This window comes from Tauraco erythrolophus, chromosome 1 (assembly GCF_009769465.1).
Source record: "Tauraco erythrolophus isolate bTauEry1 chromosome 1, bTauEry1.pri, whole genome shotgun sequence".
Taxonomy (NCBI): Eukaryota; Metazoa; Chordata; class Aves; order Musophagiformes; family Musophagidae; genus Tauraco; species Tauraco erythrolophus.
In genome coordinates this window covers 132,636,361-133,176,508 of record NC_141465.1, presented here as the reverse complement: position 1 = coordinate 133,176,508, position 540,148 = coordinate 132,636,361, and the positions used below count along the sequence as shown (strand labels likewise).

At 43.5% G+C, this 540,148-nt stretch overlaps 2 protein-coding genes across 2 annotated transcripts; one reads left to right on the top strand and one right to left on the bottom strand.

Moving 5' to 3' along the window:
- Positions 1-3,327: 3,327 nt before the first annotated feature.
- LOC104383252 (HLA class II histocompatibility antigen, DQ beta 1 chain-like) lies at positions 3,328-4,688 on the top strand. Its single transcript, XM_086616378.1, is given in 5 exon segments — positions 3,328-3,352; positions 3,439-3,702; positions 4,303-4,447; positions 4,479-4,519; positions 4,522-4,688. Coding segments are annotated over 5 exon segments (642 nt in total).
- A 76,959-nt stretch (positions 4,689-81,647) lies between these two features.
- On the bottom strand, positions 81,648-462,382 carry TENM4 (teneurin transmembrane protein 4). Its single transcript, XM_086614637.1, is given in 32 exon segments — positions 81,648-82,406; positions 92,893-93,035; positions 97,410-99,024; positions 101,478-101,774; positions 108,779-109,014; positions 112,870-113,042; positions 124,494-125,371; positions 129,075-129,229; positions 140,315-140,547; positions 148,240-148,260; positions 150,876-151,125; positions 152,120-152,263; positions 154,405-154,672; positions 161,100-161,361; positions 168,653-168,772; positions 183,836-184,052; positions 199,746-199,892; positions 207,691-207,717; positions 214,058-214,243; positions 234,382-234,582; positions 239,353-239,547; positions 246,212-246,313; positions 267,317-267,527; positions 273,387-273,601; positions 279,186-279,356; positions 302,426-302,661; positions 304,744-304,842; positions 310,045-310,297; positions 365,711-365,881; positions 365,884-365,919; positions 457,703-457,972; positions 462,160-462,382. Coding segments are annotated over 32 exon segments (8,514 nt in total).
- Between the last annotated feature and the right edge of the window lie 77,766 nt (positions 462,383-540,148).

Sequence of the window (540,148 nt, the reverse complement as noted above, 5' to 3'; positions counted from 1 at the left end):
TGCTCTGCTCTCATGTGACCCCACCCACAGTACTGTGTTCCCCTAAGAGGCCCCCAACATAAGAAGGACATGGACCTGTTGGAGCAGATCCAGAGGAGACCACAAAAAAATCAGAGGGATGAAACACTTCTCCTATGAGGAAAGGCTGAGAGAGTTGGAGTTGTTGAGTCTGGAGAACAGGAGGCTCGGGAGACTCCTTGTAGCAACCTTTAAGTACTTAAAGAGGGCTTATAAGAAAGATGGAGAGAGACTTTTTACTAAGGCCTGTAGTGACAGCGTAAGGACCAATGGTTTTAAGCTGTAAGAAGGTAGATTTAGATTGGACATAAGGAAGAAATTTTTATGATGAGGGTGGGGAGACATTGGAACAGGTTACCCAGAGAAGTTGTGGATGCCCCATCCCTGGAAACATTCAAGGTCAGGTTGGGTGGGGCTTTGAGCAACCTGATCGAGTGCAAAAAGTCCCTGCCCATGGCAGAGGGGTTGGGCTAGATGACCTTTAAAGGTCCCTTCCTACCCAAACCATTCTGTGATTCTATGAAAAAGGGGTACAGTCAGCACCACTTCCCTCACAGCCTGAACTTTGCCGCTCTCCTCTGACCTTCGCCTGGTCCATGCGCATCCCTCTCCCGCAGTCACGCTGCAGGAAGGCAGTGACTGAACATGTCTGCAGTGCTTGTGGTCAGAGGTTGTCCTATTGCTGTGCATCAATTGTTGGAGTACGGTGGGTGAAACAGGAGATGGCAGTGGTGTGGTGCCCAAGGGCAAGGAGGTGCTGGGAGGAAGCATTGGCAGTGACACTGATTGTAGGGAGACAAATCCCTGCCTTGCTGCAAAATCATAGAGTCATAGAATCGTCTGGTTGGAAGAGACCTTCAAGATCATTGAGTCCAACCATTCACCCTCCACTGTCAGGGTCCCTAAACCATGTTCCTCAACACCAAATCCACATGGTTTTTAAACACCTCCAGGGATGGGGACTCCACCACCTCCCTGGGCAGCCTGTTCCAGTACTTCACAACCCTCTCTGTAAAGAATTTTTTCCTGATATCTAACCTAAATTTCCCCTGGCGTAACTTGAGGCCATTCCCTCTCGTCCTGTCATTCATAACATGGGAGAAGAGACCGACCCCCATCTCCCTACAACTTCCTTTCAGGTGACTGTAGAGAGCAATAAGGTCCCCCCTGAGCCTCCTCTTCTTCAGACTGACCAGTCACAGCTCCCTCAGCTGCTCCTCACAGGACAAGTTCTCTAAACCCTTCACTAGTTTCGTTGCTCAGGTAATAAAAGAAATGCTGGCCAGAGACCTCTTTTAAAAGCAACAAGCTGGGCTCATGGGAAGAAGAAGAGGAAAGCTTTGTAGATGCCAAATTTCGACTTTCCCCCGTGGTGCTTTTTATCTGTGCATGAAAAGCTTCTCGTCCTCAAAGTCCCCATGCTGCTTGCCAGGGCCTTCCTTCACCTCTGCCTTTGCTCCCAGTAAGCCAGTGTCCCCACCCACGGCTCTCAGTCCAGACCTGAGCTCTGAGCTGCCTCAAAAGGCCGTCCTGAGGAATTAGAGCTGCAGAGCAGGGGCAGGGGCATAACCGGGTGGATGAGAAAGACATTCAGAGGCAGGACAAGGAGAAAGCAGGGAGGGGTGCAGGGAGGGGAGGGGAGAACTGGGCTAGAAGTGCTTCCTCAGCCAACGAGGACAACTTGTCCAATGTCCATCCTCCATGCCGCTGTAAGGAATCGGGCAGACCGCCTGGACACACGCAGGTTATTGCCTCAGTGCTGGATGGAAACACACAGACACGCGTGTCCTGGTGCTCCTGAGTGAGCAAAATCGGTTTTGTTTTAATGCCAGTCGCTATCCCCTCCTGCAAGGGCCAGCACTGAGCTTTGCTGTGTGTTGGTACAGTGGTGTGATGTGGTTTCTTACAGAATCACGGCACAGGAAGGAGCTGGTACTGCCGCAGTGTCAGGCAGAGATACGGGATGTAAACTGGTAGGAAATTAATGTAAACTGGTAGTGCTCTCTCATTCAGGTATCTCCTGGTTTGACAAACATTGCAACTTGTACCCTCTACTTGAAGCTTGACATAGTGTCTTCTGGGCAAATAAAGGACTATGCATGCAGGGCATGAGCATGTCCTCCCAAAAGGAAGTGGAGTAAGGCCGATAAATCCTTGTTAACCTCTGGATAATATGCAGTTCTTCAGCCTGACAGACTCCCCACAGTTATGAAGTCTTCTCACTGTGTCAGTGGATGTCTTTTGGTGTCCTTAAAGGTATGAAACCTGGATGCACAAGATAGTCAACATCCTGTTTTGCCTTAGATGTAGGAATCAGGATACTGTGATTAGAAAGTGCTGGCCGTTTTTTCAGTGAAATCTTGATAACCTGAAATGAAGCCCATTTGCCTTTATTCCAAAGTAAAGAATTTGTATTTCTTGGTTTCACAGCAGTAACTTTCCAAGGAAATGAGATACAATATGTAACACAATTCTTCTGATAAATAATGCTGACTTTCCCTAAGCAAAGCACTAGTTTAGATATTTCATTCTTTCTGTTTCAACTTCCAGGGTTTTTTTTCTGAACCCTTCACTGAAAATAAAACGAAAGCAGACACAAAAACTGCTTCTTAGCATATCCTTCAATTTTTTTATGCTGTTTCCCAGCAGATGAAGAAAAGGGGAGACCCTGTCCTGTCAGAGAGTGACTTGACTTGGCCTGGCTGACTTTAGGTTTTGGGACAGGATCAGCTTCATGGTGCCACTGTTGGCCCAGGTTGGTTGGTGAGTAAACGCAACGCTCAGAGATGCTCTAAACTTGCTGTACTGGGTCTAGGCTGTATTCACAACCCTCTGAGAGCATCTCTGGCTCCCAGAAAGGAGCCAGCCTAGAGATAACACCCCAAGGATGGAGCCCTGGAAGTTGCATAGCAGTATCTGAGCTGCTTTGTTGACTGTTCTGCTCTGATAGCGCTCGTTTGTAGTGTCTGCTGATGAAACCCTTATTCTGCCTCCCTCCTGAAAAGATTCTAGTGAAAGGCAGAAAATGGCCCTTTCCTGTCTGGTTACTAGTGATGTTGCCCAATTCTGGTAGAGTGGATCTGTAGTGAGGGGCTGTCCAGTCCCCTCAATGTTCAGGAACTCAAGTTTCTCCACTCAGAGCTTTGCTGAGAAGTTCCTACTTTGACCTGAGATGTGGTTGTTAGCTGTCTAGCTCTTCAAACTCTTTTTCTCCCTGCTACCTGAGCAACAATGGCCTCTTTGGGGATTCCTGGGTTCAAAATCTCCTGGTTTGTGGCTCTGGCAATGATGATAGGGATGAGGACCAATATGGCTCTTCATACAGACCCTCCAGGTGAGCAGAGATCCTGGATATTCAGGGACAAAGGACAGCAGCAGCAAGATGTCCATCCTGACCTTGTCCCATGTGTCTCCCCGCAGAACATTTCCTGCTGCAGCAAGAACAGGAGCGTCGCTACACTAGTGGCACCCAGCAGGTGAGGTACCTGGACAACTTCAACTGGGACCGGCAGGAGATCTGTTCCTACAACAGCGAGGTGAGATTCTCTGTGGCCCGCATAGAGCTGGGATGGGCAATTGCTGAGTATTGGAACAGGGACCAGTGGCTTAGCTACCTGTGGGCTTCAAGGGAGAAATACCACAGCTGTAACTGGAGGAGGACTCGGAGTGTGATGGACAGAAGAAGTGAGTCTTTGAAGGGGAGAAGAGAAGGGTGGCATGGGGAAACTTGGCTTCCCTAGCCTTGGACCACTCTTACCCTCCTCTGTCACCTCCCTGTTTGGCAGCCACTGAATATCAGAGGAGCTTGGGGGATGGTGGGAGGTAGGTCTGAGTTCAGTGGGGCAGAAGGAGAATGAGAACTATGGACTGGAGCAGTTAGGATTTCTATTATGAGTCTAAGACTGCAGGAAATGGCTTGCAGGAGCCCTGCAGAAATCATGGGACAGGATCCCATGCCTAACAAATGCACCTCCCCTCCTGCCAATTCCTGGAGCAATGGACACACCTGACAGGTGGAAGAAGACATGAAATGCTCCTATACTAGATGTTTCTGGTTGAAGCAGAGTGCATCTTCCATGATGGTCCTTCACTGAGGGAAGAAAGAAAGAGGATTAAAGGTGAATGTGGCTCGTAGACATGTAATACAAGGTCATGTTGTAGGCAGTGGATCTAGATGCATTGACAAATGAGTTTGGAGGAGAAATCCATATGATGTCCATAGGTCCCGTTGATTCCTGAGGAAGATTAACCAACACTCTCCATCTGTCTTTTTCTCTCTTTCAGTTAAACGCAGAGTGAAAATTTCTCCCACGCAAACGGAGCTGTGGGGCTATCCCAACTAGCTGGTTTGTTCTGTAACAAGGTTTTATTCTTCTGAAATTAAGATAAAGTGGTTTAAAACTGGGCAGGAGGATGTGGACAATGTTGTGTATGAGGACCACTTCCTAAATGGAATCTCTCCCGATGCTGGTCACTTTGGAAGTCACACCGAAGCAAGGGATGTCTATGCTTGTCAGGTGGAGCACGTCAGCCTGCCAGTGCTCATCACCGTGGCCTGGGGTAAGCGACTGGAAATGGGGAGGCCAGGCTTCATCATGGTGGGACTTGTCATCTATCAGAAGAAAAAGAAAGTTGAATTATTCATGAGCAAAGTAGAAGCCCATTTTTAATGGGACTGCAGAGAGATGTTTTAAAGCCTGTGAGGCTTCACCAGAATTTAGATTTACCATGGTAATTTTCTTGGGTTCCCAGCATTCAAGTGGGTTTTATATGATCTAATCCAATATCCGCAGAAGCCAGTGATAGGTTTTAATTTATTTTCACTGATGTTAGACTGGGCTTTCAGTGATGAGAAGCCATTTTAGGACTATCATCAGCTGCTGAAAGGTCAGCCCTGTCCTCTGAGATACAGTCCTAGGCTATAGTTATGGTTTCTTATGAGTATCGAATTAGCTGCTTCATTCCCAAACGTCTCCACATTGCTTTGTTGCAGACATATTTTGTGGACTCTAGAAGCAAATACGTTCATACTTATTTATAGAAGGATTAAATACCTTTCTTTTGAAACTGTGCAGGAGAAAAAAAGAGAGAACATTATCTTCTAGAAAGCTGCATTCGTGTTCTCAAAATGTTGATTTGCTGAGGAACAGCATCTTATCCAGCCTTTACTTTCTCCTTTCTAATAATTTAAGATTATTAGAATCACAAACAAGTACTGGGCAAGTCATTCTTGTGTGATATCTTTCATGGTGCAATGAGGAATATCCTTCAACTTAATCCTGTACGGTTATTTTTCCATAAGCAGGTTCCCGTAAGCAAGCCACATCCCATGTAGCCCTTTGCTCCCATTAATTCTCTGTCTATGGGTGTAGGTCACCAGCATCAGGAGGACCTTAATTCCCTGCCCACCGTCACAGCTAATAGCTGCAGAAGAAAAGGCTTGGTACTGAAAACACTGAAACCCCCTTCCTTAGACCCAAACATCAGTTTCCCAGTGAATTGTGACGAGAATGCCTTACAGATTTGACTCTATAGGAATCAGTTTTCCAGCCTACCCAGAGCCTGAGCTCGTTGTACCTGTGTTGTTCAGGGCTCCATGTTATCCAAGTGATAAATGCTTTGGGGAGGCCTCCAAGGTCATCTCAGAAACTGGATTCTCCTGCCATAAATAAATCCTCTACCAGAACAGCCTCTGGCAGGGCTGCCATGGGCTCTCTGAAGCTCAGCCATCCCCATGGGTCTTAGCAGATCTGTTTGGTGGATTAGCATGGGACCATCGTGCACTTGGAGATGATGGGGAGAAGAAGCAGGCTGATAGCTGCTTCAGGACTTCAGAGCAGAGATGCATCCACAGACTGTTAGGATGAACATGGAAACCACAGGAAAATCATTCAGGAGAGCAAATGGAGACTCTGCTAACAGGAGCCTGGAGGAGCTTTTCCTGTCCCTCAGTCTAGCTGGCATGGTTACTGACAATGCTCCAAAGCCTGCGTGAGAAGTTCCTCCACCCATTTCTGCTCTTTGTTGCCGCAGGGCTGCCATGCCTGTCCACTGCAGCCAGAGAAGGTGGCTCACGGAAAGGGACACACTGCTGGGTGACTAAGTCCACAGCAAACCTCTGCGAATCTGTTTCTGTCTCTCAGAGTTAAGAGGAGCTCTTGCTCCCTCCTCTTTCCCAACACGGTTCCTTTTCCTCCTAGTGTTGTCCACAGCAGGATGCTGACCCTTCTCCTCTTGGAAAAACTGTGGATTTGCAAATTGTCAGACTTGGAAATTCGAGAGTAATCTCAGGGACAGGCGTTGGGCCGTTGAGGCTTGGTTGGACTCTGCTCCTGCACAAAGCTGCAGGAGAAAAGCTAGAGCTCCCCGGCCCTGCACACACCTGGAGAGAGAAGAGAGGAATAAATAATGGCATTTCTAAGGAATGTGTTGTACTTTGTGCGATTTATCTAAGGGTCTGAAAGGATTTAATAACCGAGAGCTAATTAAATGTACTAATTAACCCGGTGTTTAATCACGGCTCTTTGCTAGCTTTCCGTGCTGCTGAAGCAGAGACGTAGTCCCATATATCATGACATCCAGCCACTTTGCTTAATTGTGATCCCTCTGCACATGGTGCAGGCACTCAGCTGCTGAGGTGATGAGAGGGACACGGAAGCCCACGTACAGCAGAAAATGAGAGGGGTGAAGCCAGCCCTGTGTGACTAACAACCTGGGAGCTTATTTCCATGAAGAGGATATTGACAGGCTAATTTGTTTCCTCTCCCCATTATCACTGGTTTGTTCTCATTGACACCACTGTTTTTCTAAGGTGGATGGGGACAGTCTGCTTCTGGGCACCTGGTGGCAAAACGGCCATCTTATTTCGTGGTCCCATCCTTGTTACAGTGGCTCTGAGCAGCTCTGCTGCAACCAGGAGGAGGAGGCTGCTCACTTTCTCCAATCCCCTGTGGGCTTGCCTTTCTGTGGGGATCTATACTGGTGCTACTGGTACTTTTTAGGTATATAACCCACACAACCAACCCTCAGATCTCCATGAGCTGTTTCCTCAGAGCCACAAAAGAAGGGACATCTGAAGTGAACACCAAGAGCCAGTTCAATCCAGCAGTAGATCAGAAGCAATGTGACTTTCCTGCTTCCGAGGCTAAATAGTTCCACCTGGCTCTGGAGCTATGGGCGACCCCGGAGCAGCTTGGTGGGCTGATGGATGGCTGTGGGCCCAGGAGAAGATGTGCTCCACAGGAGAGGCAGAGGCAGAGAACTGAGCAACCTGGTGTAGTGCAGAGTGCCCCTGCCCATGACAGGAGGGCTGGAACTAGATGGTCTTTGAGGTCCCTTCCAACCCAAACCATTCTATAATTCTGTGATTCTATGAACTCACAAGGTCCAAAATCCTGGCCAGAAGCTTGAGTTTGCTCCCAGCTGTAACTCTGTCTACACACTGGTCATTTATTACTGCTAATCTGATGTCATGAGACCCCCCCCGCAGTGCTGCGTTCAGCTCTGGGGCCCCCAACGTAAGAAGGACATGGAGCTGTTGGAGCGGGTCCAGAGGAGAACATGAAGATGATCCAAGGGCTGGAACACCTCTGCTGCAGAGACAGGCTGAGAGAGTTGGGGCTGTTCAGCCTGGAGAAGAGAAGGCTCCAGGGTGATCTTATTGCAGCCTTCCAGTACCTAAAGGGGCCAACAGGAAAGCTGGAGAGGGAGTTTTGCAAGAGCGTGTAGTGACAGGACAAGGGGCGATAGCTTTAAATTGAAAGAGGGGAGATTTAGATTAGATATAAGGAAGAAATTTTTCACTGTGAGGGTGGTGAGGCACTGGAACAGGTTGCCCAGAGAAGTTGTGGCTGCCTCATCCCTGGAAGTGTTCAAGGCCATGTTGGATGAGGCTTTGGGCAACCTGGTGTAGTGGAGGGTGTCCCTGCCCATGGCAGGGGGGTTGGAACTGGATGATCTTTAAAGTCTCTTTCAACCCCAACCGTTCTATGATTCTACAAATATAAACACGGGATGGAGGTGAGTTTCTCTCAGGCTCATGACCTCAACTTGGAGTCATGACTCCTTCTTTAGGAGCTTCTGATTCAAATGTGGCTGGAAATGAGTCTACATGAGCACAAGGTCATTAAATTAGCTGGGGAAACAGGCTGCAGTGGGGGGATGAAGCAGTCACCTTCATTGGAATTCTCCAAGGCAAAGCCAGGCACGGATCTCTCCGGGATGTCTTAGGAGAATGAATCAGACCTGCCAGGATGTGGGAGGAGGGGGGGGACAATCCACCGGGGGCTTTTTTTTCCAAACTGAACAAGCAAATGATTTTACGAAACCAGCAATCCCCCAGTGTCTCCTTGCGCAGCCCTATGCAGCCGGCGGAGGAAATTGGTAACTGTACCCAGCAAGCCTGTTTTTAATTAACAAATAATTATCTACAAATTGCTGTAATTATTGCCTTGGATTCCAGAGGATGGGGACGTTAGCGCGAGATGAGCACTGTTTCCTTGCGAGTGAAATATTTTCCCTGCCTTATCTCCAGCGCCCTGCTGCTGTGAGGTTTGGGGACTCGGCAGCGCTTTCCTTTTGAGAAAGTGATAAAACAGCTCGGGCTGCCTGGAAGTGGAAGCGTGGTGGAAAAGGCACCGAAGGGAGGACAGTTTCTTACGTTTATTGGGTTGTCTGCCCTCATGCTGGAGTGCTTTGGGGGATGCCAGTTAAGACATAAACCCCAGTACCGAATGCCAGGGGGAGGGTGCTTGCACATCAGCGAGCTGTCGGAGCAAAACGAGCATCCTGGTTTGCAATCTTTCAATGAGGAGGGGGTAAAAACAGGTTTGGAAAAAGGAGGTTAGTGTTGATTCGGATCAAATGGGGAGCATGGAGCTACCCTGAGCCTTCAGCACTGAGGGATGCGGGTCTGGAGAGGGTGCAGCACCAGCCATGACCTTCTGGACCACGTTGAGGAGGGAGAGTGGTGCACGCAGAGCCCTTCCACCACTTTTCCTTCAGGCTGTACTGCCAAACCTCATGGTGGATATCCACAACCACCATGTTTTCTGGTTATGAAGCGGGTCCCCCATGGTAGCCTAAGTACTAACGCACAAGGATGCTTGTTGTCCTGAAGGGCTTATACCCTTTCAACAAGTCTAACGGGAAATTCCACCCTAGTTTGCCAGGAGGACACCAAAAGACTGCGACATGTCCTGAGCTCGATGGGCAACCTGCTGAAGAGTTCCCAAACCCAAACATTCAGCCTTACTCTGTGTGTTTAATCTCCGAATCCTGCCACGTCCCATGAAACAATGCCCTTTTTTCTGTCACTCCTAAGCGTTTCCTCTGAACGATGCCGCTCGCTGCCAGGGTTTCCATGACAGCCTCCACTTCAAGCAACCGAGGTGCTTTTTGTTATTCATCTGCGGCGTGTTCACCCGAGGTGAGCTGCCTGTGCCACCGCGTGCTATGTCTTTCCATTTCTCTGTGCGGACATCAGCCATTTTGGGTTGGGGGGCCCTGCAACCCCTTCCAAGGTGATGTGGGGTGCATTGCTGACTCTTGCAGCATCCCTGCAGCTCTCAGAAAACCCCGTCTTGGCGAAGAGGTGGTGTGGCTCCTTCCTGCAGAGGAGCATAAAGGTCAGTTCAAGCTGAGACCTTGGCCCTGCCCTCACCTTCAGCTTGCCTCTACCAGCAGAACAACATAAAAGCCCTTAATCCCATCCAGAAATATCCCACTTGGCCTGACAATATAGAGATGGCAGCTGATTTTCTGATATTTTCTGAGGTAGCAGGAGGAATTTGTTTGGATGCATGGACCTGCATCACTGCTGATGCCCAACGTGGTCTCCAGCGTTGGCTGGTCTTAAGGAGCTTCGTGCTCTTCAGACCCCCTGAGGTTTCAGCTCCCAGCATGAACTCGTCTTTCCAGAGCTCGCACCGGGACCGTGGCAGGTGCACAAAGACATTTCTCAACCGTTTGAGGGCTCATTGTTGAGCTTCGCTTGCTGATCGTGTGAGTGAAAAATTACCCGCTGCAGAAGCCGAGTCTTTGCCCTTAGCATGGTGCCCTAGATACTGGGACCTTGTTGAGCATCCGTAATGCTCCTGCCTTATTCAAGGCATGGCTGTGCCTCAAATACGTGACTTCAGCAGGAAAACAAAGAAAATTAGACCATGCTTTGGCGTTAGGATGAAGAAGTGGCTTTTTTTTTTTTTAAATACCTACCCCTCTCCCACACACTGTGGCCTTTAAATAAATGGTTTCTAATGAATGGAAATAATTCATGGACAAAGAAGCTGTCAGGAGAAATGATTGATTGTGCTTAATATTTTATTTTCAAGAGTTAAAAGGAAATGTCTGAAATATCCTTTGGCGGGTCTGTGAACCTAATGAAGTGATTCATAGAGATACAGAAGGCACCAAGGGCCTGTTACCAGCAGAGCGGGACAGCATTTGTGGTGTTTCCTACCCGTTTTTGCAGCACGGCTGAAGAATACTGTGGGGGAAAGGGAAACAAAGGCAAAATTCAGGTTTAGTTGCTTCAGCCCTGCTGACGAGGAAAACTAAGCCTTTCAAACCACAGTGCTTAAAAAGTGGGGAGAAGAAACAAGCTCTTTGTTGGTGAAACACAAATTTTTTTTGAAATTGGTGTATCTGCTGGCTACTGTGCCCAGCATCCCAAGCTTTAGTGCCTTTGGAGATTTCCCCTGGGAAGCCAGTCTCCTGTTGTGCTACTGGGCTACACTGGTGTAACAACTTCTCCTAAATCACACAAAAGGTCAGGGTCACACATGGGATTTGAACTCCAACCTTCTGATGTCTCATTCTGTGCACGCACCATCAGCTCTTGTTTTCCTCAAGCCTATTTCACTCTGGATAGTTTCCGCTGCCTTTAAGCTCTCCCAGCTGCCGGTGATGCACTTTGATGCCTTCAACATGTCCCCATAGGGACACAGCCTGAAAGGCTGGAGGAGCTCCTTGCTCCATGTCAAGAAAGACACTGCCTCGTGGTCAGCCGCTCTGCGGGATGACCTGTTTGAGTTTTTCCCCTGCAAAATCAGCAGAAGTGAGGACAACAAAGTTTCAGAAGAAATTCTGACTTCTTCTCCAGGCGAGTGTCACCTCTCAGTAGTTATAAGGGACAGCAGCCATCTCACCTAGCTCTAGAGAGCTGCCATGCAGATGTCTACATCTGAGCTGCTGTTCACATTCCCTTTATAGCTGATGGAGACAAAACAGCTCCTCTATGGAGCAAGACCATAGAATCGTAGAATGGTTTGCGTCGGAAGGGACCTTAAAGGTCATCTAATTGCAGCCCCCTCCCATTCTAAAGGAGACATCTAAACCAGCCTAGGTGCATGCTCACAGGAGTGCCCGAGACAGCAATCTGAGATGGTGAAGCCTCTATGATTAGGGGAGATGAAGCCTTTCGAGATATGTTTGCTGTAGGCAATGTTTGAGGAGTTAGAGCAACCCGGCACTGCAGGGGAGGATAACTTAAAAAGCATCTCAACTGGCTCTGTGTGTACTGGTGGGACCTCCGAGTGTTCCAAATACACTGTTTTCTGCTTCCCTGTCACAACCTGTGCTGACTTTTCTTCATCCCAGGCTTTTCCTTTTTCTTTTCCAGCTACTTCTTTCCTTTTGTCACTAGATGACAGCAGAGGTCTCCTAACATCGCACCAAGAGCCCAGGTCTGGGACTGCGTCTGTATTGAGTGGTTCACGGCTGGGACAACCTGTTGAGTGCCCCAAATCATCCTGACGACTTTTACCAACTCTGTATCTACTTATTTCTCTGGCAGATTATGTGCAAATACACTATTTAAGTCCAAACTCCCACCTTTTGTGTGCAGCTACTTGAATGCATTTTCATGCCCCATCACCTCTGTCGTGCTCATCCTATTTTGAAGAATTTCTCTCACACCTACTGGGTACATTTTGTTTTAAACTGGGCTTGTGCTCTCCAAAGAGGAACACTATCCACCTCATTTAATTCAACAGGAGCACTCAGAGATACAGACAACTGGAACACCCTCCAGCCCTGTGCACCCTGCTGCTATACAACACCTGCAGATGCAGAGCTGAGCTCGCGAGGAGTAGGTGGCTCCTGGGGAAAGGATTTCTCTGAAAATTGGGAATTGGCATCTAGATATAAGCATGAATACTTTAGACAGGACGGATGGATGGGTGGATTTTAGTGGCTACAGTAATTACTACTTCTCGGTGGAATATAGACCAGATAATTGAGAGAGTTAGATAAGGGGTGAAAGAGGGTATTTTCAAAAAATAATTATTTAATTACAAATTATTCTGTTATCAGCAATGCCTTTAGCAGGGGCAGATAACAAGGAAGAAAAGGCTAGAGTTTGTGAAACATGAGTCAATCAAACAGGTGATTCCTGTACCTGGGATGCTGTGAAGGGGACTGACTCAGGCAAAGCAAAGAGCATGTGGACCTTGTCTGATGATTAACTGAATCAGGTCTCCAATCTGTACAGAGGTATTCTGTGGGGAGGATGTGATCTATGCTCTTAGGAGAGGCCAGGACACTTTAGGAGACATTCTGTGTGATTTATTCGTAGTTTCATAGGAGATTCTGGGACAATATTTCACAAGGAGGATTTTCATTACAAAATTCTCCAACCTGAATCCCCAACAGCAATCTTCGGTGCCTGCAGCTCTTGGCCATGGTCCAGAGTTTTGTCCTTGTCAAAACCAGAGCAGGGGAGATGTCGAGACCGTTTGAATCTTTCAGATATTGCAAAACTAGAAAATGCATTTCAAGCTTCTTGTCAGTGACTAGAAGAAGCTTCTATGTTGTTTCCTATAGAGATTGTGGTTGTTGCCTTTGTTTTCCCTGCAGTATAATTTTTCCTCTCAAATACAGGTATTGGTAGCCCTTCATGATCAGTCCTTGGCCCTCTGCTCCTATTGACTTGAAGCATGCAGGATCGCAGCCCTAAAGAGCTGTTGCAGTGCACTGTGATGGAAAACTGAAACAGTCGGCATTTTCATTTCTGATTGCTCGGTCTCCAGCCCACAAATGAATGAAGAGAAGATGATATTGTGGTGGAGATCGAGGTTTCTGGGGAACGATGCCTCCCACTTCATTGTGGCCATCTAGATATTAGGCAGTCGAACTAAGCTGGCGGTATAGGATCCCTATATGACTAAATAGCCACGTAGGCAACTCCCCAAAATGGTTCTGCTCTTCCCAAGATGAATATCTAAAATAGGAGTTAGGAGGTGTCAAGAGAAGCTTGTGTCTCTCAGTTGGCCATGAAGGAAAGCTTAGATGAGTCACTTAGGCTAAATCCCGACACTCGTGTGAGACGAATCCCATCCCTAGGAAGGAAGAGCTCAGAGATCATTTGCTGTGTGTCCTGAGCAGCCCAGTGTGTGTCCACCTGAACCCCATGGAGCAGGTCAGGGGAGGGGAGGGGGGAGGAGAGGACAAGATGGGTTTGGAAGGGATGGGATGGCATAGGCAGATTGAGAAAGATATTTAAGCTCCTGCAGCTATAGGTAGGCAGAATATTCACAAATGACCACGCAGATACCTCATTCCCACTGAAGTCACCGATTATGCTTTTTCCCTGATGTCACATGCTTCATCCTCAGATTTGGGATCTGCCCTGTCCCTTAGAGATATGGCTTGAGTGGTGGCTAATGGATCATGGGGAGAACCTGGCTGTATTTGGGAGCTGGCCCATCACTAACAGAGGACCTTGGACATCGCTTGACATGTCCCAGATCATGAAGTAGTTCCTATGTGAACCAGCTAGGATCTGTCCATCAGCTTCATGTCCTGTTTTAGAAACTGTGAATCAAGGTAAAATACAGCCTGGAGGTGACAAGTATCTAGGTCACCCTGGCCATGTCCACAGCTGGCAGAGTGGTGAAGGGAGGGGAGAAGGGTGATGCTTGCTGATGAATCAGAGCTGAAAGCAGACCTTTAGAGACACCGGCACAGCCTGAATGTTACAGATCAGCTACTGCTGACCTAAAACATTCACCTTGAGGTTCAAAGGATGACTTCTAAGCCTTGTTACTGCAGTTTGGGGACTAAAAGGGGTCCTGAGAAGCCCCCACAGGCTGACTCTCAGGCAAAAGAGCCTGCAGTTAGGCAGCTACGTGTCTGTGGTACCAATCGAGCTTTTAAATCTGGAAGCATCTGCCCCAGCAGCGAGTCGATTTTATGCAATGTGTCTCATGCTACCGTATTGCTAAGCATGTCACTAAATCCTTGCACATCAAAGGAACAAAGTAAATCAAGCAAAACTGCATAAGCCACGTTACAATTCAGATTTGGCAAAAGGTGCTTAGACAACCCTGGAGGCTGCAGTCCTCTAGCTAGCAGCAAAACTCCCCTAAGCCCAGAAGCAGTGCGGCTTTTCCCATACCACCAGGCAAAAGGCTTGCAGCTGAGGTTGGATTAGGAACTGGCCTGGAGTCAAGTGGTCCAGAGATATAGTCTTGAGTCTGATCACAATTTTCCAGGTGGATTGCAGCATTATATTTAACCGTTTTGTGCTCGTGTTTTTCGGTCCGTAATTTTTTCCCCCCACCTTCTATGGAAGAGATGAGGATTAATTAGATAAAGCTGTTTAGTGGAGATCAAAAAGCTTTGCAATTGCTAAAGACTCACATTTACCCTTTGCCAGGCCAGCTCACTTGAGTTCCTGGGAGTCAGTATTTCAGGGCAGAATGTGACCACAATATTACTGTTAATATTCACTCTTTGTACTACTGATCACAATGGGACTGATGCCTTTTGCTGTTGGTAGGAAAAGGAAACAGTATTTCAGAAGCCCAGCACCTGTCTCACTCCCTTGGGCCATGTTCCAACAGGAGAACTGTCATTCACTGACACACACTGAGAGAGAAGTCCCTGGGACTGGTTATTCATTTGAGTCTGGTAGGTGGACAGACTGTGTGAAGGCTGGGTAGAGGCCACCATGGGCCATAGTGGAGAGGATGCAGTGCAGAAAGTGGTGTGACTGAATAAAAAAACAATAATAGAATAATAGAATCATAGAATCATAGAATCGTTTGGGTTGGAAGGGACCTCAAAGATCATCTAGTTCCAACCTCCCTGCCATGGGCAGGGCACCCTCCACTACACCAGGTTGCCCAAAGCCTCATCCAACCTGGCCTTGAACACTTTCAGGGATGAGGCAGCCACAACTTCTCTGGGCAACCTGTTCCAGTGCCTCACCACCCTCACAGTGAAGAATTTCTTCCTTATATCCAATCTAAATCTCCCCTCTTTCAGTTTAAAGCCATTGCCCCTTGTCCTATCACTACACGCCCTTGTAAAAAGTTCCTCTCCAGCTTTCCTGTAGGCTTCCTTTAAGTACTGGAAGGCTGCAATAATGGGATGAACATCTCACCGTTCCCTTCAGTCACGAGAGAAGAAGCCCAGAGGGCTGGTTTAGAGTCCGTGCCCACTACTAGACGGTCTGCGTTAAGGCAATGGAGGTCTAAGGCTCGTTGCATTTCCCAGGTGGAAGCACTTCGTGCAATACCAAGGCCATGGGGTACGTGAGACATCTGGAAGAGGACTGATAAGTCTGACACAGAATCTATGGGACGCTTGTGCACTCCTGGATGAGCAACTGGAGTCCAGGTAGGACACCAGAGCATCTCAAGTGCACTGAACATGTGTGTGGGCAGCTGAATAAAGCTGCTAGTCAATACATCCCATGGAACTGGGGAGCAATTCCACCTGTAAGGAAGCAGACACCTACATCTGCCTGGCTCGCTTACTCCCCTGGTTCCACGAGTGCCCTGACTAGCTCTTCATGTACTTCAGCAGAAGCTTATACATGTGGCTAATGTAGACACGTGCCCTTAGACACCTATGTGCAGAGCTGAAACCAGCCTCTGGGTTCTTTCTGATTCAGATCCTCCAACAGCAATGTTGAGATCCTCCACAGAAGAAAAGAGAGAGGCACTCTGGAGGCTGATCATATTTCCCTTAGCAAAAGCAGGTAGGAGCAGAGTTCTCAGGGGATTTATTCTTGCCCCCAGATAGGTTCCCATTTGAGACTTTCCAGGTCAGGAGGGTTAGGGAATGCCCAAGTCCTCCAGCCCAGAGCATTTGTACTTTAATTCCCTAGATTTCTTTTCTTCCTCCTCGAAGTCCTCTCCGTCCTGAATTTAACACAGAAACTCAAGGCCTCTATTCCAGATATCCTAAGACCTCTTGTCCCATACCAACTCTCTACTCTTCTTTTTTCCATAACACACTGATGATGGCTGTCCCACAATAAATGGACTACAGTCTCCAATGTCATTTAACGTGGGTAAAGTCAAATGCAGTTACAATGAATTTTGGTCTCTCCTGGACTAGAACATGTTGATATTTATAGACCACCATCCCCATACAAAACATTACAGAAGAAACAAATGCAACGCGTCTCCCAGGAATCTTTTTCTCTAGAGAATCCAGATGCTTTCCAGGCGCCTGGTAACAGCACAAAATAGTCTGCTATTAAAATTCAAAAGCAAGTAAAATAGCCCTTCCCTGCAGGCTTTCTTTCTGTGAGGCATTTCTGATGAGAATCCAGAGTCTCTGCAGAGGCCTGGCATACAAAATCTGAATTATATAGCTAGCATTCCCCTCTTTAGAAGTGGCTGTGTGAAGCACAAAATCCCTTTGCAATTCCCTCGGGTGATGAGAGGCAGCTCCTTATGTTCAGACCGCTCCTCTCAGCATGCCTTGGGAGGCATGAAAGGCTTGTAGCCCAGAAGCTACCTCCCCTTCCCATGGTCCTCCCAGCTCAGGGGAGAGCCCATCTCCTACATGGTTTGGAGCACGGCGGAGGGTCCATGGGCAGAACCAGCCTCTTGCTTTCCCCATCCCCCTAAGACCACATATGTCTTTCCATCTCCATCTCTGGAGCCTTCCTGCTGACATCTCAAAGGGCACGTCTACAATACACATTTTGGGCTATTTTGTCATGGGGATAGGTTAAAAATGAGTCATGGTCATTTTCATGAATTACTCGCACAGCAGAGTTTTTCCACACAGTGAGCCATTATGAACCCATAGGTGGAGAAGATAATTATGACTGGTGTAAAGCTGTGCCTAATTTCCCGCTCCGTAAAGGGGAGACAATAACTCCCTTTCCTCATGGAGGTGCGTGACGATTTAATCACAGGGGGAGCTCCGTATTTATAGATTTTAGAGACACCACTATGATTATATAGTCCCACCTTCTGCATAACAGAATGCAAAGAACTTCAGCCATTAACGTCTGTGTTGAGTTCATAATTTTTGCTTGAGTTTGTAGCACATCGTTTAGAAAGATATTCATGTGACCAATCTGAATGTATGTGTGTCAAGTCACGAACCCTGTTTTCTATGTTGACTCACACACAGCATTGTAATTTCCATTTATAAACTCAGCTTGGGGATAAAATATCCATTTTATGTTATCTGTTGATTTTATACTTACCACTCATTCACCAAGGTTGGAATAATGGCAGACAGTCAGTGCTCTGATCAAAGAAAGAGTCTGCCATGTCATTGAGAGATGATCCCAGAGAAATTGTGGATATAACCATGTACAGCTCTCGCACCAGCTGAGCGATATGGCAGAAGATGTTCTTCCATGGGCTGTGAAGGACATCAGGAACTCTCACTCCTTGCAACTGGATGGGTCTATGGGTTTCGCCCATCTAATCCATAATTTGCTCATGTACATTTGTTCATGTACAAAGTTAAAAAGGACAAAGGTTTTACTTTGCATTGTTCCCAAGAAAGTCAAGATAATCTGTATGTGATGACTTCATGAATGAGCATAATACTGACTGGGATCTCTTTGTAGGAATGTATATGGATGGGCCAAAATCAAATTTATAGGAAAAGTAAGCCCACACGGCTGTAAGTCCAGTTTAACAGACAAAAAGAATACACTTGGTGAAAGAGTTGTCTCTCGAATTAAAATGGTTTCCAATATGGTGAAGAACCTCGTTATTTTGAGAAATCAGTTTAACCTGTCATGTTTCAAAGGAGGTTCAGCTTGGTTGCTTGTCGATGTGACAGGCAGTACTGTGTTGTCCCCTAGCACAGGATTTTGTTCTTGCAAAAACTCTGCCTAGCAAGAGCTAACGTAGCCTGAAGATATTTTTCCTATTCTGTTGGATGCAAGATCACCGTCATAAATTTGAGGACTTTTTGCTCCCCTGCTATACATGAGAGGAAGGGACGTGTTTCCTGATGGGACACATGGAGAAAATGAACCTGTGACTAGGTGTGAGAGGATGTAGGGCTCTGTAACGAAGTTTAGCCTTTGTCACATGCAAGAAAGCTAATCTGAAGACACAAACGCTGGTTGACCTCTGAAATGCCAACAAGGTCTGGCCAGGAGGAAAGCATCCTCAAAAGCCTTCAGTTATTTTGTGAAGACCGTATATCTCCAGTGCTTTCTAAAAACGACATGATGCGATCAAAAATATTCCCATGCCGAATGTTTTTTATTTTTTCCACTTGCTGATCATTGTATTCTCTAAAGAGTGAAATTAGGAGCAGACAGGCTCAGTGGGGTGGGAGTCAGGGGAACGGTGTGGAAGCTGAATGCAGAACGCTACTCCTGGAGGAAAGACTGAGATGAAGGGGCTGTTCCTGACCACCTGCTCCAGGGAGCCAGAGCCAAGAGGACCAGCTCAAATCCAAACCAAAGGTACTGCAAGGAAATTTATGATCATTTTTGCAGCATTTCATTTTTGCTTGTGCTTTTGGTGACCTTGCTAAAGTCACCAACACACACCCACTCATGATTTAAGGACTCAAGTTACGAAGAAGCTGTCGTTTTCCTAGGTAGGTCATTTCCCGGGAAACCCCCAGGAAAATCACTCCGTATTTCCATCTGAACTTTCTTTCTGGCTTGACTGTGGTGTCTAACCACAAGATGTCATTGCTCCTTTCTCCCAGGCACGAAAACTGACTTGAACATAGTCAAACAGGGGCCCTCTGCTAACTCTAATCACAAAATGCACACCCAGTAGCTGTTTGTGGTCCCCAGCTATTTTCCATTGGTAGCCAATTAGAGGACAATGTTACCTGCAGGACGTCCCAGGACTGATAACAGCAAGGTCTACACCTGGAAGAAAAAGAACATACTCCTTAGAGGACCAGCGTGCGGTAATAGGTAGAATAATAAAACAAATAAAGCCTCTGAAGTAAAGAGCAAAGAGAGGTTTATGAGACAGCTGGATGTTTTTACGGAGAAAAACAGACATGGTGACAAATCAGAGAGGTGGGGCTGAGACCCATAGGGACCAAAGAGGTAGAGGAGAGGAAAAATAGCTTTTTCTCGTTCAGTAGTTCCTTACATCCCTTTTCATGCCCAGGAGAAAATGTTCCTTATGGGATCGTGTTTTACACGACTTCATGGCAGAGCCTGAGATGGCCACAGCTTTGACTGATAGATGTGGGCATGACTGCTGCTAGAAATGCCTTGCTCTTGGCCAAGAGTGTGGCACCATTCCTGTTCCTCCAGGCTGCGGGATGCTCACTTGGCAATCAAAAAGTCATCTTTTTGCTTTTCCCTCTGCTCATCAGCATGTTTAAGCAACCCAGGCTTCCTCCCTTGGCTCCAGCCCCCTCCCGTACCTTAATGTCTTCTTGAAAACACCTGGCACCAATTTGAAAGAAACTTTGAAAATCAAAAGCGATGCTTTTAGCTTTTCATAAGGATCTAGAACGTTTGACCTATTTTTCTCCCACTTGGTTACTTCTCTCCTTTTAATAAATCAAATAAAACTGTAAGAGCACTGCATTTCATCTTGTCTGGACTGTTATATTTAATCTCCTGAGTGGATGGAGGTAGGTGTGTGTAGAGGGGAACGGCTCAGAAGCCTGAAAACATGAGAGATGACTCTCTTAAGCTCTTCTGATTTCATGGAAAGTTGCCAGATAGGACTTTAATTAGGGCCTATCAAAACCAATCAGGAAAATAAAAAGGTTTGTCAAGCTGTTAGCTGCTGCTAAGCTTTTTAGAGTTTGTAGGTGGGGTTTGGGGTTTTTTTTTTTGCGTTGTGCACAATTTATTCATTCTAACGATTTTACAGCTGTGCTCCCTTGCTTACAGCACATCTCTCTGGATGAAAAAACTCTTCTATCATCTTTGCCGCTTGCTCAATTGGTAATTTTCCTGCTGGGATGGGCAGGAGCACTCAGGCATTGCCAGGGTGAAGATTAGATTTTCACTTTGCACTTTTTTTCTGGTGCTAAGAATATTTTACTCGTGTGCTGATAATGCCGTTATTTCTGTTTCATCTGCAAAGTGAGTTCAGAAGTCAACAGTCTTTGGTATTCACTTAGTGATGTAAAACACAACCATGATAAATAATCATATTATATAGCCTGTTAGGGAAAAAAGCAGAAACCAGTACAATTTTAAAAGGAAAATTAGAACTTTTTCTTTACCACATTTGAGTGGAAAAGGTTTTTTTCTCTATTTTTAATTCTACAATGTGGTTGACATTATCTCTAGAATTCTTTGCTCCGTTTGTTGGGTTTTTAGTCAAAAGAGAGTGATTCAAATATTGAAAGTCAGGATCATCTTAAAGTGCTTTGCTGGATCAGAGCTTTCATTATCAAGATACTAGTCACACCAGCCCCGACATCCAGGAATACTTCTTACTCAAAAACCACAATTTAAAACAAAATTGTTAACTTTCGTGTCTAATCTGGCTGCTGAAGGAAAGTATATGACAACTGGAGGCTGTAAAAACAGAGTAGGATCACTGAACACATCTGGAAATACTTTAATTACTGCACATTCCACTTTGAACTACTCAGTTCCTGTGTAAACATAAGACTAGTAATTAAAGTACAAGATTTAGCTCATGTGGATTGCCATTTTTAACTACTGATTTGGAGAAGGGAGGGGAAAGAGAAGGCGTAATTTTATATTTGTAGATTTTAAGGCCAAAAGAAATGTTAGATGTAACTGGATGTAAAATGGACTGGTAAATTCCACCCCATTACTCTTTTGAACCCAAAACATGGTGTTGACTAAAGCATGTTTTCCTGAAAGACACTTAATCTTGGTAGAAGAACATCAGATAATGACGTTACACCTTCGAAAGCCGAGGGAATATTTATTTAAAGAGTTTTAAGAAAACATGAAGACAACGAAAAGCTTTTCGTTTTAATTTGATTTGCAATAAACCAGTTACGAAAAAACATAATTTTATCTATAATTAATTATATATTTGAATTAAGATGTATTAATAAAAAAATAATGGAAGTCTAAAGGATATGGATGGATGGACCACTCGGTGGATAAGGAATTGGCTCAATGGCCGCACTCAAAGAGTAGTGGTCAACGGCTCGATGTCCAAGTGGAGACCGGTCACGAGTGGCGTCCCTCAGGGGTCCGTGTTGGGCCCGGCCCTCTTCAACATCTTTGCCGGTGACGTGGACAGTGGCATGGAGTGCACCCTCAGCAAGTTCGCTGATGACACCAAGCTGTGTGGTGCCGTCGACACGCTGGAAGGGAGGGATGCCATCCAGAGGGACCTTGACAGGCTGGAGAGGTGGGCCCGTGCCAACCTCATGAAGTTCAACCAGGCCAAGTGCAAGGTCCTACATCTGGGTCATGGCAATCCCAGGCACAAATGCAGACTGGGCGGAGAATGGATCGAGAGCAGCCCTGAGGAGAAGGACTTGGGAGTACTGGTGGACGAGAAGCTCAATATGAGCCGGCAATGTGCTCTTGCGGCCCAGAAGGCCAACCGCATCCTGGGCTGCATCAAGAGGAGCGTGGCCAGCACGTCGAGAGAGGTGATTCTCCCCCTCTACTCTGCCCTCGTGAGACCTCACCTGGAGTACTGCGTCCAGTTCTGGAGCCCCCAACACAAGAAGGACATGGACCAGCTGGAGAGGGTCCAGAGGAGGGCCACGAAGATGATAAGAGGGCTGGAGCACCTTTCCTATGAGGACAGGCTGAAAGAGTTGGGGCTGTTCAGCCTGGAGAAGAGGAGGCTCCGGGGTGACCTTATAGCGGTCTTCCAGTACCTCAAGGGGGCCTACAGGAAAGATGGGGAGAGGCTGTTCAGGAGGGCCTGTTGTGATAGGACAAGGGGTAATGGTTTTAAAATAGAGAGAGGTAGATTCAGATTGGATATTAGGAAAAAATTTTTTACCATGAGAGTTGTAGAACACTGGAACAGGTTGCCCAGAGAGGTGGTGGATGCTCCATCCCTGGAGACATTCAAGGCCAGGTTGGACGAGGCCCTGAGCAACCTGATCTAGTTGGAGATATCCCTGTTTGTTGCACGGGGGTTGGACTAGATGACCTTTGAAGGTCCCTTCCAGCCCTAACCATTCTATGATTCTATGATTCTATATACAGTCAAAAATCAGTTGACTTGATAAGTGAAACCAATGCCAAACTGTGGATGATGTTGCTCGAAAGCATTGCCTAGCTCATCTTGAGCTAGCTGCACACTTTGGCTCTTCTGGATTTGTTTCTGCACTCAGAGGATATCTCTATGCTGTGCTGGTGGAAGCTACATGAGATACCTTCAACTGGTTCACCAGAAAAATCATGATACAGCTTGGCAAAAGAGAGCTGTGTGGGTATTTAAGACTGGACCAATCCATCCTTTAAATGATTCTCCTCTACTTACTGTGGAAGATACCCAAGTAGCTGATCATGACCACCTGTCTGATTTTTTGATGATTAAAATTACATGAGTGAAATTGTATTCCTTATGGCTGACATTACTTAAAAAGATCATAGAATCATAGAATCATAGAACGGTTTGGATTGGAAGGGACCTCAAAGATCATCTAGTTCCAACCCCCCTGCCATGGGCAGGGACACATTCCACTAGGCCAGGTTGCTCAAAGCCTCATCCAACCTGGCCTTGAACACTTCCAGGGATGGGGCAGCCACAGCTTCTCTGGACAACCTGTGCCAGTGCCTCACCACCCTCGGAGTGAAAAATTTCTTCCTTATATCCAATCTAAATCTCCCCTCCTTCAGTTTAAAGCCATTGCCCCTTGTCCTGTCACTACATGCCCTTGTCAAAAGTCCCTCTCCAGCTTTCCTGTAGGCCCCCTTTAGGTACTGGAAGGCTGCAATAAGATCACCCCAGAGCCTTCTGTTCTCCACGCTGAACAGCCCCAACTCTCTCAGCCTGTCTTCATAGCAGAGGTGCTCCAGCCCTCGGATCATCTTTGTGGCCTCCTCTGGACCCACTCCAACAGCTCCATGTGCTTCTTGTGTTGAGGACTCCAGAGCTGAATGCAGCAGGTGGGGTCTCACGAGAGCAGAGCAGAGGGGCAGAATCACTTCCCTCGACCTGCTGCCCACGCTGCTTTGGATGCAGCCCAGGACACGGTTGGCTTTCTGGGCTGCCAGTGCACAATGCCGGCTCATGTTGAGCTTCTCTTCCACCAGCACTCCCAAGTCCTTTTCCTCAGGGCTGCTCTCAATCCATTCTCCACCCAGCCTGTACTTGTGCTTGGGATTGCCTCGACCCACGTGCAGGATCTTGCACTTGGCCTTGTTGAACTTCATGAGATTCTCACAGGCCCGTCTCTCCAGCCTGTCCAGATCCCTCTGGATGGCATCCCTTCCCTCCAGTGTGTCCACAACACCACACAACGTGGTGTCATCTGCAAACTTGTTGAAGGTGCACTCGATCCCACTGTCCATGTCTCCAACAAAGACGTTAAATAGCACTGGTCCCAGTACTGACCCCTGAGGAACACCACTCGTCACAGGCCTCCACTTGGACATTGAACCATTGACCACAATGCACTCTTTGAGTGCGACCATCCAGCCAACTCCTTATCCACCGAGTGGTCCATCCATCATCCATCCATCCATCCATCCATCCATCAAAGCCATGTCTTTCCAGTTTAGAGACAAGGATGTCGTGTGGGACAGTATCAAGTGCTTTGGACAAGTCCAGGTAGACGATATCAGTTGCTCTTCCCCTATCCATCAAACCTCATTGATACTGTCCCACACGACATCCTTGTCTCTAAACTGGAAACACATGCCCTATAGGTGCACCACAGTGCAGTTATTCCATCTATGGCTAAAACCAAGGCAAACTCAGGGTGGGCAAAGCCAAATTGGCATTCTAGGCATAAAAGCAGCAAGACTTTTATGAGTCAGATTGTTCTTGAAAAGCCAGGACTGAACAAGCCAAGGAGCCTGGACTGATGTCCCAGCACTGCCTTGTATTACCGGTGGAGATGGAAAAACCTGTAAAAGCCTTTGTTCTGCAGTTTCTCCTCTGCTTGCCTTTTTTTTTTTTCCTCCTGGAATCTGATGTAGAAAACTTGAAAATTTGGGGAAATGCAGAAAAAAAACACGTTTTATGTGAAATATAACTTTCAGAATAAAACCTGGAAGTTTTTAGAGTAACTATTACGATATTACTGCTACTGCACTTCTACGTTGTACTAATAAATATTCCCAATGATGTCAGTGTGTATCAAAATGTATAATATTAATAGTAATGATTTCCACAGGTTTTAGTCTTTATTACTTGTACTTTACAGTGCTTTGTTAGCGACATTATACTGAAGATATACGACAATGCCATTTTTCACAAGCTTTCCACCTGAATGATGAAGATTTTCTTCTCCATTTACATGACAATATAAGAGGATGTAACCCTTCTTTTTTTTGCAAGTCAACAATATTGCTGCTTTTTATTTTCAAGTTTGTAATTTCCCTACCCATTTTATCAGTATTTATAAAGATAAAAACATATACAAGCACTTTAGTATGCAGCACTATTTTATGTGTGGGGTGTATTTGTCATTTTTGGGAAGTAAAGAAAGGAATAGCTCCATTGAAATTTGTATGTGATATATAATGGTAAAGGATACATTGTTTATTATAAGAGAAATTAGTCCCCGATGACTGGAAGAGAGGGAACATAACCCCCATATTTAAAAAGGGGAACAAGGAGGACCCGGGCAATTACAGGCCGGTCAGCCTCACCTCTGTGCCTGGCAAGGTCATGGAGCAGATTCTCCTGGGAACCATGCTAAGGCACATGGAGAGCAAGGAGGTGGTGGGTGACAGCCAACATGGCTTCACCAAAGGCAGATCGTGCCTGACCAACTTGGTGGCCTTTTACGATGGGGTGACAGCATCGGTGGACAAGGGTCGACCAATGGATATCATCTACCTGGACTTGTGCAAAGCTTTTGACACTGTCCCGCACGACATTCTTCTCTCTAAACTAGAGAGGCATGGGTTTGACGAATGGACCACTCGGTGGATAAGGAATTGGCTCAATGGCCGCACTCAGAGAGTAGTGGTCAACGGCTCGATGTCCAAGTGGAGACTGGTCACGAGTGGCGTCCCTCAGGGGTCCGTGTTGGGCCCAGCCCTCTTCAACATCTTTGTCGGTGACGTGGACAGTGGCATGGAGTGCACCCTCAGCAAGTTCGCCGACGACACCAAGCTGTGTGGTGCCGTCGACACGCTGGAAGGGAGGGATGCCATCCAGAGGGACCTTGACAGGCTGGAGAGGTGGGCCCGTGCCAACCTCATGAAGTTCAACCAGGCCAAGTGCAAGGTCCTACATCTGGGTCATGGCAATCCCAGGCACAAATGCAGACTGGGTGGTGAATGGATCGAGAGCAGCCCTGAGGAGAAGGACTTGGGAGTACTGGTGGACGAGAAGCTCAATATGAGCCGGCAATGTGCTCTTGTGGCCCAGAAGGCCAACCGCATCCTGGGCTGCATCAAGAGGAGCGTGGCCAGCAGGTCGACAGAGGTGATTCTTCCCCTCTACTCTGCCCTTGTGAGACCTCACCTGGAGTATTGCGTCCAGTTCTGGAGCCCCCAACATAAGAAGGACATGGACCAGCTGGAGAGGGTCCAGAGGAGGGCCACGAAGATGATAAGAGGGCTGGAGCACCTTTCCTATGAGGACAGGCTGAAAGAGTTGGGGCTGTTCAGCCTGGAGAAGAGGAGGCTCCGGGGTGACCTTATAGTGGTCTTCCAGTACCTCAAGGGGGCCTACAGGAAAGATGGGGAGAGGCTGTTCAGGAGGGCCTGTTGTGATAGGACAAGGGGTAATGGTTTTAAAATAGAGAGAGGTAGATTCAGATTGGATATTAGGAAAAAATTTTTTACCATGAGAGGTGTAGAACACTGGAACAGGTTGCCCAGAGAGGTGGTGGATGCTCCATCCCTGGAGACATTCAAGGCCAGGTTGGACGAGGCCCTGAGCAACCTGATCTAGTTGGAGATATCCCTGTTTGTTGCACGGGGGTTGGACTAGATGACCTTTGAAGGTCCCTTCCAGCCCTAACCATTCTATGATTCTATGATTCTATGAAATTAATAAAGATCGGTTTCAATAAAGCAAGTATCACTGCAGATTTATTTATTTGAAATTTCAAGGAAATGTTCAAAAAATAGATGAAAGGATGTTTGGAATTTAAATTTTTGCTCAAATTTCCTGCTGTAAGCATGAGCTAAAACACTAAACAGCAATTATCACTTTTCAGGTGATGGAAAGCATCAGGAGCTAAGGATAGGTTACAGCAAGGAGAAAAAGGGGCGTTACAAAAAAGGGCATTAGAGAAAGGACTAAAGTACAGTGGTGGGATGCAAAAGAAGCAAAGAGGGAAGATGGGAGGATAGAAAGGGCTTGGTCCCCATTTCTTCTTGTTGCAGGAGACTCAACAGGAGACATTTGGTGGTGTTCACGGGTTGATCTCCCTCTGCAGCTGTTAAGATTTAGCTTTCAGAGCATAATCTCACACTACAAGGTGTCTCAAAATAAAAGCATGGGACTGCTCAGGAGTACCAGCCTCTCCCTTCGAGATCGCAGCAGTGCCAGATCAAGCTGATCATCCGTGTTACCAGGAAAGGGGTTTCATGTTGCAAACTGGAGAAGGTTCTCCAGCAAAGCCTCTCTCCAGGATCCGCCCATTGGCTGGAGAGCAGAGAGGTTTTTGCAAGTTCTTTTGTACTGTGTCTCACGTGTGTCTTGAGGAGATCTCTCTGGCTTGCATGGTGGTTGTGGTTTAGCCCAGCTGGCAACTAAATGCCATGGAGCTGCTCGCTCACCCTCCCCTACCCCTGGGGAATGGGGAAGAGAATTTAAGGGGAAAAGGGAAGGAGACTTGTGAGTTGAAATACAAACAATTTAATAATAAAAATAATATAAAATTAAAAGTAATAATGATAATAATATATGAATATATAAATGTATAATGATAAAAATATATATGAACAAGTGATGTACAGTGTAATTGCTCACCACCCAGTGGTCAATGCCAGTCCTGTTCCAGTAAACGATCCCACAATAGGTAAGTCCTGATACCACAATCCCAGACGAGCAAGAGGCATGAAAAGACAGAGAGAGAGAGAGAGAGTAGCACTCCGAGAGACCAAAAGAGCCCTTGGAAGAGAGTTCCCAGAAGAGCAAAGGCCCTTCTTCCCTGTCAATCCTCATCTATATACTGGGCATGATGTTGCATGATATGGAATACTTTATTGACCAATTTAGCCCTCAATCCTATGTCTAAGTTCAAATCATAAGGGGATTTGTGGACTCTTTGTCCCAGCTACATCCCCATCTCCAGCCTGTTGTGCTCCTGCACACTGGCAGGAACACGGGGAGCTGGAAAGTCCTTGAGGTCTCAGCGCCAGCTACAAACATCAGTGCACTGTCAATGTTCTTCTCATAGTGAGTCCCAGACTAAAACCAAAACACAGAGCTCTTCTAGCTCTTAAAAAGAAAAACTAACTCTGTCCCAGTCAAAGCCAGTCTCACAAAAATGTGAGATTGTAAAGTGATGCACTCAGAAAAAACAGTCCTAATTGTAGATATATGATAGACTCTGAGCTGACTGTCAACTCTCAGGGTGGAAATGGTAATAAAAATTTCTAAAGAAAGCACCACCTCGGTGCACAAGAACTGTTGAAAAAAAAAGAAAAGAAAAAGCAAATCGAATCTTAGGAACTGTCAGGAAAACAATACAGACCAAACCAGAAGATAACATCGTGCTGCTGTGCAAAACACTCTGAAATACCGTGTGCAGTTCTGCTTCCCTCGTCTCAAAACCGATTTACTGGAAGTGGAAAAGGCAGAAAGGAGAGCAGCGAGGATACCAAAACATATGGCATGGTTTCTGTATGAACAACTGCAAAGGAGACAGGAGTCTGCAAAATCACGAGTGACAAGGAGAAGCTAAATAGGGAATAGCTAATTGTGGTTTCCAATGCAAGAAGTGTTACATTGGAATAATAGGAATATTTCACCATTTCAAATGAAACTAGAAGGAGCCAGGTTCCCAACCTACAAGGCTTTATTTCTTCCCCCAGCAAGAAGGTGAAGTGCTGAAGTGCTTACTGTAAAACGCTGACAGTGCAAAAAGTTTGAAGTTAAGAAGGGTGCGGTCCAGCTAGACCATTGGTCTGCCCTGATAAGGCATTTCTTATGCCAACATTGGAATTTGGTGAAAAATTCGTATGTATTTGGACTTACTGGACTGGAATGTCGCTGTGCAAGCATGTCTGCTACTGGGGCTTCAGATGAGAAACTTTATGTATTAATTCACAGGTGACAGGTTGTGGTGGCAACGTGACTCTGGATGTCGTATGCCCACAGCACCAAAGGGACTGACTGATTTCTCTCCCAAAGTACGGAGGTTGCAGCCCCAATGTCAGCTGCAGAATTTGAAGTAGAGAATAAACCAAGAGAACAACTGTTGGGAGTAGATACACTGCTGAGAGTGTTTGATGAGCCTGTACTTGAAACTGGTACAGGGAACAGTATAATACACACACCTTTGATCAAAAAGAATGATCCAGTTTCGAAACTGATGCAGAATAAATTTATAGAAGCTGCAGCAGAGGGTGAGGTGTGGCTGGAAGCCATCAGGGTTGGGCTTGTGCACTGGCCAGGGAGTCACACACCTAACTGGTATTTCCAGTTCCAACTGAAGCTGTGTGGCAATTTGTGGCAAACTGTCTGATGATAACTACGTTGGTTTCAGAGGTGCTGTATTCTTTGAAACGCTTCAGAAAATACAGAAAGGCTAAGTGGATGAACCCAGAAGAGCTTGAAATTAACTATTCAGGCCCAAAAATGCAAAGTGGATGTAGAGAAAGCAATGAAATCTGCTGAAAACTGCAGTGCGGAGAAGAACTTATGCTGATGAATCAGGACTTGAAGCCATGATCCACATGTGCACGATACAACAGTGACTATTTCTTAGTTTTGGCTTATTCACTCTGTCCTAGGATTGCTTTAGTGGAGAGTATAACACCAAAACCATCATCACTCATGTTAGTCTCATATTTGCCAGACACAGGATCCCAGCAATGATTACCAGTAATAGCAACCTGCCAGTTCAGTGGGCAAGACTTCAAATGATTTGTAGTAGCTCATGGGTTTGAATTCCTCTCTGTCCAAACTGTGAAGAAAACCTGGTGAAGGACATCTGCAAAAGTAGATGTCTGCACTGTGGACCCCAAAATCTCGTAAGAAGGACCCAGGGCTTCAAAACCTTGCAGCTGGTGTACACATTGGTACTGCAGAGGCTTAGATGGTTGCAGAGAATTTGGGAGAGACAAACTCCTGAGGAAGATTTGTGGAAGAATCAGAGTGCACTCGCAAGCTATTCTGAGTAAGAGGAATAGGGTTATGAAACACGTAGAAAGAGCCCTAAAAGTAAAGAAAAAAATGAGAACGTTGCAGAGCTGTAAAGGAATGAGCAGAGGGACAGAGATGGATGGGCCTCTTAGAAGAGCAGCCAGCACACACAGTGCTTCTGGGAGCTCCTGAGAGACTTACTGAGTGCTGTTAAAACAGTTAAAGTGGAGCTGAATGTGTTTTTTTTTCCTAAGTGCTGTAATACAAATTGCAATGTGAGCTAATTTGCTGCTGAAAAAATGGGAGTTGTGTTATGAGAATATTGACTGTTTCCAGAGCAAGAAACAAGGTGATACTGGCCAGAGATGCCCAAAAGGCAGCTGGGAGGCTTCTGGAGTCAGGTAAATGTTTTAACTATAACTAGACTTTTCTACTGCAAGTTTGGCATCTGGCTGCCTTCCTGGTGGGACCCTCAGCCAATGCCTCAGTTCTTCCTCCATCAAAACAACTGCCCAGAACTTTCCCTTTGAGCATCCCAGGCTGGTGACAGAGCAGGACATGGCCTCTGACTTCCTGTCTTCTGGCTGCAAGTCATGTAACCCACTTTAGGTTTCTACAGTGGAATTTTTACTGGTTGTTTTAGCTTACCTTTACAATCAGAGAATGGAAATATGCTGCTCTGGTGGTCCCTTGTACATCCTGCTGCCGTGGCTTGACGCTGAGCTGCATGGTGACAAGATTTCCCAAGGATTTTTGCTAGAGCCAGACATAACATGGAGGAAGGAGCACAAGTATGGACAAGATCAGACCCACAAGACACAAATTATGAATTGTTGAAATAGGATAATATCTTATTAACTGGGCAAAGTCCTCTTCAGCCCAGCTGGCTGAACTCAGCCTGTCTGAGATCCACCACCTGTGGATCTTCACTTACCTACAGCCGTAGGTAGTAGGATGCTTAGATGTTATTCACCTCCTTGTTATTCACCTCTGGGCAAAGTGCATGTGCTCTTCAACTGCAAAAACACACATGTCACTCAAGGAAGGAGTCCAGGTATCCTTATCCATGCACCTTCCCACCCTGAATTACTGTCGGGCTGTTTAGCACACTCCACGCACCATTGGATGTGCATAGATTATCTGGCCTTAGCACCACCAATGTGCAAATGCTGCTCTGGGAAATAAATACCCATAAATCATTTTGCTAAAACTCCCAACCAAAATAAGGGTGGATGGTGTTACTAACTGAACCGTACAACTGATCGAAAGTAAGAGCTTCTGAAATAGCTTCAGGATTGAGAATATATGTCTCATTAATCTTTTAAATAGAACAGCACAGCGTGAGCTGAGCACGAGAAGATAATGGAACCCTTAGTAGCACCTTTGGCTTTGCCCTTAGGACAAGGACCAGCAGCGCTTGGGCCTGATTAAATGAATCACCCTGATATCTGTTGGAAGGACAACACAGCAGGGCATAGGCAATCCAGGAGGTTCCTGGAATGCATGGATGATAACTTCCTTCTCCAAATGGTAGAGGAACCAACAAGAAGAGGTGCTTTGCTGGACCTTGTTCTCACCAACAATGAAGGGCTGGTGGGGAACGTGACGCTCAAGGATAGCCTTGGCTGCAGCGATCATGAAATGGCAGAATTCAAGATACTTAGAGAAGCAAGGAGGGTGCATAGCAGGCTCACTACCCTGGATTTCAGGAGAGCAGACTTTGGCCTCTTCAGGGATCTCCTACTAGGGTACAATGGGATGAGGCCCTGGAAGGAAGAGGGGCCCAAGAAAGGTGGTTAATATTCAAGGATCACCTCCTCCAAGCTCAGGAGTGGTGCATCCCAACAAAGAGAAAGTCAGGTAGGAACACCAGGAGGCCTGCATGGATGAACAAGGAGCTCCTGGACCAACTCGGACACAAAAAGAAGGCCTATAGGGGGTGGAAGCGAGGACAGGTGGCCTGGGAAGAATACAGAGCAATTGTCCAAGCAACCAGAGATGAGGTTAGGAAAGCTAAAGCCCTGATAGAGTTAAATCTGGCCAGGGACATCAAGGGCAACAAGAAAAACTTCTATAGACGTGTCAGTGATAAAAAGAGATCTAGGGAAAATGTAGGCCCTCTCCAGAAGGAAACAGGGGACGTGGCTACCTGGGATATGGAGAAGGCTGAGGTTCTCAATGACTTCTTTGCCTCAGTCTTCACTAGCAAGAGCTCCAGTGGCACAGCCCAAGTCACAGAAGGCAAAGGCAGGGACTGGGAGAATGAAGAACCGCCCACTGTAGGAGAAGATCAGGTTGGAGACCATCTAAAGAACCTGAAGGTGGACAAGTCCATGGGACCTGATGAGGTGCATCCGCGGGTCCTGAGGGAACTGGCAGATGAAGTTGCTAAGCCACTATCCATCATATTTCAGAAGTTGTGGCAATCTGCTGAAGTTCCCAATGACTGAAAAAGGTGAAACATAGCCCCCATCTTTAAAAGGGGGAAAAAAAGAAGACCCAAGGAACTACAGGCCAGTCTGTCTCACCTCTGTGCCTGGCAAGATCATGGAGCAGATCCTCCTGGCGACTATGCTAAGGCACATAGAAAATAAGGAGGTGATTGGTGACAGCCAACATGGCTTCACTAAGGGCAAATCCTGCCTGACTAATTTGATGGCCTTCTATGATGAGGTTACGGCATTGATGGATAGGAGAAGAGCAACTGACATCGTCTACCTGGACTTATCCAAAGCATGTGATACTGTCTCACACGACATCCTTATCTCTAAACCGGAAAAACACGGCTTTGATGGATGGACCACTCAGCGGATAAGGAATTGGATGGATGGTCGCACTCAAAGAGTTGTGGTCAACGGTTCAATGTCCATGTGGAGGCCAGTGACCAGTGGTGTTCCTCAGGGGTCAGTACTCGGACCAGTGCTATTTAACATCTTTGTTGGTGACATGGACAGTAGGATCGAGGGCACCCTCAGCAAGTTTGCAGATGACACCAAGTTGTGTGGTGTTGTGGACACGCTGGAGGGAAAGGATGCCATCCAGAGGGACCTTGACAGGCTGGAGAGGTGGGCCTGTGAGAACCTCATGAAGATCAACAAGGCCAAGTGCAAGGTCCTGCACGTGGGTCGGGGCAATCCCATGCACAAGTACAGGCTGGGCAGAGAATGGATTGAGAGCAGCCCTGAGGAAAAGGACTTGGGAGTGCTGGTGGATGAGAAGCTCACCATGAGCCGGCACCGTGCGCTGGCAGCCCAGAAAGCCAACCATGTCCTGGGCTGTATCAAAAGAAGTGTGGCCAGCAGGTCGAGGGATGTGATTCTGCCCCTCTATTCAGCTCTCATGAGACCCCACCTAGAATACTGTGTTCAGCTCTGAAGTCCCCAACACAAGAAGGACATGGAGCTGTTGGAGTGGGTCCAGAGGAGGGCCACGAAGATGATCCGAGGGCTGGAGCACCTCTGCTATGGAGACAGGCTGAGAGAGTTGGGGATGTTCAGCCTGGAGAAGAGAAGGCTCCGGGGTGATCTTATAGCAGTCTTCCAGTACCTAAAGGGGGCCTACAGGAAAGCTGGAGAGGGACTTTTTACAAGGGCGTGTAGTGATAGGACAAGGGGCAATGGCTTTAAACTGAAGGAGGGGAGATTTAGATTGGATATAAGGAAGAAATTTTTTACATTGAGGGTGGTGAGGCACTGGAACAGGTTGCCCAGAGAAGTTGTGGCTGACCCATCCCTGGAGGTGTTCAAGGCCAGGTTGGATGAGGCTTTGGGCAACCTGGTGTAGCGGAGGATGTCCCTGCCCATGGCAGGGGGTTGGAACTAGATGATCTTTGAGGTCCCTTCCAACCCAAACCATTCTGTGATTCTATGAATCACTTTGGTGGAGGTGTCATTTTCTGGAGGTTCTTAAAATACCAGAGACTGTGTTTACTGAAGGGCATAACTGCCCTGCAGGTAACTGGGTGCAAAATGGAAGTCCTCATACTGTCCTGCTTCGTTGCTTCTCTTTCTGCAGATGGCTGTGTTCTTCACAAATTTACTTCTTGCTGATTAACCTCCTCTAATGCCCCAAATCGGTCTCTGGCCTAAAGCTCCTCAGTATTAGGGGTAGTGAGTATGAGCTGAGGTCGAGTGATGATGTGGACCTTGACCAGCTGGCTTGTGCTGTTTTGCTCCACACTGAGCAGAGCTGGAGAAGTGGAAGATCCCTATCTCCACCATGTGGGGATAGGGGCATCCCTCCAGAAGGAGACACATTTGATTCCTCTTTCGGAGGGTTTTGCATTTGGATTCATGGTTGTCATTGCCCAGTGTCCCAGGGTTAGTGGTCTCAGTGCCTCTCACTGATGTTGTCCCATGACATGTTGGGGCATCATGTCATCTGGCCTGGGCAGAACTGTGGATCAATCTATAGCCCTGCACTGAAGGAGCTGCCTGGGAGAGAAGGAGCCCAGAGCCTGAGCTCTGCTTCAACAAACATTTCTCCTTCCTGTATCATTGTCTTTACAGCAGAGACCACAACCAGGTCATCCATCTCAAGGTGATTCTGTATTCTTGCTATCTCCTGGCTTTCTGTGTTTCAGCTGATGTAGTTGTTCTTCACCAGGTGAAATCGAGAGACGTGAGACTAGCTCAATCTACAAAACATCTAGAAAGCAGGTGTCTAGAAAAGCCATCGGGGTACCCAGATTTGGACTGAGGCAGAGCAGAAACTGGCTTACCCACAGGTTGGATGAACACTGTCACTGCTGTGTCGCGGCTATAAGAGAGACATGGCATCCTCCCAGACCGTAAATACAAGCAGGGCTTGGTGACTGTCCTGGGAATGTTTAATTCCTTGGTGCAGATAAAGCCTTAGAGGTGTTTGGTGTTTCCTTGTTCCCTTCTCATCCTACTATAAGGCCAGGAGCATTTTTGAACCACTTGGTCGTCTCGTGAATACGTAGCACTCTCCTTTGGCTATAACCTCCAGTGGAGACACTGCCAATAGCTCACAGGAGTCCTGGCAAACCAGAAGAATTGCCTTTCTTTCCCATTTGCACCAGTGAATCATGTCATCTCTGGCTGGTTGGATCACTTTGATGTTCCTCTATTTCCTCAGATCCTTGAACTCTATAGCCCAAATACAGTATATATATGAAATTATTAACTGCCGTGGTTGCTTCTCCTTAACATGAATTCAGACATAAACACTTTACAAATTAGCACAGAGCAAACAAAGCCAGATTAGAAGAATAGCTGAAGCTTTTCCTCTCTTCTTTTTTTGAAATGTGGTTTGGCAAAATCAATGCTAATCTTTTTTTAAAACATGATGCCAATAGCAAAGTCCTTCTGAACTTTAATGAGTATTTCCCAAATATTACTGGGAAACTCCTGCTATTTCCACTTGAATAGGGAGTTTGGCAGAAGTTTTTTTTTGTGAAAATGGATGAAATATTCTGATCGTAAACAGCAAGGGATAAAATAAGGATCTTCTAAAACAGACTGAAAACTGACTGTGCTCTGCAGTGCAGGCAAGAGGCTAATGTTTGATGAAGGTTGCCTGCAGTGAAAGTCTGTTGGGCTATCATTTCTTAAATCATAGTGGTTTGCTCGATTTTCTTTTGAGGGAAGAGAAGGGAATGCGTAAAATTAATGTCAGCAGACCTCTAGTCTCTACCAGCAGAATGGGCTGTAAAGTGCATCTTTGCTGTTCTCCATCTTCCCTCTGAAAATGGAGGATATTCTTCTCCCTTTATTGGGTTGCTGGAAAGCCAGTTTATTTTGCAATTCATCACCAGGTGTTTTTTTTTTTTTTTCTCTCTTTCCTTTTATTTTTATTGTCTTGTTGCAAAGATGTCACGTTGCAAAACCAGAACATTGTCTCTTCCAGTCATCTAAGCAACCCATGGGTATGTGTACATATAGACATGTTTGCTATTCTACGGGGCTCTGCTTGTTACCACAATAAAGCAATTGGCCCAACACTATTTCTTTCTTAAAATGGCCTCTTACAGTATTTCAGCCCCAAACGTGGATCTGAATTTGCTGATGTCATCAATCACAGTTAACAGATTGGGTCACGCTTCCAGTTCATTGTTCCTTTGTGAGCTCTTAAAGAACCCAGGAACAACTGGATGGTGCGATGTGCCTGGTAGATAAATGTAAGTGTGATGGAGGACCTGCGTTCAGTCATACTGCAGCACAGGGTGGTGAGCTTTAATGGAAAGGAAGCAAGCACAGACCAGACAGAAATATGGGATCAAATCGTGCAGGTGATGAGGAGTTACATCCGTGGAGGATCTGACCCATTGTGCGCCCCATTCAGCCCAGGCAGAGGAGTGTGTGGTTCTGCATCAGAGTCAAGACGTCATCTGGAGTCCTCGGAGGTTTCTCCGTGGATTACAGTGAATTTTAGATCATTGTGGGATGATGATGATCATCATCATTTTAGATCATCATGGGATGATGATCATTGCATCCTTGCCACTTCTGGTGGAGCTCATCTGTACCCTCCTAACGTGCTCCTTGGGGAAGATATCCTCCTTCCCCTTTTGTTCTCATTCATGCCCTTTCCATCCTTCCTCCCTACTCCTCTTCCCCAGGCTGGGATGTCAGCGTGCAGGGGAAGGGAAGCTCGGGGTGCTTCAGCTTGCTATGGAGTTGGCTGAAACTCGCCAGATTCAGAAAGAATCTTCATGGACATTTCTCACTCATCCACAATCAGTGAAACAATAGAAAAAAAGAACCTTGCAGAAGTCTAATGTGTTACCATTTTTTCACCAGTTGTGAAGCCGCTTACACTTTAGGAAATCTCATCAGAAATTCCAAAGAAAGACCCTGGCACTGGAGGAAAGCCACACTCAGGAGAGTCATAAAGGCAAGGAGAGGGACTGCAAATTGATCTTGTTCTGATCTTTTACTGATTTCATTATTTTTTAAATCTTGTGGTTTGCTGAGTGGGCAGGCGTTGCAGGAGAAGGTCTGATGAGGACCTGCAGACTTCATCTGACATTGTCCTCGACCTTCTGCGAGACATCCTGCTGCATGCCCCATCCTCTTCCTCCTTGCCCAAGCTGGTTAGACAATAATACCTAGCACAACAGGATTTGAAGGGCCACTGTAATAACAGCAACAACATAATTGCCTTTGTTTATCATAAATTTCCTTTTAGCTAGCTTTATTAAGGCTCTTGGGCTTAGGTGCTGATAAATTAACATAAATTGCCATCTTATTAATGGCTCCCACTCTAATCTTCCTTGTGATGAGAAAGATTGGGGTGAAAATTCTCAGCAGAATTTGCATTTTCTGGCAGGTTGTTTTATTATTATTGTTATGTGGTCGTTTTTTTTTTTTTTTATCTTTTCTTCTGTCTAATTAACTAACTGTAATTAACTAACAGTTGAGAAAGTCAGCCTCGCTGTGTCACCTGCAATTGCTAGAGTCCAAGTTGCAGCTGTAATTTAGAGGGCTGGAATAATCACATAATTACTCTGCAGTGATTACGGGAGCCTTGCATGGTCAGTGGATAAGAGAGATTAAATGGCAGTGGGAAAAGGATGCAGACATATGTTGCTAGTTAAGTTAACCGCTTTATATTAATCCTGGCCCACACAGGGAAAGTGCCATGCTTCTGCCAGAGGACTGGATGCACAAAATCCTTGTCCAGAGGCTACGGGTAACATAAAGCCCTGGTTTCAATGAGTGGGAAGATTTTAAAAGAGGAAAATAGGAAGATTAAGTCCTGGAGGTAATCTGCTTTTCTTTGCTCCAGCACTGCTAAGGCAACCTTGAACGCATTTTCCTTGAGGTGGTGATCCGAACCCAGGAGGATGCAGCAGGAATTGGATCACACCTGTCTGGAGTAAGGTCTGGTGCTGCGTTTGGCTCAAGAGGGCTTTGAGGTGTCCCTGGGAGACAGGTAGTCCAATGACCAAATCCCGATGCTTTTCTTTGTTGTAACAAGATTTTTAAATTGTTTCTGAATGCTTGACATGGCAGCTTGGAGGGACTTCAGTCAGGTGGGGTTTTCCCAAGGGAAGCAAAGGAAGACGTGATTTTTATGGCTGTTACCAATCCTCTGTTAAAAGAAAGCCTGAACATTGTGGTTGTTTTTGTTAGTGAAAGAGGGAGACCAACAGGAATGTAAAGGGATGCTGCATTCCTCCTTTTCATATGAGAAACTGGGAGGGGCATGTCTGTTCCCACCCCATCTAGGCAATTGAGACCAGTAAAACAAGGAGTGGTGTGGGTCCACTGTTATCCTTTACTTTCCCCAGGGCTCACCCGCAGGTCTGATCCTGCACAGAAACATATGTCTGAGTTATGGGTGTGTGGCAAGTTTAGCTTCAGGGTGGCCTGGGGCTTGCCTTGCCCAAGCCCAACTACAGGCTGGGCGGAGAATGGATTGAGAGCAGCCCTGAGGAAAAGGACTTGGGAGTGCTGGTGGATGAGAAGCTCAACATGAGCCAGCACCGTGCGCTGGCAGCCCAGAAAGCCAACCGTGTCCTGGGCTGCATCAAAAGCAGCATGGGCAGCAGGTCGAGGGAGGGGATTCTGCCCCTCTGCTCTGCTCTCCTGAGACCCTCTTGGAATACTGCATTCAGCTCTGGAGTCCCCAACACAAGAAGGACATGGAGCTGCTGGAGTAAGTCCAGAGGAGGCCACGGAGATGATCCGAGGGCTGGAATACCTCTGCTATGAAGACAGGCTGAGAGAGTTGGGGCTGTTCAGCCTGGAGAAGAGAAGGCTCTGGGGTGATCTTATTGCAGCCTTCCAGTACTTAAAGGGGGCCTACAGGAAAGCTGGGGAGGGATTTTTTACAAGGGCGTGTAGTGATAGGACAAGGGGCAATGGATTTAAACTGAAAGAGGGGAGATTTCAATTAGGTATAAGGAATAAACTGTTTACTCTGAGGGTGGTGAGGCACTGGAATAGGTTGCCCAGAGAAGTTGTGGCTGCCCCATCCCTGGAGGTGTTCAAGGCCAGGTTGGTTGAGGCTTTGGGCAACCTGGTGTAGTGGAGGGTGTCCCTGCCCATGACAGAGGGGTTGAAACTAGATGATCTTTAAGGTCTCTTCCAACCCTAACCATTCAGTGATTCTATATTCCCCAGGCACCCTTGGGTGCTGCAGGGTGACACAGAGCAGAACATTTCAGTTGGAAGGGACCTACAATGCTCATCTAGTCCAACTTCCTGACCACTTCAGGGCTGACCGAAAGTTAAAGCATATTATTAAGGGCATTGTCTGAGTACCTCTTAAACAGTGACCGGCATAGGGCATCGATCACCTCTCTAGGAAGCCTGTAGTCATGAGGCATCCCCTCTCTGCTCATGAGACCTTTTTCAGGAAGGTAAATCCACTCATGGAAATGTCCATCCAGAGCTGCGATCAGAGATGGCCTAGGAAGGCTGATGAGGGTGACCACTGTGCATGAGGACAAGGCTTGGCCGAAAGCAGGATTCATAGATTCATAGATTTCTAGGTTGGAAAAGACCTTAGAGATCATCGAGTCCAACCATCCCTAATCCCCATTAAACCATATCCTCAAGTAGATCATCCACCCTATTCTTAAACACATCCAGGGATGGGGACTCAACCACCTCCCTGGGCAGCCTATTCCAGTGGCTGACAACCCTTTCAGAGAAGAAATACTTCCTAACATCCAACCTGAATCTCCCCTGACTAAGCTTATGCCCATTTCCTCTTGTTCTATCACCCATCACTAATGTAAAGAGCCCTTCCCCCACCTCCCCACCATCTTTTCTCAAGTATTTATAGGCCGTAATCAGGTCTCCCCTCAGCCTCCTCTTCTCCAGGCTAAACAGCCCCAACTCCCTCAGCCTCTCTTCATAAGTTTTATTTTCCAGCCCCTTGACCAGTTTAGTCGCCCTTCTCTGGACTTGCTCCAGCAGCTCAATATCTCTCTTAAAGTGAGGGGCCCAAAACTGGACACAATATTCCAGGTGCGGCCTCACCAGTGCCGAGTACAGGGGCAGGATCACTTCCCTGCTCCTGCTGGTCACACTATTCTTGATACACACCAGTATCCCATTGGCCTTTTTGGCCACCTGGGCACACTGCTGGCTCATATCAAGCCGGTAGTCAACCAACACCCCCAGGTCCTTCTCCGCCAGGCAGCGGAGGTGATGTTCCAGCACAGAGGTGACCGCTGAAGGCATTGGCAAAAACAGTGTTTTCTGGGAGAAGGGATGGCTTGCTTTATTTTCCTGAAACTTTAGGGGAAAAAAAGCCTCCAATGAGATGCAAAACCTGCTTTAAAACATTGTTGGATGGGCTCCCTTGGTGGGGAAGGGGGGTTGTCTGAAATCTGGTTCCCAAACACTGCTGTGTTATCAGTTGCACAGGTACAGTGTACACGAGGTTAATGAAGACAGGATAGGAGGGGATTAGTAGAGCATTGCAAACAAGTTTGTGCTAAGTGGCTTAGGGTTCATCCTGTCCTGCTTCTAAATACTGATTTCTGCTGTTTTCACCTTCCAAAACACATAAACTGTTGATTTTGATTAGTAAATGAATTTATACAGATAAGCTTTAGCCATCTGCTAATAAGCACGACGTGCCCCACCACCTCGTCCTTTGACATTCAGCACTGAACTCGTGTGGGTTTGGTGCAGGGTGTCCACGTTGACACGCATTTGAATGGCCAAACACGGTCCCATCCCTTGGTGCCCCATCTGCAGTATGAGAATGTGTAGCACATATACGCACTCCGAAAATCTGTCCCAAGTGCTGTAACTCATTTTCTTAAGCCTTGACAACCCATGTAGGACTACTATGCAGAAAAAGATGGAGAGAACTGAAGAGCCCCTTCGTTCCCATTGCCTTGGCTCTCTTTCTGGAGATCCTCTGCAACCGTTTAGGTCTGGAGTAACTAATAATAGAAGAATAACTATATATAACTATTCCAGAAGAATAGAAGAACTAACTAATAACAGAAGGCAATTAATGCTGCGCTGGCACAGTTCATATGGAGGAAACTTCAGGCTGAGTCTGGTTCTTGTCTATGGCTTCGAGTGAGTTTCTTACTACTGTTTTCAATGAGAAAAGGCAGTTGCATCACATCTAATATTCAATGGGAAGCTTGAAAATATTCTTAAACTCCATATCACCTTTCTGCATGCCCCGGACCCTGCTTGATTTGATTATCCAAAGCCACCAAAACTCTCAGCCACACAGTGGATTCAGAAGCAATTTAAGAGCTCATTACCTCTAATTTGTTTTTAATTCTTCTCTCTGAAACCCAGACAGCTGCTAGCAGTTTCAGAGTGGTTATAGAGGTCTGCTTCTGGTAAGTAAAACTCCTTGGAAAGAAGCAGAAACTTATTTGCAGGATGTGGGGACACTTCACCCTACTGCTTCCAGGTTGACTCCTTGCAGCAGTCCATTCAGGTTGTACCTGTGCAAGAGTGTCTGGAAGCAGCCAACAGCCTACAGGTGAGAAACTCAGGCATTTCTCCACTTTATTAGGACACTTGGGGCCTATGAGCTTTCTGTCCTTTGCAGCAAGGGATGTGGTTGCTTCTGACCTCCTAAGGTGCTTTCAGCACCTTCATCTACCCCGTCCTCCAGCTGTAGCCCACAGTAGGACTAAATGTTATGCTCTAATTAAAGCTGTTTCACTTAATATAGGCAATGTGTGGGAACGTGATGTGCGTGTGACATACTGGAGGGGGACCTAGTTGACCAAATGGTCCTCTTCTGATCTTGAACTTGGGTATCATTCACTACAAAGGCGAAGGGAAGATCTTCACCCCTTTGATACTTCTCCGTGTGCGGAGCAGAGAGGCTCTGCTCCTGTACTAGACCCATGCCTTTACGCTCCTAAAACTGATTAGCATCCAGGCTGACCTCTGCCAAGGGTAATTCCACCATCCCCGGACCCAAAGCTTGCCTATTGCACAGGACCATGGCAAGAGGCTCCAAACTGATCCCTTCTCTGTGAGCAGTGGCTGCAGCCAACCTCCTCCTCCAGCACAGAGATGTTCTGAGCCACGTAGATGGAGTCAGGGTGCCTAGGGGACACCACGAGCTACGTAGTCGTTTCAGGTAATGGGGTATCACTTCTCATCTCTTCCCTCCTGTAGACCATTGCTCACCCAGCAAAATCTGTCATACTCCAATACCCACCTCTGCGGTGCCATCAGGAGGCTGGTGGAAGGGACAAGGCAGACGTCACTGAAAATGGGCTGGTGGAGCAATAATGGGGGGGAAGCGCCATTGCAATAAAAAAGCAGGAGCTGCAATAAATGGGGAAACATGTAGGTTTCCTGATGAAATGCAGCGCACCCCGGTTCCCCGCGTCGCTTCTTCAAGTGCTAATGGACACGTCCACCCTCTCCGCTCCCCACCTGCACGCTTAAACTCTGAATCCCTTTCTTAGAAAACCTCTCCGCTTCCCGTAAAAGCTGGAGAGGGAGGCATCAGTTCGCCTTCCCTGCCAGGTGATTATTTCTGGGGCTAAAATATCAAATCCAATCCAATCTCCGGTGGGTGCCCACCCCAGGAGGTGGCAGCCTCGCACAGCGCAGGGCTCTTGGGTGCTCGGCTGATCCCACCCAGCTATTCAAAAGAAGCGTAAAATATTTATCTGCAGATATATTTGGATCTGATTTTTTTTCTTTTTTTCCCCCTTCTTTGTATCTGAACGATCTCTTTCTAGCCTTGCCGGCACAGCAGTTTTCCAGAAAAATGAGACCTTGCAATCTTGTCTACTTTCTGACTTAAAGCCTGCAGGGTTGTGGGTTTTTTTGTTGTTTCACAGTGGGGAAAAAAAAAAAAAGAAAATAAATTACTGTTAAATGCTTTAAAGCTAATCTGAGGTTCCTGGTAAATAGAAATCATTAAAATCCAGCATGTTTTACAAGAGAAAAGGTGAAGTGAATTTGCAGAGTGTGTATTTTCCCTTCCCCGTGCTCATATTAAGACTTGCTCATAATATTGAACGAGCCTTTTGGCCAGAGACGTGCCGAGCCTTGTCCCTGTTGATCAACAGGGATTAAAAAAGACACCTGGGACTGCTCATGCCGAGGTAATGAAACAGGAATCCAAGGGCTCCAGAGAGCAATTTGGGAAGTTTCCTTTCTTATTGCTAAGGCCGGGGCAGGCTTTTCCCCAAATTTAGTATTCTGTCCCGCACGACATTCTTCTCTCTAAACTAGAGAGGCATGGGTTTGATGGGTGGACCACTCGGTGGATAAGGAATTGGCTCAATGGCCGCACTCAGAGAGTAGTGGTCAACGGCTCAATGTCCAAGTGGAGACCGGTCACGAGTGGCGTCCCTCAGGGGTCCGTGTTGGGCCCGGCCCTCTTCAACATCTTTGTCGGTGACGTGGACAGTGGCATGGAGTGCACCCTCAGCAAGTTCGCCGATGACACCAAGCTGTGTGGTGCCGTCGACACGCTGGAAGGGAGGGATGCCATCCAGAGGGACCTCGACAGGCTGGAGAGGTGGGCCCGTACCAACCTCATGAAGTTTAACCAGGCCAAATGCAAGGTCCTACATCTGGGTCGTGGCAATCCCAGGCATAAATACAGACTGGGTGGTGAATGGATCGACAGCAGCCCTGAGGAGAAGGACTTGGGAGTACTGGTGGACGAGAAGCTCAATATGAGCCGGCAATGTGCTCTTGCGGCCCAGAAGGCCAACCGCGTCCTGGGCTGCATCAAGAGGAGCGTGGCCAGCAGGTCGAGGGAGGTGATTCTCCCCCTCTACTCTGCCCTCGTGAGACCTCACTTGGAGTACTGCGTCCAGTTCTGGAGTCCCCAACATAAGAAGGACATGGACCAGTTGGAGAGGGTCCAGAGGAGGGCCACGAAGATGATAAGAGGGCTGGAGCACCTTTCCTATGAGGACAGGCTGAAAGAGTTGGGGCTGTTCAGCCTGGAGAAGAGGAGGCTCCGGGGTGACCTTATAGCGGTCTTCCAGTACCTCAAGGGGGCCTACAGGAAAGATGGGGAGAGGCTGTTCAGGAGGGCCAGTTATGATAGGACAAGGGGTAACGGTTTTAAAATAGAGGGAGGTAGGTTCAGGTTGGATATTAGGAAAAAATTTTTTACCATGAGAGTGGTAGAACACTGGAACAGGTTGCCCAGAGAGGTGGTGGATGCTCCATCCCTGGAGACGTTCAAGGCCAGGTTGGACAAGGCCCTGAGCAACCTGATCTAGTTGGAGATATCCCTGTTCCTTGCAGGGGGGTTGGACTAGATGACCTTTGAAGGTCCCTTCCAGCCCTAACCATTCTATGATTCTATGATTCTATGATTCTAATGAGACTCCTGCAGCTTCCCAGGGGAGATTCTTAAATTGCCTTAGAGATATCACTGTCAGCCTGAGGTTTTTTCCCTGTCCAAAGCTGACCCGAAAAAGGGGCAAAGAAGAAAGCAGAGGGAACATTTGCCTCTTTGGATGCTTTCTGGTGGGCAAAAATGACTTTTATATTTTATTTTTTTGGAGGGGAAACATTGTTTGTTGGTTCCTTTTGCATAAGAAACACCAGGATTATGGAGTTCACTATGGAAAACCTTTCTCTTTGGAAAACGAGAGCTTGCACTGAAGGCCTCTGAAATCGATGGGGAAGGGATGCTCTGAGGCTGGAAGAGCTCAGGGTGTTTCTCAGCTGTGCATTGAAAGGAACAAAAGCTGGCATGATAAAAAAAAAAAAGAAAGCAGCTGCCAGAGCGGAGGAGGGGGCTGTTTGATCCTGGGATTTACAACAGGGTGGCTTTAGGGCATGAGGAATGCAAACACCAAGGAGGGACTAGGAGAAGTCCCACCAAGATGTTCCTTGCAAGTCAGGAGGAGGAAAACCAAAGTGGCCCATGCAGAGGGCTGGAAAAAGCTGTGAAGAAGGAAAGCAGATGCTGGCAAGCTGTGGTTGGGATTTTCCAGGAGAAGTTCTTGCTGCTAGCTGAGGAGATGAGAAAACTGAGCAGAAGCAGCAGAAGTATGTAAGGAGAGATCCAGTGCTGTTTTAGTTTGCTTGCCTCTAAAGCTGGCCTGATGCTGAGTGCAGACCTGTTATGTCTCCGATGTCACACCTTGGGCTTGCACCACTGGCTACGGTCCCCCACCCTTATTTCACACATTTATGGCACACCGGGGCCAGTCTGCAGAGCAGAGCTCTGCCTGGCTGCAGCTGGGCTTGCAGACAGGTGGGAAGGGCAGATGTGCCTCTATGATGGCCCTTTAATGAGGTCCCGTGTGAAAATTAACCCTGCAGCACAGCCACCGACCCCCAGCCGTGAAGAAGAACTGTGAGAGGTTTAGCAACCATCTCTGTTGACAAGTTAAATGAAATGGGGAGCTAGGCAAACCATAGAATCGCAGAATGGTTTGGGTTGGAAGGAACCTTTAAAGGTCATCTAGTCCAACCCCCTTGCCATGAGCAGGGACATCTTGCACTAGATCAGGTTGCTCAGAGCCCCATCAAGCCTGACCTTGAATGTTTCCAGGGATGGGGCATCTGCCATCTCGCTTGGCAACCTGTGCCAGTGTTTCACTACCCTTCCTTAAAATTACAGTCAGACTTGTGTGAATTGCTGCTGGTCATTTGCGTGGCGGTGCCTGGAGGTTGCTCATCTTTCACCCTGAATGGACCTGGAGGTTCAGGCATGTGCAAATGTAGGAAATGCCACTCAATCCTGGCTGCTTTTGGAAAGCTGTTCCCTGAGACTTGAGTGGGAGAAAGTATGCTGGGGGCACTGGTCAGCTGGGGGACACCAGAAATAGTGATGGCTCCAAGGAGGTTGGATCACAGCAGACTCAAAGATGAGCCAACATAGGATGGGAAAAGTAAAGAACAGAGTATGGAAACAGTGCTGTGGGCTCAGTGAAGTAAAAGGTGAGGATAAATCCCCAGTGAGAGCTGCTTCCCAGTCTCTGTATCTCTCTGGATACAGGTGAACCTGATCTACTTTCATCCCATCGGGATGCTCTTAGGAGGAAAACCTGCTGAGCAGCTTCAGGATGTGGTGACTTTCTGCTGGGCATCCGTCTTTGTTAGGGCTGGCACAGAGCTGGCACATCTCTCTCATCACCCTGGACAATTTCTGAGCTGCTCTTTTGTTTGCTGGAGCAAAAAGCAGGTCTTATGTGAGGGGCAGAGCAGCTGGGGCCACCATCCGAAAATAAGAGACCCCAGGGATAACGGAGAGCTCGCGCAGCCCCGTTTCACACAAAGAGGAGTAAACATATGGAATAGGTTAACACGTGAGGTGGCTGAAGCCGCACTATAAATAAGACTATAAATAAGTTCAAGAGGCATGTTGACAGGCTGCTGGGGAAAAGAAGAAAAAAAAAAGCTGATTAGGAGGAAGAGATTGAGGATATCAGGATGGAGAGGGAGGGACCCGAAAGCAAGCTTATGTTAAAGGGAAAAGAAGATGGAGAAGCAGTCTGGGTGTTTCTTGTTCCAGCTGTGCTGTGAGTCGGAGGAGAGAGCTGTTTCTGATGGACATGTCTGAACCTGCAGTGATCAGTCCGTTCAGCATCAGGCAGATTTCGCCCCTAAAATTGGAGGGTGTTGAAGATGGTCAGCAGCATGGTGTGAGAAATAGGGTGTTACATGCTTCTGGTTTTGGAGCTGCTCTAAGGGATGGATGTGTGGGTCTGGAGTCTTGTGTGATCAGATACATATCTGCAGGGTGGGGGTGTCTCCTGCACAGCATCCTACTGAGATGGGAAAGGGTGAGGGCATGTGGGGAAGGACCTTGGGTCTATGGAGCACCTTGGTGAGGAGCGGTGGCAAAGAGCAGAGAGGCCTCCCTAAAACCCTCCTCCGCAATGATACATGAAGAAGTCATGCCATCATGGTGCGAGGTCTCGTGCTGGGAGAGGAGCTGCACTGCGGTGGCATCTGGGGGCTGGTGGAGACTTGGAGGTGCAGAACTGGTGGTGTGAGAAAGATCGAAGCCAACTCCTGCCTTGGCCACCCAAAACATGAATTTCCTCTCTGTTTACAGGGGTATGGGGAGAAGGGAGAGGTAGGTTCAAGTAAACCACTTTGATGTAGCTGATGTTTTTTGGGGCTGTTTGGCCAACCAGCTCTTAAGGAACTGAAGTGTGTCTGAGGTCCAGTAAAGCCACTAGTCTCCAAGATTTTGAGTAATCTTTTTTGATGCGTAACAGACCTCTTCAATAACTCTGCACTGGAAAATCCCAGCACTTGAATCAAACAGAAGACGAGTCCTGAGATTTGCAAAGGAGGATGTTTCTAAAATCCTCACATGGACAAGCATCCCCTGGCCAAATGGAGAAAATATCCTAAGCTGTGATACTTGCAGATCCAGCCAAACTGATTTTATCAGCTACAGCAGCCACTATTTTGCCTTCCATGGTGGAAAATGAGCTGGGAATCTCCAGAGTGAGAAGCCAAAATTTGTTAAATCAGGATTTTAAGTCATGTTAGTGGTAGGCTGCGCTTACAGGGAATGCAGCTGACGGGTTTTAGGGGATTTCTGATGCTTGTCCTGACAACAGCCTCTTGATGTTTGCTCTGACTGCCTGGAGCCTGGCATCATTCACAACAGAAAGGAGACATTAGATCCCCTGCATTGCTTGCTTTGAAAATGAAGCTGTCTTGCTATCTGAATGAACGCTATAGACATCTGTCTATCTTGGAAAGGTGACAGTTCACCTTTTCTTCAGCTGGGTTGGGACTTCTCTCCCCACCTGGGCCATAACAGGCCTTTCCAAGAATTTAGGCAAAAGAAAGCCTGGTTTGGGGATGCTACTGCAAATACTAATAGCTACAAGGGGCAACATGTCTCTGGTGAAACTTACTGGTGAAAATGTAAGTATTGAAGGAACATTTACGGCAATGACTCTGGTACCTGTGAGTGTTGAGATGCTTGGGCAGGTGGGTGTGTTTTCCATGAGTCGCTCTATTTTGTGACTTGCAAAATTTCAGCACAACTGAAATGTGGCCGCTGAAGTGCCTGTGCAGATCTGGACCTTGGCACAAATCTCTCCGTTCAAAGTTTTCCCTGTATATATCCAGAAAATCACCTAATGTGATGTCAGCCTGTAGATATCACAGCTCAGTGAAAGCACCATCAGATGGTTCCTCAGAGTTAATTCATCCATTCATTATTAATGTGTGCCTGGAATTTCAATTTACTTTCATTAAAATGTGATTGATGGCAAAGATACAGCAGATCACAGTCACACCGCAGCGGCTCTCTCCTTGCACTCAGCAGAGCAAGCCGAGCGCTGCTTCGTGGGCAAAATGAAGCCTTTTGCTTTGCTTTCTGTGCAAAAGTGAGACTTTACTGGTCTCTCTACAGTAACTGCTTTTCCTTTGCCTCTTTCAAACTTAAAATTGCCTCTGCTTCGTTGCCGTGCTGTAAATTGACAAAAATGGGCAGAAATGCAGAGAAAACCTGTGAAATGTCACTACTGGGCTTGCAGTTTTAACGCAGCCGCAGTAAAGAGATGCTGAAGGGGGTGATGCTGGTGCCCCAGTGCCCAAAGCTGGTGACAAGGACTTCTCCACCATTAAACGGAGCAGTCTCGCCGTGCCGTGTGGTCACTGCCCCCTCCTCCTCCTCCTTCCAAACACAGGAGATGGTTTCCCGCGTAGCCTGGCCGGGCTCCAAGCTACGCTCTGAGCCAAACTCTGGCCTGTAGTTATACAGGAGTTAAGGCTTCATTAGTTTCTTATTCCCATGTCAGCAGGCTGTTAGCAGGCTCGGAATAGGCCAACCAGTTTCTGGAGATGAGCCAGCCGGCAGCGGCGCGGGGCTCGGGCCCCCACGGCAGGCACTGGTGCTGTTGGAGAGATGTTTTTCACATGCATCCCATGATACTGGTCCCAGCTTTTCCTCTCCCAGGGGATCCCTCTTGAGTTAAGTTGCGTAGTGGAGAGTCCCAGGAGCTTCGTGCCAGACTCCGCTGTTGATCCAGGCTTCTGGAGAGATGTTTCTCCACCAGCTACTTTTGTCCCCGTCTGTCCTCTGCTCTCCAAATTCCCAGGAGTCCTGATGCAGAATAAGCTCTTCTTGGCTGCATGGTTCCCCAGAGAGCTGTCTATCCTGCGTGTTGTGCTGGATGGTGCTCTCCTCTGTGAAGCAAATATCTAAAGAGTTGGCTGCCCTTTCATCTCATGAGCCAAATTTTCAACGCTAAGTCGGAGTCAGCAGCATCTAACCTGGTCTTCACATCTTCTTCTGGGCAGCTGCAGCCTCAGCCTGCAAAGAGCCGCTCTTTTCATCTGGCACTAGACACAAAATCCACTGGCAAGAGTTTTTCTTCTCTTGCATGCGGGTGGGAAAAGCACCTTTGCAAATTGCACTTAAAATTCAAGCTGACAGGAAAGCTCTGAAATGCCTTTGAAAGGCTGAGCAAGACATTTGTGTGAGGCTGTGCGGCCCGTCCCTGGAGAAAGGAGGACGGCTGGTGTCCTAACACGATTGGGTTTTTTCACCTGTTCCCTCCTGATCTCATTCATGCCTTTATTATTTATTTTTTTTCCTGTCCTTCGATCTCCTTGGTAATATGGTCCATATGTTTATTATCCTTCCAGTGCAGGCGACACCAGCGTTCACATCGCACACCTCCACCTCGCAATGTTTTCCCAGCACGGAGCGGTTTGCTAGGAGGAATTTCGAGCCTTTTCATAATTTCCAAAGGTGGCAATTAGACCACTGCCTCTGGCAGGGAAAATAAACTCCCATTTCCTTTACTCTCCCTCATACCAATACTCAGGAATTTCTGAATGTTTTGTGTCATTCTCCGAAGCTCTGTCCCTCCGGGGTAATTGTGGAGTATCTGAGACAAGGTCATGGATCACGTATACAGTTCTCTAGGTGAGATGTAGCTGTTCTTTTGCAAAGCAAAACCTCTCATTGCTCCTGATTTACGCACTATTCCTCTTGCAGCTCAATACCACCTTGGATGCTATTTTTTTTCTGCCGCGTTACAAACGGGGAAGGTTTTCTGCCCTGGGAAATGAACTGGTTTAAATGCCACATGAAGAATATGGATGTTTGGGCCCTTTGTCTCCTTCTTTCTCTGTTGTCTTTCTCCCTCCCAGCGGATGAGCAGGAGATACGATTATTGCTAAGCACTATCTGGTCCTCTGCGTGCTTCTTTGGTGAGGTGGTGGTGGGTTGGTTAGAGATGTGCAATTACACATTCAGAAATGGACGGACGTTTTCCAGGCTGACTTTGGTGTCATCAGTGACCATTTACTGAATTGCGCAAAGTCCCTCATTCAGGCAAAATTCCAGCTCAGGACAGCAAGCTTTTACAGACTTAAATTTTGCTATGTCCCACTTATTTTTAGGAGATGGACTCTTCCACGGTGTGAGCTTACAAGGGTGTTTCTGGGTGTCTCAAGGCATTCGGTGCCACTTTCTGAAAAGCTACAAAAGCTTAGCAGAGATTAAATGAAACTTACCTCCAGGAAAAATAAAAAATACAAAGACTGCAGGAGCTAAGAAGTTAAACAGGAGGAGAGAATCCAAAGAGCTTGTTTATGAAGAAGTTTCACAAATTCCTGCTAGAAAATCCCAGTAATATTTCGGAGTAGGTGAAATAGAGGTTTAATAGCAAGAAAATATCCCATGTACTGTGGAGGAACTATTCCTAGCCAGAAGTCTTGAGCAGAGCGGATCAAGTACAGTGTTTCTTTCAGAATCAGAAGAAGTTGCTGCTGAAAGCAAAGATATCAACAGTCTGTATGAGTAGCCCTCGAATTGTTGTTCATTCATGCTAATAACTTTGAACAAAGAGAATGCAACAGAAGTTTCACCAGCAAGTGGCACTTCTTTCAGACCTGCGCTGTCAGGTGGGAAGCTCAACATAAATTTGAGATGTTTGGGATCTGAAACTTGAATAATACAGAAGACCTAATGGTCTTCCTCTTAGACTCTCTAAATTACAGAATTCAAGTCTTCTCACTACTGGCTGTGACTTCAGGTTTGCCAAAATTTCATTAACTGTTTCTTTAGGTTTGTTTTGTGAGTTATCACAGTCTGAGAAGTCCCAATCCCTTAATTTTAAAGGGGTTACAATTCTTTCTTTAACAGAAGAAGACGATGCAAAGTTGGGAACACGATGAGCCCTGTGATTAGGGGACAATTTCGATCCTAGCTCAGGAGGCATTTGGTGGTTGCATTGTGCTCTCAAATTCTTTACGCGTGGGTAGTAAATATACAATTTTCTGCTTCCTTGTTGAGTGTAGGAGCTCTGAGATCAGGATAAACTGCTTCTGACGTCCTGATAAGGTGCTTGCTTTCATGCGTGATAGTGAACTATCGTCTCATGCAAAGGAAGGCCACATGACCAAAAATGTGGGATGGATTTCCCTCTCCTCAGCTGATGACAGGCAATAACCAACCTTGTGTTTGATATAGCACAACACTGAAAAGTAACATGCAATGGCATTGACTAGTGTGCTATTTCAACAGCAGTTCTGGTTTAGGCTCTTAGAAGGTCCCCAGCTTTCCTCTCATGTCCGTACTATCCAACAATAATGTATCTGTACCACTGCCATGTTAAGACAAGGCTAAGGTAGAGCCACACTCTTTGAGCAATGAGATGGTGAGGAATCCCTCTTAGCATTTATTTCACACTGGTAACATGCTTGAGCATTTGTTTAAGCCATCATGCAAAAGGAAACTTGTCTAACTTGACAAAAGTATCTAGAGAGAGACTGTTTTTTGTGTTTCAGGTGGATTCTGCAGTTGATTAAAACAAATCAACTGACCTCAAGAAAATGGAGGTCTAGCACTGCAATGACTCTGGAAGCCACGTAGCAGAGGAAGTGGGGAGATATGGCTAGCGCTGGCATGAAGGAACCACAGCACAACCACCAGTTTCGGACTAAGTCCCTGTATTACTCATTTATTGGTACTGATTTCCCAAAAAGTGGCCTCTTCTCTGAATTACACAAAAGAGTATCTCCCAAAGAAGTCTGGAAAGATCCCATTTTCCAAAGGTACTGATAGATGCTCTGGATGCTCAGTCCTGTACCTAGTTTTATGCTCAAGGAATATTTTATTCTCCTCATGGACGTTTTATATCCACAGAGTGTGAGTTTTCAGTGGTACGGCTCTAGATGAATATTGATTTTCTAGTGCTTTCCAGAAAGTTGCTTTTCTCCTACACTTTGGAGGGGAAAAGTCCCAGGTTAAAGTTGCTACAAGAAACTTCAGCCGCGCCACGTGTGCATATGGATTTGTGTAGATTATGACTGTGCTTTATCTCCTGGATCAAAGCCTTCTTCCTTGGCTTGAGAGATGTCTGCAAGAGAGACACACAGAAGCGTGCGTGAATGCACACTCGCAGTCAACTTGTTTTGTTGCTGTCTCACCATAGTTCATCCTGCCTTCACACACAAGGCTGTGTCTGTGTGTAGAAAAAAATCAGCTGGCAAGGGAAGGAAAGGAAAATCTAACCCGGCATAAACACTTAAATGCTTCCTTGGAGAGTGCCAGCTCCAAGCAAGCTGGCAAGGCTGCCCTCTAATTTTGGACTTTGGCATGCGAAGAGGCATCTCATTCCCGGCAAGTGAAGAAGCTCTCCTTAGGTCTGGATGTTAGTGACACAGGAATGAATACATTGGATTTCTGTTTCCATTCGCCCGGAGACGTGGATGAAAATCTGAAACAACACCTGCTGACTGTCAAGTCTGAATGAACTTGCTGGGGGTGGAAAAAAAAGTAGGGGAGAGGAAAACTACTGCTACATTTGCCCATATTTTACCTTTGGCACTCATCTATTTGGTAAAATCATCAGCTGTCTGAGAGTCTGCCTGTTGCTTAGCAGCAGAACAGCTCTCCTGATGCTCTGGAGGACTCTATCTAGGGACATCTCAGAGGAAAGGATTGGGCCATTATTGCTCTCAAACAGCAGATTTTTTTTTTTCTTTATCCGTGAATTATAGCAGCAAGTAATTTACAGAGAAAACACCTTGTTCCTCAGTAATTCAGTTTAAAGATGTATAGAAAGAGTCTTGATGTCTTATTTAGAGCACTGCGTTATTCACAAAATTTATCTGGGTCTTCTGGCTGCCAACGCTATCATGGGCAAGTGTTCGCACATCGAATAAGACATATGTATCGTTCTGGTTTGTTGATAGCCTCATGGATCAATAGCTGTCAGTGGATTATAGATAATCTGTGCCTTGCATTATTGCTCGTGGAGGGTGTGTGTGTGTTCAGAAATTCGGATAACACAATAAATAAGTAGGCACGTGGGTATTTGTTTTGTTCTGCATTGACATCCAGCTAAGCCAGAGGTACCACTTTATGGTTTTCTGTGCAGCACTGGATGACCAGCTGTGAGGATGGCACAGAAGAAACAACACAGAGGTAACATGCTGCCCCTCAGTGCAGTGCTCCAAAGTCACTTATGCCATTGAATTGTCTCTGAGCACCCCAGAACAGACACATGTTCTTAACTAATCATAAGTCCCTCTCTGTCTCTTCATTGTCCTGGCTAGCCAAGCCCCAGTTTGGAAGGTATGCCAGCTTTCACCCAGCGCAGCTGGATCCAGCGGTGCAGCAGCTGAAGTAGCTGATGCTTGAGCAGATGATATACGAGTGAATAGTTCAGAGAAGACAAGTGTCAGCATGGAACTGGACAGAAACAGAAATTCAGCCTCTACGCAGGTGGTCAAGTCCTTACAAACAGCACTGAAATCATGTCCTGTGTGCTCTACTCTTTTCTACCACCTCCTCTTGGAAAACTTCTTCCAGCTCATCCAGTTGTCCAGTCCAGTGCACCTTCTGCAGACTGCTCTCAAGGCATGCAGATTCCTGTTTGCTGATCTCAAAATAAGAGATGCTTTTTCATAAGGTCCTGTGTCTGGTGGCTGGATGTACAGAGTGGATGCTGAATGGCTCTGAACAAGCCATCTCTGAATTGGCACTGAGCACTGCACTGGCCCATGGCGTCTTCTTGCAGGTCAGCTTCCCCTACTGCAGTTCAGTGCCAGAAGAATTAGAAAATCCAGTGATTTCCCAACTTAACTGAGGAGGTTGTCAACCATATTTACCTTGGGCACCAAAGGTTGCAGAGAGTCCTGGTTCTGGCCCAGCCCCTCCTCTGCATTGCAGCTCCATTGTAAGTTGCCAAAATTTTCCTCTCAGGTTCCCTGCTGTCTCCTGTGCCTGTTTCCTATCTACCGTCTGCATGTGATTTTCCTCACTTGGAGCAGACCTTCAAGGGCTGCCTCCCTACAATCCCACCACTCATCCAGGAGCCAGTGCCAGCTCTGTTCTCCAGCTCACATTGGTCCCAAAGTACCTCCTGTTGCCTTTCCTCAGAAGAAGAGCCCATGACCTTCTGTCTTCCACTTGGCTTTTTGAACACATGCCTCAAACTCATCACTCTTTTTGGCTTTGATGACCAGCTGACACCTTCACGTTGGCCTTGGTGTGGTTGGGCAGACGGTACATGAATTTAGAGCTGGCCCACAGCACATGGAGTGGATGGACGTCGGCTTTCCTACCCAGTTACTCTGGGATGTGATGGCGTCTGTTCAAGAAATTTCTTTCTCAACCTGGAAATTCCTATCTACTGCTGTAAAGGTAATGGGTGATGTTATACAGCACTGAGGATAAATTCAAGGCCCAAACAATTCCCGTGTCGTAAAGAGGTATTTTAAACTTCTGGCGTTAGATTTGACTGATGGCGCCCATTTGAATGGAGCGTGTTGCTACACACCAAAGCTCACCTCTTCCAGCTGGCATGGGGAGATCTGGCTGTGTTGCATCTGCTTTGCACCTCATCAGCAGCGAGGATGATGCTGGAACCAATTTAGGTGGTGATGTGGTAGACAGCTCGTGAGGCAGAGCAGGATGTTGGGAGCAGCTCCGCATCTGTCTCCTATCACGGGGTCTGGCTGAGACTGTTTTTGACCGGCTGCAAGAAGAGCAAGCTCAGCGAGTGAGGAGCACATGCGCCCACAGTGCACAGTCATGCCTGGGATTGCAACTGGGGAGGGAGTGACACTTAATAAGCAAGATTATGGGATGGGATTGGGTGTTGCAAGAGCTGAGAGCTTCTACTGAGTCTGTGTCACTCACTGCTGTGATTTGGATTTGTTGCTTCAGCCCAGCAGAGCCTTGAGCTCTTTCTCCAATCATTAAAATGCACAAAAGAGTCTTGATGGGATGTGGTGCAGGTCAGGGTTGGGAAAGAAGTGTAAGGCAGGTTTCTTGGTGAAAGGAGCCTCAGAAAAGCCAAAGCATTCTTATAACCCTGATTTGTAGAGTAATTGGGGTTGGAATGGAGCTCTGGAGGTCATCCTTCCACCTCCTGACACTCAAAGCTTGCTTCTTGTACCACTGGCTTGCAGCACTTTCTATACTAGTTATGCATGGTTAAGTGAATTTTGAATTTTTAAATATTGCTTCCTTGCAAAATTCTTTCCGTTGCTTGTCTGGTCTGTGTATCTTTTGAGATTCAGAGAGCTGTTTGGGCTGAATTGTGCCAAATTGAAGAGAGGAGACTTTCCTCTGCTCCATGGACAAATGCCTGGAAAACAATCTGATTAGGAGCAGATTTGAAGCCTGTGGATCCTCAGAGGGACACAGTTTATATCTGAGGCCTCTGATGTCTAAGGGGAGATGGCACTGCATGCACAGAGATGGCTGAGCCACATGAGGGCCAGCTCCGAAGCTGGAGCAGATGCCACCCTTTTGGCTTTGCCACCCTTTTGGCTTTGCCGTGAAACCCTGTGCTATCAACAGCCCTTGGTTGGGCAGATGGACCCCAAGGAGCTGTGCTGTCCTGGCAGGCAGGCAGAGGGGAGCAGCTGGAGGAGGTAACACCAACGGTCATAAATCTGCCCACCACAACTAGGTCTCCAATGCAACTGAAGCCTTATCTGGCAATGAGACCTGTTGAGGAGTGGACTTGGTTTGAGAGAGACCTCTTGGACAGCCTAGGCTGAGAGAGTTGGGGTGGGTCTTTGCCCTCTCCTTTAGATCTGCAATTCCTGGGCTTTTGAAACTTTCCTCTAACCCTCACCCCTCTTAGAAGCCCTCAGCCATTCCTTCACCCCCGGCTTAAATAATAATGCAACCTTTTTGCTCGTTATCTGTCTCCTAGCCAGCAGCACCTCATCGACAGGGCATACAGCTTATGTCTGCTTCATGTGGGCAGGCACCTTTATTTTTTTTTTTCCAATCTATGAAAGGCTAGCAGAAGAAAGCTGGTTGCTATCTGTGCTGTTGCTTAATCCTCAGTCTCCAATTCCCACTATCGGCACCATCAGAGAGACTTTTCTCTCTGCCACCATGTCGCAGAACAGCGCATCACATAATCCTAAATCCCAGGTACGATTTTGACCCTTCCGCTGTACCGAGCTTATTTTTGAAAGCAGAGTCTCTTGCATCAGATGAATCACAGCTGGTAATATTCTCCTTCAGCCTCTATTTCCCTAGCATCAAACCAAGCCCCATGTGCTTTCTGCTGTCTTATTTTCCGAAACTATTTGCAGTTTTCATTTGAAAATGTCTTTTAATGTGGCCATGCATATAAGAGTTTCTGGTAAGAGGAATAAAAAAAATTCCATAATGCATCTCTCCCTCCTAAAGAGCTTTGATTTACGACTAAGAAGAATTATTCTTGCTGCCCATAAAGTAATTTTTCCAGCATGTTGGTTACACACAGGGTAAGATTAGTTCCAAATCCAGATAGCTGTGGGTTTATCAAGCCATCTAAAATACACATACACACGCACATATGCTAAAAAAGATTCGCTGGGCCAATTTTTTTTTCTGTTACAAAGAGCAAATTCAATCAAATTCATTAAGTTGCCTTGGCTTGCTGCCAACTGAGTTGAGACTGGGATACGGCCCAGGGGCTGCATCTGCGTAGGTATTACCATGATCACCTGTGCTTGTCTTAGACCGGACTTTTTCTCTGTGCTCCAGTTACTGAACAAGAGTAATATGGTTTAATTTATATGAACAAATACGGTTTATTTTATATTAACATACTCTTGCAACCGAAATGTCTGCTTTACTTACAAACAATAATGTCTTAAAAGGAACATTCTTTCATCCTTAACTGCATCACGGTAAAAGCTCGTGATTCCTGATGGCATTTTTTAGAAAAGCCCGAGTGGTTTGGGCTGTATGGAAAGTTATTCTGAGTCAACCTCCAAACTCCCATCAGTGCTCATGACATCTGTTCAGGGAAAGACTGTGGCTGAACTTCGTGAGTTAATGCATTAAGTAGAAAGGGTACGAGGGGGCCTTTTTCCCAGGAAGGAACAGATGCAGCGCTGGGTTTTCATGGAAGAAGTTGTGACTCTGCCATCCCCAGTCATGTAGGTTGGCTTGGAAATCACAAACATTATTGACTTGCACATGTATGTGGGTGTAAAACCTTTTCCCCACATCCTTAGCGTGTGTTTAATTCTCCCTCAAGGTTAGGAAATTCTTTTTTTTTTTTTTCCCCAATATCTCCAAGTTGTGATGCCCACTCAGCAGTGTGACTCCAGAGGCAAGAGCTGGAAGAAAATCCCCACACATCACAGGCTTGGGATTAAGGATCCTGCAGCCACGCTGTTGTCTCTGAACCTTTCTCACCGGAACAGGTTGCCCAGAAATGTTGTAGATGCCCCATCCCTGGAAGTGTTCAAGGCCAGGTTGGATGAGGCTTTGAGCAACCTGGTGTAGCGGAGGGTGTCCCTGCCCATGGCAGGGGGGTTGGAACTAGATGATCTTTGAGGTCCCTTCCAACCCAAACCATTCTATGATTCTATGATTCTACCCAGTCCCAGGCTATGGAAGGCTATGGAGGCTATGGAGGTGGCAATGGAAGCTCCAGTTGAGGACCTGACTTGTGTGGTATCTGTTGTACCAAAAAAAAAAGAAAAACAAAAGAAAAACCTCCTAAGCAACCCAGTCCTTTTCTAAACTATCTTGGATTGATGTGCAGAAGGGTTTGACCTGTAAATCAGATGGTAATTTAGGGAAAAACTTGGCCCTTTATTCCTTTATGTGGTCACACGCTGCTAATGCGGGGTTGTGTCCCATGCACGCTGCAGTGCCTGGTGGCACCTCCTGCTCCTGCAGCTGCCCAGCATCAGTGACTGCTGGAAACCCTTTCTGAGCCCTGAGCCAGCTCCATAAAATGGGAGAAAATTTGACTGCTTTAGAAAAGCCACCCAAAATGACTTCTGCATCCCTGGTATCTCTCCTTCTTAACAAGAAAAGATTACTTACCTAGTTTGAAGGAATCTTTTGAGCCAAGCGAAATAACGCACCAGGAGAAACCATAGCCAGGATTTTCCAAACTTGTTTGGGGTGTTTCTGGTTTTGGGTACCGGACTTCTGATCTCTTCATGGACTACAAGCCTATGCTGTGGTCTTGTTGGCACGTGTCAGGTCTCTCACATGAAGACCTCTAAAATTTTCCAGCGAAAGGAAGACCCTGCTGCCTGCTTCTCTTTGTAAAAAAAGTTTGTCAGTAAATGCATAATACATGATTATAAACCACCCCACCTTCTGTTTCGGGTCTTTCAGGGTGGAATTAACACAAGGCACACACAACAGTGTCTCTTTGGGACTTCACACTTAAACATTATTATTTTCCTCTGTGGCAGCAGGAGAGGAAGAGGCAGCGACAACTGATGGCAGAGGAATTTGAGCAGCTGGAACCAAGTAAAATCCAAGAAAACAGTGAAGGTCTGGTAGATTTTTCTCCCCATCCTGGAGTCTGAATAGTTTTTCCATCCCACAGAAACACTGATGGAAAGGAGATGCTTTTCTCTTCTCCCTGTTTAACTGTAACAAGGCTCACGCTGTGAATAAAAGGTGCTTCCAAGAGCATCTGGAAATATTTCCCACCCCAAGCAGAGATTGGTGACTCCTGCCGTGAATGCTTTGCAACATCCAAAAAGGGAGAAAAATGTGGAGGAAAAGAAACTAAGCTGGGACATTTTCATGGGTGGGGTAGCAGCAGGTGGAGGAAACAACGACTGGATGTTGGGGAGCGGTGGGTGTATTCTGCTGTGAATGCAATACCACTGACCCGGAGTGGCTGCTTGACCCTGTGATGGGTCACACAGGGTTTGTTTCCAGCTGTCCTGGAGCCTTTTGCAATGGGAACAACCTGATGAAGAGCTAAGCTTGGTCTGTTGAACCTTTAGTGACGGGGGACAGATTCTCACCTGGGTGGCAGGTGTCCTGGCTGGCAGCAGAGGGAATCCCCCAGGTTTTTAGTTGCTGATTGAATCTGTTTGCTGGGGTGCTGCTTCTGCCATGCTCATTTGTTGGTGATACTTGACCGCGGCCAATTCACAAAGTGGACAACGTGCTGCGGAAATGGTGGTGAGGATCACTTTGGTGTGTCTGATAGATGGATTCATCCACTTCTACATCCAAACTGTCTCTGCCACAGGCAAGTGCCCTTCACAAAACTGGACATGCAGTGAGAGCCTGGGACCATGCTGCTTCTCCCAGGGAGTGCAGGAGGGGCTCTATCTCTCACCTGACCCCCGCCTTATTTCGAGGGGTGGAAGGTTTTGCAGTCAGTGTGGGAAACCACAAGAACTTGGTGTTCAGTTGCCATATTCTGACACCGATTTTCTATACGACCTTGGTCCAATCACTTGATCTCTCAGTGTTTCCATTTCCCATGGGAATATCAAGGCTTCCGTTACCTTGAGGACGTGCTCGTTATTGTCTGTGAAGGGCTTGGGGATCACAGGAGAGAGAGATGCTATGTGACTTGACACCCTGTGTGCTATGAACAGCTTTCAGCAAGATGCTTCTCCCTTTCCTTTCTGCAAGCATGTGCCTTGCCAGCAAAGGTTGCTGTTCAGCAAGTCCTGGCTGCGGTATTTTTTTAAGAGCTGGTAAATACAGCCATCTAATGATGTCAATTTTACAGAACAAGATTGCCTTCAGAAGATGCATAACCTGACCGCAGGCTCATCAGTGGGTCACAAATCTTGTCTGCGAGGGCACGGTTAATTTACCCTGGCTGCTAAAGGTGCTCCAATACCATCTTGCGCTCCAGTTCTCTCGCTTGCTGCTCCTCTAACTAGGGCGTGTTGGGTATATTACTTTTTCCCAGACAATGTCAACCGAACATCAGAGATTTTTTTTTTTTTTTTCCCGACTTGCTTCATGAAAGCCTGAGGTTTTCTGAGCCTGAGACAGAATAGCTTCTGTAACCTAACGGAGGCTGTTCGGCACAGGCTGTTCACTTTTGCTGGCTTCCCAGTGGCAAACTCCCAGCAAGAGCCTCGGAGAGTGATATGTGGAGAATAGATAAAAGACATAATATGGCAGAGAAGAAAATCTGAAAGTTTTCTCATGCGTGTGTCTGTCGGTTGAGATGTATTTATTATCAGTTCCACATAATTTTATATTTTCCAACGTATTTCAGATATATGGTATGGTATAAAAATATGGACCCTCACGACACTGTTATAAATGATTGGAAATTACCAACTGGGAAGTTTGTCATCTGCAATATATAACACAATGGAAGCATGTTGTATTAAAAAAAAATCTATATTTCAAAAATAAAATAATAAAAAAGAAACTCTTGTCAGAAGCAATCTGTTTCCCAGGAATATTCTGGATGTAAAGTGGAGATTTATAAACCCTGCAGTGTGTGCACAGAAAATGGATGAAAACATGAGCTGCTGGTTGGTGTTAAACTGCAGTGGCGTTCCTGCAGCTCTCCGCATCCAAGCCACGTGTACAGCATGGACCACTTCCAGCCAGGGATCCAACAGCTCTGCCTTCCTCCTTTCCAAAATTTCGGAACACAGCACTTCCCTGGTGGGGTTTGTACGGGTACGGGACAGATGTTTGCTAGTCAGCAGTTGGCCTTGCTAAGCTTTGGACATGATTCTGGACCTTTTTTTTTTTAATTGCTCTTTCTTTTTTTCCCTGGAGACTAGGAAATGAATGGACTTAATTCAGGTGGGGATGCGAAGAGCTGCTGTTCATCACGAAAGAAGTAGACGTTTGCATTTGTGTGAAGGTAACTAGATTTTTGACTAACATATATTTCAACACAATTGTGCATCCATGGGAATACAATTCACGTTTTTGTGCCAAATAACCAGACATCTGTCAATTGAAATAAAACTGAGTGCCTTTGACTTAATAAATAGCAGGCAGTTGTTGCTGGGACTTGCCACCCGGAGAAGCCGTGGCAAATGCTACGTGTTTGGCTGTTGATAGCTGTTGAGCTACGTGACAGTAGCAATAACAAGGCTGACCAAACCAGCTCACAGAAAGATAAAAACAAATCCCCAGACTTACATCTTACGTTTGGAAACAGGTGGCATCTACTGTTCTCACGTTAGCCAACACACAAAGGGATGTGGAATCAGTGTATAAAGGGCCAGAAGTGATGAAATACATACTTCACATTGCATTTCTGTGAAAAATCACCTACCGGAGCGTGGTGGTGGGAGGAATGGGCCTGCTGGTCTCACCAGTAAAGACTCACATGGGCAGTAGCCAGAGGCTTGACTGGGGCAGGGGTATAAACCTGGCTGTCTTGGCCCGAACAGATCAGTGCTGGTGAATCCCACTCACAAAAAGAGGAATACCTAATATTTTAATTCAATGGGTAGCCTGATGTAGAAGTCCTTTCATTTTATGGCATCCTTGAACTATCTGTTTTTCCCAGTCTCTTAACCATCTGCTAGTCATTAATATCCCTTTGGAGAGCCAGGAATTTCTTTTTCCCCCAGGGACACTTAAGTTTCCATGCTTCTTTGACTCTTCACAGAGCCTCCAAGAAAATCTCTCCCAGCTACTTGCGAAAAACTATTTTTAGGGAATAGACTTACTGCTGAAGAATAATTCGAGCTTTTCCTTCTGTGCAGACATCTTCCGTGAGGCCGTGGCACCAGTCTGTTCACTTGGGTGGGATAAGTGCACGTGGCCAAGGTTCACCTTCAGAAGCTGTCAGTGAGGGTGAGATTCATGGCAGCCAACGGCAACCACCATCTGAGCTCAGCTTCACTTCCCTTTATAGCCAGCGAAGATATATAGTCACTTCTAGAGTGTGAGGCATCTGCCCTAACGTAGCAATCTGTTTTAGGATGGGATGGATCATGGCCTGATTGCTCTTGATTGACTATAACGGGAGAGCAGTACAATTAGTTGAATGGATGGTGATACTTCAGGATCCTAGTGGTGGGCAGGATTTGGTCACTTCTGCTTGAGGAGGAGCCATGCCTACTATATGTGACAGCTCTGAAAAGAACCAGTGAGAGCTTTGAGTTCAAGTGTCCATAAAACTTTATCTGTGCTCCTGCATGGTTGATGCCACAGTGGCCTCAAGTCTGGAACAAAATCCCGATGCAGAATAAATACCTGAAAATGGACAGAGTGGTACTTATGGGGAGGAGAGTGGATTCATTCAGTCCCTTTTGAATATACTAAATATAAGCACAAACTCTAATGGCCTCTTCAACGGCTGGAAAGATATTATTGTTAATGGACTTCTATCCTCATTGTCCACTCTCTGCCTAAAATTTGCGTGGTGTCATTGGCCAAAGTTAGACAATATTGCCTAGGCTAATTCTGTCTGAGTGAGTTAATGGGCAACATGGGCACTTCTCTAGGGATTTCAGGTGGCAGAGCTGTAAAACATTTAGTGAGATAAGGACTGGTATTGTTTCAAAATAGTCCAGAGCAACACATCAAAACCAATCCTTGAAATGTCAGAACTATGTCCCCTGCATATCGGTGTATTTCTGCCCACCTTTTTTTTAACAGAAATAGCCCTGGGGGAAAAAAAAAAGAAAAAAAAAACACCACACTGAAGTAAAAAGCAGGAGAATTTGATGGATCTATATAAACCCTACATTTGTTCTATTTCAGCTCCTCCTTTATTTTTTTAAGGAGGTGGAAAGTTTTGTTCTGGCAGTTTATAATAATAATCTTGCAATATTACCTTTGCACAAAATTGGGGAAGGAGGGGGGTGGGTGGGAAGGAGGGGAACGCATTTCTGATAATATCTAGCTGCTTTTAGTAGATTATAGGCTAATTCCCAATCTTTGTATTACGCAGCCTTATTTACACTACATTATCATTTCATTTATGGGCCCCTCGGAGCTCTCAATCGCTTCGGGGAGCTCTCTGAATTTGCCTTTCATCACGTATTAATGAAGTGTTAATAGCTCACCCAAGCCATTTTTGAGCAAACACCACGTGATGTGTTTGTTTTGTGCAAACAGCCCATGTGCTTTGCTAATATATGACCGGTGGGGACGAGGCATACGCCGCCTCACTGCTAATTTCTTCTTCCACTGCTTGCTTCCACGATATCGCGGTGGTGGATCACCTCTTGCTGCCCAAACCAGTAGGGCTGGAGGTCTGAGGCTGTGCCACGCTCGTCAGAGTGCTCAGGGATTTGGGGATTTTGACTTGCCTGTTACTGCCTGTCCTCTAGCAGTTAATTCTGTCAGTGTGTTTGCTTCTGGTTATTGATTTCTGGTGTGTTCTTCCATCCAGACTGAGAGCAAAATTTCCTGGATTTTTTTTTTTTTTTTTTTTAAATGACCCCGGGGAATGAATTGAGCTGGGTGAAAAAGGAAGATTTGCGTTCGTGGACAACTTCATTTTTTGCTAATTTTTTGGCAAAATGAGCAAGTTCCAAATGCAGGGGGAGAAATCCAACCCTTTTTTTACCTATTCCCACTATCAGGGAGCGTTTCATCACCTTTTTCTCCCCAGTAGTCAGGAAATATACATTTTCCATACTCCCCTGCGCGTTGCCTCTTGTGCAGTCCCCAGTTCAGGTGAGTTTGCCAAAAAGGAGCAAGAGAGTGAGGAAGGAATAAGAAACTATGTAAAATGTGTTGTATTTTTTTACCTTCCCTTTTTTTGTCTTCAACTGCTGCCCTGCCCTGACAGTGCTTTGGATTAGTGCTCTGTCGTGGTTTAACCCCAGCTGGAAACTAACCCCCATGCAGCCACTCACCCACTTCCCCCCAGTGGGATGGGGGAGAGAATCGAAAGAGTAAAAATGAGAAAACTCGTGGGCTGTGACAAAGTTTAATAGGGAAAGCAAAAGCCATGCAGGCAAGCAAAGCAAAACAAGGAATTCATCCAGCACTTCCCATGGGCAGGCAGGTGTTCAGCCATCTCCAGGGAAGCAGGGCTCCATCACGCATAACGGTTACCTGGGAAGACACACTCCATCACTCTGAAAGACCACTCCTTCCTTCTTCTTCCCCCAACTTTATATGCTGGGCATGACGTCATATGGTAGGGAATATAGCTTTGGTCAGTTGGGATCAGCTATCCTAGTTGTGTCCCCTCCCAGCTCTTTGTGCCCCCCACAGTTTACTCACTGGTGGGGTGGGGTGAGGAGCAGAAAAGACCCTGACTCTGTGTGAGCACTGCTCAGCAGTAACGAAAACATCTCTGTGTTATCAACGCTGTTTCCAGCACAAATCCAAAACACAGCCCCGTAGTAGCTACTGTGAAGAAAATTAACTCTGTCCCAGCCAAACCCAGCACATCGTCCTGCAATATAGAGAAGAATAAAACTGGAAACTCCAGGGGATCTGCTCCTGGACATCATGCCAACCACATAAGCTGTTGCAGGATCAGGCTCTTGCACTCATGCGAGTGATGGGAAAAGACGCGGTGACGTATTTTAAAAACACTTTCAGGAAGAGCTTATTGACAGGTTGTTAAGTACATTTCAGATGTCAGTGCCATGTGAGAGAGAGAATGATAGTGATATGGCTTCTGCAGAAGATTTTATTGTCCCTAAAACAACCGTCCATGAGCAATTCCCAGCATCCTCTTGCTGCCAAGGGGACAGGGCAACAGGGAGCTGTGGTGGGGATAATGGAAACTCTTGTTCTGCATAATGGACCCTGATCACTTTGAAGGACTTGGAAAGACAACGCCTGCCTGCTGAGCAGACCTCGTTACTAATTCAGTGTTCCCATTAAGGAGGAATGATGTTCACAGCCCCCTACAAAGGACAGGGTATGTTTCTCACAGCCTTTGAAGCCCCACCTGGACCACGCTGTGTTGCAAGATCCATCACAAAGCTCAGCTGAAGGGATGTTGTAGCATTTAAACATATTCAAGAAGGACAGTGCCTCCTTTTTTTTAACGCACTTTCCATGAATTCTCTAGGATATGTGTGTGACAGGATGCAACCCTCTTGCAACTGACCTTTTAATGACAATAAAATCACTCAGCGGTGCACTTTTTTTTTGATTTATCATTGCACAACATAAAGGGATTATATATCAAAGGAGGCACTAAGATGATAAGACTAATAAGAAGAGACCAAAGGAAGATAGGGAATAGTACTGGAAGAAGTTTCATTGGTATTTTCAGCCAAAAGAGACAGGAGACAATGACTTATCTTGAATGGCCCTGTGAAGGATTTTTTTTTTCTCCTTCCCAACAACTGTAAATGCAGAGATCATGTAAAAATAAACTCATATTCAAAAAAAAATGTACAGGCTTTGTAGAACCTATCTCTAATAATTGGAGTACTGGACATCTTCTACAGGCTTCAGCTACGTTATTGTTTGCATTTAAATTATTTTCAAAAAGGAAGTTTGTCAAAAGCCTTCATATCTTTTGATTTTATTTCTTTTTTATTGTCAAGACACTTTGATCCATTGGCACAGCACATATCAAAAGTTAGACTGACAAATGCTTAAAGGTTTTCTTTTAAGAGAAGAAGTCATGAAAGGGACAATCATTGCTCAAGAGCTACTATTTTATGCCCCTTCCAAAAGTTGGGAAGAAATGTTGGGGAGTTGTTTTCATGTTCCCACAAGTGATTTGTATAGAATTTGCTGCTGGGGAGAGATTTCCAGCAGAGGTGGAGCAATTAATTCCCATTGTCTTCAGTATTGCAGAAGAGCTTGAGGGTCCCAGTCATGGCTGGATGCTGCACAGGGATACACGATCTCTCCAGTAGATCTTGTCACAACCCATCTGTGCTGGTGTGGGTGGCTGTCCATATCTTAGAATCACAGAATCATAGAATTGTTTAGGTTGGAAAAGACCTTGAAGATCGTAGAAGAGTCCAACCGTTAACTTAGCACTGCCAAGTCCACCACTAAACCATGGCCCTAAGCTCCACATCTACATGTCTTTTAAATACCTCCAGGGACAGTCAATCAACCACTTCCCTGGGCAGCCTGTTCCAATGCCTGACAACCCTTTTGGTGAAGAAATTTTTCCTAATATCCAGTCTAAACCTCCCCTGGTGCTACTTGAGGCTCTTTCCCCTTTCCCTATCGCTTGTTATTTGGGAGAAGAGACCGACACCCACCTTGCTACAACCTCCTTTCAGGTAGTTGTAGAGAGTGATAAGGTCTCCCTTCAGCCTCCTTTTCTCCAGGCTGAAAAATCCCAGTTCCCTCAGCTGCTCCTCATAAAACTTGTGCTCTAGACCCTTCACCAGCTTTGTTGCTCTTCTTTGAACACACTTCAGAACCTCAGTGTCTTTCTTGTGCTTCTTAGACTGGCACTTCCACTGTTGAGTCTATGGGCACAGTGTTGAACACCCACAGAGTGGAAAGAAAATGATGTCAGAAGAAAACATAAAGGTAAACCCTTAGGTTTGGACTGAAATGAAGCTTGATGGTGTCAAACATTTGTTGTTTTCTGTCAAAGCATGTGTCCTTGTGTAAAGAGAGTGCAGACGTCGAGCCAGACTTGGCAATTAGAAACACCCCAACAAGTCCCCCAGCTTCAGTGCATGTGGGGTGAACCAAGGCCAGGAGCAGAGCTGCTCCTGAAGGTGGATCCACAAGACTCAGCGTACTCTGCCAACCTCCTTTTGTGGGTAAGAGGCTGAAGCAGACAGACAGCAACCACGGTGTTTGGACAAAGAATATGCTTGTCAAAGTGACATACATGGCAACCAAAATGATTTGCGAATTTGAGTTACGTTTCAATAGATTCATAAAAGATGCTGGTAAAACTTTGGAAATGTCAAAACATGACTTTTTTTTTCCTTTATGGATTGCTGGAAGTGAATGTTTTGCATTCCTAAGTGATATTTAAAGGAATCCTCGTTCCATAACAGCCTTTTGGTTATAAAGATTCACTTCGGTAAAAGAAGAAAATTTTTTGAAACATGCTCCAGTCATTCTTGTGCTGGGTTTATGTGATGAGGATTTGGTAGCAGGAGAGAGGCTGCAGAGATGGTCCCTGTAAGAAGCTGTGAGAAGCTTCCCCAGCTCCAAAACCAGTCAGACTGGTCTCTGGCCAGATCAGACCCTCCTCATCCTTTCTGGCCAGGGCTGAGCCATCAGTGCCTCTGTGAATGCCCTATTTAAGATGGGGACAAAGGAGCCTGAACTGGGCTGGACCTACACTGAAGAGAGGGAGGAGGTGGGGGACTGACAACCCTCAGCCTCCCAGCCAGGCAGCTGTCTGTGCTGGGCTGCCATCACTTAACTGGAGATGGCTGCAGCGGCGCAGCTGAGAGAGCTCCAAAGTGCCCCACTCCTGGGGTGCCCGATGGGCCGAGTTCATCCTGCTGGGACTGCTGAGGGTCATCGGGCCGGTCAGACCTGGCACAGCTGCAGTGGAGAGAGGGCTGAGATCTGAGAGAAACGGCCATGCAGACACCAGGTCAGTGAAGATGGAGCGGGAGAAGGTGCCGGAGCTGAGATTCCCCTGTGTCCCGTGGTGAGATGGCAGCGGCTCCACTGCTGCCCGTGGAGATTAATGGTGGAGCAGAGACCCACCCGCAGCCCATGGAGAACCCCACGCTGGAGCAGAGATGCCTGAACTTGAGGGAGGTTGGAGAGAACAGTCTCCGTGGGAAGAATCCCCCCATGCTGCTGGAGACTAATGACAAAGCAGAGAAGCATCTGAAGCCTGTGGAGAACCCCACGTCAGAGCGGGTGGCTGCTCCCTAAGAAGTCGTGACTCTGTGGGAAAAGCCCGCGCCAGAGCAATCTGATGGGTCAGGATTGCATCCTGCAGGAAGGACTCATGTTGGAGATGTCTGTGGACTGTCCTGTGAGGAGGGGATCCATTGGAGTAAAGAGTGTGAGGAGTCCTCCTCCTTCAAGAAAGGAGCGGCAGAAACAACGTGTGAGGAACTGACCTGCAGCCCTCCATTCCCCATCCCCCTGTGCCACTGGGGAGGAGGTGGAGCCGGGAAGAAGGGAGGGGTGGGGGGAAGATGTTTTTAAGATCTGGCTTTGTTTCGCGTTATCCTCTCTGAATGAACCGTTAACAAATTAAATTGATTTGTCTCCAAGCCGAGACTGTTTTGCCCAGGGCCACGGTTGGTGGGTGACCCCTCCCTGCTCTTATCTGAACCCTCAGCCCTTCTGTTACATTTTTCTCCTCTCCACCTCACCAAGGGGGAGGAGTGAGGAGGGACCGAGTGGTGGCTGAGCTGCCGGCTGGGCTAAACCATGACAATTCTGTATGAAACTAAAGGCTTGGAGTGAGCTTTTTGTCATCATCCAGCCAAGAAGCAGTCCAAATTCTCACTTCCAGTTGTACGTAACCTCATTTCTTCTCCACTTTTTTTCAGCAGAGCAACAACTGCACCAGGAAAAGTGCACTACCAGGAGGCTAAAATTCAGCTCATCGACATAGACACAGGAGGTCACCTAGTCCAGCCTCTTTCTTCTACTATAAGCCTTAGAAATTACCAAACATTAACATTTCATCAGTTAAGGGATTTGGATGACAGCTCGCACAGTAGCCGACTAAAAGCAATCCTGGCCGTGCTGCAAGTCAGCCTTTCCCAGGGTATTTTTGGTGCAGCTGTTGTGGTTAATTGAAGTGCTGGTTGTGGCTGTAAGACCACGTAGCCTGACCAGTCCACCGATGTCACAGCTGGACTCCAGTCCATTGTGTGCCCGGAAAGATGTAAATCCACAGGGGACTCTGAAAAGGAGCAGAACAGATAGGAATGAGGTCTGAAAACACTCAGAAGAAGGAAGAAAGTGTTGTAAGGAAAGAACAGAAATATGTCCAAATAAGAGGGTGGCATGCTATTTCATAGGCTCCTGTCTTTGAGAAGCCCACAGACAGATATGAAATGAATGTTAAAGGGGCACTGGAAGATCACAGACACTGGGATGATGATGAGGAAGAGGTAGGCAGCAGCCAGAGCTGGAGAAAAGACACCGATAAGTGAGATAAAAGTGTCTGAGCAAGTACTAGTGGGGCTCTGATGCCTGTGTGGTACCACTTGAACGGGTACTTCAGCCTGTTCCTGAATGAGTACCTTCATAAAAGATGTTTTCAGGTGTGCAATTTTATCCTGTTAGCTAGTTTGGGAACTGAGATCCTCACTGATTGTTTCTTGCCTTGAGACTGGGGGGCATTTAATTTCTTATTCTGGGAGGGGAGGATGGGAAATGAATGACTGAGTTCAAAAGGTTGCATTGGGTTTTCTCCAACAAGTTCAGTCGACTTTGTTTTACCATAGAGCCAGGTCATACACTTATCTGAGGTGCCTACCTGAGGAGGACAGCCCCATAGACAAAGAGATGGGTAGAAGACACAACCAGCCACCAGCCCACCTAAGACCTCGATCACTTGTTCTCTGTTGATTGTAGAGGAGTGTGTAGCAGTAGAGTCTTCCTCTACACATTTCAGCTGGAAGTCTAAATTTAGGAGGATGAATTTGGCCATCTCTAAGTAGTTTTATGTTGTAAAATGTAAAAACAGGACTGCTTTTCATGTCTTCCCAAGGGTTTTCGTAGAGGAGTCTGCTTTTTTCTACTCGATCATAGAAAATATTAAAAACATCCTTGGACCTGGATCACTCTCGCACAGGTTCACGGCCAGAGCCAGAGCGTGTGCCAGCACAGATGGCGTCGTTAGACGTGTGAGAGGAATAAAGCAAAAAAAAAAAAAAGACAAGAAGAAAAGTGCATTTCAAGAGTTGTCAGCCCTCCAACTCTGAAGTGCCAGGGCATGTTTGCTGCAGCCGTTTCTCAAGGTCCCCACAGAATTGCTGAGAGGAAGAAAGCCGTGTCTGGAAAAGCTGCCAGATGACAAGACCTGGGGATGTAGGGCACCGAGCAATCACACGGTGCCTTGCTCGCTCAAAGGGCACCTGCAGGGAGGAGGGTGGGGATGAGGGGGGGGCGTGTGAGTGGAGGGAGAGCAGGAATGGGTGGAAGACTCTCCTCAGTGCTTATAAATACTTGAAAAAACATCTTGTGGCTGCTTCTTTTAAACATGCACACATTTTTTTTTTATGTGTGTACGTTTATATATGTCACATATATAAAAATGTGAATATAAAGCTCATTTTCAGTAGTGGGCTGTGAGCAGCCCACTGAGCTCATGGCAGCTTGGTGTGCCTGTGGGCCATGTAGGCGTGAAGACCTGAGCTTCCCAAAGCTGTGGGCAGGCAGGTGGCCTTCCTTGGTGCTGTTTCACCAAAAGCTGGAGGTGGCTTTTCCTAGTGTGACTTCCAGAGGTATGTGAGCACTGGGAGGGCACCATGAAGGTGTGGCGGAGAGGCAGAGTGATGCCAGTGCACAGTATCCTCTTACCCCGAATATTTGCCCTGAAGCTGATCTGGCACAAGCAAGGATTTACGCTATGAACAGAAGAGGACCCTAGTGCGGAGCATGTCCAGAATGACAGAAAGGACACTCTCAAGGGGTCTAACCTCTTACAGTTGCTATTTTAGGCTCCTAGACCAAAACCCAGACATTAGTGAGATCTGCTAGCTTACATCGTAATGTAGGGATTGTATTTAAAGGTGAAAAAACCTCCTGTATTTTGATGCCACCCACCTGTTGGCCCCGAAGGCTTCAGTGGCAAGTCGATGAGATCCTCAAGGTAGTGGCACCCTTTGGCCACCCTTGGGACCAGCTCCTGTTCTGTTGTCAAGGTTTGGTGTACTTTCTTCCTGCCCCAGGAATGCTTATCTTGGGCAGTATAAATACAGGAGCTTCTTAGTTATAGAAATAGGTAAGTCCAGACTGACCCTTACGCTTTGGTCTCGTGGTCCAGTGTCTCCTGCCGTGAACTTGTCCGTGGCTCGTTCATGGCCACATGCTGATGTGGACTGCTAGGTCCTGGATTTGAACATCAAATATAATGTGCTAATCAAGCATCTTCTGAAATGATCTGAAAATCAGAAACTCCAGATTATTGCTGCTGAGGAACCTTTTGCTCCCATTTCTAAACAAGCTCCATCCTACAGCAGAGATTACACACAGGAAACCAAAACCAGCCAGATCTTCCCCAAAGACCAGAGGCAATTCTGAAATGCAGTAAACCCTGGTTTTCAGGCCCATCCTTGTTGGAAGAGGAGCCTGCTCACCTCCAGAAGTGAGAGACCTGGCCAGCCCAACTTTGGGTGGCAGTGCCATTCCCAAATGTTCTTTGACCTTCACAGTCTGAAATCAGCCCCTTTTTTAAATATTACTTTATTACAGTGGTGTGGGAACGACTCTAATCAAAAATGCCATGACTCAGCTAGCAAAGTAATGAGATACAACAAGAAGAAAACTCAACCCAGAAGAAGTCACAACAATGAGCGAGGGGCACAGGGCCTTTGAGTCATGGCTTTTTCATTATTTATCCCTCAACCGTGTGGCCTCAGGCCAAACATTTAACCTCAGGACCTTACTTCTCCCACTTGTAAAACGGAGGTAATATTTTCTGTAGCTTGAAGGAGGTTTCTAATGGGAAATACAGCACAGGGATGAAGCCCAGCACTTACAAAGGCCTTATGTCTTTATATGCATCATTTCCACATCAGTTTTAGTCCATTTTTTTCATTAAAATCTGGAACCACAGATTGCATGGAAGAAGATTTGCAGGAGTGGTTTCATGAATGCCTTTCTGGCTGCATCGTGGGGTACATTCGCGCAATCTTCCACCAGCCTGTGACCTGCCATGGCTTATTAACCCGCTGCCTTGATTAGCTCCATGAAGCTGATGAGCAGTCCTGCTTGTTAAGGATGCTTTTCTGCCGGGCTTGTCACACTCCAGTTTCAAGTTTAGACCTCGAGGGCTTTGAAGCTCAGACTGATGGTGGATGATGAGGTCTGGTTATGTAAAACTCCTGGAGGACACGAGTATCTCCCTGGATGGAAAATAACAGCATAACGATGAGCTAACAGAGCCCTCTCAACTCCTGCTCTTGGAGGCAGAAATCAAAGCCGTCACGCGGTCCCGCTGCCTTGTAGCATCTCACTTGCGGGACCGGCTTTGCTGAACAAGCTCACTCTAATGATCTGGCAGCCGACTTCCCCTGCCCGAGAAACCCCGGGGTAAGAAAACATTTTCTGAACTTGAGGTTAAAAAGCTCCTCTGCGACTCAAGAGGTGGACTCAGAGCCGCTCCAGCAGCCTGAGCAACGTGGCGGGCCAAAGTCCAAACTCAGAGCCGTGTTTTGGCTGTGGTTCTGTTTTATTTGATTCAGGGAGCAAGAGATGAGCTGGTTTTAAGCCCGAGCATGCTGGGTTGTTAACCACAAGGACGTAGTGCTTGCCCTGTTCCTATATTCCTCCCTATCCTTTGCTGAGTAAATCCTGACAAGGATGTGCTGGCAGGACTTAGGAAGACTGATGTTTTTACAAACAGTGTGCTGGAGGAGAAGGAGGTGTTAGGGCTTGTGGTTTATGTAGTGGGCTGGTGGTTGGAGCAATTCTCCAGGCAGAACCCAAGAAACAGAGCTTTAAAACATCTAAAATGACAATAATTCACGTTATTTCCTTGCTTGGACTGCTGCTGCTTCAGCAGGCTGCATTCAAGGGCACTCCCCTCTCTCTGGAAATTTCTCTACAAATGGTCGTCATGGAAAAACCACTGGTCCAAACCAGAACTGTCATGTTTTGACAAAGATCGAGCTCAGTTGCTCCAAAGGGACACATTAATGACCAGATAAGTTTTTAAAGCAGGTCACTCTTTCCAAAGGAGTCTCTGTCCCTGCTCTCAGCTGCAGCTCAACTTTTCTATGTCTTGAACCTGCCTTTTTCTGGAGGAGAACTGAAGGCACTGGGAGTGTTAGTTTGCAACCCTGGACTATCCCCAGTCTGCAGGTGCATCATTGCTCCATCCATGCTGTGCGGCGGAGGGATGGGAAGGCGCTGCAGCTGGTATTTACCTACCTGGGTTGTTGCATCGCATCAGTGCATGGGCGCATGCACCAGATCAAAACACACATCAATCAAGCTCAAAAGTCCTGGAGGGACCGATATTTCACCTGGGCTGCATGACGTGCTATGTCAGGCAGTGGACCTGGTTTTGACCCTGGCAAGGGCCATCAGTCTCACCAGCTCCAGGTTGGAGCACTTGTGCCTACAGGGATGACTTACCTGAAAGTACATCACCTATGTTCTCCACATGTCCATTTCTCCCACCCAAATATAATCATCATTCTTTGTTTTTAGTACTTTCCAACTATATGAGAGATGTGATCCGTGGTTGAGACTATAGTTGCTTTCTGTAAGAAATGCAGAAGACGACAAATTTTTCTTTGCTCTTAGCTTAAAAGCAAGGAGAGTCTCCTTGCAGTCTCCTGAAAGATAAGCCAGAGGCCTCTGGCTACAGCCCCTAATAAAAGCATGATGTGATAAGTCTACTGTGGCCTATTGAACTGACATGGCAGGGTGGCTCTCCCAAAAGCACTTGATTTACTACCCATAATATTTTGATTAAAACATTGGTCTTATCTGGCACGACCACATGAGGCAGAGCCCCACCTGGTTCACCAACAACTAACATGTTGCTGTTTCCTTGGCTGCCCTTGGGGACTAGTCCTTGGTCCAATGCATTTCAATGTAGTTATCAACAATTTAAAGCAGAGGCTTTTCTGATGATAAACCACAGGTGGCATGGCAAGTGATGGACAGTGGGTGGCGAGGGCAGGTCACTGTCGCAGGGCCATCTTAATCCCCAAGATTCAGCCCGAGAAAATGCATGTGAATAACAGCCCGATGAAAACTAAAGCATCTGCCTGGGAGCAAAGGGTGCAAATCAGAGCCACAGGAAATCAGAGGCTCAGGGGAGGATGTCAAGATCGCTGTGTGATTGTCTCAATAGGCATTTTCTATGGGAAGAAAGAAGGGACCAACTCCTTCCTTGGAAAAAATAATCCCCCACAAGCATAGAATCATAGAATCATAGAATGTTAGGGTTGGAAGGGACCTCAAAGATCATCTAGTTCCAATCCCCCTGCCATGGGCAGGGACACCCTCCACTACACCAGGTTGCCCAAAGCCTCATCCAACCTGGCCTTGAACACTTCCAGGGATGGGGCAGCCACAACTTCTCTGGGCAACCTGTTCCACTGCCTCACCACCCTCAATGTAAAAAATTTCTTCCTTATATCTAATCAAAATCTCCCCTCTTTTGTTTTAAATCCATTGCCCCTTGTCCTATCACTTCATGCTCTTGTCAAAAGTCCCTCTCCAGCTTTCCTGTAGGCCCTTTAAGTACTGGAAGGCTGCAATAAGATCACCCCAGAACCTTCTCTTCTCCAGGCTGAACAGCCCCAACTCTCTCAGCCTGTCTCCATAGCAGAGGTGCTCCAGCCCTCGGATCATCTTCGTGGCCCTCCTCTGGACTCGTTCCAGCAGCTCCATGTCCTTGGAGCATGGGAGCAAGACCCTGCCTTTTTGCACAAGGTAAGTGAAACCCTCATGCTGAAGGAAAGGTGGCAAAACATGCCAGAGGATGGAAAAACTGAAAATATCCAGTAGCTGGAAGGTAGTCTTTGTGCCATGAGGCTGAAAGAGTTTATCCCGCTTGGGGTAGCAAAGGGACAGCAAAGAGGGGACTTGGTTGGTGTCAGGGGGACATTCGCTTTGTGGGATGGCTGGAGAAGCTGCACCAGGTCTGGTGGCTGGAAACTGAAGGTTGAAAAACTTGGTCCTGAAACGAAACACGAAACACATGTTGCTGGTGGAGAGGATGACATCCCACCAGGAATGGCTGAAAATGGGTAGAAACCTTTCGGAAACCTCGTACACTCTAATATCCAGCAGCAGTCGGACTCCTCTCACCTAACTAAAGATGCGCACAGAGAGGTCCAAACCAGTCCCTCTGACTCTGTTTAGTGCCAAAGGAGAAAGAGAGATGTCATTTATTTGCCCTATCACAGACACCTTCCTGCAGAGGAGGGGAATTACACCCAGCAATGCCTGACTCTACTTGGTGTCTTAAAAGACTCAACTTCACCTGTTTTTTTTGAGAGCAGAACTGTGCTCCGGCAGTATATGCACATGGCCACCAAGGGAGTCCCTGAGCCACCTCCAGTGACTGCCACTTGGTCCCATGCTCCACTTTCTGTTTAGGTTGTCCCCAAGGACCGTGCAATAATAGTTTACTCAATACACACCTAGCCATGTTTTCTGAAGTTATTCTTGAACTTTTCCTGAAGCATCAGAAGAAGCCGCCAGCGGGGCTGGACCAGGTGGTATCAAGGATCACACGAGGGTTTCCCTGGATCAATGTGGCAAGTGCTGCAGCAGCTTTTCTTCTCCCTCTGGATGAATGAGGGTCAGATACACGTCTCGCCTGGACATATCACAAATTCTAATGGTATCTTTATCTTCTTACTTTTTCAAGGGGGTGATAACTTGATTTTTCTTGTGCATAATATAGTTTCCCCAGTTTGCTTACCCTTCCACTAGGATGAGGGCTTCCCCCATGCCTCAGGGATGCTCTGAACCCCTGGCATTACCTCCCGGATCAGCAAAGCCCCAAGGGCACCTGCTATCCTGCACCCCGTGGACAGGTGAAGAATGCTCCTGAAGATGCAAATTTGAGTAGTGGGGAGACATTTTGATCAATTCCTGCACCAGATCCATCTCCCATGTAAGGACCAAACTGTTAAAGTGAAGAAATTCAACGTTTTCACAGAAAAAAAAAGCGCGCTATTTAAACACAAAATATTCTTTTATTTGTCATCGAAGCCTACACACGGTCACTTCTGTCTGTTTGCTTTTTTTTTTTTTTCTAGAAGGTATCTACATCTGCACTTATTTACAGCCTGGTTGTATTTACACAGTCAAGAATACAGTATTAGAAACACAAAGTGTTGAGAAAAAAAAATTTCTCAAAAATTAGTTCCAGACTTCAGGAAAATTATTACACAGAGTAATGACAAGAGTCTCCAGTGCTGGGCTTACAGATGCAGCTTTGATACAAAGTCCTCTTCTCGGCTGGAGCTGCATTAGAAGTCCTCACACGAAATAAACATTTTTTTTTTTTTTTTCTTAATAGAAAAGTGTGATTCTTTGATTCGTTATTTCAACAACATCTGCAAACCATCCAAAAGTTTTAATTTTCTTTTTGGAAAGTTCTATTGTTTGCTTGAACAGTTTCCAGCTCTGAGGAAAAAAAAAAATTACATATATGTATATATGTATTTAGTTAATTTTCACTTGTGGTTTTCTATGCTCCCTTGCCCAGAAAGCATTGACCTCTGCGATGGGAGTTAACAGTTGAGCCGTGTAATACTTTGTCAGGAGCATGAAGTTTTATGGTAATTAAACAAAAGCAGGCAAGAGACACAAAACATTTCCCTCGAGCGAGGTGGGTTGGTTTCGGTTCGGGTAGCAGATGATGGAAAAGCACCATGGGAACGGCCCGCGGGACACACAATGGTCCTTCATCCAGGAGCGAGATGGGGGGTTCTGGACAAGGCGCTATATGTTGGGGTTGGAACTAGGTGATCTTTAAGGTCCCTTCCAACCCAAACTATTTTATGATTCTATGTCTCTGCGGTGTCTGTTTAAAGTTTGCTCTACAGTCGCAAGTAATTTTATTTAAAGATACCCTAGAGTTGAAAGAAATACCCACAGAAAAGCATAACAAGGGGATTAAAATATCTAACTATTTAGTGATCATAATAAAAAGAGTGATTATAATAAAAAGAGACGCTGAAAAACTTGCTGTCCTGCGGAGGACTGTAGCAACAGGAGCAAAAATGCCCCAGGCCATGCTCACCGAAGGGTGGAGGATGCTGCCGGCCAAATAGGAGCCAGATTTTATCCCACCCAACCCCAGCGTTGGCACGGAGGCACAGCATCCGTATTTCCCAGGGTCGGCAGTGCTGCCAGAATGACGAGATAAAGCAAATAAGTTTAACAAGCAAAGGAATCTTTTTAGCTCCATTATCAACGTGATAGGCCCTTATTTCTCCTCCCCGTTTAAAAATCGGCCGTACGACTCACCGAGATCCCTGGCCCTGGTTTCAATTACGCGGAGACTGAATCGAACCAGACTGCTGTGCCGTAAATACGAGGGGGGCCCTCTCTGTAAATCGTAAAATTGAATTCTAAAATTTCATGTTAAGAGCCTCGTCTTTGCCTAATGGATTGCACTGCCATCTATCATGGTGACACTTACAAGTCGCAGCTGAAAAAGTACTTTACGAGATTTATTTATTTATTTTCCTGAACAATTTTGATTCATTCTGGTTACGCTGTCTGTATAACAGACCGAGCGGAATCTCACGCCGATCCCTACGCTCGATAAAGCATCTATGGATACGTTACCAAAATCCCTCACTGTTTCTAAGTCACAGCCAAACGGTGTCTCAGGGACCGCTCCCAGTCATCTGTGTCTTTTAAACCCGAATCAAGCATCGGGGCTCTTAACGACCTTCGTCTCATCAGCTCTCGCCTGGTGTTGTTTCGAGTCGTTGGCCCATTTTCATCGTGGCTCTGATCAATAGCTGTGATGACAAAGATATGATGAGCTGCGTGATTCCCTCCGGTCACCGCTGCTTAATGATTTTTCCAAGCACCGGTCTTCAGTTGAAAGGGAAAAAAATAAAATATAATAAAGAACTCGGAGGAAACAAACATTGCAGCATTTCTCTCCATGCCGAATTAGTCTTGCTCCTCTCTCCTTGGGATGAGCATGCAGGATGTTTCTCAGCTGCAAAGTCCTCATGGCACTGGCTCATGTCTGGATGTCACAGCAAGTCGGTCCCATCACTGTTGTTCCTTCATATGGAGCAACATATGGTGCTGGTTTTGGTACCAGCACCAGCTATCGAGGGCTTGAGCTGTTGGTCTTTACCCACTGCTCAAACTGGAAGCTGCAGTCCCACTCCAGACTGCTGGACATTCTCCTCCAAGCTGTGAGCCTCAGCCACAATCATTCCCACCACCCTTTGGAATGGAGACAAGCCCAGGAGGTCAAAGTAATTTAAGGTACAACTTTGCATTTTGAAGGGAAACCCTTTTTGGTGGAGGAGTGAGTCTTCTTTTTAAGAGTCAAGAAAATAGTGACTTCTCAAAGTCAAGTCATAAAAGCATACGAGGCCACAGTGACATTTTCCCTAGGTGATGGTCTAGCACATAACCGGCCTTGAGCATCTAGAGCAATGGGATATTGAGGTTAGTGCCATGGGATTTGCACCCAGGACCTCCCAGCATTAGAGAAGTGAGAATCTGCTACCTCACTGCACAGCAAGAAGGTTGGGTAGCCAAGGCATGGCCCCATGGAAGGTTAAACGAAGCAACACAAGAGCTGAGAAGGGGCGATGGGGCCATCAGTTGAGCGGAAATGCTTGTGGATAGCGGGGTGAAGTCCCTCAAGGAGGGCACGGCTCTTTGTGTTCATAGTCCATTCCTACAACTTCCATAGGAACGCACGTGAGATCCTGTAGAAAAAGCATTTTTCACTAGCAAAGGGGGAAATTTAGGACTTCAGGACTGAAGAAAATGTTTGTTTCTTGTTTTGCCATCTAGTTCACAGAGGCTGAGGAATGTACCAGCTGTCTTTGGACAGGTTTGTCCCCAACACTAGACAGTCATCCCTATAAGTTGTTTTGGCTTTGATAAAGAGAGGAGCAACATATACATATATATACTTTTACATATATATTTTTTTTTTCCCTTTTTTGACATAATGTCCATAGTTCCTGTGCCAGGTGCAGGTCCAGGAGAAGACCTCCATGGACCCAGCAGGCAGACGGGTGCTGTCGCATGCCACCTCTGCTTGAGGACGCTGAGAAATGCAACCTGAGTTGCCTTTGCCACGGCGCAGAGCGGGACAGCTCCCAGGTCTGGGCATGCCGTACGTGTGTGGCAGGACTGTAAGACTCTTGAAAAACAGGTGAACTCCTCAAAGTCATTAGCTCGTGTAATAACCTGAAGAGTCTGTGTAAGGCTGTTGAGGTGCCATCTCAGGCTGGCAGGGTTCCAGTAGGAATATTTCACACTCGAATCCCTTTCCTTGGCTGCATGGAAAGGTGGCCCATTTACTCTTGCACTACTCCTCTTAGCATTGTAACACATGGATGGGGATGGGTATAGAAGCACCAGTTCTCTTCAGAGCCACTCGGAGGGGAGCAGTGTAACTGGGATGCACACCGAGCTCTTTCTGCACTGCAGGTTTTCGTCGGAGGTTTATGCCTTTCAACCCAGCTTCCCACAGGTCTTTCTTGCTCTGTGCGTGCTGTTTTAGACACTCAAAGTCACAAGGTTGAGGTCCTGGGAGGGATTTGTCCTTGGTGTGACTCGGGGAGAGGGAAGCAGGGAGCTGGGTAGCCCTGGGAAGAGGGTGCTGCCTCCTTTGAGTAGATGGCAACTGCTGGTTTGGCTCACACTGTCCCTAATCCCCACCAGCGCATCCTCAGGGCAACTGAGGCTTGCCAAGAGTTTGATACCAGCAACACAGGCGGTCATGCCACGGCCTTTTAACCATCCCTGGTGGGAAGCTGCCTGAAGCAACTACTCCTTTGCCAAAGCCTAGAGCTGGCCTGGACAAGGCATCTCCTCCCAGCTGGCCCTGCCGGAGCTGGATACCCTTTCTAGCCCAGCTGCCTGTGATTAATTCCTGCCAAAGTAATAGAGGTTGTGTGCTGCAAGGGGTGGGTCAAAGTATGGCACTGCATTACAGCACCAGCAACATCACCCTTGCTGCCTGCAGGAGGGACCACCAGAAAATCAGGACCATACTGGCGAGCGGCCCCAACGCGGGTCAGCCCTGGGGCTCTGCAGCTGCCAAAACTCTGGCCAAAGCCAGAGCTGCTCCTAAGCCAAAGGTGTTAGGGATTGAGAATTGGAGGAGGTACAGTCTGTTGGGGGAACTTCCATCCCATCACCTTCCTCCTGGCAAGCACCCAGGAACAGGCAGGCAAGGCAACTGGAGCTGGCAGCTGACATCTACGGGGAAACCACGATAGCACTGGGGCTGCCAACATTCTGCTGCTGAGGAGCATGTGCCCAAAAGACACCCCTGCTTTATCCTGGGGACTGGAACCTGCCGAGAAGTATCAGGCTGTGTTGGAGGATGTCAGTGGTGGTGGCACGAGTGCAGAAAAGCTGGCTCTGGGGACACGGGTGCATCGTAGGGCTCCGAGTAAGGAAACAGCCTTGGCATGGACTTGCACGTCTCAGGTTCTCTCTCTGCGGGAAGCAAAAACCAAAGTGGATGGAATAAAACAAAAAAAAAATCAGGACAGATGTTCCCAGAGAGACACGGTGAGAGCTCCTAGAGTCAGGATACGTGCAGATGTCAGTGTGACAGAGATGTCTATTTGGGACCAGGGTTGGCCATCTCCAGCCGGAGCTCCAGCGAGCGGTGGGGGAACGGCCCTTGCTACCACAGGACTGTCTCAGGCAGGGAAGAGGATGCTAAGCTCATCTCCTTGTTCCCTTGAATTTCAAGGACTCTTGCAAACAGCAGAGCACAGAGGTCATGTGAATACAAATTACATTAGCATGCCGAGTAACTTTGTCAGCAGTTTCTTATTAAAGCACTTGGTCCCCTCTGTAGTGGGCATTTCAGCCTCCCCCTTCTTCACTGCTAACAGTCAACTGGGCTCTCCGTTTAATTTGAGCTCGTGTAAGAAACAGTGAGAGGGTTGATTCCATTATTCTCCTCCTTGTCCCACCCCGCACAAGCTGTTGCTACTTATTAAACGTTTTAAAATCCCTGCTGCCAAAGTCCCCGGGAGACATTTATCTGCCATAGTCATAAACGACTTGCCAGCATGCTACTCCAAACTGCATTTCCCAGCCAATAAATACAAGCTCCAGAACCAGGAAAAACAGGGTTTGGCTTGCTGTGATTTTCAGTGGTATGTCACTGGGATACTATAACTACTTTTAAATTCAAATCAGCTTCCTAAAAATTAACTGGTTTTATCAGATACAGCACAGTGGACTGTTAAACACGTAGCCTCGTGTACTGAAACACTATACATTTAATGAAGTTATGCCATTAGCAAATGTACAACATGGGTGCATTAAATCCACCTATAGAACAGCTCTACATATGAGAGAGAGGATTTATTTTAGCTTTTCTCAATAGAGCAGGAGTCCCTTTCTTGGCTTTTGCTATTTTTTTTTTTTTTTAAACTAAAACCAGGATTTGCGCACACACCAAAAAACCCAAAAAGTATCTACTCTCATAATGAAAAAAAGACTGATTTTTTTTCTTTTTTTATTCCAGTTCAGGAAGGAAGAGAATCATCTTGCAAGTTAATATAATCAGCTCCTTTGCCTCTAGAATCTACTTCTGCTCAACAGGAGCCCCCCAAAAAAACACTTTATGTCCCAAGTGAAACGTGAAAACTACTTGTAAGGTCTCTTTTGAGGCACGTGATTCGGACGGTCGCTTTCGGAGTATCGGAATCAGCGTCGTCTTCCATTCCTTTCTTCTTGGGAAGCGCTCTCCGGCATGCCGCGGGCTCCCCATGTTTCGGGTGGAAGGCTATCTGTCCCTGCCCCAAATCAGAATGGGTTAGGATGACACAAGTTAGCACAGACACCCATTTTGCACTTCACACCTAAGGACGTACGTTGACGATTCCCCACTTCAAATTCCTCACAAAGGCGGGGGGGAAAAAAAAAGAGGACAAGAGACAGTAAATTTCACTGTGATCACACTACGGTAAAATATACCTTCTGTTCATTGCAAAAAACGCGTGAAGGCCAAATGAAAGAGGGGAAAAAAAAAAGTATGTTGCATGAGTTACAGTGCAACCATATTACTCCTTCTCTTTCTGTTTTCCTCCCCCCCTGCCTTGCTCAGTTTAGAAAAAGGATCGAGTACAACACAGTCAGGTAAGTGGCCACAAAAGAGTAGCTGTCTTTGGCAAGAAGTCACCGCATCGCCCCTCTCTGTCACCTTCTGCCCATTTCGCTCTGTCTCATGAAGTGGATGTTGTTGGCGCTGTCTGAGAGTTCGGGGTACTGCTCCACTGAGATCACAAAATAGCCGTCGTAGCCCTGTACCCGGCCCGTGTTTAGCACTTGTTGCTTCTCCCCTTCTGTCCACGAGCGAATACCCTCCTCCCCATCCCGCAGTCTCTGCTGTTCCCGGGACCAAGCTTGGGCGACAGCGCGCTGTCGGGCCAGCTCCAGGACACGGGCCTTCTCCTCGTCCAAGGTGGTCCCGTAGCGAGTGTTTAGACACAGCGCGCCGTACTGGAGCTGGATGTCCGTGTAACGTCTAGTCCTTCCACTCAGCACTGTGTTGATCTGGGACACCGTCACGTTCACGCCGTTCTCCAGGGTCCTCCGCCCACCGCTGAGGCCCAAGATGGACAGGTCACCCTCTGATGGCCCTTGCTTAATGAAGTAGTGCGTGTCCACCCCGTCGATGGTGAAGTGCAAGTTCTCCAGGTAATGGGCGTTGTTCAGGATGGCTGCGATCCTCCGTCCATCCTCGTTGGCCACACTGATAATGTCGGTGGCCACACGCCCATCCTTCATGGCGAACTTGACGCCTTTGCCAAAGATAGAGCCTCCAGAGGCAAAGTTTTTGTTCTTCTTGACCTGTTGGCACCCGGCGATGCTGGAGCTGTAGATCCGTTCGAAGCGCTCAAGAGTGACAAAGGCCTTCAGCTGCTTCTGCACTTCACATTGGACCCCCAAAATTGACTGAGCAGGGAGAGAAAGAAGAGAAAGACATATTAGAAAGAGAAGCCTGATGCCCAAAGGTATTATTAGCATGCTGGAGACCAGGAGAATATCCTGGAAACATCTAAAGAGGAGCTCCATTTTAATTCTCCCCTTATCACCTTTTTTCAGATTTTTAATTCTTTTTAATGGAAGAGACATGTTGTCAGGTTATTTCTCCTAATGCTCACTTGTTCAATAAACCAAACTGTATTTAATCTCATAGACTGAAAGATGTAGAGGTAGAAAAGGATTTTTTAGCTCAGTGGCATGAGGGTCTAGTTTGGACATGCAATTATTTTGTGCTTCAGTGTTCTTCATCTGCACGTAAGAAATTGTGCATCTTGTGGCCATGACGGAAGAGTGAAAGTATTCGTAAAAGTTCTGTTTTAACTTCACTTTGTAGGTCCTTGTGCTACCTTCAGAAGCCCTGCATCACACATATGACCCTCAAAGTGGCCATAACTCCTCTATATTCCATTTCAACCTGGCTGAAGCACGTTGTTTGAAACTCAAGGAAGGCCCTAAATCCAACTCCTGTTTCCTGCAAACCCTCTATGGTGTGCCAGGCTCCCTGAGCTAAGACCAGCCCCACCTGATGCTCAAGATTTGGTTTATACTGAAGCAAAACTGCTGAGAGACAACAGCGTGGATCATTTGCAGTCAGGTACGATACAAAGTCACTTTTGCTGTTAGCGTATAACGGAGCAGGCACACAGCGAGTCAGCAGCTCATCATTACTGCAAAATGTCTTTGGAAATGCTCCCATCAATTCATGGAAGTGCAGACTTCTTACAGACCCCCGTTCACGAACCATTATTCGCTCAAATTTCACAAAAGCAAGAGAACGCTACAACGAAACTTTCCTGGCACTGCCAACGGCTCAGTTCAATAATGTAATGACAGTCGAGATTAAAAATAGGCTACAAAGAAAAGTTGGCTGCACTGCAATTATTTTGAGGAAATTTAACATCCACGAAGGATATTGCCTTAAACCACCCGCAAGCTAAAGGTTCACATCCTTTTCTGGGTGCGAGAAGGCAATTCAGACGATGTCGGCATTTCAGCATGGACCTCTCAACTAAGACTTGTAACATGGTGAGGGAAGGGAAATATACCCTTATTTCCATGGTGGACATTTCCAGGGAAGGATGTCAAAGCATTAAAGAAATAAAATAAGGGATTTAGCATTGCAGCTCACTCAGAGGCTATGACCAGTTTTGATTATAGTGGAGAAAACTGTAAGGGAACAGAGGTAGACAAGTTTAAGAGCATGTTTTGGGTTGCAAAGGATTAAAATACTCAGGACTGACTTTTATTTAAAGTGCCAAGCAGGCTGGTGTAGCTCCTCCCTTTTCCCTTTTGATTAACAGCACAGTAGTTGGAGCAGGAACCAGTCACCTAGGAAAGAGGAGCTCTTTCTGGTTCTTCCCATACTGCCTGTGGGGGATCTCACACATAGCCTAGAGAGAGAGATAATTAACAGACCGATAGGGAGACAAATCCAGCTTCCTCCCCAACTGCACAAGTGCTCTAATTATGCAAAAAAATGGATGTAATTAATGTAGATGTGTGATAGTTTGATGTGTGGGGGGGGTGTTCTGGTGGCAGGGGAGGGGATTTGCTCCCTGTGCCACCAGATCTGAGTCCCATCCCCCCCGGGGGAGGTTGAGCCAAATCGGCGCCTCTGTGAATTGCCCTATTTAAGTTGGGACAAAGGGGCGGGAAAGGGCTTTTTGCTCAGGAGCGAGGAGAGAGCAGGAGGGCGCTGCCCTCGCTCCCGGCTCCCGGCCGGGCGGCTGCCCGGGCCCGGGCCGGCGCCATGTGCTCAAGATGGCGCCGGGGAGCCGCATGGGGGACTCGGTAAGCGCCCCGCTCCCGGGGTGCCCGCCGGGCCGAGCTCCCCCAGAGAGGATTAATATCTAAGAGAAAACAACCACAACGACCGGGTCAGCCAAGATGGAGCAGGAGGAGGTGTGCTGGAGCTGAGGTTTCCCTTGCAAATCGGTGTGAGATGGCAGGCGGCCCCCCTGCAGCCAGGGTGTACTCGGCGGAGCAGAAACCCACTCGTGGTCCATGGAGAAACCCACGTCGGAAAGGAGATGCCTGAGCCCGGGAGAGGTCGTGGAGCAGGGGATGCGCGACCAGGTACTGTTAACAATGGGGCATGGAATGCACGACGAGGTCGTGGAGGCATCTGGAATCCGTGGGACGGCCGACGCGAGTGGCAGCAGCTCCCTAAGAGGCCGAGACTGGTAAAGCCCAAACTGGTGCGATCCATGGGGAGGATTGCAATCCTGCGGGCAGGACTCATACTGGAAAAAGTTTGGGGACTTTTTCTTCGTGAGTAGGGGATCCACTGAAGCAAGGGAAAAATGGTGTAAAGGCTCCTCCTCCTTTAAGAAAGGCGCGGCAGTTAACAGCATGGATGAACTGACCTGCACTCCCCCATTCCCTGTCCCCCTATGCCGCCGGGGGGGAGGTAGAGCCAGGAAGGAAAGAAAATAGGGGGTGGGGAGGTTGTTGTTTTAAGATCTGGCCTTGTTTTCTCTTTCTCCTCTCAAGTAACCGGTTTTCGTTCCCTTTTGTCTTTTGTTTAGTAACTGTTAATAAATTGTTTTGTTTTATTAAGAAAGCCTGAGTGATGTTTTGCCCGGGACCATGTTTGGTGGGTGCTCCCTTTCGGTTCTTGTCTCAACCCTCAGTCCAAAAACCACGACAAGATGTCACCGATGATGGACATGGAGCAATTAGGTTTCTAGGCTCCATGAAACATTGTTCTAAATAAGTGCATGCTGCACAGCCTTAGTTAGCTATTTCCTCTTCAAAGAGGTTTAAACAGGGAAGTATTCTCATGTGCATCTCATATGGATTGACTCTAGGTGGTCCCACTACTCAATGCCACACTGCTCGTCCAGCTCACCTCAGTAACTTTTCCAAGTGATGGGAAAAGGCATTTCTCATTACTCACACTGAAGCAATGTTTAGTCTGAGCTCCTTCACTCAAGGATGTAAATCAGGTCTTCTGCACTGCATTGCTATGTCCTATGGTCATTCATATATCACCATCTATAGATACATCATCACGTTTACCAGCAGTTAAGTGATAAGGAGAACCTGGAATTAATTGCACCGTCTACTATTATCACCTTGGGGAAGGGAGGTCTGGGAGGTCAGGCAGCACTGGGCATGGGAGAATTATTCCTATCAGAAGTCTCCCCCCTTGCCCTTCTATTTTGTCTTCTTCTCCTTATTCTTGATGAGCTGCAGAACTCTAGTGCCTTTTCAATTCTGAGCAAATTATTAGGTATAGATCCCCTGTGAGTGCCTCCAAATGAGGTTGCCCCAACAAACCAATGGGTCTGGACATCACTCCCTTGTCTTTTCTTCCAATTGCAAATGAAAAGTGAGTTTGCAGCGAGCTCTGAAAACCGGCTGATGCTGCAAGATAGACACTGTGATATGACTATCTACTGCACTCTGGACAAGTGAGACATATGGTTTGTAACCATATGTTTATACTGCTAAATATAAAATAAATATTTTATAAATAATATAATTTTATAAAGTTTTAAAAGTAATTACTGCTAAAGAGAGTGAGAGATTGTATTGCACCTCTTATCATTCTGACTGGATAATTTTTATTTTAACTCCTGGTTTGGTTTTGGACTCCTCCAACTGCTTTCTCCAAGATGTTTCCAAACTCTCCAGGTCACTTCTACCCAGCCTCAGGGCCGGGGATTGGTCTTAGACTTCTTTTACTAGCTGTAGAGACATACTTTAAAATGAGATTAGGGAGTCTTGTGAGGCAGTTGTACAACAAAGTGTAAGGGTGGATGGTGTCCTTGGGTTTGCCATTAATTCAGGATAGATGGTAGCCTGGTTGGCACGGGCTGTGATACAGCATGTCTCACAGTCAACAGCTGTGCCATGATCCACCTTCCTCAAGCTCCACAAGCTGGTACCTGGGACCTTCTGGCCTGAGGTAATTGTCAATTTTCCATTGTATGGCCAAATTCTCCATAGCTTTGAATTTCAGATCCGTAATTGCCCATTATAAAAGGAAACACTGATTTTAAAGGATTTTTTTTTTTAACAATTTATGACCCAATAATAGAATACGGAACCTTTCCTTGATCTAGTTACATACCACCTTCATGATATTATACGAAGTCATACAATTTCCACAGCTCCACTGTTCATCTAGGTGTCATTTAGAAGGAAAATAAGCAGCACTCGCCCTGCTACTGGAGGTTTAAGGGATTACACATGATCTAACAGCGATGGTACTGCCATTTCCTGCCTAAGGACACCCATAGAGGACACCAGGCCAACCGCCTTGTTGGTGTGCTCTTGGTCTCCATCCAGGACATCTCCTCCTCTGTACTGGGAAAGCATTTCTCATTTGCATGTGCAACTGTAGGACTGGCACTGGCACTGTTCTTGGTGGCTAAAACAGAGATACAATGGCTGACCAAAGCCACAGAATTAGGAATCTCTTGACCTTCAATCATGTTCCCACTGAGAGATGCTGTAGGTGGGAGGTTTGTAAAGTTTGGCTCTTGAACCACCTTCATTGGCAAAGAAACTGAGCAGCTACCTGCCAATCTGTGGCTGTTCCAGCCTTCTATGTACCTGCTTCTCACGTACATCGTAGCCAGTGTTGACTGCAGGACTGTTTCAGTTGCCCATACATGGATGTCTAGTGTGATCTGAGATGTCTCAGAATGCCTTCAGCATCCACACAGGGCGGTGAGAAATTGAAGAAGCTCTGGGAGATATTTTCCCTTCTGAAGTAGCACCTGGAGGCCACTTTGCTAACCTGGCTCCTGTATGGGCAACTCAATCAAATCCCTACTTTGCACAGTCAATGGAGCCTACAGTGCATTCAGTTTTGTCTAAAATTAATGCCTAGCAGGTGGACAGCCCTTTAAGTGAGCTCCACTGCCTGTATGAACCAGATGTTGACAGACTACAGTGGGTGCACACATCTAGCACACATGGAGACACCTACATCTTTGTATCTTAGTCTTGAATTCAGTCCTAGCTCTTAGCAGCTGATGCTCTGAACTGTCCTTTGGGCTCTGCTGACAAGTGACCCAAATGGGTGGTGTTGAACATAGTTTTTGACAGTATGGGGAGCCCTGCCAGGCCACCAGTTGTCACTCTAGAAGGTGCAGGTAATCCATGCTGTAGACATGAGGAAGTGCAGGAAATTCTAGGGTATTTCAAACAGCACCAGCAGCCAAGTTCATTGTAGATCTCTGCTGGCTATAATGGAGCTTGGATACCAAGTTCACATGCAGAGACTTAAATTTAGGTGTCTTAATCAAGAGCAAAATCGTATCCAAAGGGTTTTCCACTGGGGACTTGTTACAGGCCTTATGGGCTCTCCCCATCTCTTGTCACATAGGGAAGTAGGATCAAACACATGCAAAGCTGTAATGCTGAACATCATCATCACTTAACTACTACAACAACTAAACACATCTCTGTTATCTTAAAAATGAGCCCAGGATGACTTTGAAATGACTTTTTGAGTGCATTCCTTGGATAAAAGAGTGTATGTGGGAACGGTATTTTTTTAAAGGAAAAGCAAACAAAAAAGAACCCAAACAACAAATTCAGGCAAACCAGAGCACAGCTAGCTTGTATGCTCTGCTGTGAATATAAAGAGGGTGGAGGCAAACAGATTACATGTAGTTCAAAGAGGCAGTGTATCCCTGGCTTTGAAATTACCATTTCTGTTTCATCTTAGAACTCATTTTAATGAACTGGCAAGGAAGAGAAACAGAAAATTTCCATCCAAGGCTGCAGTGGCATGTGGCATTCTCTAAAAAATGCTGCTGCTTTTAGCAACCGTAAACTAAGGTATCTATAAAGCCAGTTTTATGGAAGAAAGAAGGGAATTCATAGTTATTTTATTTCAATATTCGTTGCTAGATGCAAGTGACAAATATGCTGGGTTTGTTTTTCCTCACAGTCTTTTTTAATCAGATGTCCTTAGATGACATTTCCCTTTATCTAGTAAGAACCCACTGGAGAGAAGAGAATGACCTTCCTCATTCGCTGGCTGCTGCACGGAGCTCGAGAGAACGGCACATTACAGAGATCTCTGAATAGCCTCTTGCATTTTGCCGGCACCTCTTGAGGATTCGAAATACCATAGCCAGATACTATCATCTGTTGTTTTTAAATACCGCCTTCCAGTGTGAGACTGAAAGCTTTAATTTCCCATCAAGGATCCAAGATGTAAAATACGTCAACATGGTTCCAAGTTCCTCTATATCCTTGTGCCATTATACACAGATAGGTGCTTCTCTTACCACCATATGGCTTACAACGCACAAAACCACTTCTTCCAAAAGGCTTGGAAGTTATGACTTCTCTGAAATATTACTCATTGTTAACTCTTTCCTATTTATCTTCTAGCTCTCTGTTAACAAAACTATTATCCAGAAACCAACCTCTTCCCTCCGTTCCACCTGGCCATCACCTGAAGACGAAGCCCCTTTCTGATGTTCCCCACCAACTCCCAGCTGGTGGAGGCACAAGAGGAGCCCATCAACCACAACAGCCTATCAATCACCTACCCATCAGCACACCTCTTTAGCAACCTGCCAACCACAAATGCAAGTGGGACAATGGAGGTGAGTGACTGACCAGCAAGCCCAGTGTTGTAGATGGTGATTGGTTAGCAACAAGTGAAACATAAGTGTTAACTCTTGGGCTCCGAGGACAGGTCTCTCTTCCAGCCTGCCAGTGTACACAGCTGCAGGGAGATAACAAAGTTGAGCTCATCAAGCAGATTTCCATCTATGGGGAAATAAGAGGATTTGCCTCCTTCTCTTGCTCATCTATTTTCATAAAGCTTCAAGAGATTAAAGTCTTTGAGACTTCAACTCCTTGCTCCACATCAGAGCCAGTGAAAACTGGCCACTACTTTTGCAAAACATAACTGGGAGCTGATGGATAGACGTGCAGACAGCACAATGGCCCAAGCGCAGGACAAAGCACTCACAGTGTGAACATGCCCTCCCTGAATGATGAACACTGGCAGAGCCAGTACCTCAAACAGATTGTCCTTTGGAGAAGCTCTTCCAGAGAGCACAGCCCTGCAGCTCACTCTCTGGCTGAGCATCCCTTGCTTCCAAAACGCTGCTCCACAAGGGATGCCAAAAGCTGCTCCTCCAGCACAGCAGAAAACAAGACCTTTCCTGGAGGCACAGTGCTCACGGGATGGAGAGAAGGGTAGCTAATAATATGATGCAGTTAACGATGTAAGTGCTGACTCTAGAACACCCCTCCCTGCAAATAGAGTTGTTGTGGCTCCAGCAATTACCTGACAGTTCAACAAGACAAAAGAGAGGGAGGGGAAGAAAAAAAAAAAAAAAAAAGAGAAATTGGATTCAGATGCAGCAGCTTCACAATATGCCAGAGGTCACCCAGAGTCCTCTGGTGGCCAATAACACCGAACTTGTTCAACAAACAATTTAGTGACAGCCTCACGGTCGTAGGGAGGAGCGGGGGAAAGTGCTGCACAACAGAGATTGGATTTTAAATGTCACTCCAGAGCTGCAGGGGGTTAGCGCAAGGTTTACGACAGGCTGGCTCTTTCCGAGCCGGTGGTTGCTCCAAGTCAGAATTATCTCTCCCATCTTCCAGCCCCGCAAGGCAAGTACCAACAGTGTTTTGGAAGGACATGTTAGACCCTCTGGTTACGCGCTCTGAAGAGATACGGAGCAGCTGTTTATATGGAGTTGGTTGCTGTGCTGTTGTGCTCCTGTTATTCACTCCTCTCCTATAAAAGAACTGACTCAACCTGCTTTGATCAGCAAAGCCAGTGGAGTAACTCAAATTTGCTTTGGTCTATCGCAAGGAGGGATGTGACCCAAAGAAACCAGGGAACGGAAGACGTGGACGTGAGAAAGCTGTGGTTCCTCATTTGGTGAATGTCCCTGATTTGGAAGCAGCATGGGCATTGTCCAGTGCCTTGTCCAGGCTACTTTTAAATGCCAAAAGATCTGGAGATTACTCCACACGCTCTGGAAGATCATTTCACAGTTTGATCAGTCTTAGTATCGGAACACGTTTCCTGAGGTTCCATTTAACGTTGTTTAATTCTGTCATTTGCTATGTGAAATTTTCATCAATAAATGCAGAGACACTCAGTAAGAAGGAGGGCTGGGAGTGTGTATGGGTGGCTGGAAGGATTGGGAGCGAGCAGAACTCCATGTGAAACATCGGTACTGGACGCACAAATAGCTTTAGGAGAAAATGGAACATATGTTCAGGTATCATACGTGAAAGAATTTGGTTTATGCAAATATATGCCTGCAGAATACTGGATGTGACAGAAAGGAAGGGAATCCTCTCTATGACATTTGAGAGCCACTTGCTATCACAGCGTGATCCTGCAACTGTAGACTAAAATAAAAACGCTCGTGTTTTGTTGCTGTCATAACACAGGGGAAGAATATGAAACAACCTGCAACGGTGAAATTCCACTTCCAACACCGCGAGTGTGAAGTGACTCATCTGGCAGCACGACAGCTGCCTGAAACCCTCTTCTACCAAGCAGATCCCTGCACAGTCCCCACTGCAGCTTCTTGCGTTAAAAACCTGACGGGGACGCGGAGATTTTCTTTTCCTCTTCTTGCTCGTTCAGGCAGATTCACCTCAAATGAGTGGATGGAAGGGAAGGCTCCTTGGTTTTATTTCCAGCTCAGCTGCCTGCACGAGCAAGTGTCAGTCTTCATCTCAAGCTGTCACTCATGTTACTTGGCTATTCAATAAGCCTAATAATAATAATGAACTAATGATAAAATAATGATATAATAATAACAACACCGCCACCAATAATAATAATTTCTGTTGTGGTTCTGTGAGAGTTATTATCTACTGCACATAACAATTTAGAGACAATCTTTTGTGTGGTTTCTGACTGAGCCTTCCCTGTTTGCCTTCTCCTGTACAGCTTTGCCTGGGGAGACTGTGTCACATCAGAGAGGAGAAAAAATCCTGAGGCTATTTCTCATTACAGAAACCATCTCTATTAGCATTTTATTGTTTAATCCAAGGGAGAGAGAAACAAAAAAGGAGTCTCTTAGCTTCAAAACACAACCAAGTGACTGCGGCACAATGGTTTTCAAGCATCAACTCAGCCATGGTAGCAAAAGGCATAGTTCTTTTGGTCTCTCTCTATTATAAAGTGATATATCTTAATATAGAAACCTCTCGTTGAAGCTGGTACACTTTAGCTTGTCTTCACCATAGCTATAAGCCTGAGTTCTGAGGATGAGCTGACACATGACTATTTTATTAATCCACAGTATCTTGTTCATACCTCGGAGTGATACCTTTTGTGGTTGGGGAGATGCGTCACTGGATTTTACCTCCTGGTTTAATACATGTACACCTCAAGAATCTGCTGCAGGACAGTGAGATTTCAGTGAATGCTTAGATAAAGAGGCTGGGAGGGCAGCTGGGATCAATTCCACTTCTTAGCATTATCATTTTATTAGCAGAAATGTTAAGAGCATATCTTGATCTCCCCAAACAAACTGGTGCCCCACTGCTCTCGTGATGCTGGAATACACAGCAATAGCAAGCAGGAATTTGGGCTGAAGAGGATTTGGACTAAACAGATGAAAAGTAATCCCAGAATAAAATCAGGCTAGGAGAGGAAAGAGTATCCTAACAGGTAAATGACTTTCTCAAGGTCATACAACTGATAAGCAGTAGGGCTGGGAGTAACGCAGGGCGCTCAGATCCTGACCCAGTGTGCCAACCTTTAACAGTGCTGCCTCTGTCTTTCAGCTGAGTGACTCCCAACAGGAAGAGAGGGGGAAATGAATGGGCTGTAAAAGCTTTTTTCTTGCCAATTTCATCATTGAATTCTGTGCCAGCATCTACCAAAATGGCTTGTGATGCAGGCCTGCTTTTAAAAGCAGGACACGCTGACTTGGGATTAAACCCAGCCAGGTAAAAGGGAAGTTAACGATCAGCTAAAGCTTCTTTCTGGTGAGACCCACTGCAATGCAGAAGTTTCCTAGAGAAGTACTGGGAATTGTTGTTCAAGACATTTTAAACCAGACTGAGTAAGTTTCTAGAAAAAAAAAAAAAATGTAGAAAATGATTCTGTATCGAGATTTGTTTGTTTTCACTTCCAATGATCCTTGGTGCAAAGGCCTTGAACCTGGCCTGCAATACCTTGTAACAAGGCTCTTGCAGGAGAAAGACACAGTAACACACCATTTCATTAAGCTACCACCAGAAAACACCACAGGAAAAAGCACCATGGAAGTAAGGAACTTAAGATGTGATTATTCGGTCAGATTTCATGCCTGCAATGGGGAACGACTCACATTTAATCTCCCAGTGTATGTGGGAGAAAAGGAGTTTTTTTTAATAACTAGATAGTACGCTGATAAGGGTGTGAGATACAGTATGGAGTTGCATGGATCACCTTGCTATTGTCCCATTCTTGAGTCTTCATCTGTGTGTGGATAAGCTCATAGGACGGCTCCATTGCATCCATGTCTGGCTTGGGGTAGCCGGGGATGACGTTGTGTAGCTGGAACCCAAAAGTGAGCAGCCAACTGTTGACATCTGGAAAGGAAGAGAAGCATAAATCAGACCATCTGATCGCTCAAGCAGGGTTGCCCTGGAGAACAGCACAGAAAAGGACTCTGTAGTGCCTGGCTCTGTAGCAGTCTGGCCAAAATGATGAGCATCTACTCCACGTGAAGAGCACAAATCTTAATGGGCCTTGAAAGAATCATGTGCCAAAGCTGGGCTTTCCACCTCCAACCACAGTCCAATTCGGCACTTTCCCAGCTCTGAAACAGAAGCTTTGGCAGTGACCAAATAGCTCAAATCAAAGCCAACTCAATATCTGCCCTTTGTCAGCAGCACCAGCACCGCTCTAAGGTGACGCAGGAGAAGCACAGGAACAATACACTACTGGAGACTGAGATGCTCTAGCTGAATGGGAGGTGTTGTCCAGTCCTACCATCACCTCTGAATGTCTCAGCCACAACGCTTCTCTTCCTGAAGCCTCTCAAAGGGTCTGCAGGCTGAAGATTAAATTTAGAGCTATGTGAGCCAGAATACCAGGATATTCAGGGTGAACAGCACGGTCATTTGGCAGGTGCTAATGGAAGAGGTTCTGGACATATCCTCTGCTTGTTCCATGGCTTTTCCACCTCTTGGTATTTTTCATAAGAAGGTGTAGTTTATTAAACCAGTGTAAAGTCACATGTCATCTTTTATAGAGGTATTTAAAATCAGCCTCCACAATACCTGCAAGGAACATTATAGTGCAAATAAGTGTACAGATACAAGACTACTTTGCTTGGGTACCTTTCACAAACCCTTTAGAAGTCCATGGATGGTGAGAAAACTGCTGGCTATCAGTGATAAATTATTGTCCTATGCAAAAGGGGGACCACTGGCACTAAAGAGGACATGATGGAAACCCCAGCCATTTGACACATCGTTCCTGTATTCGCTTGACAGTGCAGACTGCAAAGTATTCCCTGGTTTTGATTGCACAGCTATTAGGAATGTTGATCCACTGGAGGAAACAACGATGAAGCTGACAAACTCCTGGATCTGCTTGGGATCAGCATCGCTTCGCCCCTTAACTTCAGAGCATTTGATGATCTCACCTTGTTTGCTTTCACTGAACTCTAGAGAAGGACACACCTGCCACAATCCTGAAGCAATACGGTGTGTGTTTGGCACACAAATAGCAATTGCAAGAAAAAGAAAGGTATGAAGGTAAAGTTTAACTAATATCAGCTCCCAGGGGTCTTAAGTGTTTTGCATGTAACTGGGATTGTGTTGGTGATGGCTCTGCTTCAAGCTGGACGTGCAAGGGACTTGATTTTCATTTTGCTAAACTCAATAAACGTTGTTGAAACAATCTGAGAAAGGGATCAATTTAAATAACCAAATATGCATCTTTGAATATATTTTTCTCTGTTCCCCGTGAGCCTAAATGAGTATTTTGAAGAGCTGGAAAAGAAATTATGGATGCAAGCAGCAAATAAGGCACTTCCAGATGACTGGAGAACCAGGAGCCAAACAAACACACTATCTGTTGCTTGTTTTCTTACAGGCCAAAATGTTGAGATTGGGCAGAAGTCCAAAAAGCCCTTGTGACAATCCATGTGGAAGGGGGAGGATTTCTGTAATAAAAACACTTCTGTTCACTCAACGTACAGATTGTTTTTGGAGTGTCTTTGAAACAGAGAGGTTGCAGGGAGGGAAAGAAATTAAAAGGCTCGTTTGATTATTTTTTTGCTTAGTGCTAAGCCAGCCTGCTTCCAAATCCTCATCAGAAATGAAGACCTTTGATGTATATGTTGTGGACCAGGTGGTCAGGAGAACAAAGTGAAACAGTGAAGGTCGGCACTGGTGCAGGAACTGTTCTCCAAGCACTTCACAAATGTTAAAAAGGATACAGAACGAGGATGCTGAACAGCTGAAAAATATGTAACATGTCTGGAAAGATTCAAGAGAGGCTTTTTTTGCCACTTCTCAGAAAATTGACTTTCAAAACATTTGCAAACAGGAGTTTGTTCTTTTTGGGAAGAGGTGTTGGAATACCCAGTACAAAAAAAACAAAAAACAAAAAACACACCACCCAAAAACCAAAAACAGGAGGAAGGTGTGGAGCTGAGAAAACAGAGGAGAAAATATTAATTTGCCAAGAGGCAGTGACAACTTTTTTGACAGAAAAGTACATTTCACATCACAGAGGTTTTTTTTCAGCTACAGTAACCCTGCCAACACATTTCACAGTAAATTCATTTGAGGGCAAAGAAAAAGAGTGCTTAATGCAGACACATGTAATGGAAATGTCAGTTCAATCCATCAGGACTGCTGAAGCTGGCAGCAAAGCTCTGCGCCATGAAGTGTACAATTGCTAAAATATTCGTGTTCAACAATGGGCCTCTCAAAACACAAATACCTGCTTCTCCTGCTCTCCCCTCTGCCTGGCTCCAATTTGTACCCACAAGCTCAGAAACCTCAGCGTTGGATACCAAAGCGTGTGTCGTTTGCCCGTGTCCTGGGTGCTGAGCTCCCCTAAGGACAGCGGGTTCCAGAGTGGGGATGGAGGGACAGAATTCCCTGTACCTGAATCTGGGGAAATTTGGTGATGACAAGGACATGCTCGTGGTGGATCCTGCCCACAAGGTGCCAGAAATCTTCAGCAGAAAGAAATGCCAGAGCAGCAGCCTCGTATCATGGCTCATCCCATAAGGGGACTTGTTTCTTCCATGCACTGGGAGAGGAGAAACTTAAAAAACATATTTAAGCTCTGTATTCTTGAAAGACTAAAACCAGAAGTTTTAAGACAGTGGAAAAAGTCATTTGGTGCATATAAAATATTAAAGTATCAGATTTGGCCATCTTGATGCTATCATCAGAGCTGGGTGGGAAGGTGTTTGCCTGTTCCAAGACAGGATTGGAAATTTTGTCCTGTTTTCACTTGAGCAGGAAAATAAAAAATCTGTTAACATGTCACAAAGCAACCGTTCAAAAACTAGATCCGTTCAAGATAATAATTTCAAGTTAAGATCTTCCATTTGGTTTTGACTCCTTAATTTTTCTTTTCCAGTTTTCAATCATTGGTTTGCACTTAACTTGAAAACGTTCCAAACAGGAATTTTTTTTTTAGGCTATTTTGGAATTTGTCATTTAGACAATTTTGAGAGCTGTTTACAACAATTCTGCTGAGAAATCTCTCGAGCTCAACCCTCTCCCATAAACAAATTCAATTTTGACAAATGAGCATTTTCTGATAGGAAAAGTTATCTCAAAGTATTCTTTGCCAGACTTAATTATCACAGCGAGGCCAACACACGGGATCTTAGTTTGCATCTTTTGGCATATTTTACTTCCCTCATGGCATCATCTTCTCAGCTCTAGAGAAAATAGCTTTTCATTAAAAAAAAATACAATCTAATCCTTATGATTATTGCTGAAGAACCTGAAGGCACGAATCCTAATGGTCAAAAAACCAAGTGGAATAGAATAACCCAGGATTTTTATTTGGTAACATTTTTTGCTAATATGCCAATCTCGTAACTTAGGGGAATGCAAATATTGTTGCATATAAGAAAGTAGTGATAGACGCAGCAGGAACATTTAACAAATAATTACGTCTCCTTAAGAAGAACGTATATTTGATTTGTGATTGTGTCACTTGGTTTCCCAAGGTGAAGTACAGGGAAAAGAGTCCCACCAAAACAGACCTCTCAAACATTACTACCAGTGTTGCACCAAGTATGAAGACAGGAAGGACATTTAACCTCCAGAGTGATTTTCTGTATAAAAAACATACATAGAGCTCATGCTATTGCCATATTACAAAGTCCCAGGGGACGCAGGGCAGAGGTTATGTCAAGCTGTGGGGTAGGTATGCCCTAAAATCTGGCCTGTAAGTCTAACACACCTGCTTTTATTGACTTTTAGTGGAAACTGTTAGTTCTGTGGGGCAGATTAACTTTGAACTACACGGTTCGTGTATTGTGCTCTGCAATGGCTGGCTGTAATAAGAGGTTTAAGTTGCTGTTGCCATTCTGCTCAAACAAATCTGCACGTCATTTGTTTAGTTCCAACTAAATCTCTTGGCAAAACCATGTAAACAGAGCTGCCCCTCGACAAAGCGAAAGGTTATCAGGACATTAATTGGCAGCTAAACTTGGGATATCTGAGGGATCAAAACACTGGAAGCAAATTAAAGAGAGCAAACAGCACGGAAGAGAAAAGGAAACAGGTTTGGGAATCACAATCTCCATGTCTGCTAATGAATTAAACATACCTTGGCCATAGGGGTCAACAGGCAAAGAAAAGCTTGTGTCCGCTATGTTAAACACCAGAAAACCTCGTGGTGACCAGGATACTGAGAGAGAAGAAACCTATTCACTGATGTCAAGCTTGTGAATATGTTAATGAGTTTAAATGTCTTACCTGTCATGTAACATTTGATATCCTGAGAGTTGCTAATGGGATTGTTGTTTTTGAACATGTACAGGTTGAACGGCATTATGTTATTGCTACTCAGGTGCTTCCACATATCATGGTCTGGACTTGTCCACCGACCCGCTAGCACGTCATAGTCTCTCCGTCCCATGTGGATAAGCTTTGTGAGGGGGTCATACAGTCCTCCGTGGTAGCCGATGATGATCTGGAAGTTGGGGTTGGTGTCCATATAGATCTCTCCATATGCTGTGTACAGTATCTGCTTAATCATTAAGCCAGTCCCGCTGAAGACAGCCAGAGGAGTGCCAATATTATCACAGGCTATGTAGAATTCATCGCCGCTGCTGAGCTCCATTGCAAAGAGGTGGCCTTGGAGGTCGTAGTAGAGGGAGGTGATCTCAGAGCTCGAGTGGTTGTATAAATGGGTGACCTTGGTTGGGTTGGTCAGGTCTGCATAGAAGAACTGCAAGTGATGGCCATGGCTGGTTTTGCTAGAGACTCTCCTTCCTAGTCCATCATAGCGGTATTTCACACTCCACCCACTAGCTTTATTGTAGGCTTTGATGAGCAGACCAGCTGAATTGTACTCAAAAATATCATTGCCTCTTTGCTTCAGGAAGCCATCTTCATCCATTTTGTACTGCACATCCCCCAGTCTAGTAATCCTATCCCTGAGGTCGTACCTGAGCGGTGTAAGGCGGGCACTATTCCCCGGACTCAATAAATGGAGGTTTCCATTTAGGTCGTAGCTGTAACGCCAGAGTGGTTTGTCATTGATAGACACTGTCTGCAACTGGCCATCAGCATCATACTCGTACGAGTACCTAGTTGTGTTTGCATAAGGGCCAACCTTCAGCTCTTTCTTAACCACTCTCCCCATGTTGTCATACTGCACAGTCATCCAGTACATCAGTGACCGGAATATCTCATACTGGACCTCCTTCATCCTGCCGTAGGCATCAAAATGTTTAGTGTGAGTCATGACAGCAGTGGTGATAATCTGGTTGATATCGTAGTAAATGACTCCGAATTTACCGAATTGCTCAGTTTTGCCTGACACATCATCGTACCTGTAGAGATCAATGGGCAGAGGTGTCTCGTTGATGACTGCTTGCATGCTGGTCACCCGAAAGCTGTTGTCATAATTATAGTCAAAGCGTGCATTCACCATGCCTTCCTCAGTGAAGCGGAAAATCTGTCGATCGATGAGAGGTCCTATCTGTCGGTATCTGATTGTACATGTGAACCCTTCATTCTGCAAGTTTATTGTCTTCAGCATGCCAGCGGTTTCGTCATAGGTGAAACTGATCTTTGTGGTGTCGTAGAGCATCTCGGCTAACTTGGACAACTTTCCATACTTGTAGATGACACGTCTCCCGGTCCCCAAGTACAAAGTGTGGAGGAGCTGCTCATCCTCTGTGAAATCCTGAATCACCGAGGCATTGCCTTCTGGTGGTCGGTAGATGTTCCTGTAGTAACCGATGGAACGAATGGTTTCTAAAGTCTGACGGGCAACGTTGGGCATGGTCACTGATGACAACCGGTCATTCTTATCAAACTCAAAGATGTACTGTCTCTGGCTGTGAAGGAGCAGCACCATGGACTGGATGGGAAGGAGAAAAGTATAGATTATATTCCCAGTTTTCAGGCAAAATTATACTCCACTCTCACAAAATCTGCTAGGTTCTCCAATCCAAAGAGCAGGTGAGATAAATCTCTGCACCCACAGGATTAAAAGGTGAAAGGTATGGAGCTGCACAGCCCATCAAGTGTCCCCAAGTAGCAGTGGGTCAGAGAAAGTAGCAGTTAATGCAAGTGTGGAAGGTCTAAGTTCAGAATGCTCAGTTGTTGGAATCAATATCCTGTAGCTAGCTGCCTCTACCTAAATTCCCCATGCCAATAGCTTTTGCAGACTACATAAACAAAATTGGTAGAGTGACTTGAACAATGCTTGAAAAAGTACCCCCTGACACTTTCCAACGCCCAATTGATTCATTGTGTCTCTGTATCTTCCATTACCCTCTTACTGCAAACTTCCACCTGCACTCTTATCTGTTCTAGGATTTTTTTTTGCATGTGTAGTGGGTTTGCGTGGCAAAGTTTTGGTAGAAGTGAGGCTACAGGGGTGGCTTCTGTGTGAAGCTGCTAGAAGCTTCCCCTATGTCCAATAGAGCCAATGCCAGCCACCTCCAAGAGGGACCTGCTGCTGGCCAAGGCTGAGCCCATCAGTGACAGTGGTGGCACCTCTGTGATATGTTTAAGACAGGGAGGAAAAATACCCCTGTGCAACAAACTGCAGCTGGGAAGAGAAGTGAGAATATGGAAGAGAAACATCTCTGCAGACACCAAGGCCAGTGAACAAGGAGGAGGAGGAGGTGCTCCTGGCGCTGGAGCAGAGATACCCCTGCAGCCCATGGTGAAGACCATGGTGAGGCAGGCTGTCCTCCTGCAGCCCATGGATGTCAATGGTGAAGCAGAGATCCACCTGCAGCCCATGGAGGACCCCATGCCAGAGCAGGTGGATGCCCAAAGGAGGCTGTGACCTCGTAGGAAACCTGTGCTGAAGCAGGCTCCTGGCAGGACCTGTGGACCATGGAGAGAGGAGCCCAGGCTGGAGGAGGACTTATGACCCCATAGGGGTCCCACACTTCTGTTCCTGAAGGACTATGCCCCATGGGAAGGACCCACTCTGGAGCAGTTCGTGAAGAATGGCAGCCCATGGGAAGGACTCACATTGGAGAAGTTCATGGATAACTGTCTCCTGTGGGAGGGACCACGCTGGAGCAGGGGAAGAGTGTGAGGACTCCTTCCCCTGAGGAGGAAGGAGCGGCAGAAACAACATGCGATGAACTGACGCAACCCCCATTCCCCATCCTCCTGCCCCATGGTGAGAGAGGCAGTAGAGAAACTGGGAGCAAAGTTAAGCCCAGGAAGAAGGGACCCATGAGCCTTTCATTACATTTTGTCTCCCCTGTCCAACTGAGGAAGGGAGCAATAGATTGTATAATACAAGGAGCAAGTCTTTTTTTTTTGCTTTTTAGAAGCTACATGACTGTAGTTTCCTTAAATGGTTGCAGGGACAGTCTCTGTGCAAAATTCAGCCATAAAAAATTCCACCACCAGGTATGCAGCATATGGATCCATAGACACTGGGGAGTGTAATGATGAATAGTAATACCCAGAAGAATTTAAGTCCCGTGCCAATCTACAGAGTGCAGACTACAGAAAACACTGCAAAATGTTCTACAACAGTCTGGCTGGATTCACGCCTCGCGCTTTTTAATTATATGTATTTCCTAGGAAGCAAGAATGGGCCACTTGAAGAAGGCTGGACGTCAGACTGTATGGGTTGTTCTCACATGGAAAATCAGAGAATCATAGAATGGTATGGGTTGGAAGAGACCTTAAAGCTCATTAGTTCCAACCCCCCTGCCATGGGCAGGGACATCTTTCACTCAATCAGGTTGCTCAAAGCCTCATTCAACCTGGCCTTGAACACGTCCAGGGATGGGACATCCACAACTTCTCTGGCCAACCTGGTGGTGCCTCACCACCCTTTGAGTGAAGAATTTCTTCCTTAGATCTAACTGAAATCTCCCCTCTTTCAATTTAAAGCCATTGCCCCTTGTCCTGTCACTACATGCTCTTGTCAAAAGTCCCTCTCCAGCTTTCCTGTAGGCCCCTTCAGGTACTGGAAGGCTGTTCACTCCTCTGACTTTACCTGAAGATATTTTATATCGCAGCTACCTCAGCAAAGGAATGTTGTGCTTAAAAAATCAAATGCCAAAGCTTCACAGCATGAAGACATGCTCTCAGTGTGACTGGAAAAGAGGGGAACTGTCCCGAGAGGAACTTCTCAGGCTATTTTCAACTGCTTTTTGGTGGTTTGGCATCAAAGTTACTATGTGCACCTCGGTGGAGGCAAAATACACAGGAGTATTGGACCATCAGGACCATAAATCATCTAATGTGAAGTAATGCAGCTGTACTGAGGCCAAAGGAGTAAAGCTCGTTTGCACTAAACGTGCCATCACAGAGTGATTCGAAGATTCTTACCTTCTCCAAGTAAGTGTAGCTCCATGATTTGCCATCAGCAAAGATCCTGGATGTAATTCTGCCAGACTGATCATACTCCATCCTTTCTGACATCGTGCCCCTCTGAATCCCTGCAATGTGTCCTCCTGGGGAATAGGTGACGTTGACCCCGTTCAGTCTGCTGCTGGGTGACCAGAGACTGGGCCTCCCTGCCTGGTCGTAGAGGATGCGGAGCATGAACTTGCGGTGGTCATCATAGATTTTCTCTGTCCTTGTCACACGATCAAAGTCGAGGGACAGCAGGTTTCTGTTGTGAACCTACAGGAAAGAGACGGGGAATTAGGAAGCTGGAAACAGTTTCTAAGTTACAAAGACTAACCTTGTTTCACCAAACACCTCCTTTGACCATACTAGAGAGTATCCAGCTGTTCATTGCCTCGGGATAAGATTTTCGAAGCAAATACTTTTCTTAATGTTGCTTCTGTTGACTTTAGTGAGGAGAGAGGCAGAAAAACAGAGGGTACTTTTGAAGCATCATGACAGTGAAGGAATATTTCCTATATCCCAAACCTAGCAGATGTGATCGCACACCTACAGAAGATGACAACTTGTTGTAAGGAATATTTACAAGGTACTCTGCTTAGCAAACTCAGGATATACAGTCTTTTGCTTTCATGCATATCAAAAAATAATACTTGTAGAAAAAAAGATGGATATTGTGTCAACATAGCGGAAAGCAGAGCTTTTCTCTGAGTTTACTGAATACGCTGCACACGCTGGAGGTTAAGCCTTTCCCCTGAGATGAAATACGAAGGCCTTGACTACTGGAGATGTTAGGCAGAGCAGGAACATTTCTGTGAGAGCCAGAGTTTTGGCTTCTTTGTCCTGGGGTTACTCAGTGTTCATAATTACACTTCTGTTACCTCCACTGCCTCTGCATTTCCAAAGATCAAAGGTATCTACTTCAAAGGCAGGAGCAGGAACACATTTTGATTTAGGGATCGTAGCGCACAGCAATACAAAAAGGAGCTGATGATACAACTCGTGTTTAGCCACGTGCATAAGGAGACTTTCAAAGCCACATCACCACGGTAGCAAAGCCCTGAGCAGGGACGAAAACTCCACATTGCCAGCATGAGCTTGCCAGTGGAGCCACCTCTTTCTCCATCCCACCACTTTCAAACCTTTCTCAGCTGGTGAACCCCTCTTTTAGAGAAAGGTGCAGATTCTTCTCAGCTGAATTTCAAATTCCAAACACCTGACTTGGTTTTTAGTTCCCTTTGCAGCCCTTCAGCTGCAGTCAATAAACCAGGCTTTGCAGGTTGCTGCAAGATCTTCAGACTGCAGATTAAACATACTGCCTCATCCTGCTCTGGGTAAAGCTCCTGACCTGAGCACTCTTCTTAGCCCTGCTCCAGCTTTGATCTTGGCCATTACTTCAGGGTGTGAGATTGAATTCCCGCTGTATTTTGAGGGATGTGAGAGTATCTGAGAGCTAAAGAGCAAGAGAAAAGATGTGATAGAGCCATCAGAGAAGAGGCTCCTCAGCCCTGGAGGGGTGGGAGAGGGACGGGCAGGACCACTGTAGTGCTCCTGTGCTGCGTGAGCAGATGTCTGGGCTGACACCTGAGAACGGGGACGCTGCAAAACCAGAATTCAAAAGAAAGCATCTCAGGAGCTGGGGTGGGAAGAGGCAAAAGCACAGCTGAGAAAACATGGAAGCGTGCTGAGGGGGTGTGTGGCCAGCCGAAAGAGAAGGAACCGGTGCCGCGATGTAGGGGTGAAGATGATGTCAGAGGACACGAGTGCAAAAATGACTTTTGACTTAAGAATAACAATGCTAAAAGGCAGGTGTGACTCAAGGAAAGAAACGGCGTGGAGAGGTAGATAATGCTCTAATTAAATGTGTGTAAACTAAACAGGCAATGGGAGAAAGAGGGAATCAGCCAACAGCCTGCTGTAACGGGCAAGCTGGGAAATAATTAAAAAGGTATCAAAACTCTAAGTGCAGAGGCACACGTGTAACTAACAGAGCAATCTGATATCTCGGCGGTGCTCGCTGCTATAAATAGAGAAACAGAAGTGGCAATTGCTAGGGGAAAGTAAAAAAAAAAAAAAAGGAAAGCGGGAAGGAACAGCATCTCTGCCTTCAATCTACTGTGCAGCTCCAGCCCAGCAGCTGCAGCTTCTTTTGCTACTGGTCTCTGCCAAGAGAGCTGGAAAGAGCTTTTCCAGGGCTGGGACAGTAATCCAGGCTGAAAGTGGCCTCCCCGATCTGTACGCCAGCAGCAGTGTGATTCCCTGTGCTGGAAGGACCAACTAACAGGTCCCAGGACAGCTTTCAAGCTCAGCCCAAACCTCTGCATCCCATTACTGGTGCCCTAAGTCATTTTACCCTCCCCACGCTCTGGCAAGCAATTTCTACGGGACTACTTGGAACCAGTCTCCCTTTTCATTATTATAATTTTGTTTTTCATGATTTGTTTTCTCCTGCTCTCTTGGTGTAATCTCTCTTCTCCCTGAGAAGTGCTGCAGTGCCAAGAGCCACCCCTGAAGGTGATGGGCAAAGTGAACCTTACCCTGCCAGATAGCCTCTGAACAGGGGCTAAATCTTTTTTTCATCCTCGTTCGAGGGCATGCCTTGAATAGAAAAGAATTTTCTGCAGAAGCACTTGACAGGGCTCCAGGCTTCAGTCCAATAACTGTGTTTTATGGTGAGCAGCTAAATAAGGTGCCATCCTACATCCCGGAGTCCTTATCTTGGAAGAGGGTCTGAAAAGCTCCTGCAAAAAGCTTTTTGCCCCTCAGAACGTTTGATGAGGCTTGTGATCAGCACAAGGCTGAGATAGGGTAAATTTAAATCCACAGTTCACTGTGATTTGACCTCCCCTCTACGTGTGAGAGACTAAATTTAACCCAAAACTCATGCTCTACAATACTTTATTCAATCCCTTACATTGCTCTGGAAAAGCAAGACCATAAACATACCACCAACTCTGATTTCTCCAATGCTTGCTATGTAGCTCCTTAGCTTAAATTATAATTAAAAAAACATTATTGATCTCCCTGGGAGCAAAAGAGCACAAAAAGGGAAGATTTCTCATGAAAACGCTCTGGCAACCTTCAGCAGAGGGAGGCAAACAATACTTCTGCAATGAGAACTCCAGCAGCCAGCAACATCCATGTGATAAACGGCCGCCTACGAAGCAATTTCCCCAGCGAATTGCTAAAAACCTTTGGAGTGGCCATACCCAGACCTCGACACCTCGCAGAAATTGTGGAGGTGACGCTGGACTGTCCTCGTTAGTCAACACACCAGGAACGGTTAGCAGCATATCCCAGGAGACCTCTCCGGTTACACTGGTTCTGGGGAGAGTGTGGGACGCTTGGTCTTGATGCCACCATTAACCTGCTGCCAAGGTCTTGGGAAAAACAAAGTGAATTACAACGGGAGTTTCCATGGTTAAATAAATGAATGAGCTGAGCCAGCAGCTCTGTCTCTTTTGGCTGTCCTATTTCATAGATTTCATAGATTTCTAGGTTGGAAAAGACCTTAGAGATCATCGAGTCCAACCATCCCTAATCCCCATTGAACCATATCCTCAAGTAGCTCATCCACCCTATTCTTAAACACATCCAGGGATGGGGACTCAACCACCTCCCTGGGCAGCTTATTCCAGTGCCTTGCTCCACTGTCAGAGATTATTTTACATCCTTCTTTATTGAAAAACTCATGTTTGTTTTTTTTTAAAAAAAGGATGGAGCTCTGTTTCTTGAAGCTGAGTTTACCTAATGCTCTCACTGTAGATGGAGTTTGTATTGCTGTTGGCCAGTGATGGGTTGAATTCACAGCCAGCCAATCTGCAGATATCTCACTGCTGGGTGGGTAGGTCAGAGCATCACAACTTGCCATGGGGTGTGTGGGACAGGAGAAGGGAAAAGGGCTGCTTTAACATTTTCGTGCTGCTTTGCTGCTGCCTGGCCAAGCGTGGAGCCAGGTCAGCACTGGCTGAGATGAGACTGGGAAAAGACATCAGGGCTGGCCCTTTCCCCGTCATCCATGCAGAAGTCTCTGTCCTGTGCCTTATTCCTGCACTAAAGAAATCTGTGCATTATATCATCTCCTAGGGCCCAAGAGGCAGATGAGAAACTGGCCTCATCATGCTGGGAGCTGGTTGAGCTCATGGCAACAGCTCATCAGTCCCCAAGAACACCCTGTAACCATGGGAAGAAAGGCCACAACTCATAAAATGTGGTTCCATGCAGCAGAAAGGGTGGTGGTTTCAGGGAAACTCTCTTTTACAGTGGCCAGATCCTGTTCTCCTTGTCTCAAAGGCTTCATGGATTGATGCTGCAGCCTCTTTGGACATGCTCTTTCCCCATGCAGAACCACATCTTTGCTGCTGTCTCACGCGAGCAGCAGGGTGAGAGGAGAGGGAAGGCGGTGATTTACTCACATATGGCAGAAAATGATAACATTTCCCAAAATGAATAAAAACATGTTGAATTCCACTTCCCTAAGCTTCTCCCTTGGCAGGGAAAGCAGCAATTACTGGTATGAGAGAAGAGGAGAACATGACACACAGAATATGTTAAGTGCCAGGCAATCCCCAGGGAGGCAATTAGCACCTTGCAGGTTTATGTCTTAGGGGTGCAGCTGCTGCCATGCAGGTACAAACAGGCAGCTTAAAACTTCTTGTACACCCTCAGCTACTTTGAACCCTGAGCAGAGCCACAACTGAGTCCTTCAACCGTGTCAGATGCTCTTCTGCTTCACTAGAAGGGCCCCGATAGGCTCAAAATGTGAATAAATGCTGGCAGATTTACGGGGACACAAGTAATCAGCCTGAAAACTCATTTTGCAAGTGTTTTTCCAACTGCAGTCCGATATAAAACAAAGCCACATTCTGCGTTGGAATCCACTGTGAAAATTTTGGAAGATAAAACCGACACGGGCAGCTGAGCTGCGGCTAAACGAGTGGAAACCACTTTGAACACCAAATAGCTGTGACCCAGCTGCAGATTTCAGAAGGCTCTCTCTTTGAAGAGAAAGACCTGGCTGATAATTCCATCAGTTATTAAAAGCAAAATAAAAAGGAAATAAAAATCCCAAGACAAACCAAACAAGAAGGCTGATGCCAACTGATCTGCAGACATACAGCAGTTCCCACCGAGGGAGCAGCTTCAGCTTTCGCTACTATTTGCAGTTTTTCTCCTGATAACGAAAACACGAGGCCACTGACACAAAGGGAAAAGAGCAGAGGTCGGGTTGGGGAGGGTGAAGAGCGATACTTGACAAGTGTGACCGAGGAGAGATGGGAGAAATCACATCAGGGTGGCAGGGGTCACACTGCAGGGAATGAGGAGAGCTGAAGAGCGAAGAAGTGAAGAGCTCTGGAGTCCTCAACACAAGAAGGACATGGAGCTGCTGGAGCAAGTCCAAAGGAGGGCCACGAAGATGATCCGAGGGCTGGAGCACCTCTGCTATGGAGACAGGCTGAGAGAGTTGGGGCTGTTCAGCCTGGAGAAGGCTCCAGGGTGATCTTATTGCAGCCTTCTAGTAACTAAAGGGGGCCTACAGGAAAGCTGGAGAGGGACTTTTTACAAGGGTATGTAGTGATAGGACAAGGGGCAATGGCTTTAAACTGAAAGAGGGGAGATTTAGACTGGATATAAGGAAGAAATTTTTTACATTGAGGGTGGTGAGGCACTGGCACAGGTTTCCCAGAGAAGTTGTGGCTGCCCCATCCCTGGAAGTGTTCAAGGCCAGGTTGGATGAGGCTTTGAGCAACCTGGTGTAGTGGAGGGTGTCCCTGCCCGTGGCAGGAGGGTTGGAACTAGATGATCTTTGAAGTCCCTTCCAACCCAAACCGTTCTATGGTTCTATGATTCTAAGAGCAAGGACTGGGAAACACTTATTCTGAACCCGGAGCATTAACATTTACTGCAAAGCTGAAGTGTGAATAAACAGCTGCAGTCCTTTCTCTGTGGTGGCATTACACAGCACTAAGCATTTTTATCAAAGGGTCTAAATTTGTCAAGTGCTGAGCAGCTTCCCAGGAGCCGCTCCTGAGCCTGTGACTCTGAGACAAGCAAGGTGCAGGGTGACAGCACAGGACTTGATGATCTTCAAGGTCTTTTCCAACCTAAATGATTCTATGGTTCTATGACTCTTCTATGACTACATTCACAAGCTACCAGCCTCGCCAGCAGTTAGCAGAGGAATTACAGGCTTGTTAGGCAAGATCATTAAACAGCCCTAACAAGGCTGTGGTGCGTTGTGTGGAACAACGTTTTCAAGACACATCAGTCTCAAGCACAGAACAGACCGCGGGCTCCTGGAGGAGAGAGAGTACCATCAGGTTGGAGCTGTTTGTAAACGCTTCACTTTGGGGAACAACAGCAGTTGCAATGCAATGCCCTGTGAGCCCAGCTCTTCAACAGGTCCAACAGATTAGCAAGTTTCAGGAACCTAGAGATTTTTCTGAGGCTGCTCAGTGAACAATAATCACAGAATCATAGAATGGTTTGGGTTGGAAGGGACCTTCAAAATCATCTAGTTCCAACCCCCCTGCCATGGGCAGGGACACCCTCCACTACACCAGGTTGCCCAAAGCCTCATCCAGCCTGGCCTTGAACACTTCCAGGGATGGGGCAGCCACAGCTTCTCTGGGCAACCTGTGCCAGGGCTTCACCACCCTCACAGTGAAGAATCTCTTCCCTAGATCTCATTGAAATCCACTTTTTTTTCAGTTTAAATCCATTGCCCCTTGTCCTATCACTACACTCCCTTGTCAAAAGTCCCTCTCCAGCTTTCTTGTAGCCCCTTTAGGTACTGGAAGGCTGCTAGAAGGTCTCCCCGGAGCCTTCTCTTCTCCAGGCTGAACAATCCCAACTCCCTCAGCCTATCCTCATACGCTTATAAAGCTTTCAGTGCTCAGGTTTATTACTGCCAGCAGCCCAGGTAGAAAATACTTGTACTAATTGGTGTTGTATTTTATAATTATGACCATCCCTTGCTTGTTTAAACAGCCTGACATGATGGTTAAACCTGTGATGTCTGACAGGAGGTGATGCGTTCCCAATGATGCAGAGAACTTGCAGGCAAATCAGGAACAGTACCTGTGATGGCTAAGAGAATGTTAGTACGTAAGAGGGACATAAGGATACATTCAAGTGATAAAATTTGCGTTGTTCTCTGTCCTGCAGCCCCATCCCTGTTGCAGGCGGTACAAATCAGCCCTGTCCCTTTCCATCATGAGACCGGGGACTGATAAGATGAGAAGTGGAGTAGTCCAAAACTGATTACACTTCTCACTTACCCTCAGCCGACGTCCAAAGACAGTGACCTGCCCCCTCGCTTGCTCCTTCCTCTGCCTCCACTCCACGAGATTGAGGCCGTTGTCGATGGGCAGGGTGACGTTCCTCTTCCCCACCGTGGGGTTGACGGTGCCAGCCAGCAGATGCGGCTCGGTTTGCAGGGCCACCTCCATGCCGTTAGCCAGCATCAGTCTGAGCGAGCCGTCAGCGCCAATGTAGTAGCTGTTTCGGACTTGGTCTGAAGATGGAAAAGACATCTTTTCAAATGGCTGCCCAATGACCCAGCTCCAGCTTTTCATGTGCTCCCTCACCCAGGCTCCATCCACATTTCTGATGGTTGTAAGCAAATGCACCGTCACTCACCCATCTCGGTCACAGTGAGCAAAACGTTTATTTCACCAGTGAAAGTAAAGATGGACAATCTCTTTTTCATTCTGATGAGATTCTCCACTTCGAATTCTTGCAGAAATTCTTTTGTATTCTTTTGTAACACAGGTTACAAAAGGCACTAGTGGGAGAGCCATGTAATACCCCAGCAAAGGACACAGGTTCAAACCTCTTCCTCTAGGCTCAAACACTGGGTGGTGAGATATTTGTTTTAAATCACACTCCAGCTGAAAACTTTCCACGTTTTTATATCCTAAAGATCCCAGTTTCTCTACAATATATGAAAAAGTGGGGCCACCTACTTTCCTCAGCTTATTCACCATCTCACAAGTGACAGGAAATTGCACAGCGAGTTAATGCTAACCAGTTCCCCAAACAACAGCCTCTCACTTAGCAAAGCTTTCAGGAGGCAACTGAAGTCCTCATGTTTGGAGAGAAAGCAGAGGCACTAAGCTCCCACACATCTCCATACATCTGGCTTCCACTAGGTCCTCAGAGATCAGCAGTTTTTGAAGCCGGGATTTGGGACTTCGGGAATGGAAGAGAAGAACAATATTCCTTCCACGTCCTTCAGGGACTACGCAGGCTGAAACGTCATCCTTTGAATCTCCTACCCCTTTATTTCATGAAGGGTAAGAAAGCATGAGACTTGCTCAGTGCAGGATGGGTTAAAAGCACATTAAACAAAGACTGCCTTATCTGAAGCTCCTCAAACGCTGGAAAATATTACAATTTCTGTCTCCCCAGCTGCCATAAATACTGAATTGTGAATAAAACCACCCATTAAAAAATCATGTCAATCGTTTTTCCGTTCTGAGGCAAGTTGGATTTTGTTCACTAGTTGCTGTGCCATAGCTCAGCAGGAAATGAGGTCACAGCGAAATGATCATCTCTCGTCTGGATGAAATAGATCAGCAAAGAGCAGAGTTTGGTATAATTGGGAAAGGAAACGTGACACCGGTTGGTCTTTTTTTATTGTGAGTCTGATCCTGCTCCTGTTGTAGCCAGCTGGAGTCTTGCCACACTGACCTCAGCAGGACCACAACTCAACTCACTGTACACAGTAGTGATGGTGTGAAACCACCGTGGCACTGGATTGTGCCACTGTAAACATACAGCAGTGACCCACAGTGTAGATCCAAATATTTTAGCTATACCACTAAGTACTTGATGGACTTTCAACATAGACTCCAGCAGGATCAAGCCCACTCCACACTTGATTCTGCAAATGGAGAGAAGGGGGACAATCAGCTGACTGTCACACTCTTGTTCTTAGATGCTTGGTCTGGTGAGAAAGTGGTAGGAGATGTGCTTTAAATCAAATCAGTGAAATATCTCTGCACAGCTAATATATTCCTCCCTCCTTCGTCCTTCACCAGGAATCAGGAGAAAGCTTGAAGCTCTCTGTGAAATTCACTGAACGTGTGATGTTCCCTTTGTGTCCCACGAGCACCACAGAGGGCTTATGGTGGATTGTCACCAGCAGTGTCGTACAATGAGGAGAATGTAAATCCTCCACTTCCAACATTTTCTCAAGAGAAGATTCTTCCTCAGCTTTGGAAGATATTTCTCCAAGACTACATGAAATCAAGGGGCCATTGGATGCTGCACTTTATGCCGCTTTGGCTCTGGGTACTTGTTCCCTATTTTAGCCTTGAACAAACACTCATTTTGTCATTAATCCAGAGAACGACATCCCACAGACGCGCTGAGGTGCCTGTTAGCTGTAGAGGCTCCTAAATCCACCCTGCAGGAATCCGTAACCTTCTGAAAATGCCTTCTCAGATCTCACCTGTTCGCAAAGTGATCCAGGTTGCCTGAAAGGTTCAGCAAGGATTTGTGAAAGCTGGCCAGAGCTGTGAGTCCAGAAGGAAAATGCATGAGCACCTCTCGTGCAAAGGGAATCTGCAATATGCATTTTCCCTGAAGAACGACGGAGCAAGCAGGACACAGACCTTGAGAATGGCTCCAGCTCCATCCGCTGGAGAGGCACTTGGAAAGCAACTTACATTTCAGCTGTGCTCAATACATCCCTGGGTGACTCCAGTGGCCCTTGTTTTATTTTCTACAGTGCTGCCATGAACAAACAGCTACCTCAGCTTGGGAATTCACTCTCCCTAACGCCTGTGGGAAGCCACCCTCAGCAGGTCACAGGCCACCTCTGCTGCAACATTAGCCAGATCTTCATTTTAAGCTAAGGGCATTTCTTCAGATCCAAACAGTTTTGTAATTTTATACTTCTGAAGATGCTTAAGCTGTTTGTAATACCACAAGTCCTGAAGGCGAGCGTGCCTCGGTGCTGGCGGGCAATACAATGAGATAATTGACCGTGGCACCATTATGTAACTGTGCCTTCAGCTCTGGGCGTATAAATCACATCACAGTCAATTATCTCACTGAAGGGCCCCCAACAGCGGGCTCTATTGCTTAATTAGGCTCTTGAGGTGAAGCCAACCTCGTGGCTGTGCACTTGCCAGACGTCTTAATGCGGGTGGGTGGGACGGGGTGAGGTAGGTTGGATCTGCTTTGCAGGCTGAAGTAAAGAACAAGAAAGTCATCGTGTTTCCCACAGGAATAGTGAGGATGGCTTGAAGGGGCTGGCACCCTCTCAGCCACCCTCTCCAGAGGCAGGAAAAGCCATGTCCAGGCATAGCAGACACTTTCTTTTAGGAAAGCTTCCTGTTATTATAGGGAGGGGGAGGAAAATGTGTGTCCCAGAGATGCAGGAACAAATGTTGGTCTGGAACGCGTCGATCTCAACTTGGAGCACTTTGTTCCTCACAAGGGGAAATGACATTTGACACCTCATTGCCATCAGGCACAGACTAAGAGTGAAAGAGAGCTGGGGAGAGAAGAAAGCAAAGAGTCTGAAAGTCTCTTCCCTCTCTCCAAGCCCCAGGGAACAGGAGGAATGGCTCACCCTGACCCTAAGGAGGCTTCAGCCTTCAGAACTTGGAGATCCAGGTTGACATGGTTTGCGCACTACAACTTCTGCCCCTACCAGTACGTCAGCACAGTGCTCCCCTGCTATTTATTCCTCTTATCTTTCCCACTTCATCACCTTTTCCTCCACCTCATCAATCCTCCACTTCCCCACCTTACCATCACCAGCAGAACTGTGCTCATTTCCAACAACCACAAACTGGTCCCACCTGGCTGCCCACCTCTCCTTCCTCCTTTGTGCCTCTCCATACCAACCCTTTAGCTCAAATGCAGATGTTTTTTTACAGGGATAGTAATTCTTCTGGATGGTGCCTTGTGCATGTTTGAACAACCAGCGAACAAAGAATCAGAGAGATCTCCAGGAACCAGCTGGAAGTCTGTTCCAGAAGGAGAGTAACTGCTAAGTTGGAAGCCATTAAGAGAATGAAGCAAAGGGGTCGGCTGGAAGCGCGGCTAGATTTATGCAACCCTTTTTGTTATAACAATAATGGTAATGATGATGGAGGACTGTACTGCATGAGGGCTGCACGGCAAGGGGACTGGCTGAGAATTGAAGCAGAAAACAGCTGTGCAGAGCAACCACGGCACTAGGGAATGTGGCTAAGTAGGTGTGAGTGTGCCTCTGTACCAGCACGTGGGGAGCTCTGGGGCACTGAGGATGCAGGTGATTTTTGGTGCTGGGATTATCAAGACGACGCCTGTTTCCTGGTGGATAATCCATTGTGTGCAGCTTGGCTGGGAGAAGGACAGTGGCCCAACTCACCTTGGAGCAGGGTGTAGAAGGCTCCCGACGCCGACAAATTGGTTGTTATTGTAACATCATCCTTGCTGGAGGTTTCCACCTGGACGTGCACGGAGCTGTCGGTATCGCTGCGGAAGCTGCTCACTTGGCCAGTAGGGAAGGTCACGTTGGTCAGGCGCCCAAAGCTGTCGTACCTGAAAGGGAGGATGGAGTGAAGTCAACAGCATTGAGAGAGGAGTGGGATACAGGAATCATCCTACAAAGCACAGACCAAGCCTTGAAGTCTTCACCCAGGTTTTCCCTAGAGAAAAAGGCACTGTCAGCCTGTCAGATCATCTTGACTTTTTTTGGCTTCATGAGAAGAAAATCACAGCTTTTAGCTGAAGAAAATCAAGTAAAGAACAGAAAATGACTAAACAGGTATTAGCCTGCATTTTAACAACCTTTTTTCTGATACTTATCACCTGCACTGTGCTTCTTGTTTACAAGAGTAACTATTTCCCATCCTGTGTTGTGACTTATGGAAAAGCACTGGCCTGTGCATCCTGTCTACCAGAACCAGGAGTTTCTGAAGACCACCAACTGTTTTGTCTAGTTGTGTCCTAAGCTCTTCACAAGTTTTTTATTCCTGGTGTGTGTGTTTTTTTTTTTCTTTTCTATTTTATTTTAAAAGCTAATGTTAAGGGAGCAGCAAAGACCTGCCAGATTGGCCACATCAGGTGGAGAACTATCCTCTGTGAACATGGTGTAGAGCCCTGGGCACAGCTGAGACCCTCATGTCTACCTTTTACTGTTCCTAGGGCCATCTGGAAGGACTGATTTAAAAGTGTACAAAAGCAGTTTCGTTTTCACCCCTGCTGAGTCCTTGGCTTTTCCAGTGAGGGAGTCAACATAAGCACCATCTGCGAAGTTTTCTATGATGTGGACATCTGTCTACCTGGACTCAGATGAAATAAGCTATATACACCCAGGTCCCACAGCAGTTAACAAGCTGGGGGGTTATTTCTGAATAAAAAGGAGAAGTAGACACCTGTGCCTAGAGGCCTCCTGAGTCGATGGAGCAAACATCTCGTCCTGTGTCCTATTTTTGGCATCGCAAAAAAGGTGCCCTTGGGTCACAGACTAAGCTGAGAGCAGAGGGTTGGCAAGGGAGCTTTTTAGTGAGGGTACTCTAGATTAAAATGGAGAGCAGCAGGAAGCTCTACTGGCTTATCTCTGGAGAGCTGTTGGACCTTCTGATGAGACGGACCTTCAGGGAAAGGATATTTAAATAGTCAGGGAGAAACAGTAGAAAAATTCAAGAAACAGCGATCAGTGATAAACGTTTGACTTTTTCCAGTCCTGCCCATAAGAAAAGTACAAGGAAACAACATTTGGGGATGCAAAGTGAGTGGTGGGTGGGCAGAGGATTCATTCTTCTGTAATAGCCAGTGCTGAGCCTTTGATGGAGTGTCCAGCGAAGGGCACCGTTCCTCAGAATGACAAAGTAACGTAAATGATACGTTAAGGACAACAAGTTTGATAACAGAACCTAAGAGGGAAATCCAAAAGAAATGAGATGATTTAGAAAAAAGAAAACAAGCAAGTGGGAAGATGCCACCCTGACAATGATTGTTCTGAAAAGGATTATAATGAATTGTTTTTCATGAATACTGAGGATGTGAGAAAAAGTAATCAGTTTGAAGTGAAACAAGGGAGATTCAAGTCAGTCACTGCAGAACGTTTTCCAGGACCATGGTTGCTCCTAGCAGAGGAACAGATTGAGTCCTGGAAGCCCCATTGCCCGATGCTTTTAAGAAAAGGTGGGACAAATGTGTTAAAGAGGGTCTGGATGTAGTTGATCAGACCTTGGAGGGAGCAGATGGTTGAGGAGCTCTGATCCTCCTCTTCAGGATTACTCTGAGCTGGGGATTAAGACAATAGATCCCATTTAATATATAAAAAAAAATCTGACCAAAGGGAAGGGGAAGGGAAGGGAAAGGAAGGGAAGGGAAGGGAAGGGAAGGGAAGGGAAGGGAAGGGAAGGGAAGGGAAGGGAAGGGAAGGGAAGGGAAGGGAAGGGAAGGGAAGGGAAGGGGAGGGGAGGGGAGGGGAGGGGAGGGGAGGGGAGGGGAGGGGAGGGGAGGGGAGGGGAGGGGAGGGCTCTTGAACTGCAACCCATGAGAGACCCAGGAGCAGACATTGGACTGGCTCTGCACTATACAGAAAAAGAAATTTCTCTCTTCTTCCATTCTCCTTTTTCCAGGTTTGTATACAATGCTGGTACTACACTTGTGACAATATGCTGGCAGTGGCTTAGCGTGAGGAACGGCTGGTTGAAAAGGTAATATTTGCCCAAGTTTAATATTTAGTGTATAGTGACTAAGTGGGTGAGCTCATTGCAAGTCCCTCCAGCCCTTGGCTTTGGAAACACCATCACGTGAGGCTTTTCTTGCCCATTGGGCAGAGGGGGAGATAGGAAGGTAGAAGAAAGCATTTGGCTCTCCACAGTGTCAGCCTATCAGTCATGGGATTATCCACGCATGGAGGTCGAAGCAGCCTTGCCCCTTCCCTCCGAGATCTTGGCCATCAGTCAGCCACTTGTGAAATGGAAAAGAAGAAAGCAAAAAAAGAAAAAGAAAGGGATGAATTCAAGACTGCATTGCAGGAGTTTGGCAGAGACCGGTTAAAGCTTTTCCAAGCGGCTAGCAGCGCACAGCTTGGATCTGAACTGAATCTCCCTGCAAGAGCCAGAACTAAAGTGCTCTCAGCACTGAGCACTTCGCTCCGTGCCTGTGGCTGTCCTGTTTGCACTGAGGTACAAGTTCTGATTGTGCTTTCTGCAGTCATCTGCACATCTCCTCCTAAACCGGTATGTCAGTCTTAGACTGAAAACATCACAGGTGATATGTGATGTGTTCAGCTCTGGGGTCCCCAACACAAGAAGGACATGGAGCTGCTGGAGCAGATCCAGAGGAGGCCACGAAGATGATCCAAGGGCTGGAGCACCTCTCCTATGAAGACAGGCTGAGAGAGTTGAGGTCATTCAGCCTGGAGAAGAGAATGCTCTGGGGTGATCTTATCACAGCCTTCCAGCACCTAAAGGGGGCCTACGGGAAAACTGGAGAGGGACTTTTTACAAGGGCATGTAGTGATAAGACAAGGGGCAATGGCTTTAAACTGAAAAAAAAGTAGATTTTGATGAGACCTAAGGAAGAAATTCCTGGTGTAGTGGAAGGTGTCCCTGCCCATGGCAGGGAGGTTGGAATGAGACGATCTTGAAGGTCCCTTCTAACCCAACCCATTCTATGATTCTATGATTCTATGATTTTGTATCGTTACCCCATCTGCTGAGATGGGACACAAGGGACACGATTTAGTCTCTCCCTTGAGAAGAGAAAACATTGTTATTACCAGAGGTGTGTTGTGTAACACCCCAAAGTCTTTCTACCTCGACATCAACAGTCCTACATATAAACTAGTCTGAACTGTAAGAGTAGATTCAGATCTCAAATGCTCCAAAATTTAAGGGAGATGGATCTGAATTTGGCACCTTTGACTTGGTGGTATTAGCAACTTCAAGGATTTATATTGCTCTATTTAAATTTTTTTAAAAAAGAGCTGCTCCTGAAACTGAGCCTGATTCACCTCCTAAAAATAATGGCACAAATCTAGATGTGCTTCACTGAAGGGGTGAGTTTGGTGTAATACCGGTGTGAGCGTGAAAGGAAGCAGGTCTGCAGATTAGGGAAAGGAGAGCAAAAGCCAGGATGGAGGCAGAGAGCTTGTTCATGTGATGGACGGGGCTGCTATTTCATTGAAGTGTTGAGTCAATGTCCTGTGAGCCATATGGTTTATCCTAATTCAATGATGCTCAGCACCATGCTGAGAGTCAGCACAAAACCTATACTCCATGCAAGCCTCACTTACGTGCTCCAAAGAAAGCCTCAAAAACCTGTGGATACTCAGTTTAACAGCCTCAAGCAGCAGCAGACACCCAGCTCTTTCACTCTATCCCTGGGCATCCAACTCCCAGCACCCTCAAAAATGGTCCTCCAGCTCTCTGCTGGGCAAATACACAATATTTGCAAACATGCAAATGGACAAATACACCAATAACCTCTGCCTGTGCAAAACAGGTTAAAATAGCAAGAAAAAAGACCATGAAAGAGTGTGATGGTGCGTAGACCTCAGTGCACACGTTTTTCTTTTTAAGTCACAATGACTAAGTACAATATGCATAATTTACACAGTTACGTTTTTACAGCTATACAAAACTCACGCTACAGGGGACAACTTCACCAGGAGCAGGGACTTCCATCTGAGACTTTGGGTCCTGAGAAGCAAGGCTCATTTTGGGCCACAACAGTCTGGACTGGTGTGCTGGAATTGGTTTAAGATGTCTGCACGTGTACATTAGACTTTTGGCACCTCCTTACACACCCCATTAGCCTCCATCAGAAGTAACCTGGACCATCTGTGTTTCCAGCATTTCCAAGAGCTGCTGCACCTCTGCCCAGCAGTGAGGCAGGGACCTTCCAAGCATTCACTTTGGGGATGACAGCTCACCTATTTGCAGCTGCAAGGAGGTCATGCCTTATAAAGGCAGAAATGCAAGAAGGTAGAACAATTAGACTGTTTCCATTTGTACTGTTATTTTTTAATTGGTAGCAGATAAAGCGTAAAACACTCACATCCAGACAAAAACTCCTTTGAGCACCGCGGTGGCAATGCAAAAGGAGGTGCTAGAAGCCAGTTAGCACAGACACACACAGTGTTTTCCTTTTGGCAAGAAGTTCCTTTTCTCTTTTCTGTTTTGATTGGGACTGGAGCATTTTCCTCTTTTCCCTTGACTTAGATCACACAGCACATACCTGATATCATCTATCACATACTTGCAGTCTCCCAGGACACATTATCTTGAAGCTTCAACATCCCAAACAGATAATGTGCTTGAAAAAATTAAATGGGTTAAATGAGTCAGTTCCTCCTACTTCTGCTTTCAGCCCAAAAAGGCACTTACAGGGCACATCCTCAGCCCGGAGAGGAAGGCCAGGCGATTAGCTCTAATGTATCTGCAGGTGCACCCTGGTATTTGCAGCGAGATAAATCTCTCCTCGTCACCTCGTTTTGCAGCTAAGCCGCCCAGGCCTATTTCCACGGTCTCAGGATTTAGGGGTGGGCCAGTTTTCATCACAGCCTAAGACTCCCGTGTTCTCCAAATGCTCTGAAAGCACCAGAATTAAGGAAATACTGAAGCACGGGAGCGCACGCAGCAGCCACTCGGAGCGATGAATTCCTCACCTGCCAACCCAGCTGCTGCCTCCCATTCCCACCTGCTGCAGAGACCCAGCGCTCGCAATTACAGCGACAATTATTAGGCCGGCAAAGGAAGCCGTTGCCATCCATTCCCAATTGGAAACGTATTTAGCTAAGGTTCAATGCACAGAATTAAAACGGTATTTGGTGCTTATGAGGCCTAATTGTTAGCTTGTAAACATTCAGAGCTTTCATTTATCACATTACCATTGTGTAGAGACCTGGGCCTTGGGAATTAAAGAGAGCATCCTAAGTACCGTCTATTCCGAAATCAATTCCTTGCCCGAGTCCCTGGGTTTGCTCATTTTAGCTTTTCCGTATTTCACCTGCCTTTTAAAACTACAAGTCAAATAGATGGGAAAAAAATCACTTTAATAATATCGTGTTTAGTGCCCAAGTGTCCTAATGCACTTCGCAAACTACATTTTGCGGGCGATTACACGGACACGCACCCGCCGCCTCTGAACAAGCTCTTCACAATTTTTCAAACAACATAAACACGACATGAAAAAGAAATCTGTAACACACAAACCGATACGACTCAAATGTGCATGAAGGCAAGTCCTCTCCCTAATGACACAAGGCCAGGTCTGTAGAACTTTCTGACTGCCCAAACAAGAAGAGGAAGACATCTCTCTCTCTAGCTTTTATGGTACTCGTAATTCCCTCGGTTCTCAACTCAACTCTGACACTAGGCATTCATTTCAGGCCAGGCCAACGGCTCGAAACATGACCTCACAACCCAGTGAGAGTACTGGAGACGGACTATTTTATCACAGCACTTACTGGAGTTTCACTGTAAATTCTTCAGAGGAGCAATGACGAGAATCTAATTATTTTTTCATGGAAAAACTGTGGCACAAAGAAATCTTGCTAAAAGAGGAAGGAGAGCAAAAGCCAAAGGTGTTTCTCATCCTCCAGTCTGCTGCAGGAGCAGAGACCCTGACTTGAACTACTCTAAACCAAGGATGCCACCAAATCCCATAAAACTCAACGTATGACCCGAGATATCATCAGGTGATAAAGGGATGTTGTTAATGCAGTAAGGTAGCTTGTCTCGGAGTCAAGAAGTGGCTGCTCCTCGAAAGGTAATAAGTGTTATTTATCTCTGGTTTTGACTAAGAGAGAAAAAATTGCAAAGCCTTTACACCAATGACAAGGCAGACTGAGTCTGCATCTCACCGTGGGATAGATGCTGACCACGATGCCCAGTTCTGATACCCCAGTTGCCCAGACCAGGGCAGTGACTGGGGCACAAAACTCTGCTGGTGCTGGGGTGGGACCGCTGCTGAGGCCCGGGGGTCGTTGGGAAGCCATCCAAGGTCCTCCTGCATGCTCGGTCCAGCTGGCTCCTACCTCCCACCCGTTACAGTGTGTGAGGTTTGGCAGAGTTTGGTTCTTCATAAAACAGCATCCTACATTACGGGTCAAAGCTCCCCTTAATGCCCAACTGAAGATCTGGCTCCATGAGACCCTTCGCCCTCCAGGCAGCTGTGAGCCACTTCTCGGGCACTCTGTGAAAAGGTTTTGAATTTCTGGGCTCGGCTGCAGTGATGTGTAAGTATTTCACTCCGTGTGGGAGAAGGTGACCTTCGAAATGAATTGGGCACACAAAGGACCTAAGTAAAAGAGCCTCATCGGGGCTAAATAATGCATAGAAGGTTTGACTTTGGCTCAGAGGGAAATTCAATTAACGTACAGTGGCACCATCTCAATGAGGTAATGAAGATAATTGCTGTATTCTTGATTTAAACAAATACATTAACAAGAATTTCTGGATTCTGAAGTAGATAAACAGCAACTGCTAAGAAACTGTAATGTAAAGGCTGGTAGCAATTTTTTTAGGTCAACAAGCAGGAAAATCAAAGAAGCAAGTAGTCACACAGCATCCTTTGTCTTTGACTTGAGGAGTTGAACAACAAGAAGCTGTTCCCCTGGCAGAGTGTCCAGATCAACTTCCTTTGCTGCTGATTATCACTGTCACAGGTTCAATGGGAAGGCAAGTCCTTAATCCAGTTACTGGACAAGCTGAGCTGCACTGCATTAATTGACAGTGAATGTCAAGCCCTCTGCAAAGGCAGAGAAGGTCTGTGTAATGCCAAAACCCTCAAAGAAGTCCTAGATAGGCCATTGGGGATGGGCTAATTACTGCAGGGAGCTAAGTTTCACTCTCAAAAGAAAGGAAAACGACACACCAGTATACACTGAACCTTACTCAGCGCTAAACCCCATAAAGCAGGATTGTTACAGCAGGTTTTGGTGTAGGATGTGTGAAGGGAAGAGCTGTAAGCGCTGTGAGCAAGTCTGCCACCCACAGAAGACAGCACCTGACTCCTTCCCCTACAGAAATGAAGGGATAATGTGCCAACCCAGCCTGAACCCTTGGAGGACCTGGATTCCCTGGTGTGCCCTGGAGATAGACCTCCAGTACTGCATCAACATACCCACCTCCTTCTCTCTACAGAGTCACACCAACGTGCCCATATGTCACAGCTCTTCGTAGCCTTATGATAAAGGCGGAGAAATGCCTTAGTAAGAGCGACAACTGAAGGAGAACCAGAGATGCTGGACATGTACACATGTAGTATTCCCATTCTTGCTACGCAGTAGCTCTTTCATGTTGGGTGTCTGGTTTATGATCCTCTGAAGACAGTCAGGTAAAGGCAAATCTTATAAGGATGTTCTTCACGGGGCCACAGGTGCAGTGTAAACTTGCCAGATGAATTTACTCTTAACTTTTTAAACAGTGGTGCCCAGCTTGTCCTAGCCCATAAACAACTATCAAATGCTGTGAGAAACATGAAGCTTTTCCTCAGAGTCAGATTTGATGTCCTTATTTCCTTGGTCACGAGCAAAATAGAAATATGAGTTTAATCTTCCTCCTCAGCCAGGACTAAAACCAACTCTGAGCACCTTCCAGCTGCTCATGATCACAGAATTTCTCTAAATCACTTAAACTTCCCCAATGAATGTTTCCTGATACAGAAACCAATAACCTGAAGGTATTGAATGTTGATTTGATTTACATCATCTTCTTTCGTCTCCTTGGATATCAAGGACCTTAGATTTCATCCTGCCATGTCTGCACTCATTCCTGCAGGTTGTGTTTGACTCATGCAAATCTTCCATCTGGTGAGAATAAATCTTAAGAAAGGCATCCAGAGTCCTGACCTAAGATACCATGAAATGGAGAAGATACTGCTTCTCATGGTTAGGGCTCTACTGGTTAGGTAATCTCAGCCTTAAAAAATCACACCTTCCTGTCAACTTGAACATCTAGCTTTTCTTTCCAGCCCCTTACCCTTCTCCAGCCTTTCTCTGCTAGATGAAGGGTCCCTCCGCAGGTGATAGTTTTGTACTGACATGCTGTGATCTAGACACTTCCCCGTCTTCATGTGAAGATAAATAGATCAAGTCTTCTTAGTTCTCCAGCATAAAGCATTTTCTCCCCACAAATGTATTTTTGTAGTGTTTTTCTGCACAGCCTTCAATTTTCACTGTCCTTCATAAATTGCAAACATCCGAGCTGACAGTATTAGTCTCCTCAGTGCTGTACAGGCACAAAATCAGCTTCCCACTACCCACTACAAGCAGAGTGGGATGAGTAAATGTGTTCATTTTGTTTGTCCATCCAAGTAAGACGTTAGGCAGATTTGTCATGGAATTATGCTGAGAGATCACACTGGATGACTTGATGCTTTGCTCACTACAACCTGTGAGAGGTCGCTCAGCCCCGTTCTTTAGGTTTGACCTGTTACATGTGTACCCTGGCATTAGGCTGCGTAAGAACATATTTTGTTTAAATGAAACCTGCTTTATCAATCACTCTAAGTATCTATCTCACCTTTATTTACTAATCTTCTCGTTTTATCAGTTCTGGTTTTATAATTTTTCCCTGATTATGCATGCAAAACCTGGGTAGAATCAATCCCTGTCAATTCACCTGATACAACCCCATTGGATCATTCCCTATTGCTGATTAACTTTTGAGAGCTATTACCGAGCAAGTTCTTGAGCCATTTGATATGTACTTTCCACAGCTGAGAAGAGCAGACTGATCTGCTTTCCAAGTCCTTAGTGGACAGGTTAGGATAGGATCAGATAGGACAGGACAGGATGGGATAGGATGAAAAGTGACAGTCTGCGATTCAAGCAAGGAAGATTTAGACCGAGCCTATAAAAAAGCTTTCTAACAATAACAACAAGATAGGTAAAGAAATTGTTATCACTAGCAATATTTATGAATAACTTAGATGACTTTGATAGGATCCATTTGACCAAATTGTAGACATCTGTAATGTAAACATCTGTATCTGAGCTAATCATTCTGGACTGCCTTTACAGAAAGAAACTTTCAGACTACAACTCCTCTCATCCTAAAGCAGATACCTGACATGACTCATAAGAAACTCACCTTGGAATAGCCTGTTTCTCTCCAATGCCTATAAAGGGACGCTGAGGTAACTAATTCAGATCTAGACTTTTACCCTGTAGTTGTATAAAGTTGCATCAGGATCTGTCAGGAACGGTTAAGTAGAGACAACTGACCACAGGTTTGGATGAGATATCTCTGAAGACACATTCCCAATTCTATTTTCAGCGATGCTGTACTATCATACAGTGCAGACTTGCTCTAGTCAAGATTTCCATAGTCTAACCACTGGAGAATACTGTTTTCCATTTAGCTCTAAAAAGCTTTCTTATGACTCTTCTGAAGTGCATAAAAGGACCAGAATGATGACTTTCACAAATGCTCTATTTTGTTGGATAGCAAGAAATAATGGATCACTGTTATAAATACATCCACAGAGTAATTTGGACTTTAGCTTCTGTCTCATTTTATCTCCTCTATATTTTCAGTCACACTTTTAAATAAAAGATTATGTTTGAGGTATAAATCTGACCATTATTAGCTGTAATGTTTAGTTTGCTTCACCGTCTTGTGGCTGCATCTGTTTTCAAGCACAGGAACTATTGGGTTCTTTGCAAAAAGAAAATACCTCCTTGATTTAGCACAATGGTCCTGACAATATAGCAGGCTCCCACTCGTATAGAGAAAAAAAACCCTATCTTTCCTCCCTAAAGCCTCCGTCGAGCAAATTCAATGTAAGAGATGGAAGGGTATTCACTTTGATTCACTGAGGAATATTGCTATAGTAATTGCAAGCAGAACATTGATGGAATGCAAATAACCCTTCAAAAGATTCATCACAGTTTCCATCAGTTCTTTTCAAGGCAGGAGCAGTAACAGTGAGTATTAAGCAAAGAAATTTGAAACTGGGCCTGGAACATTTTAAAGAAAGAACCAAAGCAACTGCATGTCTAACACACGAATATGTGGGTTTAGCCAGCTTTCCTTCCCAGAGTCTCTCTTTTTTAACAGTTTTTTTCTTTGTAATCTTGGGAACTGGCTATTCTAGCCAAATTGGACCCTTACAATGGCTCTGTTATTACAGTAGGGGAATGCTTCCATGTAACCATTCAAACCACATGTGAAATTATGCACTAAAAGGAGCATTTCAAAGAAGCTAGACTTGAAAATAGAAATGAAACTAAGGAAGAGGGAGGGGAAAGGGTTCTCAATAGCAGGATGAATTTGCAGACCATCCTTCTAGATGCCCTTCATTGAGTTATCTATCTTTTTCCTATTTGGGATCAGAAGTGTGTTGTCTTCATGGCATTTATAAGCAGGAAATACAGAAAAGAAGCACAAATCTTCAAGTCACTGCCATCTCTGGGTTTTTCAATGCGTCCTGTCTTCTCTCTGCTCAAAAAACTCTTTGGGGCAGGATTGGTCTTGAACAGTTCTGAGACTATTTTTACAGATTAGTGAGGCCAATGACAACAACAGAAACAGAGCAGTCCATTAATTATAGAATTGTTTTCTAAGCAAGCTGTCATTAGTCATTGCCAGTTGTCATTCTACATCAGCCATTTCAAACCAACTCAAAAAAGACACTGTGAGCATAGGAAGTAGGTGAAAAGCTGCGAAAAAGAGGATCTGATGGAACTTTCACACTTCCAAGGCTTTCAAAACCATGCAGAATTCTCTGACATGCAGTCTAAATCCCGAGTCCCGACTACAGTTAAGGAGAACCAGGTGTCCAAATTACTTAGCTGATTTAGGAAAAGCTCAGCAGAAACTCTGTCTGACTCTTGACTTGGTAGAGGGAGCTCAATCAAACTCTAACGCACTTAATTCTAGTGTTTGTGTGAGATCTAATATTCTCTGTTCTGGCTATTTTATTTGGACAATAATTCTGTCCAGGGAATTAAATTCTATCAACTTTGCACGCTTCAGAGAACACAGAATGAAGTCAGCAGCATAATAGTCATAACATACTTACTCATAAAATGTTGTCCAACCGTTTTCGTTGCTTTTAGTGGCAAGGAGACCGGAGTTGCCGTGGTACGTCATCATGGCCACTTCATGCCCCTGTGTTGTTACGCTCTTGAGTGCGCTGTTGGTACCAATGGTCACCCAGTAGACTTGGCCATCAGGCACTACCAGCCAGAGGGGCATCCCTGTGGAATCTCTTCGGATATTGACTAAGTTGCCATTATTATCAGTGATCAGGGTTATATCTCCATCTCCGGAATATGTAAAATTGTAAAGATAATCTCCAGTGGTAAGGCTCTGAGTATAAAGGTGCTTACCACTGGTGTCAAACAAGTAGAGTTCCTGGTCTATAGGTGAGGATAACTCATACAGATTTTGTGTGTTGAGGAATGGTTTGTTTTTCCGAATAAAGCGGATTCGGATATTTCCAAGATCCGCAACATACAGCTCCCCATCTGCACACACCGCAAGGGAGGATGGCGCGTTGAGTTTGGCATCCTTGGCATAGCCATCGTCCCCTGAGAAGCAGTCACAGTTAGCATCGTTCTTGCAGTCACAGCTGCTTGGCGCACCGGCAACGAGAGAAATCTCTCCGTTGGTGGTGACCTGCCTGATGCGGTTGATCTTCTTCTCATCGGTCTCAGCAATATACAGGACCCCATTATGTGAGACAGCCAGGGCAGTAGCAGACTCCAGGGTGGCGTGGATTGCCACCTTGCTAAGGAGAAAGTGATCCATGCCGGGCACCTGGCAATGCATGGGCCTCCCTGCCACGATGCGCACTTGGTGGTTCTCAGATATCTGTAACACGACGTTGTTGTCAAGCACGTACAGCGAATTATCCATCGGGTTGACGGCCAGATCCGTGGGCCATTCTAGACGAACCTTAATGGTGAAACAACACAAGGAAATTGTTATAGCAAGTCTTTTTCTCACTGCATGATTGCTATAAATCGATCGCAATAAAGATGTTTCAACATGGATTAAAGGGAGAAAGGGTAAAAGAAACACACTAATTACTACTGCTTGGTGTGGTGGCCATAGAGGGCACAACCCTGGTGTGAGTGAGGGAGCTTAGCTCCCTGTTACATGAAGTAGACACATGTGGACATCCACACTCTGCATTGCAGCAGTGGTGGGAGCAAGGTGATGGGCAGAGGTAGACAGACTCTCCTCAGGTCTTGCTCATGGCTTCTCTCTGCCTCTTCATTTTTGCATGAGGTGTCAGAGGCTGTGGGAAGGGGCATCAGTGGCCAGGGAATGCAAGAATAAACAAGAAGACCCAAAGATTTAAGTGGGATTTCTGCTCTCCAAACCATCCTATGCACTTTGAATTGATGAAGCCTGGACCTGATAGTAGAGATCTAATTGAGATTTTTTTTGTGAAGTACTATGAAATCAGTCAAACAAAACAATGATCCTTTTACTAAATGATTTTCCAGACAAGTGGCCCAGCTCCTCTGTGTAAATGACAAGGAGGGATAGACACAAGGCAGATAGGCAGCTGTGTCAGCATGTGTGTATGTCCAAGTTATAACCACCTATTAGGTTATAGGATAGGGAAAGGGGCAACGGCTTTAAACTGAAAGAGGGGAGATTTCAATGAAATATAAGGAAGAAATTTTTTACAATGAAGGTGGTGAAACATGGGAACAGATTGCCCAGAGAAGTTGTGGCTGCCCCATCCCTGGAAGTGTTCAAGGCCAGGTTGGATGGGGCTTTGAGCAACCTGGTCTAGTGGAGGGTGTCCCTGCCCATGGCAGGGGGGTTGGAACTAGATGATCTTGAAGGTCCCTTCCAACCCTAACCATTCTATGATTCTAGCTTGACTTCTGCAATACACTGTCTTTTCAAGTGAGTCTACTCTTCCAGTTGCCAAACCCAAGAAACCTTTAACAACAGAATTCTGAGTAATTTCATTTTTTAAAATAAAGAACTGTAACGTGTGCATTTTTTAAATTATTTTGGTTTACTTCAGGTTTATATAGGCAAAAAAAAAAGTCAATGTTGTGCTGATGGGAACCAAACAATGCTTAAATGCTTTCCTAATGTTGCATATTCCCCATAGTAGATGTGTGAAGGGTGATAGGAAACAAACATCTGTGAAGAATGCTCTTGGTCATCTCCAGTCAGGTTTTTAAATAGATTTTCAACTCATCGAAAAGAATACCTATTCTGGTTGTATATTCCCTTTCAGCCAGCCAAGTCAGAGCAGATGGACTTGATATCTCATGGTTAACTGAGAAGTTGGCCACTTCATGCTATTCTCCCCACACTCGTATGTTTTTTTCTCTGTACCCAACAGTGTCATGTTCTGCAACTGAGAAGAGCTCTGAGATCTGGGCCCACTGAAGGCTGTGCAGTTCCAGGATCTCCCTGTTTCTTTGCTGCAAACCTTCCTCCCCCACTGTCCAGCTCAGTTCTGCTGCTTCTCATTTGTCTGAAGTGACTAAGTCTGGAAGGGATGTTTTTTACACCTATAAGGTGACAACCTTATTGGAGGGAGCAGGAGCAGATGCCAGCAGGCTCAAGTCCAGCAAACTCTCTCTCACTGTGGTTTTATTTAAAACCAAGAACAAAAAGAAACCAGGTAAGATCTAGAGGCACACAGGAGATCCATATTTTTAAAGCTTGTCATTGAACATCTCTGCCACAGCCATGCTTTACTTTTGATGCTTCTATTCATGTTTAAATCCTTTTTTTTTTTTTTTTAAAAAAAAAGAGCATCAGATGCAAGGCGTTTAGTTCATTGTGCCTTGTAATGGCTGGGCTTGTGAAGCTCATTTTCATGGCTAAGCAGTGCACTGAGCTCTGATTCTCCCTTTGCAAAATTGCCTTCCTTTTCTCAGCTTCTGGCCTGTTTTAACCCTTCCTGTAGTAAAACATTATAGCCTGTGGTTTTCTCTTTAATAATGCATGCCTCCATCCCTTCCAGTGGTCTTTAAGCTCCGCAGCCTTGAGTTAGCATCAAGAGCAGAGTTTATTCTGAACTGACAAGGGAATTTTCAATTTCTTAAAAACCATTCCTTGTCAACATTGGCAGCTAAATATTTCAGGTCCTCATGTCCCAGGGAACCTCAGGGACCTGACAGGAAAGACCCTTCTAGCTGCTGTAAATGATGAAAAGCTACTTCCCAAGCTGGGTTTTCTTTGCCTGGTTTGGGATGTTTTTTTTTAAATTAAACTTGTCCTCAGTGCATCTGTCCAGAACAGCATCAGTTAATCTGTCCATCACAGTACAAGTTAATCTAAAAATGGCTCCCATCATTTTATGAAGGGAAAGAGTCTTCAGCTGATACATTTTAGCTCATCTCAGAAGTGTTTAAATATGACATTGGTATACATATAAGCCACATAATCTATGAGAAAATAATTTTTAAAGCCTGAATCCACAATGGTCTTGTGGTAACTGCCCCTGAAATTCAGATAAGAAAAAAACCTATGCCCATAAGATGAGAAAAATACTACAAGATGGAATTTAAACAGAAAATTCGCTTCTGTAGAAGGCATGAGAGTTTTTAAACTCGTAATTTCAGCTAGTTCATAAATTGTGGACAGTGGGAACCAGTTGCAAAGAAGCAAGAATAATCCTTTCTAATTAGAGGGAAAACCAAGAAGAACAGATTCCATGTGGGAGCACGGAAATTATCTAGGTAGTTACAAAAAGGAAACCCTATTGACATCTATTGTGGCTGAATAACAGCACTTAGCCCTCCAGCTATGATCTGTATTTCCATAGGAGAGGGCAACATTCCTGTAGCCAGGCAAACGACAAGTGGCCCAAAGGTTTCAAAGGACACTGCCTCTCAACTGGCACAATTTGACAGGTTGGCCAGTGCCCCACAAAATTGAGTGCTGGGCTGGAACAGATTTCTCTTTTGCACCGTCCAGAAGTAAAGCAATCATCAAACTGAGATTTCATTTTCTCTCTCCTTTTTTTTTTTTTTTTTTTCTCTCCACCTTTAAGCAGCAGGACTTGAAAGCCCAGCATGATGGTAGCTGCAACCCATTTGCAATCTGATGCAATTCAAGACTCTTGTTTTCCTGCTGTTGCTAATTTTGGCACCACAGCCTCCAGTCAGTATTTTCTAGATGATAATTTGATTCAGGTCTAAAATTGTGCTGGGCCAAATTAGGATGGGGGAAGCAAAGAAAAAAAAACCCATGGTTAGCTAACTTGTTATATCAGAGCATGGCACATAGTTCTACTAAACTGAGTAGGGCTGCCTGTTTTTTTCTAGTTTAAAGCAACTAGTTTCATGAGAAATGAGCCTACTGAAACCTGGCTTCCCAAGAATCCATGTCTCCCAGCTGATTGGGAGCTCTGAAAGAAGTTTTTTCTGTGGCTGGGACATCTTTAAAATCTCTCTCCCCAGAGATCTCTGAGTTAGGTCAGTTAGGTCTTTCCTTCAGTCTTTATAGGATCCTTCTTTTTGACCCAGTCATTTTCACACCACAAAATATGTAGAGATGTAATTCTCCTTGAGTCCCTACCTCTTTGTCAAACCTGGGGAGGCACACAGACGTGCAGATAGGGTGAAGGTATAGGCTTCTATTCTGTAAAAAACCAAGCAAAACATCATCTTACCTGAGAAATGTCCATGACAGAGTCACAACTGAGAGGCCGAGCAGATGTCAAGTCATTGGAACCCAACACAGTTGAGATGATCCCGTTCTGATCAATCCGCCTGATCATAGTGCCATCCACGAAGTAAATCAGCCCAAACTTGTCCACAGTGATGCCTGAGGAGGAAAAAAGCAAGACAGTCAGAAAGTAACGGCAACCTGACAATGATGACATGAATAGAAGATGGTGTCTGGTTTGACACTCATGAAAGAGTAAGATCACTGGTTTGGTTGGGAGCAATGTATTTTATGGCATTCAAAAGGGATGAGATGAGAATTGGACTTGTGGGGGTCCTGCTTATCAGGAGCTTTGAACTGGCACCATTCCACAGAAGGCACTTCCAACTGGCACGTGATGCAATATAGAAATCCCTGCTTGCTTCGGGAAAAAGGCATGGCATTTGGTGAACAGCTGAAAGGAAAAGGTTTTCTAATAACTACGTGTCTTGAATGTTCAGAAACATGGTGTTACTTCTCACGGAATGAATATTCAGCCATGCACATGAAAATGCTACACTGGTGAATCTTTCAGAAATGGTGCTGAAAAAGACTGTGAAATGGATTTAAGCCAAAAGAGGGCAGATTTAGGTTAGATATAAGAAAGAAATTCTTTACATTGAGGGTGGTGAGGTACTGGAACAGGTTGCCCAGAGAAGTTGTGGATGCCCCATCCCTGGAGGTGTTCAAGGCCAGGCTGGATGAGGCTTTGGGCAACCTGGTGTAGTGGAGGATTTCCCTGCCCATGGCAGGGGGGTTGGAACTAGATGATCTTTGAGGTCCCTTCCAACCCTAACCATTCTATGATTCTATGATTCTATGAAAGATCCACCAGGTCAGTCAAATTCCAGATGGATAAATGTGGAAGGGTTTTCCCTAGGATAATCCCACTAATCTATAGTATTTCACCTGTTTCTGAACTCTGCTAGGTGACTCATTTCATTGTCCAAACCTCCTTTGCAGACATACTCCTGTCAGTGGATTCGAGCTCTGCTGACAACAGTTACAGGCTGCTGATTCCTGTTTCCTGATTCCTGCAGGTATGGGCCATTTCACTTCCCCCTAAGCATCATTTCTCAAGTATTTGTTACGTTAGCACAACCTCCTTAAATCCTTAAATTCCATCAGAGGATTTCATGGCGCTTTACACTTTAATTAGACCTCATAGCAGTCTGTGAGTGTGATCATCCTCATTTTACATATCGGGAAAATAACAGATAAAGCAATTTTCACAAGGTCACAGGGAAAGTCCATGACTAAGGCAGGAATTAGAAGTTAAGGGCCTCATTCACCTCTCTTTTACGCTAGTATAAATTAAAAATAACTCCACAGATACTAATAGAGTCATCCATCTCATCTACCCTACGGTGGCAGAACGCCACTAAGCATAATATTTGAGTGTCTTCAAGACACTCAAAGAATGGAAAGGAACAGTAAAAGAATGTAGGAGCCTGTAACACCCTTTTCTACACAAGTGAAAATTCTACTTGGAATATATGAATAATAGGATCTTCCTATTTGGTTTCTTCTGCTAGCAGGGTAGCAATCACTTGGCAAAAAGCAGACATCTGCATTGTGCATCCAAGCAAGAATCTGGAGCTTTTCCAATCAGAGGAGAGGAATACCTACTTCTAGGGTGCAATTCATATGACCCTAAAGCAGATATCTCTAAGAGATTATCTGAATCCTTCTAGAAACACCTTTTCCTCCCCATTGACTATGAAAAGAGACTACAGCAAGTATCTCCAAAGGAAACATTTACACTGCAGACAGATAAAGCTGGTGAGATGAATCCTCGCAATAAAGTGGTTTTTGGCTGTCATCACGGTGACAGAAATGACGGAAAATCTGTTTCAGACAGCGAAAACTTTGAGAATGTTTCTGAGAAGCGATCAGATCTTGGGTTTCTCCAAAATGCTATTTTACAGCCAGATCCCCTTGTTTGAAACATTTACCCTGAGTCTTCATCCACTGTGAGCTATGCTGCGAAGTACAGATGCAGCAGTTCACAGATCAAAAATTTTTGACTTTCATGTAGCAGGGACTAATCCCTTGATTGCTTTGGCAATCAAAATCATGGCCTTCAGCCAGCACTGTAACTATTGCATGGGCTGGAAGCCACAGAGGTGGATGATACATGGAAAAACATATCATCTTTGGTCATACAGAAATCCACAGAAGAGAATCTAGTCCGGAAGTAATGGCAGGGAAACCTCAGGAATAAGTCATTGTTTGAGAGAAAGAACAATCTTCTCCGTTGCGCTGAAGTAAAGGAAGGGATTCAGACAGGGTTGTAAAATGTTGATTCAAAGTCAAGTAGGAGTCAGGGAACTGATGTTTCAGATCACTGAGTTGAATGGGAGCTGTGTATTTCTGCTAGGAGGTAACACCAGCATTTTCCTTAGCTCTTTGCAGCATCTCCCTGTCTGAAGGGCATCATTTTGACCTGGGTTAGGTATTTGACCATCAGAGCAGTGAGGTTTCAGAATAGCCTCTAGGGCAGTGAGGAAAAAAATTACTCACTGCTTTTAAGATGAAGTTCATTAATTTTGGAGAGGATTATATGACAGAATTCTGAGATAGTGGATGACAGGACTAAATGACCCAAAAGATTGCTTCTAGTCCTACATTCCAATACTTGTGTTTAATTCATGCCAAGACAGGATTGATCTTTGCAGGGCCATGAAACAAGAACCTCGAAGAGGAGTGGCAGGTTCCCACTGCACACCTGAATGCTATGGGAGAATCATGGAATCATGGAGTGGTTTGGGTTGGAAGGGACCTTCAAGATCAACTAGTTCCAACCCCCCTGCCATGGGCAGTGATACCCTCCACTACAGCAGGTTGCTCAAAGCCTCATCCAACCTGGCCTTGAACACCTCCAGGGATGGGGCATCCACAACTTCTCTGGGCAACCTCTGCCAGTGTTTCACCACCCTCATTCAGAAGCCACAGTCGTGGTGGCCATTTATTCTCGCTACACAATATAAACACATCAGTTCTATCTTAGCACTTTGTCAAAAGCTTGCGGAGGGATCTGGCGGTATAAGCATCAATATCTCACTGGCATTCACGGCTTTCAGAAAGATGTCTTTACCTGCTGTGAGATCTGTCAGCACCGTGCACTAGTTGGTGCCCTGTTCAATGAGTCATCCAGGATATTGGCACATGTCGCCTGTCGCTGGCATCTGCTGTTGAAGGTTACTGCTCCTCTAATTATTTTGCCCACCGAATGGCAAGTTCTCTAATATTTGTTGGTGTTTGCTTGACAACCAAGAATACAATTGAGCTCTTTAAGCGATATAGTAGAGATGCTTTTTCAGAAGAGGCATGAGAGAAGGTTTAGTTGATCTTAATTGGCTTTTGTCAAGCACAAGAGGCTCTTTTACCCATTCCTAGGTTCACAACAAGTATTTTTCAGGGTGCCTGTCCGTTAGGCTGTGTGACAGGCCAAAAGCCAGTGAAGGGTGGCAGGCTGGATAATGTGATTTTAAATGAGGCAGAATTTTCTCTCTTAGCTAGTGCCATATGTATTGGATCAGACTTAGCAGCAGCGTGTGCTGACAGTCGCCCACGGTGTTCAATGCTGAGGTCTGATGGCTGGTCTGATTAACCAGTTACAGCAATAATAACCTGTACGTACCTTGGCTCTCAAGCCAGCTCTGATCAGTTGATAGAGCACAACTTTATTTTGTATCCCAGCTTAGACAAAGAGCTTGCACGCCCGAGTAAGTTAAAGTGGGACAGCAAAGTTACCACTTATCATCCTGCTCCAGGGCAATGGCATGTGCACGTGTTCTTATCACAGAGCACTTCCCTGCTTATCCCGCTCTCACGGAGGCTAAGCAATCTCAGTTGCCTTGCATTTCCTAGGATGTTCCGCAGGGTAACAGAGTTTTCAGTCTGTCAAAGCCCTAAATTCCCATTTGCACATGCCAAAGCCTTAAATTCCCATTTGCACATGCCCCTCACACAGCAACTGCTCTGATCCCTTCCTGAGTTTTACTGATTATCTTGGAATCAAATCTAATTATGGAGAGGAGCTCTGCTCTCCTACGAAGCGTCTTTGGATGGATGACTTCCGTGGAGAGGGAAAGAAGCATCTCACAGTTTCTTTGCAGCAGATTGTAGAGGTTAGATTGGACCTTTCTGCGTTTCCTTTCTGATAATGGCACAGTTCCAGTGCTGGGAGCTGGCTCCTGCAAACGGGCATGGAAATGGGTAATTCACGTGTTACGCAGGTAAAGCCAAAGGCCTCGGCTCGCTTTGGCAGCAGGCTCTTCTCATGTTTCCATAGGAACATAAGGGAATTAAAGATTTTCAGCATACAGCTCGAAATCCAATCTCACAGTTACTGAGAGAAAACATCTGCTGCCACTACCCAGGTAGCGTTGCAGATCCAAACTTTAAGCTCTGAGATACGAAATACGTACTTCATGAAATCACGCCGGCGCCTTGTGGATAGTCGGAGATGCCATAAGAAACAAGGGCTTGTAGCACCACGTGCATCACACCAGTGAGCTGTGCTGATAGGAAGTCGTGACGCGATGACATTTGCTGGAAAAGTCAGGACTTTGTAGAGCGAGGAGGTGACAGCACAATGTTACACTGCAAATAGCTACTGGGACACAGTGGGTTTGTCCTAGAAGATGAACTGCTAAAAGTGATGGCATTGCCCATGTAGCTCTACTTAGGGGAAAAAAAAAAAAGAGGAAAAATACCCTTTTAAATAAAAATCAGTGCTAAAGGAATCCGAATGTGGAGCTTTCTTGTCTGGCTGGTTGCTGAATGACAGTGATAAAATGGCAGATGGAAATCAATGTCAATAAGTACAGAGGAATTCACAGGGGAAGGAGTAAGCCTAACTACCCATACGCAATGACAAGCTGTAAAATAGTTCACAGGAAAAAGATTTCGGAATTCCTGAGAAAAGTTTTCTGCAAAGATCAGCTTTGTGCTCTGCTGTGGTCAAGAAAGAAGCTAGAAGGTGGGACCGGATTAGGAAAGGCACAGAGAGGAGAACAGAAAAAAAATGATCCGGCCTCAAAAAGACCACACTTTTTCATGCCATGGCTAAACAAATTGCGGAAATTATTAGTACAGGGCATCTGGATGGACAAACCTACATTTTCAGGGAGGTTTCTAGACCAATTGATGGTGGCATCTAAGCACAGATCAGGTGCACCCTCTTCATAAATCCCCTAAACGTCAATGACAAGAATGTGGAATGTTAGCAGGGAAAGACCACTCTATCATTGCCCCTTTCTCTACATGTCTTTTCTGGCCACAGTAAGAGACAAGATATTTTGTTCAATCAGCGTCTGGTCTTCCCTGAAATGGCCGTTACATTATTATTTGACAATAAAAACGTTAACAGATTGTGGAGGGTTGAGTTTCTTCTTTTAATTCTGTCGAGCTCATGAACGCTTAGTGAACAACTGAGATTTTGTTTACACATTCAGCAGGACACGGTGAAGGAAGCAATCTGTCCCCAAATTAATTACTTCGTTTTGCATTGTTTTGGCGGTGCTAAGTGAATGAGATGCCCCCTCCCCCCCCATGTCCCTTCTGAAACCTTCTTCCTATTGTGTCAGACTTGTCACTGCAATCTCTCTTAATTGCAGGCTCCTTGGTAATTTCTCTGCCACAACATTTTCCCGAGGAGAACCACTGGTGAGTACTCAGATGAAAACAAATGCTCTGACAAGCTGGAGTTTTAATTTTTCTTTAGATTGCTTGTAGAAGAGGATCATTATTAGCAGTTGATAATTAGAAAGTGGTAACACTTTAATTTGCAAGGATATATTGAAATTCATTAGCATCTGAAAGCTTTGCTGTGCTCTGTGGCAAATGAATGGGAAGTATCAGACTGGTTCCTAATAGCTTTGATACCTACTCTGACCAAACAACTGCCACCACTGTTGCGACTCTCGATCTACCTGTCCTGTATTTGCATGACCTGCCTCTATCAGAGAAGCCGAAGACATGGGGAGGGTCAAATTCCTGGGGTGGGTTTTACCCCTCCTAATGTCTTGTCTAAGCTGCTCATCTAAAGGGAGTTCTCTCTCTTTCAATGGAGAGAGACAAGAACCTCTATCCAGAAGGTACTTCAGAGAAATGTATCGAAAGGACAAGGGATAGCAGTTCAGAACTGAAAGAGGGCAGATCAAGACTGGATATAAGGAAGAATTTTTTTGTGCCAAGAGTGCTGAGGCACTGGAACAGGTTTCTCTGAGAAGTTGTGGATGTCCCATCCCTGGAAGTGTTCAAGGCCAGGTTGGATGAGGCTTTGAGCAACCCGATTGAGTGAAAGATGTCCCTGCCCACGGCAAGGAGGTTGGAGTAGATGATGTTTGAAGGTCCCTTCCAACCTAAACCATCCCATGGTTCTACAAGCCTATGAAAACATTCACTTTGAACTCATGAGAGGTGAGGTAGGAATTGGAAGAAGTGATCAAAATCATGGGGAAAAGGCTGCTGCTCAGAAATTGGAGAACCATTCTGAATGGCATGAGCTGATGCAGGGACCTGATCGTTCAGGCTATTGTCTCCAGAAGGAGATCGGCACTCTCAGAACATGGTTCATCCTACCTTGGACACGTGCACTGGCATTGAATGAACTACCCTCAGGGTATCAGTTTCTTTCCAATGAGAAGAGAGACAGAAAATCTACTTAGACCAGATGCTTGTCTGGTCCCAGAGGCTAGAGGTAGATGTTGACACCTCACAACTGACTTTCCAGTCTTCATGAATTGCTGTTTTTCATCTGTCAGGCGTGTACTCCCTCAGTATTTTTCAGCAAGCTGCAAATATCAGCTAATTAAAACATTATGAAAGTGGAGGAAAGACATTGTTTCCTTACAAATTTTGAACATGTGCAAAGATGTCTTTAAAATAAACAAATCCTACTTTGCATGAAGTAATTATTTTCAGTCAAGAAAACAGCTTCAGCCTCAAAAAGTTGAGTCCCATGAAGAGTGGTGATTCTGAACTTTCCAAGTCCTTCCCTGGCCAGCTGACACCTCTACAGCTACAGAATCATTTTCAGATTTCCTCCAATCATTCACTTATGGATGTTTATTCCCCTGATGAGATAGAGAAGCAGAGGGTAACCTGAGGACTACTGGTTATTTGTACAACAAATCATTTTTATTTTGAACTATTACGAAATACAACTACACCATAGAAGAGCATTTTCTGGATTTTTCTGCTAGGATGAACCATCAAGAAGGTATAAACTATGCTGACATTATGTTGTCAGAGTGAGTTTTCACTGTTAATCATTTATTGAGGTGAATGGGAAGTGAGTCGCACCTGCCAAAGCAGACTTTGCAAACTCAGGCTAGAACCAGATCAGGGAACACGGTTTATCATAGAATCATAGAATCGTTAGGGCTGGAAGGGACCTTCAAAGGTCATCTAGTCCAACCCCCCTGCAAGGAACAGGGATATCTCCAACTAGATCAGGTTGCTCAGGGCCTCATCCAACCGGGCCTTGAACGTCTCCAGGGATGGAGCATCCACCACCTCTCTGGGCAACCTGTTCCAGTGTTCTACAACTCTCATGGTAAAAAATTTTTTCCTAATATCCAACCTGAATTGGATATTTGGGGTGATAATGGGATAATTTGGGGTGACAGCATCGGTGGACAAGGGTCGACCAATGGATGTCATCTACCTGGACTTGTGCAAAGCTTTTGACACTGTCCCGCACGACATTCTTCTCTCTAAATTAGAGAGTCATGGGTTTGATGGATGGACCACTCGGTGGGTAAGGAATTGGCTCAATGGCCGCACTCAGAGAGTAGTGGTCAACGGCTCAATGTCCAAGTGGAGACCGGTCACGAGTGGCGTCCCTCAGGGGTCCGTGTTGGGCCCGGCCCTCTTCAACATCTTTGTCGGTGACGTGGACAGTGGCATGGAGTGCACCCTCAGCAAGTTCGCCGATGACACCAAGCTGTGTGGTGCCGTTGACACGCTGGAAGGGAGGGATGCCATCCAGAGGGACCTTGACAGGCTGGAGAGGTGGGCCCGTACCAACCTCATGAAGTTTAACCAGGCCAAATGCAAGGTCCTACATCTGGGTCGTGGCAATCCCAGGCATAAATACAGACTGGGTGGTGATTGGATCGAGAGCAGCCCTGAGGAGAAGGACTTGGGAGTACTGGTGGACGAGAAGCTCAATATGAGCCGGCAATGTGCTCTTGCGGCCCAGAAGGCCAACCGCGTCCTGGGCTGCATCAAGAGGAGTGTGGCCAGCAGGTCGAGGGAGGTGATTCTCCCCCTCTACTCTGCCCTTGTGAGACCTCACTTGGAATACTGCGTCCAGTTCTGGAGCCCCCAACATAAGAAGGACATGGACCAGTTGGAGAGGGTCCAGAGGAGGGCCACGAAGATGATAAGAGGGCTGGAGCACCTTTCCTATGAGGACAGGCTGAAAGAGTTGGGGCTGTTCAGCCTGGAGAAGAGGAGGCTCCGGGGTGACCTTATAGCGGTCTTCCAGTACCTCAAGGGGGCCTACAGGAAAGATGGGGAGAGGCTGTTCAGGAGGGCCAGTTATGATAGGACAAGGGGTAATGGTTTTAAAATAGAGGGAGGTAGGTTCAGGTTGGATATTAGGAAAAAATTTTTTACTATGAGAGTGGTAGAACACTGGAACAGGTTGCCCAGAGAGGTGGTGGATGCTCCATCCCTGGAGACGTTCAAGGCCAGGTTGGACAAGGCCCTGAGCAACCTGATCTAGTTGGAGATATCCCTGTTCCTTGCAGGGGGGTTGGACTAGATGACCTTCGAAGGTCCCTTCCAGCCCTAACCATTCTATGATTCTATGATTCTATGAATCTACCTCCCTCTATTTTAAAACCATTACCCCTTGTCCTATCACAACTGGCCCTCCTGAACAGCCTCTCCCCATCTTTCTTGTAGGCCCCCTTGAGGTACTGGAAGACCGCTATAAGGTCACCCCGGAGCCTCCTCTTCTCCAGGCTGAACAGCCCCAACTCTTTCAGCCTGTCCTCATAGGAAAGGTGCTCCAGCCCTCTTATCATCTTCGTGGCCCTCCTCTGGACCCTCTCCAACTGGTCCATGTCCTTCTTATGTTGGGGACTCCAGAACTGGACGCATGAACTTTCCATTGGCAGTGTGGGCTTTCTGGATTATTATATTCCTTGTTGCCATTTTGTTTCATGTCATTTCCTCTTTCACCCTCAATTTACTTCTATTTTGTGAAATTTCAGAGCCGTGAGGAAGGAATGCATGCATTTTGCCATTATATGACTGAGGTGGAAGAATGGCCTCCTGAGAGCTTGAATTGCCAACAAGAAGGATTTCGGTGCTGAAAGCTTTGAACTCCAGAGCTCTGTTTCCCATAGAAAAGCAGAAACATAAGTTATCCAAACCTTGCAACATCCACCCATGCAGGGAAATGAATAACATTCCTCTTATCTTGTACAAGGGAGAACAGAGGTCCAACAGAAGTTGTGGGTTGTGGGGTTTTTTTTGCACTGGTTGAACATCAAAGTGATGTAGAAAATTGGATTATAGATTTCTGGATTCCCTGATCTCATGACTCATCTGCTGGACTGCCTGAATCTCTCTGCCCAAGTCACTTAATTTTCTTTTCACTCAGCCCTCTCATTTCAGTGAGACAATTTCTACACTGCAACCTGACCACAGGTAGCTGTTCCCTTTCTGTATCTGTGCCTCTGGCAATACTTTATCCCAATGTAATGGTCACTTCATGGGAATCTGGAGGGCTTGAAAACCATGCTGGGCCCTTTGAATATTATGAGGGTAGCAGTTTGGCTTTCAGTGCTTTTTGGCAAAAAACACATCTCCAAAGGTATGTTTTTCTGCATCCTGCCAGGAAACAACTAGCTGACATGTAACAAAAAAAAAAAATCACAACTAGAGCTGACACAAAAGGTCACTAAATCAGTTTGGGTTTCTTAGATTCAGTAACAATAATGTCATCTCTACGTCAAGAAAAATAACTTCTTGAGAAGTCTAGCCAAGAAGAGAAACAACAGCTCAGCTGTCTTCATCTTGCCTGCTCTTTGTGAAATAACTCGTTAAAGGATCCTCAGGTTTTGCTGAGAGGCTGCGTTACAAAGAAGTTTGGGATAGGCTTGGAAATTGCTGCAGTGAGGAAGGAGGCAGCTACCACTCCCAGATGGAAGGAGAAAGGAAACCTGCAGCACCATGTTGCCAAAGCCAAGAACATACAAATAACTCCCTGCAATCCTAATAACTGGGCAAGATGACACAACAGGCAAAAATGCCACATTTCTAAAAGCACTGCTGCATGGGGGTCCTTCTCGCCCTTCTTCACAAACACCGCAGAAGATGTGTGCACCAACACTATCTTCCACCTCATCTCTATACCCTCCGTGTATTTTTTTTCCGAGGAGCTGTGGACAGCTGGGAGGAGCGACATCCTCCATATGTGGAGCTTGTTACCTTGAGACTGCCAGACTGAAGTCTTGGCTACACACAGGACTGCATATGTTTGGCTAAACCTGTTTTGAACAATTTAGTTCACAGTCATGAAGGCTGTGTGATGCTTTTATTCTGATGTGACTGTGCTTTTATCACATTGAAGCGAGCTAATGAGGAGCCAGCTGAAGTCGCGCTGAATTAGACCATTCCCATATTGAAATTCGTATCCACCTCCCTATATGATTTAAGCTGGACGCCATGATATATAATGTCAATGTATAAACCTCAATTTACATATCTCTGAGGTGTATGCTGGCTTTGTTGCTATTTTAGATATGTAGCAATGCTTACAGAGCTTTTTATTTTTTTAATGCCAAGAAAGCCTCGGCAAACTGAACATAAGTGAATCCAGTCCAGGTTGGCAAGGACCAAACACTGTTATTTGGTAAGGAGGAGTAGTATCTAAGTGGGTATAAAATTGATGGGTGGATTTATACAATTGCCCTTTGGACACGTGCCCATCATGACATCCCTCTGGTCTGGCACTCCTCCCAGCCACCTCCATAAGAAGAACCAGGACTGGCTGAGGGTCAGACATACCCACTTATTTCCAGAGGCAAGCCCTTAGGATGTGTTCGTGGGTTGATTTGGGAAGGTCTACAAAATCTGTTTTCTGAATTGGAGAGGAGAGCAGTCTCCAGCACAACTAAACAAGCCACTTTCAAAAAGACCCCTTAAAAAAAGTCTGTGGAGAAGAAGCAGTCTCACCCCTGGGATTTGTAAGGGTAGCATCAGTGCCTTTGCCTCCATCTCCGCAGCGGGTGTCATCGAACGGGAGGCACTGATCCCCGGTTCCAGCCAAGACCTCTGAATTCTTCACAATGTCTTTCACCGATGTGGTTGACTTGATCTTATAGATACGTCGGCTGTTGGTGTCGGAGAGGTAGATGGAGCCGGTGATTGGATCTGTGGTCAGGTAATATTTATGAGCTGGGCTGTGGCTGAAAAACAAGGGTATGACGTTATTTTTTTTGGATGATGTGTTTCCTTAAGTCAACAGGCAATGCAAGCACTTCAGAGAATAAAAATTCACGGGGCAGACAAACTGGGAAAGTGAAGCAGTGCCGTATTTGACAATGTTAGTGCACGGCGTGTCACAGCACAGGATCCTGAGCTACGTCTGTTACCAATCGCTGTGCCTGGGGTGCTCTCCGGCGTGGAGGGCAGCTACCAAAGGAAAGGGAATCATGCCAGGAACTACTATAGGTTGAGTCTCAGTGTCTGAATTTGCTTAATTTACTTTAAAAAGACATAGTCCTGAAACTGGTGTTAGCGCAGTGTCAGAAAGTGAAGGGAAAGCACAGTACACAGGGGGCAGAAAACAAAGCAAAAAAAAAAAAAAATTTAAAAAAAAATAAACCTGTCCTCCCAAGAAAGACTCTAATACAAAAACCCAAAAGCAGACTCCTGAGTATAAAGCGCTTGAAGATACACTCTTCAAGATCTCTGCATCAAGGCTTATCTGGTCTTGCTGACTCCAGCAAAGACTCTGGAGTCCTGTCCAGCCCTTGTGGAGATTAGGGGCAGTCCTGCCACTGAATTCAGCTGGATCGCAATGAAGAGATAAACAAAATGGTCCTTGGAGTGCCACACAGAATCACAGAATCATAGAATGGTTTGGGTTGGAAGGGACCTTAAAGATCATCTAGTTCCAACTCCCCTGCCACGGGCAGATACGCCTTCCACTACACCAGGTTGCTCAAAGCCTCATCCAACCTGGCCTTGAACACTTCCAGGGATGAGGCAGCCACAGCTTCTCTGGGCAGCCTGTTCCAGTGTTTCACCACCCTCAATGTAAAAAATTTCTTCCTTATATCTAGTCTAAATCTTCCTTCTTTCAGTTTAAAGCCATTGCCCCTTGTCTTATCACTACATGTCCTTGTCAAAAGTCCCTCTCCAGCTTTCCTGTAGGCCCCTTCAGGTACTGGAAGGCTGCTGGAAGGTCTCCCTGGAGCCTTCTTTTCTCCAGGCTGAACAGCCCCAACTCTCTCCCTGTCTTGATAGGAGAGATGCTCCAGCCCTTGGATCATCTTTGTGGCCTCCTCTGGACCCACTCAAACATCTCACATTCTGGTCTAAGTAAAACATGAACTCGAAGGAGGGCTGAGGAACCCAAACATCAGTCCCCTGTTAAACCCCATTCACTCACTGCTTCCTTGGAAACAAGAAAGGGTGGCTGAGAAAACAGGGTGAGCAGACAGAGAGATGATGTTTTCACCTCCATGACTACAACACTAAACGAGCCCAAGACTGAAGAAAGGAATAAACTAGCATCCACTTTATGAAAAACATTCAATGGGACTGGCCAGAAAATACAATATCAAATGAGTTTAGACACAATTTAAAAAATTGTCTTTCAAGGATTCTATCTATAGTTTAATATAGATCCTAAACATTAATTTCCTTTATTAAAATTAAGTGCTTACTCCTAATGTGTATTGAGCTGCATCTCTTCTAAGGCTGAAACCAACAGATTAAACTTGTAACGCCTGCTGCCTGAACACAGGTCTCCTTCCTTCTTAGAAAGGCTAAGTAGTAATTAGAACAAGCATGAAAAAGTCTCTACTTTTCTCCAGAACACCTTCAAGCTGTCCAAACCCATCAGGTCCCAAGAATTCATAATAAATCTACAGGTCATAGTTCATAATTTTGTACTTAGTGGAATTGTTCCAGGAGAAGCTGGCTAGAAACCTGAGTGTCAATCACAGTTGACTCTATCCCTCATAATAAGAAATTTCCTCTCTCCTTCAACCTTTACGTTAGGAAAATTAACCCCTCTTCAGGCACATAAAAATGATTGAATTATTCTCTGCTTTAAAAAGCCATAAGTTGGTTCTTAATTCAAATTACTTAATACTTTGGGGGAAAAAAAAGCAAAAAAAAAAAAAGCCATTCTGATTTATTCTGGAATATCCCTTGTGATTTATCCTATTAAAGTCTGAACAGATTTCATCTCTACAAATGACACTGATTCTTGTTAAATAAAATGCTCTGACCTTCAAGACAGCTCCAGCCTGACAGTTCAGTCTCCATCTGTACTCCTTTCCAACGACAGCAGGCTGGTAGGGTGTTATTTCATTTACCTGCGTGTCACTCACACTAAGCAAGTGGCTTCAACCCTGGTGGAAGACGTTCCCTGTGGGAATCCATCATCCATTTTGATCAGGGCCTTGCATTTCCCACTGGCTGTCCTAACAAAGCCCAGCTGAACGTCAGGCAGCTTTTGAGCTGTTCATCATCTCTAGTTTGCGTGAGGGGTGGCCGAGAGGAGGATGTTTTTCACGACACTTCATAATTCCTTACCATCTCTGCCTGGAAAGCACAGCTAGCTTTCCCTGAGCCTTACAGCAGGTCATTCGCAGATGGGCAAAGGCAAACGACTTTCCCAAAGACGGAGAAAACTGGTGGAAGTTCCTGCTCCCCTCTCCCAGCACTACCATTGTAATTTAGTTTTGGATTTCATAGCCTCACTCTAGTGGATTTTATTATTGGTTACAGCCTTCAGTGGAAGAGAGAGATCTCAAACTATTTTCTAATCCCATCTCCCATGTAGAATGGACACTGAAACATGGGTTGCTTTTAACCATGGATCAGAGAACCAGGTAAAACGAAAACATTCATCCAACAGGAAAGCTGAAAGGTACGTCCTACCTAAATTTACTAAGTAAAAACCTGTCATATTAAGGTAATACTTTGAGTAGCTGCTGGTAACCCAAGTTTAGTTTTATTAATGACGTCCTGAATATAGATGCCACAAAAAAGTAGGTGTGAGTTCAAAGTTCACAGTCATTAAAAAATTAGCTCTGACTGGTTAAACTCTTAATCCTCTGCACAGCTTGATGCCACAGAGGCACACACACCTTTCCTACCCAATGTGCTTTGAAAGAGGCAGAGGTAGAAACTCATGTTTGTTAAACTATCCATGGGATGGTAATAACCTTGGGTAGCTTCAAATCTCAGGTCACTTGGGTCTGGATTTCACCTGGTGAGCTGACAGTGAAACTCTCCTCAGACATACAACTACCTTTTTAAATCTAATGTTATTCATGGTATGGGCAGCCCCAGTACAAATTATCTTTTCTGCTGCATGACTCTGTGTGAGCAATAGGAAGCGCTGGTTCATTATTATGTCTTGTCGTGGTCTCCTACACTCCGCTCCACGCACAGGGCTTTTGTGGATGGAAGGTCCCCTGGGATGGCTTAGGCAATGGAGTATCTAACCTCGGATGCTTTTTGGAGCAAGGAAGGTAAAACACCAACTGGTAAAAATGGTCAAGCTGGAATTCCCCCCCTTGCCTCTGCCAACAGTTTTCACTATGTTACTAGGAAGGTGTCACGCTCTGCCCTCGCAAGAGTTGCACATCGTTATACACTGGAGCTTTTGTTTAACACTTTGAGATCCTTCAGGATGAGAGACACTAAACAAACACACGTTAGTAACGTGAAAGTTCCCAAACTGCTTCCCTTCACCTGTGATAATGCATGAGCACTGGAGCCAGAAACACTGGGGCATTGCTTTTTATTTAAAGCCACCATCAAAGCCCAGTTTTTTGAGGTTGCATATAGTCTTTTCCATATGTCTGCCTTGCCCCCTTCCTGTTTTCATTATCATTAGTATTAGTATTATTACTCTGCTCTTGTGACATCCCACCTGCAGTACTGCATTCATCTCTGGGGTCCCCAACATAGGAAGGACATGGAGCTGTTGGACCGAGTCCAGAGGAGGCCACAAAAATGATCTGAAGGCTGGAGCACCTCTGCTATGGAGACAGGCTGAGAGAGTTCGGGTTTTTCAGTCTGGAGCGTGTTGTGGAGGTTGTTCAGTGATCTCATAGCAGCCTTCCAGTACTTAAAGGGGGCCTACAGGAAAGCTGGAGAGAGGATTTTACAAGGGTATGTAGCAACAGGACAAGGGGCAATGGCTTTAAACTGAAAGAGGGCAGATTTCGATTAGATCTAGGGAAGAAATTTTTTATAATGAGGATGGTGAGGCACTGGAACAGGTTGCCCAGAGAAGTTGTGGCTGCCCTATCCCTGGAAGTGTTCAAGGCCAGGTTGGATGAGGCTTTGGGCAACCTGGTGTAGTGGAAGGTGTCCCTGCCCATGGCAGGGGAGTTGGAACTAGATAGTCTTTAAGGTTCCTTCCAACCCAAACCATTCTATGATTCTATGATTCTATGATTATTTGGACAGGATAGTTCTAGCACCATTTGGGGAGCCCTGCAGATATGTTAAGAGTTTCAAACTCCATTTCAAAGTGCTTATGCTTTATGTGATTCTTTACACATAGGCATGAGGAAGGAAAGTGATAAAAAGTCAGGCGAATAGGCAGACACCTGACATTCATGGATTGCTTCTGTTGTACTACAATAGATGCACAGGCTTTAAGCAACAATTGTTTTTATTCCCTTGTGCCCAGAGCCCACATTTTGGAGGAGTCTGAGGAAGGAACCTCCTGCTCCAGAGTGAGAAGCCAGTCTCTAAGGAATAAACCTGAGAAAAGGGAGATGGTCCCTGAGGTCAGCAGGTTACCTATAATATGTCAGCACAGCAGACTGCACCTTGCTGTTGGCTTTTGTTCAATGCCAGAGGATTCATCTCACCAGCTTTAGATGTCTACAAGGCAGATGCTCACATCTGAACTGGCTGCATTAACTCCCTTTGTAGTCGACAGAGAGAAACAGCAACTTTTTAGGTATGGTTTGTCTGACTTATTTTCAACATAAATCTTACAAGATGAACTGCATTTTAGTATCTCAAATGCAAGGGCATCTACCACTTCCTCTAAAGGACAACTTCTGTTAATGGTAACAGTGTGGTTCTGGCTCCCACCGTGGTCAACAGACAGGAGCAGCCACAGCACCGAAGTCAGTCACCCATAACAGCTGATCCTGGGGCTTCTTTGGATCTGATGTCTCTGTTTAAGGATACGAAACCACCTCTATAAAAGTTTCTGTGCTAGCTGCCCTCTTTCCCTCTGATCCTTGCTGGCCACATGCATTTGCTGGTGACTAAAGAACTCCTGAATTCCTGAAGCCAAGGGTTTTTTGTTCACTGGGGCTGTGTTTCCATGGCTCCATGCTAAGCACCCTGCAGCTCACAAACAGAGGATTTTATTATAGCTCGTGTGAGGTACTGGTCTTTTTTTTTTTTTTTTCCCTGGGTGACATTCAATAGATTAATACATAAGGAGGCCACACAGTGCAGTGAGCTGAATTTACACTTGGCCTTTTAGTGTTTTCAGTTTGTGTGCAATGCCCAAAGCTCTTCCAGTGTCACAGGCTGGATAATAAAACTTCACAGCAATGCCATAAGCCAACTCAGGGACTGCAAAGGACTTTTGATTTGACCCTAGGGCAGTTTTCTGTGATATCTCTCTTTGCCACTAATTGTAGATTTGTCTCTCTGGGGTTTGAAAGGAAACAAGAAAGGAAGTATATATTTAAGTGTGGCCACTTTTTGCATATTTGCGACACAGAAAGGCCTCACTGCCCTCCATGATCCTGAAGAGAAAAGATAATGATAATTAACTGCAAATTATTATTGCCATGCTTGGAAAAAAGTCATTAGCTTCTATAAGCCCATCAAAACAGATCCATACACAGACATCCTGGAGTAAGCTCCTATTAATCTATTCCTGAATGACAGGTGGGTGTAAACTTGGGAGGCATCACAATCTGGTGATGCTTTTTGCCTTAGCTAACATCCCCCATGCTGACACACAGCCATTTTGGCTGTTACAGAGTTGGACCTTGGCTACCTGCACTGTGCTGTAAAGCCAAGCCTCTTAGTGGGTCACTCCAGAACCTCTGGAGATCAAGCTCACCACAGGCTGCGTAGTTGGGAGGAATCCTTTCCCCTAGAGTGAGGAAGCTTGTGCAGATGGATCTCAGCTTTTCCAAACCACTAAGACTCAGTCCTGTGGATCTCACCTTTTGCAACTGTTGCCTGTCAATGGTGTCAAGCTTAGGACCTTCGGGAACTCAAAGCACTGGAGCTTTAGCTAAGGCTACACACACTCGTTTCCCTGTGGCTCAGGAATGAAGAGGCTTCCTAACAAGAAAAATGATGGCAAATGACACAGAACAGCTGCTAACTCACATGGCTGACTCCCTTAATGTAGTCACAGATGAGAATATTTGATCTAGAGCTCCTCACATCCTTCCTCCCTTCCTTCCTCCTTCATTGGTCCTCTTTGGACTGCATCAAAGTAGGCATGTCTCGGCTTTCTTTCATTTCATTTCTTAGATTTTAGGAATTGCCTAAAAGCTGAAGTCCTGCCAACTGCGTAAGGCTCTGGTGGCATCTGCAGCATTTGTGGCCAGTCCATATATCTTCACTCAGTTATTGCCTTCATATATAAAAACTCTTCTTGTAACAGGTATTCAACTGCTGCCCTTCACTGCCAAAGCAGGTGCACTTTGGTGGCTGTGTATTTCTAGGGCATTAAGGATACAACCTGCCTGTTCCAAAGAGAAATGAGTTTTTCTACTGCCTTCAAATGATGTGAAAGAGGAGCTGGGGGCCTGGAACTCAGCCTGAGGACAACAGTCAGTGCAGAGGTCTTGTGTACCAACATCCCAGTCCTGCTAACAGACGCTTTGGGCCAGTCCATTATACCGTGGAAGCTCAGCCCTTCATTAATGTTCTGGCAATAAGACAAAAAACCACTTTCTACTCCATTGCATTTCCAGGCATGCAGATAAAATGAACATTTCTGGTTTTGCACAGCCTCTATGAAGTCAAAGAAACACTAAACAAAAAGCATGTAGCCACAAAAATCCCCAATCCTAAATGCAAAAAGAAAACCAAGCCAAAAAAAAAAAAAAATAATCCCAACTCCATAGTCTAAGCTTCTAATTTAGAAAGCAACTGGGGAGAAGGATGGGAAACTTGTCAGAGCCAGAGAAGTCCTCACGAACACAGACAGTGACAGGAGGTTGACATCTTCCTGAATGCCACTGATTGGATCAAACTCACTGAAGCTCCCATGAACCCAAATGACAAATATGCGTAGTGACAAAGCTCCAATTCAGGAGTCTCTCTTTCATCTTGTTTTCTTGTCATTACTCTTTCTCTTTTTTATTGCATTTCCTGGCTAAGGTTCGGCGTCGCACTGAGCCTGACACACTTTCACATAACGCAAAGGTTCTCTATGAAGAGCCTGACAGAGAGTTACAAAACCTTACTTCCCTAGGTGGCTGATGCTGGGGTACATCTGGCCCTTCCTTACGCCTCTTACGCTCCCCAAAACTCAAAAGGAAGACATTTCACCATATGAGAATTATTTTTCCCATCACAGCTACTCCAGTGACCTGTATCCTGATGGTCCCTCTGCTTTGCTTTCTTGGTTAATTCCCCCCCTGTTTGCCTTCCACCCTCCTCCTCTGGTTACGCTGCTCCTCGCGTCCGTCCTTCCCCTGTCTACAACTGTAACAGCTCATGCAGAAGTCGGTGCGACTCCGCTCTGTGATTAATGGCTCCCAGTTCTGATGACGGATCGCCTACGCCAGTTTTAATCACGCCGGCTTCATTTGCTACTGAATCATCTGGAAATGGCACTTGTGCCTCACTGTGTAACAACATGCAACGAGACAGGGAGCGGCATAAGAATTCTCCACTGGTTGGCTTACCTATGTCTGAAATCTTTATTTCTGACAGAAGACAGGAAAGCAGGGAACAGAAGAAAGAATGAGGTGTTAGAAGCTCAGTTCGATGCATTATTAGCAGATTGAAAACTTGACAGTAACTGTGTCATACAATGCAATAATAAACACTTAGCTGGAAGGACACCGACATATTTCACATCGGATATTACTTGGCAGTGAGCTCACTTCCGTACCGCTGCGTATCACAAAGGAAGTGTGATCTCACCTGCTTGGAGCTACTCACTTCTGCGAGAGATAGGACCAGGCAGAGGTTATCACTCAGAGCAGTACTGAGCTAAATCTAGGCAGATGCAAATTAGATTTTTTTTTTCACTCTCAGTCAAACCAGTACCTTGTGATTTACAAAGGTGACTTAGCAGTTGCACAGTTTTGGGGGGCAGTTCATTGCTGTAACCTCGTGAAGTCCAGCCCGGAGGACTGAAATTATGCCGAGCTGGACTTTTTTCATGGGTCTAGTTACATCCCCAGCTGCGGTTATCTGCAACCCACAATGCATTTGCTTTCCTCTCCGCAACAGAACACTACACTTAGAAGATGCCCCCTCCCAAACAAACCCCAAATAACGAGGGTGTCAATCTCCAAGGAGATGCTGATTTGAGAAGACACAAGCAACCTCCACTTAGTCCAAAAGAAATGGCTTTCTTCCATAGCTTTTGGTCAGCTTGCATCTGAACTCACTTACTTTACAGCACACCAGAGTGAAGAAATGTTTATTAGATCCAGTAACCTAAGTGTTTGCACAGATGAAGCATCAATCGTTCCAGCAGATTTAACTCTGGAGTAAATTTAACTCTGTGGCTCTACACAAAAGCCAGCAAGGCCACTCTGTCGAGGCTTCCAATTTTCTCTTTGCCAATCAGGAAATACTCCGCAAAACCTCCGCTGGGTCTGGTGTTTCCACCGACAATGAAACAGGGATCGGGTTTTCAAAATTGTACTTCTGGGAATGAGATATTAATCCCACTGGGTTGCAGTGGGATTTGGGCCCCAAATCACCTAGGCTCTTCTGGAAATCTCACCTTTGGTCGTAAAAATAACTTTCTGACATTGGAAGAATACTGCGTTCTTTAATGGGAGCCAGGTCTGAAGATTTATCCCAGCTTCCCACCTTACAAACATGAGAGATATTATGTTCTCGTATACCATGTGACAGAAGAGCAAGAATCAGGTTCTTCCTTATTTACTCAAATAAGGAAGCCCTCTGAGATACGACTGTAAACATCTCATTGTGGGCTTCCTGATTCAATGACTCCTCCTCATCTCCTTGTTGCCCCATGAGCTATTGTGTAAGTGCCATGATCTATGATGATGGTTCTGTGTGCCGAATAAGATCTTCAGCAAGGTCTAATGACTGTGGCGTGTCTGTAAATGAGGGACTCGTGGAATCTTGCACCAATTTTGCTGCAGATCAGCTCTTTCACTTTCACCTGTGGCCTCGTGGAGCAAATGGAAGTACAAAGCAATGCTTTATGGGATCCTGCTGCTCTAGGAAGCTGTCTAGTAAGATTCCACATGGCAGTCCTTGCAGAAACGAAGCCTTATTTTTGTCTTCAGCAGTCAGGACATTAAATCTGAGTAGAGCAGGGAGGATCTTAGTTTCTGGAAGATTCTCATTTTCAGACCAGATCTTGAGAGGTAAATGGGAATGTGAACCTTCCTTTCATGCTAACCTCATATGAGCCTCTCAGGACCTTAGCCCAGGTCCTTCAAGCAGAGAAGACTCATTCAGAAACACTCATTTAACTCTACTGACTTTCCTGGAGTGAGTCTTGTCTGGCCACACAGAGTCCAGAATCAGGCCCTGGTGCTTTGAAGTGGGCAATTGTATTTGCTGTGGAAATTTTAGATAGGAAAAACATCCCCAGTGAGATCAATCTGAAATTTTGATTCAGTCACAATCTGTTTTGTTTTATCAGAACTTGTGACAAATCTATACTTTTCCCTCTCCTTCCTTGTTTTTAATGGATGTTCCTTCCCCATCCTCCCTGTTTCTCCTAATGTCTTTTTTTTTTATTATTATTTGTTTGTTATTTGGGGTTAAAAGGAAACACTTCATTTACTTTTAGATGATCCATTTCTATGTTCATTTTGACACTACTGGTCAGCTGAGAACTCAGGGAGGCTGATACATTTGTCCCCAAAACAACAACTAGAAAGACCCAGTTTGTGACTAGCTAGAGTGATCGTCCTGTTTTAATTACGAATGATCATCCCTCCTGATTAACCTCTAAATATCATCATCAGTGCCGTGTCCTTCCAAGTTTAGGTTATCTCAGAGGCTGATTGTTAATTTTAAGAATTCCCACTGGTCTCTAACTTCACGAAAAGGCAGACATCAACACAGTTTGATTTAGCAGCACAGAAACGCGTCAATATTTTTGGTGTGTGATTCAATTCTGGAAGAACTTGTTAGGCTTGTGTTCCTCTGGTGTAAATCAAAGTCAGCAGAGTTGCAGAAGAGGCAAATCTGGACAGTTTTTTTTCTGTTTTGCTGCGGTTGATTTTTTTTTTAAGAGTTTTGCTCATTTTCTTTTTGGGTGCATAAGATTTCTGCAGAACTTAAGGGCATAATTAAAATGGCCACATTCAGCGCAGTGTACCTCAGCTCCAGTATGTTGGTGACATTGCCAGAGGGAAAGATCCTTCGGATGTAGTTGAAATCTCCAACATAAAGACTTCCATCAGACCCACATGTTAGGGCAACAGGAGCCAGGAGTTTATTCCCATCTGCAAGACCATTGCAGCTTGGACAAGAAATGCTACGTCTGCGGCCGTTGCCCATAATGCTGCCGATTACAGGCGGCTGCTGGGAAATAAACTGGTTTTCCCCGTTTCCTTTATGCAAGATGCCTAGAGAGAGAAAACAATAATAACAAAATTAGAGAGAGACAGGGAAACTGAAACCAAAGGGAGCACAAACTGGCACTGCTGGATGCCAGCTGGGGAATTTGTCAAGTAGTAAGGAGGTTTATCCTCTTTCGTAGCGTCGTTTTGTGATGGTTTCAAATGAGGAGTCCCTTATCTGAAGTAAGCATTTTTTATAGACCCATTACATTTCCTGCAGAACAAAAGTACGTGAGGAGAACGCGACTGTCTCTACCTTCGAATGAAACACACTTTTCAGCGTCTCATGAATTCTCACCTGTCCTTTCTGTCCCTCCTTGCCCTATAATTTGCAGCCTACCAGGTAAGAAAAGAAATTACATAGCTCATGGAAAGATAAGGGACAGGAAGACCATGGTGCATTCTCTAGAGAAATGTTTCATCTGCAAAGCTTTAGAGGAGCTCTGCTTGTTCCTGTAAGTGTAGTGTTTTCAGCAGTAATGTGGGCTGAATTAGACGTTTGCTCCCATACCACTAGGACACAGTGCTTCCATCTTTCAAACGTGTTCTGATCAGCTTTCAAGCCTTCCTGCTGCAGTCCTGAGCAGCCTTCAAGGACTTTGGCATTTTCCATTTTCCCATATGACCCATGAAGCCTTTCGTTTCTGCAAGTTGGAGGATGTGTCTGGGTGGATTGCTGCTCAGTGCTAGGTCCAATCTGAATAGGCTCCCCTTTGTTATTTCAGGAATATTTTCCTTGTTAATACCTTTCTTTTAAGGCACCACAAAGTTAGACATGCTGACATTCAACTACCTCATGATGGCCAGCTTCTTTTGCATTTACACGCATCAAATTGCTTTTAAATGAAGGTTATTAGAAATCACTTGTTAGTAAAACATGTAAGAGAGTACATGTGTTGGTCAGGTTCCTTCCCTTTCCTTTTCTGGAATTCTTAGCAATAAGAAGCAACAGGACTTTGCAACACCGCATTATTCCTGTTGTATGTTACAGAAAACCTACCACTTTGTATGTTGAGGGCATGGTGTTTGTCCAGGGACCATCCTCCAAGTTTGGAAGCATCAATTTCATAACCCTGAAGCACAGCTGTCCTCTTCTCCCACAGGATCAAGTCAGGACAGGATTCATACTCATAACCTACTGAAACTATGAACAAGAGAGAGACAAAAGACCCCCCAGATTAGTAACCCAGAAATGCACAGTCAGCACACACAGAGTTTCAACTGAGCAGGGGTAAGAGCATTTCTACAGGCAATTGCCAACTTCATTTAAAATGTCATCATCATAATGCAAAGTCCTAATATTTTTCCCTTTAAAGGCCATCCTGCATTTAAAAAGGTCAACACAGTTGTAGATGTTGGGCAAATGTGCTAAATATTTAAAAGGCACTGGTTTAAAGACAATGGGTACTTGAGAGCTTTAAACCACTGCTGGTCTCCTAAACGGGAGCATTTTACTCCTATCTACTACCTTTGATCAAAGACTGCATGTCAGGAACTTGCTAAAAATCGTGGCCTTTCTTGGAAAGTAAAGACTTATACAAATGAAGCATGGGGCAGCAAATCCCTCGGAGACAGCAGCCTTAGACCAGGCCAACTTGTGGTCATTGCTAAGGTCAAAAGGCTTTGCTTGCCATGATGTCTAATCAGAGCCTTTCAGAAGTAACTCCACTGAACACACTGGAGCTGCGTAAGAGTAAAATGATGTCAGTAGAAGGAAAAAAATGTTTTAGACAGAATAATGACTCCTTTACAATTTTCTCAGAAGACGGACCAGTTTCATTGGCCTGCTTTTCTTCTGCCCTACCTGATCTTTTTCAGCACTAACAGCTGCACTGCGAGTTCTACATAAATGAAAAACAATTACATAGCTCATTTTTTTTTCCCCAGATAAAAATAAAGATCTAATCTTACAAGATTCCTAGCCTCCTTGAAAAGTGCTGAGCACTGAGCAAACTCAGGATCCCCCATCAAATACAGCCTTTTGCAGAATCAGACAGTATCAGAGGAAGATGTAATTTAGGACATGAAGGCTTGGTATTTTCCACTGTTCTAGAGGTGGGAATCACTGAAAGCCTGAATGCTGATGCCCTCAGACCTGCCTGAGTACTCTGGGGCTGCAGAACTGCATCATGGAGCACACCAGGAGCCACTGGTGATCTACATTCTTGAAGAGCATGTAAACATATTCTCTCAGGTTATGCTACCAGGACAAGTTTCTCAGTGTGGACTTCAAACTAGGTAAGACTCAGCAGGTTGTATCATCCAGCCTGTTTGAGGCAGCTGAGCCTGAGTGAGAGGAAGGCACGCATTCTTCCTCCTAGAAAACACGGCACCCTACAGCTCCTCTAAAGAGACTTCAGTTGGGCTACGAGGCATCAGCAAACCACCCTTCTCTCAACAAGTGCTCTATTTGCTGATTTGGGATCTCTCCCATTTTGCTGGTATCAATTCCTTGGCAGCCTGAAAAGTCTAGTCTAGACTCTATTGAAGACCTGTAACTGAGTGTCCTCTGGTTGTGGAACAGATGGGAAGTAATCACTGCAGAGCTCGATCACCTCTGCTCACCGTACACTCAAAGTACCCCCTTCCCTCCAGCACCATCGCACAGGGCTCACGGGGTGAGGTCTGAGATGGCAGGAGGAAGAGGAACAAAGTGTGTCTCTATACATCCCCAGCACAGCTTCCTGCCCCACCATGGACTTCAGCTTCTGCCCATGTAGAGTGGGTGGCATGAACCACAGTGCTTTGTGCTGGGGATGTTGCAGAACCTCTTTACTCTCTGCCTTGCAGCTTCTGATAGTCTTTCACAGAGGTAAATGAACGCACAAGGTGCAAGAGAGAAGACCATTGTGTCCCAGTTTGGGATGGTGTTCTTGAATGGGTAATGAAGGGGAAACTAAGATTAGAGCAATCCTGAAGGTTAGGCACAAGGAAGTGCAGAGATCAGGGCTCAGTTCTAGGGATTTATTTCAAAGCAGCCGTGACAGCTTTTGGCTATTGGTGAGAAGAAGTCAAACGCCTCTGGTCCCAGTTCATTCATGAACGTGATGGAAGCAGCTCAGGATGTATGCGCTGGGCCATGAGTCAGCAAACAGGTAAGTATTCATCTGTTGGGGAAATGTGTGCTGGCTGAACAGTTGGGCCCAATCCTCTCCAAGGAAACCGCAGTGAACCAGTAGGGACCACTTTATGTGTCAGCAGTTGGACCATACTGATCTAGGGCAAGGTCTGTGCATTGCCACTTAGCTGCTTCTAAAATGAGATACAAGCCCTGGGGTTGCTTACCGAAAGCTTCTGAGAGCCCATACACCTTCTGGCTGTAGACATCTGTCTTATCCCAGATGAAATAATAGGACAGGTCTGGAGCAGCTGCAAACCACTTTCTGAAGAGGCGTCCCTCGACGGCCACCATGAGGTGGACTTTCATGAGGTTGAAGGGGATGGTGGGGTGGGTCATACTGATCCTCAGGACTGATTTGTAGCCAGCTGTGCGACTGCTCAGGTAACTTACTTTTATTTTACTACCGGAAACGTTAATCTCCTCCTGTAGAGCCTGTGGAAAAGCAATCCAGGAGGTGTTAAATCAGCAGCGAGCAGACAGGAAAAACCAGTGAAGCTGTAATTTATCAAACACACCTTTATAAAAGCTCTGGTAGACATGTCTAAAAAAGCACACCTAGTAGATGTAAAGTAAGAAATCATGTATGTAATTTATAGGGTGAGTTGTGGAAGCCAAGGAATACCCGCCTCTTTCTCCATCTCTACTACATGGGAGAACAAGAGACCAAAGTGTCACATTTAAGTCAGTGTTCACAATGGCACTCACTGCTAAAAGGAGTCGAGTCCCAGGACTCATGGTGAAAGGAGCTCGGGGTCTGAGATTATTCCAGCTCATCAGTTTAGCTCCTGTTTTCTGTTTTATGTCTTAGTAGGTTTCCATGGTGGCTAATTTTTGTCTCCTGGCTTCTTTTTCCCAGTGAAATATCAGGCCCTACTTGGCCTGTATCCTCGTGGATGTTCCCTGGCCCCAGTTGTAACCTACTTTTCTCTCCATGTCATTAGTGACTCCTGCTTTCACCTTCCTTCCTCTGACTTACCCACTTCTCCTTCTTTGAAACTGTGCCTCTATTAGTGGCACTAATAGTTATCTATTAGTGTTGGGTGATAGAACAAGAGGAAATGGGCATAAGCTTAGTCAGGGGAGATTCAGGTTGGATGTTAGGAAGTATTTCTTCTCTGAAAGGGTTGTCAGCCACTGGAATAGGCTGCCCAGGGAGGTGGTTGAGTCCCCATCCCTGGATGTGTTTAAGAATAGGGTGGATGATCTACTTGAGGATATGGTTTAATGGGGATTAGGGACGGTTGGACTCGATGATCTCTAAGGTCTTTTCCAACCTAGAAATCTATGAATCTATGAATCTATGAATCTCTCCTACCTCACCTCTGGCCCTCTTTGCCTCATCTATCTCCAGTCTTTTCTTTCCTGTGTCCTGGTCCTCATTTTCTGACCTCATATTTGTTCCTACTTACCCTACTCCTTAAAATTCTCTCCCCTCTTACCTGTATGATGAAGCTCTTGGCCTCACCTACCATCATCAACCCCTTTCCCTTCCTTTGCATTCTCCCTTCCCCTCTTTTTCCAAATTCCTCTGGATTCTAGGTGAGTTATTTAATTTTCTCCTCCAGCCATGCAATGTGGGTATTTCTGACTGGGACAGTTCTCTCACAGGTCTCCATTCCAGTACAGAATTTCACAGAAGACTGGAGAAACAGTAGGGAAAGTTTGTCTGCCCTTCTCCTACTTTGAGAACAGAGAAGTCTCCGTAAAGATAGGATTTTCAGCTAATTTACCTGCTAAAGTATAATCAGATCTTAAAATGAATTATTCCTTTTCAGTTGGAGAAATCTACGGATCGGAGAAATTTAGTTGGAGAAAGTTGGAAATTTTCTGGAAGGTAATACAATGTACACCCCTGACACCACACTGATTCTCCCAGGTAAAATACTGATAAAAAAGGGAATTTCTTTCTTAAGTCTTGGTTGTCTTAAGTCTCTTAGTTGTCACTTTCCGGAAAATTTCATTCTTAGGTAAGCACCCAACATGGACATTTTCTGCATAAGTTGGCAACCTTTGGCAAACTTTGAGAGAGGAAAGCAGAAGCTTAGCAGTGAGCTGGAAAACTTGGTCTGATAATGGGATGTGTCAGAAGGTCACAGCTGGCACTGTTCTCTCCTGCACCATTTCTGAAATATTTTGGTGTGCTGGACCCTAAATGAGCTGTGAAAATACTTCCCCAGCAATAATCAGCTCTGGTAATATTAAGGGCATGGAGGTTCGAAGGTAGGTTGGTCAAGAGATCCACCCATCAGGAAGGGATCCATCCTGGTGTCCTCCAAGCTACGTGGCTCCTACACTCAACGCCTCCTATGTGGGAGCAGCAAAATTCCCTGGCGTGCCAAGTCGCTCATCTCTTACAGGTTTTCTGGTTAGAGTTATAAATAATGACAAATCTTGTAATCTGCCCCCTGAAAAGACCTCTTCTGTGTTATTATCCGAGGTCCAATACTTTTTCAAGTGATAACTTCCAGCCTTTGAGCAGCATTTGACAAACGGACACATCCAGAAGTTAAAGCGTTGTTCCACTGCGCTCATAAATATTTGCTTTCTCTAACGCAGCCTTTTCAATTTACATATCTCAACGCTTAGGAGGCTGAAAAATGACAGAACTGGGAAAACTCAGGAATTTTAAAACCTATTTTATGAGCTCAGCAACAAGCTGAGCTGGGACCAGCCTCAATCAGAGACCAGCTGAGCCAGGCTGCAGTAAAGGTAGTCCCTTGTATCAAATCTGTCTTCATATGTAACCCCTCTAGAAAAAAAAGCCAGGCAGGAATAATTGTCACAGAGGTACTATTTGCAACGACTGGTTCAAATCCCTGTCAGAAATAATTATTTCTCTCTGTCATGATCTGTCTCTGCTGTCTTCTATTCCAGAGAAAGGGTCGGCACCGCGATCCCGAGGCACGGAGCAGCACGAGGGGCTCTGTTTGAAGGCGCCTGCTTGAAGAGCGGGTTCAAATGGTAATTCAGGTGATCCAAAACGCAATTCCAGTTTGTAAGTGGTGCTGAACTAACAACAAAGCAGGACATCGGTGGGAGAAGAAGGGAAAAATAAGGTTTAAAATACTCTGAATGCATCGGAAGTAACGACAGCTGAATTGTGCCCTTGTTTCTATTTGACAATCGCTGTTTGGCCCAGATAAATCCATACGCTGTGTCTGGGGTCCTTGTGAAAGACTGGGGCTCTTAGAGTTTATCATGGCCTAACCAATGTCATCTGCTTTTTAAAAGTGGTCCAGCCACCAGGCTCATCAGGAAGAATCGCTGGTTCTTCAGCCTTACGAGGGATTTTCACAATTTAGTGATTTTTGCTGCCGTGTTCTTTCGCTCCTGGGTGTTGATCTACGCTTGTGTCAGCAGCAATTCTTCCACTCTTTGCATGAGACAACGTAGGAAATCTGGATTCTGTGTGCTGGGTTACACATTTCTCTTACAGCTACTCTTCACTCTGCCAGCAGCCAAGGCAAGGAACAATCAATATTTTTTTTTTTTTTTTTAAATATGATGCTCAGAAGGAATTTTGAGAAAGAAAGGTATTTAGGGCCTGATTCAGGGGCCTTAAGATAGGCATCTAGTGCTTTCGAGATATTCTATGGTATCCAAAACCCCTGCAAGGGGATGATAGATCTGACACGGCCCTTCTTAAGATCTCTGCCTTTCTGAAGCTACAGCTGGAGGGACACTTCAGGGCATCTTAAAATGGCATCAAATTTGTCTTTAGGTACCTGAATCAAACCCTTAAAATGCATTATTTGGTCTTTTGAATGCATTCAGCTAGAGGATACTGCATTTAGTTGTTGGAGCTCATGAGGTTCCTATTTGCCCACTTGTCAAAATCTCTCTCCCAGCCTTGCCATCCACTTCTCACCCCCTCCCAGTTATGTGCTCACACCTTTTATACTGAACATTTCTCTGCTGAAAACTGTGTATTATAAAACACAGCTGCAGAAGCTGACAACTAGGTTATTTTTTATGGTATGTATATCCAGTATAGGAATGAAAAGTAGTCCATTTATAAACTGAAGTACAGTCAGGACTCTGCCATAAAATCAGATTCTCTTGTATTCTCCTGCGGCATAAACTCTGTTCAACAACCTCTAGCTGTCAATATTTGAGGTGGAATACTGTTTTAAAGGTTTTAACTTAGTCATTTAGCTCAATACAGCCTGCTCATCACGCATGGAATTCATCTTATCTAAACTTAGGAACCTAAAAGTTAGGAGTCTCCTATGAACTACTCTTCTAGGTCTCTCCATGGCAAACAAGCAGAGAGAGATTCTTTAGAAGGTTGGTGTTGCCACATAAATTTAAGAGTGGGATCCAATTCCAGTTTAATCCAAACGCCAACGAGCGTGCACGTGAGGTAGGTATGTATGTATCAATCATAGTCAGTGGAGATCTAACTGATACCATCAGTGGGAACCAGATACCTTCAAAATAGTCAGCTTAATTGATATGTAGGCTCCGCTGACCATATTGATTAGGTTTCTCTCAGCTTTAATGGGAGCTCAGACATCTAGGACACATCCAGATGACTGCATGTGAACACCTTATTTAGGTGCCATAATCTCAAAATGAATCCCACTTAGGTCTTAATTAGATTCCATACCTACAGGTGCCTAGTGGGATTTGGGATGTCCAAGTTATCTGTGACATTCATAAGGGGCTGGCAGATACCATGCAGAACACTAATAAGGAGTTGGAGGTCAAGTGTGGTATCTGCAGGATATTTCAAATGGCACTAAATATCTACAATGAGGATGGTGAGACACTGGAATAGGTTGCCCAGAGAGGTGATAGATGCCTCATCCCTGGAAACATTCAAGGTCAGGTTGGATGGGGTTCTGAACAACCTGATCTAGTTGAAGATGTCCCTGCTCATTGCAGGGAGGTCGGACTAGATGACCTTTAAAGGTCTCTTCCAACCCAAACCATTCCATGATTCTATGATCTATAGTCCAGAAATTGTATCAAACCGTTGCTTATGATCTACATCCCTGGCTGCTTTCACAGTCGATAGATACGCACTTTTATTGAAGAGGAGTTTTAGAATGTTTTAGTTCAATAGATATAATTAACACAATCTAACGAGTATCTTACCAAATAATGAGTGAGGTTATGATTATAGTTTTACTGTATCAGATATTTGCTTCTTTCCCAGGCAGCGCTGAACATTGCCTTTCACAGTGGTTGTTGGTTTAGGAAAAAGGAGATGTGAAAACTGAACAAAGAATTTGCAATCTGATGGACATTACAAGACATGGGACTTAATTAGTAATTATGCTGGGACAAACCATGGTGACTGTAAGTGGAAATTAGTGTGAAAAAGGATCACAGGATTTAGTCCAGAGGGAAAGGTAAAGAGACCACTAGCTTTATTTGTTGCTGGGTTCAGTACTGGGTGTATTAAAATTAGAAGACGTAAAGTGACGACTTTTCTCATTACCGCTACCGCAACCCCAATGGAGGAAGCACACAATTTGTCCCTACACTTGTTATTATTTCTACCCTGGCAGACTATTATTTCTCACGAAAAACAATACCCAGGACATGCCAAATGCTGGCATCTAAAACCCAGGGAACAACATACTCAAGAAAGGAAAACTCAAATGCTGCTACTTCCTTATATTTCAACACAGTGAGTATTTTTAAGGAAAATGGATAATTCAGTTATTTGGACTATCGAGTTTGAAACCCAACTTTCCATTTGGAAATATACTTTGAATCCACAGCAGGTTGTTAAACTGCTTTATCTGACTCACACTTCCTTAAAAAAAGAAAATGGGGATCAGAAATTAAAAGTAACCCTCTCGCTTTGCTCATCTATCCCAAATGTCACGAAATGCAATAAAACCCAGGTGCTCGGCAGGCTGGCCATTTGCCAGCTGGCTGCTGGCTGACTGTACATCTCAGCAGCTTTGTAGAGTGAAGGGTTTGCCTTCAAACCCTGAGAATGTTCACACTCAACACTCCATCACTGAGGTCTGTAACGCCCAGTGGGTAAAATTTTCTCCTCAACAGAGGAAAGGCATTAGAGTTTAAGTGGTCCACAAGCATCACACTGGGCATATTGAATGCCAAAGCGCTGCCTGAAGATTTGCTGAGGGTCACAGAAGGGTCCCAGCCCACCTCCTATGGATGAGAGGTGAAAGCAAAGCAGAGCTAACATAAGTTTTCACTGTTGGCCACAAGCACTTTGCCTCCATCTCTCAGGGACGAGGGAAAAGAAATATTCTGGCTGTGTGCTTGTGAGGCAGCACTCCTGGCAAACGTCTGAAAAATGGTGCAGCAAACGGTGAATACTTCTTTTTAGGAAAGCAGGGGAATAGAGAAAGACACAGAAACACACTTGCGTTCATGTTGCTCAAAGCAGTTAAAAGAAGCACAGAAAGAAGGTGGATTAGGAGGACCACCTCCTCTGTGAGGACAGGCTGAGAGAGTTGGAGGCTGTTTAGCCTGGAGAAGGGAAGGCTCCAGAGAGATCTTCTAGCAGCCTTCCAGTACCTGAAGGGGCCTACAGGAAAGATGAGGAGGGACTTTTTATCAGGGAGTGTAGTGACACCACCAGTGGTAACAGTTTTAAACAGAAAGAGGGGAGATTTAGATCAGATACAAGGAAGAAATTTTTCACAATGAGGGTGGTGAGGCACTGGAACAGGTTGCCCAGAGAAGTTGTGGCTGCCCCATCCCTGGAAGTGTTCAAGGCCAGGTTGGATGAGGCTTTGGGCAACCTGGTGGAGAGGAGGGTTTCCCTGCCCATGGCAGGGGGATTCAATTAGATTATTTTTAAAAGTCTCTTCCAACTCAAACCATTCTACGATTCTATGAAATTTTTCTCCTCTGCTCAGATGGCTCATACCTGGATTTCAGGAACAATAGGACCTTTCTCTGAGCAGGAACTTGCAAAAGCTGTCAGAGGAGATGGGGAGACCACAGGGTTGGGCCGGGCGAAGTTACTGAGGTCACAGCTTGGGATCTCGTTCTCTTCGTGCCTCATGACTATGGTTTCCATCACGAAGAAGCGATCCCATGGCAGCCACAGCGTGTGCTCCTGGGTGATGAAGGGAGCCCGCTCAAAGTGCAGGATAATGGAGATCCCACCAATGGTAACGAGGTCGAAGCTGTTTAAAGAGATGGAATACAAAGTTAATGCATGCACCACCCCATCTGTTTGTAACAACTCTCTAGCAAGGATACGCAGAAAAATAATTGCAAGAAATATCGTCAGCCACATTTTACAAGCATAAAACCTGCAACCCAAAGAGGTTTTAGTTGAGTAAGAGCAAGTGGCAGAGGCAGGACTACAAACTCAGCTGCTTTGTATGTTGTCCTTATGTATATTAAAAACATACTCATCCCTTTTTTTGAGACAAATGTTTATCTTTGTTAGTGCTTTTTCAGAATTATTTGACCATACACACCCAGTTTCTTTCTTTCTTTTTTTTTTTTTTTTAGAACTATTTGTCATTCAAACACAGTCACAGCTTGGATCAATTCACATGATGACATAAACTATTTGGCAAGTGGTTTCTCTGATACACCACCATAGAAATCGTCTTGGCATCACTGCCAACCTGGCTAATATCTAATGCTACCCAGGGAACATGTGGAGCCCAGTCATGGATCTGCTGTAGTAGGCATGGGGAAGACATGAACTCCATGCAGACAGTCTCTGCACCACAGCACTCAGCACACAGTCTTTTTTGACTCTTGTCGTGATTTAACCCCAGCTGGTAACTAACCCCCACCCAGCGCTTGCTCATTCCCTCCCGGTGGGATGGGGGAGAGAACTGGAAGAGTAAAAATGAGAAAACTCATGGGTTGAGATAAAAACAGTTTAACAGGTAAAAAAAAAGCCACACGTGCAAGCAAAGCAAAACAAGGAATTCATCCACCACTTCCCATGGGCAAGCAGGTGTTCAGCCATCTCCAGGGAAGCAGGGCTCCATCACGTGCAATGGTTACTTGGGAAGACAAAATGCCATCACTCCGAACATCTCCCCCCTTCCTTCTTCTTCCCCCAGCTTTATATGCTGAGCATGACATCATATGGTATGGAATATCTCTTTGGTCAGTTGGGCTCAACTGTCCCAGCTGTGTCCCCCCACAACTCTTTGTGCCCCCTCAGCCACTCACTGGTGGGGTGGAGTGAGGAGCAGCAAAGGCCCTGACTCTGTGTGAGCACTGCTCAGCAAGAACTAAACCATCTGTGCATTATCAACAGTGTTTTCAGCACAAATCCAAAACACAGCCCCATAGCAGCTACTGTGAAGAAAATTAACTCTATCCCAGCCACAACCAGTACAGCTTTTGATAATTTAGAGCAGGGCAGATAACGCTGCCTGTGGTCTGCAACTTCGCCCTATGTTGCCTCCAGCCAAGAGGCTTTTCCGCCCGTGTTAGTGTTGGATAACATTATGCTGGGCTTGCAGAGGCCTCCAGAGCTGTACAAAACGACATCACCTCAATGAGAAAAATATTTCTCCTCTTAACGTAAAGACGTTGGGTAGGGTTTGGAGCTTTGTATTTAAACTTCACATCTCGTCAGAGATGAAGAGTTTATAAAGTACCACGGGATGTACCTACTATGTATAGACTCAAAAAAAGAAGCATTAACTGAGAAAGGAGGGATTTCAGCACCATTTGAAGACCTCTCATTTTTGCTTCTTTGTTTTCTTCTGAGTATCTATTCAGTTGCAATGCCAAGTGTATATTTCAGGCAAAGAAAGTTTTCTCATCCCTGCTTCTCACTTCTGCTGCTTGGTGCTAGTGTAGGACAGTCTCACACGGATTTGAAGCGTGCGAGTAGCCTCGCTGCCATCAGCAGAGCCACTCGTGTGCTGAAGAGCCACGTGCTTAAGCACTTCTCTGTGCACAAGAACCAGGTTCTGAAACCACTCTGACAGCCCAAAGCTCACCTTGATGCACCTTGATGTAATCACAAGGGAAGAAGGACACTGAAAAAAGTAGTTAAAATTATTTTGGAAATTAATTACAAAGCGTTCAAGATTGGCTGCAAAACTCCCAGAAGAGCAACAACAGGTATGAACTACTGCTAAAAAAAATTCTTTAGCACGCAATGATTCGGGAGAATCTTTCTTTTTACGGCCAACAGACTGAAGATGCCATTTAGTAAATACAATTATGAAAAAAAAGTTACTCAGGAAGGAATTTTAAATCGAGTCCATGGGAGGGAGTGGAAAGCATTTTAGAAAGCCAAAGATGTTTTTATTCTACCACTCAAGCTGGGGCATCAGCTTCCCAGCCCTGTGGAGCTTGGCTTGCAACAGCCTGGCCTTGCCAGCAAAGCTGCGCAGCGTTTGTACTTGGATGGGAACATTTTTAACAGTCAATTAGCAGTTGGCAAACCCTTCGGCTAGGAGGGAGAAGCTTGCTCTGCATGAATCCAGGCACCGAAAGGGGCAATGGGAGGAAAGAAACAAACGTTACAAATGACGTTCAAGGAGTTTTTAGGTGAGAGGGAAAGAGTTTTTGTTTGGAAACACCTCTATTTCACTCCTTGGCTTCACTGAGGCTGGGTCAGGGATGGTAACTTGCTAAGGGGAACATCCCTGTCTCTCCTGCATCCCCAAAAGAGGACACAGGAGAGAAAGTGCCACCTCTGTGTCAGGCTCCAGCAGCTGTGAAAACAGAGGCAGGCAGTATTTTTTAGCAGGTCCTGTTGCTCATGAGCCGTTTTTCCCAGAGTGCAGCTTTGAAGTTACCTTCATGAACAGAACAACAGCTAAAAGCAAACCAAACAGAAAAAAAAAAAAAAAAAACAAACTGAAAACACCTTCCTCCCAGCTTCCCTTAGTGATATTAAATTTCTCAAAAGCCAAACCGTCTTGGGATCGAAGGAAAGAGGTAATTTTATTTCTGGTTTTGCTGCTGATCTCGGATGTCTTTTTTATCACTCTAAAAAATCGTACTTGTTGTACAGGCATATTGTTCTGTTTTTCTTAAAAGACTCTGGAGAGACAGGCCAAAGGATGAAATTCTCTATTTATCCACAAAGCAGGTGCAAAAAAAACCCCAAACAAACCACAGAAAAGTATAACTCTCATCTCTTTGCTCTGAACGCCCATGTATTTGGTCTTTCTGAGAGAGCTGTGCCAGAGCTGCTAACTGTGATGGCAGGTATATATGACACTGAAAAAGTCTGGAGACTTTGCTGCTGTTTTATTAACTCTGCACCTACAACCTGTGGATCCTGAGGACTTGCAGCCTTTATAAACTACCAGTTTAATCAAATTTCAAGCTTTATTTAAAAACGTGGTTTATAATCCAGTACTGACACTTTGATCCATCTATCGACTTTGCTTTACAGAGAAGTCACGCATACAACAGAGTGGTTTGAGAGTTGTCATTTTATCTTCATGCCTTGATATCTGAAAAAAAGTCTGTGTCACAATAATTCAGCTACAAACACACGCCAGCCTTGAAGTTGTCAAAGTTTTGCTCAGACTGAGTAACGTGACTTAAATAGGATCAGGATTTCCCTACTAGAGGCTGTATCTGAGTACTGTAATAGGGGTGAAACCTACTTGCAGAGACCTGGAATACAGTGAACCCACTTACAGGGGTGAAAAATTCAGTTCACTGCAATTCTCAAATGGAATTTTTACTTACGATACTTATTTTGAAACTTGGTCATACCAAAAAAAACCCAAACCTGAAGCAATGAAATCAGCTTGGGAACCAATCTAGCTAAACTGATGCAATTCCCTCTTTAAGATCCCTTCCTTTAAAAGCAGTTATTGCCCTCCTGTCAGTAAACTGATTTGCTAAATCAATTTAAGGCAACTCAGTGCACGTTTTCAAGACTAGATATTCCTGTGGTGGATATGCCAAATAATAAAGCCAGTGAGTTTTATGCAGTTATCTCACAATCCCTGGAACAAGGTACGTGCTTGCATGTGTGCTCCCATTTTTCCTTCAAAAAAGGAAGGAAGGAAAAGAAACTGAAGGAAGAAAGAAACTGAAGACAGTCCAGATGGCCCCATACGACCGTGGACTGGGAATGCATTGTCTGCTGCCGTAGCCCAGAAGAAGCTACTTCTTGCTTAAGAGCATTAACTTCGTAAAACGAAGGGACTCAATCACATGAAAAGTGCACTGTGAAAAAGCTGATGAGAAGAGAGTCACGCTCTATTCAGAAAATTACTGAAAACCATCAAAACACAGAATAGAAATTGTAATAGCAATAACTCTTGATGTGATTTCGAAAGTGCTTTACACATAGCGTTTAATAAATGTTACAATAATCAGTGAGGAAGGCAAGTAAATGTTATCTCCCTTTCACAGGCTGGTTGGCTGGCCTGGGAAGGTTAAGAGATGCATCTAAAGCTACCTGCTAAATCAGCAGCGAGACTAGGATTAGAAATAAGGGATGTCTGACATCATTTTATGCCCTGACAATCTTAGTCTGAACACTCTTAAAGACTTCAAGGTAATTTTTAGAAGACCTCACCAGTGAGGAAGTTTCTGGATTCTGATGTTTTTTAAGAGAAGGGCTTTCACTTGTCCATTTATTACCTCCAGAGCACACAGATGCACTCCTGTGCCTGTTCCGTTGAGAAAATATCTGCATATATACCTCAGCCAATTTTGGAAGGTATTTTCATGATTCAAGTGACTCAATACTGCAACTGGACAATTTGTTGGATGTTGGTTGTGCACCAGACCTGCCCAAAGTTCCTGTAGAATCAGCCTGATTTGAGAGGACGGTGGAGAAAGCGAAATGAGCAGACCTCACACCACACAATTGGGTTACACTGACCACCAGCAGCTGTCGACAGAAATCCCAGCTTCAGGATGAAGCCCACTTGGTCCCAGATTCCCTTTTCTGAGACAGCTGATCTCTGTAATTTCTATCATTTGGAGCTCAGTATCTGTCGGGGGCTGAGTCAGCAAAGTTGAGCACTGAGCTCCTTGAAACTAATTTAACTTCTGGAGGTTGGCAGGCGGCCCCGAGGAACTGGCAGTCCAATGAAGATTGGTGGAGCATACTGATGCTCCAGCTGCATTGCTTTCTGCCCTGGGTCCCCTGCTCAGCTGGAGATTGGGAAGGACATGATGTGAAAGGAACATCACTGGCTTGAACTGCCAGCAGAAGTAGTTTTACAGTAGGGGGAATTTGCCTTTCACCACCCAGGAATTGGAAAGAAATTGTTCCTCAAATATTACAAAGGTCTGGAGCTTGGATAATAGCGCTCACCTCCGTGGTCTGTCCCTGTTTAGCTTACTGGTATGACTGCTGCCTAGAGGTGAAGTTGAAGGTAAAGCCCCTCTGTGCTAAGTACAGTGCAATTGTGCAAAGAGGTGGTCCTTCCCTCAAAGTACCTGTAATCTAACTGAAAGATTACACACTGTAGTTGGGTATTGTACATATGACAAGGAAACAGATGAAAAAAAGGTTATAGCTGGCCTTATTGTCCAGGAATTTTGCAGGTGTATTTATCTGTTCTAATAGATTTTATGCTGGTCTCTACAGAACAATCTGATCTTGAGAGCGCAGCTTGGATCTCACTTTCACGCCAAGTAGGTTGAGTGAGATTGACAGAGATATTCATAGCATACATATGTGAGACTTTGTCCTTTTTGCAGTAATGCCTAAGCTACAGGCAATACAAAGGCACCAGCTCCAGAGGCATCCTTTTTGAAGGAGACAACTAGTTTTCCTGGAATGCCTCTTTGTTATCCGGATTTTATTGTCATGTCATCCAAGAGGTGGAGCATCACTCGGAAAGTTTCCTAGTCACCATCAGTGTTACAGCAGGTGCAAACTCCCCTGAGCATGAATGAGGCAGCATTAAGCACATGTTGCTAGCACATGTTCCTCTCGTTCATTATGATTCTACCAGCTTCTCTGGCCAAGTCAAACCTTTAATGAAAGTCATGGATTGGAGAGGTGCTAAAATCTATAAATCCTCTCCCAAGCGCTAGTGGTTAGTAGTCAATACGTAGAGCATGTGCAGCTGGAACCCCTTATGTTTCATTTTTGTTCTTAAAAGAAAGGGAGCCAATTAGCTCTGACAGACAAAAGATAAGATGAAAGACATTCCCACTTTGCAATGCTTTTGTTTTGGTTGAGCGTGATAGCTTGCTTCTAATGTAACCATAATCTTAATGACTTCTTCCTAATCATTTCAATGTGAATTAGCAAGAATTGAGCTGTTGGGAGAAGAAGACATCTTTTCTTTACGTGCACAGGCACTGAATTGTCCGACTGCCGGCTGAAGATCCTAGGTGATATCACAAAGTTAATAATAATAAATAATACAAATAAGACTAGACAAGACTAGCCTAGACTATTTCAGTTGGAAGGGACCTACAATGATCATCTAGTCCAACTGCCAATTCAGGGCTGACCAAGTTAAAGCGTGTTGTTAAGGGCATTGTTCAAATGCTTCTTAAACACTGACAGGCTTGGGGCATCGACCACCTCTCTAGGAAGGCTGTTCCAGTGTTTGACCACCCTCTTGGTGAAGAAATGCTTCCTAATGTCCAACCTAAACCTCCCTGATGCAGCTTTGAACCATTCTCATGCATCCTACCACTGGATACCAGAGATCAGCACCTCCCTCTCCTCTTCCCCTCCTCAAGATGCTGTAGAGAGCAATGAGGTTGCCCCTCAGCCTCATTTACTCCAAACTAGACAAGTCCAAAGCCTTTAGCCACTCCTCACAGGACATGCCTTCCAGCCCTTTCATGAGCTTTGTTGCTCTCCTCTGAACACATTCAAGGATCTTCATATCCTTCTTAAATTGTGGGACCCAGAACAGCACACAGTACTCAAGGTGAGGCTGCATCAATGCTGAATACAGCGTGATAATCACCTCTTTTGACCAGCTGGTTATAGTGTGTTTAACACACCCCAACATGGTTTGCCCTCTTGGCTGCCAGTGCACACTGATGGCTCATATTGAGCCTGCTGTCAACCAGCACCTCCTGATCCCTTGCTGCAGGACTGCTCTCCCAATTTATACTGTGGCTGGTGTTATTCTGGTACAGAATCTGGTACTGGGACTTGTTTTCATCCCATCAATCATAGCCCATTGCTCCAATCTACCTAGAAACTTCTGCAAGGCCTCTTGTCCCTCAAGAGAGTCAACAGCACTTTCCAGTTTGGTATCATGAGCAAACTTGCTAATGGTGTATTCAACCCTTGCATCGAGATCATTGATAAACATATTGAACAGGCCTGGTCCTAGAACTGAACCCCGACGAACACCGCTGATGACCAGTCGCCAGCCAGATGAAGCCACATAATCACTAACAAAAATGTACCAGCATCTTCAAAATGCATCAACAATAAACGTGCTCTTGGAAGAAATTTCTCTTTAGTGTTGATGGCAACAATGCTGGAACTGCTGCTTGAACACTGTAAATCCTCTAAAGACATCCTACCTGCCATCTTGTCTGCTGATTGTGTATCCAAAAAGAGGATTGTTGACAAAGCTGATGTTCACTCCAACTAGAGGGGTCCCATCTGCCGTCATCACCTGGCCTCGAATCACACAAGCATGTCTGCAAGAAGGAGAAAAATGAGAAGAAATAGTGAGTCTTCTGATAAATTCGTGTTTTTCCTCTACTTCTGTGGCTGGGAATTCCTATGGAGTAGAAAGCCCAGGCTCTTATGTTCTGGAAAGTTGGGGGCCATGCCGAGTGTCTTGATGGCGGGACGCTACTCTTGAAGACTTTCTCAGAAGTTGTGTAAAAACATTTGATACCTAAAATGAGGTTTACCTTTTTCCTACTCTTGAAAAGTAATGGCTGCAGCATATATTTCATTAACTATGGACTTCCGTGGGTTTCACAATATCACACTGGAATTTGCTACAGCAACTAAGTTTCAAAACAACTCAGTGTCTTGACAATATTACCCTAATTAAACACAAAGCACATTTTAAAATCAAAAAGAAGAGAAACCTACCAAGCACTGCATGGACATATTCAAAGCACAAAAGCCACAGAAGCACCTTGACCAAGGCTTGACAGCTTGTTTCTCCCACACTTGAGGAAACCACGACAGATAATTTGCTAGGTTCAAATAGCTTCCCTACAAACTGCTTGGGGAAGTGAGCACGCTAACGGGATGGGCTTTTTCTTCCCAAGTCTGGCAGATCGCACTATTTTCTAGGCTACATCTATTCCAACTACTCTAAGCTCCGTAATGTGCTCTTTTATCTATGGTTTTCAAGGATCTTTACAAACATTGATTAATACTGCAAGATAGGTATTTTACAGAGAGAGGAAATAAAGCACAGAGTGATTATCAGTTGTCCAAGGTCAGTCAGAAAATCTGCAGTAAAGCCAAAGACAAATTTTCTAGGTTCTTATTCCAAAGTCTGTTTCCAGACCTCTAAGTCATTACTACATTGCTACCTTAGGAGCTTCCTATAAAGACAAAGCATCACACGTCTGTGAGAGTGTCTGAACCCAATTTTTGGCTGAAGGTAACTATTTTTCTGAGCGGCAACAGCAAATTGTGGTGTCAGTGTGCTAACGTGACCCAATGAGTGATTTTCCTAACTGCTGTCCTGCTGGAGAGCAGAGATTGAAAGCCACTGTTTCTACAGGTGCAGGATCAGATCTCAGCTAGAGTAAATCATCCCAGCTGCACTTGCTATCTGCCCACTTCAACTGAGAAACGTCGCTTCACTGGTCCACTGAGGCAAAGGATGATATCTGCAATGTTTCGTAAAGATGATTTCATAAACACAGATCATCAGGAAAAGATCAAGTTATTTTCTTGCAGTCCATCTGAAAATCTGACATTGTATAATGCAAGGAGATAAAGTAGAATTTCTATTCAATAAGGGCTGCACTAGTTGTCTATTCCACAGTACGGAAAACAGACCATTTGTCAGGGAGTCTTAAACAAAACTCTCACTGATCTAAATGGAGAGCTCCGATATTAACAAAAATTCTTGAAGCGTTACCAGAATGTGTCGGCACATCTAAAATGTGACTGGATTCACATACAATTTTGGAACAGGCCACAGGAAAAGGAGATAAAGGAAATGATTTTTCTGTCACTGAGTTTTCTCTGATAAATCATCACTAACTTGTTAGGAATCATGTAGGAAAAGACTTGGACTCAGCTTGGAGCTCATGATATTCTTAATACTCCTATTGCTTCTCTCATCAAAGGCTCTAACTCAGTTTACCATATACAACATATTTAAATACATATTTAAATACTCTTTAAATACAGGCAAAGTATAACTCAAAGCATCACGATGCCATGGAATATGCCTGGAAAAATGTCAATGCTTGGAATAACCCCACTGAAGTCAACAGGTCACCAAGTGAAGTGCAATTTTTGCACAAAACGAATGTGTCTGATCGCATGTCTGAACTAAGAGCAGAAGCTAGGCCTTCTCTTCTCATATTTTTCCATCATCCCCTCCACCCTTTCCATCCTTTAGAGACACATGTGGAAAGGTTTGAAACTGTCCTCTCTCAGCTTCTCATCAAATGGCTGCACGTTTTGTGAAAGGCAAGAAATTGCTACAGATTGTTGCTTGAAGACCAAGACCTGAGCACGAGGGACTCGACGTTTTGAATCACTGACAGCACATTCAAGCCAACATTGGGACTATGAATGTTTTAAATTACTTGAGAGACAAGATCATACATATTTGTGAACCACCTGCTGTTCTTGCCTTCCAAGAATTAAAAGCAAGCAAAGGAAAAAATACAACATGTTGCAGGTGTCTCTCCTGCTGTCCTACACAAAACACAAGTCCAAGCAGTTGCAAACTTCTACGTAATATCTCAGGCATGTTGGCCTAGATCCTCAGCTCATGTTAATGGGGGGACGTGCTTTGTATCAGCAAGCATCTGGTCTATGACATATCACTGACAACTATTTCTCCAGTAATAAGCACCAGCACAACATGGACAAAGAGCTTCCTCTCGCCTTGGCAGCTGTAACAAATACATTTGAACTCCCACTTTCCAGGAAGAAACTTGGTTCCCATTTTAGATGACGCCTTGCAGCACCGCAGTCCAACTCCGTTAGCACATCTACGTGCTCACTAACTGGGACGGCGCTGTCATCTCTTCTCCAAGAAGCAGCTTGCCAGCAAGTCCAGCTGCATCCACCATCCTCCCGAGGACTACAACAATAGCTTTACTTACGTGCCATAAGGAAAGATGTTCCCACAAAGGGGACATCTTCCCCAAACCTCAGTGATAAAAAGAAGCTGGAGCAACGTGCACAAATCTGAATTCAGCTAAAAGCAGGAGGGATAGAAACTGGAGGAAAACCAAAGCCCAGACTCTGCCTGATTAGAGTCTCAAATCTTCTCTTTCCCTGGGTGACAAAATTTGCCCCACTTGGGAAAAACAGTTAATACAGTGCGTTGGAAGCAGCTGGCTTCTCTAGTGTCAACATGTCCTTTCTGGAGGCAAGATCAACTCCCCACAACGCGCTGAGCCCCCCAGGAACCTGGTTAATGCTAATTTAGTCAGCCATTTCCTTCAGAAGACCTTGGTCTAAATGCAATTACACGACAAAGAAGTTAAGTGGTACTGCTAAGACGCTCAGCTCCGCTAGAAGGTCTCCCAATATATTTACATAAAATTATCTCTCATGTTAATAGAAGAGATTTATTCCATTAGTCTGGGCCTGCCAGTTCAGAGTGTTTTCTGCAGTTGAACAAAATTGAATTTCTCGTAGCTGGAGCCTCATCTTCCCATTGAATTATTAAGAGATTCACCTATTGCTTCTGTTTTCCGGCTTTTTTTTTTTTTGGTTGGTTGGTTGTTTATTTCCTTCACTACTTTTACATCAGGCTGCATGGATTCTTGTTTTACAAGGAACAGTGGTCTGCTTTTTATCTTCTTTAATTAGACTTTTCCCTTCTTTCTTTTTTTTTTTTTTTAAATTTGCCCATAAAAACTTCCCTGAAAAACTAAATCGTTGTCAAAATGCTATCTAGAACGTCAGCGGGTGTATCAGACGATTTTACACCATGGCTTTGTGAAGTCATTCTTTATTCTAGAAAATTAAGTCTTCATAATTGTGAGATCTGGGTCACAATGGCAAAACAGACAGGGGCGCACCGATGCCTTTGCTTTCCTATTGCTCAGATATAAAGAAAGTTTGACAGGCTGTCAACACAATCCAAGCAGATGAAAACAGTTTTAGAACAGAAGCCAGAAAAGTAAATTCCCCCAAAGCCATTTCACATTATGGGAGTACATTAAAGATTTGTCTTTAATACTGACTCTGATCCAATGTCTCATAACTTAGACATTGGCCTTTCCAATACTTCTTATTCATAGATGTTTTCTGCTGACACTGTGCTTGGCACTGGGAAATAGACAAAAATACTGCTTCTGCAAAACATTTTTCATCGGAAAAAGAAAATTCCATGCATCCTAAACCCCCTTTTGCTGCAAAAAAAAAGTATATTCTTTCCTTGACTGAAGATAGGTGCCATGGGAAATCTCGCCCCAATGAATTTCTGCAGCTACTTGCAATATTTCTTCTGTAACTCATTTTGCCTTCGCCTTTAAAGTTTTCAGATGTGTGGAGGTGGTTATCATGGCCGCTTAGCCATCCTCAGCCAAGTTATTCATAATAAATATTTTAATTTGCCACTATAAATCACTTCATCTCTTTGATCTTGTTCACCACTTCTATATTTCATTGGTATAGACATGCTGGGCATTTGTCCTTCTGCTCTGGATGAAACTTCACCAGAGCACTACAGAGTGAAAATCCAGAAAGTTATTGCTTGTTGGGAAGAGGGTTATTAATGAAATTAGGCAATCTCAGTTCTATTTCTTCCCCTGCTACAGACTTTCTGTGTGACACTGGTCATGTCAGTCTGTATGTGTCTTTCTACTCCACCTGCAAAATAATAATCGAGGCACATCCCCTCCTTACAGAGACATTAGGAGGATAATTGTAGCAATCTGCTAATCCCTTGCATAGGGATTTTTAGATTCTCATGGCACTTCATCTGTGACACGCTCAGACACCTTGCTGATAAGTGCCTGTAAACACCGTCATTTGTTACAAACACAGTCTCACGGCTTTAGCTGCTGTGACCTTTTTGCTCGATAATAACCCGGGATGCAGCACAATGTACCTCGTCCATTTTGGGTTGAAGGCACCTGCCTGACATTAAACAACCTCAGGGCAGTCTAGTACGAGGGTAGATAGGAAAATTGGTAGAACACCAGGGAAAAGCTAAGGGCATCATGATCAAACACATGGACACACCACAAACGCCTGAGCTGACAGATGAAGGACAAAAGAAGAAGAGGAAAGAGCAGAACACACAGACCTTCAAGTTCATTGCTCATGGTAGTATTTCCCTCAAGCTGTCTGCAAAAAAAAAAGCCCTGCCCGCTTGCCTCTTAACTGTGCAGAAAAACCTCCAGATAGTCTTTCCTTGAACTGAATCAATCCCTGTCTGGCTGCTTCAGTTCAGTTTAGCTGTAGGAAAAGCTTAAACTTGAAATCTACTTGCTGATCTCAGCTGCCATCTGATTTAAGGAGTTAAGGTTAGGAAAAAGAATGGAAATGGTTAGGAAAAAGAATGGAAATGATCCTGCCGAAGGGTTCCTTGTTAAACAAGAAAGGCGCACTTATATGAAAATATGGAAATTAAAGATCAGTCATCCAGAAAGACTCCCACACCATGATAGACAGCACAAGTGAGTTTCTGAAAGGGTGTGGGACACGTCGGGCAGCTGGGATCCAAATCTAGCTGGATTTAGCAGGGCCTGTTGTGATAGGACAAGGGGTAATGGTTTTAAACTACAAGAGGGGAGATTCAGACAGGATAGAGGAAGAAATTTTTTACAATGAGAGTGATGAAACGCTGGAATATGTTGCCCAGAGAGGTGGTAGATGCCCCATCCCTGGAAACATTCAAGGTCAGGTTCCATGGGGCTCTGAGCAACCTGATCTCATTGAAGATGTCCCCGCTTACTGCAGGGGGTTGGACTCGGTGACCTTTAAAGGTCCCTTCCAACCCAAACTATTCTGTGATTCTATGATTCTAAATTGTTAATCAGGCTCAGGCAATCAAGTTTACCAATAAGAGGAGCACCAGAACACCAGTGTCGATCTGACAAAGGGACTAAACGTGCTGACATTTGACCAAGATCCAAAAGGGGACTCGCTATAGTGGCATGGACAGACATGGTTTGCAACAGATCCTGCCACTCCACTTCCTGTGCATCTGATGGAGTGGGAGACCCGGGAGAAAAAGAGTGGGTGATGAAGAATAAAGTTTATAAGAGCTCTGACCAAGCTCAGCAAAAGAAAGCCAATTCTAAGTTGTTTGCAGTGAGAAACAGTGAATCTGCTCTGTTTGTTCAACCTACTTAGTGAACCTATTCATACAGTCCCATCACTGAAGGGTCAGGAGATGCTGATGATTCTTTATGCAGGTGTGGTCCTTAGCTGCTAAACTTTTGCAAGAAGCCTTCTACAGTCTTTTGAGATATTCTACAAAACACACAGTAAAGTCAACTGAATGAAATGCTTCAGTGAAAACCCATTACTGAAATTATGGTCTGAAGAACAGGGAAAAAAGCACCACAATACGCAGATACTTTTACGAATGTGGCTAATGAAGTTGGTATTTGAAGTACAAGAGAAAAGTGCTTATTAATCAAGGTTTACAATAACACCTCCAGATACAGATTTTGTTCGTGTTGTCTCTTTAGATCTGATTTAACCTAATTATTAGGTTATGGGCCTTCTTCACCTGATATTTTTAGTATCCATGAGAGGGCTTTGTTTTGTGACCAGTTGTTTTCCATTTCCAGTTTCTCAAGCTTCCCACTGCATGCATCTGACTCCATCCTGCTCCGTAAAGCCTTACAAAATGATAGTTTTTAAAAATCTCCTTTGACATAATCTTTTTTAGTAATAGTAGTGACCACTAGCTGTAGCTCCTGCAAAAGGCAAAGATGGTACCTTTTCTGCCAACCATATCACAGGCTGCATCAAAAGAAGCATGGCCAGCGAGCGATTATTCCCCTCTACTCTGCTCTCGTGAGACCCCACCTGCAGTACTATGTTCAGCTCTGGGGCCCTCAACACCAGAAGGACATGGAACTGCTGGAGCGAGTCCAGAGGAGGGCCATGAAGATGATCCGAGGACTGAAGCACCTCTGCTATGGAGACAGGCTGAGAGAGTTGGGGCTGTTCAGCCTGGAGAAGAGAAGGCTCCGCGGTGATCTTATAGCAGCCTTCCAGTACCTAAAGGGGCTCCAAGAAAGCTGAAGAGGGACTTTTTCCAAGGGCATGAAGAGGGACTTTTTCCCTTGTCTTCTTGATAAGACAAGGGGCGATGACTTTAAACTGAAAGAGGGGAGATTTCAATTAGATATAAGGAAGAAGTTCTTCACTCAGAGGGTGGTGAGGCAGTGGAACAGGTTTCCCAGAGAAGTTGTGGCTGCCCCATCCCTGGAAGTGTTCAAGGCCAGGCTGGATGAGGCTTTGAGCAACCTGATGTAGTGGAAGGTGTCCCTGCCCATGGCAGGGAGGTTGGAACTAGATGATCTTTGAGGTCCTTTCCAATCCAAATTATTCCATGGTTTTATGATTTATTGCATGACAGTTTAGTGACAAAATGTAGTATCTTTTGAGGACCACCTACCACTTTTAGAAAATCCGTGATCAAATGATTGTTGCTCTCAGAACAATTCCCTGTTGGCTCCACTCCTGAAAGACTCAGGCCTTTAGCGCTTTGAAAACTTCTCCCAAGATTTGAACCTTAATCACCTACTCGATGTGTGTCCTTTCTCTTTATGAAAGCACAATCTTTCTCTCTGATCTGCCAAGCAATCTGGCCACTGTTGGAAAGAGATGCCACTTCTGTCATTCAAAACATCTTGGCTCTCTATGCCTCATTGATTCACTATTTTTGCATCCCAAGATTTCTCAGTTGAGCTATAATGGGAAGGTGGGAGGATAAGGGATACAGGAAGGCTACTGAGGAAATAGGAAATCAAGAGGAAAAAAGACTCATGCTGGTCTCTGAAATCATAAAACTGGCTGCAACTATAATATTTAAGTGAAAGTATTTTAGAACAGTTTTATAGGAAATGCAATGCATAATAAAGCTGGGCTGTGCTGTCCTGCAGTTTCAGTGAAAAATCCTTTTATTCACAATGTGGTTGACTAAGAAATGCTTTAAAAGTTGATGATTCTTTCCTTTACTCCAGTACAACCGAAGAAACACTCTCTTACTTTGCACAAGATCTCAAAGAAATAGAATCACACTCCTATTTTTTTTAGGTCTGTAAAATCCAAGTCAAGCGTTCAGTCGTTCGTAAGGGGCAAGATAATTTTTCCATCTAATACGGAATTACGCTCATTTCATAATTTTTCAGAAGTGATCCTATAACCATTATTTCTATGAGAGGTAAAGACTTTATGGCGCAATAACTTTCAGAGATGAATAATGTATTCATGTCAAGTCTTCACAAAAAATGTCTGCAGAACTTACCAGTTCTGTACTACTATAGTATTTTACGTCTGGTATTTATTTTGTGAGCTGTGGCTGCATATTCAGCTCTGCAGAAGATCCAAAATAAAAGCAATTCCTTCCATTGAATTTGAGGCACCATAAAAGCAAAACTGAGCAGGACAGGAGAAAAAATACATTATTTCCAGGCTAATTATAAAATGAGCTCTCTTTTTGCTGATCACAGGGGAAGTTCTTTAACTACATATAAGCTGTCTGATAGCTTTGTAATCATCCAAAGGAATTAGGATAAAAAAAAAAGGTTCAATAAGATATATAAGATTTTATGCCTGGGATTTTAAAACTGCTTTTTTTATGTAGGAGATTTTAACCAATTTAGCAAGTAAATGTCATATTCAAAGGACAGACTCCTCCTGATATATTGAAATGGTTGAAAACTGTACTTGGACTCAGCTGTTAGTGTCCCACAGCTAGAGGCGACTGCCCCGAAGTCGTTCTGGCAAAGCAGAACTTCTCTCCATCAGTGCAAAGCCAACAGGATCTGCTCACACCAGTTTCCCCTGCAGTTTAAAGTGGGAAAGGAGGTTTTACACTGAGCTAGCCGAGGGGTGCTGAAGCACCCCAGTCTGGTCTGGGGTCAGCAAACCTCTGCAGACGCGAAGAAGCCAAGAGCTTGGGGCAGAAAGCTCCAGCTTTTTGCAGTGTGAACATGCCAGGTTCTCACATGAGAATCAGTACAGCTGGTATTTAATTTGAAGAAGCCTTATGCAGTAAAGAAATAATCAAATCTCTCTATTGACCAGGACATGCTGGTTTTAGTGCTGTTATTATATTGAATGGAGCTACTGACTCAGCTCATAGCTATCACGCCAGACATGGTCATCAACGAGTAATGTAAAACAATGAGCATGTGGGCTGCTCTTTTTTCCAGAGGAATGTACCTTGAATATTGAATAAATATTAAGCAAATATCCACATGCCAGATTCAAGAGAATACCTGAGCATCTATACCATAGTTTAGACTCCTAAAACCAAACGTGCACATCAGCACCTGTGTAATCTGGGAGGTACTTTACTTATTAGGAGTTTTGTTTCTCTTCTTGGGAGTTTTGAAGATGTGAGTTTTGCTTTCTTTACACTCCAAGAGCTCCTAGGTACACAGGTGTCACCTGAGACCTTTTAATCCCAGGTACAGGATGGTGCAGCGTTTCTATCAGCTACCTTGCCTGATCCTGGAAGCATGTCCAAATCACACTGGGAAGATCCTACTCAAGAGTTTATGCTTGTAATAAATATCTGATGGTTTTTAATATTTGCTAAAAATGGCACTCCAGTTTCTCTAACATCTGTACACAGGGCTTCCTTCTATTGCCACTTGTGAAAGGGGAATTCAATTACATTATGTTTACACTATCTATGTTATGGAAAGAAACATAAAGATGGACAGGCACTTTGCTGTCATAGAGTCCTGTGGGTACAAATTCCACAAAGTGGAATTAAGTAGCTGCACACATCGCATTAGTTTATTGTATGGAAATAATGCCATGCTCAACTCAAAATCACTTTAAGCTGAAGTAATGCCATACTACATAATTTAAAATCAAAAGAAAAAGGCAAACACTGGAAAGCCCTGTACATTGAAAAGGTAAGTTTTAAAAGTGTGCTTTCCTATGCTTAAAAGGAATAATTATTAAAATAAAAAATGCTAAGTCTTTGAAAATCCCTCGGTATTCTCCTATATTTCAAAGCCCCATGATTTCTAGCTAATAAGTGGTTCATTTAAGAAGAAAGCAATGAAAGCAGAACGATGCCTTTGGAAGACAGTAACGCTGGGAAGGAGAGAGGTTGAAGAGGCGCTGTGTTGGCTTGGTTTAAAATATGGAAAAATATGATCCCGTTCTCATTGATTTAGGTACCGCACTGTGCCATGGGCACTCACTCTCAGGAACGCAGGATGGTGTCTAATATCTATGAAGTTTTAAACAGATGGCAGCCTTTATCTTTCAAAGCTGTCCTATGCCATGGAGCTGTTGTGCTCCATGAGCTCCTGCATCGTCCCCAGGGTGCCTGCTGCTCAGTGGGTGCATCCGACCCACGGCATTTTGCCGCTAGCTCAATGGAGCTGCATCCTTCTGGAGCCGGGCCAAAGCCATGGGTTGGACCAGCCAACCTGGGAGAAATCATCAGCAGAAAGCCACACCTGATGAGTTTCATTTTTTTGACTTCTAACTTTGTTTTCGGCTAGAAAAGAAGCGTTTCTTACTTCCCTGTATCAAAATCATACTTTTCTTGAGGGAAAAGTACAGAAAAGACAGAGCACTTTGGTCTCCCTGGGAGGGAACCTCAGGAAGATCTGCTGGGGTGAACCTGCAGCCCTCTAGGTGTGGGAAGAAATAAGTGAAAGGAAAAGAGAAGATGCTTTGAATGTCTTCCTTCAAGTATACTAAGGTATCACCATAATATTCTTGAAAATCACTCAGAACTGAGCCAGATGGACTAGTAAAATGTTTTGAAACCTGTTTTGATCCTCCTCTGTTTTCGTAGCTGTTCTTTGGCCATCATCAATACTCAAAATTTTGGTTTTGAAGGGGCTTGGGATTGATGCAGTTTAACTCTGACAATAAAACTCGTCCATTTATTTATTTTTAGTAAAATGGCACACACATGCATTTATAGCATACCTGTCTATCTTAGCATCTAACAGTGCTTGTGTAACCCTCCCCAGCTGGATCGGTGAGGTAGGTCGCACAGCCTGGCACGCCAGCGGACACAGGGAGGTGGAGTGACATGTTTACAGATACCTTATCACTCAGTAGCAGAAAAAGAAATGTGCAAATTTCATTTGGATCAGAATTTTAAACCATGAAAACTAACTACTTTTTGTGCTTAAACTACTGACCTGGGGGCAACAAGGGACTACTCTTGCAGCTGATACCAGATTCTGCTCTCTGATGTGTCTTTATCACTCAGCTGGTTATTTCTAGCTGCCCATGTCATTGGGATGGGTTAATATTGCTGGCAGCAAGTAGATACTTACAACCTGTCCCAAAAGAGAAGGGGTATAAAACATACCGACTTCAAAATCAGCTGAATTCTTTTCAAATATCCTTTACCAAAAATGCCAATTCTGCACATGGTTTTCTGAAGCACTTTAATCCTATGCCAACACTTAACATAAAAGACTCTGTGGATCAGGACTTCAACCTGTTCTTTCAATTTTCTGACACTGTCCCTCAAGACAGAACAAATATATCAGGTGTCCTACTTGAAAGTCACAAACTTGACACCACTGCATCTTGTGCTGCTTCTTATGGTGACGGACAACTAAGAATGGCTTAAAAACACAAAGCAAACAGCAAGAGTAAGTGGTTTCAAAATCAATACAAGAACGATCAAGTAGCAGAAGAGTACTTGTTATCTGTTCATCAAAATGATGAGAAAAGACATTCTGTGCATTCAGAATTTAATTTAGCTACTTGCTTTATCATCATAAACACTCATTTCAATATGGGCAATGATTATTTTTTCTTCCCAAACATGAATAATATATAATTGCTGGTATTTTGGAAGAGACAAGGTCTTTACCTTTATCCATCAGGGTAATTTATCATTGTCTTTCTTTTTCTTCTGCAGTGGTGAGAGAGCTTGTCAGCTCAGCTTGTTCTTAAAAAGCTAGAGTGTAATTCAATAATAAATTCACTCAAAGGCTAGCTGTCACGAGGCATTCATTTATTTGTACCCATTAGGTGATCTGCACTGCTGTTCTCTCTAAAGGGTAGCTAAGCTGCCTTTCTGAAGCCCAGAAAATACATTGCATAGATATGCAGTCATCTCCTTCAGACTGCTGCTGCTTCTGAGTAGGCCATACAGGAATGTAAACGTGCTGTGGTTCCCTCAGGGGTGATAATCAGCCAGCCATGACCTGGCAAAGCCCTGAAGAGAAGGCTGTGGTTCCTGACCTGAATAAGGAGTGTGCCTGTGACACAGGTGTCTCTGCAGGACATTAAACGTGCAGGACACAGGTCCACATCACCTCTGTGTTGCCTGCTTATGGGGGACTGCTCACAAAAAGTGGCATGGATCCAACTTCAATCCTACCCTTGAGGTGATGGCGCTGCGACAGAAAGATGTAGGCCGTCCCGTGCCTGGCAATCTACAGTCCTGATCTACAACGAAAAGGACTATATGCCGTCTTCACTATGAGGGTGGTGAGGCACTGGAACAGGTTGCCCAGAGAAGCTGTGGCTGCCCCATCCCTGGAAGTGTTCAAGGCCAGGTTGGATGGGACTTTGAGCAACCCAATGTAGTGGAAGGTGTCCCTGCCCATGGCAGGGGGGTTGGAACTAGATGATCTTTGAGGTCCCTTCCAACCCTAACCATTCTATGATTCTATGAGATGACTTCATGAATGGCAGTGGCAGCAACGGAAGGGAGAAGGTTGTCCTAAGGCAGGACACTGGAGCCCCCCACCAGAACAAAAATATTTCTTGACCTCCTTCCTGTTGGACAAGTTATTGAGCCAGCAGCTGGAAGGAAAGATGAAAATGGTTCATCTTGCCCCTAGCTGCTGCTTTGATCTTCGTGGAGACACTGAGCGGTTCCAGGGATAAGAGGGATATTATCACCTGTCTGTTGCAAAAGCAACCGGAGGAGATTCAACAGCAAGAATGCTACTGAGGAAAGGCCATATCCACATATGCAAACCCAGTCAGTCTCCTTTGCCCAGACTAACTGGGTCCCAGACGGTCCCAGTCCATGCTCCTCCATGGAGCAGTCACTGCCTGACCACAGCTGAAGCACTGCCATTTCCAGGTCGACAGCTGTTTAAAGGTTCAGCTTTCTAAGTGGTGAAAACAGACAACTGAAACTACAAGAAGAAGACAAATAAGCAGAAAACACTTGTGAGGGTTGAGTTTATCCAGATCTATAGGATCTTTAAGAATTAACGGAAACATATGATGTCTTTTAAGATCGCAAAAGAGTAATGGTGCTTTTAGCAACCCCACAGACTGATCAGCCGGGACTGTGTGCTGTGGTGCTGTCTCAGGACAAAACACACCTTCTGTGGAAGTCCTTCACTGTTATTTGCAACCGTCCTTGTGATGAGTCAAGATATTTAACTTGAGCGACGCGATACAATCGCAGCTTGAGGTGACATATTTGTCGACCATATTTAGTGATACAAACCCTATGCTGATATTTTAAGAACGGCAACCTGATAAATCATGGCCCTCTCTGTATAATTCTTCATGTTAGCTTAAATGGACAAGTGGAACAAGGAGCCCCATTTCCTAGTTCCACTTCAGTTAATGAAAAGCAATCGTTAAAACCCTTCCTATTGATTTGAATCTTTGCATTCCCTCGCTCCAGTAATCTACATGCCAGATAAACATTTCTGCTAGCAGGTGCTCCTTTTGAATCCCAAATCTTTCTTTAGTAGGATGTCTACGGATGGTTAGTAATTCCTTCCTACATAGAGATCTATCATCAGATCCATGAAAGGTATCTATTTTCCCCCACCTCTCTGTGCTGCTGAACGCAAGCAGCCTTTAAAGAGAAGTTGCAATTTTTTTCTATCACACATGTATGAAGACTCCTATACTTCTTTAGTTGTATGGAAAAGTTCATTAAACATGGACATGAGTCTACCAAAACTCTCTGTCTATCAGAACAGATACACATGGAATTGATATCAGAGTCCTCTGTGGAAAGGCTTCTGACTACGAGCTCAGCTGAGGAATTGCAACCCTAAATATATCTGAAAAATGGAATTCTGAGTATAATCTCTTTTATATTCTGAAGCCTGACTTTATAGCAACAAATCACAACAACTGACAGCAGAGAATTCACTGCACTAACATTTAGTCCAGAGTTTGGACCGTTCAGTATCCAGAACCTGCAATCTTCAGAATGCTGATGAAGTACAACAGTTTGCGATATAATGAGTGTTTGGCCTTCATCTGAATCACTGTTGTCAGCTTTCTTGGACTCTGAAGGGCTTGGCAGCAAGACAAATCAGGGAAATTATCACATTAGGCCAACTCCCTGACACTGGTGTGCTTCTAAGCGGTTCATGTCTGAGGTCAGCCTGTAGACCACCAGAGATGGTGATGCGTGGGAGGTGGTACCCAAGGGATGCTGGCCATATCCCTTCATGGAAGAGAATTAGGTCACACCCAGAACTCAGAAGAGCCCGAGAGGCCTGCTGAGATGTAAGTACTGAAATAAATACTCGCACAAACTCGAGGGTTGTACGTTTTCAGTGCCAACCTATTCACTGCTGTGTGTCAGAAAGCTGAAAGTAAGCAGTTAATGGCTGGGTGGAATTCAACAGAGTCCAAACCGAAGTGTTGAGAACCACCTTCTGGCTCAGGGTCACCACTTCTGAAAGGCAACATTGAGGGCAGACACTGAATGATCTAAGGATCCGACACCCCAGGGTACGTATTATGGTGTCCTGCTACAAGCACATGACTTTAAAGGGATGACCTTCCCTGGCAGCCAGGCATGTGCTTAGACACAGGGCCGAGATGCAGTCACAGAAGTGAACTGCGTAAGATTTCTTTGCCAGTTTCCATTTCTTGATGATGATTGCAGTGATAAAGAATGTCTCGGCATTAAAACCAATCTATATCCAAGTTGATTGTTTATATTGGAAATCACTCCAGTAGCCCTCCCTAGACTTTATGCATTTCTTCGGTTCTTTTGAAGTCTCTAACAGTCACACTACAGGTTGTAAATACCATTCTAGCTTCCCTCTCTTTTGGCTCTGCCAATGGAAGAAGGCCTGCCATTGCTGTTTATGAGATACTTCTGGAAAATATCAGCCACTTGAACTCGAAGAGCCCTGCTGAATGGATGGCTTTCACTCCTTGAAATGAGAGAAGGCAGGAAAGATGGAACTGCCCACATGCATTGGGAGAGAAGCATCTTGTCTTACTGGCTGGCAGGATATTGCAGATGAGGAGACAGTCAGCAGAATTACACCAGCCACAAAATTCTTCAGATATATACTTCTCTCACACAATTTCCATGTTCTGCATGTTGCTGCCATTCCATGCCTTAAAATGGCCAAGTGGCTTATGCTTTACCTCTTAATGAATCAAAACCAAAATTCACTTACCCTCCTTCAAAAGGATTGTCTCCTGGGATGACATGAGTGCTGTCCTTGCCGATCAGGAACTTGATCCGATCGTAGAACGAATGTAAGCTCTGCTGGGAGACGGGGGTTTGTGTCTCCTGGATGATATCCAGGGGGTCCGGGGAGCCCAGGCACAGCGCGTTGACGTGGCACAGTGGCTGCAAGCAGCAGTCTGGGTCCATGCAATCCACCAGCCCATCTGCAGAGGGGTAAGGAAGATTTTAGAGCAGCAGTAATATGGAGTGTTGTAGATTTCAGGGTGCAAGAGCTCTTTCTGATGCACACAGCAGAGAAATGTAAATTTACACTTATATAGTGTAAGGCATGTTCCCTTAAAGCCTCAACAAAGAACTTCAAATATTCGTTAATATGTAACAATCATATACATTAATATGTAATATATGAAAACATACACAAACACGAGATTAAACCCTAAAAAAAAAAAAAAAAAAAAGCATCTTTGAGGTTAATTCTGGGATATGTCATTTCACATCTCACCCACTCAGGTAACTCCAGAGCCCTGAAAGTGTTTTTTTTTCCCCGTTAATATACAAATGACTTTTGTACACTGGTCCTGTTCCCTGTGCAAATCACAGGCACATTGCATCATACCAAAGCTATGAGGGTCACTTTCAGCAGGATAAAGCCATGGAATCTACCATGGCTACGGAGAGATCTATACATGTAACCCACTAAAGATTCTGGCTAGATAGATGAGAAAGTAAGGGAGATTTTGCTGGGAAGATTCGGTCGTTTTTTTGGCCTTTGTCACATTTATTCCATGCAGACAAAGAGTTAACAGTGACCTCAAACTCTCAGGATATAAATCTTGTACTTTCAGGACAACTAAATTTATAATAACAACAATAATAGCAGCGGACATGCATGAGAAAAGCTGGCCAAGCGTACTCCAGTAAAATGAGGGTTTGCATATCTGTCAAACCATCAAAGGCACAGACAGCACTCCCTCCCCTCCCACAGCCACAGCAGCATTCCCCAGTTCATTCTGAGATGCCACCATTCATGGCAAACAGCTTAGTAAAAAGCAGTGACAGGAAAGAAAATATAAAAAAAGCTCAGAAGAGGTTTGATGAAGCGTTGCATTTAGAAATAAAAGTTGTTAGCATGAAGTAGAGATGGATCTTTAAATCAGATAAGGGAACTGGATGTTTTTGTTCTGGGGTAATGGGATATGGAGCCCTTCACTTCCAACTCATCAGTTTAAGCAAGACACTTTGATAGCGAATGAAAATTGCTGGCATGTGATGGCTGTTCAAAGAACTATGTGAAAGGAGCAGCTGAGTCTCAGAGTAGTTGCTGGGAGCTCTATGATCACAGAATCACAGAATCACAGAATGTCAGGGATTGGAAGGGACCTCAAAGGATCATCTAGTCCAATCCCCCTGCCAGAGCAGGACCACCTAGATCAGATCACACAAGAACGCGTCCAGGCGGGTTTGGAACATCTCCAGAGAAGGAGACTCCACAACCTCTCTGGGCAGCCTGTTCCAGGGTTCTAGTACCCTTACTGGGAAGAAGTTCTTCCTCATGTTTAAGCGAAATCTCCTATGTTCCAGCTTAGATCCATTTCCCCTTGTCCTATCATTGCATGCCAGTGAGAAGAGCCTGGCTCCACCCTCATGAAACCACCTTTGCAGCCAGCATCCCACTGATGATTTCAGCACAGAGGCAAGAAATAAATGTGCCTGGAGAGCAAAACTGTCCTGAGGGGCAGGTCTCTCCTGAAGTGGGATGAGATTTGGAGGTGCCAGGATAATGTAGTTTTTATTTCACAGAAACAGTAAATTCAAACATGGCAGTTTGTTATTATTACAGATCATGAGCTTCAGTTTCACCCAGTTACACCAGTATGAATTAGAGGTCCTTTCAATAATGTTATTTGCATTACTTTGAATTTACTGTAATATAAGTAGGAAGGGAATCTGATCTGTTATTACTGCTGTAGTACTTAACGATGGCTTACACATCACGGACTGGGATTCTGTTGAGATATACCTGTGCTATTCTTGGAAGATGTTAGTGCCATAAAACATCACTGGCAACATCATTTCATGGGGTTATCCACACACAGAAAATGGAACAAAAAACCTGTTCAGTATTCCCAGAGCTTCCAGTCTACCTGTGGGTCAAAGTGCAATGAACATCTGCTCCATGTAGACACGCACACACACATGCAATGAGTCATTTTCACAAGTGCTCTGCACCTGCCGTTAATGATAACGGGAGCGGTGTTAGATTAGCAAAAGTGCTTTTGAAAATCCCATCCATTATCCTTCCCTCTGTCTGTTCTGATATCTCTACATCTCTGTAACTCCTTGCAAAATTGCCAGAAAAATTTATCAGCTCGGGCACGAAACCTACTCATCTGCCTTTTCTCTTGATGACTAGTGATAACGAAAAAGAACTAATTACGTTTTATTTGCCCATTAAAAAAATGACTTGCTGCAGATGATTAGGCCAGTAGGATTCCAGAAGGTCAAATCTCAGATGGAGTTTGAGAGACCGTTCACAGAATAAAGACCTGCATAGATGTAATATGCTTATCCGTAGCTACCTAATAGGAAAAAAAAAAAGAGATGGAAAAGAAACAACGAACCAGCCCTGTTACTATATCGACTACGGTTTCAAGCAAGATAAAATGTTGTCATTTTCTCCCACACATTAATAATGTCTTCTAAGGCTACAGACACTGCTGAGAGGACGGCAAACCAGCTGTACCATACCTCTTCATTACCCTGTCTTTATTCCAGGCATCAGAAATGTGTTTTGGGACCTGAAGCTGCAAGAAAGCAAGGAAATGTTGTCTTCGCTGGAAACAGCAGATAAATGTTTGAAGAACAGATACACAGGACAATGTTTTGTACAGGTGGAAATGCCAAGGACTCGTCTGCAGATAAGCCTTTCAACTAATGTGTTTCAGGCCTGTATGGAATAATTTGGGGGGTGATTACACCGGAGAGGTTTGTCACTGACATCTTAAAGCCATTAAGGTCCTCAAGAGCTGAAATGGGGTTTAACTACTCAGCACCCGCCAATATCATCAGCAGTTTCAGGGCAAAGCATTTCTTTAGCTTAGAAAATGTAAATGTCTCCTTTTTGCCTGAGACACGGAGAACAGCAAGAGTTAAGTTAAAAACCAGATCATAAACAGCGATGTCTCCATCTGAATATTGTTTTCTTGTGTTTTTTTAATCGTATGGTCCACAAGTGATGCAAGCGGTGCCCTACAGTGAATTGTAGGGAGATATAATGAAACTGTACACAGCTATGACTTCTCATGCCCTGAGATCTGTCACTGGATCCATCAGAAGAGTAAGGATAAAGTGGACACCTGCGAGAAGTTCCCTGAATAGCAAGGTACTCAGCAACCTGCATGGATTAACAGAAGATAAAACCAGTGTAAAATAAAACTCATGCTTTATCGGTCCAAAGACACAAAACCAAAAGTGGGAAGCCAGCACCAGCAGCAAAGGAAAATAAAGCAAGGTATGATTTTGCAGAAAAAGATGAAGTCATAAGATAAAACACTTTTGAAATTTATAAAGCATAAAAGTGAATTTTCCTTAGAACTCGTTGTGAAATTTTCAGAGACAGGTAACAGAAAGAGGTGGACATGGGATCAGTGGCTTCTGCACCTCAAGTTTTGCAGCAGTAAAGCCACAGAGACCCATGATCTGTGCGTGGATTTCTAACTCCAGTAGCTCCCAGAGCACAGGCAGGCAGCACAGTAACTTCTCAGTCATGGCCACGTTTATACAGCTCTTGGTTTTGAAAAGTGGCAGCTCCCTTATTCTACATATAGCCATAATATGACCACGGCACTTCAGCTCAGAGAACAAATGTGTTGCTGAATTATCTCCACGCAAGGTTGAAAGTCCTGCATAGAGAGATCACAGTAATTCATATGCTTTCAGCCAAACAGGCTGCTATGATCAGCTTGTCTGACCTCTTATATACACAGGCTGTTCATTTTTTTTCACCCCAGAACTAGATTAAAGTCTGTCTTTTAGAAAGGTATCTCATATATCAAAGACAGCTGATGACAGTGAGGCCACCACTTCCTCCGGTAAGCTATTCAAATGCTTAATTAGTGCTAGGAAACTGCATCTTATTTCAAGGTTGAATTTATCTAACTCCAATATCCCGCCACTGGAACTTGTTTTGCCTTTGTCTGCAAGGTTACCAATATTTCCTTCTGCCCCGAATGCTCAGATGTCTTTTCCAAGTGCAAGTCCCTCCACACAGAGCAACAATCCATTTCAAACCTTTTCTCTGAACAGCTGAGGAAGATTAAACATTGGGTACAGAAGAGAGACCACTTCATAACTTTGGGGTTTTTTATACTTCTAGGGTTCACAGTAGCCTTTTAGCAACAGCCTTGCACTGAGAACTCATGTTGAGACAATTATCTCCAGTGACCTCCAAATCCTGTCCTGTGTCACTGCTTCTCAAGAGGCTCCCAACCCGTATGGATAACACGCTTTCTTTGTTCCCAGGGGTATTATCTTGCATTTTGCTGCATTAAGACACATTTTATTTGATTGTGACCTTGTAGTGATGTGAGTCAGCCCACTCTGTATCAAAATGATCTGGGCACGTTATTTACCACCATACCAAGGTTTAGGTGACTTGGAGATTTTTACCAGGAGAGATTTAAACTACATTCTAAGACGATGAAAATGCTGAATGGAGTCGGATACAAAAACCGATTCCAAGGGATCCCTTCAGAAACAGTGTCAATCCTGGATGCCTTTCAATTAACAAATTTATTGAGAGATTGGTCACTGAACTAAATTTTAAGTCATCTCTTGTGTTCCTTATTGTTCCCACATAATAAGCATTTTTTTAGATCTTTGAGGCATTTTATGCATCCTATATAGACACAGGTGTCCTTAACACCCAGGTCGGTAGTCCTGCCAAAAATTAAACTCTTTTGTCTCACCTCCTTTGTATAAAGCCATGAAATAGATACCTTTTGCAATCTCAGTTACCATGAGGGAAATCAAACCACTGCCTTTGTGAAAAGGAGTCATTGGCAAGACATTGCCAAGACATTGACAACTGGTAAATAACGTGATTAATGGGTCGCACCTTTCACTAAGACTCATGTCATCATGGAATAAGTAAGACTGGTTGGGACCTCTGGGGGTCATCTTGTGAGCCCTGTCTCGTCCTCTTCAGAGAGGGAGGGACAGACATGAAGGAGAATGAATAGGATCAGCAGAAAATGTTCCTTTTCTGCTGTTTAGGATAAAGCAACTTCAATTTATTCAACTAACAGTATTTTTTAGGGGACCAAGTCCACTTTGTTCAGATAATCTGCACTCGGAATATCATCAGACAGCCAGTTTTACTTTGGGATTACTGCATCTAGCTCATTTCTTGTAGGTGGAGTTTGAATACTGTTTTTAGAAAGATGCTCCATCTCATTTTAAAGATTGCAAATCCACCAATCCCATTAGTGAGCTCTTCCAAACACTACCTCAGACTGTAAACTCTTTGGGAGCTGAGCCTGTCTTTTTATTTTCTGTTCACAAAACACCTGTTCCAGTCCCAAAGGGCTCTGAAGTGCCAGCACAACCCAATGAAATAACCACAATTCTCATTAACGAGATCTGCATCTGTAATGCATTTTCAGCCTGTTCTCCATGCAAGTATTGCTTCATGGAAGAGATGAGACTCTGAAGCTCTCTGTGCCTTCTTGGAGCAGGACCTTGGCCTAACAAGCACAATATTTGCTTAATATCAGCTGTGAAACAACTGGTGGTAACTGACTTTAAACATTCTCATTGTAGAAACTCAGACAGCTACCTTAGATAATGACAATAGATCATTCAGAAGGAGTTTCACAAGATAGCGAACATCATAATGGCTTCCATAGTCACTTGGATGTCAAACTTCAGATGACCTAAAATTACTTGGCTTTCAAACACTACTTGTGACCCAACACTTTCCGAAAATCACACTCTTCATCATGTTTAAATAGCACGCAAAGCTATGCACAGCCACCCACCGACCAGAAGTTTCAAAAATCTGGAGCTACTGGGGTCAGTGTGGAGGACTCAGGGCTGTGTCTTGCTTACTCTGTCCACCAGAGCTTCAGGTGGGCTGGAGGATCACTATCTCATGCTCTCTGGTATTAACCACACAAGAAGTTACAGGATCCAACCCAAAATTTTCTTCTCAAGAAAGCAGCAAATAAACTGAACTTGTTCCAGGTGTGTTACAATAGAAATAAGGTTGGTATGGTATGGACCACATCTACCAGGTGGTTGGCTAAATGGGACATCCTCCTTCTGTCCTGAGCATGCAGGAAGGGACAGGTATTGAGTAACTAAAAGGGTTTTGTGACTGTCTTCCCCATGTGTAAGCCTTCATGTCCAGACTTCAAGCTTCCCAGAAAGCCTCCTTTGCTAGGAATGGGTTAAGATCCTAAGGCACACAACCAGCCACTAACTGATAGGAAAAACTGTGTGTCTACTGAACACCACTGCTTATTGGGAGAGGCAGATCTTTTGGCTTACTTCTAAACTATGATGAGATGAGTGTGACATATTACCTCTCCAGAACAAAAACTAATTCTCGCCTTCACAGCCACCACTGTCCTGCAAAATAACTACTCTCCAGCAGCAATGGGGCAACTGTCCCGTGTTCCTTGGGCTGCTGTTGCACTTGCTGGTGGCAAAGTGCTCACAAATCCCTCAGCAGTCTCATTCCTTTTTCAAGCCTCATGCAGTCTACCTTCCAAGTCCCTCACCCACCATCACGCAGTGCCAACAAGGTGTCAAGGATTAGAGTTTTGCACAGAAGCAAAGGGCTGGTTTTGAGAGACTGCTTCTGCAGTAAACAAGATCAGCCGAGAGCTAATAAAATTTCAAATTAGCTGTGACTTTTCATGGCCCCACAATTGTGTTGGCTGATTTAACAGGCAGCGTCTTAGCTGGCTGAGATTGAATAATTGAGCATTTCTACAGAGTTATGGATGCTGCAACAAAAATCCGTCATGCTAACATCAACAACAGAATGCAAATAACCTTCAGCCAGCGGTGTTATTATGTGTTTAAGCCGACTCTGACAGGCGCTGCACGTCAAGTGTCGGGCTGGAACAAGCAGGCCACAGGTAGGGACGGACCTGTTGGTAGGCAGAGAACATCCTGTGGACCGTGACATGCGTCAGGAGCCCCGGACACAAAGGCAGTCAGGAGGAGGTGAGCCTAAGGAGCCTTATTAGGGTAAATGTGGGAGAGTGTACACGACAAACTCAAGGATTGCTCCTGCTGAAGATTACAAGACTTTTTGCCACTGACTGTAGCAGGAAGGGCCTCTGTGAGCAACTGTACTAGAAAGAAAAATAATGATAAAAATCCATAGTCTTGCACGAGTATTTCCATTGTGAACGAAAGCACAAAATGCACTGATGACACAAATAATTGCGTCTCTCACCTCTCCCAGTTTTTATCTTTCACTTTCCTTTCTGTGCCACTCACCAGGCAACAATATCACTTTTTTGTGGGGACACCGTCTGTCTTGTATTACTGGGAGAGTTTGGATGAGGAGGGTTTAAAATGCAGATGCTTAAAGGCAAAGCTAACACAGCGTTAGTCTTACCCTTGAACAAATCAGCTTTTACCCTCCCAGCTCTAGTCGAAACTCTGGTGAAACGGAGACTAAAGGAATGGCTCAGCACTTCTGCTGAAAACACAAGTCATTGTTCATGTGAACGCTTGTGCTGATGAAGGTACACAGGAGTAGTGATGTTCTGCACCGAGCTGAAGACCGACACCCAAATTACTTCAATTGGATTTGGGGAATAAATAGATTTTACTCCAGTGCTTTGCAGAGAACAATTTTACGCATTCAACAAAGAGTTGTAGCTTTTGCCTCCACTGTAAGGAATCAAAGGGAAGCAATCCACAAATGTAAGGAACAATAGCAATGTGACTGTCAGCGTCCTGTGATCACGTTAGCTATTAATATTCTCTTTGCTTTTTCTATCCCACCTGCTCTGTTTTGATTTTGCCTGAATGAGGTTCCTGCTGGTTGTACCCTGGCTAAATTAGATTGCTGGCTGCCTGGGAAAGGAATTGCCCTCACGTCTTTCTCTAAGTGCTCAGCACATGTTTGCAAGTTCAACGTTAATATAGTCATATATAATAGTAATCAGGTATTTGAATTACAGCAGTCCTTGGGCTCTAGTGCAGAAGCAGAGCTCTGCAGTGTCAGTCACTACAGAAATACTCTACAAAATGCTCATCCTAATCCAGAGCTACATTCTTGTTTAAAAAACAACAACAACAACAAAAAAAAAAAACTGAAAAGAAAAAGAAGGGAAGTGGAAAGAGGAAAGGACAGAAAACACGTGATAATCACCACTAGCTGGGCATAAACCAGACCTATAACAATGTGTTTAGAGTCTACAAGTCCACAGCATCCCCCACCTCATCGTTGCTCTGGAGGACAGAGTTGATGCAGCTGGCTTCACGGAATTCTTCCTTTCTCCAGGCAGCCTTTTAACAAAGGGACTTACGCATTGCACAAGCAGCAAAGCAGCACAGAAACCAGGTCATCTGGGTTTGGGGTGAAAGTCATAAAGTTGAGCAAGGTACAGGAGGGCCCTTCCCAGCAGAGGCAAGACTGGCTTTCAGCCAGGGCAGTACGGACAGGTCGCTTAACCGGGGGCAATTCCATACCTGAAACTGTCTCCTTCAGGAGCCACAGCATCTCTCCAAAGTGATTGCTCTGAGAAGAAGGGAGTCAGAGCTTAAGAATTTTTGGTGGGAGCAAAGGGTTCACATCCTCAGCAGCTGAGATATCCTTGTCACCAAGTTCTCTTGCTTTCCTGACAAGTGCTGCAAGCGTTAAGCTAGTGCTGAAAAGTTCACCCTGACATATTCTGTTGATTGAATCTGAGAAAATTCAAGAGAACATCTGAGCACAGCTTGGAAAGTGGTCTCAGGTAACTTAGATATAGGTATGTTTCCCAAATCCTGGTCCAGAGGAAAGTGGCCACCCACTCTATGCACCCTGAGCGCACTTGGGGAAAAACCTTAGGTTTTTAAGGGGACTTTCTGCCCCAAAGAGGAGGCAAGAGTTGGCCTCAGGTGCTAAAGTAGGTCTGGCACAGTTTTCCTGAATTTCTCCTTTAAGCATCAGTGCCCAAACTCTGTTTAAGTATCTTTTCAGGTGCAGAAATGCTTTGCGAAACGCGTATCCAAGCCTGTCTGTTCTAAAGATGGTTCATGTCACCTTCTGTTACATCTGATATACCAGCAGTGCCTCCTTCCCATCAGTAACTTCCCTCATTTCAGCAGACAACGGTACGTTTCTTTCGACACAGAGGACAATTTCATGGTTTCTTTCAGAATCTGTTAATCAAAGGCATTTCATTAAGGACTAGACAAAAGTAGCAGGAACTCTCCCAAGCTGCCAAGGCAACCCACAGCCACTGCTAGACCCTCAGTTCACAACACATCATCCTCAGTAATGGCACAACCGCCACCTGCTTCTGGATGCTGTAGCCACCCTCCTGCCAGCCCCGGTGCCAACAACCGGCCGTGGGTGCCACCAGGTGTTACCGTCCAACACAGAACCAGCAAAGAGCTGAAACCTGAAAACGTGAACCCGTCATTTTGTTCTCTTACTTGAGGAAAGGTTGATTAACAGTCATCATCAAGCAGAGGAAGAGAAGCTGGGTGATTTATAACAAATTACACCAGCTAGCCAATCTTTTCAAGTACAGGAGACTTACTCATCTTTTTAGCAGCGCTTCGTGGTTCTTCCAAGATGACCCTGTTGTTTGACTGGATCTATCTGTGACGGTAAATGCTAATTTATGACGGCTGTTTTCCCAGGTGCGTCCAGATCTCCACACTTCCTTTCATAAATGTAGCAAGCACATTAATGCATCATTTTTTATGGTTTCGAGGAAGCAGACAGCTCCCACACCATGCCCAAGAGACAATCTTCTCGTGCTATAAAAGCCTCGCAGGCATGAAGTAAAGGTTCATAACAGTGTGCAAAAAGAAAAAGAAAATATCCGAAAGCACCCCACCGCCTTGTCTGCAGCTCAAGCATTTGCAAAGATAAAGGTTTGTGTTCTGAGGTTCTCCTGGATTCTTTACAATTCCCTTCACAACCCTGACGCTACCTTCAGGTGTGACCCTACGTACTGGCAAAGAGCAATGCAGACTCCTGCCAGCTCTCTAACGCATTATTTGGCATGTGGTGGGCAGATGGTGGACACACGGGTGTTAAGAAGGCCAGTGTGCAGTGCCAAAATTTCTTTTGCCAAAGAATTTGAAATGCTGATCTGTCAAAGCATTATGCAAGTCTTCACCTCCCTACAAACACTACCTGATCCTTGAATGGGGCAAGCAAGGCACACACGAAGCATTACTCCATGGAATTACACTGATGGACTACGGTAGAGTTAAACAAACAGCATTGATTTGCCTCAGAGGACCCTGCTCCTGAATTACATTGTCCCTGAAGTAAGAGTTGGTTTCTAGTGGCAGTGATAACTAATAGGGGATGTAAGAAAAGGCAAAAATCCCATGTGCAGTGGCTTGTTGGCTCTGACCTGCTCACTGCTCCAGGGTTTGAAGACTAAGGCAACTTTTGGTTGTTCTGGCACAGCAGGATAGAGGAAATAAAAGTGTAAAGATTGCTGCACCCGGGAGCTCTTGTGTAGCATCTGGTGCAGCACAGACTGAACCTGCAAAGGCAAACGTGTACATTGCAACCCTGCATTTGTGCTCAGCTAAATGCACGGCATGTGGCTCTCATGAAGGAGACATAAACCGAGGGGCAGAAGCTTCTCTACTACAATTCTGGCAGAAGAGAACAGAATGGTGTCATTTCGTCACTCCCAAAGGAAGATCATTGAGCAGGTGACATGTAAGCAGAATGAAGTTGCTCTACTTCTGTGTGATGGTGTGCAAAACACCTCCGCCAGCATGACTTTAATGGGAAGATTATCTATCTATCTATGTATCTATCTATCTATCTTTCTTTCTTTCTTTCTATCTATCTGTCTATCCATCTGCCTATCTATTTAAATTATCCTGCAGTAATCACTAACACAAGCCTTTGGAAGCATTTAAATTGGGAAGAGGCAGCACAGACTGGCAGACAACTGAACATCAACCTCTAATTAATATGAAGGGTTAGATAATATTAGGAACATTTATGTTTTATTTTTCCTCCGAGAAAGATTCTTGCCTTTCACAAGTAAAGTAGATTCAATTTGTCTGAGCAGAGTTCAGCAGCTGTTTAGCAACTGGAATTGTTCAAAGCAGGAAAAGAAGGATGAGGTCAGTTCTGCTTCCCGGAGAACCAGCATGCTTTACCCTATCTGGAAGACTTGGCTACTCTGGAAATGCCAAAAAAACCAACAAAAGATGTCAAGTGAAGTTACTGTGTTGATCAGACAGAACTTTCAGACCAAAAGAGCAATTTAGTTTAATATCTGTAATTCTCTCATGGTTTCAGGACTGTGGGGTGCATCCAGACAATGAAATGGCGAGTGAGCCAGCTCTCTGGCTCTCACTATGGAGGGAGTCATACAGTTACACAATTTCATAGAATCATAGGACGGTTTGGGTTGGAAGGGACATTTAAAGGTCAGGGCAGGGACGTCTTCAACTAGATCAGGTTGCTCAGAGCCCCGTCCAACCTGACCTTGAATGTTTCCAGGGATGGGGCATCTATCACCTCTCTGGGCAACCAGTGCCAGTGTTTCACCACTCTCATCATAAAAAATTTCTTCCTTATATCCAGTCTAAATTGACCCTCTTGTAGTTGAAAACCATTACCCCTTGTCCTATCACAACAGGCCCTGTTAAAAAGTTTGTCCTCATCTTTCTTATAACTTCCCTTCAGGTACTGGAAGGCTTCTAGAAGGTCTCCCTGGAGCCTTCTCTTCTCCAGGCTCAACAACCCCAACTCTCTCATCCTGTCGTCATAGGAGAGGTGCTCCAGCTCTCTCATCATTTTTATGGCCCTCCTCTGGACTCACTCCAACAGCTCCATATCTTTCCTGCTTCACTTCTCCAGAGCAAAGATGGTTAACATAGCTTTGCTGTCCAATAGCGTATCTGTGAGATCGTGAAGAATATCCTCTGCTCTTCCCCTTCATTTTTCCTGTTCGCTCTGTTCCTAACAGAGGGATCTACAAAAACAATGGAGCCCATATTTAGCCTATGGAATATCAGCCTCTTCTCAAGGCTTTGTCAAATGCCATTAACTCCACTTCTAGGACATAGAAGATAATTTTCTCGGTCTTTTACACCTTCAAACTTCTTATTCTTCAAGCACATGACAGAGCACTCAGTGTGGGGTGAGACAGGACTACTCTCAGGCATTGAGTGTTTGCAGCCATGAATTAGAAAAGTTATTTTCTGCCAAAGAGAGGCAAGAACCACTTTTCTCAGCTTGTTTTAAGGAAACACCTCCCATTTGCCATACTACAGGTGGCATCTTAGGTCAAACGTGCAAAATCCTAGATTGTTAAAGCTCTGTCACTGCACTGTTTTCCTTCAACTGATACTGGATGATCACCTGCTCTCAGTTACTTGCTCCAACTCCTTTCAAGTTGATGGGCTTTGTGTTTAAAAGTGTAAATAAAGTGGACCTGTATGTGAAACCTAAGTGCTAGCTTTGACAAATGACACTGGTGTGTGGAGAGGGGACTGCTCTCCCGGACACCTTTTTTCTAACCTGAACTGAGATTACATTTCACCGAGTCTCTCTCTCTCGGTGACTTCTGCTTAGCTTGTTATTGTTTATCTCAACAGCCTCCAGATTTAAGAGGCAAACACACCCTGAAATTTGGTACCCATCTCCCTCAGGGTATGATTAGGCTGGGATCTGATGAAAAAGGTTCTGACTTGAGCTCCCATTATCCTGAGGAATTTCCGGCTGCAAGTATCTTGATTAGCAGACACACGATACCACAGTGTGGGAACCAGCTTCCAACGAGCTCAGGCAGAGTGAAGCCCTTGCCTCAGTGTGAACGGCCCCACCATGGTGTCTCAGCTTCGAGAGGTGCTGCTCTGAGCAGAAAGTGACTCGATGGGCAGCGGTCCCCAACCAAAAGTAGGCACTTGCAAGGTGATATCTGAAATAATTGCTCAGAGAGATGATGCCCTATATCTATTTCTCCGTGTTTCAGATGCTTGACTTCTAGAGCATCATGAAGGGACTCGCATCTCCATTGACTACATTCATGTCATATGAAGACAAATTCAACAACAGTCATGAAATCCTTTACAGTGAACAGCCAAAGAAACCACCTTTCTCCAGCACTGAACATGCATCATTCCAGAGACTGTGACAGGACCCCAAAAGAGGAAGAAGCAAAGGGTTCATACACACACTACATTCTCTTTCAAGACGTTCTTCAGGCCTAAATCTCTTCAGTGCCCTTCACAGCAGCTTCCCAAGGTATAATGTTTGTGGTGACAAAGTGGCTGCAACGAATATAGGCTCAATTCTGCTTCCTAAACACAGGTGCCTAGTGTCATTTGGCTTGCCTTTGGATATCTGCGAAATCCAAAGGCAGCTGTCACACATGAAACATATATGTATGCTCTATCAGAGATCCAAGTTATTGTGAAGAGGAAGCCAGAAGCCAGCTGGGGTACTCTAGGATGTCTCAGATGGTGCTGGATGAAAGGCAACAGATACAAAGTTGGAACACAGAAAACTATTATTAGATATTAGGAGAAAAATTTTTACTATAAGGATGGTCATATACTAGATCAGGTTTCTCAGAGGTGGAATCCTCATCCTTGGAGGTATTCAAGAGTTGACTACACGTAGTCTTGAGGAACCTGATGTAATTAGACCTGCTTTGAGCAGAGGGTTGAACTAGACAACTGCTAGAGTTCTCTTCCATCCTAAATTACTCTATGGATGTTCTTCAAATGTCTCCAGATGTCTTGCTATAGGAATCAGCACAAAAACTAGGAAAAAGGTCTAGAATCACCCTTTCTTTACCAGCCCATGCCACCATATTCAAACCCCTGTGCTAAACAAAGAATTCAGGCTTCGAAATAGAGGTGCCTCACCACTGCTGACGCCCTGGCATTTCAGAGGTTGAAACTCTAGATTTGAGCCCACAATTACACCACAAATGATCTATAAGCATGCATAAAAATCAACTTGAGAAGGTAAATGTATACTTGTTCCATTTTCCAGCTAAGGAGAGTCCTTAGCATTAAGGTAGCAAAATCAAAGGAATAGCACAGTGTATGACATGGATTATATGTAAACTGTAACGCAGAACACGTACATGTATTTTTTTGAGTGTATCAAGAGCAAAGTCAACACTCATTTGTGGGCTCTGACACATGAATAAGCTGCCACATGGCAATACACCACAGTCTATCAGTTGCTCTGCTCTTGCTGTGTACACCACTGCTCCACACAAGTTCACCAAATGCAAGTTAGCAGCTGATGTGCACTAACTTGTAAACAAGCTGATGTCTTTTGTCTCTCCCGTCAACATCTGCTGTCCTGCAGGCTAGCAAGGGAACAAATGGCTCGTTTTAAGGTGAGGGTAAGCCAGTTACAAGGATAGCACCTTGAACCTGGAGATACGAGGAGATGGTGTTTCACCAACCTGCTCAGAGTTTGGTCATGCTCTTTTTGATGTTACACAGGTGTGGTCTACCTTGTATATTAGGCTGGATTACTCCTCTGCTCTCTCTCTTTCTAAAAACTTCACAGGGTTTTTATTCGTTATTTTTTTCATGGAAACTGGGATTATCCTTGGCTCTATTGAACATATTTCTACATATCTGAAGTGATGAACTTTATTGCTGCCCTGTGTCAGGTGCAATAGGAAAGACAAATACAGTGACAGTCAGTTTCAGGTGAGGCAAAAAGCAACCTTTGTTTTACAATGTGTACTCTTTGTATGGTTCTCCAATTTTTTCCATCTTTTCTAAAGGGATAATTTGGTCCATTTGCCACACCAGATGTGCAGAAGCATTTTAAATATTCAATCAGAATCCCAGTTGCTGTGAAGCAGATAATCACAGTCTTGGCTTGGCTATTGTATTTTTTTTTTAACCGTACGGTTCTTGTGAATATGATAAAACAGAGGCTTGCAAAATGCAGTTTCCACTTTACAGACTGGGTCCCGGCCCAGACTTGTGGTTTACAAAGCCTTTTGCTGAGTGACAACAAAACAAATTATGCAGTCTCCCTTATGCCTTAAATTTAATATCTCATCTCCTGCTCTCTAATTCAAACCTTCACACTGCACTAGGGTTTCCTTTGTAATGAGATAACTCTGAATATTAAGTTTGCATTACGCAGGGCTATTATTCACATGCCTGACATCATTACATATGGAACAGTAATCAATAAAACATGGCTCGAGAGGGATTGGATGGCTTGTGGGCATGGGGATCAGTCACCGAAGCCTCTACGTTTCTGCAAAACATCCACCTCAAGTCAGTAGTGACCTACCAGAGAGCCTCGATGAAAACCTCAGGCAGTGAGACCAAAGTTGGAACAGTCAGGGGCATTTTCTGTCCGAGGTGGGCCCATCGTGTCACTGCTGAGCCACCCGGCTGGGGTGGAGTAATGGGATGAGTGCATAGCCTCTACCTGTTCTCTGCTACATGGACTTGATTTGAGGAAAAATAAACCTCCTTCTTCCGCCCTGGCACCCCGAGTCCAAATCCATTTCATTTGAATTCAAATCCACTCTGGCTGAGTCAGCCGGGCAGACTTGGCTGTCTGTTCTCCACCAGCTGTCAAAAAACAATCTGCCCTGCAGAATCAAGCCCAGCTGACTGTTCCCTGTGCAAGGTTTATAGGCTCTGTGAAGCCTGACATATCGCATGTGCTCATGTCCTACCTCCGTCGTTATCTTTCCCATCGCCGCACGCCGTCTCCATGGAAGTATCGCAGCCCGCTCCTCTCCAGCCCAGCTGGCAGACACAGTGCCAGCCGTTCATGTCCAGAGTGCATCTGCCGTTGCCGTTACACAAGCCAGGGCATCCCTCTGCAAGGCAAACAGCCACACGTTCAAAAGCACTGGAAAGACAAAGCAACGCAGCCTTGAAAGAGGCTAATTAAACAGCTCGTTCCCTTTGCCTTCATTTTATTTCTCCACTTTCACTTGGTGTCTTTCCACCTGGAGCAAACTGTCTCAGTTCGGTACGGAATGGTGGTGACTCCCAGGAGGGGCCTGGGACTCCCAGGTGGTGACTTCCAGGAGGGATCTCACAGCACAGCATCACTAACTGGATCAAGGGAATGGGGAGCTTCAAGGAGGAAATGAGATCTTCCTGCTTCATGGGTTGTAAAGCCCACCTTACCCTCTGAGTCTCTCAAAGCATTTGCTTTGTAAGACTGAGATTTGGGGTTTCCTAAATTGCATGTGGGTTAAAGCTCCCAAAACCCAGTGGGATAAAGCTTTCAGCAATACCAAGACCTCAGACTGGTAAGCAGTCAAAGCTGGCTGGAAAGGGAAGGCAATTCCTATGTTAGAAAATATTTGGAGAACATCTAATCTCTCTACTGTAGTCACTTGGGGTGGGATTCATCTCATCCGGTTCCAATTCATCTGTAACAGAGATACCTTCAACTCTGTAGTCAGCAGAGAAAAAGACTGTCCCATGGCACAAATCCCCTCGGTGTGTGTTAGATGCCCATACTGATGGGCTGAAGCACACTCTGGAAACCCCCATTTCTCCCCACTGACTAGAGAGAGAGGCCAGCACAGAGGCAGGCGTTTCTTTTGTAGGCGATAAAACTTGGGGGAGACTAACACCAAGCTCCCAGTCTGCTCCCTAGGTTTTGATTTTCTCATCCGACGACCTCTTGCTGAGATTTGCGTCCTTTTTTTTTCCTCCCGAGAAAATAGCAGAGTAATTTCCGCAGTGAGCAGTGGTGTGAGGGAGGCTGCTTAGCGTATAGTTCTGGGGCATTTTACCTGCAGAGCTCAAAAATCTTTACGGAGAAGCCATCGGAAATGGAAGCCACATTTTACAGCTTAGTGAAACTGAAGTACAAGGGACTGAAGTGACTGTCAAGGTCACTCAGCAGGACTGATTATGCCAGGAACACAATTCAGTCTTCCTGAGCCCTGTTTTAAGGTCCTCTCTATTTATATATGTGTTGTGCAATCCTGCCACATAGTTTGAGTTTCTTCAGGCCCTCAGCTTTGCAGGACAGGTTTGTGAATCTGTGCAAACAACACAGACTTACCCTGTCCTAAAGGGTTACAACATGATGGGGAAGAGTACCAAAAGGTACGTGTCATTGCAACATCTGGCTGACGGCACGATGCACGAGGGTCTGCTCGAGAAGTGCTGAGACAGCATGAAGAGCACATCCCATCATCGTGTGTTCTGCGCTGGGGAACTGTCGTTTAAAAATGTCTTAAAAGAATTGTTTCATGGTGAACTTCACATCTTTTCTAGGATTGTTTTTCTAACAAGTGACAGATTTACAGGGGCCAAATGGAAAAAGGAACAAAGGTGGTAAGGAAAAGTTCTTTAAAGGGATCTTAAATAAATTTTTCATTTACAAACTTATTTGTTGTATTTCAGTCTTTGAAAAGGCGTATTCTGGGGTGGCTTATAATGTGTACGTATGTGCAAGTGTGTGTTTATTTTGGTATTTATACACTACATTAGTATTTATACGCTATAGAAGAGCTATTTATAGGCAAGTCTACTTGAAATTCTCCATTTTAATATTCTGCCTTCAGTAACTTACAACAGTGCCAACCCTTTAACCATTTGACCTCTTTTTTTTTCCATTCTAGAGCTCATTTATGTGTTTGTTCCCTTTACTTACTTGCAGTACAAGCCGAAAGCATTCAGCTGTTTTGGAGACTGAGAAAGGAAGAAGTGTGTTACTTGTTAAAATAACCTGCTAAAATTACTTGGCTAGGTAGGTAATCCCACTCTGGAGTAGATAAATTCAGTTTGGATGGGACCATCCTGAGGGTGGAGATAGGACTTTTCCCCCTTTTTACAAACCTGCCTAAATTTGCCTAGATGAAAAAACCTCTGAAGAAATTTCACTTTACGCTATTCTGCATGGCTCCATTACAGCTTGGCTGCTGCATCATCATTGAGCACACCTCATGTTTTTACTGCTTCAACTCCTTATAATCCATCCTAAAAAGTTCTTTCTTATCCTACAGTTGCAGAAGCTGAGCAGGAAACTCCTCGCAAAGGTTTTGTGGTGTTGACCTGGACAGGAGAGCAGTGAGAACCAAAAAGAGTTGAGTGTTGAGAAGTAGAAGACATCACTGTAGAAGGGTGAGAGAAGAAGGGTTGGATACCACTAGATTTTTAACCCAACAAGTAGTGTTTAATTCCTGGAGCAGACTCTTATTTTCTCTAATGAGAAGAAGATAGGTTTTAGAAGTTTTTGCTGGGAGCTAAAGTCTCCTGGGTTTGGTTCTAAGCCATGTAGGAACAGATCCGAATCCCGGAAAAGGTTTAAGTTACGCCAACGAGGTTGCACATGATGAAAATTCAAAGAGAAAAGAGGGTTCCATTTTATTGCTTTTGTTTTGATTATATTTTGCATTTCATAATCTTTGGAACAATGATCTCAAAAGCAAAAATCTAACATTATTAGACCAAAAAGATACTGTAGTGATTGATCACTTTCTCTGAGACTGACAAAAGCAAATGATCTTCAAATGACTCATGTGAGGAGTGTCCAGCAAGTATCAGGAAAAAACAATATAACTGTAAAAATTAGGAGCTCATATGGAACTGCATGTGCTCTACTCTGCCAAGCTTAGGAAACATGGAATTTGGAGTGGCAGAAAACTGCTGATATAATTTGGATGAGGCACTTTCTGCATCTGAGGAAATGAGAAGAGTTTGATTTGTCTTCTCTAGCACAGCAAAAAATGAAAAGACTATGGTTGTTTCCCACAAATTCATGAAACAGATAAACAGTGAGAAGGGAAAACAGCTATATAAGCTAAAGAGAATAATGCTGGCAGAAGAACAAATTGACATAAACCAAGCATGAATAAATTCTGGCCAGAAATTAGAAAGCAAAAAAAAATCATTTGCCAGTATCAACGGAATAAAACTTTGGAGTAGCCTCACAGTAGCAGTACTAAGGAGAAGAAGCCTCACATATCCATCCATAGAGCTTGGTAAATTTATATAAAGTCTACACAATACAGTTGCTCTTGACAGCAGAAGACTGGACTCTAACTGAGGAGACCCCTTTCAGTCCTATCTCTTTGAATTTTGTGTGCAATTCATTGTCTATACGAAATGTGTTTGAGAGTATTTGAATGGACTTTCCAGATTTCCTCTGAATCTTCTTGATTTGGACCCAGAAAAACTAAGCCGAGCATCTCAGACAGCAGAGAGACAGAGGCACAGCATCAGTCACGAATCGAGAGACAGAAGAGAGAGAGGATCTCATGAGATTATGCATTCTCCAAGTATCTATTCCTCTTGACTATTAAGGGAATCCAAGGTGACGAGATGAGATATAAGCATCTATGCTGTAGATACCTAAAGTAGGATAACTCCTACCTGTAATTTCATAATCCACTGTCTTGGCGTTTTTCAAGTCTACAAAGTTTACCCCTTCCCACCAAGAAGACAGTCATCTCTGGTTCCTAGTGAGAAAAAGCTCTTCCAAGGAGTCAGAGAGAACTGTTTTCTAATGAGACAAACTCTTCTTCATGGATTCATGAACATAAAAGCTTTCAGATATTAACCATTACATTACAAGGTACAGCAAAGTATCAGTGCTGTGAAGATTAAATTGTACCTCTCCCTGTCATGGGTTTGGTAGGAGAGCAGACAGTTCTCAGACGTAATGAGAGAAGAAATCATTAATAGAAAAAAAACACAATTCAACAGCAGCTGTCAGAGGACTCGTACCTTCAGAAAATTAGAAGATAAGATGGATGTGTAGGCCAATAAATCTAGAGGAATGGACCTATAAGGACTACCATTTCTAAGCTGGTTCGCTGCATAAGGGCTTGACCATCACTCACACTACAGAGATAGGAACGTAGAGTATTCCCCATTCCACAAAGACTGCACTTCAAAGCACTTGACGAAAAGATGATACAAACAAACTTTATCCTCTCCTTTCCCCATGCTGGGGAATAAAGCAGAAAGATAATCTTGTCTCCAAAGTGGTTCTGAATATCAACACAGCAGGATGGCTTAATCCTCACAGATTTACGCCACCATAGTCTTGCAGCTCTGATTTCTCATAGCTCAAGCCACTAATGATCCATTATTCCTGTTTGTGTTTGTTAACTGTACTTAAGAGAATTAAATGCATGAATGGGGCTTTTTGAGGCAGGGGGTGGGGGGAACCCCTTTGTGTGAGTTTCCAACTGAAGCACATGAAAGCGCTGCTGAAAGACGACGATACTGTGGGATGTTCACGAAGATGTCAGGTCTGCCATGCAAGAGACAGTACAGACCAGGGAAGCAATATAAAAAGTGGACTAATTTTGAACTAGACAAGAAACGAGTATCAGAGTCAAAGGAGACTGTCACTAGAGTAAGAAATTATCATGCCATTTTAAGATTGGTGGTAAAATAATCCGCTCTTAATGATCTGTACAGTTAAGGCCCTCTCTTAACTAGTCCAATTATAAACAATATTCGATGGGATTTCCTTTCAAGTCAAGCCTCATTGCCACTTGAAATTGGACTTAAAAGATAAGGCTATTATCTTTCCTCCATTATCAGTAGGAAAGCGCTGATGGATGTTCTAGTAAGTCCCAATAGACAGTGGTTGAGCTCTGAAACAAGTAGGAGGTGGCTGAATGCAACATGTGAGGATGCAAACACCTGGAGCTTGAGAGAACAACAATCAGTGAGCGACCTGTAGAAGTTCTGTAGGACTGAAGGGGAGGAACAAAGCATCAGCTGAGCCCTGGTGATTATGAGAAACCTCGTAAAGTATCCTCAAAAACACTCAACTCTTAACCTATCACCATGACATTTTGTGATTGTGGGAATCCAGAAACCCCTAATCAGATGCATCCTGTTAAATTAAGATGAGGGTGGTGAGGTACTGGAACAGGTTGCCCAGAGAAGTTGTGGATGCCCCATCCCTGGAGGTGTTCAAGGCCAGGCTGGATGAGGCTTTGGGCAACCTGGTGTAGTGGAGGATTTCCCTGCCCATGGCAGGGGGGTTGGAACTAGATGATCTTTGAGGTCCCTTCCAAGCTAACCATTCTATGATTCTAAGATGAAAAAGTTACTTGTCAGAGCTTCTGTTGCTTATAACTGTACAAATGAGGGAATCGGCTGTGGTCAGACCTTGGCTTCTTACTGTTTCCCAGACTTCTGGAGCAGCCCAAAGAAGTCACCTTGCAGCCATCCCTGAACTCAAATGTTGTTCAGCATCTTTACACTTCAGACTAGCTGTTTATACGCCTCACTACAGTGTTAATGTGGTTATTTTTTAAGAGCAAGAACTGATAACCAACAATAGAGATTAATTACGTCGATGCACCATCAGCTCCAACGGTATTCTGGATGGAGCAGCTCTCTAAAATCAGCACATCTTTAGTGGTAAGCACCTCTTTTCATTTTCAGCATTACCAGTGTTAATTAGGCCTTAGTTTAGAAGACTCCACTGCAATTCTACTTAGAGCTTCTTGGTTTTATCATGCTGATGTTTGCTATTGAAACTCGCCCTCCAATTTAGAAGCAATTCCGCATCTTCTCTGACTTACTGGTTTATTGTAAAGCTGTAGGAAAGATTCAGCAGTAAATCAGGCTTACCCTTGACAACAGAGGATAACTGGGAAGGGATTTCAACCAGAAAGATGTTAATAATTAAGAAAGCCAAAAGGGCATGAGTAATTTAGTTTTGAAAAATGCACACCATGCAGTTAGCCAAGTAAAAAACATGTACTTTGAATGTTTCAGCTATTGCTAATCTTTCCAAAAGAGTCCATGCATGGTAAGAGACAATCTTTTATTCTAAGTGTGTTGCTTAACCTGTTACCCACTGAAATACTCACTAAATATAATGTGTCTTTATTCTTGGGCATAAAGATGAGTCAAAGGCTATCCAGAGGACAAATAACAGCTACAGCAAAAAAAATTGAGCCACTGAACATCAGGCAAATCAGTACTGAAGGTCTCAGGACCCAGGCTCTGCAGGCTGATTTCTCATCTTTTCTGTCCCCTTAGCTTCTCTGCTACCTTTTGATCCAGCCTTCTCCAATACACGTTGAGATGAAAAGGAGGAGGAGTCCTGAGGTTTTGAAACGCAAAACACTGAGATGTGGAGGTTCTGATCGCACTCCGTAGTGATGGCCCGTATCTTCCTCTAAGGATGGATACTACTACTTCGTAAGTGCGCAAGTGACCCTCTTTCCTTGATCATAAAAGGAGAATATATTTTTTTCTTCTAATTTAGATAAGGTCAAGCATGTTTTTCTGACACTAAGCAATAAGAGAAAACTAACTACCACTGATCTATAAACAGGGCTCCAAGGACAGCTACCAGTTGCTGCACTATACCAAAGACAAAAATCTCCTTGTTTAAACTGTGGACATTTCCTTATCATTAATATTTGTTTGCCTTTTCAAAGTTTTTCTCAATTTGTGAGAAAATGAACCTGCCTTTAAGTCTCAATGGAAACAAGAGAGAAACATTAGATTGTAAATTCATCCAGAGAAGAGGAGTTAGTAGGGCAATTGTGTTTCTTGTAGCACCATGAGAGCCCTATGTGGCAGACTTCATTTTAACTGTTCACCAGCCAAATATTTTGGCATATCTGTCCTTCTCCATCAGCCTCTCACAGCTGCTAGTTCTGATTGCTCACAACCTGAAAAGAAGGGTAATGCTATGGAAGAAACTGATTTGTTCAACCTGATTTTTTTGGTTTGTTTAACCAGCAAACATATGATGCTGCGTGGGGTCAGCACTGTGTTGCTGTTAGTGTCACATCAGCCATGGGGAAAGATATTTGTGTCCAACTCAATCATGTTTATTGTCAGATTGTTGTATTTAACTAGATGTGTGCTATTTCAATATTTTCAGAAAGCTAAGTGCATTGCGGAACTGTCTATTTCTAGTTAAAAGTCCTAAATTAATGTAGCTCATTGCTCTGATCAATAAACAACTGAGATTCTTTTAAGATAGAAGATTACCTCTGTTCTGTAACAGTTCAATTCCTTTTCTTCTTCCTTGAAGAAAGACCTGGGTCCTAGACTTGCTTTCCATTTACAAATAGGAACACAGGGTTGGGTTTTGCTGTAGTGTACATTAATGCAACGTCACTAATTTCAATAGATTTTGCAGATTTGTACAACCAGAGGCTTTGAGGTCATGACATTTTTGTATTAAGAAAAAAAAAAAGCAATATATCATTACTCAAAGTTCCCACGTCAGACTTTGCAACCATGGATCAAAACCATGAAGGCTCCACACGGAAAGTGCACTCACCTGCTTGTTACAAAATGGATCATAGACATTGAATTAAAACACATCACTGTACAGGGCTCCTGCTGTGCTCACAAACACTTTTGTTTCCTCCTGACTTGCCTTACCTGAGTAGGAGGGGTGAGGATGAGAGATGATTTGGAAGGGAGGGCAGGGACAAAGGGACAGGTAGGAACACTGATACGATGTTAACACAGGGTCACAGCACTTACGGAGGTATTTCCTACCTAAATGACTGGAAAGTTCACCCTTCCAGACATTAGGGAGCACTTTGGTGACAATGAGGAAGAGATGCAACCTCAACACAGCATGTTCACGGTGCATTTTTTAAAAAAGAAACACAAAGACAATAGGAAAAATAGGAAGGAAGAGCATACCTTTCACTACCTTATCCAGATAGTGAGCTTGGGAGATAAAAGACAGGACATTTAAGGTAGGATTGAATAAGTGCATTGCGGCTTACTACGAGACTGTGCAGGTGCTAGAAAGGCAAAGGAGAGTTCGCTGTGATATGAAAAGAAAAACCTTGATTATGAGGAGAGAAAAAAGAAAGAAGGGTGGAGCACAGCCCTTCTCAGTCAAAGAGCTCAAGAAGGCTGTGTTTAGGCATCCAGTCATCTTTGCTCATTAAGATCAGGAAAAGAAATAGGAAAGTTTTTTATATATATATTTATGTGCTGGTATATATATAGGTATATATACACATAAATATATATATGGCAGAATATTGTAATGCTCTGCTCATTTGCAACAGTCTACCTCTGTTTCACTGACTGCTTTTCTTTTCATCAGGAAAAAGAGAGTCATTTGAAAGCGCTCCACCTCACCTGATTGTCTTATATTTTTCCGCACAAAGAGGCACAGTTCTGTGACCTTACCATACTGGGAGAGGCTTTTCCCTGGATCTTCTTAATGTTAATGCATTGCATTTATACAGCATCCTCTAGCCCCAGATCAAATTACTTTACAAATATTAAATTAACCTCACGGCAGCTCTACCAGATAGGTAAGCATTAATACACTTATTCCAAGGAGGGCTAAAGAAAAAAAAAAGTTATAGATATAGTGGGAGCAGTTACATGCCCTGTTCCCATGGAACGTTAATTTGGAAAACCCCCTTCTAATTGATTTTCTGGGGTCAAACAGAAAGTTGGTGGCAAAGACACAAGCAGAAGGCAGTCCTGCCCTGGAGAGCCTTTGCGCACGCCAGCAGGCGGCACTCTCTGTCCTAACAGCAGCTGGACTTTATTCATAAATAAAAGGCTCTGAGTCTTGCACTTCTCTCTTTCATTACCTGCTTAAATGTTATTTCCCTTGTTCTCTTGGCCGCTCCCCGCAATCTCTCTCTCAGTTGTGTCCCGGTCCCCTTTTGAAGAGGTTTTTGTTTCGGGTTCGTTCACGCAGACTGCCCACCTGGGAGGTCACAGCCCTTGCAGGAATTATTTTTCTGTCCTGTGAATCTAATGGATCCACTGAAGCACTATTGCAAGAAGTGGAGAGGGCTGGGATGTTCAGAGCTAATCTAGAGCGGGGCAGTTATGAGGCTTGAGAATGAGATTAACTAATCATCCTGGTGCAGTGGTAGCGATGTGGGAAGCACGGCATCACCATCTGCTTGGATGATGGCTGAAGCCTGGGAATGTGTCTCTTGGCTTTTGACATCCAGAGCAGCCCAACCTGCAAACTTGGGCAGCAGTCATTGTGCGGATGTTGGCAGTGGAGGCAGTGGTCAATGCCAACCATATGTCAGTTATGTGTCAATGTTTTCCTGTAATTTGAAAAACAACGGAGGCCTTCTACGGGAATATTCCATGGTTGGATGAATCTTTCTTCTCTAAATCTGTATAGCCTCATTCCCATGCTATACTTATGGCATTTGAATATCATCTTATTATCTACAGACACTCCTTTGGAAACCCTGTGGGCATGTGGGATGTGCTGAGGGACTATGTGGGACTCATAAGAAAAGCTACTTCTCTAAGGTGGCCTCTGCACCCAAAGGCACCGCACTCAGCTCCATGTCACCACCTCTATCCCAGAAGCCACTGACCCTTCATATCTGCTACGAGGGGAGCTCACATGAGCATTGTTCAGTCTGAAAATCCTCTCTTTTCACCAGCCTGAGCTAACTTGGTTTGTTTTGTCCGAAGCACGTTGGGAGGGATTGCATGAGCACTTCTCTTGGCTCACAGAGAGGGAAGAGAGAAGTGAGGAGATGCTGGCGGCAAGTTCTTGGGCAGGACTTCTCCCCCAGCACACTATCCTTCTTCATTTTCTAAATATTCTTTTTTCCTTTTCTCTTCCCTGTGGGGTGAAGTGGACAGAGCCTCAGTGAAATCACTGGAGTTAAACTGAGATCACACAAATTTAAAGCAGAGGAGAAAGCAGCCGTTCATTGGTGAACCAGTGACGGCACAAGTTTATGCCACAGAGGCAGGGAAAAAGACTGTCTTTGAAGTTCATCTGTGCTTAATATTCATTGTCAAATATGCTGCCAAACTACTTAAGGTCAAATTACCTTCAGCTCGATGCAAAATCATGTTGGAACAAAGCAGCATGCACGTATTTTCCACTGACTGCTACAATCATGGCCTTCACTTGCCCAAAGATACCCATCCCAACCAGGCAGGGTGGGTGCCAGAGGGTCCAACACAGCTCAGCTTCTGCTGTGGATACACCTGGGTGCCGCAGAGAGTTGACTATCATCTGCTCTGTTGAACTGAGGGTAGGAAGAACCTTCACCAGCCACTAGTGGGCTTATTTTATGTTGACTTCGCATGGACCGAGCTGCTTTATGGATTTAAATGGCACAAGTGATGCGTTAGAAAGCCGGGGAAAAGAGACCAGGATCCACCTGTAATGTGCCTTGGCTGGATTCCAGCTGCTCCAGCAGAAACCGAGAGGCACTGATTACAAGCCTGGCTATTCAGAACATATGTGATTATTTATGCAAGAAGGCCAATGAAAGGCAAACTTAAAGGGGTAGGTGTCTCAAGAATCAGAGTTTTGCTAAGTAAACCAAAAACCAGCCTGCTGGCACCATAAGCACAAGCCCATGTGGGACCAGCTGTCTGTCTGTCTGTCCAGGCACTTGCTATTGCATACATCAGCAGTGCGCGTTGGAGCAGGTTTTCAAAAGGAGTTAAGCACGTAGCTTTGGTAGAGGTCAATGGGAATTAGGCACTGAGATGCTTTGAAAATCCTGCTGGTGCTTGGAGAGCTAACTGCTGGTCCCTCAGCGCTCTAGAGGCCCTTTATATTCAGGTGCAGCGAGTGAACTTCAAATGATGGCTCTGGTCTTGTGTCCAGTCTGTTTGAGGATGATGAACGTCCCAACTTCACCACACAGGGAAGCCCTTCTCTGCCATTATTTTTCTAAACAACCCTAAGATGAATCGAGGGATTAAGGCTTGCTGCTGGTAAAATAAGATACAGAGAGATTCACATATCTGATACAAGCTCAGTGCAAGGCCCATATAGGCAACGTGAAGTCTCCCCTTTGCATCTCTGAGGTGGGATGCACAGCACCTGGGGCACCATCCACACCCATACCATCAGCTGTATCCAATTTGAGGCCAGGCTGTTACAGCCATGGGAAATTTCTGGATTTGTTTATTAAACCCAGGACATTTTCTGCAGTGCCACCTGTGAATCGATCCCACAGAGATGCCTACCATAGAGCTGAGCTGTCAAATTGCCTTTCAGAGCCCCCAGCGAGGGGGTTGATTTCACCTTTAAACTCAATGCCTCTAAAACCCACCATGCTCCCTGGATGTGGTTTGGGCCAAAACAGAAGAAAAGTTGAATTCTTGCAATATTTCTAACAGGGAAAATTTGGAACGTGCTGGAGAGCCCATCATGGGAATTTTGCATTGTGGCTCTTGTAATGTGGTGTATTTTGTTTTTTTTTTTTCCTTTAAGAAATTAAGAGTAAATTGATTGAACCATTCTGCTGGGTTTCAGGATTCCTGCAGTTATATAATCAACTTTCTGTTCTACTCTTTTGCCTGGATGCGCGAAGTTTGCTGAATTGGGATGATGAACGCAAGCTTCTGCATCAATTTCCTGGTTGGGAATTAACGGAGTTCCTCTAATGAAATCTCTGAATGTGAGCAATCAAGCTAGTATTTTTGATAACACGACTCTTTGTACGAGCAAACAAAATTAATCCACTGGGATCAGAGGTCTCTTGAACACCGTAAGAAAGAGCCTCCTATGACCTACAAAACAAAAGGATTTCTTACTCTCAGACATGCTCAACAGGAAATGGAAGAAGTGTCCTTTACTTGTATCATCCATTTCTACCATGTTACCTGCACACATGGCAATATTGTTAAAGCATCACTTCAGCAATGGGGTTTTATGCTTGTCAGTGCTAAAGCAAACCGGGCCATGACACAGACATGTAAGGAATTACTGTCAACAGAACAAGTTGCCATGCAGGGAAATTACACAAGGACAAGGGGAATGCTTTCCACATACTTAATGTAATTCCAAGTCAATGTCCTTTCATCTGTGCCAATATAACTAGCTTATTACTCCTTCTAAAGCCATTCAATTTTCTTGGATATTTATGACTTTGCCAAATCTCCTTTACATTCTACACATTTATCAATGAAATATTCTGTCGGAAATACGGTTTACAGCTTCAGAGGCATGAGACTATGGACAAATTTGTTGCTAAATCACCATGCAAGAAGATGAGGAGGGGGAGGGAAGAGAAAAGAAACAGAATTGCTCCAGCACTCAAAGTATTAAAGAATGATTCCTAAATCAAGACAGCACTGCAACAGGAAGGGAGCACCACACAAAATGATAGTGTGCACCAGTAAAATCCCGGCGCTGACTGCATTGCGGTGCTGGCCTTTCCCATGATAACAGGACTCTTTATACTTGGAGTGAGGAATACGACAAATAATGGGGTAAATTTAATTACCATGAAAGAAAAAAGCTTATTGTTCGAAAACAGTGCAGGCACATCAGCTGTGTGGAGAAATATCATATACCAAACCAGTGGTATTTTGGTTTTGCAGCAGAACTAATAAAATGGTACTGAGGGTATGAATCAGGCTTTTTTTTTGTGCATAAATGACTTTTATATAAAATTGTCCCTTGGATTTGGGGCCTTTTGCTGAACATTTTTTTCTTCTTTTAAAACCCTCTCATGAATCTGAGTTGCTTTCCAAATCAAAGTGCTTGAACACAAGGCTCTAAAATAATGTTATAGAAACACAGAATTCCAATTAACACAGAACTGCTCCCTTTTCATTTTAAAGTCATTTTAAAGAGAGGGTTTTTTCTTTAAATCCCTTCCTCATGAAAAGAAATGAAAGCTGCTAGGGACATAGAAAAGAAAGCAGAATGTAATGCCTAATGAGACAGAGGAAGTTTTAAAAGCTAAATATTTTTCATTATGGGATGCATGTGGAGACCATAATGTGGTAGGGTGACATTAGCATAAATAAATGATAAGTAGAATTGAGGCACAGATAGGGTTGGTACCATTACCCTAATGCTGGAATTAAAATACTGTGATCAGGCTTCATTTCCTGTCTGCCTGCGTGTGCCCACTTACCTGGTGTCCAGGCAAAGAAAGTGGTACCTACATATAACTAAATTGATGACCCACATGGGTACTACACCAACATTCGCTCAGGTATTGCTAGTGGTTAGTTTTGACATAGTGTGATTTATATTATCACGACATAATGAAAGCAACATCGAGGTAAATTTTCTTATCTTTAAAAGAAGTTGATTGAAACAAAATGACTGGAGGAGAATTCTCGCTCTGGAGTAACTCTTCTAAAGTCAACTGAATTTTTTCACGTCCACACAGGCACTATCGTGAGCGGAACTGGATTCACTTATTTAGTTTTCCTTTAATGTATTATAAATGGCATCTGGGGAGTTTTGATGCTACTGATTTTATAGCATGACTACAGAACGGGGACTAAAGTGGCTGGACACATGACAGTCAGAAAAAAGGAAGGAGGGAAAATGCATCAAGGAGTTAAGTGAGATGAAGGAGGAAGGTGAAGCCAAGCCAGTTCATTAGTGATGCTGCAAATTGTTTAACTTGAGAACTGCACTTTTTTGCATTATTTCAGCATATTGGTGGCACCTTATTAATAATAATAATACTCATAGACACAGAGAGCTTAAGATAAGGGCAAGGTGCATGAGGGACACAGAATCAAAGACAGAGGAAAATGAAATGGTTACAAAGGTAACAGAGAAGACAAGGGTAACAAGACAGTGTTAAATACCAGCCAGAAGTAATCTGACTGTGGTTTCCTCTTTTACACTGGCAAGCAAAGTGGCAGTGCAAACAACAGAGCAAATAAACCGAACAAAAACTTTCAATGAGATGCATGTTTTTGAAAATGCTGTCGACATAATAGAGAGAAGACTTGGAGGCCACAGAAAGACTTTTTGAGAGAGGTAAAGTAGGATGTTTTCAAAAGCATCTAGCTGCAATTTGGTGGCTTGTCTCTATAAGATCAAACACCACATAGGTGTGCCTCACGTGTGGTAACAAAAACCATATATAGCCATGTCATCAACAAATGAAAGGACATTTTGCCTTGATCCCACATGAAAATGTATGATGTCAGAACTTGAAATCCAAGAACAAAGGTGCTCATGCTACACTAAGTCACACATATTCAATTAAGCATGCGCCTTTTCTCCTCCCTGATCATCAATTATTCTTTCAAAAGGAGTGGGGTTTTTCTGTCTCCCTACCAATAGTGCAGTGCTCTCCGTTCCAGCCCGGGCTGCATTCACACTTGCCGTCCCGACACGTCCCGTGCTCGTTGCAGCGTGGGTGACACGCTCGCTGATCACAGGCTGTGCCCATCCATCCCTCCTCGCAGCGGCAGGTGCCTCCGACACAAATGCCATGTCCTCCGCAGTCCGCTGCGCAAATCTCTGTGGGAGAGGAGAGGAGAGAAGAGAGAGGAGGGGATAGGGGTGGAGAGAAGGGAGAGGGGGAAAATCCAGAGCGTTATTGTTAAGAAACGCAGCCACACTTCACTACCTCGCCTTACGGGGCAATGAAAGGAATTCCTGGAGCTCATAACACTAATCCTTCCTGACAATAAGAATCTAATAAGTATATTACAAAAAAGAGACGGACATGGATTGCAGAGCTCTGCTGTGATTGATCCTCCGATTTGCTTTCTAATTCTCTTGCACTCCTCGGGCTTTTGTGATCACCAAATCCGAAGAGGAAGGCTCTTCCAATAAACAGAACAAAAGTCACATTTAATTAAAATCTGGTTAAGTGTGGAAACAATGTGCTGATAAACTACTGATGCTGAAGTTAAGTGCTGGCAAAGCCTTTTTATGGCTTGTTAACCCATAGTTCTGGGGATGGGATTCATTAAAGCTCTCTTCTCTCTTTAAAATTAATATAGAATATTTCTATTTCTATCGAGTCTGTGCATCTGCTACGTCTCTGTTCTACCACCCCGTTAAAACCCCGCACCACTGTGCTCTTTTTGTGAGCTACATCAGCTAGAGTTGATAGGATGGTGCTTGTTGCCAAGTCTTACTGGATTTAACATAAGCATGGATTCACAGCTGAGTATTTCAGTACTTACCTCCAAAAAAGAGAGGAGCTAAAGGACATTGGCTTTTCAGGGCCTTCCCACCCTCTGTGAGCCCCAGTGGGCATGAGGACACAGATAATCATAATATTTTTGCCCAGCACTAGGCTTTTGGCTAAATCCTGGCATGCCCTTTGCCTGAATTTGGGAGTTTTCGTGTTTTCATCTGTACTGTATTTGTCTGGAAAGACTGAGACTTGGTAGAGAACAGGTACCCAAAAGCCAGGCGTTAGAGTGCCTGTTACTGCCATTATTATGCAGGACTGACTTCAAGGAGAAAAATAAACCCAAATACCGATGTGGTGTTATACTGTAGATGAAATGAAATGAATCCTTTTTTTCTTCTCCAGGCTCATCACCCGACTGCCTGACCATGACCACACTTTCCTCAACTGAAGGAGAGGCAATTCAGACTATCCGGTCTTCCCCCTTCTCTCTGACTTCTGCTTGGTGCAATTAAATTGCATCAAACTTTCCCAAATGTTTTGGACTCAAACCTTCTGCTTGACTGAGCCATTTTATAGATTTTACAGAGTAGAGACACAGTTCCCTTTGGGGAGAGTGGAGAGAAGATGTGAACAGAAGAAATGCTGAGTAGGGCAGGGCTGGAAGCCCAGGAAGGGGTACCAGGGTACTCTGCAGAGCACATATTCTCTCTGTACCCCCAGCTCTGTACCCCAGAATGAGTATTCCAGACACCTCCAGTGCCTCTCAGCATATTACGTGCAGGATTCAGGCCTCGAGGCTTGTGGTGGAGGAGCGACTGGTATTATACAAGACATTTACTCCGGGTCACTGGCGGCACATAAAATATTCAAAACTACTCAGCCTGCATTAACATCACACCTGACTGAAATTCAGCCTTACTTAAGTTGCCTTTAGTCTTTCACTAATTAATATGGCCTGTTTGGGGACTTCTGACACGTTCCTGATACGGGGCTGCAACATCCACTTCAGCTCCAAGAGGAAAGTTTTGCACCATAGGAGAGAGCTGGAAGGTCTTCAGCCCCTTACGCTGAAATGGACTCTTGCCTCCAAGGATCAGGGAGTTTAGACAGTGCTAACTATGATAGTAGGATCATAGAATGGTTTGGGTTGGAAGGGACCTCAAAGATCATCTAGTTCCAACCCCCCTGCCATGGGCAGGGACACCCTCCACTACACCAGGTTGCTCAAAGCCTCATCCAATGTGGCCTTGATCACTTCCAGGGATGGGGCATCCACAGCTTCTCTGGGCAACCTGTCCCAGTGCCTCACCACCCTCAATGTGAAAAATTTCTTCCTCATATCTAGTAATAATAGTAATGCTTTGCATGTCTAGGAAACACCTCCTCTTCCAAATGCGACATGAACACAACATCTAGCTCCTGCTTACTATACAGCTCAGGGTGATGGAACAGTTTCCAGTTGAACTGCTTCTGCTGCAGCATCTCGGATGTCTCCAAACCCTCTCGAACATTTAGTCCTATATATATTTAAATCTCTAATGAAAGAACTTTGGAGTTCTAATGTGCTTAAGACACTCAGGAACTTGTCTGTCCCATTTAGAGTCAAACTTGCAAAAGCATTTGGGCACCTTGGGTGTTTAAACAGAGGATGTGCACATACCACTTGCTGCCTAAACGCAACAGAACCTAGGGTAAGCTTTACTGGAAGTCAGTGGAAGTTACATATCGCTTAAGACACGGCTGAGGAAGGACTCTTGAGCTGCTGTCAGAAGTTTTTACTTTGCATCTGGCATCGAGACACAGATTTTCACAGCTCCTAGATGCGAGGGAGGTAATATCATACTACAGTGGCCGTTACGAACATAAGGGATAGGAAATTATCAACTTGCTCAAGGGTTGGAGCCCAGCCATGTGTGTTTTCTGCCCCCTTCCCCAACTGCCAGACAGCACAGCAACGGAGCGTGGGCTGGTCAGGACAGTATGTGAATGCACAGCACCTGCGACTTAGCTAAGGTAGCGATAGTGCTGCAGTAAACAAAACAATTAAAAAATTAGCTCTCCTTGGCTGACCCGATGAACAAAGTCTGGGGGAGGATAAAGGAAACAGCAGGTAAAAAAAAAAAAAAAAAGCTAGATTTCTGGTACTAAAACTTCAGCAAGCTGCGAAGAAACACATTGAGAAAGTCCAAAGTCTGAGACTGCTGGTATTTAAGCCCAAGCTACACAAGTATTGTTGTAGCCTCCGGTGTTTCCCAGCAGTTTTTCACCAGAGGGCTACTCTAGTGTTGGACTGAAACAACCCCTGTGGTTTCTGCTTTACATTCTTTATTCGTAAGTGTTGAACTTTGCACCTCAGAAAACTACATAAGATGTCATTTTTCTTGCTCCCGGTTCACCAAGCAATCCAGAGAACGTCAGCTCGGTTACTTCACATCTTCATAATGTCCCGTTTCCCAGCTTTGACCTTCAGGGTCCCATCTCTAAATTGGGGATAATACTGGTATCCTCAAGCCCAATGACATGCACTGAGAATAACCTCCACTGCTGACTGTGAAGCTCTGAAATTCCAAAGAGACAAATATCTCCAGCGATAAACAGGAAAATTGTCATCTTGGAGAACTCAGTCTCTTGTGACTCCAAAGTCCGTGTCAACATATTAAGGACTTTACTATTATTTACTTACTATTTTATCTTTGGTTTAAGAATATTAATGAGTCTGGCTGAGTACCAGTGGTTATTTTTTGATGTTAAGATGTTCTTTCTGTTTTGACAGATAAAGTAAACAAGGCATAAAAAAGTAAAGCGCTGGGTCTAAAGGTATATGTGAACTCTGACAGGCACAGGGTCTCCTATATGTCCTGATATCCAATCTTGTGTCCTGTTGATAAGTCAAGGAAATGACAGTATGTCAGCCATCTATAGGTTGGTGGTGCAGGGACAAAAGGAAGCTATTTCGAGTGATAGTCAGAAGCCACCTTGGAGTTATTTAAAGGTGTGAAACTAGGATAATGGAGTGACATTCAAAAATGGTGAAGAGAGGGAAATAAACAACTTTCTGAAAGGCAGAATCTCTGTGGAGTTGTTCCTGTGAAAAGGGATGGAAAACCCACTGGGACATTTACATCTCAACTGAACTATTTCCCAGACAACATGCTGCAAGGAACACTTGTGCACATAGAACCATAGAATGGTTTGGGTTGGAAGAGACCTCAAAGATCATCTAGTTCCAACCCCCCTGCCATGGGCAGGGACACCCTCCACTACACCAGGTTGCCCAAAGCCTCATCCAACCTGGCCTTGAACACTTCCAGGGATGGGGCAGCCACAACTTCTCTGGGCAACCTGTTCCAGTGCCTCACCACCCTCAATGTAAAGAATTTCTTTCTTATATCTAACCTAAATCTGCTCTCTTTCAGTGGGGCCAGGAACACTCAGTGAATGATCTAAACCAAACAGATCCCCGGCTAACCCAGAATGGGAACACTGGGGACATTTTGGGGTTCATCTCCCACCCAGCTGTGACTCCAGCCATACCACCACCCACGCACGCAAAAGAGTGCAGGCTCCAGGTTACGGATGTATAATTCCTATAGAATGGATATACAAGGTGGTTTGGATTCCCAGGCCCCACGAGCTGTAATAAAGACCCTCAGCTGTGAAAAACACCTGTGAAGCAAACTACTTACGACAGTGCCCCTAAAACGCAGTTTAATTATTTCTGACAGCGAACCAGGAGCCGGGAACTCTCGAATCTAAATCTTCCATTTAGCTGCCAGTTTAAAGCCAAATGGGAAGCACACAATTCAAACAGCCTCCCAGCACGCATCCCGCTGCATGCCCTGGCCCTTTATAACACGGCGCTCCTCACCGCTCACAGGTTTCTAATGGGCGATTAAATAGTCAAGAGTAGCTTTTACTTCTCTGGTGGCACTCAAAGAAATGATCAAAATGGATTTCAGATTAAGTTTCCGCTTAAATACAGCCTTTCCGAGCAGCTCGAGACGACGAAGGCTGATTTTCAGAAAAGGGCAGGTGAATCCTTTCTTCATCATTCAGTCCCAGGGATGGAATTTGCCACCTCTGTTCTTATTACAAGCTGCATATTTTTTTTGGTACATTTCCCAATTCTGTTGTTAAAATTAGAGGACATGATTAGCTACCATCTGAGCTGCACGAGCAAATGAGAAGGAAAGCTTTTAATTCTCCTATTACAGTATTCACAGTCTGGCCAGCTGCACTGTATTGCTCCTGCCTATTTAAGCTTCGTTAGAACGCTGTGCTTGCGCATAAAAGACCTGCCTGTTAAATATTTTCACACCAGCTGTTCCCAAAAGGTGACTAAATATTTCCTTTCATCTTTAATCTCTTCCACTGTTTGTATGAACAGCTCAGCCGTTCCTTATCCTTTCCTTGAGGTGCACTGTGTCTTACTTCATCTTGCCGTGCAGCTCTCGAAGCTGCCTGGAGTTCCTTGAAGGAAGGGGATCTTCTGAGTAGATCTGATGCCCAATTCTAAGAGCAAATACGAGGCTTACTGGTCTCAAAAGGTACAACCAGCCCATGCACCTCTGTGGAAAATACGTGGACTTCGAGTAATACCCTATGTTTTGCTCCCTGAGACTTGCACTTACCAGAGGGCACTGATGGACACTAATTGATCCATGGATGCAGGGTTTTATCTAAGGAATTAAGTGCATTTCTATTCTGCCATCTGGGTTTTCTCCACATTACTGTCTAGGATTGGTGTCTTCCATTGCCTGGATTTCATCTCACCTTATGTGATGCTCTTACCTGAAGACCTGAACTGAGCCTAGTTGCCCTCTGTGGCTCACGGAGGAAAGGCAGCTCAAAAGGACAATTTACCTGAAAGCTCTTCCATGGAAAATTTCTGGAGCAGACTCTGCTCAAGGCATTGCTGAGTTTTGGGTGGTTCACCCAGGGGTCTCAGGTACATGATAAACATTATCCTTAGAAAAGGGTAATGCCATTCCAACGGGATTCTGGTTATTTTTCATGCAAATAATCAAAAAAGAAATTATTCACCTTCAGTTTCAGGACCCGCTCTATTCCATCACTGCTCACTCCCACCGAGAACCATGAGGCCAGCATCAATTGCCTGCTGGCTAGTTTTCAGACAAATGACTTTTTTTTTCTCATTATCCCCTCATGATTGGAGGAGAGATGTCCTGCTGGTCTGTAAAGGCTGCCCCAGAATTTCTCAAGGCTCTCTTAAAAACCCTAATCCACCTTGAACTCTACCCAAAATCTTGACAGTGGCTGCTGATGTGCCTTGACTTCTCCATATTGCATTGCCAAAAAACTGTATTGTAATTTTACTCCACTTCTATCAGCATGTCTCTCTCTGCTGTTGTTCACTTAATGCTTAAGAATCTCAGCAATCTGAGGCCAAAATTATCCTTTTTGTTCTGCGTTTGCACTGTGCCAGGTGTAACGAGGTCACAGTCCATTAACAGCATTTCAGAAGTAAGAATACGAAAGCAATTACTCACACAAATAAAAACCTTGTACCTGAATCTTTTTTTTTTTTTTGCATATGGTGCTAAAAACTGACCCAAATCTGTCCCCTTAAGAATAAAAAGTCTGCTATGTTGCCTTTGATATTTCAGAAGAAAAGTGGGAAAAGAAACCTATCAAACAGTGGCCACCAGGGCATGCTTTGTTCATGGCCTTTTTAATTGATATAACAAACACCGTAGCTTCCATCCCAGGAAGCAGCATAATTCAGAATTTCATCTTATTTTCACATTACGTTAAAGAACTGGGTTGGGAAAGGGATAATGATGTCAATTTGTGCTTCATTTATGGCAAATCCTTTCTTACATGTTTACCCCTATCCCCTCAAAATCCTAAAATTGGCTTGACAACAGTTTAAAGCTTTCCAGCTTAGAGAAGAGCAATGCAGATGAAAAATTTTTTTTTAGCATTCATGTGATGCAGAATCAGAGATTTAGCTGCTTCTGACCTGCCTGCTAAATCCTTTAATAAATATGGATTTAGTGCTAAAATATAAGATCAGGTGAAATTGCTCAGAGCTTCCGGAAAACTGGAGCAGTTCCACTGACCTTCCACATATTAGTAGAAAATTTAATAATTAAAAATCTGTCTTAACTAGGATTTTCCCATTTCAAACAGGCTCATCTGAGGCAATTTCTAGTCTCAGACAGATTTTTCCAGAAGAGAAGCACAGGAGAGAAGCAGTGCACAGAGCTGAAAGGCTGAGTTTGGTGACGAGCTGAGCCTTGTTTTCACCACCTGCATTTGCTTTAGAAGGCAAGTTATGAGGAATAGCTGGGAAGAGCATCTAATATAAAGATACGGATGGAAAAAACAGAAGGTTCATGATGGGCATGATTTAGATAGCAGTGAAGTGCTAAATACGTTCTTCGTAATGAAATGCATTTTGCAGCGTTAGGAAACTCTCATTTACGTGATTTGATACCTATGTAGTGACATATGAACTCCTCTGCTGGAACTGAAGAAGACATAAAGCTCATTAGCTTCTAAAACCATCCTTGTTACAAATGTTATAAGGAAAGGTTCAAACTATGGGGCGAGACAAAACCTGAAAGGAGAGGTCTGAATTTTCTGTCCTTGCCAGGAACAAATCTGTAGCATGAAATCCTCTGAAAACCATCTTGTTTAGTAGCGACTGGGGAATGGTTGTGCAACCTGTGTCAATGCCATTAATTGAAGGTCATGTGTTTTTTCCTTCAGAGATCATAGCCTAAAAGCAAGGTCTGCATAATTTATGCCTTTATACAAATAACCTGTTTACCTATTTTGAAAAGACACATCAATTACGTGAAGATTAATAATGTAGAAACAATAATTATTTTTTATGTCAATAAACATAAAACCCGTTTGCTTTTATGAGTGTAATTAAACCTCTGGTACTGAGATGACCGTCCACTCCACTCAAGGATCTCAATGCATTTTACATAGCTCAGCAAACAGAATACATCTGAAAGGTAACAGTTATTTCCTTTCATTCCATGGATGAGGAAATCAAGATTACAGGATGCTCTCCAGAGACTGAAAATAAATCCCTCAGCTTCGCTATCATCCCTCATCAGGGATGATGAACCACTGACCTTCAGCGATGGTTTTGGAATGTCAGGACACCTGAGTTCTCACCTACTGAACCTGAAGCCTGAGAAGCAGCCTGGAGTGCCTGCAGGGGGAATGCACATCCTGCGTTATAGCGTGGCCCTCACCTGGATACCTGGTTGGCCTAAATGCTGCTTCTTGCCAGACTCTACAGAAGGAGGACCGAGCACAGATCTTCTACACGTGCAGAAGGAACAACTTGGCACTCACAGAAAAGACTAGATATGCACAAAGGAGGTATGAAACACGTGCATGTTAAGAATCATAGAATCATAGAATCATAGAATCGTTAGGGCTGGAAGGGACCTTCAAAGGTCATCTAGTCCAACCCCCCTGCAAGGAACAGGGATATCTCCAACTAGATCAGGTTGCTCAGGGCCTCATCCAACCGGGCCTTGAACGTCTCCAGGGATGGAGCATCCACCACCTCTCTGGGCAACCTGTTCCAGTGTTCTACAACTCTCATGGTAAAAAATTTTTTCCTAACATCCAACCTGAATCTACCTCCCTCTATTTTAAAACCATTACCCCTTGTCCTATCACAACTGGCCCTCCTGAACAGCCTCTCCCCATCTTTCTTGTAGGCCCCCTTGAGGTACTGGAAGACCGCTATAAGGTCACCCCGGAGCCTCCTCTTCTCCAGGCTGAACAGCCCCAACTCTTTCAGCCTGTCCTCATAGGAAAGGTGCTCCAGCCCTCTTATCATCTTCGTGGCCCTCCTCTGGACCCTCTCCAACTGGTCCATGTCCTTCTTATGTTGGGGACTCCAGAACTGGACGCAATACTCCAGGTGAGGTCTCACGAGGGCAGAGTAGAGGGGAAGAATCACCTCCCTTGACCTGCTGGCCACGCTCCTCTTGATGCAGCCCAGGATGCGGTTGGCCTTCTGGGCCGCAAGAGCACATTGCCGGCTCATATTGAGCTTCTCGTCCACCAGTACTCCCAAGTCCTTCTCCTCAGAGTTTTTAATCTAAGCAGTTGAGCTAGCTTAGCTGTCTATCTCTAGGAGAAGGGGTGGTGGAAATCCCTAATAAAAGAAAGCATCCATCTCTGGCCCTCAGCTAGACACAAAAGATTAACCCCACTTCAGCCCTTTCCCTCATTTTCTTCCTGATATTTAGTTCTTTTCTTGCATAAGCAGCTTTGCATTTAACTGAAAGCCTTCTGCAAATCCTCTTCTAGGTCTCATCTCTCTCTGGAGACTCAAATCAGGAATCTAGGCGGCTCTGAGCTGCCTAACTTGGAGATGAAGGGTTCACAGAGCAGCTGCTCACCTGGTGCTGAGCAGATCCAGGAGACAGAATCATAAAATCATAGAATGGTTTGGGTTGGAAGGGACCTCAAAGATCATCCAGTTCCAAACCCCCTGCCATGGGCAGGGACATCCTCCACTACACCAGGTTGCCCAAAGCCTCATCCAACCTGGCCTTGAACACTTCCAGGCATGGGGCAGCCACAGCTTCTCTGGGCAACCTGTTCCAGTACCTCACCACCCTCAGAGTGAAGAATTTCTTCCTTAGATCTAATCTAAATCTCCCCTCTTTCAGTTTAAAGCCATTGCCCCTCATCCTATCGCTACATGCCCTTGCAAAAAGTCCCTCTCCAGCTTTCCTGTAGCCTCTTCAGGCACTGGAAGGCTGTTAGAAGGTCTCCCCAGGGCCTTCTCTTCTCCAGGCTGAACAGCCCCAACTCTCTCAGCCTGTCTCCATAGCAGAGGTGCTCCAGCCCTCGCATCACCTTCATGGCCTCCTCTGGACCCGCCCCAGCAGCTCCATGTCCTTCTTGTGTTGGGGGCCCCAGAGCTGAATGCAGCAGAGCAGAGGGGTAGAATCCCCTCCCTCGACCTGCTGGCCACACTGTCCTACAACTACCCTGGAATCCACCTACTATCTCTAAAACAAGTGATGAATGAGTTTGGTATAGTAGCATACTTCAACTGGTGCATGTGTGTCCTCCAAGACAGTCTTACCCAGCAAACACACAGCACCTAGCACCAGGGGCCTCTTGGGATTTCTTGCTAGAAATAGTAACAGCAAGAAGAGGAGCAGTCATTAGCAATCCCTGTGCTAATGGGTCACAGCTCTTACCCCATCTGTGCAGCTGCACAATGTACAGTGGTACAGTTGGGATGTCTATTAAAAAAAACCCTCACTTCTAAGCACAGTTTCAGCTCACTACATATTTGCATAAAGGTTTTCTAGCTTCTGTCTGAAAAGCCATAACTCTGTAAGATGAAATTCCATTAAACTGGTCTGCTGCCTTTTACCAGCCTCTGGTTTCTACAATATTTATACCCCATTTTCCATCCTTGTCTTAAATGCTAGGGACTGACCATCACATTGTGTCTAAAGCGTCTCCTCTAGAGCTGTGATTTACTTTTGTCCTCGTGCCAATCTTCCCTTTATTTATTATTCTGAACTTTATTTTAAACTCTCTTGCTGTTGAATAGCAGGACATGAAATGCCAGGTGTTGATGGACTTCATTCTTGGAGCTGAGATTTGTTGAATAAAAATAAATATCCCAAAGTGCAAGATTATGTTTTTTTCTCTGATTCTTAATTGGATCTCTATGCTTTCTGGGATGCGAGTTAAAGCTTCCCAAAGAAGAAACAATTCCTGATGTATTAAATGAAGTTCCTAACAAGGATTCTTCTCTGGACTTATTTTAATTTCCTCTCTGTGTCCATAAGGAGATAATTTGACAGGACAAAAGCCTTTTGCTCATGCTTACAGTCATGAAAACGAACTACTTTCTTTTCCAATTCTGTACAGTTTGGTTTTATGTAAAATAAATTCAACAAGCATTTACAAGTGCTGAAGTAATCACAAGCTAGATTTCCTTGGGATTCCCTTTTTCAGAGCTTGGTACTACTACACAGACAGTCCCAACACGGCTTTCCTTTTCCTCAGACAACATTTCACCAAGGAACTTAGAAATTTGTTATTAGTCTTTTTCAAAAGGAGACACAGAACATGAATGAAACGAGTTGGCTGACGTATCCAGACGTTGTAGGTCTGTCTGTCCACACCAACAGGAGGCAGCAGCAGCTGCTCCAAAGCTTTGTGTCTGCTGTGCTGTCCATATGCCTCAACACTGGCCTGGAAGGATCACCTTTACGGAAAACAAGAAAAGATCTCTCCAAAGCCCTTTCCAATTTCATCTGTCAAGATCATTAGAAAGGTGCTCATTAGTGCAGATTGTGATGATAATTTTTAGAATATGAACACCTTGCAGCTTGAAAGGGGGCAGAGAGGCTATACTAAAGCCAGCGCATCCACTTCAGACAGATTATTAAATCATGGATTTCTGGCCTTCAATAGACACTGATATGACAATCACTGGTCTTACGTTATTTTTGCTTGCTCATTTTTTATGTTATTCTGTTTTGATGACTCCTAGATTATTTTCCATATTATTTAATCTCAGCCATTCTAAATTGGAATGCAACATGATTTGATGAAGCTGAAAACATCCAATAAACCTTTGCAGAAACTCTGGTCGTGACGAGCTCCAGTTGGGTTGGAGTGTAAGCTCACAGTTGCAGGAGCTGTCCTCCTACAAGCGTGGAATTGACTGAATGCAAGTGGAGAAGCCATGACATAGAACCTACGACCATCCTTGCTGAGCTAAATGAGTGAGGTATGAGAGGACAGTCTTGATCCAGCCTAGTCAAAGTAGGTCAGAGGCAGGGCCTGGCTACCCACAAGTATCCACCCTGCTGCTATTCCAGCAGCTTTCTGGTTAAAAGAGGGAACAGTTAGAAGCAGAGATCTAAACTCACAAAACTAAGAGGATGTCTACATGATCTCTGCGAGTTGGTTACAAAGTGATTGACCAAACTTATCGATCTTGATGTATCTTCAGTTGAAAAGCTGCACAACTGCCATAGAGCAATTCTAAGGCTGCAGAATATACACTGATCCTTTTGGTTTTACGAGCATGACCTATTCCACGCAGTGACTATAGTATTTCAGATTCTCAGCTGGCTTGATCAACTGGTTTTATCTCAAAAAAAACCTTGAAGAACCAGTTCACATCACTCTTGCAGGACAGTAGTTTTGTTCTCAGTGACAGCTGGATTACACTTACTGTGTCAAAGAAGTGACTTAATATTGTTTAAAAAACCAGCAACTTCATGACAGACGCTCTATTGTAGAGAAGGAGCTAAATTATGACCAGGCTCCATGCTGGCATGATGTAAGTCCAGAAACTGTAAGGATTCTACGGCTCCTCCTTTCAAAAGCAAAGTCTGAGAATGAGCCAAAATTTGATCATCTGAGACATTTAAGTTTTCAGTGATACAAGCAAACATGCTAATTGCTCAGCCATCCTCAAAACACGCTATTTTAAGTGTGGCCTGTTTTAGCCATGGAATGTAACATCTTGTTGTGGTGTTGTGAAACATCTATTCTTCAAATCGGACAAATTTGAACGAGTAAATAAATAACTATATAAATAATTTATAAGTAAATAAATAATTTTTTGAAATAAAAAGAACCCTACAGAGTTCAGTACATCACTGCTATTTTCAGTCAGAAAAGTCCACAACACAAAGCGTAATTGATCCAAATAAAAAGAACTTTTGAGTTCATGGTGTGACTACTGAGGTTACATTTGGAGATAGGGAAGAATGCTGAAGTAAAATTGGCATGCTGGGAATGAGCCCTGATTGTTGTAGAAAACAAATAGGGAATGGAATAGTCTCTCCATTGCCCTTTGAGGGAGTCCATAAATTTGTCCTGATGCTGGTACAGCTGGTATGAGAGAAAGAAGCTTTAGTCATCACAGTATGCCTAAGGTCAGCGACGACCAGTGATTACTTGTTACACCACTGGGCATACACTATTCTCAGCCTGAGACATGACCTAATCAGACCAAATGTTTTGTGATCTAATGGTCAGAGCCAGACTGATGACATCACCATTTCCATTGGTTTTGGCCAAGTCTGAGGTCCTTTTCAGGTCCTTCGACTTCTCCCTTGGTCATTGTATCTGACCAAGACCGCATGGACTGCTGCAAACAGAGAAGTGCCTAAAAGGAAGATTCTAAACACATCCCAAAGCTGACAGAAGTTTGATGGGTCTCTGGTTGGCCAGGGGAATGTGCTAAGACAATTTCGCAACTATCAGATTGTAAGTAGGGATCCATATGTGAAACAGAAGTTGTATTTTCTGTCTTACTGGGTGTTTTCTCCCTCCTGTTAATATGTCCCTTTCATCTGCTGACCACAACAATATTTGAACTCTCCACAAAAATAACTACAGCCCATCTCAACTACTACCTTTTTTCCCATCGCACCAGAGTCTCCTTATATTCATTTTCAGTAAACAAAGGGAACGGCAGTAAAAGGATATTCAAATGAAAGCCTCTCTGAATACTTTTATTTCAAATGTTCTGGCTGTTTTTAGTCTTTTATTGCATTTTTAATAAAAAAGCTTAGAAGACTTTAAAGAATAAGTCCATCTTGGCAAAGGGTAGGCTAAAATCTGTACTCACAATCCCAACTACACCAAAAACTCCATGTTTGTACAACGATAGTTCTTGTCAACACTGTTAATTCTCCAGATTCACTTATTCCTTCACAATTCACAAAGCAGACATCTGCCAGGCAGATAGCCTTGTGTAGCAGCTCTGGGCTGCACATACTTTATTCCCTTAGAGAGAAAACTTCTTTCCTTGCAAATAAACTTGGGAAGACCACAGGTTCACAAATTAGCATGTTATGGTTCTGCAACGCTGAAGATTAAATCCCTGCTGGTACGAAGCATTTCCTGGCTTTCAACAACTGTTAAAGGACCAAGTTAAGGCCTTCAGGAGTGGGTTTACAATTTTAGTATTGAGCCAGAACAGATTTTGATGGTATCTTCTGAAGCCTAGCTTTGAAGACCCTGTGCTCCTAAAATTTCAATTGCCCCAGACAAATGTTTCCCATTACACTGCAAGGGTAGTGAGACGAGCAAGTTACAAGCCGAGGGAAGATCATTCAAAGTGGCTTTTGATTCCATAGCTGTGGCTGATAACTTTTTCTTAAGTCATTAAGATTTAAAATATATGAACGTTCATCAATTTCAGGTGTTGTATCCTGAGGTTTAGTTCTGTTGTTCTTCCCCACATTTTAAAGCCAAGACAAAGACAAATCAGTGATTTCTTAGGCATTAAAGGGGGCTCTAGTCTGTAACAAGGTACAAGCCTGTATCATGTGACAGTTGATGCAATATTTACAGAGACATTTTTACCCCTTAATGAAGAAAATAATGGTTTAAAGGAAGAATTATATGAACATTTTCCAAGGATGGATTTTTATCTTGGTGGCCTTGGGCATGACATGAATTTAACATGAGATTTGGTTTTGTAAGGTTGACACCAATAAGCCCAAGGAGATCAATTTTTATCACACATGTTGTGTTAACTCTGGTGTTGTTTGACCAATGGGATATGACGTTGCCTGGTAAGATATACGTGAACTGTGTTTCTCCGTGTGTGTGTGTGTGTGTGTCTGCAATAATCTTCTGCGCAATTCTTGACGAAAAAGACACTGGAAGGTAAAGGTGCATTTGCTCTACCTTTCCTCTTTAAAAGTTCATTCTTCTTGGTCTCCTTGTCTACTAATTGGAATACAGAAAATATGCCCGTTTCAGCGAACTGTACAGCTTTGTGGTGGGGAACTCTGCTGGGTGCTATCTGAAAGATTTTCTTCGTTCCTAATTTATACAACTAAATTGGTACTAAAAAAATTCAGTCATTACCATTAGCTGATACAGAATCTTAAATCTAATCATTGTTTGGGAACGAACACGGATTGACCCATACTCCTGCAAAGTAAACAGGAGCTTTTCCATTGACTTCAACGTGCTGTGCAATAATTTATAAGAATATGGCTTCCCTGCAATCAGAGGCAAGGATACACACACCATGCTAGTTTTATTTTAAATTCAGCTTCTCAGCGTACGAAAAGCAGTAAAGCCACGGAGGACTGTTTTACAAATGATGGGTAAATACCTGGTCTTCTGCTAGCCCTGTGGATACCCATGCTATTTGCCCACTGCGCTTGGAGGCCAGGTTTATTTAGGCATTTCTGCAAGTATTGTGATCACTACATGGCAGTCTGAAGCCCCTCCTAAGCTGTTTTTATTCCACCCTATAGGCTAGCTGAAACCCAGGTTGCTCTAAAGTAACATGAAGTACCCAAATAAGGAAGCAGCTGAATTGACGAGGAATTAATTAAGCTCTCTTTCAAAGTTTTCCACTTAACTAAAATCTGAACAACCCTCTGCAGAGGTTTCTCTTCTCTAGAACAACTATCCCACTACATTGGTAATATCATGGGAAGACTAAAAGCAGGAGGGGATGGCATGGAATTGGGCATGAATTCAACTCCTTTTTTTTTTTTCTTGGTTCACTAAAGGCATTCGTAACATTTTTTAACAGCCTCATCCTGAAGGCTGCAGTGCTGGAAATCTTGAGGAGATGGGTGGTCTGAAATTCTGTTGCTGTCCCAAATGACAGGCACTCTGTGCTTTAGAACAATGCTCAGTTGACATTAAGGTTCAGGGCATGAAATCCCTGCCCTCAACTTTGGCAATCCTTTGGATCAGCCCAGCCAGTTCATTCTTTTCTTTGAGATGACTGCTTGTAGCATCTGCATTGACCTGCTGGGTGGGATACTGTCCCAAGAAGTAAGAGAACATGTCCCAAGAAGTAAGAGAGAATACTTTCTCAGACTGAGGAGACACCTGCTGTCTGTGTCACAGAAGAAATTTAGGAGCTTAAGGTAGCTTTTCAATAGACAGCACGATGTCTCAGAAGTTGAGAAGTTCTCCACAACACTGTAGTAAACTTACATAATCTGTATTTGCTTAAGATAAACCACAAATGCCTCAATATTTGTGTGATTGTAGACCTTAGTAACAAAGTCTGGCAACAAGTCACTGGGAAGCAGATTTCCTTCCTGTCACAGAGCGGGAAAAGGGCAGTCATAAAGCCAAGTGACATATCCTCAGAAAACACTGTTCGTAGCTGAAGTGATGAGAAAGTTATGAATCGGATCACACTACTAGATTTCAAGAGATATGGTCATGCACATTCAGCCTTAGCCTCTGGTCAGACATGCTCTCTCAGCCTTTTCAAAATATGAAGTAAAACATGATAACTTCCAACTTTTTTATTCATACTCATTATTTTTACTGAGTCCCAGCTTCCAGTTCCCAACTCTTATCATTAAATGTACAGCCCATGATTTTATATCACCACCGCCAATTTAGGACCACCATATACCCAGTACTACTCCTACTACTGCTCTTCTCCAGCGTACTGTTAAGGGTCTGGATGTCAGCCGTGCATAAAGTGAGTCATTACGAATGAGTGATTGGGAAAGAGTCCTTATCTGTATGCAGGTCAATGGACAACCACTGTCAACTGCCCAGAAAAAGTCAGTACGCTTATTAAACAGAGAACATAATTTCTATTGCTGCTTTGTATGATCAACTTTCTGATGATTCTAGTGAATATCGTATCATGCATGTCAAGATGTCAACTACCAAACAGAGAATAGTGTGAAAATCGCTGATTTAAATTTGAGGAGAGTGAAGGACAACACCAGATAACTTAATTCCTTTCAGAACGATTTTGTATCCAAGCATAATACTGCTTTGATGGGCCTGGGACTGTACTGATGCCTCAGTGAGATCCCTCTGGGAAACGGTGCGTTCTCCAAATGCAGATAACCTGACTCACCTATTCATTCTACTGCACTCAGCAAATACATCTTATGGTACGTGGTTTGTTGCCTCTTGACCAGCCAGAAATACTTGGTCCAGTTTAAATAGGTCAGGAGTGAGACTATATCACATACTAAGTCCTTTTTCACGTTGCAGCATAGGTCATTTCCTTCTTCCCACTATACTCAGACAATAAGAGGTCAGGAGGGCTGCCCCAGAATGGCTTCGTTAGTTGCCAGAACTTGGAGAATGAAGTCCTTGCTGGGGCTCATTAAGGCATGAAGGGAGATAGCATGGCAAAAGCCTGGGAGACAGAGGATCTGTGATGGTAGACCCTGGAGAAAAGAGGTTAGGATGAGCAGTTCCTTAGTTATCTTTCTTGTACTAAGCATTGCCTTGGACTTTTTAGCTGAACTGAGTTGTAAAGGACTTTTTTGTATTTGCTTGTGCAACAGTGCTAAGGCGCAAAAGGGAAGGGATTTAATTTTCCCATGGAGAAATCAAAATGTGACTTTTGCTGCTCAGTATAGTTTATCTCTGCACCTTTCTCCAAAAGACTTTTTTTTTTGTATTTGGGAATCTACCAAAACCAGAAGTGCATACTGAGGGAAAGGGGATCCTACAAAACTGTCCCTTGCATGAAAGGGTGAAGCATGTTTAAGAAGCGTTTTTCCAGAGTGAAAAATCTGAGGCAGTATGGCAGCAGCCCTATCTCAAGATATACTGGCAGTAGGCACACAAAGCAAAAAAACCCCATTACTCCTTCCTACAATGCAGTGCAGAGTAGAATTCATAAGAAATCGAATTGCACAGCTTGTCTATGAAGACACAGACACATTTTTTTTTATGAAAAAAGAGAATATAAACAGGAAACAGAAATCTCTGTAATATCATCATCTTGTGAAAACTAACGGGTTTATCCAGCAATGTGTTCCTTTAAGATTCCTGCTAAAGGCAGGTGAAATCTACCCACTTAGCTGAAAGACTGAGTCTAAGGTTCAAAGATAGTCTAGTTTTACTTTCTACATATGCCAATCCACAGACTTTCACCAGCTGCTTCCATCCTGACTGATGCCTTCTAAAGGAATACAGCACACAGCATTTCAGGTAGGTATTAGTCTTGACTTCAAAGTGTGTTAAGAGCTGGAAAACCCACTGTGGCTCCACATATTTAATTCTGGGTTTCCAGATGCTGCTGCTGTTCTCAGGGTCTGCTTCTCCAAGTGGTTTACGGACGGGGCTGTCCTTGGCTCTTGCCCACGTAGGCACAGTCCTACAGGTTGCACTGATCCTAACTGCTTTGCTGAGCTGAGGTTGATTTATGCAAGTACTTAATTCTTTCACTTAATAATTCTTCTTTTCTGTTTGGTCCTGTTTTATAGGACAATAAAAATATGGTCCCTTTAGTCCCTTCTACAGAACCTCCACCCGACTGGGTTGGGCAGTGTGTTGTTACGTGTACTAACACACTTTCTCACTCTATTTTAATCATGCAAGAAGAGTACCACGCATCCTGTGAGTAAATCTGTCTTTCAAATCAAGTCATCAATTCAGTGGAAAGGTCCGAGTTAGGAGTGGAAGTTTACAAATCACCTTAGCTGTGATTTTAGCTGTGAGGCACAAAAACCTGAATGTTACAAGCAGCTCAGTGAGGAAAAAGGTCTTGGAATGATGCTCAAGTTTGTCTCAAATAACCTCACACTGCCAAAGAAAGTTTGCACTAGATGGATTTATAAAAGCAGTATAAGGAAAGCTTATAAATCATCTGTACCTGACCCTGCAGGTTAACAAAGGGAAAGTGAATTCTGTTTGCGTGTAGAAATACACATTTTTCCAAATCCATCCCTGCAATCCCCGAACCTCTATATACACTCAGAATAATGACTCAATTATGAACTATGTTACAAAATAACTAGAAATACACTACTACCTTTCCCTTTGTGGTGGTCTTATAAATGAATTCATAGAGTGCGGAATGGAAGATGTTAATATGGGGAAAGGAAAAGCCCGACACCAAATTTATCCTCCTGTCAATGCAGAATAGCTTCCTTTCCTACATCTGCAAAAGTTTTCATCAACCTAGTTTTAGCCCCAGGCAAGCAGGCTTCCTCATTTGCTTATTCTTCAGCCCAGTCAATTTTGCTTTATGAAAAGCTTCCTAACATCTAACCTAAATGATGACTGTCGAAAATGTTGTCTTTTTATATCCTTTGCACCAGTTTATTCAGTTTGCCTAATCCTTGGAAGTCACTCTCTTAAAATACTTGCAAGCAGTTAACCTGATTTTCCTTACACATGATAGTATTTCATAGAATCATAGAATCATAGAAAGGTTTGGGTTGGAAGGAACCTCAAAGATCATCTAGTTCCACCCCCCCTGCCATGGGCAGGGACACCCTCCACTGCACCAGGTTGCCCAAAGCCTCATCCAGCCTGGCCTTGAACACTGCCAGGGATGGGGCAGCCACAACTTCTCTGGGCAACCTGTTCCAGTGCCTCACCACCCTAATTGAAAAAATTTCTTCCTTAGATCTAATAGAAATCTCTCCTCTTTCAGTTTAAAGCCATTGCCCCTCATCCTATCCCTACAAACCCTTGTAAAAAGTCTCTCTCCAGCTTTCTTGCAGGTCCCCTTTAAGTGTTGGAAGACTGGTAGAAGGTGTTTACATATTTTTCTATTATATCCACTGTCCTCATAGTTCTTTTTTTGTCACTTTGCTGTAAATTTACTTAATTTCATTTCATTGCCCATCCATTGCTGCGCTGGATATTTGTCCTAGTTCCTCCTGGGCTGTGTAAGGTAAGGAAGCTGTTATTGCTGTGGTCTCTTGTTTGTGAACACAATATATAGGACAAAAGCCAAAAGACTAATGTTCCTTAGGTTCTGACTATTTAATGCACTATAATATTTCTCAGTGTGGCCTCTAAAAGCTAATGGCATTTGGAAGAAAAGAAAAGGTTCTTGAATAGTTTTTCTTCAGCCCTCATTTCAGATATCTGATGTAGATTTTGAGCACGACGCCCATTCATCTGAGGAACGAAGGAGGGTCACAGTTCCAAACCTCTACGCAAAAATGCCCATAAAAATCTGTCTTCCTGGTAGGTGCTGTACTATTAAGTACTTCTCCTCAGTAAACTTATTTTTTACTAGATAGAGGATGGTGCATACAGTCTTTTAATATGAACCTCGTGTGACTCTCATCCTTCTCTAGCTGAGCTTAGGAAAGCACAGCCTTTGAATTCAGAAGGGAAATGAGACCTGGAGGATTGCCACCTCTTCCTTCTTGTTTACAGCCACCTAAAGAATATTTAGTCATCTTTTAAAAATAAAACCAGACCCTTTGGTGGCTACTGGGCTTCATCAAGAACTAACACCAGAACAAGCAGTTATATGTAGACCATCAATTACATTCATAGCAATATAATGAACAATAGCAAGCCTAGGTGGCTTTAATGGGGTTATTTATTATATTACTATATACTCAGCAATGGAAGCAGAATTATTTATGTAGTTGAGCTGTGGCATTTCTGCTTCCAGCCATGCTCTACGTGTGCTTTACTGGAACACACTTGTAGCACTCTTTTTGCAGATCTAAGTCTGAATATTTTACAATGTTTAAATAAAATAAAAAAAAACACAACAGTAAGTCACCGCTGACGTTACCGATTGAGCAATCGTGTCCAGTCCAGTTGGGATCGCAGCTGCAGAGTCCAGTATCCGGGAGGAAGGTCCCATGACCAGAGCATTGGTCCAGACAAGTGGCTCTTGGAGTCTCACAGTTTGTTCCTCCCCAGCCAACCGAACAGTGACATTCTCCTCGCACGCACACGCCTCGTCCTGAGCAGGTAGGATCCATGCAGTCCACTACATATGAGAAGGAAGAGGAAGCAGACAGGGAAAGCAAACGGGAATTTCAGAAAAAAAAAGCTATCAGACTGCCATCTACACAAACTTATTTATACAGTATCTCAAGGCTCCAGCCAGAAAGCAAAGCCCCACTGTGCACAAAACAGACGCCTCGTGCAAGAAGTTAGTGTCCCAAAAAAGCAGTGAGACATAAAGCACTTACATGAAAAACAGAAAAAATTAATGATTAAATCCATTCTTTTGTCCAGGTCCGTACTAATAAATGGTCTTTCTAATAAGAACAGGCTAATATCAATTAAGAATAGAACAAGAATAATATTCTCTTGCGTACATACTGTGCCTCCATTTATTCTATTAGAATAACCTAAATTACTATTACTAATGAATTCAAAGCTGAGCTCTAGTTTACTGAGAGAGAATTTTACATAAAGATTCAGCAGAAGTTGATGTCCTCATTCAGCAAAATACATGCTTAAATTGAAGAATGTGCTGAAACCTATACAGGTTTCACAGGCACATAAATTTCACGTCAAACATATCCTTAGAATCATAGAATCATAGAATGGTTTGGGTTGGAAAGGACCTTAAAGATCATCTAGTTCCAACCCCCCTGCCATGGGCAGGGACACCCTCCACTACACCAGGTTGCTCAAAGCCCCATCCAACCTGGCCTTGAACACTTCCAGGGATGGGGCAGCCACAACTTCTCTGGGCAATCTGTTCCAGTGCCTCACCAACCTCAATATAAAAAATTTCTTCCTTCTATCTAACCTAAACCTCCCCAGTTTTCTGGGGTAAAGAATCAAACAAAATCAGACATTTTTGGATATTGGTGTACTTCTGTTTTGTTTTTTTTTTTTATTAATTAATACTGTTTTTTAAAGTTTGAGGATTTTTTCCCCCAAAGAGGCACCTTCCTAACAAGACTGGAGACCATTCAGTTGGGTGCACAGCATAACAATGTGCACCAAAAGACCAAATTTACTGCTGCCTGCCATGATTCCTGAGTTACATATTTTGTAGGCAACTGTCAGCTCCTCTGCCCACGGGGCAATTTCACCCAGCAATCGAAAAAAAAATACGAAACACACCAGACACCCACTCAAAAAAGGACTGGAGGAGTTGATCATCTATTTATATATAAAAGCATATAGGACAGCCTAGAGAAATTCTTTCCCAGCTCTTGAAACGGTGTGTGGCAGTGCCCTGGGGATCAGTGACAAGTGTCAGTGTGGCTAAGAGGAAAGCTGTCCAGCTCCGGGCTCTAACACAGAAGAGCAGAACACACAGCAGCTTTGCTGTTCGTTTTTTTGTTGTTTGATTTTCTTTTTCCCCCCTGTAAAAGCTAATAAGAATCCCAATGACCTGTTTAAGATCCAGAAACCTTAAAAGGAAACACAGCAGCTGCTCTGATAATTCCCTGGATTCTCAAAAACTTCTCGGTCTGACAAGTAACGGCTCAGCAATTACTATCCCAAGGCATGTGAGAGCGTTTTCTCTTTTGTTTGATTCCCGGAGCCCTGCTCGTAGCTGGAACAATCCTCGAAAATTGCAAGAGGCTGGAAAGGATGAGTCTATAAATCTCCTTCACCGTTAGCAAGCTGGGAGCTAGGGTGCCAATTTTAGCATGAGACCCTTGGAGCCCTGGCCCTGTTCTTTCTCAGCAGTAATAAGTAGGAAAAGGACTAAGAGACGGACTAGCAGCCTCTACGTTCTCAGCAGATGGTTGGAACGGAGAGAACAAAGATCACAGGCTAACTGACAAGAGGCTACCTCCAGGCAATTAATCATCCCCTCTGAAGGTCAGTTGGGAAAAAGGTGAGTTTTAGAGGGGGCTCCATCACAGGAGGCAGACAATCTGCTATCTCAGCTCTAACACAGACGATTATAGGAGGGGAATGTGCATGTCAGAACCCCCCATTTATCATAATCCCAAGGCCATTTTTCATGTTGAAATGAGCCCTTTCAGAAAATGTCACACACAATGGCTACTTTAATCTCAGCCTCACTAGCTGTATCTCTTTAGGCTTTCTGCACCATCGGAAGGGCCCTGGGACAGGATTATGGGCTTCTGCTTTCTTCTTAATCAATTGCTTAGTGGATTTGGAGGACAATGGTATATTTTTAGGGAGTTCTGCCTGAAAAATTTAGCTGCTCAGCTCTGGGAGAAGCAGAGATGGGGAGCGGAGCAGGAGGGCAGAGCTGACAAAATCTAGTATACTTGGGAAAAAAGAAAAGACTTTTGCGTATATCTGCGTTGCTGGTCGGAAAATGTCCCAAGTGGTCTAATTCCTGGTTGGAAAATGCCTCATTTATAGTTCAGCCCTGTGCAGAACCTTTGCCAGGGAGATAAATCATGCAACAAGCAAGGCTAGCGCCTCTTCCATGCTTTCCCCCAATATGCTTCATGCTTCATTGGTCACACGAGTTATTAGGCTTGTTCAGTACCCAAAGAGTAACTTCTCATTTTTCACTGCTTAAATTTGCTCCCCGCCCTTTAATGTCTCGCTGGCTTAGCCCATGCCTTATAAAATATGGGCCAATAAACTAAGGAAGAAGAAAACTCGTGTAAGATTGTTGGCTGATGTTTTATAAACATTGCTGAACTTCTACGGGGGGAAAAAGAAAAGACAGAAGAAACCCTGGAATGAAAACCCATTATAAACACGGACTAAGCGGTGAAGCTATGAGAACTGAGAAATAATAAAAAGTAATCAAAACCAGATGGTCCTTCTTAGAAGAGAAATTAAAAAGTAAAAGCAATTTAAAAAATACTATAAATCAACTTTTTTACTAGATCTAAATATATATATATGTATATCCTGAAGATTTCCCACATGGCATATTTCTGAATTACTTCCCCCCCTCACAACACAACACAAATTATGCCATGAATATGAAAAACAAATGTATTCTTGGAAAAATACTAAACAGCTCATAAGAAAAATCATATTCTCTTTGTTCTTCATTCTTTTTCAAGTTTTTACCTAGCGGGACTGACACCGTCCCCTGCTACAGCGATAACATGAAATAACTGAGCAGTATCTGGCTTTTCTGCTTTAAACGTGACCAGGGAAAAAAAAGATCCTGTTAGAAAAAGGGCAAATCTTACACATTAAACATGTCTAGCCGGAGGCAAAATCAGGATCTTTTCATTTCTGTTTATCCAGCAAAGATATGATCTAGTAAATACAAGGTCTATGGAGATGCTTCAAAGATACTTCCGTAGTCACCACCGTTGGGTTCCGCATGCCCCACAGCTTGACTGAATTGGGCTTTCTTAAGCCAAAACGAAGCTTTCTTAAGCTTTCTCTTGTTCTAAGAGCTGATACTGTCTTCATCTCTAACACTTACTGACACTGAAGCCACGTTGCATCAGAGATGTCCCACTCCAATATGTTTAACGCATCAAAAGAATTGCTAGATTAGATGCCATTTAAACGTCGGAATCCAATTCAGTCCATTTTCATTGTGCATAAAATAAAGCCATTTCAGATAAAGCATAGAATCACAGAATGGTTTGAGTTGGAAAGGACCTCAAACATCATCTAGTTCCAACCCCCCTGCCATGGGCAGGGACACCCTCCACTACACCACGTTGCCCAAAGCCTAATCTAATCTGGCCTTGAACACTTCCAGGGATGGGGCATCCACAACTTCTCTGGGAAACCTGTTCCAGTGCCTCACCACCCTCTGAGTGAAGAATTTCTTCCTTATATTCAATCTAATCTATCCCTCTTTCAGTTTATAGCCATTGCCCCTTGTCCTATCACTACATGCCCTTGTAAAAAGTCCCTCTCCAGCTTTCCTGTAGGCCTCTTGCAAGTACTGGAAGGCTGCTAGAAGATCTTTATCCCGCATGCATGAAGACAACCATAAATTAATTCAAGCCATTGTGATTCTTACACAGGTATCAAATGGATGTTTTAAGTCTATCAGGTGGTGTGGAGGCCTTATATATGCATTTGTAGAAGTATAATTTAAACATCATTATTTTTCGGGTCATCTGCATAGAATTTTGAGAATAATTTTCAGAAGTGCTGAACGTAAATCAGACACTTTTGGATGTATTTTTATAACTGTCCACACGATTTTGTACACTTACAACGCTGTCCATTTTTTCATGTAACAATAAGAAGCAGTCACAGACTCAGGAAGATAAAGGGTTACGGTAGCAGGTGACTTTCTATACAAAAAGATGAAAGATAAGTGCGAAAAGGCACCACATTTCTGAGCCACAAATCTAAATGTAAATGAAAAATGTTTGGGGGCTAATGTGAGAAAAAAACGCCGTCAGAGCCATTAAAATACTCTCTGATTTGGAAGCAGAATTCCTAAGCTTTTAAGGCTGATGAGAATCAGTGACTTTCTCTCACATGCCACCATTTGTGCGTGGAAGCAACTGGAATCGCTCGGCACAGCCCAGCAGAGAGGAAAGCACTGTGAAAGGAATGACACGTTTAGATGTGCAAATGGGAACAATGCTTTAATAAGAACATTTGAGCATATCATTAGATGTTCTGGTCTTTCAACTAGATTTGTCTATCTGAAGCATTTGATGGCTTTTCATCCAATTATGGAACAAATATGATAGCTAACGACGAGTTATTACAACACATCATTTTTATGTTGCATCCATCTATTGTATCTCTAAGGTGCCCATTACTGTCCTGTTTCAGTGCCAGCCCTACTCCGAATCGCCTCCTTCCACGTAATTACGTAACGACAACCCAAGCCAAAGGCTAATGGAATGGATCTTGCAAATACCTTCTTCACAGCTCTCGCCTTTGTACCCTGGGTTGCAGATACAGGTCCCCATGATGCACGTGCCGTGGTTATTGCAGGAGACATCAATGCACTGGTTCGTCGGGACGTCACATTCCGCTCCTTTCCAGCCGCTGTGGCACAAGCATCTCCCCTTCATGTACTGCCCGTTCCCACTGCACAGCACTGGGCAGGACGCTGGGGAAAGGGGATAGAAAACACATTAAAACATGACTGTACACGGCACTCACTTCAAAAAAACAGAGCACGACAGTCCAGCATGGGATTTATATTCTTCATACACAGTTTTCAGTGGGGTATGTTGTTCTTTTCTTTGCCAAAACCAATTCTTTTCCATGGATGACACCCAGCTGTTAACTGTATTCTCCTATGAATGTTTAAAACAAACAAACAGTACTCTTGAGTTGGAGTATCTCCTTGCTTTGTGTGTCTCATACTTTTTGTCACTAACTAAACTCGGCATTCTGACTTTTCAATGCATCAGTGTCTTATTTCAGCAGCACCTCTGACCTCAGATTGCTTATCACCATCCCTGACCTTCTGCCAGACTTCATTGACACTGCCTCTGCTGTGGACCTTAGCTGTACACAAATCACTCCCCTGTTTTCCTGCTGTAATTCTCAGCTTTCAGTTGCTTTGCTCGGCATCCAGAATGCCACATTGAGACTATTTCCCCAATTTAGCTCATTTTGTCAACTGAATCTCCGGCTCACTTTTTCGGTTATCGCCTCTGCTGGGCTCCATTCATAATCAGACACAATGCAAAACTGGCCACTGGTCTTTCCAAGCTCCCACTAATACAAGTTCTCCAAATCTCTGGTCTTTATATCAGTCTAAAAAGTATTTTTTTAATTGTCCTTATTTCTGGAAGCCAGCTGATTCTCAAGGTCAACCAGCTACAGGATTTCTTCTATGAAAAAGGGGAGAAGAGGAAGATGACAAGCTCAAGCTGTGGCATGATCGATCTCAGGATTAAAAGTTTTCTGAGCTAAATTTGGAAAATGTCAGGCAGAGTGGAATGAGGATACAAACTGAAGGATACAGAGCAGGATCCCCAAGGAAGGAGAGGACATCAAGGACCAGATTCCAGCCTCCATGATCAAAGCTTTGGTAAGCGCTGCTCTCTAAGCTTCCTTCAGTTCCTCTTTGATGATGCCTTTTCCATTTTCCAATCTCCACTCTCCACATCTGCCACTTTATGCTCCTTCTGTCCTGCCATCTCATGTTCCTTTTGTCTTCTGTTCTGATTTTTCCAAGGAAGCTGCTGATATCTGTCCCCCAGAAACAATAGCCTTCCCCTGTATGCTATCCCTTGAACTTTTAGTCTTGCTTAAGCCCTGTTCTCCTCCATTTCATTTCACTGAAACTCAGCTGCAAAGACATATATTCAACACAGACTTCTGTTCAGCAAGGATCTTGGGATCTGCTCGGTAGAGTACAATGGGATAAAGCTCTTCAGGGAAGAGGGGCACAAGAAAGCTAGATAGTATTCAAGGATCACCTCCTCCAAGCTCAGGAGCGATGCATTCCAACAAAGAAGAGGTTGGGCAGAAATATCAGGAGGCCTGCATGGATGAACAAGGAGTTCCTGGACAAACTCAAGCACAAAATGAAGCACAGGGTGGAAGCAAGGACAGGTAGCCTACGAAGAATACAGAGCAATTGTCCAAGCAACCAGAGATGAGGTTAGGAAAGCTAAAGCCCTGATAGAATTAAACCCGGCCAGGGACATCAAGGGTGACAAGAAAAGCTCCTATAGGTATGTCAGTGATAAAAAAAGGACTAGGGAAAATGTGGGCCATCTCTGGAAGGAAATGGGAGACCTGGTTACCTGGGATATGGAGAAGGCTGAGGTTCTCAATGACTTCTTTGCCTCAGTCTTCACTGGCAAGAGCTCCAGCAGCACAGCCCAAGTTACAGAAGGCAAAGGCAGGGACTGGGAGAATGAAGAACCGCCCACTGTAGGAGAAGATCAGATTCAAGACCATCTAAAGAACCTGAAGGTGGACAAGTCTATAGGACCTGATGAGGTGCATCCACAGGTCCTGAGGGAACTGGTGGATGAAGTTGCTAAACCACTATCCATCATATTTCAGAAGTTGTGGCAGTCTGGTGAAGTTCCCAATGACTGGAAAAGGTGAAACATAGCCCCCATCTTTAAAAAGGGAAAAAAAGAAGACCCAGGGAACTACAGGCCAGTCAGTCTCACCACCGTGCCTGACAAGATCATGGAGCAGATCCTCCTGGCAACTATGCTAAGGCACATAGAAAATAAGGAGGTGATTGGTGACAGCCAACATGGCTTCACTAAGGGCAAATCCTGCCTGACTAATTTGGTGGCCTTCTATGATGAGGTTACAGCATTGATGGATAGGGGAAGAGCAACTGACATCGTCTACCTGGACTTATCCAAAGCATTTGATACTGTCCCATGACATCCTTATCTCTAAACTGGAAAGACATGGTTTTGATGGATGGACCACTCGGTGGATAAGGGATTGGCTGGATGGTCGCACTCAAAGAGTTGTGGTCAACAGTTCAATGTCCAAGTGGAGGCCAGTGACGAGTGTTGTTCCTCAGGGGTCAGTACCGGGGCCAGTGCTATTTAACATCTTTGTTGGAGACATGGACAGTGGGATCGAGTGCACCCTCAGCAAGTTTGCAGATGACACCAAGTTGTGGACATGCTGGAGGGAAGGGATGCCATTCAGAGGGACCTTGACAAGCTGGAGAGGTGGGCCTGTGAGAACCTCATGAAGTTCAACAAGGCCAAGTGCAAGGTCCTGCACTTGGGTCGGGGCAATCCCAAGCACAAGTACAGGCTGGGTGGAGAATGGATTGAGAGCAGCCCTGAGGAGAAGGACTTGGGAGTGCTGGTGGATGAGAAGCTCAACATGAGCTGGCAATGTGCACTGGCAGCCCAGAAAGCCAACTGTGTCCTGGGCTGCATCAAAAGAAGCGTGGCCAGCAGGTCGAGGGAGGTGATTCTCCTCCTCTGCTCTCGTGAGACCCCACCTGGAATACTGCAATCAGCTCTGGAGTTCTCAAAATAAGGACTGAGACCTGTTACAGTGAGTCCAGAGGAGGGTCGCAAGGGCTGGAGCACCTCTGCTACAAAGACAGGTTGAGATACTTGAGGCTGTTCAGCCTGGAGAAGAGAAGGCTCTGGGGACACTTTCTAGCAGTCTTCAGAACTTAAAGGAGGCCTGCAAGAAAGCTGGAGAGGGACTTTTTTCAAGGACGTGGAGTGATAGGACAAGGGGCAATGGCTTTAAACTGAAAGAGGAGAGATTTCAATGAGATCTAAGGAAGAAATTCTTCCCTCTGAGGGTGGCGAGGCATTGGAACAGGTTGCCCAGAGAAGTTGTAGATGCCCCATCCCTGGAAGTATTCAAGGCCAGGTTGGATGAGGCTTTGAGCAACCTGGTGTAGTAGAGGGTTTCCCTGCCCATGGCAGGGGCATTGGAATGAGACAATCTTCAAGGTCCCTTCCAACCCAAACCATTCTATGATTCTGTGATTCAGTGTTGACAGCATCCTTAGGTGAGAGCAGCTGGGCTTCTCATGTGCCCCTCAGAAAGGCAACTGATGACCGTTTTTATGCAGGGCAAATGTGAAAGGGATTTTCCAGTCTGCTGCTTAATTGAACCATATTAGGTGTATGATGAATACAATACGCCTCTGTTGCTTCATTTCTGACTCTGAGTACACCCAGGAAGAAGTAGTAACACAGTTAAGGGCAATCTCCTTCTCTTCCCACCTTTTCAGATAGTGCTTGCATAATGCCCACCCTGAGTTGTTTCCATGTGTCGTTACAGCCAATTCGGTTGGAGCGTTACAGAATTCCAGCAACCTCCGTACAATACAAAGCATTGCCAGCTCCAACTGTTAAGCCAGTTTGACACGCAGTGAACTATATTTCCCTGACCAAGATAAAAGAGGTTTCGGAAAGAAAGGAATTTGGCAACTGTTATTACTAAGGACCCCTGTGTTCACTTTAAAGGAAGCACATTGCAGTGGTGCGTTTCGAGTGCATCATTTGCAAGGAGATACCTACCTGTACAACAGGAGGCATAAATCGTTTAAGATACGCTGTGTTGTGTACATGGTTCACAGCAAACTCACTCTGTAATTTCACTTTTCAGCTAGGCTGATGGAATTTTCCGCCCCCCTGTCTCGAATTTCAAATGCTCAGTAATGGAGCCTGTGCTTTCAAGGTGCTGGAAGAAGATAGTCTGCAGCTCTTTTCAACAAGGAGAAAGAATAATTGCCTTTAACCAGTGAGAGGCTTCTGAGAAAGACTTACATGTTTCCTGACACTACAGCTGATCACTCAGTACAAGATCAGATAAATTACTGGCCATCTGCAATAAGACCAATATTCTACAGAGCCCTCTATGGAGAACACCTTCAGCATAACCTGGAAAGTGCCGCTGCCAATGTCAAGGCAATGGCAAGAAGAAGACCTCCTTTGTAGCATGCCATAGTGAATAAAGACAAAAGAGGTTTCTGGATTTTTTTCCACTGCTATTTGGGCAACTCTTTTCCATACATAATGATATATTATTATTGTTTGATCATTCCGATTCCAACAAACAGTATCTACGATGCTGAAATTATAGTGATTCTCCAGTGTGGTTATGGTAGCAATGACCCAAATGCACACCACTTTTCTTGTGAAGTTCACCATCAGAGAGTAAGACCATTTGTTTCATTTACACAGAACTTTAAAATACCATCTTCCATATTCAAGGAGGCTTCCAAAAGGCCCATGAATACACCTCTGGTGATTTGTTCTCAAATACTTGGTTTAAACTAATTGCTTAATAATACATTTATAATTAAATGTTATTAAAAACAGAAGAGCTTGCTGCTCCACAGGTTCCCACCCATTTAGGTAGTGAATTACAAGGCTGAATTGAAACCAAGGAACACTCAGAAAATCTATGACCTAGAAAACATCAAGTGGGCAGAGACCTGCTTATTTAAGGATTACTGCTCAGTACAGGGACCGATACATCGCTGCGGACAGATACTGTAGCAGCCTCACACATGCCACAGTTGCTCTCCCTCTGAGAGATTTGTAGGTCAAAAGCAGCATCTTAGATTCCCCTGAAAACCAACAGGAAGCTAACGCTGTATCTCACGTATCTTACGCCCACCCCGATATGATCTGTTTAACAAGCCCCCTGGGAGGAAACGCATACACATATAGCATTTTGACACGACAAGTATTAATCTGTCCTCCTAAAGGCAGAGAAATCTATGCTCTGAACCCAGGTGATTCTAAACCAAAAGATAGACTCGAACAAAAAGTGTTCACATCAGCCAGAGGAAACACTTTAGTGAAATGGGAGATACTCACGTGGCTCAACTGAAGTGCTTGAGAAGCTCAGTGCATTACCCATGAAGGCAGGTAAGCTCTTCTGAAAGCTGACTCAGAACAAAAGTTTAAATATTCTCACTCACAGTGAAGGAGAGTCTCCATCTCCACTGACTCTGCAGGGAGCCGTGAGGGGAACAAACCCTGAACTTCTGCCCCTACCTAAAGTTAGGAGGTGTGAGTAGGAATATGCTGTGGGAGATGGAAAAAAACTCCTTTTGTCTCCAGCTCTAGGGATTTGAAAAGGAGCTTGGAAATGCAAACCAAGTGTAAGGAAATGCAAACCAAGTGTAACCTGAGTCAGCAAGAAGTTTGACATAACAATGCAGACTGCCACATCCATCTTACTGGGCTGTGAACTCTGGAACACCTCTGGGGTTTGAGCCTGGACCACACTGTCTCAGCAGAGAGCTCCTTGCCTGCAGGGTGTGCGGCCGTCCTTATCTCTTGGCTGGGCTGCAGAGATGTGACCTAAGCTCAGCTGGAGGGGGAGAGGACATGGGGTTGGATAGAGTTTAGCTCACTCTCTTGGGAAGGAGCCAGCCTGCTTTCCAAGGAAGCAACAGGCTGGGGTGAAGGCCTGACCTGTTGCCTTAGCAGAGCTCCTTGTGTGGGCACTAACTTTTTACACTACCTCCCTCCCTAAATTTATAAATCTGCACTTACTTTGTTGGACTGTTTCAGCCAAAAAAAAACAGGCCTTGAAAAGGTTGATGCACGGCATTCTGGCATATTCCACATGCAACGTTTTGATTTCTTGGTCTGAAACTCATTCTTACTAAAAGTGATTCAGTTCGGTTTTCAAATGTTTAAATAACCTAAAAAATTTCAGGTCAAATGAAAATCTTTCCAAAACCATTTATGAAAAACGCTTTTCACTTCAGCAGAAAAATGTATTGTATTGTTTGCTGGGGCAAGCCTTCTTCTCAGTCGTCCCAATTTTTTTCCGTTTTGGCCAGAATATCCAGTTCTTCCTGCCATTACTTCACCCCTAGCCTTACTCTAACCCTGCCCTCCTCCCTACAGCCAGGCCTTCAGCCATCACTCCAAGCTCGGGCAGACTTGCAAGGCCTGCAGCAATGAAAAAGGACCTTAATTTTTGTATAAACTCCAACAAAAGTATCACTATAGGGTTGCGCCGTGTGCTAGAGTGCTCTGCTGAACAAACAGTAACGCCACATCTCTAAGTTGTGTTTTCTAAAGTTGCTTCCAGAGAGAAAATTCCCAATGTGACATTTTGCCTGTCCGTACGTAGCCAGAGGGTTGTGTGTTGCTAAGGTCACAGCAATCATGACAAATAACAAACAAATCTGCGGATCCGACCCGTTTCCACTCTACTGCAGCATCCCCAAGCTGGGTGAGGTGTACTTTGCAAAAGGCACAGGCAGGAATATCATTTCCACAACAAAAACATGAACCGAAGGAGAAGGGAAGAGTTAATCAAGTACAAATTCCTACCTCTGCCACAGTCAGGGCCCAGAAAGCCAAGGAAGCAATGGCAAGTCCCAGACACGCAGTCTCCGTTCCCATAGCAATTACTGGGACAATTATCCACTGATTCTGGAAAACAAAAGAGGATTCAGATACTTCTTTAGGCAAGAAAACACCTCTGAGTTTGGGAGGGCTCCGGATCACAGGATTGCCGGAACCTCAAAGCAATCACTTCGCTTGGGGCTGAAAACATCAGTCTGAGCTCCACTAAACCCACTCACCCATTTACACCAGTGGACGGCTCAACCGTACCACAGCAGTGCAGAGCAACTGCAAATCCTACGATAAAATCGCAGCCGCTCAGCACCCACCACGCTTTGTCTTCACTCAGCACCTGAAAACTTCCAAATGTCTTTTCTTCCTGTTTATTTTTCTGACCACTTTGAATTTCCTGGAGAGAAGCAACACACACCATCCTCACGGCACCTTTGGTCCGACTTTGTTGACACCAGTAAGTGAATTTGGGGCATTTATTTATGCCAAACAGCTACGACAGAAATGTTCCCCTATGAATTTCGCTGCACAAAGACCCTCGGCTCATCCCATCTACTTCTTGAAGGACTATTCCTAACCGTATGCCTTCAGGTTTGTTCTGCAATCCCAAACAGCCCAAAGTGCTGGGGCTAATATCGTGTCTTGGTGAAACAGGAACAGGACTATTCCACACTTTCTCCTGTTTCTAGTTATCATCTTAAATCCTCCGACTTTGGCAAAAACACTGGCTATTCATCTCGCAAGGAAAGTTAACAGGTAAGCAAAATGCTGCCCAGCGTTTCTCTTTTGAGGACAGTTCAGAATATTGGGGCTGAAAATTCTCTTTCATAAAGGAAGAACACAAGCTGGCAAACATGACATATCAAAAAGAGAATGAAAATAATTTCATTTTCTTGACTAAACTGTGAGTGAAGACTGAGTAAATGTGAACGGGGCTTGGAAAGATGATGGAATATCATGGTTCATTCCACTCTATTATTTTGCATTTTCTGTGAGGGAGATGCGTATCAGATTAAAACCGGATTCAGTTATAGAGGAGGGGCAGCGGCGCTACATCCATCATGGAGTGGGGTGGAAATCTCAGCCATGTGAATAATGACTGTGCTTTCACAGATGAACTTCACGAGGCCTTGTGGTAGCAAAGATATTTGTAAACTTCCTATCGGTGCAAGTGAGGAGAAACAGCTGCAGCAGAGATGGGCAGATTAGTTTCCAGTCACAAATGAAAGGAAGCCTGTTTCTGGATGGGTGTTTTCCAAACAACAGAGGTTTCTGAAGGACATTTTAAAGGACGTGGTGTAATTTAATAATTCGTAAAGGGTAACAGCAGTTTTAAATAATAAAAACAGTTTCAAGCATTTCTGTTTTAAGTCTTGGCACCAGACATCTCACAATCAGCTCCACAGGCACAGGGAAGTGCTGTCAGTTTTCTAACACTTAAGCTCCACAGTTAAGCAGATATTCACTTTACGGTGTACGGAAATGCGATCACAGCATGTAGCCAACGCTTTGGGCTTGAGCTGCCATCTTTATTCCAATCAAATAGCAGCCACGCTTCCTGGAATAAAGAAATAGCAACTCAGGCCTTGTGCAGTTATTCTGATACTTCGGTGTACCAACTCTCACTTCTCGCAGGTATAAACACAAATCTGTCCTGTAAATGAAAAAATAATATTTGCCCGTCTGCCTACAATCTTCAGGACTTTGTGAAGTTTCAATTTCACCACAGAAAATGAAAATAATTTTGCTTTATGCATTTTTTTCTCTATGCTTTTTTTTTTTTACAAGCTTTATATCTTTCTTGTCTTCAATAAATATATGCAGAAATTTAGGAAAAAAAGAGCTATTTATTGACACACATACACATACCTGCACATATGAAGAACATACAGAGGGTGAGTACTACGAAACAAGATAATAAGATGGGCAAGAAGATTTAACAGCTTTGGTTGCTGAAAGGTTCAGTCCTTTTCCTCTAATCCTCTCATCCTAGGTACAAGTCTAAGCTCTCTCTTCTTATGCTGGTTCTGGCACGTGTCAGAGCCTTCAATGAGCTGGCTAAGCTCAAGAGATAGCAAAAAAATTTAACGTAGCAGAGAAAAAAAACCAAATGAATTGTTTTCTACTGCCTGAAAACTGGGAACAGAAGGAGCAGGGCCACGCTCTTCAACATCAGCTCAGTATGTAGACGTCTCATGAAACCTCACCATCACAGTCACACTGGGTCAGGGTCTACAAGTTCCAGCAACACTGTGTAGACATTACACATCCATGACCTTTGAAGTCAACAGGAATACCTATGCCAGTGCTTGACGCAGGACAGACTCCCAGTGTTATGACATCACCTCTGGAACTTTAAAAACTATTTTTAAAGCTTTCTTCAAGCTTTTGCTTTAAAGGACAAAATTGAGTCCTTGAAAAGGAGTAAAATATCCATACAATTTTCTTGGTATATTTATTTAATATACTAAATAATGCTTCTGCAAAATAGTAAAAAATCAAGGAACATCTAAAAAGCAATGTAGCATCAGGCACGGCAGCTGTTCCAAAGTGTAACAATGCACTGCATCAGCTAAAAGGTAATCTTTGTTACTGGAAAGAACAATAGTGTGGCCCAGCTGATGTGCTTGTGAGGCCCAGGACAAGATGGGCAAGACTCAGTACACCAATTAGGTGTCTACTGTAGGTTAAACTAAATGACTCTCGTTCACTACAATAACTATGTATAATGGGATCTAGAAGTTCAGAGTGACCACAGAAATGGAGTACACCTGTGTTTAGGTAACCAAACTGTCCTGAATCCATTTAATGAACTCCAGTGGTGCGTTCTTTCCTCCTCTGACTAGTTCAGATTTAGATATTGTCACCAAAGGCACCTATAATCAAATTCCATCGACAGTGACCAACACTAATGCATGTCAAAAAAATACTCCTGAATTTTTTGCAGTTTATCTACAGATATGTCATTTTACTTTGCAAAAACACAGTGATATGCACACATACCACTTCATATATCACTACCATCTATCTCCTCAGTCCTTGATTTCCCAGACTTCTCTTTGCAAGTGTGCCCTAACTGCATCATACCATGTTGTGGCCCACACAAAAAGAGTAAAAAAAACAAGTGAATGAAACCCATCGTGCCTTCTTCACTGAAGCACCTCAGTAACTCTTAATTGTGGCCTGACCGCCCTATACTATTAATAACAGAGCAGGCCCTTAAAATCTCTTCATCCCACTTCACTGCTTTCTCTGATGCTCCTTGTTTTCCTATTCCAGCTAAAAGTAGCATCTCAAACGTGCTCTCATTTTACACTGGCTCACTTTGCCCTGGAATAACCTGCCTGATAGAGACAAGAGGAAGTGAAAAGAAACTCTTCCACATCAGTGGCTAGTGCCACTTACCGCTTTTGAGCAGTTAAGGACCCTAACTTGCCTGGTGTGAATCAGGGAAATTAAGGTCTCTGCACACTCCCAAAAGTTCTTCACTACTGAGAATCAACTCTGAAAAGCAATGACGATTCATGTAGCACATTCTTTGTCTCAAAGCTACTCTGAAACAGCTCAAAAAGTATTTCCATAAAGGAACTGTTAAATGAATCTGAATTTTTCTCATGAACTCCAGAGCTAATGAGAGCAAGCAAGTCTGAGAGTTGTGTGTGCAATACTGAGCATGGTCCTATTCACATTCCTGAAGACTGTGGGCACTGGCAAGTCATATGCACTGAAGACTTCCCATAAAAACCTCTATCCTCATCCCAGGACGAAATTTAGTTTCAGTGGTTGCAGACTGTGCCAGTTGGAGAGCTGTCTTGACTTTCTGGCCCTTCTGAAACGTACACATGGTACGTGTACACACACCCGTGCACACTGCTCTAACAGCCACCTTTCACATTAAAGAGGAGATGTTGGGTGACTTGGCATAAAAAATCAGAGAGTCATCCTCCGGGAACCCTAGAAAGAATGAAGAATCAAATGGACAAACTTGCACATCTGGTGCAAGACTTAGCCTGATTATTATCTAATGGGACTTAGATGATAGAAGAGATCAAACTCTTAACTTTTAGGGACACTTTAAGTAGGCGGCACAAAGCAATTACCAGTCTTTTAAGTGTGTCCATAGTCAACATTGCTACAGAGGTGACACACTGTCAATCAACAAATAAAACCAGGTCACTGCAGTTATGGCTAGGTTCTAGTCTCCATTCTACAACTTATTCTGTGAGCTGTTACATGTAATTATAAGGATATTTTCCAATATATACAAAATTCCATATGGCGTTTTATGAATAATGCCGTGGGAACTGCTTTAGAGAATCATGACAATGTTGTGTTTTGTTTTGTTTTATTTAATTGTTAAAGTTCACTGTAAGACCACGGACAATTCTTTTTTAGAAAGAGATATATGTTCTCTGCTTTCAGCCTGACTCCCACAGCTTTCTCTTGGCTTCTAAATCTCTGATCTGATTGACACCAGCTGGTAAGAGCAAAGACTATTAATTGGGGGTCAGCCAATGGATGATGCATGATGCTGTCATATGTTTTGCTATCGTGTCCAAAGAGAACATGGAAAATGCAGCACCCATGTCACCTTCCAACAACCAACGGCAGCAGGAGCAAACCTCCTGAAAGCAAACGAGGGACAGACCAGCAAAACTTCAGGTGATGTGGCTTCGAATGAGGATTGCAGAAGCTTGTGCATGGAAGTAATTGTCCTGCCAACTTCAAAATCTAATTAGCAACTGAAAAAACAAGTCATTTGCTGAATAAATATTGTGAACATCCAGATCTCCTCTGAGAGCAGGAGTAAATGACATAATGAGACACACAGCTTTCAGATCCACACTGTCTCGTTTTGGAGAACGGTACAGAACTGCCTGGTCTGAGGCAGCAGGTATTCCCTACCCTACTCCAGCCTACCTCACTCAGAAACAGGAGGATACACAAAAGTGCTTACAGAATCATAAAAATGAGAGACGGAAAACATTCATTAAGTGTGAAAGCCTAAACTTCTCCAAGAGCAAAACTCCTCTTTTGAAGTACTCTTTAAGGTCCTTCCTGCTCAAAAGCTTTAATTATCAAAGCAGGGAAAGAAATAGAACATGGTCTGGAGCAAACCAGCTTTACTTCATACACCATGTTGACTTACAGCTGCTGAGGATACTTTGGGATTTTTGCTGTTTGTCTCAGAGGACTTTTTTCAGTGTGAGTAATCTCACAGTTGGTAGATTTTGAGGGAAACTTGGCTGAAACCTTTATCACATTGCTTGTTTTCCCACTGCAACCACTCCTTACCCTGAGAGAAGCTACAAACTGGCAGGATCCTGCCCATAATAAGACTTCATATTACGCTGTCTTTCATTTAAGGATATCACCAACTTCAATAGGAAATTGCTAATTGTTACCATTCCCATTTTTTTCAGGCTGGTAATCTGAGGCACAGACAAATACACCGTTTGCTTCTTATCACAAACTGACTCGTGTGACCGCAACAAAGCTCCCAGGCTAACGGTCTGCTCGGGGGACCACTTTGCTGCTGACAAAAATCCCTGTGAAAGCCAACTCGACTGTGGTGGGCTCAATAAAGACCTATCAGCCTGGCTTACAATTGCCTCATTAATTACCTCTATCCGGATGAGATACAACGAACACGTTAAGGAGGCAGACAAATTCTTAGACTCTTGATGGACTTCTCTTTCATATACTCACCATGTTTGCTGGTCAGCGGTGCAGCCACTTCAACAGTGTTTCTGCCTCATTATTTACTATGCAACATTCAACTTCACAGCTTGTTTCTGTATCTTTGGGCCAGAGGCCAAGGCAGATGTTTGCCTGACACCAAATCCTATTAGAGGCTGCAGTAACATAATTGTGTGTTAAAGATAAATATTTTATAGCCTACACTTGCCACCAAGCATCATCGTTCCCTAGGCATTTAAAGGCAACTATCTATTGGCAAAGAAAAAATAGTTCTCTAGCTGGCAATTGAAGGCAGTAGCTTTCCTGGGAGTCAATAAGCACCAGGACTGCTTTCTAAGAACTGACTGAATGCCATTCAGCGCAGTGTCGTCGTGTGAATTCAAATGTAACAATTTCATTCGACAACCTCAAAGAGTTATTCTGGAACTGGCAGTGTTTGGTGTCAGAAACATGTAGGAATAGCGCTACAGTAGAAAAATTATACTTCAATGAATCAAGGCTAATCTCAGTTTTTGGAATGAAGGTTCAAAGAAAACGAAACTTGTTTTACCAATGAGAATGTTCAATATTAGAAGTGAGATGCTAAGAAAAGCGCCATTTTTTTTAGGCAACCTCACTGTTTGGCCTCTGCAGCTAGTAGTCTACTCTACCTCTACACAAGAAATGGCCTCAAAATCTGTTACTCTGTGCTGGTGAGAAGCAGCAGTTGTCACATCTTCCAATCTACCAACCCAGGGAGATACAGTACATATACTGGTTGGTGTAATAAAAAGTTCTACCCTTTCCTTATAAATGTCAACCCTCTGTATACATAGACGTATTGATTTAAAATAGTAAATAAATAAAAAAAAATCTGGAGGTAAACCAAATACTTAGATGAGCATTGTTTACTCTATCAAATGAATACATATATTTATTGTTACATAGAAAGAAATCGTTCCTGAATGTCCACTGATGATGGAGCAGGGCAGCAGGTAGTTCGATTCCACGGTTCATATCTAACCTTGAAATCCTCTGTGTGAGTCACACCAATGCAAAAGAGCCATGGGGAGTGCACAGCCTCCCTCTCGCCCTGCAATGAATTACATCCCATGGGAGAGTGAAGGGACACCACATTATTTCACCTTATTCTCTGTGGCTGCACCAGAGCAACCTTAGCAAGCCACATATCCTTCCTCCTAGACCTGCCTGTCCAGGATAAAGCTGTCACCTTCAAGCTCATTGCAATAACATATCTCTTTCACAAAAATGCTCCCTGTCACTGCCCCGACTACGTTAGCAATAATTTTAATAGGAAGTCAGGCAGTACAACATGAGAGGCAAATAAGATTCTGAAGCTCTGTGAACACATTTAATTTACTTCCCAGTTGCAGAGCTTGCAGTCTTGTTTATTTTTCAAAGAAATGATGCTACTCGATTGAATTTCACTGCAGGGTAGGTTGGATTCTAAGCCTAGAGAACTGTCACCTGCCCTTATAATTGTGATAACAATGCCAAGGGAGACGTGGAGGTGAGAGGGGATAAAACAGGTTTCAGATAACTCGAAACATCAGATTTGACATTATGAGCTAAAAAAAAAAAAAAAAAAAGGGAAAAAAAATGCCCTGAAAACATAGGAAACGTGGAAATGCTGGGTCTGGTATTCTCTTGCTCCTCCTCTTTCCTTCCCCAGTTGAAGTTTGGAAGGACTGATTCCTTTTTATGGTACATCCTCACCTGCTGAGATTTCGATTTCTGTGCTTCATTTGTGTTTTATAAGGCTTTTACATTTCTAGCTCAAGTAATCCACACCTGGCAGCCAGGGATGTGAAAGTCTTGACAGCATCATGGAAACTCAGTCATTATTTCTGAGTGCTCTTTCACAGTTTCCTCTTCTGTAGGGCACCTAGTGTGATGCTGATACTGCTAATGCCGCTTGATGTTGTGCCAGATTTTGATTTTTATTTTTTTCTTCTTTTTCTGAAGGCTGGGAGGTCTGTTTTAATTAAAGATCCATGCATATAACCCTGTTTCGCTCCCATCTCTCAGTGGAACTCTAACCTTCACATGCAGGTGTCAGGATGCTAAATTAGGATAAGGGCAACAGGCAGACAGTCCTTTAAACAACTCCTTAAATCACTCCTGATTCTGGAAAGTCACAGCGAAGCACAGTAATCGCAGCATCCAATTGTGTGTCATTATTGCCCCACTCCTTTTCTATAAGACTTTTAAGAAATAAAGTCATTTGCAACGGCAGATACCCCACACCTCCACCAGCACACTGACAGCAAACACCTGCTCCAGCCAGCACCGACTCCAGAGGCTGGAGCATTTTAAATGGTGATGGTGAAGCACAAAAGGTTTGACGTTTGGGATCGGTTCAGGTTGCTTATTGAAGGTGTCTGAGTGCAGGGAGGGAGAGCAGATCGAAGCTCCTGTGATCCAAGAGGAACGGGTCAAGGATCTGCTCCTTCGGCTGGATGCCCACAAGTCTATGGGGCCTGATGGTATCCACCCGAGAGTCCTGAGAGAGCTGGCGGATGTCATTGCCAAACCCCTGTCCATTATCTTTGGGCAGTCTTGGCTCACTGGGGAAGTTCCGCTGGACTGGAGGCTGGCGGATGTTACCCCCATTTACAAAAAAGGGCGGAAGGAGGATCCGGGGAACTACAGGCCTGTCAGTCTGACCTCGGTGACGGGCAAAGTCATGGAACAGGTTATCTTGAGTGCTATTAATGAGCACATACAGGTTAACCGGGTGATCAGGCCCAGTCAACATGGGTTTATGAAAGGCAGGTCTTGCCAATCAAACCTGATCACCTTCTATGACAGGGTGACCCGCCTGGTTGACGAGGGAAGGGCTGTGGATGTAGTTTTCCTGGACCTCAGTAAAGCCTTTGATACAGTTTCTCATAGTGTTCTGGTGGAGAAACTGGTAACTGCTGGCCTGGATAGGTACACCCTCCTTTGGGTTAAAAACTGGCTGGATGGCCAGGCCCAAAGAGTGGTGGTAAATGGGGCTAAATCCGGCTGGAGGCCGGTCACCAGTGGGGTTCCCCAGGGCTCAGTGCTGGGTCCAGTTCTGTTTAACATCTTTATCAATGACCTGGATGAGGGGATTGAATGTACTCTCAGTAAATTTGCGGACGACACCAAGCTGGGAGGCTGTGTCGATCTGCTCGAGGGTAGGGAGGCTCTTCAGAGGGATTTGAACAGACTGGATCGTTGGGCTGAGGCCAATGGCATGAGCTTTAATAAGGCCAAGTGCAGAGTCCTTCACTTGGGGTATAAAAACCCCAAGCATCGCTATAGGCTCGGGGAGGAGTGGCTGGAGAGCTGCCTGGCGGAGAAGGACCTGGGGGTGTTGGTTGACTACCGGCTTGATATGAGCCAGCAGTGTGCCCAGGTGGCCAAAAAGGCCAATGGGATACTGGCGTGTATCAAGAATAGTGTGACCAGCAGGAGCAGGGAAGTGATCCTGCCCCTGTACTCGGCACTGGTGAGGCCGCACCTGGAATATTGTGTCCAGTTTTGGGTCCCTCGCTTTAAGAGAGATATTGAGCTCCTGGAGCGAGTCCAAAGAAGGGCGACCAAACTGGTCAAGGGGCTGGAAAATAAAACTTATGAGGAGCGGCTGAGGGAGTTGGGGCTGTTTAGCCTGGAGAAGAGGAGGCTGAGGGGAGACCTGATTACGGCCTATAAATACTTGAGAAAAGATGGTGGGGAGTTAGGGGAAGGGCTCTTTACATTAGTGATGGGTGATAGAACAAGAGGAAATGGGCATAAGCTTAGTCAGGGGAGATTCAGGTTGGATGTTAGGAAGTATTTCTTCTCTGAAAGGGTTGTCAGCCACTGGAATAAGCTGCCCAGGGAGGTGGTTGAGTCCCCATCCCTGGATGTGTTTAAGAATAGGGTGGATGAGCTACTTGAGGATATGGTTTAATGGGGATTAGGGATGGTTGGACTCGATGATCTCTAAGGTCTTTTCCAACCTAGAAATCTATGAATCTATGAAACCATCAAGAGCTGCTGAGCTCACCAAATTTGACACTACATCATGTGAGCACGTTTTCCCTTGAGATATCTGTACTTTTGCCTCTAGGCCTGGCTTGAGATATCTACCCAGGTACCCGAACGGCTCTCACCACAATACTGTCAGTCTTTCTCACACGATTTCAAGCACATTCGTCTCCAAGCCCAGCTGGAAATACTACAAAACCAGCTTTTTCGTGCACTATTTTTGAACTTCTGTTCCACAGAAACAGCGACCCAGTGGGCATAGTCTGGGGAGAAAATAAAGACAAGAATGAGCCCAACCATTTCAGAAGCCGATGCCACACGTGGTCTGAATTTGGTTTGCCCTTGGAGAGCGAGCTTTATCCCACTGATTCATTCCTTTGTCTTACTGCTTCCTTTTTAAGAAGAAATCTTTCCAGTGCAGAATCCCTTATAATCTAAAGCTATCAGATGGTTGAAAGCATAAGGTGGAAAGGGATTTCAAAAGCACTTGGGCACTGGTCTATATATACCACCATTTCAGTTAATGGTAAAATCTCCTTTGACTTCCCCAACTTTTAGAAAATCCTGCTAATGTATTTCTGCTGTTCATAGGGATATACAAGGAACACTGTTTTCTTCCCAGAGAATGTGAGCAACGCTAAAAGCATGAAAGGGCCTATGAAATACAGTTCTTAAGGAATTGTCCATTGACCATCTGTAAAAACCCTGTGTTCTAAATCACTTGAAATGTGATCACAGGTTAGAAGTTAGCTGGGAAAATGAAATTCAGTGACTGATTTTAAACAAAGCGGAGCTGCGGGGCTGAAGCCTCCTTCTTCCTTCTGTAATGCAGCTTCTAAGCACAAAAACACTTTAATCCCATACTTCTAACATACATACGACAAGGCTGTGGAGATCTAGAAAGACACCTTGCAAATGTTTCTTTTCTTCCTAGTTTTCCTTTTTTTTTTCGCAGCTGGAAGATTTTAAACCTGAAGTTCGCTCCCATAAATGAAACTCTCATATCCCCAATTTGCCCAAGGGATTGCAAAGAATTTTTTTTTTTTTTTTGTTCCTTCCCACTCTCATAAATTGTTACAAATTAATAGAGGAAAAACAATTATTCAGCCTTCGGGGTTCGGCTTCTGGAGCTGCTCTAGCAAGCAGGAAGTTACTTCCCGTTCAGTACATTACAATTTCTGCTCTTGTAGCTCAGGGCAAGGCTAAAGCTGGCCTTGACTTTCATTTTAAATGATGCTGTAAATTCATGTATTCCAGGGGAAAAAAAGCAAACCATTCTTGCATACACACACACAGAGGACCTCAACTGTGATCTCATTTGGTCAAACAAATGCTATGAAATCTTGGCAATGTTATAATTTTGGGTGCATTAAAGATTTAAGTTTCATTTCACATAAAGTCTGTAGCAAATATATCCAGCTTGATAAATAAGGATGTACTGGCTGGAATGACTGATGTCTGAGGTTCAATTAGGTAGGTGCCTGGTGCTAGGGACATGATCTCAAGCATGATGCCTGGTCTCCAGCCACTGCTACAGAAGGGCTTGAGTCTCCTCAAGGTTTTATGTTAGATCTGTGCCCCTGTAGAGATGCCCTTAGTTCCCTGGGGCATCTCAGGTGCTGCTAGGTGTCTATACTCGAGTAACGGCATTGAGCTCTCAGTGGTCTTCTATCAGGGCCAGAGAAAAAGCAGAGCTAATGGCTCTGCTTCTGCCTCTAGAAGATTCACTGAACAAACTTGGTGAAATCTTGTTTATTCTCAGAGCATCCAGCAAGGCTTCAAGAAATCATAGAATCATAGAGTGGTTTGGGTCGGAAGGGACCTCAAAGATCATAAGCTGATCATAATTTATGTAACTCTTTTTCTGAAACTGTTGTGGCACTTAGATAAAGAAAGCAGTCACACATCTAATATACAGACCAGTTGTTATCATTTTAAAAGTCAAGATATACCAGGAGTTACTGAACAGACTATGTCCTTCTCATCCCACTTGGCCCTCATAGAATCATAGAATCATAGAATGGTTTGGGTTGGAAGGGACCTCAAAGATCATCCAGTTCCAAACCGCCTGCCATGGGCAGGGACACCCTCCACTACACCAGGTTGCTCAAAGCCTCATCCAACCTGGCCTTGAACACTTCCAGGGATGGGGCAGCCACAACTTCTCTGGGCAACCTGTTCCAGTGCCTCACCACCTTCAAGGTAAAAAATTTCTTCCTCATATCCAAACAAAATCTCCCCTCTTTCAGTTTAAAGCCATTGCCCCTTGTCCTATTACTACATGCCCTTGTAAAAAGTCCCTCTCCAGCTTTCCTGTAGGCCCCCTTTAAGTACTTAAGATCAATCTGGAGCCTTCTCTTCTCCAGGCTGAACAGCCCCTACTCTCTCAGCCTGCCATCATAGCAGACGTGCTCCAGCCCTAGGATCATCTTTGTGGCCTCCTCTGGACCCGCTCCAGCAGCTCCATGTCCTTTTTGTGTTGGGGACTCCAGAGCTGAATGCAGTATTCCAGGTGGGGTCTCACCAGACCAAAGCAGAGGGGCAGAATCACCTGCCTTGACCTGCTGGCCACGCTGCTTTTGATGCAGCCAAAATGAAAGATTGGTCTGTTAACTCTTGAGATGCCGGTGGTGTTGGCTTCTGTTCTCTTTTGTGGTCAATTAAATGCGTGCAAGTACATGCACTTTAATACAGCCTTTGGAAAAGTACGTCTTTTGTTCCAGTACAGAAAGGGTTCTCCTTTTGTTTGTCAAAGTGGACGAGTAACTCCCCCAACCTTATTTCTGTGCTTTAGCAGGGGAGCTTTCACGGAAAGAAAAGTCTGCACAGAGCTGTTCTAGCAGCTCGGTAATACGACACAGGAATAAAACAAGCTATGCTTACATTAGCCTGCAGTCTGGGGTGCATGGAAAAAGCTATATACAAAAGTGTAAAAACAAAACCCATATGCACCGTTTTACACATTTCTCCAGAAACCCTCAGACAGCACTCACTATATGCCGTGCTACTAAGGCAGCATTCTGCTGTTCTGAAAAAAAATGGAACTGAAAAAAAGGGACAGAAATAACAGAAAGAAAGAAAAAGGCTTTAACTTCAGTATTAAATAAACCTTTTCTTGACCCTAAAACTAAAGTAATTACCCCAATCAATAAACCTTTTGTACAAGCCCTGTCAGATCAAGAGAACTTGCCTGGCTGCAAACAGCACACTGACAAGCAAGTTCAAGGCTACCAGCCCATGTAAGTACAGATGTAGGCAAAGCTTTTCAAAAAGACAAATCTACCTTCATTTTTCTACCACTTTAAAGCATGATCAAAACCAGACAAAATCTGGATCATTAAACTTCTACTGAGATGAATACTTACTGGCATCCAAGCAATCTTTACAAACATGACTTAATTTCTTTTGTGCAACAACATAAATGAAAATTTAAGTCTGCTTATCTCTTTCCCTCCCCAAATTATCACTCATAGTCATACGATCTATTGAAAGAGGAGTGCACATATACAAATCAAAATAAAAAAATCAAGAAAAAGCTCAAGTGTAACATTAAATAAATTATTCCACCTCTGCTTTAAAGCCAAGCCAGCTTTACACGCTGTAATTTTCTACTGCTAGCTTTCACTCACAGAGTATCAATGAAGAGATGCAAGCAGCTGTGGAAGTTTTTACAGCCAACTATCTGACCTTTACAGGTTTTTTATTATTTAATTATCTTTGAGATGTGTCCCTGATTCCTCCTTCATTAGAGATGCCTTATGCCTTCAAAAGAAAAATAATAATTTTACCTGCCATTACGGCTTGGGAAGCAGGGTTATTATGTAAGAATTGTTTCAGAGAGGAAAAAGGGTCATCACAGATAACATCTGGATTAGAAACAATTGGTCTGACTTCAGGTTCTTCAGGTTTCTTGGAAGTGCTGCAGCTCCAGCAGAAGCAGGCAGAAAGCTGCAGGTAAGGGTGTGCCATAGCATCATGTACAAACATTACTGACTGACCTTTGAAGGTCCCTTCCAGCCCTAACCATTCTATGATTCTATGATTCTATGAAGGGGAGTTAAGATCCAGGAGCAACGCTTGATCTGTTAGGAGTTGTCTGAAAAGGCAGACAGGGAGATAAACTTCAACTCTGGGACATGCTCATCTCCTTGGCTCACTTCACTGGGAAATGAGACTGTTCATCAAGTCTGGGGAAAAAGGTGAAAAGATTCAGGGGGCACTGATAAAGCTATTGCTGACTTCCAGGTGTGAAGTTTCAAGGGCCATAGCACTATCCATTTAAAAACATCATCCCTGTTTTACCAAGAACAGCAAACAAAAAAACCTCTGGCCACGGGGAGTGCAAACTAACGTGAAAAGTTTCACCTCTGCACAGCTCTCCTTCCATTTCCAGATCCAGGCTCGGGCTATGTTTGCTTTTTATTAAGCCTTATAAAGCAAACAGATTAGATTTACACATAGGCTGGAAGAAAAAGTGAAATCTCACCGAGCACGCGACTACACCTGCTTGGAGAGGGGAATTCTTCCAGCTCATGGAAAGCTCATGCAGGGGGAGTTCACTCCACATTTCTGTCTCCCCAGATGATGCCCTGCCTATCAGGCTAGGCTGGATTTGGCTACAATGGAGACAGCAATCTCCTGTCTTCTTGCCATCCTTCTGCATGGAGTAATCCCACTCTCACCGAAGGAACTTAAGTCCTGTGACCAGCTGGATATTTAGTGGAAGACACTTTGCAGTGCTGCAGCGGAACGTGAGTCTATTCTGTGGAGAAGTGTAAGTTTTCAATCAGGCAGACCTGTCACCCTACCATCATTCATGAGACCAAATTCACAGGAGAGAAACCTAACGCTGCCTGGCAGGGACACATAAATGCCCTTTTTGCCTCCTACTTGAATTGAGTGACTGTATCCTTTTCTAAATATTACCTGACTGAGACCTACAAGGTTTACCCCATTCGAGAAGGTGGGGAAGAGCTGAAAGCAGGGAACAAAGCATCAAAAAAGGGGTGGCAGCAAACAAGAGGGTAATCAAAAAAGGCACTGACCATCTGATAGAGCGTCTGTCAAGCAAAGGCTTGCAATGGGACACGCAGAGCTGGAGGCAAAAAAACTATTTGCAAAGCATGCAAAGCTCTGCTGTTATTTTGCAGGAGAGAGATCAATAACCTCAAAAGTGAAGCTGTGATTTTCCTCCCTGCCACGGTTCTCATATGCTGCTTTTCTTTTTCTGTGCAGAGCAAGAAAAGAGCTGTGAGACTGGGAAGGAACTGGCTACTAATTAATTATCTATAGAGGGTTACCCCAAGGTGGAAGTCCTCTGAAGTCCCTCTGTGAAACAGGGGAAGGGCTACAATGACTATACACACGGAGCAGAACACCACTTGTAGTAACTGAGCACTTCCATGGAGCAGCTGGTGTCCCATTAACAGTTAAAGGGTCCTGATCCAGCAAAGTACTTGCTAAAGTTTCAGCCTCTTTTTGTTGATACAGCCTAAGGAGAAGTTCAGAAAAGGGCAGCTGGGACATTAAAACCACTTTTCTTCATTCAGACCCCTGAAAATCTTACCATACATGGGGGAGTTTTAAGTAACTCAGGCATTAAGGAGCTAAAAGAAAGTGTAAGCCAGAACAGATGACACCCCACGTTAGTCTGTACAGCGTCCTGACTCCTCAATATTTATATGAAACCAATTTAGAATTTTCCAGACATTAGCAAAGCAAGTGCAAATAACATGGATGGCTTGGAGACTGTAAGTGGATCACACTTCTGCATCCCCTCTGAATGGGAAGCTGATGGAGTTTAAGTCAGCCTTCACACAGGCAGTAAGGGAAGCAAACCTGAGCTACACAGGCTCTTTCTTTTCCCTTTGCTAAGAACAAGACAAACACAAAGGCATTTTCACTCAGAGCTGTTTAACATCTTCGTCAGCGATGTGGACAGTGGGATCAAGTGCACCCTCAGCAAGTTTGCAGATGACACCAAGCTGTGTGGTGTTGTGGACACACTGGCGGGAAGGGATGCCATCCAGAGGGACCTGGACAGGCTGGAGAAGTGGGCCTGTGAGAACCTCATGAAGTTCAACAAGGCCAAGTGCAAGGTCCTGCACGTGGGTCAGGGCAATCCCAAGCACAAGTACAGGCTGGGCGGAGAATGGATGGAGAGCAGCTCTGAGGAGAAGGACTTGGGAGTGCTGGTGGATGAGAAGCTCAACATGAGCCGGCACCGTGCACTGGCAGCCCAGAAAGCCAACCGTGTCCTGGGCTGCATCCAAAGCAGCTTGGCCAGCGGGTCGAGGGAGGTGATTCTCCTCCTCTACTCTGCTCTCCTAAGACCCCTCCTGCAGTGCTGCGTTCAGCTCTGGGGACCCCAAGATAAGAAGGACATGGAGATGCTGGAGCAGGTCCAGAGGCGGCCAAGAAGACGATTCGAGGGCTGGAGCACCTCTCCTATGAAGATAGGCTGAAAGAATTGAGGTTGTTCAGCCTGGAGAAGGCTCCAAGGAGACCTTTCTAGCAGCCTTTCAGTGCCTGAAGGGGGCCTACAAGCAAGCTCGAAAGGGACTTTTGACAAGGGCGTGTAGTGATAGGACAAGGGGCAATGGATTTAAACTGAAAGAGGGGAGATTTTGATTGGATATAAGGAAGAAATTTTTTACAGTGAGGGTGGTGAGGTACTGGAACAGGTTGCCCAGAGAAGTTGTGGCTGCCCCATCCCTGGAAGTGTTCAAGGCCAGGTTGGATGAGGCTTTGGGCAACCTGGTGTAGCAGAGGGTGTCCCTGCCCATGGCAGGGGGATTGGAACTAGTTGATCTTTGAGGTCCCTTCCAACTCAAACCATTCTATGATTCTAGTCCCCGCTTTCACAGGGAGAGTTCCCACTCCCATGCTTGCTTCTGTGCCCTGTAATTTTTTCTCTTTTCTCTCAGCACAGTCCCACTGTGAAGTGCTGCTCTGTGGGCATCCTTCTTCTGTGTGACCTGCTGTCCTGGGGACTGTATGGGGGTGGGTTAGATTTTAGGCTAACGCAAAGCGTTGTATGTGCTGGCAGCTCCTTATCAGTGACACTGCAGCTCGTTTTACACTTTGATGGAGGAAAGGACTTACAGTAGTTTTCTTTACGGATAGTGGAGGGGTCAGGAAGAACAATGGTCCTTTTCTTAAACTTAAGCGTTGCCTCTTGCAGAAGATAAAAGTGAGATAAAACGTTGCATCCCATCACGGGTGTTCTACATGTGTTTCCTGTTGCTTGTTGGGTGACATGCTGGTAAACAGAGATGTTCTCCTCTCACCGACAGCTGATTTTGCTTTTCCTTTTGATTTCTCAGTGGCCCTGCACAGTCAGGCTTGCCTGAGCTCAGCAGTAACAGCTGCTGGAAGACACTTTCCCTCTGACTCCGTAGGCGCTGTTTTCAGGCTCTCAGACGTTTCTTGCTTCTACCAAGCAGATTTTTGGCCAACATCTCTGTCTCAGATGTGCTGATTCCCGCTGATTCCTCAGCCTGCTATTTTGCTCCGCTTACAAAAGTTTATTCTGCAGAAATCACCACTATCAGGCAGAGGTGAATCCAGTAGGTGCTTTTCAGAGAAGGGTTTCTGTTAGAAATCTCAGAAAGTGCCACCAATGTCATTTACAAAAAGGTTAATTTATTATTGAGAGACTTTGATTGTCCATTCCTTTATAATGCCTTGCATTGTAATTCAGAGGAATGGGATATAAAAATGCTATTAAAAGATGAAAACTTTCCCAGAATAATCTTTTTTTTCCTCTCTACTCGAATTGCCTGTATTATGCAAATGTATAAGCTCTGACAGGCATTACTGTGCCGTGTTCTCCCCAAGTTTGTGTGCAGTGGCACGCAACAGGCACACATTTTGACATCACCTAACTCTGTAGTGATGATGATTCCCCATCCTTTCAGACAACAGGCTAAACTGCCATCTCCTGCCCTTAAAATCAGTGCTAATGTTCCTGAGTAGATTTAGTCATAGCTAGATCAGATTCCAGAACTGTATGATGGACAGCCTTCCAATTTACGAAATTAACTGTCTGTTATCAGACTGGGAATACAGATGCTTTTTTTCCATTTTTCTCCAGTTTTCTCTAGTATAATGGAAGCCAAATCATTCCAGACAGGCACTGCACAGTAATTGCAGTTGATATTGTCATACAGAGCTTGCAATGATTTTACTGGCTCTGAAAAGTTCAGTCTGTTGGAACATAGCAGATACACTTGGAAAATCAGCACCCTTTCCATTCTATATTTTTATTGCCGAAGTAAAAGCTCTGGTCTTTTACTCCGGTGAGTCCGTACTCACAGGGGAGGTTTGCCTGAGGAATGACTGCACAGTTTGGCTTTATGAACTTACCATTATGATCACCATTATCAATTTTGTGCTTTCTACTATTATCCGTGATTATTAATTAATGCTTAATGCATTTTCCCAGCAGTTCTATCAGCCTCGCAGCATCTCCGGGGAGATGTCACTCTCCTCTGTTTTACACGGTGAGCAGCTGAAGCGTGAGCCTGGGCTGGGTCAGAACGAGCACATCAATCAGAATTTGGGAGTTCCAGGCTGCTGGTCCTCTTCTCAGATCACCAGATCCTACTTCTTCCTGCATCACAGCTACACTTCTCAAACACACTCTTACTGTAAGCCCTATGTCAGTGCAATAATAAAGGGAGATTTTCCTACGTGCTCCGGCCACAGAAATCAAACGAAATGGCAGCTTGCCTCTGACAGTCAACACAACTCCTCTGCAGGTTCCTCACCCCACACAGAAAGATCTAAGGCTCCCATCATGTGTGACTTGATTTATTTGTTTGGCATTGCAGTTTTACACCCGGGTTCATAAACACTGTGTCAGGTTGCTGTATCCTCTTTACTCTGGCACCGACAAAAATTGTAACACTACAGTACTACACTATTTATAGACTCAAAATCTAGCAACCATGTCTTGCCAGACCTCATGAATACACTAGAAACGTTCTGAAGCATTACAGTACATTACACAAAACACTTGCCTTGATTTTTTTTAAAAAACATGCTCTTAAAGTCTAGACTAAGAAAGGTACCAACTTTCTAAGGCTATTACATTTCTTTATGGTATGCATAAAAATGATGTACTTCTCTGCCCAAATTCTAGCCAAGAAGCCACATCTTCCTATCTCAAATTTTTACTTATCTCAAGTGAGTTTCAAAGTGCAAAGCTTGTACCTAAAGAGGTTTTCCTGTACACTATAGCTTCATGTTCACTATAGCTTCCTGTACACTATAGCTTCACAGGACAAGGGGAAATAGCTTTAAACTGAACGAGGGGAGATTCAGATTAGATACAAGGAAGAAATTTTTCACTCCGAGCGTGGTGAGGCACTGGAACATGTTGCCCAGAGAAACTGTGACTGCCCCATCCCTGGAAGTGTTCCAGGCCAGGTTGAATGAGGCTTTGGGCAACGTGGTGTAGTGGAGGGTGTCCCTGCCCATGGCAGGGGGGTTGGAACTAGATGATCTTTGAGGTCCCTTCCAACTCAAAGCATTCCATGATTCTATGATTCTATGTTGCTATACAGATGCCAGTGGGCAAAGTGATTCCCACATATGTGGCAAAGCTCCTTCCTGCACCGCAAAAGAAAATTTCCTTGAAACACAGAATGACTCGAGGTCAACAGAAGATATATAGAATATATCATAGACTATATATCATGGACTGTTTTGCTTATCATGTAGTCATGAAGGTACAGCTGAGTTTAAATAAAAAAAAAAAAAAAAGGATTGTCTTAAAGACAGTCTGACATGCTTCTCAACCACACAGTTCCCCTACTGCTCAAAGGCAAATTAAGAATGTTCTGGTTTTTTTTTCTTTTTCTTTTTTTTTTTTTCTCTCCTTATGTTATTGCAATGAGGCCAAGAGAAAAGTCTGTCTGGAGCACTTAACATCACTCTGAAAACAAGGACAACTAGTGACTGTGCTTTAAAAGTGTTTTCTGCTGTGAGAGCCTTACCAATTTCCCTGTGATGGGAAATTTTAAACGGAAGAAATTCTTAGACAAGGAAAAAAAGTCACTTTCAGGAGAATACGTGGAGGTTCTTCTGGGCAGAAGGTGGTCGGTGTAAGTAAAAACTCAAGTTGCTTAAGTAAACTAAATGAAAATAAATTCACATTCTACAGAGCAAGTCTTCAATTTCATAAGTTAACATGCAACTATTTCTGGTGTTGCTCAACTGTGAACAGGATTGAACATGTGCATTTCCAGCTTTTAAATTTAACAGAGTATTACAGCAATGTTTCCACTTCTGCATTAGATAAACTTTAGTGCTAAAATGGAATATTGGGATCTTAATGACTTTGCTTTAATAAGACCTAAACTTTTAATTAACCTGCCAAGACAAATTACAGTCCATAGCTCTTAGGTAACTATTGCAGACAGCTGAGACTCAACACCAATGCCTCTTCTGGGAGAGGGATTAATGGCAGCTTTGGAATGAGTCTGCTTTTTTCAGCAAAGAAAAAAAGTCCATTAAACAATCACTGTGGCTAGAAGAAAGCTGAGTGCTAGTTTTATGGAACAATCTTTAAATTACAACCAAATTAATTTGGATATATGAACAGTTTCAGCAGGTCAGTCAAATTTAAAATTAAGTATTACTGAATCAGAAATAGATTCTGATATTTACAAGGTGAAGGAAGAATATTCAGCATGCTAGGCTGTCAGGCAGCCCACAGGCAGTATCCATTCCTCCTTGGACAGCAACAAATTGGTGCCCGTGTGCCGAATTGTCAGGGCACTTTATTGCCAGAGAGAGACTTGTTCAGTTAATTTGTTCTTCTTAAGAGATCTCAGCTTCTTTCTGTTAGCAAGGAGAATCAGAGATTCCTGTCATTGTGGTTCCTACTACCATGCCTTGCAGTGTTCTTTATTGGAATTTTAACCTCAGTACTCTGCCTGAACTCCAGCTTGAGTAATTTCAACGGTGCTCAAAGGCAGGACTATCTGTCTCACAAAACTCCTGCATGGTGCTGCTGTGTGCTCTTCAATCGTTCCTATACCTCTGCTCCAGAAAGAGAAAGAAAACAATCAACCAAACAAAAAACCTAAATAAAACCAAGATCAAAGGATGAAAACGAAGCAGGGGATTTCAAGCTTGTAATCCATCTTTGGCACTGGCTAGAATCTCGTTACGAACATAGTTACTAGAAAGGCCTACAAAATACTTATGAGATATTTAGGGCCTAAGAGTATTCAGCATGTTGCTAAATACAATCTCCTACGAGCATTCTCTCCAAAACCACACAAACCCACCATGCAATTTGAGTATGTGCGTTAATACCTGGCCTCGAGGCATATTTAGGAGTTTAGGAGTAATACAGGAAATCCTTACCAATAGCAGTAGTAAGAAAAGAAACCACTTCCGATTCCTTGCCATCGTTGTAGAAGGCTAAATGCCATATTCCCGAATCTAAATACTGGATAAAGCCTGTCTCGTGGCTGGACAAGGGCACAAAAGCTCTGTGTTGCCGCTGAGGTCCTTCTAAGCTTCTCGCCTCCTGTGTCAGTAGACGTCTTCCATCAAGAAGCTCGACAAAGTCAAACTGAAACATAAAAAAGAGTGATGTTTGTGAGTATTTCAGGCATCCTCAAGCTCAGTCTCTTGCCCTGGCTCCACAGAAGCATCATAAACAGGATTTTCTCTGGTAACTCAAGTATGTTCCTGGATTACCTGCAATTAATCATTTTGGAAATAGCTAGTAGATGAATGCATTTTTCTGTAATTAAAGGAATCAAGAAATCATCTTTAATTAGAATGTGACTTGGGGCATGTTGACCCTACTGATATGTTCTCATTCTGTAGAAATATAGGCAGGGAAACACAAGGTCCAGGCACCATTCCTAAATGGCACTGTGAGTACGATGATAAGCAGCTTATTTGGTAGCTTCTTTGTGTCTTGGCTAATAAGAAAAATAGACAGGAAAATGTATCTAGCCTAACCGGGTTGTTTGCCAGAATTGCTATAGGTCACCAAGAAAACGATCAGAGATATTTCTAAGTAAATTCTGGCAGAGGTTTTGCAGAAGTATTTTGCTTAGTCAGTGAAGGTCTTATCTTAATATCAAAGGTGGTTAAAAAATCGTAGAAGATGAAGATGCAAAAGAGATAATGTAATATATAAAAGTCCCATGGTGGACTTTTGGAAGTTTTCCTCAAAAGGACATATCTATTTTTTTGCCAGGGTAACTTCAGCTGAACAACTGCTTTGATTTTGCTACTAGTATTGCAACTACCCTTTAGTTCCCTATTGAAATCACTTCAAACTGACTTTCTGTGATAATTGTATTTTGTCTGGTAACATATTAATGGGATGAGTCAGATACAAGCCTAGCAGACATCACAAATGTTAAGTGATCCTCATCTAATCTGACTTTTATCGTGCCTTTAGGTGAACAGGACATCTTGTGAGCAGAATCCAGCAGCTGAGGCACCGTTTAGCTTTCCTATTCCCTGACTTCACTTGGTTTTGCCTCTCTCTTCCAGTTGGTCAAATAAGATTGTAGGTTTTGGCAGAAAGGAGGAAAATAGGCAGGAAGAAACACCACCACTTCTTTTTGTACCAGTTAATGTTGTTGCACTGAATGGTTGCTGAGTGTTAGCTGTGTGTGGCAATATTTCAGCTTCTTATCCCTTTTGACTTTACTGAAGCAAAATTTGGGTGCTTCTGTTATATTATGAAGTTGCCTGGTATGGTCTTCAAAGTCGATCAAGATAAGGACTCGATGACATGTTCTTTCCTCTGCAGTCATTGCTAAGTTAAAAAAAAATTACAAGTTTTTATTTCCAACAACATTTTGAGAAATAAGCTATTTATATATATCTTGTATGTGAAATGACAACATTTGTCCCTGGATTATTTTAATCACTGTATTTTTAATTATTTGTTTACATGAAATAAAGTTTAAGCCTTGCTTTTTTTTTTTTTTTTTTTGGCTATATTTCAATATATAGATCTCTCAAATTTGGTGCTGAAGTGTCTTTTGAGAATGTAAAGCTTGCATACCTGCAAAGGGTGTCTGTCTAAGTTAGCTGTGTCAGAGACAGATTTTCTGTTTTAAAAAAAATATAATATAAATAAAATAAATTCAGATTATAAAAAATACAATATAAAATTTAAAAATATAATGTAAATATAAAATATATAATTAAAAATGTAAGTTTCTCTTCTGAAAAAAAATATAATGATTTAGCAATTTTAGGTTTAAGAGGATACTAGTGAGAGGTTGGCTTGAACGACACTTTGTGAGGCAGATTTTGTAGCCGCTCTGAGGACATTATTACTCTGAGGAATCAGGATATTGCCTGATTTCTCATCAGGTCTCAGCGCGGCCAAGACTGCCACAGTGAGAAGGGCAGTGACAGAGGACATCACAGTGGTGTCCATTTGCTGGGAATGCCTCAACAGGGTTGAGTCCGTACTGAGGAACGCACTGGCCAGGTGTACTGAACAAGTTAAAACCAGTAAGAGAAAAACCTACATATTTCCATTTCCATTTTTGAGCATGATGGAACAGATTGATTTGAAATTTGAATTTGAATCTACTGAAATAGGTTTTTGAAAAGTAACTGCAGACACCATGGGTAAAGTTCATCTCACCCAGCGCTGACATCTCCACGGCAGCTTGAATTAGTTTTCTAGAACTACTGGATTGCAGTCAAAGAAAGGAGGGCCACGAAGATGATCCGAGGGCTGGAGCACCTCTGCTTTGAAGACAGGATGAGAGAGTTGGGGCTGTTCAGCCTGGAGAAGAGAAGGCTCCGGGGTGATCTTATTGCAGCCTTCCAGTACTTAAAGGGGGCCTACAGGAAAGCTGGAGAGGGACTTTTTACAAGGGCGTGTAGTGATAGGACAATGGGCAATGGCTTTAAACTGAAAGAGGGGAGATTTAGATTGGATATAAGGAAGAAATTTTTTACATCGAGGTTGGTGAGGCACTGGAACAGGTTGCCCAGAGAAGCTGTGGCTGCCTCATCCCTGGAAGTGTTCAAGGCCAGGTTGGATGAGGCTTTGAGCAACCCAATGTAGTGGAGGGTGTCCCTGCCCATGGCAGGGGGATTGGAACTAGATGATCTTTGAGGTCCCTTCCAACCCAAACCATTCTGTGATTCTATGAAAGAGGCACTTGTAGAGCGCAATCTATCTGCCTCATCCAAAAGCTGACATTAAAGAAATGTCCCATGGATTGTGCCTTACGCGCATCCATTTCTTGCTACATAATAGATGTAGATGCTTAAAGTTTAGTGAGACGAAAACAATTTCAAGGCACTCAGCTACGATGAGCTGCTGTTGCTGCAGTCCAGTCTGAGTTACGCTTATCTGGGGCTTCCTGCCAAGAGTAAAAGTTTATTTTTGTGAACATTTGCAAGATGCTGCTGTGGATGTTGATGACTTTGCAAAGTTACTCGCTACTAGTTGTAAATATTAACTGAACCACAAATGGATTGTGCTTTACGGCATTTTAATACATTCAGAGATTCTTAATATGCAATTAGAGTTACTGCAAACAAGAAAGTTGTAGATAAAATACCAGGTTGATCAATTCAAATTGTACAAACGAAAAAATGCCTCTCACAAGCTGTGATGGCCAATCTCTAAAATTTATGATTTAACAAAATTTAGCCTAGGTTAAAGAGAGTTCAAGAAATTATTTGATCTAGCAAGATTAAATCTAACAGATCATAATAAAATTGTGTAGCTTTTATTGCAGTTTGTTCAGAAGAATGAGAAGAAGTGCCTTTAGTTGATGGTAAACTACTGTAGGCTTCTGCAGGCTCTATTTCTAAGACTACAGAAGTTTGCAGCTTGCATTTTCATCCTACTTATTAGTGTCTATAGTTGTCGGCAACCTCAACTAGAAGACACATCACCACAGGCAGAGAAAGTTTGCTAAAGAAAATGGGAATAGTTTATTGGTTTAGTATGGATAAATATGGCTTTTAACATTTTACCAAATTCAGGAATATATGCTAAGGGTCTACAGCCTTGAGATCATTTCAAAGATCACGAAGGAGAACAGACTATGCTAAGGCTCACACTACAGAAGGAGAATTATCTAAATAGAAGAAATATTGTATTATCTAACACAGAAGAAAATCTGATTATTGGCAAGAATTTTACTACTACCCTCAACTAGATAGTCGGGGGAAAAATAATTGACCTTTTATTAAATTCTTCCAGGGGAGACTATCACTGCTGTAAGCATACATTTTGCCAAAGTCTTGTTTATGAAATTCCTTATAAAATTTGGAAATAGAAACCTCATTTGGTACACTTATGTGGTGCAGCAGATGAAACTCTGGATTATGCAAGAGAAAAGATGAGATCTGTGTAATATATATCAACTATGAGAGACAAGTGTACGATTTCAACACAGAAAACAGGTTGTCTATTTAGTAACTCCTACGGCTATTAAGATATGGTGAGATTAAATGTTAAGGATTAAATTTCATACTAAAATATACAGAAGGAGAACAATGTTTTAATTGGCGGTAGGTTTATAAAATAATAAATATAGGAAAATGAATAATTTCAAAACTAAATTAAGTTTTATCAAGTAATATATCAATATTGTTTTGATATCTGCACTGTCATTAAGCTATTTCTTCAGAACAGGGTGGGTTTGGGGATCTATCAGTGCACTGTGATTTTTATTGTTTGAATAAAACTGTCCGTCTGGTCATTTTTGGTGATGTTTTGGTCCAGATGGTGATTTTTTATATATACTTGGCAGCTCTCAATTATTGGCTACGCAAAAAGCAGCACTTACACAGGCTCTGAGCAAGTGCACTGCCTCCTCCAGCATGTAACACTGACAAACACGTGCCACATCCCACATTCAACATCTCATCCTCAGCTGAGGCTTCAACTGATACACCTCCACGCTGGTTTAGATGGGAAAGGTCCTGACACTGACAAATCATTCAGAATATCTCTGCAAAAATAAGGCTAAATAAAAACCAGTGGCAATAGTGAAGCTGGTGCGAGCTTCTTAATTGCTGACTTCTGATCTACAGTTAGTATTATTGTTGTGACCATGACTTGAGTTTTTTATTTAAATAATACAGGAGTTTTAAGTTTTATTTTTTTTTTTAATCTCCCGTAAAAAGAGACTGATTAAAAGTGGGCAATAACAGCACTACTGTGTCACTGAATTTATGACCTGCTGATCCTATTGAAATATTTTAATTCTGCAGAAAAGCAGGCAGAGAAAGTGTAGATTTATGACACTTCTTTGACGCAAATAAGTTGCAGGTGTGTGTTAATATGTAGAAAATACCATATTACCCAGAAAGATTGTAATAAACACATTTGTTTGCTCAAAAAGAAAATAAAGGCAAGGTATTTCTATAAATCTGAAATAGTTGTGTTGGTTGCTAGGCTTTTTAGTTGATAGTGGAGGGCAAGGGTAAGTTACAACATTAATATAAACCTTGTAATAGTTTGATAACTTGCTGATGCAAGTGGGAGTGAGATGCTTTGCATTGCCAATAAGATTTATGCCCTAATGTATTAATCAATCTGGTTAAGAGCAGCTTAGAAACTGCAATGGAAAGTGGAGAAAATGATGTATAAAATCCTTATTTAAGGAGATGGATCTTCGGAGAATGTGATTTCTTGACATGACTTTTGCCATGGTGTGTCAAGAAAAGTAACTGCTTCCATTTTAGTCCTACATAATAATAATTATATCTTGATTTAGAATCATAGAATGGTTAGGGCTGGAAGAGACCTCAAAGCTCATCTAGTTCCAGCCCTTAATTTCTGCTTAAGTAAGCCGGTGGCTTCCTGTAAAAACTTGTGTTTGGTTGCACACCAGTTACTGGGCCCCGAGCAATCTCAGTCTAATCCGACAGTCAACACGCATAAATAATGTGAAGAATTGGCTCATGGCATTTCAGCACAGAAGACAAAAGCAAATCTTGCTTCCATGAGGGTGACAAGACCAGAGTCTTGCTGCTCTTACCATGAGAGGGGAAAGGCAGAGGCTGAAAGAAGGAGACAGACCTGAGATGCACGAGACTACTTAAGAGATCATTCTTTTCAATGTAGTTTGAATGTGGCTGCTGCTGCAAGGGGCACTGGATGGAGAAGGTGGTATCTCATGCTGCTAGGAGCAACCAGCTGATACCCTCAGTGACCACCAGTCCACAAAACTCTTTTCCTCCTCTGGCAACTCACTGCCTGAGGCAATTGCCTGCTTTGCCTGTGCCTACAGACCACCGGGTTAGTGTGTGTAAATTTTGCAGTTAATCACTTTATCATCTTTCTCTGGATAGATGACCTTTAACATCTTGCAAGCATGCAACAAATTCTTGAAAGAAACAGCTGAAATAAAACAATAAACCATAAGAACATACAATTTAAGACAATTATTATTTAATTGAAATGAGGTGCCATTACCTGTGTATGTGATGGTGGGAGGCCTTTTCTGCCATAGATGCCGACCAGAGCAGCCTTTCCTAAAGATACATTGAATTTCAGATGCACTGGGTGGTCGATGAACACCTGAGATCTCCAAAAGATACCAGGAGGGATCTTCTGTGTGGCTCGTCTGCCAACATCAATTTCTCCAGAGTCTATAAAACTGTCGTCTGGAAAGAAACTACTGGGCTTTCCTGCCAAAACACAGGAACAAAAATCTTGGATTAGCCTTAGATCCTAAAAGTAATCCAGTCACACTAGTATCTCTAACACTCATCTTGGGAAACAGTCTATTAGTGTCCTGAGGTCTTCAGAGTACTTTGTCAAGCCAATCCATACGATTATGGGAGGAAAACTGGCAGGGTTATTCCTGGCTTTGGTTAACTGTTTTGTTTGAAAACATGAACATGGCAAGAGCAACCTGGAGAAAAATGGCCTTTTGTTTAAATTGTAACATCAGAGAACGTGTAATTAATTACATTCAGAAGATAAGACTAAATCATCTGACATTATATCCGAAATGAATGTAAGTTCACGGATGGAGGAGTCATCATTAAATTAGCGAAGAGAAGTGTAGTAGAGGTGAGGTAGACGTGTCACAGAATGGAATGGTAGTGTGCAGAACAGCAGCATGAACGATGTCTGAAAGTGGGGAAAGGAAAATGTTTATTAAATTAATTCTTCAGAGCGGTAACAGTATTTGAAATTTGATCTACAGTCCAAAAAAAAAAGCTAAAGTTAAAAAAACCCTTAGAAATATGAAGGAAATCATACCCTGCACTCGAGTAATATCTACTAAGAAACATGAGAAGTTTTAATTGGGTTTTGATACAATCTGCAAAGTGTGTTATGATTATCCCTCTTCTTTCAGAAGACAAGCAAATGGAGGCATCTGTTTCTTAAGATGACCACCGGGCTGGAGAGCCTGGGTATCCAGATGGCAGTCGGTACATGACATAATGTCCGAGGGAGTCAGCAGGGAGCTCGGCATCCCTGGAAAACACATCTGAGAAAATCCAGGTTAGAAATTAATACACTCCCAGTTCTGAAAACTGGTGGCTGCTTCGAAAAATCTGGGCCCGAAGGCAGCTCAGGGAATGAGGGGCAGAAGGAAAAATAAAATGCTGGAATGTTGCCTTTCCAGCTTGTGCTATACCCAGTGGCCACAGCTTCACCTGCAGCGCACAGGGATGATAAAGAAGGCAACTGCTTCGGAAACAGCCTTTACTTAAGGACACACTTAGTCGAAAAAGGATGCAGTAGTGTCACCTGAAAGATTTTGGCTTTAGAAAGGGGAGCATCATGTCACCAAAAAGGACTAACTACTAATTTTAGAAATTCAAATAAACTTGTTATTTCATCTCCATGCCACTACAGCACACTACTATGTATTTCTCAGATCAAGGAATTCTAAAACGAGAAGGAAACTTTCAGGTACATACAATTTTTTGTAGGAAAATCACATTGTGAGATTTTTTTTTCTTCCAGTTCCAGAACCTACATTTGGGAACTGGGAAATAAAAGTATCTTTTCCCACTCATCATGAATTCAAGTATTAAACTGGACTTGCCATGTTGAAAAGGTGATTGATAGAACAACTTTTCATTTTACTGCTCCAAATTATAATATTCTCTTTAATATTATATAATATTAATTATAATATTTCCTTGAATTTCTCCATATACAATCCCAGCATAAACTCTCCAGGAGAAACAGATGTAAATTGCAAATCCATACAGAAATTATATGCGTATTAACTGCCAACAAAAAAAGTCTCTGAAGACATATCTTTGTAGGATTGAGAATTTCTCCCTCTCTTTTTTTTTTTTTTTTTTTTTTTAACTTTTGTATAACTTTTTAGCAGAACTTTAAGTCCAAATAAGACTGACCCCGGATTTAAATTTAGCAGCTGCTTAAGTGCGCTGTTGGCGCGGGACCTGATGGCAAGTTTCATTTCTGTGCTATCTTGTTTTATGCACACCAGCACAGCCTAGAAAGCAAAGGGTGTGTATATGTTCATAGAAAAAAAAGCTACTGGTAATTTTATAAGATCCTTATTATCTTTGTTCATGACATTCAAATAAATACAGGGGAAAATCTGTTGACTTTTTATCCTTTTTTAGTCAAAGTGTATATTAATAGAGATAATCAGAAGCAGCTTGGGTAAATGGACATTCTTTCCGAATCATTTTGTGCTGATAGAGCACAATTGTGCCATGAAAAACAAGTAGCTTGATTCCAAAGAGGATTACTTTATCAACTGGATCGTTAATATTTATTTGGCACACCAAAAATTACTTTTCACACTGTCAGGATTAAAGGAAATAGTTCCCATGTCTTCATGCAGTTTCTTATTCCATTATTGTAAGATGAAAAGATTCAGGATTCTATTAAAACAGAGCTAAAGACACCACGTGTTTTGGTTCAGATGAAGGACAGATTTTTCTGATTGCGACTGACACGTTTTATAGGTTCCTAGAAATTCCGATGAAAACCTAAAGCATTTGATATGCGCCCTGATTGCTCGTTAATAAGGATGGTGCATGGGAGTGAACCAGGGAAGGTGAGAATTTCATCTGGTAGATGTTGCTATGCAAGAGAGAGCCTGGAGAAAACGAGCCCAGTATGTGTTCCACCTGCACAGAGAGCAGCGCTCGCTCGTGCGGGCAAAAATGCCTCTGTGACTGCAAGAGACATTTTCATGGAAAGAATTGTTTGTCCAGAAAATTAAAAAGTTTAGGTCTCCTCTTGGTGGACTGTTGTATGTCTGAGAAGCTGATACCCTACAAGTTGCATCATGTTGCCAGTGGTTGGCATTTATCCTGATACACAAGGCCAAGGAAAGGCTCTCTTCACCGGGCGGAATTCAGCCCCCGAAATCCATCCGTGTTTTCATCAGAAATTTCACCTGGAATACTGCGTTCAGCTCTGGAGTCCCCAACACAAGAAGGACATGGAGCTACTGGAACAAGTCCAGAGGGGCCCACGAAGATGATCCGAGGGCTGGAGCACCTCTGCTATGAAGACAGGATGACAGAGTTGGGGCTGTTCAGCCTGGAGAAGAGAAGGCTCCGGGGTGATCTTATTGCAGCCTTCCAGTACTTAAAGGGGGCCTACAGGAAAGCTGGAGAGGGACTTTTGACAAGGGCATGTAGTGATAGGACAAGGGGCAATGGATTTAAACTGAAAGAGGGGAGATTTAGATTGGATATAAGGAAGAAATTTTTTACATTGAGGTTGGTGAGGCACTGGAACAGGTTGCCCAGAGAAGTTGTGGAGGCCCCATCCCTGGACGTGTTCAAGGCCAGGTTGGATGAGGCTTTGGGCAACCTGGTGTAGTGGAGTATTTCTCTGCCCATGGCAGGCGGGTTGGAACTAGATGATCTTTGAGGTCCCTTCCAACCCAAACCATTCTATGATTCTATGATTCAGCTTCTAACCTACAGTAGGATGAGGCCCTACAGACTGGATACTTCAAAGCACAACGAGAAAGCCATTTCAGCTTCTCATCAGAAATTAGGTTTTAATCAGAGTATCTGACTCCTTAAAATTAACTTCAGGTCTGAATCCTTAATTGAGCTGTCAATTACTTTTGGCTCTTTCCACACATTACCTCGAACTTTTTAGTTGCCGTAGCAACTATTCGGAATTTATTGGGATATCAAACTGAACTGTGCCATTTCAGCCCTTGCTGAATCTGCTTGTGGTTTTGACAGCGAGGTACCCTGACTCGCCACACCACTTCCCAACAATCTCGTCTTTCTCCGACTTCAACCGCAGTTAATTACAGTTAATAATTACACAATTACGCTTAAACGTAAGCACGTGATGAAGTGCTTTGCTAAACAGGGATGGACTAAAAAACATGGGTAAACGCTGTGCTAGCATTTAAAACCATTTTAAAACAAATTACAACCAATTTTAAAATAAATGTCAATCAATTTTAAAATAAATCTCAACTGATTTTAAAATAAATCTCAACTGATTTTAAAATAAATTTCAACCAATTTTAAAATAAATTTCAACCAATTTAAAAATAAATTTCAATCACTTTAAAAATAAATTTCAATCCATTTTAAAATAAATTTCAATCCATTTTAAAATAAATTTCAATCACATACATTCTGGTTTAGAACAGCAGCCACGCAACGCTGCTAGTCCAGAATTAGTTGCGTAGTCACCCGATAATGAGAAAGTTGCATTTTAAGGCTGGACAGTGTTATTCCTGCAATAAAGATGTTGTCTTGATGTGGTTTTTAGTCAGGACAAGATATTCCTCCCTAAAGTCTACAGATTCCTAACTTGAGGGGTCTTCTAATGACATAACTGGGGGTATTTCCCACATTTCTCTTTTAACAGAGCTTCTTGGCAGCAATCAAAACTTCAACTGATGTCACTGTGAGCATGGTTGAAAAGAAATTTCAGTGGAGATCTTTCACTTGGACAGCAGTTTTGGATACATCTATTTATTTTTATTTCGCTTTTTAAAAGGAAAAGGACAGACCAAACCGAGATGTTTCAAAAATGAAACATATGGCAAGTTAGAGGGGGGAAAAAAAAGGGATCTGTCGTGGAGTATTTTTGAACGCAACAGCAGGGGTATCTGCAGCTTGTGGTACTGTCTGGTAAGGTTTGCTGAGAATAAGCTGCTGAGCTGATTTTTCCTTGTAGCAACTTGATGTCAGCCATCAGTTGCAAATAAATATACTGTTTTAAGGAGCACACGTAATTATGGCCTTTATTTGGACTAATAAAAACTCTTAAAGAAAGAGATAAGCTCTTAAAGTAAAAAAATACTACCATTAATTTAAATTCAACTTGTAAACACAGGCTCTCAGCCAAAGTCTCAGGAACTCTCCGGAAACTTTTGAATTCAATGAGTTGCCAGAACAGTAGCATACTTCTTATCTCTTACCCACAAAACTTCCTCCCCCAAAATAACTACCAAAAATAGCCAATGGCTTCAGTTTTACTGGCATCTGTTCACCTCATATAAAGAAGTCTGACACAGAAACAAAAGAGCTTTCTGAAAATTTGAATTTCTCATTTTTCCAGCTAAGTCTTGGGAAGGATAAAACACTCCTCTTTTGCAGAGGTGACAGGTATTTTCGGCAGTGCTGCCTCTATACAAAGCACAGTAAGATGTAAAGCTGCTGGATAAGGCACTTCCTGAATCGACAAACCAGCAGTTGCTTCTAATTCCAGTTACACTCGTAAGCTGTCAACATGGTGATACTTTGTGGAGACTAGGCCTTTTATCTGGCTACTTTTGCAAAAGAGATATCCAGCTCTGGAGAGTCAAAACTCACAGTGTAATAGCTCTTAGTAAATATTTTGGTCCTCAAAACATTTGGTACTAGGTGGCAACGTGTAGGCAACCCCAAATATCTTCGCACTGTTGTAGAGAAAGCTTGATACCTTGCTCCAGGAATCATTTAATTTTCAAGACACAATTTTTTGCCATGAAAACAGCCGCTGTGGCAGGGTTTTCATGATGGCCTCCTGTAGCCTGTGAGATATGGCACAGATGGTTCCACCCTGAGAATGTCTTAGAGGTGCGGTGAGGATTGCACACAGTTTTATCGTGTTAGTGGACATCAGAAGGGTATGAAACTTAGAAACATACGGAAACAAGATCGATGACTACTAGTTCTAGACATGAAAGACTGGAAAAAGCACCTGATGATGGCAGCATTGAGGGTAATGGAACATGAGATTGGATGGCTGGAGTTCAGAGGCAGACAGAAGACTCACAACATGGACACACACCAACCATACCTTCACTGGCTCCTTTGCCTTTCCTGTCAGGTAACTCTAACCCTGTGCCCCCCGAAGGATATAAGGAGACGTCCGTTGGCACTGGCCAACTGCTGGCTGTGTCTTCCGTGATTTCATACATCTGCCCTTCCATCGGCTGCAGGTGCCAGTTTAGGCCAAACAGGTGCATGGCTGTGGTGAGCAATGAGAAAAGTCATCTTTTTCTGATTGGGAGTTTCAGAACTACAGGGGCACTTTCTAAACCCTTGCTCCACTGCCTTGTTAGTGGGCATTGCTTTAGGACAAGAATGGGATTCATGTAATTAGACAGCCCCTGCCGCTTCTACCATACCCACTCCCTAGGTCTTTCCACCCACTTAAACTCATTTTAGATCGCCTGTACCAATCCACTCTTCTTTGTCCAGTAGAATTGTTCCAGCCTCATGGCCTGCGTGAGAGAATAACCAGGCACAGTGTTTCAGAAAGCTCCCAAGCCTGGGGTGGCAACATGGTGAACACAGAAATACATGGAGTATTCTTTATCAACATACCAATAAATCCCAAGGAACTGTACTCTGGTTCGTTTTGCTGTATTCAAAGTGTATCACATAGGTTTGTTGTTTGTTGTTTTGTTGTTTTTTTTTTTTTTTACCCACCAATTATACACAGAAGATCTTATAGACACCTCTGACAGTTTTTCCTGAATAAGACCAAGTGAAAACTAAGGCCATTTAAGATCCACCTTGCACACATGCCTTTGTGCTCAGCATCAGGAATGCGAATGACTATGACTGAGCACTCCTTAGTACAGTTCAGCATCTCCTATTCAGATCAAAGACACATCCTCAAGGTTTGAAAAGAAGCAGGACCATTTAGAGTCGTGCGATGTCAGGGCATAGCTCTCTGTAGGATTCTGGGCCATGCAAAGTCATTCAGTGCACACATGAATCTATTTGAAGGCATTACATAAAGACAAGTGAAGTTAAGGGACAAGACAGAATACTTAAAAAGCAAACACATGTATGAGAAGTATGGAAAATCATACGCTTATACAGCTAATACTCGCCCCCTGAAAATATAAAGCAAAAAAATGTGGCTTCCCATATCAGTTCTTCCGTTCCCAACGTAAACATTTCATACTCAATCAGTATCCAGTTTAGCTTCAGGCTCTACACAGCTAAATGATCCGATATTTGCTACACGTGGAATGACATTTCTTTTTTAAGGGAACGCCTTGATATTTTACGCTGTAATTTCTCCAAGAAATTGTACAATGGCACTAACTTCACAGCCATTTGACAGAAACAAAACCAGTGAAGAAACAGAGCATTTCCATTGCCTACAGTTCTCATTTTACTCACAAAGATACACCTGAGCTTGGCAAACACTGTCAGGGACAAGTGGGTAGTTTATTTAAACCTCTGCATCACGAACAATCTTTTCAAGAGGACTGAAAAGTAATTTGAGTAGTTCTCCAAAAACAGCACGTTTACGCAATTTAGCAAAATCAGTCATTTTTTCCACTTCAGTTTCAGTTAGGTCATCTATAATTTACTAACAGGAATAAACTTGTCTTTGCACTACTACAACATCACAAAACACAACGAGAGCAAAACTGGGTTTGTTAACGAAGTCTTAAACATCAAGAAAGAAAATACTCTCCTAAAACTCCCCAACACCAAGGAAGCACAGCAAGGAAGGTCTTTCGAGGACCTGTTCAAAACTCTGAAAGTATAAACATTTTTATACAGGTACATGTACCAAGAAGGAATGCTACCAACACAACTGTTCATTCAACCAGGACACTTTAGGCAGGGTGGCCAGTATTTTCACCTGCAAGGAGTGTATTTACTCAGCAGAGAAACTGTGCGAGGGAAGAGAGGAAAGCAGTCTGGGAGCAAGGAATTTGCATGAAGCACTTGGCATTGCCCTGTTTGCGTAATATCTTTGTGTTTATATGGCCCTCACCATCGGAGTGCCTGGGCACTTCATAGCTATTAACCTCATAAAACCTCATCAGGTAGGAATTTGCTATTTCTACTTCACAGAAAGGAAAAAGAGAACTACAGCAGGTGAAAGGACTGACTCAGTTCACTTGTTGGAGCATTAAAATGCGATTGTGTGTTAATTCACTTCACTTACTCTACGCTCACATGTTCACAAGCGCTAAAAGGCATTTCATGCCCCTCTCTGCCAGCAGTTTTTGTGCCCAGTACTGGACGCTGCCTGAGAATGCCATCCAGATTGGAGCTCTCTATGGACCAGAGACTTACCCAGGTGCCACTGAGCTGTTACAGAGCTCAGGGGCTTAGGTGTTCCAAGTAGGTGTAAGTTCCCATGTTTAACCACATGGATGTTTGCAATTCCAAGCAGAATAAAACTGTACTGTTTGCTCCTCCAAACTCAGGCAACCCTAGACAGCAAGCTGCCCAGATGCCTCTGCTGGCCCTAAATGCTTAATCCCAACTCCATCTACCTGATGTCTTCATATTACAGTGACTCTCATGAGCTTATACTTGGCATCACCGGTTCAGACAGGAATTGAACCAGTGGTGTGGTTTTTTTTCACTACACTATTTGACTTGCCTTGTCCTTTGGATTTCACAGTCTAAGTGCCACACAAACTCTTAGGAACACATTGAAAGGCCATTGTTTCCCTGAAAGGCCATTGTTTCCCCTCCTCTCCTTAGGAGGAATTTGTTGCTTGTAGATCATTACTTACTGCAAGAAAATGAAGGTGAAGAACTCAGCATTGTTTTGAGTGTAGTGGGAAAGTGAGGAACGTTTCTTCCCAGCATGTAAAATTCATTTAAAACCACCTGAGAGGAAATGTCTTACGGAAGGGAACATCTTGCTTAAGTGTAACAACAGAACTGGCAGCCTGGAAGTGCTATGGCTTTTCGGCACATTATCCGTCCCCTTGACCAAATGAATCAATCAGTCCGTGTTACCTTTCATTCCTAAACATTTGCAAAGTGTCTTACAATGTCCCAACACAGAAAATGTGACAGAATTACCTGTAGCATACAGGTACTCTGTGTTACAGAGATAAAAGGTTTGCATTAATATGTTAACTCGTCTTGGGTTAACAGATTTTGTTTAAAGCAAAAAGCTTCCTGTGTACGTTGATCACATCCTCATATAGCTCATAGAATCAAAGAATCATGGAATGATTTGGGTTGGAAGGGACCTTTAAAGATCATATAGTCTGACTCCCCTGCCATGGACAGGGACACCTTCCACTAGATCAAGGTGCTCAAAGCCCAGTCTAACCTTACCTGGAACACTTCCAGGGATGGGGCATCCATAACTGCTCTGAGAAACCTGTTCCAGTGTTTCACCACCCTCATAGTAAAAAATCCCCTGGATCTAATCTAAATCTACCTTCTTTTCATCTAAAACTGTTACCCCTTGTCCTGTCACTATAGGCCCTGGTAAAAAGTCTCTCTCCATCTTTCTCATAAGCCCCCTTTAAATATTGAAAGGCCGAAAGGTCTCCAATGATGATCCATAAGAATGAGATCTATGGGCACCACACATAGAAAAGCACAAAAATCTGAGAAACACAGGGAATTAGTTGAAAAACATTTTGATTAATAAGTGGCTTAAAAAGAAAATGGAGTGCAAAAGCTTGGAGCTAGTGCTCTATTGAAGGTTTCTCATTTGATGTTTGTAAGTACGAAATAAAAGCCCATAAATATTCCCACTCATAAGGCAAACAGACATCGTGCAATTTCTGCTGCAGGTAGGTAAGAACCACAGAAGCCTCCCTGAAACCAGAACAGAGAGTCTGATTTACTTTGGAAACACACTCTGGTGGCAGGTATGTTATTAGGAGACCACCTGTGATTGTCAAGCTGGTGGAAGATTCAGTCTTCTGCATGCTCCCCCTAACTGCCACGCTCATACTAAAAAGTCAAGCAGTAGCAGCAGTGGATGTTTTGGGTCTCTACATCTCAGTGGGATTTGCAAAGCTGTTGATGCACACAGTTGCCTAAAGGTTTTAGGAGAGGCACAAATCAACCTCGTTCTGTGCTAAATTGATGCCAAGTGCTTTATTGGGGGGGGAGGGGGAGGGGAAAGACGACCATAATCAAGGGAAAACCCTGGAACCATGGATGAGAGGCACAATCATACACTTTGGAGTGTTAATGTTTCTAAAAGCAAAGTGAAGCTGGAAAAATAGTTTGAGATTCCTGATGTTCTCAGTCTCCAGGTCAATGGAACTCGCTGTTGACATTTTCTCTGTCTCTCTTCTGTTTTCCCTCTGCTCAGTTAGATATAAGATGTGGCTCACAAAGAGCAAATGCCCTCCTAAAAGCCCCCACGTCCTTCTCCCTCTCCCTCCCCACCACGATGCTCAGTAGATATTCAGATATTGAAGGCTCCCCACGCAGTAGAAGAGCACACTGCAATTAACAATCATTAAAGTGTATCCTTTTGTAAAATACCACGCAGCTTTCACTGCCTAGGAAGCCTCATGACATGCTCTTTGCAGAAGCTTTGGTTGCATTTCCCGTGGCTAATAAAACTCTTCTATCTGCCTCCTCTTGGAATGAAAACAATACTTAGGGGAAACCCTGTGTGTGTCCTCTCTGGGCTGTTCCAGCACCAACAACTTAGATGATAAAAAGGCATCTGAGGCCTCTGGCCCATCACGCTCATGTTTTGGCATCAAACCTTTGACTTACACAACCTTTTAACTGCAGCTAAGTGCTCGCAAAAAGTGCCCTGAAATTTGCTGAGTGGGTAACAGAATTTTGTGTGGCAGAATAAACCACCTTACCCTCAGTCCTAAGTCACCTCTGGCCTTCTTCTTGGTGGGGAAAAGAAGGAAGCCACACTCCAGTCCTTTCAGGGTTTGATTACTTTGCCGAGTTCAGCATTTCAGCCACCGCAGTGTGATGTGGCTATTCATTTTCTGGACTCAGATTCACGTTAGCAAAGCAAATTTACAAACAGTTTAGCACCACCTGAGCTATTTAACCATCCGAATAAATCAAAGTTCATATTGGTGGAACCAAGTATTCAGGATCATGATTCTTTAGGTTTTAGCACATTATCTCTTTCTGTATTGAATTATTGCTACTCCATAGCTGTTTGTGGAGGACATAAGCAACATTAGCTGATGCTGTTAAGCCAAATAAAGAGGAACATTGTTTCCAAGTTTGTCTTGAAGAGACCCGGGCTTTTGGTATCTTTGTATTATTGCCACTTGTTTATGACACAGCAAAACACTAAAGTCAAAACAACTTACTCAGCGGAGTAGAGAACAAAGAAACTGGTACAGCATTTAGGATGAAAAAGGACAAACAAAGATAATAATTCACATGGTCAACAAAATGGACATCTCTTGGGACAGGTTGATGGAGTGAAGGAGTTAGCAGAGAGAGGCAGATGATTGTGATAGATCACAGGGAGAAGAAAAGACAAGACATGCTTACTGAAGCATATGAGACCCCCAGAAACCACACCAGTCAGCAAAAAATTGAAGAACACACTGCTGGCCCTTTATTAGCTTGTTGCTTTTCCCAAAGCAGCCAGCTAAGTGTAATAAATAACCAAACCAATCAATGACGATGTTTGAAATTAAGGCTACGGCTGAAGCCACCAGCTGTTTCGATAGTGTTTGTTGAATGCACTCTGCCAGCAGCTCACAGGCTCTGCTGCTGCCTCCTCGCCTGTCTTCTCGGAGGTAAGCCCTGCAGGTGCCGTGCTGGCCTGATTCCTCACCCGGGAGAAGCTCCTAGAGAAGCTGAGGAACGAGTGAAATAACAACTGGTTTACAGTTATAGCTGATCTTGCCCTGAACAACAAAGAAAGAGTTTCTCAGGATGGAATCTCAAGAAAACAAAAAGTTCATCATCCCCACCATGAGCGTGGTGCACAGCCGGGTTCTACAGCAAGCGCAGGGGGTAAATGGCATGACGGCAAGACAGAAAGTCTTTTGGGCTTCTCATTTGAAACGCCTAGCCAGCCTCTTCACGCTAAGAATGCTTCCTATTTTGAATCCATATTTACCTAATGATGTCGGTATATTTTGCATAAGTAACTCAGGGGAGTGCAGAGGCTTGGGAAAAGCCAGGCTGCTCTGCACAGCCCCTCCAGCCTCACCAGCTCAGCTGTACCAGCACTGGGCTTGGTCTGGAGAAGAGTTTGGCTCCACTACTCCACTGGTTTCTACAAGCACCTCATTGCACTGCTGACAGCAAAGCCAAAGCCAACACAAGCCAAAGGACCACTCCTGGTAGGGAGAACAGTTTTCCAAAGCCTTCCGGTGCAGCATGGGGCAAAGGAGAAAATGGGAAAACCAGCGTGAAAAGGAACAGCTAAAAGGCATTGATGCCATAATGAACAAGAATAAAAATAGGAAAGAAAGGCGAGGAAGGTGAAAAAAATACAGAATGAGAGAAACTGAGAAAAAGGAGGAGGTTAGGAAAGAGGAAAAGAAAGCTAAGAAAAAAAGTAAAAGGGATTTGGAATAGGAAAAACAGCTGGAGCCCAGTCAGTGGTTGAGAAGACATTTATAGAGCTCGTTTCTTTGCTCTGCCCTCTTTTGTGAAATCAAGCATGAGATATGTGCTGGTTACACATTCCTCTTTAAGCTTCAGGTTCAGCAATCAGACTTACAATAACACGCTCTCTAAAATGAGACCTCAGGTTTGCTTTTTCTCCTAATTGAAAAAAAGCTGAATTCCACCACTGAATTACTCAAGGCTAATTTTGACTCAAGTAAATGTATTGCTTTCACTCCTGTCTCCGGAATAAACTTGACTGTAATTATCTGGATAACTGTCTCTCTCTACACTGAAATTATATGATTTCTGTAGAAGTGGGAGAATTGACTGTTGCAGAATTAATCATATTTTTGTGACATTCAGTGTTATGAAAAGGAGCCTTCCAGCATGAAATAATCACTGGTTTGTCAACCTGCAATAAATCAAGGAAGAGGCACGCGAGATTAAGGAGAACAGAAACAGTAAAACAAACATTAAAAAAAGAAATCAACTGGTTTATTTTTCTCTTATGCCTCTCTTGCATTCCATTTCAGTGCTGGACAAGGCTTCTGTGTCCCAGCGTGGCAGAATACACCAACACAGCAAGGAGTCAAGGACTGAAGCGGCTCTATGGCCCTGCGGATGTCAGAAGAGGGGAAAAACAGCAAGCCTGGCTGTGGTACCTTGTATCAGCTCTCCTTGCTTGTAAAGTGAAGTCCTGGACCAGACAGATCCAAGCTGTTGTTCATCTAAGGGCATGGGACACTTACTACCCAAGTACCTAACAGGTTCTCAGGCCCGGAATTGAAATCTAGGATCCTGACTAAAGATCCCAATGGTTCGTAATATCATGAAGTCACATCATTTACACATACATACCCAGGTCACTGAGCCAGCCACTGTGGGACAAGGAGAGAGAGATTCCTGCAAGGCCAGTTCTTGCACGGACTTTGGCAGTTATCTCGTGACCAAAAACTCTGCACAGTGCTCTGAGTCCTTTCTACCATCTGAAATTATCTCCTATGCATAAACTTTTTCCTTCTGTGGCTTAAAGGTCTTACTCAAGGAATGGAAAACCTGGCTTTAGAAATCATCGTCTGCCTGACTGAATGTGAGCTGGGACACCAGGACAGGACTGCAGCCATGTGGGAACGTGGGAAGAGAGAATCCTGCACACAGCACTCTTCACAAACCAGCTGATTTGGGCCTGTTGATTTATTTGAAACAAGACAATAGTCAAGAAAAATCACAAAGGCACAAGGAGGGCCATTTAGGGTAAAGCTCACTCCTGTAAATTCCCCATCTGCCCCTCTTCCTGACGGCTCAGTTATCCACCTTCAATGACAAAAAGGGTTTACAAGCCTTCTGCACAGACTGGGGATGAAGATGCTCTGCTGAGCTGGGCTGCAAGTACTTCATACTGGGAACTGGAGAATCCATGTCCACCTATCCCTGGGTGAAGGGATTAGGATGAAGGATTTAGATGGTAAAACAGAGAGATAGCTGTGTTGTGTTTGTTTGTAGCTTTTTTTAAGACCTCAAGGGTTGTGAAGTATTGGAACAGGCTGGCCAGGGAGGTGGTGGAGTCCCCATCCCTGGGGGTGTTTAAAAACCGTGTGGATTTGGTGTTGAGGAACATGGTTTAGGGACCCTGACAGTTCAGGGTGAATGGTTGGACTCGATGAACTTGAGGGTCTCTTCCAACCAGATGATTCTATGATTCAAATGTCCTACAGTAAGAGGTAGGTGCTTTCACAGCCAGCTCTAAAGTTTAGACACATACTATGGGATACATCCAGTAATACCCAAGACCCTGCCTGCTGCCTGACCATTCCTCCACGTTCAGAGCTCAAACTATGCAAGTACCAGAAGTGGTTCTTTCAGAGATAACTCAGGTTTCCTCCTTTCCTCAATCAGAATCACCATGTGCAAAGGAGGAATTCAAATGATGGGGAGCTTCCTACCTCTTAAAATTTTGCCACCAGAGTGGGAACTGCCTCTTGGGAAAACAAAGCATTGTGGTAATCACCTAAAGTCCCGGCTGCAAATGCATTTACTTGCTTTGATTTGACACAAACCAGTTATTCTTTGACCCCTCCTGACTGAAGAGCTGTATCAAAGATTTCCAAGATAGAAGCAGATGGTCTACCAAACAGTATTAGTTCCTTCTTAGGAGAACACTATATTTTAATTTAGTTCCCAATTGCTCTTAATAGGGAAGAAAAAAGCTTCCAGCTGAAGCATCACATTTCTTTGAAGCCTTCAAGGAAGTGACTAGAAAGACCTGTTATAAAATGAAGCAGTTAAACTCAATGTTTGTTCAATGCAAAGAGTCAGCACTTCCTATTCAATGTCTTCCTAATTACCCCTGGGGATCAAAGACTTTCAAGTGATTGCCTGTCCATTCAAACTGCTAATAGATGATCACTGGCCCCTCCAGTGCTATAGTAGCTTGCTGGATGCTTGTAATTTCCTGTAGGAAAGGGAAAATGCAGTTTTAAATAGGTATATTTAAATATTTTTATGGGTATTTTTAGGAGGATTTTTTTTTTTAAGTGTCACTCTATAGAAAAAAAAATGAACATGAAAGTGGTGTGGCTAATATGAGGAGCCATCTGCTTAAATACAATCTGTAATTTCCTTCACCATCTACATCATTGTGGAAATAGAATAGGAAGTTGAAAGATGGACCTCAGGAACACTTTGCTGCTACTAGGCGGCTTACTGCACCGAAGAAACCTATTTCAGCCCCCACAGCTCTGGTAAATTCGGTGTTACACACACTCAGGCCTTTGTCAGTAAAATAATATTTTCCCTTCTAGATACCCTTTCTGGCAAAGACCATATTACTATAAATATTACTGAGATATTTCTTCAAGATCAAAGTCAATTATAATATGGTCCCACTGTACCTCTAAATGGAGTTTTAATTTGTGTATATAATATTAGAAATAATGGTTTTCCCATTGGGGTACTCACTTCAGTTAGAGAAATGAGGACAGGCAGCCCTACCAGAGGGCCTCCTCCTACCTCGCTTTGCAATTACAAAAATTCTGGGCTAGCCTCTTTTGGACAGTATAATTTTACAAATGCCGTTTCATTACACACATACGAACTGTGAGACTCTAATTAAAAAGGGTGTAATTTACATAGGTAGATCAACAACCTCTCACATGCTTCCTTCCTTATTATCTCCACCAGATATTGCCAGAAAAACCTGTTTTCCCAAATCGATAGGATAGGTTGCCTAAAGTCCCTAAAATACAGTTTGCTATTTGAAAGTCACAAACAATACCTGTCGTCTTCTATCACCCCAGCACAGGAGAGGTGGGATTAGAGTTTAAATCCAGTATCGCAGCTCAAGGGTTAAGATCTGAATATCGTTGTAGAATGTGATGCACGAGCTGGTCTCTCAGATGGCCGGCTGCTCATCTACCCTTCCAAACACGAACAGGATTTTATCGCAAAGACAAGTAAATGATTTGAGAGCGCTGCTTGTGGGTTAATCCTAAAATCAGCTGAAAACTGCCTTAGTGTCATTAGTCACCACACACATTCTAATAGCACCGGAGCCCCAGTTGGGCTGTGCTAGTTGATAGCAGAAAAATTTCAAAAAATTAATCCCCTGATGTCCAAAGCACAGGTTTAACTTTAGCTTTGCTTAGCCTGAGTAAATCTAGTGACTTCAAGAGAATGATGGAGGAGAGAATTCAGTACGAATTTAAAAATTTTGTAGATCAGGGCCAGAGAGCTCATCAGCATCGTCAAAACTGAGCTCCAAAGCAGCATCCTACCAGCTTGGGCACTTTTTGAAGCGATCTGAAAAAATTTAATCTCGATGTATTCAGGAGCATCTCATTGTTTTAAGCGCTTTGGATGACAAATGCACGGGTATGCTTAAAGCAGGCTAAGAATGTTTTAATTTATTTTCTGAATTTTCTTTACATAAACTTGAAAGACAAGCAGATTGTTCCAACAGTTCATCTGGAAAGGGAAAAAAATCCCTTTTTTTTTTCCTGTCCAAAAGCTCAGCAAATGGATACAAATGTACAGTCTGCGAAAGCTGATAAAGTAGGTGACACAGCACTATTAATGACGCTGGAATTTTTTTTTTTGTGTCCAGAGACCATGGGCAAAATCCAGCACAGGTACTATAAATCTAAGTGAATGGTTCAGATCAGTGTGAAAAGCTCTCTCAATAACAAAACTTAACACAACCTGATGATTTGTTCCCTTGGACTTAGAACCAAATCCAGCGCATAGATTAAGGCGAGTGCTGACAAGTGCAACCCACAGTGTTCTCTTAAAAGACCCACAGCCATCTTTACATTTAATTAGTCCTAAAAAAAGCATTTGCTAAAGAAACTCCAAGTTCACCAAGTCAAGCACTCAGAAGTGAGCAAAGAACAGAATTAAGATTGCTTGTGTGATTTTAGATCAGCCCCTGTATGCATATGTGCTCTGTAATAGCCTTTAATTCCCTCATCACAGGCTCTTTTTTTTTTTTCCACTGGCCCAATGCTGAGCAGAACAATTGCACACAAATTGCCACTCAACCCTGGCAACTCCAGCATTGTAGCATGTTCAATTGCTTTCTAGGGATGCCATATGTGCAGCCTGGTTGGTAGCAGTAGGAGGGGGTTGGAAAGGGAAGGAATACACTCAGTGCAGACAATTTTGCTACTGCACTCTAAATAGGTCCCTACTGAGCATGTGTGAACTCAGATTTTCTAGTTTTGTGGTAGCCAGCTCTGGGTGGATCAGGGATATGATAAAGCACACACTATTGTTTGTTCTTCCTAACAGAAAAGAGGTGTCGTGATTCTCCGTGACCTCCGTGCTTCTGTAATATGAACATAAACCAATGGTAGATCCAATAGTAAAGTTTTGCATAAGTGAATGACCACGCTAGAGGTACGGATCCAGAGCCCTACTCTTATAGGTCTATTTAGGGTATGTTCACTTGTGAATACTTAGGCCGTGATTATCTTGTTTCATCCTTAAATACGACTGTACCAAAGTGTTTGCTCATAGAATCATAGAATCATAAAATGTTTTGGGTTGGAAGAGACCTCAAAGATCATCTAGTTCCAACCCCCCTGCCATGGGCAGGGAAACCCTCAGGGACATAGTACATTGCCTCGTCCCTTCACCCCAAAGACTACGTTAATAGTAATGAATTTAACAATACCAAGCAGTGTAACTTGATAGTCTACACCATCTATTTGTCAGAAGGGACTCTACCATAATTTTGGCTCTGGTCAGCCAATATCTTCTGAATTCCTGTGCACAGTTCAGCAAGCCAGGACCAGAAATCATTCTGAATACATAGTTTGGGTGTGATCATCCACAAGAGTTTAACAGAATAGAAATGCACCCATTCTGGACCAGTCGGATGCCCAGAATGGTCCCACATACGTATTTCACCACTTGGAATAGCCCATGATCCAATTTGACTGGAGAAGGTATACTAATATAAATAAACTGTTACTGATCACTTGGATTAATACTTTTCGGAATATCCAGAGAAGTTGTAGATGTCCCATCCCTGGAAGTGTTCAAGGCCAGGTTGGATGGGACTTTGAGCAACCTGGTGTAGTGGAAGGTGTCCCTGCCCATGGCAGGGGGGTTGGAACTAGATGATCTTTGAGGACCCTTCCAACCTTAACCAGTCTGTGATTCTATGAGTCGATCGTTATGCTGAGATTGTGGGATTTTTTTCACCAGAAGCCTCAGGAAGCCCTTTTGATGCTTGATTTCTTTATCATTTCTGCCATAATTAAATAAGATTCTGCTCCACTGACAGTCCAATTAGAGTTTCTTTTGAAATACTTAGTGTAAGCACAGCCATCACCTCTGCTAACTGTCTTGTTCTGCTTTGCTTTTCAGAGAATCTCTTTACATAATGAAGTGATGTCAGGGTTGTGCCAGGCAAGCAAGGTGCGATGTTACGTGCTGCCATATTTGAAAACAGCTAACATATGCTGTCCTCATCATCTTCCCAGGCAAAAGCTTCTGACTGCAATAAGGACAGGCTTGGAAGTTAAGCTATGATAAAATCAAATAAAGCAGAAGATAGGAAGAGCTGGTGATGCTGGGGGAGTTTATTAGTTTTTCACTTAAACAACAACCTCTAAATATCTATTTATTGAGCATCAGATTCTGATATCTCGCAGCGAACTGTGTAAGTGGTCCTTTTGGAGCTTTTAAGTTTCATCATAAATGGTGGCGTTGAAATCTTGTCACAGAGGGAAAGAGTGGATTGGACTTTTTGTTCTTTATTTTGCAGGTCGTCTAGTACATTACCTGGGCAGTATACTTAACAACACCACTTCACTTAACACTGTAAAGATGTATACCTACCACACAGCTCAACTTTAACTACAGGTAAAAAACCTTTGGGAACGCATCGCTGCACATATCTAATAGAAATGTATGACCTGGTTGCAAATGAGGCTTTGAAGCCATCTTCTAATTTATACTAGAAAAGGATGGGAGAGAAACACTAAACTATAATTGAGGAGTATTTTTCACTGTCGCTGACATCCCTAACCGAGCTTATGACTAGCTACCTACAAAAATGTATGGTATGTAAAAACACTGAAAAAAAAAACCTAAACACATTACAGGAAACATTTCTTTCTGTCTCCACTTAACTGCAATTAAATTACATTTCTTCACACTAATTAGTATGAAATAAAAACACAGACTCGGGGAGAACTCCTTCCAGTAGATATTAAGATCTAAAATTGATTCCTTCTCAGTGTCTCTGTGCAAAGGTCAATCTACGCCGTGAAATGAAGATTATAGCAGCACATCTGTGCCACTGCCATAAAGGCAAGGCCAGCACTTTCGGTGTCAGTATGCTGTTATTTTCTTTTCTAGGGGCTTAGAGCAACTATTATAACTCACTAAAAGCAACTGATAAAAGCTTATAAAAGCTGAGAGCCCATATCGTACCATTTAATAAAAACAGATGGAATTAAACTCATCCCTCCTTGTATTAAAGATTCTTAAATCCAAGGAGGAATCAGGCACCTAAAGGGCTGACTGCGATATTATGTGTGGTTTCACGGCGCGCTGATGCAAACGCCAGGATCAGATAGAGCCCCATGGATATGCAGTCTCAGTCTGCTTTCGACCAGTTAAAGAATCAGTCATACTGGTGGTCTGCTTCTACATGGAAGTCATTCTTCCAGTGGTCTCGCAATGATGAAAGAGGATCAGACTTTGACAAAAGGACCTCTTCATTCAGTGTCAAAATAAAACAATAAGCAGAAATAAAAAAAGTAATATATAAAACCCCAGAACAATAGAGAAACAGAGAGTTATTTATATAAATCTAAGACCATGCAGAGCATTGATAAAGGAAGCCGAGGACGTGAAGAAAAAAATACATGGCTTGAAAAAAACAAAGAACAATAGGACATTTTTAAACTGTATTGAAACCTAGTAAACTGAGCAACAATATAGCCATTTACTTGATGGAGATGGGGAAATTGTTAATAATGTTATAGTAAAGGCTAAAGTGTTCAGTAAAAAATTTTGTTCTGTTTTTTGAAAATAACTAGGATAATGCAATTATTTCACAGGAAATAATTTTTTTTTTCCAGTCCATTAATAACCAAGAATTCTATTAAACTACATCTATTCAAGGACAAACATTTTTAAATCTGCAGGCTCATTTAACTTGTACCCAGTAAATGAGACGAGCTATCAGAAGACAAATCTGACTCACCGACTAATACTGAACCAGCTACCAAGAGATTAGAACAGGGTTAATGCTGCACAAATATTTAAGAAGGGAAGAGAAGAGGATGTAAATCACTTAGACTGAGTAGCCTGACATCTATTACAGACAAAATAATGGAAAACATAACAGAGAATTCAACTGCTGAAGAATAAAGAAAGTGAATATATGGTAACTCAGGCCAATCATATTCCTTCTCTGAAAAATAGATCTTAAGAAACAGTTACTCACTTCTTGACAAGATTACAGTTTAGTAAGACATTTGTTTTAGTTTGGTGTGACTTTTGATTAAAGAAACAAGCACTTTCCAATGGTAAAAAGCAATGTATATATGTGCTTAAAAACTAACTGAAAGACCTTAAAATCATCATTGCTGGTGACCAACCATTAAATGTTAAAATTTCTTGTGAAATTCAACAATTAATAGTCGGCCTGAAATTACTCAACATTTACATCAATGTTAAATAAGTAAATATAAAATCATGGATGACTAAATATGCAGATGACTCAAAAGCTATTCAAGTGACAAATAAAATGATGGGGACAGAACAGATAAATAGAAGAGCTGGGCAGCTACTAAATTTGAACAATGCAAACAAAATGTGCGTAAGGTTCCAGCCTATACACTTAAGATAACAACAGATGGCAAGTTGTGTCCATGAAATGAGACAATGGCAACTGGAAAAGGAGAGACTGAACATGACTTAAGGAGTAAGCACAAGAAGATGCTGTATAACAAAATCCCAATGTCATTTTTATAGCCAAAAAGAGCTAATGAGAACCCTACACATACAAGCTGGGAACCAGTGGACTGAAGTAAGTATGTGACTTGCCTAAGTCAAAATGATGGAGTAAGTGGCTGGTGTTCACTTGCCTGCAATGTCCTGAGAGGTCTGTCTACATGATCTGATAGTGTTTATGGCTTTTCACAGAATCACAGAATGTCAGGGATTGGAAGGGACCTCAAAGGATTATCTAGTCCCATCCCCCTGCCTGAGCAGGACCACCGAGATCAGATCACACAAGAACGTGTCCAGGCGGGTTTTGAACATCTCCAGAGAAGGAGACTCCACAACCTCTCTGGGTAGCCTGTCCCAGTGTTCTGTTACCCTTACTGGGAAGAAGTTCTTCCTCATGTTTAAGCGGAACCTCCTATGTTCCAGCTTAGATCCATTTCCCCTTGTCCTATCATTGGATGCCACTGAGAAGAGCCTGGCTTCATCCTCATGGCAGTCACCCTTTCCATATTTATAAACATTAATGAGGTCCCCCCTCAGTCTCCTCTTCCCCAAGCCAAAGAGACCCAGCTCCCTCAGCCTTTCCTCATAAGGGAGACGCTCCACTCCCTTCATCATCTTTGTGGCCCTGCGCTGGACTCTCTCCAGCAGTTCCTTGTCCTTCTTGAACTGAGGGGCCCAGAACTGGACACAATATTCCAGATGTGGCCTCACCAGGGCAGAGTAGAGGGAGAGGAGAACCTCTCTTGATCTACTAACCACACCCCTTCTAATACACCCCAGGATGCCATTGGCCTTCTTGGCCACAAGGGCACATTGCTGGCTCATGGTCATCCTGCTGTCCACCAGGACCCCCAGGTCTCTTTCCCCTGTGCTGCTCCCCAACAGTTCAGTCCACAACTTGTACTGGTACATGGGGTTGTTCTTACCCAGACGCAAGACTCTACACTTGCCATTGTTGTATTTCATTAAATTTCTCCCCGCTCAACTCTCCAGCCTGTCCAGGTCTCTCTGAATGGCAGCACAGCCTTCAGGTGTGTCAGTCACTCCTCCCAGTAGTGAAAATTATGGCAGTGAAAATTATGAAAAGAGTTTTAAATGAAAATTATGAGAATTTTCCTAATTCTTCCTGCTTCCAATAAACACTGAATTAGTTCCTAAAAGATGCATTACTTGCCCAGGCTCTTTATCAGTGCAGACTTTGAAGTGTGAACTGCTTTGCAAAGCAGAAATTTTGCTGCCCAGTTCAGAATGTGTTGCCGTCAAATGGAATACCTAAATTTTAATACTTCCCAGTTTGCCTACACTGGGCAATTCTAACAAAATTAGTGGGTTTCTGTTACCTTCTACTATCCTTTTCCTGTAATATTTTCTGGCAGTATCTCTCTTTAAACAGCATATACATCATCAGATATTTCTCCTGTCCCAACTCTTTTAATGTCAGGTTGCAGATCTTCTTTAGGGCGAAACAGTGAAGGTTCTTTAGTGAAGTTTCTATGGTGAGTTTTTTTAACACTCACCTGAACGATTTGCTCTTCACAAGAATAGCTTTAAAGTGGGATCTTGTACCTTCATCACCTCTAAAATAAAGCTGCAGTTAAATCACTTGTACTTTCTTTTCTATGAACTATAAAGCTAACAGTGGACGTTATCCAAACACACAATGCAAAATCCAAACCAAAAAAGAGATGCACACAATCCTCTAATAATACAAACAACTCTTCCTGACTCTGCAGATGATGGAAAACAAGACGTGTCACAATTCACATCACCATCCACCTAAAGCTGCAAAAGAAGGCAACAAAACAGGGGGAAATATAAGACCAAATATAGCTCCTCTTGGTTTCACTTTTGTGTCTTTCTCATTTCTCTAACAACTGCTGCCTTGTGCACAGGTACCGCGCTGACAATCAGATGCCTGTTTGTGGTCACGTTGGGCAAAATGTATACATAACATTCCTCAGTGTAGCTATACTGAGCTATACTTTGAGGATCTATCTGTGTTTTATACAACCATGTGCGTGCACGCATGTGGAGAGGAAGATCTGAGAATGTCAGTAAAGCGATTGAGGCTGAAACATTTAAGTGATTCACTGTTTCTTTGTTGATCTGACCAGGGAAAGTTTCTTTTGCCAGATTCCTGCAGGCAGCTTTCTTGAGCTAAGCACTACTCAAGCAGCCTCTCGTAAACTTTACACGCAGCAGCTGCCTTCACTTGTTCCTTAACAAGGGCGAAGTGTGATTGAGGCTAACATGAAGTCCTGAGATCTTTCCATCTCTCTGCTACGGTACTAAGGATGTAAAAAGATTACTTCAACTCGTCTGAAATCGCACACTTTTGAACAATCAGCTGGAAGCTCACGTTGATGGCATCCCTCCATGGGGCTGAGACTACTGTCATGTCTTAGCTTTCCTGAGATAATTTACAGAGGCAAAAATTTAGAGTTCGACAACAAAAAAACAAGAAGATCATTCAAAAATTGATTGAAAGGTCAACATCCATCTTGATGTATTTTCTATCTTTAGTCCGATCAATCTGCAGAATCAGGAATATATAAAAATATATGCAGACTTTTCCAGGGTTGGTCCGGCTCTGGGACCAATGCCATTGACTAAACCAGTGCTAAAGTAAATGGAATTGCTCCAGTTTAAGAGGAGCGCGTCCCAGAGAAGAATAAGGCCATTATTTCCTAAATGGTATAGGGTATGAAAGAAAGATCAAGATGTCCCTTAAAGTGTACGACTTAGAGTGGCACTGACCATGATTGTATGCATCTGGTAGCTTTGACAGAAAAAAAAAAAAAAAATCAAATTCTACCATAAAAGATAAAAACAGTAGCGCTGGGTTGTGATGATGGTTCCTCTCAACCAGTATCATGAAATGTTACGGTTCACAAACATCTATAGTACATAAAATATATTACTGATAATAATATAGCACCTTTCCGACTGGATCTCACAGTTTTATAGATTAAGGGTAAAACGAAGTAAATAAGACTCAAAGTTACTGAGTGAACTGTGTGCAGTAATTTTGTGAAGATGTGAAAGAACCAAGAAAGGACCTGGAAGCATCTCTTTGGATGACAGATTGACTTCATAATGTAAATGCTTTGCTAGAACAAATTGTTTAGTGACCATTTCTGCATTTTATGTAAGATAAGATGGAAAGAGAAAACACTGAAAGATCCCTGTAAATCAAAAGAACAAATGGCAAAAGTAGCAAAATAGAGCTACAACTGGTTTCAGAAAAGAAATACTAAAGCAGAAAATGAAAGAAACTTGTTGGCAGGGTAATAAATTGGTTCGTATTTTGTTTTATATTTTAACTATTATAAGGTATAAATGTAGGATTAACAGATACAGCTCAAGTTTAATAATTAAGCATTACAAACTTTTCCTGTTGATCTCAAGTGGGATGTAAACGCCATAGTAATTGTTGTACTATACATCCAGAGCTAAGTAGTTAGATAGCTAAGAGCTCTGGAGAACCGCTTTAAATTGGTTTTATTACATAGCATCAAAGAATTGTGGACAAACTGAGCTAAATTTAGCTCTCAGGGTGATTTTTAGACAATAAAAAGAAAGACACTTTATAAACACATCATAGTCCTAGCACAGATTTACTGTCAAAGCATTTTGCCTGTAGCAAGCAACACTGTTCTCTAAGTGAAGCTGCATCTGTAAAGAGTTCAAACGAACACGGGGCTGAAAAGTAGAGAGAACTCTGACTCCAATCAAATGAACGACTGTTTTGGCTTCCTAATACGTTTTCCAGCCCTAACTTTAATCTAAATCAAATGCTCATCTTTCCTCCTGTGCATGCAATGCAACCGCAGAACATGCTTAAGTATAGGAAAATTGCAAGTGCCTAACTACATCAAATTGTCCTTCCATCTAGTCTGGAATCTCCATCAGGCAGAGGACAATACCTTCTGTTTCAGAAGAAAGAAACTATTCTCCATCACTAATTCATTTAGAAACTGTTCCGTGGATCTAGCCAAACAGCTGCTGGGCATGGAGGTCTGGACAATCAAACAGGTCTTTCTCTGTTTCTAAACCCAGCAATTTTTCTCCCAAGCAGTAGAGCAACGTCAGAGACTCTTTGCAGTCGTATTCTAGCAGGCCTGGCATCTACCAGGTACACAAACTCTGCTGGCAAAGTATCTGGGATAGCAATGTACCTTGTGGAATTATCTCCGCTGTAAGAATCTTGCTGTAAATTAGCCCCCTAAGGCAAAGCTCCATGGCATACAGACCCCATCACATCCCAGCAAAAGCCATGAAAATTTTCCTTGTTTAGCTGTCAATTGAACAGACAGCCCTAAAAATGAATTTAATTTTAAAGTGGTGTCTCTTCACGACCTCCTGGAACAGCAAATTAGCAGGTCAGTTACAAGCTGCTTAAAGAAGCCTTTCATTCCAGTGGTTCCAGCAGGGCCTTTCCTGCCACGTTAATGTTACAGCCCCCATCTGCTACGGCGTTTCTCTTTGGTCTTCTCACCCCACCAGACAAGCTGCTGCCGAGCTCGCCAGATTTGCATAAGCTGTGTGTGTGCAAAACTTTGATGTGCATTGTCGCCACCGCCTTAGTGTGCGTCTCTGAATATGTGAAAAGGTGGCAATGAGTCAATCAAAAGCTGGTTAATTCAAATGAAAACCAGCTTCTGGTGTTTAATTTTATATTTCGTTTGTTATTATCTCTCCGGACCAGTGACTCAGCTCTGTAAAACCTTCAGCTTGATCACAGTGCTGACACATGATACCAGCTGTTTGGCTGCTGTGGACTTCTATTTATGCCTCCTTTCCTTTTTTCCGAAAAAGCCCAGCAAGTTAAATTAACCTCAGTCTTTTAAACACCACAAAGACTTTCACAAAATAATGGAAATTCTGCCTTAAGTAAATGATTTAGAAAGTGTTTTAGATGAATTTCAAAAATGAACTGGTTTCAGCAAAGAACTTCAGAAATAGAATCATAGAATAATAGAATGGTTTGGGTTGGAAGGGACCTCAAAGATCACCTAGTTCCAACCCCCCTGCCATGGGCAGGGACACCCTCCACTACACCAGGTTGCTCAAAGCCTCATCCAACCTGGCCTTGAACACTTCCAGGGATGGGGCAGCCACAACTTCTCTGGGCAACCTGTTCCAGTGCCTCACCACCCTCACAGTGAAAAATTTCTTCCTTATACCTAATGTAAATCTGTCCTCTTTCAGTTTAAATCCATTGCCCTTTGTCCTATCACTACATGCCCTTGTCAAAAGTCCCTCTCCAGCTTTCCTTTAAGTACTGGAAAGCCGCAATAAAATCACTCTGGAGCCTTCTCTTCTCCAGACTGAACAGCCCCAAATACCTTGTTGTTTCCATGCAGCTCTGCCTGCCTCTGATGGTGGCCCATCACAGTTGTCTCTGAGCACCTGTCACACAAAAAGTACTGCCAACAGTGAAGTCGCTCATGGATCTCCTGGTGTCTCCAGCTCCACACGCTTGTACAGGTAGGTCAGGCCTGCGATGAGGTTTTTCCAAATGGACGACTGTGATGAGCATCCTGAAGCCTTAGCCATTACTCTGAAGTATTTCCATTAACTGCTCAGTGTATAAAAAAACAGAGTAAATGCCAAGCCACTGCCATGGGACCTGATCCAAAGTCCATTCACTTAAATGGGAGCCTTTCCAATGACCTCAGTTTGCTTTGGAGGATGAAAATGGTCATTAAAAAGATAATTTCTGCGGTTGTTTTAACTAACAAGAGCAGGTGGAAAGTAGCCAATTTCCCAGCACTCACGGGCCGTTAGATAGATTAGATCTTCTTACTCATGATTAAGTTATACCTTACCACTCAAATCGTCCCCATGGCATTGAAAAGAGCAGGATACTGCTTAAATGAGAAAGGTATCTGTAAGAAAATGCAACTATGCAAATATAGGGGGGAAAAAAAAAACAAACTGGAGGAAAATCAGTAATTTCTCTTGCAAACAGACCAGGTTATATAAAGAATGAACAAGTCTCTGCCAAGAAATGCGTAGTTTTTATCAGAATGCAAAATATCTCAGCTTAACTTAGTGAAAGTACAAACATTTTGACTCCTTGATTGATTTTTTTTCTTTTGGGTTAGGTGATACAATTCTCATCTGCAACTTGACAGGATGTAGAAAATAATTACAAATGAAAAGGTTATTCATAATTTTTAAATGAGTTAATTAGTAAACCCCGCCAGAGTCACTCATTACAGTAATTAATAATTGATTATACTTGAAATTAAACACAATTTTTCATCAAAATCTAATTAAATATCTGCCTTTTTGCTTGTTGATTAGAACACTGGGCCTGGTAGAGACAATCTTTGCTAAATATGTTTATGCTGAACTGAACCATCAAATTTGATTTTTAATAATTGATAGTTCCTTTAGAAATTAGTAATTATGACCCATAATTACAGCAGTTCAACCTGATCAGCATTTCTGGCACCTTGCCAGCCCATCCGTGGAGCCTGGCAAATGCCACGGAGTTCATCCGAATGGAGAAAAAAGGAGGGGATAGTGCTCCATGGACCTACCTTTCAGCCACATTAACTGTGATTTTAAACTGGAGCCTGATCTTTTTGGTACCCTGAAAAAGGGTTTTGAATTGGAAATACAGGTTGCCCAGAGAAATTGTGGATGCCCCATCCCTGGAAGTGTTCAAGGCCAGGTTGGATGAGGCTTTGGGCAACCTGATGTAGTGGACGGTGTCCCTGCCCATGGCAGGGGGGATGGAACCGGATGATGTTTGAGGTCCCTTCCAACCCAAACCATTCTACGATTCTATGATTCTGTAATACCAGATGGCAAACCAGATTCTTCCCAATCTATCGAACAGCACGCATCTCCTCCGTCAGAATTAACAGGCACTGCTATCCTGAGTCATAACAATGCTCCTCTGACACGCTGAGATAATGTCCAAAGGATCCATGTTCAGGGCAGAAGGAGAATACCAGACAAATGAGAAAGGCGAGTCCAAATGTACGTAGCGAATGATGAAAATTGACTGCATATTTCATCAAACTGCTCCTGATTTAATGTTGGTTAATTAATCACTCCTGCTCCTCTTACAGGAGGCATAAAAGTGCCCAGAGTACGATGCAAGGCAGAAGTGGAAAAGTGTCAGTCATTAAAGAAGTGTACATAAAAGGAACACAGTAAAAGCAATCCTTTGTAGTAGTGCTAATTATACTCATGTGAAATGAAAGCAAAAATCTTTCGATCCAGGCTAAGATTTGTAATTCTAACCACAACCTTTTATAGATCATTAGTGTACAGGAAGTCACAGCGAAATCAAAAAGACTCATTTGTGCCATGAGAAATGGGCTTTTTTACCTATGATCACATCTGGAAGTGTCTGACAACTAGAGTTTGCACCACTGACGGCTTAAAATAGAAGTCTAGAAACGGACTTTTGTAAGATACAACACAAATATATATATAAATATATATAATTTATGTAACATATATAATATAACAGAAATACCACATCTAACTGAAGAAAAAGTAATGGTAACACCCCAGCTTTACATGCTGAAAAATACAATTTTCACTTCCAACATTTCAATTACTTTTGCAACAAACACTGAGAATACTTGTTTGCAACGAACAATGACAACTCTTATAAACCAAAGAAATTCAGATTATGTGCAGCACAAGCAAAATCCACTGCTGTTCCACCTAAGTAGCCAATTTCCCCAACTCCCCTACTCAAAGAAGGCCTTCTTGGACTACAATTTATACTCAGTCCTTTCCCATCCTCCAAGTCACTCTGTGAACTCCAGTACTGCTGGTTAAATGGCTAGATGTGCCACCAAAAAATAGAATAAAACCACATTTTTGCACGTTAGGATCTTGGATCTGACCCTATTCCTGTCAAAGTCAACAGCAGACAATTCCCACAAACCTGGATGCAACTCCAATTAGGACATGGACCTCACTGCCTGTTTTAATGAGCTACTTTGAGAAAATCTGGTGAGTTTGTCTCACTCCACGTACACTTTCCTCTGCAGAAAGTAAACAGCCTATGCCATTGAAGGGAGTACAACGTATGACTTGTGTCTTATAAGCTCTTCTGGCTCTAGGACATGTGTTAGGTTCCCCTGCAACCTCAATGAAGTTAGCAGAGGCCTTATTTCCCCGTTACTTTGTACCACCATCTCGACCCTCTGGTTCCCAAACATTAGCATTATAGGTGACTTTGTAGAGAAATAAAACAAAAGCAGGAAAAAAACCCAAACAAACCAGAAATAAGCTTACCTATGAAATACGCCAGGAGGATCACCAGCGTGACTGAGATGACAATGGCACTCAGAGCAGCACATTTCCAGTTACAGTACTTATAGGGTTTCTTCAGGTTAAAGGCAGGCCTAGAGAAGGTACTTCTGGGAAGGGGCCTAGGGGGAGGTGAGTACACAGTGCTGGACGTCAAGGGATATCCCGGCGATGTTGTACAAAAAAGGGGAGAAGTGCCTCCAGGTTTGAAGAGGAAGTGCCTGAGGGAAGAAAGACCAACAGCAAGTGACTCCTCACACAGCCCGAAGCCGCCGGAGATGTGGGGTGGGAGGATGGTGACTGCTGCAGGAGCAAGGAAAGCAGCTCCACACAATGCTGGCTATGGACATGGATGGCATGCACGAAAGAGAAGAATAAAAATCAAAGGCAAGTCACGTAGAGTAAAAGAACACAAAACAAACCAGAACAAAAAAATCACAGTGCCAACAGTGCCACAGAGAAGTCTTTGAGGGCAGGAGTCCCCTCTGTGGAAGAGCTGGTGTTAAAGTGAGATGAATACCCCAAGCACAGCTTCGACAGACTGGTGGCACAGGCAGCACCGGGGGCCTGCTCACGCTCCCACAGAAACGCCCTACGGAGACTGAAGAGGAGCATGGATCAGATTAAAGAGGGGAAGGCGTTTACCAATTCATTGATCACTGCATGAGAGCTTTTTTTGTATGGCATCGGTGAATGGAGATGGGGAAAGAGAGCTTAAAAGCCATTCCACAGCACCCAAATTGTCACAGAGGGGAACATTCACACCGTCCCCGCCCGGCAAATTTAAGCATCGGACAATGGCACGGCTAAAAGCATCAAAGTCCAGAATTCGAGTCCTGTGTATCGCCAGCGGGGAGAGGCATCTGCTTCTAGAAAGCAGTCCAGAGTATCATGGTTTGATGCCTACCTTTAAAAAGTGTGAATTACTGTCAAAGGCAACAGCGTTTCCTGCCCAGTGACACATTGGGAGGCACCACGTTTTGCCTGTTACTACAAACGCAGCCTGAGAGCCAGCCTATGAGGACCTGGTGTGAGACCCAGGAATGTCCGCGCAAAAAGAACCCACTGCAGTCCGTGAGTTCCTGAAATGGAATGTCCCAATGTGAGCTCTCTCCACGGGAATCCTAAATGAAAAACCTAATTTCGGTGGGACATCGTGAAGTACAAAGCATTCAAATTCTGGGAATGAAACTTGGGCAACGGATCTGACTCGTCGATCGCCATGCTGATGTAAAGCGAAAACGCAGCTTGCGAGGACTGAGGAACAGCCTCCTTCTGCCATGGCTTGTGGGGTCGGATTTGCAGCCAGCACAAATGCAATCAGCATGGGTCCATGGGAGTCAGTCAAGCCGGTGGATTATACCAGATGAAGACGTGACTCTCTTTTTCCCCTCGAAGTCACTTGTGCAGTCCCAGGGGAAAACATCACGTGCAGAAACATCACCATGCAGAAAAGCCACTGATTCATGCAGCATAAAGTAACATAGAATTCTCAAAAAAAGGTGCTTGTGCTTTTACAGCCATGGTTTTATTGGTACTCTGAGCATGAGTGTTGAGTATTAGAGAAAGATTCATTATTTCTACTAATGCTCTACATCAAAACATTCATTTTTACGAGGATTCAGATACTCTTCTGTGTCTGGGAAAGTATTTGTTTAGACACAGAGGTATCTGTTCTCACCAAAGAGGTACCTGCAGCATTCAAGTACACCAATTAGATCTTCAGTTAACGATGCTGCTAAATCAGAAACTGCCAACACGGAGTTGACATTTTTGGCACTTTGACTAAGGATCAAGTTAAAAGCTGTTCATAGCTTAAAAGTTAAATGATAAAAAGTTACGTAAAAAACCAGAAGGGATGGTAAAGTCAAAACCAAAGGCTTGGCTTACATCTAACACTAGTAGGCACTTGTAAGATAAGGTACGTGGAGAATATCAATTTAAAAACAAAGTACCAGGTTGCAACCACAACACTGGTTTAAGATCTTTATAAAAAATAAATTAATCTTAGTTTATATGGGACTCAAAATTGCTGCAGGTACTTCTGACTAATGAAATTTCAAAACAACAACAAGGGAAAAAAAGCAAATGGCATGCTGTGGCTCACTAGCATATTAATGAGTCTGCCATTAATATGTACAGGACACAGTGCTCCAAGCTCCAGAACCTCATTTTTTCAAAGCCATCTTGGAAGAGGCCAGCAATGGTGCTGCCCTTAAAAATCACTGATATGACCAAATGCTTTCATGCAAGGATCATAACGACTGTACAGTAAACAGGAAGACCACGTAAGTGTCACATACCCATCATTGTAAGCACCGTCATGTCGGGAGGAGGTGAGAATGTCCATCTCAATGAGGTTGTCCTGCAATGTCTCTAGGAATGTCTGCTTTGCTATGTTTCTACATACATATGGAAACATGAATGAAGCCAGTGAGTCATGCATATATGAAGTGTGATCTTATAAACCACAATGGTTATAGTGCAGTTGTGCATGGAATTAGAATGATGGACCATATATTTATATGTATAAGATGCTGCACATATACATATATAGCTTTTAAGAAAGTTCACTTCTTTCTATACACCATATGTATGCATACACACACATATAAGCACACACGCCCATGTGCATGTATAAAAAAAAGTTGATGCCTTTGTTCATTTCACATTATTTATCGCCAGTGACACACGAGACCTTCTGAACTGCTGGATTCAAAAGAGCAGATTTCAATCCAGCACAGCTGTAAGGTTGTTACACCTCTGCATCTGGGTTATTGTTCCTGTGACAAGGCACAGCACGGCACCTGTATCCCACTGCAGCCAGTACCTTGGTAGCACGTTTCCATCTAATGTCTTCATGGATTTCCAGTGACAATCTGCCACTCCTTGGCTTACGTTTCAGTTTCACATTTGAGAACTTTTTAATTACCAATTTGATTGTTTTGTTTTCTTTTTTGGAACAATTACTTGCCATCTAGAAATTTCGAAATGCAAGTTTTGCTCAATATGAGTATTCCAAATAAAATTCTCTCAATGATAAACAGACAGAAGCTGGAAAAAGTTTATGGTGTAACCCAAATTCCAACACCAGAGCATTGACTGTAATCTGGATCATACAGGCAATAGGTGAGATACTTAGAGCCTGCCGATGACAACGCCTGGTTTTGACTTTCCACACAATGGTGGTATTTTGCAATATCTGACCTCCCTGGTACACACTTTGATGAGTCACATTTTGACCTATATATGTTGAACTGTTTCGTACTTTTTGAGGAGAATAGCAGAAACATAAAGAACTAAGTCAGAGGCACAGCTGGAAACAGACTGTGTCTTTCTCACCTTCAGGCTTGTTTCTCAAAACCTGGTAAAAGAACATTCTTCCCACCAGTTTTAAAACAAAAACCTAGTTCTGATTTTGCCCATGTCTGTTTTCAGTATCAAAACTGTACCTAAGCCTGAACGTGAACAAATTCCCTGGCCAAACCTAGCAAAAGGAACATCACAGCGTTGTGACACTTTTATCACTTATGCAGGATTAAGTGCTTACAGGCTATAAGTGTCACGATGTGAACTCAAAGGAGAACTCCTCTGTCACAGGAACTCGATCCAGGTAACACGCTATTCCAAGAGAAACCAGCCCTGTCACATTATACAGACCTTGATACTGTCTGTTCTAAAATGTCCTCAACCTTAATTTTCATTCTGCTTCCTCCTCTTCCTGCTGCTAATGCCAGCACTTGTTTGGCTCAACTCACTGCTTCTGGAGGCCTCTGGGCTGCTTTGACAGAACAGATCTACTCCTTGATCTGAATGAAAGTAAAGTGACTCCTATGCATAGCTTTGGAGTAAAGTGGATCAACATGCATGAGCTGTGTGTCACAGCACTCGAGACATCAGTCCATCCCCACGCGTCTGCAGCTTCCTCGCATTCCCTGGGAATGCAGGAAAGGTCGGATGTTGGATTCAACACAAAAAGAAGCAACACACGTGCATGCGCTGAGCATTTAATGGGTAAGAGGCAAGGCATCTAGCAACACACTAATCAATAAAAGTTCATCAGTAGTTAAAATCCATGTCAAATTGGTTCCATGAATTTCAGTTGTGGATTGTCAATAAAACAGAAGAGGTGAGGGTTACATAAGCTTATAATGTATGTATTTGCAACAGAGAGGTCGCTGGGTCACCGAGGTGACTAATGCATGACTGTCCTCCTCACTGAAGGCCGGACAGAGCCTGGTCCCTTGGAGATTACCTGTGATCAGCTGTCTACTCACAAACCACTCTGCCTTCTCATTGAGAGTTGTGGGTGGCAGAACCTGACCTTATGTAATTAGCACATGAAATTTCCTGGGAATGGAAGCCTCTTGAAAGCTGTCGGTTTGTCAACTAAATGTCCACCATCTATTTGGCATTTATTTGCTCCTGCAAGGTCAAATGTAAAGGAACAGGCCACAGAAGAAGGAATAGTGAGGAATAAATATGGGGGGAACTGACTTACCTGTCAGGAGTGACTGCTGAGCAAAGATCTTCTCATCACAACCTTGGTAATACATTGCTTTTAAAGCAACAAAAAAGGGAGCAGACAGGAAAAGAAAGAGGAAGAAGGAGAAACAGAGAAAAGGGAGTAAAGGGAAACTAATGAAAAGAAGGGAGAGAAGAGGAGGGGCTCTTCCTCTTGCAACATATAAAGTTCTCAGATATAGGATGTGCTTATTGTGTCAGTTGTAGACTTGTGCTACACATCGCTGCTTGCCTTTGCTTAACAGTATGGAAAATTCCAGGCAGTGACAAACCATCCTAAATTCCCAGTTGTGAATACTGCCTGGAGTCCACGGCAGTCAAAATCAAGCCTCTGCAAACCCTGGGGTGCTCAAAATCTATAACGGTAGGCACATTTCACAGCCTGTGACTATCCCTATTTAAAAGACGTAGCTTTTTCTTCATGTTTTCTCTGTTATCTAACGTGGGATTTAAAAAAAACGGATATTCAACAGAAATACAATTCCATTTTTGACATGAGATTACTATAATCTCCTTTTGCTATACTTCAAAGGTCTTAATTCTTGGATTAATGTCTCTTGGCCAGGATTTATATTTTTACATGTTGGACATTTTATTCTCTTAGGTGGAGGTCTCTTTCTGGTTCTCAAAATCTTTGCAGTGGGGAAGGTCAACTTCATGGAAGAGGTGAAATTGCACATCCAAGTTTGCTAAACAGCTCTGAAGCTTGGTCTTCTATGTCTACAGAATTCCCACCAAAGGAAACAAAAGATCTCTGCATGACTGGTAGAGGTTTGTCAACCATTTACTGATCATGTATGCGGCACAGCCTCTTTGCATTGTGACACCTTTATAACATTTTATTTTCTTAATATTGTTGAATGAAGGGACAAAAGCCTGCCAGTCGTGCTCTGTAAATGTGCTCACTTGTGTTTGGAATAAAATTACACATTCTTTTCCAACACGTTCGTTGTCTGAAGGGACCCTGGGCAAAATTACGCCATTCCAACCAGTGAGGCAAAAGCCACACCACCAGTCTTGAAATGACCTGTTTTCTACTTAATTAATAAATTGGTTAAATTAAGGATCAATTACGAGTGTGACTGAGTTGTGACACAAGTGAAATCATCAAATTATGCAGAAGGATCTCTTCAGGCAGGTAGACCTCCAACATTCAGTCCAGTTCACAGCAACAATGTGACCATTAACTTGCAGAAAGAACAATCTGCTTCAGATGTTGAAAAAATTTTCATCCCCAATGATTTTGTGGAGAAGAAATGAGGACAGTCTTTAAGGATGTATTCATTTACAATTTAACAGGAGCAGTCCAGAACCAGCCAGATAATTGTTCTACGAACTCCTACATTTATTAAGCTGGGACAGGGTCGCTCCTCCATCTCCCTCTCCAATTGCCAACAGAATAGGACATATGGGGGCAGGATGTTTTCAGCAAAGACCTTTTATCTCTGGCATGCCTCCATTGATCCAGCAGCCAGGATGCTCCTTCTCAGTTGCAAGGTGGTGGGTTCTGAGAGACTCCAGTTGATGTGGGAATGTCTTGGCACTATTAAACCAGTACATTATTCTTCTCCGAAGAATTCACAACCTTATTTACAAAAAGGCACAGGGCTTCCTCCAGAATTATAGAGGATTATTCACAAAAGTGCTGCAGGAGTGGGGCCTAAGTATTTTTTTACGTTGTTGTTGGTTTTTTTTCCAAAAGAAATAACACATAAATGTCACTGTTTGGGTATATATTCTCAAGAATCAGTAACAATATAATTACTGAAATTGTTGCCAAATCACACTTGCAGTACTTGCTTATAATTTTGTCTAAATCTTTTGGATCCAGCTTCTTAGTAGGGTCTTTTTAATCAAGTAGTAGCAGAGAAATTAATTATCCTTAATGCCATAAAACGTTAGATTGAGATCTGCTTTGGAAGTTTCAGAGGGCCAGCAGACACAGCTCGTTCCCAAAAAGATTGACAGACGTGTTCATTTTTATAAACTGTTTTCTCAGTAGAAGCTGGCAAAACTGGGTACGTTGTGTCCCAGGATACAGACAGAGCTACCACTGATCTCAGTGAGATTCTCACAGGCAGTGAAGTGACAAATTTGGCCCTTGGCTCAGTTTTCAGTTAGTATATGTTTTTTTGCTGTCTAAAATCTTTCTTGTTGGTTTGAGAAGGTAAGACTTAGGCAGCTAAGTAAACCATGTTAGGTCTGGAAGACTTCTCTCCAGACTGAAAAAGAAATCACATATGGGGCCTAATGACTCCAGAATCTCCAGTGGCTTCACAGTAGCAAAGGAAATAGTGAAGCAGAACCTCTGGAGAATGCAAAAACTGAGTTTCAGGAAGACAGCAAGAATCAGATGCGCTCACCATTAGATGGGAGGACTGAGGCTGAGTAGTATGACAACTCCCTTTTCCAGAACCTACATAGAACCTAACCAAAGCTATGAACTAGAACCACTCAGTGCACCCTTGTCACACCCTTCGTGTGCTGCATAGGTGGAAAAGAATTTAAATGCTAAATGGAAACATCATTAATTGATTGATGCCCTGCTATCCAGTGTTTCACGCTTGCTGGAGCAATGTTGTAGGACAGTAAAATGCAGTGGCTGACCTCTCCTTATTAGGTAAAACATCATCAGCGTTTCCTGAATGATGTGCTACAAAAGTATCTGCTTGACAAGTCACAGCTAGAAGGCTAAATCTTTTCAATACATTGACTGATTTCAGTTTCTTAAATAGGATATTGATTTATCTTACCACATAGGAAGAAAAGACATTAAAGGAAAAGAAAAGAAAGAAAACCAAGAACATTTTAATCTATGATCCTGATTCCAATTTTAAATGAGGAAAATAACCTTATGAGGAGCTGTTAAAGACAATATATTTAGTTTATGAAAGAAGAGCAATTTCCTCTTCCCCTAGTCCAAATAAAAAGACACAAGGAACAATAAATACAGTTGAAAATGCTTAAGCCAAATACCAGTTCACAAACTGGACAGCTAGCTACACAGATGTGTGTATTTTCCATAACACCCTTAGCACACACAGTCGGGACATTGTAAAGCACTAAAGAAAATGACCTACCTAGTCTCCAGTGGGATGTTACTGTTAAGTAACCAGTTGTCCTGAGCATGGGCTGGCTCTTGAGTGCTGGCTGGTTGTTCTCCAGAAAGAGAGTGGTCCGTAGGAGCTGGGCTGGGGTTGCTGCGTGGAGTGAAGTTCCCTCTGTTTAGGGAATTGATGGAGGCCGCGTGATGTTGATTTGGGGTGTGAGCATGTGATATCGGAGGTGGTGGAGTTCTAAGTCTTGAATGATTTTGAAGATTTGGAGGATGATCTATAACAGAAATAAAATATTTTTAAGGTTCATTATTTGAGTTGCTTCATACTGCACTCATTTCTGCGCAGGCAATCCTAAAAAGTATGAAGGCTGGGATGCCACATATCCTAAATCAAACTCAAAAGGGTAACATAGCCTTGTTCCATATGCTCTAATGACACTTGCATTGATCCCTCAGCCAGCTAGAAAAATAGTTCAGTTTCATGCAGAAAAGTCATGAAAGCTTAAAGCACTGCAAAAAGGCTGTCCTCACAGCAGAGCTAACTCCAACGAACAACTGCAGGTTGCAAACTGCAATCTATCTGTGACACTGATTTGCGATAAAGCATGAAAAATACAACCAGTCTGGATAGATAACACTTTGGAGCAATTTTATGATGGATATACAGCTCCCAGTGAAGTTTGTTCTGCCTGGTTTGCCAGAGAACTTCCAATAGTTAAGTCAACAAGAAGACTGAGAACACATTTAATCATAGACTCAGTTTAGGGAAAGCCATAAAACTGTGTCAGGGTTATACAATTTAACGAAATCCAACAGTTTGTACTGTTAGAGATGTAGTCAAACCGAGTAAAAAATGCACGCCACACAAAAACTGAGGTGTCAGGAAAATGAAACATCTGGTGAAGAAAGACGTAAAGATCAGTGATACAGCTACTTTGAGTAAAACTCAAAGTATTTGTTAGTCAAGAGTCTGAGGGAGGTAGGTTGAGGAACACAAACATTTAGGAAAGACAAACCTAGGGCTGATTAAATTAGTATTTTTTAATTATCAAGGATTTTTTTCACAGGTTTTCTAGAAATGAATTAAAACTAAAACATTTGATGGAACTGGAGGAAGACTGACAGTTCAGCATACTGGATATGGGATACAGGAAACTTATTCCTCTCTGATTTTAGTAGTTAATGCTTTTAAGTCATCAATGCACAACACATATCTGATCCCTTATCTGGAAAAACAAAACAAAACAAAACAAAAACACACTATATGTTATCAATCTAATACTTACCAGACAGACTTCTGTATCAGGTGTAACTAACACTCATGCACTGTTGTGCTGGGTTGGTGTGGGGGGGTTCTGGTGGCAGGAGAGGGGATTTGCTCCCTGTGACTTCCCTGGTTTCGGAACCGGGTCAGACCCGGTTCTGGCCACCAGATCGGACTCCCATCCCCCTCGGGGTTGAGCTAGTCGGCGCCTCTGCGAATTGCCCTATTGAAGTTGGGACAAAGGTGCTTTGCCCAGGAGTGAGGACAGAGGAGGAGGGCACTGCCCCCGCTCCCTGGCTCCCAGCCGGGCGGCTGCCCGCGCTGGCCCAGCGCCACCCGCTGAGAATGGCGGCGGCGGAGCCATCTGGGGAACTCGGGGAGCGCTCCACTCCCGGGGTGCCCGCTGAGCTGAGTTCACCCAGAGAGGACTGAGATCTGAGAGAAAGAGCCACACAGACACCAGGTCAGTGAAGATAGAGCAGGAGGAGGTGCCGGAGCTGAGTTTTCCCTGCAGCTGGTGGTGAGACAGCAGGCGGCCCCCCTGCAGCCAGTGATGAACTCGGTGGGGCAGAGACCCACTCGCAGCCTGTGGAGAAGCTACATTGGAGAAGAGATACCTGAGCCTGAGGACAGTCGTGGAGCATGGGATGCACGACAAGGTAGTGATGCATCTAGAGTCCGTGTGACAAACCACGCCGGAGCGAGTGGCAACAGCTCCCTAAGAATTCGAGACTGTGGTAAAGCCCACACTGGAGCGATCCGATGGGGAAGGATTGCATCCTGCAAGTAGGACTGCTGCTGGAGAAGTCTGTGGATTTTCCTTGTGAGTAGGGGATCCACTGGAGCAAGGGAAAAGGGTGTAAGGACTCCTCCTTCTTTAAGAAAGGAGCAGCAGTAACAACATGGGATGAACTGACCTGCACTCCCCCATTCCCTGTCCCCCTGCGCCGCTGGGGGAGGAGGTAGAGCCGGGAAGAAAAGGAAAGGGGCGGGGAGATGTTGTTTTTAGGATCTGGCTTTTGTTTCTCTTTATCCTCTCAAGTAACTTAATGTTTCTCTTTATCCTTTCGAGTAACTGTTAATAAATTGTTTTGCTTTATTCCCAAGCCGAGTGGGTGCTCCTTCTTTCTTCTTGGCTCGACCTTTTATTACATTTTCCTCCTCTCCACTTCACTGAGGGGAGGAGTGAGGGAGCGGCTGTGTGGAGTTTAGTTGCCGGAGCGGCCTAAACCACGACAACTCTCTAATTAGAGAGCTCAGAACTGTGCACAGTCCTAAATTACAATGAATAGCGTCAAAAATTACTACGACATTTAAGGACACTTTTAAAATCTGGATTAGGACTTAGATTCAAGAGAGGAACAGGGGAAGTATTTACAGTATCTCTGTAGCATCCCGGATACACATGTAAGATTAGATATAAAGATTCGCAATGGCTTTAAACTGAAAGAGGGGAGATTTAGATGAGATCTAAGGAAGAAATTTTTCACTCAGAGGGTGGTGAGGCACTGGAACAGGTTGCCCAGAGATGTTGTAGATGCCCCATCCCTGGAAGTGTTCAAGGCCAGCTTGGATGAGGCTTTGGGCAACCTGGTGTAGTAGAGAGTGTCCCTGCCCATGGCAGGGGGTTGGAACTAGATGATCTTTGAGGTGCCTTCCAACCCAAACCATTCCATGATTCTATGTGTGAGAGACATCCCATCCCTTCCCTCCTCACCCTGCATTGACTCACACTACCTTAGCATTAACTATGGCTGATTACACCAAAACCTTAGGCTGGTTGAGCTGGTCTAGCAAAAAAAAACCCAGAAGGTGTTAACGACGAAGGTGCCATTATTGTGTTTGAACATGTATCCACCTCTGGCTTTGTTAGGTTAGACATAGGACTTGGGATATATATTCCATGGGGAGAACTGAGTGCTTTTAGGGCCCCAATTCGTTCTACCGTATATTCCAAGAAAAGTCAGAGGAACACCTGAAAAGTGCCGTTCTCTCTATTATATATCAGTACAGTAGAGAACAACAAGATCGGAAAAAAGAGGTCCATATTGGTCATCTACATTATAGACAGATAAGATTATTTCCAGGAATCTAATGGAGCATTTGGAAGTCTGACTCAGCAAAGCTCATCCAAAATTTATAATGACATACTGGACTCTGATCTAACACTATTTAGCCCTGTAAAATTCTATACATCAGTCAGCAAAGTAAAGGGAAGGACAGAGCAATTACCGTGAACTGTACGGACGAGAAATATCAGAACTACATCAGGTCTGACCTCATCTCTGCAGCACCATGTGGACTGAGGCATCCAACCATCCTTGGACTGGATGTTATTTGAGACTGTGGCTTCACTGAAGCCCTGACCATGGAGGTAATAAAAACAACCAAGTGGAAGAATCCGACTGCTGGCTTAGTTAAATTAGTGACCCCTTTTGTCACCCAACAGACAACAGTCATGATTGCTTGGCAAGGCCTCCTCTGCTGAGAGGCAGGAAGAAGATGGGAATATAGGCACAGAACACACCAAAACACCAAAAACTGCAGTCTGGGGAACATGTCTGCTTGCAGGCAAAGGAAGATAGAAACAGTTTATTAATTCCAGGCTGAGAGAGATCAACAGAGATTTTCAGCTCTGGAGTCCCCAACACAAGAAGGACATGGAGCTACTGGAACAAGTCCAGAGGAGGGCCATGAAAATGATCCGAGGGCTGGAGCACCTCTGCTATGAAGACAGGCTGAGAGAGTTGGGGCTGTTCAGCCTGGAGAAGAGAAGGCTCCAGGGTGATCTTATAGCAGCTTTCCAGTACCTAAAGGAGGCCTACAGGAAAGCTGGAGAGGGACGTTTTACAAGGGCGTGTAGTGATAGGACAAGGGGCAATGGATTTAAACTGAAAGAGGGCAGATTTAGGTTAGATATAAGAAAGAAATTCTTTACATTGAGGGTGGTGAGGTACTGGAACGGGTTGCCCAGAGAAGTTGTGGCTGCCCCATCCCTGGAAGTGTTCAAGGCCAGGTTGGATGAGGCTTTGGGCAACCTGGTATAGTGGAGGATGTCCCTGCCCATGGAACTAGATGATCTTTAAGGTCCCTTCCAACCCTAACCATTCTATGATTCTATGATTCCATGATTTCCAGTTTCTAGGGCTGTCAGTCTATCACCGTTCACAAGAACTTAGTTCATCCCAGATAAAATGACTTGTCTAATCAGGAACAACATACCAAATGTTTCCAAGACCAGTTATTTGAGTTTTCATTACAACTGATGCCTGAGATGAATACTCTCCACAATCAGGAAAGGGGGGCGAATGGGTGAATCCCGGAATATGCAAAAGGTGTTTCGTGAAGTTCTCCTGCTATCGGTTCACTTTCCCTACTGGAGACACCATTTTCAGACTGTGAGTCAGAGCCTGTTTCCGAAGATCTGTTACGTAAATTCCAATTTACACCCTATTATTGCAGACACATTGCAGATGCTATTATGGATAATGCTTTCGAATCAAGTAAAAATGTGTCATTTTCATTCTCTATTTGCATACCCTCTGTGATTTCTTTGCTAAGTAAAGACAGTACATCTATCTTACTCTGGTCGATGTGATTTTTCACAGGATTTTATAGCTTGTATTTCTTTTCTTTGACATTTAGGTAGCTTTTCCTCCCAGAATATTTGTTAATTTCATTCGTATACAAATTCCGAGCACTTATATCGTGTCTGAGCTTCACTGAATTTAATATACCTTGACTAGGATTAGTGACTATTTCCTTTGCCTTACTATCTTTTTTTTTTTATTTCTTCTCAAGTTAAGGAACATTAGAAAAAAGGTGTAGTTGAAAGCACAAGCTATGAAATCTTCCTACTAAAAATTACTGCAACTGTGCAGGATTTTCTCGATGTGACAAAACTGTTGAGGTTCTTACCCTCTGCAGTCACCAAAGACTCTATGGGATTTGCAAAAGAGAGAACCTTAACTCTGACTGCAGTGGTTCTCTTACATCATGTGTGTGCTTGTACCTTACACAGCGGGAAGACGCTCTCTTATCCTGCTAGATTTTATACACACACATTGTATTTTTATAGCTGTTTAGGCAGCACTGAAGTTTTGCAGTTCCCACCACAAACAGGTAGGATACAGGGGAGACAGATAAAGCTTCCCACCTCTAACAGCAAACCTTTACTGGGACAACAGTACCACAGGAATTCAGAAGACTTTATAATAGGAGCAGGATGTTGTGGCCTCTGCATAAATTGTACTATGTTCCCCAAGACCTTTCTTAAGCAACTATAAGGTGGCTCACTGTGACCATTTGAAGCTATTTTGGTTTCCTCAAAAAGAGGTAATTTTCAAAATTTTCATCCTCACAGTTTTCCTCTTTGTTTTCCAAAGAGACATGGAGTTTATCATTCCTTCTCTACTTGTTGGCGTGAAAAACCTGACATAGGCTATTCAGAAGGACCAGCTAAGCCAACAAAGCACTAAAGAATACAAAAAAAAAAACCACTTTGTAACCTCCCTCTCCCCAAAAAGCTTCTAAGAGCCTTCTCAGTCAAGCAACACAGCCTATGGGATGGTTTTTGCCTTGAAGGGACAGCAGAAGACACCTGCTGATAGTGAAGGAGTTTTAGATGCCAGGTGTCAGTGAAACAGGGTCCTGGTGATGAAGATCAACATTCCTAGAAGACAGGCTGGCACTGTGGACGTCTAAATAGCACAGAACTTAAGGAACAACCCTGTAAGCCTCGTTGTCTCTAATGGGTCTCCAAGGTGTGTCAAACATGAAATATGTCAGTACTCAAATGTAATGAAACATTGGAAATCTGATTGTGAGGAAAAAATCAAGAAACCAAGTTGGCTCTGTGTTGTCTTTCTGTTTGTTTTTTAACATTAAAATGTCATTGACTAACACTGGCTTGGTAACCACAGATAAAGCAGAGCTGAAAGATAACTCGGTTAATGAAGCTTGTACTTGGCACATATTAGAGAGACTTGACAGAATCCTGTGAATGAAGATTTGAATAAATGTGAGCCATAAAAAGATTACCAATGAGGAGCTAATATGATAAAATTTGAATAAAAGGTCTGAACCCCATGTTCCCTTTCTTTCCTTTAATCTTTAATGAGTAGTACTGTTTTGAAATTAGTCTATGTAACAATTACACTTTCTGATTCATTAGGTTTTGGGATTGTGTTCAGGGCAAATGTGCTAACCTTAGAGTGAAAAATACATTCTCATCTCTTTTCTCCAGCTTCTCCTGCTCCTCCACACATTTGTCATTTGTATGTCTGCTCATATTCAGACAGCCTGATGCCTGACTAGTGTCTGGGTTAGGTACAGGAAATATTTCTCTTTACTCACTGTACACAGTGCCAGGTGGAATGAATCATTCATTGCTCCCTTGAACTCGAACTCCACAGTAGCTGTGATGACTAACTTGGTAGTGTGACTTTGGGCAATCGTGCTTATACCCCCACACAGAGAAATCCCCCCCTGTTGCAGAGGAAACAATCTTTTTTATAAAAACAATGAACTCTACATTCAACTGACAGAGCAGCTAGGAGCCTTCCTTCGGCTCCAGGACCATGTTTCGATCTGCTGCGCATGTAGGGTCACAGCACTCACACCACCAGCCAGCCAAAATTACCTTCATAGGCTCCCTCTTCCTTTGGGTGCCACTGGGTATGGAAGCTGGGTACTCCCACTCCTTAATCTGACGAGTCACCTAAGGTCAGGTGAACTATGAAGGACTGAACTGAGTCTTCCCCAGCACCCTTGTTGGGGGCACAGAGAGTTTGCTTTTCAAATGAGACAGCTTGCCGGAAACGGGTTCCCTATCAGACACATGGCGAGCCAATAATGGCATGTGTAGAATGAAAAGCAAGCAGAATATTTAACTCCTAAATTGGTAGATAATGGCAAAAAATGAGGAGAAAAATCAGAATGAGAGACACCATCTGCTCAGAGGGTACCTTGGTGGCTTCTGGTGACAGCCAGGATCAACTGCAGACCAAGCTTTTCTCCCATTTGCATAGAATCTAGCTGAACGTGCAACACCTGGACTGAGCTGAAGCAATATGCAAAGGCGGCACCTCTGTCATACCACACAAGTCCATCTCAGGGCTGTTACTGTTATTCTCCAATCTAGAGGAGAATTTCCTCCTTCAAGGAATGTCCTACACCAGGATCTGTCTATATAGGACAGTCAAGTAGTCTAATGAGGAAGCCATCCCACAGGATGGTGATAGAGATGGAGTGAAACAGGTCACTTCATCTCTACCAACAGGTACCCAGATGATTTATCTGCACAGGGATGTCTGCTTTCCCTCACTAACACTTAAAAATTGGAATTAGGAGTACAATTTGAGTGACTGAATCTCTCCTTAAGAAGCCTATCCACTGAATTTGACTTAAGACTAGCTTCTCCTACCATCAAGAGGAGTGTTTGCACCATGCTGTGAAATAACATCTTTTTCTGGAGCAACATCTTGTGCTACCAGTTTTCAAAATGCTAAGCCACAGAATGGCAGTGAATAATAAAAGAAAACAGAGGACTGATGCATAATCTCCATTGAGTAATAAAACAACAATGGGAAAGTTATTTTGATGGTTTTTCTCTATTTTATTTTAAGTAACAGCTTAATAGGGGGCTGCAGTTCCATCAGGGACTCTCATCAGAGACAAGCATGATCCTCACCACGCAGTTAAAATCAGCAGTTTGTACGTCCTGGTTCTAGAGAGTATTACGGTTCAGAGAGTCTTCTGGAACTTGAGATCTTTGAATCCCAATCTTTACAGCCTTGTATCTCACTGGTACTTTACCATGCTATGTGCAAAGATATGCAACTGACTGTGTTATATGGATGATTAATAAAAATCTATGAAAAACCTTCCTGTGCACACCTACACTATTAATTTAGTGCAGTCTTTTGTCCAGAAAAATCCTACAAGCCTTGTAAACTATTTAATAGAAGAAAATGGCTATAAAAATTGTCTTGGTTTGGACTGGGACAGAGTTAATTTTCTTCCTACTAGCTGGTAGAGTTTTGTGTTTGAGATCTAGGATGAGAATAACGTTGATAGTTTGGGTCAGCTGTCCTGGATGTGTCCCCTTCCAGCTTCTTGTGCATCCCCAGCCTCCTCACTGGCAAGGCAGTACGAGAAGCTGAAAAGTCTTTGACTTAGAGTAAGCACTGCTCAGCAACAACTGAAACATCACCGTGTTATCAACGTTATTCTCAGTACAAATCCAAAACATAGTCTCATACTAGCTACTATGAAGAAAATTACCAAAATAGCCAAAATCAACACCATCCTCTAAATGTGCAACTTGGACACTGATTTTATTATAACCAGTGCTACAATAAATGGATACCAAAAAAGTTGCAGAACATAATAACTGTAGTGAATTTTCATGACAACACTACCTACAGTGTCTCTGTGAATGTCTCCAGCCACTTATCCATAACTATTTTTGACATTGTGAGTAAAGCTACCTACATCAGGACCACTGAAAAAAGACTCTGTAACTATCAAACCCTCAACTTGACCTCCAGCAGTGTACAATGTGTAAAAAACACAATCATCGTTCATCTTGCAAACAGATTGTAACCAGTAGCAAGTGGAAATGGAGGACCTAGAAACCAGACAGCAGATAAAATGGCACCTCGTTACTGATTGACAAGTCTAGGCTTTATAAACGAGGAGGACTTCATTCTGAAACATAAGTAACTTCATATGTTTAGATGAATGACATGAAAAATCAGGACCACCTGGCCGGTATATATGTGTATGTAAAACTGGTCGAAGCTCCTCGCTAGCTCCACGGATTAACACTGCACTGGTTTTACTGTGTATAGGAAACAACAGGTGCACCACATCAAGTCCAAACAAGCCATCTCCTCTGTATTTTTCTCATCAAACGTGTACGTTACATGCAAACTTTCCTCTCAAGTGCCAAAGTGCCTTTGCAAAAGCAAAATATTGACTTTTGGGTTTGCAATCAATTTTTTCTCTGATGCTAGGCTGTCAAGCTTCGGCTGTACGTAGTCAACGAGAGCTCTGGGTGGTTGTTTTTTTGGCAGGATGCACCTGAATGAATTGAACACCCGACAAGTAATGCTTTTAAAAAGGTCCGTGTCACTGTCAGAGGATGATATGCTGGTTTTTAACCCATGGTGTTTATTATTTAACTTAATAAAAAGGAATCACAGACTAATAAAATCAAGGTAAAGGATTACTATTTAGACTCTTGACAGTTTATGAAGAATTGTTGCCTTAAACACAGAGGAAAGTGGAAAAAAAAACCCCAGAATATCTGGCAGAGTGTAAATGAGTTACTTAAATTTAAATAACATATTTAAGTTCTTAAACAAATTACCAGAAACACGAGAAAGAACCCTCTACAGTGCCCAACTAAGCAAACGTTCTTGCAGCCCTGGAGGCTCTGGATTTTCTGCTGGGCTTACTGAAAAGGAACACCTTTAGCTACCCTGATACCATGTACTCGATGCAGTGGCAGCATTTGAAGACTCAAGCTGTTGAACTGCTGGCCCCTCTGGTCTAGGCATATGAACAAACAAACAAACATATATTTCTATATAAAACAACACATTACTATAGCTCCTTCCCTCTCAGAAATGACCCAGACGTAAAACCTGACTGTAAGCCTTGCCCACAGTCAGCCACATTGTGTCCTCAGCCCCTCAAGTCTGGGTTCTAATGTCTGGAAACCCATCATGACAACTCCCTTAATTTTCAGGATGATTCTCAGATCACTTTGCTGTGCCATTTTGACAGCACTGACGGCTTCCATGAGCTCCCTTCAAGCTGAGGGCCTGAGGATAACCCACCTCCACTGCATCTTAATGGGGGACAGCACCCGAATGTGAGGCAAGAATATCCATCGGCTTAAGCAAAGGATGGCGCATCCATGCTTGTATCCATCACACTCATCAAATATTTCTAAATATGCAGGCTTAAAACTGCAACTTACCTCCTGAAGAACTGGGAGCCTGCAAGAAAGCTGGAGAGGGACTTTTTACAAGGGCATATAGTGATAGGACAAGGGGCAATGGCTTTAAACTGAAAAAGCGGAGATTTAGATTAGATATAAGGAAGAAATTTTTCACTTAGAGGGTGGTGAGGCACTGGAACAGGTTGCCCAGAAAAGTTGTAGATGCCCCATCCCTGGAAGTGTTCAAGGCCAGGTTGGATGAGGCTTTGGGCAAGCTGGTGTAGTGGAGGGTGTCCCTGCCCATGGCAGGGGGTTTGGAACTAGATGATCTTTAAGGTTTCTTCCAACCCAAATCATTCTGTGATTCTATGATTCTATAACTCTCTCTCTTCTAAGTAAGAGAAGTAGGAATTCAGTACTTTTGAAAATGTGTGCCTTTTTTAAATGTCAAAAGGTGTATTCGGTTCCCCCTGTTTTATATACTGCAATGCATACCACATAAGCCCTAAAACTCATCTGCAGCCAGCCAGGATATCTCAGCAGCTGGGGATTAGGCAACGTCTATGCCACTTGGATGATTACCCCTCACAAGTCTCCTTCCAGTGGTGTCCAACTCGCACAGGCTCGGCACGAGCAGCTGGGTGCCATCCCTCATGCATAAAAGGCCTGGAGAAACGGAATTAATTCTCAGGTTTGCTGCCCTCCCACCGCACGTTTAAGCAACACAACTTTTATTACACCTAAGGTTATCCTTCTTGAAAGAAATGTGGCGCTTTTCTCTGATGTCTGCAGTTCAGTGACTCGAGGCACTGAGAACTCTTTTGTACTGAGAGATTTTAACCAGTTTTCCTGCACATACTGTCTCCTGTGTCTGTTGTGCAGTTCTTTCTTGCAGTAACATATGGAGACAAATACATCAACAAACAGAAAATCGCACAGTTCAGCCTTGTTCAGACCAGACACGATTAGCCGGTAGAGTCACACCGGCAAATTTCTGAATTGTTTGTGCAAAGCCGTTCCCCAAACTAAAGTACATCCACAAAAGGTGCCTTTGGCTGCTGTAATAGCAAATAAACTCAGGATTTTGCCAGCACAGCTCTGTCAAATATTGTTGGCTTTTTTTTTTTTCATATACTTATATTGGAAAAGCTTTGAAATACAGACCTGATCGTTGCTTGTTTCTCCCGAAAAATAAAATGAACAAACTGTCTCTATTTTGCTTACGCCCTTCAAAAATCTTATCTAAACTGCAGCACCGTTGTGACTTAGCTGTACACAAACAAACAGGACTGACAGATCCCCAGCTCCATCAGCAAAGCTGCCGATTTGTAGGAGCTGAGGAAAGAGTCTGGTTTATACAATTTTTACAGTGTTGTTAGCAGTGATGGCCCAGAGACGTCCTTCTGCGAATACGAAGGGATACAACTTCCACGCAGTTTGACTGCCTGACAGGACCACGTATGCACTCTTGGCAATCAGCGTGAAAGATTAACATGGCGGAAAAATTTTCAGGTTTACTGTATATAGAGCTGCTGGAGCGGGTCCAGAGGAGGGCCATGAAGATGATCCGAGGGCTGGAGCACCTCTGCTATGAAGACAGGCTGAGAGAGTTGGGACTGTTCAGCCTGGAGAAGAGAAGGCTCTGGGGTGATCTTATTGCAGCCTGCCAGTACATAAAGGGGCTACAGGAAAGCTGGAGAGGGACTTTTTACAAGGGCGTGTAGTGATAGGACAAGGGCCAATGGATTTAAACTGAAAGAGGAGGGATTTAGATTAGATGTAAGGAAGAAATTTTTCACTCTGAGGGTGGTGAGGCACTGGCACAGGTTGCCCAGAGAAGTTGTGGATGCCCTATCCCTGGAAGTGTTCAAGGCCAGGTTGGATGAGGCTTTGGGCAACCTGGTGTAGCAGAAGGTGTCCCTGCCTATGGCAGGGGGGTTGGAACTAGTTGATCTTTGAGGTCCCTTCCAACTCTAACCATTCTATGATTCTATGATTCTATGTATTCAACGTTAACTTGCAAACTTTGGTCTGGATTCCGACTTCTGAGGGGCATGTAATTCCCAGAGCCACCAAGGGAGTTGCACAGCACCAACATCCGAGGGAGGGTTTTGTCCCTCCGTTTTCAGTTGTACACGTCCCATTCTTGCCAACAAATTAGTCTCTGGAAAAGCACAGTTCCATTATTTCACAGCAAAACGCTTATGGAATGTGACATGATGTGGTGTAGCACAACGCCAACAAGCACTAATGATTTTAATTATTTACTCTAGAAAAAGAAATGGGGAAATTTCATGTTGGCAGCAACTGAAATAAAATATTTCAAATCTTTGCTGGCAAATGGAGCTTTGTTCATTACTTTGGATCAGCTTCTGCCACCCAGGTGCCACCAAGCAGAGGCACTGCACAGTACAGAACCAGTTTGCCAGTTTTTCTTTTGTTACGCCCTCCTTACCCTCATCCTGCTTTTATTTTTTTTTTTTTTCCTGCCTTTAAAGTTCTGACAAAGCCACTTCTGTTCAATACCTCCACAGCCCAACACAAACTGGTGACAATTCCATCTGACAGCTGCGACTGGCATGACGTCTGTCACAGTGATTAATACCTACATCCCCCGCCCCATCCACTGCCCGTACAAAAGCCGACTGATTTCCTTTGGTGGAAACCATGGGTGCAGTTAAGTGTAAAATCTCTCCGCACAGGTGGAAAACCTTATTCCCTTTGGCACAGGAATCTGATTTGTGAGAGCTGGGCTCCGTGACCTTTCCCTTCAGGTTCTATTTGACATTCTCGGAAGCACGATGGCAGAAGGCTGCACTCCAAATAATTCTGAAACAGACATAAAACTTTTATATTTTTATTAACACTTGAAGAGGCCACTAAAAGAAAATCAAAACTATGAATCTGCCAAGACACCCCTCAGCAATGCTGCACTTTGTTCGCAAAAGCACCACGACGGAAGGGCAATGTCGTTTATCTGGTGTGGATGTTTGTCTGTCTATTCATGACGCCTCCACCCCTAAATATCTCAGTCCTAATTAATACAGTCCCTCTGGCAACACATTTCTGAGAGGAAATATTCATGATGAGTCTCCTTTATGGTGAGTCTCATTTATCACATTCTTTTTTTTTCTTCTTCTATGTTTTATGATATAAATCTGTAACACATAACATATCAACAGAACTATAAATATTAATAAATCATAGAGACATTTAATCATGTCCTGATGTTAATTTTTTTTACCCTTTTATTCTGAATGTACCTTTGAATCCCTGCCTTGTTACAGAGAGACATATGCATACATATGTACCCAGTACTACAGAGACAGAGAAACCATGTTATAGTTAAAAGATTTTGATCTTTCCCTAATTCCTGCTCTTAACTTTTTTGTTCCCTTACCAGGAGGTATTACCTCTACTGTCATCATACATTAAAGTGATGCTTGCTGCCCATCGACTTTCATCTTGGAAAATGGGTTAATATAACATGAATAAATAAAAAGGTGTCTGGTAGAACAAAAAGACTGCCCTAGCTTTTCTGAAAAGAAAATGCCAAAAAAAAAGTTGTGTCAGAATTATTCTTTATTACCCTAGTGCTTATTGTGGTTTTCTTCAGCACAGAAGCAGCTGAGGAAAAACACTGTACCAGGCTATGCAGCAGTCATTGTCAAGTGCACAACAGGGAAAAAAGGCATATCTGTTTCTGAAGTTATACTTTATAGACACAGGTCTACAGGTTGCCCATGTGTGAAGCTGCTGCTGGATGACTGATAGCTCCAAACATGCCAAGAGGGAGATTTTCAGATGCGCAGATAGAAGTCAGGTACCATCTCCCATTCACGCCTGCGGCACTGTGCCGCTCAGTGACATCCGTGACCTTGAAAAATTCACCACAAAAATTTCAAAATCAAGCCCTGCATTACTGATGTTTATGCAGACCTCTGAAGCCAGGTGCTCAGCTTGTTTAATAACATACTTGGGAAATACACAGTCATAGAATCATAGAATCACAGAATAGTTTGGGTTGGAAGGGACCTCAAAGATCATCCAGTTCCAACCCCCCTGCCATGGGCAGGGACACCCTCCACTACACCAGCTTGCCCAAAGCCTCATCCAACCTGGCCTTGAACACTGCCAGGGATGGGGCAGCCACAACTTCTCTGGGCAACCTGTGCCAGTGCCTCACCACCCTCAGAGTGACAAATTTCTTCCTTAGATCTAATTGAAATCTCCCCTCTTCCAGTTTAAATCCATTGCCCCTTGTCCTATCACTACATGCCCTTGTAAAAAGTCCAGCACTAACTGAAGTCCAGCATCAGCTGGAGATTCCCTTAGTGTGTGGCTGTTCAAGAGAGTGCCAATGCCCTCAGATAACACGTTGGCATGCAGAGTGCCACTAAAGCTCCGTCAGTTTATCATGAAAGATGAATTTTCTAAGGTTCTTTTCATTACTTTCTGTAAGTGCTCTTGACATTCTCTGAAGCGGTTTAGGAGAGCTTCCTAGGAAAAATGTCAAAATAAAGTAACAATTTTCTTATAATATTGTTCAACAAAACGTGAGCACGGCATGATTTAGAAATGAAGATCAGCAACTTATGAAGACGGTGCACACACGCACTCACCTATACATCATCAAGGGCTTCAGTGTGATTAAAACAATAAACAATAATTTCATAAGTGGATTGTTAAAGAACTAGAACCACTGGTCAGTGCAGAAAGGGGATTTTATATGATCTTCAAGTAAAATGACAATATACGTTTCAACTATATACGAAACTTCTGTTTCAAACATTGGTAGTTATTCACTGAGCAAAACAATTTTCACTGGCTTCATATCGAAAGTGTTTGCTACGAAATTTATACTCCTTCCTTACTTTTCAAACGGAACAAACCAAGTTCCTTAAGGAGTCATGTTAAAATACCGTCTTGCTTTTTCAGGGACAATCTTGTTAAAACTAGTTTACTATCTGCCACAGGCACTAATTGGCGCAACTCCATGAAGGTGACAAAATTTTTTGGTTTAATTAGAGATGATCATAAAGATATATTTTATTACCTCCACCTCAAGAACTACGTGTGATGAAGTTGGGTTTTTTTTGTTCCCTTCACAGTCCCAGAGCCTCCTCTACCCCCCAAGCTGAATGATGTATGGTCTGGAACGGACCCATCATAAACCACAGGCAGTAAATTAAACAGTAGGATGAATAACTGGCTGAAAGATTTTGGGAATGCTAACATAACACGTTATTCAGTCTACTGTGAGGGAACTTCTTTCAAAAGACACATTTCTGAAGTAGAAGTACAATTACTTAATAGCATGATTTAAATGAACAATGACTGGATATTTTAAGCTATAAGGCTTAAATTTCACAGAATATGTTTATGCACAGAACTTTGGATTATTTACTTTTAGCCTAAAGGTTCCTAAAGCACTTCACACATTTACCAAATTGATTTCCAGATGACAGGAAAGAATTATTTAACTCCTCACTGGAAGGCCATCACACCTGCCGAAGAGCAAGACAGCTGCCACACGAAGGATGAAGCCCTGACTCCGCTGAAGACAACCGCAAAACTCTTTAGTAAGGTTGGGATTTTACAACTGATCTCCTGGAAAAAAAAAAACACCAACAAACGCACAACCTCAATACTTGAGGGGAACTTTAATAGTGGAAGCCAAGCAGGACTATCTTTATTCTTCAGTTCCAGTGATCAAATCATGACAGGGACAGATCTGTGTTTGCTGTTAGGAATCGAGCAGCCTACCTCCCTGACAGCGTAAGCTTTTGGAAAGAAATGTGCAGCAACTCCCACAGAGATACACTGCCCTTGATCTGCAGCAAACCTCCTGCATTGTCAATACTCGCCTTGATCTGCAAGGTAGCTCTTGATGTCAGCGGCGGTTTTGGGCACAGTGCGGGCAGTCCATGGCTCCTAAGGAAAGGTTTGGAAGCTGGAGATGCTTTGAGATTAATCAGCATTTGATGCCTCGCTGGAGAAAAACAAGCGAGCAGGGTTTGTGGATACAGGCAGTGAGAAACATTCAACTGCAGCCAGAAAAAAACCATCGCACTGAAAAATTACAAATGAAGCTAGAGCAGAGGAGCAAGAGTGAGGCAGGGGAACGTTAGCCTTGAAGTGAGGATCACTGACAGAAGGACCAGGCTGTCTTCATCTCTTCCACAGTTTTTCTTCTGAACTATTGATTTTCTTCTGCACCACCCCTGATCTTCCCCCATCAGCCAGATCTGAACTCCCCAAGCCCAGCCAAATTGTCCTTGAAGCCACATCTTGTAAGCCACATAAACCAGTCGGAAGTAGATGCTCAAATTTCTCTGCACCTCTCTCCTTTCTGGAGAGAATCCTTTGGGAAGATTCACAGGCAAAGCACCAGACTTCTCCCTGAAGTGAAACCACAGACCCAAGTCTTACAGGATCTTCTGGGCCAAGGGACGACCTGACCTCGCAGAGAAACTCTGGGCAGCAGGGAATTGGCACTCGCCATTTCTTTAAATTCACCGTAGCAAAGCTGCCGGTTACAAACCCCAAAAGCTTCTGTGCAATTTCACAGTGTCTAGTGGAGGAGTAAAGTGATATGTTCCCTGTTTGGGACATGATGCCTTTCAAATAATCTATCTGCTACACACTGAGAGACAGAAACATAAATAATATTTTTTATTGCATAGCAACTTTCACCCTAAATTCTCCAAGTAATTTACAGCATTAATTAGTTAAGAGCATCTGATAACAGGACTCCATATTTAAGATGATTATGACTATAATTAAAGGTAATGAAACGATGAAAGGACGTGTGCTCGATTCGTACATTAAAATAGGGAACTCTGAAGGAACAAAAACAAAGTCGAGCACAAAGATTTGTGGTTAGGTGCACACGAACTTATGGATTTCATTTCTCTAGGCCAATCCTGCCTCTAGCTAGGAACATGCGTGAGATCTGAAAGATTTGGGAAAAGCTTTGCTGTGGTACAGAGATTACCACCAGGAGAGCAGCAAAAAAATGAGACCAGTAAGGCACGCAGGGTCCCATGGTGGCAATTAAAATCAACTGAGCTCAAATGTTTCAGGCTTTCAAAGGGAAACCATTTGGATGGCAGGTAAGAGGAATTCCTCAAGATCTGTTGCCCGTTTTCATTCCACTCTTGATGGACACATATTGCCTGCATTCAGGGTTGTTATCTTTTGGACAGATGTATTTGCTGAGACCAAGGACGCACCTTGGATAAGCTTTTATTCCCACGTGTGAGGCACGATGGGCCGTTGCACAGTCCCTCTGCAACTGCCAAATCTAAACACCCTGTGGCAGGGTAGGAAGCCTGGCCAAGAGACAGCTTTCTACAAAGGTCAAGAGTCCTTCAAACCAAGTAAGGAGCAAAAGCACAGAACTACAGAGAATACCTGACTAAGATTATGGCTGGAAGTCAGCTTTCTGGAGGTATTTTTTTCATGACTCTTGGAAAGAAGTCATTTCCAAAACAAGAGAAGCAATAATGAGTGGCTTTCTGATGGCTGCTTGGCAGCACACGTTTCGGCTGACTTGCAGGCTGCTGACAAAAGGAATGGGCATGAGTATAATTCTTCTTGTCCTTTCTTTCACAAAGGCACCAATTTCGACCAAACTTGTAGGAATTTGGTATCTTTGAGACCTCTGCTCCCCCACCAAGCTGCTGAAACTGGCCAACAGCTTAAAAAAATAGGTGCAGAATGTCAGGCAGACAGGCAATACAATTATTTTCTTAGGAAACACAGTTAAAAATTAAAGTGATTGCATCGGGAGGACAAATACAGATTGTTAGATGAATTACAAAACATTCTTTAATAAACCTGTCAAAATTTTTGCTTTTCTTTAGCCACTAGATATGCAGTGTACGGTTTTCTTTAGGTAAAATGCTGCCTCCATGTTGAAGAGTTCCAGATTCTATGGGGAGAAAAGGAAAGTGGTGACTATCACCTTTCTGTCTTGGAGGAAGCTCCATTTTTTTGGGAATCAGTATAAAAGCTCCAGTGAAGTGACACATCACTGAAGTGTCCTTCAGTGCAAAAAGAACCTTCTTTTTCTTCCTCCCTCTAAAAGACTTAAGATCTCCATATGATTATCCACAGAAGACAGCATACAGCTTATAATGAGGGACTTCTCCAGTCAAATGGCCTCTTCATAGTGATGAAAGGTGTCAAAATTGTGGATGAAACACTGAGAGTCATCAAAACTGCATGGAGGGGATGGATTCACTATGTGCATACTACTGTCACCAAAGTTAGTAGTAACTCTAAACTTTCCTCTGCAGTCCAGTGAGAATCAACGGATTCTGAGAATTAACATTAATTAAACGTTTGCATCACACCACTGATGGCTGATAATTAGCCATTCAGAATTGAAGCTGGCAGATTAATAACACTTGTATCCAAATAAATCAAGAAACTTTGATTCATCCTCTCCAGAAGCTGTCTCTGGCTGTGGCTACAGGCATCCCTCATTAGAGACCGCTGTCTCAAGCAAATCAAGCAAGGATCCATGCACAAGTATCGACAGTATTTCTACCTCTTCGCTGACTTGGAGTTACTGAGAAATACTCTGCTGACTCCAAAAGGGTTTCTACCTACAAAGCATGCCCAATGAACAGGTACAGAAGCAGAAGGAAAGCTCTGGTTGATGTGGAACAGCATCGTGGCTCAAGCAGCTTGTCTGCAGGTGAGGGCAACATAGCTGTCGGAGCTGGATGAGCTGTGGAAGGCTGTCGGAAACTCAGCGTCTGGCACAACGAAGAGAACAGTGTGTTTTTTTGAGGGAAAATTAGCAAAGACTCCAGCTCACTAGCGATCTGAAGGGTCTTTCATACGTTGTAAACTTCTGATGCAGAAAACAACAGTGCTCTAAGCTGTGGTGTGCAAGTGTACAGCTTGCCCAATCCATCTGCTGTCAAATACACTCACCTGGGCAAAAGAGCCGGCTACCGAGGGGGTCAGTGCTGCCACAGCTGGTACAGTAGTGTTCGATGGTGGGGTGTGATTCCGGGCTGGCATCTACCGCTCAGATCTCAGCACCAGAGGCAATTGTTTTTTAGTTCTGAGCCAGGGTCAGTCAGAGTTATGCCAACATGATTCCTCACAGCTCTAGCAAAATACAGCTTGAGCCACGGAGACCTCTGATCAGCAGCAAGAAGGAGAATTGTCCCTCTTTATATGGAAAAATTCAAGGAGGGCACTTTCCTTGTTTCTTTTTTTTTCTTGCAGCTGTGAAGGCTACTCCATAGACACATGTACCATGTTCTTATGCTTTTCCCTAAGCATTCGATCCTGGGCATTTCTAAAGACCTGTCCAGATACTGCTCTGATACAATTTATAGAGGCAATACTCACGGCTGGACAAGTTAAGACAAGACTGGAAAGAGGACTCCACCAAAATGTAAAGAGGAAGGAAAAGGAGGTGGATGGAGTACTCAAAACCTGCCAGGCATACAGAGTAAAGTATTCTGAACTAATATAAACACGTGAAATCATCAGACAAAATCTGTGCACAACTGTGTTAACATCTTATTGGTCAAACATCTGCTTCTATGTCAACATCTAGAAAAGATGCAGCTCAGGAGCACTCCAAAAAGAATTGTGGGGTTGTTGTTTTTTTTTTCATTTCAGATGCTGATGTATGCTACACCTACTCCCAGTAGCTCAAGTTTATGAAACATTAATCTGACTGGTGGAGAAACTGAAACACATGGAGTAGTCATGTTCTCATCTTTTGGCTACTACCGTTTCCTTTTTCTAATTTATGGTACTGAAGTTGTCAAGAAAAGACTACTCTCTTGCCAAATCAGAGTGAATGCAAAGGAGCAATCGACAACGTATACAGCACACAAATCTTTGTACCCGGCCTCCCAGGGGCTGGAAGCAAGTTCAGATTTAGATAGAGTATTCCCAAGGATTTACACCTATAAATGCACGTAATAAACTCAGTAAAAACATGAAGTGTGAATAAGCACTTCATCAAAGGCTTATTTAGGTTTTCAACAAATAAGAAAATGAAAACTCCTGCTGCCCACATGAGTCTGCATGTCTGGATCCTTCTTGATAGATAAAAGTATTCACGGCATATCAGAGCCCGTCAGCGTGTTTAACCAGAAAAAAAGACACATCATTCCTAGAGGAGATCTAAACAACTTCATTATAAGAGCTGCGAGGGAGTCACAACACATTAGGAAGAACAAATGTAGTCGGCGGTGGGTTTTCAGTTCTTTCTACACCATTGACTTACCAGAGGAAAGTACGACTAATTACACCTTCTTGCATTGATTATTTTTTTTTTTTTCTTCAGGATGGATTACCTTGTCCTCCCCTGAATCTAATGATTTAAATTAGAGTGAAACCACAATCTGATGGAGGTTGGAAGTTACCCTTGAAAGAAAGGCATCAAAGGCGACATTAAAAAAATCCTCTTTCCCTATTAACTGCCCTTCCAAAACAGGCTGACTACATTCCAAATTATGTGATTTAGCAAATACTCCAGTGACATAATATACCACACATTACAGGAAATGCCAGATATATTTCTCGCCGCCAGATAAGGTTCGGTGATCCAGATCTGGATCAGATATGATCCTGTTTACACCAATGCAAATCCAAACTAAATTACACTGAAGCCAAGGTATCAGTTAGATCAGAATCTAGTTCACTAAATCAGAAATGATTACATTCTGAGGCACACTCTTCTGATCTGTCACCTCCTTTTCCCCTTATAGGCTCTCCAGTTTTGCTGCCAGGACCATGAGGATCATCTAAATGAAATTCATATGCTACGGGTCATAGAATATCTCCCAATCATTTCCACATCAAACCACATCACTTACAGTCATGGTAGAAAAGATCAAACATTTCTGCTGATTTTTTGTTTGTTTTTCATTCGTACTATGCCTGTGAGAACTCAGTAATTAAGAGACAATTCCCATGGTAACGTCCAAATCTGATCATAATTTAATCAGTGGCAAAATTTCTGCCAGGTTCTTCTTAACTTTCCCTCTACTCATACAAGATTGTATCTTATCCACCAGTCTGGGACTTTTGTCTGAGCTGGTTGTTGTGAGGTCAAGCTGAGAGATGGATCTTAAAGAAAATTTCCTGACTATTAGCCAAATTATCTGCTTCATCATTTATGGGCTGCTACAGCCACTACAACTCTCTTTTTTGCTTTCCATCCTTCTCCTCTTCATATTCTCTCTCTACATATTCACAGATCATTCCGTGCCACCCTTGCCATTTCGTAAGCAGTGACAAAATACTTCTTAATTCCTGGCTTTATAGTCTTTGTCATGTCACACTACATACTTTGCATACGTCGTCGTGTCATAGCTATTGATATACTATGAATCCATTAAAGTTTGGAAACTTTACAACTTCTCATTCAGTTATTACGCAGGGGCACATGCAATCAAAAATCCCATGAAAAACAAGGACACTACAATGAACAGTCCAACATGGATTTAAAGCAACTGATTCCAGGGGTCCTCATATTGTAAGCAGACACGAAACAGGCAGTGTCAGAGGTGCTGGAAGAAGACTGAAGGATTTGGAGGGGCAAAGAGGAGAAAACACTACTAAAGCTTATCTGGATGTTGCACAGAACATACATAAAATTACAAGAGAGAGATCTGATTGTCAATACATAGCACAGGAGTCGATATATGCCAAGGAAACAAACAACTGCAACTCTGAGATGTGCTGAATCCTACATCTAGTTAGGCTTGTGCATACACTAACCTCAGGTTGGTGTGGAGCTCATCTCGTCGCCTGGATAAACACACATTTGAGCACTTTTTTTTCACTGTTATCACGAATCTTCAAATGTGGTTTTAGATTTGTTCTTATTTCTCTCTATCCCATTCTGTTAAATTAGGAATAAATTAAATTAATTTTCCCAAGTTGAGTCTGTTTTTCCTATGATGGTAACTGCTGAGTGATAGCCCTGCCCTCATCTAGACCCATGAGCTTTTAATTGTGTTTTCTCCCCTTTTCCTGTAGAAGAGGGGGAGTGATGGATCGGCCTGGAGGGCACCTGACAGTCAGCTGAGGTCAAGCCACCATCAGACCCATATCTCTCCAGTTTAGTGACAAGGATGTTGTGTGGGCCCATGTCAAAGGCCTTACAGAAGCCAAGACAGATGACACTAGTTATAGAATCATAGAATCACTGAATGGTTTGGGTTGGAAGGGACCTCAAAGATCATCTAGTTCCAGCCATGGGCAGGGACACCCTCCACTACACCAGGTTGCCCAAAGCCTCATCCAACCTGGCCTTGAGTTGTTCTCCCCTTACCCATCGACGCAGTCACTCCATCGTAGAAGGCCACCAGATTAGTCATGCACCGTTTTCCCTTTGTGAAGCCATGTTGGCTGCCTCTAATCACCTCCCTGTCACCCATATGCCTTGACATAGCTTCCAGCAGTTTCTGTTCCACGATCTTACTGGGCACAGAACTATCTGACTGGTCAATAGTTCCAAGAGTCCTCCTTTTTACCCTTTTTAAACATGGCTGTGATATTTCCCTTTTTCTAGTCCCTGCAGACTTTGTCTGACTGCATCACTTTCCAAATAGGATGGAGAGAGGCTCGACAACCACATCTGCTGGTCCCCTGTTATGAGTAAATCATTATCATACAAATAATAATGCTCAATATTGTCCTACGAGATGAAGGAAAACATGAGGAAGTCCAGGCACTGAAGACCAGGGGCAGCCTTGACCTTCTAACACAAGTGCTATTTGCCTTGACTGACCTCATACATATTTTTTGTTTTCTTTTTCATATATTTCTGTTTTCTGCAGCCTCCACTAGCTTAGGCATTATATAATCAGTGTTTAGAAAGCTTGGAGAATTACAGGCTCCTGAAATCTCTTTCACTGTAGATTATTTTCTTCATCTGCATGATCTTAGTGACATGTGTAAAACTCATGCCCTAGATTTTAATGATGGTGACCTTTGGGAGCTACAGTTGAGTCAATGCCATTTTAAACACGAGCCTGCTGCTGTATTATATCTTTGCAGCTGTAGCCAAGTGAAAGGGTGACAAGTGCAATTACCAGTCCTTTCTGTGAAGATTCCTCGTCTGAGAAAATGCAGGAACTTTTACAAACTGAGCGCATGGATGTGCCATGACTTTGTGTCATTAGCACAAGCGGAAGTATTTCCTTTTTCACCAGTCAGATGCGTTCAGTTTAGAAAACAAAAGTATACAATACATACTTAGTATACAACATGAAGTTAAGAAAACGGAAATGTAGTGCATTATATACTATTCCGTATGTTTGCATTCTTCTGAAATTGGAAATATTTTCATACATTTGCTTTAAATCACTATTTTGTAATAGTTGCAACAGTGTTCATGTAGAAAGTAAGACTGTGTTTACACTTTCACATCAAGCACGCCCAGTTTACAAGTTCAACTTTACAAACCAGTTGATATAACCCGCACAGCGAGAGCTATTCTGGCTTGTTTGAACCTCGGATATTATCACCAGTAAAATGTCTGAAGCCAATTGATATAAAGACAATTTATTGATTTTACTGTGCCTACCTAAGTGTATATAATTGGAATTTGGTTAATTATTCTACTGAGGCAGCCCAAGACAGAATGGAGTCTGCAGAAGCCTTGATATGCCATCCCTTCCCTCTTGATCTTCTCCTTCACCTTTTCTTCCACCAGCTGGTGGTGGCCCTGAGGCACCTACTTCATAGCACTGAAGCTGCTCGCAGAATCTTGAAATCCTACTCCTGTCTCTGTGGGAGGTACCTGTTTGCACAGGAATAACTGAGAAGAAAATTTAGATTTCCATCTAAACTCAGACAAAGTGTTTGAGAATGTATCAAGGTTTGCAAAGTTTCAACAATGAGGACTGCGAAGGATATCAGCCATTTCAGAACGCAGAAAATTACCTCTACGGCGTTAAATATTTTAATCGACTTTCGAACCAGTAATCCAAGTCTCTAACGACAACGACAGAACTGTTTTTAGCACCCACTGAAACACAGTTTAAAAGGTAGGCCCTTGAGCAACAGTGTTTCTCAAAAAAACTCGTACAGCATGCACACACGGAGAAAACTACAGCTGAAGGGGAATTTGACAAGTGCTGCTGCAAGGTACTTCTCAGAGACGTTAAATGTCTCCATTCCTGCAGACTCTGGATTTCGTTTCAACATCCTTTGGCTGTTCAGTGTCAATGCGCAGACTAATTGTATGTTCCCGTAGCAATTTTCACTGTGGAGCTATTTCACACCCTGCATCATATTTTATAGCAACTTGCATAGTTATTACTGGGTCTGACCAGAGGAGAACTTGACGGCATAATGAATTCTGCATGAGAGAGGATCAGATCTGTGGAACACTTGACGTTAGACTAGAATAAACCTGTTAACTTCAGCAGACTCGCGCTGGTATGATTCCGATGCGAGTCAGATCCACACTGTGTATTCATAAAGCCCATTATGGCTGGAGGGAATCAGACCTTCCCAGTATGTGTCGCAAAGCCCACACCAGTAGCAGTCCTATTGCCAGCACCGTCCCCTCTCCGCCAGCTAGTAGGATGATAAACATATTCCCTTGAAGTGCCCATAATGCTGGTGGATGAGAAGCTCACCATGAGCCGGCAATGTGCACTGGCAGCCCAGGAAGCCAACGGTATCCTGGGCTGCATCCAAAGCAGTGTGGGCAGCAGGTCAAGGGAAGGGATTCTGCCCCTCTGCTCTGCTCTCATGAGACCCCCCTGAAGTGCTGCATTCAGCTCTGGGGTCCCCAACACAAGAAGGACATGGAGCTGCAGGAGTGGGTCCAGAGGAGGCCACAAAGATGATCCGAGGGCTGGAACACCTCTGCTATGGAGACAGGCTGAGAGAATTGGGGCTGTTCAGCCTGGAGAAGAGAAGGCTCCAGGGTGATCTTATAGCAGCCTTCCAGTACCTAAAGGGGCTACAGGAAAGCTGGAGAGGGACTTTTTACAAGGGCGTGTAGTGATAGGACAAGAGGCAATGGATTTAAACTGAAAGAGGGAAGATTTAGATTAGATCTAAGAAAGAAATTTTTCACTCTGAGGGTGGTGAGGCACTGGAACAGGTTGCCCAGAGAAGTTGTGGCTGCCCCATCCCTGGAAGTGTTCAAGGCCAGGTTGGATGAGGCTTTGGGCAACCTGGTGTAGTGGAGGGTGTCCCTGCCCATGGCAGGGGGGTTGGAACTAGATGATCTTTGAGGTCCCTTCCAAACCAAACCATTCTGTGATTTTATGATTCTATATACCACTGCTTTGACAGGGACCACAGACTTACCCATGTAGCAAACAAGAGGCTCAGCCATACTGGTGACACTGGGCTATACTCACTTGGTATCTCAAGTACACAGTGGCTACAGTTAATCGCGGTTCCTTAGGCTGCAAACACTGAGTCAATGAGATGCTCTTTAGTGAGCTCCAGTTTCCCCCTGCTTGCAAAGCACTGAGAAGGTACGCAGGCTGGACGTCCTCCAGGGCTACTGCAAGTCACCAAAAAATCAAAGCTGAGGTCCTACAGAACTTCTAGTTAAATTTTAAGTAAAAGTTAGGATTAGTAATAGAAAAGCCAAGGAACAGCCACGGTGACACTAATACAGTCAAATGATCACGTCAGTGTTAGCCATTTAGAGGTCAGCCCTCTGGCCTCAGCCAGTTCTCTGGGCTCCTTCTACAGATGGTGGAGGGACCCCAGTTCTATTAGATGCTTTTTAAAATGCACATCATTATAAAATGAATCACTTTGACTTGTGTTTTTTGACTACATAAATGACTTCCAACCCATAAACTAGCTTCTCGTGGACAGATGGCTGAAAGGTTTTTTTCAGCAAGGATGTGAGGGAGATGGGTTAGCAAACGTGAAAAACTCGGGCATCACAAACCTGAAGCCATCACAAGGACAGGCATGCGTGCAGAGGAAGGTGGCATTGTAGCTGGCATTACTGGCAGACTGGAAGGCTTACAGGCAACAAGGTAAAGGACAAGGGTCTGAGCGATGCTTTGGGGCTTGAAAAGCAAGTAACGGAAAGCCAGTGGAAGGAGTTAATGAAGAGTCGGAGATAAACAGTATCAGCCACAAAGCTCTGAGCAGGCAAAAGGGAATCCTGTGTGGGCTGAGGTGCCCAAACAAAAGAAGGCTAGAAGAAAACAGAAAAGGAAAAAGAAGGACGTGAATAAAGCAAAGCAGCATAGACTGGAGAACCCAGATGCTGCATTTGGTCACAGGGACTGAAGAGTTCACGAGAGCTGGGCATGTGTAACCGCAGGCAACCATCAGCTCTGACATCTGCATTGCCAGATTCCCACACTTTTGGAAGATAAATAATTTATTTTGAAGGCAACACTTCAAATAATAGTATAGATATTGCTGTAAATCACAGTCTTATTCCTCAGCTGTATTTCATCAACTTTACCTTATATACCATCGTTCTATCATATGCCAGACACAATGTTCCTCCATCCTGTTACCTGCTAACAACCTCTCCTACATTCAGTATTTCATAGACCTCTAATTCCGCTGCCTTTTAACCCATCTATAAATGTCCAGGTCTACAGGCTAGTGGTAATATTTCTGTAATTGTCCCCAGCAGCTCTCAGTGCCAATGTAAGGATGAAAAGAGTGAAAAAGCCTCGCTGTCTAGTGCATCTTGAGCAGACTTTCAATGCTCTCTGGCCATCAAACTAAATCACCATCCTTATTTCGTATTTTTGATGTAAGTAACTCTCTCAATGCTTCTAGAATAACTAGAACAAGAAGAGTGCCATCAAAACGTTTTTCATGAGTGCCTGTCCAGTTTGCTCTTGAGTGAAAAAAATATTTATTATATTTATTAAAGTTCAGTGGCACAACATCACAAACTCACGTACAACCTAAGATGGATGACATGACCGAGCCTCCCACAGGCTGGGTCTCCTATAGTGAAACACAGGACAAGTCAGCTCCTGTTGAAATTTCTGAGAAACAGGGGTGCTGATCACTCTGAAAATCAGGCTTTTTTGTTTGAAAAAACCTTGATAGGACAGAACTTGGGTTCAAGTACAAAACAGAAAAAAAAATATATATAAAGCGCACTTATGAGGCATTTTTAATAGCACTTCTTGACCTGAAATGTCATTTTCATACTCCTCATTCACTGCTTACTCCACATAGTAAATACAGATAACCAATCCTAAAATGTGTTCTAGCTGGTCTGAAATGTAGCCTTCCTTTTTCCACACTGATTTCAAATCTGCAAGACTTGCATGAGGTCTGCTTGAATTTTAGGAAACTTTGGCCCTTGAGCAATCCACCTTCTTACCATGTAAATCCATTATAGTATTTGGACTAATCCTTTTGTCAAAAGGATTCTTGGGAATACCAAGAGGCAGCTACTTTTACTACGTTCTTATTCTAGGCAGTGTCTGAAAACTGGATGTGTGGCTATTAAGAAAGCAAAATTTACTCAGGGAGCGCTCCAAATAGAGAATAATCTTCCACATAATCATTTCTGCAAGTCTGCAGGAGTAGGTCCAAGGTTCAGTAGGTGTCCTACAGCTTACAATCATGCCTCTTTGTTTCCCTTGCTTGAATAAACATTGATAAAGGAAGGATGAAGAGAAACGTTAATCCTGAATTTGTATCGCAAGACATGCAGGGGGGAGAGAGAGAGAGAGAGTTCTGGCTAGATTTTCTTACAAAGTTATAAGAAAAATAAATCCAAAGATACTAATCAGGGGAATTATCTCTCCTTTTATCTAAACAGCTACTTTAATGCAAAGTCAAGAAATAATTGGCCTTCCAGGGAGACTTAGGTTTGCATAAAAAGGGAGATACACAGGCTGACTCTGCTGAGAAAAACCAACCTACAACAGTGAGGTATAGGGACAGCTTCAGAAATGTCTACAGTTTGGTGACAAATCATGGAAGAAGCTGAATGACTTCAGCAATTTATCAGTCAAAAAAGGTCTAAACATAAACCAGGGCAGCATGTCTTCATGTCACCACTGACTGGGACTATCCCTGTAGTCCAGGACAAGCTATTTAACCCATATAAATCTTTCCATCTGTGCAATAGGTTAATAATATTTACCTCCGCACGTCTTTGGGATTAAAACATTATTATTTTCAAAGTACTTGGAAGATGAATCATGTTATGTGACTGCTAAATATTATTATTACTGAAAATGTGACACATTGTTTGAGTTCAAGAAAATAGTATATCTTTATCTTAAGAAGCTTGTCAGTGCATAATGAACTGAAATTGTGATTGCTTAACATAGTTACTGCAATTTCTAGTCTAAATGTTCTGTATTTATTGTTTGCATTGCACTGACGTATATTAAATTAACAAGATTATACTGTATGATTGCTCTCCCCTTGAGACCCCCAGGAAACGAGGCAGTCCTGGGGAGCACAGTGTTTAAACAAATATTATTTTATGTATTAGTTTATAAGCACGGACTGTCATTTTTCTGCGCCTTCGGATGTGTTTTTAACGTTATCTAATTCCACGTTGTGTTTAAAGGAAACTTCATGGCTTTGAACATTGAAAACAAAAGAGTACAAAGTCTATAAAAACGGGCTGCAGGAAGCAATCCCGCAACGGGATTGCTGAAGGGACCAGTTGTTCCATTTCATCTTTTCTGTCGTGAATGCCTATTCTCTGCTGTACCGTTCCTGCCTTATATGCAAATAACATCCGGTGGGGAAAACACCTTTCTCGCTCACTTGTGTATTCACAAAAGCATTGCCTCTTCTTTCGATGCCAATGAAAGAAGCACAAGTCAGAAACCCATCACCCAGTCCAGCTTTAACCAATATGATGTCTGGTTCTGCACATCCACTGGCACACAGCTCCTGTTAGTGGGGTGGACAATATCTCCAGCATGTTCTGCTGTAGTTTCGGCCACACATGGTCCAAGAGATACCATACTCCAGGAACGATGCCTAACGGCCTGTGCTCTCCCCGTTTTCTAGGCTAGTAGACCTACTTGCATGGATGCAGGTGGTTCCTCAGTGCCCAGAAAGGTTTCATAGAATCATAGAATCCTAGACTGGTTTGGGTTGGAAGGGACTTCAAAGATCATCTAGTTCCAACCCCCCTGCCATGGGCAGGGACACCTTCCACTACACCAGGTTGCCCAAAGCCTCATCCAACCTGGCCTTGAACACTTCCAGAGATGGGGCAGACACAACTTCTCTGGGCAACCTGTGCCAGTGCCTCACCACCCTCAGAGTGAAAAATTTCTTCCTTATAAAAAATTTCTTCCTTATGAAATTTCTTCCTTCCTTTTTCAGTTCCACATACAGACATAACCAGACTGGAACCACTGGAGAGTGCTGCACGAACATACTGATGGCAGCTGTGGCTCTCTGAATACAGACAACACTAGTTAGGCACAGCTAGAAGGAAGTTAAATACAGTTGGAGTCAAATGCTCAACTTCCTGGCTTAAACACCACTGTCAGCATAGCCCTGACTTTGTCAGAGCACATGGAATCACTAGTCAAAGTGTCGGCGGTTTCCATGCACCTTCTGGGACATATTCCACAGCTTTTTATTCTCGTTGAATAGAATTTACTTCCTCGTATACTCTCAAATGAAGACCACATACGCTCTACTCAAAGCAAAGGTTAGAGGAGCTGGTCCTCAGTACACAAATACAGAAGCCTTGAACCGCTACTCTTCTGTGAACTTCGAACTATGTTTTGCTCTTGTTTTAGAAGCTTTTCAGGCTGCATATAAATCCAGATCACCGCGACATGGCTCCCACTGCACAAGCCATTCATCTAGAATAAATTCAGCTGTCGTCTAAAGTTGAACTAGATTGGACAAAGAAGCAGCAATCAAGCCATTTCCATGTGAGGCAGGTAATTACAGAATCTGGTAAATTACAGTGATTAGACGCCGCTAAGAAGAAGCCCCAAGAAATCTCAAGCAACTTTTGAAGGGGGAAAAAAGTTTAATTAAATAGCTGCAGGCCTCTCGCAATTGATTTTATTTTTCCTTCCCCCCCCTCCCCTCCCCTTGCAAAAAGCAAGAAGGTTAACAAGAGACAAAAGGCAGATAAGGGAGTGTAAGTGGATCAAGGGGAGCCTTGGGAAATCCTCAAACAATGCGTCTGAAAGTGGCATTAAATGGTTCATTTGGTGGTAAGTGATTAAATGGGAGAGGACTTTCTTTATGATGGAAATTGGTCCTCCGTACTGTTGGACCTATGCTAATGATCTGAAACTCAGAGCAGAGGATGACGGTGTCATAGTGGTTTATAATACACTACTTCATGTTGGACTAGGAGGAACGTTTGCATGAATACAGTCATGCAAGGAATCTGAAGAGCAATAGATTTTTGTTTGGCAGGAATTATTCTCAGTGGTGTCAAAAGTTCACAACCCAGAAAATGCTGGCTGGCTACACATCACCTTAGAGCAAAATGTGCCATTTTTAGTCACAACACTGAGAAAACAAAGGCTCTTCACGGGACCCTTTATTACTGAGAAGTCTCCACTTCCAAGTCTAATTAAAATTAGCCTGGCGATGGGAAAAACTATACTGCACTCATTGGGGGAATTGTAAGCCTGTATTTAAACCATTTAAATTCTTTAGAGCCCTAATTTATATTTTACAATGTAAGCTATGTCAACAGTGATTTTCATCTAAAGAAGGAAGGCCCACTTGCTCAGCACATCAGCGAAGAGTTTCGGAGCAATTGGACGTCCCGTTTTCAAATTCATTGACTAATCCCCTTGCCACTCTGAGTGACTTCCATTTAAGCTCTCACCATATTACTCCAAATGACTCGATATATTCATGCAGAGTCTGTGAAGGAGGGCTGAAACACCTTTAAGATCTCACTGATGGAATACCAAAACCACTTCAAACTTCCAAGGGAAGAAAAGGCAGTTTCATACAGTTGTACGACCAGAACCTTGGATGGAACCAAAAACAGCAACACATTCAAACCCTTCAAAAGCCAGAAAGCATCATTAAAAGGTCATCCCTTTCTGCCTCGGCTTCCTAGATGCCAGTAGAAGAATAATAAATGGTTATGGTTTCATTTTACAGCGTAGCGAGGAGGATTTGAGAATCCGCAGGGCCTCATCTGCTGTTTCCTAAGCAAACATCTAATGTAATTTTAAATTTCACTTCATCACTGTGATAGCTTCAAGCAAGCCTCTCCTGTGGGCGAACCTTCCCTCTCAATGGCATACAGTGTTATAGAACCAACAGAAACAGCTCCCTCCAAATTACCAGCTCCCCCATGGCTGTGATCTGACACAAGGTGCACTTGTAGGGACGCAGCTCCTCGCTCTTCTTCGCTCGTTTTTAAGTGTCGCTTTCTTGTTTTGTGTACGAAGTGCTGAGGCTGGTTACTGTCACAGTGGTAAATTATCAGGTTTAAAGGGGTGGAGGGCCAAGTTTACAAAGATATTTAGGTGTGTGAAAGTGCAAGAGAGAAATGATGAGGTCAATACATTTGAAAGCATTGGAGATGTATTTTCTAGAAAGCCTTAGGCCCGAGTTAGGTTTCATTTTCAGAAGTGGTCCGTGCATTTTAGAGCCTAAGTGTTCCCAAAAATGAGGGTGACTTAGGCTCATACATCACTTCGGTACCTCTGAAAAGTATTCCTTCGGTAAAATGTATAAAAGTGTCTGTACCAGCAAGGTACCTCTCTTTAAGTATCACAAGAGTGAGGCTGCATGCTTGCTAGGCACTTTTTATAAATCCCCCGGGAATCTTTCTGTATTTTTATGCATGTAAATAAATCTCACCTGGTCCTCTAGTGTCCTTTAAAAGCAACAGGACAACTCACGCAAGGCCACGGTGTAAGTATCGATAAATCCCTGATAATCAAATCTCCCAGTGACTACTGGTATGAACTTGCTGCTAAGGCTGCAGCAATGCCAGCTCAAACGCGTCCTACCAGCCTAATTTCATAGAATCATAGAATCATAGAATGGTTAGGGCTGGAAGGGACCTTCAAAGGTCATCTAGTCCAACCCGCCTGCAAGGAACAGGGATATCTCCAACTAGATCAGGTTGCTCAGGGCCTCATCCAACCTGGCCTTGAACGTCTCCAGGGTTGGAGCATCCACCACCTCTCTGGGCAACCTGTTCCAGTGTTCTACAACTCTCATAATAAAAAATTTTTTCCTAATATCCAACCTGAATCTACCTCCCTCTATTTTAAAACCATTACCCCTTGTCCTATCGCAACTGGCCCTCCTGAACAGCCTCTCCCCATCTTTCTTGTAGGCCCCTTTGAGGTACTGGAAGACCGCTATAAGGTCACCCCGGAGCCTCCTCTTCTCCAGGCTGAACAGCCCCAACTCTTTCAGCCTGTCCTCATAGGAAAGGTGCTCCAGCCCTCTTATCACCTTCGTGGCCCTCCTCTGGACCCTCTCCAACTGGTCCATGTCCTTCTTATGTTGGGGGCTCCAGAACTGGATGCAGTACTCCAGGTGAGGTCTCACGAGGGCAGAGTAGAGAGGAAGAATCACCTCTCTCGACCTGCTGGCCACGCTCCTCTTGATGCAGCCCAGGACACGGTTGGCCTTCTGGGCCGCAAGAGCACATTGCCGGCTCATATTGAGCTTCTCGTCCACCAGTACTCCCAAGTCCTTCTCCTCAGGGCTGCTCTCAATCCATTCACCACCCAGTCTGATGTAGGACCTTGCATTTGGCCTGGTTGAACTTCATGAGATTGACACGGGCCCACCTCTCCAGCCTGTCGAGGTCCCTCTGGATGGCATCCCTCCCTTCCAGCGTATCGACGGCACCACACAGCTTGGTGTCATCAGCGAACTTGCTGAGGGTGCACTCCATTCATAGATTCATAGATTTCTAGGTTGGAAAAGACCTTAGAGATCATCGAGTCCAACCATCCCTAATCCCCATTAAACCATATCCTCAAGTAGATCATCCACCCTATTCTTAAACACATCCAGGGATGGGGACTCAACCACCTCCCTGGGCAGCCTATTCCAGTGGCTGACAACCCTTTCAGAGAAGAAATACTTCCTAACATCCAACCTGAATCTCCCCTGACTAAGCTTATGCCCATTTCCTCTTGTTCTATCACCCATAACTAATGTAAAGAGCCCTTCCCCTACCTCCCCACCATCTTTTCTCAAGTATTTATAGGCCGTAATCAGGTCTCCCCTCAGCCTCCTCTTCCCCAGGCTAAACAGCCCCAACTCCCTCAGTCTCTCCCCATAAGTTTTATTTTCCAGCCCCTTGACCAGTTTGGTCGCCCTTCTTTGGACTCGCTCCAGGAGCTCAATATCTCTCTTAAAGAGAGGGGCCCAAAACTGGACACAATATTCCAGGTGCGGCCTCACCAGTGCCGAGTACAGGGGCAGGATCACTTCCCTGTTCCTGCTGGTCACACTATTCTTGATACACACCAGTATCCCATTGGCCTTTTTGGCCACCTGGGCACACTGCTGGCTCATATCAAGCCGGTAGTCAACCAAGACCCCCAGGTCCTTCTCCGCCAGGCAGCTCTCCAGCCACTCCTCCCCGAGCCTATAGCGATGCTTGGGGTTTTTACACCCCAAGTGAAGGACTCTGCACTTGGCCTTATTAAAGCTCATGCCATTGGCCTCGGCCCAACGATCCAGTCTGTTCAAATCCCTCTGAAGGGCCTCCCTACCCTCGAGCAGATCGACACAGCCTCCCAGCTTGGTGTCGTCCGCAAACTTACTGAGGGTACATTCAATTCCCTCATCCAGGTCATTGATAAAGATGTTAAACAGAACTGGACCCAGCACTGAGCCCTGGGGAACCCCACTGGTGACCGGCCTCCAGCCGGATTTAGCCCCATTTACCACCACTCTTTGGGCCCGGCCATCCAGCCAGTTTTTAACCCAAAGGAGGGTGTGCCTATCCAGGCCAGCAGTTATCAATTTCTCAACCAGTTTCTCCATGCCACTGTCCATGTCACTGACAAAGATGTTGAAGAGGGCTGGGCCCAACACGGACCCCTGAGGGACACCACTCGTGACCGGTCTCCACTTGGACATCGAGCCGTTGACCACTACTCTCTGAGTGAGGCCATTGAGCCAATTCCTTATCCACCAAGTGGTCCATCCATCAAACCCATGCCTCTCTAGTTCAGAGAGAATGTCATTTGTCATAATTTGACCTACAAGTGTTAAAGCACAGGACACGGACATCTAGAAGGTGGTCTGCAAAGATAAGAAGAGCTCTGCTAACAGAGACACACCTGGCCAGCCTGATGGCTCTCGTCAGTGCAATAACCATATTCCTCTTGATGCTCAATGAACGCACAATGATTAAGTCCATAAGCACTAATTGTTGCTCTTGCTGCCCAAGGAGGTCTTAAGATGCACTTTCCTGAGCACTGAGCCAGAGAAGTACAGGCACCATGAGGACAGCATTTCTCTGGTACTGGAATCGCTATCATGAAAAAAAAACGATGTCACTTCCTGAGATTTCCATTCCTTTACAGTCACAACAAACTGGCCAGAAACCTTCTGCCTCCTTAACTCAGATCGTAACTGGTGGCAGCTCTTTGAACACAAGACTTTTGCCTCGACACTAAATCTTACTAAATAGAACATTGGAAATGAGTTGTTAAGATTTAGCAATCCAGGAAAATTCTTTGCTTACCACATGCCAACTACATAGCAGCACGCCACGCTCGCTATCTCTTCAGCAAATTAAGTCCCTGCATAGTCTAGAGCGGATACAGTAGATAAAGAGGTGGGGGGGGAATCCCACACATGCTCCATCAGTCCTCTGTTGAAGGAAAAAGTACCCAACTAAGGCCCTGGCTGGCCTCTGAGTCTTGTCCTGGGTTATCGGACACCTAAGTATGTGGCTTCAAGCAGCAAATGTGGAGGTGGAGAAAACTCCCCTGAGATGAGCTGCAGTCTATAATTGCAGCATGATGTTTGCTCAAAACTGACGAGCAAAGTCTCAGTCTCCTCTCTGTTTCCTGGTACTCACTTAAACAGATAATGTACGTGAATGTGCTGGGCTGTGCTCGGGAAGCACCATCCCGTCATCAGAGGTTCCTCTTTGCTTACACAGACACAGTAGGGATCAAGGAGGAGAGAGTTGCAGGGGCAGACAAACGATTATTGGAAATAATTGTCAAGGTTTTTTAAGGAATGGCTGGTGCTGGCTCCAGTTCTGGGGATGGAGGGCGAAGGATCTCTAAATTAAATCCACATGCTCAACTCTTGTTCATTCACATGGTTATATAAGCTGCCTACTGGCAGAAAGCAGGGCATTTGTAAATTAAAAGGAGAAAATCGTGCCATCTCAGTACAAATATGATGTTTCTGATGAAGATTATTTATGGTAAAGAAAAATAAATAATAAAGTAGATAACATGGTAGGGCAGGATTTCAACTAAACCCTTATGGAATTTCATCGCTGGTTCCATCAGAGTTTCCAGTGCTTTAACAACATGGCTGAGACATATTGTCCTACACAAAGGAGAATGAAAACAGAATGTAATGAGTAACTTCTCAATTACACGGTCTATCAAATGCAATGTTCTCCCCAGCAGCAAAATGTCCACTGACTTTTACAAGGTATGGCTGTACAGAGACAAAATTACAGCCGTAACTGTCTTAACTCACTGGGGGAAACTTCTTCCCTCTCTGATCACTCAAACTTTGGGCCTTGTCTGTTCTTGATGAAGGCAATAGGAAATTTGTTTTTGACGTAAACTTGAGTAGATCAGACCCTCCAGAACAGAAAGCACTGGACAGATTTTGATGTAGCCTCATCACAAATCTCAGACAACTCAGATCTCATGGGCAGGTGTCTTGGGAAGAGTTCAGCCTGACGAGTACTACGCAAATCCTCACCATTTCCGAGCAACAAGATTCAGACCTTTCATGCCTCAAAAGCCGTGAAATAAAGCAAAACAAAGTTTACAAAATAGGAGCTAAGTCTAAATGCTGAATGCTATTTTCCATCTAAGGTTGGTAGGCTATAGGTTATCCCTTCCAACTGTGAAAGGAAGCATTTGGGGCATAGCACCTATGGACACAAACCCCCCAAGCACAGGCAGTGTGTAAGTGGGAGCTTATTATTGTGGAAAATTTGTGATTCACTAACTCAGGCTCCATATGACCGCTGCAGGATACGCACTGCAATCTGATCTCAGTGTTTGTCACTTGTCAAAAAACTGAGAACAAAGAGCCAATTAGCTGGGGTTTGTTTTCTTTTATTTTGCTGGAAATAAAAGCTGAGCTATGATACAAAAAGAATTCCTGGTGTGTGTACGAGGCAGGGAGAGGGAAAAAAAAAACAATAAACAAACATTTTTACAAAAACTCACATCATTGGACTTGCAAAACAAGGACAGCTGGGATGCATAATCAAGAGCATTAGAAAGATTGTATTTTATACAACAGAAACTTTCCTATTCTGGCACTTGTTCTCTCCATATACAGTACAGCCACTAACTTCTACTGAAAATCTGCAAAGATTTTAAAGGCAGCCTCGCTGCAGAAAGTGAGAGAGGTTTTTGAGGCTATGTGAAAGGCAGTGGCCAGGTGCTTTTCAACCATTAAGATAACACTGCTTTGCTTTTGGTTAAGAGATGATGATCTTAGAGTGGTTTGTGACAATTTAATTAATTGCTCCTGCTCATCGTGTTCTGCAGCAGGCAAAGAGACACTGGAGACACATCACTAACACTCGAGTGCCTCTGCAGTGAAACACATCGCAGCTGCCTAAGACCTGCATAGAATTGTAGGTCTTAAGATAAAAACGGACCACCTGATTTTCTGTTCTCATCTCCTGGGTAACCCAGCCCGCTACGTTTCACTCCACTGAACAGTAAACCAAGAGTTTTGAATACAAATTGGTGGGGGGAAAAAGAAAAAAAGACTACTTCAATTGCAAAGAGAGGGAAAATCTGGATGAGTGGAATAGAATTACTGAAATCAGAAAGTAACTAGGAGAGAGGAGTCAATACCCATGTGTTACAAAGATGACAAGAGATCTTTAAGAAACCACAAAGAAGTGGTCAAGACTTTGGTTTCATGTGTCTGTCAAAGAGAACAGTGGATACTGTCCCGGAGTATTGGCTCAGCGCTGACTGGTAACAAAAACTGATAGTCCAGGAAGTCCCAGCAACAATTCCAGCAAGATCAGCAAGCGTTCCTGGGAGGTTTCCCATTCAAGGACGGATCCAGTCTAACATCTGGTAGCATCAAGAAGATAATACATGACTAGTTTATTAGAACAACCTGGTGCAACTCAAAAAATATATAAACAGTGCTGCTTATGGTGAAGGAGGTAGCATGCAATATTCTAAACACTCTACAACACAAAAAAGCAATTAGCAAATTAATTTTCATCTCAATCTGGAATCTAGCAATACTAAGAAATATATTTTTGTAATAATGTCTTGTTTTTTGTTTTTTGTTTTTTTTTTTGTATAAGGAATTGGCCAGTAACTATTTCTATAACAATATGACTTTTCTCATTCCTACTGATAACGATGGGACTATTTTATGACTGACAAGCGCAGTGAGTCTTTTCATTCTATTTTTAGGCTCTATATCAAATGAGGAAAACCTGCTGCTTTTTCTACTATCGCAACACTTTGTCTTTCAGTGTGCTGTTCATGAGCTACTGAAGCTTATTATATTTAAATAATAAAATAATGCAAACCAAGAGAGCGATTCTGTACAAACACAGATTAAAGTTCTTTACCTAGAGCCGTGCTTAGGTCACTCCTAAGGGAGGCTGAAGGGAACAGCCTGTGTGTGTAAGGGAAAACACATTCCATGGTTAAGGACAACTGTCTTTCACATTGCTGCCTTTTAAGTAGCAATGGGAATCGAGCAATGCTGATTTCTAAGAAAAAAAAAAAAAAAAACAAACCAAATTTGCTTTTGAGCACAAACAGAGATAATTAAAGCGCTTGCTTTAACGGGAAGCTGCATGAGAAAACAACTTCGCACTTTTGAGGACGCACACTGTGTTTCTTGTTATGCCAATTTATTTTAATTAATTGGAAAAACATTTGTTTGAGGCATTAGCAATGCTAGCACTTAGCCTGCCATTTTGCCTCCCCTCCAAATGCCCAGGATGGCAATTCCAAAGCAGAGCACATCTGGGCAAGGAGGAATCTCTCCTTCTGGCACAACGCTAAAAAGGAGCAGTACAAATTCAATGGGCCAAATCTTTGTCCTTCCACTCACCTGGGGTAGAGCTGAGCTATGCTTCCTAACGTGATGGAGTTCATCACTGCACAGACACATGATTTAACCCTTAATGGAGTGTGAAGTGGTGCTCGTGGCATTGCAGGGGCAAGTTCATGCTTCCCAGGGAGGAAGACTGCAGCTGACAAACCACACCACCTCCTGACAGGCAATCTGTGACTTGGATTTAATCTCCGAGTGTCACGTATAGTAGTTGGCCTAAAGTCCCACTGGAGACAGAAGGAAATTTGACAGTATGAAGAGGCTGGAAGGATCAAACAAGTTAGACTGCAACCCAGGTGATAGTCCTGAAATACAGAGGGAAGATACTGATCTTCGTACTGATACGACTTATTCTCCCTTCTTGATTCCCTACTCCATCTCTCATTTCTGAAACCACCACTAAGTTTTATAATTTATGCATAAGCAGCTGCGCCTCTCCAGCAGTGTCTGGAAAATGGAAATAAAAAATACCATCATCCATGTTCCTCTTCGCATCCTTCATTCAAAAAATGAGACTAATTGACCTGCCCTCACCTGCTGTTGTCCTTATTTTGTCTACGCAACCCAAAAGAGTTGGGTAAACCTTCTCCAAAAGGAGGTGGGCCCCAAAAAACATGTGATTGACATGACTACTTAAAAATCCCTATTTCTGAAGTTTGAAAATGTAATTGAACATGTTAATACTTCAATATTTTTATTTTTAAACTTAAAGTTTATTTTAATAATATATTTTGGATTTGCTTTATTCCTCTTCAGTCTGCAGCTGAGTCCCATGTTTAAACCTGTTGTCCACAATAAAGAGCACTAGAAACTTTACTCTTCTTTTAGTTGGACTGAAGTTATTGGCTAATTGGAAAATTCCAGGGGCTGGCATACCAAAATAACCACCAAACACCTCTAGAGATTGCAAAATCAAATGCAGGTTTTGCCCTAACACATGCAGAAAAAAATGCTACTAATATCACCAGTAATATCGCCCAACTGGAACCGTTTGTCTTACCAGAAACACTAAAACCTCGGGAAACAGAGCAGTTTTGACAGTTGCATAGCAACCTGAAAAAGGAAAGGTGGTCATTCCCCGAGGATGAGTGTGGTACAAAAGGGGTAGACAGTAACTTGGCTCCAGCTGAGGTTGTTGGATGGTGCCAGCCTGACCTTAGACCAGCTACAACCCAGCAGGCAGCGATTCCTGCAGCGCGACTCTGCCAGCTCTCCGCCAGTGCCTCCCGCATGCGATCGGGCCGGCTATTAGCATCCAAATAGTACGAAAGCTCTCAGAATAAATAAGCCAGAAGACTAAGTGAAACAGCATGTGTGAAATGGCAGCATTGAGCAAGAAGTTCTCCAGCCAAGGCAGATTCAGCACTCGAACGGCTCTGCCATACGGCATGTAAGGAGCTGCTGTACGATATAGACCGAGAGCGAGAAGTGATCCACCCCAACCTCACCATGTGACAGACCACAAAATCATCAGGGGGAAAGTCAGCCTTTCCATAAGCTACTTAAAAAAAGATCTGAAAATACCTGAGCTTGCATATTTTGATCACCTTAAACTCCTGCTGAAGTCACTGAGACCAAGTCCTAAGTTGTATGCGATTGCTGATTTACTCAGTGAAGTATCCTGGTAACACATTACTATGACTTGTAACCTCCACAACTATCACTTGCTGCTGTGACAGTGCCTGCACTGCCTACTGGCTTTGGTACATTAGAACCATTACCACTAAGGAAAACTTATCATATAGAAGAAATTTACCATATTTTTGCAAAAGAAGGGAAAAACCTGTACGTTAAAACTAATGAAGTGCAAGTTTTGATTTTAATTCCAAACCGGTGAAGACCAAGCGACCAGAGAAGTGTAACCAAGGAGAAAAACTTGCCCCTAACCTTTCATTCTCTTTCACAATAATCTTATTTTTTTCTGTTCGATTTTTAACCTTCTCTGTCACCACCAGCACTAAAAGCTGTTTTTTTTTCCCGTCTTTTGCTGGAAGAACAAACAAACAGTTGCCATTTCAGTCAAAGCAATGTTATTCTTTGGCTGGCTGGCACTGGTTTCAGCTCTCAGGGCGGTCAGTTCCTTTGGCTCGCATCCAGCCCGCTGAATAAACCATTCTGGCAGTAAGTGCAACTCAGTTTGGGCTCAGAAATCAGTGTCTCAGACCTGTTTCCAACCTGGGCTCTTCCAATTTACAGCACTCTGACGCCACGGGAAGTACACCAGGCCAATCTGAAACTCAGATATATTTGAAACAAAGCTTTCTTGAATGCTCTTAGGTCTTTTTCTACCCTCTTCTTCCACCTCTCTTTAACGTTTGCAGGCTGGAATTTAATGCTCTTTTTTTCTGCCAGAAGTTTGCCTTTTGCAACAAGTACTTGTTGCCATTTCCAGGTGAGCCATTTCCTCCAAAATGCGCAGCAGTGGCAGAAATCACAGACAGATCCTTATAATCTCTTCCCTTTTTCTCACTTCCCACCTTTTATATGGAGCACTCCGAGGGTCAAGAATAATTTTCCTGAAATTACAGAGCTCGTGTTTTTATAGACCTGCAGTCACCCAGTGCAAGGCTTTGGACTCTTACAGCGCAAAGTGGAAAACACAAGGAAACTGGTAATACAGGAGAAACTATGGTTCAGTAAGTGCAAAGGCTGGCTGGACGGATTAAAACTGCAGGACTGGGTACTTAAGACTTCCCTTACACTCCGTTTTCTGGCAGAATAACACCACCAGCAGAATTCCACTTTACTGGGATAGGGGACGGAGCGAGGAGCTGTTTGTGAAAAGGGCAGCAGATGGGAATGCAAAGTTTGAGAACTTGGATTGAGCGCTGTGTTTCAGTGCTCAGTATTTTCTCTTTCCTCCCCTCATTTTTCACACCATTACGATTCTGCCGGAGACACCCGACTCAAAATGAACAAACAAACATGCTTTGTTCTGTATCAAAATCTACTGGCGCTCATACAGCTGCTGCTGAAGCCACCGTGACACTTGAGCTGGACCAGCAGAACCCACTCCAGCAGTTGAGGGAATGATGGAGTGACAGATTTAACTACAAAACTAATCCAAACGCTGTGTTTCTACTGCACAGGTGTGTTCAGGGATTATCTTTCTGCCTAAATCACTCAGGCTCTAAAGATCCTTTCTCTCGCCTTCAGTTCCTCAGTCTATCTGAAATAAACTTTCTGTGGCTACTGTGCTGAAAAACTTCCAGGGAAATGAATTCTGTAAGACTTCAAATGTTATCATTACCTCTTGTACACAATAATTTATCAATCACTGTAGCATGCAAACATCCTACTCTCTTAGCATCTGAGCAGATGAAAGTTTTCCACATTCTTTAAAGGGATGTTAATTAAATATTACCCGCTTCCAGTGCCCTGCAAAGAACAATTTTGGGAAAAAAAAAAAATTAAGAGCGTCTCTAAATCCTGCACATAAATATTACACTAAGCCAAGATGGAGACAAACAGCTAAAAAATGCAAGAGCCCTGAGACATGTTTGAAGTTGTCAGATAAAAGTTTGCACACACAAACTCCCATTTAAAACTAGAAGTAATTTGAAGAGGTTCTACTTAATGCACGGCACAGCAAATACGGGTTCTGGTTTCCAACAAAAAGTGACATGCAGTAAAATATTTAGGCAATCTTTTGAGGACTGCATAGCATTTCATAAATTAAAGGGCTTTAGTCAGCTTTCCACGTGACAGCAACCAACCCGCAGCTCAGGCAAAGGAGAAACCGTTCATGTTTTATCCCAAGATGGATTGGAGGAACTTCTGGCACGGACTGACACGGATATAAACCGTTCAAGAGAGAAGAATTGAAAGACCAAGCAAACTGTTTTAAATAGAAGCTACCACAATATTCAGCTCTAGCCTAAATTCCCTCTCAGAAAATCATGTGTTCAAAAATCAGGACTGTATTTTCAAATAGGTAGTTAAAGGTGCCTTTGCAAAATTCACAGTTATGTTTGAAAATCATTTATTTCTCATTCCATTAGCAAACAGGATATTTTATGCAGATGTAGATAGATGTAGTAATTGGATGCCTAACTCTGTGTTTTTGTATTTGATATGAATTCCACGCATGAACATCGTGGTCGTTTGCAAACTGGGGAAAACTCCTGACCATCCTAAGCTGCTTTCAGCAGGTGAAATCAGGTCTGGGAAGTGGCTCGCAGACTGTTAGAAATCAATCGCACCAAAGCGCTCAATTCTGTCAAGTGTCTCTGTGCAGCTTTTGGGAGAGAACACAGTGTAGTGGTTGTTACCAAAACAGGAGAATAAGAGGAGATGAATCCCGCCGCCATGGTATCGCAGAATGCTTGGGTGACCTTGGGCTCGGCACTCGTGACCTCTGTAAAATTGAGATAATCGCACTTATCTGATTCGAGGAGGTACCAGGAGACCTACTGTTTCCTAATTACTTAGGAGATATGCACAGGAAAGGCACAATATAACTACTTCTGCTTTTAAAAACACTTACATGGGTTAGGTTTCTGGAAATATCTACTGGTGAAACGAAAGATTTTACCCATCTGTGTAAAAGTGTCAAGTACTGCTATTATTTTGACCTCGTTGATAAAGAAAGGATGGGTGGTCTGGTAGACTGAAGCACATTTTGGCTGGAAGCTATTACCCTTTGAGACGACCTCTTGTTTCAAGTTTCATTGGTGTATCAGAAAAGTTACAGGCAGCAACAGTAAGAATTTCTGTAACTCATTCTACGAAACCACTAAAATCTGCTTTGTCTCCTCTGACCTGCCACTCCTCTATACCGGTCCTAATGGTATTTTTCCAAATCAAGAGTACGGTAATGGCAGGAAGCAATGTCACTCCCTTCGGGTTTTACCTGACCTGTCTTTCTTTGGGTACTCACTGCACATGTGAAGCTTTACTAACCTCAGTCGTCCCACACTGTTAGAGAGGTGTAGAAAAACTGACTTCAATACAAAGAAGGGCAGGAAAAATTATGGTAATTTAAGAGGAGGAATGAATTTAAAAACAAGATGCCTGTATGAGGAGCTATATGGCTCGAGGTAGAAGGGAGATCTGTGTGATAGCCTCATGTAGCCATACGGTTTTAGGGAGAGAAGTTGTTTAAGGTGCTTTTGGCAGGAGTTATGTAAACTGAGTAGCAAGGAAAAGAGCTAATTTATATTAAAACATAGCTCAAGGAACCATCAAGTGGTAGTAGTCTTACTACTGAGGCAAGACTCTGGAGAATTTTTACAAAACCTCCACATTGGGCTAAGCAGGGCAAGGCAAGGAAGGGGTCAGTAGAATCACAGAACCATAGAATGGTTTGGGTTGGAAGGGACCTCAAAGATCATCTAGTCCCAACCCCCCTGCCATGGGCAGGGACACCCTCCACTACACCAAGTTGCCCAAAGCCTCATCCAACCTGGCCTTGAACACTTCCAGGGAGGGGGCATCTACATTGTCTCTGGGCAACCTGTTCCAGTGTGCAAGCATTGGTTTTAACCTGGAATAATCCATGCTGATTTTCATTTCACCACAACAATTTTATTCCAGAAATACCTATACAGAATCCCGATATTGGCACCTCTGTGTGAAGTGCTCATTTACTACAAAGTATGATTGTTTTACCAGCTCAGTCTCTTTGCCAGGATGAACCACTCTGTCATTTCTACCAGTAACGCAACCCCTACCCACACGTGCTTCAACACCAGGCTTGACTAATGCATGACTCTTCCTGCCGCGCTCCTTGTGAAACGCTGTGTCCTATCACGTTGCCACGGCGCTGCCGCTAGATTTATCGCTGTGACTAAATCATCCCATCATACCACTTCTGCGCTGTGCTGCTTCCATTACCACCTCATGTATCAAAAGCATTGATTTTACACTTGCCAGCTTTCCTCCTGAAGCACTCCAAGGTCTCGCAGCACTTTATTACACCCCAAGCCCACTCCCATGGCTGCCATGCTAATGAGGCATGTGTTGCTACTTTAATTTTTCTGAAGCAGGTCACAAAGCCCGATTCTCCTCATGTGGGAGAACCCAGAGTCCAATTCCTGAGCTGTCATGGCTGGCTGGTTTTGAAGAGTGCATATGATGATGACACAGACTCTTGTATTACCGGCCTGGCCACCGCAACACCCCTTCCCCCCCAAATACGGAAAATAAATACAGCCGCTTACGGCTTCAGAATGCTTTTCCCTATTTACAGCATGTTGTACTTATCGAATGCCTATTATCCTGAGGTGTCCAAAATGCTGAAATTACAACCTGCTTAACTTCAGTAATTCTGAGAGGCAGGTTTCTGTTTGGTCTTATTTAGACAGGAAGAAAATGAAACACACCGAGATTAAGAGACTAAATTGACGGGATATCTAGAAACACCCTGAAAACCTACAGAAATTTCACATAACAGAAAAAAAAGCTCAGATCATCCAGAAAGGAGCAATGCATTTTAAGACAGTAGGTAAAAACCACCTGTAATTTACTGCCCTGTAATTTACTGCCAGAGCATCCTCAGTTAGGATAGGTAAGAAAGACAAGAAGTGACCACAGTAATTTTTAGGCTACTCTAAAAGGCACCCCAAATGCCCTTGCTGTATTTTGTAGGGTCAATATCTGAGGAATGCTGATGTCCTGAGGAATGAAAGGTTAGGAACAATTAGGAGGCAATTAATGAGGGCCAGTCCTGCCTTCTTATTCTGACCACTCTTACCAACGAGGCTACTTGCTGTTTGAGACAGTTGATGAGTAAAGGGGACGGATTCGGGCTCAGTAGTCCAAATATCACGGAGTCACTGGTCTCTCGCCCCACTATTGCTGCCTTTAGTGAATGGTTGTATATTTTCATGCTGCTTTGACACATCAATATCAGCTGACCTCTTGTAAGCAGAAATGTGATATCCTAAATGTCTGAATTTTATTAGCTTCTGTCATACTGTTTTACGATTTGAACCATTTTGTCTTTTTGCTACACTTTATCTGCTTTTTATGGAAAAGGCTTTAATTAAGTAGGCTTCCATTAACAGGCCTAATTGTTACACAGAAAGAGAAAAAAGATCTATTAAATCTTCCCTGTTAAAAGTCAGGGTAGACTTTGAAGACATGTTACTAAAAGAGTGCCTAAACTTTGTGGCATCACCATCCTTTACCTACAGATGTGAGCACATGTTGAAAACCAGGAGTAAAGCCCTGCGACACTGTGGATGTAGCAGCAGAATGGAGTGGGAGCAGAAAACCAGTATTTTTCATTTTCAGTCAAGAATCTAAAAATCTCCAGAGCTTGTAACAATCAAGCAATGATCATTATCCTCCATTTCACTCATGGAAGAGCCAGGCACTAGCATTTATGTTACTTGGTCAAGGTCACAAACTGTCACCAATCTTCTGACTCCCATTTCCAGGCATTATTTACTACAAAATACTGACCTTGTCGTCGTAGATTTTGAGCCAATTCCAATCACACATTGAAAACACTACACCAGCTATTCCATCTGTATTTGGGGTTTTTGCCTCCATTTACATGGCAGGAACCAAAACCAAAACCAAACTTTTAACCCTTCAAATTCTGGTGTTTTCCAAACTGCCAGCAAAATGAATTCTTATGTGGGATGCGTATACCGAGGCTTGTAGTCCTCAAAGGCTTAACCCAATTGACTCTTAAGGTACTGTGACAGTCTTTCATATAAATCCCTCCAAGATCAAAGGCTGCTTCTGTGCCATAACTGTCTATCACATCAGCTTTACTACCAAGCACGGGCGCAAAGGGCTTGGACCTGCTGTTAGACACAGGGTTAAGGATTGCCCTCTCTTGAACAAAACAACCCTACTGCTTCGCACCCAGGTACAGATGGGAAGTAACTTCAAAGGATACACCGTGGTTCATACACACGCAGCAAGGAGCTGCACTATCCCCTCATGTCATGTTCCAAATATCATTTTCCATAAAACTTGTGCTGTATCCACAGAAGGCACTTTTTCCTCTGAGTTACTGCCTCAAACGTTATAACCCGATCCTTTCCCTTCTACTCAGAGCCTCAAAGCTCCCACCCAGAGCACGTTAAGCTATCGCTGCTTTAGTTGAAGAATTTGTTGGGGTCACATGATGGTTTGAAAGCTGTGGTTGAGATTAATAGTGTGTTACAATAAACACAGTGAATAATGCAAAGCCCAGAAACGATGGAGGAGGAAGTGGGGGGAGATATCTTCTGAGGCTATGCAGTTATTGGATGTTTAGTTTGAAAGAACACACAGGTCAGAACGAGACTTCTGGCATCTTCTCCCTTACAAATTAATCACTGTTCACAGTGGCCAGCAAATTTCAGCTTATAAATAAAGTTCAAAGCCTCCAGGTCCTCATTTTAAAATGGAGACATGTGGCTTGAAAACAGCTAATGGAACAAGCCTTCCCAAAGCTTGAGCTCATTCCCAACTGAGAGATCCATTTCACAGTAATAACACAACGCAGTCACGAGTACACGAGCATCAGACTTCCTTCCTGTATTTTAAAATACTTTGCACTTCCACACCGGCTTTTATCTGGTGAACGGAAAAAGTTCTGATGAACATCATCTACAACTTTTCAAAGTGTAGAAGACAAAACCCTGCAGGAACTGAGAGCACCCACAGCCTCCTACAAGATCCTCAGCCATACAGGCATCAGCCCAGAGATGATACATACCCAGAACTAAGAAGTTCAATACTATGCACGCCAAATTGGAAAAGATTTAGAAAAAAATATTAGTCTCTGCAACCTGCAAGTCTGCAAGTATGGAGCTATGGGTCCCTTTTTGTCTTCTCGTTCACCGCAGTGTAAACCAGGGCTAGCTCCAGTAGCATCATACAGATAAGGATATAGTTTGGAAGGACACTGAGGCCAATAGCTTCCTATATCCTGCATTTACAATGGAGAAAACCGAGGATAAGATTTTTAGCTGAGAAGTCTGTGGCAGAAACCAGAAGGGTGAATTCCTAATACTCCAGTCTCTGGACAACTCTGCCTTCAATGTCTTGTTCTACTAAAGCTGCCCAGAAGCATTTTTTTTCCACACAGAATCCGCTCCTTTGGGGGCTTTGTTTCATGTTAGTCACAAATCTCTCAGTATAACCTGAGGTAGACCAAAACACTGGCAGTCCTGCAGTGAAAAAGCATCTAATGGGCCATAAATTTATGTTTCATTTCCTTTAATAGTGTAATGATTAATTCCTTCTTCAGAGCAAGATTTTGTTGCACATTTGATAGTTACACTATAAAGAAAGAAAGGGGAGTTTTTAACATCAGGAAGGATCAAAGCCAGAATGCTGCTATTTTTGTTTGTGCTCTTGTAGCTTGACTCTTCAAACAGATTTTTCTCCCCAATTTTGTAAAGAAAAAGGTAAAAAAAAAAAATAAAAATCCATCTCAGATGAGACCTTGCACAGCTTGTCAAGTCTCAACCCACAGTGAATTTTTACTGCAGATATAAACCTCTGAAACGAGGGGTTTCTAATGGAAATGCTGACATAACCTTAACTATACCAATGCTGCTGTAATGCTCAGGTTACCAGGAATATTTCTGCTGCCAATTCAGTTTAACAAGTCTGAATGCATATAATTTGTTCCAGTTGTCTTTCCTCAGAGTGGGGCTCCTTTGTGCACACTTTCCAATGTGGCTTGCATTAAAAGAAAGAAAAAAAAACCCACCCTACTCCTATGTAAATTCTTATACACACTGATACGGTTTTATCACAGCTAAAAAGCTATAAATCTGCTTTAACTGATTCAGTGTGTTCCCTACAGGCCTGGAAAGGTGACTCATTTCATTGCTACCCTTCACTGAATGTGACAATCACAGCTTCACTTTGTTCTCTTTGGGGCATTGATTCTTCAACTAAAGCAAAAAAAAAAATCTGCCCTGACTTGTATGTATTCATATTATCCTCTCCTGACCAACCCTCCCCCTGTTTGAGCCAAAAGGATTTGAGCTGGGTCAGGATTTGACCCTCGTTCTGCTGGGAATCTAATCCCCATGCCTCCCACCAATACCAGCGATAAGAATCTAGTCCTGTGGCAAATGATTTGCTTCTCACCTTTGGCTCATCCTGAAGCCAAACAACTGCCAGGTTAAACAAATACTCTCAGGATGCGAAGTGAATTCGTGGGGCAAGAGCTTAAGGGACAGCAAGGTAAGTGGGCACCTCTAGAGCTTCATGTCCTCCAAAAGATCTGCAGCTTGCACGCCGAAATTGTTCTGATCTTTTCTCCTAAGAGGAAGAGTGAAACAGGAGGAACAAAACCTCAACAGGATGGCTCTGCTGCTCAGTGAATAGGAGCAGGAATCATTCATGATCTGATGCTCCTCACATCTGCCAGTTTACAACTTCTTGCTAGATCTTCAAAGGTCTAGGAGGCGGCGGCTTGGGAATTCAAAACCTGAAACTTGTTGTCATCTTTACAACAGAGGGAAATTTGGAGGAATGATTGGAGGGCAAATTTTCAAACACAACAGTGAATTTTTGGATGGTCTCCGTGAATTCAAGCAGATGACAACTGTGAAAATCAAGCCAAAATATCCAGATTGAGGCTCCTGACTAACTTCTCTGGCTCCGATGGACCCATAGTCAACCACAGCTCTTTCCACAATGAGTGGAAAAAGAGGAATCTCCTCAGGATGATTCAGACCCTGATGGCCTGAAATGCTTCTAACCAGATTGAAAGCTTGTAATTAATATGTCTCTTGTTTAGTTTTCTGACTAAAATTAAAAGGGAGGAATTTAGGTCACGGTGTCTCAGGCTGAACTCTGAACATGTTCCCAAATTAGAGGATAATTCAGTGAAAAATTATGTAAAACTGGTTTTCAAAATACTTTTTTCCAAGCTCCTTTGTTACCACCTTTTTTCGTCAATTGCCACTGTTCTAAAAAATGTTCTATTATTAAAGAATATTTTAAAACTACTGCTAAACTAAACATCTTTTGAAACCTTTCATCTGCTTGAGATGTTTTTTTCCTGAACTTCTGCAATGTTGCAGGGAGGTGTGATAGTGTTAAAAAAGTTTAACAGGGAACACAATAATCCAAAGAATATTTTTAATTTTTTAAAAGACACTTAGAAAATTATTGGCTATATCCTCCTATTCCTCAGTTTCCCTTCTATAACTATGAGTTACTATTATGAGTAACACTGACTACTAATGGACTCTGCAAAATTTCCAATAAAAGACGCAGAGATTAATTGTTATTCTTACTTAACACACTTACTCAAGTAGTAAAGAAAGCAGCAACAGAAAGCTCCGTGCAAGGAAAAAACACAGCAAGAGAATAGACCCTCCGTCCACAAGCCTTTTTGGAAAGAAAAAAAAAAAAGCCTTACATAAAAGAAAATTAAATTTAATTGGGATTAATTATTAGATGAGCAAAATATCAATTATTAAGATTATATTATCAAAGGTTCTTTTGCTCTCTTCAGTCAGATCCCTGAAAATTCTCCTTAAGAAGCCTTACATGACATCATGCTTTAAATTCTGTGGCTTTTGGGCTCCCTGCTGCAGTTTGATTTCTCTGCGACTGTCTCTTCCATCAGCATTGTAAACACCAAACCCTGTCCTTGAGCAGGACTCCTCCAGGACAACTCACGAGTCTGAAGTCGGACCTGAAGACCAGAGGAGTGATGCCTGGTTGGCTGGTCACGCTGGGCTGCAGAATGAGTCTGAGAACGGCAGTCTCTGCGTGGCAGACTATGCAGCACCAAACACATCACAGGTACTAAAGAAACAAACACTGAGCACATACATAGGTAGATCCAAAACTTTCAGCAGAAAGTGCCCTGTATTTCTGGAAGATGACTTCCTTTTAGAACCTGAAGAAATCCAGCCAGAGCAGCAGTAGTGGCAGATGATCTGGTCAGTTACTCATTGTAAAGTGCCAGAAATCTACGATTTATATCAAATCAAACTATCTAAAAAAAAAACCAAACAACCATAAATAAGGCTGTAGTAATCCTCATCAGCTTTTTTGTGAAGGATTTATCTTCACAAATCTGCACCAAACCATTTAACAAAATGCTGGAAAGTTCTTTCTGGAGAACAGGAAAGGGAGATAAATTAGAAATGGTGATTGTCTTCAACAATTCAAGGCTGATCATTAAAGATTAAAAAATCCTAAACAGAGAATAGGACACATTTTTTATCTTACAAATCAGGAGGTCTAGGTTGGTCCAACTTAGTAATGAGAAGGAAGATCTCAGGGAGACTTACTGCTTCAAATTGTCCAGCACTCTAAACAAAAATGTGGCAAAGGCAGCACACAAATCTGCATTAACTCCCTGGCTACGGATTTTGTTGGCCAAGTGGCTCGCTCACGCATGTTCCACTAAGTAGAAGCAGCACGTCGTGGTTTTGGGGGCTTCTGGGGTCCTGATTTGGCCTATTTTTCACTGAAATCAAGGATCCTATGGAAGTCGCGTTCATCTTTTGGGATCTGACCCTGGCATATTTATGTACACACGTGGTTCTTCCTCCTCCCCTCCACTGACAACGCAATCTCTGCCTGAGGTGAGGGCTGCATTGTCCATGCTTCACACAACGCTGAGCACTCCCCTTGGAATTCCAAGTCTAAGAACAGTGAATCACTCCTGCCTATCGTCACTATCGTCACCCTCTCTCCAGCAGCAACGTCACTGTGGGTGGCTGGCAGCATGACCCTCCACCGCTGCTTTTTTAGTGAGTAAATGCCCTCAGTGGTGGCAAAGGAACAGGACTGATTCGATCAGTGGGGAGCAACAAGAGCGGTTGGAATAGGGATGTATTTGAGGAAGAAGCCAAAGAAATTGGGGTACACACATTCAGAAGCGAGTGGTAGGATTCCAAACTATTAGTTCCTTCCTACAGAGACTTTAGTAGATGTTACCTCCAGTGTCACCGAAATAAAGTAGTTTCTAGGACTGGACACTCAGTTTTAGATATTCTTACAACTTTCTGGTGTCTCCTTACTTCTGCTAGAATTAAATAAAATCCATGACCTGATCTCTGAAATTGTATTTGAGAATATTAAAACGCCCAAAACGAGAGGTGATTTTGGATTTTATGGCTCCCCTCTGCAGAGGTTGTTTCAAATGTCCACATCCAGCCTTCCCATCTGCCTGACACGAGCAACTTAAAGAGACACACCAGCCCCCACAAAACGACAAACACGCACATCACCGTGGATGCCCCCTCCACTGACGAAAGAGCTGGAAGAAGCCACACACTTCGGCTTTGACCACGAGGCAACACGACCAGCGTTCTCAAAGGAATTTAGATGTCAGCTTTCCACAGATTTCATATATTTTTCCAAATCTGCTCTTTGTCATCCTGCACGTCAGCTCCCCAGGGGGATAACAGTCATTTCCCTACCTCGCAGCTGTAGGGAAAGCAGAGATGTACCTGCTAACGTCCCCAGTGCCGCAGCTGGGGATGCTGGGGGATGCGGACAGCAATGGTCAGGCCAATGTGCTCTTCCTAAACACCATTCCCTAAAGACACTTGATTTAAAAAAAATAAAAATTTCATGTTATTTACTGGTTCAAACGGAAGAAAGCTGCTGCTGCTGAGCCAATCACCAACCTCTACAACCCTTTCCTTGGCTGGCACTTGACCGTTCCCAGCCAGTCGGCATCCTCCCTACAACCCCACTGGCTTGTGCTTCTCCTCCCGTACGACTGTCAGAGACTGCACGGACCGATGTTCGGATCCCACACAGCATTTGTCAGTTTCTTAAAACAATCAGATAAACGATTGCATGTCTTCAGACAGTTCTGGCTTCTCATCAGTCACATACACATATATCTACACACCAGTATGTACAGATACTGACTGATGAGAAATCTGAAGAATTAATTAGTGTTTCTGGATGTCAACTAAGATACTCCAAGGCAGCCTCCTTTTCAAATAGTGCTGGAATCCTCAAATCTGGAAAGTTTAAGGTTTCTGAAAGGAAACATCCTGAGATGTTTGAGGGAGTTGGGGTTGTTCAGCCTGGAGAAGGGAAGGCTCTGTGAGGCCTTTCAGTGGTTAAAGGGGGCTTCTAAGGAAGATGGGAGTGAGACTTTTACCAGGGTCTGAAGTGATAGGACAAGGGGTACTGTTTTTAAACTAAAAGAGTATAGATTTAGATTTGATATAAGGAAGAAATTACTTACTATGAGAGTAGAGAGACACTGCAATGGGTTGCTCAGGTAAGTTGTGGATACTCCATCCCTGGAAGTGTTCAAGTTCAGGTTTGACAGGACTTTGATCAACCTGATCTAGTGGAAGGTGCCCCTGCCCATGGCAGGAGGGTTGGAACTAGATGACCTTTAAAGGTCGCTTCCAACCCAACCCATTCTATGATGGTACAAAATGGAGACATTCACATCCTAGTCACTTTGGGTAATTTTAGGTAAAATAAATTCTTCTGGAGTTGATATATAAACAAAACCAAACAAACAAAAGCAAAAAGGTCCAAGTCTGAAAAGTCTTTTTTTCCTTAAAAACCTGCTGATAGTATAATTACAGTAAGAATTGTAGATTTTTAATATTCTAAATTACTTTTACCTTGTAAGTAAAAAACCCACCCTAACAATGGCTTGTAATACATCCAATACAAAAAAAAAAAAGCCTTAAAAGATGCTTGCACATTTATATACTTATTAGTTTGTTCCAGCCTTCACTTGAAAGTTTAGTTGGACATTTTCTTGGAAGTGTAGGAATAATATTATGGACATTATTACCTTTCTGGAATGAAAGGAACTTAGAGAAAGAATAGCCTACTGTATCTTCAAAAAGTAGCATGTTTCTTAAGTTCCATGTGCATTATATTTGCAATTTACATGGGGATTTGCAACAGCAGTGCTGCTCCCTGGGTGTTACTTACTTTGGATGGACTTCTCTAAGGCTGAGTTTACACAGCTGTGGAAGGAAAACCTAGCCACAATCAATTAAAAAGTGCAACACAAATCCTTTGGACAGCATTCTCAGGCTATCCTGCTGTTGAGACAGCTACTATTCTCCAAGAATGAGTGCTCTAACTGTATTAATCTTAGTCCTAACCAAAATAAGCTTTTACTAATTTTCACCATTCAAGGAACATAAAAATCTGCTTTTGTCATTTAAAGTTTAAGCTGACTAAGCCTCATAGAAACAGAACCTGAAGGAACTAAAGCAATTAAATCCATTTACAGAGGTCAGAGGAGTCTCTGGGTTTTAGACATGATGGGCTTGTATGGTCTGTGCTGCTTATTCATGTGAACTCTCAGACTACGGGTTGATAGGTGGCAAAAGAAGTCACCTTTGTTTTCCTCCCGCCAGAAGAGTGACGCTGAGCTTATCCTAACAGGTCACCAGCGTGGGGGCATTACCTGCACTTCTGATTACTGAACAACTAGAATAAGCACACAAATGAGACCCCAGACGCCCTGTCTTTGTGTGGGACATATTTATTACCAACCTGCTGAATCCTACCCACAAAGAAGGCCTCAGGGAATGTAGTATGTCTACAAGCCGATGCAAAAAGTGCTGAGAAAAAAAGAGGATAAATAAGCAGGCAGCTGAAAAGCCTGAAGTCTAACTTACTCACCAGCACATCAATAATACAATAATGTCGTCAACCCACTGTGGACTCTGAACAATGCTTTTTCTGTTGTTCAGCTAATTAGTAAAAGAAGAGATTAAGGTCTTTAATCTCACTTGCTTTCCCTTTCTTCTCTCTTTCTACCTGGAGGGTGTGCGTGTATGTGTCCATATATATTCCTTTAAAGAACAAAGAGAAAGTGCATACATTATGATGTTGGAAACATGAGGCGGAGCGTGAGTTTGGCATTATTTCGAACCAGAGGCTCATCTACATGATTTCAGATTTCAATGTACTGCAACCGCAAGGATTCAGATGTGTATGTGTTACAGGGTGCGAGGGGAGTGGGGAAGCTGAACAGAGGATATGAATTCTAAGCAGCTTCCTGAATGAATACAACACTGTATTTCCCCCCACTCTCCTTAGGATGACAATTCAGAGGAGATAACCTTCTCCTTTGAAATACCCTGAAGGGAAAGTTTGTTTTTACCATAACAAATGCAACAAAAGAAAAGAAGAGGGAAGCTGGGAAAGGAGGAGGGGGGACACGACAAATTAAATGTCAAACTTTCTCTCCTTACTTGGAGATAACAGCATACTAGGAAACCTTCTTAGAAGCTTAACATAAATGGAGTTAAGCTGTTGCCAGCTGCAGTAAACCTCTCTCTCACCTTTCTCTCTTTCAAGATATCTTTGAATGCCTTCTCCTTCATCATAAATCAGACCTGTGAGCAATTATCACTCAAGCCGGATGGCAGCAGCCAGAGTGGCCACTGCTATTCCACTGCTGTAATCTGCACTTCATCAGGTTACACTACCCTTGATGAAATGTCACATTTCTTTGCCAATGAGCATTACCTCTCTGTTTATGACTCATTGTCTTTGCAGCAGAGAGCCGTGAATCTCATTCCTCTTCTTGAAATTTGTTTAAGCAGCACGGTCCATCTGGCAGTGCTGAGCACCCTCGGCTTCTGGTCGGGCAGCCTCAGAGCATCCCAGAAGCACAGGGTTCTACTGCTGCCTCAAATACTTACCCTGAGGGCATCTCTCAGCACCTCTGAGGAAGATGTGGACACAGACACTCTCCTCTGGCCTCTGAGGCTGAGCACAAGGGGCCGATGCCACTGTCACAACTCACGAGGAAACTCTGAGTTTTCTGCATTCCCTTTTCCATGCACGCAGCCCTTCGGTGACAGGTTTGTGACAGCGGCGGGAGCCTCCGGGCCGCTCTCCGCTGCGTGGGCTGGCGGTGGAGCGAGCCCACCCGGACACCTTCCTTCGGCCCTCCGCCTCGCCAGCCCCCCGGCCGGACCCCTGCCCGCACAGGGAAGGGGGCTCCTCTGGTGAGTTTTTCAGCCAGGAGAAAAACCAAAAACCAACAAACAAACCCAAACAAAACCAAAATCCCCCCAGAAAAAAAAGAAGGGGGGTCCAACCTTCAACTCAGGTGAAGCTTCTGAGCTCTGCCCAGGTACCACAGCGAGTGGTTCATCCCACACCACACCGCCCAGCAGCCAACATAAACCTTTCCAACGCTGCATTTTTCAGCCTTTACGAGGTGATTTTTTCTTTTCCCCTCTGTTTTACCCACCTCCCCATTTTTTTTTTTTTTTTTAAAAAAAACCCACCAAAATTCCAAAACCAACCCAAAAAGGGCACAGCCGCACCCCCAGCCAACCAAGAAAAGTAGGTAGAGAGAAAGTCACTCACCGTTGGCGGCGACACAGAGGTTCCCAGAGCCACTTTTAACTAGGAATGAATTAGGGACAAACTCTTCCTCAGAGTCAGAGTCCGCGGCCGGCGGGGCCGCGCCGTTGCCCGGCAACCGCCCCGGGCCCTCATTGGCCGGCGGCGAGGGGGGGGGGGAGGGGGACTGCTCGGGGGGGTGGAGGAGGCGGACGAACAGCGCAGGGGGGGACCTGCGGGCCACAGACACACGGACACACAGAGAGAGAAGGGAAGGAGGGGAAACACAACAAAACAAAACAAAACAAGAAATAAAATCAACACAAAGCGACGAAACGCAGAGAGACAAAAAAAGTTGAGCCGGGGCACGAAGGGAGGCCGCCCCCCCCTCTACCCCCCGCCCCCCAGCCCCGAGCGTGCCTGAGGGGCGGCCGCCTGCACATGTCTGCCCGCCGGCTGCTCGGAGCGGTGCGCCGCTGTCCTTCGGGTCGCGACTATCCGTCAAAACTGGTGTCCCGCGGGGCTTTTTTTTTAAGGTTTTGGCATCGGAGGGAGCCCCCGATGCCAGGTAACGCTTCGTGCTCGCTCAACGAGGCCAAATTGGCGCCGGGCTGCGTTGTGCTAAAGGGAAAGTTTTGCCCGGCGTGTTGTGAGGTAAATTATTTCAGGTTTCGGGTGAAAAGGGTCGAGTCGGTTTGGGGATTGGGTTTAATCGTTCCCTTAGCGAGTTTATGAGGCAAACGGCCTGAAAGCCGCCGGAACGCGGGCGGGAGGTGGAGGAGAGGGCCCGGCGTCAGGGCAGGAGCAAAGCTCGGTGCAGGCGGTGTCGTTTCATTGATTAAATCACGAGAAATGCAGCAAATTGGGTTCTGGGATAATATTTTGCATAAAACTGCACCTGATCAAGGAGGGGCTACTACTGACTGCGAGGAAATCGCATCAGGTACGCGGAGGTTAAGTGGATCCAATTCGAAAAGGGTGCTGTGAATAATTAATGGTTATCAGGGCCGTCTTCCAGTCAGATTTTTAAACAAAACTGGGAAATCAGAAGCAGCGAACTGGTGAAAAAAAAACTGCCGGGCAAACGCGGAGGTCAGATATGTGCAGTACATCAATAAAAACAGGGGGAATACGAACACAGACATAGGTTAAAATACAGGACAATGCATTTAAACATGAGCTTTTCCCCTTGATACATTTGATCTGAAAGTCATAATGATTAATCTCCCACATTTTCCCAAATACTGGAATGTTATCATGCAAAATCCATCAAAATAAAAGAATAACAGTCAGCATAAGAAAACTAGGAAACTTAAAGAACAATCTGTTTCTAAAAATACACATTTCAAACATAACATAGCACACAACATAGCTGTACGATTTTTCTTACTAAACACAACATGAACGCTTTAGAAAAAGGACATAAACCCAAAACAATAAAGTGGGTTTAACATTTAAATCCCCTAAAGCTGGTTCTGCTAAGTTTCTTTCCACCTTGGTTATCAGTTTTTCTCATGATAATCCCTTGGATATCACCTCCCTGGCATATGCAGGTCTTATAAATTGCTAATTAGAGCAGAAATGGTGGTGTTGGAGGCAAAGACTGGGAACTCGGGAGAACGTAGGATTGTACCTGTGCTCAGAGGCACCCAAGTGACTGTGGTCACCCGAAGGAGAAGCCACCCTTGGTAGAGAGCTTACGTTTTCTTGCATGAACTGAGTGGCCAGGTTGTGAGCCCTGTATGTTTTGTTATGATCAGCAGTGGAGTTGTCTGGGTCTCGTTCTTTCCAACAACCCTCCAGACAGAGAAGTTCCTCCTTTAGGAATGCAGCTTTTAAGGAATCCACTTCACACTCCCTGACCCTTTTTACAGTTCCAAGGCTATAACCTTCCCATTGTGTTAACTACCAGTAGGAGCTGGAGAGAGGGAGCAAAAAAGGGAGCCTGTGCAAGTGGATGAGCACCGCTTTCCCTGCCACAGACCCTGACGTGCAACTGGAGATTCAGCGTTAACTCTGATGTGCTCTTGATTTGCTATGCATTTGTCACAAAACAGGATTTTGCTTATTTCTAAGACTCTGAAGTCAGAGCCTGAATTCTAGTGTGAAGATGAGTGAAATGGAAAGGAAGTGTTAAACCTGTGTCTTCCTATAAACCCATGCAGTTTTTCAGTGTACTTTGTAACTAGAGGATGAATTTTTCCAGACATTGAGAGAGACGAACGAGATTTAAGAAATTGTTTCAAGCCTCTGACTCATTTACCCAAAGACCAGTAAAAATGCATAAAAAGGAGGTTAATGGTGTGACTACCCCTGACAAAAAAATTTGTGTGGTCAATGACAGTCGACCTCCAATGCTCTCCCTGTATGCTGGTCAGACAGCATGCTTGGCAGATCTATACATGAAGTCTGTTGTCTGGACATAAAGACCACGAGCAGAATGAGCTGAATTTGGAATCGTAACTCTAAAAGCAAAATGTCAGTGCTTTTGTCAGCCTACATCAGAAACTTTCTGTCATTTCCACATGGTTGCAGGTTTAGTTTTTTGATACGGACTTTCCCCATCTCCCAGTATTGCAATTTTGGCAAGAAGAAAAGAAAATTCATAAGGAAAAAAAAAAACAAAAGCAAAATCAAAACCTCTTTAATGAGAACTTTGGGTCTTAATCAACTGCACCATTGCAGAGTGCACATGAGAAGTTCCTGTAGGCTTTCACGGTCACTACATGCACTTCCAGCAGTGCATGAGCTGACCTTTACAAGGGAAGGTTCCCTAGGAATCGTGCATACTAACCACGTTACTGGGGGCTGCGCTACTGAAAAGGACACTGGCACATACAGCCGTGTTCCCTGGAAAATTCTCTTTTGGGCACGCAATATTGGGGTGGGTGCAACAGGAGATGTCACAAGCTGCTGGATGGAAGGTGTGCACTGGTCAGCTGTGCTGAAAATACCCAGTTAAAATGCATGGGGAGCAAAGTGGTACCTTCCTCTTTAACACGTCAGCAGCTCTGTTTATAAAACAAGAGTGTCTTAAGTGCATCCTTGAGGAGAATCGTCTCCTTTTCGCTGCTGGGACGGAAAACCAAAAAATTAAATCTGACCTTTTCACAAAAAATAAGCCCAAGAGAGAAGCGAAAGATACAAGTCTGTATCCTCTCAGACAAGTACCTCACTGAATTCACTGCGACTGCAGGTCCAAGTAAAACAAGCAGGATTCGGCCCGTAAACTTTCATTCCAGCTGCCAGAGCAAAATTTCTAATTGATTAGTAGCAAATGAATTCGCAGCAATACTGGGTTGCTATGGAACCTGAGCAAGTAGGCCAAGTCACTTCGCGGTATGTGCTGTTTCTCCTTCGAAAATACAAACCAGAAGGACTAGATAACACATTCATTATGCACACTCTTGCAATTTGGAAGCTAACTCAAAGGAAAACAAAATGGATTCCAAGTATGGGCCCCTTGGCATCAATTTGTAACAATCTTATATATCCGCTTGCAGTGAACAGTCAAAATTATGTTCTTTGGACTCGAGGCAGGAATAATATAAGTTGAATGTCTCTGTGTGAATGATACGTTACTTGCACATATTCAGAGGAAAATAGAACATAAACTTCTATTCTATCTATGTGCCAGGATTTCAGATTAAGATTAAAAAAAAAAATCAAGGGAAGGTATGTTAGCAGTCTCTGGTAGGTTTATGAAAGTACTTAAGAAGCACAAACTTTGGAAATAGGTTAATGCAAAGAATGTTTCCCAACTTAACTAAAGAACTCTGCAAAATTCAGGCAACCCCTTTAAATTTAAGGAAGAGACACATCAAAGTAGACTAGAAACAGTTAGGGGAAAGTCAGACGAACAATAAACATGCCTTCAGTTTGTGCTGCGCGTTTGGCTGTAGTATTTTGGAATACGGTGCATTTCTGGAATTACCCTGTCTCTTGCAGGAGTTGGCCTTCAGAGATCAAGAGCTGATTTAAAACGGGTGTATTCGTGCTAGTGTGAGCAGAAGGGCTGCCAGGGTTACAGAACACTCACGGAGGTACTTTTAGATGAAGGACAGTAAATTGTTTCGTAGGCTATATTCAGTGGATTGTACCCATATGTTTACAATTTGTCCCAAAAGAGGTGAAAAGGAGTGGATATACAAACGCTGACTTTCCGCAGAACTGATAACCACGAGGCAACGGGATTTAAGAGCGTTCAAGATACCCAGAATGGTATTATCTGCAATCAATAAATCATTAATAATCAGCTTTTTTTCCCATAGTGCCTTCTATGAAGCTTCGTCCAAGAATCTTTAAGAGCTTTACAAGTATTGAGTATGTAAGATTTGAAATACTGTTACCGGATCGGTTGGGATCTGTTACCAGGTTGACTGATAAAAATTAGATTGTCTGGGAACCTGACAGATGAGGAAACTGAGGCACAGAGAAGTGAAATAATTGGATCCAGGAAGGCTGTGGACATGACCAATGTGGAATGCCAATGGAATCCTGGGATGTATCAGAAACTGTGGCCAGCAGGAGCAGGGAAGTGATTGTCTCCCTATACTCAGCACTGGTGAGGCCACACCTTGAGTACTGTGTCCAGTTTTGGGCTCCTCACTTCAAGAAGGACATTGAGGTGCTGGATCGGGTTTAGAGAAGGGCAACAAAACTAGTGAAGGGTTTAGAGAACTTGTCCTATGAGGAGCGGCTGAGGGAGCTGGGACTGTTTAGTCTGGAGAAGAGGAGGCTCAGGGGGGACCTTATCGCTCTCTACAATTACCTGAAAGGAAGTTGTAGGGAAATGGGGGTCGGTCTCTTCTCCCACGTTATGAATGACAGGATGAGAGGGAATGGCCTCAAGTTATGCCAGGGGAAATTTAGGTTAGATATCAGGAAAAATTTATTTACAGAGAGGCTTGTGAAGTATTGAAACAGGCTGCCCAGGGAGGTGGTGGAGTCCCCATCCCTGGAGATGTTTAAAAACCGTGTGGATTTGGTGTTGAGCAACATGGTTTAGGGACCCTGACAGTGCAGGGTGAATGGTTGGACTGGATGATCTTGAGGGTCTCTTCCAACCAGACGATTCTATGATTCTATGACAGCGGAGTGTGTGCTGTACTGTGCTGGTGGGTGTATTATCCTGTCAAAAGAAAGCAAGTGTAAACAGATGCACCTCTTTCTTTGTCTTCTCCCCACTTTGCGCAGCAGTTTTGAGTGATTTTTATTGACATCCAAACTAAATCTTATTGACCTACATTAAAACTATAGCTAGGCTTGTGCTGGAGAAAACCACGACCTGCTTACACAACGGAAACGCTTAGGTGCCTCTCTCTGATAAAAGAAATCAACTAATAAACAAATCTACAACTCAGAGACTTCTATCCCACACCTTCTCTGCTTGATTAAAACCCTACAAGCATGAAGCATCTTATGTGAAAGAGACCCCACCTGGAATACTGTGTTCAGCTCTTGAGTCCCCAACACAAGAAGGACTTGGAGCTGCTGGAGTGGGTCCAGAGGAGGGCCATGAAGATGGTCTGAGGGCTGGAACACCTCTGCTATGGAGTCAGGCTGAGAGAGTTGGGGCTGTTCAGCCTGGAGAAGAGAAGGTTCCAGGGTGATCTTATTTCAGCCTTCCAGTACTTAAAGGGGGCCTACAGGAAAGCTGGAGAGGGGCTTTGGACAAGGGCGTGTAGTGATAGGACAAGAGGCAATGGCTTTAAACTGAAAGACAGGAGATTTAGATTAGATGCAAGGAAGAAATTTTTTACGTTGAGGGTGGTGAGACACTGGAACAGGTTGCCCAGAGAAGTTGTAGATGCCCCATCCCTGGAAGTGTTCAAGGCCAGGTTGGATGAGGCTTTGAGCAACCTGGTGTAGTGGAAGGTGCCCCTGCCCATGGCAGGGGGTTTGGAACTAGATGATCTTTGAGGTCCCTTCCAACCCAAACCATTCCATGATTCTATGAGTCTATTTGAAAGGTGATGGGCAGAGTGGGCATCAGGACGTCCCCAAGCATCACCTCTGAGACAGATCACCGACGGCACACGGGATGAGGTGGGAAGGGCAGTGCCCAGCCAGCTTGGCAGAGTTCAGTTCCCCGCAGAATATAAAAGGCAGTCATTTGCTCCACTAGTATTTCAGGGCGTCGGAGATCCTGCTGGGTTGAGGAGGGGAGTGGGAGAATATCTGGCATTTTGCTTTTCAAGGTGAAGGGGAACATATTATTTGAAGACGAGCCCTGATTATCACATGGTAAAAGACAGTTTTCTTAGCATCCCGGAGCCTCGCTCCCTCCGAGATGGAGAAAGAAGGAATTTTCCCAAGGGACAGACAGCATTCACTCCTTTCTCTTGGCAGCATATCGTGCCTTTCCTGCAGACAGCATAAAACACCTCTGGAAAAAGGGCAAGCTGAACTCGCTGTCTGGCGAAACACGTCAGTGAATCATAGGAGTAGGGAATTGTTGTGCAGATTTATTGCTGTTCTTCAACAATAGGTGGTCACAACATTGTTAGTTCAACAGGGAATATATATCTTGTGTTTAGAATTGATTAAAAAAGCAGCCTTGGAAAACTACTCTTAGTTATTTATATTTCCTGAATTTCCACCTGCACTTATGTTTATTTTATTTAATTCAATTTTGTGCATTTGATTTATAACTATGGAGCCAGAGAGGAAAATAAATGAAATAAAGGGGACAAATGAATATCATCTTAACAAGAAAAACCTGGGCAACTGCCATGTTACCAAAATTAAGAAATGAGTAGTTGGGCCTCAAAAATGAGAAATAATCGCATGCCCTGTATGAAGACTGGCATATTGGGAAAAAAGGGCCACGCAAGGTTAAGAAGGAATGAATAAATTCACTTGGACTGAAGTGGAGTATGGAGAACATGTGTTACATGGACTTCACCAGCCTTGTGGGTGTTACTCTTCCATATGGAGTTTTTTCCCTTCCCTGTGCTATGAAGAGAGGCAATGACTTTCTTTATCCGTTTGCCAGGATGGTGTATTTTCTATCAAACAAGTCACAAAGTTGCTGTCGGGGAACTCAGGAACGTTCTTGTTTCTACAGGGCAGACCGTGGGCAGCCCTTCCTCTGGGTGGGAAATGTCTGGAACATCTGTGGCTTTGTGAGGGATGATGTGGTGCTGGGATATGTGGTGCACCCTGACGTGACTGTTATCTGCCTCTGTCCCAGCACAGATCACGGATTGAGCATTTGGGCCTTATGCAACGAAGCAGAAGGTAGAAAGGGACAAGAAATAACCCAAACCTCACATCTCCTTTCCCCCAGCTCTTGAGGTTGCTAACCTGACCCAAAACAGCAGAAAACAATTACCCATTGAGCAAGATGGAGAGGAGCAGGGAGGAAATTGTTCCCTTCTGAAGTACAGTTGCTGCGGGGCTTGGGGTGCTCTGGAGCAGCACGGCCGCACTTATAAATTTTTGCCAACACAAGAAAATAATACGGCAGATTTTCAGAAAATTACACGGGCAATTGCCTGAGCCGGAAACTCAGCTTGCTCATTTGTAGGCACAACAGTAGAAACAGATTGTGTAAGTTAGCTACATGATTTTCGGAAACATCGGTTTCCGAGGCTGAGATTGTGCTGTTATTCAAAAGCACAAGCAGGTAATATAATTTCCAAATATATGGGAGATGGGTTGTATCTCTTTCAAAATCAAAGAAGCAAGGATCAAGAAAGAAAGGCTCTCTTCTGATAGAGACAGTATAAACAATCCTAATCGCCACAGAATATTTATATCATTTCTTGTGAAATATTTACCCAAGCGATTCCCATCATCTAAAGTTTTAAGGGAAACGCAAGCCCCTAATTATGGATGAGCGTTACAAAAGCTTGTGCAGCTTTACTCAAACCCGACTCGTCAAAGAATAATGTAATCAGTAGGAAGGCTGATGAGCTGCCCGTGAAATGGCCTCTCTCAATCTGACACTAATGCTCTGTCTGATCCACAATACCCAGTATAAAGTCTGGAGTTCTCTGCAAACGATTACATGCAAATCTCCTAAAAGGTCCATTTTCCTATATTTGAACACCAAACCGTAGGCTTTGTAGAAATTGCTTTCTCTAAGCTTAATGCTAACAAAAAGGTTTACACTAGCCTTGCAAAACTTTTCCTGATGTGCCTGGTCAAGGCAAAACACCCTCTCACATTCCTGTTGCCCTAGCAGGGAAGAGTTGCGATACGTGAGCCGTTGGAAGACTTTTTTCACTTGCCCCAGCAAATAACACACAAATATCTTGCTGGGTGGTTGGCGCTAATTTTCTAAAATTAACTTCTCAAGTAATGCCAGAGGAAAAAAAACTGTGGAACACCAGAAACCAACCAAAATTCCATTATTTTAGAGCCTACCTATCAGAGAGAAAAACTAATTCATCCTAAATTGGCTAATTCATAGCCAAAGCGCCAAAAATCCACAAATTCAGCTCCTGATCAGTGATACACTTTGGGACCTTCCTGGCTGGTGAGGATGGGTTTTACATACATCATGTGTAAAACAGTGCATGGTGAGGCAAACTGTGCTGTTATGGAGTGAAATGTGCATTCCCTCCTGTTAATTAGATAATCACAAAGGAGCATCTCTTGAAAGGAATAAAGGTTACAGATGTAAGAGGAATCCCGGACTTGTTTAGGGAAATGAAGGAATAATGTGACACCGTGGAGCATTGTCCCTACAGGTTCACCCTGCAGTCAGGGGAAGGACAGCCTTATCTTCCAGAGGCCACTTATCCTGTCTCCAGTTTGAGTTGGAATGTCTTATTTCTCTTCATTGATTATGCCTGGATACCTAACCTTGGGTGATCCTAACTCATGTGCGTAAGCGCAAGTGGCATGAACCCTGGGCTTAACATCGAGAACCTGCCTGAAAATAAGGCAATCTCATGGAGTCATTTTTGGCAGGGATGTTCCAGTCTGCTCCGTTGTACCTACGGCCCCATCACAGCATCATGGAATGGTTTGGGTTGGAAGGGACCTCAAAGATCATCTAGTTCTAAACCCCCTGCCATGGGCAGGGACACCCTCCACTACACCAGGTTGCCCAAAGCCTCATCCAACCTGGCCTTGAACACTTCCAGGGATGGAGCAGCCACAACTTCTCTGGGCAACCTGTTCCAGTGTCTCACCACCCTCAGTGTAAAAAATGTCTTCCTTATATCTAATGGAAAACTACTCCCTTTCGGTTTGAAGCACATGTGCAGACTCAACACTTCCCTTCCAAGCTCATTGACAAAGATGCTGCAGAGTAGCGATGGAAGTGGAAACTAAACACACAGGCAGCTGGAGATAAAAGTTGCAGTGAAGGAGAACTTTGAAGCAATGATATTTTATGCTTCTCTTGGGAAGAAACATAGTCTGCCTGAGTAAGTGCAGTCCAAGGAAAACATACGGCTGCAGATCTCTGGAGCGTGACAAAGGGATATCAAAGTTATACTGCAGTGAGAATCCAACCCGTCTATCCATAAGCTCTCTAGGGAGGAAATATGGGGTGAGAGGAATGTTGCCTAAATAAAGAGACTGTATCTGTTCCTCTTTTCGTTAAAATTACTGTTGACTTTGGATTTCTGCGCTGCATAAAGGTAATGAACTTACTTGTTTAGCGTCTTACACTTACTGGGACAATCTCCTTCTGATCCCATTCTTTATCCCCATTAGGGTTGGATGCTTGCATCCCTGAAATTGCATGGAATTCCAGTGCCTATTATTTCTTATATTCTAGCCAATCTCCCTTAATTTTGGCACAACTTTTTTTTCCAGTGCATGAATTAAAACGAAGCAAACAGCCTTCCTTCAACATCTAAGAGTCATGGTTCAGAAGATCATTCTCTTTCTTCAACTGAGAAATAGATCAAGGCAATCTAGTGCTAAAAGACTCTTCTTAGATGGACTTCTAAAGGGATCTGATTAAGAGGAAAGGTTATTTTCCATAGAAATTTCTTTCTGTGAGATAACCCTGGGGCTCTGGACTTGAGAAGAGTAGAAAGTGTGAAGCTCCTGCAGAACGGGAAGCAGGATGGCTGCACCAGAGTGATGCTGAGCCCGAGTTACTGTGCTCTAGACATGTGCAGCAGGGCATGATGCCATGCTAAAAGGGGCTGCACCTCATGTTAGCACCTCTGCCCAGCACTGTGCTGCGGGTGTGCCAGCCTGCAGGGTGCCAGCCTGCAGGGCCCCTGAGTCTGTGTCTGCACGCACGTTGATGGTGGGTGTGATTCCTTTCCCTTTGACTCTGACAGAGACCTACTCTGTAACCTGAGGAAGAACTCCTCAGGCCTGCCTGGTCTGATCCTTAGGCACTGGCCTCTCATTTGAGAGAGCTGGGGCTGTTCAGCCTGGAGAAGAGAAGGCTCCGGGGTGATCTTATAGCAGCCTTCCAGTACTTAAAGGGGGCCTACAGGAAAGCTGGAGAGGGACTTTTTACAAGGGCGTCTAGGGATAGGACAAGGAGCAATGGCTTTAAACTGAAAGAGGGCAGATTTAGATTAGATATAAGGAAGAAATTCTTCCCTCTGAGGGTGGTGAGGCACTGGAACAGGTTGCCCAGAGAAGTTGTGACTGCCCCATCCCTGGAAGTGTTCAAGGCCGTGTTGGATGAGGCTTTGGGCAAGCTGGTGTAGTGGAGGATGCCCCTGCCCATGGCAGGGGGTTTGGAACTAGATGATCTTTGAGGTCCCTTCCAACCCAAACCATTCTATGAATCTATGATTCGACATCCACCTCATGCTCCCCCAGGAATGCATTTGAATTTTGCACATACCCTGTGCCTGGCACAGCTCATTAAAAAATCAGATCTATCCTGCATCTTCCAGTAATTTTGATCTTTTTGGACTATTTATTCTGGAGGCTTTTGGAGACAGGGGCTGCTTCTAGAAAGCTTGTGTTTGGCCATTAGATGTTCTTGCAATGCAAGCTGTAAGAGTAGGGCTGGTTGTGCTCGAGTAGCTGTAATTATTGTGGAGGAGAGCTGCTCACAATGTGCTGCAGGCAGTGAGAGGCTGAGAGTGTCCCTTTGCTACCATCTGAAGGTAGGACAAGTGCTCCATTTCTAGGGAGGTTGGAGCGAAGACCACATACTTACAGAAAAAGCTGCGAAGATGTGCAGCCCTCATTGCTCTAATCCAAATTTTCCCCTTATAAAACCTGCACTTCAGCTTCATTTTCCCAGAAACCTTCCAGAATTCTTGCTAAGGCAAAGAGTCAAAATACAGCTATGCTTCTGTTTGTGACACTTTTCTCTCCTGGGAAGGATTCCCAGTCAAGGGTATTGCCCAAGAAGGTAATGCAAGGATATGACAATATTATGCCGGAAAAATATGGTGTTGGACCAAAAATTCAGATTTGCTTTACGTTTGTTTCAGACCTAGAGCAACATTAGCTCAGACTAAAGAGCAACAGTCACCTGCAAGGAAAAAGGAAATCGGTAGAGACAAAGTTTCAGGTTATTGAATGGCATTTCCAGTCCTAAAATGAAAACAGTTATTTTTCCTCCAGAGTGATGGTATGTCTTTCAGTAGACAACAAACCAACTTGCAAGTGCAATAGCAAGACTTCAGAACATTTCAGACCCATTATTGATGTTGCTGTTTCTTTTCTCCAAAGCCTTGATTAAGATCTGTGAAGTTGCAATTTGAATACCTTAATCATTGCTTTACTGACTTCTGCCCTACAAGAAAAAAAATCTTTACCTTCACTTTTGTTCAGTTCCCTGCTCAGTGAAAAACCTGACATTCTTCAAGGCACTATACAAAGAAAGATCCCAAATAAGCGAGATTTTTTTTTGATACAGGGAGCGTAATGACAATTTAACTCACATAAAAGATGTGTGAGGATTATTTGTAAAAAAATAAAATCTTCACAGTTTGAAGAAGAATTCACAGCAGTGTGGACTATAAGCAGGAGAGCTAAATACAGGGAGAAGTGTATTCACAGACTCATTCACTTAACAGTCTCTGTCTCTCATTCCTTCAGCTTCTGTCTGTTTTTCTGAGGGATACTTAAAGGAATTAGTTATCTTCAAGAAAAAGCCCTTTTAGAAGATGAGAGCAGTATTAGAAAAGAATTCAGTGCTTCGAAATATGGCACCTGAACCCGTGTGAAAATGTGCTAGAGGTTTTGCCAGAACAGAACAAACTACTAGTCGAAGAAGGACAGGGGCCTATTGGAGCGAGTCCAGAGGAGGCCACGAAGATGATCCGAGGGCTGGAGCACCTCTGCTCTGGAGACAGGCTGAGAGAGTTGGGGCTGTTCAGCCTGGAGAAGAGAAGGCTCCAGGGTGATCTTCTAGCAGCTTTCCAGTACTTAAAGGGGGCCTACAGGAAAGCTGGAAAGGGACTTTTTACAAGGGCGTGTAGTGATAGGACAAGGGGCAATGGCTTTAAACTGAAAGAGGGGAGATTTAGATTAGATATAAGGAAGACATTTCTTCACTCAGAGGGTGGTGAGGCATTGGCACAGGTTGCCCAGAGAAGTTGTGGCTGCCCCATCCCTGGAAGTGTTCAAGGCCAGGTTGGATGAGGCTTTGGGCAAGCTGGTGTAGTGGAGGGTGTCCCTGCCCATGGCGGGCATTTGCAACTAGATGATGAAGGTCCCTTCCAACCCAAACCATTCTATGATCCACCTGATTTACCGTCCTTTCCCCATCACTGGCTAGTGGAAGCCATGCAGTGCTCCCATAAAGCAGTTAATTACACCCTATGGTCCAGGGAGAAATCTCTTTCTGATACTACATTGTAATCAAAGTTATGCAATAAAGCAGGATGACTAATAGCCTTTATTTTTTTCCCTGACTGTTGAAAGAGTATGTGCTGTATCTACAACTGGTAGGTAATTATTTTTCTCAGTCTAAGGTGTTTGCCCCAAAACTAACATGTAACAGGTAGTTTCACATCCTCATGATGAAACATTCCCTGCTTTCCTTTTCCACATGTAATGGTTTTGATCGTAATATAATGCTAACGGGAGCAGAGAATCCTTATGTTTTGGTGGACAAACAGCCCTTGTTGGTTATCTATCTTGTCCATTTCTGAGGTAGTTATTCTCTATTCCCTTCTAAAACAAGACTGATTTTAAACTCCTGATGGATTAGACTGGGCAGCCTGTTCCAGAGTCTTAGAGGTCTATCAAGGCCCACTCTCACATGAGCTTACGTTGTGCTGCACTGAAGACTCTTCAGCAGGCTGGTGAACAGACTAAGTAACATAGTGGTCTCTTCTATCTCTAGTTTTGATGATTACCTGCCTGACCTCTTTCACAGGCTTGACCTTCTGTACACTGTTCAATCTTTTGCACAGCTATTTTCTTTCTAACGATTCTTCTCGAGCTAAAGGCCCTAAACCGTGCAGACCCAGCCGCCTTTCTTCAAGTCGCTACGCAGTCCGCATGTGTGTCGGCCAAATGACTACAGTGGAGAAGCTTTTACTAAACAGCCCTCGAGGCACTTCTGCAGATGTTACAGCGGTTCCACCACGCTTTAATGAGCAACTCTGGCTTCAGTTTTGCCCTAATTTTTACCTTTTGGCTATCTCTGTGCACATTCACATGAGCTGTGTTTTCCCCATGCTCTTTTAAATTTTGATTGCGGAGCACTCGCATGCGCAGAGAAGAGGCTCTTCTCTCCTGGACAATCTTTCGAGTGATGCTTTTCATTAAAAAAAAAAAAAAAAGCAAAACACAACAAAAAAATAGCTTAATCTAAAGCCCAATTTTCCACAAGGCTGTATTATAATTCTCGTGGGAGAATTACACGCAAACAATCTTGTACATATGAAACTTCCCATCAGTATTTTATTACAGTGTTTTCTTGCCCTGCATACAGAAAAAGACAGTAGCCATGTTGTTTCTCTGAGCTGTTTCTTTTTACAGCATTGTTCCTTCCTGATGTCACATCCTGTATAATGATCCTGTTAGTGAAGATAATGGTATAAACTTAGGTCCTGCTTGAACTCCCAAAGTTTCCCTTTATTGCGGCCTTGTAAAAATGCTTGGAAAATTCATTTACCAAGCAGTTCTGAGCATTTCACTGAATTACCTGGGAAAATTCAAAGGCTGACTGGAAAGAAGTGCTGAAAATGATCTGGAAAAATTTAAACAAGCATAACAGCTACTGCTTATCAGCGAGAAGAAAGATAAAATAAGCAAGGATTTTTGTGTTAGGATAATTACCCGGACCTTCAATTTTCTCACTTAGTATATTTATTTAGGCACTGTAATTAAGCCATTTAATTGCTCAATATCCTCTAAGAACTGACCTTGATGTGTAAAGTAAAATGGTATTAGAATAAGATAGGACAGAATAACTAAAATGAACTTGAAAAGTCTGGAAGTGGAAAAAGCTTTTCAAAATGGACGACTTTTTGGTTCTATATATGATTAGTTGTCTTTTGTTCATAAAGTGTTAAAAAACACAGGAGACAGCAAAATGAATGTAAATGATGCTGGGGAGATTCCTGAAGTCCTGTATGGTCAGCAAACATGATCACTTCTAGGGACCACCCAGTCACGTATCTTCCTACTTAAACTGCTGGTTCCCTGATTTTTTAACATTAACAAAATGTATTATCAGTCAGAGAGAGATACCTGTCTCTTGCTCAACCTTGCTGGAATATACGCTGAGATGAAGAGCCCTCTTAAATCCTCAAAAGGCCTAAAAGGAGCTAATCCCACCCAAACTGATGGAGCCTAGAATCAAAGTTAACCACTTCTTGGGGAAAGGCTCAAATTTCTAAATTATTTCAGAAGGGATGGGAGTTGTCATCACACACCCATCCTCAGAAGATGGCTAGAATGACTGGCACTCAAAGGCTTCCTATTAATTTCAGTGGAAGTCTTAAGATATTAATGGAGGAAAACACATGAGACACCCAGGCTTCCTGTGCCATCAAGGTGGAAAGGAATTCTATATAGTAGGTTGACTAGAACTTCTGCTTATTTTTAGGGCCATCTGCCTCCTTCTACTTCCACTTCTGCACACAAAATATGAAAAGCAAAATTTAGATGGCTTTTCCATATAGACTGGATTTCTCCTGATCTGTTTGGGATCAAATGTCCCGAATTTCACCAAGTTTCATAGACTCCTAAATTCTGTGAGATGGAGTATGCATGAAAGTCACAATTGAGAGACCTCAGTCCTTAGAGCGAAGAACCAAAATTCACCTTTCTTTACTTAAACTGAGATGCCGAAGTCATCGAGCAAGTAGATCAGGATTTTTTGGTTGTGTTGGAGCTTTATTTTTTTGTAGGTGCAGAGAACTCAGAGCTCATGGTGAAGGCAGTAAGTGGATTTTGCTATGTGTCTGTTTATATAATCAAACCAACAAAATTATTCTTAAGAACCAACGCTTGAAATGACTAACACTCATAAACGTACACACGGGCTATTTTGTCTTCAATGGTCAAGAGCCACCTGCACGCAGGCTTTGTACAGAAAGAATGAGTTGTATTTTTAGTGTTATTGGCTGAAAAAAGCTGCTCTCTACCCCTGTACCTTGGGGCATAAACTAACCTACCACACACCCATGGGAAAACAACACACATTTGGAGATGCTTTAAGAAAAACAAAAGCTCGTTGCTCCCTGTCATAGGCTCAGGGTGTACAGAAGCTACAGGAAAACTCATTTAGGTTTGGGATTCTAGCAATGGACAGGTAAAGGCGCTGTTGACAAACTGGTTTGCATCTGAAGGTTCCTGAAGGCATTTCCTTCAAAGGCAGTTCTGGTTGGAACTATCTATCTGCTGATCCACAATAACAGTGCTGTTTTCTGGTTTTACTTTTTTTTTTTTTTTTTTGCATTTCTTTTTCCTTTTCATTTTCTTTTATGCTGAAGCTGATGCAAAGATACATGTGAAAAGGCACGACGTTTCCTTTTTGTTCCGTACTCGTGATTTTTATTACGTGTGTCCCCGAGGCAGCTAAACCAGCACCTGGCACTAGTTGAGTATTCTGGTCTTCCAGTCAATGTAAGCAGAGGCTCTGGAATCTGGGAGCAATACAGCTACTTCATAATGAAAGTGGTCATTCTGGTGTGATCACTGAAAGTCCCGACACACACACACAAAAGGGTTCTGGTAGCCATTATTCCGTGCCATTTACCCTGCAAAAATATGTACACTCCTACAAGCTTGGTTATAAACTCCAAGAAATTTCTCTAAACTTGCACTTAGCTGAGAAGTCTGCTGCTTCTATTTCAGATCTGAGAAAGCTTGTCTGTGTTTTCTGAGTATATCACTTCTAATAAAAGATACTACCTGTGCCTGTAAGTGTTTTCTTGACTAACTGCTCAGATTATCACACCTACAAAAATATGCCACAAGGCTGATGTTTCAAGGTCTCAAATGGCATACAGATGCTTGCTGGCTCATTCTGAGAAATAGTTTTCTGCTACAATATAGATTTTATAACTGTTTTGGTAACAGTTACAATCATATAAAGCTCTTCAGGTAGTAAAGCACCGAACAGATTTCCCTACGTCCTCCCGATTTTGGTGGGGGGAACATGCACATCGAGTAATAAAAGGATGTGAAAACCTGATGCGAATGACATGGAATAACCCCATTGTTTAAAATACAAGAAAATGTTCTACAGGTCTCAAACACCACAGCTAAAAAGACAAGGTCAGCAACCAAAATGTGTCCATATATTGAACGATCTGTATTTGGTACACAGATTTAATTTTCGAACTTTGTTGTACCGTATCACCGCTGCCATACACGTGACCATGTAAACGTAGGCAACAAAAGCAAAAGCCGTTTGGACTACTTTGAACAAACGGAGAACTGAAGTCTGAAAGTGCACGGTCCTGCACGTGGGTTGGGGCTATCCCAAGCACAAGTACAGGCTGGGCGGAGAATGGATTGAGAGCAGCCCTGAGGAAAAGGACTTGGGAGTGCTGGTGGATGAGAAGCTCAACATGAGCCGGCAATGTGCTCTAGCAGCCCAGAAAGCCAACCGTGTCCTGGGCTGCATCCAAAGAAGCGTGGACAGCAGGTCGAGCGAGGTGATTCTGCCCCTCTACTCTGCTCTCATGAGACCCCACCTGGAATACTGCATTCAGCTCTGGAGTCCCCAACACAAAGAGGACATGGAGCTGCTGGAGTGAGTCCAGAGGAGGCCACGAAGATGACCCGAGTGCTGGAGCACCTCTGCTATGAAGATAGGCTGAGAGAGTTGGGGCTGTTCAGCCTGGAAAAGAGAGGGCTCCGGGGTGATCTTCTAGCAGCCTTCCAGTACTTAAAGGGGGCCTACAAGAAAGCTGCAGAGGGACTTTTTACAAGAGCATGTAGTGATATGACAAGGGGCAATGGATTTAAACTGAAAGAGGGGAGATTTTGATTAGATATAAGGAACAAATTTTTCACTCAGAGGGTGGTGAGGCACTGGAACAGGTTGCCCAGAGAAGTTGTAGATGCCCCATCCCTGGCAGTGTTCAAGACCAGGTGGGATGAGGCTTTGGGCAAGCTGGTGTAGTGGAGGGTTTCCCTGCCCATGGCAGGGGGTTTGGAACTAGATGATCTTTAGGGTCCCTTCCAACCCAAACCATTCTATGATTCTGTGAAAACACAAAGAGCACAGTGGCACTAGAAGTGAAATCTGCTGTGAACAGAGTGGGGAATACCACCAGGAGCTGCTACAGAAAAGCTTAGGGGATATGCGGAAAAGACAAAAAGATGGGAGAGAGTTTTGTATGGCACTGAAAATACAATGTACAGAAAGGGATTTAATGAAATAATGGTGATAAACTTAGCCGTCGGACTCACAGGGTGGGAAAGTATAGCATGTGCAAATGATTTTCCATCTGGTTTACTCAGTAAAACATACGTATGTTCAGAAAATGTATCATGGGGAAAAAAAAACCTTCAGCTGCTGTAACTTGTGAGCTTACTCAGGTAAAAGAACAGAGATTGGTCTCTGAAAATCTCCACAGCAACAGACCTATCTGCTGCTTTCGCTAATGCTAGTTGGAAAGTGGAAGGGGCAACATTTTATTTAGAGAAAGCAGTTCTGTCTGATTATACGGTAATGATAGTGTAAAGTTCAAACAGGCATGGATTTTCCCTAACTGTGAAAACAACTCTTTAAGTTATTAACTTCTGTGGTTCCTCAAGAAATAGGTATATTTAAAATAATTTCAAACCTGCGTGGCCAGCCATTGTAAAAATTATTACTGATTTCTGTAAAATAAAAATAATTCAAGGTCTGCTTTTGCTGCGGGCAAAGACCAGTTGGAGGAACGGGGAAGGTTTTACAATGTATTCCGTTCTTCTTTCTTACTTGCTGTTATGCTGTGGAGTCAGCTGAGAGATGGATCAATGAATATCTTCTTTACACTTCCCATTTTATCCTTTCCAGTAATACAAGGTGGCTGCTAAACCATGCAATGGAAAACTGGACTGGAAGAGTGATTTCTGTACCCATCACTGATGGAACTGGAATTACAATGCTTGGAGCAGTACTTCTCAAAGCATTACATTTTCCCAGTCTCGTTTGTTTATTAATTCAGCAGTCTCTTTCACCATGACCAGCACTAAAATCCATGCAGAAATGATCCATCTAGCACATCACACATTGCTGTACAGGCAGGAGTGACTCCCTTCAGATCCCTGGCTGGTGATAAGCACGTGCCCTTGAGCAGGAGTATTTTTGCAAATCCCTGTTGCGTTATGCAAATCTCTAGAACTGATTAGAATATTTTCTGAATAACAGTGTCTTTTTCTGCCACCTGTTCGCCAAGGCCTTAGGAGGCACTGGAAAAAACTCAAATTCCAAACTCACTTTCCAAAGCTGGCCCAGCAGAACAATGGCTAGTGTTTACACGTTGCGTTTTATCTGACAAACTGTTTGACAGAATCAAGTTTACTTCTTAGAGGAGAAAACAGATGGGCAGTAAAAATACCAGCCCAAAATCTTTCAGTGGATCTGGTAAGAGCACAACAGATCCATTGATTCCCACCACAGGGTTCTACCCACTTGATCATCCCATTTGCTTCAGCAACTTTAGTATTATTAGAAAGAGTGGCATCGATACTGAAAAGAAAGCAAATGAAACCCATCTGCCCCTCACACCTTGGTGTTTAATGGGAATCTGTAATGAATAGATGTGTTTTGTGAAAGGTCCGTTCTAATAAAACCTGCCTTCATCTCAAAAGGGACCAGAACGAGAGAGAAATGAACACTAATAGTACCGGCTTATCGGCTATTCTGTCAAATCCTGTTTATAAGCCTATGGATGCTAATTAACTGTCTTGCAATGTCAAGCAGAATTGTACATTATTCCTAAATGAAAGAGCATGGAAGGTGTTAAAGAAGACACCACACTGATTAATGGCTAAGCCAGGTGTTTTGTATATCCAGACTCTTCCTATCTGTCAACTTTTTCCCATTATTTTGCCTTTTTACATAAGGCTCCTGTGAACTCTCTCAACAACCATTTTTGTCCTTTCTTAAAAGACCACAACTTGGCACAGTGAGTCTCTAAGATCATCCCAGAGCCTGAACTTGCCAGAAATCACGCAGAAGCCACTAGGAATAATAAAGTGAAATGAGTGCATTTATGATTGACCTTTGAAAAAAGATATTATGTGGTAAAAGTGGTAAAAAATATCTGGCCTTTATGAAAAGACTTGTTGGTAGGAAAGTTCACTATAAGAAATACCTATTTATAAGCATCATGACAGAAATGTGTAGCTACAATATAAGACCAAGTGCAAGGTCCTGCACATGAGTCAGGGCAATCCCAAGCACAAGTACAGGCTGGGCGGAGAATGGATTGAGAGCAGCCCTGAGGAAAAGGACTTGGGAGTGCTGGTGGATGAGAAGCTCAACATGAGCCGGCAATGTGCACTGGCAGCCCAGAAAGCAAATCGTATCCTGGGCTGCATCCAAAGGAGCGTGGCCAGCAGGTCGAGGGAGGTGATTCTGCCCCTCTGCTCTGCTCTCGTGAGAACCCACCTGGAATACTGCATTCAGCTCTGGAGTCCCCAACACAAGAAGGACATGGAGCTGCTGGAGCGGGTCCAGAGGAGGCCACAAAGATGATCCGAGTGCTGGAGCACCTCTGCTATGAAGACAGGCTGAGAGAGTTGGGGCTGTTCAGCCTGGAGAAGAGAGGGCTCCGGGGTGATCTTCTAGCAGCCTTCCAGTACTTAAAGGGGGCCTACAAGAAAGCTGGAGAGGGACTTTTTACAAGGGCGTGTAGTGATAGGACAAGGGGCAATGGATTTAAACTGAAAGAGGACAGATTTTGATTAGATAGAAGGAAGAAATTTTTCACTCAGAGGGTGGTGAGGCACTGGAACAGGTTGCCCAGAGAAGTTGTGGCTGCCCCATCCCTGGAAGTGTTCAAGGCCAGGTGGGATGAGTCTTTGAGCAACCTGCTCTAGTGGAATGTGTCCCTGCCTGCGACAGGGGGTTTGGAACTAGATGATCTTTAAGGTTTCTTCTAACCCAAACCATTCTATGATTCTGTGATTCTATGATTGATGGAGTAGGCTTATAAATAGTCTGTGAGACTCAGAAGGAGATGGAGACACACGCAACTGGCTTCAGACTGGTCAGCCACATAGATACAAATGAGATGTTGCCGTGTAGCCATCTTCCCATGGTGTGTCCCCGAGGTAAAAAGCAATCCTTGGCTCTTTAGAATTGCCAAGGACGAAAGAGACTCACCAGCACAAACTACTGCCATCGCAAACATCACTGACAAGATGTTGCATGACACACATAAACCCTCTGGCTTTTCAAGTCTCTAGAGAAGTACAGACCAGGCTGAGATTCAGATCTTTCAACATGTGCCTACGTGCAAGCCCTTTGGATCAGGGCTTGAGAGGGAGGTGGATTTCTGAAGTTCTCACCTCCAGGTCCACCACTGACAAGTGGTGTGAGCATCTGAGCTTCGCTTGCCATGTGCAAAATGTGTATCATGCCTTGACAGAGCTGATTACCTAGGGTCATTTTCCACATGGACCAATCTTATTGATTTTAATTGAATTACTAATAGCATAAGGCACTATTTAATGAGACCCAGGGAAAGAGAGCGTTGGAAATCACTGTGTCCCAGATCCTGTTGGCTGTGTTCATGCAGAAGAACATTTATTCTGTGAACAATCCCACTGAAATCAGTGTACATCCCCGTAGAATAACTTTTTACTTTGTCTGATTAAGAGGAAAAATCCCCAGCTTCTTTGGATGAGAAAAGTTGTGTGGAATTATGGCATTATTTTTGTACCTTTTCTTGTTAATATATTAAACCCCACATCATTCTTCAGGGGAAATGAAGCACACCAGTGCTCAACACGACTGTAGGTTACAATCACCCGTGCCGTTCTCTCAGATAGATGGCTTTTCCATGATATATCCTAAACAGCCAAAATATCAGGAGGGTAATTTGTCTCTAAATTATGGCTGTTAGTAATTAATCCTCTTTTGCTCTGGACTTGAGTGACCTTTATAAAGAAGAAGTTTAAATTACAAGGAAAAAAAAAAAAAGAAAAAAGAGGGGAAGAAATGAACTATCCTTCCACAAACAAATAGGATTTTGTCTTAAACTTGCAGTAAGGGCTACAAAAAGACTCAAAAAACCTACAGCAGACTCAAAATATAACCCAGAAAATGCACACTAACCGCCTTCAGCTGCATTTGAGGATAAAAAACTTTCCCGTCGTGGCAGTGGGAAGCCTGTGACTTATCCAAGGCTTGCCAAAGCCAGGTCATCTCTGTGATAAACTGCTCAGTGCTGCCTTTCCATCTTGAAAAAGTTTCCTGATGAAGTGAGAAAGAAAATGTCCGGCCTCTGTAGATATGGTGTTTCTTAAAACCTTGATCAAAATCAAATGTCTCCCTCCCTTTCTTAGGAACGTTAAACAGAAGCAGCTGTGCTGGGGACATGTGGGCTGTCAGTGTGACCTTCGGAACTGGTACCTGCTCACGGGTAATTACATAGCCATAGCCGGTGATGGTACAGAAAGTGAATCCAACACCTTGTAGGAAATACCTTTGAGGAAACAGAGTCCTGATGAAATGCTGCCCTGCTTTATTTTTGTGAGCAAACGCTTGCATTCATAAAAATAAACGACTGCCGTGACAGATAAGAAACAGACATTGTTTTTCTGCAGATTTTGTCCAGACTGTTTTGGGTGAGACATCTCTGCCTGTTGTGTGATTGTCTTACTTGCACGTTTTCAGCTTGGACCTTTCCTTTTGTTAAAAAGGTGAGACCTTTCTGAAACTGTCCCAAATGGTGGTGGGCCCATCACTGTGGTTATGGGCAACCTGTTAACTTAGTTTTTTAAAAAAGATGTAGGAGAGCAAACAGAATGATTTTTGGTAAAATCATCCCTGTGTTTGAGCTGCCTTGTTTTTTTGGTGGTGGGCGATTTGAGTAAGTGAACAAGGTAAAGAACGGGGACCTGGTGAGTCTGGCTGGGAAGGTTAAGCAGGGAAAACCTTTTTTTGCAATATTTATTTTTTTCTCATCTAAAAATCTGGGAGCTTATCTAAAGAACAGTGGTGACTTCTCTTTCAGATACAGCAATCTCTTCCGTCTCAGATTCGTTTTATGTGATTTTAGGCTCTGTCTAATTGAGGCTGCCTTATCTATGTTATTCTTAGAAACCAGAAGTTAATCTATAAGAGCTACGAGTTTATCTTTCTCCTTTCTAGCCACATCTTAACTCAAAAAAAACCCACACCATCACCCTGCATTGCCTCATTTATCAAAATAATATGGCAGTAAATCCTTCTGGAAGGACATACTGTGAGATATGCAGGGCAGGACACCCACATTCCCAGGGCTCTTTTTTGGAAATGGGGGGCTGTGTGCCCATACAATGTCCCTGTGATGCCCAGGAGGTTTGGTTGGGTGGCTGGGACAACTGAATGCTAACATAACATGATGGGAGAGATAACAGTCTGTTAGGACCTGAACCCTCTCTAGATACCCATCTGAGTAGCCTATGCTTAGGGAAGATGACCAGAAATGATCACCTCTCCCTGGGGACTCAGATATTCTCCCCTAGTCCATCAGTATCTCATCATACCTTGTCCTGTTTTGTGAATTAACACAAATTACCAGTTTTCAGAGCTGTCAGCTGAGCAGCCTGCATTTACTGCACAGAGAACGCCCGTCCTGCTTCTCTCCCAACACCCAGCGCATTCAAACCTGAGACAAATGTCCACATGGTAAATGACTGTATTAGGTGTAAAGGTTCCCTTGGAGACCCGAGACCTGTGTTTATTTGCAGAACAGGTGGGGTCTGCTATTAGGGTTAAGTGAATGGGATGTTTGCAGGAAAATGTTTAAATAGTACTGGCTCAGTGAGTGCAGATTCCGAGTAAGCGCTGTAACAGGTGGATAAAGGGTGTTGAAAAGTTGACTGCTTGGCCAGGTTTAGGCACAAATTTAACCCCCTTTAACAATTGCTTTCTTAAGCAATTGTTTGACTTTCTGAGTATAAATATAGAATCATAGAATCATAGAATGATTAGGGTTGGAAGGGACCTCAAAGATCATCTAGTTCCAAACCCCCTGCCATGGGCAGGGAAATCCTCCACTACACCAGGTTGCCCAAAGCCTCATCCAATCTGGCCTGGAACACTTCCAGGGATGGGGCATCCACAACTTCTCTGGGCAACCTGTTCCAGTACCTCACCACCCTCAATGTAAAGAATTTCTTTCTTATATCTAACCTAAATCTGCCCTCTGTCAGTTTAAATCCATTGGAGTGAAACAAGTTTCCTACTTGCTTGAAAGGAATGGTCACTTCTGATTTTTCTCATACAGACTTTTGGGTGAGTTTTTTTAGTTATGATGAAGCAACAAAACCAAACAGCTCACAGGGATGTGGATATATACACCTAGTGCATCTGAAGCTTAGATCAGGTCTCCAAATATGAAAGGGCCAATTCTGATATCTCAAACCAGTTTATTCTCTACATTCAGGGTTTTCCAATTCAATTATGTCACAGAATGTGGTGTTTCAGTCTTCAGCCAAACCTATGGAAATACGCAGCGGTGGTTGATTGAAGGAGTGAGGTCGTCTAGAGAAATGGTTAAAAAGCATGTGTCGGGGAAACTGCTCTATTGGCATGGGGGGAACATGTGAACTTCAGCATAAGCCAAGTCCTGAAGCACAAAAAGTGCTTTAAGATCAGTGAGTTGGACAATGTTGTTGATCCCTGGAGCAAAGAGGAAAGGTTTGAACGAGCAACAACTATATGAACGGCCCAAACGCGAATACTTAGTGGATGGTTCACAGAATCAGAGGCATTAGGAATGAAAAAGACCTACGGGGGGAACCATGATTATTCTGCATCAGTGCTCTGTCCTGTGTTTTAAACTGGACACTGATTTCTCTGACCCAAATGTAGATTTTAATATGTGCCTTGTACAATCAGTTTGATTTAGGGCCCTGAGTCAATCTCTTGTAGAGGGAATATTAAACTGCAAAACAGCAACAGGGATTTAAATAACAAGAAGAGTTTTTTGCTTTGTTTTTTGTTTGTTTGTTTGTTTGCTTGTTTCCCCTTCCCTTCCTTTCCCTTCCTTCTTTTATTTTTTCCTTTTAATAGATTTTGACCACCAGCATGCATTAAACTATCTGCAAGCCAAACAAATACTCTCTTCCGGAAGGGAAACATTTTCTTTCCATGGTGTTTGAAACAGGTATGTACAATGCAGGGATTCACACCAAACAAAAATCTGCTAAACAAAACTAGATGTTTCACCAGCTGAATGCAGAATGCAGTTCTTTTCCCCCAGGGCATTATTTTTAATGGTAGAAATGGCGAGCTATGTAAAAAAAAGGTGAGATCTTACAAGAATAGGAAATTGCTCCAAGTCATCCTTACGGAATCGCAGACAGAGAGGAGGAAGGAAGTGCAGGAGCATGTAAAGAAAATTTCTGAGAAATTACAGTTGTGGCCATGTGTGGCACTCATAAGCTCAATATGTGGCTATATTATACCTGCTGATTTACACAACCTGCTGGAGAACTTACGTCTGAAACAGAGCAGGAGAACAATCCCTATCCCAACATTTTCTTTATGGCATTTCGAGACAACCGACTTGCACAATTAGAGAGAAATTTCAAGAGAAGTTGTAAGACCCATGGCTATACGTGAAACGGTGCGAGCAATTTATTCACAAGAGGTCCAGTGTTGTTTCTGCTGCCTTTCAAAAATCCCATGGGATCCCAGGTTGGATGAGGCATTAGCAACCTGGTCTAGTGGAAGGTGTCCCTGCCTGTGGCAGGGTGGTTGGAACCAGATGATCTTTAAGGTCCCTTCCAACCCAAATCATTCTATGTTGTTGTGGACACGCTGGAGGGAAGGGATGCCATCCAGAGGGACCTTGACAGGCTGGAGAGATGGGCCTGTGAGAACATCATGAAGTTCAACAAGGCCAAGTGCAAGGTCCTGCACGTGGGTCGGGGCAATCCCATGCACAAGTACAGGCTGGGCGGAGAATGGATTGAGAGCAGCCCTGAGGAGAAGGACTTGGGAGTGCTGGTGGATGAGAAGCTCAACATGAGCCGGCACTGTGCGCTGGCAGCCCAGAAAGCCAACTGTATCCTGGGCTGTATCAAAAGGAGCGTGGCCAGCAGGTCAAGGGAAGTGATTCTGCCCCTCTACTCAGCTCTCGTGAGACCCCACCTGGAATACTGCGTTCAGCTCTGGAGTCCCCAACACAAGAAGGACATGGAGCTGCTGGAACGAGTCCAGAGGAGGGCCACGAAGATGATCCGAGGGCTGGAGCGCCTTTGCTATGAAGACAGGCTGAGAGAGTTGGGGCTGTTCAGCCTGGAGAAGAGAAGGCTCCGGGGTGATCTTATAGCAGCCTTCCAGTACCTAAATGGGGCCTACAGGAAAGCTGGAGAGGGACTTTTTACAAGGGTGTGTAGTGATAGGACAAGGGGCAATGGCTTTAAACTGAAAGAGGGCAGATTTCGATTAGATATAAGGAAGAAATTTTTCGCTCAGAGGGTGGTGAGGTACTGGAACAGGTTGCCCAGAGAAGTTGTGGCTGCCCCATCCCTGGAGGTGTTCAAGGCCAGGTTGGATGAGGCTTTGGGCAACCTGGTGTAGTGGAGGATTTCCCTGCCCATGGCAGGGGGGTTGGAACTAGATGATCTTTGAGGTCCCTTCCAACCCTAACCATTCTATGATTCTATAATTCTGTGTAAGAGTTTACAGCCAGCAGGAAGAAGACAAGCCACAGCCTTCCTGACGGGCAGCAGTTCAACACTCTCGGAAGTGAAGGTGCAGGACAGGAGCATGAGTACAATGCTGGAGAGTCAGCCTAAATAGCCATCCCAGCTGCACACTTGAAGTAGAAAGAAATGACATAAAATCCAAAAACAGAACACAGAAAGTTTTTAAAAGGAGAGTGATGAAACACTGGCACAGGTTTCCCAGATGGGATAGATGCCCCATCCCTGGGGACAACATTCAAGATCAAGTTTGACGGGGCTCTGAGCAACCTGATCTAGTTGAAGATGTCCCTGCTCGTGACAAGTCATTTGGACTAGATGATCTTTAAAGATCCCTTCCAGTGCAAACTGTTCTATGATTCTATGATTCCCACATTTCTCAAAATCGTGATTGTGTTATGGTAGCTGCATTCCTCCTGCCTCTTTCCTTCCTGGCCTGGCTCAAACCTGCAGTGCTTCCTAACCAGACCGATTTTGCCAGTGGATCCTAAGGTTGAGTACTCTCCCTGTTCTCAGAGTGTCAGGCTGACTGTGTCAATAAATATATTGACATAGTCTTTGCAATAAGACCTGGACTTCATCTGCCCGTGCACTGAACCCGTCAGAAGCAGTTTGGTCATGGACCTCTCCTTCCCTGTGGTTTAACTGGTTAGCCTTAGCACTGCGGTATGTGGCTACGTGGCTTTAAGGTTTACAGCAGACGTGCATGGGCTGGCAAAAAACTGGGGTTGCGGGAGCTTACGCAACACCCCAGGGTGATGTATTTACTATCTCTGAACCTGTTTAGATTTTCTTTGGATGGGAGCCCTTTGAGTGGGAGAGAAACTTGGGAAAGATACTAAATAGAAACTTGCTAAACAACCTAACAGATGACAAATGTCTCCAGCATTGAAAACTAGAGGTGAAAAAGACCATTTGCATGTTGTTTACCTCTTCCTACCTGAGATCGGCTGTGTCTCTATTCTCATATATTTTCACGTACTTTACTCTGATAGGCTTTAAATTACTCAGGTGATAAGGTCTGTACACCATGCAATATGCCATACAGTAATTGCAGTATTTTTTTGGATGAACATTTATATTCTAGATAGCTTGGTAATAAGACTATTAACGATGTAGCTGAGGGGGGAGAACACTACTCGCTTTTTATCAGGCTGGCCTTTAGGGAGATGGAACTGTAATTCTCATTAACAAAAGCCACAGGATGGTGTACACAAGGTACTTAAATACTACCATAAAAGAAGGCATCTGTCCAAATGCTCCTGAAATGTATACCAGAAGATGTGTCTGTCACCATGGTTAATTTCTAACAAAGGCTGGACTGATTGCTGAAGGAGTTCAGCTCGCTTTGAAAATCATCTGCGTAACAACTCAAGCTTCAGGGGAGCAGCAGAAGAGATTGCAGCAAAAGTATTAAAAAATAGGAATAAAGTCTATCCAAGTATTTTCTTCTGCGAGCTAAAGTTATTTCACTAGCATTCACGTTTCAGCCATACTGGCCATCCTGTAGAGGTTTTTTTCAGAAAGCTGCTGTTCTTTGATACTCTGATGAGAATCATAAAAGTGACTTTAACATAATTCAGGCTTCAAACCTTTCCTGAGAACTTGCTTTAATTCTGGTGACCAAGTGCTACAGGCTAATGCCATCCATGAAGTAGGCAGTAATATCCGAGGGAGAATCAACCCAAAAAAAGAAATCCAGGTTACCCTCTGTCTGCAGGCAAGCTGCATGATATTCAATCCGTAGCATCGAAAGTGCTCTTCCAACTTTCTAATTTCAGGTGTTTGACACTCAGCCTGAACTCATGCCAGTGATTATTTGCATCACTTTCCAACCTGCAGCACTCCGTGTCTGTTATCTGAGTTACTGTCACTACCTCTGGGAACTGCACCGAGACCCATATGGCTGGATTTACTGCTCGACGGAATTAAATAAGCAACACAACATCCACAGAATTGCTCTTTTTCACAAAGATCCTAATGATTCTCCTGCGCTTCGTATCCAGCCCAACTGATCCAGACTTCCCTCCCTCTTAAGCGGTTTTCCCATCACTGAATATATTCGGCACGTACTGAGCCTTTTCCTTGGCAGCTCTCTGAGCTGATCCCCGTGCAGCCTAACCCCTAGAATACGTCCTATGTGCTTACTGAATTTTTCATGAATCCCACATTAAATCTGCAGGCTTTGAGGTGCACGGGGGAGCTGACATATTTACCCTTCCAGATCGGCACCACCGTTATCTTTCCTAAGGAAGCACAGGAGCACCTTTGTTTTCCAAAATAGGTGTGGGCAAAGGAAGGACCGTGGTCCTCACGAGTCACTCAGCTGCCACATCGTCATTCTCCCCAAGTGCATTCCTTATGCCGTTTATTAGCATTGCTAATACCAAGCACCTCATTTTTATGCTGCTAGCAGCGATTGTGAAAGCCATACTGAACTTCCTAATCCATTTATCTATTAATTTATTATCTAATTAAGGCTCACAATGACAGTGCTATTTGTTTAAAAATGCCCTCAAACTAAACCAATACAAAACACACATGCATTCAAATCAATTAAAATGGTACTTCCTAATGTTTTCCTTAATCAGTTGGTAACTGTTCCACTGCCGTTTAAAGGAAGGCAAAATTCATTTTAACTTCATCATAATCGTGTGACCTACTTGCACAGTGCCAAACTGATACAAATGGATGTTATTGTCGTGTCATAAGGGCATGGAATAGTACCAGCCATGAATTTTGCAAGAGCCATCCTAGGAATAAGGCTTTTTTGCATAAAAGGGCCCCAGAACTTTAGTTTAAATGCAATCACTGGCAGGCAGGCAGGCAAAATGGAGCTTTTTGAAGAGTTTCTTAAAGTTTACGTCATACCCCGTCGTTCATCGTTGTGATTTTTCCTCCCAAGAGTTGTGTCTTTTTCACAACAGCAGCAGAGCCTCGTGCCACACGCCTAACGCTTCACGGAAAAATTCACCACCGGTCCCGTGATGTTGCTTAAACAAAGCCTGACCTCATTCTTTAGCTGCTGAGCTGTGTTGGAGCGCCCTTCCGCCGCCGCATCCGCGCACAGAGGAATCCTGCACGACACCTTAATGCCGTTTGCTTTGGCCACTGACTTCAAACGCCTTTGTCCCTCTCGTTTGGACGCCAAACGTGCAGGCCCTGCGCATCCGAACCCGCTGCAGATGTTAGACCGTGATCTACCTGCCCGATACTGCGAAAGGTCAAACGTGGTGTTAACTGCTTTACCGTGGCACAGGATTTCTGGGGCACAGCTGGAAGAGAACTCTGCTCCCTCACCTCCTTCCCTGCCCCCAGAGCTTGCGGTAGTAACAGCACAGATTATCACGCTGGAGAGAGTTGCTCCATTGGGTTATTTAGAAACATTTTAAGAGCGTCTTTCGAAGCCCACAGTAATGCACGCTGACACCAAGGTCTGGAACGCAAATCCCAGCGGACTCAGTCTCTGCTGTTCAGCCTGGAAATGTATGGAGGGACATTCATTCATTCTCAAGATTTGTGTTTGAACACGATTAAGGACAACCACTGCTGTTTCTCGCCTCCTGCATGAAGCACCACTTTCCCTTCTGCTAGTTATTTATTGTACCGCATAAGATATTTTTAAGATAAGGAAAGGCAGAAAAAGCCAGATTGAAAATACATATAGCTGTAGTTTCTTTAACAAAGAATGACTAAATAATGATTCTCAAGCAATTTACTTCTTGGAAGTTTTCTTTTCTCTCTTCTTTTTCATACTAAACAGGTAGCCAAAAGGAAATGTAATAAGCAGAGTGTTTGTGCACACTACAAGTCAGCACTCGTATCAGCAGAGTTTTAAAACTCCTGCTCTGCACTGACTGAAACAACACAGCCATACCTGGGATGGAAATCACTCGCTTTGCCTCAATTTTAGGCAACCGTTTTAAAAAGTGAGGAAATAAACCCGAAGAGACTTCTTTTCCTTTGCAAGGGAAAACAAGGGAACGGGAGAGAGCTCTCAGGATCTGACCTTGCTCCTTCTGAAGTCCAGAGGAGACTGTATCTGTGAGCTTCAAACCCTCGCTGCCTTCCAGCACAACTGTCAGCCCACAGGCTTGCAAGCTCGTTTTCAAGCGACAGTTAAAGCCACCTGAAGAGTTGCTCTGCTTTATCAGTTCAGTGGGGATTTGTTTGATCAGGTTTACTGGATGATGTCTTCCTGAGTGACAGCCATGGGTCTGAGTAGCAGATGGGTGTTCAATAAAGCACGTTCCACTCCCGGAGCTTATTTCTTTCCTTTTGTGCCTTATTTACCTTGGCTGACATTATGACACTCAATTAGTCTTAATATTGGAAATGTTTTCTGGATTAGAGATTTCTGTTTAATAAAGCCTGGGAGGAAGTGCTAGGTCTGGTTAGTGATGCCTGACTCAAAGCAAAATAAACTCCCCCGACAGCCTCCTGACAGCTAAGCCCAAATCCTGAATAATGCTGGACTGGGAGAGGAAACCACCACTGCAAAGGATTGGGACCTATTGCCGTCGAATGCCCCTGAAATAAGGACCATGTGGGAAACCTCTTACTCGTGTGATGACTGATGGCTCACACGAGAAGGTGAAGCTGCACCAGACGATTTTGGCAGCAGAAGAGGCTGTGCCAAACCGTGGCCAAGCTCTCTCTGAACCCTGTTTCTGCATCACGGTTCACTATCTCTCTTGGCTGCAGCAGTGATGTTCTCTGTGGGATGGTGCTGCTCACTGCATTACTGAAATAGGTCAGCTGAAAATCAGGCAAAAAATAATAATTTAACTATTATTTTGTCGCTTAGGATCTTTTCTACTGAAGGGAACTCAGCAGCAGCATTGCTGCCCTCAGCGGAGAGAAGATCTCTGCTAAAGCTGCTCACCAGAGGAAGAGGAGGTGCTGGCCCTGTAGGCAGGACTGGCAACACCACCATGAACAGAAAGGGCGGGACAAAGTGCAGGGACAGCAGTTCATGAAGAGGGCAGTGGCTGGAACCTTGTCTGAAGAGATGGCTGGAGAAAAACCTGGGCTAAACGATGACAGAGAGCCTATGCTGCTAGAAGGAGAAGGGTTTCCCCATGAAAGGAACGGTCTTCAGGAGGTTAGACACCAGGACCTGACCTTTTTTGGGAACTGGGCTGCCTGCTGTCCATGGTCCACTTAGAAGCGGACCTTGTGGGTGCAGTTACAACTCGGTCATGCTATGGTACAGTCAATAGCATTGGCCTTGTCTCTGGGTATCGCAGCTAAAATACAGAAGGTGGCAGGTGGGTGCAGGCAGCAGCCCTCTTCCCTGTGTAGCCTCACCATTCCCTTGCATCATGCTGCTCTCATCCCATGATTACTCTGTATGAGGAGATTCCTCACATGTACCAAACTCGAACTCACGTGTCTATACTGCCCTTAACCACTGGCGACTGAAGGGCAGAGGGCATGCCAGCATCCGGCAAACCCAAAAGGGAGACCTTGGCCATGCTCGTGACTGTGTGTGTAGGTTTGCTGTGAGTACAGCACGCAGGTTTACTCTTGATATCTCAGGGATTAGAGGTGTTTCATGACCAACTCCGAATACGTTTTCGCAGAAACTTAGCAGTAGCGGAATGCAAACTTACTTGGGGAAGAGCAATACAGATGGTCATGTTCTGCTCTCCAGTGTCTCCACAATATGTCTCCACAATAAAACAAGTTCATGTCAGCATTTAAATGTAATAATAATATATTAATACGTGGTTAAACCATGACAATTGGTATTGTTACGGTATCATCCACAGTGTGCCAGAACCCTTAGAGCGTGAATTTGTGCAAGTCACCAGTCACCTATGATTCACTTGCCTCATCTATAAAGTGGAAATAAATGTCCTTCCCACAGCTGGGTCTTGTAAAGACACATTTGCAGGATTGGAATGCCAGTATAAACCGGTTTCTTATTTGGGGCTTTATGAACTGTAAAGAAAAAAGGCTGAGTAATCACCAACAATGTTGGTGTCTTATCTGAGATTCCCCCTGAGATCCTTCTAGTCACGGGAAAGTGACAAATTATTTTTCTTGTGTTTCTAATAGAGTCAAAATGAGCATGGCTCTTTGTAATAGTCAGTTCCTTAACAAGCTCTTAAACTTTCATTATGTCTTGCTCTGCTGAAATATTTTTGCTGCAGAACCAGACATCAAAGATATAACATAGCTCTGGACACTGGGACTACTTCACCAACTGCTGCTCTTAGGTTATCTGTAAGAGAGCAACATATTGTTTTGTTTTTATGAGATCCTGTAAAAGGAAAGCTGGTACTTAGAAAGAATGAAATGCTGCAAGCAATATATTGGCTGGATTAAGTTCCCCTCCAATACTTACAATTTCAAGGAATCTCTACCGAGTTTCAAGATAAATAGATTGTGGCTGTGCTTACGTGGAAAGTAAAAGAGGGTGCGAGCTCTAGTTCACATGAATTTCATACTTAATGTCGCTGTGGCTTGGGCTCAGAGTGGTTGTGGTTTGACCCCACTGTGTCAGCCCAGGTCCCAGGGCTCCGTCTGGGGCCAAATCCATCCTCCTTCATCTGTGCAGATTTCCAGGAGAAGATTCCTTACTTATTTCTTGATGCCCAGAGTGTGCCCACTAGTTTACAATGAAGTAAAAATACTTGTTGGTCCTGACCCAACTCCCTGAAAAAATACCTACAGATTGGGTTTGTTCAGCCTGGAGAAGAGAAGGCTCTGGGCTGATCTTATAGAAGTCTTCTAGTACCTGAAGGAGCCTGCAAGAAAGCTGGAGAGGGACTTTTTACTAGGCTGTATAGTGATAGGATGAGGGGCAGCCTTCCAGTACTTAAAGGGGGCCTACAGGAAAGATGGAGAGGGACTTTTTACAAGGGCGTGTAGTGATAGGACAAGGGGCAATGGATTTAAACTGAAAGAGGGGAGATTTAGATTGGATATAAGGAAGAAATTTTTCACTCAGAGGGTGGTGAGGCACTGGAACAGGTTGCCCAGAGAAGTTGTAGATGCCTCATTGCTGGGGGTGTTCAAGGCCAGGTTGGATGAGGCTTTGGGCAACCTGGTGTAGTAGAGGGTGTCCTTGCCCATGACAGGGGGGCTGGAACTAGATGATCTTTGAGGCCCCTTCCAACCCAAACCATTCTGTGATTCTATGATTCGCAACATTTTTATAGAATCATAGAATCAGCCTGACTGAAAGTTGGTCCCAGTGTCTCGTTAACAAAAGGCAAGTGTGCATCATCCCTAAAGCAGTTTTCACCAAATTGTTTGATTGCCCTTCTGCCAATGAAGAGAATACGGTACTCAGTTTTACCTACTTTAGAGTTAGAACAAGAATTAAAACCTGCCGGCTGTTCGCTTTTGTGGGGATGCATTCAGAAATGCTGTTCTGTCAAATAAGTGTCTCTTCGAGATGAAAGGAAAAATGGATTGGTATGTATCTCATGTCACACCCCACTTACACTAAGATGGTCACTGGCCAGCAGTGCAAAAGGGAAACTTGGAAGTGGTAGACGTACTTCCTTGGAGCAGAGAATTGATAACAGGTGGAAAACAAGGTAGCAAGGAAAGAAAGAAAGAATAAGAAAGGGAAAGAAGAGGAAAGAAAACCACAGTTGATGGAATTCAACTTGTGGGAGGATAGGCTGATTTGAAAAGTTATGTGAGATTAATACGAAGTAGGTCTGTACTTTGATAATTAATCTCCGTTATTAAGTTTCGGTCCATGCACCCAGTATTTATTTTTTGTTTTGGTACGTTTTGAGAGAGTAGAGGGAGGGAGAAGATTATGGGATCTTCAATACAGAACGAGACAAAGTGTTAATGGGAAAGATTACTGCCGTGTAATCCTTAGCAAGTGGCATAAAAGCATTAGATCCCTGCCCTGCTGCTACGCCTGCCTGCAGAGATATGTCATTGCCAGAAATTTAGTTGCTCTTTCTATGGCCTTTGTAGCGGTAAGAAAAATTTCAAACTGAAGCCGTTATTCTGTAAGGTCTCCCTGCAAATCCATTGGATTTTGCTCACAGGACCATAAAAATTGCCATGCTGGGTCAGATCAATGGTCCATATAATCCAGTATTCTTTCTCTGACAGTGACTAATACTATATGTTTTGGTACATCACAGGAAAATGTAAGAAACCTTTCATGACCAATTATGGAACAACCTGCCCATAGAGGAAAGCTCATCCTAACCTCTGGCAGAAAATAGAGCTTTTTTGCTTAAAGCCTGAAGGATTTTTATTGGCTCCTGTCTAACGTGACCCTGGTTGTATTCACTATTCATATAAATACCTGTTCCTTTTTCAAATCTGATTAAGTTTCAGCTTAACGATATCATGTTGCAGTGAATTTTACAGGTTAAATTGTCTTCAGAAGTACGCCTTTTATCACGTCTAAACTTACTGCCCTTCGGTTGCGCTGGATGGTTCTTGTTTTGATTTTATGAGTGGGAGTAAATAAGGCTGCCAATTTACCTTCTCTGTAGTGCTCAGGATGTAATATACTTCCATGAAACACCTTTTTATTCACCTTTTCTTTAAACTAACTGTTCCTGCACTTTTGTGTCTCTCTCGCTTTTGCATTCTTCCTAATGACTTCTGTGCTGTGGGAGACTTCTTCCACCCTGAAATCCTTCTATTTCTTTAAATATAAAATGAGTTATTTACTTAGATCTGGTTTATTCTGCTCTATTTTATTGAAAAAACTATGACGACTTTGACACTGAAATCTGATTTCTGAAGGTCTGATTCAAATTGCCCTGAACTAGTCATTATATTTCCTACCGAGCGCCTGCCGCCATGGCCAGGTGCTCTATCAGGGCATTTGTGGTATATAATCATAGAATGGTTTGAGTTGGAAGGGACCTCAAAGATCATCTAGTCCCAACCCCCTCTGCCATGGGCAGGGAAATCCTCCACTACACCAGGTTGCCCAAAGTCTCATCCAACCTGGCCTTGAACACCTCCAGGGATGGGGCATCCACAAGATGGATGATGATACCCCATTCTAACCCCATCATTCTTAAAATCCAGTTTTGATATTCTAGCAATGTATTTGCTTTCATAAATGCAGTTTTGTGCTGAGAGCAGGATTTCCCTGAACTGTTGCTCATAGTGAGCAACCAATTGTCTCCTAAAATGCTCCAGAATTTAGCAATGTGCTTGATCTTCCAATCCGTGTATTTTGACCTCCAGTTTTGCCATCTACATATCCCCAGACGATGATTCAGTTGTTCCCTACCATTGGGAGATGGCTCTGGATGTCCTCCTCAGCCTTCTCTAACCCTGTCTCTGCTTTTGTGCCATCTGCCATTGTTGTACCTTCCCTCTTCACTGCTTTTCCAAGTCAGTAAAGGGCATATTAAATAGACTCCATCCATACTCCTTTTCCTCAATAGCTTCTGCTAAAGACTTTTTTTTAGAAGTTCACATTAAATATAAACTGTCTCTTTATCTACTTATTTTTAAGATGAAAGAAATACTAGCAGAATGAAAAAGCATGTTTACATGCAGGTTTCATCGTATACATATGGCTTGTTTGGAATCTTTTATAACACTGTTTCCCAATAAAGCAAACTGAATACAGTTCATTGGTCCATCATCCAGAGATCTGAGTTTCTTTTTTAAAGAAGCAAGCAGAAGATTGTAAGTGATTCTGCTCTCATGAGAACCCACCTGCAGTGCTGCGTTCAGCTCTGGGGTCCCCAACACAAGAAGGACATGGAGCTGTTGGAGCAAGTCCAGAGAAGGGCCACAAAGATGATACGAGGGCTGGAGCACCTCTGTTGCTCACCAGCCTGGGCTGCAGCACCAAGGACACTGTTGCATCTTCCCCAGCCAGGAGGAAACAGCCTGCCTCTTGTAGACAGGATCTGTACCTTGAGTTAATTAGTTCATTAGTTCATTATCTTCAACTCAGTCCAGCTGGCTAATAATGATTGGATGCCATACACCTCTGCTATGGAGACAGGCTGAGAGGGTTGGGGCTGTTCATCCTGGAGAAGAGAAGGCTCCAGGGTGATCTTCTAGCAGCTTTCCAGTACCTAAAGGGGGCCTACAGGAAAGCTGGAGAGGGACTTTTTACAACGGCATGTAGTGATAGGACAAGGGACAATGGCTTTAAACTGAAAGAGAGGAGATTTTGATTAGGTATAAGGAAGAAATTTTTTACAATGAGAGTGATAAAACACTGGCATAGGCTGCCCAGAGAAGTTGTGGATGCCCCTTCCCTGGAAGTGTTCAAGGCCAGGCTGGATGAGGCTTTGAGCAACCTGCTCTAGTTGAAGATGACCCTGCCCATGGTGGGGGGTTTGGAACTAGATGATCTTTAAGGTCCCTTCCAACCCAGACCATTTATGATTGCATGATTCTAAGATGTTCAGCCTTCCAGTCCCTTAAGCTCAAGTAAGTAGCTTCCCTTTCTGTGACAGGTATCAGCTCCATTTCCAATAGCAGTCAGAGAATGAGCGTCTCTCTGTTGGGAGAGACATCCAGTGCACTTGATTTTAGCTGTCTACTCTCAGCAGCAAGCCACTGTCTGCGATAATAAGAACAGAAATACTGTAGCACCATTGGAGTGTGAGTTGTTCCCTGAGGCACTTGTTTTGGTGGCATAAATCACCCTCTAGAGATACTGATCTCTTTTCTGCTGAATACCACAGCTGTCTAGAGGACCGCCTTGGATCTAATGACTCGGTTCTGCCTGGCTGAAGTTGCCTGAGATGGATCCTACTCTTAAGTGACTTGAGGATCTTTAGAGTAATGCCTTTTTTCTGGTCTTCTCTGGTGTTCAAATTCAACTCTGATGCTATTTTTAAATGCATGAGGAACTGCAGGGCTCAGAAGACTGGCAATAGGCTATGGAAGCTGTTAAGAAAGGAAACGCTTTTTTACTGGGAAGTTGACCGAGTGCTGGCACAAGTTGCCCAGAGAGAATGTAGAGTCTCCAACCTTGGAGATGTTCAAAAGCCGTCTGGACATGTTCCTGGGTAACTAGCTCTAGGTAGTCCAGCTTAAGCAAGGGGCTTGGACCACATATCTGCAGAGGTCCTTTCCAACCTCAACCACTCTGTAATTCTATGTTTTTGAATTAAACTCTGTTTGGAATGGCTGGAGCACATTGAGTTGATTTGTGGTCTAGTTTGTCAATCCTACAATAGTAAGACAAGAGTTAAGGACTTGACAGCTTAACTCCAGATCTCAGAGCCTTGTCGGCAAAAGTTGTTTGAGTGCTGAGGTCTGTACTCATCCTCCTGTAAATGCTGTCCAACTTGCTGTGGAAGGGCAAAGGATTTAAAAGTGCCATGCCCTGCTACTGTACACAATATAATCAATCAGAGACCTTCACTCCAAGAGTATCTGTTGGATGCTTTTCAGGAGAACGTTTAGGACCCATTTTCTTTAAAGAACAATAAGTGAGCAATGGTAATATTTGCTACATATATATGTATATGATGGCTAAACATCATCATACCAGCTGTATATATATCTATATAAATATTTTAAAGGCATTTGCTTTCATATCTCTATAAAAAAAAATTAAAAACTTACTAAGGTGTTTCATTGACTGTGAATATTAAGTCCCAGCAGATAGAAATGTAGCAAGGAAATTGTGTTATGCGATGGGATGAGAAAAACCCTAAGCTGTATGTCTCAGCAGAAATCAATGCACTGTGTCTTTTAATGTCATAAAAAATACCTCCCAACAAGATGTATTCGGAGTAGTATTAGCAGAAAAGTGAGATTCCAACGGCCTTTATTGATTAAGGCAGAAACAGCAGACAATTCAGTGGATACTGCTGTTGTTGGAAACAATTGGAAGTACTTAAGCCTTACTCTAAGTAGATTTAGTAAGGATACCTCAAACTCGATACCTGCAGAACTGCCATCAGAGTAACCGCAGCCTTTTGCTTCAGTGAGAAAGTGATTTGCTGAGCTTGAAAGAAGCTTCCCAATCACCTTCTCTGAAAAAACTTTTTTTTTTTCCAAATTTTGCTTTTTTCTTCAGTGCAAACCCTCCTTTGTCCTTCTCAAAGACTTCCTTAACCATCCTGTTCCCCTCCTTAGCGTCCGTCAGAAGTTTACACGGGGGAATGAGGACAAGAGTCCCCTTGAGGGACAGCAGCCCTAATGACTTTTGCCATTCATAAAGAAAAAATGACTGCTTTGGGGAACGCATCCGCAGTGACGGTAGGACTGTCTCTAGGAAAGGACACAGAGTAAAATGTGGCTGAGTTACAGAGGCCATATAGGATGGCATCAGCTGAGCTGTCATAGGTGGGAGCAGGTCCTGTGTGTCTGGAGGGGACTGTGTACCATGCAGAAGTACATTGCACGTTGGCTGATGCTGAGAGGGACAGAAAGGCACTCGTGAGATCTGCCTCCCTGGTAAATCTGCTCCTGTCTAGAGGCACTCTCCTAATTGCAAGACAGAAAATGTTGCTTTGCAGTTCTCTCCTTATGGAAAATTCCTCTGTTTTACAGGGATTGAGCTAATATAACGGTGCCCCAGCTGCACGGTGGTAACTTGTCCAACCATACCGATTCAGTGAGGTTTGACCGCGTGCCCACATCCTCCAAAAACCCTCCTGATCGGCACAGACCGTGTCGGCGGCCTCTTGACTCGCCGCTCTGCTGCCTTATTGAGACGAGAGCTGCTGAGAGCCGTGGCCAACGGCATTAAGGGCCCCGCGGCGCGTCTGGACGCCGGCCGCACAATGCCGCAAACGGGCCAGGACGGACGTTTTGGATAGGAGCCAGATCACCACCAACTCCAGCCAAGGAAACCTGTGCGCGACGGCCCCTCGGTGAATGCACGTTTATTCGGTGCAAGATTAGCATACCTCAAGTAAACAGAGAAAGAGAAATGCACAGGCTCCGGAGCGGCGTGAAGAGGTGACAGTAAATAGGGATGATGAAGAGCCTAAAAAAAAATTCGGCAGCCAGCTGTAAAAATCCCCGCTCCCCACTGGCTATTTTACAGCGAGCGGTTTTGCTCTCGCACACAATAAATAACGGAAGGCAGGTTTTGTAGCAGGGTGAAGGGCAGCGAAGCAGTGTCGGGGGCCGGTCAGGAGTAAGGTGCTGAGCATCGCGCGGGGTACGCAGACTGGAAGCGGAGAGCATCGCCGCTCTTCTGCTGTTAAAAACCTTGGAATCACCTCGAGCGACCGAGCCCCTGCCAAGTCATTCACCGCTCTGTGGACAGACCCTGCTTCTTGTTCGCGTTTGCTGATCTGCTGCAATTCCTAGTGCTTAGTGGTTTAACAGAACTCTTCGGGAGACACTCAATTTATCACTGATAAATCACTGATGAAATCCAAAGTTCAGCTATAAAGCGAGGGCTCAGCCACAGCTGTATAAAAGGCTTTCCCCTGGCTTAGAAATGCACTGGTGAAGCTACTTAATATGATAACCCCGCGCAACCCCTGCACCGTTCAGTCCTTGTTTCAGGCTTTTGTTCTTAAGGCGTGATTATTGTTTCTGGCTAATGATTGAAAAGATCTGTACGTTCATGCCGTGCACGACCACCCTCACCCTGTCCCCCACCAGCTCTCGGCTCCTTGACGTGCCCAGCGAAGCAGCCATACTCAGCAAAGAGCTGCTCCGTTTTAATGGGAGCATTTTGTCTTCGACACAGCTCGTGCCGTTGCCTCCTTTGCATAAAATAGATCAGTGGCTGGGTGCTGGATGTGTTCCTGTCTTAGGGTGTTTCAAAGGTCCTTTTGGTTTGTTGTTCAAGCAATTACTCGAATTGCTCAAAGCAGTGAATTTTCACCCTTTTCTGTGCAAAACCTTGGCAGGTCCCTTCATCTCACCCTACAGCATGCTTCAAATATGGAGATGCTGATGAATTCCTTGCCTTGGAGGTGTGGGCTGAGGATAAAGCCCATGAACAATTTTGAAGCGTTCAAAAGAATTCCGGATCTGCGTTTGAACCAGGATCTCCACCTATTTGCTTTTGAGCTGGTCAAATAACAGATGACACAAACGACTCTGCACACTCTCTTTTGAGCTGCACTCGATATGCACCTAGAATGTGGAAACATCGCAGAATGGAGAAGAGGACCACACCGCAAATTTTTTTTTTTTTTCCCCACACCTGCAGTGCTCATCATACAGCCTTTTGAAATCTGCCTTAGACATCTCAGCACACATCAGACTCAAATCTCTAACCCAACACATTTACCAGCACACCAGTTGAAAAGCAGGTTTTGCCCTCTGATCCAAACACACACTGAAACCAGTAAGAGATCTGCAGGGCAAAGCGCTGCCTGATTACTCCTTTGTGCATCTCTGTTATTTCCCAATAATAGATCCAGTGCTGCTGCTCTGGATCCTGACCTTCATTATACTGACACAATGCAGCAACTCCACTGACTTTCACATTTGTGTCATCCAGAAAGGTGCTGTGGTAGGAAACACGGCCACGCTATGCATTCCTCTTTCATTTCCATGCATTCCTTGCCTGCTACCGGAGTGGAAATAACACCAGCACAGTTCAGCCTTCACCTCTTCTTGGCATGATTTACGTGCCTCATACAGCAGCTCCAGGAGAGGTTATTTTTATTTATACTATGCTCCAGCATAGTTTCTCGTCAAACTAACTCAGATACCTCTAAATAGAAGCAACATCTGAGCAGAGAAATGAAAGGAGAGTCGAAACAGTGGGAAACACAGTGTCTGAGCACCACTGCATTAAAAGAAAATCCAACACTAAGCCCGTGTGTGATCTCTGTAAAGAGTACAGATGCCACATCTGTGGGATCTCATTGCACCACCATGAGTATACCTGGTTTTCAATAAGCAAAAGGAAACGTGTGGATGTTGTTTATGGCTTGTACAATGGTGCTGGGAGTCTGGTTGGATTGAAGGTTGGTTTGAAATGGGACATAAACCTGAACCTCACTTTGCTTAGTCAGCTATGTGTTAAAAATTGAAGAGACGTGCCAGTCTGTCTTCCTCCCAAGCTCTTTGTTTTAGTGCTTAATAGGCTGCCTGTTGTTACAGGAAAGGGATATTTTAATTGCAATTAGTAGTTTAAGGGTATTTTATTCGCAACGTAGTGGGGAGAACTACCTCTAGAATACAATTTCATCAGTGTGACCTTACGTGAATGACAAGCCAGGATGGGTGGCTTATTCTGATCTAGGTAAGTTTGTTCCTAATCAAATAAAGCTAAACAATGATAAGACACTCCTAAACAAACAAACAAAAACCCAAAGAAAAGAACTACCTGTTAAGTTAACTTGCTTTGCCTAATATAGGAAAACGAAGGCAGGCAGGGAATATGTGGTATTTCAAGCCAGTAAACACTGGCAAAAGAGAAAAACAATCAAATTAGAAGAGATTTTTGGCACTGAAGGAAATTATTGTAAAACGGTATGAATAATTTGAGGCTGAAAATGAGATGAATGTTGCTAAGCGTCAGAAGAATGAACCACCTGTTTCCAGTAAAAGGGATGGAAACAAGGCACCGATTTGGCTTCAAGAGAAAGAGTTTATTCCTGTCTGTAGCGTGAGTCTGGACTTGGTCAGCCAGTGTGTGTTTTTGGGTCTCAGGAATGACAGGGCATGGTTCTCAAAAATTTGGCCGATTTCCTTTCTGCAGTGTCATCATCAAGACGATTTTCAAAGAGGGGGAATAAAAGAAAAGGAAGGAAAGGGAGGAAAGAGAAGGAAAAAGAGAGATAGAAAGAAAAACAGAAGGAAAGGAAGGAAGGAAGATGAAGAAAACGAATAAAAAGAAAAATAAAAAGAATAAAAAGAAAAGAAAAAGAAAAAGAAAAAAGAAAAATAAGGAAAAAGAAAAAGAAAAAAAGAGAAAAAGAAAAAGATTAAAGGAAAAAAGGAAAAAGAAAAAGAAGACAAAAGAAAAAGAGGAAAATGAAAAAGAAAAAAGGGAAAAAGAAAGAAAGAAAAAAAGGAAGGAAGGAAGGAAGGAAGGAAGGAAGGAAGGAAGGAAGGAAGGAAGGAAGGAAGGAAGGAAGGAAGGAAGGAAGGAAGGAAGGAAGGAAAGAAGGAAAAGAGAAAAAGAAAGAAAAAGAAGTAAAAGAAAAACATAAAAAAAAGTAAAAGAAAGGAAAGAAGGAGAAGGAAAGAGGGAAAGAGCAAGAGAAAGAAAGAAAGTAATAAACTTCTAAACCCAAACCAGCTACACCTAGAGCCCAGATGACTTCAGAGAAGCTGATTTACTGAAGCTTTCTAACGTTTCACATAATCAATTGCATCTCACCACTGCTCCACCATTGTTTAACATACAAGAGCAATATAGTTCCAGACCTTGCTCGGGGCAGGTAATGGTGGTGTGTTTGTGTGGGATGGAGCAGTAATTCATTTCAGACGTGGAGGTAATTCATTGCAGACACTCTTTAAGAGACTTGGGGGAGAAAATAAAATGACAGATGATTTTACAATAGTTCAGGATTATTTTTTTTTAACTGCTGACCCTGGAACTGGTAATAGCAGGAAATGGAAAGATTAGCATAAGGAATGGCCATTGATACTTGGGGTCTGAGAGCCATTTTTGCCGAGCCTATATACTTATTTTGAAAGGAATGAAACATTAAGAACAGCCAGGGTTTTCTTCCTTACACATACACAGCATTACAGCTCTTATGGAAAGTGTAAAATGGGTGAACAGCAGTTATGCCAAAGGGTTTCACAGGAATAACTCTGAACTCACATAAAACATGACAGAGAATTAGATCTTTTTTTTGTTCTACATTCAGTAAGATTTCTCAGAAACCTATAAAGAAGCCATCGTTTTCCATTACATTCTTTCGTTTTCCATATGAGAAGAAAGGATGGATTTTGTTTGCTGTCTGCTTAGTAGTGCAAAGTGGTTCTGCACAGTGAATGAGAAGAGTGGATATTCATATCCAGACAAATAGACTAAATATTAAGAATATAGAAAAGAGGTTATTCTAGGGAAGTCAGAGATGGAGATAATGGGAGAGTACAGGGAATTCCCCTTAAACGTAATAAGAATCAAGACGACCCCCTTTAAGATGCGCCCTTGGAACTCATTTACTTTATGGACAAGTGACCATTAAAGGATATTGTCGGGATCATGATTTATTAAGTCAGGTTCAGCTCTGTAGTGCAAAGCCCTCTGCCCAGGCAACGGCAATTCTACTGGAATTTCTCTGTATTAAAGAGGAGCAGAGGAGAATTACACTCATTCCCACCCGATCTGCTCAGTTCAGCCAGCAGATTTACCTCCCACCTCGACAGGCACTCCTGCAGCTTTAACTCAAGTCCAAAAAACCTCGCTGTGCCTTTTCCCTATCACCACTCTGAACTTATTGGGCAATTTGAGTGATGCAACAGGTAATCCACCACCCTTTTACATAGCCTCACAGGTTAAATACACAAAACGGGGGGCGTGACTTGAAAGATATCCTAAATAACCTTGTATTCGTTCAGTTTTTCTAACCATAGGAGCCTGGTGTGAAAGAGCGTAGAATCATAGAATGGTTTGGGTTGGAAAGGACCTCAAAGATCATCTAGTTCCAGCCCCCCTGCCATAGGCAGGGACACACTCCACTACACCAGGTTGCCCAAAGCCTCATCCAACCTGGCCTTGAACACTGCCAGGGATGGGGCAGCCACAACTTCTCTGGGAAACCTGTTCCAGTGCCTCACCACCCTCGGAGTGAAAAATTTCTTCCTTAGATCTAATCTATATCTCCCCTCTTTCAGTTTAAATCCATTGCCCCTTGTCCTATCACTCCATGCCCTTGTAAAAAGTCCCTCTCCAGCTTTCCTGTAGCCCCTTTAAGTACTGGAAGGCTGCTATAAGATCTCCCTGGAGCCTTCTCTTCTAAACTAGAAGGCATGGGTTTGATGGATGGACCACTCGGTGGATAAGGAATTGGCTCAATGGCCGCACTCAGAGACTAGTGGTCAACGGCTCGATGTCCAGGTGGAGACCGGTCACGAGTGGCGTCCCTCAGGGGTCCGTGTTGGGCCCGGCCCTCTACAACATCTTTGTCGGTGACGTGGACAGTGGCATGGAGTGCACCCTCAGCAAGTTCGCTGATGACACCAAGCTGTGTGGTGCTGTCGACACACTGGAAGGGAGGGATGCCATCCAGAGGGACCTCAACAGGCTGGAGAGGTGGGCCCGTGCTAACCTCATGAAGTTCAACCAGGCCAAGTGCAAGGTCCTACATCTGGGTCATGGCAATCCCAGGCACAAATACAGACTGGGCGGAGAATGGATCGAGAGCAGCCCTGAGGAGAAGGACTTGGGAGTACTGGTGGACGAGAAGCTCAATATGAGCCGGCAATGTGCTCTTGCGGCCCAGAAGGCCAACCGCATCTTGGGCTGCATCAAGAGGAGCGTGGCCAGCAGGTCGAGAGAGGTGATTCTCCCCCTCTACTCTGCCCTCGTGAGACCTCACCTGGAGTACTGCGTCCAGTTCTGGAGCCCCCAACACAAGAAGGACATGGACCAGCTGGAGAGGGTCCAGAGGACGGCCATGAAGATGATAAGAGGGCTGGAGCACCTTTCCTATGAGGACAGGCTGAGAGAGTTGAGGCTGTTCAGCCTGGAGAAGAGGAGGCTCCGGGGTGACCTTATAGCGGTCTTCCAGTACCTCAAGGGGGCCTACAAGAAAGATGGGAAGAGGCTGTTCAGGAGGGCCTGTTGTGATAGGACAAGGGGTAATGGTTTTAAAATAGAGGGAGGTAGATTCAGATTGGATATTAGGAAAAAGTTTTTTACCATGAGAGTGGTAGAACACTGGAACAGGATGCCCAGAGAGGTGGTGGATGCTCCATCCCTGGAGACATTCAAGGCCAGGTTGGACGAGGCCCTGAGCAACCTGATCTAGTTGGAGATATCCCTGTTTGTTGCAGGGGGGTTGGACTAGATGACCTTTGAAGGTCCCTTCCAGCCCTAACCATTCTATGATTCTATGATTCTCCAGGCTGAACAGCCCCAACTCTCTCAGCCTGTCTTCATAGCAGAGGTGCTTCGGCCCTCAAATACTTAGGGAAGGATGGATGCACCTTAATTTGGGGAGAATATCATCAATGGATAACACGAGCTAGAAAAGTGTGAACAGGCGCACTGAGCCAAGGAATTAACAATATTGATGTGATTAACAATAACTATCGACAGCTACTTGTGTGATTTGGGATCTTTAGTGCTCTGAGTTCCTAGAGGAGCCAAGGTGAGGAGATACTGGATAAGAAAATGGGACCTGCTGAAACTGGCCATTTTTCTTTTCCTAAAGTCTAGGAAAACCCTGCAGCATTCTCACCGGAACGTGAAAAATAAAACAGTCAGATGTCATCCTGCTGTCTTAATTGTGGTAATTGTGCATTTTTTTTTTCCAGGTACAAAGAAGAAGGATGCTACTGCTTCCACATTAAAGGGAGAGTGAGTTTTATGAGTCATAAAAGAGGAGGAAATGCAGTAACGTTAGCTCACCAGCTGTAACAAAAAAAAAAAAAAAGATGTGAAGACTTTTAGGGCTTATCCTGAATAACATGGAAGCCGAAGGGGTGCGGCAGTTCCTGGACCAGGCATTTTATCAGAGAATAGCAGTGATGACAAAACACTTTGAGCTGAGAAGTCATCCCAGCATCCCTAGATGTGCGGACCAGAGGAGTTACGGCTCTGGGGCTAACGAGGACACCACTTAGGAAGGTTCTGTACCTCTGCAGCAGCCGAGGCATGACACATCTCCCAAGAAATGTGCAAAAACATGTGTGCACAGGAAATTTCTTCCTTTTCTCATCCACTGTTCACTTTAAAGCCTGTTTCTACAAACGCTTGCTGCTTGACTTGATTCCTGACACCACGAGGAGTCCCATTTAATTAACCTGGCAGCCTACGGTGGTGAAAATAGATTGGGGCTTGTAAGAGTGGAGATTGACAGTCTCTGCAAGCTGCCTCCGTTTGCTTAGCTGCAGAAGTTACTGTTTCTCAATCATTTTGATCTTTGGATTCCGAGTTGGACATCCAGTGGCTGCAGCTGCAACAGTAGTTGAGGATGGGGAGGGAGGGGGAATGGGACTGTTTGACATGGAGCATCAGCAGTTCACTCCCCCATGTCTGTATTGTATTGGGTATGGAATTGCCTCTGGCTAATCACAAGCCTTCTTAACGTTTTCCTCTGAGAAAACAGATGATCAAATGCAAGAAAGCCTACTCATTAAAGCAAGTACTGGGAAGGTTTTGTTCTTTTCAGACCCATCCCTGTGTTTGAGTACCTAGAGAACCAAGCGCTATTAGCTGAATAGCATCTGTTTACCATCAGCTTTGTCTGAAACTTTTCTTTTTTTTTTTTTTTTTTTCCCAGAGTTAATAAAAATGGAGTTTGAAAACTGGTTCTAATTAGGCAGGTCAAATAGTGAAAATACTCTCTAAAGCCAGAATATTCCTGAGGATCCCATCACAGAGCGGAACAGCCCATAGGAATCACCAAAAGAGGAGCAGATCAAGGCAGACAGAAGTGACCTACTGGGTGCTACTGGGTTTGGAGATGCTGCCACGGTGTTGCAGATGAAGGTGCAAAAAACTACGAGTGAGATTCAGCCATTTGAATTTCTGTATCAGATGCCATGGGTGTAGCATTAGGGCCTGGGGAGGGCAAGGACAAGGAAGATCAAAAGACAATCCCTTTGGTTTTTTTAAGGAAATATTGCTTAGTGCACAAGAGTCATGGTGGCCCTGGCAAAAGTTTCTTTTCTTCATTACTTTCTGCCTATTGCTATTGTTGGGGCTGCGTCGTGCTCCCGTCACTTCAAATAAATGCGACATTGCTGTTTTAAATTATACTTACAGCAATCAAATCCTCTTGCTAACCTTATCAACAGCTGAGACAGAGTGATGGGGACACAGTCAATTGCTGTACACCACTTCTACGAGAGTATTTTCTTTCACACTGTTATTAAGAGAAATTGCCTATTACCAAAGTAGCTCTAAGAGGGGGGAAAAAAAAAAATAAAAAAGGTGTGTTTTCCATCACAATGCAGTTAGCTTACGCTGTAATTGGCAGCACGGTGGGCATGTCACTGCCACCAGGTCCCTTGCCCGGCTGATTGAGTCGGTTCTGTGTGTGAGATGCTGCTACTCGTGTTGGTTCATGTGACTTTCTCCTTTAGAGGGGCTGTCTCCCCTTTCGTTGTAGGAGACGGAGAGCCTGGAGGAGGAAAGGCAGTTGTCTTCTCCATTTACTGAAGTTAGTACTGCCGCAGTAAACGTGATTCTTTCTTATATGTTTGTGCACTTTTGTGGGCGCCGCAGGGTGAAACTGTAAATTCCAGTTATAAAAATAAAACATGATACACAGGCAAAGCAGGTGAGACAGCGAGAGCTGTTAAATGCTGGTATTTGGATGGTTAGGTGGGTGCCCATGTTCTGTAGGCTTGGCAGAGACATGGACAGCTTGCAGCTCCTACTTTCGGGGACAGGGGAAGCATCCAGAATTTCTAATGTCTGGAGTCCTGGGCAAAACCGTATTTATTTCAGCTGACATCCCACTGTGACTTGCCTGGTTTTGTTACGCTTCAGGGAGGAATGTCTGTATCCCAGTGCCTGCTGATGTGGACTGGCCCATATCTTGGCTCCTCATGCTCATCTGGGACAGCCAGCTTGGCCACCCCGGAGAGGATGTGAAGCCAAACGTGGCTCACCAGGAGCTTACCCAGACCTTTGCACCTCCTTGCCCTGCCTGTCACATTACCAGCTGAGTCTTGTAAGGACTTTGTCTCACTTTTGCTGCAATTAACATCTTAAAAAGGATGGGCAGCACTGCCAGGGATTGTGCTTGAATCCCTCACATAGGTGGCCAGGAGTGTGAATATCCCTTCTCCATACATCTGGGATAGCTCAAGTACATTTCTGCAAAGGTCCACATTTCCTCCTAGCTCCTTGTGGTCTTTCCTTGGGCCTTGGAGAGCTAAATAGCTTTTTTCAAGTTATTAAAGAATTAATCTCTCTTTGTAGCATGCCCAAGAGGGCTGCCCCATAGCCAGCATATCAGTGATGACGAAGATATGGACTGTCTTATCCATAGTCCTAGTGGAGCTGTCCTTGAAACAGTCTAGCCACCAAAATTCTCTTGGTACTCTACTCCAAATGGTCTCCCGTGTGTCATCTCTGCAGACAGTGTGGTGAAACAGTCCTCAGACCAACACCATAGACCCACTCCATGAGCCATTTTCAGAGATAACACGAGTACCCACCTCTCCTGGCTCCCAGATTCACATCAAATCCACAGGCTGCCTCTTCTACGTTAAGTAGCCTGGAAGAGCTGCTCTATCCACCATGTAGAAAGTTGCTTTCAAAGAAATAATTGAAATAAAAGCTCCTTTCTCAGTATCTAATGTAGAGCAGATTTCTTCAACGAGTGTGTCTGCAAGGAGCCCGGGGTCCCAGAGTCTTTAATTCACATCTGACCAGAGCCAGAATTTGGAATTTGGAAATGCCATGACTAGACTAAACCACAACTTTGAGAAATCATATGATGTCCGTGCCAAGTTTTACGGAGAAATCTAATTCTCAGGTTTAAGTATAAAAACTGGGTTTAATCCATTACTGGCGCTGACTTAAAAACCAGTGTAACACTTTTTATGTTGCTGTACCTCCAGCACATGCACACAAATTACTCCACTTTATACGTGTAGTATATTTGAGACTTACTGGAAGCTACAGAAAAATGCAGAGGTTTATCTACCACAAAAATGTGAGCAGCGTCTCCACGCATCTTTCGGGATTTAAAAGGAATTTCTTCTTAAAATTAGTGTTGCTACTTAGGAACTAGATTTCATTTGCATCCAGAGGAAAATCGAGAGCTGCCAGGAAGGATTAGTTTGTTGTAAGATGCAAAGCGAGATGTACAGTGGCTGTGAGGTTGGATGATGTAATTTGTCTTTTGTAGCGTAAGTGCTAACATAAGACGGGGATATATATGGGCAAATCAAGTCCAATATAAAATGTGTAATAGGAAGAGAGAAGGGAGCTGCAGGACTCGCGCAACGTAAGGACTTTCATTAACAATAATAACGTTAACCAGTTCATTAAGTAAACAGAAGAGAATGGAACATTTGATGTAATATATTAAATGAGATTGGAAAGAAATCTCATCAAGTGGATTAAAATAACCACGAGCTAAGAGCGAGGAGAGTTCATTATACTGCATGCACAGATTTCTGTTTAGAGATCTCTTGCTTGTGTCCAACACAAAGTAGGTTAAAAAAAAATTAGCCCTTGTTACAAAGAGTTATTTCTATACACAGAGGCGTAGAAGCTGGTGGCATTGCTCTGATCCATGTCTATATTCGAGTCTAGGTGATCAGGTGCATGTATGTCCTTCATTGTAACTCAGAAATGTGATTTTTTTTGAAATTAAACCTGCCACTAGCTAGAGTGAAGAGCCAAAATCCCAAAGGAAAAAGAACTATTTTTCTAACAGGTTTCTAACTTTCATTCCAGAGAGATGTCATGAGCCCACAGAAAAAAATGAAGGACTAAATTCAAGACCTGTAGAAGTCCATGGGAGAAAATGAGCCTTCACTGCAATGGGTATGAAATCTTACAGGGTCACAAACAATACAAACTCTCCTTTCTCCCTTCTCCAACCACTTCAAAGCCATTTAATGTAGTTTTCTAAGGTACTAACAAAACTAATAAGCTTATTTCACATGGAAAAATAAAAAAGCATAAACAACACTATACCCGTGGATAAAAGCGCTCTCTCGATGTGTTGTGGTCAATTGCCAGCCCCGGCACCCCATGCTGGCAAGAAAACAGCTACGGGAGAGAAACCCCTTATGCACTAAGGGAGAGTGTGCTGAAGGGGCTCCATCTCCCTCTCTGCAAAGTGAAAATCGTCGTAGGAGGCTCTAATTATCCTGCGGCAAATTAAATGGCAAAAGCAGCAGGAGCCTCTAAGACTCTCCGTTGTAGAGTGGAGTTTCTGGTGGGGTTTTTGTTGTTTTGTTTTTATGTTCTGGCTTAATGCACAGCTCATCGTTAGCAGACACTTGGGTTTAGCCTGTGCACCACAGTCCTGGTCAGGATGTGATCGATATATTTCACCTCAAAAGTATGGGAAAAGCAGGGTCTTTTCCTAGGCAAAACAAACAAGTAATGGAGAGAAAAGTTCCTGAAAGCTCGAAGAATGGAGCCGAATTATCTTCTCTCAGCATCCTTGGTTTGAGATTGGCCAAGGAGTCAAATGTCATGCAGCAAACTGATGGTCTACAATGATGAAGCTGAGAGTTTACCAAACCATCTAACACACACTTGCAATTTGCTTCTCTCCATTGTTCGCCAAATCTGCACAAAGTCAGAACTGAATACATCACTTTACATTAGTGATGGGTGATAGAACAAGAGGAAATGGGCATAAGCTTAGTCAGGGGAGATTCAGGCTGGATGTTAGGAAGTATTTCTTCTCTGAAAGGGTTGTCAGCCACTGGAATAGGCTGCCCAGGGAGGTGGTTGAGTCCCCATCCCTGGATGTGTTTAAGAATAGGGTGGATGATCTACTTGAGGATATGGTTTAATGGGGATTAGGGATGGTTGGACTCGATGATCTCTAAGGTCTTTTCCAACCTAGAAAATCTATGAATCTATGAATCTATGAAAAGTGAGTCATCTGATCAGGAGAAAGAGAACATCAGCAGTTTGGCTCTGTCCTTGGCAGTTGAGTTATTTTCTCTTGAAGGCTTTGCAATCCCTTCAGTGTACGAGCTATCTCTGTTGCCTGAATTGCTGACACAAACTGCCAAGGATTGAGGATTCCTCAATATTGGGCACTTTTAACATTCAGCTGGACAGGATGCTGGGCCATTTTGTCTAGATAGTGCCTTTTGCCAATACAGGTTGGACTAGATGATCCTTGAGGTCTCTTCCAACCTGGTATTCCATGATTCTGTGATTCTATGAGTAAATACCTTGTCTGTGAGACAACTTTTTGTACTAATAGAAGCTGACCTGAACGGTGAACTTCAAAGCTATCAGAAACAGAAAGTTTTTCATGCATATGTCCTGGTAAAATTTCATATATATCTTTAGCTGTGAATATAAATACCGTGCAATGGCCTGGCAGCATGAGCTGCACAGCAGAAGCACAGCATCCCCATGCAGGGTCCTGCTCTGAGCCTGCTGACATCAGTGGGTTTCATCTAGGAAATGATACTGGTTGGTTTGGCTTCAGTGATGCTGAGAAGCTGGTAGTTCCAAATATGAAATAACCATCAAAAAGAACCATTGGAATTCAGAGGATCTGACGTGGAAGAGAGTTGGGCATGTATAACCTTAGCCACTGAGCCACACCTCCATTTGATATAAATCAATATATACCCTTTCCAATCAGATAGAATCATAGAATCATAGAATCATAGAATGGCTAGGGTTGGAAGGGACCTTCAAAAAAAGATACTTTAAAAAAAAAAGTGTGTGCTTGCATGTGTAAACACAAACACATGTTTTTTCCTACTAAGGAAATTTGAGCTTTTTAACTTTATTCAGTATTTTTCATCCAACACTGGCTTTAGCTCATGCTTTTAGGGTAAGCAGGCAAACTTTCTCCCTTCCTTTCCCATCAGTTTCCTAATGGTCCAGTATTAAAAGGATTAATTTCTCCACTTTTGCTGGGCACTGTATAACCAGCACCATGTCCATATTTGCCAGCTGTAACACAGAAGAGTCATTTCTGACAGAGAATGCATCTCTCCTGTGTGCCCCTGTCACTCTTCTCCTCCTCCAGGCCAGCTCCCAACGCATGAGATAAGACAGTGCTGTAAACTTCACAGTTGTGCTGAAAATCTTGATCTAGGCAATGATTTCTTAAAACTTTGGCACTTCCCTCAGTTGTCTGACTTTTTTTTGTTTGTTGGTTGGTATTTTTTGTTGCTTTACAGGAGAAAGCCAGAAAATACATGCTTGGCAAGCTCAGAAATCACAAGGTAAAGAGAAAGAGGCAATCTGTATTCTCATTATGCTGGTCTCATGATTGTAAAGTGAATTTCATGACTTTTTAAAGGAGATTCAAGGTCTCTGAATGATGGGCTTTGGCAACGAAGACAACAGTAATTTTAACCACTTGTTTGTGAAATGAAAGCAAGTTTCCCATGAGAATTTTCAACCTGTGGGTGGCAAAATTTCATCCTTTTGAGGAGTTATGATCTTCTAAGTTACTTCCAATCTATACAATAGGCAATAAAGTAAATCCAATAACGCCTACGTCTGTCTTCAGTGCTCTGATCCTCTTCCCTTGCAGCGCATAATTTAGCATAAAGCTCCATCTCCTCTGCGATGTAATCTGGCATGCCAGGAAAGTGCACTATAGCATGGCAGTTAGATCATATAGTGAAGGCTGAGAGAAGTATTTTTTTTTTCCCTGCAGGATTCATGACACTGTTTTTATTTATTTTTCTGCAATCCTTCAAGAGGTTTTCTTCTATGGAATGAGGCTGCAGTTTGTCTTCCCTACGAGCCAAGGACTGCACTCCCCAAGATGCCATACATGCTGTCTGGGGTGGAGGGAGAAAAATGACCTCGGCAGTTCTCCTCGCCTACCTCTGGTCAGCTAGCAATGACTCTTGGAAACAAAGCACAGATCAGAAATGATGCAATGTGCCTTTTCCTTAGAGTGGCCCAATTTATTTTGAAAAGACGTAGGATCAGATTTTCCAATGGCACAAACTGTTCTCTTCTCACTAGAAGTGGAGCCACAGAGATCAGCATCAGCGGAGGATGTGGCCATTTGTCCTACTATGCTTGAAATTGGTTAGGTCTCATTTTCCTCCCTTTTTCATCCTTAAATGAGAATTTCACCAAAATTTCTTTATTTTGAGTTAAAATTCTCTGCTATATAGTGACCGCTAAGAGTAATTGTTCATGGGATTTGTGAAATGCCACCTCTAACAGGGAGTTCAATTATGGGATGGTTTGGTGGATCAGGACAAAGCCATTAAATACACAGTGACTAAGTGATGATTTCTGGCTTTTTACCCATTTTTCTCTTTTGTGATGCTGCAACAATCAAGATTGAATGACAAACATAGAATCATGCAATCACAGAATGGTTTGAGCTGGAAGAAACCTTAAAGATCATCTTGTTCTAACCCCCCTGCCATGGGCAGGGACAACATTCACTACACCAGGATGCTCAAAGCCTCATCCAATGTACTCGGCACTGGTGAGGCCGCACCTGGAATATTGCATCCAGTTTTGGGCCCCTCGCTTTAAGAGAGATATTGAGCTCCTGCAGCGAGTCCAAAGAAGGGCGACTGAACTGGTCAAGACGCTGGAAAATTTATGAACAGCGGCTGAGGGAGTTGGGGCTGTTTAGCCTGGAGAAGAGGAGGCTGAGGGGAGACCTGATTACAGCCTACAAATACTTGAGAAGGGGTGGTGGGGAGGTAGGGGAAGGGCTCTTTACGTTAGTGATGGGTGATAGGACAAGAGGAAATGGGTATAAGCTTAGTCAGAGGAGATTCAGGTTGTATGTTAGGAAGTATTTCTTCTCTGAAAGGGTTGTCAGCCACTGGAATAGGCTGCCCAGGGAGGTGGTTGAGTCCCCATCCCTGGATGTGTTTAAGAATAGGGTGGACGAACTACTTAGGGATATGGTTTAATGGGGATTAGGGACGGTTGGGCTGGATGATCTCTAAGGTCTTTTCCAACCTAGAAATCTATGAAATCTATGAAACCTGGCCTTGAACACTTCCAGGGATGGGGCATCCATAACTTCTCTGGGAAACCTGTGCCAGTGCCTCACTGCCTTCAGAGTGAAGAATTTCTTCCTTAGATCTCATCTGAATCTCCCTTCTTTCAGTTTAAAGCCGTTGCCCATTGTCTTATCACTCCATGCCCTTGTCCAAAGCCCCACTTCAGCTTTCTTGTAGGCCCCCTTTAGGTACTGGAAGGCTGCTATAAGATCACCCCAGAGCCTTCTCTTCTTCAGGCTGAACAACTCCAACTCTCAGCCTGTCTTCATAGGAAAGGTGCTCCAGCCCTCAGGTCATCTTCGTGGCTCCAACAGCTCCGTGTCCTCCTTGTGTTTGGGGACCCCAGAGCTGAACGCAGCACTGCAGGGGGGTCTCACAAAAGCAGAGCAGAGGGGCAGAATCCCCTCCCTCGCCCTGCTGCCCACGCTGCTTTGGATGCAGCCCAGGACACAGTTGGTTCTCTGGGCTGCCAGTGCACATTGCTGGCTCATGGTGAGCTTCTCATCCACCAGCACTCCCAAGTCCTTCTCCTCCAGGCTGCTCTCAGTCCATTCTCTGTTCAGCCTGTACTTGTGCTTGGGATTGCCCCAACCAGGACATCCATTTAAAGCCTGATTTTGATGTTGACAGCAGATTTCCATTTAAAAGTAAACCAGAATGGAAACATCCTCTGGATGTGGAATCCATAGAAACAAAGAAAAATCCATGAGCACTGGTACCCATCTGTGTGCTCCTGAGTGCTTGATTCTTTGGTAAGTGCTCAGGTGAGGCAGGCAATGCTGAACTCGGAATTTTGGCTGGGAAGGATGCAAAGGCCACTAGGATGGGACACAGGAGGAAGGAAAACGGAATGAGAAACTCTCCAGGAGAAGGTAAGGTGGCTCAAAATCCCAGGACAGGGTGGAAATTGGTGGGAGAGTCTCCTTGTTGTGATTTTCCTGGTCTAAAGAGGAGGTGGATGTATTTTATGCCACTGTGTGTTTGTGTGTTTGGCCACCTCTTGACTTGCTGCAAGCTTTTAACAATGAGATATTCTCAACTGTATATCTATGTGTACATATAGATGTGTGAGCATTGGTCTACGGATTCTGAGGTAATTTGGGAAGTGCAATAAATATTCCTAAGTGGAATCTAAATTAATTCTACTGACTCAGAAAAGTTTGTAACATATGGTTTGAAAAAGACTGCACACTGTTAAGAAGAGTGAATTATCTGCGCCAAACCTCCCACGTATCTTGAATGTACAAATAAGGAAGGAGATGTAGGGACCCAAAGACCCAAACCTGGTCCTCTGAGGTCAATGACAAAACTTTTCTTTATGTTCATACAGAACTCAAATATAATGTAGTTTAATATACTTTTAAACCAAGACTTCTTTTTTATTTGCTTCTACACTTGTTGGCATCACCGGGATGCCTGGGCTCAGCTCGTCTGATGTTGGCACCTACTAAAACACACACTTTAAAGATAGGTGGCTGAATAACTTTATAAATAAAATGCTGGGCTGGCATCACTGAAATATGATATACGAACAAGAAAAGTACACAAAGCCCCGGAGTAGGTAGAATCAAATCACAGACAGCATATTGTCTCTGTTTTCAAATGTTTTGAAAGGGACAAACCAACCAGGATGCTGGGATAAGACTTTGATCCTCTCTTTGTAACAGTGCTATGCTTTTAAGTCTTTTTTTTTTTTTTCGAGTGGCAAACCACTCATGACTTAAGAAAACACCACGGTGCAGTCCAGCACGAAAAAAAAAAAAATAAAACCCCACACCCCACAACAAGATATAAATAATTCACCGCTGCAGGGAAAGGCTGCAGCGTTACGGGGTAAAGTTGATTAGAGAACGCAGCGATAGCCTTTATAAACGTGGGCATGAAGGTTTTATATGATAGTAACAGCGGTGCTAACAAGAGGGAGTGCCTCTGTGTGTGTTTCACGAGGCTGGAAAAGATTGTAAAAGGCTCTGCAGAGACCCGCATGTTTTATTTAGAAATCCCAGAATACAGCCCAGGAAATCTGGCCTCTTGGAATAAAGACGCGTTAGATGAGAAGAGCTCCTGAGCCACACACGAGACAAAGGGAAACACATTCCAGCGGCATTTTTTCAAGGTATAGTGAGGACCGTGAAAGGCTGAGGAGTAAAGAAAGAAAATATGGTGGAGGCCAGCAGCGGCTCTTTCACCTTCATGTTAGACTTCACTGAAAGAGAAGAAAAAGCTCTAACACAGGAGGCTCTCTAACAAGTCAACCCCATGGCATGTGATGAGTTTTGGATGGATAATTGCACTCGTGCAGCATCTCCTGCAGCAGACAAGTGCCTGCAAAGACACTGACTTTGCAAACCAGCTGGGAAACCGAGGCACAGTGCCACTAAAAGGCTTCAGCGAGGGACAGCCATGAAGTTAATGGTAGAACCAGGAACAAATTTCACTTGTCCTAGGTTTTCATCACAAGACCCTATTTTATTTCCTCTTGCACGGGCAAGGGTAGATACTACATTTTTCACAAGACACTTAATCACATCGATGGCTAAAGACAAAAAGAAAAAAGCCACCCCAAAACCAACAGCAAGGCTAAGGTGAGCTTCGTGGATCTTAAACATTTGAATGGCCCACATTGATCTTCCCCACTCCCAGAAATGCTGTGAGCTGGAGCATCAGAAAAGGGCAGCATCCTTATTGCCACGTTTTTAATGACATGGGCATTTCTGGAAATTCACCTCTGTGGTGCAAGACATCGAGCACTTCTCCATCAGCCCAGCTGCGTACTGAATGCAGCTCTTAATCAGAAGATGATCATGGCTAATTGACTTGACGAACAGGAATAAAAGAATCTCCCTTTTTTTTTTTTTTGGTTTAATGGTACTTTCCCTGAAGGTTGGATTTTGCAACGAGACAGCAAACTCTCTGGGCTATGGATTGCCCTTTCTAAGTGAGTGTATCGCACTCCGCACAGCGGGATCCTGATAATTGCTTGCGGGCTTGAGGTGTTACTGGAGTAAAAGCCACCACTGAAGTGCCAAGCACAACAATTAACATTTGAATTATTTACAGGCTACAGGTGGGCTGTCTATGTACATCCATCCATACGCTTATAATCTGCTTCGTATGAAATTCTTAAACATAACTTTTTGGAAATGGAAACACTGCATCCATGGAATAGGTTCCCATGTGAGTGGAAATGGGGATTTGAATTTGAAATGCAATTAACACTCAAGGAAATGAGGGATTGGCATTTAGGGTCACATCACTACTGTTAAGGCAGGAAATGATACACTCTGTGCCTGCGGTGAGAGCAGAGAGCATCCCTCTATCCCACGGGCTGAAAGCCTTGATCCAGCCTCTTCTGCATGCAGCCTCTGATTTCTGAGCCAGAAGACAAAGCTGTGAGCCGAAGAGCAAAGGTGGGAATGGAAGGAAGGTCCAACAAATTTGTAACCAAAGCAGCGCGTTGCCATTTTTAACCCCCTAACAAACAAAATGTAGTGTGGCAAAAAAAGTAATTGCGGTTCAGGGTAATTGTGCAGTGAAAAGCATTCAGCTGTTTACATTTCAAGGGCTGTTAATCTAGGGGAGCAGCAAGAGTGGTATTTTCACCTGAATTGATAGTCCAGCGATATCACAATCCTTTGAGTATTAAAATACAGAGGGAAGCAAGGTCTGTACGTCCGTGTTTGCGACACACGTCCATCATCCATCCGTGGTCTTATCGGGCACCAGTCACCATAGTAACCCCACAAATCACCTAACACTCCCTTGAAACCATCCGGATCTGCAAAAACCCAAAGAGCACAACCATCGCTTCCCAGCTCAGCTCATAGAGCCCCGCATCATTAAACACCAGGTAATGACCAAGCCCTAACTGCTTCACCCCCTTAAGTATATGAAGGTTGTTTCCAACAGCTAAATACAGTGCTTGGAAACAGCAGCCCCACTGAAATGGGCTGTTAATGAATGATTTATTAGAGCAGCGGCAGCAGCTTTCACTGGGATCATTTCTTAATTAACAACCACTAACTAGTTGAAGACTGTGTAAAAAAAGAAAAAGAAAAAAAGATCTAAATGTCTTGCTTTTTTGTTGTTGTTTTTTTGTTGTTTTTTTTTTTTTCTTTTTTCCCCTAATATTTTAGATGTCTGTTGATGTTCCCGTTCTGCTTCTATGCTGGAGCCATCCCAACCCCAATCTGCCTGAATAACATGAGAAGTGATCTGTGTTGCATTTTCTATCCCTGTGTTGTTCATTCCCATCCCCGTCCAGCCACAGGGCGAGAAATCACAGCTGGGTTTCTGGTGAAGAGGCAGGATCCAAGCTTTAACTAACAGGTTTTATCCACATAAGCAGCACTGGCACTTAAGTTGCCACTGAATAATAAGGAGGGGAGAGAAAGGTAGTGGGAAAGATGATGCACTCTCTCAGGTTCAAGGCCTGGATCACTGCAGCAAGAGCTGGAAATGCAAACAAGATTGCAGAAGGGGTTAAATAGTCCCTGCAGAGACTAATCCAGCTTCGAACCAGAATATCTTGTTAAGGACGGGACTCTGCATTGAGGTATCTGATTCAGCACTTAAATGCTTTATAGGATAATTGGGATGACAGGCTTGGATGCTTAACATAAAGTTCCAAAATTTGAATATGCAGCAATAATAATCCCTGTCTGAGCAGCTGAGAAAGGCTTTGAAGCACTGAAAAGTTAGTCCTAGGTGAGGAGTTACCACGTGTCGGCTGCTGCCCAGGAATCCTCTGAAATGTATGCAGCCCATTTTAAAACTGCCATATCATCAGAACCCTTGTGTAGCCAGTTGTGAAACAAGAATAAACTGCCTTGCATCTACCCGGAGATGGGAAAGGGTGCATGAATCGAGTGGCTGCTTTGCCAGACTTCCATGAAAACGTTGTTGGCACAAGAAAGCTGTTCCACCAAGCATCTCCTACCAGCTTGCCATCTGGCTGTGTTATGGCTGTCAAAAATGCCATCGTAGGTATTTCTGCCCTGGCTGATATTTGTTTGTTTGTTTCTGATGGTGCCTGCAGAGTGCCAGACCCACCAAGCTGAGAGGGGAAAGAGGGCAGGTCTTTGCATTGACAAGGTAGAACCTCCTTTTTCACCACTCCCCTTCCTCCAGAGGTCCTTGCTCTGACACAATATGTTGGACCCATGGACCTCATTCCTGGAGGAAATCATGGGCTGAGCCATCGTGCTATAAGGCACAAACATTTGCTGAAGTCACGTGGATGCTCTCGGAGGCATCTTTCCTCTGATTGATGTGGTCAGAGCCCCACCAAACACATCCTAATTTGAAGGGAGAGGGGATGCTGCTCTCCAGACAGTGCTGTAAGAGGGAGCAGAGCTTCCCTGTGAATTTGAAGAAAGCCAGGGATGCCCTGTTTGATAGACTGTGGACCACAAGACTTAAGAGCATAAAAAGCCCAAGAAGTTACAAATAAGTAGACATCATGCTTATCTATCCCTATCAATACTGACTTACTCTCTCCATCCACTCCTCCTTCCCATCATAAATCCCACTTAGGAAAACTGAAGAGAGGGCATGGATATTACGTAGGCATAGATTTAAGGCTGGAAAGGCCTGTCATGAACCGTGTGTGTGGAAGCAGGTTCAGACACAATATTCTGTATTTGCCACACATTAAAAATTAGTTTATGAGGATGATGATACAATCAGTGCATTGATTTTTCTAATGTTTCTTTGCCTTTTAGTCAACTCCCAAGTCAAGAGCAATCACAATTTCTCTGTTGCCAACCCGGAGCTGGACACCACCAAATTACCTCAAAGGATTTTGAGTATTAGCATCCCAAATGAAGCTGGTTTGATGCTGGTATGCAAGTGGAGTCTCACTTAACGATCCCATCTGCTGCTTGTCTTTGGGCTGATCTGAAGAGCCTTTCTCTGCCCTGGTTACCTTCTCCTGTCCTAACTAAAAACCTCAACAAGTGGTTTGCAACGCAACAATAACAGCAACAAAATATAGCTGGGGTGGGGGAGAAAGGAGGAACCATGCTAGTTTGGAAGAGAAGAGTGGCCACAGAAATGTGAACCCAAGTTGCTCTCAGTGGGACCAGGGAGAAAACCTGATTGCCTCCCAGATGCACACATGAACTCTCGGTAGGATGAAATGGGAAAGCAAAATGCTGGGGAAGGGAGCCCTTGTGCCGTTGCTGGGACAGCCACGAGTTTGCCTCTAAGGCACGGAAATTACCGCCAACTCTGTGCCTTGGCTTGCGTTGTTGGAGGCAGACACAACGCCAAAGCCCGTGCTCAGTCACTCCATCATCAACCCATGATCCTTCTGCCACAGTTTGCTGGGGACCTGCCTCGCACACCCATCACCCAGCCGCCTGCCTCCCCTTCTGTGGGCACAGGGAAAAGCAGTTTATTTATTTTCTTTCCTCTTAACTGCATTTTGGCTTTTTTCCCCCTTTTTTATTCCTCTGAAAGTTAATGATCAAAGGAGCCAGAGCAGGGAAATATTCCTATGCAGGGGCCACTAACAACCACATCGATTTGCGTGGCTGAGCGTATTTCAAAGCACTTCGCTGTTGTGGCATCTTGTACCAACCCTGGAGAGATGTGCAGGGAGAGACTTGTGCGAAAGGCAAAATTTAAGAGAGGCTTTTGCTTCACTCCTCTCCTTTTCCTGTTGACAAACAGGTCATATCAGGTAGGAACAGCTCTACAGCCCCTCACCCACACTCTGTGTAGCTTTAGTGCATTTAAATGGGGATGCAAATGATTTTTCCAGGGTCATGCTGTGAGGCAGGGGCAAAGCAAGGAAATAACCGAGAATTCCTGATCTGTCTTTCATGACTTAGCTAGAAATAAACCCTTTCACTGCCCAGGAAAGGGCAAAAGGAGAGCTAAATTCCTCTTTATACCTAGGGAGAAGGAAAGATATTGCCCAACAAGACAGAGTTGTAGAACGATGGGCTAATAAGGAATAAAGGGACTAAAACCTGGAGAAGAGAAGGCTCTGGGGAGACCTTTAGCAGCCTTCCAGTACCTAAAGGGGGCCTATAAGAAAGCTGAAGCGGGGCTTTGGACAGGGGCGTGTAGTGATAGGACAAGGGGCAATGGCTTTAAACTGAAAGAGGAGAGATTTAGGTTAGAGCTAAGGAAGACATTTTTTACATTGAGGGTGCTGAGACTCTGGAGCAGGTTGCCTAGAGAAGCCGTGGCTGCCCCATCCCTGGAAGTGTTCAAGGCCAGGTTGGATGAGGCTTTTAGCAACCTGGTCTGGTGAAGGGTGTCCTGCCCATGTCAAGGGGGTTGGAACTAGATGATCTTTGAGGTCCCTTCCAACCCAAACCATTCTATGATTCTAAAACTAGAACCATGGGTACAGTCCTCTGTACGCAGTAAGGAGGGGGAAGAATTTTCCCTACCTGAAAGGCAGAGAGGTTTAACGTTGGCTGGGGAACCTGAGAGCTGGAAGTGGAGCAAAATGAGTCTTGTAGCAGCGAGGGAGGTTTGCATGTGTGTGAGCATAGATTTGCAGAGGTGACTCAGCTCTGCAGCATCAGCAGAGGGCTGGAAACAGTGTGTTTCTCTGCTCTCCTTCAGACACTGCTGAAATCTGCTCAGCAGAAAACAGATCTTCCCATTCCTGTGACATTTTTTGACTGAAAATAATGTTACTTTTTTTTTTGTCTTGGGCTCTGAAACAAACTTAATTTCTTGCCCAGACCTAACTTCAGCACAACTGAAAAACACCTTGCGAACTTATCAGTTTACATATGCTAATAAGATGAATTCTCAATATGTTCTACATGAGGAGAGTTTTATAATACAAAAGAAAACCCCAAACATTTTCAATGACATAGCAAATCACTTTCCTTGTAAAAATGAAAAAAGGCCATAAATAAATTCCACTTCACTGTTCTTATCTGTCATGTCGCATAGAGTTATGCCAGGATATTTGAAGCACAGCATTTATTAACTGTGCAAAACCAGTATAGACCTGCAGCTAATTTTTTTTGTCTTTATTTCTTCATCATCCTCACAATAGCATTTGGATGTGGGGTTTTCTTGGCCAGGTCACATAACTTAGAGAATGTAATTCTTAATAGCTTTGGAAGTGTCTTCAACTTTTCAAAGCCTCACATGTTAGACAACTTCGTAGTGAGTGCTTTCAACCAGCCTCAACTTACTATGGCAGTGATGAGATAATGAACAATTTAAACAAGATGAATGAGAAAATTAAAATTAACAATCCAGAAAAGTCGAAATGATGAGGGAAGAGCCTCTGATGAGTTAAAAATATTCAAGCTTTCTGAAGGATTTTGAGTATTTGCCTGTGAATATGTGTGTGTATAAAAACTCATAACCTTGTTCATAATAACCATCATTACTTGATAATCTTGAGAGTACACAGACCCTATTCCATGTATTGGCAATAATCTCTCTTCTGTTTATGATTGCACGCTGGAATTATATTCCTGCAGACAGAGGAAAAATTATTTACGTTAACTGAATGGATTCAACAATCCTTTACTTGTTTTTGTAGAAGCAAATTTTTTTCCTTCCTTGTCATATACTGATTCATGTTTGAGCCCTAGCAGATTGAAGACAGGGTCATTAAATCCTTTTGCATATGACTGAATGGTCTGAAGGAACCTCTTTACAGAGACCTAAGACCGTCTAAGAGCAAATCATTATCTATTAAAATGCAGCTACTTCTGGAGTTGAACACAGTGTCTAGAACAAATGGCACTCGAGATTAAGATAAAAAGGCAAGAACAATATATACTCAGTAGAAAAGAAATGAAGAAACATTAAAACAACATAGGGAATTGTCATCTACGTTCTCATTTAACTCATTTCATCTATTGTCATCTGGACGTTACCAAAGAACACAAATAATATGCAACATTTTTGTTCCTGAGTTGTATCTAGGAATATCAGATGCAGAAGATCACAGAATGTGAATATAATAAGCCTAGTTTACAGCTCCCCTATCAACTTAATAACAGTATGAACTGGGATGATGTCCAAGACTCAGGCACTCCTTGCAATTAAGCAATGAGGGTTACCAGCTCCTACAGAGGATGGCACGGTTTGAATGCTATTGTTCTGAAGCTTTTTAAAATAGATTTCTGACTCTAAAAACATCACACGCACCAAAAAAAAAAAAAAAAAAAAGAGAAAAAGGAACAAAAAAAGGTGGTTATCAGGCAGCCCTAGCAGATGTTTGTGAAAATGTTTAGCTGCAATCCCAGCAGTCAGATGGGGTTTGCCAACAATTGCTCAGAGGTTTAAGAATGCAGACTGAATCTGGACTAAGTCATGGCATCTGCGACTACGGAGGCAAATAATTCAAACGTGGTGTTTTCGTCTTGTTTCAACAAAAGGTAGTTTAACCTCATGGAAGCTGAATGAGTGAAACTCTGCTACATGCTTTTTCCTTCCCTGCCACCCTGTGTCTGCAAAACAAATCTGAATTTAGGAATCCTTCCTTTTCTCCCCTGTAATCTGCACTCCTCAAGCCAGATCCTCAGCTAATTTGGCAGAGCACAAAGTATCCCAAGAGCCGTTGACTTAAAAATAAAAAAGGTTCAGACTTGATTCTCTGCTTCTTTGCAACATGAGAAATCATTTATATTGGTGCAAAGTGAGTCAAAATTGTACTAAAATGCTCCTATATCAAACTGAACTTTTTATATCCAAGCCGAACCTGTTTTTTTACTAAAATACAGCTAGTTAAAGTACAAAGCAATGAAAAGTCTGCTCCTATATGGGTTTTTAGGTTCCAGCTGGTAGCACTAGAAGAATCCCTCAGAAACTAGGCTGCTTCCTATTCAATATTAACTTTACACATGGGAAGCCTGATCATGTGCTATTAAAGTCAATAGGATTTTTATCATTGACGGTAATGAGCACGCCATCAAACTATATGCTTTCTTTTCTCCCCTCCACTCTGCTTCTAAGTTTCCCATAATCTTTCTTCAAACAACTCTCTCTGGTTTGCTGTACTTCCTTTACTTCAAGTTTTCTGCTGTCAATGCCCCACGTGCAAAACCAGCAGTTGAACAGGAACCGTCGCAATTATGGAATCATAGAATCATAGAATCATAGAATGGTTAGGGTTGGAAGGGACCTCAAAGATCATCTAGTTCCAACCCCCCTGCCATGGGCAGGGACACCCTCCACTACACCAGGTTGCCCAAAGCCTCATCCAACCTGGCCTTGAACACTGCCAGGGATGGGGCATCCACAACCCCTCTGGGCAACCTGTTCCAGTACCTCACCACCCTAATTCTGTGCTTTAAAATTGCAGCTGAAATATTTTTCCACAGTTCCAGGCAGAACTGGGTGGATTGTGGAGCTCAGCAGAGTGCCTTTGGAGGCTTGGTTTTCGTTCAAATCAAATTGAAGTGAGGCATGAACATGAGTGAACTAAGAGCCATGCAAACCAATATAACACAGCTGGAGAGGCCAGCTTGGCAAAATGCGGAATATCCCACACTCCTGATGATTAAATGAACCGTAAATGTTTTTGGCGTCTTGTAGCACTACGCTCTGAGGTCCTGATCTTGCTGAAGACTTCAGCTATGCCTAATTTTATTGGTTATATCCCAATGAGATCAACAGGGTTTTGCTCCCGATTTGTGCCATCTAACTACAAGCTCTTAACTGAAGCAGAGAAGAGAGGAGCAGTGGTCTTGGGCTTTGCTGGAGGACAGGCAGCTCCAGGATGTTTTCTGTGCTCTACATTGAAACTGTTCAAGTGCTTTCACGTGGTGTGAATACTTGTGAAGAACGATGGCACTAAAAGGACAAACCCATATGATCTCAAACAACATCTCAGAGACCTTGAACAGAACATTTCTCCCTCGGCCGTTGTACAAGCATTAGGTCCCGAAGCGTTTACAGACACTGTTATGTCAAGTACTCAGAAAGCTGCATCACCATTACAGAATAAAACACTGCAATCTCAGGTAGCTACATACAAAGAGATGGTATAATGGTGGCATGAACCTGGTCAAATTTCTTTATAATTAAGGAAAACAAATGTTTTGGCACAGAAACAGAAAAACTAGAAAATCAAGCATGCATACAATCTCATTTTCTTTCAGGCTATTTGTATCAGTGGAAAGAAATGATCTAATTAGTTTATGGACAGTGTGATCCCTGAAGATCACAGCCTAGACTTGGGGGCAAAAAAAAACGTCCATCTGAAGCAGCTCATGCTTTTTGTATGCTAAGTTCTGGTATCTGTGAAATGAGTTATGCAAAGTAAAAATAAAACTTACAAAGTCTGATATCCACCCAAAACCTGGCTACAGTGGAGGAAATGAGGGCAAATGTTCCAAAGACTAAAAATAGTTTTGTTTCCAGGTTTGCATAGGGACTTGTATGGATGAAAAAGCAGCTAGTCCCCTAAAGCCCTTTTTTTTGGTGTTCAGCAAATAATAAGACATACCTCTTTCTGGATGTGTGTTCTTGGGGGGACCCAGCAACTCGGTTCTGCACTTTTAAATAGCCTCCATGTGCTCAAAAAGGGCAGCCAGAGGACACATTTTTCTAGTTATGTTGGAAAAAGCAAATTTGAAGTTCGACAAGAACATGAGAAACCAACATAAGGGGTGGACATATCTCTGGCTGCTTCTACCTCTTGCTCTCTTTTGTATTTCCCAATAGAATTATCTTTATCACTCAATTAATGCATCTAAATCCTCATTTTCTTATTTGTGCTCATCAGTGCTTCCAAAACAGTTCTAGGAATGGAGATGACTAATGGGATAACAACCACTGAGTTACATCCTCTCTTAGCCTAGAAGGATAAGGTAACAGAATAATTTTAAAAGGTATGTAAAAACACCAGTTTGTTGTTTTTGTGGGTTTTTTTTCTTTCTTAGGGTTTTCTTTTTGATTGTGCTAACTGGAACTTGAAAATCGTTGCGGTGAAATTCCTGGGCCATCATGAATCATGCATGGTTCTTGTTCTGATTTCGACTTTCTAGGATGCTTTGCAAGGATACCCTGTCTTAGGAACTTATGCATATCCCTCCTTTATGCTTTCTGCTCTCTTGTTCTGCCTGTACCCTGACAGATCATATTAGCAAAGGAGAAATTGGTATTTGTAGGGTTTGGAGGGCACAGGATTGCATTAAGCAGGTTCAGGTTGTAAGACCAAAGCTGGCATTATGGAAATCACTGGAAATGAGACGAGGCTTCATTAAATTCTCCAAGAGCTGAGATTAAAGATGTTTATGTTTCCTCTGATAAAATTAAGCAGCTGATCTCTGACCTGTAGATGATGAGAGCCTACCTAGTCTATTATCACTTGTGCTAGCATTTTATGTAGTAAGACTTCAACAAAATACCTTCCATGTTTTTCAGCCACTTATACTTTGTGTTTATAATGACTTCTTTCATCCTAACTTTCAAAGCCTTGACAAACACTTGCATATTTAGTTTCACATCAATTTGTTGGATGTTATTAGACTTGATTTAACACTGAATAAAACGAAATGTTGAAGCCAAGTGCATCTACTAAGTCAGCTTCACAGCTTGGATGAGACGGTGGGAGTCCTCACTACTAGGCTGTTATTCTAACCACTAAACCACATTCTCTTCTTTTGCCTTATGTCTTCTGGGAATCATCCATCAAATAACTTTCCTGCATTTCCTTTTATTGCTTCCCAGGTAATGTTTATTGCTTTGAAAGTAACTAATCGTTGGTTGGGCTGTGCTCAGATGCAGTTAAAAGAATATTCCACCCCCTCCTCTTAAAATGCAGAACATCTCTGAGATTCCTAATCATCTGAGTTTTATAACTCTGTTTTATTACTTTCCAAATATACAATGCTCATAAAAAAGGTAATTGGGTCTTTACAATAATGCCATTTCCTAATGTTCACCAATGAGGGAAAATTATCATCATGTAGCAGAATATTATGTTTTAATTGTTTTGCTCTCTTATCCCATGTCAAAACTTTTGAGGGCAAATGCTAGGTATAAAGACTAAGCCATCGCTACGGAACAAAATGGTCATCAGGGGTGATGATAATTCTATTAAGCAGGGACCATCAGTGCTGAAGGGAGGGAGATAAAAATATAGAGACTGGATAGCTTGAAATAGTAGAGAAAAAATACAAAATAGTAAGTGTTCAGGTTAAAGTCTTATTAGATAGGAAAACTGGGAGCCACATTTCTGCCTCACTTCTTAAACTACACAGTGCATGGCCAGGCAGCTCTGCCTGATGGGGACACATTGAAATCCTTCACTTGCTCAGTTCTGGAGTAGGCTAAAAGTGGCTTTGACAGCCACCAAACAGGAGGAGAAAGACACTGCAGCAAGGGTGGTAGGTCGGGTCCAGGAGTCAAAAGGTGTTAGAAGCAGAACAGCAACGTGTTTACTGAAAAAAACTATCATTTTTTTGGTATCAGGCTTCATACTAAATTGTTCTTATTTTCAGAGAAGCTGAAAGTAAGATTGAGCCTGTAAGAGCCCAGTCTGAGGTCATTTTTAGAAACATAATGCCCTAATGAAGCCCTGTTGCAGTTCCCCACGTGTGAGGTGGGGGGGACAATAACCTCTTTCTCTTGCAAGCTTTGTAATTCTTTCAGGACAAGGATGGTTCCTTAATGTGAAAGGAGCAGCGCTTTGCCCAGCAGAGCTTTGACTTTTCATTGAATAGCTCGAATTTGCAGAGAGGCAAGAATACATAAACCGAAAGGATAACAGTACTTGGGGAGATGAATTTCAAGCTGCGTTTGGATCTCCCTTGTTCCTGTATTCCCGTGTTGAATGCAGAGACATCCTTTCTGTCTCGGATCGTTTGCAATTAAAAGAGCTGTCTGCTCTCCTGCACGGGAGGAAAACCTTCAAATACGGCTTGTCTTTGATCCCTTCCCACCGCCGTGGCTCTCAGCCCTGTGAACTGGCAGTGGATTCAAACAGGGGCTGCCAGTATGAAGAAGTGACCTGTCTAACACAATGTTATACAGGACACCGCAGGCGTTGGATGACACAGAAATGAAAAGAGGAATGTGGGATTAAGAGGGATGTTCAAGGTCACCAACTCTATCCCTCAAATATAAGAGGTATCATCCCATACAAGCCTGCTCACAACTGTCTTAAAACTAGTTATTTCCTTGTCTAATTTGACTGGGAAGAAATACCAGAACTCATTCTCTAAACAGTTAGAAAATTTCTAGTTTCCTGCCTAAATTTATTTTTGGCCTACTTGTAGTCATTTGTTCTTGTGCCAACATCATCTTTTAGCTTAAAGACCTCTGCTCCCTCCCTGATGTTTACCTGGCTGATATATTTAGAGTCTGCAATCACATCCTTTCCCTGCCTTCCCCCTCTGTTCCTTGCTGTGACTGATGAAACCCAGACAGGCTTTGTAGTAACCCCAGGCTCCCCTACGCCGTAGCCATCCAAATTGCCATTTTATGCAATGAGTTCAGTTTAAATTCTTCTTTCTTGAACATGTTCATCAGAACATAGGCAGGAGAGGGGAAGAAAGGTTTAGAGTCAGTATTGCCGTGAAGGCAATGAAAGTCCAGAGAGAGGACGAGATTTGTACAAGTTGGCACAAGAAGTGGCCGAAGCAAAAGGAGAATTGGAGTCTCTTGACACCAAGCCTACTACCTTTAAACACTTTTATTCGTGGCATACCTCCATTATACTGAAGGGTTATGAAGGTGTGAAACACTTTGATCTCAAAACCAGCATTTCACCCTAAGATCTTCTAAGTCTTATCCCATTTGCTCATGAAATGAAAATCTAGGAGGAAGTGTTTGATGGCTGTGCATATTAATATGTGCTAAAACAAGAGCTTTCATTATCATCTTCAATGCTTGCTTTTCCCTTTTGCCGCTGAGGTAGTGTGAAGGTTACAGTTAAAGTCAACTGCAGTCCATGTTTATTGGTTTATTCCCAGATTTTGAGTTATTGATATTGAGCTTGTCCAGGAAATCAGTGCAGTGCAATGTAAGGCTAATCGATAGCCTGCTGCTCTTTTTGCATATTAAAAAGATAACCTTATAGAGTAAAATAAATTTTTAAAAAAGGAACTTCAATGTCTTTCCACTACCAAGTCAAAGCTTTACAAACTCTTGGGCAGCTGTTTTCATTTATTTCTACACTGCATTTTCCCTAAAGCTGTCTTTAACAGTCTAAGCAGGTTTTGTTCTTTCTTATTTTTTTTTTTTTTCCCCCATTTCTCCTGAATATGAAACAAATGCCCACCACCACACAGATATTCAGATAGTTCTCCCACTTGGATCTGTTCCATGCAGATTGCCAGACTGTCTTCCAGGTCTCTGGGTCCCAAGTACAGAAACAGCATCGTGGGCTCATGGTATCAGCAGGGCTGTGACTTCTGGCTGAGCGCTGCTTCCCCCGACCATCTCGCTGGTGGTCTCTGTTACTTGCCCTTTGCTTAAGATTCACTTCAGCCCGGTATATAATTGCCCTTGTTTTTCAGAACACCCACAAATTCATCAAGACTTTGCTTTTTATGCTCCTACCTGCCCATATTGCCTCCTGCGCGTGTGTTTGGTTGCTGTGCAGCTCCCCTCCTTTTCCTGTCCTAACGCTGTTATAGGATATTGCTGTTTGCTAAGAAATGAAAGATGATATTTGAAAGGATGCTAGTACTAGGTTGACTGCTGTTGAATTTCAGAGTCACTGGTACAAATACCGAATTGTATTACTTTCGTGGTAACGGTCTCCCCAAAGGATTCTCCTCTTGCCTCAGATGCTCAGTCCCCGGTCAGCTCAGATCTGATTGCTCATCTGTTAGATGTAATAATAGTATCGTGCCGTAGCTCTACGGTGCCTTTCATCTGATGTGTTTTATGGAGTGTGGGCAGCTGTCGTAGAGAAGCAGGTGGGAAGCCGAGTGCTGAGGCTCTTTCTAAAGTAATTTCAGTTGACATATATTTAGTGAACCCATCCTGCTGATAAAGAGGTACAGTGTGCATTATATACGTGTATATATACACACAGCTAATTAAAATGACAGCACTGGCACCAGTGGCCAGCTGGGACAGATCTCTCTCCATGGCACTTCCTTCATCAGCTACCCCCAGCTGGTCACCAGTCTCTGAGGTGCACCCACCAACGCTGCTGTTTCAGGACACGATTTTTGTAGACTTGTGATGACTGAGGGCGTCTAGACACAACTTGGGGATTTTGCCATGAAGTTGCCATTTCTCTGTCCACTTTGAAGTACTGTCAGTGAACCAAGACCAGTCCATGAGAAGAATGATCCTGTTTGCCCAGAAGTAAATCATAAATGTGACGACTGCAATAGCTATGTTACTGGAAATGTAAAAGAAGATGGTACTTGGAGCAAACAGGGGTGATCACATTTATCTGTGAAAGAACTGTGCTTTTGGAGGGTAGAAAAATGTCTCAGAGAAGCTTCTAGAGACTCTTGGGATGTATCTGTATATAGCCCAGAGGAGGGCCACGAAGATGATAAGAGGGCTGGAGCACCTTTCCTATGAGGACAGGCTGAAAGAGTTGGGGCTGTTCAGCCTGGAGAAGAGGAGGCTCCGGGGTGACCTTATAGCGGTCTTCCAGTACCTCAAGGGGGCCTACAAGAAAGATGGGGAGAGGCTGTTCAGGAGGGCTTGTTGTGATAGGACAAGGGGTAATGGTTTTAAAATAGAGGGAGGTAGATTCAGGTTGGATATTAGGAAAAAATTTTTTACCATGAGAGTTGTAGAACACTGGAACAGGTTGCCCAGAGAGGTGGTGGATGCTCCATCCCTGGAGACATTCAAGGCCAGGTTGGACGAGGCCCTGAGCAACCTGATCTAGTTGGAGATATCCCTGTTTGTTGCAGGGGGGTTGGACTAGATGACCTTTGAAGGTCCCTTCCAGTCCTAACTATTCTATGATTCTATGATCTGCTTTGCTTAGCACAGCTCAGATTAGGACACCTCTGAGTGCTGGGCCAACACACATATACATGATACAGCACAGTGTTCTCCAGGGTATTATCAGAGGTTTTCAAAGGAAAACTAACTGGTCTGGGCAATAGTTATGACAGCTATTCTGCTGAACTGCTCTGGTTGCACCAGAGTCATCTCAGGGTGCTTGGTGCCGCAGGTCTCACTAGCCCAGAACCAAAGCCCCAAGCAGATCTTTGGTTCTCTCAAACTAAAAAGCAAGTTTTTGTGCTGCGAGATAAATCCTGAAGCCTGGAGTAAGAAGGGGAGTTCAGGTGAAACTGTGACAAGTGTGACCGACTACTCTAGGAAGGAGGTTGGCTTTTTTCAGTGCTGAAGTGGTACCAGCACAGTCCCTGGTATGGACACAATGATCTCCATGGACTGGGATTCCCCCTTCCCATATAGGAACAGGCTATATTCAACTGCTTTTGATCCATTAGAAGGAACTGATTCTCAGAGAGCCGTTGCCTCTCATGATTTTGCAGTAATTCATGTGTGAGTGGCTGAGATATGCAGGGAAAGAGCGAGGGAAAGTGAGAACAGTGGTGACCTTGTCACACGCTGAACGGCGAATTCGTGTTTTCTAAAAATAGTATCTTGTCTTTCCCACGGCACTAACCTGCGCTGCAGCTTCAGAGTCGCTTGTAAATCTCCTCTCAGTCACACGTGAAACCACTTGATTCAAACATGGCAATGCAATAAATTTGAAGTGACCTGCTCAGAAGAATGTACAGAATGAAACTCAGAGCAGTGCTACATATCAACTCCTAACGTTGATCACTGCCTAGTGTGCCTCTCAAGTAATGCCTGCCCTCCAACACCTTCCCACAATTCTCTCCGCACTCCCAGAAAGGACAAACAATTTCTTTTACCATTTATTTAAGAATTTAGGGTGAAGCTCAGTTTTATGGCTGTGCTAAAAACCAAAAGATTTGCCCCCCGTAATCCTGAAGCGACACGCGTAACGATGACCACGGCAGCATGGGCACCAAATTCAAGAGTTATTTTACAGTAGTGCTGTTCTTACTCCAGCTTGGCTACTCCCAGTTGAAATGCAGTTCTTCAGTGAAGACAGATGCTAAGAGCGAAAGCCCCTTCTGTTGTGTGTGGGGGGGCGACCAGCGTGACTATACATTCATGGAAACAGATGGAACAATTTATACTACAGTACTGGTGCATATTTGGTTTGTGTTTGAATGAAGACTAACAGATGCAATGTGCTATTTTATTTTTTAGGAAATATATGATTAGATATGGTTAATTTGCAGAGGGTAATGAGCTACATGCCCTTATTAAAAAGTCATATATTTATGTACATTTCTAGCAGAAACATCTTTCTTTTGAAAAAGGAAGCAGTCTGTTAAAACCAGAAAAGTTGACCTCTTTGGGTTTGTCTGCTGTATACCTGCTGCTTCTTTTCAGTCATTGCACTCTGATGTTTATTAAGAAATCCAGACAGGGGGATACTGAAGACTGAATTGTGATCCTTCAGAAATTTGCTCTCTGCAGCTGGTTAGGTTTTTCATATGTATATATCGAAATAATTTTATTTGTTCTTGAGAACATCTCCAGGAAAATTTCATTTCATTCTCACAGTGATGACAAAGCCTTCAGCATCTTAAACTGGGCTGACCTTGATATTTCAATCATCATATAATAAGACATGAGGTGAAATATTTGGTGGACGCCTTCTTTAAGGCTGTCACTTACTTGGGCCTTAAGCAACTAACACGGTACTTTTATTTTCATTTACAGCTACTTTGGAGTACTTTTTCTTTGCCCATCTGTGAAAAAGACAGCTGATATACAGGTGCTTTCCCCCTGAATTTAATAAATCAAATTAAACCAGATTACCAAAACCAGAAACCTTTTTTTTCAGTCTTATAAATTCAGGGGACTGACCATGGTAGGGGTGTACACCATCATGGTGTTTCAGAGGGCTGCAGTTGGTGGTGCTGGATCCATTCCATTCACGGAGGATCTCAGTAGCATCTTGGGTAGACTCAGGGGATGGGATGTTAAGACCCCTGGGCTCTAGTCCCAGTCTTGCTGATGACAGAGCATGCAACAGCAAGCAGATATAATTAACAGGGCTGGAAATGCATCCCAGCAAACCACCTATCCATGCACATCACCACTATGTATGCCTGCATACTGCCAGTTTGTAGCAGTTTCATGAGGTTTACTTGCCTTAACTTTTGCTTAGCAAAAGGTAATTACTGCTCTCAGATGTGGATGCCTGTAAGGTTGAGGACAGTAGCCAGTTGGTTCAGTGCTAACTATACTTTGCTGATGAGAAAGACACCTTAGGACAAAACACCTGGGTCAGCTTTCCCATTAAAGCACTGCGAGATTTTTTTAACATCCATGCAGAGCAGATGAAATCAAAGTCTCCTTCAAAGCGGCGACAGACAGTGCCATGAAACTGTGTTTTCCTGTCCTGGTGGGATGAAAAGCCAAGCAGACTCCGCTGATGAGTTCAGTCCAGTGGAAGTGTGAGTCCCCCCTGACATCTAGTCCAGGCTTCACCCATTCTGCTCAGCTGCAGGAACAGCCCTCGTGCCAATTCATTGGGCAGAAGCGACCTGGCCTTTTTTGTGGTCTGTATTATCAGGTTGGATCTATGTCAGATAAATCGAACCAGCCCACGCTGTCATCTCCTTCAACCCACTTTTTAGGTAAAACTTCCATCAGCCAAGCCTACATGTGCTGAATCAAAAAAAAAAAACAACACAAGACTTAGCCTTTATATGAGAGATAGCTTCCTTTGTAGGACTGGGAAGGGAGGAAGGATTGTGATAAACATCATTACTAGCAAGTAATTTTTCCCTTTCTGATGCAGCTCTGCAGTGAGTTTGTTATCTGCCTGCATGAAAGGTCTTTTCAAGATGTTTCTAGTCCCCAAGGAAGTGAGAGACTAACAGAGTCTTCCCAATAATAATAAAGGGGGGATGTCAGGGGGGAGAAGATGTCTCTCTTGTTCCTCTAACACTTGACAAAGCACTTTCCTCCCCTTTCCCAGCACTACCCTCCTAAGCAGTTCAGAAGGAAAATGAGTTTGCTTGTAGATATTTTTGTTCTCTAGCTAGAGAAACAAATGCGTTCACTGAATATAGCTCTGCCAAGAAAATAAGAACACGGGCTGGACTTTGAAAGGAGTCACTGATGGGAATGAAGGAGAGGAACAGTTTGCCGTCTGAATTGCTCATCAGGAAGAAATAAAGGTGAAGAAAGGGAGGGAGGAAATAGAGTTGCTTGAGTAAAGATACTGAATGCAAAATCTGAGTGGTAGGAACAGTAAATGCTGAGAAGAAGCTGGATGAGTCTGAGTCATGCAATAGATTTTTTTTTCCCCCTGAAGCTGTGTAAAACAGACGCTACAACAATCCACCTCTGAAACCTTTCAAGCAATCGCTATAACAAAAATGACCCTGGGGCAAGGTCATGCCTTTTTTTGCAGGGCCTGGCATGAGGCTGGTACAGCAGAATATTTGATGCCATTTTCATGGGGCAACAGGTATCCTGCCACCGACAACTGCCCTTCAGTAAGAGATGGACAAAACCAAGTTCTTCTGTTGTCTCTCTTGCCCAAGTGGGTTGCCATCTCAGTGGTTTTGAGTGGCATCTCAGAGGTTTTATAGCATGTCATAATGAAGAGAATCATGAAGAAAGGGCTGGAGCACCTCTGCTGTGCAGACAGGCTGAGAGAGTTGGGGCTGTTCAGCCTGGAGAAGAGAAGGCTCCGGGGTGATCTTCCAACAGTCTTCCAGTGTCTAAAGGGGGCCTAAAAGAAAGATGGAGAGGGACTTTGGACAAGGGTATGTAGTGATAGGACAAGGGGCAATGGCTTTAAACTGAAAGAGGGGAGATTTCCATTAGGTCTAAGGAAGAAACTTTTCACTCTCAGGGTGGTGAGGCACTGGCACAGGTTGCCCAGAGAAGTTGTGGCTGCCCCATCCCTGGAAGTGTTCAAGGCCGGGTTGGATGAGGCTTTGAGCAACCTGGTGTTGTGGAAGGTGTCCCTGCCTATGGCAGGGGGGTTGGAACTAGATGATCTTTAAGGTCCCTTCCAACCCAAACCACTCTATGATTCTAAGAGAATTGCTGACTACTTCCTCACTCCCTGCAGGGCTGCATAGGATTTTGACCAATCCTAACTTCTGGTCTTCCCCTACACAGCAGTATTTTTGAAATGCTCACTGCTAGTGACCTTCTAAATTCCCTGTAATTCATAACAGTCTTACTTAAGATATTAGAAAACTGAGTCGATAACCAGTTTTCAGACAGTAATTTTGCAAGTGGAAGGTATGTCTGCGTACTTCAGAAAGCATGCCAGTAAAGAATCTGTTAATTTTATTTTTTTTCCATCCTATACTGGAATCCTATTCATAGGCTTATCTAGACTTGGAAATGTACCAATATAATTAATCCTGGAAAATTATTTGGAAATACTATTTTTGAAGTAACTCTCTACGTGGAATCAGAATGATCACAGAGATACTTGTGCCAAAGAAACGATGCTGAAATAATTATTTCATAACAGTCATATCAGTAACTTTCCAATTGGAGAGGAGCTTGTGTACACAGGAAGGAAGCAAACCCTTTTGTCTCCCTCCTTCCTTACAGCCCTTGTTTTACAGCCGAATAAGCAGTAATGAGGCTGTAGATCTATGTCTTCTTCTTAGAATCCAAAAGGCTTTACAGAGTCTGTTGGATGAATTTCAACACCCTGTTCAAGTCCAAGGAGGAAATAAACTCTCCCAGAAATTCACCAATCTTCCTTTTTCTTCTTTGAGTCTGGCTGTAGCTCAAAGGAACCTTATGGACCATCTGTCCCTCCTATCCTCTCAACCCCCACATGCCACCATCGATAAGACATCAATCTGTGAAGCAGCTCTGGGAGAGATTTTTTTAGTAGTTTCTCCAGGAAAGCATCCGAGTGATTCCTCTGCAGAATCTATCTACTCTCTGTGTCTGCTGAGGAAAAGGGGTATTGATGTCTCCCAGTCTCTACCATGATCTCGACATTCTTCTCTTGAAGGATGAAAACGCATTTGCAAGAACTTTAGACAAAGCTAAGAATGAATTAGCCAAATCCAATTCATGGAGGACAGTGATAAACAGGACATGGCTCACGAGAGCGTTAAAGGTTTGGAAGACATTACTTACAGTGAGATACTCCAGAGGAAAAGAACTAAAAGAAGGTTAAGAACTCAGTTCATCACTCTCTGTGGTGACATGAATCTATTGGGGTATTGCTCAGGGACAATAGTAGATGCTGGGGTCTAGGGTATCTTTGGGAACATTTCCTGAATATCTTCCCTTACCTTTTGTGCTCATGTGGGACCAACTGTAATCTGATGGTGAGAATGCAAACCTGTGGTGCCACCGACTGAGATAAAAATGATCGGGGGCTGCATTTGTTTCAGAGTCCAGACCATGGTTCTTCCTTAAAGTTTCCAAATAAAGCTTCTATTCTGAAGGGGTAAAATATCTCCCTAGGAAAAAGCACTAATCTCTTCTCAAATATACCTTTGGAGACTGATCTTTTCCTTAGCCGTGCAGCTTTGTGATGGTTTTGGCTGGGGTAGAGATCATTTTCTTCATAGTAGCTAGTATGAGGCTGTTTTGGATTTGTGCTGGAAACAGCGTTGATAACACAGAGATGTTTTCGTTACTGCTGAGCAGTGCTCACACAGAGTCAGGGCTTTTCTGCTTCTCACGCCACCCCACCAGCGAGTAGGCTGGGGGGCACAAGAAGTTGGGAGAGGACACAGCTGAGACAGCTGACCCCAACTGACCAAAGGGGGGGTCCATACCATATTACATTGTGCTAAGCATATAAAGTGGGGGGGAGAAGAAAGGGGGGAACGTTTGGAGTGATGGCATTTGTCTTCCCAAGTAACCGTTATACGTGATGGAGCTCTGCTTCCCTGGAGATGGCTGAACACCTGCCTGCCCATGGGAAGGAATGAATGAATTCCTTGTTTTGCTTGTGTGTGCAGCATTTCCTTTACCTGTTAAACTGTCTTTATCTCAACCCATGAGTTTTCTCATTTTTACTTTTCCAATTCCCTCCCCCAGCAGGGTGTGAGTGAGCAGCTGGGTGGGGGCGAGTTGTTGGATGGGGTTAAACCACGACAAGCTTACAGAGAGAAGTTAGTCTGAACTCTTCTATATCACAGCTGCATTCGCCCAGTTGTCCTGTTCATTTTGTTTGCCTTCCAGCAAGAAATCCAGTATTGAGCTGAAAGACACCAAGAGCATTGCACAGAGGTGGTGCTGGGAGGCTGCTTACCCTGACCCCGCGACTCTTTACAGAGCCAAGACCTCCAGGCTGTCACCCTGCTGCATTCAATAGTTTCCCACTCCTCTGCAGCTGCAGATCGTTGCATCTGCCTGCATTGTGCTGTGCCAGTTTAGGCCCTGTCCTTACAGCTTTTTATTTGTATTGTTTTACTACTCTATCTAGTTTTAATGTCCACGCACTTTACTGGCCATGAGTTTAAGTTTTCCACTAGATAACCACTGAAATGTTGAAAAGCATCATACTGAATTCCAGTACCTACGGCCCAAATAACTAGTCTTTTGGCCCCAGAAACTCTCTATCCAACAATTAATGTAGCAATATTTTTTTTTCTTGTTTCGATCAAAACATTGCTAGTTTTTGACAAAATAAGGACTTAGTTCGTCTGTTTACACTAAAGGGGTAGGACTGTCCACTGATGTTTCACCAGGGCTCTGCTTCAATTCACACAAATCCTAAGGTCTAACAGGAGTAGGTAGAGGGTTAATAATCCAAAATTCATATCGGACCCAGTCTGTTTGCTACCAGCTCGCATGAAAGAAGATATCCCTCCACAAACACGCATGGCCTCCATCAACGGGAGTTATGAAAATACCCCATTCAGCCTTAATAGGAGCCACGGAGTTTTTGTGAGTTGATCTCTGCTTTCTCCATTCACAGCTCCAACAGAAGCAAAATGACACAAGAAAGCAAATTTGTCATGATTTGAGAGCAGAGAGAATACCAGTGGAAGGGGTCCTATGCAGATGGAGTGGCAAGGATTCTCCTCAGGGGGAGCAACACTTCATGGCCAGTCAGCAGCCAAAAATATTCAGGTGGGGCTGAGAGGTGCTGAGACTTGGGAGGAAAAAGAACACACTTTCCCCACTGCATCACAAGAAGTCCGGTTTAGGTATATAATTTACAAATATATAAATTTACATTCCATTTGCATAAATGTCTAAGTCAAGCTTTATCGAGACTCCTGAGCCAATGCCATGCAGAACTCGACCCTTCGCACACAGTTAAGTAACCCTCTATCAATCAGACTTCCCCAACACAAGAAGGACATGGAGCTGCTGGAGCAGGTCCAGAGGAGGCCACGAGGATTATCTGAGGGCTGGAGCACCTCTGCTCTGGAGACAGGCTGAGAGAGTTGGGGTTGTTCAGCCTGGAGAAGAGAAGGCTCTGGGGTGATCTTCCAGCAGCTTTCCAGTACTTAAAGGGGGCCTACAGGAAAGCTGGAGAGGGGCTTTGGACAAGGGCATGTAGTGATAGGACAAGGGGCAATGGCTTTAAACTGAAAGAGGGGAGATTTCGATTAGATCTAAGGAAGAAATTTTTCACTCAGAGGGTGGTGAGGCACTGGAACAGGTTGTCCAGAGAGGTTATGGCTGCCCCATCCCTGGAAGTGTTCAAGGCCAGGCTGGATGAGGCTTTGAGCAACCTGATGTAGTGGAGGGTGTCCCTGCCCATGGCAGGGGGGTTGGAACTAGATGATCTTTGAGGTCCCTTCCAACCCTAACCATTCTATGATTCTATGATTCTAAGTTTGCCTAAAAAACCTAATTTCCCTGAAAAGACCTGTTTTCTTTATAACTCCATCAGGTGGCATTCCACTAAACCCTTTCCCTATTATTCAGTTTTCTGAAATTTTCTACTCCCCTGATGCCGGGGTAAGTGTCTGCAATGCCCAAGGTCATCGCCTTCGTTTTCCTGAGAAGTGGCCCGAGATTATCACTCCTTCAAACTTCTACAAACACAGCACTCATTTCATGGCAGTCCCCCAGCATATGATGGGTCGAATCATCAGTCTGGCAAACAAGTTCTTTAAGGAAAGCTGAAGAATGTATCCAGCAATGTGTGCTGCGTTCACCTGCCATCTCTCCCAGAGGGAAGACGTTGCATTAAATGGTGAGGAGGAGTCGAAGCAGCTACAGGGAAAGTTTGCTTTGTTGAGCATTAATAAAACTAATGGGGTATGTTTATATAGCACCTTTCATTCCAAATGATCAAGTGCCTTGCTAGCCTTAATCATTTCACCCATCGCTGAACTGCAGACACCTCTGGGGTGGAACATTAACAGCTGCTCGGTAGAGCACAGCAGCAAAACAGAGCAATTTAATGGAGGAGAAACACCCCGTCCAACTGAAAGTGCAAAGGGAATTTTGTTAAGTGGAATGTAATTATCCAAAGAGGTGGTACCTAGGAGAGAGAGAGACATTTCCCTTAATATTCTAATATTGGACTATGGCTGTTTTTCCAGCCTCCATGTTACTGGGGAATGAGCATCTCAGCCTGGCCCCAGGGTTGCAGTTGAATCTCAATTTAATTTCCATGCGAAGGCTCCCAAAAGGAAAAGCATCTTGGAAATTTTTTTGTGGGTTTCCAGATTCCCACTCTTTCAGACAAGGATTGCCATTTGCCTGTTTCAAACACCTAAAACAAACTAGAACCAAATGAAGAATGTGGCTGGAGATGAAAGTTCAGTACATCCACGTTCCTTACAAGCAGCACGAGGCTCCGTCGGCTATAAAATCTGCACATTATATAAGAAGGAAAAATCATTGTCCTTAAACTATTCATGGCAGGGTGGCTTGATTTAAATTGTAATCATGGTTTAAACCAGCAAACAGAGAATCTTGATTTAAATAATCAGTTTTAATCTTGTTTTGCATGTGTGCTTTTCAGTTATTTTCTTTTAAAACTGGTTGATTCTCACTGATTGGTATAATTTGCTGCTTCTTTATGCTAAATCAAAGAATATCCTATATCTATACATATTTATTTCAGCAATTATATAGTTTAGCATGCATTTATTCAGATTCCTACTTTTTACATTTTTTATGAAGAGAAAATGGTGAACAACAGATTTCTTATTCAGTAGATGATTGCTGGATTTTTTTTTGTTGTTTTTCATTTATTCGGAATTCACGTCAAGCTGCATTTAAATGGAAACTGGAATTCAGTCATAATTTCACTTCCCCCCTCCTCCCAAACTGAGTGTAATAAAAGTACTTGAACCTGCTGGAGATACGAGAAGAGAATAAGTCTTGTGCAGAAAATGAGTTGGCATTAACAAAGGGAGCGTTTGCTGTCGCTGGGGAACTGGAACAGAGGTGCGTTTCCAAGAGAGCTTGGCAATGCTTCTTCTTTGCTGGAGATGCTGGTTTAAATAACTCCAGATATTTTTGCTAACCCATCCTCAACCACTGGCCCTTATTTGACCTGATTTGGCAGGCTTTCTGTTGGGTGAGATTTCTGCTGCTCTACCTCGAGGTGAAGCGATCTCTCCATGTGGGATGGCAGCGGTCCCATGGGAGTTGTGAAATCACTACCGTGACACCCTGTCCTTGAGGAAAAGCTTTAAATCACACCTTTTTTGGGTGGATTTGGACTGCATGACCGTGGGGATGGAGAATCCCTGCAAGAACACTGTAACGGGCACCCAGGATGGCAACTGGGGACCTCTTAAACCAGTCATGTCCCCAGATATAATGTGTCTGGGAAGTCACTATAATACATCTTGTCTCTGGTTATATTTATGCAGATCATAGAATCGTAGAATGGTTTGGGTTGGAAGGGACCTCAAAGATCATCTAGTTCCAACCCCCCTGCCATGGGCAGGGACACTCTCCCCTCCCCTCCTTTTCAACTGCTGGTGGATTTCTGACTTTTGTACGTGCTCGTTGAACTGATCTACTTGAATGTCCTGATGTGGAAAAAAAATCTCCTTTTCCACCTGCAGAAGAGGCAGTTGCCATCAGGAGCTGATCTGGCACCTCCACAGACCGGCTTTAGGTGCCTACCCAGACACTGCAGCCAATTCACTACTTAGATTTTCTTTGAAACGTTGGCAGTTAAGACATAGTTGCTTGAAAATGATCTAAGAATGATTTACAAGTCTTTAACATATTATTCTGAATTTAAGCCTTAGTTGAGCCTGCCACAATTTCTCATTTTGTTTAAACACTTTATCTATTAAGAGAAGAAATGAGTATTTAAATTAATTAAGCTAAAAAACCTAATGTTTCTATCTATCTCCCTCACTACAAAGTGACCAAACCAGGGCAGAAACCAAAGTGCATGTTTCTGAATGTGGCAGAAAGCTGTCATTTTGATGAAGTGGATTGTTTCTGAGTTTGCCACCGCCGAAGTTGGTTGTGGAAGCCCTGTAGCACTTTGGAAGGTCATTAAATACAGCAGCGAGAAGAAGGCAACACTGGCTGCCAGTTCGTGCTGCTCGGCATGGAAAGGTCTCGCCTACAGAGAGCCTTGCAAGGGAAGAAAACAGCCATCGGCTGGGTGCTGTGGCAATGGAGGGATGACACATTTTGGAGCCTTTCATGCTGTTTTCAGCAAGTGCTCTGGGTGCCTGAGACCATTAGAGAACCCAGGAAGCTCTTGCGATCTCCAGGAGAGCTTTTTGTACAATGGCTCTTGCTGCATGGTTTGTTTGATGCTCTCCATCTCACCGTCGCTCAACCCAGTTCCGAGGCTTATAAATAAACACAGCACTAGCAACAACAAAAAGCAGGGGTTTATCATCTCCCAAGATACTCGGTGCATGTTTAAGGGACTGCCTAAGCCAATATTTTAAACACTTCAGTGCTGAAAATTCACTAAATATATTAATGGATAGAACTGGAGTCTAGTTGCTTCATTTGCTGCTATCCATATGTTTGATTAGAAAATATTTGGGTTCACAACTTAAAAGGGGGTGGAGAAAAAACAGATGTGACACTTTTATTTTGTAACAGGGAACTGAGATAAAGAAGGAAAGAGAAATGAAGTAGTACAGCCAAGGTCAAGCACTGTCTGTAGCAAAGCCATGGATAAAATCTCTTGAGCTGCAGTCCAGTGCCCATCCAAAAGCAGCCCTTCTCCAAGTCCTGTAACATGTCTGCTCCCCAGATGTCTTTGTGTAATTGAGATGTGTGGCGAAAACTCATTTTTGATCAGCACATAACAAAGTTACATTTGTAAAATGTTTAATCTATGTGAAGACCAGATAGGAATTATTAATAGAGTCTTTTCTCCTTATATACATGTTTCAAAATGATCTGTGCCGGGACGGGCAAAACAAAACAACAATCTGCCTTAGAGCATATAATTAAAGTTTTTAAGGGCAGTTAAAAGAAACACTGAAAACTTTGCAGAATTAGGGCAGTGCTGCATTTTCAATCACTGCCCTGAATTGAATGAAATGGCATTTTTGCTAAAAGTTAATCAAAAGCCTCTGAGAAATAACGCAATGAGATTTTAATGAACAAATTCTCATGGCAGAAGCTGTGCTTTCCTTTATTTGGAGCTCAGTGCACACCTCTGGGCATGGGTAAAACAAAAATAACATGCCCTTTCCTTTCACTTTGTTCTGCTTATGGGTGGAAACGCATCTTGCAAAGTCAGATATCTCGAGGGGCACTGGAGGAGCCTGGGCCAGATGTGGACTAACACTGTGTGTGCTGGATCTAGAAGTAGATGCAGTGGTCCAAATGGGAATTCAGAAATACAGACGTGAGCATCTGGAAATGCAAGACTGGAGAGAAATCCTGGTGCACCTTTCTCCTGTGCAGGAAATAGTGCTGTACCTCTCTGAAGGGCTGGGATGGCGTATTGACATGTCATACACCTTGCAGCCTGGTGTGACCCCTAACATCCAGAGTGAAGCAGAAAAGGGAGAGAAGGCAAAGATAAAACAAGCTCTGTCTCCCTGGTCCATGCTTAACCAGCAGGCTTAACTCTGCAGGGCAGCGATCCTTTGGCTGCAGAGATAGATATCAGACTGTTTTGAGACTTAAGCCATCACCCTTTCCTGGTTTGGATTTATCATTCCTTATAATCCTTTTCTTTTCTCTACACTGTTTCTCTTTCATCTGTCCCAGGAGGTCTCAATTCTTTGCTTAGGATGGAGCTTGTGTCTGGTCCTAAAAGCAAAATCCCTCTCCAAATGCCCATTGAGCTGCAGGTCCATCGTGACCCCAAGCGCTGATGTCCACACCAGCTCTGATGGTCCTTGGTGTCCTGACCATAACCTTTATTCCACAGCATTAGCCATTCCCCATTGGCATTGCTCGCAAATCCCACCCTAAAACCAGGCTGGAAGCAAAGTATTGCTATTAAAAGAGCAATAGGTCTTTTGCTGTTGAACCTATCAGTATTCCCCCTAGGATATTTCACACCAAAGAAGTTATTTACAGCACTCGGAAATAGTGTAAAAAATGCACAGATTTACTTCCAGAATACTTGGCAGCTTGCCAGCCACAGCGCCAAACGCAATTATTTTCCTTAAAAAAAAAAAAAAAAAAAAATCTCCGTGACGAGGCAGTTTAAAGTGGCAAAGAAAAAGACAAAAATTAACAGCATAATTGAAAAGAACAGTAAATTCTTACCTGTTAATGTTATTTCTACATGCCCTCTCCCCCAATATTCAGGTTACTAATGAGTTTCTAGAGTTTGGGCCTTTTTTTCCTGCTTAATGGCTTCACCATCATCACAATAATAATAATGTGGAACCTACACACTAACCTATATTGAACTGCAGTTCATTACAGCAGAATATCATTGCGAAGGGTTTTAATGTCGGCATTCTTTCAGGCGCAGCTTACGGTGATACAGAAAATACATTCTCTGTGGGACATACCATATGGGAATAAAAATAATAAAACAAGAAAATGGAAAGACTTCTTTTCCTCTAGAGGCAAAGAGGCCAGTGATGAGATAGATTAGCCCCAGAAATCAGTGGGAATTCCTTCACTGTGAAACAAAATCAAGATACTGATCACTAATGCAGCAATTGAATTATTAAACTCAAATTAATCCTGTGTACCTTCACCTTCTAAACTGGGAGCATGGATGCTGCTGGCTCCCTCTGTGGTCCCTGGGGTGGTCTATGTGCTACCAGAGGAACAATCGACTCTGGGGTGTGTTGAATCCTGCCTGAGAGACAGTGGCATCTACTAGTGTCCTCATTGGAAAGACTGTTTAACAACCAGTGGACAGGGGAGTGGTTGAATGTGGAGGGAGATTAAGGGTCTGTTGCCCTAAACCACATTAATTTACTGTTCCATCAAGGTAAAATTTTCTCTGAGACTCTTGTGAAGAAGCGAGGTGGTGCCTCACCTTTTCACTTTCAAGAAGTGTCTCAGGGCTAATATCTAAAAAGGACAAAAAGAGATAAGAGGACAGAAAATATGAGGCATTAGGAATTCATCATCAAGAACGTCAGTGGTTAGAACGTTGGATCACAAGTAAGGAAGATGTAACAGCCTTCAAGGGAGCCATTTTTCAGTGGAGATTGTAGCATTTGGGATGGTCATGTAGCTAAAGTCTCCTTTTTAGGACTAATATTCTTCATAGGAATATTAGTATCTTTACAGTTGGAGAGCCTGCAGGCACATTCCTTCCCTTGACCTTCACATTTCAAGTGATCACCACGTCACTGAATATCTCTGTAAGGCAGCTTCAGTAGACTTCAATCTCCAAGTAATACCCATGTACTGTTAAAATGGAGAATTTCTTGCAAATCCTACCTGGAAAAGAGCGGTGTAAGAGTTTTGAGGAGCTGAAACAAGGAAGGGGATTAGTGAAAATTCCCTTCTGGATCTGCTACTCATTTTTGTAATTCTTCACTAACTTCTGCAATTGGTGATGGATCTTTAGCGGTAAGGGTACTGGCTAATTTTTATTTCAAGCTGAAACATCTTGTTAATATTAAGCTTGCAACTGATAGGAGGCAAGTGAAAGATGACAGCCAGCAGATGCCTGATCTTGACCTGGTAATTCTAATTTATTCTTATCTTCCCCTACTCAAAAGGCATAAGGGAAACTTAATAACGTATAGGTCATAGCACATTCCTTTTTTTTATTTATTGTGAAGTATGTTTTTTTTTTTAAATCTCCTTTCTGAATTCTCTAGAGTCTGAGTATCACATTTTTGCCTACACAGTTTGCAGAAGAAGCATGTCTGAAGCACACACTCATTTACTGGAAGTACTTTATAATGCACTATTTAATTCAAAGGAGAAAAAAAAAAAAAGATTATGTTTTTGCAACCACGGTAACAATATTAACAATAGAGCGTATGAAGCCTTGAAAGGAAATTACTCAGCAAAACATGGTAATAAAAAGAAAAGTCACCGTGGATTATCAAGTAGGGTATTAAAAAATAATTTGTAATGCTAAGATTACACACTAATTCTGGCACTGCTAATTGCACTGATATATCGAATGGTATTTTGGGCCAGTGATTTGGGTCAACATGATTTGGGAAACCGGAAGGTGAATGTAAAGAAGACTGAGCAAAATTCCTTCCTCTGCAGAGGTTTAGAGCTATGTAAGAGAACCTTGCAAGGCTCCTGGAAGCACGTATAGACAACTCTAGGAGATGAGCCCTCAACAGCCAACGTGAACAAGAAAAACACACAGAAATGATTACCATTTGCCTACAGGTCCCCTAGCTATTGTAAAACGTCTCTGAAGAGAGAATATTTGAAAGAAGCTGATGAAATTCCGGAGCATGTGGCTTGATCATGGGGACAGCTTTCTGATTTAATAAGAAGTCAAAACAGATACAAGAAACGTAGCACCGAACGGCGTGCTGCGGTGTGTTTCACCAGGAGTCCGGGCATTTATACCACGCTGGCACTCTTGACTGTTTTGCAAAACCAGCTGGTTCCCACCATACACCCAGGACCTGATCTAACACTGCTGATGGCAACGGGAGTATTCGAAGGCTTCAGGGAGGTCTGTGTCAGACACCGCTGAATAAGTGACGACGTTAGTCGGATTTCTGAACTACCCAGGAGAAATGAAATGATACCGTTTCTTCGATGCTCCTTGTTTGAAAGACTTGTCTTCAATTATGTCCTGCTGCAATGTACCCCTGTGTTTCTAAATATCTTCTATAAGCGTTCAATCCTATCGAGCCCTAATTTCCTATGCAGTTTCTTAAGCACTCCTTCCAGCAGCAGTAATGGCTTCAGCAATGCGGGAGCAGAATGTGGCAGTTACTGCAAGAAATGCTCTTTCAATCATGTATTATGTCAATTAAAATGGCTAAGAGTTGGGTCTGTGATGGTAGAGCAGGCAGAGCTATCGGGTGAGCTTTCCAGCTCCTGATTGCCAGTAGGCTTTGGTTTTACAGAAGTCAGAAAGGCAATTTATTCGATGGGAACGCAAAAATTAACCGTAACATATCCACTACCTTTCTGGTCAAGCTGGTAAGGCTTGGGGAGCACGTTTGGATACCAGGTTGGTTGTTTGCTTGACAGTTTTGAAGCTCATTTAAATGCATCCCAGTAGTGACTAAAAGAAAAATTATTCCTCTCTGTAGGATGTGGGTCCTGCAAAGTAAAATGAATCGGTGCTCTTCATCTTGTCACCAGTAAGTGTCTGTATTGCTGTAGTCACCACACCACTTTTGGCGCTGACTGGTGATTTCAGAGGTGCAGCCAAAGACAAATGAACCTCGAGATTAAACTGCTTTTCCTAAACAGAGAGGACCAACAGATGCGTGGTGGAAGTGTTGGGGCAGATCGTACCTGTGTTCACTTTATCACTAAACGGGAGATTTGAGTCCCGCAGTGCCGTTTTCACCCCTTTTGCACACGTGAAACTCATGCAGAATTGTTTGCAGGATGGCATGTTTCCATCGTGGTTTTGAATTGTGAGGATGGAAAGAAGCAGCACAGCGCAATTTGACAGCAATGGCCCTGCAGCCTGAATTTGGGCTTCCAGGGTGGTTAGATCTGGAATGTTAGTTCATGTCTACTCATCTCTGAGTCTGCTAGATAAGAAAACGCCACACTTCAGCAACACTTCCGCTGCAAGAATTTCTTCACACAATATATCACAACTGAGCATCTCCAGCTCGGCTGGACTATCTCGAGCCATCTGATGTTACTCCTCCTGCCTGTGAGATCCTTCTGGCCTCTTGATACTGCCCACATTATTCTCAAGAGGAGATGACAATGGAAAGAAACATCAGCTCCGCTCTGCACATGTACACAGCGTTAATCACTGCTGATTTGTCCTGCTAATGAAGAAAACTGCTCCCCCTCTCTCCTGCTCCTTCTCACGTTTAACCAACTACATACCCTGGTTGATGTTAACACTAAGCCCGCATTAAAACTAAAGTGAATCCTTAGTTTGTCTCAACTTCTTTGGAAGGGCTGAGACTTAAACTGTACTTATTTATTTATTTTTTTTTAGAAAAGAACTGGAACTCCACTTTCATAAAAACAAATTTTAAAAATGCAGTTGGTGCAGGTGTAAAGTAATCCTGCAGTGATTGCACTGAATAAACTAGTAAACTCTTTATCACATTGAAGGCAGAGAAAGAAAGTGTTTGGTTTTTTTTTTTTTGTGAGAAGGGATTCTATATGTAAGTGTCTACATCTTCTGTCCATCTCTCATGTTCAGATCTATTCGGGGAGTTCCAGTATGACTCACAACAGTTTGGGTCGATTTGGGGTAAGATCTCACTTACAGACCCAAATGCAATATTCAGAGCCTATTTCATGGGTGCTTACACACAAACACTGTCCATCTCCACATCTGTTGGGAGAGCTTTAGGTAGTACAAAAGCCTGAGGTGCTCAAAGCTCAGTCTGAACAGTCCTGCATGGCTCTGAAGTCCAAGAAAGCTCAGCAATGTTACAAACTATTGAAACTGAAGAAAGAGGGAGACTCAAGAGACTGGCAAGTTCAGCCACTCTGACTGAGGTAGGATCCAGTCTAGACCATTCTCAGCAGCTCTTTGTCTAGTTTACACTTAAAAACTTTTAGCACTGGAGTTCCTCAGACTCAGCTGACCATCTCTTCCAGTGCCTAACTGCCTACAAACCATTTACAAAGAGAGGAGGATCTAGGTGGCCTTGTTCAGCTAATAGAAGAGAGGGCTAAAGGAAGATCTATCTGTTGTCTTTTAACTGTTTTAGGTCTGGGGATGTACAGAAGATGGAGTCAGTCTGTTCTTGGAGATACTCAGTGAGTGGACGACAGGCAGTGGACATGAGTTGTGGCAGTGGAAATTCTGACTAGCTTTTAGGAAAAGAGTTGCTCACAACAAGTGTGGTCAGCACCAGAACCAGGACATAGAGGTTGTGGCCTCTTCATCGTGGGAGATACTCAAAGTGTAACTGAATGAGGCCTTGAGGAACCCAATCTGACCTCAAAGTCAGCCCTGCTTTAAGCAGGAGACTGGACCAGAGACCTTCAGCGATGCCTTCCAGCATAAATTATTCTGTGGTACTGTATTTTTTATGATGATGTCTTTATGATTAGAAGTATTTTGCTTTTAGTATGTGAGTGAATTGCTGCAAAATAAGTCAATTTCTGGAAGACTATTACCTTGTTTTCCTTCATTGCTCTCCTCTCTATATTAAACAATTTCTGGCTCCGTACAAAGCCTGTTCAGGGTTACCTAAGGTAATGCCAGTTAACTCCAGGCTCAGATCCAAATGACTACTTCAGGAACTTCTTTTGCTTGAATCAGTCTTGCTGAGAAACAATGCGAACTAGTAGAGGAGAGAGGTTCTCCTAACTTCATTGCTAGGCTTCCAGGAACCAAACTCCTCCCTGTGCATGGGTCTGAACAGTTAATGGGAGCTCGCAATTTCAGCTTAGCCTAGATGATCAAGCTGCAGAATAATCCTTGAGCTATACAAAGTGCCCTCTACATTGGCAGCACAGAGTGATTGTGTTATCCCCAAACAAGACGCAGTAACTTGAGCTGTCCCCTCTATCTCCTTACTCTGCAAAGTGACTGTCCAAGTCAAGCAAAAAAGGACTGCCCAACGGAAGGGAAGCCAATGGGGCTCTTTGGGTGTGCAGGATCTGAGCTCAGAGCAATGACAAGAGTTATAACCCAAGCTAACTCTTCAGTGAAAACAAACTCTTAACCTAGTACCAGTATTCAACCTCCTGGAAAGCCTGGGAACAGTTTAGATAAAGCAATGCCTGACTTTTCATGCCAGCTGCCTGTGATTTATGGACTGTAATATGCCATGGAATCAGAGCACTTCATTGGTTTCCTTAAAGACAGAGGGGTGGATTGTGGCTACACTTGCTGAGCAGCATATCTGTTCCTTCAAGGCATCACCACTCCTGAAATAAAAGCAAACCTGCTTTTCAAGGGAGCCAGACCTCTCATTTTCTAAGAACACAATAAATGTCTCAGTAGAATCGTGCTTCGACAGCTCTGGATTTATAAACATCAGAAGTAAATTCTGATTATTTATTTTGGATAAATAATGAAGAGCATAAAAATTGCTGACGTTAACCTTCATTGGAAAAGTTGCTTTAATGGGCCCCATAAAATCTTCCATTGATGGCAGGTTCATAAAGCTCCATATTGACTTCAGCTAAAGGCTATAACTTCTATCAATACTGTCAACAATTAATATTGACTAGTAAAGGTATCCTGTAAACTGAGTCGTAGCATTATGTTACTTTATGCTGCCATTAGCAAAATTTCATGTCTTCTTGAAAACATTTCTCCTATAAATCTGGGATTTCTCAAAATAGCCTGTGTGATAGCTCGCAGCGGAGTGCCCCAAGTAACACTGCTTCTGTGCGGAGGGAGGAAACACAGAGCAACCTCTGCCTTTGCCAGACAAAATTTCTGAATTTCAGGCTCCGTTTGCTTCAACAACAGGTTCCAGGCTGTAAGGGGCTTGTGTGCAAAAGTTTCACATACCTTTATTTGCTGGAAGCAATTACAAAATGAAAATGTCCAAATTTTGTGTGCATTTAAGACTTTTCCTTAGTCCTTCTTTTCTTCCTCCCTTGCAACCTTTGTTTGGATAGATTTATACCACCAATTCAACTGCAATCCCTAGATTGAAATGATTTGCCTTTCTCTCAGCTCTGGACTAGTTTTTCTGACCTGAACCTGGGGTTGATGTCTCTGCTGTCTTCCCAGGGAAGTCTAAGCATCAGCTGAAGCTCCTCAACAGCATAGTTTGGATCGCAATATTTTCCCTCAACTTCCACCACCTTTGCTTTTTTTTGTCAATACAAACAACACAATTACATATTAGACAGCACTGCTCTCTAGATTTTATTTACAGTTACACAGACTTTGTATTTTTGAGTATGATATAGCCTTTCTCATTCAAAACACTCAACATCTAAGACTGCAAATTCCTAGGGTCCAAAAAAACTCCTTCTACATTTGCATAGCACTTAAAAAATCCTGCCGATGTGTTCTCCACCTTTCTGTCTTCCCTTTTCTAATTGCAATGAAATGGTGGTTCCTCAAACGGTTAGAGTGTCATTAAATTTAAGGGAAGAGGAATTAGAGGTTGTCTCAGTCCTGACATGAGTACTACTGCTTCTGTTATTAGTTTCAGTAAAGCCTTTCAAGGTGTGTGCTCTTGCTAGTGCGTTGTTGCTAATAAAAGTTCATTTCTAAGTGATCTGTGGGTACAAAGTCACATTTACACATATAGAGAGAGCACTATGGAAACCAGTGACAAACCCTCCAGCAGCTAATGTAGTTCTTCTCTCTTAAGAAAAAAAAAAAAAAAATAAAATTCTCTACTTTGTTTTTCTTAGTAGGCGTAGAAAGAAAACTGGATGGGATAGGATCGTAGCTGCTCATACACCACCATGGAAAGCGCATGGAGAATGGGATGGAGGTGCAAGGTGTTCGCTGTTGGTTGTTTTCTAGAGATTTCCTGGGAGTGTACGAAACTCTAACTGACCCTGATGATCCTTCTGGTTTTTCATCACAACACAAGGCTTGGAAAGAAAACAATATGATCTGGCACTGCGTGTCTGCCTGTCCTCACGAGCGCAACCCTGTAAGACACTACACTAAAAAACTTTAAAAAATATTATAAAGATAATTTTAAAATGTTCTTCTGTACATCCTTTAAACAGAAGGCCGTTTATCTTTGAACTTTGCCTAATATATCATTATCTCTGAGCAGAAACTTAATAAGCTTCTACAGTAATTTTGTTGGAGATAAAACATAAAATCATGTGGGTGGTGTAAGTCTCACCGTGTCAAGGCTTCCCAAGGAAAAGTTATCATCATTTGTCACTATAATACTGTGGCAAAAAGCATAAAGAGAACAAGCAATACAGTCATTTCACATCAGCTTTCTGCGCTGAGCTCAAGTTCCCGATGACTCGTACGCAGCGGCTATATTAAGAAACAGCCTGTGCCATAATTGAATTAAAGGTGCAAAGGCATCCAGGGCTGTGTGAACTCCTGGGTCAAGCTGCAATTGAATCAAAATCCTCTCTCCTTCCTACACTGCTTGGCAGAACTGCTGACCAAAAGGTTCGCAGCCCTACAAAAGGCACGCAGGAGTCCCCGCAGCTGGGGATGCAAAGTTACGGAGATTAAAAAAAAAAAAAAAAAAAAAAAAATCTGTGACCTTCAGCTTTTATTTCGCACGAAGAAAAAGGCTTCTAAAAATATTTCACCGTCATTTTCCTTTAGAGAGCAGTCAGTCAATTTACATAAATGAAACAGCTCCTGTCATGGAATCAGCAAGGAAAAGAAGGAAATTATCTGCCCCGAAAATCTGTAGCAAAGATAAGAGCAGCATCGGCCAGGGGAGGGGAGATTTAAATGCTTTTTGTCTGAAAGGTCGCTACAAAAAGCAGAGAGAGTATTACAGCTGCTTAATGATCTCTGTCGCTGTGATAAATAAGCAGGAGCTTCTCCAGCAGTTTATTAACAAACACTCTGTAGGACAGTACAAAAGGCCACGACATGGGGCTATTAGAAGAGTGTTTTCACTGAGTCTGATTAAAAAAAAAAACCCAACACAAAACCTAAGGAAGATTAAGGCGGAGCGGTAAGAAGAGGCATTCCTGGTAGAGCTCGACGCTGACATCGCATGCGCTGTCACCACTTACCGGTTTCGGTATTCTCGTGCTCCGTGTCGGTGAGGGTGAGGTTGGAGTTGGCCCGGCTCGACAAGCAGGAGCTGCGGCCAGACTTGGTGTTGCGTCCCCAGAGCCTCACGGGATGCTCAGGTGACATGACCACGTCGGCCTCTGTGTCAGCATCCGAGCCGGCACTGATGGAGTAGCCACAGTGGGGCAGCCCAATATCAGTCCGGTACAAAGTCCCATGTGTGGGCGTCACGTCTTCAAGACCCAGCTCTCGCAAAGAGAAGTTGGCTCCTGGGAGAAAACACAGCAACCTGGTTACTCTTTAACAGGGGATGGTTTCATCTAGCACAAGTCAACAGCAGAACCGTTTGTCCTCTATCTTCAAGTGGGGCACAGCAGCTCCTGAGTCCTTTGGTCTTGCTTAATGTGAGACCAAGAGAGGTCAAGACCAAAAAGCAGTTGGATTCCTGCTTCTGGAACCTGACAAAAACTCAAGGTGTGCTCAATGAAATCATCAAATTTGAAAGCAAAGATGTATGGAGAAATGGTGGAGTTTTTTAAGAGAGGCAAAAAAGCAATCTTCTTGGAAGAAAAGCAAAAGGAGGCATGCAATGGTCAAAAGTCCTACCATATACCTGGAAACTCTACCACAATATGAAATTTGAGTGAGTTCTGCTCCTTGAAATCCCTGAAATTACATCCTAGGGATTTAAATTTCCTTTGGTGATCTCACTTTCCCCTTGCTGACCACTCACACCTTGACTCAGTTTAGCTATTCATTCCGATACAGCCACAGCAGAGGTTATTTGGCTGCAAATAGATGCAATTGTTGAGCTGACTAAAAATACAACCTGAAAAATGACTCTTCAGTTCATGTCTAGTTACCTGCAGAGCTTCAAAATCAGACCCAATCGATGTGAATGAGGCTTCAAATTTTAGCGCACTTTGTTCGGAAAGTTGCACCAAAAAGCTGGGGAGAGCAATTAGTGGCTCTAAATCCACATTTATTTATTAATGCATACTTTTATTTTTCAGCCCTGAATGTCTTTAAAAGATTTTGGCCATCCTTGAATGCCTTTAGCTGCACCGTGCATTTATAGGGCACAATGCACGTGGATTAAGGAACTTTATGTATTATCAGTAGGAGGCATCAGGCCCTGGTTCATGGCCAACGTCGGTGATCAAATCCAGTCTAGCTGGCTTCTTCCCATTATTTCAATAAGTAAATCCCCTGCAATAAAAAGAGAGGTGGAACCTGCCAAATCTTTGCACAGGCCACAGACTCAGTTTTAGAGTAGTGTTTGCATCTCAGATAGGTTTCAACAAGATAAAACTGAATGCACACTGTCCAGGAAAGTTCAGGCCTGAACCTTACTTTGAACAGTAAAATTTGTATCTATTCATTATTGAAATCTGTTCATCAGGTCTGGACCTCGAGGTTGTATCCAAACCTGAGTTATGATTCTCTCCTTGTTCAAAACCCCGCAAGCATGTGGCTCTCCTCACATTTCCATTTGTTGATGTTAAATATCACGGGGTGGAAAAACGTGTCTCCAATAGAAAGTCAGATTTCTACTTTTCCAGAGTCTGCTTGTGGAAACACCCAGACGTGTCGCTGAGCCCTGCTGCATGGGGAAGGTCTTGTGTTATAGCACACATGCATGGAATGATCAGCTGGACCCAAGGAGATGCTCTTCTACTACGCTTTTTCATTCGGTTGACTTTTCAGCTCATAATGACCAGAGAGAAGATGTTTGAATGCAAGGTGAATAATGAGACTGGACACCATTTGTCCGTAAAGCTCAGAGAAGGAACTGTTTGACATTGGGAAGAAATAACCAGGGTTCAGCTGGTTACGGATCTGCAGCTGATAACACTCAAACTATATAAAGCATTCATGAACTTCACACCTTTTTAATTGACCGAACAAGATTAAAACTTTCAGACAGAGTGGACAGATAAGGTTGCTCGAGGTTCACACCTCTGTCAAATCCTAGGACCTTGCTCAGGGAGCACAACGCAAGCTTGTGGCAAATTAATCCATTTAACTTGATTGCAAAGTGGGCTGAGAATGTCCTCTACCACTCCATGACATGAGGCAGCAAATGAACTTGACCTAAGTTATAAACGCAAGGAAGCGGTATCTCTCCAGAGACTTCACTCATCTCTTTGTTTGGACTTTTGTGATAGTTTTTAAACCATCTTCCATGCCGTACTGGAAAACGTCATCTTTTGGTTTTGCTTGCATGTTTGAGACACTGATGGCGAGTTCCACCTTCCCCTGAAACAAGCCACACTCAACATCATCAGACACATCAATGTGCAGCATGACTGATGCTCTCTAGTAACAGCAGCTCATAAATTATGAAAAATGACTGCTACAATTAACTGAAAATCAAATTTATTTGCAATAAACAGCAGGAGATGCATCGATTTTCATATTCTATGCTCACTGTTGCCTTTTAAGCTGGAAGAACTCAAGTCAATAAAAGGAAGATAATAAATATCTGAGACTTTTTAATTCAGATCTGGTCTATTTTTTCCTGTGCTGACTTGCACGTTTGCTGGCACTCTCACTCTAGCTGAAACCATTTAAATGCTGACTTGTTTATTTACTGAATTTATTTGGTCAATTTGAAATGTTTCCCTCCTCTGCCTTCCAAACCAATGCAGGAGAGAAATTCACTTTGCCTTGTTGATGTCGAGCAAGCTAATAAGGCTCGGTTTCGGTTGGCACGAGCCCAAGCAGCACCGCAAAGTGAGGTCCATTCATGGCTTTCTGCCAGTGGAAAAAGTGGCACAGAAAGTCTGGGGTAGTTGTTAACACTCTTCAGGCCAGTCTTGGGGCTCTCAGGATAAACTGGGGCAAAATTATAAATCAAAAAATCTGTGGGTGATATATCAGAAGTAGAACTGGTTCCCTGTTGTGGTCAATCTTAACTTCTTCTCAATTAATTTCAGCCACCTAGGCCAGTGATTTTTACTATTTCTCAGTACTCTACAAAATTTTCCTAGGGAAGTATGAACCTGTGTGTAGCAAATTTATATTCCTTGTCAACAGACTGGCTTTTCTTCTTTATCTTTTGTGGGCTTCTTAGGAGAAGTCCGTGGACCTGCGTGGCCTCGTAGACCCTCAGGTTGAAAACCGCTGACCTGTACTAATTCACATCTATCCTGCATGGTGAATATATTGTATGAAGTGAGCAAACCCAGTGACCGAAAAGGTTCTCTTTTCTTTATAACTCCATAGATTCCTTAGAGAGGATGAAGTACTTCAGAGTTGCTAAGGGGGAAACTCCTTTTATGATTGCAAAGTATTACTTACAACACCTATTGGCCCTTTTGTTAATTATTGCCTGTTGCAGTTGTCCTGAAACACAAACACCAAAGCCATGTGTGCAGAGATACTTCTCCAAGTCATTTTGCTGGTGCATGCCTTCAAGATGAGTCTTGCACCAAAACCACAAGTGCATGGTGCTTGAAGAGTGAAATTAAGCAGCCCTCAAGTTAAACGAGCGCAGTTGTACGCATTCCCTTTGGGGAATCAGCTTCTCCAAACTGCAGCCTGGGTCAGCTCTTTTATGTTCAGTGTCTGGAATGCTGCCTGCTCCATTTGACTCGCTTTGCCATTTTATGCTTTTCTTGATGGACTTCTAAAAATAATTTATGTGAAACCCTGCTTGGTTTCTGAACTAAGACACTCGTGCCTCTACAGAAAAATGAAGATGAGACTATAGCAGGGGCCAGAAATCTATCTCACGTAGGCAACAGCAGCAGTGAAAATGCAACTGCACTGACTTCAGGCTAGCAATAAAAAGGAGAATATCTGGAACCTCTATCAGGACTGTGGAGCCCACACTGACCCTTGAACCTCCACATCTTCACAGATGCTGTGACTCAGATTCACTAAATGGACTCCTATATGTCCTAAAAGTGGTTCTTTATGTCTCCTCTCATACTGGAGCATGTCTCCATCTCAAATCTACAGCCTGCAGGCCATGTACAATGCCAAGGGTTGTTCATCTCATCTGCAGCTCAGTTGCCTCCCTTCTTCCAGGCTTCTTGGGTTTTGCTGTAGCCCAGATGGACAGAGTGGACTCTGTCCTGGTTATCTTCTGCCTTGGCATCCTTCTTGACGGCCTTCAGGACAGAGCAGGCACATGACACAGTGGAAAGTTCTCCTGAGCACAGGGGGTCTGGTCTCATGGTGGGAAGTGGCAAAGGGCTGTTGAAGGCAGGAGGACTAAGATACAGAAAATGTGTCTTAGTAGATGCTAATGAACACAGGCTAGTGGTATCCCACTTAAGGACATTGGTTTGCATGCATGCCATGTCTGTGCAACACAATGAAGATGTTCCTTGCTGCTCTCTTTCCTTATATCTTGGTTTTGGCCTTCAAAGGTAGCCTCCCACCCAGCCCCAGCTCTCAGCATCTCTGAATGATCATTAACTCACAGCATCTACTGAAATGTGCTCACCTGCTCGGCAGAATTCCTCGGCCTCCTGGTGCACCATGTCTTTGACCCGATTGCTATAGGTCAACCTGGAGTCTTGATCATAAGCCTTCAGGGTCTCGCTGGAGCTGTAGGACTTCTGGGGGACCTTGCTGTCCTCACTCTCAGCTGAAGAGCTGGTGTAGCGGCGCTCAGTGTCGCGGCGCCGGGTCAGAGATCGATACGGTTTCCTTTCTTTTACATCCATGGCACCCTTGTCTGAGTATTCAACATTAAAATAACGACGTCCGTGTGGCGGTCAGATTGGAATAACCTGAAAGAGAGAATAAAAGAAATAGGATCTAAATTCATGCCTTTGGGCACCTGAAGGCTAATTTGCCTTATTTATACGTTCTTGCAATGAACAAAAGAGAGGTTATTTAACGGACTGCAGGAAAACCCTCTTAGAACAATTACCGATGGAAAGCAAGTCTTAATTATGCGTGAGTCATTTAATAATTGCCACAGCGAGCGGGGCGCGCACACGCAGCAACCTGCATCTGTCTGAACTGGGCACGCACTTGGGGATTTCAAACCAATTGTGATTTTCTGTGTCTTCTTTCCACGGGAAGTGATTCAGACACTTCCAGGAGGCGCATATTCGGTACATCGGTCACCTAATCTCTGGGAAATCAGGCGGTGCTGAGACGTCTCTATTTGGGTGGCCAGGGGACTTTGGAAAAATTCATAGATTTCATAGATTTTCATAGATTTCTAGGTTGGAAAAGACCTTAGAGATCATCGAGTCCAACCGTCCCTAATCCCCATTAAACCATATCGCTAAGTAGATCATCCACCCTATTCTTAAACACATCCAGGGATGGGGACTCAACCACCTCCCTGGGCAGCCTATTCCAGTGGCTGACAACCCTTTTAGAGAAGAAATACTTCCTAACATCCAACCTGAATCTCCCCTGACTAAGCTTATACCATTCTGTCCGATAGTTTTCAAAGTATTTTGATCGTGAAGGAATGAACAAAAGAATAAGAGACAGTGTAAGAAGGCAAGTGGGAAGGGAGAGTTGAGAAAGTGTAAATAAAGGATAGTGCTCTGCTTCCCAGCATAGCCTGGGATTTATGCCAGTGGGAAAATCACTATATATATGCACTGGTATGCAAACATACATACCTGCACACAGAGAAAATTGATTTGAGAAATAAAACATGCATTAAAAGTGTTTTTGTCAAAATAAATAATAAATTGTCTTTTCACATCAAGTTTATTAAATACAACAGAAGGCACAGGAAAAATAAAAAGTCAGAGGCTTGCAACAAGATGGTAAAATACGTTTTTGAATACCTAAATTGGTTTATGAGGAAAAATACTGATAAACCCCACAAACCAAGCACTGAAATCTCTAACTACAGGCTGACTGTCTCAGGAACTGAGTCCTCCTGACCTCTAAAGAAGAGAAACCGCCACACCAAGATATTATTGTTTACTACCAGTTCTTAAAAACGGAAAGGAAGAGGATCAGAAAACACCTATCAGTTCTTGGTCTTTTTCATAGCAAATCTGTACGAAAATGCATTGGCAAGGACTGAATCACATTCTGTTGGCACTTCTCTCTGAAAAGGCTAAATCCAGAACATGCTAATGAAATCTCATGGACCAGTTGGAGAGGGTCCAGAGGAGGGCCACGAAGATGATAAGAGGGCTGGAGCACCTTTCCTATGAGGACAGGCTGAAAGAGTTGGGGCTGTTCAGCCTGGAGAAGAGGAGGCTCCGGGGTGACCTTATAGCGGTCTTCCAGTACCTCAAGGGGGCCTACAAGAAAGATGGGGAGAGGCAGTTCAGGAGGGCCTGTTGTGATAGGACAAGGGGTAATGGTTTTAAAATAGAGGGAGGTAGATTCAGATTGGATATTAGGAAAAAATTTTTTACCATGAGAGTTGTAGAACACTGGAACAGGTTGCCCAGAGAGGTGGTGGATGCTCCATCCCTGGAGACGTTCAAGGCCAGGTTGGACGAGGCCCTGAGCAACCTGATCTAGTTGGAGATATCCCTGTTCCTTGCAGGGGGGTTGGACTAGATGACCTTTGAAGGTCCCTTCCAGCCCTAACCATTCTATGATTCTATGATTCTATGATCTCTCTCCTCCACGTCTCTTAGACCCCAACCCCATTTCAGATGCCGTTCCCTGGGTTTGTGTTGTGGCACAACACAGCTATGCTGCAATAGTCGAGGATGGATGCGCGGGGAGCTTTGCAGGTCGGTTTAAAGGGATGTGGTGTAACATAGAGTTTGTGGCTCTCCAAACTGTGAGCCTGTGAAGGCTGGAAGACTCTCAGCACAGGTTCTGAAAATCTGCAAATCAAAATACTAATGCAGAAGCTGGAAGATAATATTTTATTATGACTTCCTTACGTGCCAAGTTCTCTGGCATAAGGATCACTAAGCAAATTCTTGAGTTGAAGAGAGGAGATACACCTGAAACTGGGGAAAGAAAAAGAGGGTCCAACTCCTATTTCTGCAATTCTGGTTTCACTAAGACTGCTTTCTGGGTTTTGTGCCTTTAACCTCCAAAATGAACTTTGCGATGACAGAAGTCAATTCCTACGGCCTGTACAGTTTCTGTGGCACTCCATGGAAATTAAGACACTGCTTCAAAAAAAAATCCACTTAATTCTCTCCCAATCTATTCCAGTGATGGCAGCAGACCAAGTTCACACTTCTTATTTGTCAGCAAAACGCATACAAACCATTGAACACAAATGGAAGGGGAGGCGGTTTTTATAATGGAGTTTTACTTAAGTCATCCACAGAGATCTGAGCACCACTTTGATTTTAAACATGTGCTTAAAGCCACCAACCTCAGTGACTTAAATTCATTCATGAACTAAGTTCAATGCAGTGAATACAAATGGGATTACTCACCGGCCAAAATGTACACGTTAAATGTTTTGCAGAGTAAGAGCCTGAAAGATGCAAAAACTCAGGCCTGAATGTAGAAGCAATAGGTAAGGAGCTGGTATTATATTAAGGATATATATTATATATATAATTATATATATATTATATATTTCTTCTCTGAAAGGGTTGTCAGCCACTGGAATAGGCTGCCCAGGGAGGTGGTTGAGTCCCCATCCCTGGATGTGTTTAAGAATAGGGTGGATGATCTACTTGAGGATATGGTTTAATGGGGATTAGGGATGGTTGGACTCGATGATCTCTAAGGTCTTTTCCAACCTAGAAATCTATGAATCTATGAATCTAAGGACCAGTTTAACATAGTAACAGTGTGTAAGAGACCTACCAAATATTGGTACATATTTTGCTATATTGAATCAAACGTATTGGTAATTTCACAAAGGAGCGAGCTAAAAGAAATAGAACATCTGATTACTCTTCAGTGCACTGTCTTCCTTCCTTAGAAAACCAACTTTTTTTTGCTTGAAAAATTGTGATTTTTTTTTTTTTTTGCAATTGTTACTGAATAGGTTTGCCTCCTTTATACCATCTCTGTTTGTGTGAAATCCTCAAAAGGAGCAGGTTTGTTGCACCTTTTAATGCAACATCTTAGAACAGGCTCCTTCACAGCGGCGCTGTAGTAAGAGATGTTATGATGAACACTGAAATTGTGGTTTATTGTCATGGGGGATGGAGACAGCGAAACGTGAGCGAGAAGCGGTTGCTACACCCTACAAGAAAGAAATGAGGTGGCTTCCATCTGCTCATGATGGATGTTCAGTCCCCATCCCTGGATGTGTTTAAGAAAAGGGTGGATGAACTACTTAGGGATATGGTTTAATGGGGGATTAGGGACGGTTGGACTGGATGATCTCTAAGGTCTTTTCCAACCTAGAAATCTATGCATCTATGAATCTATGAATCTATGAATATTGCAGCAATTCCTACCAATTCCTGGCCAGTCATGTAAAAACCCACTAGCAGGTGAGGCACACGTGCCAAGAAAACCTTTCTGCACAGTTAGGGCCACAAGGTACAACCAGGGGCTGCAATTACCATTAGTAACCTTGCAACTTAGGAAATGGCCAAAAAAATATCAGGAAATCAGCTGTATTCCCACCAGATGAAGGTTTTTCTTTTCGCAGAGAAAGGTGCTGAAAACCTGAAATTCCTCCTACAGTTCATCAAAAATAGCCCTGTAAATTTGCGCCATTCACATACACATTCCTCTCTAACAATGCTTCAATTCCCAATCCATTCATGTCTTTATAAATTTAACTCTCCTTGGCTCTTTCTTTCTCTCTCTCTCTCTCTCGCCACTTCTAAGGAGATGCTTTTCAACTAGAAAGGTCACCCTCAAAACAAATAATGAAGATTTTTAATTATTTTTTTTTTTTAAAAAAGAAAGAATGGTTGCATTTAACTGACTTAAGTAAGTTTCCAGGACCTCTCCATGGACATGCAGTTCTTGTTACCTCATTTTTATGGCCCAATTCCCAAATGGTTTCGATACCTTGCCTTCAATGGAGTTGTGTTGTTATGGAATTTGCCTTACAGTGTTTCTGTGATAGATTATTATTTTTTAGCTGCTACTCCTTGTGTCTTGATTTCACTTCTGCTACAATTTCATCTGTGCCATCAACACCTCACATTTTTCCCAACTTCTCTGGCACACGACGAATACAAAGAATCACACTCGTCTCAGTTACATACTCAACCACCAGGTTTTTTCCTCCTCTAACTCATGATTGCTCTTCATAATTTTAAAATCTTCTATAAACTTGGTGAATCTGAAATAAAAACCCCAAGGCTTCTAATATTGTCCTTTCCAACCCCTCACTCTTTCTCCCTCCATAAGTACAAAAGCCTTCTGCTCTAAACCATTTCTGTTTAAAAAGGACTTTCTTGTCCTATAAGACAGTATTTCTGGCTCGGTTTGATTCTTTCATCATACTGCTGTCTGCATGACATATCAAATGTCACTTTGCTTTTTTTTTTTTTTCTCCAGGCCCATTAATGGCAATAGCCATTCTTATTTTTGTCAGCCCTCTGAGTGTACAATCCCAGCTGGACCACAAGCTGGTTTGGAGCACAATTCACAACAGAAGCATCCTTCAGGCGTTACTTATTCAACTCAGAAAAATCCCACTGACCCCAGAAAGGGTTGCTCACATGCTAAAGCCTGTAAAATCAGACTCCTTGACACAGTTATGTATTTCAGAGGTGTGGGACTCTTCTTGCATCCTTGAATATATGTCCAGAAGCGGAACAAAAGAATCGGCTTTCTCGTTCTGATGCAGTGGTGTAGTAAATGCGACGCTTATTTGCAGCTCTTTTTATTTTGCTTTTGCTTTGGTTGGCTCCCAAATAATCCTTTTTATTATGTTTTATCCTTTATATCTATCCTCCTCGTTCTCGGTTCTGTTGCTTTTTGTTGCTCTTTGGAGCTTTGATTAACCACCCCGGCTTTGTGCTGGAGAATCGCACTCAATGAATGGCAAGGGGAATGATTTATTTTCTGAGTCACCGCTCAAAAGACAAACTTCCATCAATCAAAAACCAGACAAGAGAGTGTGACACCGCTCGGCGATATGAGAGGAGGCGCTTACAGCGAAAGGGACAGGTGGTCTTTGATAGCTGACTTACATTGCAGGTCACTAATCACAGAGATTAGCAGCGAGGTGATAGACAGCGCCTGTTCTGGAAGGCAGCATGTCATATCATCCAATTTTCCATCAAAATGTGAGGGTTTAAATGGTAGAGATAGCTTTATGTTCTTCCTATATAGTTATGGCAACCGGGTGATGAGAAAGCTGGAAGAGTGAAATATCTTATCTCCATGAAAACGTGAGCTTGAATTCTGGTGGGTTGATTCCGTCCTCCTTTGTACTGGGAAGCAAAGCGACTTCCCATAGTCATTTGTTTTCCTCCGTAAAACTGCCTATGCAAAAATGACATCGTCTTACTTGGCAGGGCCTGCTTTTTGTCTTCTTAAAGTAGATCTTCTCATTCCACTGCTTAAGGCAATTTTTTTCCCTATTTTTTATTGCTGCTGCCCTTTGCAGAGTGAGCAGAGCCACAGAATACCGAGCAAGTTGGATTTTATTTTCAGTCCTTTGGGCTCCACAAATCGAATCATTAACTAAGACCTAATGCTGGTAAGTAGTGAGCAAGTATCCTTTTCTTCACTTTATAGAGGAAGAGATGAGGCATGGGAAGTCAAAGTGACTTGCTTAAGGTGGTACAAGAAGAAAGTAACAGAACTGAGAGCAGACTCTTGATCTCCCAGGTGGAGTCCTGAACCATTTTTTTTTTAGAATCAAGTCACTAAGTACAGCAGAACACCTAATTTAAAAAATATTGGCCAATGCATGTCTGAAATATTTGTGTGAGAAGAGCAGCATGAACCTCAGGTATTATTAATAAGATATTCTTTCATGTTTGGATAGTGCCCTTCAGTCAGACAGACTGTGGGGTGTGTACAATGGCAGTTGTGTCTGACCAGTGAAATCCCACCATGAATGATGAAAACACCACTCAGAGTCAAAAGAGAGACAATTTTTTGCCACGTTGTACCTTAAACTTCTCCAAAACCCTAAAAGATACTGGGGTCAGACCAGCAATGTTATTTAGGCAGTTAGCTCCAACTCAGGATTCTAAGCTGCAACCAAAGATGTTGTGAGTTTGGATGCTTAAACAGCTTTGCGGCTGTGGTTATTAACATCCTACAACAAGTTAAGTCATCACTTGACATTTAACATCTTATTTGAAACAATGCAGTCCACTGTGACAGTCCCACCACACTTCCATGAGGATCTAAACGTCTGGTTTGAGGCTCCATATTCTGGTTTCATGACACAAAATGTTGAACCTGGGAAATCTTATTTAGTCGTTTCCATTTGTCCAGAAAAATCTGTGTTATCGCCTGTCATTCCACACCTGATCTAAAGCACAAAGCTGGCATAAATGTAGTGTTGAATGTTCTGATGTATTCAACAGATATTTGGGCAGGTACTCAGGGGTGATTCAAATCAAATTTGTATTGCCAGGTGATCAGAAGCTGCAATGATCTGATCTTAGCAAATACACAACCACGGCTTAAACAGTGTGATGGTATTTCCCAGATTTCTGGGAGATTCTTCTATAACATAAAAGACTCTTGTGTGTTTTATTAAACTTTATGCTTCGGATTTATGACAGAGGTTCAAATCCCAGGAGGTCTTTGCAGGAAATAAATTAAGCTGTAGGTATAACATCCTCTCACATTTTTGGCAAAGGCTTTGGAAAGAAGCAGGCACAAGAGAGAAGAATGAAGAGTCGAGTTAACACTGCTTGGATTCAACCCAGTGCTCAAAGAAAGTAACAAAAACTCCCTTTTCTGGTCTCAACCACTAAGCCTTTCTTCTACTGGTAAGAGACTTGCTAGGCAATCGGCATCGTCCTGTCCAAAAGATGTGGTTTGTGACCTTTTCGTGAATAAATCTAAAGCTGCAATGAGCTGGAGGCCCAGAAAAGCTTGAAATGGTAGTTGAGATTTGAAGTATGGTGGGAAAGCATGAAGGGGACTGGAATGCAATTATCTCAATTATTTCAGGTTTGGAAACCCCTAAGTCTTCTCTCATGGGCTGCAGCCTTTAGCCTGTGCTAAGGGAAGATTTTGGGGACAGAAGTTAAAAAAGGTTTCAAATAGTTTTTGACTAGGACAGGCAGTTTGCAGCTGCAGTCATAAGAACCCTACTCTGGCTTCCCCCAAAATGGAAATTACTTTGGAAACAATCTTGGGTTTATATTGAAATACTCTTTATGAGCCTATTTAGCCATTCTTGGACAAAGTGGATTTTCTTCAGAACCTCAATTTAATAGATAATGCATAAAGGTATTTAAATAATAAATGCCGTAAGAGCCAGCCTGACAATGTAGACTGATTTAGGTTCAGCCTGCAAATTTTTCCTTACTCACTATGTCAGACTCAAGGTTTGGGTGGGTGATGTGCCAGACATCCACAAACTGTGTGGGACCAGGCTGTGTATCACTGAGTCCCAGAGTGAGAAAGAACTGGTGGCATCAGACACAGGTGGTCACTGAATGAATCCCACTAAAGCATTCCCATTCTTCCTCCATCACCCACCATCTACTGATTTGGGCTCTTACTTGAGATACAGGAAACTAAGATTGAAGTCCTTAATCTGGATCAAACAGGAGAAAGTCTTGAACGTATCTCAAACACCCTAGGTGAAAGCCCTAGGCACAGGTTTCCTCAATCTGCTTGGAGGAGTCTTTCCTTTTTCCTCCAGAAAAGAAAAAGAGTCTGTTTTTTTTTCTTCTGAAAAACAACAAAGTGTGTTTGATGATCTCTAATCATCTCCTAGACAATAAGAAAAGACTGATGCAAGGCTCACTCAGGGTGGTAAGCTTTGTACTCACTCTTGGGTAAGCTTTGTCTCTAATTCTTAGTGGTCTGCTGTGGCCTACAGGGAACTTTTATAATAAAATAATAGCCCATATGAAAATGTAGCAAGAATCCCAAGACAATTCCCATGCACATCTTGTGTCATTCAATTTCTTTATCCCACCATTTGGTGAGGGAATTCCCACACTTAGGGTACACTCCCTCTGTATCCCTGCTTCTCTGCCAAGTAGACTGAACAAGGAAACTCTACATCTTTATTACCCCTGCATGGACTCGATGCAGTCATAGGCAATGTTTGCTTTTCTGTGAGCTTCCAGGAAAAAAAGGAAGAAACAAAGGCTTTTTTCTGCATATAGCTATACAAAGCACAACTACCAATCTCGGTAAGGCATCAGAGGCCAACTGAACTTTCTTTTACACAAGAAAACTTTTTACAGGGTTGTGTGTTAACTGCTCAAATAGCTCATATACCCAACAACTTCATGTCTGTTATGTGTCAGGCAGTTGTGTTTAGGAGTTGACCATCTTGTGAAGAGCTCCTGAAATCATGTATAAGAGAATGATTATACTGGGTCAAGGACCATCAAGCCCTGTATCCTGTCTCCTAGTGGTGGGTGCTTTGGAGGAGAAGAAGGAGAAAGTGGTTGGTAACAGTGACCTAAGAAATAAGGCTGGTCCTTCCCCTCGATACACTTCCTTCCAGAAGTTCAGCAAATTTCTCAGCAGGACCACTGGGCTTGAAATCCTTCATGGACCTCTCCTCTGAGAGTTTGTCTAATTCCATTTGAGTCTTAAATACTTTTGGTCTTTGGAACATCCTGCGAGTAGTCCCCCAATGTGATTATGTGTTGTGTGAAAAAGCACTTCCCTCTTCCGTGGGGATATTGATGAGGTCATAGCCTTTTCCCTAGGAACAAGGCTTTGAACTCATATTCACTCTCAAATGTACCTTATTTATCATTATTATGCAGTATTTCTGCTCTCACAGAAGAGAACTGAATGAAGACTGGGACTCAGGAAAGACGGCACGTCTGCCTCTTCTCCCTGCAGTCACCACTGCAGGCTCTAATCCTGCCTCTAAAAACTTCAACAGTATCAGGAGTGGCTGTGTTTGCTGCAGGAAAACTACAAAAGAGAAAACCATTGGTAGATAAAGTTTAAAGCATAAACCTTGTCAGGTATCTGTGATATCTTTTGTAAAAGGATAAAATCCATGTTGATGTGCACCTCGTATGTGAGACAGAGCTCAGAGCCCATCTCCTGTTCTACATCCTTTGGATGCAGCCCAGTGTCTGAGCTGCTCAGAGGGTGACAGCTTGAATTGAAGGAGAGGTGTAACGTAAAAACTTGCAATAGCTGAATTTTCTCTTTTTTTTTTCTTTCTTTTTTTTCTTAATTTTTCTTTGGTTTATGCTTGCATTGGCTTTCACTACTGCAACTGAATGGCAGGGGATGCCATAGGCTCAACTGAATTTGGAGGAATATACTCAAAGGTGTTCTCCAAAAGCATTGCTGGGACAGATTCATTTTGTGCCTGTCTGTTTATTAACAGACACTCTGCAGAACAATATGAGAGAGAAATTCCTGCAGCAGAAGGAAGCTCTCACCTAAACAGGCAGCACAAACAGCATAGGGAAAAACGAATATTACCGTCCCTCTTCTGCAGGAAAACGCAAATATCTTCAAATTCAACTAACACCCAAAACTCCTGCAAGATTAGTCACAAGGCCAACCTGTCCTTGTCTTACTACAGTATCATGTGTAAAATTGTCCCTGCTCTTGTCGCAGCTGCTGTGGTACTGAGTAATCTGTCCTTGCTTTCCTTCAGCAGGGAAAGAAACAAGCCTGTTTTCTTCTTCTGATAAAATCCCCCAAAGAGTCGAACTTCAAACTAAGTTTATTAAAATATGAATTATCTGTAAAAAGACTGCAAAGGCCCATGAATTGATTTCTGATTTTCTATGGACTTATTTTAGGACTTCTCTGTGAGATAATCAGAGTGCATTGAGAGATGGTAGGGATTGATTAATCAGTATAACCCCTACTGTGCCCAAAGCTTAACTTTCAATTACACATCAAGCTTATGCAGTAGGCAGTATATTTTTGTTAGGCAAAATGCCTATCGGGGAAAAATAGAGAGATAAAAATATTAAAATAGAAAATAATCGCTATTTGTTTTTTTCTTAAACAAAGGGCTCCCTCATTGGAAAAACAAGGAGAGGTATCACCTCTAAGAAGAGATTTTAAGCAGATACAATCCCTCTTACAAAGAGAATTCCATCCGACATCCTCACAAATCACTGTCTGCCTGACACTGACTGCACGCTGGCAAGAGGACTTACACCTGGTTGCTGTGTGGCAGCTCAGCACTGACAAGTACAGGGTGTGAACCTCCAAACCAGACCTCAATGCACTCTTCCAGACGTACAAAAGCTGCAGGACTGCACGGTGTGTTAAGGAAGGGGCTCAATAACGTAATGCTAAGTGATACTGTAGCTCAGGTGAGAATATCAAACATTGCGTTTATATTATCCTTGCAAAATTCTGCTTTCCTCCTTGCCCAAAGATATCAGAATAACAGTAGGGTTTATTTTGATTTATTATGGATTTTTCTTACCACCGTGGTAAAAACTCGGAATGTAAAATTTAGATTCTGATTTTATACTTCAACTGTAAAGCTACATGGTGGGGTGAACAGTCTACCCCTATAAGCAGAATTTGTCTCACCTAACTTTTCATATCAATCCTGCAAACACCAGCAGCCAAACTAATCATACTTGAGTCCTATAATCAGTGAAGAAAAAAGTAATTTTTAGGGCAAGATTCATTAAAAAAATATTTTAGACACCTGTTACAGCCATAGATAAACTATTACCGGGAAATGACTCTGTTGACTCCAAGGGGATTTGTTCAAGAGTAGGAGTCTAAATTTGTTTGGATTAAGCACACTGCAGAATTCTTCATTCATGTTGTTGCATGATTGTGATTTCTTCATCATTTAGCCATTCAAGGAGGTACATTTGCACCTCTCTGATGTTACAGGCAGAACAGACAGCAGAAGGGACTTGGCCTGAACAGGGTCACACTGGAAGTCAGTGGCAGGGATTGCACAAACCTCACCTCCTGCTTGCACTTCAGAAACCTGTTTACTGAAGTTCTTGGATTCTTTGCCAGTATTCATGAAAGCCAAATATTTTTCACATTTTTCAGTAGATAAAATGCTAGGTAAGAGATTTTGTGGTTTATCTGAACCCAAACTGGAAACTAAATTCTGGATTATTGGTATAAAGATAATTATTTTAGTGACTAAGAGGTAAGTCGTTCAGTTTGCCATAGGAAAACATGTCTTGCATATGACTTTCCGTGGCAAAACAGAATGACTTATTAAGTCATCCTTATAATGAAGAGGAAGTTTTTGTGTCTTTTAATGAAATGAGTGGAAAGACTCACTGGTCTGCTGAAGGAAAGCTTTGCTACCACGCTCTCTCGGGAATCCAGCTGGAGGAATATTCAACAAAAAAGACATTGTGGGAAGAAAAGGGAAAAGCAAATGTCAGAGTTGGGAGGGGAGAAAGCAATTGAAGATGTAAATGGCTCTTTGTAGCCATACCTTTAATGACTAGTTAGACCAAAGATTAGAAGTAATTGAACTAGCTCTCAGTCAACAAAAGATGCAAATAGATTGTAAAGCAGAGTAGGATTACATTAATTTACACTAAACCAAGAGTAATTAGTTGGTGTTTGTGCAGTGCTTAGAAAGCAGAAAGTGCTATATAAATGTTAATTATTACTATTGGTTTCAAATAGATGCAACAAACACAATCTTTTATATGTCTTAGGATGTAAAAGACAGAAAAGCAAAACTCAGTTAACAGGCTCCACCACTTAACTGAGGCGTAGCAGAGTGTCTTCTGGAAAATACACAGATTTTTATTCAGTGGCTATCTCTGAATAATGAACTTTTCAGTTGAAGTCATAAGGTGATTTTCTATCTCTGGAAAATGAAAAAATGAAACCCCAGGCCAAACCCCAAGGCTAGATGCTTAAGGCCACTTTCCCTGCAGCGTACTGTGTGCATTTCTGACCTTGCACAAGGTCAAAAGTCAAGAGAATTTAAAAGATCAAGATTCAAGTAGCAAGTAAACCATCTTCATTTTGGACCAGGCAATTGTTCCTGAGATGGAGGGATAGTTATGTTTACTGCTGAGAAGCAAGAGTCTGGGAAAGAGCACTAGTTTCTCTTGCGCCTGGCTCTGGCACTAATTTATTGTGTGATCTTGGACAAGGCATTTAACCTTTTGGGCCTATTTTATGAAAAACAGATATAACCATTCCTAGCTGTTTCACAGCCAAGTAAAGGGTCTTGTTTGATGCTTTCAAGTATGTCATTTCAATAAATAATCTATGAGACATGTATCACTATTAAGAAGATGACTGAGAGCGTCTAGGAGTCTAACAAGAAACTTATTAGGTGAGATCATACAGTTTCAGGATGGATTCTGGGCCATGACATGCTAATGATTTGCAAAGATTATTAGGCTCGTCAGAATCATAGACATAAAAGAACTCTAAAGTAAAATGCTTATCTGCTTTTTTGCAATAAATTCTTGACCCAATTTCCTTCCTACCTTGGCAGAGTCTTGCAGAGAAGAATGATAAATAGCAGAGGTCCAACCACTTTGTATGTTTTAAAAATTGCAAAGGATAATTCAATTAAAAAAGTAATTTATATGAAAGGAATATTTTGCTAGGATATGAACTAATAAAAACCTATATTTAGTGCTCATGATTTTCAAAGCAGTATACAAATGTTAATTTATTAGCTAACAATTATATCTTTAAAGAAGGAAGCGGTACAGATGGAGATAGAGGAGATAGCAACATCCTCAGTCATAAGCTCCTGAAGCCAAATGTCTCATTGTACATATCATTGCCCAAGTGAAGCTGGATCAATGCTTACATCTGTTGGATGCAGAAATCCGCAGGAAATCCAATTGCCAAAAATCTTTTAAACATAAGTTTGTTTTTAGCAAAGCTCAGGCTCCTGGGTTTGAAAATGTCAACCTCAGTGGAGGAATGGTTCCACATTTCAACGTTTCTGATGACAAACCCAGCTTGAGATGGTCCCTCCTGCTAGGGCTCAGCCACCCTGCTGCTTGCTGCCTCCCTGGGGATACAGATGCAGCTGTTTGTAAAACTACACCAATAAGCAGATCAGGGAAATGGTCTGGAAATAAAAAGAAAAAGAGGCCTTGTCTGCCGAACCCATACGTTTGGTTTTTTTTAACCTACCTCGACTTTAATTGGGCTAGATTAAAATCGACCTGGTTTCATAGTGGGGTTTCACAAGTGGTTGCAGTGGCTCAGGCAAGAGGACAATACACTACGGCAGGAAGGAAAACAGACTGAGAAACTGCTTCCCACTGTCTAAACTGGAAGATGGAACCATATCTGTTTTAGGTCATGGCATGCAATATCTTGCCTGATCTAAAAATCTGTATTTTCAAGCAGTAGAACAGGGCATTTCTATAGCCCTTCTAATATATCTTTTCCAGCTCTAGCCCCTACCACCCATGATCAGATGTACATTTTGTCATCCCGAGAGATAATATCGCTCCATTTCTGCCAAGAGAGCTGCTGCTGCTTCGTGGAAGCTGCATTGCTGAAACCCCCTCTGCTTCATGTTCCCACCTTGTCCATTTCTCCTTGTTTACGGACAAAATTTCTCTGTCTTTAAAAATTGCAATGTCTGTTAATACTTTATACTCTCTGCAATGTCTTCACTGCATTGTGTTGAAGAAAAGTTGAAAACTGTTGAAAGCAAAAGAGTCAAGTGCAGTCAGCATTTTCTTCCTCTTTTTCTTCCCTTTTATTTCAGTAGCAATTATTGGAGCATTTTGTTTTGTGAATCACACTACGTGCAAGCTATATTTTAAGAAAAACAAAACACTCTTTCTCGTTGTATTTCTGACCAGTGAGAAGTGACTGGCATCGGGTTTTACACCAGCAATGACTTCTGCGAACTATGTGTCTGATCCGAAGCCCATTAAATTACATCGAAGCATTTTCCATTCATTTTGCTTGAGGAGTAAAATGGGGCTTTATAAGCTCAGCTCCCTGTACAAAACTTTTTAACGTTCACATTTATGCTATGGGCTGCACTGCATCATATTTCAGCCTTCAAAAGTGTCAGTGCTATGGATGAAAAGGAATAAAATTAAGAAATTGGAGTCTTTTGGAAATCTCCTTCGTAGAGTGAGCCACAATGAACTCATGAAGAAACATATAACAAAGTGCATTGGTAATTTTTTCAGATGTAGCCTGTGACCTTGGGAGCCTCTGATTTGCAAGGAACCCCCCAGGGACCTTCAAGGGGGCCTGGGTTTGATGGAGCCGGTATTTCTCCAAAATTAGGCTCCTTTCTGGCATTACATGTGTAGTGCCTACTATAATTAAGGCATTTTGAAATTTTCATTCTACAATTATATGTAGCTGGGGTCCGGGGCAGCGTAACATTCAAGCTGTCACTGAACATGTTCAATGCCACGTTGGGTCATCAGGCTTAGGAACAGGTTGAACCTAAACACTGGAGCCTGTGCATTTTAGCTGATTTCTTGGGTAGGTAAAGAGATATTTATATTTTCATTTAGCTTGAGTGATACCAACACCTGCCACTCGCTCTAAACAGAGCGGTTAACCCATAACTCCCTCTGTCAACTCCTGTTGACGGAAAGCGAAGCGGATAAATTAATGGCTCCCCTGAGAGGAGCGAATGGAGAAGACTCGTGTAAACAAATACCTCACAAAACACAACTGCATTAATGGGAATGGAAATGAAAGAGAAAACACCTCTCCCCATCCTTGATAGGCACAGCTGGCTGGAGGTAAACACCCTCAGTGATGCTAAAGGTGGGGAACATACACCAGACGCTTCGCAGCTCGTGCAACGGCAATTAGTGCATCCTCGAAGCAGATGAAAATATTTCAGTCCTGTCAACGCCAACGGGTGGGATGTCTTTGCAGCTTTCTCGAAGCGTGCAGATGTGTAAATACAACCTTTTGCCCCTCTCTGCGAGCATGGACACAAAGTCCTGCTGCTGGCAGGTGCACCCCGCAAAGAGGAATTCAAAGCAAAAGGAAGTGGAATATGTGATTCTTTTGAAAATCTGTTATGGTCATAGGGAAACACAGAGGCTGACCCATGCTCCTTCACTTCTTCCCTCATCTGAGGGTGGGTTCAGTGTCTTCAGCCACTCATTTGCAGATGTACTGGGGACATGGTCCTGTGACATAAATCGGAGAGCATTCAGTTATTGCCTCTGTCCAGGGACAATATTGAGACATTTGGATATCCTGGTGATGGTGATCTTCTAAAAAGCTGAATGTGTAGGTCAGTTGATTAGGCTGCAGTCTGGGGATTAATCTAATTAGAATCATAGAATCACAGAAGCATAGAATGGTTTGGGTTGGAAGCGACCTCAAAGACCATCTAGTTCCAACCCCCCTGCCATGGGCAGGGACACCCTCCACTACACCAGGTTGACCAAAGCCTCATCCAACCTGGCCTTGAACACCTCCAGGGATGGGGCAGCCATAGCTTCTCTGGGCAACCTGTTCCAGTGCCTCACCACCCTCAGAGTGAAGAATTTCTTTCGTATATCTAATCTAAATCTCCGCTCTTTCAGTTTAAATCCATTGCCCTGTGTCCTATCACTACATGCCCTTGTAAAAAGTCCCTCTCCATCTTTCCTGTAGGCCCCCTTTAAGTACTGGAAGACTGCAATTAAGGAAGAGAATTTTTTGCCTCCATCTGCATGATCTTCCTCTTTCAAATCTATTTCTTCCTTTTTCCCTCTGACTGCTTTTCAGTGCTCCTGGGCACCACAGGGTTTGTGCACCTCGCAGTCTTCCGAGGAGGATAAATGTTTGCAGAGACAAAAAATTAAAGCAGAGACCCTTCCCTACATCACCCTGGCTGGTCATTTTTTCCCCATGCATGTCCCCTTCCTTGTGATAATGCAAACATCCATGTGACTTTCATTTGGTATAAAATGATTGGAAAAATGATAATAAATCAAACGCATTTTTGCAGACCAGGCATCCAGTCTGGTTCACTGCTGGACAGCGGGGCTGGGTGGAGGGCAGCCAAGATCTGCTGCCGGCCAAAGCCATGGGCTGAGAGAGGATTTATGAGAGACCAGAATGTTGCGTTTAGGGTAAAGGCAGGTCCCACGCCCCCACCACCCTACTGTCTTGATCAGGATTGCACTGTAATTCCCGTCTGCTCTGCATGCCTAGATATCGCAACATCTGGATGGAGAGAGTGTGAAGATTTTAGACAGACTGGAGGATCTTGAACGTCTTTTTGCCTCCCTTGCATCTCAGCTCACCCAGGAATGTGGAGGAGAAGCCCGTAGCTGAGCTTTCTCTTGGGTGTTAAGCTATAAATTGTAATTCAGGGAAGGATGTGTGTAAGGAGGGACGAGTACAGCATCAAAGCAAACGAGTTGTAAATGGAAATCTTATTCACATGTGTTTTACCTCCTACCCTGGCATTGTTTAGTGTTTGTGCGCTGGCTTGGACTGAAGCCAATGAGTCAAACAACATGTGTAATTATATACTTAATGGAAACAAGCAGAGGTCTCCATGGCCTAGATTTGGAGAGGGTTGTTTCTTAAGTAGTTGCCTCTGAGGAAGAGGGAAGGGAGGAAGATAAAGAAGCCAAGAGGATGAAGTGGCGTTGGAAAGGCACCATTCGTGGTGGGAGCGCATGGTCTAGGGGCTCTGCTCTGCTCCCCAGCTCACTCTAACAGCAGTCAGTGGCTGCTTTGACATCTCTTTGGCATGTCAGTAAAGAGGTAGATGTTGCACCAAGTGGTCGTCTTGCCCTGCTGAGGGCCTGTCAGCTTTGAGAGCACACGCTGGCATCGATGCCAAAAGCAGAGACCAGAGGTGTGACAGGGGAGATCTAGCTGGACTTGTGTTGACATGAAGCGTTTCCCTCCCAGCCTGGTTTTCCACATCACCCTTTCTTCTAGAGGTTAATGGTCTTATAAGGGCAGCAGCAATAAATAAATGTGTCTACCCTGGAGCCTCATTAGTGTAAAGCCCAGCATTATAATTCAATTTATTAATCCTATGCAAGCTGGGTTGGCACGAGGATGGTGGGCATGAGCCTCCTTCCACCTTCCCTTCCACCATCTTTGCTGCAGCAACGTCAGGAGAGCAGGCAGAGAGCTGGGCTTGATCATATTTTAAGCCTCTAATTTTATGCTGCTGTGCAAAGCTGCTTTTGACAGAGGGCTCTGCATAAATATACAGGGAAGGGGTGTTAAGATCACAGACAGACACCATCGAGACCCTGGCCTAAGGCGAACATGCTCGTGGCTCTCTTGCTTCATGCTTTTCAGCCCACATTAGCTGATCTGTATCGGAGTGAGCAGCAGTTTCACGGGGGAAGGAGGAGAGAAGGTGTAGACCACGTATGTGACTCCAGGATTTTGGAAAGAAGGTAAATGAGATGGGGAAGGGGCAGAGGCAATGACAGGTATTCCAGTCTTGAGTTCAGGGTCAGGCCAATGCTTTCTCTTATAGGACTGCAGAGGGAGAAATGCTCCAGGAGTGTGCTTAAGCAGTATATTAATTATGTTAATATTAGTAGCTAGCCTCTCTGTGTCCCTTCCTTAGCCAACAGCTCCCACCACTTTACTGGCCTACGCTTGTATTTTATAAACTGATATGAGGACTATAGCAGCTTTCCAGTTGGCCCAGGGTTTTATATATAGGCTAAGGCTGAAATTAAAGCACTTTGCGAAGACATAGAAATAGCCTCAGTAATTTGTAAGTTTGGAAAAAAGTGTATTTAAACTTGTTTGTTTTTTTTTTTTTAAAGCAAGCAAACAAACAAAGAGCAACAAAAGCTGTAGATGGCTTTGATGTTACATTTATTGCTAAAGAGGGATACTAGTAATGTATTGGTTCTCAACCAGATTTTTCACCAGTCTAATCCGGGAACAGCTCTACTGAAAACACAGACACAGAGAAGGTATCTCCACTAGTAAATTAAATATTTTATTACAGTAGATAACAGTCTGGGACCGTTCCCTGGTACTGGGGCCAACTGGCATGGAGAAGCCTTCCTCTATGTAATAAACCCTCCTAGTATCCAAAACAGGGTGGCTGTAGTCTTCTGGCTTTTGAGACTTGTCCCTGGCCAATGCTGATACCTGAAGCATGATCAGAAATTGTTTGGCCCAGTCAAAAACATAGCCAGGAACCTCTATCAATTGTTGTTTAGCAGTTATTTAACAATATAAGCAGTAACTCCCTGGCATTGCTTAATTGACTAACATAGATGGAGCCAAAACTGCAGCTGGCCAAACTGTAAGGAAATAGATACCTCCATATTTACAGTAGTTTTCAGATTCTTTTGTAAAAGAAAATGCGTTCCTTATTTTGATTTTAAGTTAGTTACAAAGCTATGAAATCAGTGTGATATCCTGCTTTTCAACCTACACTGATATTGCCTTATGTGCATTGCAGAGACCTCAGAAGAGCGAGGTGGTGGTAGTCTCACAGCTGGCAGGATCGAGTGTAACAATAACTGGGACCTTGGATTTGTTTTTTAAGGAAATCTCTGCTTCTTCCCTTTCCTCCCAAGATTGTTGAGCAGTGTAACTTTTCTCAGCATTCAATTTAATTCTCTTTCTCACTTTATTTTTTTTTTTTTAAGAGTAAAGAGAGCAAATGAAATGGAACTGATCTTTCATTAGAAGTCCATCGATGAAGCAGATATCATTCAAAGCAGGTTGTCTAGGAGTGAAGGCAACACCAGCCAGAGAGGAAACGTTGCCCTACCGACTCTAATCTCTGATTTCAAGCCATTACACGAAGCTCTGCAAATCAACAAACAACCCGAACAATAATGAAGGGGTGTTTGAGAAAGAGAGATGCCATTTGGGGGGATTACTGGACGTGAATGCTATCTCTCTCAGCTCTTGGCGAAGAGAGAATTGGAATTGCGTTGTCATCAAGTCAAATATTCCTAAAGCATCCCTAGGGATTGTTTTGCAATTTTGCTAATATTTTAAAAGCATCCCTTGATCTCACCCATGCCTCCGTGCAGCTATTCTTTCATTATGTACTGAAAGAGATGTCTTATCTCTCTCTCCCTTCTCCCCTCTCTCCCTTCAACTTCAAGTTTTCACCTTAATAAGGTGCATTATAAACAATTGAGTTTGAAGCCCAGGAGCACGTGGAACCCACCAGGAGACATGCCATGTCTTTAATTCTGCCATGTTTGCAGAATTGGCCTTTTTGTCAACACTGGCCAAGTCATGAGTATAAGAAACCTCCCAGAAGAAAAACAAGAAAAAAAACCCTAAACAAAACGTTTCCCATAGGACAGAAATGCAGAGCCACGATTGTTTAGAGGAGCTTCGTGACCAGATTCTGAAAGCCTGTCTTCATGCGGAATTTCCAATACTGTCTTAAATTGCCTATACATTACCCATAACTCTCTTTTTTGAATGAAAGCTGAATAAGCTACTATTGGAGGGGTGTACCAACGAATGTACGAAAGCCTAGGTTCTTTGTACATTTTTCTACGAAAAATCACCTAGCAGAGACCTCACAGGATCAAGGCTATCTACCTCAGCAGTATTTATGCTGCTGTTTATCTTCAGAATGGTTGACATAGAAGTGGGCTCTCATTGAAGGCCAGGGCTGTGATCCTGCTTGACATCCGTAAAGTGCCATCCATCAAGTGAATTAATCATGAATCACAAGATGATAGAAAGTGTGGCCAAGGCAGGTCAAATGCTCTGGCCCTGGCCAAAGAGCAGGCAGCTAAGCAATGCTATTCCCAGCAACGACCCATGCTCCTGCCTATCCATCACCACAAAAAGGTTAAGTCCTTTCTACTTATGAGTTTCTGTTTGTTGTCACCAATTTAGTGGTTCTCAGATGTGGATATCACACCAAGGTAAACAGAAAGGTAGAATAATTAAAGGACCGTGCAGTCAGTAGTAGCAGAAGTTTCCTTGTCCGTATTATAAATAAAAACGTCTTCTCGGTAAGGAAGTCTATGTAATGACCACAGATGGTGTGTTGGAAAGCGGAGCTCCAGTTACAGCTGGGGAAGCAGAGGCAAAGAGGAAGAAAATTGAGGGACAAAGTCGTGTGGTGAATCACTCGATGCCTCAGCTGCCAGCAGACCAAGAACTGAACAGAGATCTGCTGTTTTCTGGTCCGGATCTAGTGGAAGTCTTGCACTTAGGCTAGACTCAACTTCAAGATGTTCATGCTTTTCTGTCCCTGCAGGGGAAGCGTTGTCCACTGGAAAGCACATTTTCATCCCAATCTTCTAGGCCTAACAGCTAAAATCCCTTCCTCCCTCCCCTTGCCACATGTCTTGGCTTTCTTCCTTCTTAGTTAAGTGTGTTCAACTATGCAGATGCTTCAATGAACTCAGGAGTGGATATTTCAGTGGTGACTTCACATACTCCTTCTAAATTTGGCTATTAAGCCATCTTCTTTCTTTAACTGCCTTTTAAATAAAACAGAGCTGGATTGTTGGACATTTCTTTTCATCTGTATTGCTTTTAAGGCCTCATTTAATATGTAGACTCCAGACAGCAATTGTCAGACATATGTTTTACCTCTCTAGAAAGACACCAGTTTGACAGCAGAGGACTGGGCAACTTCCTAAGTCGGAAGCAGCCTGATTCACAGAGTGAAATAACTGTTTCAGATCAGATTAGCTCTAAAGACCATCCAAAGACAAATCTCATCTCTGGGAGGCACCTGCACACAGTGGCTTGGCTGTGGGGATCCTCCAGGCATGGTCATGTTCCACAGTTCTCTTGAGGAGGACGTCGTGGTCCCAGGACTATGCCTAAAGGTCCTGCCTGCAGGGCTCAAACCTCAGCAGGAAACATTTTCACATCATCAAAGGAGAGGAGTTTCTGCAGAGACTGAAGGAGCCTGCTCACTTGGTGGGCACAGAGAGATAAGACACACAGTAGAGGAAGCTAAGGAGAAATCTTCAATGGGTGTGGACCCTTTATAGCGACCATGGAGTTTACCTTCCCAAATTGAGAGCATCAGCCTCTAGAACGATGAAAGAAGCAGACAGGACTCGAAGGTGCATAGGAGCTTAAAAAAATAGAGTGTGCTCCAGGATCTGGAATGTCAACGGGAGAAAAATTTGACGTTGGAGCTGTAAGAGGGAGTAAAGGTTGCCCAAATGAAGGAAGAGACTGGCATGGTGGAAGTAGACAGAAGACACAGTAGAATTGTGAGATGCGTATCAGGAGCCTTTGTTTCTTTAAGGCTCAAGCAGCTTGAGGCTGGCAAAGCCCTGATAACCACTTTCGAGCTGGCTGATAAATGGGTCAGATGCGTTCTGTCACGCTTGGCTGGGGATGCTGGCCATGAAACAGAGAGGGGCATTTGTGTGGAGTGGAAGGTCCATGTAGCCCATGCTGTTTGTGTCACTGCTCTGTGAGTCATTGCTGGAGATAAGAAATAGGACCTTGAAGACGAGCCTGGAAAAGACTGCGCAGTGGAGATAATCAGTCTATGCCTGCTGCAATGTGGTGTTCTTCAAAGTTCCCTTACACTGTGACCTGAGCCACTGAAATGCATGTCAAAGAATGATAGCAGAGCACTAATGTAATGATCATATCTTCTTAATTATAGTAGAAATATTACAGATGCTTTCTTATTGCCTTAAAACAACAACAGCAGCAACAAAGCCTAGTTTTGTTAAGGTGGAGAACTGCGTGCACATATTTCAGAATTTGTTTTGGGAATAGAAGAAACAGGTGAAGGAGAGTGTCGAAGCTTGTCATGGCATATTAGAAGCCCTGAGGTGAGGGAAAGTTGGCTTAATCCATCCAGAAAGGTTTGTTACCTTGTCCTAGATCAGTAAATGTTGAGCTAGCCCAGCTCAACTGAGGCCCAGTGATCCCAGGGCATGTAAATTCAGACCCTATTACTAATATAATTAAAATGACTTCATTACGTCTCTACAGCTCAATGTCTGCAAAGGGCTGCCTGAACTTCTGCTTTTACCTTCCATACCTGTAAAACAGGAGGTAATCTTAAAAGCAGACCAGAAACCAGGACTGCTCATTCCTGTATATGTGCTCTACAGTGCAGAGCACAGGCCATGGTTATTCTTTTTCTCCATGAATTGCTCCCCGTCTTTCTCTCTCCCAAATACAATCACACCTCCACACTTCCTGCACTATTGCTTGTTGATGGGTATGGTTTCTGTTACGAGAAATGTGAGTTTTAGTTCCTTCAGGCTGAAAGGGAGAGTACACCAAGGTCTCCTGGTTCTCAGCAGCTGCTCTGCTATTCCCCAGCATTTTAAGAACAAACTGTGATGGGGTTTGCTCCCTGTATTACAGTCCTACATCAAGGTCAAGCTACAGGACATGAGCAATCATTAACAGTGGTGGTGTTGCTTCCTACATTTGATATAAGGTGTTCCTAGGAGGGCAGAAGGGGAAGGCAGAGTGTCCCTTTCTATTCAATTCATAGACCTGGTGGCATCACTAACTCTTTACAGTTTCAATAGTACCTCCTACAGCTGGGAAGTATGTTTCTCTCTATACATGACGGCTACAAGCAGATTTAGAGTGTGTCATGTATCCCTAGGTGGTTACCAAAAATATATCAAGATGCTGAAGATAGTGTGTATGTAGGAAAGCTTAAAGGGAATGCATAAGAAGAACTGATCTATTAAATATCTGCAATAAATGCATGCAGACTGGCAAGCAGTAGAGACAAAGGGATTATAAAAATCCACAGAAATTTGAAGGATTCAAGCATCAAGAGAAAAAACGAATGGATATCAGTACTACTATTTAATGAAGAAGAAGATTTGATTAAGAAAAAGGAAATTTCTGATTAATATAATGAAATATTTTCCTAATTATCAGATCCCTTAGGGAAGCAGAATAAAATAAATAATAAGAAAAAAAATCAAACATCTGAAACTGGGCTTCCCAAAGCACTATAGAAACACAGTGTTGTATATGAATGATCAGCCTTATGTTGGACTGGGAACGGAATAGCCTGATGGGCTGTCTTCCACTTCTCAGGTTTACTATACTGGATACTTCACAGTGGAGATGATAAATAAATCTGTACCAAGGATTGCAAAAGTCTGTCTCTGTTTCTCAGTACCCCAAACCAGGCAGATGTGGGCCAAGCTCCTCATCACTTTGCCACTGCCCAGTATTGTAAGGGAAAAAGAAAGCAAGCTGTTTCCATTTAATGGAGATCCATACCCATATCACAATGCTGTGCTACCCTCCATACAACCAGAATGCAATTCATTGACCCAAAGAAAGCCTCAATTCATAGCCTTGGCATTAGAAGACCTAGTCTCTGTAAGGAAAAGCTCTGGAACTGCTGCAGAAGTGCTGTACAAGCCTCCTCCCCCCTCCAACATCTGCTTGTTATTTATATAGAGCGTGGGCTAGATTCCTTACTCAATGGCAATCCCCAGCAGTTTGTAATGGGCCCTAAATAATCCTTAACTTATCGCAACAGCTGTTGGAAGGTGGCCCAGGAGGGTGGTTGAGATGATAGCTTGACTGAAGGCAAGAGATGCTTCTCATAGCAGCTTTGACAGAGAGGAGAATCAGAGCCACTGAGTAACATTACTTAGCTTCAAAATATTCCAGTGTTCTTGCTTTTGTGAGGCATATTCATTGGAGATCTGGAAACTGTCAGCTTCTTCCAGCTTTGTAGTACCCTCAGGGAGGAAGCAAATACTCTGCTGACTATGAAGATGTGCAGCTCTAACAGCAGTAATTCAAGAGCGACAGTGAGTCAGGGTGAACAGACCTACCACTACAGAGAGGACACCAGAATGGAGAGACTACTAATTGGCAGATGTGCACTGCTTGGCATTAGTGAAGACAATGAAATTTCACATTTGTGAGCATTCATACAGACTTTATCTGGTCTACGGTATGTCTATGCCTTAAATTTCCTCTGGAGCACAGCTGGGTGTTAATCCCCTTTTCATGTTATACCCCTCTCTGGCAACGAATACACTTGTCAATTAAAATACGTTCTTTGAAGCTATTTCAAACTTTCCAGAGTAAAGAAATGTAAAGTCTCACTATGACCCAGGATTAATTAGGAAGGGTCAAACTTATGAGAGTGTAAATGTGTTGTAACTCTTCCCAGTCTAGCGAGAGAAGATATTTTTTTTTTTTTTTTTTTTTCCTCTTTGGCGAGGAAAAGAGGAGGCAGTTTCCTCCTTCAGCTGGTACTCTCTGGACTCCATCTTCCCATGGATTTCAGTGTTGCACAGCTACAAATACTTTTCATAAACTCACCTCTGAGACAAGTTATCCAGCTGACCACAACATGTAATCTGCTGAAATGTTTACAACGAAATGAAAATTTATTGTGTTTGCCCTAGATCTTTTGAACTGTTTCATCTTAGGCATCTCTGGACTGCATCTGCACTAAAAATTTTTCCACTGATTGGCATGAGTGAGGTGGACACATAGTTGAAAATCACATGTCCTCATATTCTGATTTGTGCTTTTATTACATATGCTGTGCCAAAATGGAATGCAATCAATTGTTCACATGTGGTAACGATTTGCTGTATGATGAGATCTTATGTAAAATGATCATGACTATGTGTTGTGTCTCCTGAAGAACAGTGCAGAATCCAGTATCCAAAGTGGTCCTGCAACTTCGTGAAAGCTCTCAGGGTGGACTGGAGACAGTCATAGATGAGCCCAGTTCAGCATCAGATGTATCGGCCTCTGCCACAAGAATTGAAGATACAATTCCTCAGATGCAATCTGAAAAGATTCACGATCATTTCCAGTTAAGTGGCAATGACAACCAGATCCTCCACACTTGGCTGTGGCTGGAGCTTGCATGTGGCATGGAAATTTCGCATGAGCAGATTTGTGGGACCAATTAAAGACACCCCGTGACAAGCTCGCTAGCATGCTACTGGGAAAACCTGGAGAACATTTAAAGAAAAGAAGGATGCAAGAGAGTGCCCTCTAAACTGGTAAAAAGAGAGGACAGCAAAGGTCACTCTGATGATCAAACTAGTTTCATTACGTATTTGAGATGTCTCCAGTCATCAGGCAGGTCTGGGAAGGAGCTGTCCAGGAGCAGGGGGAGCAGGGAGGAGAGCAAAGCCATGCAGCTGGTGATGGCAAATGCAAATGGAAAGCCGTGGCCTACCATTCCCATCTGATAGATTTTTACATTGTTTTACAAATGTAAATGAGCACAGGAGAGGGAAAGTGGTAAAAAAGGGTCGATAGTATTTCACAGTAAAAGTTCAATAGTACAGCACTGCTCTTTCAACAATATGGAAAGAAAAACACTGAAAAAAGAAATCACCGGCTGAGTGTTTGGACACATTCCTTGAGTATTTCATTAATCCACCTTCCTTTATTTTTAGCTTGATAGTGTGATCCATAACAGTTGATTAAACTGTAGAGAGTGGTAATTTGTTCAGCTAATGTGAAGTAAATGAAAGATAAGCAGACATGCTATGTGATTCCTGCAATATTTGATATAATAGTCCCTAACGCTGTGTGCCTTCTTCAAAATATTAACCAAGTATCATCACATTTCTGTACTGAACTACCACCAGGTATTATTGCCAAGGCATGGAATTGAATAGAAGGATTAGAGGATCGGAGATCTCCTCAGGAACATATCTGGAAAACAAAGTACATCAAGAACCCTTGTTCACCTTTGTATTAGTCCTGTGTTTATGCAATTAAATTTTGCTGCTTTAGGAAAGTTGTGAATGCAAATAATTGCATTTGGTATTCATGTTGCCTTCACCATTGTATTTTACTGCAATGAAACAGTAAGTTAAGAAATCCAAACATGTACAAGAAAAATAAAAACAATAAACTTTTTTTGCTATCTAGTTCTCTGAGTGACATTCTTGAGTGTTTTAACGCTATTCACTGATAGAATCATGTGGCATTCATTCCACCGGCGTAAATGGAAACAGAATCTAGCCTCCGTTTATAGGATGTTTGTGCATATTATTTTTTAAGTGGAAGCTGGTGGAAGAAAAATCAGTCCACTGAGTTACTTCAGATTTATTTCCGATGGGTTTCAGCTCTTTAAAGTGCTTCTGAAATTATATTAACTGAAACTCAAGTAGAACCCTGTCGAATACACTCATGGTGCAGCAGCTGTGATCGCGAGGCTTAGAGAACTGAGTTTCACACACGTACACAGCCTTGACGTCTCTAGTGCCCATGTGACAATCTCCCTCTTTCTCTCCCCACATAGTTTATTCTCTTCACTCATTTTTCTTATCATATGTTATTTTATTACAAGGGAGAGGGGAGGGAAAACGCAGCAGTTGACTCTCACAGAGCTGCAACGCGGCAAGACAAGTCTCGGAGGTGGTCAAGGCTCAAAGGCAGTACTGAGCTTGCTGGGAAGCCTGTGTCTTTTAGCCTTCTGCTTCAAGTTATTTCTTGATGAGCACTCATCAGTATAGCCTTTGGGAAAAGAAAAGGAGGAGGAAGGGGAAATGAGGGTCTGATCTTTGCGTTGTTGATTGGGCTGGCTCACTGTACGGTATCTGAAACAGCAAGTCGCATAGCAGTGGAAATGCAATAACTTCTTTGTGGTATTTCTTTACGTAAAGAAGCCATTCGCTGTCAACATCAATCTTTTGTAAAGTAACAACCTCCCTTCTGAAACTCAAGATCTACTTCTTGGTCCTTCTCTAAGGCCTGTCTCTGTTCTTTCCCTACAGCAGGTGTCTGCCCTCAGCTCTTCCTAATTAAATCCTTTCCCTGACCCTACACTCATTGTGTGCTTTTATATATTCTTTCGTTACCTGACTCAGCTTGTCAGCCAGAGCTTTGAGAAAGGGTTTCAAAGACAGGGGCACCCAGGTAAGTGACCTATAGCACACTACTATTGCCATGATGTTTGACCTTGGGCAAGTCAATAGTAAGTGGGTACCATTAAAAAGCTGCATTTGCCAATATTTAATAGTGCATGTTATATAAATGTCACTGTAACTGCTGCTCACTGGCATGGAAATAGTCTGTTTAAACTATATCCAACTAGCAATAATGAAGCGGACAAGATCTTTCCCAAGTTTGAAGAACAGCATGGAAAGAAAGGGAAAAAGAAAAAAAAAAAAAAAAAAAAAAGATGGGAAAAAATTCAGAGAGGTTTGGGCCAGGAATTAGTCTCAAAGAGTTGTAACAGAGGTTAAATGGTTCCATTTTAATGAAGGGCAATTTCCAAAAGTTTGGGAAACAGTAAGTACGGCCATAAGTTTCTATTTGGAAATACGATAACTGAGAGACTTCAAACATCAAACTACCATGCAGAGCACTAAAACACAGCCAATAAAGTGAAGAGCTAGAATGCACTGTTCTCAGGAAATGTGGGCTTTTTTTTTTTTTAGTGTAGCAAACTCCCGAGACATGAGACTACAAAATATCTTCTTAGCAGCTGGATCTCCACTGAGGCTTCTCTAAAATTGGCCATGAGACATCAAGCTTTGCGAGATGCTGAGGCTCTCGCCAGTTCCCATCCATCTGAGATACTGTTTCCCTGGCCACAGAATGCGATCTGAGCACTGGCCTTAGCGGAACACAGATCCCCAGAGCAAAAAGCAGGGGAAACAGTGAAATATAAAGGAGTTGGAAAACAAATTCACTTAAAAACTGCAGGCACAGATCTGATCACTGACAGATTCAGACGGGGCTCCTTTGGTGAAAAAGGACAGCATCCTGGCAAAACAAACTCTGCAGGGTTTGCAAAGCGTTTGTTCTGTTACATACGACTTAATTATCAGGTTCTTCTCCAACTTGCATTCCTGAGTCACTTGTTTTTAATTAAGCCTCTAATTGCCACATTTTCTTGTATCTTGCTATTGTGTCCCTGAAAGCACCATCTATGTTCAGAGTTTACTGCCTACTGTTCTTATCCTGAAGAAAAAGCCGTGCTGTGGATGTATCCAACTCCACCTCTTTCTGCCTTGATTAGGGGAACTGGCTGTTGAGTGTGGACCGAGCACAACTCATTTCGTCTCCTTTTGTCAGTATATATCACCCTTTCTGAAGGTATCTCTTGGCCAGATCCCAGCCTCCTAGGGTCCAATATACCATCAGCTCAGACATTTATAGCAATCTTGAATCACAGATAGATATGGAAAAGCAGAGGTTTTATTTGACAAAAGAGCCAGGTGCACTGGAGTTAATTCCCTACCAGTACACTACCATGTTTCATGGTTTCTGTCAGGGATAGGCAGTTTGCTTTCCCCTTGGTAGCCAAGTGTAAGCTTTACCATCAAACGCTGGGAAAAACAACGCACTGAACCCACCAAGATGTGCATGTTGGGAGCAATCCTGCCTCTTTTCCTACTACCCTGCAGCAGCTCGGAGCTGCACGTCCTCCCCTGGAGAACGACTGTCCATTGCTAGCACCCGGCGTAATCTTATCACAACATCCCAGGCCTTAATACTGCAGACCATTCTGATCCAAACACAGCCTTGGGTTGCTGTCTAACAGGACAAAGAGCAGCTCTGAAAGGGAAAAACAAACATTAAAAAAACATGCTGGAAAAAAACCCCAGAATTTGTGATTTGGTCTCTTCTGTGTATAGATCTAGACTGGTTTGGATTTACACACTGGCAAAACCAGCGGCAAAACGTAGGTCAGGGGAGCAAATGTGCTGTAAGGGAACGCAGAAATATGTTCATTGTTTTCCTCTGGAAGCACTTTGCAGCCACATCACTGTAGAGAACATGATCCTGTGGAGTACAGAGCAGTAGAGATTTGAGTCCCTGGAGCCTAACACCAGGAAAGGACCTTTGTCTGGTCTATAGATAGATGAGTGAAACACAGCAAAGAAGCATATAAAATACAGCAAAGCACGAGAACAAACTTAGCTGTGCTTAGACAAAGGACATTTGATTGCTTCCTTCTCACCTTCTCTCTCATAACTGCATGGAAAATAAAAACAGTTGTGGCTATAAATAGAGCCGCCAAGGAAGGAGGACAAATCCTGCATCATTCATGAACACAAGTCTCAGACGTTCTGCCAGAGCATAACTTAAACATTTGCTTACATCAAAGTGGAGCACTATCAAAAAACTGTGGGCTTCCCTCAAGGCTTTAATTCAAAAGAGAAATAGAAAAAGAAATGCACTCTACCTCTGTTACTAGATGCATTGTATAAATGAAAATTAGTGTAAACAGTCTGGAGATAACTAAATATTAAATGCACACGATTTATATAGCTTGAAGGAAAACGGTAATTGGTTAAACTCACGAGAGAGCTGAAACTCTACACTCTATTATTTTACTCTTTAGCAAACGCAGAAAGAACTGGGTAAAAAAGAGCTACAGCACCATTCATAGGTCGTCATTATCACCCTGAACACCAGAAGGGACTGCCTTCATGGTTAGGCTCTTACAATCACAGGTAATTATATCAAACGCTAAGACCCACCTAAATTAAGGTGCTCAGGGATCAGCGTAGCCCACATCAGACACAGCAACCCCACCCCGAGGAGGCCTGGTTTGGCAGGAAGGCTCCTAATGCAGACACCGAGTTATTCAGCAACACCACCAAGCCCTTGTCCACACAACATCCACTTGCACACGCCAAACACGAGTCATAAATCACTCCTTTAGACAGTAGAACAATACTAAGACCTTCAGCACCTATAACCACAAAAGGTAAAATCTACACTCAGCCACAGAGAAAAACCAGGGCACTCTAAGGGCATAGCCAGTGTTGTCAATCCCCTGTAAGAGCAGGAGCTATCTTGTGAAAATGCCTCAATGGACCACCCCACATCTTTTTCAGAAAAGCTTTGGCATCCCTGCTAATATCACCCAGGGAAAATTCTTTCCCAGCCCTGACTCTGGGAGATTCTCAGTGACTCTGGCACTGCTCTGCCAAAGATGCAATCTCCAGTCAATCAGTTAATCCAGTTAATGAGCAATGCGCTGCAAATTTAAAGATAGAATGCTGCGAGAGAGCGCAGAGGACTTGCTTTTCTCCCTGGAGTGCTACTGTCTACATATTTATACAGTCTTCATGTCTGAATCCAAAATTTTCCTACTTATCTTACATATTCTTCAAGGCCAGATATGTTTTACTATAAATTTGTACAGTGCAGAGCAGGACCAGACTTTGGTGCAACCATAATGCGTATTTTCCTAGTTTATAGTAAAAATTCTCACTGACTCCAGCAGGGAATCCTGTAGAAAAATTGGTCCTTAAGATCTCCTGGTTCCTACTAAAATCTGAAGGAGGAAGAAAGTTTGTCAGGGAATACCTCAGATCCTACAGCAAATCATCGAATACTGACATAAGAATATTTCTCAAGTGTAATTCCCATCATGAATAAGTCAGAGAATGACTTAAAACTTCTGAGTGTACGTCACCTCCAGGGTAGTCGGGTGGGATTCAGATCCCCCAATTTACATGTCAAGAAGTTATGTGTTTGTATTTGAGGTATGCTCAGACTCGAGGCTCTTTTTAGAGTGAAACAGGAACTTTCAACAGATGAATAATTTCATGAAATAGGCAGCTAAAGTCAGACAAGTTTTAAATGTTCATAATTACAGGACCTGAACTTTCGGGTGAGTGAAGATACTGGCAGATCTCTGTTTCCTGAGTCAGCTCTCCATCTTTCTGATACAAACTCAGTCGCATGCCGCTCCTTGGATGGGTGATTTTGTTCTTTTCCAGAGGAGGATTAAAGCATCACTAAATCTGTCTGTTTTTTTTCAAACTTTAAACAACCATAAACATCCTTCTGTTAATACTTTTTCCAATGTTTGGCAAAAATTCCTGTGTCTAACTATTTATTTTTCATTTGCAGACCTGCTCTCACCCAATGGTAGGTCAACAACATGTGAGTGGCTCATGTGAAAAATCTCTAAGGATCTCAGCACAGCAAATACAGGATAGAAACCCTTATGGCTGTAGGACTAGCCAACGATATCAGCTTCTTCAAAGGGACAGGATTCAGCCTTATTGTAAATCATTCTTGCTGATGATCAGCCTATTGATGTTTGCGTTGTGCTATCAGGTCACTGTGCAATCAGACACTCCTCGCGGATTTGCAAATCCCTGATGGACTTTGCCACTGGTCCCCGTTTAACTGGTTCAGTCTAGAGGGTTGTAACCACCAGAATTTGACAAGATGGCAGAGATGGAAAGCAATGCAATTTATAAGCTAGTATGGTATGCAAGTTTTCTCCCACCATGGGCCAGAAAATAACAAGTACTATAATAATTTCTGCATCAGGTAGGAGGCCCAGAGAAATTAATTAGGTTGTCCGTCAAGTAAGGAGTAATGCTTATTACTGCCAATATTTTTCTCTACTGGATTTCCCTCCTTTTAATCTGTATATTTTATACCTATCTATACATAGATAAACATGATTTTTAATATTAAACCAACCAGCCAGTAACCTCCAGCTAGTCTTACTCAACAATTTAAAACTAAACCAGAATATAAATTCCTTGCATGTGTTAAATTGAAATATATCTGATTTATATTCTGGCATTAAAGCAGCTCTCTCAAGGTTTCTAAGCTCTGGCATTGTTGTTACCTGGGAAAGCATAATACAATAGTCTAGTTCCCAAGTTTAAGAATACTGAGGTTTTTCTTACCTTTTAGAAATCTATTATTAATGTCTCCTCATGAGCCTATAGCTCCATATAAAGTCACGTAAGTACTGGGGAAGAAAAGAGGCCTGCCCAATGGACATGGAGATCTAAATTTAGAACAAGTCAGTACTGGAAATGAAGGTTGGGCAATTGGAAGCACAGAAACTATGAAAGGGATACATTTTGAAGGACAAGGAAGCTGCAGGGTTGTGCAGAGCTTTGAAAGTGAAGACAACAGGGCTGAACTTAATCATAAAGAGGACTTTTCTATCTACTGATGAGAAGCAATTAAAAAAAAACCCAAGTAGTATTTATGGAAAGCCCATTCTGCAAAGGCAGAAGAGATGAGATGAAATAACAGGAGTGACAAAGAAACCCAAGACTCAATCTAGCCAAGACTCCAAGGATTGTCCAAATAAAAACTATTTATCACTGACAGCTGAAGTAGCAGTTGAAAGTGAATATGGTGATACTGGCTTCTGCCCTTCCCTGGCTCCCACCCTGCTGATATTTACTCATAGCTCTGGTCCGGCCAGTGGAATTCATACTATAATCAACAAGATTTGGTGCCGTGTATAATTTTCTAACTCCTGCTCATGTCAGCAGTTCTCCACTGTAAATGGGAAAAGTGTCTTAGCACCTCTGGGATAGAACAGATGAAACAATGAAGGTCCCAGGATGGTGCTAATCATCACTGATGAGCATGCAAGGAAGCTACTCCAGAAGCTTTAAGAAATTCTTTCTCTTATCCAAAAGAAAGTAAAGTCATAAATAAACTAGCACACTGTAAATTTCAGGTTTCTTTATGCGACAGGAAGGCAACTGCAGATGGACTTGGTCTTCCTTCCTCATTGAAATCCTAATGAGAGAGGGATTCTCCAAGATACCTGCTTCAGATGCCAAATCTGCATGCAGACTGCGCAGTATTCAGGGCAGTTCTGCACTCCTCTTTGGATGAAGTCCTGTGAAGTCGCGTGAGACCTGTTCTTCAGCTACAATAACTGCCCAGTTTCCTGTTCCACACCCCGGTCGCCAAGCTGACAAACAGAGGAACTCAGATTCAGGAGCTGAGGGAGATGACTCTCTCCCTCTTCTCTGGTCTTGTGAGACCCCCACCTGCAGTACTGTGTATCAGTTCTGGGGCCCCCAACACAAAAAAGGACATGGAGCTGTTGCAGCAAGTCCAGAGGAGGGCTACAAAGATGATCCGAGGGCTGGAGCGCCTCTGCTCTGAAGACAACCTGAGAAAATTGAGGTTGTTGATCCTGGAGAAGAGAAGGCTTCAGGAAGACCTTCTAGCAGTCTTCCAGTACATAAAGGGGCCTACAAGAAAGCTGGAGAGGGACTTTTTACAAGGGCATGTAGTGATAGGACAAGGGACAATGCCTTTAAACTGAAAGAGGGGAGATTTAGATTAGATACAAGAAAATTTCTTTCTTATATTGAAAGAATTTTCTTCCCTCTAAGGGTGGTGAGCCACTGGAAGAGGTTGCCCAGAGAAGTTGTGGCTGCCCCATCCCTACAAGTGTTCAAGGCCAGGTTGGATGAGGCTTTGGGCAACCTGGTGTAGTGGAGGGTTTCCCTGCCCATGGGAGGGGAGTTGGAACTAGATGATCTTTGAGGTCCCTTCCAACCCAAACCATTCTATGATTCTATGACCTATATGCTTACCATTTGGTGTTGATTTCTTGCCCAATGTAGTAAAGATTCAGAACACAAGTGCAAACAGAGAGCGTGACTTCACAAAAGCCCCGTAGCATGATTACTTTTCATTTTTCATTAGCCTAGTTCAGAAGCAAAAGTGCATCAAGGCAATACAGACATGCCTTTAAAGCATATTGGAAGTCATTATATGTCATTTTATGGAGAAGGAGGTAGATTGCGCCAAAGCCAACCTAGTGAAACAACTTCCTGTGTTTGAAGAATTTTGCTCTTGGTCCTATCTTCACTAATGAATCCCTGTCTGAAGTTTAATCATGCCCTATCATAATTACGCACTCTGTACCAGTAACAGTCAAAGAGTTAGACCATGTTTGTTCAAATCTATAACTTTATTTACTTTTTCTTATCTCATCTGGCTCAAAAAACATTGAACTCAACACAAAGTGAGCCAATTCTGGATTTTCTGTGCCATATAATTATTATTCCATATTCAATTCTCATTCCTTATTACAGATGTATTTTACAATGTGTATAATTATATACAAAAAAAAAATCCAATTGGATCAATAGCAAAAACATATTTTCCAGTTAACCATACCAATAATTCTCCTTTGCTTTCTCTAGCTATGTCAGTGTATACCTGAAAAAAAAAAATAAATATAGTGTCGCTGTGGAACTAAAGAAGTAAATTGACTTCCAAAGCCGGGGGATTTTTGGTGAAAATGTGATTTTAGGAACTACTGCATAACTAAGCTATTGTTATTTAAAAAATAATCTTACTCATATGAAGCTTGGCAAAGCCCTGCCAATAACCTCTCCTGGTAACTACCTACTTTATAGCGGTCTTCCAGTACCTCAAGGGGGCCTACAAGAAAGATGGGGAGAGGCTGTTCAGGAGGGCCTGTTGTGATAGGACAAGGGGTAATGGTTTTAAAATAGAGGGAGGTAGATTCAGGTTGGATATTAGGAAAAAATTTTTTACTATGGGAGTTGTAGAACACTGGAACAGGTTGCCCAGAGAGGTGGTGGATGCTCCATCCCTGGAGACGTTCAAGGCCAGGTTGGATGAGGCCCTGAGCAACCTGATCTAGTTGGAGATATCCCTGTTCCTTGCAGGGGGGTTGGACTAGATGACCTTTGAAGGTCCCTTCCAGCCCTAACCATTCTATGATTCTATGATTCTATAATCATAGAAAGGTGGTGATAAATAATAGCCTGTTTTCTTTTCCACCGCAGTGCCGTTACTCACCCATATTTATAACGTGCCATTTACTGAAGTGTGCATGTTTATAGGCTCTCTGGAAAAGTCTGATAAGGGCAATGATTGGTGGCGGGCTACGCTCCAAACAGCTGGTGCTCAAACTTCCTTTCCCCACCGATGCCGGCTTTCAGCGAAGCCGGAGCAGAGCGCTCTGCATCCTTCAGCAGTTCCTTTTCTGCTCCCTCCTTCAGCGACGTGGCAGCGGGAGCGGAAGGAATGCAAAGTCACGCTCTTGCGCGCTGCCCTTCGGCTTCATTATTTACTTTACGCTCTTCTACCTGAATGCATCAGAAAAGGCTCTTTTTAAGACTCTTCCCTCCCTGCTTGCTTTTAGCAGGAGCCCGCTGCGCTGCAGTGTTACTCTAATTTAAGCTGGTGGGAGGGCATACTTGATGGTTTCACCAGGTGCTGGGCTGGAGGGGTCCCCTCAATACCATGTTCTGAAAAGCTTCATTATTTTTTCCCCTTCTTCCAATGCCCACTCCCCCTGCCTTCGGCATGGCGATTCTTTCATTGCGGCCCAGGCTTAACTCAAATTCTTCCTGAAAGCATTTTTAGCCAGTTCCAGAGTTGCTTTTCTGTTACGAGGGCTGAACGGTAGCTTGAACGGCGTATGTATATCCAGATTAGTCAAACGGGTGCATAAAGGAGGTAAGAAAGGGCTTTGTTGTGCTTTCAAAGCTTCACTATAAAACTTCAGCTTCTGCCAGTGCCACAGGAATTTTTCCAGAGTAAGATACAGGCTAAATAGCTATTCCACTGATGGCTAATGCAGAGAACCAGAAGTAATTATCAGGAATTAACTCATTGTAACTTCAGCGTGAGGATATTGCGGATGGTCTACTGAAAGCGAACAGCAGAAAACCAACCCGAAACTTATGTCAGAGCTTCCAAACTTTGGAAAGCTGGACTGAGAGCTGAAACAAAAGCCATGCTGGTATTATGCTCTGCTGATAACGTCCTTCCATCAGTTGTGTGGCCCTGAAACAACCTCATCAGACGGTCGTTTGTCAAAAACAAATTTAGAGCAGTCTACCATATGTAATTTACAGCCGTGGCTTGACAACATACTGCAGTTATCCCCAGCAGACACAACTGTTTACATTTTAAACACATAATTGGGTCTGGTTCAGTAACATTTTTCATTGGTGTGTCTGCCAAAATTATTAAGCTATTAGTACGCGCTGAATCGATGCCAAGCACAATATTTGCCAATAAAAATGGCCTTATCTGTATAAATGCCAAAAAGGTTTGTGTTTTTTGGTGTGTGTGTGTGTTTTTAAGACTCTACTCCATAAAGATACATATTTATGTAAATGTTTAACAAAGCTATGACTTGACATAGATGTAGCATTTAGATAGTCCAGCATTTGGACATGGCCCATGGGATCATGTCTCACCTGCCACGTTTTCTGCTGTCGCCACAGAGGAAACATATGGTGTCCAGTTGTAAAGCCCATGGAGGAATCTTCTTCCTAAACCACCTGCTAGCAAGGTGTGGAGGACTAGCTACCATATCCATACTGAACTTGTAGGGGAGAGGGGTCCTCAAGTTGGCATTCAGCCCCCAGCATACAACACTCAGCCCACTATGCTGTTCGGATGATCACATCCACTCTGGCAACATCCTTCTGTCCAACTCCCCAAAATGAGTATTTAAATTCACATCCCATCTTCGCTGCCTACAAGGAATTACAGAAGCTCAGCTAGTGGCACATTTTTTTTTAAACATGTAGTTTTGGAAATCTTAATATGCATTGGTTTTGTGGCTGGTCACAGGGATCGACAGAAAAAGAGCAATTTTGTTACTGGGAGTTAGACTTTTCTTCAGTATTATCTGCAGCTTCAACACTGATTCAGGAAAATGCTTTCTCAAAACCACTTACCCACACTGCATCTCAGCTTCCCAACTGAAGAGGAGGTGTGCTATGTTGTTTAAAAATACCTCTTTTTAAATCTTGTGGAGAGGAAAATAGTTTGTAAGTGCCAACTCTTCAGGAAAATTTTCTCCCACCTCCTCAGGAAATAGGTTGTTTGCCGTAATATTCTCATCTCTTATTATTCAGACCACCCGAATGTAAGTCCCTCAAATTCTCTCTCCTTCCCTATAGCCCATCCATGGGAAGTAAAAAAATGACCTGAACTCCCACAAACTTAAACAGGAGTCAATGTGGCTTAAATTTATGGGGAACAGGGCTGATCATTAGTAGGAAGCCTCCCGTGAGGTTAAAGAGCAATGCTGAGATAAAGAACAAAGGCACAAGCTTTACTCTTCAATGTAATTAGACATCAAAGATGGACACCTGAATTTATTTTGGTTAGAAGATACATAATCAATATAAGAAAGGTGGACTGCAGAGGCCGCAAATCTACGTGACACAGTGATAACATCAGACCTCGGTTCAAATAATGAAAAGGGTGCAAATTTTCCATCTGCATTAAAATGTCTGCAGTATAGCTATCTACATGGGTTTTACAGGTGCAATTAATCTTGTCCTAATGTATATATATAAAATACGTCAGCTAAAGAGCTCCACAGAAGTCTCTTTCCCTTCATTGGCTGTGGATGAAGTCCAGAGTGACTAGCCAAAACATGAATGTCTGCACTGCAGAGAGCTGAAAAATAAGGCAAGACAAATTCTACCTTTATGAATCACCAAATACTTTTTGAAATCTGCTAAATTCCTTGTGTTGCAAAACTTTGATGGGTTTTGTAAGTATTCAGTAAGCCCACAGGAGTTATTCAAGGTCTGGAAAGATCAACGTGCCAGCATTTTATTATTTGATTAAACTGAAAAAAACATATTCAGTTTAACACCTCCAGATCATGTGGTTCCCTGGGATGAACATACAAATGTATGAAACACAAGACTTCAAACCCAAGTTTAATTCCTCTGTGTTTTTAAAAAGCATGCTGAGAAAAGCACGGGTTTTCATATCATCACATTCTGGAATTTTTACTGCTTTTTGTTTGCTTTTAGTCTCCTTTTTAAGATAATCTAGGCTGAGTTGCACCAATCCTCCATTCTTTGGATGACGTCCCCTTAAAGCCATCAGGCACGAAAGGACAAGAAGTCAGCTTTGATCTCACCTTCTCTATATTTGAAATAGGGCCTTTATCTTAATATTCTCAAGTTGTATGTCCTGCTATGATTAATACATCCATTAGCCATCGCCTACTTAGAGTTTTTTCAATCAATCAACGTGCAACACTCATCAAGAAGCCTTGAGGTTAATTTTAAATGATTTTTCCATACGGTAACCAAGAGACGGCATTCCTGCAGTGCTGGCTGCGTAGCTGCATGTGCAAAGTGGTGGACTTTGTCTTGGGGAAGGGAAAGAACGGTTGGACTCAATGATCTTAAGGGCCTTTTCCAACCTAAATGGTTCTATGATTTTATGAAGATGCCAAGGCAGACACCTGCATCGCCTTTGGGCAACGTAGGGTTCAGCTTCATCTCACCCTACCTGACTGATGCATCTAGGTAAGAAGATAATTTGGCTTGGACTTTCCTCCATTAATTGGTGTAGACAGACTGGAAGCTCCTGAGGGTGGTTTCCTCATTAAGACTCGTGAAGCTCCTCTGGAGATGTCTATATCTGGAGGAAGCCCAGGGGACACAGGAAATGGGATTCATCTCATGAGACAGCTGCCCCTTGCTAGTTTTCTAGACTCTCCTTATGTATAGAAAATAGAAAGTTACACTTTTGTGCTCAATATAGCCGCCCTGTTTTATATGTCACAGAAGGTGAGAAGAACTTTTAAAATGCCTCTTTCTTTCTGTAGTTTATAAGATACATTTAAGACTTTTTAGGTGAGATGAATACTGCCTCAAATAGGATTAAGTAGGGTGATTCTATGCTGTAATTCTTCTCTCCATTATTTTACTGTATTGTGAAAATGGAAATTCATTTTTATTTCTAGCCAGAAAAGGGTTATTAAAATCCCATGGAAAAAAAGGCTGTGAAAATTCTACGAAAAAAAGAAACATGGGACAGTATTGCTGGAAGGGATCGCTCTGGCATTGCTCTCCTATGTGCTACACCCCTGCTCCTGAACACATCCCTCTCCCTTTGCTCAGTTCCCAAGAGCTGTGCAGCTGCTCTGAGAAAGAAGACACCACTCCAAGCAAGGGATGACAGTCCCTTATCACTTCCACCTTTCCACCCTGACAACTGCAGACCATGAAGGGAGCAACGCTCAGAAAGGAACTGCCTTTATTTTATTTTATTTTATTTTATTTTATTTTATTTTATTTTATTTTATTTTATTTTATTTTATTTTATTTTATTTTATTTTATTTATTTATTTTTTAAACATCAGTAAAGAACAAAGCCCTCCACCTGTTATTGTGCAGCTGAGTTTCTAATCTCTGGTGCCAGCGCGGCTGCTGGGAGCCGACCCTGAAGCAAGACGAAGCGGGGTCTGGCACGCACGGGGCAGGACGGCTGTGCTGATGGGATGTGACACGCACACGTCTCTACAGCACCAGTAGAGATACCCCCAGATGTTAACTGCCGTGCAAAATTTGTTACTTCACCCATGGGCAGCATCTCTGGACTGCCTTCAGCTTGTTGGTATGAAGAAACTGGAGTCAAAATTATTTCACTTTAGTTTTCTATGGAAATACGTGGTCAGGGATTTTTGTTTTTAATGATCAGCCATAAGGAGGTGGCAACTAATCCCGCGGGATAGCTCCACGTGTCAGTACTGGCTCCAGCTATTGGTGGGACTGATAAAGGAAACAGAATATGATCCTGCCCTGCAGGCTGTGGAGCCAGTGATAATCTGATAATAACTACTACTTATGAGCTGCTTTCCATGTGTTTTCTTTGATTTAGAGTCCGGGCCCTAAATACCAATTTGTTCACATTATCAGCAAAACAGTTTGTAAGGCCTTTTGGAGACCAAGCAAGCAAAGGCTTCCAGGCCCCTCTGCAGTTCTTCTTTTTCTGGCTGGAGCTCATTTGTCTGCAGCACATTCGGGTGACAAGCCTGAGAAAAGTCACCTTCAGCTTATGCACAAAACCGGGCATTAAATGGACTCAGAAGGTGCTGCACATCCACCGTGTGTTGATGACTACCAGGGGCCTCTGTTCTCCTGACAATTAAGCCTGAAATATTGCGACAGTCGCCACTGAGAACTGAGTGAGGGACGGCGGCAGCTGAACGTTTGCGTATCCAAAGTGAAGGTAAAGAGCCAGCGTTGTGGGGTCGGCAATGGTTAGATCATTTGGCAGTTGGAAGCGGCGAGATGGGTGCTTAACTTCAGACATCGGCTGGAAAATTACCTCAGTTTTCTTAGCTGTAAAATAGGTCTAATCCTATTTGCCTTCCTCCAGAAGAGCGTGATGTGTTTGGTTTAGTAATGGGTTTGGGTGCTTCAGGCTCCTTAGGAAATATGAAATACCGGAGCAGTGATGGAAAGGCTGCGAGCACAGGTGCACCCTGCAGTATACAATATGCATCTGATCCATATAGGATGCTAATGCCAGTTTAGAGAGGAAAAGCAAGTCCTGAACAGGTATTTTTCTGAATTAGGAAAGACTATAAGGATGTAGTGAAGTTTGAATTTCAAATGAGGTATCAAACCAAACTTTATTTGGTTTAGTTATAAAAATCCCAAGGAATCTTTAATGGGAATGAAAGTATTGAGGCTACTCCTTCCCTTAATTATAAAATTGTTCATTATTTATTTAATATTCTGACCTATCTAAAGCACCTATGGTTCTTCACTTAAAAGGATGATTTTTCTCCAGTGTGTGTTGTTCAGCACTCCCAACCTAAGTCCATTTTAATAATGGGTGCAACCACACATGGTGAGATACTGGGATGGGCTCAGAAGATCACCTAAGATGCCTATTTGTAAAACACTCTCAGGCTGGCTAAAAGGTTATGGATGAGGATAGATATTTCAGATTCTTGGATGTGCCCCATAAAGCCAAGTTCATCTCAGAAAGAATAAAACTAGCCAGTGATGGGTGTTTTTTTTGGCTGGGATAGAGTTAAATTTCTCCATAGTAACTGATATGGTGCTATGCTTGTCTTCCCAAGAAACGGTTATATGTGACGGAGTCCTGCTTTCCCGAAAACGGCTAAACATCTGCCTGCCGATGGGAAGTAGTGAATGAATTTCTTATTTCATTTTCCTGCACGTGTGGCTTTTGCTTTGCCTGTTAAACTGTCTTTATCTCAACTCAAGAGTTTTTGCAATTTTATCCTTTTGATTCTCTCCTCCATCCCACCAGAGGGGATTGAGAGAGTGGTCGTGTAAGGGTTGTGTGCCTACCAGGGCTAAACCGTGACAATGTGTTAACCTCGAAAATGCCATGGTTCAAAATAACAATAATTTGAATCTTGAAAATCTACAAGGTTTTTGTCTTATGGTCAGGCACATAATCACTGGGAAAGTGAAGAGATTTTAGCCCTTTCCTCCAGTTAGCACAACCCGCACCACTTTTCATCTGATGTCCCTACCAGCATCTGCCTACAAACCTGTTCCCGTTATGGCTTACTAAGATATGCCTTCCTTTGGGTTCTGATTATATATATATGCACATACATATCTGCTGAGAGGAAGGGAAACTTCCAAAGTTCAGAGTATCACAGAGTAATTTAGGTTGGAGGGAACATTTGGAGGCCATCTAGTCCAACCCCCTGCTCGCAGCTTGGCCAAGTTTGACGTTCGATCTAAGTGGAGAATTGGATCAAGTGGCTCAGGGTCTTGCCCAAATCAGTTTTTAATACACCCAAGGATGAAGTTTCCTTCTATGCCAGTGTTGTTTGACTAAACTCATTGCGAAAATTGTTTTCCTAATCTCTAAACAAAATTTCCCTGATGCAACATAGACCAGAACAAATCTTGGGATATTTAATTTATTTCCTTGAATGAATTCCTCTATGACACTGAGGAAGTCACATATTTCCCTCAGACAACAATCCCCACTTGGAAAATAGAAATAACATTTCTTAACAGATTCCCTTTTCTGTCCATTTCCTTTATATAGAACAAAAGTATTCAGGAATGGGAAGTCCAACATTTAGTGCCAATGGTCTCTGATGTAACTCATGCTACCAGATAATTCCATACTAAAAATGCTAAGTGATCATGGTGATGAGAAATATATGACAGAAGCTTTTAAAGATCCAAGAAATTTGGCTCCCGGAAAGCATCAGAAATTTAGAAGTACATTCAAATCCACAAGGACAATACTCAGGTTAGAATTTTGAGAGAAGGTTTTAGGTATATTTTTAGTAAAATCTAGTTTCCATATCAGATAGAAGACCTGCAGAAATCATTCATGTCTCCAGGCTGATATAACTTCAAAATGCCACACACGAAGCACTCCAACATCATTAACTGGTGTGCAATGTTGATTTTCACACTGCAAATTTGATTGAAAACAGGAGTTTATCAGTGAAATTCTGAAATAGCCTTGAATATGGGGAAGTGAATGAGTATAATTGCTGATGGGTTCTTTTTATTATCAAGGAGTTTTGATTATAGCTTCACAGACTTAAATTATGGCAAATCTAGGACAAGACTAATTTAGTATCTAAGCAAATATTTACATGAAGCTGGAGATTGGCATATATTGATCCGTTTATAATGAGCATAATTCTGTCTGCAAAATGCATAGGCATTGAACAGTACCATTTCCGCTGTGCGCTTCCTCAACAGCAAGGAGTTGCAAGTCACGAAGAGAAACAAAAACACAATTTGGGAAGTCAGAGGGCTCATCTGAGTCAAACGGAGCTGTGAACCCAAGCCGATGCTTAAGGACCACCCTTTGGATGGAGACTGATTAATGCCAGGGTATGTATTGTAGATAAATTGATAACCAGTTCATGTAGTAAGTTAGAAATCCTGCTTGAAGGGGGAAAAAAAAGCATTCAGGGTATCTATCAGAGCCTAAGTTGTCAAGTTGGCAATTGTCCATGGGTAATATCACCCAGGGCAGAGCATCAGCTGCAACATCCCGAGTCTCCCAGCATTCATGAGAGGTCGCCTTGATATAAAGTAGAAGAGCTAACTTGTGGGACGAAGAAGGATCCTTGTGAAATGATGACCCTCTCCAACAAAGGCTGCTTTTGTTGGAGGAAAAGGCGGGTGTGGGGGCAGGGAAGAGAAGAGGCCGGATTACCTTTTGTTGCGTTTGACAGTTGAAAAGGCCCGGGTGAATAATTACCCTTAAAACTAACAAACAAGGAGAAAGAAAAAAAAAATGTAGAAAAAGAGAAGAAAAAAAACCCTTGACCCCTCCCTGTACACAATAGCTCCCTTTGAAATAAAAACAAAATAAAAATAACTTGTACGGGGAAAAAAAAAAACTTAATTTGACTTTCTTTTCTGTTTTTGGCAAGTGTACACACACACACACACACATACATACATACAATTAGAAGGCTGCCACTGTCACATTCATCTTAAACTTTTCGAGGCTTGATCCATTCGGTAGCAAATCTTATGCAAAATGCAACAAAAAATCAAGGGAAATTGCAGCAGCAAAAAGCGCACCCTTGGTTGAAGGCCCCATTGTTTTAGTCACAAAAGAACGATTCCTGGTGAGCAGCAGTTGTCATCTGTTTTGCATACTCTTTATTTTACTCTTAATTGGCATTATGTGGAAACTTATCTAGAAGGCCATGGGAACCAAAAGGCATCCCTTGCCCCCTCCTTCTTTGAACAAGCAGAACCCAATTAAAGTGCAATTATCTCTCTTTTGCTATTAGCATCCTCATCTAACAAAGAGACACCGAGAGCAGAAGCGATATTAGTCCGACAGCAGCTACCTTTTCTTATGAAAATTCTTGTAAAGGTCATAAAGAAAATAAAGGAGGCACAAGTGGTCCGGGCTTTGGTGAATTGTAGTGGTTTTTTAAAATATTTGATCTAGGTCTCCAGATGATTTTCTGAGTAAGTTTCTTTTCACTGGGGAGTAACTGATCTAAGATGCAAAATGCACTTGTGGACTTTGAATGCAAGCCTGGAAAAATAAAGGAGATGGCCAAAGAAGAAGAGGAAAAAAAGACACAGGTGTCTTCCCAGAAGGCCCAAGCTGTCTCAGAAAGCTGTGAACTTGACAATTCCAGGACGGTTCCTCTGACACGACTATGGAAAAATACATCTCAGGGGTAACAAAAAGACCCTTTTTCAAATTTGGGTCCAGAATCAACTCCCAAATCCATATCCTGCTTCTGAGTATTGCAAACCTACAGCCAACACACAAGTTTCTGCAACCCTTATGTCCACATGGACCTTCAGCACTCCAAGACGGCCATGACTTGGAGAGGGTCCCAATGGCATCTCCCTTAGGGTTGTATTCCTGGCTTTTTTGATGCAATCTTTGAGGTGTCCTTGGAGAATCTGCTGATCCCGGTTACATATGTGCCTGGCTATTACAGACTTCAAAGATAGCCCTGCATACCTTCCATATCAGGAGCCATCCCCGAGTTAGCAAACATTTGCACTACCACTCATCCTGTCTCATCAGCAGCTACTAAGAATACACACGTGTGGGGAAACATCATGCATTTTATCGCTTCAGCGAGTCATGCCACCACGGAGCAGTACATGTCCCAGTTGCATCCCTGAGTTATCCCCCTGGACGTAACTACAGGCTTTAAAAACCTGAGCAAGGAAGCAAACAAACAAGCTGCCACTTTTTTCTTTCCTTTGGGATGTTCTACTGCTTCGTTTTCAACACGTGGCAGGTCCAGCTAACATATTTTGGTGCAGAAGAATCCAGTGTGCCAATGAGGAAAGCAGAACAGTGCCTTAGTGGTGCCCCAGAGGTACCTGTCTGCTGCTCCAAGGTATTGCCATTAGAATCTCAATGTTAACATTTTTAAGATGTTCAGTTTTACACTCGTTGCACGGGCTTGCTGACTGAGTTCATTTCCAAAACAAGTTAATAGAATAATGCCTGGTAGGACGGTTTTTAGGATGCCAGCAGCAATCTGACCTCCCACAGCAGATCTCCTGCCTGCTTTCTTCCCTAGAGAGCTCAACGCTGCAGCTACACAATTCTCCTGCCCAAACACAAAACAATGCCACTGCACATGTCTTTTTTGCTTTTACCATTGCACACATACTTTTTGCTTTTACCAGTTGTTGGCCAGTGCAGTGGGAAGGAGAAAGACAACGTCCTCTCTCCAAGAGCCACTAGGAACAGAGGTGGCTGCTGCAGACTCTCTGAATAAGCAGGGCAATTGCAAAGAGGGAAAACAGTCCCAGTTTCATACCTGTCAATGGATTTATTCTCAGATTTTTTGGAGCTTCTGAGAGTGGGGTAAGAGTGCTAACAGATCACCAAGGAAATGGTAAGAAGTTGGTTAAAGAGATCAGAAGAAGGTCAAACAAGAGGGAAGGACGTGGAAATTATGCCACTGCATTTAACTATGAAAATACAAAATTTCCCTGTGCCTTCCTATCATGTAACACCCAGAGGTTACTCTGAGAGCAATGGAGTAGGATGAGCAACTCCCTGTCTCCCAGTACAAAGATGAAACCTGCAGGGAGACAGCTGTGGTGGAAAGAATCGAAATTAATGTCAAGCAAGAGATGAGATTTTGGTTGAGATTTTGATGAGATTTATTGCTGCAAATGTTTTCCCCGGCAAATGTCACACCATTAAAATGAAAAAAACAAAAACAAAAACAAAAAACACAAACAGTAGAATTAAGAAAATGAAGCAAAACTCAGAAACACCATCTACAAAAATGACAGCTTGAAACTCAGTCCTTAGACTCTCAGGGTCATGGATGGCCTCCTTTGTAAACAAGTGTGTAGGAGAAGTGCTAAAAAGTCCTTTCACCTCATCAAGGCCATCACCTATGACTGCAGAACACACATTTTACAGAAAGCAAGGGTATTTCACCAGCATCCTTGGCAGTGTGGCTGACTTTAACTGGGAATGTCACCTGGAGCAAATGCTGCAGCTGAGCACTGCCCAGCACAGCTGCAGGTTTTTTACACGTGGTCTAATACGGGTGAATTAAGACCCTGTAAAAAATAAGCAGAATATTCTGCATTTGCCTGTTGAAGAAGCTTCTTAGGGAGCATCTCCTGTTCTGTCCTTGATGGGACTGCCAGAAGAACGACTCCTTGGTGTCTGGTAATTGCACTTAAAAGTGCCAGTTCTCTAGCACAGACTGTGAAAATTGAGGATTGCAGGTGAATTGTGTGCTTGCCTCGAAAAGGACAACAACTCCGCACGAGGCTGGCCAAGCTAATTTTTATTTTCCCACAAGGACTGAATGTTCTGTAGATCTGAGTGTGTGCCTTAGGCATGAATTCGCCTTCCCCTCCCCGCAAGCACCTTATATTTAGAAATCCTTGGAGAAAACAAATTGTTTCCATCATGCAGGGATGAACAAACCTCCTCGAGCCAGATGTCCAGCTCAGAAAAACATTTCTCCAGCCTTTGTATTCTCTACACCTGGGCTGCTGTTCTCACAGGCAATTGTATTTCTTGCTTCAGCCAGATCTGGAAGATCTTTGCGAAGGCTGCCGCGTACTGTTACTTGTCTTTTCTGAGCCGAGCTGTAATTCAGAGGTGCTGATCTCTGTATTAAAATCTAATGTACTTATCTTTCCCAACAAGGCCACATTAGGTTAATATACTGCTAATAGTAAGTGTTCAGGATAGCATTTTCAGCTGAGTCAGGCTGTCCGTTCCTGCTAACAGCTCATATGTGTTAAAATAAAAAACTTGCTTCTGTGCCTAGACTAGATAAGAGTAATGTCTGTTTGGCATCCGTTGCAGAAAACTAAACTAGCCTTAATTTAGCAATCCAGTGAAAAAGGTGACTGGTCCCCTTCGAAGGCACATAAACTTTACCAAATTTATGATTGTCCGTTATTATCTCTGATAGTTACAAAATGTAGCCAGGGGAAGGATCTCACCTGTTGAAGTATAAGTATATTTTAAATTGCCTGCCTTATTTAAGCCTGTCCTTCATGTTAGGACCTAATAGGACTCCAGGAGCTAAGCACGTGCTGGACAGTTTTGCAGCAGCAGTACTCAAGGGTGCTTTCCTACACATTTGAAGACAGATCCTTTAACTCACTTTCATTTATTTTTCCATACTACTGTGTTTTGGGTTATCCTGTTGCAGGAGAGATGAATGTCCCTTACTCACCTTCCTATTTGTTTTGCCTTATGATATGCAGTGGCTTCTCAACCCCAGTGAGAAAGTATATAAAAAAACAAACTTCCCCAGAAGAAGAGTCGAGGATAGAGTCACACACAGCTGAAAAATCAGCATTAAAATTAGGTGAAAAACCTCTGCCTTTTCATACAGAAACATTTTATGCTCTCCTGCAGAATGGAAACTGATTCTTACGTGCCCCAAAGCAAATTTTGCGCCCTTTTCCCACCGTCCTCCCCATCCTACCAGTCAAGGTCTAATTAGAATCTGTAAATTAAACCAAGTCCAGCCTGGGACAGCCAGAGCATCTGAAAGCTTTACCATGAACAAAATGAGTTTCTCTCGAATGAGATAAACACGAACGAGCAAAAGCAAACTGGGATGAAAATCCCTGAATGCATAGTTCCCACTGGAGCCCACGGGGAAGTCAGATCTCTGTACCATGGCTGTGGGTGACAAGCCAGGCCTTGCACAAAGTCCCCAAGGGTGGCACATGGCACCATGGGCTGTGCTGCTCTATCAGAGCTGCAAAGTAAAGAGTGTTGAGGAGCTTTGACTGCTTTACAGTGGGATTCAGACATGCTCTGGGACAATGCTACAGTGCTAAAGCAATCATACAATCATGGAATTGTTTAGGTTGGAAGAGACCTTGAAGATCATTAAGTCCAACCATTAACCTAACACTGCCAATCCACCATGAAACCATGTCCCCAAACATCTGCTATGAGAGGGAAAGATACGCAACGATGGAGAGGGAACAGAGGATGTGACAGCTGCCATGGAGGCATCTGAACTGTCCAGTGTCACAGGCTGCGACTGTAGTGTTTTTGATGTACCGGCTGTGTCGGCCTCATGCGTGGCACTGTTAGATCTGCCTATAATGTACATTGTGAGATCACGCAGAGATACATAAGAAAGTTCTGAAAGACACTCGGTGAGATCCTGAAAGCAGCAAAATCGTGCTAGAGCGTCTGGAAGAATCAGTCTGTTCGTGTAGGTGGGTGGTATGTGTAAACTGTTGCACTGTGCAGGCTGTGGGTAAAGCCTATGTCCTTAATGCTCTCCAAATAGTATGTGGTTTTCAGAAGGAAGATGCTATGATATTTTGGTGTGTCATTAAAATACAAAGAGGTGAGCAATAAGTATCCCCAGGGGAAGATTTCTTTGAAATACTCCGTATCCACAACTAGAGGTGGTTCCACTGCTCTGAAGTTACCTCTTTTTCCAAACAGTGTAACGACAGGATCTTTGTTACGGCATTGCTGTTGTGTATCAGTTCTTTGGAGGGTGTGAGATCACATCTCCTGCATGTCACAACATGAGGAACAAAACCTAGGCTGAAAATAGCTTTCTGTAGCAAAGCAAAAGAAAAACAAAATCTATGTCCAAGAAATACATCTGCAATTCACTCGCAAATTGACAACCTACAAACAGTTCTTGTGTTAAACTTCTGATTTCATACTGGTTTCTACACCTACCCCTCCATGCACCCCACAGCCAAGTTGCTAATTACATCCTTCCTACTGTTTTGCCAGTTTCTCTTCTGGCAAATAATGGGAGGGGAGAGGATTATGGAGACTGATGCATTTAACAGCAAAAGTAAATAAGCAAACGAATACCTAAATAAATAAATAATGCCTCTAGTAGTCACAAAGATCAGTCTGTTTCACCCTTCTTCCAGTATCTTCCTCCAGCCCCTCCATAGGGGCAATGGATTTAAACTGAAAGAGGGCAGATTTAGGTTAGATATAAGAAAGAAATTCTTTACATTGAGGGTGGTGAGGCACTGGAACAGGTTGCCCAGAGAAGTTGTGGCTGCCCCATCCCTGGAAGTGTTCAAGGCCAGGTTGGATGAGGCTTTGGGCAACCTGGTGTAGTGGAGGATGTCCCTGCCCATGGCAGGGGTGTTGGAACTAGATGATCTTTAAGGTCTCTTCCAACCCAAACCATTCTATGATTCTATCTTGAGCCAGACTTCAAGGGTTATTCACGAAAAACGATGATCTGGTGCCTCAGAGAAATAAGTATCAATTAATGCTTAATTAACATTGCATGACAGATTGATTTGAATAAATAGAAGCCTTTAAATGAATGTTTCTCTCTATTGTGGGTTGAAACAAGATGCTTTGTGGGAGAACAAGCAGCTCCCTATTAACATCTCTATATAACATCTCTGTAGCTGTAGCACCTGGAGGCTTTAAGTATATCCCTAGCCCAGCGTGTTAGATGCTGTATAAATATCCAGTTGGTAAGGACACTTATCTCGGATTTATAGTGTAAACGAGAAGATATGCTGTGTAAACCCTGCAACAGGTAGATCAAGGCTAGGAAAACAGGGGACTTCAGGCAATTTGAAAAGATGTATACATTATCTAGTAGTTTCTAATGAGCTAGACAAAGGGGATTTTTTTATCAAAACTTATTCCCCAAAACTTATTCATATAAAGTGTTTGTAAACATCCCAAAATATATAAGAGTTGCCTTATGGGGTAATAACAAGAAAATAGACAGGAGAAGAGTGCACAGGTTGCAGCAGAATGGTATGAAAGCCAACCACAACAGCCAGTATTTTCAAGCTGGGGAACCCAATGCCAGCCAGCTAATGCTATCTTTTCTGACCTGAGTAAAAATAGTCTGATTAGCAATGACCCACACTTTCCAGCCAGAGCTGCAAGTGAGCAGCAACTCTGAAAATCAGCCCGTTTCCAGATCAATGTTGGCTGCTCCAAAGCAAAGATGTTCGCTGTAAAGCACCCTGAGAAATACTCTACCTACCCTGAGGCATTTTATGCCTTTTAATGAGACAGTAAAAATCCAGCCCCTATTATTTGTACTGTTCATCCTCATTTTCTGTGCGTGTTGCCTTTTGCCAGCTCCATTCAGCAGACAACACTGGACCAGCCAGGATGGCACACTTGGGAGGTGGCCATGGACCGGCTCCTTCAGGTGGAGGTGTGATTGCTACCCAACTGGCATGGCTGACTCCACTGCTCGTTTGGATGTAACGGGAAAAACGCCATGATTCCTCAGACAATAATTGATGTGGGGTCTATTATTGACCCTCTGACCTTTTGTCACCAATCAGACCAGCTGGCGGCAAAAAGGTTGTTAAATGCATCAAAGTTAAGAAAAATTGAGTAGCAATATTTATTTTTTTAAAAAAGTTCTTCAGATTATGTTGACAAGTAAGAATTCACCTTCAGTAAAAAGCCGTCTAGATATGTCCTGTGAACTTACCCACCTCTTAGTAAAGAGAGCTTCTCACGTTCAATGACTCCCAGCAATTTGGGGATTTTTATTTGAGAGATTTCCTCTCCTTTTCCTCACTCCACACGGTCTGCGGTAGGCTGTCGCCTCATTATACTGTTACCACTTACCATGAAACCCTGACTTTGAAAACTCTTATTTTCCTGACAATTCTTCACCTCTTTCCCCCCCCCGCCCCTCTTTCTTTGATGCTTCGTCTTTATCTTGCAGTGAGGTCTTTCTCAAGGCTCAACTTTTTGAGTACTGGCTACAGACACAACATTTCAGCTCACACCAGCCCTAATACTTCCAAGCAACCCAAACCCCAACACACTGTATATTTAATCGAGTAGACTAGATACGCATAAAATATATGTTCTATATATATATATAGGAGACAGGGTCTGAATTCCCAATGAATTCATAATGTTCATTGTTATTATGGACAGAAGCAATTTAATACCTTATAGCAGCAAACTCCCTGAAGAGCAAAGAATGAAGTCCTGGCCATAGCCTTCAGGTAGAAGGTTATTATGCTTTGGGAACTGCCTCCTGTTATTTATGTCAGTATCTGTACAGCGCTGGTGATTGAAGCACTGGTGTTCACTAGCCACTTCCACTCTGTCTTGCAAGTCAACGTAATTCTGCACCAATTTCTTTTAAATATTACTCAATGTTCAAGACTGAGTTTTGGAACTCTCCCCTACGATACTTGTAGTTTTATAATTAAAAGGCATTTAATTCACTGTTCATGTTAAGACTTTCCAGGTCGAGGTGACCATGTCCTACTTCTTTGTATGGCAGGAGCCTGTAGGTGCCCCAGCCCTCCCCTGCAGTGCTAGGTGCTGTACGTACACCTTCCAGGTGAAAAGCTCTTAAAATCTGACTAGAGAAGATAAATATCAAAGAGGAACTTTAAACTCACGTCACACATGAGAAATAAGGGCTTAGGGACATTAATTCCTGCAATCATGCCATCTACCTTTGGACAATGCCATGCATAATTCAGGTGTCTACTTGCCCAAGACAATAGTCTACAAGGAAAGTGAAAGTGAGCGAGAAAGAGACTTCACTACGAGCAATTCATGTGCTGTACGGACTGAATATTTTAGAGAGATCCAACATTCTCCCACTACCTGGATAGGAAGGCTGGATTAGTCAGCTCTTAATTTAGGTCTCAGTATCCGTTATCAAAATATCCACACACTCAGCTACTTTTCTCACCTGTTGAAGCACCTTGAGGGGAAATCTGATCAGATCATCTTTCCCTATTGCTAATTCATTGTATTCTTCAGTTCTGTCTATTTCCCACTTAATATCCACCCCAGCTTTCTAGCCTAAATGCAATTTCTGAATACCTTGTACCATTTCGACTCTGTCCTTAGGGCCCCCCAGTCCTGCTGTCTCCACCTCTCTCTACATACAGGATGACCAGTTTCATTCATGAGAAAAACGTCTAATATAACAAGATTCCCGTTATGTGCCACTTTCCAATCCTTTCCTCTGATTGCCTCATCTTTAGTATTCCATCTGAGATGCAGCACATTCTTCTTACTCCCTTCTCAGACCTCCCATTTGCCTTGTTTTGTCCCATCCCCTCCAACACTTCTCATTCTCCACTTGTCCTTTCAAAACACAAACCCACCAGATTTCTCAGTTACAAATCTTCCCCTCCCCTCCCCTCCCCTCCCTTCCCCTCCTTCATTTCTAACTAAAATCAGAACACTCTTTCAATCACTGCAGGCTTCAACTTTAAGCTCCATTCTAGACCTTTTCCATTTGCCTTCCGTATCTTGCATCTCACTGAAGCCACTCCTGCCAACACCTCTAATGAGTCCATTTCCTTTGCCAGATCATAAGAACTTGCTTTTCATACGTTTCCTCCCTATTTTATCAGCTGCCCAAAACAGCCAACTCTTCTGTCTCTCATTTTTGATGTTTTGCCTTCCTTTGAATATCTCAGTTCTTCTCCAGGTTATCTTGTTTGTCTTTTTCCCCTTTGGTAAATCTGCAATATTCCTCCTTTCAACTCTGGAAGCTTTGGTTCCTTTCTCTTCTTTCACTACTCGATTTCTATAATCTAACCCACAAACATAACTTCAATATTAACACCAGGCAGACGATGATACCAGGGAAAATGCTGCCCCTCTGCTGAGCGGGGCAGGGGACTTGGTGACAAAGGACATGGAGACTCAACAGCCTCAACTTTGCTTGCTTTCCATTAGAGGAGTCCCTGCCATGATCTCTAAGCAACTCTCCTTCTCTATCACTGTGGACATTGCCACCATCCTGTCACATGTCCATAACCTCAATATCAGCTTCAACTCATACTCCTCTCCCAGATGCCACTTCTCAGTTACACTGAAGTCTTGCAGATCTGTTCTGCATAACACATGTAAAATAATACTTTTCCTCTCTGTCTACCCATGCAGGTAAATCTCTTACCTCAGATTTTTGTCATTTGACATCTTAATTACTGCAGAATCCCTTTCTCTCATTTTTCACAGATGTAAATTTTTCCCAACTATATTCCTTGGCTACAAAAGCCTTTTTCCCAGGCGTAACACTGATTTCCCTTCCCCCATTATAGCCAAACTAGGCTGGCAGCATCCAACCAACCCACACAACCATTTCCCACAGTCCATGTGCTGGATTTTCAAAGGAGTGCTTTCGTATTTTTTTTCCATGCTGCTCCCCATAAATATCTAAAAACTAAATTTGTTATTCTCTTATTTCCTCTGCAGTAATATCTAGAAAGCCCTGACAAGGGCTAGACTGCAGATGCTTTATTAGCATTGCCCGTCACACTGACCAGCACTCTCTTATTACATCTGTGGGTCTCCATCTGTCACTACCCATGGCTTCTTGACTTGTGCTTAGATGTAAGTCATTTCATGCAGAGAATATCTATGCTTCTAGAGTGCCTGGCACAGTGAAAATGAGTCCTTGTCTGGGACTGTAATGCAAATTGTCATTATCAGATAATAAAAATAAATGCAGATCAATAATAGACACGTTCTAAAGAAATTAGTGTGATTCCTCACAACTCCAATTTGAGAAATCTGCACAAGAAACATTACAACTATCATAATTTGATTTTAAACAACAAAATATAATTAAATCCATCCCAGGTAACGGAATTAGTACTTACTTTTTTTTTTAAACTTCTTAGAAATATCTAGGAATAATCCATCAAACACTACTTGTAGGATATAGTTTTAAGCTGGACATGTGTTATTCTCAGTCTACCTGTAAAAAGACACAGACACACACAAAAAAAATCAGTGCTTTATTTAGTGATTTTTAACTTTTTTCTACGCTAAATGAATGGAAAACAATGTTAACAGTTAGACAGGGTACATAAAACAGTCATCTATACATACATGGTTCCTGGTGTAATGCCACATCAGCACTGGACTAAGGCATTCTTATTTATCCCATGGAAATAAATGTATCTGTTAAACACAAACTAAGGCTTTCTGTACAGCAATTAGAATTAAATGCCTGTCCTTGGCTAACTGTGCAAACATCCATCACTTTGCCAAAAAAGTACTTTACCAATTTCTCTACTGTACTTTCAAGGGTTTCCGAGTAACATGATAGTTGTTCCTTTCCTATTGTGTGATTTTACCGTCCTCAAAAGGTGATTTTTATTTTTATGGTTATCCCAAGTATTTTTTTCCTTAAATCTTTTACCTTAGTTAGAGCGAAACGGCTAAAATCTTTCTTACACAGATGCTTCTTGTCGTTTCCACTCACGTCAGTAAATTTTGTCTTATCTGAGTTGCTTGTGGTATCAAAGAGCCCCAGTTCAAAAGTAATGATGCACGTGTGACAAACCTGTCACGCCACAAGCAGGAGGTTCAAAGAAAGCATAGCACAGCACTGGGGCTCCTCTTGTTTCACACCTCTCATTAGCTGATTAGCTAATGATTAGCCTCAAGCCCCCTCTCTTAGCTCCTTTCCTTGTCTCAGGGAGATAAAGTCCCATAGGGGCCAGAGAGGTGGAGAAGGGACCACAGCAACTGGGTGTACGTTGTTTCATTGAAAGCCACATTTGCCAGGACCAGTAACTTTCCCAGGCTACCCATTTTGCTTGATATGCATCTATTTTACATGCATCTATTTTACATGCACACTGGTGCACCAGATCTTGCGGAATTGGAAAAAAATAAAATTAAGAAGTTGGAATGATGGTATAGTGTGATAGCACGCTATTATAGAGGTGGGCGTCCATGGCTTTCCTTGGCAACTTCTTTCTGCATATGTGGTCCAAAACTACATTGACCTTTTAATCTTGCCAATTATAAATTGATTCTGAATCCAAGCTGTCCACTGAAAAGGTACAAAGGTCACCTTTAAATAGCTGCTCTGGTACATTGCCCTTTACTCTGTGGTCCATATCCTTTGGCTTCCTCCCATTAATTCTGCTTCTTGAACAGCCCTCCTTTCTGCTGATTGTGTCCTCGTATAGATTATTTCTCCTCCACATGCACCTTCTGAAGCTGCATCTCATTTTGTCATTTCCTGCCTAAGGTTTCTAATCTCTCTATCTTCACTGATTTATGCAGTGCCTCCCAATTTGGATCATCTGTGATTTTAATTAACATGTACTCTTTTCCTGTCTTTTGGCTAATGAATGAAGATGTTTAAAGAAGACTGGACTCAAGACTGCTCCCTGATGTTCCCCCACTAGAAAACTCATGCAATTTAACACATTTTCATTTATTATCTCACTTTGCTAATGGCTCTGTGGATGGTTTTTAATCAACATCACAGGGTCCTTATCTAAGCCAATCTGAATTAATTTTGTGCGTCTCCTCTCTCGCTGGTGTTCACTTCAACGAGAGCGAAAACAAAATCAGAAGAGGCCATCGTTCACCAGAATGCTTTTCTGGAGATCTGGAAATGAGGAGGAGGGGAGAATAAATCGTTCATTCTCCTCTCTCTGGACTCTGGTACACTTACGGCCCCCCACCACCATAATATCTATACTTCTCCTAATTTGTAATATATGTATTTTTAAACTACTTGTCAAGGTAGGGGAGTGTTATTATTCCTGTTTGTTTGAATAAGCTCCAGCAAAGAGAGCATAAGGAGGTGGGTCAGCACTGCTCCTTTAGCAGTCATGGCTACAAATTGAAATGTTACATTTGCTTCTGCATGTACACCTCCATAATGAACATTACCATGCCATATCTGCCTGTGTATCTCTGGGATGGCTCACCATCAAATTGAGTTCATCTTTTTTTTTAAAAAAAAAATGATTATGTGTCTCTATATACATATCTATATCACCATCCGAATGGCATTTTGGAAGACTGGGCTCAGGTAAATGTAAAGCAATGCCAGAAAAAGTGAGCATCAGGTACTCAGAGCATGTAACTGCTTAATCCAGATCACAGGATATAGAATAAGAAATACAGTAATATCTGCCGGATCTGGTCCTGAAAGCTATTTGGGCACCTCCTTCACACTCAGCTGGCTATTGAGATATTTCTGAAGACCTGGACCAAAGTGCTTTCCTTGGTGTTATACAGAAAGTTTGTACTGGATTTGAACCCAGATCTGCAAAGTTTAAAATGTGTTCCCCACCGAAGGACTCCTTTCCTATCAAGAGGGTAATCATGTCATGTGATGGACATTTAAGCTCCAGCCACTGCTCTACAGCTGCGCTTTTCTGTTCCCCAAAAAGTAGGGTTGCACCCTGTTCACATGCACAACTTTCTCCACTGTCACCTCCTGATAAAACAGTTTTAATATGATATTACATTTGTTCTGGATGAAAACAAAAAGCACGTTTCTGCTACAGAGAAAAGGCCTGGGAAAGGCATCTGTAATATGGTTTTAATATAGGTCAGTTATTTACCTTCTGAAATGTTATTCAGTGTTTCTGAATCAGCTGAAATATTCTCAGAAACTTCAAGTTTATGTGTTTTTTAGTAAAAGTCAGTAGGATTTTTAAAAATGATGATTATCTCCTTTTCCCTCCCACCTCCCTCTTCAATCAAAACTCATGGGGAAAAAAAATGAAAGAAAAAGAAGGAAAAGGACCAAATATTTTCAGGAACATCAGCAGTCATAAAGAAACTAATAACGAGCTAAGAAAAGATCTAACAGAGCGCAGAGGGAGGTAAAAACATGAAGATGACAATTTGGAAAATATTTGCAGGAGCAAAATTTATAAATACTCATTATATTTTTTAAACACATGTCAAAATTAATATGTGTTCTCGCTTCTGCCTTTCTCATTAATATATTTAGTCCCAAAAGACATGTAGGACAAAATGTTTGTCACCAATATTCTCCTCATATTAGGAAATAATTACACAGTTTTTTCACTCTAAACTTTTAGTCATGGCCTAGTTGGAAATGAATTGCCTTTCACTTGCTAAAAATAAGCATAAGAAACTTAATCTAAGTCCATTGCCAGTGCAATTTATACTATACACAACTTCAGTGAGGTGTAATTAGCAGTGCATTGAAATAATTTATTATTGGTTTAAAAACCCTGAACAATCAGGACCTTACAGCAAAATGGGAAAATGGGAAGCTATGTGCCAGATGTATTATTCTGGTTTATATTAATTCAGTTATTTTACCTTTGGTGCACGTTCATCTATCCATACAGTGCTCCATTGAGAAGGATGCTGAATATTGAACCTTTGGCTCAATATGAAATATGAACTCGGAGGCATAGCTGCAATAATACTTCCATTTGCATTATGATGATTAACATTCCCCTGAATGGGAAGCATCCAGCAATATTAATTGCAGAAATAGTGAGATTCCAATCGTCATAAATCACTGCGCAGTGCAAAGCAAGCTCTCCGAAAACCTTACAGAAAAACTCTTTTTTGGTGTGTTTTTTTTGAGTTAATTCAACCTCATTTTCACCAGGCTTTCCCATTTGTGTCTGTTGACAAGACAGTAATTATGCTTTTCTCTTGATTAACACATTGTTTTCAGTAAGGTCCCAAACAGCCTTTCACATGAAAGGTTGAATTCAACAGAGCATGGTTTTTCTCGTTAAAGACTTAGCATTCAGCCATAGTTAATTTATCACACCGATACTTCCTGTCTCCTAGGAAGAATGGTGGCCTTGAAGCTAATGCTCTTGATTTGATCAGAAGTTTTTTCCGCAGCAGTTGAAGTGAATGCCTTTTCAAATATGATGACTATTGAATTCATTTAATAAGGGAAAATAGGGGGGGAAATGGTATATGGCTTCCCTACTAAAGCCCAAATCCAACTGACTTCGTACTAATAGTCTTATTTTTTCCTTTAGTGCATAAGGATCTACCTCACAACAGATATACCATGGGAATTTCTCTTTACTTGAAACAATATCATCTCTAAATCTCTACAAATTTATTGAATCTTCATCTATATATTCATATCTTTGTGTCAAGTCAACATTTCCCCCTTTGCTACCATTTCCTTCCTCAACACTGTTAGTAAAATTGGCAATATCCATTGATTAATCAAAGCAAGCAGCCATGACATTTGGTGCATCAGTTTTCATTTGTAACAGGTGTACGATGCAATGATTTAGTACGATGTATTACATTGTACCCAAAAGATTATCCCAAAATAAAAGTGCTTCTCATTTGTGAAAACAAGGCATCTGCATCAGGGACCACACACAAGGAGAGAATAATTTCTTTCCACCTGTGCTCCTTAATCCAGACTTTTGATGGTTGGACTGTTTTGGGGTTTACTTGCTTGGAGGCTTTTTGATATGTTATTTCTGAATGTATCATATATTCAAAAAGCAACTGAGGGGTCTAAGCAGTGTTCAGCCCTGGAAATAGCAGAGCTTTTCTTGGCTAGCATGCTGGTTTGGTCCATCCTTGATTAACTCACAGTAAGTGAGATGCCCCTGAATTACTGTGGCACCAATTGAATTCCTAATGACAGTGTCCACTTTGCAAGAAAACACGCTCCCCAGAGATGGTAGTAATTAGTGTCATCCTCAACAGCACAAGAAATAGTTGTAGATGGCCTGGCTGCTGCTGGGAGGCTGAGGGAAGGAGGTCACAGACATGCCCTCACCAAGGATGTACAGACTAACCATGCATTTCTGGCCAGGACAACTTCAGTCTCCATAGCCAGGCCTGTTTTGTTGGTGCTAGAGGATCATAGAATCATAGAACCATTCAGGTTATAAAAGACCTTGAAGATCATCAAGTCCAACTGTTCACTAAGCACTGCCAAGTCCAGCTCTAAACCATGGCCCTAAGCACCACATCTACACGTCTTTTAAATACCTCCAGGGATGATGATTCAGTCACTTCTCTGGGCAGCCTGTTTCAATGCTTGACAACACTTTTGATGAAGAAATTTTTCCTAATATCTAGTCTAAATCTCCCTTGGTGCAATTTGAGGCTATTTCCTCCTCTCCTGTCACTTGTTACTTGGGAGAAGAGACTGAGACCCACCTCACTGCAATCTCCTTTCAAGTAGTTATAGACAGTGGTAAGGTCTCCCCTCAGCCTCCCTTTCTCCAGGCTAAACAACCCCAGTTCCTTCAGCCGCTCCTCACAAGACTTGTGCTCCAGACCCTTCACCAGCTTCGTTGCCCTTCTTTGGACATGCTCCAGCACCTCCATGTCTTTCTTGTAGTGAGGGGCCCAAAACTGAACACAGTATTTGAGGTGTGACCTCACCAGTGCCAAGTACAGTGGGACAATCACTTCCCCAGTCCTGCTGGCCACGTTATTGCTGATACAAGCCCAGATGCTATTGGCCTTCTTGGCCACTTGGGCACACTGCTGGGTTGTATTCAGATGCTGTTGACTAACACCCCCAGGCCCTTTTCTGCCAGGCAGATTTCCAATCACTTTTCCCAAAGCCTGTAGTGTTGCATGGGGTTGTGATGACCCAAGTGCAGGACCTGGCACTTGTCTTTGTGGAACCTCATACAATTGGCCAAATTGCAGTTAGACATGTTCTGTAGTCCACTCTGTCCCTGAATAATGCTTTTAGCAGACGTTTACCATTAAGCACATGCTTAAGTCTCAGTGGAGTCAGCAGAGCTTCAATATGTGCCTGAAGTCAAGTGTTCCCTCAGAGCACCTCGGCTGAACAGGGACAGACTGATGAGTCAGAGGCATTTATTCAAGACCAGGATTAAATAAATACATACATATATAAACTGGTCACTGCTGCTTCTGATTGCCTCCGTGCTGCACATTTCTCTCCATCTCTTTTTCCTTTATCTCCCTCTGCTCAAAGTGATGACTGGGGGTTTGCTGCCTAACACAGCAGCTAAGCAGAATGAAGCTGGAAGCGGAGGCAGTGCATGCGGAAATGAGCTGAAAATCATCCTCCCAAATGAAGCCTGGCTCACAAGACAACCTCTCATTATTTTGTTCCCCCATGGAGAACAGAAAGGTTTGGCTGATATATTCAGGGACTGTAGGTATGTTCCAAAAGGCAGCAAATGAAAACAGAAGGGAGTCTCTTGGGGTTCAGCAGACTCAAAGGACACCTTTCTGTAAGGCAGAGTATTCCTTTGCAATGACTGAAGTCCAACCACCACCATAACCTTATTGCTCTCTACAACTACCTGAAAGGAGGTTGTAGCGAGGTGGGTGTCAGTCTCTTTTCCCAAGTAACAAGTGATAGGACAAGAGGAAATGGCCTCAAATTGCACCAAGGGAGGTTTAGATTGGATATTACGAAAAATTTCTTCACCAAAAGGGTTATCAAGCATTGGAACAGGCTGCCCAGAGAAGTGACAGAGTCATCATCCCCGGAGATATTTAAAAGACGTGTAGATGTGGTTCTTGGAGGGCCGTGGGTTAGAGGTGGACTTGGCAGTGTTAGGCGCATGGTTGGACTTGATCTTCAAGGTCTTTTCCAACCTAAATAATCTTATGAATCTATGATTTTATAAACACACTTCAGACCTGCCCATCCTCTCTTTTCACATCAAATCGACATCCCATGTAGAAATATTTATTGACTTCTGCCTAACATTTCATTGCTATACACTGACAGCTTGTCATCAGGAAAAAAAAAAAAAAAATTATTATAATTATCGTCATGATCATCATCCACACAATCAGCCCTTGGTGGGAAGTACATGGGGAAGGCAGAGCTTAGAAATCCAGGAAGAGGTCCTTCATAACCAACCCATAACAGCTGACAAGATTTGCTTGGAGGGACCATCACCCCCGGACATTGATGCAGTTGGGAACGAGTTAAGGCTTGTTATCTCTCCCTCTTTTGGATAAAAAGGAAACAAGGGAGGACCATTAGAGGGAGGATGGAGAGTGCAGGCTGAGCCATCCTGGGGGAGGAATTGCAGAAGTAGTTAAGCCTGGAGAGCTGCTCTTTCCCTAAGCACCTCTTCTTTTTAGCCCGCACATCAAGTCAATTTTGAACCTCATCAGCCAGGACGGCTCCCGTCGAGTGAGTGTTTTGCAGGTCCCAATCTGTTCCAATTGTGTCACAGCGGCCATTTCACAGTATTTTATCTCTGCTACTTTTGGGACGGGGGTTTTGAAGGGTAAGGCTGGTTTTTAAGCAGTTTATAGAGCAGGTTGGAAGAGACTGTACAGTGGAGGCTTCTCAGAATTAAGATAATTTTCTCAGTGTGTAATAATTTCAGAGGAAAAATTGTATTTCTGGGAAATGGTAGCAGAAGTAAAGGATGTGGAATGTGTCCTGCTGAGCTTTGGCAGAATTGCATTTTAATGTTCATCAAAGAACTACTGTCCCGTGCCCTTTTGGGTACCAAGCTCTTCTTCCTCACTTGTTGCAAGATCACCAGATATGGTACATGTGAAAAGTTAGCTTTCATGTTCTACTTTTAATCGTGCCATATCTAAGTCTCATTTGCTTGGTCATCACGGCTTTAACTCAGCTAACTTTGGGCATCTACATATTAGAAGTTAAAGAGCTACCAACCTCGACTCACTTAGATATCTAGTTTTTGGTTCCTTAAGTTAACAGTCAATGACTCTCACGTCAAGATATATTTTCTTGATGAAAATGAGTACCTACCCCTTCAGCCAATAATTGTAGTGTTGCCTTGACAAAGGCTAAGCGGCATTTCGGTAATGACACTGTTCTAAACGTTACAGTTGACCACAGTAATGAACTTGGTAAATAATTTATTTTATCAAGCCAGGAGAACTCAAGGACAGAAAATCCGGTTTTGGCCAACTGGAACAAAGAAACGGGGTGTTTTCACCAGCCTGAAGTGTAACAACCTTAATTTGAGTGCTTCTGCTGTGGGAATTTGATTCACTGAACTCAGATTTCAGGTGGGCTAAATAATTGTACCAAAATGCAACAGCTTATCTCTCATAGTGAAGTTGGTCCTGTACTTGTAGAGTTTAAAATTAAAATACCCATCTGATCAAGGCTTCCAAAGTAGTTTAGAAAGCCAGCTTTCCTGCACATGTAAAAACTTTCTTTGGATCTTACCACAAAATTTGCTTTGAAATCCTCACAATCTATATTGCTAAATTCAAAGCAATAAAATGTCTTTTGTGCAATAGTATCTCCAAAATAAATATTTTCCTGGTCTACTGTTGGGGGGGGAAGAAGTCTTCTTTGGCTTCTGGATCATTTTTTCAGCTACTCCTTTTTCTGTGGGAAATAAATATTTTTTCTGTTGAGTTCATTTCCTAAGTAAAAACATTTCTCCCGTTCTATTTGAACTGAATATTGAAAACGTCCTTGTAGAAGAAAGAATTTCTGTATTGCCTAGAAAATATCACAATTCTCAAAAGAAGTTTCTATAATTGTTGCTCAATTGTCCTGTAACGACTTCAGGTCTTGCAGCACAGACTTGACCAACAATAAAACATCATCTCACCATCAATACACCTTTCCTTAAAGCTGTTAAATGGAAGCAATAATCTTTCCCTTTATCCAATGCTGATCTATAATCCAAAACCCCTCAAATGCTTTGCAACGAAAGGTAATTGCTGCCCCTATTTTTTTTGTCAGCAGGTAGGTAAGCTGACATTGAGAAGTTTACAGGAGCACAGCTATTGAGCTCAAGGATGGAAGACTTGACCCTAATAAAGGCTGGCAATTGTGCACTAAGCTATGTGGAGCCCACATTTCTCGTAGACTATAAACACTCCTGCATATCACCTTACACATGCTATCTGGTCATTTTGTAGGTTATTTGTACATCTGAACTTTGACATACTCTGGCTTGAAAATGTTTGATTTGAGGAAAATTTCAACTTCTTTGCAACGTGTTTATCCCACTTGCCACAGATAACACGTTCTCCACAAAAACTCCACTGAAACATTGATGTTTGCAAATTTCTTAAGAGTAGAATAAGGATAAAAAATGCCAGACACCAATGATTAACAAAGTGTACAAAGCAAAAGCTCCCAGTATAACCATTGTAACAAATTAATGGTACATGAAATGGATATTAAATAATCTTTTAATATATTTTTGAAAGCTGTTTTCTCAGAAATTAAAACATCATGTAGCTGCTGGAGTGGACAAACAGGTAGATTGGGTTAGATGGTTCTGCACTGTTTGGGGGCATATTGTGCCTGAAATGTGTTGCTGAACCTGTTCCTTAATTTGTAATGATTTCCTGGTGTAAATCAACAGGTTGTTGCATTAGTGAGACCAGTACCATGTGAACAGAGGGCAAGGACACTGTCATTGAAACTCGGTGCTTCTAGGTTGGGAGGATGAGCTCCTGACCCTTGTCTCCTTGCTTCCTGGGGGTGTAACACTGCTGGGGACGGTGTCAAGAAAGGGGTGCACTCAAGCTGGACCAGGTAGGGACTTCTTTACATACCATCGCCTGTTCCTCTGCCACAGACTTTCTCTTCCAGCTCAATGTGATCATACCCCAACACGTGACAGATCCAAAGAGGAATGGGCACTGGTTCTCCTGGGACTAACCAAGGATTCTTCTGACCCTGAGAGACACCACCACCTCTCTGAGGCACCTTCTAAGCTGGCAGGTCTGACACAACATTTGAGAAAGACCTGCACCTTTCCAAATCAGCAAGGAAAGGCCAGGTTGGATGTCCTGGGACATCCCAAATAAATCAAACCTTTCATCCATCAGAGAATACATTCATAACTGTATTCTTTCTCTGCAGCACACCACATGCTATGTCTACTCCCTAGCTGCATGCTTAGTAGCCTGTCCTGCTGGCCATCATGCTGAGGCATGCTGTGATGCCCTCTCTGGAAACCATGGAAGAATTTACCTCCTGAATTTAGGTGGGAATTGTGACTGGTGGTGTATTGACATTTGAATGGCTTTAATAAGGGTCTCCACTGCAAAGGAGGAATCAAAGATAAAGCTATGAAAAGGTTTTCATTTGTGCTGACAGGGAAGATCTCTGGCCTCCAAATACCCTTCTCTCTCTCCATTGCCTATCTTGGAAGTGCAGGGTGAATAATTTACCTACTTCTGGAAAGTCTCAAGAATGAGGAGGTATTAAAAAAAGGTTGAAGCATACACTTTACTTACGTAAATATGTCTACAAATATGTCTACATATATATACATACACATATATACACACACACGTAGTGAAATTTTCTATTATCAAAAGAACTACAAATACTAAACGAGGGCTGAACAGCTGGAGCTAGATTGGCATATCGTACTGTACGGTAATGACTCAGCACAGGAGTACTTCGTTTCCTGCTGCAGGGAAAATATTTCTCCTTTTTAACTGGAAAGACTGGGGTGGTTGAGCGACCTTCACTTTTTACTGGGTACATATGATGATACCAAGGGCTATACTTTTACGAGGAAGATGCTGTGGATCAGAGTTGCAGTGTTTTTCTTAATTTCCCTTAGAATAAGAAAAAACTGACATTCAGGTATTAGCTACATAGAAGAACTCAAATTTCCCAATATTCACACCCAAAGGCAAAAATCCCATTCAGTTCCTACCTCTGCCAGAAACAACTTCTGTGTCATGGGAAAAGCCCCAACACTAACCCTTGCTTCAGACCTTCTTTCTACACGATTCCTTAACAAAATAGGAACACACCTTCTGTCGAGTGCTGGGACTGCAAGGAGGACACTGTTCAAGGAGACACCGTAGCAGCCCCTCCACCAGACTTATCTTAAGTATCTTTACAGCTGTGATTGTACCAGGAATAGTTCACTAGATTATTTCTTTAAAGTATAACCAGCCTCGTTATTCTCCCCTCTCTGCCCAATTAATAATTTGTATAAAAATAACATTTCAGCTTTTATAGAAAATTTGGAATTCTCTGAAGGCAATAGCCCCCCTCTCCAGGCTACCCCCAGGACAATATGTTGTACAAATAGCATTAAGGTTTGACTTTGAGCTACTCTTCCTCATCTCATTATTAAATACATCTCAAGGAGGGCTTGAAGCTAATGCTATAATCGGGAGCAAATTGAGGGGATCTTTCCCTGCACAACAGAAGTTGATTAAAGCAGAGGATGCTCACGCATCCCCCTCGCCCACGCTGCAGCTCTGCTCCCAGCCGCTGCGTACTGTAGGTCGGCGTTTTACCACTTATCAGTAGATTTCCATCATTCTTTAAACGAGGATGACGTTCCTTCAGACCTGGTTTTGTAAAGCAGACCTATATCCATAGGAGCAATTAGTCCCCTGCTGTGAGTTTAGACACGCCAGCTATACTGCAGCTGCTCTTTGTTGCCAGCACTAAATTTTCCTCAGTAGTGGATCAACGTGTTTAAACACTTTGATCTTCTTTATCTCAGCGACGAGATTTGAAAGCCTCCTGGATGAACAAGTTTTCTTTCGGGTGCAACTCCATCTCATCCACCATTTCAGTGCTGACCTGAAACTTTTATGCTTTATTTACTGGAGAGACGTTGCCTTTTGAAATGGCTTCTCACATCCTCCCCCCTCCCCAACACTGAGCTTAAGTAACGATACTTCAAACAGCAGATAAGAGGCACAAAGGGGACTCAGAATCATCTAAATCTCCATCACGCACTTTCTGATTTTCTTTTTAATCTCCCGCAGCACAGCGTGCACCAAACGCAGCTGAGAACTTGCTATTTAAACTGCCTTATTACTGTTACGCTGTGGAAGCTTAAATAATGTTTAGAATATATGAGCACAAATAAATGGAAGCGAGGGAACACGCACCTCGGATGTGGGTACGGTTACGTAGATGATGGGAGATGAGAATTAGTGTCACCATCCTCTTTCGGATGGGCTGAAGCTGAGTTTTCTCACCTCTCCAGGGGCCAGGAGTGAACTATTGGTGATGTGAAACTGCTGAGCAGCAAAAAGCACGGGGTGACTGTCAGGCTTATTCCTCCAACCACTGCAGGATTCCTGATTTTCCTACGCAAACCAACTCTCTGTCCCTTTGCACACCATGGGGTTGGTAGAGTTGTGAAAGAAGAATCCAGCTCATATCTCATTAGTGAAATTACCACTCTGAGTTTTGGACTCTAGATTGGTTTAACCCCAAACTGACCTAATCTACTCTCGTGTAAAATGTTACCTCCTGTAATAAAGCAAGAGAGTTACATCGCTCATAAAACAGAAGGAGGAGATGAAAGAGCCCAGAGAGTTTAATTGATATTACAACTTCCTGGATATTAGGACCAAATTACCAGAGGGCTGCATTCTTATCAAAATACTTGCTCAGAAACACAGACAAGGCATTTTCCCTCACCCCAGTCTTTTGGTGCTGGCAGTGACACAGCTCTAGAATAAAAAGCATAATTAGAGAGTTTTTCCTCATGAAGGTTTGCTCCCTAGGCATGATTTTAATTCCACACACAAGCAGAAGAGTTGATGGAGGGACAGATAACTGAGTCAAAACTTAGGTGAAGATTATTTCTGCTGCGCTTTGAGTGCTCCCACCCTGCCCCGGCTGGTTTTATTACACAGGTGGATGGAATGTGCTCTGCTCCATTTCCAAGGGAGCCACACAAGCCCGGCGTAAATCAGTCATCAAGTACCTTGAACAGCATATATTAGGAATGCAAGCAAGAGGAATTCCAAGATGAAGCGTGTTTAGACAAAGAGGCGATTATGGCATGGAGAGAAAAGGGGTGCAAAAATTTCAGCTGGAACCAGGGAAGGAGCACAGTAGCTCAAGGAGGTGAGAAGTCTGATACTGTGTTTATGCAGTCTCATAAATGGGATGATTTTAACCTCCTGATTGTGATATAGCAATATCTATTAGAAGTGAATATGACAAACCAGTTCTCAAAGAGGATTTTGGAGATTGATCTAATACCCATGCAGTTCAGAGAGCCAGATTCTGGTCTCGTTTACAAAGGGTTTGCCCAGACATGCTTTTATGGATGTCAATGGAGTCACGCAGTGCAATGCAGAAGGGACTCAAATGATACCTGAGTGTCTTGTGTTTGCACTGCAGAAAAAGGAGGGGAGGGCAGAGCGGTTCGTATCACAGCGTGCTGCAAGTTTGACCATAAAAATGCGTTCCCAGTGGGTCAGCACCTGTTTAGATAAATGGTTTACTTGAAATACACAATGCAGTAGAGCTCACACGTTTATCCATATGGCACTAACGCAAACTGCCAGCTGTGGCCAGTCGTCCAATATGTTCTCTCTCCTTCTATGACATATGAAACCATATGGAACCATCTATCCATTAGGAAGAGATCATTTTCAGACAGGAAGGTTTTCTGACACAATTATTAGCTGTGGCGCTCTTGACCAGGAACAGGCTGAAATAGGCAGGAAACAAAAAGGGGCTTATGTTGTCTTAAAGGGTCATGTGAAGAATTTTCTGTTTTTAAATCATCTTTCAAGCTGGTCCTTTTTTTTTTTTTTTTTTTTTTTTTGTAAAAAAGAGTGCCTTTTATCTCTCAGCTTAATGTCATTCCGCTGCATGGCTTGCTTTTCCCTCCACCCATTTCTGCGATGAGTGATCATGGCGCATGAGAGCTACTGGTTTCCCCTGAGTTTGAGGTTGAATAGGGCCAGCAGACAGGTACGTGACTTGCTAGAAAAAATCTGGTTTAAGAGCAACTTCTGCAAAACCTATTCACAAACAAGGGGTCCCAAAAGTGAGACTCAACTGTATTTCCTTCCCAAATGACCTTCTCTCTTTACACGCTGTGAGCTTCACTCTGAACCAAAGCTAAACACTGTATATCAGCATAAAATCAAAGGAAAACAGTGACAAAACAGAATCACTGGCTGAATTCAATAATATCTTTATTGAGACAGAAAATCCTATTAGGGCAGTTTGCCTGCTCTCAATCTGGAATAACTCAATTACTCTTGATTTGCACCAATGCAAATGAGATGAGAATCTGCCCCCAGAACACTTGCTAGCTATGCTCATTGACATGATCAGAAGTACAGTGTTCCCTGTAATCAGCCCTGGTTTACCTCTAATGGATATAAGCAGAGACAAGAGCCTCAGGCATTTCAGGCTCTGTAGTGAAGAGCTGATCCCTGTCTGCCTGTGGAGTATGCAGATTATGTACGGAGAATCCGAGCAGTTTATTTTGGAAATGATGTGGCCCCCAAATGAGTCTGAAATCAGGAAATATTTCACAACAGTGAATATTTCAAATATTCAAATATTTCAAAATATTTCCCTGCCCATGGCAGGGGAGTTGGAACTAGATGATCTTTGAGGTCCTTTCCAACTCTAACAGAAATACTCAGAGATACTGGACCTCTGCCCCCACATGCATTGTACCTCACCTAATCCAGCAGAGAAACTTGTGAGTTAAATCAGCATGAGATGAAAATCAGCTCTGACCTGTGATATAGCACAGACTATCCAAGGAAGAGAAATATGGGCATAGTGACTGCTAATATTAAAAATAAATTTAATCTAGCACCCTGGTACTTAATTTGGGCTCTTAGACACTGTAGTGATTCCAGATAGACACTAGTCAATAGACATCAGTTGTGAAAAGTGCAGACTCGATAGATGATGTTAAACACAGGCGAAGTTTTGTGATCGGTTACTGACTTCTATTTAACACAAAAATGACTCATCTCCAGTCCTTTTCTTCCCCTTCTCTTTATATAGGAGCTGGTCACCACTGAAAGGATCTGGATCTGGGTAACAAGTTTTGTGCTGTCCTGCTGACACTCTCATGTGTGTTCTGGAAAAGAGAGATCAACTACTGCTTGTGGTCCCACCACAGCTCACAGTTAGGGCAGCAAATGGGGAACCAGGAAAAGAGACTTCGTGTTTTAAAAAGTAATCCTCCAGTAGGTAGGTATCTGCAAATGACCAGCTGTTTGGGTGTGTTTTCCATAGATAAATAATATTTTTCACACAGTATTTCCTTTCTTTCCAGCTGTGCTGTTTTCTGCAGAGTTGTAGACCTGAAAGCTTCCAGTGTCCACAGTGATGGATATCAGAGCACTGGAGAAAGAACACCAACCAAGGACCTTTGCAAGCAAACTAGGAGTTACTCACACCATAACTGGGCAATCTGATGTGTAGTAAATGGAGATTTCAGACAACTTTTTCCTGGCTGGATGGCCATACGCATCACGACAGATGCAGTAAGCGAGAATTCATGTAATACACGTCAGAATATTTTAGGCACCTAATTACATGCAACACAAACCACCTGAATTGGGGAACCTAAATCCTCTGCCTAGTTAGCGGAGACATTTTCAGATAAACTAACATTTAAAACTAACATTTAGCTAACATTTAAAATCAGATGGCGTGAACGCGCTGGTAATTGTCCACTTTGCTGACAAAATAAATGAGGTAATAAGAGTCAGTCTCGCCTAGAGACAGAGCACTAACTGGGAATCAGGATACATGGATTTGTTTCCTATCTATATCAGGTGACCTCCATACGTTAATCTTTCTAGGGACATTCCAAGCCCAGTGTTTTCCAGTTCTACTTTGCTGGCACTCCAGTTCAGCTAATAAAGGATGCCGTTGTCCATCTGTTGTGGTTTAGCCCAGATGGCAACTAAACACCACACGGCCACTTGCTCACTCCTTGGTCCCGGTGGGATGGAGAGGAGAAAATATAACAAAAGGCTCATGGGTTGAGACGGGACAGGGAGTAGACTCAACTTGGGGAAAAATCAGCTTAACTTTTTACCAATCAAATCAGTGTAGGATAATGTGAAATAAAACCAAATCTTAAAAACAGCTTCCCCCTCACCCTCCTTCTTCCTGGGCTTAACTTTACTCCTAAATTCTCTGCCTCCTTCCCTACAGTGGTGCAAGGGGATGGGGAATGGGGGTTGAGGTCAGTTCATCACACATTGTTCTGCCGCTCCTTCCTCCTCAGAGGGAGGACTCCTCACGCTCTTTCCTTGCTCCAGCGTGGGGTCCTTTCCCTGGGAGCCAGTCCTCCATGAACTTGTCCCATGTGAGTCCTTGTCACGGGCTGCAGTTCATCACGAACTGCTCCAGAGTGGGCCCCTTCTGCGGGGTGCGGTCCTTCAGAAACAGGCTGCTCCAGCATGGGCTTCCCATGGAGTCACGGCTTTCTTTGGGCACAGCCACCTGCTCTGACATGGAGTCCTCCATGGGCTTCAGGTGGATCTCTGCTCCACCATCAATCTCCATGGGCAGCAGTGGGGCCGCTGCCGTCTCACCATGGGCTGCAGTGGAATCTCAGCTCCGGCACACCTCCTGCCCCTCCATCTTCACTGACCTTGGTGTCTGCACAGTGGTTTCTCTCACACCCCACCCCTCTCTTTGCTGCAGCTGCCTTGGGTCTGATCGGCCCGACAAACCCTGGGGGCCCTGGCAGGACGAGCTCCTGGGTGTGCAGAGCTTCGGAGTTTTCCCTGAGTCTTGATTTAGAGGAATGAAGGCCCTTGGCCAACACTGCCAGGCTGTGGGGAACCACTCTTCCCATGACCGGGGACACTTTTGTCGTAAATCTGATGCTCAGATGTCTCTAAATAAGTTTTGCCTTCCTGAGCTGCAGTACCGAGCAGCACTGGCACACTGGCATCTCAGGAGGCTTCGAGTACTCCAGCAGTTCAACCTGAAGTTTATGATCCCGGTTCCTTTTGCAGTTTGTTTATTTTTACGACATTGTGACAATCATTGTCCCACTGATGATTTGCCTTTCTTTGTGTCCTCTAACTGCTTATATTTCAGCAGCATGTTTTTATCATGCATATTTGACGTATTTTGAAACAGCACATGCAAGCACCTCACCGCACATGCAGTCCAGCTCACTGTCATGCCATCTCAGGCTCAGACAGTTAAATCCATGGCTTTCCCACCTTTAAATCCATAGCAGAAACTTCCTTACCCATATTTGTCACCCATTGCCAGCTACCAAGCCAACATATCACTTTAGCTCTGACACGCATCTCTCTGCTTTAGACTACAATCTGGATCAGATAGCTTCCTAAAGCTACACAGCGTATTGATTAGGACTATAGAGATCCTAATCAATCAAGGAGTGATAAAACAAGCTAATCTATATGCTTTGATAAAACTGTATGTACAGAGAGGTTGTTTAAAACATACAGATCCATAAAAATATTCCACATAGCCACCAGAATTTTGTAGTTCAGTGTTTGCTGCTTTCATAACTGATTTTGAACAAAATACCCCAGAAATTCAGCCAAAGTTAGAGGTCAGTGTTCTGACCTGGCACTTTTGCTGGGAATTGATAGGATTCTTTGCTTTGTTCAGTCTTTCCCTATGCTTCTACACCTACAGCAAACAAGTGTTATGCCATCGGTGCTAACCTAGAAGAGAGTATCCTGAGGACACGGTTGATAATAACAGAATTTATCTCAAGCACAATGCATTGTGGATGTATGAAGCACTAATAAAGCCCACACGCTGCAAAGATCAGGCTACCAGTCTTGTGTCAGGAATTCGTTCTACAAAAAAAGTTGCTAGCCCGGTCACAGAAGCAGCAAGCTCCAATCTCAGAGCCATTGTATTAAAATCCTGGAGAAAAAGTCAACAGCAGTTAGAATCATAGAATCATAGAATGGTTAGGGCTGGAAGGGACCTTCAAAGGTCATCTAGTCCAACCCCCCTGCAAGGAACAGGGATATCTCCAACTAGATCAGGTTGCTCAGGGCCTTGTCCAACCTGGCCTTGAACGTCTCCAGGGATGGAGCATCCACCACCTCTCTGGGCAACCTGTTCCAGTGTTCTACCACTCTCATGGTAAAAAATTTTTTCCTAATATCCAACCTGAACCTACCTCCCTCTATTTTAAAACCGTTACCGTTATAAGTTGTCTGCTTTATTATTTGTCATACCAAGCCTTGAAGAAAATTCTGCAGGAATGTTTATTCTCATACTTTCTTTAGCACCTCTTGTCAGAAGTCAAAGCCAACTTGCCTGTTGGTAGAACGTGGCAGAAACTATATCAAACTCTAAGAGGAGCTGAATTCCTTCTCATTTCTTCTTAGTTAGTGATTGGGAAGAAGATACCTAAAATACTCTTCAAGGCAGATCAGGCTATAAGTGCTCTTTCAGGCTGCAAAACTAAGGTGCCAGCCAGATACTTTTTGAAAAGCCTCTGGCACATTAACTCACAAGAGTTGAACATAAAAACCAGACCTTTAGACAGGTGGGGCCTAATTAGAATTACCCCAACTTTTTGTTAACTTCACTAGAGCTACGTTGACAATGATGTGGAATTAAAGCAAAGACTAGCTTGTCCCTTCCTGTAGCAGGCAAATGCCAGCACAGATCCAGGGATGAGTCGTGCATCTTGTCCAGTGCTACCATTCAACAGATTTATGACTCATTTATGCTTCTGATTCCTTTCCCACTTGTTGCTGACTGAGACATGATGCCTTCTGGGGCAGGGTCTGTCTTACCTGTGCTTACTTGCAGACTGGTGTTGCCTGAAACTACAGCAGCATTAAACTGCTGCAGCTGCACTCAGTTATAAATACTCAAAAAGGCAGCAAAATGTTTACACCTGCATCATATCTCTCCTGTGTGGGACGGGCAATAAGCTGCAAAAGTAGAAGGCAGGTCTGCTGTGATGCAATACTGTGGCTTATACCAATACAGTTCTTTTAGGAGGACATTTATATTCTCAGCTGACATAGTTATACTGCTAAAAACTTCCAGTGCTCGCCCAGTCTGTGCTGGAGCAGAATCTCTCACAATGCTGCTGCAATCCTGACTGGCGCCTGTGGATGTAACTGTAATGCAAATGTTGAATAATAAAAAGTAATAATTGGACATGAGCTGCATGCATTGTGCTGTCATGGGTAGGCAATACAAATTACTTGCAGAAATTTTTCCTACTCCCCTGTATTGTGCTCTAGGTGACAAGCTCTTTGTTAACTTTTCCTTCACTGTTAGCAATGAAAATGTGCATATGTGGCAGCCAGTAACTCAAGCTTCCCATGGGGACAGTTAATCCTCTGCTCCTTGGTCCTGTGCTTAGTTCCCTCAGTCACTTTCCCCCTACGGATCCAGTAACAGAGCAGGAGAAGATATGCCAGAAAGCGAACGAGAGCAATAATTAACCACAAGGAACAGAGAAACAGAACTGGTTAGAAAGAGCATGAAACAATGGCATGTCAAACAGCGAAACATCAGTGCTTAATGGTTTAAACAAGTAACATGAAAGCCTCGTTCTTTCTCGTCCAGTGACACAGGAGTCTCCCTGTCCACAGAAATATCTCTCTGTTAAAGGATAACATTAAACAATCCAATCTTTAATAAGCCACTGGAAACCCAGAGGCACAATACAGACCCCCTTTGTTTATCACAGACCTTATATGCTCAGAGGTCTTCAGATGAATGAGGTGCCAGACAGCAGTCTGGGAAGGCTGAGGGTGTTAACTCAACACCCTCCATCAGCTTCACAAAACCATCACTGCACACGCTCAGATTCAACCCTGCCTTTCCCACAGTGGCTGAGGATAATGAGGAAATTATTCCAAAACTATTAAAAACTCAGAACTAATTCTGCTTCCATCTGAAAGTCAGGTTTTATGCCATATATTCACTGCAGAGAAAAAAAAATCTTAGCTTTGATGAGTGCAACAGTAAAACTCCAAAGAGTCAAATACTTGCCTAAGTAAGGGCATCTTAGCAAAGTTTGAGATCTGTCTGAGATCTCCTGGGATATCCCACAGCTTCTTGGTCATCTCATGCACATCTTTTGGAATACCTTGTGGCATCTCATATAGCAGCGAATGCCTATGTCTGAGTACCTGAATTGCTCTTCAGTCTATATCGGGCTACAGCTTCCCCCTAAGGCTAGTTTGTGATGAGATAGCAGAGTTTGCAGAAAACTTCCTTGGATCACAATAGCAGTCAGTCCTTGGAGAACAAAACACTGCAGGGGCAGGATAAAAATGTGTGACCAGTGTAGAGCTCGTTTACCCTCTCTGTTTTGCAGCACAGGGAGCAGATCAGGCATTTCAATCCATGGCAAGCGTTAGAAGAAAAAAAAAAACTTAGGTCTGGATGTCAGGTCTTCAAGATTTTTCTTATTTGTAGGCTGAAGATTCAAAACTGTAGCCCCTTAAATAGGGATTTGCTTAATGACTTACAGAAAGCACACTGAGTTCTACACCTGCATGACAGAGCTTCCACATTTGAACCACTGAGGCACCAACTCTACATTAATTTCATTGCCAGCACTACATCTAGCTGCAGAGAGGCAGTTTCGAGACTGGGAACTCTTTAAGATCCATCCAAATCCTTGATTAAGACAAGGAAACCCCAGGCTACCTGTTTAATGTTTCTTTTTCAACAGCAAACTACCATAAAGGGAAAAAAAATGAGACTTTTGTGCTTTGCATGCAGGCTGGGCTGGCAGGTTCTGCTCAGGGCTTTCTTCACATCAAGCTCCAAGCACAGCCACCTGGGAGTCACCTGACTCCCAGGCTTGGTCAGGCTCATGGCAACTTCCCAAGCACTCACATGCTTGTTCTAAGTAGAGATCCAGCACTATCTTTAAAACTGAAGCAACCCAGAGATCTGTCCCATTAGCTCCACAGGACAGATAAATTCCAAAGCACTTTGGCAGGAAACACGTATCTGACACTTCTCCCTTCCATGATGCCTCTCCAAGTAGACTCTGTAGTCTTTGATAGGACACTTGATAAAACAAGCGGGGAGTTGGGAAGGTATCCGGCAAAAATGGCCTGCTGATGAACTGGTTGATAATGGACCTTATGCCCAGAAAACTCCTTTGAGCTTACACTTCATAGAGCTTGGTGATTCCCTATGCACGGGAAATCTAAAAAATCTAAATGAAAAAGGTGTTGATGCGCATGCAAATAGGTAAGTGAATCCCTGCACAAGCTGCAGCCTCTCTCTGAAAGGTGTTTTGGAGAATTAAATGTGTGTGGGCTGGGTGGAAATTCCTCATTTGCACAAGGACCAGAGTGTGTACCAGCCGCCTTTGCTCCTCCTCATTCCTCACACTTGCAGAACAGAATCCCAAAATTTTCAAAGCTGCCAGCATGGTGTTTACACATTATTATGAAGAGCAGCAACAAGCAGGGTTTTGATCATGAAAACCCTTCTTCAGGGTGAAATAATCACATAGAATCATATAGAATCATAGAACGATTTGGGTTGGAAGGGACCTCAAAGATCATCCAGTTCCAACCCCCCTGCCATGGGCAGGGACACCCTCCACTACACCAGGTTGCTCAAAGCCTCATCCAACCTGGCCTTGAACACTTCCAGGGATGGGGCATCCACAACTCCTCTGGGCAACCTGTGCCAGTGCCTCACCACCCTCTGGGTGAAAAATTTCTTTCTTATATCCAATCTAAATCTGCCCTCTTTCAGTTTAAAGCCATTGCCCCTTGTCCTGTCACTACACGCCCTTGTAAAAAGTTCCTCTCCAGCTTTCCTGGAGGCCCCCTTTAAGTACTGGAAGGCTCTTCTAAGATAGCCCGGAGCCTTCTCTTCTCCAGGCTGAACAGCTCCAACTCTTTCTCTCTCCCTGACATGAAGGGAGAGAGAGAAAACAAGTTGACTGTAGATGTGATAGAAAGATACTACGATTTTTCTTGAATTTATGGAGTTATTCTATGAGAATTTACAAAACTGCCAAGCCTCTAAGAAAACCCCTGGTGTAGGATGAGCTTACACATGATCAGTTTGCCCTTCCTTGTATTCTCCCCTTCTGACAGACCCCTTAGATGGATTTGCCGGGCAGATGGAGCTGGGTATTTTTCGGAAGGAGGCATCATGGGCAGGGAAGGGTTACAACCACAGCTGCCCCACATTTGCAGTGCTTCTCTAAGCCTCCTATGCACAAACGAGAGGCTCTGCAGAGCTCCTCTCTTCATGTTAAGAAAGATAAAATCAGGTCACTTAAGACAGGGAGAAGAAAGAATGAAACAAAAACAGAGCTCAGAAGTCACCACTACTGGAACATCCTGTACATGTAAGAGTAACGCAAAGGGAGAAGTGAAATTCCTGCAGACAGACTCCAGTTCTTGCACCAATTCCCTCTGTTGCCATAAGAATGTTTTGGGTTTTTTTTTTCTGCCTTTGTTTCTCCACCTACAAAACGGGGACAGTACTTACATAATCATTTTGCAAAGCGCATAGGAGGATTAGCTGGTTATTATCTGTCTTACAAACAGAGCTGTGAAAATGTGAAGGAGTATTTTTAATAAATAGCTCATTACCTTGTTATATTTTTGACTCCAGCTCCTCTCAGGAAGGTCAATCAAATTTGACTTTTTCTGCCATCCCCTTGAAAAGTGCAGACCTTTTAAGCATCTCATCCCTGATGGGCTGTCTTTACCTAAAATGACTTAGATATGGCACCTGCTTTTATATGTATGCGAGTCAGTGAGCAGCACATTAAACAATAACAGATTGATTTGTATTTTAACAATCTGACCTTGTTTTAGCTGGACAGGCAATGGTGTTTTACATCCCGTCATGCTGCAGACACGACAGGTTATGGATCCTTGTTATACTGCTGTGAATATCGAGTGATTCCAGTGACAACTTCTACCACAGAAACGGAGATTAAAATAACTTTAAATACTTTGGGGTTATTTAAATAACTTGGAAGTGGCTGCAGCCTTGCTCTTCAGGCTTTAACCTGCACAAGCTTGAGAGATTTTGTGCCCTTTGCAACTAAGGGCTGAGCCAAATTTCTTTTCCAGCATACCCAAAGCCTATTTTTTTTGTTCTAATCATATTGACCTGGATTCAGTTGGCTTCCTCCAAGCAAAATTCACTGTACTGCTCAAGGAAAAAAAAAAAAAAAAAAAAGCCCTCGCATTATCTGCCAGATGTAGTGACCCTCAGCTAAAAAAAAAAAAAAATATTTTCATCAGTATATTATTTTATTTCTTCAGCTGATTTGCTTTTGTCTCCTAAAAGCCTGTTGGACACAAAGACAGCACTAACTTTCCTGCCCATCACAATGCTCAGCGATAACATTAGCTGACCCACTTCAGTGCTGCAATGAGTTATGCTATTAAATGACTGAAGGCAAATTGACTCTCCTGTCTTTTCACAATGCAAGTCTCAATGCAGATGAAAAAATATACTTTTTTTTTTTTTTTTTTGTCATTATGAGAGCTTACCACTTACCAAAGAGTGCTTTCTAGGGTGAAGGAAGCTGCCATATGACCAGGGTAAAGATGGTAAATGGTAATTTAGATTGTTTATTTTGCACATTACACAGGAGAATGACTATAATAGGTCTGAATTAACAGTGGAGGGTTACTCAACACTGTTTTCCTGTCTTTGGCCAACTCTCAGTGCAGAAGGACAGGTGTGATGGATGAGGCACCTGGGTTGGGCTGCAGAAGTGCCTCAGAAAGCAGCTGGGAAAATAGAAAAGGATTCATTCTAACCCTGATTCAGGTCCTTCCATAGGATTTTCCTAAATATCACCTAACAGCTTGCACAAGAGTAGATTATAGCACAACTTCTGTTCCTATTTTCTGATGCCATCTCCATGCCAGAAGAGGGTGCAGCCCATGGCAAACTTTGCTCATGCCAGAATACAGTTCTCTGCTGTCTTTGCTTCCTTAGATGTTTAAGTCACTGCACCAGATGATTGGATCCACTCTTATTTCTGAAGTGACTGAAAGCCCTCTTCACATTTCCATCATTCCTGAGTTGAAGCCTCACTCATTTTCCTTCATCAAGCTGAGGCAGATGATCTTCTTTCTCCTTCTCTTGTGTACAAGGTGTACAGAAACAGAAATAACTGTTTGCTTTTGAACCCTTGTGAGCACACGCAGATGTCAGTGGCCGCTCATGGCTATTTGCAGCTTTGACGACTCCTCTACTTTTCTCTAGAAGTGCCCAGGTGGGAGGTGGAGTTTCCTCCTTCTCCTGTCCTGCTAGGAGGGAAGCATCAGCCTAATCTAGTCTTGTTATCAAATCTTATTTGACTTGGAAGTAACTGATTGCAAATGTGCTGCTTTGAGAAAATAACGATGTAGCCAGATAGACCCATCTCTTCCTCCTTGAAGTCTAGAGAAATACGTGTCTGATACAGGATGAAGAGAAAAATTGAGACGAAAGGCAACTGGCTTTGGAGTCATTTTAAAGAGGCTTCCTCATTCAGTCAAAATGTTCTGATTATTCACTGCAGGGTTGGTTTAGAGCTGGATGTGTCTTCTAGGTCTAAGGAAGGGATCGCCTCCATCCACTGCTTACTTGTAACCAGAGAATCCACTGCATGCTGGCATTTAGTTAGGCAAAATGGAAGGGAGGGAAGGCAAGGCCATCAGTTTGGTTA